Source organism: Podarcis muralis, chromosome Z, assembly GCF_964188315.1.
Source record: "Podarcis muralis chromosome Z, rPodMur119.hap1.1, whole genome shotgun sequence".
Lineage (NCBI taxonomy): Eukaryota > Metazoa > Chordata > Lepidosauria > Squamata > Lacertidae > Podarcis > Podarcis muralis.
In genome coordinates, this window is record NC_135673.1 from 1,916,500 (window position 1) to 2,487,918 (window position 571,419).

General features: G+C 47.1%; 13 protein-coding genes, 1 long non-coding RNA gene, 2 other non-coding genes and 1 pseudogene across 49 annotated transcripts in view; 11 read left to right on the forward strand and 6 right to left on the reverse strand.

Annotated features, from left to right (window-relative positions):
• Positions 1-1,763: 1,763 nt before the first annotated feature.
• STRBP (spermatid perinuclear RNA binding protein) lies at positions 1,764-157,380 on the forward strand. 9 transcript variants are annotated; one of them, XM_028715983.2, is made up of 18 exons: positions 1,764-1,914; positions 62,820-63,007; positions 65,203-65,423; positions 78,607-78,772; positions 80,828-80,972; positions 92,116-92,210; positions 92,676-92,771; positions 94,057-94,168; positions 95,331-95,428; positions 96,895-97,006; positions 103,647-103,739; positions 105,329-105,528; positions 109,176-109,334; positions 110,994-111,128; positions 111,911-112,051; positions 114,536-114,659; positions 115,960-116,010; positions 122,012-122,236. In XM_028715983.2, the coding sequence occupies exons 2-18, from the start codon at positions 63,005-63,007 to the stop codon at positions 122,104-122,106; spliced, it is 2,046 nt and encodes a 681-aa protein (XP_028571816.2). In that variant the 5' UTR covers positions 1,764-1,914; positions 62,820-63,004; the 3' UTR covers positions 122,107-122,236. The 9 variants fall into 9 exon arrangements, with proteins under 9 accessions (XP_028571816.2, XP_028571811.2, XP_028571812.2 ...); XM_077922688.1 differs by lacking the exons at positions 62,820-63,007; positions 122,012-122,236 and adding exons at positions 154,841-154,961; positions 156,907-157,380 and having other exon boundaries at positions 1,784-1,914; XM_028715984.2 differs by lacking the exon at positions 1,764-1,914 and adding an exon at positions 57,106-57,209.
• LOC114589609 (5S ribosomal RNA) lies at positions 74,101-74,219 on the forward strand (annotated as a pseudogene).
• LOC144326229 (uncharacterized) lies at positions 124,308-126,972 on the reverse strand. The gene is made up of 2 exons (XR_013391432.1): positions 125,966-126,972; positions 124,308-125,217 (listed from the first exon to the last, which is right to left on the reverse strand). It is a non-coding gene; the product is annotated as an uncharacterized LOC144326229 (long non-coding RNA).
• On the reverse strand, positions 130,543-222,987 carry RABGAP1 (RAB GTPase activating protein 1). 4 transcript variants are annotated; one of them, XM_028715973.2, is made up of 26 exons: positions 222,833-222,987; positions 208,661-208,861; positions 199,840-200,080; positions 198,547-198,751; positions 196,676-196,850; positions 195,460-195,617; positions 193,509-193,619; positions 192,649-192,715; positions 192,390-192,492; positions 190,319-190,488; positions 187,809-187,983; positions 186,215-186,308; positions 182,528-182,678; positions 151,418-151,531; positions 149,276-149,350; positions 144,638-144,763; positions 142,991-143,134; positions 139,893-139,934; positions 138,780-138,908; positions 136,951-137,043; positions 136,235-136,345; positions 134,981-135,085; positions 134,411-134,494; positions 133,969-134,040; positions 132,778-132,975; positions 130,543-132,497 (listed from the first exon to the last, which is right to left on the reverse strand). In XM_028715973.2, exons 2-26 carry the CDS (start codon positions 208,808-208,810, stop codon positions 132,375-132,377), a joined length of 3,216 nt encoding a protein of 1,071 aa, XP_028571806.2. In that variant the 5' UTR covers positions 208,811-208,861; positions 222,833-222,987; the 3' UTR covers positions 130,543-132,374. The 4 variants fall into 4 exon arrangements, with proteins under 4 accessions (XP_028571806.2, XP_028571807.2, XP_028571809.2 ...); XM_028715974.2 differs by lacking the exon at positions 208,661-208,861 and having other exon boundaries at positions 222,833-222,984; XM_028715976.2 differs by lacking the exons at positions 190,319-190,488; positions 193,509-193,619; positions 195,460-195,617; ... (3 more) ...; positions 208,661-208,861; positions 222,833-222,987.
• On the reverse strand, positions 171,159-175,274 carry GPR21 (G protein-coupled receptor 21). The gene has a single exon (XM_077922691.1). It carries the CDS (start codon positions 173,001-173,003, stop codon positions 171,945-171,947), a length of 1,059 nt encoding a protein of 352 aa, XP_077778817.1. The 5' UTR covers positions 173,004-175,274; the 3' UTR covers positions 171,159-171,944.
• Positions 222,988-223,142: 155 nt separating the features above from the next.
• On the forward strand, positions 223,143-229,234 carry ZBTB26 (zinc finger and BTB domain containing 26). Of its 4 annotated transcripts, none has more exons than XM_028715988.2 (2): positions 223,143-223,289; positions 225,174-229,234. In XM_028715988.2, the coding sequence occupies exon 2, from the start codon at positions 225,184-225,186 to the stop codon at positions 226,525-226,527; it is 1,344 nt and encodes a 447-aa protein (XP_028571821.2). In that variant the 5' UTR covers positions 223,143-223,289; positions 225,174-225,183; the 3' UTR covers positions 226,528-229,234. The 4 variants fall into 4 exon arrangements, with proteins under 4 accessions (XP_028571821.2, XP_028571822.2, XP_077778816.1 ...); XM_028715989.2 differs by having other exon boundaries at positions 223,156-223,294; XM_077922690.1 differs by lacking the exon at positions 223,143-223,289 and adding an exon at positions 224,499-224,646.
• A 3,230-nt stretch (positions 229,235-232,464) lies between these two features.
• On the forward strand, positions 232,465-239,187 carry ZBTB6 (zinc finger and BTB domain containing 6). Its single transcript, XM_028715589.2, has 2 exons — positions 232,465-232,653; positions 237,179-239,187. The coding sequence occupies exon 2, from the start codon at positions 237,189-237,191 to the stop codon at positions 238,473-238,475; it is 1,287 nt and encodes a 428-aa protein (XP_028571422.2). The 5' UTR covers positions 232,465-232,653; positions 237,179-237,188; the 3' UTR covers positions 238,476-239,187.
• A 6,761-nt stretch (positions 239,188-245,948) lies between these two features.
• Positions 245,949-295,095, forward strand: RC3H2 (ring finger and CCCH-type domains 2). 6 transcript variants are annotated; one of them, XM_028715585.2, is made up of 23 exons: positions 245,975-246,094; positions 253,737-253,955; positions 256,409-256,455; positions 260,766-261,063; positions 263,020-263,137; positions 264,038-264,271; positions 264,620-264,795; positions 265,641-265,841; positions 267,090-267,222; positions 268,298-268,416; positions 270,701-270,813; positions 273,725-274,036; positions 274,568-274,800; positions 277,110-277,531; positions 278,750-278,926; positions 280,689-280,844; positions 281,291-281,504; positions 281,629-281,713; positions 282,749-282,830; positions 282,993-283,127; positions 287,349-287,456; positions 288,101-288,249; positions 289,445-295,095. In XM_028715585.2, the coding sequence occupies exons 4-23, from the start codon at positions 260,833-260,835 to the stop codon at positions 289,659-289,661; spliced, it is 3,615 nt and encodes a 1,204-aa protein (XP_028571418.2). In that variant the 5' UTR covers positions 245,975-246,094; positions 253,737-253,955; positions 256,409-256,455; positions 260,766-260,832; the 3' UTR covers positions 289,662-295,095. The 6 variants fall into 6 exon arrangements, with proteins under 6 accessions (XP_028571419.2, XP_028571420.2, XP_028571415.2 ...); XM_028715582.2 differs by lacking the exon at positions 256,409-256,455 and having other exon boundaries at positions 245,961-246,094; positions 253,737-253,783; XM_028715588.2 differs by lacking the exon at positions 256,409-256,455 and having other exon boundaries at positions 245,961-246,094; positions 253,737-253,783; positions 288,101-288,230; positions 289,445-289,615.
• Positions 265,885-266,000, forward strand: LOC114589624 (small nucleolar RNA SNORD90). Its single transcript, XR_003704723.1, has one exon. It is a non-coding gene; the product is annotated as a small nucleolar RNA SNORD90 (small nucleolar RNA).
• Positions 295,096-297,679: 2,584 nt separating the features above from the next.
• Positions 297,680-308,544, forward strand: PDCL (phosducin like). 4 transcript variants are annotated; one of them, XM_077922199.1, is made up of 6 exons: positions 297,730-297,819; positions 300,399-300,534; positions 300,750-300,903; positions 303,379-303,565; positions 306,092-306,273; positions 307,216-308,544. In XM_077922199.1, exons 4-6 carry the CDS (start codon positions 303,388-303,390, stop codon positions 307,768-307,770), a joined length of 915 nt encoding a protein of 304 aa, XP_077778325.1. In that variant the 5' UTR covers positions 297,730-297,819; positions 300,399-300,534; positions 300,750-300,903; positions 303,379-303,387; the 3' UTR covers positions 307,771-308,544. The 4 variants fall into 4 exon arrangements, with proteins under 4 accessions (XP_028571113.1, XP_077778324.1, XP_028571114.1 ...); XM_077922198.1 differs by lacking the exon at positions 300,399-300,534 and having other exon boundaries at positions 297,714-297,819; XM_028715281.2 differs by lacking the exon at positions 300,750-300,903 and having other exon boundaries at positions 297,729-297,819.
• An 8,982-nt stretch (positions 308,545-317,526) lies between these two features.
• On the reverse strand, positions 317,527-366,755 carry PTGS1 (prostaglandin-endoperoxide synthase 1). The gene is made up of 11 exons (XM_028715359.2): positions 366,616-366,755; positions 366,422-366,484; positions 334,664-334,780; positions 332,200-332,340; positions 331,224-331,367; positions 328,549-328,730; positions 325,843-325,926; positions 325,223-325,469; positions 323,388-323,674; positions 320,753-320,900; positions 317,527-319,191 (listed from the first exon to the last, which is right to left on the reverse strand). Exons 1-11 carry the CDS (start codon positions 366,620-366,622, stop codon positions 318,830-318,832), a joined length of 1,782 nt encoding a protein of 593 aa, XP_028571192.2. The 5' UTR covers positions 366,623-366,755; the 3' UTR covers positions 317,527-318,829.
• Positions 366,756-410,891: 44,136 nt separating this feature from the next.
• MRRF (mitochondrial ribosome recycling factor) lies at positions 410,892-429,989 on the reverse strand. 2 transcript variants are annotated; one of them, XM_028714882.2, is made up of 7 exons: positions 429,680-429,989; positions 427,411-427,611; positions 422,944-423,093; positions 420,250-420,368; positions 417,439-417,530; positions 412,497-412,656; positions 410,892-411,456 (listed from the first exon to the last, which is right to left on the reverse strand). In XM_028714882.2, the coding sequence occupies exons 1-7, from the start codon at positions 429,972-429,974 to the stop codon at positions 411,379-411,381; spliced, it is 1,095 nt and encodes a 364-aa protein (XP_028570715.2). In that variant the 5' UTR covers positions 429,975-429,989; the 3' UTR covers positions 410,892-411,378. The 2 variants fall into 2 exon arrangements, with proteins under 2 accessions (XP_028570715.2, XP_028570714.2); XM_028714881.2 differs by having other exon boundaries at positions 427,411-427,607; positions 429,680-429,772.
• On the forward strand, positions 429,784-445,770 carry RBM18 (RNA binding motif protein 18). 2 transcript variants are annotated; one of them, XM_028714878.2, is made up of 6 exons: positions 429,784-429,913; positions 433,211-433,338; positions 440,282-440,408; positions 441,481-441,567; positions 441,905-441,990; positions 444,961-445,770. In XM_028714878.2, the coding sequence occupies exons 1-6, from the start codon at positions 429,908-429,910 to the stop codon at positions 445,118-445,120; spliced, it is 594 nt and encodes a 197-aa protein (XP_028570711.2). In that variant the 5' UTR covers positions 429,784-429,907; the 3' UTR covers positions 445,121-445,770. The 2 variants fall into 2 exon arrangements, with proteins under 2 accessions (XP_028570711.2, XP_028570712.1); XM_028714879.2 differs by lacking the exon at positions 429,784-429,913 and adding an exon at positions 429,975-430,069.
• A 12,104-nt stretch (positions 445,771-457,874) lies between these two features.
• LHX6 (LIM homeobox 6) lies at positions 457,875-499,697 on the forward strand. Of its 3 annotated transcripts, none has more exons than XM_028714459.2 (9): positions 457,875-458,081; positions 459,764-459,949; positions 460,101-460,222; positions 473,898-474,118; positions 490,545-490,645; positions 490,749-490,844; positions 492,871-493,045; positions 495,315-495,418; positions 496,788-499,697. In XM_028714459.2, the coding sequence occupies exons 1-9, from the start codon at positions 458,022-458,024 to the stop codon at positions 496,806-496,808; spliced, it is 1,086 nt and encodes a 361-aa protein (XP_028570292.2). In that variant the 5' UTR covers positions 457,875-458,021; the 3' UTR covers positions 496,809-499,697. The 3 variants fall into 3 exon arrangements, with proteins under 3 accessions (XP_028570292.2, XP_028570294.2, XP_077778810.1); XM_077922684.1 differs by lacking the exon at positions 457,875-458,081 and adding an exon at positions 458,998-459,533; XM_028714461.2 differs by lacking the exon at positions 492,871-493,045.
• MORN5 (MORN repeat containing 5) lies at positions 479,186-520,508 on the reverse strand. 7 transcript variants are annotated; one of them, XM_028714470.2, is made up of 5 exons: positions 520,353-520,508; positions 519,349-519,496; positions 518,459-518,570; positions 517,578-517,709; positions 479,186-481,831 (listed from the first exon to the last, which is right to left on the reverse strand). In XM_028714470.2, the coding sequence occupies exons 1-5, from the start codon at positions 520,397-520,399 to the stop codon at positions 481,827-481,829; spliced, it is 444 nt and encodes a 147-aa protein (XP_028570303.1). In that variant the 5' UTR covers positions 520,400-520,508; the 3' UTR covers positions 479,186-481,826. The 7 variants fall into 7 exon arrangements, with proteins under 7 accessions (XP_028570303.1, XP_028570300.1, XP_028570299.1 ...); XM_028714467.2 differs by lacking the exon at positions 479,186-481,831 and adding an exon at positions 486,638-487,716; XM_028714466.2 differs by lacking the exon at positions 479,186-481,831 and adding an exon at positions 500,407-501,032.
• A 167-nt stretch (positions 520,509-520,675) lies between these two features.
• On the forward strand, positions 520,676-530,163 carry NDUFA8 (NADH:ubiquinone oxidoreductase subunit A8). 2 transcript variants are annotated; one of them, XR_013391431.1, is made up of 5 exons: positions 520,676-520,855; positions 526,520-526,683; positions 527,946-528,111; positions 529,370-529,495; positions 529,894-530,031. XR_013391431.1 is itself a non-coding variant. In XM_028714471.2 (4 exons), the coding sequence occupies exons 1-4, from the start codon at positions 520,808-520,810 to the stop codon at positions 530,029-530,031; spliced, it is 516 nt and encodes a 171-aa protein (XP_028570304.1). In that variant the 5' UTR covers positions 520,680-520,807; the 3' UTR covers positions 530,032-530,163. The 2 variants fall into 2 exon arrangements, 1 of the variants encoding a protein (XP_028570304.1); XM_028714471.2 differs by lacking the exon at positions 529,370-529,495 and having other exon boundaries at positions 520,680-520,855; positions 529,894-530,163.
• A 41,206-nt stretch (positions 530,164-571,369) lies between these two features.
• Positions 571,370-571,419, forward strand: part of TRNAE-UUC (transfer RNA glutamic acid (anticodon UUC)) — a 70-nt gene continuing 20 nt past the window's right edge. Inside the window, exon 1 of the tRNA in view lies at positions 571,370-571,419. This exon is cut by the window's right edge and continues 20 nt beyond it. This is a non-coding gene — a tRNA (tRNA-Glu).

A 571,419-nucleotide genomic window follows, 5' to 3' on the forward strand; every position in this document is an offset into this window, starting at 1 on the left:
AACAATGAGTCCGTAAGTGACTGTGGAGGCCAATTCTGGAGCCACACGTCCTTCCACAGTGGGGACATTGGTCTCCATAGCTGTCAACTTTCCCCTTTACTTGCGAGGAATCCTATTCTGAATAAGGGAATTTCCCTTTAAAAAGGGGAAAAGTTGACAGACAGGAGTTGATCACGGTGTGGATTTGCTAAGCGTGCCTTCCACGTTTCTCCCTTGCGGCCTGAGTTTGACATTTTAGTCCCTAATCACATCCCCAATATAAAAGGAGGACTTTATCAGCATATGAACCAAGTATTCAGGAAATGTATATTAGCACGCAGGTGCTCAAGGAGCTGGAGAACATAGGCATAGCTGTCAACCTTCCATTTTTTTGGTGGGAAATTCCCTTATCCCGTTGCTGCTTCCCACTGCTATCCCGGATTGTTAGATATCCCGTAGACTGTCCCTTATTTTCGAGGCTGCTGGTCCCTTATTTTCAAATCTGAAAGTTGACAGCTATGAACATAGGAAGCAGTCTTATTCAGGGCCATTTCTTCATGGCCCCTGGGCAGTGTATGTCTCAATGAGAGCACCTGAGGGTGTGTCGCTTTCCGTCTGACAATGCAGTGCAGGTATCTTGTATATTCCCACGTTATAGTTAAAACGAATATGAAACCCCCTCCCCACTTTTCTCTCTCAGACCGTGTCCCCCCCTTCCCCCGTTTGCCCAGCTCCAGGCGCGGCAGCCTCTCCTTCCCGCCTCCGCTCTTTCCCACTCCAGCAGCCAGACGCCGCCTCGCCGCCTCCTTGGAAACCCCCTCGGCTCGCCCCCCGAGCCCGCCATCGCTTATACCCACTTACTCGCTCCCCCTTACTTCATTTCTAACCCCCCCCCCCATCCTCATCGCCGCGTGCTGCTCCTTTCCCACTTCATCCTCCCCTGGCTAAAGGCTGACCTTGCCTCGTGGAGCAGCCTCTCCTGCCTCACGCGACGCCTCCCATCTCCACACTTTTCGCGCTTCTTTACCTCAGCCTGCCTTTCCCCTCACGCCGACCTTCGCCGAACTCCATTCCTCCCTTTGGCTTTTTACCTCAGCTTCCCTCCCCGCTTCAGTCGCTTCTCCCTCAGCGGCATCTTTTGGCTCTCTCACTCCTTTCTTTTTTTTAACCTCAACCTTCGTCCCTAATTATACGCAGTTTTATATTTATATTCCATCCTGCTATCTTTCTCCTCCACTTTTTACCTCACCCGCCTCCGGGCCCTCCTTTCTCCCCCAAACCCTCTTCTTTCCTCACCTGCCTAACGCCTTTTTACTTTACCTTACCCAACCGCACCTTAATCACCCCCCCTCTATATTTTTAAAAAGACCATAAGCCCCGCCCCTTTCTGGTTAAGCCCCCGAGGGGAGGAGGAGGCGCTCCGTATTCTAAGCCAAAGCATTACGCATTTTGCTCAGCTCTGCGCACGCGCTAACCCCTCAGGTACAGCAACTGGGACGCCGAAAGGGGAGACTTACGCACTTTGCGCGGAACGGGAGATAGAAGAGCCGGGGTGCGTAATGTGCGTAACGGGGGCTGGAGGGGGGGAGCGACGTCACAGGTAGAAAAAAACATCGGCGGGCATCTTACGCCAATTCCGTTGGCCGTGCCGCTGTTGCGCAGGGACTCGGGGAACGCCGCGCTACGCCACTTGCGTGGCGGGCTGCGCTACCGGCGTAAGGCGGCTCTGCCTCGCGCACTCGTCCTCTCTCAGGTGCAGGGAAAGAGGGAGGGTGGGAAAGAGGGCGGGCTCACCGTTGCCCGGCAGCCCTGGTCCGGGCCCAGCCTATGGGGGCGCTGGGCGCTGTCACGTGGCCCTGGAGCCCCCGAACGCTGCCTGCTGCGGAGCTTGCAAGAGCCGGACCGAGCCGGGCCGGGGGGACTGTGTGGAGGCGGGTAAGGACCCCCCCCCACCCTGGGGATAACGTGGTGGGGGGATGCAGCGCGGAGCATGCAAAGGGTCTGGAGGCGGCGGGAGGGGGGTGCAACGTGCAAGATGGAAAAGGGGCGGTGCAGTGGAAATCGAGGGGAAAATGGGGCTCCATCCTTCGGGGGGCTGGGGAGGGGGGTGTCGAGGGGGTGCAGCTGGGGACGGAGGGCCATATGGCCCCGGCAGCACAGGCGTCTCCGCTGAGAGCTCCGAATCTCCGATCCTGACACATGCACCCTTGCTACCGAGTGCGCCCCCCCCCGCACTGGACGCTGTGCGGGTTCGCTTCCAAGTAAATTTGCATAGGACCCTGCTGTGCGAAGCAGTGGGAGGGGGCTCCCCCTTGATGGTGATGGCAGGGGTCCGTGGGAAGAGAGGCTGCTGCTGTGGCAGGGTCATAATGGTGCGTGGGACAGCAAGGTGTGGTGGGAGAAGGGGAGTTGTGGAGGCTGGAAGAGGAGCAGCTGCAGCCGCAATAAAGGGGCTCGGGGGGTCAAGAACAAGCACTGGGGGGGTGCGGGTTGGATCTCAGGAGGAGGTGGTATCTGCGTGCACGGGGTCCATAGCTGTCAACTTTTCCCATTTCTTCCGAGGAATCCTATTCGGAATAAGGGAATGCCCCTTAAAAAAAGGGAAACGTTGACAGCTATGACGGGGTCTGGTCGGGGTTTAGCGCGGCTGCGAGGTGGGAGCGGGGCTGCGGGTTCCTGGGTGCCCCCTTGGAGCAATCGCAGGAATAAGTCCTGCCGAGGGCGGTGTTTTTGCAGTGGGTTGCCCCGCTGGGTTGCGAAGGACGGGGTGAAGTGTTGTAGAGAAGGGAGTACTGTAATCAGCGCCCGTGGATGTCAGGTAGGGAAGCTTAAGTTTCAGACTTTGAAGGGGCCACTGAGTGTTGGACAGCTGACCATATAAGCTAGTGGACACTGGGGGTGCTCCACAGATTAAGGGGTACCTGGTGCAGTTTGGGTGCAGGAAAGGAGAGAGATTCGACTGGGCGGGTAAGAGCAAGGCTGGCAGTGGTGGCTTTGGGGAATAGGGTGCTGGGGGTGTACCCTGAGATAATGCAGAACTGGGTGGAGACTTTCAGGTACCTAGCGAAGGTCTGCTGATGGGAGGGTGAGTGTGAAGCTCAGGGGCAACAGGGATGTGAGGAAGGTAAGAGCCACTGGGCAGCAATTTTGGGATATACCAACCAGTATTTTGGATGGAATTGGTTGCTCTTGGGTTCTCTGATTCATATTGTGCCATGAGAAAGACAGGAAGCCCACTGTACACAAGTAATAGATTGTTTACTGCTTAACCCCACCTTGTTGGATTTACAGTGAGGGCAGTAAAAGGCTGGATTCTCCACCTGTCTCTTGAATCCGTGTTTACAGCACAAGTGGGGATGCTAATAATCTTTGAATATTGCTTCCTTTTCATATCATGTAATCATTTTAAGCTATTGTGAATTTGGAACTGGGGATGGATTCTGAATGAATTTCACTGGCGTGATGATGTGTGTAAACTTTGTAAGTAACACAGGACTCTTCCTCAGAACCAATGTCCTGTAAGAGTGATAGAAGCATATCAGGTTTTCTGCTTTTTCGTTCTTTTTTCGTTTGGACACAAACTCGAAGATAACTACTATGTGTTTCTCTTATTTATTTTTCTTAACCCGGGTTCCCAGCATCCAGCATGAGGAAGATTCCAGTATGACTTGCAAGTTTACATCCAGCATTATAACTTCTAGTCATTCCTATATTGCTTCTGTTTTGGGGTTTTTTTCCTGTAAAAAACGTTTTGGGTATCGTCTGTTCTGCTTGTGGTGTGGACATTGTCTGCTAAGGAGAATCCCATGGCTTGAAAGAGTATTGTAGGACAGTTCACTGCTAGAATGGTTTTCTTAATGTCTGTTCCAGGCTGTTTGTGGGGACAAGAGATGGGGTTGGTGCTGACTTTGTGAAGTATTGACAGCTGTCAGCTGTGGTGAAAGTGAACTGTCCAATTCCTTGTGCAAAACTGGGGTTAGATGTGCTTTCCTTTAGCGTGGCGATGAATGTGCCACACTGTTATTACCAGCGGTAATAACAAATGAGAGAGGGGGCCCTGATTTTCCTCAGGTGGTGCTTGGTTTTTTGAGGAGTTTTAATGTTAAAGAGAGCAAGAATGAGTGTGTGCACGCTTAATGTTTAAGCAGGCGTATTCCTTTGCTTGACCTTGCTTCCTCTCTTATCCGTAGCCATCGAAATTCAGCCTTCATGCAGCTGGCATGGCGCATCAGATTGTCTCTCAGGCTGACCTGATTTTTCCAAAAATGAAGCAACTGCACTTCCTGGTGGCTTCTGAACACTCCGTGCTCTGCCTGAGCACCAGTTCTCTATGCAGTTCTTAATTGCAAATGTTCATGCTTTGCTTTTGCTCCTCTTCCCCCTTGCCCTTACTCTCTCTCTCTCTCTCTCTCTCTCTCTCTCTGAACTTACTGTCTCCTGATTATTAATGATTAAACCCCAGATTTGATGTTGGGGAGGAATGTGGAAAGGGAGGAGGAGCAACATCTGTAGAAGATGGTATGTTTAAATAGAACAGAAAGCACATGAATTTTTCTACTAACCTCCTGATATGCAGCATTTCTGCCTGCTGTCGCTCCCCTCCCTCCACTGGCTCTCACCTGCCCGCAAAACCAAAACTCCATTTACATTTGCCATCTAACTGGTGACCATGATAACCTTTTTCAGCAGGGGGCCGGTCCACCGTCCCTCAGACCATGTGGGGGGACCGGCCTTGAACAAAAAAAATGAATGCATTCCTATGCCCCGCAAATAACCCAGAGACGCGTTTGAAATAAAAGCACACATTCTACTCATGTAAAAACACGCTGATTCCCGGACCGTCCGTGGGCCAAATTTAGAAGGCGATTGGGCTGGATCTGGCCCCTAGGTTGCCTACCCCTGCTCTAGTGTTTCTGATTCTGTTAATATCTTTTAGTGACTATCCGGGTCAGTGAAATTCGTTAATGCTGTAGTTTTATCATTACATGGCCTGATGTCTAGTAAGCTTATGTCAGTTGTCAGTTGGTATGTAAAAATGTCCTCTGGCTAACACAGAAGTGAAGCTTTGCAAAACATTCTAGGCCACGAATGGCTGGTGCAAAGGTGTGTGCAAGACAGCTAGCGCAAGGATTGCATTTTCAGTTGTGCTGACTGCCAGATCTTATCTGCTCAATCTTGGTTCAATGGAATTTTGGGATGTTTACAGTTCTGTGCTATAACCAAGTTAGGGGCTGTCCATCAGCAAGAAATCATGACTCAATATATTTTGGGTATGCTTGAACAATTGGTATCTATAGGCACTGTTTTTGATCCCACTATGTGACAATCCTCTGGATAGCAAAATACTTAAATGTTGGGGCAAGACCACCACAAATGCAGATGTTCTGTTGCTACTAAATCTCATTCCCAACAAACCTATTTGTTGTTGTTTTTTTAAAAAATGTTCATTATCTTGTTAGATATCAACAATATGGTAACTTCTCTTTTAAATTAACACACATTACTGCTACTCCAGAGAAGACAATTTACGTTTGTTTTCTTCAATAGATGAAAACTATTAAGTTCATTAATAATAATTAAATTTCATTCATTTTGAAAAGGTTCTTTAAAATACTATCCTTTCTGTAAGTCTTTATCTGTGTTATATAAAATATATATAAATAAAAAAAATACCAATCCCCTGGTGCTTGCTTAATTTTCCAAAACCTAATTATTTCATTCTTTAAAACATTTGGAAATTTCTGAAACCTGCCTTGAAATTGCCTCCTCTGACCTGGAAGCACTGCCCCATAATCTCAGAAGTCTAGATGGGTTTGCGGTCATTCACTTAGGAGGAAAATGTACTTTGTGTGTATAGGAATACAGGATTATCACCTTAGACTCCACCTTGATCCATCTAGCTCAGTATTGGTTATACTCCAGAGTTTCAGACAGGAAACACTCCCAGCCTCATACAGAGACTTCAGGGATTGAATCTGAGACATTCTGCATGCAGAGCAGACACACTGAATTTCATCACGTATTCCTCAGGCTTGGGGTGGGCCGAGGAAAATAGGTTCCAGGGGAAAGTCCCGCTCAAAATTAACCCCTAAGTGTACATTATAAGCATACCCAACAAAATGAGCAAGGGACGGACAACCATCTTTACTGGGAAGTAAGTGTCACTGTTTGTAACAGCATTTGCATTCAAGTAAGTGTCCTTAGTATTATATCGTTAGCAAGAGGGGACAGCTGAAGGGCATTCAGTGTGCTTTAGGAGTGGATTTGGATGGAATAGTCATTATTACTTAGATTGCATAGTGTAGCCAGCATGGTGCCCGGCCACAGCTGTTCTGAACTGCAAGTCCCATAATTTTCTAGCTTAATCCATCTTAGTTGGGAGTTATAGTTCAGAACATCTGGAGGGTACCATGCTGGCTATCCCTGCATATGCTTTCTCCAGCATGGAGCACAGAGTGATATACATAGTGTTGTGCATATGTGTGTGGGCTGTTCTCTCATCTTATCGTCACAACAGGACTTGGAGTGAGTTCAGCTAAGAGGCATTGAACTTTGGATTTGAACATTGAACTGTTCTGTCAAGATCTGAGACTGTGTGCGCTGCAGTGGCCTTCCACAGAGTTTTCAGGCATGTTTTCTGATTAGCGTTTGGGAGATTGGCAGGGCTGAGTGGAATGGAACAAACTGAGAAAAAATATCTGGTTTGAAAATTGATTTTTAAAAAATGTTTCCTCCTGCGAAATGAGAGCAATTGCCAAGAGCTTAAAAGGAGGCAATGCAATCAGGATTTTTTGGGTGGAGGGAGTGTTGTGTGTGTGTGTGTGTGTGTGTGTGTGTGTGAATCTTTAGAAATTTGTGGTGCTGTAGAAATGGCTGCTCACACCACCTGGTGACTTTCAAGGTAGGAGTCATGTCTCTTTAAGAGGGATGCAAAGGACAAGATGGAGTTTTTTTGGTTTGGGGACCTGCTGGATACAAAGGGAGAGATGTCGATGAGAATGGGTGATTTGGATAGAGCAGCCTTCACCTTGGAATTGTATTCTTTTTTAAAAAAAGAAAAGATATGCAGAGGCTTTCTAAATGGATCCTATGTTCCTTTTTAAAGGGAAAAATAACAATATTCCAGCAATAACACCACGGGGCCCTTTTCCCATGCAGTGAGATATCCAGTTCCTATGGGTGTCCTCAGAAGGGCTACTGTAAGCACTGGGACCTCCTGGCTTCTTGCCAGCATGAAAGGATAAGAGATGGATACGGGACGGTGTTTGATGGCTGTCTATATAGCACCTGCCTCACTGAAGTTGATCCTTGCGTACAAGGTAGCAGCTCTGGTATCTTTGACTGAAATGGCTTCTGTTGATGTAGATTTTGCAAGTTGCACAGAATTGCTCACTGGCCGGCATCAAAATGTGCCTCATTCTCTTCTGACTAGAGAGTGAAGGTCTGCCTAACAGGTCAAATGTTACTTGCTCTGGGTACCTAATGATTTTTGCGCCCAGTCAAAGGGATCATGTCCCTCCAGAGCCACTGCCATTGGAAGTCCTTGCTTCTTTTCGCCCATCTTCATTGGCATGACCCCTCCACCTTTCTCTACAGCAGTGGTGTTTGTCTTCAGCTAATAACTGCCTGCAAGTAGGAATGTCCATCTAGTCTGCCACTGTAGTTTTAAAAGCATCTGTCATGCATTGCAGGAGGTTGGACTAGATGACCCTTGGGGTCCCTTTGAAATATACAGTTCCATGATAATAGTTGCTAGTTTCTGTCTCTTAACAGCGGATGGTCATATTTCCTCAGAAGCTCAGGAATGGGCCATAATTAGGGCTGGATGATATCTGGTTTTCAACCTCACAATACAGCCATACCTCGGGTTACAGCCGCTTCAAGTTGCGTGTTTTTTTTGGGGGGGTTACAAAACCCAGAAGTACCAGAACGGGTTACTTCTGGGTTTTGGTGGTTGCACATGCGCAGAAGTGCCAGATTGCAACCCGCGCATGCGCAGATGCGGGTTGTGAACGTGCATCCCGCATGGATCACGTTCGCAACCCGAGCGCCCACTGTATATCACCAGCTAAACATTTCAATATATCACGACGTCTGAAATAAGGATGGAATTATGTAGAGGCGAACAGAGCTTAGACCTTCCTTGATCCATTGACTGGAATGTGATGTGACTATATAGCAACACAAGTTGTGACAAACTTAAATGAAGATCGGTTTAATTGCTGTCTAAAAGAACCCCCCCCCCAAATAAACTTTTTCTTGAAAGGTGAGATACAAATGTTGTATAGTCAGGGCTGGAGCTCTGAGAACCACCGTTGCTCGGTCCCTGCTCCTGCCCACCTAGCAGTTTGAAAGCACGTCAAAGTGCAAGTAGATAAATAGGCACCACTCCGGCAGGAAGGTAAACAGCATTTCCGTGCGCTGCTCTGGTTCACCAGAAGCGGCTTAGTCATGCTGGCCACATGACCCAGAAGCTGCACGCCGGCTCCCTCGGCCAATAAAGCAAGATGAGTCGCAACCCCAGAGTTCGCCACAACTGGACCTAATGGTCAGGGGTCCCTTTACCTTTAGCTTATACAGCTGATGGTCCTCTTAAGCAGCCAATCTTCGGGGTGGGCTTATCCACCCTCCCACATCACTGCTCCTGGAGGGGCTTTGCCAAGCATTTTCTTCTTCTTCTTTCTAACAAAACAAATATTTGTAAGCAGGATGCTTGTTCCCTCTGAACTTTATTCTATAGCGGGGGGGGGGGGGGGGTAGATGGCTGTATTGGCTTGAAGAATAATGAGAGCAGGCATCCACATTATAGTGCTTATTTCATGTATTTATATGGCATAACCTATGTATATGGGACTTCATGTGGAAGGGCTGTAGCTTTGCTTTGCATGCAAAAAAGTTCCAAGTTTAATCCCTGATAACTCCTTGTGAGGCTGGGAAATAGCCAGGTGCCCTCCTGAAGTTTTGGACTACAATTCCTATCAGCCTCAGCCATCATAACCAATAGCTAGGGATGATGGGAGTTGTAGACTAACCTGTTCTGGAGGGTCCCAGGTTGAGAAAGGCTAGTATAGACTTTTCTAAGCTAGGTGGACTGATGATCTGATTCTTGGTACAAGGTAGCTTCCTACAGGTTTGATAAGCCCTTACCTCAAGAAGAAGAAGAAGAAGAAGAAGAAGAAGAGAAGAGTTTGGATTTGATATCCCGCTTTATCACTGCCCTAAGGAGTCTCAAAGTGGCTAACGTTCTCCTTTCCCTTCCCCCACAACAAACCCTCTGTGAGGTGAGTGGGGCTGAGAGACTTCAGGGAAGTGTGACCGGCCCAAGGTCACCCAGCAGCTGCATGTGGAGGAGTGGGGAAGCGAACCCGGTTCACCAGATTACGAGACTACCGCTCTTAACCACTACAGCACACTGGCTCTCTCAAGGGGTCTATAGTCTAAAAATAGAAGCAGAGAAATGTGGTCAGGGGTAAACAGGACAATAGGTTATTATTGCAGTTGGATTTTTTAATGTAGAGCAGGCTTCCTCAACCTCGGCCCTCCAGATGTTTTGAGACTACAATTCCCAGCATCCCTGACCACTGGTCCTGCTAGCTAGGGATCGTGGGAGTTGCAGGCCAAAAACATCTGGAGGGCCGAGGTTGAGGAAGCCTGTTGTAGAGTATGGGAACTAAAGGGTTGTTCATAAGGAGAGCCTTTCTGGATAAACCAAAGTCTCATCTGGTCCAGTATCCTGTCTCTCACAGTGACCAACCAGATGTCTATAAGAAGCCTGTTACCAGGGTATGAGATCCAAGATCCAAAGACACATGAGGCAGATCTGATTCTGATCAATGCCTGGATGAGTGACTGGTTTTGGAACCACCACTGCCTTGGGTTCTATGGCAGGTGGAAAGAAGATATAAGTGAATAAAATATTTGTTATGTCCCACTTGTGTTCCCCCAGCAACTGGGGGCAATACTGAGGTTGTTATGACTATCTTGACTTGCAGTTCCAGTGCCAAAGGTTTAAGCACTTCATGCTCAGTGTGCTCGTGATCCTAACAGTCATCGTATTGCACTTTCATTCTCCTTTAGAAGCAGATGTGGGGCCTCTTTCGCTCCTTTGCTGAACATCTAATGGGAATGTCATTCTGCACACTCCCCTGGTGTGAAGGGCTGGCCACTCCCAGGGATGTGAAAGGTTTTCTTGCCAGCCAGGTGTTGAAATATGGAATTGGCCTTGACTGTGCATTTAAAGTTCACCCTCTGCTCTGTATCTCTATTTTCTTTTAAAAAACAACAACCAAGACCCCTGTGTTTTTTTAATGAACCACTGTGCAGTCACTTGGTGGTGGTCTTTTACAGTACCAGCCGACACTTAAGAATTGGGACTCAGGTGTGAGAGAAGCCTGATGATGTACCACTTCACTGTGCATCTAAACACATTATACATTCTACTTTGGCCCGCTTTCATTCTAAAGGAGATTCATTGTTGTTGATTCTGTGCCCCTCTGGTCTGTGCCCAATCCTGACCTCAGTTTGCCCAAAGCCCATTTATCAGCACATCTCTGTTTCTTCTAGCTCTTTTCCTTTCCTCCTCTTTTTTTGCTAGACCTCCTTGTTGATATATACGGTATATTCATATTGTAAGGCCTATGGGGCAGGAACCTCTAGTTGTGCTTGTGCTGCTCTGTAAGGCACCATGTAAACAGTTCCATTATATAACAATAGCTTCTTAGGATCATAGAGTTGGAAGAGACCACAAGGGCCATCGAGTCCAACCCCCTGCCAAGCAGGAAACACCATCAGAGCACTCCTGACATATGGTTGTCAAGCCTCTGCTTAAAGACCTCTTGGCTTATCTGACCCTTGTGACTTCTTCACATGAAAGACCATGACTTGCAGATGGGTTCTTGGTGTAGCAGTATTTGAGCAAGGAGGAGAAATGTTTCTACTCATAGGGTGGGATTAATGAGTCCGGGGTTCAGGTTTGTGTCTTACAAATGAATGTCTTAGCAGGCTGCAAAACTCCCCGCTGCTTTGTTTCCAGGGAGGATGACTCATGGTCTGGGCAGCAAAAACTTTTGAGGTACCCGGACACTCAGTGTTAAGAAATCTTGACACTCGTGTTCCTTTCCTGTGCAAGGTGACGCCTAAATGCTTCTTGCTGTTTCCAAGTTCGTTTCTAGAAGTTGGAAACCATCTCCTACTGTGGGCTCAAAAGTTACCGGTACCTTCCTGTGAACAAAATGTTGCTGGTCAGGGTGACATGGCAGGACTACACAAAAAGTTCAGCTTGGAAGAAAGGTGCTTTTCAACCAGTGTGTCGTGGCCCCCTGGGGTGCCTTGAAGGATGGTCAGGGGTGCTGTGGGCAACACTGGCCTCTGTCCCTCTTTCCTTCCTTGCCTCCCTCTTCTGACGCCTTCTTCCCTCTCTGCCTCCCAAAGGCTTGTGTGGCTGTTTGTTGCAGCAGCCCTGACTATAAACTCTCCAGGTGAATGGTGCCTCTCTTTGGGGTCGGGAGGGGGCAGCTCAGAGACCTAGACAGCAGCAGCAGTTGCCCGGAGGGCTCCCAAGGAGAGGGGAGAGGAGAGGGTGTTTGAAAAAGGGTGAGAGGCTGCCAGCTCTGTAAGCAAGGAGGGGGGGTTCCTGAGCCCCACAGGGGTTGCCCCAGAAAGCATGTAGCTGGTCAAGGAACCCATGGACCCCAAAAGGTTTAAAACCTGCTGTATTGCTACCCATATGCCATAGTTGGTTTCCCTCCTTTGCGCCCCTCCCCGCAGCACCACTGGAACCACTGGGTGTCCCACTGGCTTAGTGTGTGTAGAGCCTTTGCCTGCTGGTGAGGAGGCTAAATAAAGACCTTCCTGGATGCTCAGATAAGGGCATTTAAATGCCTGAAATGCTGACAGGCAAAGAGGTGGGTGTGGGTTTACACTTGCTTAAAATACTACCACTGAGTGGTCTGAGCCACGGTTGCATTTTGGAGAGCTTTGCATCTTTTAATGGAAACAGTGCCTCATTCCCCCGCTCCGTAATAAAAATGATGTGGTTTAAACATTTCCACTTGATTCTTGGCCCTTTGTACCCTTCTCACTATGCCCTTCACTGGTTGCGTAGAAGCCTTCCCTTTCCCTTTCTCGCTAAAATAATAATAATGGATCATTAGACTTTAAAGAAAAAATTAACCAGGTGGGCGTTGCTGTTGCTTTCTTCCCCCTTTTCTACCTTTATTTTTGGTGAGTGTGCCTGTTGCCTTAGGCAAGATTTGAAAACTTAAATTCTTTTTATAGAAATAATGCTTTAAAAAAGCACCCACACATTTTTTCCACACAGCTGTAGAACCAACTGTGCTTTGGAGACTTGGCTTTCTGGAGGTGGTGGAGAGGAAGGAGGGAGAGAGAGAGAGAGAGAAAGAAAGAAAGAAAGAAAGAAAGAAAGAAAGAAAGGGGATGCAGAGAGAATAAGAGCTCTGGCCAACCTTTGCTACCAAACTCCGTTCCTTAGGCCAGAGGAGAAGTCACCTGAGATGTTGCTGAGCCTTAGCAGGGCATCTGGTAAGGTACTTAGCAAGGCTTATAGGCAGCGGCACTTTTCCTGCAGACATCTCTCCCCCCCCCCGCCCCTCCCAACCTGTCTGAATCCTGAGCTGCCTCTGCAAGGGTTCTTGCAAAGAGAAGATTAGAAGGCCAACTGACCTGGCTGTTGGCTCTCCATGCTCTTGCCTTCATAGGCTGGTTAATATTTGGAAAGGAACCAGTATAATGGGTAGCTCAGTGATGTTAATATGTACTTTAAAGATTTGGGTCCACGTTTGCAAAAATGCTGATTTATTTGTATAGATGCAGGTGTTGACTTTAAATGCCACAGAAGGCAAGCCAACAAAATTTCACACCGAGATCACCCCAGGTAAATTATGCTAATTTGCACCCCTCTTCAGATTACAGTGGTGCCTTAGGTTACAAACACCTCGGGTTACAAACACCTCGGGTTACAGACTCTGCTAACCCGGAAGTAGTACCTTGGGTTAAGAACTTTGCCCCAGGATGAGAACAGAAATGGCACGGCGGCAGGAGGCCCCATTAGCTAAAGTGGTATCTCAGGTTAAGAACGGTCCTCTGGAACGAATCAAGTTTGTAACCAGAGGTACCACTGTACTCCCACTTTTCAGTTGATTTGCCGCAATGAATGTCCAAATCAATTCCCCTACAATTGCCCCCATCCATCACCCCCAAATAAACTCTTGTCAGTCGGCTTAAATTATTTCCCCCAAATAAATATACAGTGGTACCTCGGGTTAAGTACTTAATTTGTTCCGGAGATCCGTACTTAACCTGAAACTGTTCTTAACCTGAAGCACCACTTTAGCTAATGGGGCCTCCTGAGCACAATTTCTGTTCTCATCCTGAAGCAAAGTTCTTAACCTGAAGCGCTATTTCTGGGTTAGCGGAGTCTGTAACCTGAAGCGCATGTAACCTGAAGCGTATGTAACCCGAGGTACCACTGTACTACCCAGTAACCAAGACCACCTCCACTGAATTCCTCCTGAATTCATTTCACACACAGAAGCTCTTGAGACTTGGAAGAAGATTCAGGGTCCATGCCCCATAGTTCTGACTCAAGCAGCATTCCTGGGGTCCCTTTACTCCCACACTGCAGAGGCAACCATTTTGCTCTCATAAAGTTATGTATTATTGTCTTCAGATTCTGTTCTCCAGTGATTGTTTTGCACTAACCTGACAAAATTTGAGGGTCTATGTCATATTAAAGTATATTCCACCTATTCTGCTACTGGATGGGAATCTAGCAGGTTAGCATGGCCTTGGTACAAATTTCTCTTCTGCTGTGAAATCCCTAAGACACCTTAAGCTAAAGGACATTCTCCTACTTCTCCCTCTTCATTTCTCCCTTGTAGTGTGCAGAATAACAATACTGGTCTACCTTAGAGGGCTGTTGTAAGAGTTACTGCAATTCAGTAAAGTGCTATAAACATTCTAAATGTCATTTGCTAAATGATACTTGCCTGACACTTTCATATTTTCAGAACATTTCACATGCACTACCTAATCACAATACTTTATTATTATTATTATTATTATTAGTAGTAGTAGTATTACTGTCCCTCCTTATATTGCAAATGGGAGGGCTGAGGCTGGGGGGGGGGGGAGAGAGTGACTTGCCTAAGGCCACCTGTTGAATTAATAGCAGAGATGAAGTTTGAACTGGGGACATTTGTACGTTGGACTCCTTGCCACTGTGCCACACTAGCTCACTGTGTCACTCAGGAATGGGGTTCCCTTTCAGCCCAGTGGGCCAGACCTGTATCTTGCCCTTTGTAGGCCAACTTTGACAGCAAGGTCGGACCTCATCTGACATAATAATGACCCCAGGTGGTTTGTGCCACCCAACTGTCAAAGTAGGGAGTGAGTACTGCCTACGCAGAATTGAACTCTCTGTGCATCAGTTGATGTGCAGGGAGTTCAGTCATGCTTTCTGTAGCCCCATCTCTACCTGTGTCACACCTGATGTCAGGTGGTTACAACCTAAGGAAAACATCCTTGCAGGCTAAATGGGGAGGCTGGAGGTGGCTGGAGGTTACCCACCCCTAAAGTAAGTGTTAAGTGTTGTTGTGTTTATTATTACTGGATTATATAGATGCTTAGGAATATGAAATGGCTTTTATGTCATGGGAACAATATTAGAAACTCAGATACATAACCCAGGTGCCAAATGGCTCCATAAACCAGGGTTACAGTCACCAAAATGGAAGGTCTAGTTGCTATTTTGGGGCCAAATGGTTTGGAAGTCGTATTATTCGATAGGAATTTTTGGTTCCTGAAATTTGTTTTGATAGTGCAGATAAAATACCACGGATAGAGGTCTACAGGATGTGTTGTTAATGTGTGGAAACAGACAAGATCCAAGGATCCCCAGGCATGCACCTCCGGATAGTGGAGACATTGGGCACTATCCTGGCATCCAGGCATCTTCATTTGGTTGCAAGTGGCTGATAGCCAGGTGCAAAATGCACCTAGCAAATTTCTAATGCTGCCAGTTTACTGCAATGTGTGTTCACACATGTATGCTTCCTTTTTATTGAAACTTTAAAACATTTATACACTACCTCACCTGTGGTAGAAGCACATGGCAAACTTGATTTAAAATGAAGCACAGTGAAACTTCCAAAACAAATGGGGTGGTGCCTAAATGAAATCTCCAAGCCTACCTTGCCTCCCCGCCCCCAGCCCAGTCAGCGCTTTCTTCTCCTTTGCTTCTCCCACCTCCTTTGACTGGAATGGACTTTGCTTCTGTATGGCTCATGCTGCCACTTTTTTTGCAGGGGGCAGGGAGATGTCGACTGCTGTTCCTCTTCCTCCTCCTTCCCATGCTGAGAAGAAAGCATAGTGGGCCTCCAATCCCTCCTTGCGTTTAGGAGGGTGGTGACATTGGAAAAGGGCACTCTAGCTAACTGTTTCTGGCCAGGAGGCTGCAAGTTGGATCAGGCCCAGGACCCCAGTGGTCCAGCATCTTTTCTCAGAAGGGCCAACCAGATGTCCAAGGGGAAACCAGTAAATAGGATTCAAGCACAATTAGGATTCTTGTGGTTTCCAGCATCTGGTGTTCAGAAGCATGGCTGCCTCCCAACGATGGAGGCAGAGCATAGCCATCATGGCTAGTAGCCACCAATAGCCCTCTCTGAATTTGTCCAACCCTCTTTTAAAGCAATCTAGGTTGATGGCTGGGACGCGGGTGGCGCTGTGGGTTAAACCACTGAGCCTAGGACTTGCTGATCAGAAGGTCGGCGGTTCGAATCCCCGCGACGGGGTGAGCTCCCGTTACTCAGTCCCTGCTCCTGCCAACCTAGCAGTTCAAAAGCACGTCAAAGTGCAAGTAGATAAATAGGTACCACTCCGGTGGGAAGGTAAACGGCGTTTCCGTGCGCTGCTCTGGTTCGCCAGAAGCGGCTTAGTCATGCTGGCCACATGACCCGGAAGCTGTACGCCGGCTGCCTTGGCCAATAAAGCGAGATGAGCGCCGCAACCCCAGAGTCGGCCACAACTGGACCTAATGTTCAGGGGTCCCTTTACCTTTACCTAAGGTTGATGGCCACCACTGCTTCTTGTGGGAAGGAGTTCCATAGTTTAACTATGTGCTGTGTGAATAAATATTTCCTTTTATCCGTCCTAAATCTTCCAACATTCAGCTTCCTTGGATGTGCATATGTTCCAGTGTTATGAGAGAGGGAGTAAAACATTTCTCTGCCCACTTTCTGCATACCATGCATAGTTTTATAAGCTTCTATAATGTTGCTATGTATTCACGAAAGAGTCCCAAATGCTGCAACCTTTTCTCATCAGAGAGTCGCTCCATCCCATGGATATACTAGTCTTTGCTTTGCCTGTGCTCCTCCTACTCTCAGACAAACCCTGTGTCCTCAGGATCATAGCCAACAGCAAAGAAGTGGTCAACCACCAGCAGAAACGCTTTCCCTGTCCATTCACATCAGCCTGGGGTCAAGTCCTTACACCAAGTCTTGTGAGGAGTGTGGCTCTTGGCAGCGGTATTGGCGTTTTGGCTTCTGTTGATGTTCTTGGTCAAGCCGGAATTCCTATCCTTATTCCAGCAGTGTATTGGGCAGAGCTGGGAGTTGCCAAAACCATCAAGCTGCCGCGTTGCCCAGTTGTATTTAATTGCTTGTGCTCATAAGCTGGAAATTGTGGTACAACCAGTTCGTTAATTTATGGCTATTTGTGGTATGTTCATCTTTAGTGACTTGTCAGGGAAAATAATGGGCCTGCGCTGCCGGCGTGGGATTCCTAGGGAGGCAGATCACTCCAGGACCCTCTCATTCCTTTTGGGAGATTCCCTTCCTCCTGCTTGTAGACTGCTCTCTCTCTCTCTGTGTGGGGAATGATTTAGAGCCGTTCTTGCATGTTGTGGTTTTGGCTTGCTTAGTCATAAAGAGCCTTTGGTTGCTTCCAGTGATTGACATAACAAAATGTAAATTATATGCTGTTTTACTAGGCACTAATTCATCCGTTTTGAGGTTTATATGTCAGGAAGGCTCAGGGCTGCTCATTACAGTGGCTTTTCTCTCCAATGTGTCATTTTGTGCGGAAGAAACATTTATTTTAAATTGTGTAATTTATTTTTTTTTGGATGGGGATGGATGGAAGAAAACACATGACACCCCTAGCTATAAAGTTTGTTTTTCCATTGTGAGGTTTCGCTACTGTTTGTGTGATTTCTAAATATCATTTAAGAGAGCTTAGGGCTGGTTTTCACCAAAAGGGCTTTATGAGGTCATTTATTGAGTACAATGGTGCCTCGTGTTACAGACGCTTCAGGTTACATACGCTTCAGGTTACAGACTCCGCTAACCCAGAAATAGTGCTTCAGGTTAAGAACTTTGCTTCAGGATGAGAACAGAAATCGGGCTCCGGCAAAGCAGCAGCAGCGGGAGGCCTCATTAGCTAAAGTGGTGCTTCAGGTTAAGAACAGTTTCAGGTTAAGAATGGACCTCTGGAACGAATTAAGTACTTAACCTGAGGTACCACTGTACTTGTTAGGAACACAAGAACAGCCTTTTTGGATCAGACCACGTGGTCCAGGGCTGAGACTCTCATGTCCATCCAAATGTTGTCAGGTTTCCAACTTGCAGCAGCCTCAGCCAACATAACCAATGGTCAGGGGTTGTGATCTATCAGTGCCTGTGGGGCCACAGGTTATCTACCCCACTAGCAGCCAACAATGGCCAGCCAGTGTTTCTTCATAATAATAATAATAATAATAATAATAATAATAATAATAATACGCAGCTTGACCATGAAAGTTTGTTTCCGGTGCCTAACATTTAGAAGTATCCTGCCTCTAAAAATGCAACTTAAAGTCTTGGCTACCATGAACAAGAACTACTGATAAGAGGACAGATCTGGCAATTTCTCCTGCCTTTTGTTAAGGACTTAAGAGCCGATGGTTCATCTAGGAGAACACGTTTTTCAATAGTGGCCTCCTAGGTACCTCTGGGACAATGGTTCCCAACCTTTTTGGTATGGCGACTCACACATACAAACTTACTCAGTATGGTGACCCATTGATTTAACATGAATTTTGGATCTTAGGTCTTTGACAACTTGATTTTACCAGTAAGTTAGCTTCTATCATTACTTGAAGCAAAAATTCCCTATTAATGTGGAATTGGTTGAAGTATTTATAGTACTTTACTTACAAAATCATTCACAGTTTTGTTTATGGGAATGTTAAGACACCTTGGTAACATTCAGTTGCAAATGCCAACATAGCAATATAATAAGCCACAAATCAAATCACAAATCAAAAAGTTGTAAGGGTTGTAAACAATAGTTGATTTTGGGCCTACTTAAGCCACTTGCCAGAGGCTTTGCAACCCACAGGTTGGGAAATACTGTTCTAGGAAGCTCTCAGGCAAGGCCTAAAGCAACAGCCCTCCTGAGCAACAAGTCTCGACAGTGAAACAAGCCCTATTGTCAGGTGGAGGAAAAGCTGCCTCAGGCAGCAGTAGGCCTGGGTGATGTATCAATACATCATCCAGGACCAGTTGGAAGGCCAGATCGCGATGGCAATTACCTGATTTTTCACCTGGTGGTACATTGCAAATGAGGCTTGCTTGCCAGCCAGCCGGCACCTTACTTCCTTCTCTGGCCAAGCAGGTGGGCCTCCTTTCTCCCTGTACAGGGTGCTGGTGGTGGCTTCACCCCAGTGCCTTGTAGGACCGGTGCTCCTCCCTCCCTCCTCGCACCGGGCACTGGCAGCGAAGTGATAGCAGCTTCACCCTGGTGCCCTGTGGGGCCGGGGCCGGTGCTCATTCCTCCTACCTCCTCGTACTGGGCACAGGTGATGATGGAAGTGACAGTAGCTTCAACCTGGAGTCTCTTGGCCTGGGGCCGGGGCTCCGTCCTCTTGCCTCTGCACACGAGGTGCTGGTGGAGGCAGCTTCGACCTGGTGCCTCGCCTGGGCAAGGGGCAGTCTTTTATGTGGTCCAGGACACCTTGTTTGTGTGCGCGGTGCCATGTCTGCCCAGCCTTGTGATCTCCTCTCCCTTGGTGTTCCCCAGGTGTGGGGCCAATACTGTAGGGCTGTAGTGATGTATCTTGGCGGCTTCTCTTCACCTTATTTCCTTCCTGCTCCTTATTTGAGACATCGTGATTTATCACTATTGCGATGTTTAAAGGCAAAGGGACCCCTGACCGTTAGGTCCAGTTGTGGCCGACTCAGGGTTTGCGGCGCTCATCTCGCTTTACTGGCCGAGGGAGCCGGCGTACAGCTTCCGGGTCCTGTGGCCAGCATGACTAAGCCGCTTCTGGCGAACCAGAGCAGCGCACGGAAACGCCGTTTCCCTTCCCGCCGGAGCGGTACCTCTTTATCTACTTGCACTTTGACGTGCTTTTGAACTGCTAGGTTGGCAGGAGCAGGGACCGAGCAACGGGAGCTCACCCCGTCACGGGGATTCAAACCGCCAACCTTCTGATCAGCAAGTCCTATTCTCTGTGGTTTAACCCACAGCGCCACCCGATGTTTAGCTGGTGACAAATTACAGTGTTGGAAAACTGATGTTGCCCGGCAGTAGATGCTGGGGGTGCAGAGCAATAGCAAAGTGTTGGAGATACAGCTCTGTATATTGTGCACTTGGGTACTGCGGAGGATACTGTCTTGGTTACCAGTGTTGAGCATAAGAAGAACCTGTTGAATCGGGACAGTGGCCCATGTAGTCCAGCATGCTGTTCTCACAGTGGCCAACTAGATGCCCCCAATGGGCCTGAGCTCAAGGGCCACTCTCTGTCCTTTGGCTTCCAGTCACTGTGGCTCAGAAGCTTTACCTCCTCTGGCTGTGGAGACAGAGCGCAGCCACCGCGGCCGGTAGCCATCGTGTGCTGCATGAAGAAGTACAGTCATACCTCATGTTACGTTTGCTTCAGGTTGAGCGTTTTCAGGTTGCGTCCCGCGGCGACCCGGAAGTACCAGAAAGGGTTACTTCCGGGTTTCGCCGCTCGCGCATGTGCAGACGCTCAAAATGACGTCATGCGCAGAAGCAGCAAATCGCAACCCGCAGACACAGGTTGTGTTCTGCTCATGTTGCGAATGGGCCTCTGGAACGGATCCCATTCGCAACCAGAGGTACCACTGTACTTTCTTTTGTCTGCCCTGAATCCTCCAACATTCAGGTTCCTTCCATGTCCACGAGTTCTAGTGTTACACAAGAGGAAGAAAACCTTCTCTATCCACGTTCCACGCATCATTTCACGCTTCCTTCGTGGCACCTCTTACCCACCTTTCTCTAAACCGACAAGTTCCAAGCGCTGTCACCTCATTCCTCCTTGGGGAGTTATAGCATCCTCTCAAAGTAACATTAAACTGGTAGTCCAGTCAGCTTCTGTTTCTGAAATGAATAGGAGTGGCACCATCTTCTCCTTTGACTTGAGCAGAAAAAAGGCTTAGGCTTAGCCCTGCCTGTCTACCTGGATGAGGAATTCCAAGGCTTTTCTGCCACACATTGGCAATCTTTTGTGCTTAGGTAGGGTTGAAAGGGCAGCTTCAGAACCAGGAACTGTCAAATAATAGGTGTTCCGTGGCTATTTTAAAGTTGACGTTGCTGCCTTGATGTTGTGATTCTTGCTTTCCACTTTTCTCTCCTTCCTTGGGTGTGGTTTAATTTTTATGTCGGCCACTCCAGAGAGTTGGAAAAAGCATAAAGGTAAAGGGACCCCTGGCCATTAGGTCCAGTTGTGATCAACTCTGGGGTTGCGGCGCTCATCTCGCTTTATTGGCCGAGGGAGCCGGCGTACAGCTTCCGGGTCACGTGGCCAGCATGACTAAGCCGCTTCTGGCGAACCAGAGCAGCGCACGGAAACACCGTTTACCTTCCCGCCAGAGCGGTACCTATTTATCTACTTGCACTTTGATGTGCTTTTGAACTGCTAGGTTGGCAGGAGCAGGGACCGAGCAACGGGAGCTCACCCTGTTGCGGGGATTCGAACCGCCGATCTTCTGATCGGCAAGTCCTAGGCTCTGTGGTTTAACTCACAGCGCCACCGAAAAAGCATATTCACCTATTAAATAAATAAATAAGAATCTTACCTCTGCTATTAAATCTGCAAGGTAGCCTTGGAAAAACTCCCTGTCCTGGGGGGGGATAATGCTTCCCTACTTCACAGGGTTGTTGTAAGCATTGTGGAAAAGACATGTAGTGTGCTTTGAGTTCTCAAAAATTGCTATTAACCTCACTGAATGGCCCCATTAAAAACCTGTATATGTGACTACAATAAAATTGCATTGAGATAAGCAGTCCGTAACGAGCCTTGAATTTATAGGTTGTCTGAGGAGGCTGGATCAGCCAAACAACCATCTTACAGCTGCTTTCTCCGCTCTGTTTTATTGGCAGCTGCAAATGAGGGCTATGTCGCGAAGCTTTGCTGCTGGTGATTCCTTTCTGCCAAACGGAACTATCATGGATTGTTAATTATTGGCATTGGCTTCTGCACAGTGGGCGTGGGAGAATCTGGGCACTCACTCACACTGTGCTTAAAGTAGTCTCTTGAGTCCTTGGTGCGCATCGGTGATGGACAGAGGTTATTCTCGGGTCAGTCCTTCTGGCCTCGTCAGAGTAATGGTGTTGCCACAGATTGCAGCTGCCTGTTTGGGAGCCCCTGGAACACCTGTGATGTCATAGCTCTCAGAATCTGTGCAGTTAACTAACTTAGGAAGCTGGGGACAAATGTTTCCTGCCACAGCTGACAAAAAAGGTTGACTGGTAGTGACCACATGGAACCTGCATCAGGTGACGGTCTTAAGATGGGATGTGAGGAGGTAGCAGGCATTCAAACAAGACTGTTGTTAGGTGCTTGCTTATACAGGTGAAACTCAAAAAATTAGAATATCGTGGAAAAGTTCCTTTATTTCACTAATTCAACTTGAAAGGTGAAACTCATATATGAGATCGACTCATGACATGCAAAGTGAGATCTGCTTCTACTTCTCAGAGGTCCAATCTTGCTCAATTTGCAATCCTTGTTTTGCTGATTTCCTTGAATATTCTAATTTTCTGAGATTGTTAATTTGGGGTTTTCATCAGCTTGTACGCCATGATCATTGCAATGATAACAAATCAAGGCTTAACATATCTCGCCTTGCATGTCACGAGTCTATCTCACATATGAGTTTCACCTTTCAAGTTGAATTACGGAACTCAAGGAACTTTTCCACGATATTCTAATTTTTCAAGTTTCACCTGTACAAGTTTCACGTGGCGCTTCAGGCTGCTGTGACCTAGGAGCATGCAATGGTTGATTCCTTATTGTCTGACTGGATGCAGACAGCCTGCCTTCGCCACCAGACAACTTTTCCTCTGCTCCACTTTCTAGCTGATTAGCATCTAATCTGCTGAAGAGAGCTCTGGAGATTGCAAACCATTTTTGTGACATTTTGGTGGGCTTAGCAAGGATGTTATGGATTTGGATGTTTTCTTATAGGCCGACACTTGGGGGGGAGGGCTAAGAAAGTGATTGTGTTTGTAGGTGAGAAAGATTATACTGCATGTCTGTGTGTGCGCACAGAATTGAATGGAGGATGTAAGAATGTTAAATCCAGGTCTCGTGCTTATTTTATATTGATGTTTAGTTCTATGTCTGTCCAGGAGAATGTGTGTTCTGCATTCCTGTTAGTGCCCACCTTGTTAACTGCAGCTATATTAACATTATATGGAAGACTTACAGTGGCGGTGTGTGTGTGGGGGGGGGAACCCTCTCCATGTAGCAAACCTCCAGACCCAGATGGTGCTGCTGCCGCAGTCAACCAGTTGACCAGGGGAATGACCATCTTAAAGCGGCCTCTAAAAGTTGGCTGATTTCCTGTACATCTCATACATCTCTCTTAACTTCGGGAGAGTTCTGTTCTTAGTGGAAAGCATCATGATTGTGTATTTCTGGGAGAATCGCTCTCTATTTAGCAGCAGCTCTTGGAAATTGCTCCATTACCGCAGCAGCCGAAGTGTGCCGCCGCAAATCATGCATGGGGAGTTGGTGTTTGCATTCTGGTGAGATGTTTCCTATTGCTCTTTTGGAAAGCTCTGATGAAATTGTCTTGTCTGGGGTGGCTGTTCCATACATAGCTGTCAACCACCCCCTTTTTTGCTGGAAATTCCCTTATTCCAGCACCGTTTCCCGCTGCTATCCCAGATTGTTAGCTATCCCATAGACCAGGGGTCTGCAACCTTTAAGACAAAAAGAGCCACTTGGACCCGTTTCCGAAGAAAAAAAAAATGGGAGCCGCAAAACTCGTCATTATAAAAATAACTTTTTGGTCACTTTTTTTTTATTATTTCTTTGTTTGACCCCTCAGAATTACTCCTCCTCATAGAAATAAACATTAAATTAACAAGTTACCTTTTTGTGTGTGTGTGTTCTTCACTCCCCTTCAAAACAGTGACCAGCGTACATGCCCCCTTTCAATGCAGTGACCAGCGTACATGCCCCTTACAGTGTAGCGGGTGGGCGGGCGGGAAGGTGATGTCGGGACGGTGCGTGACTTAACGCACGCACTGCCCCCATGCGACGTCACAGCCAGTACAGCGCCTGCCACAGTGGGGAGTGTCAGGGCGCACAATGCGCCTCCTCCCCTCGCTAGTATCCGCCCCAGAGCCGCGGCAAAGGTGTAAAAGAGCCACATGCGGCTCCGGAGCCGCGGGTTGCAGACCCCTGCCGTAGACTGTCCCTGGGACAGGTGAGGCTGCTGATCCCTTATTTTCAAATCTGAAAGTTGACAGCTATGGTTCCATATTAGCTGCTGCTTTTGATACAAAAGTCTTGCTAGAATTAAGTGCTCTCGCTTGGAAGACCCTGTGCCAACCCCACCCTTTTTGTATACTGGTGATGTAAATGGCAAGGACTTTGAAGGAGAGAAGGGCAGGAGGGTTTGCTTGCTAGGCAAGACGGTGGCTTAGCTTTCAGCCGGCCTGCACTTGCACTTTTCCTGCTGTGCTTTGATAGTGCAAGTTACCTGTGCCTAGTACTTGTCAGCCAGCAATGCATCTACACCCCCCCCCCCCCAATGCCATGGCTGCGCACCAGAAACTTGATCACCCAGATTCTCTTCTCGGGAGAGGGATAGCAAAGCAGCTGCACACTGAATTCTCTGGCTCTCTAGTGGCGTATAACCTCTTCAGTCCCTGTACTCTTATCACATCTGCATATGTCATTGATTTTGAGGGCTCGTCACTACAGTCTTTAGGAGTGAATTAGCAACCAAACTGGTTCAGGACTCAGCTCCTCAAAAGTGGTTTGCTAGAGGGTGGGAGGCAGCTGTATCAGGGCATCTAACTCAGCAGAGCAGGATGATAAGAAGTCAGGTTTTTTTTTTTTTAATTTAAAAAAGGATAGGATAGGATAGGATTGATGTGGCTTAGCTTTTGTTTTTTCCTTACATTTAATAAATCAGCTTCTTCTTCCTGCAGCACATGTCACCCTGCGGGGAGGGATGCAGCATCCTGTGCATTGTATGATACGGGCTTAGATGACTGAACTGCATACCTAGTTTGATGTTGTATGATTGTTTATTAAAAACCAATAAAATAGATTTTAAAAGAAAGAACTCATTCAGTTGGGGGCCTACCAAGTTTGCGGGTGGAGAGATGGTGTTTTTTACTGGAAGTTTTTTGTGTGAAATTCTTCTCTGGGTGAAATTTCCATGAAACCAGCAATATTTAAAAATGGATATTTGGGCTTGGGACTTTTGTGGGCTGCTGTGTAGGGGTTGTTTGGTGTGCGAGAGACTTTTTAAAAAATATCTCCCACCAAAAGGGCCTTAGAAGTTCACTGTTTGAGAAGGGAAGGGTATTGTTGTTTTTTTGCAAGGGTGGCTGTATGTCAATATTTTTTTTTAGCATCCTCCCCCATAAAGACATCACAGTGATTGAATGAATTTTTGGGAAGTGAGCTCTCCCCTGCCCCTTGCAGCTTAGCTTTGCAGAAACTTCTGCAGCACTGAGCAAAACCGATTGTGCTTCCTGCACTGAACTACAGTACATGCTGCCTTGCAGCAGCAGCGCCAAGGAGTGAGCCGAGAATGAGCCCTGGCAGTCTTCTTCAGTTGCTCAAATGCTGCAAAACAGGCACAGGCCTTGTAGGATAAATGCATGCGCTTGTGCATGGTGTGGGGAATGGATGAGCCCCTCCAAATGCAGCTTGGCATAAGGCAGGCACATTTTCCTGGCAGAAGAGGAGGTGTGATTGTGAAGGATGGGTTTAAATATGCAGTAACAGTAATTAAACTCTTAATTGAGAATTCTGCCACTTGTATAGTGACCATCAAACTGCCATGTTGCTTTTCTAGAGTGCAAGTGGACAAATCTGTGCCCTGTGGGGTTTGCAATCTATAATTTGATACAGGGGAGATAAAAGAGGAAGGGGAGGGAAATTGAGGCAGGTGAAAAAAGAGGAATATTAAGAATATTATTGTCGTTGTCTTTAATATTTATTGCATTTATATCCCACCTTTTTCTTCCAAGGAGCTCAAGATGGCGTACATGGTTCTCCCCCTCTTGGTTTAATCCCCACAACAACCCTGTGAGGTAGGTTAGGCTGAGAGGCAGTGACTGGCCCAAGGTCATCCAGGGAGCTTTATAGGCAAGTGGACATTTGAACCCTGGTCTCCTGAGCCTCACTCTGACACTCTGATCACTGCACCACTTTGGCTCTCTGTGTTTCTTAAGTTTATATGTATCCAGACATAATTTGGTAGGGCTGATGACATCCTTGGGAAGGTGGGTTTTGGGAGAGGGATTTGAAGGGGGTAAGACGAGTGCTGTGTTTTACTTGGCTTGGCTTAATTTATTGTTTCGTTGATTACATTTTCCCTTCTCTTTGTCTGGTGAACATAGGCAGCATGAACCCTGTCAGGAAGGTAAGGCATGGAGAGAGAATGAAAGGTGACCTCATTGGTGGATTCGGGATTTGAATCTGACTTTCTCTGGTCCTAGCCTAAATATTCTAAAGCAGGGGTGGCCAGTCTGTGGCCTGCCAGATGTTGTCGGATTACAACTCGCATCAGTCCCAGTCAACATGGCCAACGGCCAGGGATGATGGGAGTTGTGGTGAGGCAAATACTGTGAGAGGTTAGAAACTCAGATATATAAACTAGGTGCCGCATGCCACCTTAAACCTAGACAGCAGAATGTCTAGTTGCAATGGAAATAATAATCTCAATAAATAATCAGCCTCACTGTCAGGCCAGGACCACACCGAACAAGCCCACACTTCAGGCCCATTCGCCTCAGCCATGCGCATGAAATGTTGCTGCTTATCAGCTGGCCTGACCCATGCTGTGATGCAAACATCAGCTGATGAAACGGTCAGCCAGCAGTGGGCAACAGCTTCTTAGCTGGGTCAGCAATTTTAATCAGTTGCAGACAAGACTTCAGAAATTGCTTGCAATTGGACCATTCCCTGTTGTGGAATGAGACTGGTGAGTTTCAAACACAGCTCGAGAGCCACCGGTTCCTCATCTCCACTCTAACCATTACACTATGCTGGGTCTCTAAAAGTGTGTGTGTGTGTGTGTGTGTGTGTACACGTATGAATCACAATGTACCGAGACTGGGCATGTCGAAAGCCCAAAGAAATGATGTTTGCATCTTGGGAAAAGAACCCGCAAATGTATCACAGTGAAAGCATAAAATTCAAATATAGTCTATTTCACATAATTTTGGGTATATAGAATTGCATTCAGCTGCATTATAGTCACACTAGAGCTACTGAAATTAATAGACATACATTTAGTCATGCCCATTAATTTCAGTGGATCTCCTTTGAATAGGACTAACGTGGTTAGGGTGGAATTCAGTGTCACACTATAACAGCTGTTCTGTCTGCACAAGCACTTCTGCCTGCTAGGCAGAATGCTCCCCCCCCCCACGTGCCCCTGTTCTGGGGGTTCTCCCAACCCACCCAGGACTAGTGATGTTAAATTCTCGAGAATAATCTTTTGGAGAATATTCTCAAGAATATTCTTGATTAATGAGAATATTAGAGAATTTTCATTTAAAATAGGAGAATATTCATTTTATTTAATACATCAAAAATGATATAATTAGTTAATATACATGTTTATTCATGGGTAAACTTGTTCAGATGGCAACCAAAAACTGTACAGATACTTTTATTCAGTGGGGCAATGCAGTGAATTCACATTCTTTGTTTTTTTGCAACAAACTTGAAATTGAAAATTCAACGTGATTCACATTGCGTAAATGACTCACGTTAATCACTAAACCTGCCACTGACTGTATATTTACCATCAACTTTGAATTCTAATTATGTCGTGTATGTATGAAATGTAGCTTTTAAAGTCACATCACTAGCCTAGGTACTTTAAGTGTATAAAAGCGTTATAGCTACTTTCTGTAAGAAAAATCACACTGTACAGTGGTACCTCAGGTTACATACGCTTCAGGTTACAGACTCCGCTAACCCAGAAATAGTGCTTCAGGTTAAGAACTTTGCTTCAGGATAAGAACCGAAATCGTGCTCTGGCGGCATGGCGGCAGCAGGAGGCCCCATTAGCTAAAGTGGTGCTTCAGGTTATGAACAGTTTCAAGTTAAGAACGGACCTCCGGAATGAATTAAGTACTTAACCTGAGGTACCACTGTATGACCAAGGGTATAGAATTGCTAAGAATAAGGTCACACCAAAATAGAAAAAAGGCTATTATATATAGTTGAAATACATACAAATTCAAATGTTCATCAAATTATATGAATAGCATTTTAAAAACTAAAACAAAACAAAACAAATTTTTTCTGTAGCTCACATTTCACAACTGCCAATGGTAAATGACACAATGCCCAATGATGTAACTGGATCAAAAAAATCATTATTCATTACACTGGCAATATCACAGCTTGACTTACTATTTACTAGATTTTTTAAATGTGGGTTGTAAAACTGGTTCTTACATTAGAATTTACAGTTTGTGGAGAATATTCTTTGGAGAATTTTCTAGTAGAGAATATTCTCTGGAGAATATTCTCACCTACATCACTACCCAGGGCCAATTTGCACAGGGAGAGGGAGAAAGCCCATCGTGTATACTTTCTGCCTGCCAGGTGAATTTCACCCAACCTAAAGTGAACAGGATTTGTAAAATCTAGGTGCCAACAACAAACTATACCTCTACATGGTTAAAACTCTCCTATGAGACCGTGGCCAATCTTAGGCTCTTCCAAATCGTTAATGAAAGATGTTTCCAGACATAATATGAATTTTGAAGTTTTCAATTCAGGCTTCAAATTCTGCTTCAACTGACACTTGCCTCAACTTCCCTATGCTTCATGGAAAGTACCATGGTTTTTCTAGTGCAGGAAAAGGTCGGATTGTTGCTGCCTATTTCATAAGGATCCAAACAGGCTTCACTTAGCCTTGAGTGTTAAATGCGGAAGCAGTTGTCATCCGGACATATCTTTCTGAAATCACTCCATGAGCAAAAGGCACCAGGGCTTCTGAGAGACTTTATGGAAATGAGGCTGCAGATTATTATAAGTCCTGTTCTTCTGTTTCTGAGGCTTCCCATCTGTCGCAAAACAATATTTTGGTTTCAAGTGCTGCTCAGCAGATTGGGGGAGGGATGGAAAATAACAATTAGAAAAAAATTAAAGCCGGAGGGGAATAAAATCACCTCCTTATCACGCACCTTAGTGCTGTGCATGGCAAGAGGAGCAAGGACCAGGTTCATAGCTTTGCTGGGAGTAGGGTGGGTGGTGTTGACACCTGCACTCATTGCTGTCTGTGGAAGCACAAGTGGCTAGGAGTACCTTTTACCGCATGAGGCTGGGGTGCCAGCTATGAACCTAGCTAGAGAAATCGGACCTTGTCTCTGTAATCCATTCACTAGTCATGTCCAGGTTAGGCTACTGTAATGTGCTCTATGTCCGTCGGCCTTTGAAGACCACCCAGAAACTCTAGCTGGTGCAAACTGTTGCTGCTTGGTGGCTTGCAGGGGTAAGGTGGTCAGAGTGTGGGACACCAGTTCTGTACCAGTTGCACTGGTTAAGACTTCATTTTTAAGGCCCAAAGGGCTGGTTTTAACTTCATAAAGCGCAAGACCAGGGGGTGGTTAAGTTGCAGCGCAACTAGCGAATTCTGCTGAGGTTTTTTTTTTGCCCCAAGACGCCAATAAAATTGCCCATTTTTCAAAAAGTTAAAATTGGCTACGGCCCACTCTTTAACACTATTCTGTTCTTGGAGGATTGACCTTAACCCGAAACATGTTAGCTACCCTTGCCCTAAATGTTTGGGGCCGACTTATTTGAAGTGTAATACGATCCTGTCCGGGCATTGAGATCTGCCCCAGAGGTCCTGCTAGTGCGCCAGCCTGTGTTTTAGTTGACATGCATGGAAGTTGGGGGCCTTTTCTTTGGTGGCCCCCAGATTGTGGAATTCCCTTCTCACAGAGATGTGCATGGCCTTGATGTTTAAAAACCCACCTTTTTTGGTGTATATTGCAGAATGCACCATAGGTAGCTTTATTAAGCCCTGTTATTTATTTTCAATGGTCTATTTAATAGCTGTTAATGTTATTGTAACTAATTGCTATGATTGTTTGCCATCTTACAATCTTATATGCTTTCTTGGGTGGGGCATGCCCCCCAAAGCCAGCATATAAACAATTTCAAGTAATTTGTTTAAATAGCATTTGGGATTGCTTGATCCTCCAGCTGCCCATCCAACCAGGATGGGCAGAAGTCAGACTTGAACCTACTAGCAGATCTTTGGATGGTTTGTAGCAGCTCTGCAAGGGCTTCTTGCTCCCAGTTGTTGAACCATAGCAACAAAAGCCCCACTTGTTCCACGTAAAGTAGTCTGCTGAAATGCAGAGCACTAACTAGGAACAGGCTTGTGTATGGAAGGCAGGGCCTCAGGCAGCAGGATGCAGAGGGGCAGCAGACCTGGCCTCTGCCACAGTGGCAGCAACAGCTGTGCATGCTCCTTGGAGGCTGGATCTGCTTCTTCTTTGGCTAGACCCCTCCCCAAATGCTGCCTCAACAGCAACCTGTTGGCAAATACAGTCATACCTCTTTTTATGTTCGGTTCAGGTTACGTCTTTTCAGGTTGCGTCCTATGGCAACCCCGAAGTACTGGAAAGGGTTACTTCCGGGTTGCGCTGCATGCACAGACATGCAAAACGACATCACGCGCATGCGCAGAAGCGGCGAATTGCGATCTGTGCATGCGCAGACGCAGGTTGTGTTCCTTTCAGGTTGTGAACGGGGCTCTGGAACGGATCCCGTTCGCAACCAGAGGTACCACTGTAGGGGACACTGCTGATCTCCTCCCACCTCTAGGGAGGAAATGGCAAGGGCTGCTCTCTGGGGTCTCCTGGGGTCTTTGCCCACCTGGTGTGATTCAGAGAAGGCCCCTTTCTCGCTCTGGTGGCCTTTGTTGGTTAATTCTGATTTGATTTCCCTCCCTGCCCTGTTGCCGAAGTAAACTTTCACTCACTTCTTCTTCCCAAATGGGGGGGGGGGATTTTGTGGTTTCCTCAGGCTTCAAAATGTCCTTGGCTGGCCCTGGTGAAAGGTCCGTGAGCTCAGTTCAGTCCTGGTATTGAAGTCTCCTGCTCGGAATGTGCTCAATTGCACATTTAATTCTAACTCGCTTGTCTGTGGTTGAAAGTTTGTGGAGGTCTGCAAAAAAACAGTGGATTTTGACAAACCTGAAGTCTACTTGCCCCTGATGTACAAGATGAGGAAATCAACCTTCAAACTAAACCAAGGCTGACCAGCTGTTTACTGACGCTGAAGGTCGCTGCCTGAGATACCAAGAAATGTTCCCATCTGGGCTTGTTTTTGGAAAGGTGGTGGCCTAGATGTGAAGGGCGTCTCTGTTCTTATCTTACCCTGACAGCAGAAAACTGTACTACTCTTGCTCTACACCACCCCTGTGTCCCTGGTATAAAGTTTCCATGGAGGAAGGGTTCTAAAGCAAAGATGTGGCCTTCATTTGCAACCCTTTTGTAATGTATATTGAAACGGAGAGAACAGTTATAACACATTAAAATTAAAAGGTTAAGAACAAAAATACGAAAATAGCACATAGCATGGGTCCAGTTGTGCATGGGTTAAATAACAAAGTCCAAGTAAATAATAATTGCGTTATCTGAATATCAAATATAATCCAAGATTTGCCAGGCTTGTGATTAGGCTCGTGTTCAAAATGATGATTCTACTGTATATGTAAAAAGGATCTGGAGGTTCTAGTCCTTGTCAAAATCTCAAATTATGCGTATTTTTCTCCGTTATAGCTGTATTCCAGAGTGTATTTGTAACCCTTGAGTGGAAATAGCCTGGGGGAACCCTATACCTTTGGGAGTCCAGCCCAAAGGCTCCCGGTAAAGTCAGAGGTCATATTCTGGCTAGTGGTGTCAAGTGAAGTAGAGAGGATTTTGGTGGGTGCTTCTGCAGGCACAGAATATTATCCCCACTCTCTGTTTCCTGGGCAACTCATTAGTGGGACCTGCAGTGAACGTAGCCTGGTGGGCGGGTGCCATTTGGGTATGCTGCCTCAGTGACCCCTGGCAGATTTGTTTCCTCTTGGGACGCAGAGCTACTTTTGAAAGTCGTCTCTCCACCTTGGAGCTGTTCAGATCACACAGGGGACCTCACCATAACTGCTGCAAAGCATGCGTTTTTATGCCTCATGCTCCCCTTTTAATATACTATTCCTTAAACATGCACACACCCTTAAACGAACTTTGCTTGGAGTAAAGCTTTATTGATCCTGGGAATAAGTATATTTTAAGAGGAGTGTCAGGACGCAGTGGCGCTGTGGGTTAAACCACAGAGCCTAGGACTTGCCGATCAGAAGGTCGGCGGTTCGAATCCCCGCGACGGGGTGAGCTCCCGTTCCTCGGTCCCTGCTCCTGCCAACCTAGCAGTTTGAAAGCACATCAAAGTGCAAGTAGATAAATAGGTACCGCTCCGGCGGGAAGGTAAACACCATTTCCATGCGCTGCTCTGGTTCGCCAGAAGCGGCTTAGTCATGCTGGCCACGTGACCCGGAAGCTGTACGCCGGCTCCCTCGGCCAGTAAAGCGAGATGAGCGCTGCAACCCCAGAGTCGGCCACGACTGGACCTAATGGTCAGGGGTCCCTTTACCTTTAAGAGGAGTGTCCTGCTAACCTTCTACCACCCTTTCATTTTTGGTCTGATGAGCTTTAATGCAATGCTGCTTATCGCCTGCTGCAGCTGCATTGTGGGGGGATGGTGGTACAAGCCTGGGCAGAGTAACTGCTTTGCATACAGAAGGTCCCAGGTTCATTCGCTGGCATCCCCAGGTAGGACTGGGAAAGACTTTCTTCAGACCCTGAGAGTCATGGCCACTCAGTGTGGTCAGCACAAAGCTAGGACCAGTGGGTTGACTCAGAATAAAGAAGCTTCCTGTGCTTCTAATGTTCTCCAGTGCGCATGCGGGATCCTTTGCTCTCTGATGCCACAACCTGGAACAGCCTTCCTCAACCTGGTGTCCTCCAGGTGCTGCAACTCCCACCAGCATGGCCAGTGGCCAGGGATGATGATGATGATGATAATAATAATAATAATAATAATAATAATAATAATAATAATAATAAAAATAAAATTTATACCCCGCCCAAGTGGCTCAGTTTCCCCAGCCACTCTGGGTGGCTCCCAATCGAGTGTTAAAAACAATACAGCATTAATAATAATAATAATAATAATAATAATAATAATAATAATTTATTATTTGTACCCCGCCCATCTGGCTGGGTTTCCCCAGCCACTCTGGGCGGCTTCCATAGAAACCAAAAACCCCACTAAAATATCATACATTAAAAACTTCCCTGAACAGGGCTGCCTTAAGATGTCTTCTGAATGTCAGGTAGTTGTTTATCGTTTTGACATCTGATGGGAGGGCATTCCACAGGGCAGGCGCCACTACCGAAAAGGCCCTCTGCCTGGTTCCCTGTAGCTTTGCTTCTCGCAATGAGGGAACCGCCAGAAGGCCCTCGGCGCTGGACCTCAGCGTCCGGGCAGAACGATGGGGGTGGCTCCCTGAACAGGGCTGCCTTCAGATGTCTTCTAAAAGTCAGATAGCTGCTTATTTCCTTGACATCTGAAGGGAGGGCATTCCACAGGGTGGGTGCCACCAGTGAGAAGGCCCTCTGCCTGGTTCCCTGTAACCTCACTTCTCGCAATGAGGGAACCGCCAGAAGGCCCTCGGTGCTGGATCTCAGTGTAATGGTAGTCCAGAAAACTTGGAGAACATTAGTTTGGCGAAAGCTTCTCTGGTGGTTCAGGATTAGGGAGAACTCGGGACATATGCCTTGATATAAGTAGTAATGCTGAAAAATACACCTCTAGGCCTCTGTGTAAGGTGCAAAATGAGGGTTTCGATGACTGTGAAGGCAGATCCAAGGCATTATCGCTCCCCTCCCTTTTCTACCAACCCCCAAGTCTTTTCTGAGTCATTCTGTCACCTTACTGGCAGATGGAGAAATGGTTTCCCCAGCCATTCTCTTCTGTCATTCCTGAGGATGTCTTATTCAATTTATTCCTCATCAGTGTTGGAATATTTTTCCTTTGCTTGCTTGGTTGCAGTGGCAGCTTCTATTGCGCTTGGTTGGAATAGTAATTGGTTCCAGCCATTGGCTTTGGCTTGTTGTAAGCTGTTTTTTTTCCCCATTTTGTTTCCGAAAGTGTGAATCCCCAGCCCTCATCCCTTCAAAATAGAACTATGTTGAGCACAGCCAGGCATTCTCCATTGCCTTCCTCAGCCTTTTACTACTTAACAGTATCTGGGATGAGCAGTCATCCTTGTGGTGGCTTAACAAGGTTCCTGGTGCAAATCTTCACATTTGCGTTTGACCCCTTCTCTTAAGGGAGTGCCTACACGCTGGAGCGATGTAATCCTGCCTGTTTTTATGAAATAAACCTGTGTGTGGCGAGCCTCTGGCTTCTACCCACATGGGCGTGTAGGTATGAGAATGCCTCTGTGATGTCACAGCCAGCCATTTCCACACGCAGGTTGGTTGCAAGAAACACTCCCTGCTTAAATCGGACGAGGTGAAATCCCCTTGCGATGGCTTCTTACCTTACGAAAATTACCTTACTGTAAATTGGCACAAGTGTTGGATTGCCATCTCTGGAGCAGCTCGCACCACACTCCCTGAACAAAGGCTGGTCATATATCTGAATCTCATTAGAAGACTAATGGGAGATGCCATTTGGCCTTTGACAGGTCACCGTTGAAAAACATCCTATTTTAATCTTGGTCTTTTTAGGAAACCCGTCTGAAAGCCCATGGTGTTAGTGACTATGGATTAATGTGCTGATTAAGAAGCACTGGAGCACGAACAGTTCAAGTATCTCAAATATTGTCTAGCTCTGGAAACAAAGCTGCTTGGGAAATGTTTCCGTTTTTAGGATTAAAATCAATCACAGAATTGTAGAGTTGGAAGGGACACCAGGGGTCATCTAGTCCAACCCCTGCAGTGCAGGAATCGCAGCTAAATAACTCCTGACAGGTGACCATCCAACCTCTGTTAAAACAAGTCTCCAGTGAAGAACTTCCAAGATCGTCCACTGCCCCGCTGTCGAGCAGCTCTTACTGCCAGAAAGTTCTTCCTAATGTATAGCTGCAATCTCCTTTTTTGTAATTTGAATCCGTTGGTTCAGTTCTTACGCTCTGGAGCAGCAGAAAATAAGCTTACTCCATCTTCCATGTGACAGCCTTCAGGTATTTTAAGATGGAAATCTTGTCACCTCTCTGTCTTGTTCAGGCTAAATATACACAATTCCCTCAACTGTTCCTCATAACACTCGGTTTTCAGGCCCTTTATAATCTTGGTTTCCCTTTTCTGCACAAGCTTTACCTTGTCAACATCCTTCTTAAACTGTCATGCCCAGAACTGAACACAGGACTCCAGGTGGGGTCTGACCAAGGCAGAAAAGTGTGGTACTATAACTTCCCTTTATCTGGACAATGTAGAGCTCAGAGCTGAGGCTCCATTACTTTGGCCACCTCATGAGAAGAGAAGACTCCCTTGAAAAGACCCTGATGTTGGGAAAGATGGAGGGCACAAGGAGAAGGGGACGACAGAGGACGAGATGGCTGGACAGTGTTCTCTAAGCTACCAGCATGAGTTTGACCAAACTGCGGGAGGCAGTGGAAGACAGGAGTGCCTGGCGTGCTCTGGTCTATGGGGTCATGAAGAGTCGGACATAACTAAACGACCCAACAACAACAACAACAGAGCTCAGAACTGCATTAGGGATTTCCCTTCTGCTCCATCATATTGTTGACTAAGACCCCCCTCTAGATCCTCTTCACATGTACTGCTGTCAAGCCAGGTGTACTTCATCCTGTATTTGTGCATCTGATTATTTCTGCCTATGTGCAGAACCTTAAATTTCACCCTATTGGAAGTCATATTGTTAGTTTTCAGGGACAGTCAAAGTTGCATTGCCCTCACAGTTGTTTTTGTGGTGGTGCTATTTCTTCTTAAAGGTAAAGGTAAAGGGACCCCTGACCGTTAGGTCCATTCATGGCTGATTCTGGGGTTGCGGCGCTCATCTCGCTTTACTGGCCAACGTTTGTCCGCAGACAGTTTTTCCAGGTGATGTGGCCAGCATGACTAAGCCGCTTTTGGCGAACCAGAACAGCGCACGGAAACGCCGTTTACCTTCCCGCTGGAGTGGTACCTATTTATCTACTTGCACTTTGAGGTGCTTTTGAACTGCGAGGTTGGCAGGAGCAGGGACCGAGCAACGGGAGCACACCCCGTCGCTGGGATTCGAACCGCCAAGCTGCAAATACTCACAGCACTCGGGGCCCGGTCCCCGTGAATACTCACAGCACGCGGGGCCCGGTCCCCGCGAATACTCACAGCACGCGGGGCCCGGTCCCCGCGAATACTCACAGCACGCGGGGCCCAGTCCCCGCGAATACTCACAGCACTCGGGGCCCGGTCCCCGCGAATACTCACAGCACTCATTACATTATTTCTGCCTATGTGCAGAACCTTAAATTTTACCCTATTGAAAGTCATATTGTTAGTTTTCAGGGACAGTCAAAGGTGCATTACTTTCACAGTTGTTTTTGTTTCTGTGGTGGTGCTGTTTCTTCTTAAAGGTAAAGGACCCCTGACCATTAGGTCCAGTCGTGGAAGACTCTGGGGTTGCAGCGCTCATCTCGCTTTAATGGCTGAGGGAGCCGGCGTACAGCTTCTGGGTCATGTGGCCAGCATGACTAAGCCGCTTCTGGTGAACCAGAGCAGCGCACGGAAACGCCGTTTACCTTCCCGCTGGAGTGGTACCTATTTATCTACTTGCACTTTGACGTGCTTTTGAACTGCTAGGTTGGCAGGATCAGGGACCGAGCAACGGGAGCTCACCCCGTCGTCGCAGGGATTCGAACTGCCGACCTTCTGATCTGCAGGCCCAAGAGGCTCAGTGGTTTAGCATGGTATTATTATTTTTTTAAAAAAATCATGCTTGGATACATGTGACAAGCTGCTGGGATATGTCCCCAAAAGGTTGTTAGTCATCGTTAGCTTTCTGCTACCTTGTTCTTGAATGTTGATACCTTGGAACTTGATGTCACGTGTTTTGGGTTGTCCCTTTGGCACGTGGGGTAGCTAGAAGACATTTCACACTATTGCCCTAGATTAGTTTGCTCCAGTCCAGAGTCTGAGGAACTCCTTGAGGATATTCCACGCTCTGCACAGGGCAGCCTTGTGTTTGCCCACAGTCTATAGACAACCCTGGCCCTGGTGGGCATGCCTGTTTTGATTGTGCTGTTAAGTTTTTTTAGCTGCATCTTTAAATACATCTAGGCATGTACTTTGGAGCATAAGGTGTGAAGAGGCTCCTAGTCTAGAGAGAAACGCTTTGTCCCTTGCCATAAAATTATGATCTAATCCAGCCTTCCCTAACCTTGTGCTTAGACGGGACGCGGGTGGCGCTGTGGGTTAAACTACTGAACCTAGGACTTGCCAATCAGAAGGTCGGCGGTTCGAATCCCTGTGACGGGGTGAGCTCCCGTTGCTCGGTCCCTGCTCCTGCCAACCTAGCAGTTTGAAAGCACGTCCAAGTGCAAGTAGATAAATAGGTACCGCTCCTGCAGGAAGGTAAAAGGCGTTTCTGTGCTCTGCTCTGGTTCGCCAGAAGCGGCTTAGTCATGCTGGCCACATGACCCGGAAGTTGTACGCCGGCTTCCTTGGCCAATAAAGCGAGATGAGCACCGCAACCCCAGAGTCGTCCGCGACTGGACCTAATGGTCAGGGGTACCTTTACCTTTAACCTTGTGCTTGCCAGATGTTTCAGTCTGCAACTTCCATCAGCCCAAGCCAGCATGGCTGATGGAAGCTCTGGTTCAAAATATCTGGAGGGCACCAGGTTGGCAGCAATTAGTCTTACAGTTTGCTTCCTGTGATCTTTATCACTGCTTGTAGAAGGACGGAATCCCCCCCCCCAACTTGTCCCTTTCCCACACTGCACACTTTCTAATTTCCTTGTGCAGATGAATTTTTGCATTTTTTTTCTATTAAAAGATTCATGCAGTATCTCCTTCTTACTAGTCTCTCTCTTGTTGCTAACTTACGGGAGGAAAACGTTTAGCATTGCAAAATTCATCCTCCTTCCCCTCTTCTCCCACCTGCCCCCATTTCTTACTTTTGCTGTCTCCATGCTTTTCTTCCATCCACCTGCCCCCCCCCCCGCCCCGCCCCGCTTGTTTTCTCAGCATTAGTCCCTTAGGAATTATTCCTGGATATGCAAGCGTCCTGCAGCATGTAACTATTTTTAGCTCTGCAGTGCAGCGTTTAGCAGATCCCATTGTATTCTTGTCTTATGACTGTGGTTTATCCCACCCTTTATAAAAAAAAAAATACCTTAATAAATTTCCACAGGGGAACCAGATTGAGCACAATGGTGAAAGGTGCACAAGAGCTCTGCCACCCCTCTCCATCCAGCAGTGAATGTGCCTCTGCATGGAATATCATTGCCTTCTGCCTATTATGTGTTTTGCAAATTAATTTCCAGCTTTTAGCTCAGCAGCGAGTCTTTGCTTTCCTTCACTCTATTTGGTTCACCTGTCCCTGCCTGCTTTCCAGGGGTTCCTTCAAAATAAGGTTTACAGCCTGATAAAGCAAGTCCTAGTTGGAAAGGAAGGTCCCCTGGTGTTAGGAAGATAGCAAGCTGTCCTCTGCAGCAGGGATGGCCACCAGCCTGGAAAGGCTGAAAAGAATGTTAGAAGGATGCTAGAATGAAGTTATATGGTTTTAGCAGAAATGTAATTAAGAATTAAGTAAAAGCTGATTGATAATGGGCCAAAAGAAAAATTTAAGGTTAGACCGTTAAGATAAATTATAGAACAAAAATTGAGAAAGATGGAAAGAATTTGCTGAAACAATTAATTGAACTAGAATACAAAAAAGGGAGGTGTGAGGAGGTCGATGAAACAAGTAAATGAAAGGTAAAGATATGGAATATTGGATGTGTGTTTTAGTGTTATTGTTTCTTTTTGTTGTATTGTTGTATTGTTTTTCTATGTTTTTCTTTTTATGTATTGTAATGTATGTCTAGTTAATTTTTTATTGCTTTTTTTCTTTTTTCTGTAATTTTTAAATTTCTAATAAATATCATTTTAAAAAAAATGAAAAGAGGTTTGGACACTGGCATAGTTATCTGAGATATAATAAAGTTAAAACCCATAAAGGGTTCCTCAATCATATAATTAGGAAATCTCTATTTACTGTATGTGAAAGAAACAAAAAAAAATTACTGGAACCCAAAAGCCCTTGGTGGTTGTCCGCGGTAGAAGCAATAGCAGTAAAAAAGAAAAATATGGGCAATAATTGGCTAACGTATAAGGAATTGTTAGAAGAAGAAAATAACCAATTGAAAATTTAAAAATATGAAGAATTAAAGCGGGCAGGACTGAACCGGCCACAATATTATCAGTTAAATTAAATTTTTTAAGCAGATAAAAAGATAAATGGATTTGACACAAAGATATCGGATTTAGAAAAAGAATTATTATTAAACAATAAAAATATATTCTCTAAAACATACAGACTATTACTAGACTGGAACCGTAAGGACGAGGAGGTGAAGGAGGTGATGGTGAAGTGGGCACATGATTTTGGTTATCCAATTGAGATGGAAAAATGGGAAAAATTAAGGAAAAAAGACTTAAAATTCACCGTGTGCTATCTGATAAAAGAAAATTTTATGAAAATGATATACAGATGGTACCTGACCCCATCCATATTAGCAAAAATATATAAAAAGAATAACAATATGTTTTGGAGATATAATAATAAATAATAATAATAAATTATATTTATATCCCGCCCTCCCCAGCCGAAGCCGGGCTCAGGGCAGCTAACAACAATAAAACAGTGTTTATTTAAAAATAAACAAAATGAAGGAACCTTTTTCCACATGTGGTGGACATGTCCCCACATTAAAAAAAAATGGGGCATGATCTATGAGGAACTAAAAAGAATTCTAAAACACACATTTTTAAACAAACCTGAAGCTTTCCTATTAGGCATTCTAACGATAAGCATTCCAAACAAAAATAGAAGAGTGCTTCTCTGTGTGACAACAGCGGCCAGAGTGCTAATAGTGAAATATTGGAAAAGTGAATTAACACCAACAAAAGATGAGTGGCAATTAAAGTTGTGTGAGTACCTTGAACTAGCCAAAATGACAGCCCTAATAAGAAACCACTCAAGCAATTAGGTAAAAAAGGAATGGTATTGCTTCAAAAACTATCTGATAAAATATGTTTACAAAAATAATACTTTGTTGTGCCTAGATTAATTTCACAGTTATATGGGATAGATTGATGTTAATAAATGAATACAGAATACTCGCTACTTAAGAAAAGTATAGAAACCACAAAGAAATAGAGGGAGGTCAATCAACATAGAAGGGATTCAAACTAGTTTTCCAGAACAGAAAGAGACTGTAAAGAAAGAAAAGAAGGAATACAAATGTATAGAATAATCAAATCACTGCTTGTATCCTTTGAATAATTTGGTGTACTTTATCAATTCCTTTTTTCCTTTCTCTTTTCTCTCCCCCCCCCTTTTATTTCCCTTTTATATTTTTATTCTTTTTTTGTGTTGTATTTTTTCTTTTTAGTTTTGAATATTTGGATGTAATGTTTAATATATGCTTTCTTTGTAAATTTTTAAAATGTAATAAAGATTGGAATAATAAAATTAAAATAAAAGAGGATTGGACAAATTCGTGGAGGAGGCAGCTACCGATGGCTACTGGCCAAGATGGCGCTAGCCTGCCTCCATGCTCAGAGGCACTTATGCTTCTGAATCTCTGGAAGCCACAGAAGGGGAGAGTGATCTTGCGCTTGGGACCTGCTTGCTGGTTTCCCCAAGCATCTGGTTGGCCACTCTCAGAACAGGGCAGGTGAGACACCACACCTGAAAAACTCCTCCTCTACTTGCCACCCACCTCTCATAGCTGGGTTGGAGGACCTGAGGATGGCCTTCTGAACATAGCATTGGCCCTAAATTTAGGGGTGCAAAAGCTTAAGGCCTAGCTTCCTACCTAGTGGTGCAGCAATAAAACTCCTAGCACTTTTGCAAAGTTAAGTACGGTCCGGTATGGTTTCAGATTGAATGGGGGACTGCATGTTGAAATTCCTGGGTTCCCTTCCAATTCTACAATTCTGTGATTCTGACAATACTGCAGCTGGGGCTCTTATGCAACAAGGGAATGTAGGAAATGGCTTTACACTGCGCCAGACCATCTAGCTCAGTGTTACCTGTGTGGGCTGACAGACACAGGGATCTCTTGTGGCCCTACCTGGAGAAGCCAGGGATTAAGCCTAGGGACCTTCTGTATCCACAGCATGTTCTCTTTCAGTGAGCCACAACCCTTTCCCCTCCAAAGGGAGCCCCATCTTGCTATTCAGTGTGTACTGGGTGTAAGAAGTGCATCCTGGATCAGGCCAGTGGCCCATCTGTTCCACCATCCTAGAATCATAGAATCATAGAGTTGGAATAGACCACAAGGGCCATCGAGTCCAACCCCCTGCCAAGCAGGAAACACCACCAGAGCACTCCTGACATATGGTTGTCAAGCCTCTGCTTAAAGACCTCCAAAGAAGGAGACTCCACCACACTCCTTGGCAGCAAATTCCACTGTCGAACAGCTCTTACTGTCAGGAAGTTCTTCCTAATGTTTAGGTGGAATCTTCTTTCTTGTAGTTTGGATCTGGGTCTGACCAGAGCAGAATACAGTGGCACTATTACTTCCCTGTTCTCACAGTGGCCAACCAGATGCCCACTGTGGGAAACCAGCATGCAGGATTTGAGCACAAGAGCCCTCTCCCTAGTGGGGTCTCAAGTTTCATTGGCGCCCTGTGCAATGCCAAAATTTGGTGCGCCTCCACCTCTTGCACTCCATTCTAAATAATAGTTGTGGCATCCCCTGCAGCACCCCTGAGACTCCGCACCCAGTGCGACTGAACCGGTCACTCTCCCCTAAACCCACCTGCGTTCTCCCATCCTGCAACTTCCAGCAACTGGTATTCAGAAGTAGCGCTGCCTCCAGCTGTGGAGACAGAGCGCAGACATCATGGCTAGCACTGCTTGCCCCTCAAGTCAAGACAACCCTTCTGGACTCTGGCCTGGATAGTGCTGGATGCCCAGGTTGCAAGACGGACTTGTGCGAGGGGTGGGTGGTGGTTTCCCCTCTCTTGCACCAGCAGCAATTTCTCTCCCCCCCCCCCTTCCATGGCCACAAATACTGAAGGGGGCAAAGTGGTGCTGCTTGCACTGTGATTAATCAGGCAATTGTGCAGAATTGCAGCTATGCTTTCTTCTCTCTCTCCCCCCCCCCCCCATGCAGGCACACCAAAGGGACATTTGCTCTGACACTAAATGACTGCGTGCTTGTTTCTCAGTGACAGATCTGTGTGGCTGCATCTGAGGCACCTCAGGCTGAGGCAAGAGCAGAAACCCAAGAGAAGCCACTGCTGAAATGTGATGCGTAATCAGCGCCTTTTGACATGCAAGCCGTCTCAGCACATATTTCATGCTTAGGGGTGGGGATGAGGAATGGAGCCTGTAGTTAAAATGGAAGAGTGGTAGTTGTGTCATTCTTCCTGGGCATGCATGGCCATTTTTCACAGCAGTACAGTCCTCTGTATGCATACTCACAAGTAATACCACTATAACCAGCAGAGCATGTTCCCAAGTAAGTGGGTTTGGTGTTTTGTTTTTTGGATTGCATCCTAAGAGATTCTTTGGTCCAGTATGCAACGCAGAACCTGCTGTTTCTCTTCCTCCCTCCTCCCTCCTCCCAGCCCCGCCCCTCCTGTCAGATCATCCTGCACCAAGGACGATCTTTGATTGCAGTCTTACCTGGTCCACTTCCTTTCGTGCCAGAATCTCGGGTCTGGTGAAGTATGCTTAAATTTGCAAAGCAAGGATTGCATGCTCAAGAAAACCTCCTGAAAGCTCTCACACCATAAGTGTGTGCTTTAAGCAATCTGGAGTTAGGACTCCTGCTAGCAAACATAAGAAGTGCCCTGCTGAAATTCTCGGCTGCCACTAGGAAGTGGCCACTGAACTGTTGTCTAATTTCTGTCCACCACAGACTTGATTGTGGTGCAAACCAGGCACTTTGTACTCACTGAAGAAAGCTGTCTTAGTGCACAAAGGTTATTGCAGAGCCGGATAGGAACATGGGAAACTGCCTTACACCCAGTCAGATCATTGGTCCAGAGGGCCCTGTTCCCAGCCCTACCTGAACATGCCACAAGCAAAGCAAAAGGTCTGCTACTGAGCTACAGCCCTTCCCCACTCATGAGACACTGTGGTGCAGTGGTCAGAGTGCTGGGGTGAGACCTGGGGAGGTGGGTGTCCTAGTCCCCGCTCAGCCGTGAAGCTCACTGGGTGATCTTAAGCTAGTCACTGTCTCTCAGCTGCACCTACTTCACAGGGTTGTTGTGAGGATAAAATGGGGAGACGGAGGAACTCTGCATGCCACCTTGAGCTGTTTTCAGGAAAAGCTTGGTATAAATGTAGCTGAATAAATAAATAAATAAATGGCAGTTCTTGCAAGTGAGTCAATCTGCAGACTTTGAAGTGGGACGAAAACTAGAGCCACATCCATTCTGACTCAAGCGAAAAGTTGCATATAATCCTGTGTAGGAGCCAAATCCGTTTGTGGGCTCCTCCCTTGGGCAGATGCAGCTTTTGGGCTCCTCACTGTTGTGATCTGCCACACACTGGCTCACTGACTTGTTTAGCTGCAGCTCGCAGTATCCTCTGGCTTGCGGATTGGGACTGAGGGTCTCTTACAGAAAGTACCCTCAAGACGAATGGTGATCCTCCCTTATTTTGAGCAATGCCTGGTCCATGAATAACCAGTGGTGCCGTTGCGTGATTGTGGACTCTGGACTTAATGGAATCATGTCCAACCTCCCCCTCCCTCCCCAATCTGCCCTAGTTAAATGGTAAAATGTATTATTTCACATGCTTTAAAATGTGATGAGCCAGTCCTGTTGTGTTGGGAGACAATGGCAGGTGCTCATGATGGCCACAGTGTCCTGCCTTGATGGCATCACTGTGAATCATAGCCATCGTAGCGCCTGAGAAAAGTAGAAAGCAGTGCAGGGAAGAAGTTTAATGAAACCTGCAGACAGGCTTGGTTTGGCTTATTTTTTAAAAAAATGCTCTGTGTGTGTGTGCATGTGCATACGAACCTCATTATTTATCTTGTCCACACCATTTTGAAATGTCTAAAGGCAATCCAAAACCTCTGGTTTCTATTAAGGAAGCGTATTTTAAAACATAGTGCAGACATTCAAATCCAATCCAAAAAGTGTTTATTTTATTTTTCATTTCATTTCATTTTTATGCTGGTTCCAAACCCTGCTTATCCTTACTAAAGGAATGCAGTAGTGGCAGCAGCTGTTTGCCCACTTGAATTATTTCCTTGGCTGTCCCTTATTGACTGTATTTTGAACAAGTTGGCACTTCTCTCCCCGTCCCTCTTCTTTTCGTTTTGCAAATCTGCAGTGGTGCCCGGCCCCCTTCCTTGTCTCTCTTAGCTGGTTTAAAGTTTAATGAGCCTTCGCTTAAATGCACTGCTAGCTTGTCAGTTGCTGCCTCAATGATTTCATGCATTTATTTATTTATTTTTTAAAAAGTAGGATGCAAAGGCAAGGGAAGTCAGGGACTCGGAAATACAGTTGGTAACAGGACCTGACACCGGAATCAAAATGGGGCAGAGATTCTTCCGCTGCAGCTGATCCTCTCTGTCTGTCCCTATGACAGTTGGTGGTGGTGCGGCTCAAAAACCATAAGGTGCCGTAATGTGCAAGGGCAGCCCTTTTCCTTGCTAGCACGACTGCTGATTTAACCTACTCCTGCATGCCCTTTCGTTAAATATTTTAGTGTATCTGACTGGAGGCAAACCAATCTGTCTCTGAACCCAACTCCACATCGAAAGTGCATTTAAGTGGGCTCGCTGTGCATGATGTGCGTGCTCACCCTGTATTTATGTGTTTATTTATTTGTTTATTTTCTTTGCCTCTGGTCAATGGGGCTCTGTCATAGTTTCCAGAGCCTGTTTAACTGGGGCAATTGAGGGCCGAAAGAATCGTGTGTGAGTGTCATCGTAGGCAGCGAGCAACACCCATAAACCTCTTCCTGATCAGAGTTGTGGTCCATCTCCAGCCTGAATTGCTCCATGTCTGGGTTCCTGCAGACTAAGCTGTAGGGCACTAAACCAGAAGCTGAGGGTGTGGGGTGGAAAGTGACCAGGGACATTTACACAGAAGTTCTTTCTCAGAGTAACCAGACTTACAGGACGAGGTGAGATGTGAAAGAATTAGGGGGAGGACGGCTGATCACGGGGGTGTTCTGAAAGGCAGTTTCAAGTATACAGGGAACGAACTGCGATAGGCTAGAGCAGGGGTTCAGCAAACTTTTTCAGCAGGGGGCCAGTCCACTGTCCCTCAGACCTTTTGAGGGGCTGGACTATATTTTGAAGGAAAAAAGTGAACGCATTCCTATGCCCCACAAATAACCCAGAGATGCATTTTAAATAAAAGGACACATTCTACTCATTTAAAAACACACTGATTCCCAGAGTGTCCACGGGCCGGATTGAGAAGGCGATTGGGCTGGATCCGGCCCCCGGGCCTTAGTTTGCCTACCCATGGGCTAGAGCATGGCCCACTAGTGGGCATTTCAGGATTCCAGGTGGGCGGTAGGGGGTTCTACGGTGTTATGTAGTGTAGTTTCACCCTGGGCCAACAGGGGGATACTGTATATAGTTTTCACTCAGGTCTGTAGATAGTTTTCACTCAGGTCCGCGGCAGTTATTTTAGGCGGGAACTCTGGGCTGTTGTGGTTACAATGTGACAGCCGGCTGCCTATAAATACAGGCCGGCTGAGCTGTTCACTGTCAGTTCTATTCCAGCTTACCATAATAAAGAGCTACTTGAAGAGATCGCTGTGCCGGCTGCTATGTCAACCCACGACTTAACACTGGCGACGAGGATGGGATGGATGGACATCAGAGCACAGCCAGATGCGGCCAGCCTCTGAACTGAGCTGAATCACTGAGCTGAATCACAGAGCGAAATCACTGAGCGAAATCACTGGGCAGAACCAGTTCAGAGCTGACTGTTCTGGCTAGAGCACTGTGTTCCATCCATCGCCCTTCACGCCGGCATCGGAATCATGGCTTCACTTGTGCCTCTACCGCCGTTTGCGCCAGCCTCTGAATCATGGGACTCCTACCTCGCTCGGTTCGACTGCTACCTCCAAGCCAACGAACTGACAGCAGTATCACAGGATCGGAAGCGGGGCCTATTCCTCAGCCTCTGTGGGCCTGAGGTGTTTGAGACGGCCCGAGCGTTGGTTGCGCCTGAAGCAGTCCAGGCATCACCATGGGACACGATCCAAGAGAAGCTCCGCAACCACTACGCACCAAAGCCGTCCAAGATTGCTGCCCGCCATGCGTTCTACCACAGGAACCAGACAGAGGGGGAGTCAATCAACAACTACACCACCGCCCTGCGACAGGCTGCAATGCACTGTGAGTTCCGAGACTTAGACGATGCCCTGATGGATCGAATCGTCTGCGGGGTCCGGGACATCCATCTGCAACGGCGTCTCCTAGCCAAGCCAGACCTCACGCTACAGAAAGCCATTGAGGAGGCTGTGGCCTCAGAAGCTGCTGAACGCTCCGCTCAGGAGATCCGCAAGTCCAGCAGCCTGCGTCTTGCTAGGGAGCCCGTTCCGGTGCATCATGAAGAGGCCAGCAGTGAGGAGGCATCCTCCAGTGAAGACGATGATGTGCACCAGACAAAGCGGGAGCGCAGGAAGTTCCAACAGAAGTCCAAGGGCCAACCGGAATGTGCTGGCTGCGGAGGCAACCATTCCCGTGCCAAGTGTCGATTCAGAGACGCCATCTGTAGGAGGTGTTCCAGAAGGGGCCACATCGCTAAGGTCTGCCGATCGGCTCCGTCTGACACCCCCCCTTCATCGACTCGCAAGTCCAAGTCTTCACTCCAGTCTGCCAAGGAAAGTTGTTTCGCTCTCACCAACTGCCGCTGCCCGTCTGGAACCACGATTGGCCAAACCGACTCGCCTACGAGACGCAAGCTGAACGTCACGGTGCTCATTGAAGGAGCTCCATGTGACATGGAGATCGACACCGGGTCTGCCCTGTCCATCGTGTCATGGAGCACCATCAAAAGACTGGTACCCAGAGTGTCCAAAAGGCAACTCGACTCTCACCGCGTACACCTGAGAGACTACCAGGGAAACGACGTTCCCGTGGTAGGCGTTGGCCGGTTCCGGATCGCCTTCAAGGATTTTTCGGGCCTGCTCCGGTTGGTGGTAGTCGAAGGTCAGCGGCCAAGCCTCCTAGGGCTAGACTGGTTTGATGCCCTCGGCCTGGAAGTCACCGGCATCAACTGCATCTCTAACGCAGAGACTGAGGGTCTGGTCAAAGACTTTGCCGAGGTTTTTGACGGCACCTTGGGCCAATATACAGGTACGCCCATCTCCTTTAGCCTGGATCCACAAGTCGCCCCCATCAAGCTAAAGCCACGCCGGGTTCCCTTTGCTCTCAAGGCTAAGGTGGACGAACAACTGGACAAACTGATCGCCCAAGGAGTTTTGGAGCCGGTTGACCACGCAAAGTGGGAAACCCCCATCGTCACGCCTGTCAAGCCAGATGGGTCGGTGAGAATCTGCGCTGACTACAAGTGCACGATCAACAAGGCACTTCAGCAGCACGCTTATCCGGTTCCTGTTGTCCAACACCTGCTGCATTCCCTGGGTGAGGGTAAGGTCTTCGCTAAGCTGGACCTTGCCCAAGCCTATCAACAACTGCCAGTCGATGATGCCACTGCTGAAGCCCAGACGATCGTCACCCACCGGGGGGCATTCCGTTGCCGCCGGTTGCAGTTCGGGGTGAGTGTGGCTCCTGGCATCTTCCAAGGCCTTATGGAGCGTCTCCTGCAAGGGCTTCCGGGCGTGGTACCATATTTTGATGACGTCTTGGTGTCTGCAGACTCACACCAGCAGCTGTTCGAGCGCCTCCGTGCCGTGCTGACCAGGTTCCAGGAGGCCGGGCTCAAGGTAAAAAGGGAGAAGTGCCAGATCGCCGTTCCACAGGTAGAGTTCCTGGGCTATCTTATCGATGCCTCCGGTCTTCATCCAACCACATCCAAGATCCGCGCTATCCAGCAGGCCCCCACTCCAAAGAACAAAACGGAGTTGCAGGCGTTCCTGGGGCTGCTGAACTTTTATAACATGTTCCTGCCCCACAAAGCCACAGTGGCTGAGCCTCTTCACCGACTCCTTAGCACTAAGACGCCTTGGGCCTGGGGTCATCGGGAGACGGCGGCCTTCAACGCGGTCAAGGCTCTCCTTTCTTCGGACAGTGTGCTGGTACAGTACAGTGAATCCAGGCCGCTGGTCCTTGCCTGCGACGCCTCACCTTTTGGCATCGGGGCTGTCCTTAGTCACCGTTTTCCAGATGGAAGAGAAGCACCGCTCGCCTACTTTTCCAGGACACTATCTCCGACGGAACGGAATTACAGCCAGCTCGACAAGGAGGCATTGGCACTTGTGGCTGGAGTGAAGAGGTTTCATGAATACCTCTATGGCAGGACTTTTGACCTCATCACTGACCACAAGCCACTCCTGGGCCTCCTCGCCGGTGATCGTCCAACTCCACCGGTCCTCTCACCACGCATGCTGCGATGGACTGTTTTCCTGGCTGCCTACCACTACCGGCTCATCCACCGCCCGGGGAAATCGATGGGCCATGCCGACGCCCTCAGCCGTTGCCCTCTTCCAGCATTTGTGGAAGACCCGGCTCCAGCTTCATCGCTCCTTCTGATTGAGGATCTTCCGGCAGCGCCTGTGTCGGCTGCCACTGTGGCCTCCGCATCTGCCCAGGATCGCACCATCAGCCGGGTGCTCAACTGGGTGTGGAGGGGGTGGCCACAAGGGCCCTTTGCATCGGAGTTCCAGCCCTTCGCAACCAGACAACATGAACTCTCAGCTCATCGCGGCTGTCTGCTGTGGGGAGACCGCGTCGTGATTCCCCAGGGACTCCGTCAGCGCGTCCTGGAGGCTCTGCACGTTGGCCACCCGGGAATTGTCAAAATGAAGGCGTTGGCTCGGTGTTACGTCTGGTGGCCTAATATGGACGATGCCATCACTGCCTGGGTGTCCGCCTGTCAAGCGTGCCAGGAGTCGAGGCCTGCACCACCGGCAGCTAAGGGATACACGTGGGAGACGCCAAAGACACCCTGGTCGAGGGTGCACATCGATCTGGCTGGCCCCTTTCACGGCCGGACCTTTATGGTAGTGGTGGACGCCTATTCCAAATGGCTGGAGGTCGCCCTGATGCCCTCCACCACTACCGAAGCTGTCATCCGGGTGCTGCGAGGCCTGTTTGCAACGCATGGGTGTCCTGATGTCCTTGTCTCTGACAACGGACCGCAGTTCACATCAGGCACGTTTGAGCGGTATCTTTTGGGACTGGGCATCCGCCATGCCCTAACGGCACCCTTTCATCCATCCAGCAACGGGCAAGCGGAAAGAATGGTGCGCTCGACAAAAGAGGCACTGGCGCGCCTGGACCGGGGAGACTGGCATGAGCGGGTCGCCGAATACTTGTTCGCGCAACACATCACCCCTCATGCGGCCACAGGGAGGAGTCCTGCGGAACTGCTTATGGGCCGCCGCCTCAGGTCACCGCTCGACCGGCTACACCCAGACTTTGCCGTGGCTGAACCCCCAGGCTGTGCCAACGCACCACGGTCATTTGTCCCAGGAAACCAGGTCTTTGCCCGGAACTATGTGGGGGACATCCCTTGGGTGCCAGCCACAGTAGTGGGAGTCACTGGACCTCGCTCGTACCAGGTGGCACTCGAAGACGGGCGCTTGTGGCGACGGCACATAGACCAACTTAGGCGCAGGGTTGGGGACTTGGACACTACCGAGGTGCCCCCAACTGCGCTTGCGGCTCCAGAAGAGACACGTACAGATGGCGAGGCTCCACCTACACCTCCCTCGCAAACTGCCAGCGTGGAGCCGAACCAAGCCGTCTCAGAACAGACTCAGACCACTCCACTTGCGGAGGCTCCACTCACAGCAGCGGATCCAGGGGAGTTGGTTCCAACGCCACCTAGGGTCGCACCACAGCCTCAGCGAGAACTGTGTGGCCCTCCGGACTTGGCTACCAGTCCCCGGCGGTCTGGCAGAGTTTCCAAGCGCCCAACTCATTTAAAGGACTATGTTGTTGGACAGGTATCACTGTTGGTCTAAGTATGGGAAATGTAACCGATATGCTTTTGTGCCTAATTGAACCATTACGCGTAGTGCTGTATATAAGGAAACCATTACGATTGTAACTAACGCCTTATCTCGGTGGGGAGGGGTGTTATGTAGTGTAGTTTCACCCTGGGCCAACAGGGGGATACTGTATATAGTTTTCACTCAGGTCTGTAGATAGTTTTCACTCAGGTCCGCGGCAGTTATTTTAGGCGGGAACTCTGGGCTGTTGTGGTTACAATGTGACAGCCGGCTGCCTATAAATACAGGCCGGCTGAGCTGTTCACTGTCAGTTCTATTCCAGCTTACCATAATAAAGAGCTACTTGAAGAGATCGCTGTGCCGGCTGCTATGTCAACCCACGACTTAACATACGGCACAATCTGAATCCTCCTTCCATTGAGAGAGATGAGTGCTCTATTCACATTCGGTGGTTACCAGGAAGTGTGGGCGGGTGCAAGCGCACATGAAAGCACAAACGAGAGTGTAACACACCCTTGTGTTTTGCTTATGTTTCTGAGGCACCAAGTGGGTATACAGCCTAGGGCCCTCGTACCTACGGGACCGCCTCGCCTAGTATGCCCCACGGAGGACCTTACGGTCCGCAAATAATAACCATCTTGGAGGTCCCAGGCCTCACGGAGATTAGACTGGCCTCGACCAGGGCCAGGGCCTTTTCGGCTGTGGCCCCGACTTGGTGGAATGCTCTCCCACAAGAGACCAGGGTCCTGCGGGATCTGACATCTTTCCGCAGGGCCTGCAAGATGGAGCTGTTCCGCCAGGCCTTTGGTCGGGGTTCAGTCTGACTCCACTTCCCCCCATAAGAACTTGCACGAAAGTGGCCCCCCCAGCTTTTCTCTCAGGCTCATATAAGATCAGTATAAACAGTTAGGCCTGGTGGGCATTTAAGGTCCTCATCCCTAATTTGTGGGTTGCCATCTGATTAGATTTCACTTTGATTCTGATTTGATCTTAGAATGTATTTTAATTGATTGCTTGATTTTATGGTAATATGTTATATATTAGATGTTAGCCGCTCTGAGCCCGGTTTTGGCCAGGGAAGGTGGGGTATAAATAATTTTTTTTAATTTATTTATCTATCTATCTATCTATCTATTTATCTATATATCTATTTATTTATTATTAGTAGTATTATTATTACTACATGCATAGGCAGGGCAGCGGCAGTAGAAAAGTATCCAGTGGCCCTGCCTGTGAATGTGTCCGCCTTGTATGGCCTGGTGTACCGTATAAGGCAGGCATAGGCAAACTCGACCCTCCAGATGTTTTGGGACTACATCTCCCATGACCCCTAGCTAACAAGACCAGTGGTCAGGGATGATGGGAATTGTAGTCCCAAAACAGCTGGAGGGCCGAGGTTGCCTATGCCTGATATAAGATAATCAAGAAAGTAACTTGCTCTGCCAAGTGGTGCCATACGCCAAAAAGGGAAATAATCTAAACGCAGGAGAGCGATTGGTGGGGTGATGTTATAAGATGTTTTCAACAAGGGGAGGAGTGGGAACTGATGCACGATAGCAGGGACAGTGTGGTGTAGTGGTTAAGAGCGGTAGTCTTGTAATCTGGTGAACCGGGTTCGCTTCCTTGCTCCTCCACATGCAGCTGCTGGGTGACCTTTGGCCAGTCACACTTCTCTGAAGTCTCTCAGCCCCACTCACCTCACAGAGTGTTTGTTGTGGGGGAGGAAGGGAAAGGAGAATGTTAGCCGCTTTGAGACTCCTTAAGGCAGCGGTTCTCAACCTGTGGGTCCCCAGATGTTGTTGGACTACAACTCCCTTCATCCCTGAGCTCTGGCCTTGCTAGCTAGGGGTGATGGGAGTTGTAGTTCAACAACATCTGGGGACCCACAGGTTGAGAAAGGCTGCCTTAAGGGGAGTGAAAGGCAGAATATAAAATCCAATTCTTCAAGGACAGGCAGAAGCGGAGTAGAGTACTTGTAAAATAGGAGAAAGAGGGAAAAGAAAAGTTATAGGCAGGAGAAGGAGGGAATTGTTGTTGACTAATAATTATAATTGGGCTAACTAGCTCAGCCTTACTTCTGGACATTGCCCTAAGGAAGGTAAAAGAACAGAATTAAAAAAAGGATATGAAAAGAAAAGGAAGGGGGAAAACTGAAAAAAGGAAGAAAAATAGAAAAAATGGTGGAAAATAGTGGAGGAGAGAAAGCAGAGACAGGCAGAATCATGGTGTTTGGAGTGGCTCGTGTTTTGGCAAGTTAAGTTTTGTTATCGTATAAAGTAAAAGAAAGAACGAAGAGAAGGAAAGGAAGGAGATGGAGAGAATAAAGCGAAAGGGAAAAAGAGACCCTGTTATATTGATATAATATAAGGAAGGTAAAGAAGAAGACAGGAAAAGTAGAAAAGGGGGGTTTCTTTTTATGGTGACACATAATAAAAATTGCCACCTAATACAGCGTTGTTTTTGATGTTTGTAATAAAAGGGGAAGGGGGGCACTGTGTGGAGTGCAGATCAAAACATGGTAAGAGTAAAAGTAGTTGTTAAATTGTGCAACAAATTTAGAACCCACGTCTGGAAAAAAGAAATATGCTCTTGGCTATTTACCAGAGTACCTGAAGATGGGTTTCGTTGAAATCTGTTACAAATAAACAGCTTCCAATGTGTTTACTGTGCCACAAGACATTATCTAATGAAGCAATGAAGCCAAGTCGATTTCGAGAACATCTTGCTACATTCACAAGATAAAGATAAGCCCATTGAATATTTTCAAGAAATCTATGAAAGATTTCAAAATCGTTCAACAATAGCTGCATCGTTTCAAAAACAACATGCAAAGAATGAGGATGGATTTACTGCAGTTTATCGTGTATCACAATTAATTGCAAAAAGCCATAATATTGGAGAAACTTTGATAATACCCTCTATTAAGAATTTATTTCAACAGTAATGCATCAGGATATACCTGAAGTTTTAAAAACACTGCCCCTTAGTCATAGCACAGTAAAGAGACGCATTGATGAAATAGTGGCTAATGTTGAAAATTAGATGTTCTCCAAAATTCTTCATTTTCCATACAATTGGACAAGTCCTTCATTGCAGATAATAATGCTCTACTGATGACATATGTCCAGTATCTTGATGAAAACATTGCAAGAAGAAATGCTATTCACTGTCATTCTTATTACAGATACAAAAGAATTATCAATATTTAATGCTGTGAAATCATACTTTGCACAAAATAATATACCCTTGAATATACCTTTGTTGCACCATCAATGGTAGGTCGCTATTGTGGATGTGTTGCTTACTTGAAGGAAGAAGTGCCAAACGTTTTGTGTATTCATTGTGTTGTGCACAGACAACATATTGTAGGAAAACATTTAAATACAAGTTTCCATTCATCATTAAGTATAATAATTAGAGCTGTAAATAAGATCAAATCTAATGCCAAAGATAATAGAATGTTTTGACAGCTGTGCCAGGACAATAATAATAAATTGGATATGGAAAAACGATTTCAAGATACAGTAATACCTCCACGAACGTCCACCTCATCTAGTGTCCATTCCGGCGAGTGTCCACGGCAAACCCGGAAGTACCAGAACAGGTTACTTTTGGGTTTGTCGCTCACGCATGCGCAGAAGTGCTAAATTGCACTTCTTGCATGTGCAGAAGCACAAACTATTCTGCACATTGCGCAGATGCAGCAGTTTGCCCTGCGTCCTTTTCGGCTAGCAGCCGGGACTCCGGAACAGATCCTGGCCACAAAACGAGGTACGACTGTATTTTAAACTTGAAGCTGCATGACTGGATGATAAATCCTTTTATAGCAAATGTTGCTGAGGTTGATATAACTTGCCAAGAAGAACTATTAGAACTTAAAAATGACGACGAGAGTAAATGTAATTTCGGCAGTGGTGGATACCAAAAACTCTGGCAAAATAAAAAAATGCCTGCATTATATCCAAATATGTGGAAAATGATATTCAATTTATTGATACCTTTCCCTACCACGTATCTTGTAGAATCAGGCTTCAGTGCTGTTAATCATATTATGAGCAAACAGAGAAACCATCTGAATATCACCGAAAGAGGAAACCTTCGTTTGTCCCTTACGAAAATCGAACCAGATATCACATACTTAAGTCTCACAGCATCAGCCTCAAGGATCTCATTAATCGCCAGTTAAAAGTAATTTCAATTTATTGTTTCCACATTTAACTTCATAAAGTTAAAAACATTATAAACATGCATAAAGTAGAAATAAAAAGATAAATTTAAGTACTTTAAAAAAAACAAAAACCTCCTTTCTACTTGTGCTAAAATAATTGCGTTACTGCAGCACTGGTGGGCGGTAAGGAAATTTTACCATCAGGAAAGATGCATTAGTGGGTGGTAGGTATAAAAAGGTTGACTACCCCTGGGAAGATGCCAGCTGAGGATTATTCTCTACACAAACCTGAAAAGGCAGTTCAGTCTTCTAACCCCAGAGAGCACCTCTACAGGTCTCCTGTGAATAAATCGCCTCCCCACCACCCCTTCAGCTTAAATACTTGCCTCTCTGTGCTGAGAGGTTCCAATGAGCTGGTCTGCCATTGGCGTCTGTTGTTGGTGGACGAGCAGGAGAAGGAGCTGCGCATCTGGCAGCCACAAGCAAGCACCCAAGCAGCATGTGTTGGGCATGGCACTGCCCCACTGGGAGCTGCCGCCCAGGCAAAATGCTTCACTTTGCATCATGGATGGGCCATGCCTGGATCTGCTACTTCGTTAGATCCTTTATCACAAGGGTGGGAAACCTCAGGCCTGGGGGCCGAATACAGCCCTCCAGGCCTGTCTACCTGGCCTTCAAGACTCTCCCAAGCCCTTCTGCTGTAATTCGCTCTACTGTCCCAGAAACTCCAGCAGGTGCAGAATACTGCAGCCAGACTCCTCACAGGGTCCCTCTTCCATGGGAGCATATTCACCCAGTGCCATTTTTTGCACCTGGTTGACCCTCAAGGATTACCGAAATGTATATGCTTTGAAGCCTTGAAGTATATGTTAAGGATAGACAATATGGTAAGGCGTATAGCAATAATTGAAGTATGGTACCAATATTTTTATTGTAAACACCAAATTAAACATATTAGCAATTTTTGTTAGAAATGTGCTATTAACAATGTGTCACTTATGTGAATTACCATATTTTTTGCTCTATAAGACTCACTTTTTCCCTCCTAAAAAGTAAATGTGTGTGCGTCTTATGGAGCGAATGCAGGCTGTGCAGCTATCCCAGAAGCCAGAACAGCAAGAGGAATCGCTGCTTTCACTGCACAGCGATCCCTCTTGCTGTTCTGGCTTCTGAGATTCAGAATATTTTTTTCTTGTTTTCCTCCTTCAAAAACTAGGTGCATCTTGTGGTCTGGTGCATCTTATAGAGCAAAAAATACGGTAGTTTATGCTTATGAATATAACAAATAAGTGTTGCCGACCCCCCGCAAATGGCAACTAGACATTCTGTTTTGGCGCTCACAACCCAGGTCCCAGGAGCCATTGGGCTCCTAGCTTTTCTATCCCAGTTTCTAATGCTGCTTGTTGCCTGTTTTCAAATTGTGTGCAAGGAAGATTGAATGTACTAAAGTTTAGGGCAGCTCCGAGGGCCACGTTAGCCTTCCAGGGGCAGCATGCCAGTAGTGGGGTGTGATGAGAGGCAAAGTGGGGGAGCAGCCATGGATGTGACTCTTTACCTTTGAAGGTTAGGCTTTACAGTCGTACCCAAACGCCTTGTGAGTCGAGTGTTTTGGCTCGCGAACACCACAAACCCAGAATCGAGTGTTCTGGTTTGCGAACACTCTTTGGTACCTGAATGTCTGACGCAGCTTATGTGACTTCCAGTTGGCTGCAGGAGCTTCAGGGGTCCCTTTATCTTTACTTGTAGTAACTTGTAGAGTCTGCTGTAAATAATAAACACCTCTAAGTAAACAAGTTACTGGTAGCAGCGTCTGGTTCCTGCTTCGCCCATCCTGCCTGCAACTGATTCCTTTCTGGAACTCTGAGTATGCTCTGCTAAGGTCTGGCTAAGGTCCTGCAACAGGTCAAAGTTGCAAAACACCAACAAGCTCTGCAGCCGCTGCTCCTTCTGGGAGTGTTAGCTGGTCCAGGCACTCACAAGGAGCAGTTACTCTTCTGAACATTTTGGTGTTCTGGGTAGATTTGTTGGTCTATGTTTTGGAAGCTTGAGTATGGAAACAGAGGCTGGGATCCAAAGAACTGGTTCTACGTGCTTCTCTACAAGCAGTGCTTCCTAGCAAGACAGGAAGGTGCCTTTTGCACCAAGCCCGATCAGTGGTCCCTCTAGTCTAGTAATTGCCTGCTTCTGACTGACAGGACCTCTCCAGAATCTCCAGCAGAGGTGGGCCTTTCCCTTCACCTGCCATCTGATTATTTTTAATTGGTGATAATGTGATGGAACCCTGGGGCTGTGTGTGTGCAAAGCAGGGGCAGATATAGGTTACCTGTGTCACAGGGCAATGTTGTTTTTAGAGCTGAAGGGAATTTCAGTACAGTAGCATGTACTATGGGAGCTGGAAGGACCCCAGTAGATATACTGGCTGCATTTGGACTTTGTGCTCAGTTGTCACCCGTGGTTAAGCATTCCATTTGTTTGCTAGCAAGGTATCTTTCCTCTGGTCAGCTCTGCAAACCTTCATTCTGATCTCTGTCTCTCCCCTACCCAGAAAAAGAGTTCAATTTACAACATCAGTTCCCAGCACCGAAACTCGGGGCTTCTCAGAGCCGCTCTCTCTCTCCTGTGACCCAGGTGCACAGTTTCCGACTGTGACAGATGCCACCAGAGAGCACCTTGGACAGAGGCCAGGAATTAAAATTATACTGCAGAAGGAACACAATGCGCTTTCTAATTTTTCAGCTGTGTAGTGAGAGAAGCTACCTGCACAATGTCTTCTATTTTAAACATTTTTGTATGGAGGTGTGGATTTCTTGCTCTGGAGAAGCGTTTTGGGAGAGAGGGATGGATTCCTCAGCTGCCTCAGTCTTAACACAAAGGTGTTTCTTGTAATCTGCTTAAAATGAGCAGTCTCTGCCCAGATACCTTTCTGTTTTTTGTTTCCTTTCTCTCTGCTGGGAGGAAAGGCCGGTTGAACAAGCTCTAACAATGATACCTGTCAAACTCGTCCTCCTTGCTAGCGAAGCACGGAGGTTCTGTAAAGCTGCATTGTTGCTGCACCTCCAAATTAGCCACAGGTTAACGAGTGCAGTTTTCTCAGTGTGACAGCGTTCTGATAAACCACGGTGTGTTTGTCAGCACTTGCAAGCTCCTCTGGGTTTTCCAAAGAGGTCGCTTGAGCTTGGTGCATCCAAGATACTTGACAGAGGTAAGACTTGAATTCTGGGGTGGGATGTGGGCACATCCAGTAATTTAGCAGGAAAGCTTCAAGGACGGCACTGTTGATGGCGAGATGGGATTGCAGGAAAATAGTAAAACGTATTGCATTCTGGCTGGATGGGTGTCAAAGTAGGAACGAGGCCAGGAAGGAAACCTCAAGCTTTGAGTTAGGGAGTGGGATTGGACATGGCTGCTTTGAGAATCTGCTTGGCAAGCCAAGAACTCTGGTGGTTTCTGAGCAGGAATGACCTATATCAGTGGGGCTTCTGAAAAGGGGTGTTCTCACCCTAAGCATGATCGAGGTGGGTTTGACCTCAGAGTAGCTAGCTTTCCAGCCTATTCCTTGTATGATTTCATTTCACTAGAATTTGAAACTTAATTCCATTGATCTAGTTTTGCCTGCTGGGCGAGTTTGCATGTATTTCTAAGCTGTAAATTTTGATTTAGTAAGCAGTGAAGTGGGGTTGAACGCCTCCAAAGTGGAAAACTTTCTAGTGCTTTGTTGCGGGGGGGGGGGGTAATCGCTCCCTCATTTTATGAGTTCATTAGTAACAATGGGTGGGTGTTGCTTACAACACACAAGTAAAATACAAACTTTGTTTGCTAAATACAAAGTAAAGTAAACATGCTTAAACTAGGTCATTCCATAGGATATAAGAAAAGTTTCCAGTGTAAACTGAAAATGTTTGCTTTTGCATTTTTGGCATATTTGCATTTTTCTCTGTAAAGCCCATGTCACTGTATGCTGCACTCTGCATGCGCAGTGCATGTTAACATTTTCAGGCTGTGCACCCCACATCAGTCTTCTTACTAGTGGGTAAACATGCCACAAAGGATTTAACTTAGTGTGATTCCAGAAGTCAGAATTGTGGATTGTTTCTCCCCAGTGAATCATAGAATTGTAGAGTTGGAAATGAGCACCCCAAGGGCCATCTAGTCCAGCCCTCTGTAATGGCAGGAAACATAGCTTAAGGACCCCTAACAGGTGGCCATCTGAGCTCTGCTTAAAACCCCCCAGTGAAGGATAGCCCACCCGTTTCCGAGATAGTCGATTCCATTATCAGACAGCTCATTCTCCTTAAGCCTACACCAATGGTTGAAGGCTGACTAGCGGTCATTATTCGTTAAGGAGAAATGAGCCTTGATTCCAGGTCCATCTGCTACACTAACTCCGGGGTGTGAAAGCTCAGGCCAGGGGCCAAATACGTCCCTACAAGCCTCTCTGTCTGGCCCCTGAGACTCTGCATTCCCATTCAGCATCACTCACTCTCCCTAGGCCACACACCAGCCCTACTTAATGCCCCCCTTGAGTGTTTTGGCTTGGCTTGACTGTGTCCTTGAACCTCTGGTTATGCCCCCTGGTTGTCTGGATGGAGGGTAGAGAGGTGGTGCAGCCTAGGGCTTGCCGATCGCATGGTCGGCGGTTCGAATCCCTGCGGCAGGGTGCGCTCCCATTGCTCGGTCCCAGCGCCTGCCAACCTAGCAGTTTGAAAGCACCCCCGGGTGTAAGTAGATAAATAGGGACCGCTTACTGGCGGGGAGGTAAACGGCGTTCGGTGTGCGGCTCTGGCTCGCCAGATGCAGCTTTGTCACGCTGGCCACGTGACCCGGAAGTGTCTGCGGACAGCGCTGGCCCCCGGCCTCTTAAGTGAGATGGGCGCACAACCCTAGAGTCTGTCAAGACTGGCCCGTACGGGCAGGGGTACCTTTACCTTTATAATAATAGAATTGTAGAATTGGAAGGAATCTTGGCCTCTGGGAGTTGTCTCCTGTGACAAGGGTCATCTGCAATGCAGGAATGCAGGTGCTGACCTTTAAAGCCCTAAACAGCCTCGGCCCTGTATACCTGAAGGAGTGTCTCCACCCCCATTGTTCTGCCCGGACACTGAGGTCCAGCGCTGAGGGCCTTCTGGTGGTTCCCTCGCTGTGAGAAGCAAAGCTACAGGGAACTAGGCAGAGGGCCTTCTCGGTAGTGGCACCCGCCCTGTGGAACGCCCACCCACCCACCAGATGTCAAGGAAATAAGCAACTGTCTTATCTTTAAAAGGCATCTGAAGGCAGCCCTGTTTAGGGAAGTTTTTAATATTTAATGCTATATTGTTTTTAACACTCGATTGGGAGCCGGCTGGGGAAACTCAGCCAGATGGGCGGGGTATAAATAATAAATTATTATTATTATTTTGCCCAACATGGGGCTCAAACTCACAACCCTGAGATTCAGTCCCAGGGATGTCAAAACTTAACTTATTTGCCATTGCATTTTATGAAAGTTAACATAAGGAGAGCCAAAATCCCATCTGGTCCAAGATCCTGTTACCACACTGGCCAGTCGGATTCATGTGGGACCTGAGTTCAGCAGCACCTGTCTCCACCTGCGGTACCCAACAAAAGAGCCATGCTGTCTCTGGCACTTGAAGCAGAACGTGGACATCATGGCTAGTAGCCACTGCTAGCTCCGCCCCACCCCCGCGGACTTGTCTGAACCTCTTTAAAAGACATCCACGTTGATTCTCTGGTGGGAGCAGAGTCTGTCGTTTAGCTGTGCAAATAAGCACTTTCTTTTGCGCGTCCTGAGTCTTACGACAATTAAGTTTCATTTGGATGGCTCCACAAGGTTATACACACAGGTCCTGCTACCCTGGTGCTCATTTATATGAAAATTCACTTATCCAAACACGAGGAATTAGTAACCTCACTATACAAACCACATATCCCGATATCCAGGCAGCTGGACCCGCATGTAGTACTGCAAACAGACAAGCAGCCTTAAACAATCCTTACTTTTTGTGTTTTGCTGGTCTGTGGCGCCCGTTTTGTTAGAAACCACAGTGGGAAGGAGGGAAGGAGATCGGATAAATAAGAGAGCACTTATTCCTTCCTTGTTTGCCTTTTGCAAGGTTTCAGAGGGTTTCCCCGGTTTTATTCGATCATTTTGGGGTGGTCAGAAACATATTAGAAATTTTCCCATGGGAATCAATGGGAATTGTTGACTTGTTATGCAATTGCTTGCCTAACACACAGTTTCCTGACATTGTGATTGGATGGGGGGACCTGCATATCGCATTAATGGGGAGGAAAATGTCTCTTTCAACACCATGCACAATATTAAGACACCTCTTACATTATACCCCTTCTTGCTCCCCAGCCCCATAACTAACCCTCCCCACAAAAAAGGTTACTGCCTTTCCTCAGAGGGAAGTTGCTCCAGCTCTGGATCTTTGCTAAACAACAATCCTTTCTGAAGTGAGGAGGCCAGAGCTGTGCACAATGTTCCATGCGCAGCCGCACCATAGATTTGAATAGCGGTGCTGTGATATTGGCGGTTTATTTTTGATCCCTTTCCTAATGATTCCCAGTATGGAATTCTCCCTTTTTGCAGCTGCCTGCACGCTGTGCTGACCTGAATATGAAATAATTATCCATTGGGTTGCTGTCTATCAAACAGTCTCTCTTGCCCTATCCCCCAACCCTTTATTTGAGGTAATAAACTTCTGCTTGGCAACAACAAGGGGATGGTGTGTGTGTGTGGGGGGGTGATTTGAAAGCAGGCAAAGGCACTCTTTGGCGGTTGGACCATGACTGGGCATAATCAAACCATTGTACCCACCAAGAGAGAGACAGAGAGTGCCAAGGCAGGGCATAGAGGATCCCAGCAATTAAATGGGGGGGGGGGAGGCGGTGGCAAATGACATATTTAGACAGAGCGAAACAGAATTGACAAACAAGCAAAGATAATTGCAACTTGCAAACCTCCCGGACAAAATCCAGCAGTTCTGCAGGAAAACATATATTTGCAGGCTTCCCAGCTGTAAATTCAGCAATGGGGCAGAAGGGGCAGAGAGAAAAGAGAAGGCAAATGTGAGGACCAAGTAGGGCAGCTGAGAAAGGTTAGAAATGTGTTCTCTGGAAATGCACGGCTTTTACAGATAAAACAGGCGTCAGGTTATAAGGATGCAAACGAAATTCGAGAATCTGTGCACTGGGCTTCCCTTTCGCCATCGTTCTCAGGGTCATTCCTTCGGCAGGTAGAAGCCCTTCGAAGAGAAAGGCCAGGTATATGGTGCAAATATGTACCTGAACATCGGTCATGGATGCTTTAGTTGATATTTCTGCATTGCAGGTGGTTAGACTAGACTAGATGGCTCTTCCAACTCTACAGTTCTTGATTCAGCATGTGGAGAGAGAGAATCTGGCTCCGGCAGGGATTTATTTCTTTTAAAAAAGTTTCATTTATATCGCCACCTTTTCTCCAAAGAGCTAATAGTGATGTATGTACTCCCCCCCCTCCTTTTTATCCTCACAACCACCTTGTGAGGTAGGGTAAACTGAGAAGTGGTGTCTGGGCCCCTTGGGTTTCATGACTGAATGGTGATTTGAACCTGGGTCTCTGGGTCCTCATAGAGAGCTCTAACCACTAAGCCACACTGGATCTCACGAGGATACTCTGGTGGCATATAATAGGTAAGAATAAAATTAAGCAGGCCACAAAAAGTGCTCCACTAAAACAAATTTCTAAATAAAACGTTGAATTTATTTGAAAATAACATTTAAACTGCACTAAGTGCACTTTATTGATTCTTCCCCTGCTCCTTCCCGATAAAATATTTCAGTTCAGCTGTTTTTTTCCTGTTGGTGGTGGTGGTGGGGAATTCAGATATTTATGCAGCGCATGACATTAATATAAAATACTTTGTTGTTGTTAGTTTTGTTTACTGAGCAGAAGTCAAACAAACATGCCAGATCTGATCTCCCATTGATTTTAGGGCAGCAGAAATTTCCGCAGAACATTTCTCATGCTCAGAATGTGTTTTCCTGAATAACCACCGAAGCTTAGAGGGTAGGCAGTGCTGGAAATTCTCTGGGCTGGCCAGTTCTGGTGAAGGGGGCTCATAGTGGCTTCCATCTTCCGTGGGGGCTTCTGTTTTTCACAAAACAGCATAGCTTCTGCTCCCCCCTAAACCTCCCCCACCCCATATTTCAGATTTGTTTCCAGTGGTATATGAAAGTATGGGACGTTGCATTGCTTGAAAATTGTTCAAATTAAGAGTTCTTAGAGGCCAGACTAAAAAAGATATATGGTATGATTTTGGGATGTAAGGCTATAATGCAGGAACATGCACAGTCTCCATCTCCAGCCTCTAAGTGGATTTGGATGGTTTGAGTTCTGCCGGTTTCCATACGCCCTTCTTAGCGTTTCCAGTTCCCTAGGCCCCAAAATGGAAAAATGGGACAGAAAGTTCAAAAATTGATTCAGATGCTTGCCCGATGTACTTACCAGAGTAGATCACTCATGCAAGATGTTTATTATGCACAGGCCCAGAAAGTCAACTTCAAGTTTTATTTCTTACAGTTAACTTTTGTTTTCTTTTTTTTATACAGTTGGTATTAAACTGTTTCTTACTTTCCTGTATGCTGAAAATCATTTTTTTTAAAAAAAGTTACTTGAAAACACAGTGTGGCTTCTGTTTCCCCCCATCAGCTCCCCCCCCCCCCCCCATATTCTCACATTCCGGATTTGTTCCCAATCTCTCACCACTTTCGACTTCAGCTTTCTGTTTCTGAAACACGCCCCTCCTCCTTCTCTGTGCTTTTTTTGCAGGTGTGCTGCAGAGTCTGACTTCTGGAGCATTGCACCTGCGTGACCTCCTGAGCCGTCAAGCGACTGAGAGGCTTATGAGGAGGTTCTGGCAGGCGAAACAGTGCCTAGCGAAGACACCCCGGAGGAGGGAGAAGGAGAAAGAGGAAGGGGAAGGGTACCAGAGCTGAAGCTTACTGTAGCCAGCCATGGTAGGTCCCCATGGCTGCAGGCGCTGGGGCAATGAGCAGGCAGGAAGGAGGCCGTGGGAAGGCTTCCTCCCTCTCTCCCTCTCCCTTCCTGGCCTGCTAGCAGACTTGCCAAAACAGCTTCCGGGGGAGAAGGAGGAGACGCTGCTGAGTTAAAAGGGAGGTGGTCTGGCACCACTCTCAAGCAGAGCAAAATGGTCTTTGATTTATGGCTGGGGCATCATCAAAACCGAGGGAGCACGGAGGCTGCAGTCTATGAATTATTGAGTGAAGGCATTGGGGGGGGGGGGAGAACGCTCAAGAATAAAGTGACTCTTTTTTTTGCTGGAAGTGGCACCAGCTATCCTGCTTGAGAGAGTGGCGCAGGCGACCTTGAACTCTGCTGGGTTGTATAACCAAATGCTGATGCTCTCAGCTCAGGCCAGCCCTTTCCCTGCCCTTCCGCAAGGTGAAACCCCTGCTGTGGGCTTGGGATGTGGGCTTTCAAACTCACCTGCCCAGTCACAGGGATTCCAGGGATGCTGCTTTTGGTCCCCACTCCTCCTTTCCCCTTTTTGGTTGTAGAGCGCCGAGAGAGAGGAGAAAGGCAGCTGTGCCTTCCTGGACTTGAACTATTGCCATGTTCTGCCCTTTCTTTAAAATCTATTTTGGACCAATGGCTGACGAGCAGGAGGGGGTGTAGGGCTGGTGGCACACTCACAATTAATGAATTCCTGCTGGCCAACTGATGGGAGAGCATCCCAAGCCTATTGATTTCTTCTTCTGGTCCTCCAAATGTTATTGCTAAGAGACAGAGTGGAAGGAAGGAAGGGGAAAGAACATGTTTCAGGTGCCAGTTCAGAAGCAAATGGGAGACAGAGTTTCAAGAGGATTTATTGCCTGCCAGTGCATCTGAGTCAGAAGCAGCCTGGAAATCCATGAGCCATAGGGCAATGGAGTGGAGGTTTTCATTGCTCTGGTGCCCTTCTGCTTCCCCTCTTCTCCTGTGGGTGGCGGAGGCAGGAGAGGGAGGGTAGCTGAGCGCCAGGAGGGGCACTGCTGAGAGGGGTCGCTTCCTCTTCCTCCTCCTCCAAATCTTGTGGGGATGAAGACAGATGAAGACTGAACAATTCTGGACTTGCATTTGCTTAAGGATATAAAGTCCTCCAGGATTGGGTCAGAGGCCTGTCTCAGGCTTTCCTAACCTGGTTCCTCCCAGATATGGTTGGATCAATCACATCCCATTATCTTTAACTATTGCCCATGCCAGCTGGGGCTGGTGGGAGCTGGGACTCTGACCAACAAAATCTGGAGGGCACTAGGTTGGGAAAGACTGGCCTGTGCAGCCCAGCATCCTGTTTCCAAGAGTGGTCAGCCAGATCCACGCAAGAAACATCAAACAGGACAAGGAGACAGTTGCACTCTCATGCTGCTGTTCCCCAGTATATGGCATTCAGACTGTCTCTGGACATTTGGTGATCATAACCAATTGCTGCTGGTAGACCACCAGCACCTCCTCTTCCTCCTCCAGTGCATTATTAAACTATGGAACTCACTCCCATGGGAGGCAGTGATGGCCACCTACTTGGATGGCTTTAAAAGAGAAGTGGACAAATCCATGGAGGAAGTGAGGGCTGTCAATGTTTGCTAGTCATTTACCTCCACAGTTGGAGGCACCTTCAGATCAGTGGTCAGACTTGGGATAAGGTAGCTCCCTACTGCTAGTTCTTAGGGAACATAAGAGGAGGTCCACTCTTTCAAGCCAATGGCCCATCTAGACCAGCATCCTGTTCCCACAGTGACTACTCAGATGCCCCTGTGGGGAACCCACAAGCAGGACCCAGGCACAAGAGCCCTCTCCCTTCCTGCATCTTCTTCCAGTCACTGGTGTTCAGAAGCATTGATGTCCCTGGCTGTAGAGGCCTAGCCTAGCCAACATGGCCAGTAGACATTGGCTTTGGGATTCCGTTTGTTTGTTTCTTTTGGTTTTAAAGCAGACTCCACAGGTTTGAACAGGTGTTGTGCCTCCTTCTGATAGGTTTGTCTGCTGCCATTGGGGCAGAAGTGTGATGCTCTAAAATGCCCAGCAGGTTTGAGTCAGCCATCCCTTTTGCAAATAATACCCTCATCCTCTCGTTTCACAAAAGAAGAGCTGTTGACAAATTCTTTTGCCTCCTCCCACCTTCTTTCTCCCTGTTATTTCCTAACCCTCTCAACAGAGATCCATCCGATCGTTTGCAAACGATGACCGGCACGTGATGATGAAGCACTCAACCATTTACCCGTCTCCAGAAGAACTCGAAGCTGTCCAGAACATGGTTTCCACAGTGGAGTGCGCCCTCAAGCAGGTCTCCGATTGGATGGATGAAATGAGCAGGTCCAGTAGGGCCGAGGGCAGCATGGACAGCAAGGAGGAGCCTTCAGACGTGGGCAGCGGCAAGTGAGTGGCTTAAAATGGGCTCCCTAAAAGGGCTAAGGTTTATTGAAGCCCCATTCTTCAATCTGCTTTATGTTCAGAAAATAACTCAAGTGGCGTAAATAAAAATATGGAAACATGCAGTAAGATACAGTGGTGCCTCGCAAGACGAAAGGAATCCGTTCCGCGATTCTCTTCGTCTAGCGGTTTTTTCATCTTGCGAAGCAACCCCATTAGCGGCTAAGCGGATTAGTGCTATTAGCGGCTTAGCGGCTATTAAAGGATTAGCGGCTAAACTGCTAAAAGGCTATCAGCGGCTTAGAAAAGGCCCGCAAGAAAAACCCCCGCAAGACGTTTTGTCTTGCGAAGCATGCCCATAGGGAAAATCGTCTTGCGAAGCAACTCAGAAACAGAAAACCCTTTCGTCTAGCGGGTTTTCCGTCTTGCGAGGCATTCGTCTTGCGGGGCACCACTGTATAATCATATATATGTATAGTGTATTATATTGCATTATGTCATATCTAATTTATAATAGGTAATATAATATGTTATTACAGTTGGATCCCTCTTTCTGAATGCTCACATTGCGAAAATTCACTTATCTGAACATGAGGAATTGGTACTCAAAGCTCGTTATATACACTGCAGACTCCAGATATCCGAACAGAGAACATTTTTCCCTTTCTTGCTTTCTTTTTGCTGGTTAGCTGAGGACCTGTACTGATCTGTACTTTAGTAAGACTTCAGGGAGTTTTTCTGGGTTTTCCCAGTTGGTTTTTTGTTTTTTGGCTTGGGGTGTGTGTCAAAATTTGGGCATACATGATGGGGAGAGCACTTGTGTGTTTAAAGCTCTTGAGAGTTCCTTAACTATTAGAGCTGTAAAGTGTGTCGCTTGAGTTGAATCCAAAACTGCTGGTACTCCAAATCTAGGAATTATTTCATTTCAAGTAGTTTCTTGACTACTTCCTGAGCTGTACAGTTGTGGCATGGGAATGCCTAAACTCATCCAGTGAGCTGGTCCACAAACACCAATATATGTTTGTATCTGTTACTGGGTGGTAATTCTGCAAAGTCCACTGACAGTCTTTCCATTAGGTACTGGGCCCATGGGCGACCTCCTATTGGTGCGGGGGTACATCATAGCTATAGACTATAGAGTATGCCTCCATGAACAGCCCTCAAGCCACTATAGTCCTCGCCATCAGGTGAGCCTCACCTCCCATTTGGGCTTTGGATTGTAATTCTTTCAGTAAAAGTCTGAGAAGGGGTGTAGTCACCAAGAAACGACCATCTCGAAAAACCCACCAACCAACAATTCATCACCTTCATCCCTAGCCCACTCAATTTCTGTTTGTGAATATGCTGGTGGTTCTCTGGGAATAAGATAAAATAGAGCATATTGTGTGATAGCGGGCAAGCGAGCTGCCATCTTTGAGACTGCATCAGCTTTCTTATTCCCTTCTGTATTGGCACATTTCCCATGAAGAAGAGGAAGAGTTTGGATTTGATATCCCGCCTTTCACTCCCTTTAAGGAGTCTCAAAGCGGCTAACAGTCTCCTTTCCCTTCCTCCCCCACAACCAACACTCTGTGAGGTGAGTGGGGCTGAGAGACTTCAAAGAAGTGAGACTGGCCCAAGGTCACCCAGCAGCTGCATGTGGAGGAGCGGAGACGCGAACCCGGTTCCCCAGATTACGAGACTACCGCTCTTAACCACTACACCACACTGGCTCCATGTGCTAATAGGAGCATTACTGCTATTTTTGCTGGCAAGAGCAGTTCCTCTAATAGAGCAATGATCTGCTCACCACGGGCTCCATGCTGCCCTGAGGCAGTTACAAAACCCCGCTCTTTCTATAAAAGTCAGTGGGCATGTACCACGTTATAAGCATACGTGCAATCTGTGTAAATGTCAGCCGGCTTTCCCTCTGCCAATTGAAGGGCCTTAGTGAGAGCTATTAGTTCTGCCATTTGTGCTGAGTATTGTGAGGAAATTCTTTCCTGGCGTAGAACCTCTTCCAGTGTGACCACTGCAAAGCCTGAATGTCTTTTGCCACCCAACATCCCATCAACAAACATCTCCATTTCAATGTTTTCCAATGGAAAATCCTGTAAATTGGGATGTATCGCTATCTTTTCATGCAAAGCCTGTACACAATCATGGGGTCCCGAGCTTCTGGTAGTTGGAAGAAGGGTGGCTGGGTTCAGTGTATTTACCCACCTAAACGTCACATTTGGGTTGGTGAGCAAGGCAACCTCATAGCGTGACTGCTGCCCTGGGTGCAACAGTTCCCCCCCCCCCCAGTTCCTAAGATCTGAGGGACTCCATGTGGGGCTCAAACCTCCATCTCATCGCCCAAAGTTATCTTGTTAGCCTCTTCTACTAGTAAGCTAGTAGCTGCCACCACTCTCAAACATGCCAGCCAGACTTTTGCCACCAGGTCCAGATTCTTTGAATAATATCCCACCATCCTCCAGGCTGGGCTCCATCATCATATCAGGACCCCAGAGGCCACTGCTTTTGCTTCGTATACATTTAGTCTAAATCAGGCATGTCCAAAGTCTATTTCGGGGGTCTAATCCAGCCCACCAGTCGGTTGAATTTGGCCCCTGTGGCAGTTTATTTCTTGGGGTAAAATCCCCCCCCCCCAAAAAAAAAAAACCTCAACAACTTTGGCCAGCCCTTTGGTTGGCCCCCACAGCCCTTCACTTCATTAAATCTGGCCCTCTTTGAAAAAAGTTTGGACAGCACTGGTCTAAATGGTTTATAGGGGTTTGGAAGTGCCAGCACAGAGGGGACACAAGAGCCTGCTTCAAAGCAATAACATTTTTCATTTCCTTATCTTTCGCTCCGTTTGTTCCTCTTGATTTCTGCGTCATACCTACCAACCTACTTCTACATTCTCATTTCTTTTTTAAAAAAACAAAATAATTATTTTTATTAATTTCCCAAATTATTACAAATCAAACCAAATTACTTTAATTTAATACAATTTCTTAAAATTGGGTTTCCCACTCCCTTTGCATCATATGTCCAATATATTCCCCCATAGCTGCTTCATTTCTTATTTAGTCTCTCTCTCTCTCTCTCTCCCTTTAATCCATCAGGGCTTTGTATGCCTGGCCCAGTAGTGTATTGGCAAAGGTGTTGCATGCTAGCAGAAGGGTGCTCTGCTGCATTTTGCACCAGTTGCAGCTTCCAGACCTCCCACACAGCATGCAATGCAACAATCCAGTCTTGAGGTTACTCCTAAGTATGAAACTTGTCTCTAGGGTAGAAGTTGGGAACCTGTGGCCCTCCAGCCCCAGACAGCATGGCCTGTGGTGAGAGACCTTAGTGATGTAGTTCTGCAGCATCTGGGTTTCCCCACTGTACTCATCCCTGCTCCACGGCTTGATTCAAGGATTTTTGAGAATTGGTTCCTTTCCCATTTCTACACTGTACACCTATCACACCAGAGTAGTCGATCGTGCCAGAAGTGGTCCAGCAACATCAGGAGGGCACTAGGTTGGATGAGGCTGCCTTAGTGAACTGTGAGTTCTGAAGACCAAGTTGGTACTCATAAAGCTTTGAGCCTCCAGTTGTTGTTAGACCCTGACTCCCACCATTACTTACCATTGGCCGTGGTAGCAGGAGCTAGTGGAAGTTGGAGTCCAGCAACATCTGGAGAACCTAAAGCTTTGTAATGATGAGGGGACCAGCAGCTCTGTAGGAAAGAGCTCCCTCTGTACTCCTGAGGTCTTCCAAGCCAGGATTTTGATTGAGCCAAAGGAAGAAGATTTGAAGTTTGCTGTTGGCCTTCTCCCAGGATTGCCTAGAAATGAGCAGCTGGTGGGACAAGAGGACTCATTGCCTGATCTTAATCTAGCTGCCCACTGGGGTCGTAAGGAGAGGTCATTGCCTGAGGACATCTCTTTCCCCGATTTACGACGGAATGGAGCATCCATCTGCCTTTCCTCTTGCAACGAGACTCCTGCAGCTGCCAACTTAGGAGTGTGCTGGGGTTAAATAAGGCAAGGCACTAATGCTGAAAGGGGGCTGAGTTTGGAAGGATCACTCTGTATCGTTTGCAGTTCAGCTGCTGGAGCTCCCTACTAGCAGAAAGAATTAACAAGTGCAGTTAAGCCCCTGTAACTGCTGAGGCATGTGGATTTGCTCCATGCCAGGTTAGCAGCCGTGGGTGAGCTTAAGAACCATGTCTCATTTAGCTGGGAGGGATAGCCTCTGCTACGAGAAGGGAGTTGTGAATCCATTGTGATGACAGATTGTGTGCAAAACATATGTTGCCGTGTGTCTGGGTCTGCTTCTTGTAGCTGTGCCAGTTTCTGATTCTCTAGCCCTGTCCTGGCTGTTTGGAAAACAGCTGGAGCAACTGCTTGTGTTTTCACGTGCCTCTGCTTTTCAGAAAGTAAACAGACTTGGGACTTGAAGGCTGGAGCGGACATTTAGCGTAGAAAGCCGTGCATGTGTGCGTGTGCACAAATGGAAGAGTGAGAGGAGAAGAAGAGATAGACGGGTAATCACTTGATGCAAATTATCTATACTTAAAAGAGAAGATTGATTTGGTAACGGCAGCCTAAGAGGTCTCAGAACACCGTTTCACTGCTCTGCGTCTCTGGCCTGCTCAACTTGTAATTAATGATGCTTATGTTAAACAGTCAAAAGCTGTGTGTTTGTGTATTAATATTTTAAAATGCATTTCCTCCTCGCCAGCCCAAAGTGTTTGCATGGTGTTTGATTAGTGTAAGCGGGTGCCTGGGCAGGATCTACAGAGCTGAGTCTGCAAATCAATGTTTTGTGGTTGCAGTGCTGCACCAGTTCGTTCTCTCTCTCTCTCTCTCTCTCTCTCTCTCTCTCTCTCTCTGTGTGTGTGTGTGTGTGTGTGTGTGTGTGTGAGAGAGAGAGAGAGAGAGAGAGAGAGAGAGAACATATTAATAGAACTACACCATCTGACTATTTCCCTTAATGCTTCCCAAACTTTTGATGCCTGGGGGGAATCTTTTGAGGTCAGATTCAGAGGCACATTTGCACTCAAAATGCTGCATGTCTTTAAGATCCTTTTAAAGCAAAATACTGTACAATAAGAAACATTTTCAGAACAATGGGGAAGCATCCTCCTTTCACTTGTGGGATATCCCAGCGATATACCAGGTACCATATTTTTCGCTCTATAAGACGCACCAGACCACAAGACGCACCTAGTTTTTGGAGGAGGAAAACAAGAAAAAAAATATTCTGAATCTCAGAAGCCAGAACAGCAAGAGGGATCGCTGCGCAGCGAAAGCAGCAATCCCTCTCGCTGTTCTGGCTTCTGGGATAGCTGCGCAGCCTGCATTCGCTCCATAAGACGCACACACATTTCCCCTTACTTTTTAGGAGGGAAAAAGTGAGTCTTATAGAGCAAAAAATACAGTAATAACTGCCATTTCTCTGTCTGGTCCAGGCTGTCGGGGCTTTGGAAGGGAACTGTGCTTTCCAGGCCAGTGTGATTTCCTCACTGCCCATCCCAGGAGAGTGCACTGCCTCTTGGAATTGTGTTGGACTCTTTTTGCTGCCCATGTATTGGCAGACTGGGGGGGGGGGGGAATGGCAGACTGGGGGAGGGGGAGGGGGAGGGGAATTGATGCTATATGCGGCCTCCTGTATCCAACAGGGCATCTTGACTTCTGTAGAGCTTGCTTTTAGTCCCCGTTGTAGCATAAAAATATTTCCTAGAGTAATGGTTTTTAGTTAAAATCACTCCTTCGTGTTTGATTCTGTTTAAGTCCTGCAAGTATACTTCACACAATGCGCGACCATTACTGTATGAAGAAGAACCTTGTTGAATCAGGCAAAAGGCCCAGCTGTTGCTTAGTGGATGCACTGGGAAGGCCAAAAAGCAGGGCTCATCAATATCTCGTACTCTGGGAGGAAGGCTTTCTCTGAAAAGGGAGGGGTCATAGCTCAGGGGTGGAGATCATGGTTTTGCATACAAAAGAACCCAAGTTGAATCCCTGGTGTCTCCAGGTAGGGTTTTTAAGACCCCTCTTGCAGACATTGGAGAGATGCTGCCAGGTAGTGTAGACAGTACTGAGTAAGATGGATCAATGGTCTGAATGGTTCCAGCGTTGCAGGGAATTGGACTAGCTGACTCTTGCGTCCCTTCCAACTCTGCGATTCCATGAATGTTAGAAGGCAGCTTCCTGTGCTCCAGTCCTAATTTCCATGACTAATGTGGCACAAGAAGAATCAGACCAGCATCCTATGCAGTCCAGCAACCTTCTTCTCACTGGACGATAACTGGGATGCCTCTGGGAAGTCCACAAGAGGGGCAGGAGGGCAGCAGCCCCTAATGCAGGCATGCCGTTTTTCTGTCATGGCTAATCACCATGGATAGATCTCTCTTCTTTCATGACTTTGTCTAATTTCCCCTTTCAGTAAAATCCATGGTTATCCCTATGTCTTGTGACCTTGCTGTTAATAAAAGTGTAGTAGATGTCAGGGCCTTTTAGGAGCACCTGCACTGCCGCCTCCTTCAAGGGGCCAGGCAAAGAGACTTTAACCACTTCCTGGACCCACTTGCCTAACCTCCTCCCTCCTCTCCCTGCACCAGCTCAAATAAGCCTCGGTGGCCTGAACCGCTATAAGCAGCTCATCAGCATCCTTGGGCCACATCCAGCCCTACACTAATCCGTAACTTTGCACAACCTCTGCTCATTCCATTTCCCTCTTCTCTCTTCTGTGCTGTCAGAGGGAGGAATTTGAGAAACCTATACTTTAACTGTGGGTTGATGTTAACCACAGTTAGTTACAAACCAGCTATGGTTACCCAAACTGGCTTCGTTGACTGCAGTTCAGAGTTCATACAACACAGCAAAGTGTGGTCAGTTGAATGTGGTAGCAAAAGCTTCTTATCTCCTCTTGGCCGTGCGCAGGGAGGGCACGGGACTTAGAGCCAGAGGCCAGCCGTTGCTCCTTTCTACTTGTTCACATCATACTAATCCATAGTTGATGTGCGAACTAGACCTTCCTTTTCTCTCTTTCGTGCTAACTTCTTGCCTTAGGTCAAACAACAACGTGATATACTTTTCCCCTGCGCAAGTAGAGAGTTGACATTGCATAAGGATAAGACAGATATCTGCATACTGTGCATGAAATCAAGCAGCAAGTTGCTTTGAATGGCCATGCCTTGTTAGCAAAGGCAAGAGAGCAGCAAAGTGTGGTCAGTTGAATGTGGTAGCAAAAGCTTCTTATCTCCTCTTGGCCGTGCGCAGGGAGGGCACGGGACTTAGAGCCAGAGGCCAGCCGTTGCTCCTTTCTACTTGTTCACATCATACTAATCCATAGTTGATGTGCGAACTAGACCTTCCTTTTCTCTCTTTCGTGCTAACTTCTTGCCTTAGGTCAAACAACAACGTGATATACTTTTCCCCTGCGCAAGTAGAGAGTTGACATTGCATAAGGATAAGACAGATATCTGCATACTGTGCATGAAATCAAGCAGCAAGTTGCTTTGAATGGCCATGCCTTGTTAGCAAAGGCAAGAGAGCAGGTGAAAGTCTCATTCCTGGAAGCTGGAGGTTGATCTCTGTGTCAGCGGCGGTGGCAGGGCTGTTGTGATCCATTTCTGAGCCACTGCCCTTCCTTCATTCCTTCCTCCTGCCTGGCTCCAGTTCATCATCAGCATCTCTTCCTCAAAGTGCATTAGCAGCATGCATTTTCTTTCCTATTTTTGATTGGGAATAAATGAGGCACTGATTGCCCTTTTAACAAAATGTTTCTGTAAGCTCTAGGCTTGCGAGTAGTGCTGCTTGAGACACTCGAGCAGCCTAGTGGCTCTTTTCTTCCTGGTTTTCTGAGCCGGATTTTTCATGAGCCCACTCTAAATTTAGGGCACAGTGTGTTTTTGTGCATGTGTGCGTGCGCACACAAACGTCTGTGTCCAGATGTTCCCACAAAGAGCTGATTGCCTGCAGAATAGCATGCTGGAGAACGGCATCAAGGCCAGGGGTTTCACCTGTTGGGCCCACCAAAAAGAAAAAGGGAAAATCGAATCTCATTCCTTTCTGCGCACCTTTATAATGAAAAGCTTGCTCAGTGGGTGAGGGTTCTGTTCTGCTGAGTTTTGCTGAAAAGACACGGAATGTTCATGTCATAGCTTCTGCAGAGCAGAAAATCTGATGTGATTGGAAGAAGCCTTTGAACAGCAAAACCAGGACAAAGCAAGTTCTTGTCTGGTTAAAAAGCCAGCAAGACGACAGATCCTGCCTGCTGGCTGTGTGACTGTCCCCATCAGGAGACAACAGATGCTTTTCTTCCTACTTGGCCCAAATTTTTGAGGGAAGAGGTCAGTTTTGGAGTATCTGAGCAGAGCTGTGTGTAAATGCTGGATCAGCCCAGTGGCCCATCTAGTCCCCATCCTGTTCTCTCTGTGGCCAACCAGCTTAACTAGGTGCTGCATGAAGAAGAAAAGGGTGGGCCAGTCTTCCCACCCCAGGCTTCAGTTGAATGGCCAAGAAATGAGCACCTCTGTCATCTCTCTGGTGCTTACAACATTCCTGTTTAGGGTCGCTTAAAGGAGGGGTCTTCGTCACCAGATGTTGTATGTCTTCTACTTGCAGTGGCTTGAACCTTGCACCCCCACTTCTGCCACTATCACTTGCAGGTCTGGGTATCTCATGAGCACCCTGTATGTTTTTTGTGACTCACCACCAGGCATACAGTCTACGGCCGTACTACCCTGAACATGCCCGATCTCGTCTGATCTTGGAAGCTAAGCAGGGTCAGGTCTGGTTAGTATTTGAATGGGAGACCACCTGGGAATACTGGGTGCTGTAGGCTTAGGGATGCGGGTGGCACTGTGGGTTAAAACACAGAGCCTAGGACTTGCCGATCAGAAGGGCGGCAGTTCAAATCCCCACGACGGGGTGAGCTCCCACCTAGCAGTTTGAAAGCACGTCAAAGTGCAAGTAGATAAATAGGTACTGCTCCGGCGGGAAGGTAAATGGCGTTTCCGTGTGCTGCTCTGGTTTGCCAGAAGCGGCTTCGTCATGCTGGCCACATGACCCGGAAGCTGTACGCCGGCTCCCTCGGCCAATAAAGCGAGATGAGCGCCGCAACCCCAGAGCTAGTCACGACTGGACCTAATGGTCAGGGGTCCCTTGACCTTTACCAGGCATACAAAGCACACATACCATTATTTCATGGTTTAGTTTGAGAGGGTAGGCTCTGTGCTTAAAGAGAATTACTGCAACACATCAGGCTAAGAAGAAAACTGTCATGAGTAGATCTCCCAGAAACATATTTGCATACATTTTAATTGTTTTTTAAATAATTCTGCTTCTCCTGGTTAGGTTGTGGGGGGGGGGGTACCTAATTGCCAACTCATTGTGGAGCTGCTGTTAACATAGAATTATAGAACTGTAGAGCTGGAAGTGACCCAAAGGGTCACCTAGTCCAGCCCCCTGCAAAGTAGGAACCACAACTAAAGAATCCCCCACAGATGGCCACCCAACCTCTGTTTTAAAACCCCAAAGAAGGAGAGCCCACCACCTTCTGAGGCCATCCATTCCACAGTCGGACAGCTCTCACTGTCAGAAAGTTATTCCTAATGTTTAGTGGGTATCCACTTCCTTCTAATTTGAATTCACTAATTTGGATCCTACCCCCTGGAGCAGCAGAAAACAAGCTTGCTCCATCTTCTGTGTGACATCCCTTCAGGTATTTGAAGAGGGCTATCATATCACCTCTCAGTCTTATCTTCTTTAGGCTAAACTTACCCAACTCCCTCAACCGTTCCTCCTAAGGTTTGGTTTCCTTACTACCATTAAAGTTTCTTATAATGTTCATCCAGAATCTTCCATCCTGTAACTTAAGCCTAGTATACAAGTGAAACTCAAAAAATTAGAATATCGTGGAAAAGTTCATTTATTTCAGTAATTCAACTTGAAAGGTGAAACTAATAAATGAGATAGACTTGTGACATGCCAAGCGAGATATGTCAAGCCTTGATTTGTTATACAGGTGAAACTTGAAAAATTAGAATATCATGGAAAAGTTCCTTGATTTCAGTAATTCAACTTAAAAGGTGAAACTCATATATGAGATCGACTCGTGACATGCCAAGCGAGATATGTCAAGCCTTGATTTGTTACAATTGTGATGATCATGGCGTACAGCTGATGAAAACTCCAAATTAACCATCTGAGAAAATTAGAATATTCAATGAAATCAGCGAAACAAGGATTGCAAATGGAGCAAGATTGGACCTCTGAGAAGTAGAAGCACATCTCGCTTTGCATGTCATGAGTCGATCTCATATATTAGTTTCACCTTTTAAGTTGAATTCCTGAAATAAATGAACGTTCCCACGATATTCTAATTTTTTTTAATTTTTTTTTATTAATTTTCATAAGCAAACAGAAAAACAAAACAACCGTACATAAAAAAAGAGAAAAACAAAAACAAAAACAAACAACAGAAAACCTAAATGGACCAAAAAAGAAACACACGAATTGACTTCCCTCCATCTCGGTTTTGGATTATATAAGATTGTAATTCCATTCTGCAGTTTTCATTTTATATATTCTAATTTTTCAAGTTTCCCCTGTATCTACTCTTGCTTCTTGCAGCAGCGGGAGCAGCAGCAGCAAAGAACAAGTCTTTGACCTCTTCTATTAGAAATCCTAGCTTGGCTTCATCTTTTGAGAGCCAGCAGCTTGGCTTGGAGGCTAGAGTGTTGGACTAGGGCTGGGAAGACCTAGGTGCAAAGCCCCATTTAGCCACAAAGCTCTCACTGGGGTGACTGAGCTGCTTGCATCTCTCTCCGTCTAATCTACCTCCGTCCTCTGTGGGTTGTTGTGAATATGAAATTCATCCCACTCTGAGCTCCTTGAAGGAAAGGTAGGATATTAATGTAAGAACAGGTGATTATAAGCCATTTCCTGAAGCTGACAAGCCTGGCATTGTCCACGCTTTTTCTCCAGGTCGTCTTAAGGCCCGGAAAATTGCTGAATTTGGCCCCCGGTGGTTAATTCTACAGGGAGCCCTGACATCAGTAACGCTTGGCTATGATGGCTGTGTGACACTCCAGCCCTTTTAAACTGTCCGCAGCCTAGAGGCTAGCATAGTCTGTTTAACCTTTAGCAAGCAGCTTGCTTTCCAATGTCTTTTTGGGACGGACGAAAGCAGCCCTCTCCCACAGTTGCCTCCAAGGGAGAGGGACTCAATTCCCATGGCTTTGTATGAAAGGAGTGCTGTCTGGACAGCTTAGCCATCATGGAGAGACAGCCTCCAGGAACCTCCAAAGAAAGAATCCAGTTGGGTTTCGTCAAGCGACCGTGTACAGGGTCAATGTATCCGGACAACTGAGAACTGAATACATGGTGCAGTGATGAAAAATGGTCCAGTCTGTCGAAGCCACAGATGATGTCTAAGCTCCTCGTGCTGACAAAGACTGTTCGTAGGCTGTGCCCCAAGTCTACACTGTCCTGGGACTAAGCCCCATGGAGCGCAGTGGGGATGGTTTGCCAATAAAATTCGTAGGGTTATACTGATTGCAATAGAAATCAGCCTAATTAGCCACATTTCTTGCTACATTTGTTAGGGATGTAACAAGGGCCTGTTCGATCAGGCCAACAGCCCATCTAACCCAACATCCAGTTCTCACAGTGGCCAACAGGATGCCCATTGTGGGAGACCAACAAGCAGGATTTGAGCACAAGGTCACACACACACACACACACACACACACTCGCTCACTTTTTGTTTTTGTTTCCAGCAACTGTTACTCAGAAGCCCTGCAGCCTCTAGCTGTGGAGGCAGAGCCCAGCCATTGAGAGCCTCTCCTCTTCCATGAACTTGTCTCTTAAAGCCTTCCCCGTTGGTAGCCATCTCTGCCTCCTGTGGGAGAGAGTTCCATAGTTCAACAGTGTGAAGAAGGACTTCCTTCCCTCTGTCCTGAATCTTCCAACATAATTAGCTGGGGATCTTGTCTTCATCTGGATGTCACTGGACTCCCAGCAACGCCAATGGTCAGGGATGCTGGTGGGAGTTGCAGGCTGCCAGCTCCCACAAGGCCACAGGTTCCTCATCCCTCAGTCAGTTGAATCAATTTAAAAATAACTTTCTTTCAACTTAAATATGGCCCTGATACAGCAACAGTTTCATTTATTTTTAAGAGTATTTTAATACCTACAAAGACTGCAAATAGGGAAGGGGCAGAAGGTCACAGGTCCAGTCTTGGCACCTCTAGGTGGACTCCTCTTCCTGAAACCCTGGGTAGCTGCCATCGCCACTGCCTGGGGGCCGGATCCAGCCCAATCGCCTTCTAAATCCGGCCTACGGATGGTCTGGGAATCAGTGTGTTTTTACATGAGTAGAATGTGTCCTTTTATTAAAAATGCATCTCTAGGTTATTTGTGGGGCCTAGGAATTCATTCATTATTATTTTTCCAAAATACAGTCCGGCCCCCCACAAGGTCTGAGGGACAGTGGGCCGGCCCCCTGCTGAAAAAGTTTGCTGACCCCTGCTTTAGAACCATGAGGGATCTTGTTTATTTAAAGGGGAAGCTCAGAAATAGCAAATGTGTTGTGGCATAAAGTTTTATGGACTCAAGCTTACTTCATCAGATGCGTTAAGTTTACAACCCAGTGGGTAGGATTTTGAACAGTGGTGTCAAAAGGAAGGGAAATGCCAAAAAGTACAGATCCTAATAATTATCTTATGTGATGGCTAACAACAATTAAACTAGTAATTGACAGGACAGGCATTTGGGAACTGGCAAGCTAGTTAAGACGTGTAATATGATAGAAAATCCATTATGCCAATTCAGCCCCCAAATGACAGCACTGAGCTCCTTTGTGTGGCAATTCAATAGTGTCACCTTGGAGGCTCCCATTGAAGTTTCTTTGTTCAAGGGCGGTTTCCCTAAGGTTAGTTGCAGAGGAAGTTTTTTAAGTGCCCCAAAACTCTTTGCTCTTTTTGCTGCAAGAGATGATAAGAGAGTTACACCTCTGGAAAACAAACTCATTACTTACAGATTTTCTCCTTGTTATTACTCATAGCCCTCTGTCTGTTTCAGGAGTTTGAAATAAGGGGGCAGCGAAATTGTTGCCCTGTGCTAAGGGTGTGAAGCAGAACATATTGTTACATGCACACACACGTTGAGTGTGTAAAATATCACTGCAGTTATTGTTCTGGGGAAAATATATCTATTCCTGTCTTCAGGGACCATGGTGGCCGGGTCTTGTGTGGAGTGATGAGGATTGGCTTGGTAGCGAAAGGTCTGCTGATAAAAGACGACATGGACTTGGAGCTGGTTCTTATGTGCAAAGAGAAGCCCACTGAGACCTTACTGTCTCTCGTCAAAGACAACCTCCCCATCCAAATCCAGGTGAGTAAAATTAGGGCAGTCTGTGGCTGTGACGAATGGCTCAGCCAAGCACTGCTCAGCGCTGGTGTTTTTTATTTTAAAAATTGAATGCTGTCCTGGGCAAAGAAGAAACATTAACTGAATTTTCCACCATGGAAAACCTGAAACAGTTTAAAGATGAATCGCTTGTTCTCTGCCCTTAAATCTAGGCTATCCTCCAGAGAAGGTGAGCAGAAATGGCACAAGTGCCTTGCTTTTCTCTGCTTTGTTCCTTCTGACTGTTGCTCAGGGCGATGGCTTGGAAACATCTTTTTTTCTTTTCCGTATGCCCTTGCTGTGCCGTGATATATGGCCACAGTTCAGGAACCAAAATTCTGTAACCCAAAAGAGTGCTGGCTTTTTACAGGTTTGCAGAAAGCCGAACACTCAGCATGCAATTCTCTTGCAACACCCTTCTCCCCTAAAAACCCAGAGGACTCGTTTGTCTTAACAGTGAGGTCTCGTATTTGAGAATGACCAGGCCAGACCAAACCCAGTGTTCTGTTTTCAGCTGTGGGCAAACAGAAGCTCCCCACAAGGTGTGGAAGTGTTAAGCATCCTCTGCAGTTTGTCCCCAGCACGTGGGACTCATAGCCATGGATATGCTCATCTTTGGTTATTATGCTTTTTATTTTGATTTTTATAATTGGTGCTCCAGAATGTGTTCTTAACTGTTGTTGGGATCTTTTGATAAAGGATGCTATATAAACTGAATGAATAAAAAATAAATTCTGTGCATCTGCCTAGCCTGCCCCTCTTTTGTCATAGCTGTCAACTTTTCCCTTTTTTAAAGGGAAATTCCCTTATTCCGAATAGGATTCCTCGCAAGAAAAGGGAGAAGTTGACAGCTATGTCTTTTGTATGAGTGTATTATCTGTCCTGCAGTGGTCTGTTTCAGTGGGATGTCTCTTTGAAAGTCCAGGTGTGCATCAAAATTATTTGGGTGAAGAAGTTCTGAAAACATCAGTTTCAAGGAAGTCAAGAAACCCAGATATCACAGTAACAAATGTAGAAAACACAGATTGGGGTGTGTGTGAATGGGTCCCTCTGCCCTGACCTAACAAAGCCTAAATATACCAGCTTTGTTTCTGTTCTCTCTCAGAATTGGAGCTGCCCTCTCATTTATCTGTAAAGCTACATCTAATAAATAGTACTAATGATTATAATGTTATTAAGGAAATAAACTTTTTCTCACTAGGTTGGCAGGCAGCTAAGTAACAACTTTATTTGTTTGGCTATAAGCCATTGCAAAACAGAAAGAACTTTCAGCATTGGGCGCCACAATTTTAGCTCTTAATTTTCCGGCTGCCAGAACAAATAATTTAAAAATTCACACACAATTTAAAAGTAATAGTATTATTATTATTATTATTATTATTATTATTATTATTATTATTATAAAAAGTAATCACAGATGTCTCATAAAGCAAATTCTCCAACTCCCCTACTAAACTATGTGTGTGTCAAGAGAAGTTGTTATTATTTAGTGTAGTCCACTTTGTAAGGGGCTCAATTAGTGGAGGATGAGAATGGATAGGGGTATCTTCCTTCTGGCTTGCCCTTTATAAAAAAGGAAAATACGTGTTGGTTCAGACTGGCCTTTGAACCCTTGGCAGCTCTAATACCTCTACTTTAACTGTTGCTGGGGTTGGATTCACTTTTGGAATAAACTACATAGACGCCAACAGGGTGTCCCCATCAACCCTGGGTGCTCAGACAGACCCACTACAAACTTCCCTGAGTTATGCATAAATAATGAGAACTTCCAAGTTCTCAGCCTGACTTAGAGGGAGAAGATTATATTGGCCTTGCCATCTCCAGTGGAAGGAAAATGAAAAGATGGGTTGTTTGGTTTTCAAGTGTTCCAATATTGTTTCAAAGCAACAGTTTCTAGGAAGTTAGTCAATACTTTGCCCTCCTGAAAATTCGGATTACAACTCCCCATCAGCTCCATCCAGCATAAACACGTCTTTTTCTTTGCTGAGATTGTGATTTCCCACCGCAGTGACTCAACTGAGCAATTCTGAACTGTTTCAGAAACTCACAGAGGAGAAATATCACGTGGAGCATCATGTGAGTGAGGCAGCCATCATCATCCGTAGCACAAAGGAGCTTCCACTAACTCTCAAGGTGACCCTAACCTCCCCTCTAATCCGGGACGAAGCTGAGAAGAAGGACGGAGGTATTGAGAGGAGTTCCCTTGTTTTCCTGATTGTGCTAATGATTTTCCTCCTTATACTGTGCAGGTGAAAAAGGAGTTCTCTCTCCTTGTTGTGCTACCAGCAAACCTCAGTTTACTTGCCAAAAGGATGGGCAGAAGCATCTGATCTCACTAGGGATTCGACAGCCCCGTTCAGAGAAAGTTGTATACAGGAGTACAGTTGCTAACCTTCAGTTAACTCTGTTAGTTTATGAGATTGTTACTAGGACACTATTTTCAGAAGAGCCCACCCAAGTCAGCTTTCAATATCTCATAAACATGGTTCATTCAGGGCCTTTTCCATGGCTGACCCTAGATGTTAGAAAGCACTCCTCTGATAGGTTCATCTTGCCCCCTCTTCTCACCCCTGTGTGAAAATCTCTCTGTTAAGGCAGGTCTTGGTCTGAAATATTATTAATTTTTATTCCTGGGGTGGAGAACCTTTTGGTTCTCCAGATGATGTTGAACTCCCAGCCATCCTTGACCATTGGCCATGATGGCTGGGGCTGATGGGAGTTGGAGCCCATCTAGAGGGTCACAGCTTACCCACCCGTTTTCTTCCCTCTGAGATACTGCTTTTGCTACTAATCCCCAACTCTTACATAATTTTTATTAGTTTTCCAATATGCCCCAAATAATAGCCAAATTATAACAATAACAATTAATCCCCAAATTGTACAATTATCAAAGTGCCAATCAACTTCCAATTAATACATTTTAGTTCTAGTGACTCCCTGCCTGATGGTTTGGGTGCATTTCACTGCATCAGTTACAATACAATTACAATCCTTAATCAACTGCCACAAAATTAGTGATTTCCATTTGTGATGTTACAATATATAAGTTTATAAAGCTTCACGTGTGGAACTCAAAACTATTATCTTTCTTCTGCCCTGCATGTGAAAACTGTTATATTGATGGAGATTCCTTCTGTCCATATATGGTTTTGCCTCTTTCACGTCCCAGCTGTTGTTTTCTCCCATCATGGCTTCGGGCAGAACTGAATCTCCCAAGTTTCTCAGAGGTCTTATTTCTCCATCCCTTGCTTCGATGTCTCGGAACAGGCGACAGTCTGCTAGAAACCATTCTGTCTCACTAGTAAAACATGTCGTAGATCTCTGCCATTTCCCCCTCAACCTAGGAAAAGGTGGGCAGTTTTCAAATGTGATGAAGGTTTGCCATATTTTTCCGTGTATAATCCTAGGTTTTTTTAAATAAAAGATTAGGTTTAAAATTCAGGCTCATCTTATGCACAGGTAGTTCTGAGGGGTGTTTACTTAATTTGTAGTCCCAAAAAATAGGGTGTGTCTTATACACGGAAAAATACGGTAATACTCCTTTCCAACTCCCAGAATCCCTGCAGGGTTCTTATCACAGCCCCCAAATTCTTTTCCTTCCAGCTGGAGATTTATGGCCCAATTAAACTTTATCTTACATTACATTCTGTCAATAGAACACACAAATCTCAGTCTCTCTTTCCTTGTCTGTTGTTTTTAAATGGAGGTGAGGGGAATTGCTCTGTCTTTCCAACACAGTCATATTTGAGCTTTCCCTCCCCCTCCTTTCTTCATTTCAAATCATACAGTTTCCATTTTTTGCTTGCTAATTTCAATATTACTCCAACCTCCCTTCCTCACTTGTAAATATATTTTTATTTTATATCCTGGAGAGGGCTGCCAAATCATAGATATATAAAAGAAGCTTAGAATAAACAAACCGTGGGCTTCCCTCCCCCCAACCGATACTCACGCCAAACAAAATCTTATTTCAATTCAAACTTTTGATCCATGTAGCTGGTATATTTGGCAATATGTTTATGCACCGGTATTTTAAAGCCAGTTAAAAGGAGAACCTCTGTTTCATAATGGCAGCGTAGGTTTTCGTCAGGCAAAGTGCTTTTGCACTCAGCAGCCCCCGGCCTCCCGCATTCCATGCAAGAGTGAGAGCCAGGTACCAAGATGAACTGTGATTGAAGTCCCTTCCCCCCGTCCCTGGGGAAAACTTGCAAGGATGATTTGCCCTCTGTCATCTTTGTTTTTCATTTGTCGACGATCCCCCGCTGTTGTGGGGGCTGCCTCCATTAAGACAGGCAGGACCGGAATCCTTCTAACCCAAACTCTTAACATGTTGCTCATGGAAAATGATTATCATTGAGTGTTTGGACTACAAGGTTGTGTTCCTGTCCCTGACATTGAGTATGCTGCAAACAGGACTTTAAATTTATTTCAGAAACAGACTGGTCTCCTATCCAGATGGAACAGAATCTTTTCATATACGTAACTCTTAGCTTTGCAAACATCATTTGGTCTAGACCAGTGGTTCCCAACTGGGTCAGACAACCTGGTACCCTCTAGATCAGTGGTTCTCAACCTGTGGGTCCCCAGATGTTGTTGGACTACAACTCCCATCATCCCTGAGCTCTGGCCTTGCTAGCTAGGGGTGATGGGAGTTGTAGTTCAACAACACCTGGGGACCCACAGGTTGAGAAAGGCTGCTCTAGATGTTGTTGGACTCCCTTCAGCCCCAGCCAAGAGTGGCCAGTGGTCAAGGGTGATTGTAGTTCAGTGACACCTGGAGGGTCACCAGGTTGCCTACCCCTTGGCTGGGATTTTTGGCCCCCGCCCTAGCTCTTTGGCTTTGGGTGTATGCAGAGGCACTGTGCTGTGCCTCTGCTGCCTCCTTTCAGGACGAGTGTCAGATCCTCCTTTTATACCTTCTCAGCTTGGACTTTGGCACACCTAGCAAATTCCATTGCTAACTCCCTTTCAATTTTGCTATCGGTTAGCAACAGATACCAAGTCTGTTTGCTTTTTGATTAAATGCTGTGTTAAATAATCTGAGCCTTAACAGTGGATACTCGGGAGAAGGGGCTTCTCACAAATGCGTTGCCCAACATGGTAGTGATGAAGCTTTTGGGTATTTTTCCTTCTCCAGAAGACTCCCCTTCTCTGCTAATTATTGATGTGTGTTTACCTTTAAGCCAATAATACCCATCAGCAGGACAGAGTTGAGGTTACTGCTAAAGTGCCATACTTAAACCGCTGCACATAACGTTCTCTGGGTGTCATCTGTCTCCTCGCCGTGTCTTGTCCCATCTCCTGTTACGCACTTGGACTTTGCTGTTCAGGCACAAGAAAAGACATGGATGGAGGATGTTTCCTCTGCACTCATAGGAAACCAGCAATTGCCCACCGACCCTACCCCGAGTACCCCCTTACCCAAGAGTAGGCCACATTGAACTCCATGGGACTTACTTATGAGTAGGCACGCATAGGGTTGTCCCATTCATCCCCCCTGGAATAGAATTCCTTACTTGTGTCTCCAGTGCTTTTTATTCTCCCCCTCCCCATAATTTAGCCATTGAGCAATGTCAGACTTTTGACTCCTGGTTGCTCTTTCTCCATTTCTAGACATACCACACATTCCTCTGTTTCCCCTCTCCCCTCCCTGCCCTCCACCCCACACTGAACCATCATCACTATGAGAAGTGTTGGTCAGTTTTAATTTGTCTCCTTCAGGATGGAATTGGGGACAGGTGTTTGGAGCCCCCTGGAAGGAGAAGTGTTTCGCGCAGGTGGAATGGCGATAGGGGTGCTTCATGGCCAAATTGGGTGGGTTGGAGATGTAGATGTGTGGAAGTGGGAATTGGGAAGGTAATAGTCTGAATGCCTCACACCAAGCCCTCGCCTTTGCAGGGATTCAGTGGGGAGCAGAAATCCTTGCTTCTTATAAAACTCTCTGTAGGCAGTGAATTCAGAGGGATTTTTCTTGCTTTCACCTTTGTGAGGCAGGCAGCAAGGTGGCCCAGTTTTGCAAACTACCAGAGGCAACGGTTGACTACCAAGCCTGGCCTAAATTTGTGGGCCCCTGCAACTAATAAACTGCATTAATTTAGCAGGGATAAATGCCAGCCCCTGGCTTAGCAATCGTAATTGTAAGCATTTTATTAGAATCCAGACTTTCCCTCCAGGCACGGATTGAAAGAATTGGGAATTAATAGAAGATATGTGAAGCATCACTGAGTTGTTAAGGAGGCATGGAAACAGTGGTAGAGGAACAGATACTCTCTTTTAAATCCCAATATATTTTTGAGGATAACACTTTCTTCTCAAGGACAATGTACTTCACTGATGTACCAAAGCAATCCAATTCTGCTCATTTGAAAAATGAAATTCTGTGTGGTGTAGAGAAGTGGATAGGAACCTTCCTCTCTTCTGAACTACAAGCCAGTGGGAGACAGCCAATGGATCCGCATGCTGGGAGATTTGAAACAGACAAAAGGAAATACTTCTTCCCAAAGCGTATGGTTAGACTCTGAAATTTGCCACAAGAGGTAGCGTCGGCCAACTTTACACGGCCTTAAAAGTGGATTAGCCTCATCTGTCACAAATTTGTCAATCAATAGCTACTAGCCATGATGACCACATTTTACCTGTAGTGTTGAGTAATGTGTACCCAGTAGGTTTCTAAATACCAGTTGTTGAGCAACATGAGGGGAAAGAGATCTGCTGCACGTGGATCCTGCCCATTGGCTTTCCATTGGGGCATCTGGTTGGCTTCTGTGAGACCAGGAGGCTGGACTAGGTGGACCTTTGGTCTGACCCAGAAGGGGGCTTCAGATGTTCTTATCTACTCAATATGCATTGGGAATAAAGAACTTAAGTCTGGGGTGGGTTTGGTTTTTTTAAATCATTTTACGCAGTTACTACCTTGATTTTTCCCAGAGGCAAAAAATCAGCCTCCCACCCACCTTTTCTTAGCTGCTCTTATTTGTGAAAAGAATGGAAGAAAGAGAAGTCAGCAGGGCTGAGAGTGGGCAAGGCTTGTGGTCAGTAGAGGGAACGAGAAGGAGAACTAGAGGGATCGTATGCTAGATAAATCATGACCCTTGATATGTAGCAGGCACATCCAACTTCCAAAAGGTTGTGATCTACTACCGGTATAAAAAAGCAGCAGTGATCTACCCATTGTCGTTGGAGGGACGAGGAGCGTGCACAGGGTGCTGTGTGGAAGGAGGTGGCTAACTGGATGTGGGAGAGGGGAGTTTATGTGGGGGGCAGAGGAAAGGGAGGCAAAAGTTCTTCCTCTCCCCCAGCCAGCCCTTGCTCTCTCCCCCTAAAGCAGCTCCCCCCCCCCCAAGCCAGCCCTTTCTCTCCCCCCCACCCCCATCAAAGGGAGACGTGCAGCTGACGTGGATCCTGGTAGCGCCTGCCCTCCCTTCTCCCCCCCCCCCATTGTTAAAAGGACCCAGTGCTGGAGTCGCTGCTGCAGCTGTGAAGACTGGACCCAGGTGGCAGGCGCAAGGAATGTCACCTGGCCTGGCCTTCCTGGTGGCAGCGGAGGGACCCAGCGCCAGGGCTGCTGCTGCTGCAGCTGTGAAGGCCAGGTGACGTTCCTTGCACTTGCCGCATGGCCCGGTGTTCCTATAGTTTTATCAGTTGCTGACCATTTCTTTTTTAGGTCTAACAATTTGGAGTTTTTATATATTTATACCAGAGGCACAGAACTGGGGGCTCTAAAGTTGTTGCTAGGCTACAGCTCCCATCATCCCTGACCACTGGCCATATTGGCTAGGGGGGTTGTTCCCCATCAACATGTGGAGAGAAAGGGCCACAGGTCTCCCCCCCCCCCCATCCCTAATAGATGCATACGCTGCCACTTTGCTCAGTGGGCCCTTAAAAAACTCTTTTTAAATTCTCTTTTGCCCTTTTTTAAAAAATGTGCTGATTCCACCCCTCCTCTGCAAATCCTTCTTTTGAATTATAGAATTCATCTACCCCCTGCAATGAAGGAATCAATTATTCTGTCGTGTGTATATAAGTTTCTCCTTTCCCAGTAGGTGGCAATATGTTTCATTCTCATTTCTTGGTCCTTCAGATCTCTCTGCCCTGCCCTGTCCCACTGGCCCAACTCTGCAAATGAGCTGCCTTTAGTTATCCTGCAAAGGGACGCGGGTGGTGCTGTGGGTTAAACCATAGAGCCTAGGACTTGCCGATCAGAAGGTCGGCGGTTCGAATCCCCGCAACGGGGTGAGCTCCTGTTGCTCGGTCCCTGCTCCTGCCCACCTAGCAGTTCGAAAGCACTCCTAAGTGCAAGTAGATAAATAGGTACCGCTCCGGCGGGAAGGTAAACGGCGTTTCCGTGCGCTGCTCTGGTTCGCCAGAAGCAGCTTAATCATGCTGGCCACATGACCCGGAAGCTGTACGCCGGCTCCCTCCGTCAGTAAAGAGAGATGAGCACCGCAACCCCAGAGTTGGTCACAACGGGATCTGATGGTCAGGGGTCCCTTTACCTTTACCTTTCCCTTTAGTTATCCTGCACCAACAGACCTGACACCCAGCTCAGTCTCTGGGCTGAATTTGGAGGGTGGGTGAGCAGAAGGGAGAAGACCTCCCCAAGGAAAGCCTGCAGCTTTTTGACCCTGCCTCCTTTAAAAACTAATAAATCTCTTGGGTTAAGGGAGTATACAACTGAAGGGTTGCAGTTTTAATGGGCCAGGTGGAGGTTGGGTGAGCAGGAGCACAGGTGGCACAGAGCTTTTCACTCTGGAGGGCAGTTCCCCATGGCTGCATTTCACCCCAGATGTGTTTATGGCACTGCCCCACAGTCCTTTCTTCCTTGCTTACATTCCTCTCCCCCCTCCACCCGTGTAATGAAGTGGTTAAAGTCACCCAGTCCTGTCCACCCGAATGTCTTTTTTGCAGATGTTTTGCCTCCCTGACGGTCAGAGCATGAGCTGGCACACCTATTCTAGTGAGGGTCGCCAAAACGAGTCCTGACGCTGTGAGCCACCCCCTTGAAGATTCCACTCTCTCTCCATCTCTCTGTTCCTCTGCAACACTTAACTCTCACGCATTGGCTGCCTGCGACGGGGGGGGACTCGGCCTTGCGGAAACAGAGAGGATAAACTGAGCTTCTCAGAGCCTCGCTGCTTTCAAAGGCTTCCTAACACATTCACCATGGCCTCTTCAATTAATGCTAAATGAGCACTGTGGAAGCCCAGCCCCTGTGGGTGTTTTTTGGTTTTTTTGGGTGATAGTTATCTTCTTCCGGGTAACTTATTAAGGCAGGCAGAATCTGTCTTACTTGAGCAAAGTTCCTCATTTGTGCCGCTCTTAAGGTTGTGCTTGCTTTGCCAGCGGCTTTAATGGTTACCTGGTTGCACGATTTCCCTGCAAGGTGGGCCCAGGTGGTCTCTGCATGGTTGGTGGAGCGGCCTTGCAGCCGGTCAGTCTCTCTTGTTGTTTTTCCCCCACCCCCGCAATTTATTAAAAGAGATTCTTACTCACCCACTGGTTGCTGTATTGTCCGAAGCATGATCTTGAAGCAGATGTTTCTATTGTCTCCCCAACTCCCCCCACCAGATGCATGCAAAATGTTTTTGTTCTGCATCAGAAAATACCCTGGTTTTAACCATTCGGAGAAAGGAAACGGCAGAGCCCTTTCCACTCACTAAAAGAAGCCGGCAAGAGTTGGGGTTGGAGGGGAGAAACAAAACAGCAACTTTTTTAAATAAATCTCCAAACTGTCCTTTATTGTGCTTGTAAAAACATCCAGCAGCTAATCCCATTTACGACTTTGCAGCTTTTATTGGGAGTGTTGCAATCCTGTTGATGTGCGTGATGCAAAGAACAATGCAAATATCTGCTGCAAAGTTAATATGGGTTGAACCATAACTGTGAGGCGCTTTGTAGCTCCTTTTTTGTCACAGCCAGAGCTGAAAGCTGCAAATCAAGACGGCTTTGGGTTTTCTTTGAGGTTTATGCTCTTCTACGCTTGTTAATTTCTTCTGCTAGATTACGGGTTGCATAGGGCTGTGACACGCTGAACCGGCAGGCTTTCCAGACCGCAGTAGATAAAATGATAAACCCAGCTACTTTTTATAAACTAAACTTGGATCCTCTTTCAGCAATAAGAGAGGATGCCTAAATAATTTTATTTCAGGAAATGAAATTTATTGAATATCTAATGTTCCGGTAAGCCGTGTCCATACCATCAGTGAGAGAGAATGATTATAAGCTTTTAAGTCACTCTCTTTATGGCTCCAGAGCAGGGATCCTCAGAGATACAGTCCTCTGATGACAGCAGCCCCAAGGAGATAGAGCCAGGCCTTGGTCTGTAGGAACCAGAGCCCACATCTCCTCCCCACAGTCCTGAAGAGGAGGAGCCTTTGCCATCAGACCCAGGTGTTTCTCTTGCAGGTCGCTCAGAGAGATTGCTCTGATGAGATGCCACCACCACCATCACCATTTCTGTTTATAGACCATTTAGCATTTGAAAAATCTCAAAGCAGCTTACAGTAGGTAAAATATATAAGCATATGTGCACTGTAAGCACAACAAAACCATGCCAAATGATACACATAAGAAAATACGTAAAACAATATCCATAAACATAAACATGAAGCTCATTGGGTGACCGTGGGCCATTCACAGCCTCTTAACCTATCTTACAAGGTCACTGTAGTGATTAAAACTGAGGAGGGGGTTTAACCATGTACTCCTTGGAGAAAAATATGGGATATAAATGAAATAAACAAGCTCTTCTGCTTACCTGCTTAAGAAAGCTGGAGCAGCCAGCCAGATGGCGATGTCAGTCGCTAATCTGGCATCCAGAGATCTTCACATGGTCGCAGTTGGACCCGTGCCAGGTGCAAAATGCACCTTGTGCCTGGGAGATTTCTAACACCACATAACATGAACAGTTCTTCCACAGCTTGAAACTCCAGTATCTAGAAGAAGCTCCTGACAGCAGAAAAAGGCACTAGGCCTTTACCTTGCCAGATACAGAGTTCAAGGTGTGGGGCTCTGCCCCATGAACACCTGGCCCTGGCAATCTGCAAGTTGCTCCAGGATGCTGCTGATGTTCTGGCTCAGCTACAGGATCGCTAGTCATGGTCCCGAAACTCACACCATTGTCCCTCTCCGTGGTGCTGACCATACCTTGCCTCACCTGCCTGCCTGCCTTCCTGGAAATCCGAGGCTCCTGACTTCCCCCCATCACCTGTCTCTGACAGTGGGCAGCCCAATGCATCAGGACAGCTTTTGCCCAGATGTTGGAAGACTGTTTTATTGGAGCTCCAAAATACTGCATATGACTATCCAGCACAGCTTGGCCCCTGCAAAAGCATACAAGCATTTCTGCTTAGTGAAGCTGCTTTGTGCTGTGTTAGCCCAGGTAGCCCAATGCAGGCTGTTCTGGCTAGCCATCACTCTGGATGGTTCACACAGAACCGTTTAACTGGCAGTGGTCAGGATTAATCCTGCGGCCTTCTGCATGCCAAGCAGGTGCTCTCAATGAACTATGGCCCCCATATATTGGTCCATTTAGCATGCTCCTGTTTACTTCAGGGTCGCTGCTGGGCTCCCAGCTCCTGCCAACCCAGCTAGCGTGTCAGGGATGGTTTGAGCTGTTGACCTGCAGCAGCAGGTAGGCCACAGCTTCCCCTCCCTCCTTACCACAGCTCTCTTGAAATCTCTGGGAAGAAACATACTCCACCCCCCAAAAAAAATATATCTGGAAATTGAGCTGGGATCTTGTGCATGTGCTCTGAAGTGTGGTATTAACATGACCCTTCCCCATACTAATATTTGAGACCCACACAGTCATCTCATATATTTCCTGTGAATGTAAGAAAATTTATGCTCGATCAGATCAAAGTCCTAATATTAATAATAATAATAATAATAATAATAATAATAATAATAATAATAATAATTTATTATTTATACCCCAACCATCTGGCTGGGTTTCCCCAGCCACTCTGGGCAGCTTCCAACAAAGTATTAAAATACAGTGGTCTGTTAAACATTAAAAGCTTCCCTAAACAAGGCTGCCTTCAGATGTCTTTTAAAGATAGGATAGCTGCTTATTTCCTTCACATCTGAAGGGAGGGCATTCCATAGGGCGGGCGCCACCACCGAGAAGGCCCTCTGCCTGGTTCACTGTAACTTGGCTTCTCGCAGGGAGGGAACCACCAGAAGGCCCTTGGCGCTGGACCTCAGTGTCCGGGCAGAACGATGGGGGTGGAGACGCTCCTTCAGGTCTACTGGGCCGAGGCCAGTGTTCTGCTTCCCATAGTGGCCAAGTGGATGCCTCTGGGGTGTCCCTACACATGGGTGCGGTTGCAATAACCCCCTCATTCTCATGGTCCCAAGTGGTTCTTATTCAGAGGAATACTGCCTCTGAATCCAGAACTTCCATGCAGCCATTGGGACTAGTTGCCACTAGTAACCTTGCCTTCTTCCTCCAGCGAAATTGTCTAATCCCCCTTTAAAGCCATCTGAGCTTCAATGTGGTGTGGCTTTAAAAAGAGAAGTGAATCCTTGTGGATGTGAATTTCTCTGTGCTGAAAAAATAAAGATGCTGTAGATTGTCCAGTTGCAATTGGCTAAAACATGTTTAATTGCTGCAAAAAAGTATGTTGTTTTTTGCAAAAAAAGAGCATAAACGTCAATAGAGGTCTTGCTGTCTTGCCAAGTTGTGACTGCATCTGGGTTGCAGCTCTGGCTGAGACATTTGTCCAGTTGCCAAATGCACAGAGTTTCTTGGCTCCTGGGGTTTTAATGGCAATATCTGATCATTGTTAAACATCCCAGACCTCGCTCCCTGTAAATTGGAAGGGGGACGCTGGGGTGAGAATAATAAAGAATTGATCACTACATTCAGAGAGAGGGGAACTGCCAAAGTCCTTCCCAGGCGCCAGGATGTGCTGAATAAATCTCTTCTGGTTTTATTTTCCATTCGACTCCAAAAGTCTTTAAGAGTAGCAGGGATGATGCAAAGCGTCACACTTTTTATGGTCTGCCCCCGATGTGTTACATTTTTAAATTTAAAAAATTAATAAGATCCCAGATTCACTGTGGCCAATTGGGGGAAAAATGCCTTCTTTTACACGGACACGTATTTACTATTTCAAAAATTGGCTTCGTTTATTTTATGAAATGTCATTTTGCAGTGTTGGGAGAAGAAAATAAAATTTGGGGTGGAATCAAAAGGACTTCTGGGAGCCTTATTAAGTCCCCCACCCCCTTCATGCTGCCAAGTCTTCTGTGTTTTTGTGACAGAAACCCCCTTGGTCAAATGGTGTCTGTCTCTGTTTTTCTTTATATTCCCCTTTTCCCAGTAGACAGTGTTCCGATGAAAGACCCTCCGGACTTACTCGACAGGCAGAAATGCCTTGATGCTTTGGCGTCTCTGCGGCACGCCAAATGGTTCCAGGTTGGGCTTTTCGTTCTTACCTTATTGTAGAAGTTGCTGCTTTCCCCCTTTTCCTTTTTTGTCTTTCTATTTTGAAACACATCAGAAATGCTGCCTCTGTTATTTTTTATTTTAGTGTTTTCAGTACCCTTCTCTACTCAACAGCTGAGATATTGCAGATCTGTGAGCCACTTGCTTCTCACATGTCATGGTCTAGAATGGTTACAAAGCGATGTCATAATGCTGCTTTTTAAAAAAAATTCTTTCTTCCTTTTCTTATCCTGCCTCCTGTTTAAAAAAAGAAACCCCTTGTTTTGGGTAACTCTTTTTACTGTCATATTGTTGTTATGCATGTTTGTATGTAAAAGAGTGTTCCTTATATCCCTGTACATTAAAAACAAAACACAGAGGCTTGCTTTTTAAAAAAACACAACTGCTTATGCTGGGCATTTTTCAAGTGGATTGGAACAATTCTGTTTGTTTTAGGCAAGGGCAAATGGACTAAAGTCCTGTGTGATTGTGCTGCGTATTCTGCGAGATTTGTGCAACAGAGTCCACACTTGGGCGCCGCTGAAAGGATGGGTGAGTACTGGAATGAAATTGAGCCCCACCAGTTGGAAAAGGGTTGTTAAATTGCATGGTGGGGGAAAGAGAGATTGCAAGCTCATCATTTCCTTCATTCCAAAGAGTATTGAGGATTTAAAAATAAAATAAAATCATTCTTTATTAAAAACATAACTTGTAAAAGGTCACAGATAGTTGAAGGGCCAAAGAAAGGTCTGTTTATAGGGGAATGTTTTGGCTGGCATCTAAAGATAAGTAATGAAGACACCAGGCAAGCTTTCCTAGGGAGAACATTTGACAAACAGGGAGCCACTGCTGAAAAGGCCTATTCTTGTGTTGCTGCTCTCCGGACCTCCCATGGAGGGGTAACTTGAAGAAGGACCTCAGATGATGATCATGGGATCTGAGTTGGTTCATATAAGGAGAGACAGTCCTTGAGTTATTGTGGTTCCGAGTTGCATAAGGCTTTATAGGTCAAGACCAGCACTTTGAAATGGGGCTTGGGAACTAATTGGCAGCCAGTTCAGTTGGCCCAGGATTGGCGGTATGAGCTCAAGCCATCTTGCCCTGGTGAGCAACTTGGCTGCTAGATTCTGAGCCAGCCGAAGCTTCCGAACCATCTTCAAAAGCAGCTCTGCACATTGCAGTAATCTAACTGCACGTCAGGAAAAGTGTCCTTCGCTTGGGCCACTCGCCTTAGTAAACAGAACTATAACTGTTTGCACAGTTCGACATGGATCTTCTGATACCCTTGTGGGAAGTGGATTGAATTACTTTTGCCGCAGACACAATCCATTTGGGGATTTCTCCTATGAAAAAGCCCATTGGAATGGATAGTAATTGATGTAGCTCCCGTTCATTTAACCGGGGCTTGGGCATGAAGAACAGTCTGTGTGGCTCAGGAATGAGGAACCTGACACTCTCCAGATGTTGCTAAACTACAGCTCCCATCATCCCTGACTCTTGACCATGCTGGAAGTTGTAGTCTTACACCCATCTGGAGGGCCACAGATTCCCCATCCTTGCTGTGAGTGATCCCTCTTGTCCCCTTTGTCTGCCCAGGCATTGCACGCATCTCCTTCCTTAAACATTCAACCCCACAGTTCATTAATGCACAGTTCATGCCACCATTTCCTGGTATGCAAACATTTTAAAGCATACACCACCTTCCCTTACACACACTTACACTCCCCACCCCTTGATGCAGAATGAAAGTAGAAAACCTAGCACCCAAGTGTCAAACAAATGTTGCCTCTTCCCCATGGGTGGTATTCATACTGACAGGGATCTCAATGTCTTCTAGCCACTGGAGCTCATTTGTGAGAAAGCCATAGGCACGTGCAATAGACCCTTGGGTGCTGGTGAAGCTCTGCGGCGAGTGATGGAGTGTTTGGCATCAGGGATCCTGCTACCTGGTAAGAGCTGCCACAGGCACCCCTGAGGTGCTGTGTGGTACGTGCCTGGGCACACATCTCTTCAACTTGTCCTGTTTGTTACTTGTGCGCCAGCCTCAGTCCTAGTCCTGTGAGTTTTTAAAGTAGTATTTCCCCAAGCAAGTGAATCAATTGAGTGTTCACACCCTTGGAAGGAACAAACATGCACCACTGAAAGTCTCTTAATAACGCAATGGTTTTATTGGGCGATCTGTACCATTTTGCAGTCTTTGTTCTGTTTTGAAATAGGTGGTGCTTGAACACAGAGGGGCTCTTTCGCTTACATTACGATAGGTCTTGAAATGCCTTGGTTTATTTGGACATTATTTTCTCCTTGTGGGGAGAGCTGGCTTTAGATTTGCTTCTTCCCTTCTCTCTACATTGAGAAGAGTGTAGTGGAACTAAGGGAGCTTCCTTATATCTGGTCAGACTCTTTGTCCGCTCTGGCTGGCAGCAGAAAGGAGAGTGTTTCCCCATGGTCTGGTGCCTGGTCTTTTGAACTGGATCTGCTAGGAATTGCACCAAAGTCCTTCTGCGGTGGAAGCAGATTCTCTTACCACTGACCTAGAGTCCTCCCCCTCCCCCAAAGTCTGCTCCTGATCTCTCACTGTGAGAAAAGATACTTGGGTGAAGGCTTCAGGGTAGACTTTCCATCCATCCTTCCCATTGGTATCCCTGTTTCCTGCCCCACTGAGCAGTCACAAGGACTCACATTCTTCAAGCATTCATGGTCAAATCCCACAAAACACAGCAGAGGCTGGCTTAAAAGCATCAGCATATGGCAGAATGAACAGTCGTAGAATAGTAGAGAAATTGGGCCCTTATGATTTTCATTTGGAGAAACCCCACCTCCACGCAGGTGTTTTTGGGCAGCCATTCCCCCTGCCCCTATTCTGCTGAAACTACCTGGTTTCCTTAATAATTTTGTCCTCACAGCAGTTCAGAAAAGAAGGAAGCACAGGGCTACGATGGGTCGCCAGGGTTGCTGAACTACAGCTCCCACCATCCCTGACCACTGGCCCTGCTGGCTGGGGCTGCGGAGAGTTGCAGCCACAACAGCACCTGGAAGGGGCCAAGGATCCCCAATCCCTGGTCCTAAAGTCCTTGGTGCTGATCTGAGCTGTCCGGCTTTCTTGCCCCACAGGTGGGCCTGGTGTGCATGATCCATGTGAGCGGGAGCCAACGGATGCCTTGTCCAATCTGACTGTTCAACAGAGAGAAGCCATTACCCACAGTGCCCAGGTAAAATGTGCCAGGCGCCTGGGTGGGAGAGCATCCTGGACCACCTTTTGTTCATCTCCTGTGGCCACAAGTGGTTGGAAAACTAGAGTCGCCATATTTTGAGCTGTTTCTGCTGCTTTTTCCATCACGTTACCATACATCCGGGTTTTCCCTGACATTTTGCCAATTCAGTAAAATTCACCCCTGATGCCATCTTTACACCTGAAAACCAGGACATGTCAGGAATTTTCCTGACGTATGGCAAGCCTAGGAAAACCCTTAGGTCAGAGCTTTCGTTTGGGTCAAAACAAAATAAGCTCATTGGCTTCCTGACCAACGTTCTATGAATACAAAAAACCCCAAGGTAGCCTGTGACATTAACGTTGGCTATGGAAAACATCTGCATCCTTCACATTGTATATGGTAATTGCATCCTGAATAATACCACCTTGTATGAGGAGATGTAGTACCAATTGGCTACTGTGGCTGCAATACTTGTTTTAGAAAGCCAGCATTTTAAGTTGTATGTATGGGCAAGATGTGTATTCAATTCACCAGCCAGTTTTGTTTTTTAAGGGTACCAGGCTAGTCCTGGAGCCAAGCTGGACTCTTCCTTCCTCTCCCTCCCTCTGGGTTTTGGAAGCAGGGGGTGAGCACAGATGGCTCCCTCTTGCAGAGGAGTTGATAAACCTGGCCTTGTGGGCTGTGGGCCTTGAATCTTTCTCTGAGTGTTTCCGGGTGGTTAATGGATTTTGGAAAAACTGAACTGGGGGGGGGGGTAATCTGTGTTCCTAGGCAGATTATCTGTTGGGCAGGGGGATTAGTTTATGATGACTGTATCTTGAGATGACTGTGTGAGTACTTGAAGGTGAATTTCATTTATTCAGAGCAGGATCTGTTGGGAAGTCAACTGGATTAATTAAAAATGAACTGGTTTAGGGTGGGGTGCAAATTGACTGACGGTGGAGTGGTTTGGGTGTGAAATTAGTGGGCTTTTCCCTCTGTGGAGTTTTAATACTAAACCTGAATGCCTACCTACAAATTGGAACTGGCATTTTTTGATTTCCTACATCCTTCACCATTAGGTCCTAGGGCAGATTCCAGCAATTTAAAATACAACATTAAAATCAGCTTTAAAATAATTGCAGTCACAAAAATAGAGTGGGTTCTAAAATATGCAGCTCTCAAGTGTCATAAAACTGGCTTCCTTGCAGCTGTCAGGGAATGTTGAGGAAGAGCAGGTTGCTTTTCCTACAGAGCTCAAGAGTCTTCTCCCATAAGAAAAAACTGGGTTGGCACCTGTCTTACCTGCAGTGCAGGTGTTGCTTGCTGGTGGGAGTGGGGCTTTCTCTCTCTCCACGTGCTTTTCTCATGCCTCCGTTACCTGGGTGGTGGGAATCAGCCTCAGGGGCAGAACATAGCCTGATATGTGTTTAGGAGAACCTTGTGGAGCAATGGGGCTTGAAAATAACCTTTCTTTCTTGCAGCATGCCTTGAGACAGTCAGCTTTTGGGCAGATCTACAAGGTGCTGGAAATGGATCCTCTCCCTTCCAATAAGTCGTTCCAGAAATATTCCTGGTCAGGATCCGACAAAGAAGGTAGCTGGAGAGGGAATCTCCCTGTCAGTTGAGGAGGCTTAGTATCTGGTTTTGCTATCTTTGTTTTAGGAGGGTGGGAACTAAGAGGGTAGTAACTCTGAGTCTTTGGCTCAAGAATCCCTGAGCAGCATTTCCTCCTTTAACTTTCAGAAACAGCATGAAGTATGTCTTCTCTTCCACCCTGAGAATTTGTGTTTATGGGGCAGCTAACAGATGTAAATGATTAGCAGCCTTTTACCCAGCATTGCTCGGGAACTCTAAGAAATTGGGGGTGGGGGAGAACTACCACCAGGGCAGTTTTGAAATCAGCATAGCTGCCAACTTACAGATTTGAAAATAAGGGACCAGCAGCCTCGAAAATATGGGATCAGCAGCCAAAATAAGGGATCAACAATTACTTTGATAAAATACATATTTTGTTGCATGCAAATGGCTTTAGGTACCTATTAGGTCCATAAATTACCATATAGCATCTATTCAACACAAAAAACTGCTGTTGTTGACAAAGGACAGCTGGACATAGAAAGGGCCCCATTACTTTCAGTAGCTTATTTAAGGGACATCATCAATAAGGGACAGCAGCGGGACATGGCGCTGGGATAAGGGACTGTCCCACCAAATAAGGGACGCTTGCCAGCTATGGAAATCAGTTGCTAAAATCAGTGCAGTTGTGAAAGGTTCAGCCTGCCTCCGCGATTCGAAACAGCATTCAGATCACAGAATCATAGAATTGTAGAGTTGAAAGAGACCCTCAAGAATCATCTAGTCCATGGGAAGGCAAACTAAGGCCCGGGGGCCGGATCCGGCCCAATCGCCTTCTAAATCCAGCCCGCAGACAGTCCGGCAACCAGCCTGTTTTTACATGAGTAGAATGTGTTCTTTTATTTAAAATGCATCTCTGGGTTATTTGTGGGCCATAGAAATTCATTCATTCCCCCCCCCAAAAAAAATATAGTCAGGCCCCCCACAAGGTCTGAGGGACAGTGGACCGGCCCCCTGCTGAAAAAGTTTGCTGGCCCCTGATCTAGTCTAACCACCTGTGATGCTGGAGTCTCAGCTAAAGCATCCATGACAGATGATGTTTGCCAAAACCTCCACCTTAGGAATCATCATTCAAAATTTGGTTCGGATATGTTATGCAGTGCTCAAATGCATAGTGAACAAACAGTTTTCCAGTGGGGTGGGGGGGGGGAGAGAGAGAGAGAGAATATGTGAATATTTCTGATGGATTTGGGGGACCAAATACATAGCTGTTCCATTTTTGTCTATTCCAAATTTGGAAAAGTAATGTGTTTTGTGTTTTCATAGAATCCTATACAGTGGTGCCTCGCAAGACGAAAATAATCCGTTCCGCAATTCTCTTCGTCTAGCGGTTTTTTCGTCTTGCGAAGCAACCCGCTTAGCGGATTAGCGCTATTAGTGGTTTAGCGGCTTAGCGGCTATTAAAGGCTTAGCGGCTTAGCAGCTATTAACGGCTTAGCGGCTTAGAAAAAGGGGGGAAGCGGGGGGGGGATCGCAAGACTAGCAAGACGTTTCGTCTTGCGAAGCAAGCCCATAGGGAAATTCGTCTTGCGAAGCAACTCAAAAATGGAAAACCCTTTCGTCTAGTGGGTTTTCCGTCTTGCGAGGCATTCGTCTTGCGGGGCACCACTGTACTTAGAGGATTCCTTGTAGGCCAGCTAAACTTACATCCCCACCCCCACTTGATGCAGGAAATCTAGGTTCTGCTTGAAGATCTCCAGGGAAGTGGGAGACCACTACCCTTCTGAGAACCAGTGGCTAGAATATTGGACTGGGAGTCCACGAAAGCCACAAAGCTTGCTAATTGGTGTCAGAGCAGTCATTGCTTTCCGCCTTGCCTACCTCAGAGGGCGGGTGTGAAGTTAAAAGTGTGTGGGAGGGGAACCACCCAGAGGTGCTTGTAAGATAAATATCTGTCTTTCTCTATGAATAACACTGTGTGATTCATAACCTGCTTTGAAACTGGGATGAGTTTCCCTCCTAACCTGCTGCTCAGGTTCTTCTCAGCTGCTCAGGCTTTCTCTCTTAATAGACATCCTAGTTGTGCGACTCAGAATTCGAACTCCTTGCAAGGTGCAGATTTGTTGCCTCCCGTTTGCAGTGTGGGAATAGCAGGCAACATTTGGGTGGTTTACCAGACAACCACACACACTGGTCTGTTTGTTCATTTATTAAGGTTCTCAAACCCAGCTGGCATAAATCTAATTGATGCCTTGGCAGAGCTAGCCATGCTCCAGGGGGCTGTTTGGATACAGGTGTCTTGAGGGGGCTCCTTGCTGCAGGAGCTGGGTCGCCTGTCCCTGGGCTTCAGTTGCCAGCTGCATCTCTCCACAGGCCCCATTTTCCCCGAGCAGCTCTGTGCAGCTGCCCCACACCAATGGCTGCATGTGGGACTTCCCAGCAATTAAACTGTTGCCTCTTTTGGTACACCCGCTGCTGTCAAAAGCATAATGGCTTCTTGGCACTTTAGTGATGGCCTAGGCCGCCCCAGCCATTTATTTTTAACGTGAGAACATTGATCCTGTGACACCCTCTATTACGGGCGAGTTTATTGCTATTAAGGCAAATGATGGATGCCGATAGATAGGCCCCTTGTTCTCCGTTCCCTCCCCTTCCAGCCAGCCTGATGGATGCTGAAGCCGGGATGCTTATAGCAGAGTTATTAGCCTGCAGCATCTAAGATAGACTTGCAGGAGAGACTCTGAGACTGGAGGTGGCTTATCAGTCCCTTCAGGGTAAGGAGAGAGTGAGGGAGCAAGACGCTCTGTTCCCAGGTGACTTTTGGCTGTGGAAAGCCAGTGCTTTATTTATACCCACGCAGGATGTGCCAGGGAGCCTCATTAATATTTGGCCTAAGGCAAATGTGCTGTCTCTTTACCATCCCTGCCCCAGCCCTGTTCATTCTGTTGCAGTTTGTTGGTCCTGTATGGCATTGTACTTTGCCAGCTCCTCTTTGACCATGACTGATCTGTCAGCAAGGCTTGTGCATTGAAACAGTCCAGGGAGACACGGGAGGCATCTTTCAGGGATGCATTCTGCACTGTATATCCTGCAGCAAGCACAATACAGGTGAAACTCGAAAAATTAGAATATCGTGGAAAAGTTCCTTAGTTTCAGTAATTCAACTTAAAAGGTGAAACTCATATATGAGATTGACTCATGACATACAAAGCGAGATATGTCAAGCCTTGATTTGTTATCATTGTGATGATCATGGCGTACAGCTGATGAAAACCCCAAATTAACAATCTCAAAAAATTAGAATATTAAATGAAATCAGCAAAACAAGGATTGCAAATTGAGCAAGATTGGACCTCTGAGAAGTAGAAGCACATCTCGCTTTGCGTGTCATGAGTCAATCTCATATATTAGTTTCACCTTTCAAGTTGAATTACTGAAATAAAGGAACTTCCCCACGATACTCTAATTTTTCGAGTTTCACCTGTAGTTGGTCTCTAGGGACCTTCCCAGTGCTAACATTCTTCCAGCTGTTTGTGTTTCTTAATGCCACGTTCCTTTCTTGGGGGGTGAGGAGCCAAAAGTGCCTGACAACAAAATGCAGTGGAGCCCTACTGTTTGACAGTGGAACGGACTCCCTCAAAGGTGGTGGACTCTCCTTCCTTGGAGGTTTTCAAGCAGAGGCTGGATGGCCAGCTGTCCTGGATGCTGTAGCTGAGATTCCTGCATAGCAGGGGGTTGGACTAGATGGCCCCTGGGGTCCCTTCCAGCTCTACAGTTCACTGATTCTGTGAATTAACACACAGTATCAGAATTATATTCAGTATGCAAAAAACAAACAAACCAAAAAACCCCGGGATACATATTAAAACACAGAACAAATCCATGTCAAGACAGTTCCAATGATCTGGCAGTAAATCAGTTAAATTCCCACCGGTAATAAGATCCATCTCTGTTAACAGTAAGAATCCCATGAACACATTTTTTTTTAAGTTACAAAACAAATTAAATGTTTTCTGCCTACCTCTTCCCATCCTAGGACCCTGAGTTAGGTAAGAAATGCCTAAATTTGTAATCCAGCAAAACTAGTAACTGACCATTAGAATACAGCAGGTAGGAAGTTTTGTCTAGGCAACAGCTGATGGCACCAGCGACCGGTGGCATCCCTGGACATGCTTTCCTACTTTTCCTCCAGGAAAGTTATTGCCTCGTTGAATTAATTTGCCCCTGAGTCCCTTGTAATTGAACTGGTTTCTGCAGGTTTACCTAGGAGAAAGTCACCTCCTTTCCAATGCGGGTGCTGGCTTTCCCTGGTGGAAAACTAGGCAGCTTACAAAGCAACTTTATCCTTGCAGCAATCTGCTGCCCTTATTCGTTATTTGTTTAAAATTACTAAGCTGCCTGGCCCTACGTCACACACCATCAATCCACCTCTAGCCCAGTGCGGCCCTCCAGACCTGTCTGCATGGCCCTTGGGACTCTCTCCAGGCCACATCTCACTAGTCCAGAATGATACCCTCCCTGTGTGTGTTTCCTGACTGTGAATGTGCCTGTGAGCTCTGAAAATGCCTTTTTGCATGTCTGGATGGAGGATAGAGAGGTGTGTGAGAGAGCATGTGTAGAAACCAGCCTTCTGTACAAAGGTAAACAAATTTGTGCTCTACCTACTGGTGCCTCTTCCCCTTCCCACCACCAGTGTGTGGCCCTCTGAAGGTTCCCAGAAAGGAATGTGGCCCTTGGGCTGAAAAAAGATTCTGCTTTCTTTGTGATCTAGTGGCAGCTCTCTGAGGCTGTTCTAGGCCTTTGGCCCAGCTCTGCTGTGGCCCTCACCTCCTCCACAGGCCAGATTGTTCTTCCTTTTTGTTGTTGTTGTTTAGTCGTTTAGTCGTGTCCGACTCTTCATGACCCCATGGACCAGAGCACGCCAGGCACTCCTGTCTTCCACTGCCTCCCGCAGTTTGGTCAGACTCATGCTGGTAACCTCGAAAACACTATCCAACCATCTCGTTCTCTGTCGCCCCCTTCTCCTTGTGCCCTCCATCTTTCCCAGCATCAGTGTCTTCTCCAGGGAGTCTTCTCTTCTCATGAGGTGGCCAAAGTACTGGAGCCTCAGCTTCACAATCTGTCCTTCCAGTGAGCACTCAGGGCTGATTTCCTTAAGAATGGATGCGTTTGATCTTCTTGCAGTCCATGGGACTCTCAAGAGTCTTCTCCAGCACCATAATTCAAAAGCATCAATTCTTCAGCGATCAGTCTTCTTGATGGTCCAGCTCTCACTTCCATACATCACTACTGGGAAAACCATGGCTTTAACTATACGGACCTTTGTTGGCAAGGTGACGTCTCTACTTCTCAAGATGCTGTCTAGGCCTGTCATTGCCCTTCTCCCAATAAGAAGGCGTCTTTTAATTTCGTGGCTGCTGTCACCATCTGCAGTGATCATGGAGCCCAAGAAAGTAAAATCTCTCACTGCCTCCATTTCTTCCCCTTCTATTTGCCAGGAGGTGATGGGACCAGTGGCCATGATCTTCGTTTTTTTGATGTTGAGCTTCAGACCATATTTTGCGCTCTCCTCTTTCACCCTCATTAAAAGGTTCTTTAATTCCTCCTCACTTTGTTCTTCCTTTAGAAAGCTTCATATCTAGCTTTCTTCACTTTCCACATCACCTTCTTGTTGGTTTCTTGTTTCCTTGCATTTTTGGAGTGTTAAGGGTTTTCTTTAATGCTCTTTAGCTTGCTGAGTTCTGTGTAAAAGCTGTCTCTGTAGCACAGAGCTGGGGCCAGGTAACTGCCTTGCCTCTGCTCAAAGACTCCTCCAGGCAGAGAGAGTCTCTCTCTCACACACACACACACCACCCTCTAGGTCATGGGTTCCACTGTCCAGCTCCTCTTGCTATTGAGAAGTTTTCCTAATAGTCATCCATCCATGTGACTTAAGCACCTTAGGTTTAATTCTGCCCTCTGAGGCAGGACAAGTCTGTGCCCCAGTCTCTTGTTTCTCCACACATAACTGCATAAGCTGCTACTGCAAGTTTTGTGGGATGCAGCTCCTCAGCTGCAGAAGGGAGTAATCTGCTGGGTGGTCTTGATGGGAAGAGCAGTGGGTGGCTGGGTGAGAGGGAGCTGGATTTGGGCCAGAGACATCAAACGGCAAGCCTTAATCATTTGATACGTTTAATTTGCTCTCTCTGCTGAGGCTCCAGGTGAATGGCAGTGTTTGGATACAGCAAGCAGGGCTGCGCAGAATTCACATTTCTGAGAATCAGAGTTTCCTTCTTTGAAGAAACAAACCAAAAAGATCAAGTTTTTAAACCTTGAAGATATTATTGGAAATGCGTGTGCAATGCCCACTGAAAATTCTGAAGCCGGATGGGAATGGATTGAACAAGATCTCCAAGCTCTCAACAGCTGCTTTGGCAACGCTGATTCAGTGGGAGTTGGGGAATTGGCAAGACTAGAATACAAAATGAGGGCAGTGCAGAATTATTAGGGGAGATTGTGCAAATTTTAGCCAAGTTGCAAAAGAGCTTTACTTGCAATCAGAATTTTAACTTAACAAATGTTTGGGTGGGCATGTTGTGTTTTTGTTTACTACCACTGTTTGAACGCTCACTTTGGTCCATCTCCAAAACCCACCTAATGAGAGCTTTATCTTTTGTAGGTGCAGGCTCTTCCGCTTTGAAGAGGCCTTTTGAAGATGGGTTGGGAGATGAGAAAGACCCAAATAAAAAGATGAAGCGTAACTTGAGGAAAAGTAAGTTGTCATATCTCCAAGTAAGTTGTTTTGCTCCAAGGAGGAGCCAAAGTGCTGTACAGGGAGCTGATTTGAAAGCCTTTGAAGTGCTGTGGGGATTGGGTAGAGGCAGGGACCCCCAAGTTGATTGAGGAGTAGGGTGGTGGTGTGTGTGTGTTGTTCCTTCCACAGTACTGCACTTACAAGTAGGGATGAGGAATATTTGACCTTCCGGGTTACCCTTGGCCATACTGGTTAGGGCTGATGAGAGTTGGGACTCCAATGACATCAGAAGGGCCTGTCCCTGACTTGGAGTCTCCATTGAGGCATCTTGAAAAATGTGCTCAGTTTCTTGGAATGGCAGATCTATGCAGCCATTCTATGCAACCATTGGTGTTTGAGAATATGCAGTGGTTTAGCAGCTTCTAGGCCTGTACCCTTGTGGTAGTGCTACAAGTGATTGTAGACTGTGGCTTGAAAACTATGGCGGATGGGGCTATTGATAGCTCTGGCAGTGTTCCTCAACCTGGTGCTCTCCAGGTGCTATTAGACGACGACTTGCGTTAGCCCCATCCAGGATAGCTAGTAGTCAAGAATGATGGGAGTTGCTGCCCAAAACATTCAAAGAACCCTGGGTTGGGGAAGGCTGTTCTGCTAAGTGTTTATTGAATTATAATGGTTGGCCCCACTTATGGAGGGGTCTTTGTCAATTATTTCATTTCTGAAAAAGATAAGTTTCATACAAGGGATCATCATTAGCAAAGGAATTGAAAATAAAACTGCCTACACAATGCTGTTATGGAAATCTATGGCATGACAGCATTTGGAATACAGTTGTACTTTGGATCTCAAATGCCTTGGCTTCCGAAAAAATTGGCTCCCAAACGATCGAAACCAGGAAGTGAGTGTTCCAGTTTTTGAACAATTTTTGGAAGCCGTATGTCCGGCACGGCTTCTGATTGCCTGCAGGACGCTCCTGCAGTCAATTGGAAGCCACGCCTTGGTTTCCAAATGGTTCCAGGAGTTGAATGACCCCCGGAACGCATTCTGTTCAAGAACCAAGGTAAGACTGTACTGTGTATGGCGTTCTGGTCGCCTCATCTAAAAAGGGACAGTGTAGAGTTGAAAATTTTCAGAAATGGTTCACCAACACTGCTGCTACTGGCCTAATTTTTTATACATTTTAAGGTTTGACATAAGTGCCCTAGCCTGCATTTTCTGTATTCCATTTCTCTCTGACCCCACTACTTCTGGGCGCGAGCCAATTTAGGATAGCATATCGTGCATCTGATGAAATTGACTCTAGTCCATGAGAGCTTGCACTGTAATGTGTGCCTTGAGCATTACTGAATCCTTTAAGCATGGGTGGCCAATGTGGTGCCCCATCCAGCATGGCCAATGGACCAGGGATGATGGTAGCCCAACATGCGGAGGGCATGCACAGGTGATGGTGGCAAAATGCCTTGTGTTCATTCATTCATTGCTACTAATTAATTTTATGAAACAGCACTCCAGTGGGAAATTTGCTGTGGAAAGTTTTTCACCCCACGTCAGTATGTGGCCTGCTCTGTTCCAACCGCCAATTCTCTCTCCTCTTCCTCCCATTCCAGTCCTTGACAGCAAAGCAATAGATCTCATGAATGCTTTGATGCGTCTCAATCAGATACGGCCTGGATTGCAGTACAAGCTCCTTTCTCAGTCTGGCCCTGTCCATGCCCCGGTCTTCACCATGTCAGTTGATGTGGATGGCACGACGTATGAAGCTTCAGGGCCTTCCAAGAAAACTGCCAAGCTTCATGTTGCAGTGAAGGTAAAGATGTGTGGCAGAGCCAAAAAGGTGGTTTATTTGAACATCCAAACTCAGTTCGCAGGCTAACCATGGTTTGTACTCCTCGACAAGCCATGATGTGAAGCCATGGGTTGTTGCCATGTAACTCTGGCTTGCTATAATAATAATAATAATAATAATAATAATAATAATAATAATAATAATTTATAATTTTTATTTACATCCCGCCCTCCCCAGCCAAGACTGGGCTCAGGGCAGCTAACACCAGGTATTAAAACAATTGATTAAAATACAACTTAAAAACAAGATTAAAATACAACATTAAGATGCAGCCTCATTTCAGTAGAAACTCAAATCAAAAACTTTTGGGGGATGAAAACGTCAAGTCTTCACCAAGGCCAACTATCCAGACTGGTTCTACGTGGGCGAGAAAAAAAGGCAGGGAAGTCCCCAAATAGGAGTTCCATCACAGAAGGAGAAAGGAAAAAGGAAAGAGGGGGAGGGGATCAAGTGGATTCCAAGGCCAGGCGGAACAACTCTGTCTTACAGGCCCTGCGGAAAGAAATCAGATCCCGCAGGGCCCTGGTCTCATGAGGCAGAGCGTTCCACCAAGTTGGGGCCAGTGTTGAGAAGGCCCTGGCTCTGGTTGAAGCTTTAATTATGGTTTGGCATTGTGACCAAACTATGTGCCACAACAGCCTTGCTTAACCATGGTTTGTTTGGCCACTGTAGCCCAGATGTTTGGCACGAGGCAAGAGCAGCTGGGAAACAAACAAAGCTTTGAAGGAAACCTGTGACTTGTTTGCTTCTCTGTGAGGCTGCTTGTGATCTGTTGAACAAACTGTGGTTAAGACATGTTCAAATGCAGTAGCCAGCTTTGTCTTCCCAGGTCACAGAGGCAAAGCATGAGCGTAACAATAAGCAGTGGGTTAGTTTCACATGCTTGAACCTTGGGCTTCTGCCTGTCCCTCCTCTAGCGCAAGTGAAAGCATTTGATTTCAATTAACTGCTGTTTAAGTACTTAACCCTGAAAAGCACGTGGTTAAGTTGTAAGGCTAATCTTGACTAGGGTTTATTAAAACAAGCAAGCCTTATGAACTTTGAAGTTGATGTGTTCCGCAAACCATAGCTAAGACTAAACATTAGAGGCAGGTTAGAATGACTCCATAGCCTACCAGCATTGATTTGCTTCTATTTATTTTCTTCTGTTTATTTGCTACTACTATTTTGGAACCCAAGGCATGGTATATATATGGTTGCCAAGTGGTAACCCATTTGGACTCTTACAAGACCCAGACCTGGCTTAGCTTAGTTTAGAGAAAAGGCAGGTAAGACGTGATGTGATAGAAGTTTATAAAATTATGCCTGGTATGGGGTAAGTGAATTGAGAAAACTTTTTCTCCCTCTCTCCTGACACTAGAATTTGTGGGCACCCGAAGAAGCTGATGTTGGAAGCTTCAGGACAGGGGAAATAAAAGACTTTTCATGCAGTTCAGAGTTAAACTGTGGAACTCACTGTCACAAGAGTCAGTGATGGCCCCCAATCTAGCTGGTTTTAAAAGTGTATTAGACAAATTCATGGAGGGGAGGACTTTCGATGACTTTGCTCTGCTCTCCACAATTGGAGGCAGCAATGCCTTTGAATACCAGTTTCTAGAAACTGCAGGAGGGGAGAGGATTGCTCTTGTGCTCCAATCCTGCTTCTGTAATTCCCAGAACATTCTTAAATGTTATACCCCTAATGAACATAGCAGCAAATATGCTTCAGGAGGGACTGTTCTTGTGCTCAGGTCTTGCTTGTGGGTTACTGGTTGGTCCCTGTGAGAGTGGGGTGCTTAACAGAGGGGCCATTGGCTTGCTCCAGCAGCACCCTTCTCCTCTTCTTAAGTTCAGCAAGGTGGCAGCCTTAAGACAATGCCCTGGCGATAGTTGATAGGGGAAGTTCACCTCCAGCCAGCTTGAGAAGGAGGACTTTGAGGAGGAGCAGGGGGGAGGAATCCTTTCCCCCCCAAGCTGGCATATTCTCAGCCATGAGAGGCCCTGCAGTGGTTCCACCTGTCTTTAAAAAAATAAATCAAAAAGTGGTTCCTTTCATGTGTTCCGAATGAGGCCTTCGTTCTTCAGAGTTCATCTGGCAGCGGTTTGATTCCTTCGTTTCAGAGCCCAGATAACTTTTCCTTTATACATTGCTCACTTTGAACATGAAAGTCCCTCCAAAGTATTTGAGAGAAGCTCTTTCTGTTCTTTCCAAGGGCACTCTCCGTTCCAGTCCAGTTGCTGAATATTCCTTCTTTCCCTCCCCCCAGCCCCCTGCTGTGCATTTTAGAGCATCTCTCTCTCTCTCTCTTTAATTGGGATATAGAATGAATGAATTCTCATCAAACTGTCAACATTGGTATTCTTAATGAAAGAGCCCCAGTTCTGAAAATAATGCGAAAAACACTAGTTTCAGGGGGGAAAGGTCATGCTATGACACGTTATATATTTTATTTATTTATTTATTGCATTTATATTTCGCCTTTTTTCCAAGGAGTGCAAGTTGATGTGCATGGCTCGTCCCCCTCTCCAGTTAATCCCCACAGCAACCCTGTGAGGGTAGATTAGGCTGAGAGAGAGAGAGAGTAACTGGCCCAACGTCACACTCTGTGTGCTTCATAGAACCAAGGAATTGTAGAGTTGGGACCCTAAGGGTCATCCAGCCCACCCCCCCTGCAATGCAGGAATCTCAACTAGATCATACAGGACAGATGGCCATCCATCATCTGCTTGAAAACTCTCCTGGAAGTCTGTTCCACCGAGTGGGGATTTGAACCCTGGTTTCCCAAGTCCAAGTGCAACACTCTAGCCACTACACCATACTGCCTCTCCTTGCTGCTTATTGCACGCAATCCATGGAAAGGCAAAACAGGTTTAAGCCCCATGTAAAGCAGTGACATTTAGACTCTGGGTCGTTTTAATCACACCGTTTTCAATTTCCTCTAGATGCGGGGATGCAGCATGCTTGCCACAGATAATTTCATGAATGTAGCAGACTGACCATAAAGAAGGGTTTAGGTTCCGTGGTTCCCAAACTTCTTCAGGCCACCCCACCCCCAACTGGGTTCCATAAACCTGTCCCCAATGTCCCTCACCTGATCTTATAAAAAGTACTATTCAGAATAGCGATTTGCACAGCCCACTAAGGAAGGCAATAACACAACAAAATGCAAAACAAAACAGGAAAAGTTCTGGGTATTTCAATAATTTGTACAGGATTCAGGAGTCAATGTCTTCTAGGAGCAGATATTTAAATTTAGTTTAGTTTTGTTTTTTGTTTGTTTTACAAAACCCGGGAGTATTTGCAGCCCTGCTTCATGGTATCCACAGGGTCAGCAGCGCTGGGAAGCTGCTATTGGGCACAGGAAGTATTCTAGTTCAGCCTTTCCCAGCCTGGTGCCCTCCAGGTGCTTTGGACTACAACTCCCATCAGGCCTACTGAGTTGGCACTGGGTTGGGGTAAGGCTGCTCCTTCCTCCTCTTCAACAAGTCAAGCAACGGAATTCAATTCAGGTCACCTTAAACACATGGTGTGTTCGGGTTTTTCTTAAAAGGGGAGAGAGGGGGGGCAGGTTCAATATCCTACCTAGTCACAAATGTGATTTCTCTTTTCTTTCTTTATGTACCTGCAGGTTTTGCAAGCAATGGGCTACCCCACCGGTTTCGACGTGGACATGGAATGTACGAGCTCTGATGAGAAGTCAGACACTGAAGGCAAAAACGAGACAGTCTCTTCAAACTCAAGCAATAATACTGGAAACTCTACAATCGACACCTCTGCTACCTTGGAGGTGGTTGTTCAGTCGTCATCCAGTGAGGAAGTGGGAGATAGTAAATAGGTGGAGAGGCCGAGCTAGTGAGAACAGGGTGCAAATGCTTCCTGCTTCTGTGTCTCAGGCTCCCTCAACAGGGCACCTTCCAGATATTGCTGGACAACTAAATCCCATCATCCCTAATCATTGGCCATGTTGGCTGGAGCTGATGGGAATTGGGAGTCCATCAACCTAGTCTGGAGGGCTCTTGGTTTGTCACTTGGAAGACGGAGCAGGGTTGTTTTCTGCTGCGCCAGAGGGCAGGACCTGAACCAATGGATCCAAATGACAAGAAAGGAGATTCTGATTAAACATTAGGAAGTACTTTCTGGGGATAAGGGCCTTTCAACAGTGGAATGGACTTCCCAGGAAGGTGGTGGAGTCTCCTTCCTTGGAGGTTTTTAAACAGAGATTGGATGGTCATCTGTCAGGGATGCTTTAGTTGAGATCCCTGCATTGCAGAGGATTTCACTAGATGACCCTGTGGTCTCTTAGAATTCTGTGATTCTGGGATCTTCCTCCTCCCTCTGTGCGGTAATCTTTCTGGCAGTAAAGAGATTTCCCCAATCTCTTTAGCTGCTGCATGTTCTATACAGCTCCCTCCCTAGCTTGAACCTCCTTTAGAAACTTGCATCTGTATCCACTCATTTTTCTCTGTGATGTCTAGAATTTCATCTCAAAATGGGAAAATTGAACATTAGAGAATCTCGTGCTCAACACTGGAGCTTCAGGCTACAGCCACAGCTGAAGACCTTGTTCTCTTTCAGCCTCAGACACTGCCCCTCCTCCCTAAACTAATGTGGGGAAAATCCTATAGCCACACACAGGTCCATCTAACTCAGTACTGTTTTCTCTGACTGGCAGCAGCAGTTGACCCAAGTCTTTCCAGGCCTTCGACCTGAGATACTTTTTTAGAATTGAAATGCCTCAACAAGGGTGCCACACATTGTCGGCCAGGTGACCCCACCAGCAATCTGGCCGCCGCACTCTGCAGTCGCTGGAGCTTCAGAACCAGACCCAAGGGCAGCCCCACGCAGAGCGCAGTGCAGCAGTGCAGCCTTGACGTTACCAAATGCCTGGAATACAGTGGTCAGGCCATCCCTCATAGGGCTTTGTTTAACAGCTGCCACACAGTTTTATAAGCCAGAGGGCCGCTGTATAAATGTTGGCTTACACATACATGTTTATGGCAACATGAGAAACTTGAAACAAGGATGTGTTAGCTCAGTGATTCATGTGGTCCACAGGCACTGCTAGCACAGCTGTCTTCGTTGCTGCATTTCGTGTGTGTGTGTGTGTGTGTGTGTGTGTGTGTGTGTGTTTGTGTCTTTGCCAGTTGGCTAACCATGCCTTACTCAGAGGTCAGGACCTCCTGGAAGATCTCTGGGTTACCAGCAATAGGTCACCAAGGATTTCTGACTCCTTCCCCCACTCCCCCCAAGTTCTTCAGCTGAGGAATACTCAGACTCCTGTTCCTTAATCCTGACTGTTCCCTCCTCCTCCTCCTGCCCCTGAGGTCTGTGGGGTGGGGAACAAGCTTTTGAAGTCTGCCTGTCCCTGCCTTAGAAGTATGTGTGTCCATGTCTTGGGTCAGTTCGGTTTGATTTGCTTGACTTTGACGTATTTTACTTCGCTCAGGTGAGAACTCAGGGTCCCATCCTCACAGCTAGTGGCAAGAATCCGGTGATGGAGCTCAATGAGAAGCGGCGAGGTCTCAAGTATGAGCTCATTTCAGAGACAGGCGGCAGCCATGACAAGCGCTTCGTGATGGAGGTGAGGAGGGGGGAAGCATATGGTGGCCTCCTGGCCTCAGTTTTGCTTTACCGCACCTTTTGATGGGGTACAAAGTCCTGGGCCAGAGAGAGAGAGTGTGTCAGGCAACAGAATTGATTTATTTACTTCATAGGAATTATGTACTGCTTGGTTGTAAAGCACTTTGAGGTGGAGATTGTTTTGTTTTTACCAAGAGAACAAAACAATGAAATTATGAGTAAAACCAGTTAAAAACTGCGATTTCACATGTTTTAAAAAAATCAACAGCAAGCTAAAACAGAGATCAAAGGACATTCTACATGACTGTACAGGCTTGCCTAGACAAAAATGTTTTTAGCAGGTGCAAAAAAGAGAACAGTGAAGACGCCTGCCTGGTGTTTGTTGGCAGGGAGTTCCAAAGGGTGGGAGCTGAACACCTAAAATGTCTTAAATCTGCACCTTGAAATGTGTGGGTACAGCAGATATCATGTGCATCATCTTATATAGGCCCCCGGAAGTATTGCTGTGGAGCGTAGACTTGGTAACAAATGTTGGTAACCTGTGAGGCAGGAGAGGAAATCTTGTGGCCTTTCAGATGTGATGGAATTGCAGCTCCCATCAGCAGCTCCCATATAGTGGGAGCTGGAGTACGGCAACTTCTGGAGGGCACCAGATTCTCCCCACCTTTGCTGTGATGTGCCAGTGTGAAAGAGTAGTGGACTTGAGGGCCCCCAGCAGAGGCTGGGGGGCTCCCAGCGGAGGACGCAGAGCGGCAGGTGTAAAACCAGGCATCTTGTTTCCAGGTAGAAGTAGATGGGCAGAAGTTCCGAGGGGCTGGTCCCAACAAGAAGGTGGCCAAGGCAAGCGCAGCTTTGGCAGCTCTCGAGAAGCTCTTCTCTGGCCCCAACGCAGCTGCCAACAAAAAGAAGAAGATGCTGCCCCAGGTGAGGGTTGTCTGTCAGAGCCGCTTCCTTTTGGCCAGTACAGCAGAAACGAGGTTGCTGACACCCAATAGCTGGTTTTGGAACTTTCTAGCAGGGACAGGGGACCTTTAGCTCTCCTTTTGGAGGGACTGCAGCTCCCACCATCCCTGCCCGTTGGCCATGCTGGCTGATAGGAGTTGGACCACGCACCAGCTGATGGGCTGCAGGTCAGCCACCTGTTTCAAAGCCTTGATTAAAGCAGTCTTTGTCAGCGTGGTGCTCTCTGGTGGTTTGAGACTGCAAGTCCCATCAGCCCCAGCCAGCACAAATCAACACTGACAGGAACTCGCAGTCCAAATCTTCTGGAGGATGCCAGCTTGACTTAAATGGTTTGGGTCCACTGGGCAAAGATGCTCTGAAGCTGCCCAGGTAGCTGCTTCTCCTGGTGGGATGGTCAGATCCAGCAACCAGTTTGTGGCAGCAGAGGTTCTCAGTCTGAGCCTTCTGTTTCAGTGAAACCAGAGAAAATGCTGTCTCCTCCTCCAGTTCTGTCAGCTTGTTTCAGGGCGATTGATGGCTCCTAGGCTTTGCTCTGTCTCCACAGCAGGAGGCAGCAGTTCTTCTGAATAGCAGTTGCTGGAAACCACGGGAGGCGAGGGAACTCTTCTGCTTGGGGTCTTGCTTGCTGGTCTTCCACAGGCATCTAGTTGGCCTCTGTGAGAACAGGGTGCTGGACTAGATGCTGGACTGATCTAGCAGCCTTTTATATCTTGGGAACTGCCAGGTACGAGGGACCTGGCTCTTCCAGGTTCCTTTGAGGCTGCTCCCTTCACCATGAGACCAGAGTCAAGAAAGCTCTGCCCGGGGGGTGGGGGGTGGACACACACACACACACACACACACACACACACACACACCATAAAGTCAAGCAAGCAAGATAATTTATTAGGGTCGGAGACCAGCTTATAAAACACACTTGGGGGTACAATCCCAGAAGGAAAACAAACATTTAAAACGATGTACAACAATAAATTTAAAATTTATAAATGTGATAAGCATATAGACACTTAAAACTTTAAGATAAGCTACCGCAGAGAGATGACCCAGAGTCACCCATGGAAACGAGTTTGGGGATTTTCTTAACTCACTAGTTTGGGTCGGGGGATGGTCTGCACCTATAGATCTGTACACAGAATCTGGCGACCGTCCGGGTCGCCTTATAATCTTTGCCTAACAGGAAAAGGTCAAATTTTTGCTTTTCTGGGAGGTCAGCGAGCCTCACCAGCAGGAGGTCAATGGTCTCACTACGGGCCTCTTCATAAAAGGGACATCTAAAGAGCAAGTGCTCTGGGCTTCCTATCTCCCCCAATGACCAGGCCACAATGAGGTCATTGGAGGGCGTCTGTCCTGCTTTCCAGCTTCAGCTGGGCACTTGCCGTGAGCTGAACTGGCGATTTGAGCCTTGGGTAGGCTGGCAGAGTGCCTGAATCATAGAGAGGGTGTGCAGATAAGTTGCCCCTGGCTGGGCCTGGTCCCCTGTGTGTATGTGGTTTCTAAAACCAGGCCCCAGAACAGAGCATATTTACTTTCCACTGTGGAGGAAGAGCAGAGCAAATGGAGCCAGAAGGTAATTAAGGAATAAGATGGTTATAACGTGAAAAGGGTATTGGATTCAGGCTCTTTATGCAAACACACTGGAGAGGAAGAGACCGCCTGAAGGAGCCAAGAACTGTAGGGATGCTTTGCAGCTCCAGAGCACAACACATTTTGTCCCCAGTGCTACAAAACGAGGGGAAGATCTTTATTTTGACCCTAAGCATTGAGGGTCAGAAAAGGCCAGCCCAGGTGATCAAGGGGACAGGTGCAGCGTTTTGGACTTTTGAGTTTAGAGAAAAGGGAAATGAGAGGTGGCCCGATATTATTATTGAAAAATTATAAAAATAATTGATGGCGTGGAGAAAGTCGGTAGAGAAGTTTTTCTCCCTCATAACATGTGAACTTGGGGACATCCAGTGAAGCTGAATGTTGAAAGATTCAGGACGGAGAAAATAAAGTACTTCTTCATGCATAGTTAAACAGTGGAACTCCCTGCCACAGGAGGCAGGGATGACCACCATCTTGGATGATGTTAAAGGAGATTGGACAGATACACGGAGGAGAGGCCTCTCATTAACCCACTGGCCATGATGGCTCTGCTTCCGAATACCAGTTTCTGGAAGCCACAAGAGGGGAGAGTTGCTCTTGTGCTCAGTTTCTGCTTGCATGATTCCCTTTGGGGCATCTGAGAACGGGATGCTGGACTAAGGACCCACTTCCCTCATCCAGCAGACTTTTATTATGCTCTTGTGTTCAAGGAGCTTGGTGCTCTCTTGAATGAGGAGGCAGCACCAGATTCTGAGCACCACTGAGAACAGTCTCTGGGTGTCCTGAATAGCCCAGGTGTCCAGCTACCTGGGATCCATCTTTCCTTGGTTGTGCCTCATCTGCATTTTTCTCTCCATGCAGACAAAAGGGATCGTAAACACAGCCATGTCTGCAGCGGTCCAAGTGGCTCGAGGAAGAGGGAGAGGGGCCCTCACACGGGGCGCATTTGTTGGGGCAACAGCTGCCACTGGCTACCTAGCACCAGGTATGACCAAGCCAAGCCTGTCCCCCAGTTGTGGCAACGGAGAGCCAAGCCCAGCTGCAGAGGTCCACCCCACATCTCGGGAGCACTGGGTCAAGCTTTGCATGGGGCAGGAATGGGGACCAACTCGTCCCACACCCTCCAGGAGTTGCTGCACTCCAGATCCCAGCAGCCAGAATGCCCCAACAGTCAAGGGTGATGGGAGGTGGAGGCCAGCAAGATTTTAGAATGTCACAGGTACCTCAACCCTGGCTGAGAGGATGATAGGATTCTGAGCAGCGCCAGGGTGGTCTTGTTGTTAAGGTGTCTTGACTAGGACTTGGGAGAGAACAGGGTCCAATTCCTCATTTGGCCAAAAAGCTCGCTGGGTGTGATGTTGGGCTAGTCACGGCCTCTCAGCCTGACCTCCCTCCCCCAAGGCCACCTTCAGCACCCTGGAGAAAAAGGTGGGACGTAAATGCAATAGATATATAATAGATAGATAGATAGATAGATAGATAGATAGATAGATAGATAGATAGATAGATAGAAAGGCTTCCATCCCATTTTGGTTTTTAAGCTCACCAGCACCCAGCAGGTAACACTGGCCTGTGCTTTAAGCATGTTTCTCTGCTCATAATGAATGTGCCACCTACTCCCATATCTCTCCCCCTCCCCAAAATGTGCCGTGGCACTTTGTGGTGGCTAGGCAGAGCTGCAGCCAGCAATGTACTTTGGAATAACAAAATAGGCTATCTGTTTTGGATTAAATTGATGCTTCCATCTTCATTGAATGCAAACCTTTGGAGACTTCCTACATTTTTGAAGATCTCTCCACCCTCCCCCCCAAAAAACCAAGCAAACCTGGGGATTATGAGCAGTGCTTTTTTCCCCAAGGGGCAATCAAGGGTACACAGTACAGTACCTCTTTTTTTGTTGAAAAGGGGTGGCACTTGCTGTAACAATTTCATGGTGAGGACCAGTACCTATTTTTCTAGAGAAAAAGCACTGGTTATGAGTCTGCACATTTGCATTTTTGTCAAGGCGTTTGTTTAAAAACAGAAGGGTTTCCCACCCAGATTCTCTGCCATAAGTTTTTGGAATTGTTTTAGCTGCCTTGGGGCTCAGTTTAAGGTAGGGTGTCAATAGTCTAAACTGCCCCACTCAGCTTCCGGGCAGGGGATGCTTTTCCTTTAGATACTCGAGTTTCCTTGAGTGTGTAAATGCCTGAAGGCTTCTTCTGAGGTCCCTTCAAGTATCTGCTTCTTCTCAACACTCTGCCATGACAAATCAGTTTTGCCCCCTCCGTGTGTTTCTGTTGCAGGCTATGGGGCACCCTACGGATACAGCACAGCTACTGCCGCACCAGCTTACGGTATGTACAGCCTCTTCCTTACGTGACCCCACAGGCCATGTTGTATGTATGTACAGTATTTATTATCTCGTGGGGCGTGAGCCAAAGGCTTCTGGGAGCGGCCTGGGAGGAATCATTGACTCCCCAGCGACGTTGATAAACCGCAGCACCTCATTTTGTCTCTCTGGAAGGCTGTTGGCCCCTGCCGTGGCTCTTGTTCTGGTTGGAGTAGCTTCCTCCTTCCTCCTGCTGCTTCTGCCTGACTGTGGAAGGGTTGCTTGTTCTAACTGCCTGTTCCCCTTTCATACCAGAACTTGAACCTCTCTTTCCCCTGCCTGAGTAGCTCTCCTACCTTCTTACAGCCATCTCGTACTCCATTCAAAGGAACCCGAAGGGCCAATGCTTGATTGACTTGAACCGCCCAACTCTCCCCCAAAATGGCTGGCTTATTGGTGGCTGTACAGCTTTCTTGGGTCCTCTTTGCAATCTGCAGCGAACCAGTTCTTTGTCACTGCTCTATTTTTGGGGACACACAGACACAGTGTTGAAGCCACACAGTCCTGGCTCCCTTTCATGTTAACAGAGTCATAGCTGTTGTGGTGGTTAAGTTCACACACCTGAGGCTGTGCACCCCTTCTCCTCCTCAACTGGGCTTGGCGAGAGGCAGCGGTCCACAGCGGCAGATCTCATATTGAGCAACAATAGCTGCAATGGCTGTTAATTGAGCAAGGTAATGTGTGAACTCTTCCTCCTACAGGATTGTGTGAGCAAGTCCAACTGGCTCTGCTTACTCTCCTGCCCACAAACAAACAAAAAACTAGGCAGTGCCACTTGATGTGCTGAGCAAAAGAACCTCAACACTCCTTCCTCCGAAAGTGTGTAGTTCTCCCCCCCCCCCATGCTGGCCCCCACCCAACAACAACAACCTTGTCTTGTTTAATTGGGGGGAAAACCCCTGGCTCTTTGGATTACTTTGAATGTAGTTTTATGCAGCAATGAGAGCAAAGCCCATTGGAGTCAGCGATACGGTCCGGATCCTGTAGAATCCCAACTGCCCCCCTTCCCTGAATCATTTGCTGTGACACATTCCTCCATTGAAGGAGTCAGAAGCTTTTGTTGTTTTGAGGATACATCCTTCCCAGAGAACAAGGCCTGCTGTTTGCCTGCACCGTTTCCTGCAACTCAGGTTCCTGCAGGTCTGAACACTGCATTTCTTAAGACTGCTTTTGGCAAAGTGGAGAGGGGGGCAGCCAGTTAGGGGTTTTGGAAACTCAAGTCACAGCCAGCTCTTCCGACCATTCCTTGTACATTTAAAAGCAGCCAGAACAAGAGGAGTTTGAGGGAATGTGCAAGCCCTGCTCTCTTCCAATATATGGAGAGCAATACATTAGACGGAGCACTCTTGGTCTCTGTTGCACCAGAGGGCAAAACCAAAAAGGGGTGGAAATGGAAGCCATTCTTTAGTTCAGCATTAGGGGGGAATCCTAACCATCTAATCTAGCTATCAATCAGGGATTCTTTAGCTGTGATTCCTGCTTTGGGCTAGAAGACCGTTGGGGGGCCCCCTCCCAACTCGGCAGTTCTGTAGTTCTATATTCCTAGCGGCAAGAGCCGTTCCAGAGCACAAAAGGGGCAGCCGCAGAGAGAGCCTTTCCCCACATCCACAGCTCAGAGAGGCAAAGGAGAGCTTCTGCAGCTGATTTTAATATCTTGCTCTTTTAGTCCCTTCCCTTGAGACACTGGGCTCTCACCTCAGAGTGGAGAAATGGGAGCTGCCTTAGTGGAGTTTTGGAGAAAAGGCTGAGAGCGCCACAGTGTTCGTGCCTCTTTCTCTCATCATAGCTCTGGAAAGTTGGGCAGGATTTCAGGAGGGGGGGGCGGCTGAGGTAATTGGGCACCTAAAATTGTGTCGTTCTCTGCCCCTTTCCCTCTCCCTCCCACCTTACACGGCCCATCGCTGACTCCCAGCATCTTGCCTGGAGAAATGCTGCCCTCATTCTCTGCATAAAGGATCCTCACCACTCTTTTTGGGAAATGTCTGACTGCTTGGTTGTGGTGCTGAGTCTGGGGACAGAAGCGCTGCTCCTGGCTGTAAGGTTCCCACCCACCCACCTTCCCCCATTTTTTCTTCTCTTTCTCTCTCTCTTTCTCTCTCTGCCTCTGTGAAGCTGTTTGCATGTTGGGAAAGTTTCCCTGATCATCTCGATCTTCTTGGAATAACTGCTGTTGCTGCTTTCTGATTTCTGAAAAGAAACATGTAGGTGAAAAGACCCAGGGCCCTTCAAACAGGAAACACTTGTTGTTTTACTCTCTTTTTTCCCTCCCCCAACAAAACAAAACAAGCATCTGCAACAGACTCTTAGTGAGGCCACAAGAATGTTAAATTAGGCAGAGAGAGACCTGGTTGTATCTTTCCAGCCCCTTTCCCCCGCCTAAGAGGACAAACTCCCACAAATTATTTGTCTGAGCTGCATTTCCCCTGTCTGCTTTGAGGTCTTCTGCAGAGGGAGGGGTGTGAATGCCCCCGAGGGACAGCTTTCGGATGCGCTTCCCTTCCACACATGTAGCAGGGTGTTGATGCTGTATTTGCCACCATAGCAGGCTTGTGAAACAAACTCCAGCCTGCCCTGGTGTATGTGCCAAAGTTCTAGCTGAATCTCTCCTTTAAAAACAACAACAACAACAAAACTAGTTGCAGGCCCCTAATGAACCACTTCCTGTTCCTTGTCTGCTCTGGTCTGCTTTGGGAGGGAGTTGGCTTCAGGGGAGGGTGACCTTGTCCCCCTGAGCATACTGGCTGCTTTGACCTTGGGTAGCCACCAGGAGGCCAAATTAGGAAGCTTCCTCTTGTCTCAGTTAAACAAGCAAACAGACAACTTGCCTTTTTCCAGTGGTTAGACTTACCTGGAGTCCTCTTGGTTTCTTCTCTTTTTAGGTTTGCCCAAGAGAATGCTTCTGTTGCCAGTTATGAAACTTCCCACCTACCCAATGCCCCATTATTCCTTCTTTTAGCAAATGGCAGAGACCAGTCCCCTCTGGCTGGCTGACCACTGCAGTACAGTACAGAATGCTAGAAGTAAAAGTGATACAGGCAGATTGACAGGACATCCTGCCTGCTTTTAACCCTGGTTTTCTTTCAACGCATACTTGAGCAAAAACCATTTGTAAAGAAGCATCTTTTCCTACTTTTTTATTTTAAGAAAATGCAAATTTAGTTCTCTAAAAACTTGAAGCAAGCAAACAATGGTCTGTGAAAATGGTTACCTCATTTTTTTTCCAAAATAACTTATACTAGCCTTCTGTTATAGGGAATAAACTTAGATGCTTAAAATCATTGTTTTTAAGTGAAGTACCCAAATTATGTAAAACTTTAAAAAAAAACTTGTGAAGGATGTATAGAGTATAAGACGCTGATCACAAAGGAATAATAAAACCAGTTCTTGTTGTAATGGAGAGTTTTCGCCTGTTTTCTAACACAGGGCCATGGCCTCCGTGTGCCTGTCACCTTTAGGCCTTTGGATATGTGGTGTAGCTGCTTCTCTAAAAAACATACTCTCTGCACTAAAAATAAAATAGAAGAAGAAGGCCCACCCCCTGAAAAACCTGTTTAGCTTTGTAAATACCAAGTCATGTAATCCAGTAGAATATGGGCTCAATTACTGCTTCAAAGAGAAAGCTTTGAATGAATTCCATGTGAAGGTTTTGTGAGGTCCTTTCTAGGATATGCCACCCCAGGTCTTGGAAGGACTTCCTATCTCTTTAGCACTTACAGCGATAATGCGGGCTATGTCTACGTGCGACAGATTGCTCATACTCTGCAATCTGCTGCTAATTTAGGGGGGTTACCTGGACACTTTTGATCCAGAATATGTTCTCTCCTTGTGTTAGGATTCATTTTGCTACTTTGGGAACCAGAGATGGTGGCTATAGAGAAGTTTCGAATGTCCTCTTCCCCTGCCCCTCAAATTTCAAATGAGTCAGGCATATCAAATAATCCAAATTGAGAAAGTTCTCAGACCATAAGTGAGAGCGTTGGAATGTAATAAAAGTCCAATAGTTAGATCTACTGGGAGTTAAATGCTCCAATAGTTAGATCCTTTAATTCCAAAGTCTGCTCCTCCAATCACCCCCCCCACACACACACCTTTTAAAAAAAGAAACCAACCTCAAATAAATGAGCCCAACTCACGGATGTTCTTGTGGCCTCCTTCGCTCAGTCTGGGATCTTGTAGCTCATTGGTGCGAATTTTTTTGCCCCCTTTTTCAGAGCTAAAACTAAGGCCTATCCTTTCCCCATCCCTCCCACCCACAACCTTGTACAATTCTAAGAATCTGAAGCAGCAACACGGTCCCCCATGAAAACTTGCTACCTTAATTGTCCTGGTCTCGTCCAGTGCTGCTGTGGAAAGTTAGCCGTTTCAGCCATAGGCCAGTATCTGCCCTTTTCCTTTAACATTCGAGCATTGAAAGCAAAAGCGGCGATTTGCTGGGTCATGTGCATTGGCTTTGCCTGTGCACATACCTGCTTCGCTTTGAGATCCAGGAGACTGTTCTCGAGAAAGACTTATGTGTGGGGTATGTGGGGGCTCTTTTGCACTAGGGGACTTAGCTAAGGGAACTGCTATTAAGGCATCACCCCCACAAAAAATGTAAGTGTTCCTCTTGCTCTTTTCTTTTCAAACGTCACCCATTTGTGGCTCACCTTTTTTATGATGGTTTTGTGCTGCCCAGAGGAGGCCTTTATATACTCTGCTCTCCTCCAGGTGTACTTGGACAGGGGCAAGGTGGGTCTTGGTCAATGTGTGGTGGGGGGTGTGTGTGTGTGGAAAGGAGGTTGAGTTGTGGGGTCTCTAAACCTCCATGGAGGAAGAGCTCTATCCTTAAGATGCCTTCTTCAGGGGCAGAGTATATAAACAAGCAGCTTTCTTCGGGGTTAACCACAATTGTGGTTTTGGGAAAAGGTGGCGGTGGAAAGTCAGCACCTAAGTATTTGTCCTTCTTTGGAATGTGATTTTTTCCGTCCTCCACAGCTGTTTCCACTTTGTCCTCTGGCTTTTTGGTTCAGTGGCGGTGGTGCTTTAAAGGCTGTCTTGGGTGGGCAGCATCAAGTCTGCTGTTCGTCTTCCCTTGCATCTTGTGTACAGGGATTGCTATTTTTAATGCTCTGGGGGGGGGGGCAGGTTGGGGATGGGACTGAGGCTTGGGGTGCCTTCAGATCGAGAACAGTATTGATAAAACCATTGACTGTCTTGCTGGCCTATGGATGAAAGGAAGACCATCACTGAGCTTGGAAAAGCATGGCAGATAAGACTTACCAAACAAAGATTTGTTTCCGTGCAAATTGGCAGCTTGATAAATTTCAAGGGTTGGGGGTGTTTTTTGGTGTGTGTTTTTGTTTTGGTTAATGCCATGAAATTCTCCCAACCCCCACACTAAAAACCTTTCAAGCACAAATCTTGCTGACTTCATTGAGGATTCGCTTTCCAGAGAGATCCTCTCCCTGGTCAGTTGTGACAGCTCTCTATGGGTGCTATGCTCTTTTCCAACTTGATGGCAAAATCATTTCCAATAATTGATATGAAGTCATTTTCCCTGCCCTGCCCTCTCCTCTCCATTTATTTTTTTGTCATGTCGGGAGTTACTAACCACGTCTGTAAACCCGCCCTTTTGCTGCGTATTTTACATTTCTCTGCTTTACTTGAAAATCCTAATAAGCTATCGGTTCCTTATTTTTTATATGCCGACAAATATATGAAGGGGTGGGGGGAGCAGGTAACTGTTAACTTTTTTTTTTTTTTGAGGTTGCTAATATAGGATGGTTCCATATATTTTTTTTATTTACCTAAAAAACAACCCGCCTACCCCAAAAAGGTATCAAAAAATGTGCCCATTTTGCAATGAAAATCCCACTTACAGCTTGAAAGAGCAGAGAAATTTAAGCGGCGCTCGCTACTTTTCCCTTTTCTTCAATTAACCTGCGATTTCTCTTCCTCTTGCTTCTCTGCTCTTCTCTCTGCTGTAGGTGGCTTTTTCATTGACAGCCCTTATTGCCAACCTCTCGACATGGCTCCTTTTATCATTCACTTGGGCCCTCAAGATTTCTTCTCTGACTTCTAGAGCAAACAGGTTATGCGGTTCGGAAAAAGGTGCTTTTTTCCCCTCCAACAAACGGTTTTAAAAAGCAAGACTTGGAAGGAGGGAGCGGGGGGGCAGCCTTCAGCAATCAGATTTGGGACTCTCTAGTTTTCTCTTTCAGGGAAAAGAAAAGAAAAAAGCTCATTTGTATTTTTTTTAATTCTCAACTTTCCTGAACTCCCAAAAAGCAATACAACCCACCCTGGCTCTTAAAACCACAGCAATAGATGTACAAAAAGAATGTTGTTTGGCTACTTCTGCATTTCACTAAGGAAGGAACAACCCTGTCGAAAAGAGGATTGGGGTTTTTTTGCATTCTGAGCACTGGCTTAGCTGCTCGGGTCAAATTGTTGGCACTCCAGTTTGGGCTTTTGAGTCTGAGCAATGGGAGGGAACATTTTCTCTCTCTCTCTCTCTCTCTCAACTCCCCCCCCCCCCGCCTGCCCGCCCCCTGGATTGCAGCAATGGGGTGGGAAGTTTCCTGGTTTCTAGATGGGTTTTTTTGGGGGGTGGGGGGAGTTAAGAAAGCTTCACTCCTAATGCACAACTTTGTGAAACTTATAGGCTCTTTCACCTGCAAATAAATGTGCCCCCTCCTGCTGCTGCCCCCCTCTCCATTAGCATTTGCCCTAGAAACCCCATGGCCTGAAGGATGCCATTGGAGGGCGCTGGGTCCATGGGGAACAAGCAAATTCCTTAGGGGGGAATCCAGCCCAATTGCTAGCAAGAGAGTGCAGAACCTTTGGCTTCAGATTATAGCTCAGCGGTGGATCTTCTGTGTGGCTTTGGTTATTCCCTTTCCTATAAAATGGGAGCAATAAGCCTACCTTGCAACCCCGCCCCCCTTGCAAGGACAGGTGTATCACTTATATTATCAATGCAGCCAATCCTCAAGTCCTGTTGGAACTTTTTGGGGGGGTTGGGGGCAAGAGCTGCCCTCTTATTCCAGCAGAGCTTGTGAGGGATGAGCCCTGCAGGCTGTGTCCTGGGGGGTGGTATATCTCCATAGCAAGTGAATCCTTGCTATACCTGCTTCTCAGGAGGTTTAATAGAAATCACGCTTCCAGCCATTCTGGACTTCTGTTTATAAAGTTAGGCTTGAGCTGTGGCTGGAAGAGGAATAGCACTTCTATTTGTTGGCCCAGAGAATGTTTCTGTTTCTTCCTTTTCAACCATGCTGCTGTTTCACTGCACCTTACTGTTAATAGGCTTTCCTCTGTAGTTTTTCCCACTTGTGAAATGGAATGTAAATATCCAGGGAGGATTTTCTGTTTTTCTTTTTTTACATATTTATTTCTTTGGTTAAATACCAATTTAAGTTGTGTTTTTAGTGTCCTGCTCAAGGAATTGACTGTAAGGAAAATATTATTTGTGTTTTGTCTTAAGACACCATTAGCACTGAGGCAGGCAGCATTCAGAGGACTGCTTAGTGGAAGAGTGCCTGCTTTGCATGCAGAAGGTCCCAGTTGAACCCCCATGGCATCTCCACATGGGCCTGGGAACCCTGGAGAGCCACTGTCAATCAGCGTAGGAGCTGGGTGGACCCCAATAGGGTGACCTGGTTCCTAACACACTTCTGAGCAGGTGGTTCAATTACTGTTGTCCTCACTGAAAAATCCTCAGTTTAGAGCTCTCTCTTTCTCTCTTTTGTGTTCCATCTGAATGACCTAAAAGCAGCACAGCTGGACCAGAGGGTAGCCTGGTTTGTGTCTGGGTGGGGAACCCGTGGTTGGGGGCTGATGACAGCTGGAGTCCCCAGTTTCCCCAACACTCTCTTAGTCCAGAGCCCACCCTGCTGGTGGCAGCCCTGGTCCCCGGCACCCAGTAATTTAGCAGCGGGTGACCTCTAGACGGTTCTGTTTGGGGCACCTGCAGTTATAATGGTGAAAAAGCCTTACCTTCACTCCGTGAGTCTGCCTAATTCCCCCCTTTTAAAGCAGCCTGTGCTGAAGCGGCCAAACTTTTTCTGGCACTGAATCCCCACCCATTTTAGACGCTGCAGTCCTTGAGGTGGGGGGCTGGTGCTTCCACAGGCCATAACCCACACCCCCTTTTCTGGGCTTGTGCTGAAACCACCACCCTCATTTGCTGGCTTCTGAAGAACAGAAGAGGATGTCCCATAATAACTGTCATGAATAAGAAATGAATGTTTTCTTATCAATAATTAAATCTGATCACTTAACTGATGCTCTGATGTTTTTATTATTACTATTTAAAAAGAAACATTAGTCAGCAGAGAACATGTTTATAAATAGAGCGGGTTAATTCCTGTGTGGGGGTGAAAGGGTGGCGTGGAGAATGAGTGTTTAACTCATAGGCTAATAAGGTTGGTGCCGGATGGGAACCTTTAATAAACTGTCCAAATGTCGCAGGAGGTTCTGAAGCTGCTCTTGGGTTCAATTTTTAAAATGTTGCATACTGTGTCAACAGAACCTAGAAAAGTGAAGTGGGAAGAAGACCCTGTGCTATAATGAGAATTACCTCTTTATCTCTGCAACTTTGAATTTCTGGAACTGTCTCTTCACATCTAATGCCACTGAGCTCCCCCATAAGATAGAGAGAGGGGAAACCCCCAAACCAGCCTGGCAAGGCTGAAGGCTGCCCACCTCAGCCTTAGAGACACACAGCTGTTGCCCCCTCCCCCCCCCCCATTTGCTTATGGGAAGTGGAGTCAGCTGTGGGGTGTAGGTCTCCCTTCGCGCAGGCTTCCAATGCCACACCCCCAACACAAATACTCCTTTGTCCCAAGTGCCCAATACCAGTTACTTAGAAAAATTTACCTCTACAGCCTTCATACAAGAATCATGCTACAAGCACGTGGGTCATGCAGTGATGTGTCATGTTCTACCCCTCCCCCATCCCAGGAAGTCTACCTTCTGCACCTCAATCCATGTTCTCCAGCTACAACATTCATAATTCAAGGCAGCACCACGGGGAAGGGCCTGCAACAGTTCCTACTTGAGGTAGGAACAGGCTTGGCTGGGGAAGAGACCTTCCAGAGGTGAGATGCAAGCCATGTGCTGAGATGCTCTGTAGATGCTGCACCAGAGTCTATTCTCTGTTGCTCCAGAGGGAATGGGATCCAACTTCAAACTGCAAGGGGAAAACAGACTTTAGACTAAACATTTGGCACTGGAACAGACTGTGCCTCAGAAGGCTGCTCTCCTTAGCTGGAGATTTTCAAGCAAGGGCTGAACAACTGCCTGTCCAAGACATGGTAAGAGTGGGGGCTGGGCTAGATAACCATCTGATACCCCTCCCAACACTGATTCTAATTCATTCCTGCAGCTTGAAGAGATACAGTCTAGCCTGGAACCACACGCTGGAGCAGTCAGTTGTGGGCAAGTTACAAAACAAACACAAAAACAAAACCCAACAGCAGCAGCAAAAATAAATCCATATAGCTATCACAAGGAGCTATAACCAGTGGTGAGTTTGGCAAGTGAACTTGGTGTGTGTGATAGTAAAGCACAACACAAACCTCCTAAAGGCCAGGAGTTCACAAACTGCAGCAATGCTGCTTTGGTGTTTAGGGAAGCTTCTGACCATGCACAGCTTGGCTGCCTTCCTGGTGTTGCTCTGACCTGCCACTCTGAGAGCAAACGAGCCCCCATGCTGTCAACAGCCATGCTGTAGCCTTGGCCAGCCAGCTTCTGCTTGTAAGTCAGCCCAGGCTGGGAAACCATTAAGTTATTCATTTCCTCCAGTGACTTCTGTGTGTGTGCTTTTTTTCTTTTATAAAAAAAGCCTGCTTCTCGTTCTCTCCTTCAAGCAGCTACCTGTTCTGCACACCACCATCTTATTCCAAAGCTGCTTATTAAGCAAGGGCCAATTTTCACACCTTTTTCTCCTTTTTTCTGCGTGGTGAAGTCATACTTTACTTCAACTTCTCCTTCCGCCGGATTCCACAGTGCTAAAAACACGCCCTGCAAGAACCTCCAGATTGTGACTGAAATCAAAACAGGTGTTTTGCAAGCCAAGGGAAACCAAATGAAAAAAAGTTTAAAAGCTCCACAGATGCATCTTTCTATTATGCTCCTAATACTTAATCATAGAATCATAGAGTTGGAATAGACCACAAGGGCCATCGAGTCCAACGCCCTGCCAAGCAGGAAACACCATCAGAGCACTCCTGACATATGGTTGTCAAGCCTCTGCTTAAAGACCTCCAAAGAAGGAGACTCCACCACACTCCTTGGCAGCAAATTCCACTGTCGAACAGCTCTTACTGTCAGGAAGTTCTTCCTAATGTTTAGGTGGAATCTTCTTTCTTGTAGTTTGGATCCATTGCTCCGTGTCCGCTTCTCTGGAGCAGCAGAAAACAACCTTTCTCTCTCCTCTATATGACATCCTTTTATATATTTGAACATGGCTATCATATCACCCCTTAACCTCCTCTTCTCCAAGCTAAACATGCCCAGCTCCCTTAGCCGTTCCTCATAAGGCATCGTTTCCAGGCCTTTGACCATTTTGGTTGCCCTCCTCTGGACACGTTCCAGTTTGTCAGTGTCCTTCTTGAACTGTGGTGCCCAGAACTGGACACAGTACTCCAGGTGAGGTCTGACCAGAGCAGAATACAGTGGCACTATTACTTCCCTTGATCTAGATGCTATACTCCTATTATTGGCTAAATTATTCAAGGATAGAATTAATCACATTTACCTTTTGATTGGATGGTTAAACCACAGAGCCTAGGGCTTGCCGAGCAGAAGGCTGGCGGTTCGAATCCCCGCAACAGGGTGAGCTCCCATTACTTGGTCCCTGCTCCTGCCCACCTAGCAGTTCGAAAGCACATCACAGTGCAAGTAGATAAATAGGTACCACTTGGGCGGGAAGGTAAACAGTGTTTCCGTGTGCTGCTCTGGTTCGCCAGAAGCGGCTTAGTCCTGCTGGCTACATGACCTGGAAGCTGTACGCCGGCTCCCTTAGCCAATAAAGTGAGATGAGCACTGCAACCCCAGTCGGCCACGACTGGACCTAATGGTCAGGGGTCCCTTTACCTTTTTATTTATGCCAACGAACTTCAATATTCCGTTGGGTGTCCTCAATCCCTGCCATCCTGGCTCACTTTCAGAACATTTTTCTTTGGCTGTGCTGACTGGCAACATCAATTCAGAAGGCCAGTCAAGAGCAACTGGTGGGACACAGTAGAGTCCTGTGGCTGAAGAAAGTGATTGTGGCCACATCAGGGCCACCAAGCCTGACCAATGAGCCTGCCAGCTCCCTGCCTCCTCTCCCTGGGCTCTTATACTCCTGTGGCCCAGGGCAACTGCATCACATGCACAGAGCAGGCCAGAAGGTCAAGGCGGTCACTGCAGACTGAGCTACAGTGCACTGCCTAAATCGGGTTGGGGTCCTTGAGGGGCAGAATGCATCTCTCCAAGCCTTCTCGTCTGGCCTTTGGATCTCAGCCCAAGCCACACCTTTCCCCAGCCCAATTCACACCCAGAGTGGTTTTGCCTATTCTTGAACTGCGATGCCTCCCTCTTGTGTGAATGGAGGACAGAGACGGGTGTGTGCACGTGTGCAGAAGCTAACCCACTGTGCAAAGTTAAAATTCAGATTTGTTGCTCCACTTACTTTCACCTTTGGCCCTACCTGCCACTGGCATGCGGCCCTTGCAATAAAAAGGATTCCCAGAGGGAGGAGGCAATTCTGTGGCCAGAGGTTTCAATGCATTAAGGTGGAAGGTACATCAGGTGCCAGAAAGGCAGCTGGCTCTCCGTACAGTCGCCTGTCTGCGCTAAAGGAACTTGAGACAAACTGAATAAAGGACTTGTAAGAGATTGGGGGGGGGCATGACCCTGCTGCACTGAATGAGCCATACTTCCTGAAAATTGATTACATGAAATGTATTGTTTCACACAAAAGAAGTCAGCAAGCACTTTGTAGGGACAACATGCACTATACATCATGAACCCCCCCCCCCCCGAAAAGTGGAACCCAGAGGAAAATGATGGTGGAGAACCTTTGGACTCCCAGCCTTTGCACAATGAAAATGGTTCTGGAGAAGCAGCTGAGACCCCCCCACACACACACCATGTGCCTGCTATGTCTGTGGCCTCTGGAGACAGAGCCTCTAAGCAGGCTGTCCCCTCCCTGCCCACTAGGGCAGGATCCCTGGGGGCTCCCAGCATCACACGCCTTCTGCTTCCTGACAGCAACACTGCCCCTTAAATGCTCTGGTCAGGCAGGCACCCTTTCTTCCTGCACAAAGCAGCCGCCTTGCCTGCCCCAAGGTGGCCTCCAAGCTATTCTTAGCTTTGTTAAATTCAAAAGGGGAGGAAGGAGAGACAGGCTCCTAAGCAATTAGCAACAAAGCAGAATGCTGCAGCACATCTCCCTTGCTAGGCAGCCTGGCAACACCTGTGTGTGCTTTGGAAGCTGCTGCATCTAGTGAGCAAACTTCAGCTTGCGGTTGAAAGGTAAAGGACCCCTGTACGGTGAAGTCCAGTCAAAGGCGACTATGGGGTGTGGTGCTCGCCTCACTTTTCAGGCCGAGGGATCCAGAGTTTGTCCACAGACAGCTTAGAACTGTAGAGGTGGATGGGTCATCTAGCACAACTCCTTGCAGTGCAGGAATCGCAGCTAAAGAATCCTGGCAGATGGCCATCTGACTTCTGCTTAAAAACCTCCAATGAAGGCGAGTCCACCACCTTCTGAGACCCATCAACAAATGTACAGCCCACGAGCCGCACACAGGGCAGAAGGGGCTCGATTCCACGTTGAACCTGAATCTTCAAACATGTGCACAGATTGACCATGGAACCCGATGACAGCCATCCTTTGCAGCCAATTCTCTAACTGCTAGCCAAGGTACCACAAGCAGGCAGAAAAGTGGACCTTGGAAGCAACTCAGAAAACACTCCTTCATCCATGGGCACAATTCAGCACCTGCTAAAGGACGGGGTGCAGCTCAGTGGTACAGCACTTGCCTGGCACGTAGAAGGTCCCAGTCCCTGGCAGCATTTCCAGGCGTGGGTGGCAAAGACTCCTGTCCTGGTACCCTGGAAAGCCATTGCTGGTTTGCTGAGCTGGATGGCCCAATGGTCATACTCAGGGTAAGGCATCTTCCTGCAGTCCTATAGACCAGGGATGCCCAACAGGTTGATCGCAATCCAATGGTGGATCCCCAGGAGGTTTTGGTAGATCATGGTCGATTGCTGGGTTTGAAAAATAGAATCCTGCCCCGCCCCCTCGCCCTGCCTACTATTGTTGATCTGCAGAACGGAAGACGGAGTTTACTCAGTGAGGCTGTTTGTTTTCCCAGTGATCTGTTGTTGAGTGACTGTTCCCCCCCCCCAAAAAAAAATAATGGGGGCTTCCCTTTTCCTCCTCCCTAAAAAAAGCTTAACAACATTGCCCTGTACTCCCCAAAATGGGGGCTTTCCTTTCCCAAAAAAGGTCAACAACTTTGACCTGAACCAGGTCTCTTGGGAGTTGGCCACCGCTGCTATAGACCAACAAGCTGATAGTTAACAGATGACAATTAGCAATTTCCTGTAATATATCCATAATGGCGCTCACTTCCCCACTTGTCAGGGTAAACATTCAGCAGTTGAACTTCCCAAGTGACTCTCTCAGCAGTTGTCCTCTCTGAAATGGGTTCAAATTGCAACCAAGGACTAAAGTGCAGAGTTTCCAGTGCTCGCTCAGCTACAAAGCTCAGCAGCTAAATTCTGATGCAGTCACCAGACCTTCAGCAGAGCCACCGTCTAGGTGAGGATGAACGGAGAGGAGAACAGTACTGTGTCCTGCAGGCCAAACAGCGCTGGAGAACATTTTAACCAATGTTCTTTTAGTCAATAACTAAATGGAAAACACGTGCCTGCCCACCCCAAGGCTTCCAGACACAGCAAGCCATGCATCCAAAAGTGTGTTTCCCAGGGCTAAGGAAAGTGGGAACTTTTAGCACAGGTCTCAAAGGTGCTGCCCATGCCAAGAGCCTGAGGTCATTTTAGGCTTAGGCACACAGACACGCTCTCTCTCTCTCTCTCTCGCACACACACACAGCCCATGGCCCCATCCACCAGGGCTCCCTATGTGAAACAAGGAGGGAGCTTCCGTGCAAGCGAGGTGCTGTGGGTCAGTGCAAGGGGGCTTTTAATGGATGTGTTTACTGTGAGTGATGTTCCTCCCAGATCAGCACACAGCTGCGATGCTGGAGAGGGTGGGTTCCATGAACCAAGAATGGCAAAGCTCAGCAGCAGAGCACCTGCTTTGTGTGCAGAAAGCACTGGGCTCATTCCCTACACGTAAAGCACAGGAAGGTGCTCTTGTCTGTAACGCTGGAGTGCTGCTGCTCTGAGCGTAGAAGGCTACTTCCTAATGCCCCAACCTTTCCTTAACTTTCTTACTGCCCCAGCAGAGACAAACTGAGCAGATGACATTTCCATTAAAAGTGAAAGACAACAAGAAAATAGTAATACAATTTTACTAGTTTATATATCAATTCAAAGATCTATACTCTGCAAACTACTCTTCTACTACAATGTCCACACATCTATTAATGATGGAGTTACAGTTATTTTTTGGTATTATTAAAACAATACGAGATATTCATGTACACAGTTTTAAGGGGAAGAGAAATTATGAACTCCTGGGCACCGCAAGGTCTTTTTGCCTCTGGTAGTCTCAGGCTGCATTAGCTAGCATTAGTCTGGTCAACAACAAAAAAAAATAATAACGTAGAAATACAAATTATCTTTATATACAAACCAGTGCCTCTTATTGTAACCAGCTTATACTCAAAACACGCTGCACACAAGAAAAGTTTATCCGCTGATACAATAGCTATTTCATTTCAGCGTAGCACAAACCAGTATAAATTAAAAAAGAAGAAATTACAAAGGTGCAAAACCTCCATTCTACAGCTTTTCTGGTGAGACGTCTCGGGGTAGTCTAAGCGCTCAGAAATCCAAGCAGACCTAGGACCTACCGGTGTAGTTGCAGGAAGTGTGGAGGAAAAGGGAAGGGATTGTGGCAGTGGGAATGGTGCACACGAACAAGGAAAACCCAGCCAGCCATTGGAGCCACGAAACGCCTTGCCTGGGAGAGGCCCATGCAAAGATGGCGAAACATTACACACAGCAACAGCGCAGCCAGTGCAGTGATCCCTCCTTCCCTCCCCACCCCTTTATTTTGTGTTGCCCTCTTCCCATCCATGTGCAAAACCATAAAGGATAAAGGATAATAGCTCCCGCAGAGGCAGAGCAGCTCTCCAGAAAGTGCAAGGGAGGCTGGTTAAACAGACAGACAGTCTTAATGCTTGTTAAGTTAAAAGGACGAAGCTTCTGGTTCACAAATGGGCTGGATCCAAACTAAGCTAAGTAGCATCTGAAGATTCCACCCAAGTCAATGAGACAAAGTTAGGCGCGAGTTAAAAGCCTCGCAGACTTCATTAGGGCCCAAGTTTAGCTTAACTCAGTCCAGAGGTCCTGCCCACTGAAATGATACAGGTATGTGTTATATATGGCTCTGGAAGATGACCACGTGTGGAACGGACCACGGTAGAAGTTAAATAGCTCGGAGACAAGGAGGACTCCAATAGCGACAGGTACTTTGAAAAGACAATGATGACACTCCCCCTCCTCCAACCCACTTGCATAGAATTGATTAGTGACACAATAACTAAATGGTGGACAAAGGAAGAGACACAGGGAGGTGTGTTCACACACTTGCGGGGGGGGGGGCGTGAACCTGCTCCAAAAGGTAACCATGCAAATGCTTCTTCCCCCACTAACTCAGGTGGGGGGGGGGGTCTGGTCTCTGGCACTGGAGTAACTTCTTGGAAATAGCATTTTTTCCCTTTTGTTCTTTTAAAGAGTTATAACTGTAAAAAAAAATAAGTTCTTGTATCTGTAAACTTAGTAAGTCTGAGGTTTTGGTAAATTCTCGTACCTGGGCCTGCGAAATGCCTCCAGCCAGACTGTAGAATGGAGTGTTTTTGTGTGTGTGTGTGTCCCCCTCCCTGCCCCTCTGAAAAGAGCTTCCAGTCTACAGCTACACCCCCTGGTTAAATAATCAGTAGTATGAAGATCCTGCGCTGAGCCTCGCAACGGTAGCCTCGCAGAGAGCTTGGGCCACTGACCTGCGGAAAGCCCCAACATGCGCTGTGTGTTTCTAGAGTCTATGTACATTCTGGCCCTCTCTCTCCCACATGGCAGCAGCATCGGCAGCTGGCCGAGGCAGCAACGGAAGGCAGAAGGTGTCCCAAGGGGGAACGTGGGCCGCGGGAGGAGGCCGCCCCTTCAGCACGTCTCTTTCCCTTGAACGCCTGTCACTGTCTTTATGGAGCTCAGTGTTCGGTTGAACCAGGTCTTCCGGGAGGCCTGCACCTCATTCAGCGCCTGCCCCAAGTCGTGCTCCAGATCCTGGAAGGCAACAGGAAAGGAGAGTCACAGAGCTCCCAATTTCTGTGCACACAACCACCCCCACTCCCCCCCCAACCCCACCTGAACAAACCTAAGCAGGGGGTACAAAATTCACACCAGCTCTACGTCGTCTTGTTTCCAGAAACCATTTTTTAAGAGAAGAACTCAGGAGTTTCCAGCTTAAGAATGGGGATTTCGTTTTGGACACAGCCACTCACCCTTGTAGGAAGGCACTGGCTTGGTGCACCACCCCATTCCCACTGCCCCCAATGTGACCTACCTGGATTTTGCACTCTGCCTCCACCAGCTGCAGCTTGGTCTGGGCGAGCTCCAGCTCCATCTCCCGCAGCTGGTTCTTCAGCGCCTCCTTCTCCTCGTCTGTGTCCTCCTCGGAGCCCTCCCGGGCAACGCTGACCACCTTCACCCGCCCCTCCTTGTTGAAGAACTCCCGGCAGCGCTCACAGTCATCAACCTTTTGCTGAAGCCAAGGAGATCAGGCTGTGAGCTTCCCCACCCACAGGAGCAGGGTTCCCACTGCAGCCTGTGTGCCAACCTGCCCCTGGCATGCCCATAATTTCCCCCCCCCCCCCAAGCTAGCGGCAGGAGCCTGGGTCCAAAGCAGCAGTTTTGCCCAGAGGCAACCTTTAGTAGCCAACAGATGCTATGGACACCAAACTGATGCAGCTTTAAACTTAACGATCACGGGACTTTCTAACTTTTCTGCTTCTGGAATGACTCAATTGGGAAGGGGTAAATTTCTGCCTGTTGGAGAGGAAAGCCACTCCAGCTGCCAGTGCAGTTTCCCCAGTCCAAGAACTATTCCATCACACACACAAACACACCTTGACTCCCATATGGCTGGTATGGTTGTGGGGGTTAGAGTGTCAGGCTAGACCCTAGTCTAAATCACCGTGCACCCATGAAGCTAACTGAGGTTACCATGGGTTAGTAGTCACTGCCTCTCAGCTGAAACTACCTCAAAGGGATGTTGTGAGGATAAAAGTTCGGTGTGTGGGAGAGAGAAGAACCATGTATGCTGAGCTGGCGGGAGGAAAGGCAGGATGCAATTGTAATATGTAATTCAAGGTCCAAATTGCTCACACATTCAAAGAGGGGTAGGCAGAAGGTCCCCAGGGAGATGAGAGGCTCCAGAGTCACCCTTTTCATATCAGGATGAGCACCATTGAAAAGCAACAGGGGTGACCTCCAACACATTATTACGCTTTTAAGGAGGAATCCCAGAAATGGCCCAATCCTAAAATGGCACAGGGGTTGTTTCAAGAGGATGCCAAAAGAGCCTGTAGCAGCATGGATCAGGCCAAGGACCCCATCTGGCTCAGCAACCAGATGCCCAAATACGAAGTCTGAAGGCAGGACCTGAGCACCACAGCCCTCAGCTCACATGTCCTCCAAGGGATTCAAGCTGCCTTCAGCCTAGTGCTAAACCCAACCAGTGCTTTGCCCTCCTTACCCGAATCTTCTCAATCTCAGCTTTATTTGCTGTCTGCTGCTTCTCCAGTCTCTCGCTCAGTTGGGAACAGATCTACCAAAACAGACAGAGAACTTCAGCTGAGACCATTCAAGTCCTTGGTCCTGGCTTCCCAAATGGCCAGCTAGAGGCCTTGAGGAAGCCATGGTTAGGACTTGTCCAAAAGACAGATATGAAGCGATATGCGCAGCCTTTGCAGAGAGAGATTCCATTTACCCATTGTGGCCTCTCCTCTTCTGCTCATGCGCAAGGATGTCTCAGCCCCCTGGTCTAGATGGAATACAACTCCCATCAGCCTCAGCTGAAGTCCATCACCCCCTGGAGGGCATCAGGGTGGAGCAGCCTTCGTGAGAGTTGCATCCATCTGCAGCAAGACAGAAGGCTTCCCCTTGCAGCCAGCAACCTGGAAGACCCCCGCATTCACCTGCTTGTAGTCTCCAATGATGGAACTGTTCTTCTTGATCTCTGACTCCGCCTTGTCCAGTTCCCGGCGACACATCTCCTTCAGCTGCAAAAGGAAGACCAGGAGGGATCAGGGCTGGGCAAAAAAGCAAACAGCTCTCATTCTGCTTCCAAGCAAAGATGCATAGCAACTTTTCACATCTGAGTTGTATGTACCTTCCCCACCCACCCCCAAGCCTGAAGGTCTTCCACATGGGCCCTCCTTCTGAAATATGCTTGGGGAGGGGATGGCAGCACCAAGGGACGGGCCTTTTTGGTGGTGGTGCCCTGAAAAACTCTAGAACCCTCTCCTGAAAGAGACTTGCACAGTGCCTACTCTAGATGTCTTTTTGGCACAAGACCTTCCTCTCCCCCCGGGTATCTGGAATCCATCTGGGTTTGGCAAGGGCAGAACCACAGAAAAGCCACCCAGAGAGGCTGCCGGACTTTAGTACCGGCGGTTCTGTCCTTGCCGTGCCTGCTCTCCCTCCCACTGGCGGAGAGGAGGGAGAGCAGCCTAACCATCCCCACCTCCTTGCCCCATGGCCCAAACCTGAGCCGACTCCTCCTCCAGCCGCCTCTTTTCATCTTCAGCATCTATCAGCTTTTGCTTGGTCATCAGCAGCTCCTTGTTCAAGGCATCCGCCTTCTCCTCTGCCTGTGGGAAAGCCAAACATGGGAGAGCCAATATGTCACAGAGTCCATCTCCGGTCATGTTTTATTTTTTTTTTATTTATTTTTTTTAAAAAACATTCCTAGCAGAAAGCAGCAATTCTGCAAATAGCAAATAAAAAGTTGTGGAGAAGTGGGTGTATACATGGGCAGGCACTTGAGATTTGAGGCTGGGTCTTCCACATTAAATTTAGAATAAAGCCTTGGTAATATCTGAGACCATTCAGAAAGCAGCAAACCCACCTCATATACAAAAGGGGGAGAGAGGCCGAGGTGGGGGGGACATGTAAGCTGACACCCCACCGATACTGAAACAAGGGTTTGTGCTGAAGGCACTGCCTTTTCAACCGGGAATCCAGACAAAAGGAGAAGCAGAAATCTTGCTTGCTTTACAAGCACAGCGGGTGTCATTTCCAACATCTGCCTCTCCTGCTATTTTCCAAGATGAGGACCTCCCAGGGACAGGGTAGTGACATTGAGAAGGGATCCATCGTTCACATCCACCCCTCCAGTGTTTTCACTTCCCACACAATGTTCTGGGATTATGTGAATACAGAGAGGTTCAGAGGTCTTTTAAAACCAGTAAGTGCCAGAAGAAACAGGCTGGCTAGGAGGAGCTGCACAGAACAAATCTTCCCAGTTTCCTCTTGAGTCAACTGCTCTCTGAGAAGATGGCAGACTTATCCACTGTCACTGTTTTGGGAACGTTCCTTCCTTGCCCTAACGTAAGAACCTGGCTAAACCAAGTCGACTGGTGCCATTTTACATGACCCAATAGGGAGTGGAGGCTATTTGTGATAAGGCACAGGAAAGGCTGGGCAGGATCCAAAGATCTGCTGCCAAACTGGTAGAAAGTAAAAAGAAAAGAAGGAAGCCTGGATAGTTGCAAAAAAGGAAATGCTTTGCCTCATCAGAGCAGGCTTCCCCAACCAGGTGCCCAGAAGTCAGCTGCTACGATTCCCATCAGCCGCAGCAAACCTTCCATGCAGGACCTTCTGCATGGAAAGCAGATGCTCTGTCGCTGGGCTACAGCCCTTCACAAAAGACGGGCTCTGTCCTCAGGGGCACCGAGAGAGAATGGTGGCCAAAGAGACCGAAGGGCAGCGAATGGCCAGGCAAGGCCTCTGGCTCTTACATTGTCCAAGTCCTTCCTCAGGGCGATCTTGCTTGTCACCAGCTCGTGGGCCAGGTCATCATTCTCCTGCTCCAGCCTCATGTTCGCTTCCTGCAGGCGCCGGTTGTCTCGCTGGATAGAGGCAAAAAAGAGTCAAAAGATAGCAAGTTCCTGAATCAATGACTCATTAAGTGTCCCCACCTCAGAAGACACTGGATTAAGTTCCTAGAAGGCTACCAATGCTTCACCCAAGGAATGGGTGTCCCTGCTCCACAAGATGCCTCCTTATTTTCAAGGCAGTAGCCTCTAGGTGCCCCCAAAGCAACTGCCCCCCGAGTGGTCACCCCAGAGGGTATCCTCCACCCTAAACCCTGCAATTAAACATTCATTGTAGCTGCCTGGAACTTGGCATTGCAAATAGGGGGCTAAGGAGCTTCCTTGTGTCTTTTTTATGGAGGCCACCCACAGCTTGCCCACCAACAAAGACATGGGGGTGTGTAAGCAGGCAGGAGACGGACTTTTGCAGACTGAATTACAAGGCTGGAATTAAATGCTGCATATAGCCAGCAGGGGCAGGACTTTTTCAGTGGTAGTGCCCCTGGTTATGGATTTGCCTTCTCAGAAAGGATTGCCTGGGACCATCCCTGCTCTGTGGTCGCTACACAATACAACACTGAGACATGTGTGGTTATCTGGTCCAAGGCTGGCCCCCAACATGACAGAATAACATAAATTACCTCAAATCTTTCTATGGGGTCTTCCTGCTGAGCCTGCTGCTCTCTCATGGCATGGTACTCCCGTTCATATTTCTTCAGCTTCTTTTGGCTAATCTGGGGAGAGAATCAAGAGCATCTCAGTCAAGACACGTGGAGAAGCAGTGCTTTTGCTTCTTTTAACTCAAGGTATCCGCTGGAGCCTTTTTATAAAAACAAAACGGAACTCTGATGATTGATTTGGCTGGGAGTCTCTTGCTTAGGAAGCTTACAGTTAGGCACCCTTCCAATTTACAGAGTTTGTCACTGGACACAGTAGGGAGGATGAATGAATTCTTATCAGTACAAGTGTGGAGGAGTTGTGCATGTCGGGAGAGGGACAGAGGCTGTGACTTCAGAAGGACAGTGCCCCCATCACAGTGCCACCCTTAGAGCGCCTCAAAGCATCTTCAGCAAATGTCACACACACACACACTGATCCAAGCTCCATGGAGAAGGTCTCCTCTTCCCTCGCCATTGCATCACAAACACAGACATTTTCCCCAGAACAATCTTTCATGTTTTCACCTCAAGCGAGAGCTGGAACATATCGTGGTTGGCTTCTCAATAAGGAGGGGGCTTCAGGCTGGGAGTGGGGCTCAGGTAGCATTTATTAACCTGTACATTTTAACTTGTGCTAAGTCCATATCTATTGTGGCACGGACTTTCTGGAGACCCTCTCTTTTATGCAATCTGGCAGTTTTTTAACATTCCCCGACACTTAAGAAAACACACTACCCGTTGCCCTGCTTTTCTAACTGCTGAAATGTTATCACACAAATCTAAAGCCTTGGATTTATTTTTTTTGACTTGGATTAAGCAGTATATTTGCTCCGCAAAACAAAGAGTGTGGTGTAGCAGAGTGTCTAACCAGGGTTCAAACCCCCCTCGGCCATGGCCCTGGGCCAGTCACTGCCTCTCAGCCTAACCTACCTCACAGGAATGTTGTTTTGGGGATTAAATGAGATGGGGAGGAGCCACATATGCCACCTTGAGCTTCATGGAGAAAAGGTGGGAAGTAAATGCAGGAAGGGAAAGGGGAAAGTGAAGCAAACACACTCCAACCTCTTATCCCTGTGAACGGGCAAGCCAGCTAGCAAACCTGGGGCTCCCCACCTGTCCCCCATCCCAATGCAGTAAGGTTTACTGTGAGGCTGGCTGAAAGGCCAATCAGCTCGCCCTACAAAAAGGCAATTATCACTGTGAGAGATGAACGGAAAGGACAACAACAGGCAAGACTGTCAATCAGAAGGGGGTGGGGAGCACGGTTTGCAAAACCATCAGCCTCCAGACCAGCCTGGGGCTCTCCTCTAGATGTTCTGGACTACAGCTGCCATCAGCCCCAGTCTAGAACATCTGGAGGGCCCAGGCTGGTGCCAGAGGCTGTCCAGGAAGGATACCAACAGTTTTGTTAAGGGATGTTGTTGTTGTTGTTTAGTCGTTTAGTCGTGTCCAACTCTTCATGACACCATGGACCAGAGCACGCCAGGCACTCCTATCTTCCACTGCCTCCCGCAGTTTGGTCAGACAAGGGATGTTGGAGCGGCACATAACCTGTCCTCTTGCTCCCTCTACTGGCACTGATGCAGAAGCTCCACCAAGGCTCCCTCTGGCAGTGCAAGTCTTCCTCCCTCCACTTTACAGCAGCTATTTAACTGTCTGGAAAGTCTCCAGTCACAGCCAGAACAGGAGGCATCGCTGCTGGCAGTGCATGAGGGGCATATTCACCCTCCCACCCCCCACCCCCCGAGTATTTCATAGCAAGGCTCCACTTAAATGCAACCCCGCAAGGGCCGGTGGTTCCACTCACATACCTTCATGCTGCAAGCCAACTCCATCAGCCTCTTGGCATTCTCCTCAGAGCGATATCGCTTGGGCAGCTGCACGCGAAAGAACTTCAGAGCACCCTCGAAGTCAGTCAGCAGCAAGTCGTCCCTAGTTGTCTGAGAAAGTGCAGAGAAAAAGGGTTTCTGGAAAATGAAATTGTGTGGCACCCACATCCTGTAACCAAGAAAAGTGGTGGCAAAAGTAGCCTCATTTCTTCCTTAGGGAAGAACTTGGAAATGATATTTAACTCTGCTTTATTGAAAACAAAACACAAAACCCCCACAACACAACACAACACATTCCTGTTTTCCTGTGTGGCTGTCTGCAGCCCAGTGCCAGATCACAACCCCCCCCTGCTGGCTGGGGCCAGTGAAGTTTGCGGTCCCATGCACCCCTGAGGGCAGCACCTTGGTGCAGGCTGCTGTGGGGCAGGAGTCCTTTGTGATGGAAGACAGGATGGAGGGAAGGCTAGTAAGGTTAAGGGACAGGATGTCTGGATTGTCGCAGACAGTTTAAAACTGAAAGTTTTGACAATGGCAGGAAGTTCTGAAGCAAGAGCAGCCTCCCTGCTCTCCTTATCCACCCACGCTAGTGGCAAAATGCAGGCACTGAGTGGGAGGAAAGCCTCATTCTGCTAGGTCCTTCCTAGCAAAGTACGGTTCATCCTTCTCCACTCCACCCCACCCCAGGGAAGACAAAGAGAGACAGACACTCCCGTCCAAGGTGGGCAGGAGGGAAGGATGCTCACAGTCTGTCCCGACTACCAGTGGGGAGTTATTGGATCCCGGCTCCTTCCTTCCTTTCTTCTTTTTAAAAAATAATGTCTATTTACCCCAGCGCTTTTTTCTACGTTGCAAACATGGCCCCATGGGTGGGGAGAGAGCCCCAAGGTGTTCAGAAAGAGCCCCATTGTAAAACTCACTCCACTGGAGCCAGCACCCACTAGCCATTCTCTTGCCAAGTTCTTTCTTTTAGACCCTGCTTTTAAAAAGTGTAAGATAATTCTGCAGGACGGCTTAAGGATTTCTACAGTGCAGACATTCACTGCAGGGCTTTCGGCCCAAATCGTGTGAAGCGGAACAGAGGGGCTGGATACTCACTTTTAACAACCCAAGGGCAACATTGAATATAACACTGATGCCCTGCAGGGGAAAAAACAAGAAAGAAAAGCAAGTAGTGAGAGACAAAACCAACATTCGGAGCAGTCTCTGCCAAGTCTGTTCTGGACGAGAACCATCAGCCCCAGAACCCATTCTGATTTATAGTCTGTTAAACAGACAGGTCTTTCTCTCTGCTCCAAAGCCTTGATATCCTCTTACTAAGCGTCATCTTACTGCAGGGGGTGAGGACGTAAGCTAAATGTACCCAGAAGACTCAACAGCTCATTGCTGCTGTACAGGTTCCTAGAACACAAGCTCCACCAGCAAGCCTGCATATATTTTTCTTGTAATTGTGGGCAGAGAAGAGAGAAAGAAGAGTGCCTAGACGTTTGCAGAACTAGATCATGGGATGCAGCCTCCAGCTGAACTGCTTTGATTTCAGGAACGGGTTCCTATCCTTCATGGTTGAAAACGAAAAGCTGAAAATGGGCAGACAGTTCCTCTGGCAGCTCAGAAGAGACAGGCCAGAGCAGAGCTGATAGCTGCTATTTTCAGCAGGGTGCACCACTCTCCGCCCCATCACACACACACACACACACACACACACACACACACACACACACCGAGGAGCACAGACCCCAGCTGGGAAAGGAACAGAACGATCTCTCAGTAAAAGGGGGCACAGCAGAACTGTGCCATTTTCCGAGGGGGAAAGTCCACTGAGAATTAATGAATGTTGCTAATTAGCAAGCGAGTACACAAATTATTAAAACTGCCTCCCAGGAAGCCATTCCCGCCGCCACCACTGCTGCTGCCGCCTGGCTAAAATGTGCTCTGTTCACTGCTCCCTCACAAATGTGATTCAGACATGTTTCGTCAATGTTGCTGCAAGGTTTGGAGGAACCCTCTCAATCTCTCGAACAAGAACACTGCACTGCATTGAATTCCACTTTTAAGTTCTCCTTCCAGGTCTGAGCCTTCAGCCCCCACGGATGCCCCTTGCAGAATCCAGTGTTTGTTCAGGGAAGGGAATCCAGGGGGAACCCTCCGAACATGGCCAAATAGTCTAGATCAAGGCCCACCCTTGCGATGCCCTCCAGATGCTGCTGCACTGCAACTCCCTTCATTCCCGGCCAAAGGCCTTGCAGGCTGGGCCTGACAGGAGCTGGAGTCAAGCACAATCCCTTCTCCTGGTATGGCGGCAGGCTGGTCCCTAAGAAGGTGCCCCAAATGGAACTGGGTATGGGGCAGCATGAATCGCCAATGACTTTCAAATATTTAAATCAGAAAAGGAGGGGAAACAATTCCTCGCCAGAGTTCCACACCATCAGAATCCCAAAACAACCAGAAGCCCCAAAGCCAAAGTGTTTCTGCCAAATGCAGAATGGTGATTAATACCCAGTTGCCTTAAGACCAGGTCAGACTATGTCCCTCGTTCACACACCGTGACACACCCCAGTTAAGCGTTTTCCATGGAACTGCTTTGTTTCTCTTGCTGACTCTGCTCCTTCCCAATAGCACCAGGAAGAAACAAACCATGATCTCTGGCTTCAGCGCTATGACCAAACCATGGGCTAGGTGTTGTTTCACTGCTAAGAAACCACAATCTGCAGGCAAGGTTTTCTCTTGGCTTACAGACTGTGGTTTGTTGAGGGTGGAATGAGCAACAGTCCCTGGGTTGGGTGTAGTAGCACAAAGCCAGGGATAGCGGTTTGCTCTCTCTGTAGGCCAGCAGGCAGGGGGCAAACAGTCCACAAAGGCATCCTCTCCCGTGTCATATAGACTGGCATCGTCTGCCCAGGCTGGCAGTGGCTCTCAAGCAAAGATCTCTCCCATCGCTGTAACTGGAGATGCAACTGAGCTGCAATCTCTCCCCAGCTTTATGGATATTCCTAGCACATTATGACAACAATGAACTCAAACTTAAGAACAGCACGTACTAGAAAGTGGCATGGAAAGACCTTACCCAAGCAATTGGCCATGGGTCCCACAGGGAAAAGACCTGTGGGTCTCTTCTCCCAAGTAACTAAGACGTCTAACCTAAGCATGCTGATTTCCTCCTCCCTCACAGTGCATCTTCCTTGTGTGTCGTGTCCTTTTATATTGTAAGCCTGATGGCAGGGAGGGCTCTTTTTTTTATATGAATTGTGAGTTTCCTTGGGACCTCTATATGACTAAAGAGCAAGGTGAAAAATAGCCTCAAACTAAAAAGACTTTTCTACCATCAAGCATGTTTGTCAACAGCATAGCAGTCCTCAGCACTCTCCTTGTTGTGTTGCAGCATTTAGAAACGGAGGTGATTTTTATGCATTAGTTCCTTTTAACCTTTTGTATTTATTTATTTTTACCTCTTTTATTTTTACTATATATTTTAATGTAACAATATATTTTGGTTGATGTCGTTTCTTTAAATATTGTATTAGCATGCATATTCTTTTCTGCAGCTGATACAACCATGATGGTAATAGAATCATAGAGATGGAAGGGACCTCTGAGGGTCATCTAGTCCAACCCCCTGCAAGGCAGGAGTGCTGCCCACAGCCATCCCTGGGTGGGCTCGAAACACCAGCCTTCCGGTTAACAGCAAGAATGACTGACCCATTGCGCCACCTGAGAACTATAAGCAACAATAAAAGCAAGCTTTTAGCAAGCTCTTCTTGGCACCACATTCTGCCCATAACTTAACCCGGTCATTTATGCCCAAAACTTTCTTGAAGCTGCTGAATCATTTCCTTCCTCCAGCACCAGCTTCTTGCACACAGCCATTCAGAGATTAAGGGGGACAAAGCTGACCTCCTTTGCCAGTGACTCAATGCCCAGATCACACACAGGCACACAATAGGTGGATTCTAAGAAATGGGAGATTAACATCTAATGCACTGGCTGGAAGACATGATGCCATGTCTACAGAAGGCTGGAAAAACATCTATGGAAATGAACATGATTGTGAAACTGTTTATATATACCATCCTTCTCTCCGCCCTTTTATTTTTGCTTGTTTACAAGGAAGAGGAACTCTCGTGTGTTTAGTTTATAACTAAATATACCCATGTGAAGGGCCAGGATTACTGGAATTTGTCAAAGGCGATCGCCCTTACCTCACACAGCAGCAGGTCAATGATGTGGAAGACCATATAAAGGGGGAATTTCGCTGTGAACAGTGTGAGGAACCATTGGGATGCATACATGTGTGCTTCAAGGCTGATGTCCAGAAAGTGGTTGTAGAGGTCAGGAATGTACTCCTAAAAGAGAAGAAAAAGACAAAAGTTTGCCCCAAATAGCAATAAATAAATAACACAACCATCTTCTCATCTGCAAGATGCTGTTTAAGATGGAAGCACACAACAGACTCATAATGCACCACAGAACATTTAAGTTTCCCATTAACGTAATTTAGAACGTTTAGGTCTCCTGGACATCAATGCCCCTGGGCAGCAACTAGCTTCAAAAAACACCCATTCAGGTGCATTAATGGTGGCAGCAGGGGAGGGGCAAGACCCAGTGTCCCCCCCCCAATGACCCCAATGGCCTGCTGAAATGCCAAGATGCCCAAGGACAGCCAGCTGCTGAAGGCTACTGCAAATGACCTGGCATGGAACTTTTCACTTGTCTGGCATTCTAGAAACACGGGGATTCAGGCATGTGAGCCTGCTCAAACTGTAAAGTGCTAATCAGAGGCCCTGCCACGAATTCCTTCATCACTGGAGATGTGGTGGGTGGACACGTGGTTGGGGGGGGCTACTCCAGTGTGGCCCCAAAACTGTGGAATGGCCTCCCGCGTGTGCTTCCCCACCCCAGCTGCATCTCCAGCAGCTTTCAGAAGTGCAGCAAAAAAATTCTTTTTCTAAGGGGTCAATCAGATGGCTGCTGGCAAAATGTAAACAAGTCTGTTACCTATAGGGTAACTTTAGTAAAAAATAAAATTACAGCCCCCCCTTTTTTTTAGCAAAAACAACTGCCAAGGGGATCTTTTTTACAAAACCTAAACCTAAATGAACTGAGGAACTTTGCAATCTTAAATTTTGACAATCTATGTTTTAATTTATTCTTGGATTCTTATTACTGTTTTTGGTGACTAGTATTGCAATGGTCTTTGCCTAACGGACAATACAAATCTGACTAAGCATTTTCACTTAATGAATTCTTGGGTTGTCGTATCAATTATTTATTATTATTATTATTATTATTATTATTATTATTATTATTATTATTATTAAATTCCACTGCTTCTCCTCTATTGTTATTCATTCATTCATTCATTCATTCATTCAATATTACACTAAATATATAGTGTGTGGCTCTTTTGAACAATTCACAAGATGCTTCAAGTACACTTGGTAGAAGAACAACAATTTAAAAAGAAAAAAGAAAGAAATTGAAGGGGAGAGAATAAAGGCCTGCTATTCCAGGGCTGGGGGAAGCTGTGCTGCACTCCAACTCCCAGCATGGTCAGTAGGCAGGGATGATGGGAGCTGGAGTCCAATAATGAGGATCACAGCAGCCACCCCACTCTCCCTGCCACTGTGCTACACACGCCGTTGCGATAGTCGTGGGAAGAAGAAAATGGCCAAGGGAAGAATGGGGCACAGCTTGTCTCATGATTAAAGGCCATGTGGCCACCCCTCAGCCAGGCCACCACTGTTAGCATCACCTCTGGACTTCACCTTGCAAAGAGCATCACTCTCTCGGGTGAAACCCCGCCCCCTGTCAAATCTCGGTCTCCGGGGACAGACAGCACCCCTTACCTGCATGAGTCGCTCCAACTGATAAAACTTGCAGTGCAAATCTTCAAAATTCTGTTTGAAAAGCTCCCTGAGTCCGTAGTCAAACATGATTTTGACCAGAACACTAAACGCCTGTTCTTCAGGCATCTGTCAAAGACAAAGAACAAAACCAGCTGTCACTTTTTAAAAGGGTGTGGGGTGTGGGGTGGGGAGCTAAGCATGATAATCTAACTTCTTCCTTCAGTCTTTCCTACCAGTATGTTGAGAGAACCACCTTACTTTATTGGCAGCCAAACGTGGGCCAAATTTACACCTTATTTTTAAAGCACTATACCTAGGGGTTGCCATATTTCAAAAAGTGAAAATCCAAACACAAAAGTTGCTTAGTTTTTATTCTTCGAAGTTGCTAAACTTTTTTTGCCAGATCACAAAAAAGAAAGAAAAGAAAGAAAAGGACGTTTTTGAGCTACTTTTAAGGAAAATTTCCAAAATCTACACTTCCGACATGGAAGTCTGGATTTTCCTGGACATTTAAGCTATCCCACCCAGACACTGCTGGGAAATTTCAGATGCATGGCAGTCCTAACTATACCAATTTAATCATCCATTCTGGGAGCTACAGTTTGTTAGGGATGTCGAGAGCTAGTAGAAGACCCCCATTTTTCTCGCAGGGCTAATGCTCCCAGAATAGTTTAACAATCAAGCCCTCTTCCCAGGGAACTCTGAGAATTGTAGCTCTGGAATGCAGGGTCTCCTAACAACTCTCACCACCTTTAGCAAACCACAGCTTCTGTAATTACTTTGAGGAAGCCATGACTGTTTAAAAGTGGTAAAGGTGTGCTTTAAATGTATGGTGTGAATGTGACCCTACTCTACTCCCACAAGGAAAAGGCAGATTATTGCTCATTCTTTCTGCCACCAATGAACCGTAAACCACCACAGGTTGTGTGAGAAAATGACAGCAAGGGAAGGTTTAGCAGCAGTTTAGCAGAAAATGAGGAGTAAACTGATGGTGTCATATCTACTCTTAGGAACGGAAGATCCCTGCACCTGATATTCGGAGCCACCCTGCCTCCAACAGCGAAAGTGGAGCACAGCAATCATGGCTAGAACCCACTGGTTAGCCTTATCTACACCATGCCAGTCTTAAGTGGGTATCCTTACCCAGGGCGTTCTGGAAAAGTCTCTCATCTTCCCTTGCTCAGAAACTCACCCTGTTTTCCCACAGTAATGAAGGTTCATGTTCTGGGCCAGGTCAACCGAGCCTTTTACAAGTTGAAGGGGGAATAGGTTTTTTTAAAAAAAGGTAAAGGATCTCTGGACAGTTAAGTCCAGTCAAAAGCGACTATGGGGTTGCGGCGCTCATCTCGCTTATAGGCCAAGGGAGCCAGTGTTTGTCCACTAACAGCTTTCCAGGTCGTGTGGCCAGCAGGACTAAACCACTTCTGGCATAATGGAACACTGATGGAAGCGAGAGCGCATGGAAACGCCGTTTACCTTCCTGCCACAGCGATACCTATTTTATCTACTTGCAATGGCATGCTCTCAAACTGCTAGGTTGACAGAAACTGGGACAAAGCCCAGTTTCGCGGATCTGAACTGCCGACTTTCCAATCAGCAAGCCCAAAGACTCAGTGGTTTAGATCACAGTGCCAATCGCGTCCCTACTGAGGGGGAAATAAAACTGATGCAAAGAGGGAGTTTGTGGTGCTTTTGAAGAATGCACCAGGAAGGCTCATGCACACCTCATGAACATTTGAGAGGTGCACTCACGGAAGTCCAAGACCTCTATCCAAGGGCCCAGGAAAGCCACCCATTTTGAATGATATTTTCAGCTTCTGTTGCTCTGCAGGCTGCCCTCTCTTAAAGACAAGCAGGTATCACAATTCAAAGGCTTACATCTCCAGGCTGGGATTTAAGCCCTTAAAAACCCATCACAATCTTCCAAAAGCAACCTCAGAAGCAATTCTAAGATCCAATTTAAGCGCAATTTCATCTTCATTTCTTATGAATTGCACAGCTAATGCCTGCACTGCCCGTGGCGAGGCGAAGAACCGCTAAATTCATTATTCCGCGAGGTCTCAAGTTTTCACTGTGAATGTTGGGAGCTGCTGTTCAATTACAACAAAACCACCCTTATGACTGGTGTTCAGAATATCTTCCTACAACTTTCTTGTGTCATTGGGGGGGGGGGGATACTTTCCTCTCAAACTGACAGGAAGTCTGGTTTTCAGAGAAACACCAAGTCTCTTTATATTTAGTATGAGAAGATGGGACAGCCATCATTCAAATAAGCTGAAGGGTTGCTGGGGGGGTGGGGGTGGGATATTTAAAAAAAAGAAAAAGGAGCCTGTTGTGGATCAGAACAACAAATGGGGCTGGAAGCTCTGCAGAGTGTCATTCAGTAACTGACAGCAGAGATAGCTAGTTGGAGGAAGCCGGGAGAGAGCAGAGAAAGAGAACCAACAGCATGAATGTGGTTTAAAAATAACTTTTAGCAGCAGAAAGGGAATTAAGGGTGTCGGAGAGAAGTAGCTGCAAAAAATGCTCAGCGACTGATGGAGTGGGGTGGACAGCCAGGGAAATGAAGCGAGACAGGGCGGGCATCCCTGGTGGTACTCTGAGTCGGCTGTTTCCAAGGAGCAAGAGGAAACGTGCAACCAGTACCCGAAGGGGTCATCCAGACAACTCCTTTTGAATAGATTGTCCAAGATTTCCCCGTGGTGGACTCCACACAGAACGGTTCGCCCCTCAAAGGCCCACATAACCTCTGATGTGTTAAGAGAGGGAAAGAAAAGACATTCAGCCTTGGGAGTGGGTGGTCATCTTAAACTACAAAGCCCGCCCCCCCCCCAGCTTTTATTTGACACCTGCAACAGACTGTAGCCTCCCTTCAAGCCTTTCTACAAAGCTCATTTAGTCAGAGGCCACTGGTGAGGTGTGGAAATCAGTCCACTCAGGCACCAGAAGAAACCTGTGGCCCAGAGCCCAAGCTGGTCCCAGGTAGACTTCGAACTGAGCAGCCTGGTAACCTGACTTGACTCCCCGACTGACAAAAGCAGGGAAAGAACATGCCACCCATCTTCCTGGTAAATGCACAGGATTTATGAAACTTGGACCTGTACCAAAATGCTGCACTGTGGAGTGCTTGTGCTCAGGGTGCCAACCAGCCAGCCATGCCCTTTGCCAGGATACTCCATTCAAACGCCAACAGATTTCCTGACTGCCCATCCTACTGTCAGGGACTGGGCAGAAGAGGAGGAGGAATAGTGGACACTGCCTCCTCAGCCTGAACCTTCCAGAGAAGAGGAAGACAGTAGAGATTTACAACAGTGGGTTGAGGGAGGTCACAGCTCAGAGGCTGCAGAAGGGAGAAGCTGGGAAATATTGGGAGAGGAACAGGAAGAAGAAGCAGCACCAGGGGAGAGGCAGCGGACAGACTCAGTGTATTTAGAAAGCATTCCAGACACACACACCCCGAACCCGGTGGGCATTGAAAGTAGGAGAACAGAAAGCTCAGAGGCAGAAAGCACAGACCAGCCAACGTAGGGATGGCGTATAATGGGAGAGATGGAGGGGGTGGGGTTTCACTGGGAGCAACACCATTACTACAAGAGGCAGCTTTTCTAAGCCTCTCTCTGTGAATACTGAATAAAAGACTTGGTAAGAACTCTCCTTGTTACCTATCCCTGGCAGCCTACCGTGGGGGGATCGGATTCCCTGGAGCCTGACACCTACCACCCGGATTCTGCAGCCAACGAGCATGCTCAGTCCTTATTGGACTATGTTAAAAGCTTCTTTCCCCCCCGCTGTGTGTTTTTCCTTTTTCTACTTCTACAAACCTTGGGCTGCTCCTCCCTACCAGAAAGCATTCTCCCTATCTCAATTTGGGCTGCAAATCTGCCCTAGCTCTGCACCCAAGTTCACTATTAGCATGTATGAAGAATGAAAAATTTCAGTTCTGTAACATCTCTAGAAGAGACAGCAACCATGTATGGAGCAACTGTTTCTGGACGTGAGGAAGTTTTGGGGTCTTCACAATGGATCCACCTGCATTACTGCTCAATAGCACAAAGAACAACAAGAAACCAACAGGCAGCCTGGGTGGAGTTTGGGTATGTTAACAACCTGATCCAACAGAGCTCTTCTATCTGTTCTTACATATAAATTATACGTACAATTAATTACATATACATATAAACTATAGGATAATTGTCCTGGTTTTGATGATATAAAAATCACTAAACCTGCAGTGATTCATTGCTAGTTGTTGGGTAGGTAACTGCTGCAACCTTTGGTTTGTGGGCTTTAATGTATGTTTCAGCAAACAGCATCAAAGGTGATTTAGACATCGAAAAGGGGGAAAGGGAATGAAGGGTGACATTACATTCAAGGAAACCAATACAAGACACAGAACATACATGGATGGGTCACATACCAGGGTCTCCTAAACACTCAGGAACATTTGCCCATCCTCCTGCCAGGTTCAAAGTGCTCACAGATTCTGATGAATTAAACAGGTCTTGGGCAGGGAGGGAGGTGGGGAAGGCAGAGCAAAGGGAGACTGGATTGTGCCTGAGTGCCGCAGAGGACCTCCCACCCCACCCTTTGGAGCGTTCTTGCACAGGGCCCTCTCTCAGGTAGCAAAGAGGAACTCACGTGTAGAAGCAGCACAGCAGCAAGGAATGACTGGCCCTGGCAGTAGCCAATCTCTTCATCGTAGACAGAATAGGCCTGGAAGAAGAATCAGGAAACGGTCAAGACTTCAACAACACAAGATGCCCCACCTGAATGATTGCTTCCTTGCATTTACAGCCTGCATTCCCTCCAAGGAGCTCATAGTTCTCCTCCCCACTTTATCCCCACAACAACCTGTGAGGGAGGTTAGGTTGAGAGGAAGTGATTGGCCCAAGGGAACCTAGGGTGCTTCATGGCCGAGTGGGGGGGATTTGAACCCTGGTCTCCCAGGTCCTAGTCTGACACTATAACCACTACACCACTACCACTGGCTTGGCCACAACCACCCCTGCTCCATTCAAAACAGCTTCCCAGCTTCAGTGTGCCTCTGTATATTATGGCACGGAGGCTGCTTGTTGCACAGCAGGAGTGTTGCTGTGGCAGGGAGCAGGTTATGAAGGTCACCACCTTCTGGCTGAAAACAAGGGCTGCCTCCGTCTCAGCCATCCAGAGAACCAACCTTGTGCCAATCACACAATCTGTCTGCACGTGGAATAGCTTGCTTTGTCCCTCAGCACAGAAAGGGCTGACAAAGGGAACTTGGAGCAAGTCAGTGAAGGCTGCTAAGGAGGCAATTTGGGGCAAGGGGGTGTGCTTATCCTGACCAGGATTTCACAAGAGTCACAAGAAAAGCAAAACGTCTCCAGAGGCTCTGCCCACCAAAGCCTTAGGCTCCCTGGCCTTTTGCAGGCAGGGAGCCCAGGACACCTAGCAAGAGGGGCATAATTTCACCTTGATGGCATTTCAGAGAGAGAGAGTGAAAAGCCAAGTCCTGGGCCAGGGTCTTGGTTCACTGAGCTGCAAGGATGGGGGTGAGGCTGAAGCATAAATGCACACCGTGGGGATCTGACGTGCACATCCAACTCTCCCCAAATAAGCCAGAGCATGTTTGAGACCCAAAGTATTTTATGCAGGGATAATAACACAAAAACAAATCTTTCAAGCTGCGCCGTTACGTCTTTGATTTGAATATCAATTATAGACAGGGAGCGGATAGGAAGCTGCTTGCTCCAGTCCTTGGTCCGCGTCCCACGCAGAGCTCATCCTTTTTAATGGTGTGCTTTGTCAGAGAGCTTAGGAGGTGGCCAGGAAGCCAAGCTGCTTCCCCAGGCCAAACAGTCTCTGGAGGAGGAGCAGGCAGCAATGGCAGCTTTCTAAATGCCAGGTTCAAAGAGCCGGATCCTCCGGTCAAGCAAGGTAAAGGGATCAAACCAGAGTGCGGACATTTTTTATTTTAACCTGCTAATTGCCTCCCGCATTTTAATGAGTGGCTTGAATGTGTTTGTGGTTTGCCTTATAATGCAAATGAGGAGCTGATTAATTTTCCAGAGTGTTAGAGAGGAGCAAAGATCCTTTTGCTGAGACTTCCTTTGCTCTCTGCCACACGAAAAGGAATACAGCAGCCGCTCCAGTTGATGCAAGGAGCCCAGAAGATCTGGGAATGCCCTTTGAGGCAAAAGGCTGATTTGCCCAGGCATCCACGAGCACAAACTTGTGCCCTCTGGATAATTCTGGACTACAATCCCAGTAAGGCTAAATTAGCAGGCACAACAGGCAGTATGTTTCAACAACCTTTTTGCTGGGGGTGTTTAGCATGGAGAAGAGAAGACTGAGAGAGGATAAGGCAGCCATCTTCAAATATCTGAAGGGCTGCCACATGGAAGACAGAATAAGCTTGTTTTCTGCTGCTCCAGAGGGTGGGAGACAATGAATTCTAATGACAAGAAATGAAATCCCAACCAAACTTTCTGATGTTAAGAGGTGTTTGACATGGAATAGGCTACCTCAGAAGGTGACAGATTCTCCCTCGATGGAGGTTTATAACCAGAGATTGGAAGGTCACCTGCTGGTATTTAGCTGTGATACTTGTAATGCAGGAGGCTGGGTTAGAGGACCTCTGGGGTCCCAACCCCATAATTCTATTATCAACACCACATCTCACGCTTGGAGGTGCTTTCACGACGAAGAACCCAGGGCTAACCTGGCCTAGCACATTTATTCCCACAAGGAAGCTCCACCATCCTGGTCCACAAGTGAGCCAAGACAGCATCCTGGTCAGGGTACCTTGCATATTTTGTACAGGGAGTCCTGGCCATCGCCCCCAGTGTCCTTGAAGTAGTCATGGGCAGGGAACGTCCGGTTGATGTCGCGTGTGATGGCACTGTCCTGGGGAGACTCCTGCAAAGCCAAGGAGAGAGAAATTGGGGGGAGACTGTTAAGCCCCAGAATTATGGGTGTGGTTGCAGCTACAATAAGACGCTAGGGACGGGGGCATCAGTGTGAATCAGAGATAGCATTTTCCAATTTTAAAGTGAGAGGGCACATGTAAGAGAAAGGCGCTGTCAATTCACACTCTCATTAAGATTCTTCATTTCTACATGAAAATCCAGTGCAGAGGAGGAATCTACAGGAGGCAAAGGGTGACCTTAAGCATTAGTAGGAGTCAAGGGGGAGAAAATAAAAGCTCAAGGTGCCAGATTCCCCCCTTTCTGGGTACTATTCCAGCTCTAGACACAGGCTACTCAGACACCAGCTACTGAGGTTTCCTGGTCCTGCTTAGTATCAAGATTTATGCAGACTGCTCAATGGAACCAGGAGAAGGGGAGCAAAGAATCACCTTCCCTTGCAGAGTCAGAGTGCCACATTTAAGCTGATAAAAGAAAACAGACTCCCACTTCCTGTGCATAGTTTATGGAAGGTTAACCAAGTTTCTTAGCTCTTTCACCCAGGAAGTTGTAGGAACATAGGAGGGTGCCATACACTGAGTCAGATCATAAATCCATCTGGCTCAGTACTGACTGGCAGCAATAGCCCTGCAGAGTTCCATGCAGGGATCTCCCTCAGTCAGGAATTGTAATGGAGATGCTCTACCACTGAGCTATTCTCTCACCTCCCTCCAACTCCCCAGAGAGCATCCCACCGGTAATTATCATCACTGTTTATTAGATTTGTATACCGCCCTTCATCTGTTGATCTCAAGAGTCGTTCACACACCTTGTACATTTTATACCATCCAACAACCTGTTATGTTTGCACGGTGAGCAGCTTCCATCATCAGCTCTGCACGGATTCACACAGAGGCTCTAGTTTCACTGCAGACTCTCGAAGCCCAAAGCACAACATTATTCTCCAGGTTCTGAGCCTGACAGGTGATGGGTGGTGACTACTTTGCACAAGCCGCCTGTCCTCCTTCTCCAATGGGCTCAGCTGGCACTTGCAGGCAGAGTCGTGGCCATTTCATTGAACTCAAAACTGCACTGGCCGTAGCTACAAGAGCCACAATGCATTGCAGAATTCTGAACAGAAAAACTCCCTACTAACTTTTTGTTCAAATGAAGCTTCTAGTCTTCCAAAGTTGCAGAAACAACATAGGCAACGTTTGGTAAAATATCAGACCAGTAGGGAGGCGAGCAGGATTTCTGCTGATGGGTCGTGCCAGCATAGGAAGCCTATACCTGGCTAAACTGTTTGCCCCTCTAGACTAGTGCTGTTTACTCTGACTGGCAATAGCTCTCCAGGCAGCAAGAGAATTTCCCCATCACTTATTACCTGACCCCTTTAGCTGGAAATGCAGGCAGCTGAATCAGGGATGTTTGCACTTGCACTGCTCTTCAGAACTCCCCCCTCCCCCCCCAAAAAAAACCCCACTATAAGAAGAAAAATGAATTCTGCAAAAAAATCTGTGCAGATCTGCCAATCTGGTCCTGAACTTATTTATTTAAGTGTGCTTACAAGTGTCCTGCTTGATGGGAAATTTGAACATGGTGGAAACCCACCGCCCTCCACAAGCGTTGTGCCTCCCTAGCCTTGCCAAATTAAAAACCAAACAATATTTGTGGACTTTCCGATACCCTGCTCTCAATTAACACCCTAACAATGCAATTACTGTGTATCTGAATCTTTAAGGTGGAGTTTGCTTGAAGCACAGAACCAGGTAAGCAAAGCTTGCAAAAGGACAACCACAGTTATTGTCAACAATCTCCTATCCCCAATGTGTTACTGTAAGCAGAAGCGAATTGTGGTAGCTTTTGAATGGTACTGGCGGGGGGGGGGCACAGAAAACCCCTCTAGAAAAAAGGCGCGATACTATTAAGTGAGACACCAACCTGTTCAGGGGGGATGAGTTTGAGATGACTGGGTTGCTGCGATTCATTGATTTATTGCATTTATCTCCCATTTTTTCCTCCATGGAGCACAAAGTGGCGTACACAATTCTCCCCCTCTCCATTTATCCCCCCCCCCAACCCTGTGAGATAGATTAGGCTGAAAGAGGCAGTGACCAGCCCCAAGGTCACCCAGTGAGCTTCATGGCTGAGTGTGGAGCTTGAACCCTGGTCTCCCAGGTCCTAGTCTGCCACTGCAACCACTACACAACATTGGGCCGTGGGTGTTATACGCAAGAGCGGCATGCTTCTCTCTCCTAAATGTGTAGTGGCACCAAGACTTGGCCGAAGGATTTTGGAACCACTACCCTTTTACTGGAACATTCTGTTTAGGGAGTGAAAGGAAGGGGGGTGGGAAATGTACGGAAATGATAACATTTTGAAATGTGTGTTTTGGTGGTACAAACAGAATGCAGTCACAGCTATTGTGTGAGCCCCTTCTCCAGCTCCTATTTTTATACCTTTCTGTGAAGAATGGATGTCTGGGTCATTTCTCAGGCTTGTGGTGTGGGAGTGGGGGCAAGGCAAAGGGAAGCGCTTGGAAGTGTGCGCGCACACCCTAGGATTGAAAACAGAGGGCGATAAATGGCAGGAAGAGGGCAGGAATGGCATAGGTGGGAGAGCAGAGCATTCTCCGCTGTGAGAATGGAGGGCGGCTGGCACCGGAGCCATCTCAGCAGTTTTCCAGGCACAGCCAGGCTCAGAAAGGTACCATATATTTGGGGGGGGGGGGGCTAGAGGCTAAAAGAAGAGGAAGGGCCTAAGTAAGATGCATGTTATAATGCCAAATTATCTGAAACTGACTGCACGTGCATTCAAATAAAAGAGGAAAATCTTCAAACAAAAATCATTCTCAACACATGTTTTCTCCAACAGTTCCTGTTCTTTGGCTATGGCATGGGTAGGCAAACTAAGGCCCAGGGGCCAGATCCGGTTCTTTGGCTATGGCATGGGTAGGCAAACTAAGGCCCAGGGGCCAGATCCGGCCCGCGGACGGTCCGGCAATCAGCGTGTTTTTACATGAGTAGAATGTGTCCTTTTATTTAAAATGCATCTCTAGGTTATTTCTGGGGCCAGCCTGGTGTTTTTACATGAGCAGAATGTGTCCTTTTATTTAAAATGAATCTCTGGGTTATTTGTGGGGCCTGCCTGGTGTTTTTACATGAGTAGAATGTGTGCTTTTATTTAAAATGCATCTCTAGGTTATTTCTGGGGCCTGCCTGGTGTTTTTACATGAGTAGAATGTGCCATTTTATTTAAAATGCATCTCTGGGTTATTTGTGGGGCATAGGAATTCATTCATATATATTTTTTCAAAATATAGTCCAGCCCCCCACAAGGTCGGAGAGACTGTGGACCAGCTCCCTGCTGAAAAAGTTTGCCGACTCCTGGGCTATGGCAAAGTAAATGATGATGTATTTCTTCCAAGGGGCTCAAAATTGCAGGTAGGCTAGATTGCATCCCACCCCCTGGTCCCCAGATCCCATTGGTGCTGGTGCCCATTCAGCCTGGTGTATTTTTTAGGCCCCACCTTATTTCTGTGGTTTTAGGATCTCTTAAAGGACTTTTTAATATTGTGTTTCAATCATTGTAGCCTTGGGACTTTAAGAGCAGAGAGTGGGATAACAAGAATGCAGAGAAGGGAGGGCAAAAGTAAGTAGCTGGAGCCAAAACCAATGGCTAACTAATTCCAGTTTTAGGCCCACCCTCTCCTCTGATGTCCCACACAGCTGGCTGTACCCCCCCTGGGATGCTTGTAAGAAGGCAAGTAGACAGGCCCCCCAATGCTGGCTGAGGGCACGCTGACAGTACCCCCATCACCTTAATGGAGATATGACCCACCCTCAGAACAGGCCACCTGTATGGAAGGCAAAACTGAGAGAGCCTGACTAGCTTGCAATCACTCTGTGGGCTTCGTGACAGAAACTGGGGGCCTAAACTGTTGAGAGCCTGTGTGGCGCGGTGGCTAGAGCGACAGACTGTGATCTGGGCAACCAGAGTTCAAATCCCCACACATGGCCATGAAGGTGTGACCCTGGGCTAGTCATGCACTCTCAGTCTAACCCACCTCACAGGGTTGTTGTGAGGATTAATAACGTGTGGAGTGGGGTGCCACCCTGCACTCAGAGGAGGGGCAGTGTATAAATCAAATAAATGAATGAATGGTTAATGAAGCCTTAAATATGTCTTATGGGGAGGAGGGAGGGCAAGGAAATTTCGTGGGATTAATTGGGACGCGGGTGGCGCTGTGGGTAAAAGCCTCAGCGTCTAGGGCTTGCCGATCGAAAGGTCGGCGGTTCGAATCCCCACGGCGGGGTGTACTCCCGCTGCTCGGTCCCAGCGCCTGCCAACCTAGCAGTTCGAAAGCACCCCCGGGTGCAAGTAGATAAATAGGGACCGCTTACCAGCGGGAAGGTAAACGGCGTTTCCGTGTGCTGCGCTGGCTCACCAGATGCAGCTTTGTCACGCTGGCCACGTGACCCGGAAGTGTCTGCGGACAGCGCTGGCCCCCGGCCTATAGAGTGAGATGGGCGCACAACCCCAGAGTCTGACAAGACTGGCCCGTACGGGCAGGGGTACCTTTACCTTTACCTTTAATGGGTGGGAAGCAGCACAGAGCAGAACTGGGTTCTTCACTACACAGGAGAATACTTGGGCCCCTTAAACCTTTGAGGAGGGCAGATTTGTAAGGATCCCCATTCCTTCTTGGAACAGCAGCCACCCAGAGATCAGCGCAAGACTGGCTTGACACAGGAGAATGTGCATTCATCCAAAGCCAACTTACAGAAGTCACTGCAACACAGTGTGGTGGTCATGGGTATTGGCTTAGATCATATGCAGCCAACGTGTCACTTTCCAGATGATAACTGAGCCGCATCCTTTGGAGGGCACCACATTGCCTACCCCTGTCTTAAACTGCTTTTTAATTTTGGAAAGAGATAATAATAATAATAATAATAATAATAATAATAATAATAATAATAAATTATTTATACCCCACCCATCTGGCTGGGTTTCCCCAGCCACACTGGGCAGCTTCCAACAAAATATTAAAAATACAATAAAACACCAAACATTAAAAACTTCCCTAAACAGGGCTGCCTTCAGATGCCTTCTAAAAGTCAGATAGTTGTTTATTTCCTTGACATCTGACAAATTTATTTAAAATAAATCCATGGAGAATGCAGGTGGGCTTGCTAATATCTAAGCAGTGATGGCTAAATGGAACCTCCATGTTAAAGTGGTAGCATATCACTGGCTACCATATGCACGAGCAGAGGAATAAACAACAGAGAAGGGCTACATCCATCTATTCTTTGCCATTAGAGAGGATTAGAGAGACCTTGGTCAGATCCACTGAGTAATCCAATTCTGTTTTTTGCCCAACAGCAGAGGAACCTGTGGCCCTTCAGGTTATGTTGTCCCAGTTGGAGCAGCCAGCACGGCCAATGGTCAAGGATGAAGGAGGATGAGGATGATGGGAGATGGAGTCCAGCAACACCTGGAGGGGCCACCACAGGTGCCCCAGCCCTGATACTTAGTCATTCCAACGCTTAATGACTGGGTTGACCATCCACGTGCCAATGGAGGGGGGGGGGCTTTATTATGGCTACTCCGACCTTAAAACTAAATCCCATGGAGAGTCTTAAAGGCAGACTGGGTTTGTGGTGGGGGAAATGCTTCCTGGGAACTCATCCTGCACACAACCCTAGTGAAAATGAGAGTGGCTCAAAAGCACTACCACAAAAGGAGCATGCTCAAGAGAACCTCCTCTCCTCTGCTGGTGTTGGAAGGCTTCAAAAATTTGTGCTGTATACAACATTGAAGTCTCACATCAAACATAACTGATATGTAAAAAGGACTTTATGATCTGAAAATAGAGACAAGGTATGTACTTTTGTAACCCAAGAAAATCTCTAATAAAAACAAATTAATGGCAAACAAAAAAAAATCTGCTGGCTTCCATGTCAAGGACTAAATGGGGAGTGCTTTGGTTGCGGGATCTGTTGGGGTATCACTGTATATTTCTCCTTCTGAATTGCTTGTTATCGCCTTGGGGAGGGAAGGGGAGGGGAGGGGAGGAGAAACTAAATCAATCAAATGTCTATCTCTTCATTCTGTCTTGGAGTGAGCATCTGCACTGAGAACTACACCTGGGAATTATTATTTTTTTAAAAAAGGTTTTCATCCTGCAAAGCTCAATCTCCCTCATCACCAGAAATTGTTTATGGGAAATTCAGGATTCCTGAGTCAACAAACATTTGTTATTACTCATCCTTTTGTCCAGGTTCCACTGATTACCTTGAACCCGGGTCCAATTGAGATCAGGTGAGAATGACTGACCGGCCGCACTACAATAAGCTTCCAGTGTGACATTGTTTCAGGCCAAATATGGCAATAAATCTGATTCTAAAAATAAGAGTGAATCCCCCAAGTGATCCCCAGCTGCACTCATTTCCTTTTAGGGATCAAGTTTCCCACAGGAAAATCATAAATAGGCACTTGGTAAATATATATATATATATATAAATAAATTTAAAAAGCTGTATGCTACAATCACATGCGGATCTAGTGCAGCTTTGACAGAAATGCCCAGACGCTGTTTTCGTGCCTGAGGCAAAAACGTGGTAGGCAAAAACTTCTCTCTGAACATACGAGAAAGAAAATGGGTGGGGGTGAGGGAAAAGAATGAATACACACCCACACACCCAAATAGCTTATCCCGCAATGCAAACAGGCACAAAGTCAGCACCCCACAAAAGGGGGAAAATACGAGGGTGTGTTTATTTTAAATGAGAACCAGCATTTTCAAATCAAGGCTACGTACAGGGAAAGGGACACTGAGGAGAGTCTCTGTATGCAAAAATGAAAGCTGACACAAAAATTGATTGCAACCATTTCCTAGAACGGCATGCTTCTAGGATGAATATACTGTATGCTGAGAACCCTTTTCCCGAAGCCATCACTTGCTCAGACTCCACAAATACATCTAGCCACACTTCTTTGAAGCAGTGGTATGCCTCCAAAACAAACAATGGATCATAACAGGCTGTGCCCTGGATGTCTTGCCATTAATATGGGAATGCTTTCAAAATGCCTTTAAAAGTGCTGCATGGGCAAGATGCCAAGAGGACAGGTAAACAAAATTTTGGCGAAACTGTCACTCAACTCATCAGGTGTGTGCAAATAGAAAACTTGGGTTCAGCACAGGAGGATCAAAGCCAAGTCACCCTCGCTAAGCCTTGTCCAAGGGTGGGCAGAATGTAGGTCCGAATCTATTAGCACTGTAGATCCTGATGACTTGCAAGAGATCAACAAGAATTCATGGCTCTTGCATGTCAAACAATAGCAGCAAAATGACCAGGCATCTGACATGAAGCCAGTCAGGACTGGGCTTTTGTGAGAAAGCACTGTGAGCTCAATTCTGCTCTGATATTGGAAACAAATCTCTGGCTTGCTATTATTTGATTCCAGGTAAATGCATTTTGCACCAGGCTCTGGTTGGTGGATTTCTTAGTAGACGCACAAGTATGATGGACATCACCGGGCTAGCCCACCTCATTTGGGTGGTTGTAAAAAGGAAAAACAAGAGGCACATAAAGTGCTTGGTACAATTCAGTGCTAAACAACAGCATCATATTACCCTCTCCAGGAGGAGTCCAGCAAATATGGCTCTCACTCCATGTGATCATATTAGGCTCACAAGAGGGCAATAGCTTTTAAGTGCTTTACAACACAGAACAGACCGTGATGAAGGTGCCATCTTCTCTCTTCCAGCACAAGATCTCATTACACTCTAGCAAAGGGCTTTCCAAACTGTGTGTCGCGACGTTGGTGTGTCACCTGCAGTGTGCAGGTGTGTCACGCAAACACTCCTCGGGGCTGGAAAATGAACAGGCAGCCCACAGGTTTGCTAGTAAAACTGAACTACTGTGTCACAAAAAGATGTGTGTCTAAAAAGTGTGTCACCAACATGAAGAGTTTGGAAAACTCGGCTCTAGCAAAACAAAAGCTACAGCAAACAACTGCATTTTTAAAAACAAAGAAAAACAACTAGATGCCACCATCAGGCATGCTTCACTATATTTTAATGTTTGAAAATGGTTTCAAGTGTTAACTCTCATCAAAGGGCATTTGCCTCTCCTGTAACAAAGTCTATGCATGTGCATCTGAATCAAAGAATCGGAAGAGCCCCAGAGGGACCCATCTAGTCCAACCTCCTGCAATGCAGAAATCCTGCCCCCAGCAGTCCCTGGGTGAGCTCGAAGCACCAGCCTCCTGGTTAACAGCCAGATCCACTGACCCACTGCACCACAGGCTCCCAGGAACGAATGAATCACATATTCTGTCTGTTCACCCCTGCCTCCCTTTCCCTTCACTTCCTTTGATGTTTCACTTGTTATCTCCTCGTAGATTGTAAGGACTTTGGGACAAAGACCTGAAAAGCCTGTGCTTCTGTGTATATAGATGGCATAACATACGTGTACATGTGTTGTCAGGGACGTGGGTGGCGCTGTGGGTTAAACCACAGAACCTAGGACTTGCCGATCAGAAAGTCGGCGGTTCAAACCCCGCGACGGGGTGAGCTCCCGTTGCTCAATCCCTGCTCCTGCCCACTTAACAGTTTGAAAGCACATCAAGGTGCAAGTAGATAAATAGGTACCGCTCTGGCAGGAAGGTAAATGGCGTTTCCGTGCTCTGTTCTGGTTCGCCAGAAGCGGCTTAGTCATGCTGGCCACATGACCCGGAAGCTGTACGCCGGCTCCTTCGGCCAATAAAGCGAGATGAGCGCCGCAACCCCAGAGCCGGCCACGACTGGACCTAATGGTCAGGGGTCCCTTTACCTATCTCTTTTCTCAGTGAGAAACGTGGGTGTTCTTTTATGGTTTGCATGCCTTCATGGGTACTTGCTAAAAAGCAACTTACATATGTGAAATATAGAAAGACCTAATGGTCAGGGGTGCCTTTACCTTTACATGTGTTGTATGCATGTGTGTACTTACAATATTAATTTGTTGCTTTGGCTACATTGCCTCCATTCTGCCCTAGTCCTGTCAATATTCAAAGTCTTCATATTACTCCTGGCTGTTTATTAATGGCTCTTTTACACTTGGTCTCAAAATATATTGTTTCAGCTACCTTTTTCAGAGGTCATCTCTACAGCAGCATCACCTCTGAGTGAGAAGCCAAGAATCCCCAGACTGTCCAAATATTTCCTATTGGGACTTGCACCCATCTGCATGCAATTTGACTTCAAAGTTTCCCTGCTGCCAAGGCAGCTCATATACACCTAAGTACACAGCTTTACACGGAATCACACCCTTGGTCCACTTACCTCAGTATTGGATACACTGACAGGCAGAGTTTCAAGCAGGTGACATTCCTAGCCCTACCTGGAGATGCTGGGGATGGAATCTGGGGTCTTCTGAATGCAGAGCAAGTTCTCTACCCACCGAGCGAGGGCCCTTCCCTGTCACAAATGTTTGCATTATGTGGCCCCGAAATCTAGCTCACATGCACTAACTTATTCCTAATTCCAAACCTGAAGCGACAGCAGAAGTTTTGCTAGAGCTGGTTGAGAATATTATTTTCTAAATGTTAGAAATCTGTCATCTAAAATAAAGTACACCTGAATGATGCAAAAATGCATCAGCATATGTTGAGAGGCGGATTGAACAAGCATGTCACTATTAGCATATAAAATAATTCAGCCGTTATGCAACTTGACAGCGTATACCCTCTTGAGTCACTGGAGGAAAACATGGCTTGTTTGTGGTTAGAGAGAACACGTACAATGTTCCCGCAAAACAAGTCACTCCCACTTTGAGATGAGCAGTTGCCAGGGAGGTAGCCATGCTAGCCTGTTGCAGCTAAAATAAACAAGAATCTTGTGGCACCTTAAGAACCACCAAGAGTTAGCGCATGGGTAGGCAAACTAAGGCCAAGGGGCCAGATCCAGCCCAATCACCTTCTAAATCCGGCCCACGGATGGTCCAGGAATCAGCGTGTTTTTACATGAGTAGAATGTGTCCTTTTATTTAAAATGCATCTCTGGGTTATTTGTGGGGCCTTCCTGGTGTTTTTACATGAGTAGAATGTGTGCTTTTATTTAAAATGCATCTCTGCATTATTTGTGGGGCATAGGAATTCATTCATATATATTTTTCAAAATATAGTCCGGCCCCCCACAACGTCTGAGGGACAGTGGACCGGCCTCCTGCTGAAAAGGTTTGCTGACCCCTGAGTTAAGGCATAATTTTCTCTGGCCTACTTAGATTCAACAAACTCACTACAGTCATACCTCAGGTTACAGACGCTTCAGGTTGCATGTTTTCGGGTTGCGCACCGTGCTGAACCAGGAAGTACTCGTACGGGTTACTTCCGGGTTTTCGCGCATGTGCAGTAACACTAAATTGCACTTTGTGCATGCGCAGAAGCGCCGAATTGCAACCCGCACGTGCGCAGACGCGCTGCTGCGGGTTGCGAACGCTGCGGGTTGCGAACGTGCCTCCCGCATGGATCACATTCGCAACCCGAGCACCCACTGTACTTCGTTCTGAGCAAAACCTATCCCACACTGCACCTGGTGAGAAGGAGCATGTATTCGTGGAGAGCACAGTTTTCCTTCTTGAAGCTTTTAAAAAGGGTGCAGAAGTGCCGTGCAGGCGGTTAGACACATTCATGGAGGAGGGGGCTACCAATGGCTGCTAGTCATGATGCCTGTGTTCCGCCTCCAGAGTTAGGGGCACAGGTGCTCCTTAGTACCAGTTTCTGAAAACCACAGGAGGGGAGAATATTGCTCTTGCGCTCAGGTGGGTTTCCTAATAGTGGTTGGCCACTGTCAGAACAGGATGTTGGATTTAGATGGGGCCCCTTTGGCCTGAAGCAGCAATCTCTTCTTAGGTTCTTAACTGCCAATCCCACAAAGCAGCCTGCTAGATCAGGCATAGGCAACTCGGCCCTCCAGATTTTTTGGGACTACAACTCCCATCATCCCTAGCTAAAAGTACCAGTGGTCAGGGGATTGATGGGAGTTGTAGTCCCAAAACATCTGGAGGGCTGAGTTTGCCTATGCCAATGCTAGATAGAGGGGATGCGGGTAGCGCTGTGGGTTAAACCACAGAGCCTAGGACTTGCCGATCAGAAGGTCGGCGGTTCGAATCCCCGTGATGGGGTGAGCTCCCATTGCTCGGTCCCTGCTCCTGCCAACCTAGCAGTTCGAAAGCACATCAAAGTGCAAGTAGATAAATAGGGACCGCTCTGGCAGGAAGGTAAACGGCGTTTCTGTGTGTGCTCTGGTTCGCCAGAAGCGGCTTAGTCATGCTGGCCACATGACCCGAAAGCTGTCTGCGGACAAACGCCGGCTCCCTTGGCCTATAGAGCGAGATGAGCGCGCAACCCCAGAGTCGGTCACAACTGGACCTAATGGTCAGGGGTCCCTTTACCTTTACCTTTATGCTAGATAGAGCACACAGCCCTTTTTGTAGGCAAGGTACCTGTTGCTTTCCAGCCAATCAGTACAGGTCGCATTGTAAAACAAGCTTCCTTGCATGTCAGATTCGTTTCCTGACAAAAACAACAACAAAATAACAAAAATTGTTCAGAAATGTTGAAGCCCTCACCTGCTTTTTAGTAACTGGGCACCGAGGGACAGTGAAAGATAAAAGGCATACAATTATTGTCAAACACTAAAAGATTAAGCACAGAAAAACTACTGGCACTATAAATATACTGAAAGAAGTTTGTTTTTACTGCCTTAATGCTCCTGCCAACACACTGAGGCAGCTCTTCCTTTTGGAAATTTTGGCCTTCCTTAGTTCCAGGATTTATTCCGGACCTCCTGATTCTCCTCTCCACTACCCCTCCTCGGCTTTCCATTTTCCCTAAAATAAATAAGCTCAAAATGAAAATGCTGGTTTCTGTCAAGCTGTCATTACTTATGACACGTACAAAACTGAGAACAAAGAGAAATACATTATCTGCTCGCATTTGTCATTCCTTTACATGACTAAACCCTCGTTTTATTTAACTAGGCTGCATTTCTGATTCTCCCCCGACGTTTTGAGGGGACTGACTCTGCTTATAGCACAAGGCATCAACATGGAGGCTCAAAGCTGTGGCGTTCAGCACTCAGATCTGCAGAATCCCCGATGTGATCCAAGAAGAACAAAGAATCCATGCCTCTCCCAGGCTCACCTTATGGAAGAGGTCCCCTGGTATAAGGATGCTCCCTCAGAAACAACCCACTGATCTCCAGCAGATCTCTCAAGCACCAAACCTGAGGATGCCTCCATTCCTGAGCCAACCAGTTTTGCAGCAACACAACCCCACCACTCGCTGCAGAATCTTACAAGCCTCCACAGTTCTCCTTTACAAAGCAGCTCCTGGCCACCAAAAGTGTGATGCCTGCACATGACGCAGAGCAGGGGTGGGGAACACTCCCAGGTGTTGCTAGAATCCCACCTGCCATCGGCTGTAGCTGGCATGTTCAATGGGTGGAGATAGTGGGAGACTGGATCTATAGCAATTTCTGGAAGGCCACAGGTTCCAGGAAGCAGTAACACCTTAGAATGAAAGGGAAAATTGGGCGTGTGGAGAACCTCTGGTGGTGGCCTTTGCAGCTTAAAAAAATACTTCCTTTGTATGTTTATCTGCTGCCAGATTAACAAAGAGATCTCTTTTTAAAAATGGATTTTAAGTTAATCTAGGTCAGGGGTTCTCATACTGCGGTTCACAACCTCCATTCAAGGCAGCCCAAGGAACAGCTGCAGAAGAGTCAATAATTGATTCTGTGCCCCTGACAACACAGATGAAAACAATTTGCTAAATGGACCAAGGAGGCCCTGGTGTAAGACCTGAGATTTTAGTAATATGGCAATGGTGCTTTGTCCTATTTTTGCTCTAGGAATTGACAAGCTAAAACAACTCTTTTGTCAATGGCCTAGCCTAAGGCTTGTGATTTTCATAACATACTAAAACTGGTTTTCACAAAGGTGTTGGTGTGAGGGAGGTTTGCTGAGACCCACTGTGAATTATAAGTGGTCCACAAAAAGAAAATATGGGAGCTGACCTAGATCAGAAAATCTGGAACCACTGGTTAAACTCACTGCTGCAGCCTTAACTTTTAAGCATTTGTTCTATTTGCATCACATATTTCTTTCGAAGAGCTTATGGGAGTATGCTTGTAGAGTAGCAAGAGAAGGGGCCGTTGTTCAATGGCAGAGCACATGGCCTGCATGCAGAAGAGGTCCCAGGTGAAACCCCTGGCATCTTCAGATTGGGAAAAGACTCTAGTCTGAAACCCAGGAGAGCTGTTGCCAGCCAGTGAAGACAAAATGAACCAATGGCCGGATGACTCAGCATGAGGAAATTTCCTATAGACTCAAGTTCTTTCATTACAGCAGGAATCTTGCCTACATATAGTGCCTACATATAGTGCCATGAGCGCTAGTGGTGTGGTATGAACACTCCCCACCCACAGTCCGTTTGACTTGGGTGGAGGGTGGGGAAGCTGCAAGCGCTGCTGGGCTACAGCATCCATCATCCCTGAGAATGGGGCTGGATGGGGCTGATGGGAACCAGAGTCCAGCAACAATAGAAGGTAGCAGGTTCCCCAGCCCTGGTTGGAGTCATATAGAGAGACCCAGCGTCTGCACTGAGCTCTATGGCGAAGTGGGGAATCTGAACTCACGTCTGGCTTACTCCTTCAGTGTCAGCAGACAGAATCAAAATTATTCTAGGGAGTCCTAGTTCACTGCATCTGAACCCTTCACAGCCACTGCATGTTCCTTCACGAAGGCCTGCCAAGGAACAGTTAATAACTGGCATATTAAAAAGCCTCCCACTGCGGAATGTGAGCCCCCAGGCTGCAGAGCAATCTGAGAACACATTTATATGTCTGCAAAAGCCACATGTCCAAAACAAAGCAATTAAATTAGATATGGCACAAAAGGCCAATGCCATATTAAGGTTGTGTCATTCACCAGACCCAGCCCAGAGGAGGCAAAAGCAATCCAAGCCAGAACAGGAAGGCTCCCCTTCTCTCAAGGGGGAGTTGGCCAGATAGGCTGGGAGAGGCCCCACCCTCTGGGGCAGTAAGTATGTCTATTGGGCTCTTCCGGAGAGAGGTGGGGCCTCCCCCCCCAAAAAAGGTCCCCAGACCACTTCCTGCCAATTGGTCGATTCTGCAAAAACACCTCCCTCCAGAAGAGTTCAACAGTCATGAAGGGAGGGGCCTCCCCCAAGCAAACTGACCTCTTCCACTTAAAAAGACATAGCAAGTGAGGGCAAGTGAAGGATTTTCATTTTCCATCTTGTTGTTTAGTCGTTTCGTCGTGTCCGACTCTTTGTGACACCATGGATTTTCCATCTAGGTAAAGGTAAAAAGGTAAAGAACCCCTGGACGGTTAAGTCCAGTCAAAGGCGACTATGGGGTTGCGGTGTTCATCTCGCTTTCAGGCCGAGGGAGCAGGCGTTTGTCCACAGACAACTTTCTGGGTCATGTGGCCAGCAGGACTAAACGGCTTCTGGTGCAAGGGGACCGAAACCAGAGCGCACGGAAATGCTGTTTACCTTTTCCATCTACATTCATTCTGCATGTAATTTATCCTGCATGTACCACAAGACAACCCTACTCAAGTTCTGTCATATTTTGTTGATTAAAGAAACCATTTTGCCAACTAAAAAGGTGCCCCGCCCCCAATTCGAACTAGTCAGAAGAATCTCTTTTAAATGTTTTAAATTATTTTAAAATACTGTCAGCTTGTGAAAACGGCAAGATGGCAAGCGCCATTGTAGAATAATAACCCCACTTCTATGGGGTTCTTCTTTGAAAATGCCTCTGACAATACAGGTGAGCACCATCAAAAACTAAGGGATGCTCTTCAGAACTAGGTTTTTCCTCCTCATGATTTATTCATTAAAATCCATTTATATCTCACCTTTGCCTTTCAAGCTGGAGCACCCAAGGTGAGTAACAACAACAACAAAAAGTTTTAAACCCCACTAAGTTATAAAACTATTTTCAAAAGGCACTTGGAAGTAAAGCAGAGAGGAGAGGAGAGAAGGCGTAAGACCTTTCAGCAAATGGCCAGGCCAAAGGCATCAGGACGGACGCCATCAGAGAGGAAGCCAGGTGGATGCCCATCTCAGGGCAAGGATTTCCACAGCTTAATCACTGCAAGAGAAAAAGCCTTTTCACACAGTCCTGCCAATCACACATCAAAAAAGGACCATCCTAGTTGAACAAAGCAGAAAGGCAGGATAGGATGGGAGGAGGCAGCCCTGAAAGTAGCCATGTCCTCAGTTATTTCAAGGGTGTGCAACTATGCACACAAACTGTAAGATTTCTTCAGTCAAGCAACAGCTTGAGGGCTGTCATATTCTCTCTGGGATCTCTCATGTGTGCTTGTATGCAATGAACCATGCTTATGTTTAATACTACATGCAAACTGGGTCAGAGAGAAAGAACTGCCCTCCTTCCTAGCTGCTAAGGCAGACGAGAGTGTTTGGGCAATAGTTTTGGGGGTAGGGCTAAGTAAGACGAGGGGGCCTGAGTACTGTACACCCTACATGGCTCCTTCTTCCTGCCCCAGAGTTATTCAAAACAGCAAATACTGCAGAATCAGTTACACAAAATAAAAACAAGCAACTCTGCACAAGCAAAAATATCTGGCTTTCCTCGGTGCAGAATCTGGGTCACCTGGAGCAGAGGATTTTAAAGTTATTTTATGGTAGAGTTCAAGCAGCCCTGGAAAAAAAAGGGTTTCAGAACAGGGTAATAAAAAACAGACCTCATGTTCTACAGGGAGGCCCTTGGCACTGACGAAAGCTGATGGAAGGGGAAAGGAACATGCTCACAGTTTTCAAGTAATTCAGAAGAGGTTGGAGGGATTCTGTTGCTTTGAAAACAGAGTAACCTGAACAAAAACTGGTTGGAGCTGATGGGAGTTTAAAACATCAGGAAGACACCAGGTTGGGGGAGGCTGATATAAAACACTACCAAGTGTACTTTGAGGGTTGTTCCCCTCATCCCCGCTCAGTCAAGCAGCATATAAGATTTTAGACTGTACACCCTTCAAAGCAGAAGTTATCACTATAATTGTGTATGGAGCCATATGCATTGATGATGCTATATAAATAAATGTTGATAATAATTATAATTATTATTTCAGGAAATAAATAAACAGAGTAAGAGAAGTGACGCTGGAGATGTGTAATCTATCAAACAGCAAATGCAGAAAAGCAAAGTAGACTTTCCAAGGGATGTGTGTGTGGTCAAACTAAAAGAAGAGTATGTGTAGGAGCAGCAGCAGCAGTGGACAAAACAAGAGTAACACGTTGAAGATCCCACAAAAGCAGGTCAACCTTTGGGGACTCAGCTACATTAGCAAAAAAAAAAGAAGCACGTTATATGTGTTGTATATGCATTATAACACTGTGACACCAGATGGCGCTGTGAAGTTTGGTTTTTGCCAACCCAATTTGTCATACAAAGTTTACAATGAGTTTAACTGAAACGCTTCTCCGATGTGTCTAGATCCAGCCTTGCCCAATGGACCAGTCATGAGGTTGCCCCAAGTACTTCTATGCTACCTAGGGTGACCTCACATCTCAAGACTACTCATTCCAGCCACTTCCTGATCTGCCTTCCTGCCTTTCTTAAATACGCTATTTAAGGCTCCCCGCCCCCTCTTCAGTTTGGCTGAAGTCTACCTCCCATCAAAAAGGCACTTTTTATGAGCTGGCCCCTCTCTTTAATAAACTGCAAAACACTTGTGAACATTCTGTGGCATCACAGGAGCTTAGATCAGTGGCAAAAGAGTTATGATACAACAACAGTTTCTATTTATCATAACCCACAGCATTATAGTACAGTAAAGATGGGTGAGTTCATTTGGGGACAGAAGGTCAGAGACACAGGATCTTATGTCTGGCCACAGCTTAATCCAGCAAGAGGAACTTCTGGCCAGAGCCTTCCCATTTGGCTAGCCAGGTCATTCTGGTGAACGCACAAATACTATCTGCCATCATCCCTGACATAAGGTATTGGGCAGGTAAAGGTAGGGCTTTAAAGGATGGAGCAGGAGCTTAAAGAGGGCTCCCAGTGGTTCCACTGCTGGAGAAGGGCACACCCCCATCACCCATCAGCTGATGGGCAACACCAGTGCCCTTAGCTTGAGGAGGGAAAAGTGGCTTCTCTTTAATGGAGATTGCTCCCCCCCCCCCCCGCTGTTCTTTAAAGCCTCCCCACATTCCTGAAATAAAGAGAGCTACAGAATGGGTGGATGGGTGCACACAGCATGCAAGAGAAAGGCATGTCTCCAAGAAGTGAAAAAGTTGATCCAAAGATCTCTCTCTAGAACAGGGGTAGCAAATGTGGGACTCACCAGGTTTGGGACTACAGCTCCCAACCAGCCCCACACAGCACTGCCAATGGTCAGGGATGATGGGAGTGTCTGGAGGGTGCAGGCTGGCTGCTGCTGTTCTTCTTCTTGTTGTTGTTTAGTCGTTTAGTTGTGTCTGACTCTTCGTGACCCCATGGACCAGAGCACGCCAGGCACCCCTGTCCTCCACCGCCTCCCGCACCTCCCGCAGCTTGCTCTGAGGCACCTGGAAAAGCAGGCCTTCATTGAAAAGCTGCATCAAGAAGCAGACTGCAAAGAGCCCACAAACATGATGAACGCTCACTTCGAGACAGCTGTCCTCGTCTTCTTCAGAAGGTATCATCATGCAGCAGCTTCAGCATTTACATCTAGCTCTAAAAAAAACAGCACACTGGCTAAAATATATGAAACACTGGTCAGGACCCAGCTGCGGCGGAGGCACCTACAAAAACAAGTTCTCTATCAGACATGCAAACAAAAAAGTTACCAGCTCAGGACAATAGGAGCTGGGCTAAGTCCCAGTGGCAGCTCTATCAGAAGTTTTTTTTTTAAAGGGGGGCCTTTCAGATCCTGCTGGACTACAAACCCCTCTCATCCTGAGCACTGGTCACTCTGGGTGGGGCTGATGGGAGTCCAACAGCTTCTGGGGGGCCACAGGTTCCCTGTCTCTGTTTTAAAACTCACCAAAATATGACCAGGGAAGATTAACTTGAAAAAGTGGGGAGCATAGCCAGTAATCCCAGTGAGGGGAAGAGAGCAGGTCACCTGCAGCCAGAGAGTGAGAGTTCAGGTTCTGCACGCCTACTTGTCCCTCCACTAGACAAGGAAAAGAAATTAATAGGAGAGCCTTGTTGAATCAGCCCAAAGCACCACATTGCCATTTCCAACAGTGGGAAGCCCACAAGGCAGGCATGAAAACAGCCCTCCTGCTCTGTTGCTCCCCTCTGATAACTGGTATTCAAAGGTCGACTGGCTTTGAACTGGGAGATTCATAACAATAACAATAGCAATAACAATAATTTATTATTATTATTATTATTGCTATTATTATTATTATTATTATTATTATTATTATTATTATTATTAATACTCTGCCCATCTGGCTGGATTTCCCCAGCCACTCTGGGTGGTTCCCAACAGAGTATTAAAAACACAATAAACAATCAAACATTAAAAACTTCCCAAAACAGGGCTGCCTTCAGATGTCTTATAAAAGTCAGATACAGTGGTACCTCGGGTTACAAACACCTTGGGTTACAAACACCACGGGTTACAGACCTCAGGATGAGAACAGAAATGATGCAGGGGCAGTAGCGGGAGGCCCCATTAGCTAAAGTGGTACCTCAGCTTAAGAACGGTTTCAGGTTAGGAATGGACCTCCAGAACAAATTAAGTTTGTAACCAGAGGTACCACGGTAGTTGTTTATTTCCTTGACATCTGATAGGAGGGTGTTCCACAGGGCAGGTGCCACCACCGAGAAGGCCCTCTGCCTGGTTCCCTGTAACCTCACTTCTCGCAGGGAGGGAACCGCCAGAAGGCCCTCGGCGCTGGACCTTTGTGTCCAGGCAGAATGATGGGGGTGGAGATGCTCCTTCAGGTATACTGGACCGAGGCCGTTTAGGGCTTTAAAAGTCAGCACCAACTTTGAATTGTGATCAGAAATGTACTTTATAGCCATCATGACTTGCAGTCTGCTTTCTGTATATTTCTCCCACAAAAGAAACTTATCATGCCAAGGCAGTGCCAGGGGTGTGATAGGGATAACAGAGAGTGTTGTACCCAGAACACTGTAATAATATTAATAACACTGATCTGTTTAGAGATTGCTCTGCTTTCCTCAAATGGGGGCATACAGGACACCCCAGGCAAGTTCAGGGAGCCCAACTCCTCTTTCCATTTGGTAAGCCAGAAATGCAGTTGGCTCCTGGGGTTTTTGAACAGGTATCAATCCCACCTACCGTAACAGGAGGAAGGGGTCCCCAGTTTCCCAATTGGAAATCCAAAATATTGCACCTTTCTTGGAAATACAAGTTATTTAGGAGTCTAATGCTTCACTCTTGTTTTGCTACTAAAGCTGTATGTAAAGTATTAGAGGAATTCAATATTTAAAAATAAAGTTTTTTAAAAAGAAATTCCCTCAAAATAACAACAAAAATTGAGCACACACTGGTTTCTAATGGGAATGCCTTTGTTCCATTCTCAAGCTGCCGCCTACATATCCAGAGCAATAGGGATGGTCAAAATATTTTCTCCACTTACTTAGAAAAAGAAAATACTTTATTCAACTGCTAAATTTTGTCTGCTTCAAAGTCATCCCAATTACTACACAAACATTTTTTAAAAAATAAAAATGCAAACACTGTACTGTAAATCACATATGAGCATTCTAACAGGGCACTAAGGATGAGAAGTTTTTGGGAAAAGCATCAGGGGAGGTGGGGAGGTCAGAATACTGATTAATCACATGTGGTGTGGCTGTATCACACGACAAAATCAAATGTTCAAGTGTTTACATTATTTGTTTATAGGACTATGGGGGAAATGGGGTTGGGGGGGGGGAAGTCAGGGAGACTATACTTTGGCCCCTTATGTTAAGAATTCTGAAATATACTTTGGCATTTGCACAGAAAAACAAAAGCAAATAATCAGGGAGTATACCATCAGACCATTTACACATTCCCACATTGACACGCAAGATCAAAGCTCTCCGAAAATGCCCAGGCTTTAAAGGAAGAACACAAATGTCTCTTTTGCCAGAGGTCTTGCATGCCCACCACTGGCAGGCACTCCAGGCAGGAGAGAAAGGGGAGGAGGAGGAGGAGCGCTCAGTTTTGGAAACACAGGTGCCAGGTCACCAAACCTGCCTCACACAAGGACATTTGTAAAGTGAAACACTAAAACAGACATGCTTGTGGAAATCTCCAGTTCTTCAGCAGCATTTCGCAGAGAAAAATTGTGTGTTCTTGTCAGTTTTTTTTGCAAACCTGGCAATGTCTTTAATCTATTTTCTGTTGTTGTTTTTTGTCGGAGCAATCTGTATCTTATGCATGACACCCATTTGAAGGTCTTTTGCTCCTTGAGGCGGAGGACTCCTTTGGCGCCCGGTGCCTGGCGCAAGAGACACAAACAGCGCCAGAGAGGCGCTTCAAGCCTTTCTGAAAGACGCTGTTGGACAGGCTGTAGATGACACAGTTGCAGAAGCTGTTGCTGATGGCAAGCCAGGTGGTCAGGAAGGAGGCTGCTCGGCTGTGGTAGACAGAAGAGCTCTCCAGGAGGAAGTAGATTATGTAGGGGAGCCAGAGGATGTAGAAGACGCTGGTGATGCGCAGGAGAACCATGGCGTAGCGCTTGTCTGGGCATGGCTGGGCATCAGCCGCTTCCCCTTCTTGGGAGCTGAACCGCACACGCCTCTCATTGATCTCTTTTGTGTGCTGCTGGCAAATGCGGAAGATGCTGAAGTAGGTGAAGCAGACCACGAAGGCTGCCGGCGCGTACAGCATGATGATGATGAAGAGGGTGAAGATGGCCCAGGTGTCCCAGGAGTCAGCACACCACTGAAAAACATCCCCGTGGTAGCCGGGCTTTCCCCAGTCAAAGAAAGCCGGGAGGAACACGGCGCCCGAGTACAGCCAGATGAACAGGATGCAAACCCGGAGGCGGCAGGGGGTGACCAGGGTGTTGTAGGACAGCGGCTTGGTGATGGCGATGTACCTGTCCACGCTGATGCAGGCCAGGGAGGTCATGGAGACGCTCTTGAGCACGGAGACCACGTAGCCAAAGGCTTTGCAGATCACAGACTCCGGCAAGAAGGTGACCCGGTAGTGCAGCAGGGAGAGTGAAGGCACCAGGCAGCTCACACCCACCAGGAGGTCAGCGTAGGCCATGGTCTGGATGAAGTAGCTTGTCGTGTGGTGGTTCAGTAGTGGTGCACAGTGGAAGACGAAGATGACCACAATGTTGCCCGAGATTATGAGGACGGTGAGGAAGACAATGACGATCAGCTCCAGCAGGCAAATGTCCAAGGCCTCCGGATAGCCGGCATCCAGGAGGCAGAAGGGCCTGCTGCTGCTGTGGTTGCTACCATCGAGAGAGGCATTCATCTTGCGTTGGTGGCAGAAACCCCCTCACTCTGCTGCCACTGATGGTGGATGCTGCCTGGCTGCTTCTGCTGTCATTGCGGCTGCCACACGTGCCACCCTGTCAAAGCCCAAACAGGAGATGGAGAGGGATGCAGAAGCTCCTTGGAGCTGCTGGGCATTGTCCGCAGTGGCTCCCTCCTGGAAACACCAGCTCTTTGGGCTGCAGCCTCCACAGCCACCGCCCCCTCCTCCTCCTCCTCCTCCTCCTCTCTCTCTCTGCTGGCAGCTCAGCAACACACCACGCACAGATGCGTGGAAGGGGGGGCGATAGAGAAAAGGGATGGAGGGAAGCTCGCCCGCTTGTGCAATTGGGGGGGGGGGGGGAGGAGATCCAGCAATAGCCACGCGAGGGCGGGTGCTAGATGAAAAGGAAAGGAGGGAGGGGTGCCTTTACAGCATCCCCCCCTCCCATAGCTTCAGGACGCGTACAAGCCGGCCTCCTCACCCACAACGCTGCAGGACTTCGGCTAGCCTCTCCGCAGCCGGCTGGAGAATGGGCGCCGCCGCCGCGCCGGATCCCGCACCTCTCCGTCGATGCAGGAGTGAGGAAAAAGGAGGAGGAAGAGAGGGTCCGGCCTGCGGGTCCCTCCCCCTCCCCCACGGCTGGGCTAGGCTGAGCTGCCCTCCTGCCTACCTGCAGCCGAGAGGGACAAAGGCGAAGCGAGCGCCGGGAGCAGACGCAGAGGGACGCGGCAGCGGCTGCTTTTGATGCGCCCAGCCAGGCAGAGCAGCTGCCGGCCGTAGAAGAGCCTGCGCGGCGCAGGGGGAGGAACCCAGGTGCGAGGGAGGGGGCGGACAAAGGAAGACGACCCAGGCGGCGGCGGCGGCGGCGGCGGCGGCGACAGGAGGGGTGGGGGCGCAACCAAGAGCCTGTCTTCCGCGCCCGGATAGCCGCAGCAAAGGCGCGCGCGCCCTCGTTTCCTGGCTCGATCGCCGGTGCGCCCCCTCATCTCCAAAGAGGAGCGCCCCGCCCTTTAGCAAAGAGGGGCCGCGGCTGAGTCTGCCAGGAGCCAAGCCCACCCGCTTCGTTCTTCTGAAGGGGCTCTCGGAGGTGCGAAGAGTAACCGTGCGCTCAGAGGTCCAGTTCCCTTACAGGTTTGCAACGCGTCTTTCCTTGGCGGATCACCAAGGCATTAAGTTGTTGTTTTTTCCAAAGCTGTCCTTCTTCACCTAAGATGTGCAGCAAAAATCCTAATATGCCCTTCTGAGTTAGACGCATGGGAGTGGGCTGCGAGGGGGCGGGGCAGACGGCATGCTTCACACATCCCAAAGTGCACGCTCTCTCTCCCAAGACACACTCTCCACGTGGTTTAAACCATCTGAACCCAACCCAGCTGGCACACTCCCATGCCCACTGAGATGTTTAAGCTTGGCAATTATGCTCTGCCATGCTCTTAACAGGTCCTATACAAAATCACCACTAAATGATAGTGATCTGGACATTATGGGGAAGACACAACTGAAAGGTATCTGACTTACAGTAAGTAGGAACTGTGCAAGAGCGTCCCTCAGAGGATAGCATCAAAGCCCTTATAGAAGCAAACACAATGGCTGCAATCCCTTGATCAAATCTTAGCTTAATAAGCCACCATATAAATAAGCTTCAAGCACCTGCTTTTAAGCACTTCACTCCTTCCTTTGTGTGAATGAATAAACCAGCCAGGAAGCCACAGTTAAGCCATAGTTTCCTGTTATGTCCAAATGGGGAAACTATGGCTTGTGGATCCCGAACAGGCCATGACACAAGGACAACTTTAAATGTTTCTCATAGAAGCCGCAACCTTGCTTCAGTGACACATACAACAGCCGAAATTGAGGCTAGCAGGTTCACAAACAAACTCTTTATAGGTAATAAAGGTCCTGGAAAACAAGCCTTATGAGCAGGGCTGTCTTTAGCATATGTGCCGCCGGGGTGCAAAGATCCACCCAGTGCCCCCAAATTTAGACTGCCCACGTCTACACCCAAGATATACTTCTCCGTGGTTGCAGGCAAGGCCATGGCGGCGGCCTGCCCTTTCAAGTCTTGCTGCTGTTGCCCCTCAAGAACCGGGCGCCCGAGCTCCGCAAAAGCACGCAGCTTCACATCCAGGCACTTTTAAAAGCACCCCAGGAGGAGGAAGGAGAAGAAGAAGAGGGATGCAGCAGCCATGCTGATGGTGGGCGAGAGAGCAATGCCGCTCCATGCAGGGCGGAACTCTGGGGAGGAGAAAGCAGCCGGAAGGAGGCCAGCTTCGAATGTCAGCTTGATCAAAATTACTTATTTTTTCATAACAGGTAGATAGTTAAGAGCTTCAGCGGTAGGGCCTCCCCAGAATTCAGTGCCTGGGTGCCCTGCACCCCTGGGTAAAGACAGCCCTGCTTATGAGGAATGGTTGGGGGAGTGGGGTGTGTTTAGGAAAACAGGAGAGTGAGAGGAAATATGATCGCCATCTTCAAATATCTAAAGGGCTGTGACCTAAGATGGAGCAAGCCTGTTTTCTTCTGCTCCAGAGGACAGGACCCAAACCAATGGATTCAAATGACAGGAAGGCATATTGTGACTAAACATTAGGAAGAACTTTTTTGTGGTTCAACAGTGAAACAGACTGTCTTGGAAGGCTGTGGACTTTCCTTCCCTGGAGGTTTTAAAAGGGAGGCTGGATGGCCACTTGTCAGGGATTCTTTAGTTGCGATTACTGCATTCCAGGGGCTTGGACTAGGTGACCCTCAGGGTCCCTTCCAACTCTACAATTCTACTACAGTCATACCTCGGAAGTCAAATGGAATCAGTTTCAGAAATCCGTTTGACTTCCAAAACATTTGGAAAGCAAAGCATTGCTTCCAATTGGCTGCGGGAAACTTCTACAGGCAATCGGAAGCCGTGGAACCTGTGTTGGATGTTTGGGTTCCAAAGAATGTTTGCAAACCGGAACAATCACTTCTGAGTTTGCGGCGTTCAGGAACCAAAACGTTCAATTCGCAAGGCGTTCAACTTCCAATGTACGACTGTATTCTATAACTAGTGGTTTGAACTGTACTGGGAGAGGAATGGAAGCCAGAACTCAAATTATTTAATAGGTGTCAGCACAGCTATTGGGACAATACCCACCTGCCTGTGGGGGGATGAAGTGCCAATCCCAATCTCTGCTGTAGTGAAATGATAGCCAGAATTATTTGACACATGCCTGGATATGTATTCTCCTGAAAAACTTTCTAACTAGTTGAATGGAAAGGCAAAAGGGCCAGAAGATTCATCCAGTTCTATTCGCTCACTTCATCCAGTTCTATTCGCTCCGGAGACATCTGCTGGGGAAATGGTTCCAGAGCAGCAGCAGCTGCTGCCAACACAGATGGATGTGTTAATGTAAGGGCCTTCGGCCATGCGGGGCATAGACCCACCAGTGAGGACAGAGGGGCAAAAGTCATCAAGGGCAAACTTCTGAAACAAAGGTTTTGAGTCCTAGCTAAGAAAGGGAGTTGGTTTTCAGAGATATTCCAACCAACAGGCCTTTCAGACACTCCACCAGCTCCTTTTGCAGTTGCATTTACTCAGCATCTCCCGGATGTCACAGTGAAAATAGCCAGCGTGCCACCAGAAAGAGGCTTCCCACATTTGACGCATTCAGTGTTTTGTGTTTTGTTCTGCAGAGCTCAACCGGAAGCTACAGGATGAGGGATTGCTCCTGTGCTCAAATCCTGCTTGTTGGTTTCCCAGAGACACCTGGGTAGCCACTGTGAAAACGGGAGGATGTTGTATGGGCCACTGGTCTGCTTTTGCAGGCTCCTCTTATGTGCCCAAAGGACTCCTCTCGACTCCAAGCCTGACAGCAGTTCATTAACCTGCCAGGGAAACTAGGCGAGTCCATCAGGGTTGCATTATGGATCTCCTCATTTGTTGCTCCCCTTTTGCTGAGCCAGCACAAGCTGAAGCAGCAGCTTGCTGGGTCAGTGGAGCAGCTACTCATGCGGAAGGAGAAGCCAAACAGCCATTTGTGGCTCAGTGCAGCCTCTAAAAAGAAACAACACACAAAATTCAGCCTGTTTAAAAATAAAAATGTATAGTGACAGAAGGATGGATGCTGGTCTGGCTATCAAAGTAAAGCAAGAGATCAAAATTCCCAGGGAGAAAAATCAGACCCTGGTCCTTTGCCCCCACCCTCTCAAAGGAGGGAGAGACCCAGAGGACCAAGCAAGGCTAGAAAGTGCATATCTTGGCTTCTACAACATCCTTCTGGGTTTCTTGGCATATAGCCTTTAAAAGCAAGGGAAAGAGAAGTTGGAAAAGGTCTATAGCTCAGTGGCAGAGCATCTGGCTTGCAAGCAGATGGTCGCAGGTTCGATTCCAGGTATCACCAGGTAGAGTTGGGAAAGAACTGTGTCTGGAACCCTGGAGAGTCACTGCCAGTCAACATAAACAATATGGAGATAGATTGAAATAAAGAACATAAGAATCACCTGGTGGATCAGGCCAATGGCTCATCTAGTTCAGCATCCTGTTCTCACAGTGGCCAGCCAGATGGCTGGAAGCAAGATCCTGCAAGCAAGATTGGAGCACAAGAGCCCTCTCTCCTCCTGTGGTTTCCAGCAACTGAAGCATTGCTGCCTCCTGTGGAGGCAGAACCTGGTCTGACACACTATAAAGGAAGCTTCTTCCTATGTTTTTAAAGTCACGAAATTTGGGGGGACAGGAACCTGAAGATTTTGAAAGGGGCTATTTAAGTTGCTATTTAACTTCCTGAGAACTGGAAGCTGGCATGCAGAAAGCCAGTGGCATTTCTTTTCCTTCCCAGGCTGCATTCACTGTTTCCCAAGTGAATGCAAATTCTACACCAAGCTCACCCAAAATTCTGAGAGCATTGTTACTCAAAATGCAAATGAGTCTGCAGAAAACCAGTTCTCCTCCTGATGTCTGTCCCCTGCCCCAAAAGACCAGGAGAACAACAGCATGGAGAGAGAGAGAGAAATCTCCTGCAAATCAAGCACAGTCAGGATGTTGGAGAAGAGGGGAGAGGTGCTGTTTTAGGATAGCAAAAAAAGTAGGCATGTGAGAGTATCAACTGCTTTTGGGCAGGAGGGAACAGAACCACAGCAACCAGACTTCTTGCTTGCTTGTCTGCCTAGCAAACTCCTAATCCACCATTTATTTGACAGAATTCTGATTGGAGGCCAGCACCTGCCTGGGAGATGACATTATCTGGAAAACTGATGGTGGCTTTTGGGGAAAAGGGGAAGAGAAGCAGGTGGGTAGCGTAACAGGTGGCCCAATCAAGAAGATCTAGGACAGGCATAGGCAAACTCAGCCCTCCAGATGTTTTGGGACTGCAATTCCCATCATCCTTGACCACTGGGTCCTGCTAGCTAGGGATCATGGGAGTTGTAGGCCAAAAACATCTGGAGGGCCGAGTTTGCCTATGCCTGCTCTAGGAGGCAGCTAAATCAATACTGTGAGCCAATTCAGACAGCAAGTCCCACTGCACCAGTCTCAAAAGGCAGACAGCAACGGAAGGACTTGGCCTGAGGAAACTGGAAGGAGATGCAGGTCTGGCACAGAACATATAAGCTCCAGCAGCAAGCAAGGAGCAGTGCCTTGCAAAGAAAACTAGGTGTTTGAAACTCTGTGTTTGTGGCATTCCACTAGTATGTGTGCTTGTGGGGTGGGGAGAGCATGATTTACAGGTAGGATCAACAGGTACAGGAAGATTATGTGAATCTCCTATGCAGACCCCACACATTAATACCACGATGCAAGCATGTGGGTGAGTAACACTGTCTCTGTCTGGTTCTGAGCAGGCCAGGCAGATTCCCTGGAACCCAAATGCAATTACTGTTTCCCCTTCCAAACAACCATGCTCTTCTTTCAAAGCTGCATCACAACCTTCTTCCAAGCAACCTAGCAGAATAAGCTGCTAATGCCGCCAACTGGAGATCTTTCCTATATTTCCTGCTTCTTCAGTACCCTTTACCATGCTAGTTACCACAAAAAGGGGGGGGGGGCTTGCATGCACCTGTCTCCTTCTTTCATTCCACCTCAAATACCACATTCATTTGACAGGTTTCTGTGCTGCACAGCTGGCAAGAGCCCCAGCGTGAAATGTGGGTGGCTTTAAGGCACACAACTGCCACAAATTTAGACTCAGAATACATCTTGCAAATGTCTGTTGACATTAAAACTCATTGCCACAGTGCTGCGCTGACAAATGCATCACAGTTTTTACACTCCCAGCATGGACACCAAGTAGGCTGGTGGATGAGGGATGGAAGAGTCTGTTCCTCTTCTGCCAGCCCACTCACTCGCCTGCGTGAAATTCCTGGTCATCTAAGGCTACCAGGTTAGTTGTTAAATGCAAGGCTGTAGCAAGACATAAAGAAAATGGATTAGCACCAGTTTTAATACGGAAAGAACAGTGAGATTACAACCATCTTCTTGGCAGCTTTCAAACAGATTTCATTACTTCTGCTGAGCAATCCCAGATCTCTGCCCACCCAGTTCCCAACCTGGTAGATAATAGCATCTATCATTCATTATACTAATTTGATGCCCTCCAGAAAACCAGGCCACCATCTATCTGCCCAAATACTCTTCCCCAAGGATTAAGTCACAGACCTAGGACCCAATTCAACTGTACTTTTATTGGCTTTGGCTAAATGTTTTCATAAGGAACAATGAAGATGAAAAGAGCACTGCCAGAAGTTGACGCAATATAATATATGCAATGCATTATAAATAAATGCAAACAAGCTGCATTTTAAAAACCCACTGAGCTAATTTTGCTGACTGACACTCTCAGTGAGCACATCCAAGCCAGTGGCAGTAAGAAAGAAGCAACAGAGGCTGTTGCTTAAACAACAAAAGAAAGGAGAAAACAATTTTTTTAAATGGTAACGCCGTATTTGTGTTTCTACAAAGGTTTGGCACCATAATGAGTGGTGACCTACAGTTTTCCCATGCACCCAAGCCCTTCACCACAGGATTATGACCTTAGGCAGCCTTCCCCAACCAGATGCTTTGGACTACAACTGCCCTCAGTCTCAACTAGCATCGCCCAGGTAGGAGGAGGCTGCTAGGCATGAACAAGGCACAGGACGCAGCAGACCAAACGGTGCACCTAGTCAACATCCTGCTTCCTATGGTGGGCTGCTGGAAGCTTCAGGGATACTTACAAGCAACAGCCTTCTGCCCACAGCACCTGCTACTCCATGCACACTCTGCCTCTGAAAATGCAGGCTCCACTCAACTCTCAATAAAGCCATTTTCCACAAATGTGTCTGATTACAGACCAACCTTTGCCAACCCTGGTACATGCTGGCTGGGATTGATGAGGGTTGTAGTTCACTTTACCACATATATGCCCACTCAACCACTTAATTGATTTATTATATTATTTATACCCCACCCATCTGACCAGGTTGCCCCAGCCACTCTGGGCAGCTTCCAGCACGTATAAAAACATAATAAAACGTCAAACATTAAAAAACTCCCAATACAGGGCTGCCTTCAGATGTCTTCTAAAAGTGGTAAAGGAACCCTGGACGGTTAAGTCATATCAAAGGCAACCATGGGGTGCAGCGCTCATTTCGCTTCAAACCAAGGGAGCTGGCATTTGTCTGCAGACAGCTTTCTGGGTCACGTAGCCAGCATGACTAAACCGCTTCTGGTGCAACGGGACACCGTGAGGGAAGCCAGAGCACACGGAAACATGTTTACCTTCCTGCTGCACCTACCTATTTATCTACTTGTACTGGCGTGCTTTCAAACTGCTAGGTTGGCAGAAGCCGGACAGAGCAATGGGAGCTCACCCCGTCGTGGGGATTCGAACTGCTGACCTTCTGATCGACAACCACAAGATGCTCAGTGGTTTAGACTGAGATGACCACCCACCTCCCTAAAAACCTATCCCTAAAAAACCTACCTATACCCTAAAAGTGGTATAGTTCTTTATCTCATTGACATCTGATGGAAGGGCATTCCACAGGGAGGGCACCACAGCCAACTGTAACTTCCCTGTAACTTCACTTTTTGCAGTGAGGGATCCTCCAGAAGACCCTAGGAGATGTCTGGACCTGAGTGTCTGGGCTGAATGATGAGGGTGGAGATGCTTCTTCAGGGATACAGGGCCAAGGTCAGTTAGGGCTTTAAAGGTCAGCACTAACACTTTGAATTGTGCTTGGAAACGTACTGGGAGCCAATGTAGGTCTTTCAGGACTGGTGTTATATGCGCCTGGCAGCCACTCCCAGTCACCAGTCTAGCTGCTGCATTCTGGATTAGTTGTAGTTTCCAAGTCACCGTCAAAGGTAGCCCCACGTAGAGCATGTTGCAGTAGTCCAACCAGGAAATAACCAGAGCATGTACCACTATGGCGAGACAGTGCACAGGTAGGTAGGGTCTAAGCCAGCCTGGACATAGAATTGACCTGCACCTCCATAGACAGCTGTGAGTCCAAAATGACTCCTAGGCTGTGCACCTGGTCTTATATGAGCTCAGTTATGCCATTCAGGACCAGGGAGCCCCCCACACCTGCCCTCCCCATCCCCCCAAAATAGTACTTCTGTCTTGTCGGGATTCAGCCTCAATCCGTTAACCATCCTCCACCCACCTCCAGACATTCACACAGGACATTCACCGCCTTCACTGGTTCTGATTTAAAAGAGAGGTAGAGCTAGGTATCGTCCACATACTGATGAACACCCAGCCCAACCCCCCGATGATCTTGCCCAGCAGCTTCATATAGATGTTAAAAAGCATGGGGGAGAGGACAGAGCCCAAGTGAGTGCCCAGGGGTCTGAACACTCCTGCCTCAACACCACTTTCTAGACACAGCCCAGGAGGAAGGAGTGGACCCACTGCATAACAGTGCCCCTGGTCCCAACCCCTCTTCAATCTGTGGAACCGGAACTGTTACATGTGCCACATAATACTCGTTCTGCGCTTATGAGAGTCTTTTGGTAAGGCAGTTTCCACACTTGAAACTCCCTGACTATTAACGTCAGCCAGGTGGCACCACTTACACACTTTTTAGTGCCTGCTGAAAACATTTCTGTTCAGGCAAGCCCATCCAGATACACAGAATGCTGACCAGTCCTTTAACTTGTTATTTCAGTTATTATTTGAAAGATTTAAATAGCTGTTTTTAACTGTTTTTACTGATAACTGTTTTATTCTTTTTGTGGGCCGCTTTAACATTTTTTCTTTACAGTCAAGCAGTCTATAAATGTTATGACGTAAACAAACCCCCCTGCTGCCTTAGAATGCATTCACAGCTCTGCCACAGTTGCACATTAACAGGGGAGCAGCAGCAGTGAGTCAGTGCCCCCTCAAGGAAGCATCCGCCGTTACTGGTGATCTTACTGAGGAGCCTCCAATAATCTTCAGAGATGGCTCCAGGATTCCACAGAAACAGGCTGAAAGCCATCAGTGCCCAAAAGATGAAGGTGTCAGGCAGAGAAATCTATCGGACTAAACCATTCTCTCCCCACTCCCCACGCACAGACAGTTCCATTGGCCTACCTTTGTGATGAGGATCCGGTACTTCTCCACCAGGTGGTCGTTGTTGTGACATCCCGCAAGCAGCTGCCAAACCTCCCCCCGCAGAGCTTCAGGGACTCCGCTTCTCACCAGCGTGGACAAGGTTTTTGGTCGCACACTCAGATTCAAGTGCCTGGAAGAGAGGAAAGAGACCAGGCATCAGACCAGGAAGGGTGTGTAGGATACAGACCCTGGGCTGAATGGTTTTGGGCGACTCCAACATCCACAACATCCACATTGATGATGCCTCAGGTCCATGATGCAACCATGGGCCTGTCTCAGTATCTGAAGAAGTGTGCATGCACACGAAAGCTTATACCAAGAACAAACTTAGTTGGTCTCTAAGGTGCTACTGGACCAATTTTTTATATATATTTCGACTGCGTCAGACCAACACAGCTACCTACCGGAATCTGTCTCACACAGTTATTGGTCCAATGCACAGAAGTAGCCTTTGATCCACATGGGGAGGGGGTGGTCTGGAAATGGTGTGTGTTTGATTATCACCCCATTGTCATAGTCAGATGACTTCCTGGTGAGGTTTGGACTTGCTATGTCTGCCCCCCCTTACAAGAGTGGGAGACCAGTTAGGATGGTCTGCCACCAGAAACAGATGGAATTTGGTGGATTCTTAACTCCTCTGGGGAATTTCCCTGTAGACAGAGGAGGTGTTCCTGTTGAGGTCTTAGTTCCACTGTGGAATGGTGAGACTCATGATCACTTCTGAGTACCCTCTCTAGCTTTGTGGGGTCTGTCCATCCTGGCTTATTAAAACTAGCTGGGCTGGGGTGAGTGGACGGGTCAAAGGTGTGATAAATGCATCCTTGTGTGATAAGAGCGGTGCCCACTGCCCTAAAAGAGGCAGCCGTGTATCTACTCCTCAAAAAGCCAACCCTAGACCCAACGGAGTATAACAACTACAGGGTGATGGAGAGCAACTACAGGCATTTCTGTAATAGAACGATTATCTAAATCCACTACCATCTGAGTTCAGACTTGGTTTCAGAACTGAATCAGTCTTGGTTGCCCTGATGGAGGACCTTTATCATGAAAGGGACATGGGAGTGTGACCCTGTTACTTCTGATAATTAATTAATTAATTAATAAAATAATAATATAGTGCCTATCCGACTGGATTGCCCAACCACTCTGGGTGGCTTGATCTCTGTGGCTTTTGACATCATTGACCACTGTATCCTCCTGGACAGACTTAGTGAGATGGGCACCGAAGGTACTATATTACAGTGGTTCCATTCACATCAAATTCATGTCCAGAGAGTAGCACTGAATCAGTGCTATTTAATATCTATGTGAAGCTCTTGGGAGATGCCATTAGGAGTTTTGGGGCAACCAGTATTCTGATGATATACAGCTCTACTTCTCTGCAACATCTGAACCAGGAGAGGCTGTGAACACTATGGATCAGTGTCCAGATAGTAAAGGTAAAGGTAAAGGTAAAGGGGACCCCTGACCATTAGGTCCAGTCGTGACCAACTCTGGGGTTGCGGCGCTCATCTCGCTTTATTGGCCGAGGGAGCCGGCGTACAGCTTCCAGGTCATGTGGCCAGCATGACTAAGCCGCTTCTGGCAAACCAGAGCAGTGCATGGAAACGCCGTTTACCTTCCTGCCAGAGCAGTACCTATTTATCTACTTGCACTTTGATGTGCTTTCAAACTGCTAGGTTGGCAGGAGCAGGGACCATCGCGGGGATTCGAACCGCCGACCTTCTGATCGGCAAGTCCTAGGCTCTGTGGTTTAACCCACAAAGGTTATTTGAGTGGGTGGTTCCCACATTCTGGAAATTGGCAAGTTACTTGTTCTGAATGGGGTTGCATCCCCTCTGATGGAGCAAGTGCATAGTTTGAAGGTACTCCTGGATACACCTTTATCACTGGGACCTAGGTGTCCTCTGTGACTAGGAGTGCCTTTTACCAGCTTCATCTGGTTCGCCAACTACACCTGTTCCAGGACAGAGATAGTCTGACCACTGCAGTCCATGCACTGGTAACCTCGGGACTAGATTACTGTAATATGCTCTATATGTGGGGCTGCCCTTGGGTCTGGTTCAGAAGCTCCAGCTAGTGAAGAATGCTGCAGCCAGATTGCTGATGGGAGCTTCTCCTCAAGAACATGTGAACACCATGGTTAATGGCTGCACTTGCTGCCCATGTGTTACTGACCCAGGTTCAAGGTACTTGAATTGATTTGCAAAGTCCTGAACAACTAGGGTCCAGCATAGCTCAGGAATCGCCTGAACCCTTCTATCCAAGCTCAATCACTGAGATCAGCTGCAGGAGAATCTTTGGCCATTCCCTGAGTTGGTGAGGCTCATTTCACAACAAGAAGAAACTGAGCCTTTAGTGTCATCAGCCCAGTCATGAGGAACACCCTGCTACTGTTGATTCTGCAGGAGCCTTCTGTGCCAACTTTTAAAGGCCTGCTGAAAACTTTTCTACTCCACCAATTTCACACAGAAGCACATCACTGCTTACTTCAACTCGCCTGTGGAAACAACTCAGAGGCCAAGAAAGAAGGAAGGGTAACAACAGGAAGATTTAAAGGAACTTTTGGAAACTCAAGGCAGTAAAGATATAAGATGATCAGAGCCCCACCGAACTTGAATCATGGGAAGTCCCAATAAAAAATTATAATTTGGCGGAATATTTGGACTATATGATATGTATTTGTATAATCTGGAATATTTAATGTGATTTGATTGGATTGTTAAAATGGGGGGGGGGTTTAAAAAGAAAACTTTTCTATTCCACAAGACCTATGCAGGCAAATAAGATCTGCGGGTTTCTTTTTGCTTTTAAATTCTTTTTAACTTTTCAAGATGTTATTGTTTGGTTTTATGTTTTTTATTGTTATAAACCACTGTAACATATTTTTGTATATAAATGTTTTTTTTAAACAAACAAACAAATCCATGCTCTTTTTAAAAAGGATGACAGATCTATCATTTTAGAAATGTGGAGGAAGCACATTCATGTATTCAGAAAGGGAGGGACCAGGCCCACATTGGAACATATTTGGCAGGTAGGTTCACAGAAAAAAATGGTGTGCATGTAAGTAGAATCACATATCTGAAGAGTTGGAAGGGACCCTGAGAATCATCTATTGCAACCCTCTGAATTTCAGCTAAAGCCTCCATGACACACAGCCATGCAACCTCCCTTTAAAAGCTTCCAATGAAGGAGAATCCACCACCTTCTGGGTCAGTTTGGAAGGCATCAACATCCAAGTGCCCCATGCTCATAAATTGAGGGGAGCAGTTCCAAGGCATGCAAACGGGCACAGAAGATCCATTCAACAGAGGCTGATGAATGAGGACTGGCTGGCAGGGCTCATGGCAGAAGGACTTCCAGGCAAGGATGCTGGCAGGAGGAATCTGCAGCAGCCCAGGTAAGCCTTCCACTCTTAGCTGGCTTGTCTACCACGTGTGGGAAGTGGCAGTGGGTGGAAGTTGACCTCTCTTGCACAGCAGTCTTCAAGGAGCCTATCAGGTAGCAAGAAGCACAAGCCGGCTAGGACAGAATGGATCCAGTGTATGGCAGCCTCCAGTGCTCTTACCTGCCTGCCTCTTTGTCACTGTCTTGCCTGCCTTACTCTCAACCATAAGCTTCTTCAAACAGATTGGTTCACAATAGAGGGCTGAACCTGCTTACCATTTGGACAAGAGGTCTCCCCATGTCTCAAGGATTTTCTCTGCACACTCTTTGGAAACGTCTCCAGAACCACTCAGGAGAGGCTCATCATTATCTGTAAGACACAAAACACGCACAGAGGAAGGGGACATGAGAGCAAGAAGCGCCATTTCTGACCTCCATTTAGAAGGAAATACTAGGATGCGCTGCACCTGTTGGATCAGGCTTAACCTGTGCAAACATGGCACAGACAGCAGGGTGGCTCAGCCCAAGCCAGAAGAGGGGGGGAAACAACACATCCCAGAAAAAGATGCTGGGCATGGGGAGCCCTTTCCGGGCAGAAGGCGGCTCTCTTTCTCTCATGCATAGCTTTCTAGGTCTGCGAGCCAGAAACAGAGTGGGTGCAGCAACATGTTTGGCTCTTCTTTTATACTGTATGCTGCATTCCAGCCATGCAAAAGTCAGAGGTTTCTACACACTCATCAAAACAGGCTCACACAAACCTCTATCCCTGGAAGCAAGGGGCAAAAGCACCTGAGCAGGACGCAGCCTGTGGGGAGCCCTGAGGGCTGGACAGAGACCTGGAGGGTTCAATTCAGCCACCAGGCCTGAGGTTCCCCACTCATGCTCTACAGTCGTGGTCAATTAACCACACATACTAGAGAACAGAAACGGAAAGTCCATAAATATGATCTGACCACCACCCTGATCATACACGTGCACACACACTCTGCCTATGCCCCTCCTAGCCCCACCACCACTTGCCAGCCCAGAACAAAGGCCTGCGCTGAAAGCACCAGTAAGAGTTCTTAGCAGATCACTTGGGATGGTGAACAAGGGCTTCCACCACAGCCAACAGCTAAACGGGGCATAAAATCATAGAATTATAGAGTTTGAAAGGCCCTCAAAGGTCCTCTAGTGCAGTGCAGGGATCACAGCTAGATAGGTATCTGCCAAATACGACTCTTGGCTTCATGAAAGCATGGGGAATGCTAGTATGGTAGAGGAAAAGGAAAAGCAGAGTAAGTCGACCGAATGCAGCCTTGCCCAACCTGGTGCTCTCCATATGTTTTGGACTGAAGTTGCAGTAGCCCCAAGCCCATGGAAGGCACCCAGGTTGTGCAAAGCTGCTGTAGAGGAACAGTAGTAGTATCTACAGTTACCTTCAGCTTTGAAGCCTTCAGTAAAAACACATATAGGGCTGTGCGATATCAGGTGTTCAACATCACAATGTATCACCAGCTAAACATCGCGATATAGTGATACATCACCATGTTGATAGGAAGGAGCATCGGCCCCAGCCCTGCGAGGTGCTGGGATGAAACCGCCGCCACCAGCACCTGGCGCAGGGAGGAAGGAGGCAGCTGGAGAATGAAGGTTAGGTGCCAGCCAGCAAGCCCCCCCCCCCATGATGTACTGCCAGGTGAAGACGCCGTCACGATCTGGCCCTCAAATCAGTCCTGGGTGATATAGCAATACATCGCCCAGGCCCAAACACATAACACGTTTGTAACCTTCCCTGCAGCAAACCTTTAGCTGATTCATGGCAAGAGGCAGTCTTGACAAAGCCATCTCCTTGCTCTGCTTCGGAGGGACACAGCTACTCCCTTCTTACCTTCCTCTTCATCATCCTCTGGAGGGGATGGGATTATGGAGCCCTGAGATCCGGACTGTGGCAGGCGGAGCACTGGGCTCGCGGTGGTTTTTCTCCTCTCCCTTTCTGACTCACTCTCCAGGCATATGACTTCATAGAGTGTGTCTGTGCTGTTCTTCCGGTCCTTCTGCTTTATCTGAAGGATACAGGACAGATTAGGTTTCAGCGCTGTGGAAGAGCTTGACAAGAAATGCCTAGACAGACTCGCAAGCAACTTTCTGTATATATCTGTGAGAAGGCACAGGAGGAAGAAATTAATCCTATTCAACAACCACAGAGGAGGGAGAAATAAAATAATTTTGGTTAGTCTTTCCGGACCCCAGAGAGACATCTGCCAAAGGTCCTTTGCTCTGTGGCCAAAATTGCAAAACTTTATGTTAAAGAGCTTTGCTCTTCCTCTCAGAAGGCCTTGATGCATAGGAGCAAGAGGGCAGGAATGGGGAGAAGAGGGGGGTATGTGGAATTCAGACAACTGCCCCAGATACAGATTCCGCTATGTTCTGGCTCCTTAATGCTTGGGAAGGGGGGATTCCAACTGCCTTCTATAAGGCAGCAAGACAAGACCTATGGACCTTCTGGGGGAGGCTGAGATGCTTTTGGTGGTTCAAGTGTTGGGACTAGGACCTGGGAGATGAGGGTGCAAGTCCTCACTCAGCTACAGAGCTCAGTGGGTGACCTTTAGCCAGCCAGGTCTCTCAGCCTAACCTACCTTATAGGGTTGGATGTGAGGATAAATGAGGAGGCAGAGAACCATATATGCCCCTTTGAACTCCTTAGTGGGATAAAAAGGTAATAGTAAATAAATAAAATTAAAATATTTTCATTTCAACTTCTGATTCACTGTTCAGAGTTCCTGCCTTACAACCAGCTCCAAGATGGTTCCCCCCCCCCAACAGAAACCATTTCCAAAAACTAAGCTCAGGCTTCGTTTTTTCTGGGGAAAGTGAGTTATTCTTTTCACCAGGCTGCCGCCACTGGTAAAACTCCAACACCACTGGTAAATAAACATAAGCATACACCCTTAACCACTTCCAGCATGGCTGCTCAGATGTCTGTAAGAATCAGGTTCTCTTTGGAGGTTTATCAGGCAAAATCTCTCTAGCACCTCTTCAAAAGAAGCACCCCAAAACAAAGCAGTGCCCCTCCGCCCCCACAACACCCAAGATGAGCCTGGTTCTTGTCAAGAGTCAGATTGGGGCTGAGAACAAGCCTCACAATGAGAGTGGGTGGAGCGAGACAAGAGCCAACAGAATTAGCTCAGTAAGATAAACTTCCTTAAATTAACAAGGCTTATGCTTTTAGGCCTGCCAACCTAGCAGTTCGAAAGCACCCCCGGGTGCAAGTAGATAAATAGGGACCGCTTACTAGCGGGAAGGTAAACGGCGTTTCCGTGTGCGGCTCTGGCTCGCCAGAGCAGCGATGTCACGCTGGCCACGTGACCCGGAAGTGTCTCCGGACAGCGCTGGCCTCTTGCGTGAGATGGGCGCACAACCCTAGAGTCTGGCAAGACTGGCCCGTACGGGCAGGGGTACCTTTACCTTTTATGCTTTTAGGGCCGAGAAATATTTATAGCCAAGAGAGGCAATTGTTCAAACTTCTCCACATTTCACCTTCAAGAGAGGAGAACATAACCTCAAAGACTTCCCACACACCCCTGCCCAACGTGCCAAGGCATGAAGTTCCGCTTCTCCAGTGGAACCTCAAATGTGCTCCAATCATCTTCCTTTGATTTACAAGCAACTCCCCATTTGTGTGGGGTTGTATTCTGGGTCACTATGCGCGTCAGCAGTCGTGTGTAAGCCCATTCCGCACTGAAAAGGATGTGTGTGTCAGGGGTTGCGTGTCAATCAGATGCCACCCGTACTATTTATTTGATCCACATCCCGCCTTTCCCCCCAATGAGCTCAAGGTGGCGCACATGGTGCTCTTCCTCCCCATTTCATCCTCAAAGCAATCCTATGAGGTAGGTTAGGTAGGTTATTGTCTGGGATCGCTGTCATCCTTGGGGTTTATGAGGGAGGGAGGGAGGAGGAGGGCAGAGAGAGACTGAGGCTCCAATGGACACTGCACACTGGCTAGCCAAGTATCTCCAGAAAGTCATTTCCCATCACTTGAACTCTGAACTTTTAAGTGACACACCAGGACACCCAAGCAGCCCAGAGAAGGCTGCAGCCCCACTTAGCATTCCAAGGCAGGAAGCAACTCTGCCCATCCCTGGGCTGTGTGAGAAGGGGAAAGATGCATAAACCCAGCCTCTCCCAACCCTCCCAGCGATAGGTGGGAAGTACTGCCTGCACAAGGGCTGGGCTCAAGCCCTCAAACGGCACCAGGTCCAAAAGTTTAGCTTTCTCCTCCATGCGAGACCAGAGTCCCAGACAAACATAACTCAAAGGACCGCAGAGTTAGGGAAGGAACGAAAGGGCCCACCCCACAATATCCACACCACTAAGGATGGGACCCACAAGCGTTACCTGCTTCAGCTTCAGGAAGAAGTTCTCTGTGGAGCTCCGCTTGCTGAAAGGCCAGAAGAGCCTCTCGCTGGCAGGGCACACACGGACTTTGGTCTCCAGGAGGAACCGCACAGGCTCCTGCACCTCAGTGATCACCAAGTCGACAGCCGTGGTCAGGAACAGCACTTTGTCTAAGGAGAGGAAGCAGGGAAGCTGGTGTTTCCCCTTAGGCCATTCAGCACAGCCCTTGCCCTGTGCCTGTGGCCCAAATCGACCATGCCAGTGTGTCCAAGACACAGGTAGCCAAACCCCAGGTACATCCATACCATGGCGACCAAGCGGGGTTATTCCCAGATTAAGGGTGAACAGCACTGTAGCTGAAAGTTGTTGTTGTAGTAAATTATTATTATTATTATTATTATTATTATTATTATTATTATTATGAAATATAAAATACCTCGCATTTCCCCCACCTGTTAAAAATCACTTTTACTGTGATCTGAAAACATTTGCACGTCTCCCCATCCCATTTAATATCAGACAGAGATTGCAAGGAAAGGGAAGTGGATAGAAAGAGACTTTTAAAGGTTTCTGTAAGCATCCTCTCTCTTCCCTTTAAAGTCCCTGAGATTGGGAATTTAAAAGGGAAGAGGGAGACAATTTGCAAAGGCTTCTTCAGGCCTCTCCCCTATCTCACTTCAATCTTGAAAGTGGGGAGTAAAGTTTGCAAAGCATTTGGCAAGCAAAGGCAATGGAGGGGATTTTTCCAGCACTGTTTCTGCTTCTTTTTGCTTGCCTTATTTATCTATTGATTAAAAAAAATATTTTTAAATTGATATTCATTAAAAAATATCAAAGTGCCTTGACTGTGTGTGCCTGTTCCCAGCAGGGAACCAGCATCAGCAGCCAAAACTGAGCAGGATTTAGCCCCTGCTCTTCAGCTGACAAGTGGAGAGCTAGATCCTACTTTAGGCTGCAAGTCCCTGCCTGCACAGCCAAAGCAGAATTGAACCCCACCTTCCTGTCCATCATGAGTCACTTCAGCTGAGGGACAGGTAGGTGTGGTTTGTAGGAAAAGGTCTTGCAGGCCAAACCTCATCTTGGTGGGCCAAGATTGGCTTGCGGTCTGGAGGTTCCTCACCCCCACCTTAACTAGCCTATGACAGAGAACCTGGTACATTTCCTCCCAAAAGAGCACTCCATAAACCAGGCAATGTTGTAGCTCACAGCCAGTATTTTGAATTGAGTCCAGAAACAAAGTGACCTCCCAGCAAGGGGAATTACATTTCCCAGCATTTGCATCACATCTTATGTGGGCTGTCCTATCGTTTTGGTGCTATCCTCCTGCCATGGCTCCCACCTGAACTGTCTTCCAGAGTCTGGCTTGAAGGGTTAGAACACAGAGACATCAATTACGTCTCCATGCCGCGCACACACACACACACACCCTGACTCAACGCCATCTCAGCTTGACAAAACAGGTTGGCAACTTGCTGACTTGGGACCAGGTGCACTCCTTGATTTCACTTTTTTGTGGCCCTCAAACGCTTCTGAAGTTACCCCATTCTTCCATCCCATCCAAGTTCCTTCCTTCCTATTCTTCCTGATTTTATAAAAGCATGACAACAAACAAGTAGGCTTTAACTAAAGTCAGAAAGGAATTAATTTCACTTGCTTCGCAGAACAGTAATTGTATCGGTCCACTAAAGTACTAACAAGAAATCCTCTGTATGCTTCCTTGAGTGTACTCCAATCCAACTCAGTGGAGCTTACACCCACCTAGACCTGCAGGGGACTAGCAATTCTAATGTGAAAACTGGTAAAAGCCATGGTGAAAACTGATAAAAGGCAGTCTTATTTCAAGGTTAGTTTATCCAGAAAACTTAAGTCTCCGGCTCCACCCACTGTCAGTATGTGGCTCTGAACAGATGACCCCAGACGGAATGAGGTCCTCGATAGGAAAAAGATTCCCTACATTCGACTATCTGGGATTGGCCACTGATCATTGCATGCATATCTAGAGAAATATACAGGAAACAACTTACACATCTCAAGCAATCTGACCCAAACAGGAAAGTCACTGATCACAAACCTTTCGGTGTTTCTTCATTCAGTTTATGGAAGTGTGGAGACTTTGTGTTCCAGCTCCCAGTGATGACATAGGACTTCCCATCAGAACTTTTGCCCATAGACTCCTAAAACCATAGAACAGGGTGAGTTAAAACAAAGCCCATAGGCTCTGCTAGATCAGATCACAAAATACACTTGAAATCACTGGAAACACACAAGCAACATGTCATTTAGTGGGGCTATTTGAGGGGGAAATCTCTGGAAACTGAAGGGCACCTTACCAGATCCAACAGGTGCATATTGCCACTCTGCACATCCTTCCCAGGGCTAAGGAGGAGGCCAAAACACCTGTGATTGAAAAAGAAAAAAAGCCAACCTCTAGCAACCATTTCCATGCGGAACTGTAGTTCTGAAAAAGGTAGTCAGATTTTATGGGGTACTTTGGTGGAGAAAAACCACAGTATGTACTAAACTGTTTAACAACTGCCCCATCAGCTCTTTGAGAAGAATTGAAATGAGGAACTGGGCAGCAGGGTTAGAGGAGATTTTCAGCTCAATAGTACTTTATAGATTATACTTATTTTATAGATTTTATCATGCTTTTCAAGAGAGTCTCATCACAAAGCGGTGAACACAATACAAAAGACACCATTCAAAACTTAACACAACTCCAAACCTTAAAAATGCCAGCACACACAAAACCCCCTACAATCCACCAAGCACAGTAAGAATAAATGTTAGCAGCATTTCAATTTGTACCCCACCTATCTGACTGGGTTGCCCCAACCACTCTGGGTGGCTTCCAACGGACAGCAATAAAACATCAAACATTTAAAAACTTCCTTATACAGAGCTGCCTTCAGATGTCTTCTAAAAGTTGTGTAGTTCTTTATCTCCTTGACATCTGATGGGAGGGCATTCCACAGGGAGAGCACCACTACCAAGAAGGCCTTCTGCCTGGTTCCCTGTAACTTCTTGCAGTGAGGGAACCTCAGTGTGTGGGCTGAATGATGGGGGCAGCAGGGAGGGGGCCTGTCTGATCTTACTTGGGGGAGAATTCCATGGGTGTGGGGCCACCACCAAAGATGCCCCTTCCTGCCTGCCCACCAAAGCTCTTCAGAGGAAACAGACACAAAGTTACCTTTCAATTGCCAGTTCTTTGTTGGTTGTCTGTTGTACGTAAATGACGATCTTCTTGTCGATGCCTTGGCGCAGTTTAAAGCACTGCCGGTCCTTGTCTTTGGGGACAGCACTGTGGTCAAAAAGGGAAATGTTCACACGGTCCTCTTATTTGTAGTCACAAATTTGAGAACAGAATCAGTAGGCAAGTGACAGTTTTCACAGCCTGGTGAGTCCAGAAATCTAAGAGAGTTGGTGATTCGACAAGGACAACAGCATGCCCTGAAACAGGAATCACCAACATTTGCAACCACACACACCTCTCTCTTGCTCTCCATCCCACACCTGAAATAAGGCGGCGGGGGGGGGGGGGTCAGTGCTTATAGTTTCTTTCAAGCATATTGAAGGTGGTGGGTAGTCTTAATGGAAAACTGCAGCTAGGGAGGCAAGAATAAATCTCCAGGACACATACCACAACAACAATTAGGCTTGAAAAGGCTTTTTAGAGTCTGATTGTGGCAGGGTACGGAAGGATGGCAGGAAATAAGTGTTCCAACCAATATTGGAGAACAAACAGTAGAGTGTAGAGGAATGAAAACATAAGGAACTGGAAGCCCGAGAACGGGGTGAGAAGATCTAAGATTTAGATGAGGTGATAATTGAAGACTGGGGTTTTTTTAAAAAAAAAACACCTAAGATGTACTAGAATGTAGCTTCCTATCAACAATACGCACAGCACTCTTTTAAAAGAGGCACCAAGGTTTTAAAAAGGCACCAGTCTGTTTGACACATGTAGAGCTGCTATGACAAGAATGAACAGCAGGTGGCCTCGCAGCTCTATGGCTCCAAAGGCAGTGCACATCAGAAGGAAAAAAAGGGTGGTCACTAGATAAAGCATGCTAAGGATACAGGTCTTAAGTTTTCTGGGCTGGGCAATGGGCACTCAAATGCAATAAAGTCAAGAGACCAGTATCTCCAGCGTGTATCCAATGGGGGAAAAACCTTACACACACAAAAAACCCGCTTTGAGGGAAGGAGGCTGGAGAAGATGGGCCACTGGCCTGATACAACAAGGCTCTTCTGTTTTTTTAAAAAAAAAAAATTAAAATAATTTATATTACACTTTAAATTTTTGTAATCACAGTATCCATACATACATCAATAAACTCTTACCGGAGCATCTTATCAGAGCATCGACCTCCTCCCGCCCCTCTTCCTGACTTCCATATATATTTACTTTAATCTTAGCATTTCTATAAGCACTTTTTTACCTTCTCTCTTATTTTTATATTTCCCCTTCCAACAAGGCTCTTCTTAGGGTCTCAAGGGAGACCTGGAGGGGCACAGCTCCCCGTTGTGGTCTTAGGAGGCCCTCCTCTTTAGATACTAATGTATATTACTTCACTTTAAAAATGTGGTTGGCCAGCCCTGGTGCCTTCGTGGGGCCTTCCTGCTCCTTCTGCTGGGAGGGGTCCTGAACTTCTGCCCCAGAGTGTTGCCCTGTCAGGGCCAGGATCCAGCCCCCCTGATCCAGCTGCACGGTGGCTCTTCCCTTCTTAACAAAAAGGGCCACTACTGAACAAAGTCCAAACCAGAAGATAACAGCACATAAAACTCCCATACCTGATTTCGGAGAATGTGCTTCACATTTACTTCATCTTTATTGGGAGGTAGCCAACGGAGTCCATATTTATTTCAATGGGCCTACTCTGGGAATGCCTTAGTCAGCTATCACCCATTTTAGCTTCCCATTTACTGACCCCTCATTAACCACACCCCCTGCATCATTCATAAAAAATAAAATATACCATTTTTAAAAGGTTAACACAATAAAATCAGACTATATCCACATAAAGACCATTTCAAGCAACATAAAACAATTCTTTAAAAAGCATTTTAAAACCCAGCTAAAAATAACTTGGACCATATTTCATGTTTAAAAGGGTTCTGGGGAGGAAGTGGGGAAAGCACACCTGAAATATCCTTTCCCATCATCTTCTTTTATTTCCAGAGAAACGGAGAAAGTAAATATGTCACTGTCTGGCGTCTGCGGAGCAGAGGGAGCAGCAAGCGGGGTTTGTTTGGCAGAGCGGCGGAAGGCGGTGGCAAAACTGTACAGGATCCGACTCACCTGTGGACACGAAGAGCCAGAGAGAAAGAAAGTCAGCAGCCGGGATTCCTAGTGGGGAGCAGAGTTGGGGAAACGGCTCTTTTGTTATTTCTGAGGGTGGAGTGAGTTCGTGGCTGGCTTAGCAGCTATCCAGTGCACTTTTGAAGTTAATGAGGGTTTCAACACAGGGCTGGTGAGACACTCTAATGTAGTTTTCCCCAACCTGGTGCCTTCCAGAGGCTTTGGACTACAACTCCACCAGCTCCACCTAGCAGAGGTTAATGGCCAGGCATGGCAGAAATTGTAGTCCAGAACCTCTGGAGCACACCAGGTTGAAGGCGACTCTTATAACTGCTACATTACACCCACTCTGTTTGTTTTGATAGGATATGCTTTTCCGCTTTCATTAGGATTCTCCAAACTCCCTTCAGTTGCTCAGCCTCACTCTTTGAATTTGGTGCCTGAATGGAACACCTCTGCCATGGCTTCCTTTAACAGTGCAATTCAGTGCAATTACTTTCAGAAGTAAGTCCTACTGTGTTAAGTGTACACAAGGCTTCAGCCCAAGTCTGTGACTATGAGCCAAATCAGAAATTTGTGCCAAAATCTAACAAATTATTCCATCTTGCAAGTGCATATCTTGAAATCCTTCTCAGCAACACTGCTCGTTATCAATGCAGAGAAGAAAGACCTGATCACAGTCAGAGCTTAATGAGCCCAGCACAGAATAACTGAAGCATAGTATGATGCTAAACTGTCAGCACAAATAAATGGCTGGAAGCAGAAGATCTGCATCATCAGGGTTACCAAGTATCACTAAGAAGGTACTGTCAATATACGAAGGAGATTCCTTCTTTGGCAGGAAGAGGAGGACATAAATTTAATTAATAAATGAAATCTAGGCCTTAATACTGAGTCAGACCACTGATCCTTCCAGCTCAGTATTGTCCACACTGACTGGCAGCGACTCTCCGGGGTTTCTAGTACGGGATCTCTCTGGAGATGCCAGGGACAAAACCTGGGATCTTCCACATGCAAGGCAGGAGCATCAACAAAGGCGAAGCAGATGCTGAACTTACAGCTTCTTGGATTTCACACCGAAAGACATGAATTCTGAAGAGCTCTGAGTTGTAATGGCTTTCAGTGAAAGCGAAGCAGTCGCTTTCTGGAGTCCCGTCGTGTCCCCGCACACAGAACAGGATCTTGTAAATGGGATAGTTGGCTATTTCGGTGTTTGTTGGGGGTTCTAGCAGCCTACAGAGAAAAAGGGGGAAATGAAGGTGTGAGCTGCAAATGCTTCACCTTGAAGACAGACAGGCTGCAAGTAGTTTAAGTCCAATCTTCTACTAATTAACTGGTCAATTTAAGTGAGCAAAATCTTTTCTAATAGGCTAAAAAAGGATCTAAATTGAGCAACTTCGCTCATATTCAGAAGTGCACCTTCTGCGTTTCTGCTTTCTTCCTTACTGAATGCTTTCACAGCTCTCCTTAAAGGAAGCAAAGGTGGTTTTCAAAGAAACATGTTTCCCTGATGGAGGACTGTTCATACTTGACACCCATCATGATCTATGGGATGGCTTTGAAAATATGAATTTATTCCCGACTCTCTTGAATCACTCTGTACCATCCCAAGAGTATTATATTTGTAAATGCCAGGTTCACTGATTGGAGGGCAGAGAGGACATCATTAGGCCCTCACTCCCACTAGCAAAGACTTCCACTAAGGCAACATGACTTTCCCTATCTCTCCTCCCACCCCCAATTGGCTTCGGGGGTAGGAGAACCCTCAGAACAGCATGGGGTAAGCTGAATTGCTTGCTCTGCTGGAATAACTGCCATAGTGCAGTTATTCCTTCCACTGGACATTACAGATAATTTTAAAAATAGTTCTGTTCTTTTGCTAATATTAAAATCTTCCGTCCACATAAATCAGAAGTTGCAGGAGCAGACTAGACAATAATTATGCCTCCATTCTCCCTTTTATAGATTTCTTGTTTGAGTTTAACGCCTGTTATCTGAAAAATAATAAAATGGAGTGCTAGCACAGAAAAGCCAGCACTAGCCACCAGAACACCTGGGAGGCTGAAGGTGCAAACTTCCCTTCACTGACGTCCCCACCACCCACCTGCCTTTCTGCTGCTGGCAAATGTCTATGGAGACCAGAGAGTTGGCAGTGAACCATCTAGCCTGGTGAGAAGATCCCTAGCCCAACTGAACTGCATCTAAGTCAGACTGCTGCGGTCACCGTGGAGTGAAGCAAGACCACACACTTACTTACAGTACGGGTTGGCTTTATTTATTTATTTTGCCCAGTAACTTAAGATTTTGCACTGTACTTGTATCTAGATTCATTTCTTTGCAATACAGTAAGCCCGCAACGTTCGCACATTTAACTTGTGTACATTCAGCTTTACAAGCGTCAGAAAATAATTTATAAAAATTAAAAAGAGGCTGGGTACTGGGGGGAAAGATGTTTGCAATCCCACCCACCATTTCACCTTGAAGTGTTTTGACTATACGTGATTTTGGCTTTAGGCATAATGTCAAGAATGTAACCCCTGCGTAAGTTGTGGGCTTGCTGCACTGGCATTTATCCTATGTTTCCTGAAATGTTTTTTTGTCTTATTTGAATGCCTTGACATGTTCCATAGCAAGTTGTGTCCCGTCCCCCCCAACGTTTTGTACTTTGATAAACTGCTTTAGCACTGTGGACAAACAGCACAGAAATAAATGAAACTTTAAAAAAAGAAAATAAACAGCCACAATTTACAACCAGTTTATCAAAGAAGACACTTTTCAGAAGATTGTCTTGGTGTTGCCCCATAGTAACCATGAGGCAACTTAGAAAATATTGCCACAGTATACAAAGCAGGTCATAAAAAACACCACTGCCAACGACAGGTGGACCTACAGAGCCTCCCACAATGCCACACCACAGGTGGGAAAGTACCTCACAGTTCCCTCCGACACATTAGGAACCGAAAGAGTCACGTCCACGGAAATCTCACACTGGCTTCGCAAGATGGACATCATCCTCAGGGCCTCCACCTCGCTCCTGGGAGCATTGACCGAGGCACAGCCCAAGTAAGTGAGCTTGCTGAAGACAACGCTGTCCTCATCAGCAACTGGAGTAAAAGGACTTGACTCCTCGGAATCTACAAAACAGCAGAAAAGCGGAGTCCGTTAATTTGTGTATCAAATTGCTAAATTGGATCAGTATCCTCTACCACTCACATTAAGTTAAAATGAGTCTCTCCTGTGTAACCAATCTGACTCTCAGATATGACTATTTGCACCCTATCTGATTTGCAGAGTTTGGATCTGCACCATTAAGCAGCGGTGCCAATGGGAAGCTTTCAATCAATGATTGAAATTGGCCCCTTCCCCCTTAAAAAGCAACCCACCCTTTAGGGAATGGTTGTGAAAGACCAGCCATGATTGGAAAAACCAGTTCTGAAGAGAACAGCTAGGAAGGACAATGAAGCCCCCTGGCCAGTCTCTGCTCAGGATACACAAAGGCTGTGCATATTCTGCTCCTCTCCAAGAAAGCACCATAGAAGTGCAAAAGGCTGTATCTGGCAGGGTTCAACCTCAAGAAGATCGTCAAGTTCCTAGGCATTACTGTTGTGCAGGTTAAGACTTAATAACACATTTATATTCTGCACTTTCCATCCTTTAAGCCTACCCCCTAGGGCAAAACCAAACCAAAATATCTAACCAAAATATCAGAACCAAGTAACAAACACCAGGGAGGACCAGGAAGTCACCGGTCCCAGTTTCATAAAAGACAGGCTTGAACAAGCCCATTTTGACCTGCCTTGTAAAACACTCCCTATGAAGTGGTCAGGTCTCTTACAGAGCAGGGAATTGTATGTTGTGGATGCCACTGAAAAGTCCCCCATGTCCCCTGCCTTCACCATCTGAACCTCAGAGGGTAGATACAAAAGAGAAGGCCATTGCATGAAGTTAGTTGACCAGCTGCTGTCCCTTGACATTTGTCAGCTGCCTTGAATGTTTCTGCTGGCTTTCTCCATTATTGCCCAAGCTAATTGTTCATTAGCTGCCTTGAGTGTCATTTTGACAGGAAGGCACAATATGAGTGTTTTAAGAAATGACTTTCAGAAACTCACCCCAGATTTGCTCTACATCTGTGCTTCCTTCTCTTTCTTTCAGAGGGTTCTCACAACCCAGTTGCGCCCTCTCATTTCTCATTTCCCACCCACCTGCCCCAAATTTCTCTCACCTCCCTGCGCTGGCTTCACTGGCAAGCTCATATCAGGTTTCTGGGGTCCCGCCACAGACACAGGGTTAATTGTGGAGGATGCGGAAGCCTCGAGGAGGACTGGCTCATCTCCCTCTCCTCCATCATGATGGCTGTCCTCCTCCTCGTGTTCTCGGTCATTTGATGGGTCTTCCATGGGGGGATCCATTAGGACGTCTTCAAGCTCTTTCTGCAGTTGCTGCTCACTCCCATTCCCTATAATCTGTGAAAGCAAGTGGCAAAGGGTGAGCCAAAAGAGGAGAGATGGGGGCTTGACTGAGACCAGACACACATTCACTACAGGAGGCTAAACAGAGGTTAAAAGCAGTTCAAATAACATTGCATTTGCCCAACTCTCTCAAGAGACACTGATATCACTAGAAGGTTTCATTGGGTATCTCCAATGCTCATGAAAACAATACATAAGCATACTAAGATCTCGTTCTTCTGGAGATGCAACAGGTTTGGCCAAGAAAATGCTGCACTGCTCTCTCCAGCACAAAAGCACAGGAGCAGCCCTACAGACTTCTGAATGTGCAAACTGCACAGTAGAGACACAGAATCAAGAGCAACAACAGTAGTGGAATTCTGATGGGCATTAATGACAGCAAGGAGCTGGGAACAGCGTGGCTGAGCATTCCACAGTGGTTAAAGCAGACTGGGAAGAGGCTGCAGCACCTTCACATCTCATAGATGAAGGCAACTTCTCCCAGGCACCCAAGCTGCCAGGGCTGCCCTTGTGGTCAGCACCATACCTATTTCTACCACGGCTTTCTATTCCCCACCTAATCCTTCCACATTTACCAATTTAACTAAAATGCCTGCCTGCTGACAAGTCCCAGCCTGTGAAGTTACACCTAGATCAAGTAGCATCTGACCATCCCTAACGCATTTGTGTCAAAACAATGGAATAATATAGTATTTACTAAGGAGAAAGAATGCAAAGAGGCGCCCACTCAGAAGTCTTCCCACAGCCTGCTGCATAAGGCAGCAGTGCTAGTGTTTAGCCTTTCAGACCTAGAGGCAGGGCCCAAGCCTCTGGTCAAACGTGCTGGGTGACCTTCAACTAGTTAATGCCTCTCAAGTCTGACTTGCTGCACAGAGTAGTTGTGAGGGTAAAATGAGGCACCATGTCACTGATTCCATTGGAGGAAGACTGGGATAAAAATGTTGATTACTATTAAGCACTAAAGCCAAAGCCGTATGGTATGCGGCTCCTTGCTCCTGCTGCTCCCTCACAGACAGGGACTATGTAGCTCCCTTGGCATTACTGACTGCATTTATAACCCCAGCATTTTCTCCATGGAGCTCAAGGTGGCTCACATGGTTCCCCCTCTCCTCATTTATTGCTCACAGTGAAATAGTTTAGGCTGAGAAGCACTGACAGGCCCAAGGTCACCCAGTGAGCTTCATGACTGACTTGGGATTCAAATCTGGTCTCCAAGGTTCTAGTCTGACACCCTAGCCACTATACTACCCTGCCAAAACCACCCTGCCTCTGAGCCCCCCCTTCTCCCTCCCATCCTGTGCCACGGTTCTCCACCACTGCCTGGCCACAAACACCCCTCTCCCCCTGTGTACCTTGGCCACTCTCCAGCCAGCTGGCTTCCACTGAAAACTGAAAGGGGAGAGTCACAGAGCTGACACTTGGCCAGAGGTAGTTTGTGGCCAGACGCATCTTATGGCTGCTTCCTCCAAGATTTTCAAATGAGAAGTTGAAGGAAATGATTCAGAATGCAAGCACTCCCATCTTCCCCAGGAGAAATAACTGGGTACAGCCACCTTTTAAAAGCATCCCCCTCCATCTACTCTCCACCTCACTTACCTGATGGCTGCTTCCTTCCAGCAAAGAACACCAGTCACTTAAGCCTCCAGTAGTGAAGTGGAAGTGCAAACAGTACACAAAACAGGAGTTTTCCTGCCCTGTCAACGTAGGAGTAAACTACTGAAATGGTAGGTGTGGAGATGCCACCTAGTCACATTCACTTCCATCTCCAGGACAGGAGGCAACCTCCAGAGCCACAAAGCTGGCCAATCCTGGCTCACAGATTCAATGCGACCGAGGCCATAGCCACATGGAACATTACTGTCTCCACTTGGAAGGAAGTCTTTCATGTATCGGTACAAGGACAAACCAAGATGGCCTGAAATCTGGTTAAGCCTGTTGAGCTAAATTAGACAGCAGGTAGCTTTGCCCTGTAATTTGCATCAGAAGAGAACGAGCCTTTGGAGAAAAGCTGTAGGCTCAGAGGCAGAGCAGTCGCTTTGTGTACCAAAGAGGGTGCCATTGTGAGTCCCTGGCATCACCAGTTAAAATAATCAGAAAGCAGGTGGAGAGGATAGACCTTTGCCCAAGATCCTGGAAACTGTGGACAGGGGAGATGAGGGGAACAGAATCTTTTTCAACCCAAGGGCTGCACTTCATTTATAGGGAACCTTCTGGGAGCCAGAATCAAACGCAGGCAGAGCAATGCATGTGACTCTTGCCTTTGAAATGTAGGCTACATTCCAACCATGCAGCAGCAGCAGCAGCTAGGGATTTGCACACACCTCTCCACCCAGGCAAGCTAGAGGCTTCCTCACAGTTCAAAGGTCAATTCCAGCCAGGCAAAAGAGCCCAAGGAGGATACAGAGCAAGGCTAGTGAGGGGCATGGTCTGTGGAAACTGTGAAGACGGTCCTGGCAGCCGTCAGGACTGGATTCTGCCCTGGGCCTAAGGTTCCCCACCCCTTGACATTAGGCTATTGCCTAGGTTTCTGTGCACAGAGAAGACTCCAGCAGACAGAATGAAGAGGCATCCACAAATAATCTGCCCTTAAAAAGTCTAAATCCAAAAGGAGGGAGAGGAGATCTTTGAGGATATTTAACTGCGTAAAAGACCAAATGCAAAGGGGGCATTTCAGCTGGAGAGATTGCTGGTTTCCAGAACAAGAGAAACAAATATAGTAGGACTTAATTGATCCATCATATGGTATAATACCGGGACGCGGGTGGCGCTGTGGGTTAAACCACAGAGCCTCTTGGGCTTGCCGATCAGAAGGTCGGCAGTTCGAATCCCCGCAATGACGGGGTGAGCTCCCATTGCTCAGTCCCTGCTCCTGCCAACCTAGCAGTTCGAAAGCACGTCCAAGTACAAGTAGATAAATAGGTCCCGCTCCGGTGGGAAGATAAATGGCGTTTCCATGCACTGCTCTGGTTCGCCAGAAGTGGCTTAATCATGCTGGCCACATGACCCGGAAGCTGTATGCCGGCTCCCTCGGCCAGTAAAGCGAGATGAGCACTGCAACCCCAGAGTCGGTCATGACTGGACCTAATGGTCAGGGGTCCCTTTACCTTTATGGTATAATACAGGTGTAAGAAACCTGGGGCTGCCCAGATATTATTGGGCCTTCAACCCCAGCCAGCATGGCCAATAGTCAAGGATGTTGGGAGTTCTGTCCAGCAACAGCTGGAAGGCTGGAGGTTCCCCATCCCAGCGTAATATATGAAGGCACACAAGTAGACATTGGGCAGCAAGGAGTGCGTCAGCATGCCAGCCAGTGGGTTCATCATCACCCATTAACATTACAGGAACCAGGCTGTTAGTCATTGCTATGTACACTGTAGGTGACTGCAGCCCCGTTCTTGGGTCTTTGGCTGCCAATGATGAAGCGGAATTTGGCCCACCATAGGTAACAAACTTGCTTCCCTCTAACTCAGGACCTTTTGGGTGGACCTAAGCAACATGTGACCCTCACATCCAAGCAAGTCACTGGGCTTTGAGAAGGTGTGAGAGAAGACCTCTGCCAGGGTCTTAAAGTCCTCCTGTCTCCTTTCCAAAGCAAAGTTAGTGCTTTCCCAGCTTTGGGAAGAAGATGGGAGAGCTCTAGGACCCTGCCAGAGCCTAATACACCTTTCCCAAAGCCCAGAGCTTTGCTTATCCAGCTTTAGGAAGGCAGCACAAGGGTTGGTGGGGTGGCTTTGCTTCCTCTGCCCCAGCCAGGCAATATGCAGCCAGTTAGAAACTCAGATATATAAGCTAATTGCCAAACGGCACCTTGAACCTAAGTTACGGTCACCACAGCAGAATGTCTAGGTACTTTTTTTAAACTGTTAAATTTATTGTTATCGTTATTATTATTATTCATTTCATTTATATACCACTTTATATTTTAAAGAAAAAATCTCAAAGAGGTTTACAACATATTAAAACATCAAATAAAACAATCCAGTATAAAACAAATTCAAGCTTCAAGGAAAATATTTTGGATCCTTCCAGGATGGATTCAATTTAAATTAAATTTATTTAAATCACGATTTAAATCACTAGCCAGTAAGACTTGATTTAAATCATTTTTTTACAGAAAGACTCATTCTTGCTAGTACTGTAATCTTAATATTTACAACCAGATGAAGGTTTCATTTTTGGAATAAAAAAATTTCAGAGTAGTTTTTACAGTTATATCAAAAATTACTGATTTGGTTATACTATTAGAAATACATAGACCAATAATTATGAAATTATAGTGAGGTTTAATAAGTTAACTGTTTACATTTGGACATCCTTTCCGCTGTACTTTATTGGAATGAGAAAAATAATCTTTTCCTTAATAACAATTTAAACCATTTATTTAACTAAGACAATACTGTAACATTAAAGCATACATATCCATCTTTGTTAACTGATGTGGTTAAACAAATTTTTTTAATTAAAAAAACTTAGTTTCAGCATTCATGAGAAACTTAAACAAATCCTTATTTCCTGATGAATAGCCTTTGGACTATAATGTAACTTAAATAGAAAACTATCTTTAAAAAGATTTTTCCTCCAAAATCACTTTATTTTAAAAATCTGATTTAAATAAAAAAATCTGATTTATTTTTCTTTTAAAAAATCATTGATTTTTATCCACCCTGGATCCTTCTCTAAGTGACATTTTGTTTTCTCCATAGTTATTTACCTACTTAATCTATATAGCTGCCCCTTAGCAGAAGTACTCTAGGAAGCCACCATGGTGTAGTGGTTATCGAGTGTCGGACCAGGACCTGGGAGATCAAATCCCCACTCAAGTCATGACCTTGGGCCAGTCACAGCCTCTAAACCCACCTCACAGAGTTGTTGTATGAATTAACTGACGAGGGGGTGAACCATGTACTCCTTGCAGAATATGGTGGGATATAAATGCAATAAATAAGCTTTTCTGCTTACCTGCTTAAGAAAGCTGGAGAGGCTAGCCAGATGGAGATATCAGTTGCCAACCTGGCATCCAAAGATCTCCATGTGGTCGCTACTGGACCTGCTCCAGTTGCAAAACTCACATGATGCCTGGCTGTGTGCAGCCTGTGGGTTCAAGGTTGAAGTACTCTTGAAACCCACTTTGGTATGAAAAGCTGGATTTCTGGTAACGCAAGAGCATAAGAGGCCTGCTGGAACAGGACAATGACCCCTTTAGTCCAGCATCCTGTTCTCACAGTAGCCAACCAGATGATTGTGGGAAACCCACAAGCAATCACAAAAGCACTCTTCCCTCCTGTGGTTTCCAGCAACTAGTGCCAGGATCAAAGCATGTTGGCAAGAGGCCCTTATTTTGCCGGGTGCTGTCAAGTCTTTCAACTCACTTCAACCCCTGATTAACACCCCCCCTCCAAATGTGTAGGCAAATGAGGGGTGAAAGCAAGCACAGAAGTGACTCTCCCAGAACAACGCATATTAAAAGATGTGCGCGCTCAATCAGACACCTCCCAGCCCGATCACTGCTCACATAATGTAGGAAGCTGCATCATACAGAGACCAACTACTTGGCCACCTAGGAAAGTATTGTGAGAGGCAGGGTCTCTCAAGGGTCCGAGGCAGATCCTAACCCTTCTAACCAGAGATGCTGTCAGGGACTGGGCAATGGTCCCCCAGCCCCCAACATGTGCAAACACATACTCAAGTAAACTAAAGGAGGAGGCCGTGTGATTCTGAATACTGGCTGCCAGGAATCACATGTGGGGAGAGCTGCTGTCAGTGTTAGAAACTCAGGTACATAAGATATTCACCAGATGGCTCCTGAAACCTAGGTTACAGAGGCCACAACATAATTCAGTCACCCTTTCCATTTATTTTTTCGAAACACATGAACTAATACATAGTTCACATCAGCGACACATTGTTAATAAGACATTTTTAATAGCAATTCTTAACTGGGCACCACAAACGTAAATGGGGCTCAGCCCCTGCAATAGTGGTCAATAATTAATATTCACAGTTTTGACCACTGTTTACCACAGGTCTCATCCTTCCTCTGTGGTAGCCCATCACTTCTCCCATTCCAGCAATGCAACTTCTGCATCCTCCCAGTGAGAAGCCACAAGCGTGGAACCAGCGTAAGCTCATGCCATGGATGTGCCCTGGAATTTCCAGCTGTGCTTGAGCATTGCAAGCTCTTTCCAGGCTCTACAACTTTAAGAAGGTAAAAAATAAAAACCAATCTCACCCTGTAATAATTACTCCCTTGGAAGAGGCATGGCAATAGGAAGTGAGTGTCAAGAGCGGCATTCAAGGCAGTGCTAGCATTTATGATCAGAGCTCAAGCCTTGTTCAACAGCATTCCCAATGGTGATACGGCATTAAATGTGTTTACACATACACCAAAAAAGCCGCTGGTAAATTTTATATTTCCTAAGTTCATTGAGAAGAATGAATGGATGCCAACTGAAAACCCAATACTGTGGTACCTCAGGTTACATACACTTCAGTTAACATACGCTTCAGGTTACAGACTCCGCTAACCCAGAAATAGTGCTTCAGGTTAAGAACTTTGCTTCAGGATGAGAACAGAAATAGTGCTCCGGCAGCATGGCAGCAGCAAGAGGCCCCATTAGCTAAAGTGGTGCTTCAGGTTAAGAACAGTTTCAGGTTAAGTACGGACCTCCGGAATGAATTAAGTACTTAACCCGAGGTACCACTGTATTAGGCATGCTTTGAAGTTTCAAAGCATTTCAGGTCAAATATTTATGGTGTATTGGGACAAAAAAAAACCCACAGGATACTCATTTGCTAAATACAAGTGAAATAAATATGCTAAACTACATCACTGTATGGCATCAGAAAGTCTTCCAAGGCAAGTTGACAATTTTCCAATGTAAATTAACCTAATTTGCACAGATTCCCCACCCCCCTGCATACAATCCAACCCCCGCCCCAGAAAACCCACATCACTATTTTTCAACACTCACACTCTGTATTCCAGGGCATGTTTTCTATCTGCCCAGCATGGAGAGCCTTCTTTCCATGCACAGTTATGCACTTCTTCAGTGAAGTAAGAGAGGCCAAAACTATGAGAGGAAATCTAACAGGCTCCACGTGGCTTGGGCTTCCCCCACACTCATCTGAGGCTGCCCTGCTTCCCTTCAGCATCCAGACAGCAATCACTCAAACACAACAAACTCACTCAAATACCACAGCCAAGACAAGAAGAAAGATAAGGTTCAAAGCCATCCAAGTCATTAAGCACTGTATCTAACCTTGGCCTGTGATAAACACTCTAATGTAACACAGTGTGGAGTTCCAGATTAGATAATTCCGTTTGGTAATTACTGTGACCTCGAATTGTTTTTCAAAAGCCTGCTCAAGAGCAGAGCTGGGCCAGGCCCCTACTTTTTAAACAGGGAACACAATACCTTTGGGAAGAAGCCTATTCTTTAGACTCTGGAGCAGATGTAAACTAATTGGAGAAACAGGAAGCATCCAGGCACTGGGCTGGAGGAAATCATTCAGTGTCTTGCACCAAGCTCAATGTTGCCAGGGTTCCCAACAAACCACATCACATTGAAACAGTCTGCACGAAATCAGATGGGCTGCAAGCTTGGCTTTATCAGCCACACCACGTAATCAACCAAACATTTAATAAACACAGTTCAAATACTGGAACAACAACACAGAAGAATTCTGGACACTCATGATCTGTGGCACTGGGACAACACTCCCCAACCACTCAGCACCCCTTCCCTGGTAGGGTTCAGTGCACAGGGGGTTGGACTCGATGGCCCTTGTGGTCTCTTCCAACTCTATGATTCTATGAATATGGTCAGAAGCAGCAGCCAAGCCATGTAATTTAAACTGGGGAGAAGCAGTGCTCTAGAGAGAGCCACTGCAGGTACCTATACCTAAAAGAGGAACTGATTCATGTGAGCAGGCCATGCTTCATTCCCAGGCTGCACTCCTCACTGGCCTTCCTCAAATGCTTTCATCTGGCTGGAATGTGTGCTTCAGCTGTGATAATCTCTCTTGCTTGCCTAGATGGAGTGATACGGTGTGAGAGGGTACGTGCGCACACACAAGCCTCTGGTTTCTGAATGGATGGAATATAACATACTGACCTCTGGCAGTGCCTGGTTTTCGTTCTGCCCATCACCACTGTGCCCACAAGGGAATGAAGCACTTTGACTGAAAAGTTATCCAGCCTGGCAATAGATCTTAGTTACAAAGTACTTAGCACCCACCTAATGCCCAGGTTTGCTTTCCTCCTCCTCCTCCTCCCCAAATGTTTTTCATTTTGTATCATGTCTTTTATACTGCAAGTCTGAAGGCAAAGACTTGTCTTATCACTGATCTTTGCAAGCCACCCTGGGAGCCCTTTTCAGTTGAAGAGCGGTGTAAAAATGTTTCGGATTAAAAAAACGATTTAATTTGGGATTGCAGAAGCCAGTTCCAGCAAATAACTGCTGACAAATGGAACAGAGTGACCGTGCTGCGCAGATATACCTTCCCTTCTTCCCCCATTCCCCCAATACTGAACTCCCGTCTCTGTCTGATCAGACTTGAACTACAGGCTCTTACCTTCAGCCCTGTCTTTTCATCATCACTACCATTATTGGTGGATGGTGTTTCATCCCCTTGCCTGGAAATCAAGACAAAATCTTCGCTGTTAAGAGTGGATACCGAGTCTGAAGACACACTGATTTTTCCAACAGAGGCCTTGTCATCCATGACTTTAAAAAAAGGAAGCTTGACTCATGGATGGGCTTGTATTACAAGTACCTGAAAAACAAATAAAATAAGTATGTTTATTACTAAGCTGCTCCTAGAAAGTCATGCCTTGAGATGTCCTTAAATTCTGCACAGCTGCACAGTGTTAAGAACCCGCACACCTCAAGATGCTGTTGAGCCAAGTCACCACTTATCACTACAGTTTATTTATACACCACTTTTTCAGCCAAAAAGGCCCCCAAAGCAGCAAACAGCATGTTTTTATCCAAGTTAAAATAATTACATTAAATACTATTTCCTTTTTATTGTTGGCGTATTTTTACGGTAAACTGTTCGGATATTTTCTATTATTTTATGTGGTTTAAAAATACAGCAAAATGCCACAAACCAGGGGTGGAAAGCCGATGGCCCTCCAGATGTTGTTGGCTCACCACTCCCATCATCCCTTCCCACTGGACCATGCTGAGTGGGGCTGGTGAACATCTGAAGGGCCCACAACTTCCCCACTACTGCCCTAAACCTTAAGAAATGGCCGCTGAAGCAGGAACTGGGGCAGAGGTTGGCACACTTCATCATTTCAACGCAAGGCACTGACTCAGATCTTCCAAGGGGGCAGAGAGGGGAGAGGAATGCAGCCCACAAGGCCTTTCCTTATCTTTAGTTACAGTGCTGAAACCAAGACAGAGCTGATGTCACCCACTTCACTGTCCCAACCTCCACATGGGTTTTTAATAAAGCACATTCCCAAGTTGCCCCCGCCATTCTGCTTGCTAAAAGAGAAATGGCCCCATTCATCCTCATGCTAGAGATGGAATGCAGCTCCCTGGAATAACGCACTGCATGCAAAAAGTCCCAGGTTAGATTACTGGCATCTTCATCTATATCAGAGGAACTTCAGACCAATAAGCCCCAAGTAGCCCTCAGGACTTGCTGCAGGCCACCACCCCTCACTGGCCCAGCTCCATGCCCTCTTCTCTTTCCTTGGCTAGAACGCAACCTCTTCCTTGCATGGATGGTGGGTGAGAAGAGGCACTCAGGGCGTGTGTAGAAACTGCTGGCTTTTGTTTGATTGAAAACATAGCCACAAGGCCGGGGGGGGGGGCAGCAACACAAGAATGGGCCTTTTCTGCAGTGGCCCCCCATTTATGGAATGCTCTCCACAAGGAGGTTTGGCTGGAGGATTCATTATACACCTTTAGGCACCAGACAAAAACATTCCTCTTCAATAAGGCCTTTGGCTGATTGGCATTCGATGCCCTTTTAAATGTGTTGTGGGAGGGAGGATTTTTGGTTTGTTTTTGTTCTTATTTTTATTTATTTATCCCTCACTGCAAGAGTTAAAGGGAACCAGGCAGAGGGCCTTCTCGGCAGTGGACCCCCTCCCTGTGGAACACCCTCCCTTCAGGTGTCAAACATATAAACAACAAAACTTTTAGAAGACATTTGAAGGCAGCCTTGTATCAGGAAGTTTTTAATGTTTGATGTTTTATTATGTTTTTATACAGTGGTACCTTGGTTCCCAAACTTAATCCGTTCTGGAATTCTGTTCCAAAACCAAAGTGCTCTAAAACCAAGGCACGCTTTCCCATAGAAAGTAATGCAAAATGGATTAATCCATTCCAGACTTTTAAAAACAACCCCTAAAACAGCAATTTAACATGAATTTTACTATCTAACGAGACCATTGATCCATAAAATGAAAGCAATAATCAAAGTACTGTACTATAAAATAAATAAGACAGGGGCTTTTATCCCTTTCTGCAGTCACACAATCAATCAATCAGTAGCTGAAGTGGGTTCCCGCACAGTGGCCAAAACAAGTCACAAAAATGAAGTCACAAGCCACAGTCACAAGTTAGTCCCATAAAACGAAGAACAAGTCACAGTCACAAAAACGAAAAAGCCACACAAACAAAAATGCAAAAAATAGCGAAAACAAAAGCTCCAAATATCACCTCTATGTTGTGTGGGTGCTCAGGACTCAACAGCCGAGAGACTCAACAGGAAGCCTCTGTCTGGTTAGCAGCGGGGGACTCAGTTTACAAATGGAACACACTCAACAGGAAGCTGAACATGTTCAGCTTCCAAGGTGAAGTTCACAAACCGGAACATCTACTTCCGGGTTTGCAGCGTTCTATTTCCAAGTTGTTCATAAACTAAGGTAAAGGTACCCTTGACCATTAGGTCCAGTTGTGACCGATTCTGGGGTTGTGCGCTCATCTCACTTTATTGGCCGAGGGAGCCGGCGTGCAGCTTCCGGGTCATGTGGCCAGCAGGACTAAGCCACTTCTGGCGAACCAGAGCAGCGCACGGAAACACCGTTTTACCTTCCCGCCGGAGCGGTACCTATTTATCTACTTGCACTTTGACGTGCTTTCGAACTGCTAGATTGGCAGGAGTTCATATACTAAGCTGTTCTAAAACCAAGGTACCACTGTATTTTGCTTGAAGCCATCCAGAGTAGCTCGGAAAACACAGCCAGATGGGTGGGGTATGATGATGATAATGATTTCTGTCTTTTGTGTTTTTTATATTGTAATTTTATGTTGGGAACCGTCCTGAAATCTATGGATGTTGGGCAGTATACAAATTTTAATAATGATAATACAGTGGTGCCTCGCAAGACGAAATTAATCCGTTCCGCGAGTCTCTTAGTCTTGCGGTTTTTTCGTCTTGCGAAGCATGGCTATTAGCGGCTTAGCAGCTATTAGCGGCTTAGCGGCTATTAACGGCTTAGCAGCTTAGCGGCTATTAACGGCTTAAAGAAAAAGGAAACAAACTCGCAAGAACTCGCAAGACGTTTCGTCTTGCGAAGCAAGCCCATAGGGAAATTCGTCTTGCGGAACGACTCAAAAAATGGAAAACCCTTTCGTCTAGCGAGTTTTTCGTCTTGCGAGGCATTCGTCTTGCGGGGCACCACTGTAATAATAATACAAGGTTAGGATTCACATCTATTGATACACCAAATATTTGCCTCTGGCCACTGGCCACCACTGGCGTGGCTTGTTCAGAAGTTTCTCCAATGAGGAAATAAGGTCCTCAAGCTGAAAAATGCTTCCCACCCCCAAGCTGAATGACCCAATAACGTGGCACTGGAATGGCACTCCGCCCAAGGCCCTGGAAAGTAAACAGCACTGAGCTAGGTGGGCCATGTGACCCAGGACCCTGGACCCCTGCCCCACCACTTCTCTAAGCTGGGCTATCACTAGGGCTGAGCGATGCCTGGTGGTCAACACTGTGATACATCAGCAGCTAAGCATTGTGATATACCAATATAGCACAATGTCTGAAATAAGGATGGAACTAGGTAGAAGCGAACAGGGTGATGTCCTGACAACTGCTACTACATAGGGGTGTAAAATTGATACATTTTTACTTACATTTAACATATTTTTACAACTGTTTTGTTATAGTACAGAGCAACAGGGGCGGCAGGAATAATGAGAGGGGTGATGACCAGCTTCACCCTTTATCCCACATCACAATTTTTTTACTCTTTTTTTGCGATATATCTCCAAGTTGAATACAGTGGTACCTCTGGTTGCGAACAGGATCCGTTCCAGAGGCCCGTTCGCAACATGAGCAGAACGCAACCTGCACCTGCGTGTCTGGTGATTCGCTGCTTCTGCCCATGCACGTGATGTCATTTTGCGCATCTGCGCATGCGCAAGTGGTAAAACCCAGAAGTAACCCTTTCCGGTTCTTCTGGGTCACTGCGGGACGCAACCAGAAAACGCTCAGCCTGAAGCAAACGCAACACGAGGTATTATGAAACTGTTATCACAATGTGGACTTCAAACCAATTTTGGACAATGTATTGCTGCATCGCCCAGCCCTAGTTATCATGTGTCTCCCTCCAGCTTTATCAAAGGCAGAAGGGTGCTCAGAAGGGCTGCTTGGGAGATGTGATCTACCTGATTGACTCAGGCTTTCACTGATCAGAATGAGCCAGAAGACATGGCCTCCAGCTGCAGGGGAGCCTTTAAAGGCCAAGCTGCCATTGCATTTTGTTCCTAATCTCGCTGCTGGGAATCCAGTCCAGGTCTTCCATGCCAACAGGAAGCTTCACCATCCTCAGCTAAATGGACTAGCAATACCATGTTGAAGTAAATAGGCTACAGTTTATTGTGCATTATTCTGCTTGACCTGTTGCCTGCTTTTCCGTTATCTGTTATTTCTATTAAGAGATATTTCTAATAAGAGATATTTCTAATAAAATTTCACAATTGGACGAGTGATTGCCGCCCTCAGGGTTTGGGATTCCAAAATGCACCTAGACTGCATTGGGTTCCACACTATTGGAAGTCTAAGACTAGAGTGGAATTTACCCTATTCTCAGAGAGAAGCAGAGGGATGGAGAGTGGGCCTTGTGCTCTGTGTAAATTGCACTGGTCCAGCATCCCAGGATTTAACAATTAATTGGCAGTTCCCAGTTTCCCTCCTTTGCTTTTGGGGTTGGTGGTGACAGCAACCACTGGGTCGGAAGGTCCAGCTGGCAGCACTGCAGGGCCGTTCTGCAGCAGCTAGGGAAGAAATGAGTTGTGAAAAGCTCTCCTGAGCATTCCACCTTCACCACAGGCCAAATGGCCTAACCACACACCCCAGCACCTCCAGGTAGAGTTTGGAATATCCGTTGCTTGAAATTGCTGCTGCTGTTCAATGCAGACAATACACTGTGTATTGATGCATCAATTGGCTGACACATTAGGCAGGCAGCGCTTCAAAAAACCAATACAAAATTGAGCTGGCACAACCGGCTCCTTCCTGCCTCTTTCAGACTTGGCCGTCTTCCACATTTAGGCAAAAATTCAAAAAAGGAGGGAAGGGAGTAATTACAGAAAATTGGGCAAACTAAGCTGGCATGTGGGGAGGGGGAAAGGCTTTCTCAGTTTGAGGGAGGGGGTCTCCATTGCTCCCTTCAAGTAGGAAGGCCCAGATCCAGGACCCTAGGCTCTCTCTTTTCAAAGAACTTCTTCCTGCTGTGGCCTCACCTGGGGTTCATCCACTTCACAAACCTCTGGTTTCATTATCTAGGAACTCAGAAATGGGCAGGATTTTTCACTGCAGCTACTTCCACGGCTCAGCACACTTTGCATCCCATGCATACGTATTAAAAATCATCACAGTATTTCTGCAACACTTAAAAAGCTGAGGTCTGCTGCTCATGTAGTCCAAGGCACTCTGACTCCCAGAGGAATGTGAAAACGAGATTTTAAGCAAGACTACAAGAGTATACGCCAAATAATTAAGATAACTTCAGACCTCCCAGAAAAGTGGAGTTTGGCACAATCACAGATGTAGTCCAAGACAAATTTAGTAAGAAAAAAAACTTGCAAGAGACAATTGCCATGTCTCTTCCTAAGAAGAGATAAACAAGTTATGGTATTTCCAGAGCACTCAGAGAGCTAAGGGTTGGGAGGGAGTCCAGTTTTCAGATGTTTTAACATTTAACTACATTTTCCTTCTTGGACAGAGAAAATCCGCTTGTCCTTTATTCACATACATGAATCAAATGGGAAAGGGAGGGGATGGGCCCCAGAAGTAGCCAGGGACATGCCTCGTCGCTGGCCGAATAAAAGCTTCATTTCCATGTGTGTGAAGACATATATAAGGCACACATTCATATACAAACTTTGCCCCAAGAATAGTTCAATTCAGCAAGCTAAATGTATTCGCCTTTTCATTTTGCTCCTGCCTGCAACAGGGAGGGGCCAGGAGTACAGTGGTACCACGAGTTACAGACGCTTCAGGTTACAGACTCCGCCAACCCAGAAACAGTACTTTGGGTTAAGAACTTTACCTCAAGATGAGGTGGCGCAGCAGCAGCGGGAGGCCCCATTAGCTAAAGTGGTACCTCAGGTTAAGAACAGTTTCAGGTTAAGAACGGACCTCCGGAACGAATTAAGTACGTGACCAGAGGTACTACTGTACAGTCATACCTCAGGTTGAGCGTGTTCGAATTGCGCTCCGCGGCAACCTGGAAGTAACGAAGCACATTACTTCCGGGTTTCGCCGCTCGCGCATGCGCAAATGCTCAAAATGACGTCACGCGCATGCACAGAAGCGGCAAAATGCGACTCACACATGCACAGATGCACCGTCACCTCTTACGTTCGCTTCAGGATGCGAACGGGACTCTGGAACGGATCCCGTTCGCATCCCGAGGTACCACTGTACTCAACACTCCAGCTACCTTACTGATAACAGACTTGCAGCTAATCCAAACCAAGAAAGCTAAACCAAATACAGCAGTTGTTCCTTAGAATAATTTCTGGAGGCTGACACAAGTTCAAAACTAGGGCAAACATCCACCCACACGATCTTGCACCCTCAGATAGCTGCACCCCAAAGAAAGGAGGTCTTCTCAAGAAAAACACCCTTCCTGTGCCCCTTCCAATAAATAACAAAGACAGAGGTCTAGATTTCATAGCACTGCATCAGCAAGAAGAAGCTGGTGATACCAAATTATTTTTATACCCCTTGAAGCTTGGGATTTCTCCCAAGCTCTTTGGAGACCACAAAAGAAGCAAGCAGCCAGAAGCAGCCAGCCAGATAAGACTATGGAACGCTGCCTTCTCCAAAGGTTCATGCTTTTGAGGTTTTTAATTCCTCTCCCCAGGCAGATTTTCTGATTTCAGCAGCTACGTAAAGGAGGAATAAAAACTGGTTCCTTGACAATTTGAGATATACCACATTGGCAGGACCAGCAATCTGTCAGAAGGCACAATATCCAACAATAGCATTCCATCTATTAAAACCCAGGCCAGAGATCTTGACTCAAAGATTTTTCTGAGTCCTCCTTTAAAGGGAGAATACAAAAGGACAGACTGCATTTGGCCCACCAAGGCTCTCTCCCTCAACAAGTTTATTTTCTCAACAGCTGGCAAGACAGGTCATTGTTTCCACAGGTAGTTACACCATCTTTGGGACAGGTCATCTTCTGTGCCAATACCAATACATTTCAGCTTCAAAGGTAGGTCTAACATTTTTTGCATATACCATAGAAATATAATGCCTCTTCAACCCAGCAGTGAAGTCTGACCTAGCACAGTTGCAGCCATCCTTCAATGTGAGTAATCAGCACGATAGTTTCGTTCATTTTTATCCGAGAAAAGTGGCGCACCAAAGAAGCAGTAAAGCATCTTTTTTTATTAAATAAAAAATAAAAATAAAAGTTTGCTTTTCACATTGCCCAATCACCCTTCAGCTGGAGAATAAAGATTTCTTGCTGAACAAGAAAGAGGATCCACCACTCAATCTGAGAAGCCACAAACACACAAAGATTCTGTGCTAAGAATTCAGCCCCCAGAACCTTTGCAAGTCATTTTGAAAGGGGAAATGGCATGCTTCAGCCACCCAGGAGAGAAATTCAGATTTCCCTATCCAGCCTTGTAAGTAAACAACAACAATAAGCGATCATGCAGTTTTTGGCACATGCTGAAAACTTACCTGTTTACTGAGGCCTTTGCTATCAAGTATACCAGCCACTTGTCCGAACTATTCTAGTTAAACGGAGTCTTGAAACGCTGCTGGATTTATTATTTTATCTTTGTATTTTCAATGGATTCTACTGTAAGCCACCTTGAAATATTCTTCATAATAGGCAAGATATTTATTTAATTTACTAGCTGGTTAGAGACTGCCCAAGAAGGGAGAACATCCCTCCTGCATTTCTCTGCTGGATGTGGAGAACGGGGGGGGGGGGGGTCCTCACCTTCTTGCTTGCCATGCTAGATGTAAAAAGGGGCTTAACATCTCATCTTTCCTCTGCTAGTCCACTTACCCACCTGTATAAAGCTCTGTGCTCTCTCAAAGGGAGCATATAAATACAAGGCTCACTCAATGGGAAACTAAGTACAAATACGGGCATTCAGACCAATTAGACTTTAATCTTAAAATCTTGAGGATTAGTAAGTAGCCCAAGTGCTACTATTAGGCTCTCTTCCAACTTTTTTTGTTGGGGGAGGAGTCACTACATGGCCACAACAGTGTCATCGGCAACAGAAGATAGTGGCCAAATATGGTGGCAGTCAAAGATCCCAGAGAATTTGACATTCTCTTCTTAATGTGTATTCTAAGCCTCATGTTGAGAAGCAGAAAAATACATGGATATAACCTACATATATGACAATAAAACAAGCAGTTTTTGTGGGAGAGGGGTGTGTGATCATCATTGTTGCCATTTATTTAGACAGTTCCACATACGTGCATAGCAGGGCTAATGGTAACTTCCAGATTTTGTGGACCACAACTCCTATCAGCATGTCCAATAGTCATGGATTATTAGAAATGTAGTCCACCAACTTCTGGAGGGAACAAACTGGCTACCTCTGCTTGAGTGCAACAAAGATTATAGGTCCCTGTCCTGAAGACCTTGCAATTCTGTTCAACTACTAAGATTCCATTTGGTTTCTGCAGGGAATGAGAACCGCAATGTCCTAAAGGGTTGTAGCACTACATAACTCAATACACAGCAATATATATAACTACCGTATTTTTCGCTCTATAAGACGCACCAGACCACAAGACGCACCTAGTTTTTGGAGGAGGAAAACAAGGGGGGGAAATATTCTGAATCTCAGAAGCCAGAACAGCAAGAGGGATTGCTGCGCAGTGAAAGCAGCGATCCCTCTTGCTGTTCTGGCTTCTGGGATAGCTGCGCAGCTTGCATTCGCTCCATAAGACGCACACACATTTCCCCTTACCTTTTAGGAGGGACAAAGTGAGTCTTATAGAACAAAAAATATGGTATATATGCACACTATATATGGCACCCTTTCCAAACCTGGTGGACTCCAGGTGATTTTGGACTGCAACCCCCACAGGTATCCTACCCAAGGAAGGTGGGAGTTATAGCCCAACAACACCGGGCAGGAAAAGCTTGAAGTTCTTTCTTGTTTAATTTTAAGATGCTAAATTAGGTTAGGTTACTTACAGCACTTCTGTATGGCTTGATTTTTTGTGTTCATTAATATTATAGTTGTCCCTAATTGTTCTTAATGGGGTTTTTTGAGTTATAATTATTGTTCATTTGGTATGTTGTGAGCCACTTTGAGGTCCACTGTGGAAAAACTGCATACAAATAAACTGATGATGAACTACAGGCTCCGCTCCAGAGATGGACCTAAAAAAATTTGACAACTCTTTGGACTCTCTGGTTGGTGTTTCAAACTAAAAGTATTTTCCAGGGCAGGCCACCTCAAAACAGTGATACAAGACTGCTGAAGACTGTCTGGGGCATAAATCAGGAGAAGGCAACGTTACATTACATTTATTTGTTTTTTATAACCTTCACTCAAGGCTATAAAACAGGATACAAGTATTATAAATAAATAGTAATTCTCTGGATACCAATTACTTCTCAGAAACTCTGGGTCACAGTTGAAGCTTTCAATAATCTAAGGCAGGGCTTCCCAAACTTCAGCCCCCAGACTTTTTGGACTACAGTTCCCATCATCCCTGACCGTTGGTCCTGCTAGCTAGTGATGGTGGGAGTTGTGGTCCAAAAACAGCTGGAAACCCAAATTTGGGAAACTGTGGTCTAAGGAATTAGTGATCATCAGGCTATGCTGAAAATTGTCAAAGCCTTCTTTTGTATGAACTTCAAAAAGCAATCAGTTTCAATGCATACCAACAGACATAGAGCTCCTGAGACACATCAGTGTATACACATTTGCTATCATACTTTACAAACAAGACCAAATATCCAACCTCCCTTTTATTCTTCTTTAGTTGCACAGTCTGTTTTTAGTTTTTTGCAATTTCTTGAACCATTGTGAAATGTCAAATATTCTAGAATTTCCCTGTTCTTTTGTTAACCTTTGAAAACCACATTAAACACACCCTTTTTAAAAGATTTTGCAATGGGGGTGAGCAAGCAAGCAGGCAGGCAGGCATATAACAAGGCCAAAGTTGAGCACTTTTTATGTCCCCTTGATCTCACTGGGGACAGACTGGTCATTGTGCTTTACTCCTCCACTGAAAAAAATTGCAAGTCTAAAATGCTTGGGTTTGGCTGGATTGTGGTCCATGAGTTCTGCCTCTCCCTGCCATCACAACCAATTTCTTTCCAGTATTGTGCTGTAGCACTCTTAGTTATGCACACTGTATTGTGGGACCAAGAAGCTGGTGCTCAAGCTACACAAACACTCCCTGTCCTTTATCAAAGGAGTTACAGCCTGCAATCAGGTAATTCTAAGCATAACATGCTCATCCAACTAAGCCAGCATAGCAAATACCTCAGGGGGTGGGGCAGTGGCAGGCAGATGGCTGTGGTGTCAACTGATTTTCATTCCCCCTCCCTCCCCCACGCCTTTGCAGTGTGCGTCTTGTGTATGTGCACTGTTCTAATTCCGGTTCAGTTCCTCTCTTAAAACTTAAAACAAACACCAAATGCCAAATCAGATATATACAGGAATAAAAGACAACAAGTTTACTGTTTTTCACCACTCCCTCTTGTAAAAGTCAGAAAAACCTCGTTCTTTCCCCAACCACACAATATTGTTGCCAAACCAGTACTAATCTTGTGCTGGCTAAGTTTATCCCCTCACACACACGTTGCATGGATAAAGCCTTTGTATTCCTAACACTTGTATTCCTAACACAGCCCAGGCACTTCTGGGGTGCACACACCCTTGCAGCTTCACTTCTCCCTGCTACAGCAATCAGATTGTCAACAGCCCAGCAACACACACACACCCCTCTCCACCCCATCCTAGCTTTGTAAGCGAACACCCTACAGAAACTATAGAAGCAAGCATGAGTGCTTCGTCCCACAGACCTGGCTACCATCGTGGTGTTGTTTCATTTGAAGCAGGTCAGCTCTAAAACACCTTCAGATAAATTTTATGGACTCCCATGTAGCTGAAAGGAGAAGGGCCAAGAAACCGAGAGGAGTGGGGCATGAAACCAGACTACACGGGCCAGTCTTTGTCAACCTGCTGCCCTCCAGATGTTTTGGGCTGTAACTCGCTTCAGTCCCAGCCAGCATGGCCACAATGACTGGGACTGATGGGAATTGCAATCCAAAACATGTGGAGGATGCCAGGTTGGCAAACAATACCATAGATGTTGACATCAAACCACCACAAAGGAAAACCATCTCAAGAACCTCCCTATTCTTCTGTCTTCACCTACAAGAGAAAAACATGGCACCCTACGCTTCAAAACTCCCTGCATACTGAGATAAAGCAGACATCTTCACTGTACTCTTTCTGGCACCTACTAAAAACATTCCTGTTTAGACAAGCCCATCCAGATGCCTAGAAAGTCGAGGTGATTTTAACTTGCTTTAGCATTTTAACTTTTATATGTTTTGAAGTGGGGTTCTTGATTTTACAGTGGTACCTTGTTTCTCGAACTTAATCCATTCCAGGAGTCCGTTCGACTCACAAAACCATTCAAAAACCAAGGCACGGCTTCTGATTGGCTGCAGGAGCGTCCTGCACTCAAGCGGAAGCTGCATCAGACATTCGGCTTCCGAAAAACGTCTGCCAACCAGAACACTTACTTCTGGGTTTGCGGCATTCGGGAGCCAATTTGTTCGGCAACTAAGCCACTCGAGAAGCAAGGTACGAGTGTACTGTTTTATCTTTTGTAAACCACTTTGAAGCTTTTAAAGCAGTGTGTAAATTTTATTACATAAATAAATACAAAATCCAAGATAAATATTTTTTCAACCAGCTTTTCCTAAGGATTTGGCAAAGCTCTGCAATCCTCCTCCATTTGGGACAACACTAGGTCAGCAGCTCAAATCTTCTAACTTCCATGGTTCCCCTCAATCAAGGTACAGAATGAGGAGCTGAGCTGAGAAGATCCATGAGTTAAGAGCTCAAGCTATCAACTCACCATTACATGAGTAGTCAGTACCAGCCTACATCTCAGGGCTTTTATGACACATACAGAGATGTTACTGTACAGTCATACCTCATGTTGCGTCCGCTCCAGGTTACGTCTTTTCAAGTTGTGTCCCACTGCAATCCGGATGTACCAGAATGGTTACTTCCGGATTTTGCTGCTCGTGCATGTGCAGAAGCACTAAATCGCGCTTTGCACATGTGCAGAAGCACTAAATCGCCCTTTGTGCAGACGTGGCACTTCTGGATACGAATGCTTCGAATTGCAGATGTGCCAACAGGACAGATTATGTCCGCAACTCGAGGTTCCACTGTACTGAAAGAGGCCCCCAATTAAAACCTCAGCTGCAGCATCACTGGCTACCTTTATGAACGCTACTTTTCTCTCAGTCTTTCCCACAATACACATACTTACACTGCAGAGCTACTCAAACCAGCATAACTTACAGGGCTGTTCTGTGGACTATTAACCCAAAACATGTGAAGGCTCATACCATGGACACCAAAATATTGCCTGAGACAAAGAAACGCAGCTACAGAAATTTTACTGCACTTGTCTCAGGTACTTTTTAGTGGAATCACAACACAAACAGCCACTATATTGTTATCACTGCTAATAATACTGTGTCATGATTATTATTTTCAATATCATCAATAACAACAAAAACAACTACCCAGTTTATTCAGTAAATTTAACTTTCACTTTTCTTCCGTGGAGCTCAAGGCAGCAAGCGGGGGCCTACTCCCCTCCGCCTGCCTTTATGCTCACAACAATCCTGTGAAGTAGGTCAGGCTGAGAAAGAGAACGACTGGCCCAAGGTTGCCCACTGTGTTTTATGACTGAAAGGGGATTTGAACTTGGGCCTCACCACTTCTCATGCAATACTCTCCATCACACTGGAGTCTTTAGGAATGGTGAGACAGCACAGAGGATATGCAACACCAAAGCAACACCAGGTGTTGGCAAGAGCAACAGCAGCACCCCAACACAATTGCAAATAATTTATTTTTATTTAACATCATTTGTATACCAAATTATGAGGCCCTTCTTTGTGTGCCTGCTCCAAGAGAGCATTATCATGACAACAGCAGTAGCTTTTATGTCAGGAATGCAGAACCTGGTGTCCTCCACAAATTGCTGTACACCAACTCCCATCAGCCCCACCCAGCAATGTGGTCAAGAATGATAGGAGTTACCAGCACAGGATTTAGGTGCGGGTGGTTCCGCTGCATAGGAAGGTGAGCCGAGGGGGTGCAAAATAATAATATGAATGTCTACATTTATACAGGTGTCTACTGAGAAGATCCATAAAAAAGCCACTGTACAAAGAGGAATTATTGTTAAAATAAGTAATATAAGGAAGATTTTGTTACACTCCAGAAGCAGGAATCCACATAGGGGTTGCAGCCAAGCAAGAAAGGATTGCAGAACCTGAAAGCATTTAGTTTGGAGAAAATATGACCAAGGGGTGACATGACAATCGTTTGTAAGTGTTATGCATGGGCCAAATTTATCAACCCAAACCCTGCTATTGTCACCTGTGCCTCCCCTGTGAGAGGTCCGGAGGGTGGTGGCAACACCAGAATGGTCCTTTTCTGTGGTGGCTCCCCGTTTATGGGATGCTCTCTTCAGGGAGGACTGCCTGGCAGCATCATTATACACCTTTAGGTGCGGGGGGGGTGGCAAACCTTCTTCAACCAGGCCTTGAGCTTACTGACATCCTATATCCTTGGAAAGGGGTTTGTTGGAATTGGGGCGGGGGGGTGTGTGTGTTACTGGTCTGTTTTGTTCTTGTCATTCCGCATTTTGTGCTTTAACCTTTCATTTTCATGCTGTGAACCGCCCTGGGATTAACGGATGTGGGACGGTACGTACATGTCATAGCTACCCATAATAATAAATAATGGCGAGCCGGCCCCCAGCCCCACCCACCCCTCGATCCCTGAGACCAGGGAGGGCTAAGCGCCCGGCCAACCGCTGTTTCCACACAAGGAGCGCCGACCCTCCCGGGGTTGCAGCGCCCGAGGGCGAGGGCGGCGGCTGCTTCTCCCTCCCTCCCTGCCGCCGCCCCCCCGGCCGGCCCAGCCCCGGATCCTCTCAGGGGCGGCCAGCGCCCTCCCGCCCCACAGCCCCGCTCCGGTACGGGCTGGGCGGCGCCCGGCTTACCCTCTCGAAGGCCTCCGTCTGCCTCCTCGGGCAGCGGGAAGAGGAGGAGCAGGAGCAGCAGCAGCAGCGCAGCCGCCGCCGCCGCCACCGCCGGGCCTCAGTCGGGCCGCCTCGCAACCTCGATCCCGCCCCCCGCCTCCGCCTCCTTCCCCGCCTTCCGCCCTCACGTGACCGGGGCTCGGCCGGAAGACGGGCGCCCGGCCACTTCCGGCTCCCAGCGCTTCCGGTCCCGCCCCCCCGCGCCCCGTCCTCTTCCTTAGCAACCCGTCTATCCCTCTCCTCTCTGGAAAGAAAGAAGCGGCGCCGGAAGTGGGGCTGCGGGGGGGTGTTGCGGGGATTCAAGCTTCCGGTGGCGGAGGAGGAGGAGGTGGCGGAGGAGCTCCGCTGGCCGCGCGGTCCTTCCCGCGCCCCTCGGGCCAGCCCCGTGGCTGCGCCGCCTGGGGGAGGCGGAGAGGAGGTGGGGTGAGGCTGGGGGTCTGTGGGGGGCCGGCGATCCTCCCCGCTTGCCGTTGACTGGTGGAACTCGCGGCCACTAGACCCGGCGGAGGTTGTCCCACCTCAGGAGCGCTCCGATTGCGGGTGGGAGGGGGGGCGTTACGAGGCGGAGCCCAGCTGACCATCGCCCTCCGCATTCATGACAGCGGTCCGCCGCCGCCGCCGCCGTTTTTCTGCTCCATAAATGCAGCTGGAGGTTGAGAGGCGTGGTTTGGCTAAAAGGAGGGAGTGGGGACGTGGGGGTGGCGGAGTGGGACTTGAGGGTGGTGGTTGTTTTGACAGCGCGCTTAATGATGGACGGGAGAGCTGCTCTTGTGCTGATGCTGATGCTGCAGCAGCGCTGCTTCTGGTCTTCCTATAACAGGCATCTGGTTGGTGGCCGTGAGGACAGAGGCTGGGCTAGATAACCTCCTCACACACACACTGGGCCCGATTCACCTGCGGGGCTATTCTTCACCCCAACTTGGGTGGCTTTAAAAGGGGACTGGGCGGATTCACAGAGGAGATAATGCTGTCAACCACAAAGGCTATGTTCTGCGTCATGGTCTGAGACAGTAAACGCTCCTGAATGCCAGGTGCTGGAACCATAGGAGGGAAGACTGCAGCCCTTGTGCTCGGGTTCTGCTTGCGGGTTTCCCTTTTTCTGCATTTGGGGTTGACTACTGTGAGGACAGGTCACTGGACTGAGTTGGCCACTAGCCTGATCCTGCAGGCTCTTCCTATGCTCGTGTTTTGCCCCTGGGCAGTGATGGCCACTAATTTGGATGGCTTTTAAAGAGAATTAGCTGAATTCATGGAGGAGATAAGCTACTGTCAATGGCTGCTGAGCAGGATAGCTATGTTCCACCTCCTTGATTGGAGGCAATAATGCTTCTGAATACTAGCTGCTGGAAACCATGGGAGGGGAGAGTGTTCTTGTGCTCATGTTCTGGTATCTGGTCGGCCACTGTGAGAACAGGTTGCTGGATTAGATGGACCACTGACCTTATCCAGCAGGCTCTTCTTATGTTTGTGAGTGAGGTACTGTAGTGATCCTCTCTTCTCAGTGTTGAATTTGAAAGAGCCAAAGTACAGTCACGTGAGGAGCTGGTGACCTTCAAGAAGGCGTCTGTGTATTTTTCAGGGGAGGAGTGGGTTCAGCTGGTACCTTCTGTGTGCAAAGCAGGTACTCTATCTCTGAGTTGTGGCCTCAGCACCATCCCACACCAGCTGTGTCATCTAGGGTCATTTAGTCCAGCCCCCTGCAGTGCAATAATCACAGCTAAGGAATACCTGACAAGTGGCTGTCCAGCCTCCCTTTCAAAACCTCCAGTGAAGAGGTTGATGCCTTTGCCTTTTTCGGTGCTTAATGTCATTGGTAGGTTGAGATGAGATGGTGCATCTCTGCTGCTTTGACTGCTCAGAAACACCTCCCCACCCCCCACAGTTATTATGTTTATTTTCCATTTTGTTTCTTTGTAAGGCTGGAGTCCTGTGCACGCTTATCCGAGGGTAAGCTCCACTGAACTTAGTAAGACTTATTCCTGAGTAAATGCATTCGCGGTTGCACTGCAAATAACCTAATTTCTAAGGTTCTTTCCAACAGCAAATGTGATTTCCACAGTCCAGTCACTTCTTTTAGCAATATTGGGTTTGGGACAAGCAGGGAAACTGAGAAAACAGTAATTATTGTGATGATGTGATCATTACAAGAGCTACAGGGGAAGAAAGTGGCAGGCCTCTGATTATGGTCGTAGATCGCCACTGTGTTTCTGATGTCTGAATCTTTTTTGGTTTAAAGCTAGTACAGTCTTGAAACTATTTCTTTCTGTGGCATTCACAGTATTCATCCACTTGCCCCTTTCAGGTTTGTCAACATGACCAAGAGAACTGATAGCCTCCACTTCCAGTTCGACAACTATGGGGACTCCATGCTGCAAAAAATGGACAAGCTGAGGGAAGAGAAGAAGTTTTGTGATGTCACGGTCCACATAGACAACCTTGAGGTTCACGGCCACAAGATAGTCTTTGCTGCTGGCTCCCCTTTCCTAAGGGATCAGTTCCTGCTGAATGACTCCAAGGAAGTGAAAATCTCCATCCTCCAGAGTTCGGAGGTTGGGAGGCAGCTGCTTCTGTCCTGCTACACTGGTGTCCTGGAGTTTCCCGAGATGGAGTTGGTGAACTACCTGACGGCGGCTAGTTTTCTTCAGATGAGCCACATTGTGGAGCGCTGCACACAGGCCCTGTGGAAATTCATCCGGCCAAAACATCAGCTTGAAAACAAGGAGGAGGGGAAGCAGCCGCAGCAGACTGACTCTTCAGAGCCAAACGAGTGCCCAAGGATGGGGAGTAAGGAGGAGGAGGAGGAAGATGACTCCTTGCTTCCAGACTCTCCATGCATCCAACCCTCTGAAGACAGCCTGGACATGGACGATAGCGACATCCAAATTGTGAAGGTGGAGTCCATTGGGGAGGTTGCAGAGGTCAGAAGCAAGAAGGACCAGAGCCAGTTTATTTCCTCAGAGCAGCAGAACAGCCTCCACTCATCAGAGCCTCAGCACTCCCTCATCAATTCCACGGTGGAGAACCGAGCTGGTGACCTGGAGCAAGGCCAACTCCACAACTACACCCTCTCGTACATGGGGGGAGACAGCCTCATCATGGCTTCCAAAGACATGTTTGGCACAAGCAACCGGGGGGTGGACAAAGGCCTTCAGTGGCACCACCAGTGCCCCAAGTGCACACGTGTTTTCCGGCATCTGGAGAACTACGCCAACCACTTGAAGATGCACAAGCTTTTCATGTGCCTGCTGTGCGGCAAGACCTTCACACAGAAGGGCAACTTGCATCGGCACATGCGGGTGCATGCGGGCATCAAGCCCTTCCAGTGCAAGATCTGTGGGAAGACCTTCTCGCAGAAGTGCTCCTTACAGGACCATCTCAACCTGCACAGTGGGGACAAGCCCCACAAATGCAACTACTGTGACATGGTTTTTGCCCACAAGCCCGTCCTTAGGAAGCACCTCAAGCAGCTCCATGGCAAGAACAGCTTTGACAACGCCAATGAGAGGAACGTCCAGGACATTGCCGTGGATTTTGACTCCTTCAGCTGCAGCTCAGGCACAGACTCAAAAGGCTGCCAGCAGGCCGAGGCCAGTCAGGTGCTGGACACCGGGAAACTGGCACAGGCAGTGCTCAGTTTGCGGAGTGAAAGTGCCTGAGCGAGTTGAAATGGGTGATGGAGCACCTCTCTATGAGCATTGGGGCAGGAAGAGCCGTGAAGAGCTGCTTCAGTCTTTGGACTTGGGTATCAGCCTAAGACAGGAGTGCCTGGCGTGCTCTGGTCCATGGGGTCACGAAGATTAGGACACGACTAAACGACTAAGCAACAACAACATCAGCCCAAGAGGCTCTGCTGGATGAGCTGTGGGGGCTGAACTGAAAATTGTAGCAAGTCTTCTGCCCTAGAGTGGTTTGATGTGTTTGGTGACTCCAAGTGTCTTTGTCCCTAGTGTGGAAAGAACAGAGGCCTAAGCCTGCCTCCTTTGATATTTAGGTAAGGCAGCGCTGGATGGCCCCCTTTTTTTGAAGGGTAGTTGAATTGTACCTCCAAGAAGCAGTTACCAGTTTGTGGGCTGAAAGAGTAAATAAAGACATACCCTGTGATAGATATGTTTTTCAACGGGGGGGGGGGATTTTGAGTTCTTATGGGGAGAAAGCACTGGATAATTATAAGCTCTTAATATTTGTTAGTCCATCTGTGATTTTTTAAAACTGTATTGTTTAACATTGGATACTTCTTGCCTTCTGTTCTTCTTGCCCTCTAGCTGACCATTTTCACCCCTAAACTTGTTTGACTGTTGTGAGTGAAGTCGCTTTCCTGGTTTAAAATGGGTGAAGGCTGCTGCTACAGAATATGGCAATCGCCTCTGTGCCTCTGCCCAGGCTGAGTTCCTGTCCCCAACAACCCAACCCACCCTTTGTGGAAAGTATGTGCTTAGACTAGAAAGGCTAAACTTGCATGCCCCAGTTGTCTTTGTTTTCTTCTGGGCCTTTCTCTCATGTTGTTCCTCTCATCGGAAGTGGCATCCGTTTTTCTGTCCAGCAGCCTGCCAGGCTCCCCCCTCTTCTGCTTTGTGTGGCTTCCAGGCTTGCTCCTGGAGCCTCCCTCTGCCACACCTGACTATTCCTGTCCTCACCTGCAGTGTCTCTTTGTTTCCTTTACCTCCTCAGTCCTTGACCTCACCCTCGAGCCCTTCCTTCCATGACACTGACTGCAAGCTCTTGGGCCTGGGCCAGTATCTCACCCTGCATTGTGGATGCTGCTTGGAATCCTGTAGGCACTTGTGAGATAATTCAGATGTCCTGTTACAGGTGGCGAGGTGGGTGGAGTTGGCATAACTGGCCCCCTACCACACCTCCAAGACATCAGAGCTCTTAAAGGCGCAGGAACCCAAGGTGGTTAGCAGATTGTTACCTCCCGAGCTTGGGATTACACCTGTGAGGAGGGAAGAATGCTTGAGCAGTCAAATAATGGTTAAATATTTATTTATTGTGAGTTATAGCATCAGTGTCACCCTGCAGTCATGCCTGTATGGCAGGATAGGAGTCTCTTTCAGGCCGACCCTGGGCTGCCTGTCCCTCTGCACCATTCTCTTTGCAGACTACTCTGGCCTGAGAGCAGGAAGCAGGAAATGGAACAGGGATTCTCTTGAAGGAGTCTCTCTCACTGCTGTTGTGAGGCTGAACTGTAAGGGAGGGTGATACGTGCTGCCATGACTTGGAAGGAATAGCATTCAATTTTGCATAAAGCTGAGGGGGCTGTGCCCCAGGCGCGCAGTTTGGGTTGCACAAACCAGCCCCCTCCCCACATAGATCCCCATTGCAGCCTGCTGGTGGCGGGAGCTGCATACCAGGGAGGGTGAAGATGACCTTCCCCATGCTTCGTGCAGCACACAAGCACTCTCCCATCCACTGCTGGAGGCCCCAACCGGTGGGCCAGTGCTTCTGCACCTCCTGCCCCCACTTTGCGCTCAAGCGCTCTCCCAGCGGGGGCAGGAGGCGCGGAGGGTGAAGAGCACCCTCCACGCCTCGCCTGGACTGCATGCGCTGTTCCTCGCCTGGGGCCTCTGCTGGCATCTGCCCACAGGAGCCACATCCACTCATTCTTGGTCCCATGAGAAGTAAAAAGAGAAGCAGGAGAGTGCCACAAGCTGAGACCCCCTCCCGCCCCCCCCCACCTTTTTTGATTTCAAGCAAGCCAGGAGCTGTAGCCATAGTTCGTTCTTAGTTTATTGATCGCAGTTTGTCAGGCGTATCCACCCTAGAGTTTAGCTCTGGCCGGATGCAGCAGAGCAGGAAGATGGTGGAACCTTTGAGGCGGTTTTTGCTGTGAGTACTCACCCATTCATACACTTAGCCATAGTTTTCTTCAGCTTTACATGCAAACCAGGGTCTTTGTCTCACTTCCTCATCTCTCCTGCTTCCCCTGTTGTGAGACTGAATTTGGGGAAGGGGTGACTCCCATTTCAACTAGCAGTTGGATCCTCCTTAAAGTGTCCAGCACAAGGGCAGCGTGTCTGTAGCCCTCCAAATGTTCCTGGGCTACAGCTCCCCTCATCCGTGATCTTTGGCAATGTTGACTGGGGCTTATGGGAGTTCCACTGTGGGGTGGGAGGCTCATGATGAAATGTGGGTGGAGCCACAACCATCACGAACCCCGCCCCTTTTCTCCATGTCAGCAAGTGCGAGTGGGTTGGGCCCCTTGTGAATTTGCATAGGGTAAAAGCTTTGCAAATACCCCTCCTGGAGAGAACATAGGCTGCTTTTGATCTGTGAATGTGCTCTTGTACGCAGGACCAAAAGACCACTCAACGTTGTGTGTGCCAAGTCATCACAGTGGCTTCGAAATAAAACAACTGCACCACCTCCTAATGTGAAATGTGATCCGTGATCGTTGTCAGCTGCTTTGCAAGGTTGGGAGGGGGGGAGTTTCCAAGCAGAATGTTATTCATTACAAGAGAGCGGGGGGGGGGGGGCGGTGTTACTAAATCAGCAGTGGGGAACCTCTGGCCCATGGGCCAGGTTAGCCCAGCAGGGCTCCTAAGTTGACCCGTGAGGCTGTTCTACCTCAACTCACAAACTACAGCCCCACAGCTGATGACATAGGTGACATGAGACGTGGGGCAGAAAAATACGTTGCTGCAAAGTAACTACCAGGATCCTGGTTGCTCCTTTGCAAGTTAAGCCGCTAAACGAATGACCTTTGAGGTTGCCTGCTTGAATCTCATCTTGGCCACAAACACACCAAGTGACCCTTATTTGTTTAATCAGTACATTTGCAGATTGCTTGTTATTCACCAGTATCAGCGCTTTCCTTACAGTAAGGAAAATCGAAATACATAAATTACACTAATCACAAGCTTAGGTGACTAAGATTACTCCAAATGCAAACATACAGAATATGCATACTATCTGCATCTATATAACTTAGAGATGAAGGGGGTAAACACTGGGCAGCCAGCCTGATGCAAGTTAACATAAAACGCACTCTTACCGCAACCGCTGACAATACCACTCCTGCCATTCACACAAACACTAGAGCCATTTACTGCTATAAAATACGTATCTCCTCCAGCCAGCACTAATGCACAAAGCAGCCAGTCACCCTAAACAGTACTCGGAACCCCATGTACTGCACGCTCTAGATGGAATTTTGGCTAATCCCTCTCAATCCCAGCCTGTTAACACGGGAATGATAATACTGGACTACCATAAGGGGCTGTTCTAAAAATGAATGAGGCAATGTGGGCAAAGCTGTGTGGCCTGAGGCAGATGGGAGTTGTAGTCTAAAATGAGTGGAGGGGACCCGGTCAGCAAATGCCATACTAGTGCAATTCTTGGGGGGTATATTCTATCCATTGTGCAAGCCTCTCAATCTAATATAACTAACCACTAGTGCAGGGGGAGGGGAGGGGACCATCCATACGTCCATTTTATCTTCTTTCTATCTGTCTATCTTTCTTATTCACTGGAAGTTATACCTTACCTTTTGTTTAGACATCGATGTTCAAGGCAGCTTAGACAAAATCTAAAGATGCACAAACACAGCCATCTGTCCAAAATGTAAAATAATGCCGTCTTAGAAATAAAGAAAAAGGTCAGCAGGCTACAGGAGAGAGATCTGAAAGACTCTCCAGAGTTTACAGCTCATCAAAGGCACTGGGATGTCAAGAAGAATTTGCTGGATCCGGCCAAAGGGGTCCCATTTAGTCCAGCATCCTGTCACCATAGTGGCCAAGCCTGCAAGCAGGACATGAGCAGCACAAGAGCCCTCTCCCCTCTTATGGTTTCCAGAAACTGGTACTTGGAATCGTTGGAAAGTAAAAAAAAAACCCACAGTATACATTTTAACTTCAGGTCGTTTTCCATTCTGGCCTGCTGATTAGAAAGATGCTCTCTCAGAACAGAAGCAGTGTCGTCTTGGTATCATTAAGCGCAACCCCAAAGCATCCAGGCAAATGAGGTGGAAATGGCAGAGCAATTGGTCTTTGGCAGCAGAGCAACCTCTTTGGATATGGTGAATATCAGGACTTAGTTGGTCAGCCAAGACCCTTATCATACGAAGAAACTTGCTTGGCATACTACTAGATTGCAAACCTCATGGAAACATTTGAAGGCCAACAGGCTAGATTAGGCAGACCTCCATCCCTCCCAACAAAGCCTGTTCGTGGCAGTTTTTGATTGAGGCCATTGGGTGCTCTCTGGGGCTGACGGGACCTGGGAGCCCAGCAGTGTTGGAAGGGCCAGAGTTTCCCCATCCTCAGCCTGCAAATTAGAGACCACCATAATATGAGGCAAGAGTCTCATTCACTTAGACTAGTTTTCTTTCACAGGGAATGGCCCTGCTTAGGGTCTGTGCCCCCCCCCCAATTTAAATAAAACTAGTTTTACATAGCATTCAGCTTTTATATTGTGGTATTATTAGTTAAATTGTTGAAAGCCACTCTGAGTATGCTGCGCGCATATATATATATATATATATGCAGGTTTTGGTGTCCTCGGGTGTCTTCCCGTGTAAAAGTTGGGGTGTCTAGGCCTAGACACCCCAACTTTTACACGGGAAGACACCCGAGGACACCAAAACCTGCATTCCTATACCCGTGAAAATCTACGAAAGCAAATATATATATATATATATATATATATAAGGTAGTTTATTAATGAAATAGATAAAATAAAGCATGAATCCCACAGTTATACTATTGCACATAAAAAGACCCCTGCTGGGTCAGGCCAAAGAGAGCCCACCAAGGCCAGCATCCTGTTCTTAACAGTGGCTATCCAGATGCTTGTGGAAAGCCTGGAAGGGCCTTCTCCCTGCCCATTGTTCCCACGAAACAACTTGATAATTTGAAGCATTGCTGCCTCTGTCCATAGAGGCAGATAGATTAAATGATACAGAACCGAACACAAACAATAAAATGATAGTGAATGCACTGGCAGCTGTCTGGATACTGGTAAGCATATATTTGGGGTGAGGGGGTGCATTTAAGTTCCATTCACAGGAGTAAAAGGTAAAGGGACCCCTGACCAGGTCCAGTCGCGGACGACTCTGGGGTTGCGGCGCTCATCTCGCTTTATTGGCCAAGGGAGCCGTTCAGCTTCCGGGTCATGTGGCCAGCATGACTAAGCCACTTCTGGTGAACCAGAGCAGCGCACGGAAATGACGTTTACGTTCCCGCCGGAGCGGTACCTATTTATCTACTTGCACTTTGACGTGCTTTCGAACTGTTGGTTGGCAGGAGCAGGGACTGAGCAACCCTGTTGTGGGGATTCGAACCACCGACCTTCTGATCGGCAAGTCCTAGACTCTGTGGTTTAACCCACAGCGCCACCTGCGTCCCATATATTCACAGGGGAATGGGATACAAATATATGAAAAGGGATAGAAATTCATAAGAAAATGTGGGAAGGAACTATATTATTGGAAAGAGACTCTGCGCTGCTTGCCAAAAATTACATATCCAGAGCTGCAGTCAGCAGATGTCCTCTGGGATGGTGTGTGTGTGTGTGTGTGTGTGTGTGTGTGTGTGTGTGTGTGGTGTGCCTTTTGTTACCTCTTCCCTCCCTGCTGGTTGAAAAAGTTGCAGGAGCAGCCAATCAGGAACAAGGTGCATGCATTTTGGGAGGCTATGGGTCTGCTGATGTTTTTCCGGGTTAGAGTGGGAGAAGAGGTGATGCTCGGAAGGACTGCCGGAAGTTTATTCCTTCGCCTGAGCCATCTGCACCCTTGCCTGGGAAGCATTCGGTCTGGACCTCTTCCACACCCCTGGCTGCAGCAACCGGTGAGCAAGGAACAGGGAATTGGGGGTGTTGCGTGTGGAGGAGGGGAGGTGGCAGAGAGTGCAAGGCAGCCTCAGCTGACAGGTCCCAGGGCTTTAAAGGGATGCCTGGAAGGAAGCAGGGAGCTGTCCCACCTGAAGGAGTTACTGGAATAAGCTTGCATCTCCATCCTTGAAGGAAATGTTGGCCTGGCCCCTCTCAGGCAGGAGGCAGAGAGCAGGGCTGTTGTGCAGAAGAGGGGATTTTTAAAGGGCTGCTGATGCTGTTTTGTTTTGTTTTGTTTTCCTCTTCCCCATCCTGGCAAAATTAGCTGCACCTGCTGAAGCACATATAATGATGATGATGATGATGATGATTTATTTATACCGCGCCCATCTGGCTGGGCTTCCCCAGCCACTCTGGGCAGCTTCCAACCAAATATTAAAATACAGCAATACATCAAACATTAAAAGCGTCCCTAAATATTGCTGCACCGTTGCTAAGCCAGTGGTTCCCAAACCCATTTGGTTCTACACCACCCCTAGTTCCGTGAACTCACCCCCACTGCCCCCTACCCAACCCTATGGAAAGCTATTTGCATGACCCACTAAGGAAGATCGTAGCACAGCAAAGTTCAAAATAGTCACAATGAATTGTGCATTTATTGGAATGTCAACTAAAACTATGTAGTTTAATTAATTAGACAAAATGGATGAACTTGTTCCAGTTATACCAGCCCTTCAAAGTCTGATAGCCATTTACACCTCCAGCATGGGCGCGCGCATACACACACACACACACACACAAACAAACAAACGAACAAACACAAACACCCGCTTGGAGCAGTGGGGGAGTAAATGAACTGCGCTTCCTTTTGATGTTGGTTAAATCAAAACATGGTGACTAATCCCAAAGACCGGCACTTGGGATGGATCAGTTGGGGGCGGGGGGGGGGCACAAAGGGAGGAAACCTGGAGTGATGAAAAGCATCGGAGGACTCCATCTTTATTGGCTGATATTCCTGTTTTCTTGAATGTTTTAAATATATAACGCATGGCCAAGTTCAATGTATACTGATATACTGCTAGTATATAATGCCCTTAAGAGTTTGGGACCAGTTTACCTGTGAGATCGCTTTAATAATAATAATAATAATTTTTATTTATACCCCACCCTCCCCAGCCAAGGCCGGGCTCAGGGCGGCTAACAACCAATAATAAAAACAAGTTGAATGAATACAACTTAAAAACAAGATTAAAATACAACATTAAAACATTAAAATGCAGCCTCCTCACAGGAGGAGAAAGGAAAAATGAAAGAGGGGGAGGGAATCCAATTGACTCCAAGCCAAAGGCTAGGCAGAACAACTCTGTCTTACAGGCCCTGCGGAAAGAAATCCGATCCCGCAGGGCCCTGGTCTCATGAGGCAGAGCGTTCCACCAGGCCGGGGCCAGTGTTGAAAAGGCCCTGGCTCTGGTTGAGGCTAATCTGACTTCCTTAGGGCTCGGGACCTCTAGGGTGTTGCTATTTATGGATCTTAAGGTCCTCCGTGGGGCAGACCGGGAGAGACGGTCCCATAGGTACGAGGAATATATATCTTATAGATATATCACGCTATACATCCCCAACTGAATGCTTAAATCTGCAGAACCGGTGCTGTTAAAAGTGCAATACTGTACATTACCCATTCCAGATTTGAAATCTTTTAGTGTGGCAGCACCTACACTCTGGAACTGCTGAGTTTGTCTTTTGACGAGACTAAATGTCTAAAATGTATAAAAGAGCTGTTTAACGGTTTTCCCTTATATCTCATTCCTTTGCCCTTTTTGTAAAGTGCATTGAGGGTTTTAATTTCTTTCCTTTACAATCAAGAGACATGTAGCCAAAACAACTAGAATTTTGCAATTTTGTAAAGTACTGTTTTGTGCATTCTTCTGCAAGAGATAGTTGTGAATATCCCTCTGGAAACAGTTGCAAAGGCAGGAGGCAAAAGGTTTAGCCTTATTTGCAGTGGCAATCCGTGCATCTCACAGATTTTTCATGTTATCTGATGAAGTGGACTGTAGTCTACGAAAGCTTATGAATGCGTTAGTCTTTAGGGTGCCACAGGACCCCTTGTCATTTAATAAAATAAGAAGAGTCCCATTGGGCTCTGTCTAGTTCTGTATCCTGCTTCCTGAGCCCACAGCAGGGCATGAACACAACAGCCCTCTCCTGCTCTTGACCGCCCGCAGTGACTGGTATCCCAGGGCACATTGCCTCTGATCCTAAAGGCAGTGCATAGCCATCATGACTAGTAAACAAAAAAGAAAGGTAAAGGACCCCTGGACAGTTAAGTCCAGTCAAAGGCAACTACGGGGTGCGGCGTTCATTTTGCTTCAGGCCAAGGGAGCTGGCGTTTGTCCACAGACAGCTTTCCGGATCATGTGGCCAGCAGGACTAAACCGCTTCTGGTGCAACAGGACACCGTGGCGGAAGCCAGAGCGCACGGAAACGCCGTTTACCTTCCCATCACAGCAGTACCTATTTCTCTACTTGCACTGGTATGCTTTCAAACTGCTAGCTCACCCCATCGTGCGAATTCAAACCGCCGACCTTCTGATCGGCAAGCCCAAGAGGCTTAATGGTTTAGACCACAGCGCTACTCGTTTCTCACATCATGACTAGTAGCCAATGAGAGCCTTCTTTTTTGGCTTGAAGGCTGCATCCACCATTGGCCAACCCTCGTGAGACCTTATGCCAGCGGTGGGTGTGTACACTCTACACTGTCACACACACACCCCTCTCCTCTTTCCACTACCAACACTGTTTCTACTGTATTTCTCTTTTTGCTGCCACTCCCAAAATTGGCGAGTTTTTGCTGCTAGAAACGTTCGCTTGGAGGCCTTACTAAGCCCCTGGGATGAGAGTCAGCCACCACCCTTTTAAAGCCTTCTAAATACTATTAGAATTAATTAACCACATTCTAAACTATTGTTCCAAAGGGCTTTACACACACATTTAAAACAGTAAAAAACACAAAAGTAGCAAATACATTTAAAACAAGACTAAAACCCTACCAGCCTTTCTCCACCTGTGGGTCCCCAGATGTTGTTGAACTACAACTCCCATCACCGCATAGCTAGCAAGGCCGGAGCTCAGGGATGATGGGAGTTGTAGTCCAACAACATGTGGGGACCCACAGGTGGAGAACCGCTGCAACCGGAGGGCACTTAGGATAAAGAACCATATATCCAGCCACTAAAGCATGTCTAAATAAAAATGTATTTGACTGTTTCTGGAATGGGCACATAGTGGGTTATTGATTGTATCTCAACAGGAATACGCTTCCACAGGACAGGAGAAGCCACACTAAAAACCCTGCTCCAAATTCCTATGGAGTGAGCTTCTGAGGTCTTCGGACCTTACAGGAGAAGCTCTCCTGCAGACTGCAGTGATCTAGTGCGTGGACAGAGGGACAAGGTTGTCTCTAAAGGAACCTGGTCCTGAGGTGCATAGGAACTTATATGTCAGTACCAACACCTTGAACTTTGCCCAAAAGCAAACAAGTGGCTGCCAGCACATCTAAAGGTAAAGGTAAAGGGACCCCTGACCATTAGCTCCAGTCATGGCTGACTCTGGGGTTGTGGCGCTCATCTCGCTTTATTGGCCAAGGGAGCCAGCGTACAGTTTCCGGGTCATGTGGCCAGCATGACTAAGCCGCTTCTGGCGAACCAGAGCAGCGCATGGAAACGCCGCTTACCTTCCCGCCGGAGCGGTACCTATTTATCTACTTGCACTTTGACGTGTTTTCGAACTGCTAGGTTGGCAGGAGCAGGGACCGAGCAACGGGAGCTCACCCCGTCATGGGGATTTGAACCACTGACCTTCTGATCAGCAAGTCCTAGGCTCTGTGGTTTAACCCACAGCGCAACCCGTGTCCTTCACCAGCACATCTAGCCTCAGGGAATTCAATAATTTTAACTCTGCATTGTGTGAAGATGTTGCTTGTTTTGTTTGTCATGAATGTTTCACCCTTCAGCTTCCTGGCAGGATTCCACTATGAGATAGAGTGAGGCAGCTGCCTCAGGTCACAAATATTGTAGGACCCACTAAATAGGCCATTGTCGTCGGAGTGCAGTGGAGGATATTCAAATAAGCGTCTGCACACCCTTTGTTCTACCTGGACACTGAGGTCCAGCGCCGAGGGCCTTCTGGCAGTTCCCTCGCTGTGAGAAGCCAAGTTACAGGGAACCAGGCAGAGGGCCTTCTCGGTGGTGGTGCCCACCCTGTGGAACACCCTCCCACCAGATATCAAAGAGAAAAACAACTACCAGACTTTTTGAAGACATCTGAAGGCAGCCCTGTTTAGGGAAGCTTTTAATGTGTGCTGTATTACGGTATTTTAATATTTTGTTGGAAGCCGCCCAGAGTGGCTTGGGAAGACCAGCCAGATGGGCGGGGTATAAATAATGAAAAATAATAATAATAATAAACAACCTGATGAGCTTTGTATGGAATGCACCTTTCTTTTTTCTTTTGTTTCCACCACCCCACTTCCCCAAACAGAATCACCACTATGGCGGCCGACTCGGATGTGCTGCACTTCCAGTTTGAGCAGCAGGGGGGCGCCATGCTGCAGAAGATGAACCTCCTGAGACAGCAGAACCTATTTTGCGATGTCTCCATCTACATCAACGACACTGAGTTCCAAGGGCACAAAGTCATCTTCGCCGCTTGCTCCACGTTCATGCGGGACCAGTTCCTGCTCACCCAGTCCAAGCAGGTGCGAATCACCATCTTGCAGAGTGCCGAGGTGGGCCGGAAGCTGCTCCTCTCCTGCTACACGGGAGCTCTGGAGGTGAAGAAGAAGGAGCTTCTCAAGTACCTTACGGCTGCAAGTTACCTGCAGATGGTGCACATTGTGGAAAAGTGCACGGAGGCACTGTCCAGGTACCTGGAGATTGACGCGGCCGTGGAGGGCAGCCGGGCCAGCCCTGAGAAGTGCCACTCCTCCGAGACAGAACTGGAATGCAGCGGTGGCTGCCCTGATAAAGACTGTGAAATCATTGAGATTTCTGAAGACAGCCCTGTGAATTCAGAGGATCATATAAAACTGGAAAAGGGGGACCTTCAGCAGCTGCCCATGCAGAGCTTGCTATCAGAAACAAAGAACGTTAAAAGCCCTGAGATATCAACTGTCAAGATAGGGTATAAGGACAACGAAATCTGCATTATCCGAATGGATTCCATCAGCGCTCCTAATGTGGAAGGTGAGCAGTTTCCACAGCCGTGCACCTCCTCCAAATCAAACTTGTACTTCCCCGAGACTCAGCACTCTTTGATCAATTCAACGGTGGAGAGCAGGGTCACAGAAGTGCCCAGGGATCAGTTCCAAGACTTTGGCGGGGAGAATCCGGAAGGAGCCAACAGAACGGCCACAGGTGGGTTCCAGAGCCCAGGGGACTCTGCTTACTCGTGGCGGCACCAATGCCCCAAGTGCCCCAGGGGATTTCTCCACCTGGAGAACTACCTCCGCCACCTGAAGATGCACAAGCTGTTCCTGTGCCTGCAGTGTGGGAAGACATTCACGCAGAAGAAGAACCTGAACCGGCACATCCGTGGACACATGGGCATCCGTCCCTTCCAGTGCATGGTCTGCCTGAAGACGTTTACAGCCAAAAGCACCCTCCAGGACCACCTGAACATCCACAGTGGGGACCGGCCCTACAAGTGCCACTGCTGTGACATGGACTTCAAGCACAAGTCTGCCCTCAAGAAGCACCTGACGTCTGTACACGGGAGGGGCAGCGTGGACAAAGCCACCTTTGACTCCATTACGGAAGTCAGAATAGACTACGACTAGTGGGAGGTGGGGAGGGTTTGTAGAGCAGGTTTGGGAAACCCCCAGCCCACCAGGTGAGGGGTTTTCCACATCACCCTGCGAGGCTGTTTCCCACAGACCACGCCCACTTGCCCATCTGCCGAAATCACTGGTTGACATCAGTGGGTGGGTGGGAGCGCCTGGTACAATTCTGCTAGGTGCTGCTTTGCAAAGTAGACCCCAAATGTTGACAAAAGTGGGACCACCCAACCATCTGTCAGCAGCCATCAAAATGCACAGTTGGCCCGTGAAGTGGGGGGAGGTAAAGATCTGGCCCACTGAGCCAAAGGAGTTCTCCATCTCTATAATCATAATAATAATAATTTATTATTTATACCCTGCCCATCTGGCTGGGCTTCCCCAGCCACTCTGGGCGGTTTCCAAAAAGATATATTAAAATACTGTAATACTGCATCTCTAGTGTGCAGCAAGGTCAGCTCCTTTGCAAGTATAGAGGTCAGCCTCTCTTTTGGATCTCAACCCTACAAGATGGGTGTTTAGATGTAGCACAACATTTCCGCTGGTGATGTTCATGGAGGCTTGTTGGAGAACCAGTTGCCCATCCGAGATGAGAACATCCTATACACAAACAGGAAATGGAACTAAGTTAGTTCTTGGTATGAGCTTTCGTGTGCATGCACACTTCTTCAGATACACTGAAACAGAAGTTGCCAGATCCTTCTATATATTGAGAAGGTGGGGAGGGGTATTACTCAGAAGGGTGGTGGGAATGGGTGATTTGCAGATAGCTGTGATGAGCCTCTGCCAATCACCCATTCCCACCACCCTTCTGAGTAATACCCCTCCCCACCTTCTCAATATATAGAAGGATCTGGCAACTTCTGTTTCAGTGTATCTGAAGAAGTGTGCATGCACACGAAAGCTCATACCAAGAACTAACTTAGTTGGTCTTTAAGGTGCTACTGGAAGGAATTTTTTTTGTTTTGACTATGCCAGACCAACACGGCTACCTATCTGTAACAGGAAATGGAACAAAATTCATCTCCCCCCCCCCATCCCTTTCCGGGAGTGGGGGGTGAGTTGTCAAGGGATGAACAGATGTGTGGGGTGAAGAAAAAAACTTTAGGGGACTTATTTTACTTTTGCACAGCACTTAGTTTTTTCGGTTGCTGGTGGTGATTATGATGTTGTTATTATTATTATTAATTACAATTGCTATTATTATTATTACTAGTAGTAGTACTTTTTGCAAGACGACTTGAGCCCAAATCTTGAAAGAAAAATTAAGTCTTGGACCGCTGGTGTTTTAGTGGAGGCAACTGTGAATTAAATATTTAATGGGTTGTTACTGATTTCTCTCATGGCAGGAAAACTGTGCAGCTGCAACGAATGCTGTTGGATTTTGTGTTTGCATGGAGCAGAGACACCACTTTCACGCTTTATCTTTTGTTGTTTCTTAAAAGAAGATTACAGCTTAATGTTTCTCTTAGAAGCTAGAACTTTTAACTGGGGGAGGCAAGTGGCAGTCAGGAGGACCAATCAGACGCCCAAGAGTGTGATTGTAACCAGATCAGTTTCAGCTGAAGATTTTGCTCTGCTGCTTCTGGCTGAAACATGTGGACTGGTTTGGTGTGTGTTGGTGCTGGCACGTTCCGCTCAGTGAACAGGTTAGGTTATCTCTATATGATATATTCATTTTCTTGTGGATTTCCTAAGTGCTGTTTAATTCTTTGATGAAAATAGGCCTCAGAGGTCTGGTATTTAAGGATGGTGGTGAAAAAGACCAGAAATTTATGGCACTGTTGTTTCTTTAGACCATTTGTTACTCTGGCTTACCTTTGTATGTTGTGTCATAAAAAATAAGGTTATCTACAGCTTAAGTTCTCTCTCTTCCCCCTAGACTTTGTGGGCTATCGCATGTTGGGAGCACCTGGTGTTTGCAGCCAGTGAGGATGTTGTTAAATGGTGATTCTGGGTGTGGAGGGAAACACCCCCCCACCCATTTTAGGGGAAGTACAGTGGGCTACATCAGGGGTAGATTATCTGACTTGCATGCAGAAGGTCCCAGGTTCTAAACCCGATGGCATCTCCAGGGAGAGCTGAGAGACACTTGCTGCCTGAAATCCTTTACAGCTGCTGCCAGTCAGTGTAGACAGTATTCAGCTGCATGAACCTATGGTCTGACTTCCTATAACAGAAATTTTGCCCTCCTCACAGGGTGCTTGAGTGTGCTGCAAAGCATAGTGCTGGTGGGACCCAAGTCACCCACAATCTTAATTTTATGAGAGGCAGCTTGGTGTGAGAGGGCTGGGCACTGAGTCTTTTCAGTACAGTACAGTTGCCAGGAAGCCGTGGATCCGTGTGTTTTTTGGGGGGGCAGGCTGTGCCCATGGACATGACGTGTGATTTGATCGTTAGTTTGGGGTGGCCCAATGCCAGAACCCAGAGGGTCCATGAGGATGTGTGCTTCGAAACCATGTTTTTCGCCCACAGTGTTGCCAGGAAGCCGTGGATCCATGTTTATTGTGTGTGCAGGCTGTGCTTATGTGTGATTCGATAGTGAGCTAGAGGTGGGCCAATGCAAAAACCCCGAGCATCCATGGTTTGAAACCACGTTTTTGCGCTATGGTACATTATCTAACAATGCCCCAAGTTTCCAGCCAATCTGGTTCTATTTTGAGGCAGCTTTTGCTTTTGTATGGCGCATAGCTTTGCTGTGGGGTCCTCGATGCTTTATCCAACAGGAATCTGATGCAACGGCTGCTGTTACTGGTCAAGTTGGATGTTCTTGCAGAGGCACTGGCCTTGATCATGTCGTGTAGCACCTTGCCAATTTTGGCATTAAGTGCCATGTCCTTTCCCCCCTGTTGTTGTAAAAGTTTACCACAACCTTTGTTTCTAGTCAGCTCCATCTATCCTGACAAAATACAGTATACACACAGTTTATACAGTAACAGAGGCTGTGTAGACATTACCAGCTTATAACATATACAAGTTGTTCTTTTTTCTCAATTTGGGTTGAAGCTGGTTTGTGGGGAAAGGCATCAAAACACAGCACTTTGTAAGAAATAGAACGACGCACTGCTTCCCAAACCAGCAGTGGGAGCACACTGGAAATGCAAAATAAAATGTGTGTAAAGGTAAAGGGACCCCTGACCATTGGGTCCAGTCGTGACCGACTCTGGGGTTGCGGCGCTCATCTCGCTTTACTGGCCGAGGGAGCCGGAGTACAGCTTCTGGGTCATGTGGCCAGCAGGACTAAGCCGCTTCTGGCAAACCAGAGCAGCACACAGAAACGCCGCTTACCTTCCCGCCGGAGTGGTACCTATTGATCTACTTGCACTGCGACGTGCTTTCGAACTGCTAGGTGGGCAGGAGCAGGGACTGAGCAATGGAGCAGGGACCAAGCACATGGGGATTCTAACAGCCAAAACTTCTGATCGGCAAGCCCTAGGCTCTGTGATTTAACCCACAGCGCCACCTGCAGCCCATAATGTGTGTTCACAGCCTTAAACTGACCTAGGCTTTCTGTCTTATGTGATCTGCTGGTTTTGGCTTTTTTGTAAATTTGGATGTCAATTTTTTGGTATGCTACAAGCTCTAGCTTAACAGAAAAGTCTGTATTTGAGTGGTGTCCTACTGCCTGTTTAAAGGCTTATCTTCCTCTCTCCAGCCCATTGTAAAAGAGTTGTGTTAAGTGCTAATTTTTACAAGTTGTCACTCATTACCTGCTTTGTCTTCAGGGCATAATTATGGGAATGGCAGCTTTGATATCCTGTTTTCTTGGCTGACTTGCCAGCTGACTTGCATTTCCAATCCCCCTCCAAATGACTTGTAGTGAAAATAAAGTTTTCCCACAGCTGAAGGACATATTTCTGATGCTCTTGAATGATCTGAAAGGGCTGCAAACCATGCTGAACTCTTTTGGAACACATAGTTTTGCACAGAGAAGAGAGGTCTTTTTGCACAAATCAAACCAGTTTCCTTAACTAGTTAGAAGTTCCTTGATGTTGCTTTTTAAAGTTGTGCCTCCTGATCTATAAGCTTCACATTTCAATGAATATTGCCATTTCAATGCACCAATTTATTAAGAAAAAAAGAGTTGGGAGTTTACAGCTGAAACCCTAAATGCACTTGCTAAGAAGCAAATCCCAGTTTGACTTACATATGAAGAATCGCCATGAGTGTTGTGTTAAAATTTTGCTTCTCATAAATGTATGAGCACCATAAATTAATTTTCAACAGCACTTAGTGAACAGTTATGTTCCTTTTAATTATATTTTTTCTTCCTATTCACATGCTGTATCCAAATCCATTCAGGTCCCTAAGAAGACAATTAAAAAAAACACCATAGTACAGTTATACCTTGGGTTGAATGTGCTTCAGGTTGAGTGCTTTCGGGTTGCACTCCGCGGCAACCCGGAAGTAACGGAGCGCGTTACTCCCAGGTTTTGCCGCTCGCGCATGCGCAGACACTCAAAATGATGTCACACGCATGCGCGGAAGCGGCAAAATGCTACCCGTGCACGCACAGACGCACCATCGCATCTTATGTTCCTTTCAGGATACGAACGGGGCTCCAGAACGGATCCTGTTCGCATCCCGAGGTACCACTGTATTTCAGATATAGGCTGGTGCCTCCAGACCACTACAGGCTCATATAAGTTCAGCACAAACAGTTGGGCCTGGTGAGCATTTAAGGTCCCCAACCCTAATCTGCGAATTGCCATCTGATTGGATTTTATTCTGACCCTGATCTGATTTTAGGATGTATTTTAAATCGATTGTCTGTTTTTATATTAATATCATCATCATCATCATTATCAAACCTTTTATTGGCATCACATACAAACATCCAAAACAAATCAATACAGAATTACCACTTCCCCATTGGCACAAAACATTTGCTCAAAGGAAGGAGGCAGAGCAGTCTATCGTCACATCTCTTGGTCTCCAGGGAGATCAGATGTCTGCAGTGTATTTCGATGACAAAAAACCAAATAGAGATATTTAGCCACTAGCTCCTGATCATTCCCCAGTAATAGAAAATGTATGACCTCCGACTCTGGTTTCCATCTGGGGATACAGAGTTGATCTAGAAATTGCTGACAGAGATCAGCATATAGTTTACAATTGAGAACGATATGTGTAAGGGTTTCCACTTGGTGGTCTTCGCATGGGCAAGTTCTTTCTCCTTCCACCCTGCCTGAGAACCTCCCCAAAGGAGGTTTTATTAGTTTTATCAGCATTTTATTAGCTTTTACTAGTATTCTAGTATTTTATCACTCGGTATCTTTTTCTTAATTATTTTAATCACAAAGTTCAAGCTAAAAGTTTTAGGCAACATCCCAGAGAAAGCCTTAATTAGCTCCAGCTCGACTCAATCTACCAACTACTTATCAGCAGGAGAGGAGATCAAACGCTGGAATCCTGGAAGGATTCCGAGTTTCCTGATTTACAGCTGAAAGTAGCAGCAGCTGCATCTCTGTGAAAATGTCTAAGAAAAAGAAGCCATTGGCTTCATCTCCACAAGTGAGCCCATAGCAGAAGTGCAAGCAGAGTTAACTGGATGATTTTGTGAGACCCCAGAATCCAGCACCTACCACATCAAGCAGAGTTCATTCCTAGATAGGTGGGGACGCTTTAATGGGTGGAGACCACTCAGGGGAGAACGCTGAGATGAGCGCCCATGAACCACTCTATGCAGGAATACTCGCCGACCACTGTCTGCTGACTGCAAGAACAGTGGAGGAAATTAACACCAAACTAGAAAAGGTAATGTCACTCCTGGCTGAGTTGGTGCTTCTGGCGGCCAGAAATAGCTCCCTCAATACTAAAGAGACTGACCGTAGTGTTGCACTCCCCCAAGACCACTGTGCACAGGGGTGTAACCGGTCGATCTGACAACCGAGAGACTACTAATAACAAAAGTGAAAGTAGGGACTTGATCCTACAAAACACCCAAGTAGCTCTCGATATACAGTCATACCTCTTGTTACGTTTGCTTCATGATACGTTTTTTCAGGTTGCGTCCCGCAGCGACTCGGAAGTACCGGAAAGGGTTACTTCCGGGTTTCGCCGCTCGCGCATGCGCAGATGCGCAAAATGACGTCGCGCACATGTGCAGAAGCGGCAAATCGCAATCTGTGCGTGCGCAGACAAGGGTTGCGTTCCTTTCATGTTGCAAACCGGCCTCCGGAACGGATCCTATTCGCAACCAAAGGGACCACTGTATATCCTTTCAACAGTATGCTGTCTTACTAGAAATCAATCACTAGTGTGAAGAGAAATCTTAAGCTTTTACTAAATATCCAGTGCGACAATCTGATTGTGATATATTAATGTGTTATACATTTGATGTTAGCTGCTCTAAGCCCGGTGTTAGCCGGGGAGGGCGGGGTATAAATAAAAATTATTATTATTATTATTGTATTCCAACTTCAGGACCTCAGGGGTTACCCTCTTTTATTTCTCCCACTCCTCCCCACCTGCTTTAAATACAGAGGCCGATCCACACCATTAAAAGCTCACAACTCCCTCCCTCCCTAAACCTGGGAACTGTAGTTTTACCCTCACAGAAGCTATGGTTTTCAGCCATCTTAACATACTACTGTCCTCAGGATTATTATATATATATATTTTGGGGGGGGGGGAGTCATGTGCTTTAAATGTATGATGTGGGTGTTCCCCAAATCTTCTCCCTCTTCATTTCTATATTGCCACTCCAGACAGAATCGAGCTACAAATGTATGGGGAGAAACACTGAAGGATGAGCAGGAGGCGCCTGTCAATACTTTTATCTTTTAAAAACAACAGGGTGGCGAGGGAATACAGTACTATATTTTCTTCATAAAGCTTTTCCCCCCGTTTCATTTTTTAGTTTATGTAAAACGGAGAGAGCAATTATAACAGCGGATGAAAAGCAAAGCTGTATGACAGAAATGATAAATATTACTAAATTTATTCGTTTATTTCTATTCTCCGGGGAACTCAAGGTAATAATAATACATGGTTCTCCTCTTCCTCGCTTAATCCCCACAAGACTCCTACGAGGATTGTACTGTATAGCTACAAAATGAGTAGCAAAGGAAATTAAAACCAGCCACGACCGAATATTTCTGCTGCGGTGAAGTGCAGGGGTGGGCTAGATGACCCTCGGGGGTCCCTTTAACGCTCTATCGTTCTGTGATTGTGCGAACGTGCGCGAATTACAGGAAGCGCAGCCGCGGCGCACGTCGCCTCTTCCGCCCGCCGGCCTCACTTTTGCGCAGGGCGCACGCGCGTTGCAAAGCTGCTGGCGAGCTGGAACGAGGAGCGGCCGTCGCTGCGCTGTATCTATCGTCGCTACCGGTCCCATCTGGGCGCTTCATCTCTGTGGTATGCCCTTCTGACGCTTCTTCCTATCCTCTCTCTCTCTCTATCCGTTCCGAGCAAGCGCGCCTCCGTCCACGTGACTTTGGGTTGGAGGTGGGCGGGGCCGCGGCTGCGAGGCGAACCCTCGCGAGAGGTGGGGCGGGCTCGATCTGGGCGGGGCTCCCGGCTGTCACCGCGATGAGGAGGCGCCGTCGCCGCCGCCGCCGCTGGGCTGCTCCGGGGTGCGCCCCTGAGGGGGTGTGAGGAGATCCCGGGCCCTCCTGCAGGTAGGGGGCCCGGGAGGGCGGGGGCCCAGCGGCGGCTGTGAGGCGGAAGGCGGCCCCGCCCCCCTTCTGCCCTCTCACCCCGCGGGCCGAGGGGGTGAAATGGGGGGAGGGGAGGGGGCGTGGCTCGTTCCCAGCGGGGGGGGGGCGGCGAAGAAGGGCGACCCTCCACTCCCCACTCCCCTGCAGTGTTTGTTCCCGCCCCCCCCCCGGCTGCTGTGCGGGGAGGGGGCTTCCATTCAGCGTGGGTCATCACCCTTCCCCCTCCCCCCACTCAGAGCCCAATGGAAAGAAAAGGGAATGGCGATTATTTGAGGGGGGCGCGCGGGGAGTTGTTGTCTTTGATGTCATTTCCCCCTCCCTCCCCCTTCAAAAAAGTATTGGTAGTCGGTGGGGTCGGGAGAAAGAGAGAAGCCCCCCGCTCCCAATGCACACACAGGCTGGGCCCCCCACCAGCAGTCCCTCTCGGGAACAAGGCTGCCCTACGGGTCGTGGTCGCTGGGGGCCGATGGGTTGCTGGTGGTGAGCTGGGCGAGTGCTGCTGTGCGCCTGTGTCCTGCTCGCGGGCTGGGGAGCCCTTCTGGTTAGCTGCCGCGAGAAACAGGCAGCTGCACTAGTTGGGCCTTTGGCAAGGGACCCTTTATGTTTTTCTCCCCAGTATTGATAGCTGGGCTGCACAGGGGTGGGGTGCCCTGGGTGGGTGCCTCACACACACACACTAATTCCCCCCTCCTCTCTTGGGGCAAGAGTTTGTATGAGGAATAAGGGGAACTTTCTCCCTCAAAAGAAGAAGGGTCGTGTATGTGTACACCGTTGAAACACATCACTTTGTTTCATCTCACCCTCCCAGGGCTAGCCTAAGTTATTCTGCTGCCCAAGGCAGATGATGTCTCTTCTCCCTAACCACACTGGATCTTGATGCATAGTACTCAGGACCAATGGAGCACTCGAGGAAGAAATCCCCAAAATTGTTTCTCCCTCTTTCTTACAGTGAAATTGCAACAAACAAAATAATTAGCAATTTTTTGCCCTTTTCTGATACCCAGAAGCAGTTGCCTAGGTTGGCTGCCTTAGTCTGCCTAATGGTAGGACAGGCGCTATGTTCCTATCCCCTAGCCCTGTTCTGTCATCTTCTTTTTTCCCTGGTTATTGGAAAGTTTGAGAAGAACTATGTGAGCACCCCCTGCCCCCAGATGATTAAAATGTTGGGTATGAGCTTTCAGGTTGCACAAAATGTATCTGCAGGATTCTGCAGTCAGAGCTCAGATTTTTAAAAAGTGTGAGGTTGCATGCCCAGCATGTTAATATGTTCGGGTCAAGTATATGCACACAAGCAGACAGTTAAGCCAGGTTGCTAAATGCCCCAAAGGACTGCTTTAGACATGATAACTTCTGTACATGGGAAATATTTATCAAAGAAACAGTACACAACGCATACTACTGCTTCCAGGCTACATGTGTATTGTGTTTATGTCACATGTGATGATCTGTGTGTGCATTGTATGCTGTTTCACACATGGAAGTGTTTTTCATGTCGGAATTCTGGTGTGTTCAGAGCAGCCCTTTCATTCTAGGCAAAAGGCACCACCATTTGCCTCCTCATCTGATTGTCCTCATGAGAGTTTAAATCAGGGATGGAGAATCTGCAGCCCTCCTGGTGTCTTTGGGCTTGAACTTGCATTAGTCCCAGCCAATGTGAGCAGTGGTCAGGGATGATGGGAGTTATAGTGGAACAACGCCTAGGAGCCCTACACATTCCCCACCCCTGATTTCAAGCAACCTGCTCAAACTCTCAAAATTACTATTTCTAACATTGTACTCTGTATGCAGAGGTGGTCGCTTTAAAATTAGATCCTTGCAAAACTTGTCACCCTAATGCCATTATTTTTATTATAGTTTCCTGCCACCACACCTTCCTCCTAGTGAGTGTAGAAATATTTTTTATAAGCCTACATGTGGTGGGGTTAGTTAGCTTGTGAGTTAAAATTTGATTGTGCTCCTGCTCAAAGATGATAGAAGTGCTTTTCATCCTTATATCCTGTGGGAAATTTGAAGACAAAATGCTGGTGGAAATGTATTGAAGCTCAGCTACGTGGTGGTCTGAACAAAGGCCCAGTTTGTCTTTCCACTGCTTTGACTTTACAGCACAGAAAAATGCAGCATGTATGCTAGAATAGCTCAAGAGATGCCAGCTATTTAGCTCAGCTTGCTGCAGCTGCTTAGAGATGGTCTGTGCCTTGAACCATCAAGGGGGCATAGTTGATTGAAATCAAGGGTTCTGAACACAATCATTACCATTTCTAGAGAGATAAAATAGTTATGGCAATGTTTATTATTATTATGTGACTTTGAGGGAAGCAGGCTTCTGAGCGGCACAAAATTCTTCAGCAAGCGAGAGCTTTTAATCGCTACCTTTTGGAAGAGCTCTGCGTAATTTAGAATTCTGTTATTTGCACCAGCAGTGGGGTGCCCAATAACCTTTGACTTTCTGAGCCATATCAGTTCCATCACAGGTGACTTTTCACAAGCTAGTGTTCAAGTAGAACGGCTGTCTTCCCATGTAGAAGGGAGCAGAGTTGGAGAAGTGAAATACTTAACTATACGTATTTATTTAGATTTCAGCTCGAAGGAAGCAGTCCTCAAGGAAGTGGCCATAGCTTACTTGTAGAGGACATACCTTTGCATGCAGAAGGTCCCAGGTTCAGTCCCCAGCATATTCAGTTAAAAGGATTAGATAGCAAGTGAAGGAGAAAGATCCTTCTCTGACTGAAACCCTGGAGAGCTCCAGTCAGTCTGTCAATACTGGGTTGTGTGGACAGATAGTCTGGCAGTTCCCCATGTTAGTTTTATTGATTCTTTTTTATTCCCCCTCCTTTTTTTTGACATGTATTTGTACGTTTCTAAAATAAAGTTGGCACCATTTTAATAAAAAAAATAAAAATCATTTAATAAGAATTTAAAAATCAAGGAGTTGAACAGAATAAATTTCAGACTAAACTACCATTAAAAATCCCCAACTATCCTCCCCCAATTTAACCCCAACACACAAAATCTCACAGCCATACAAAAAGTGTTACTAATGTTTTTATGTTAATGCTAATGTGACTATTTTCATTTAAAATTTGTTTGGTTCAAGCAAAGTTATAAATGGAAGTAGCAGGGTGGTGCCTTGGTGTGCCTTGAGCTGCTCTTTTTGTGGAATAAATTGAATTATCTGTTCTCAGAAGTGGCAATATTTTGGTTTCTAGGACAAAAGGTTACATCCATTCTGTGTCCTGTTCTATACCACTTGCTGGCTGCATTTGTATGTCATGATAAACAAGTCTTTCCCAGCCCTGTGCCAAGCAGATGTTTTTTATCATTTACTTACTTACTTATTTGCATTTTGATTCCTGCAAAGAAGTTCTGAAGAAACCCATAGAAAATACTGTATTTAAAAATTACACTGAAGCATTCACCCACAAAAATAAGTCAGAATACAAAACCACTCTTCCCCATTCAGCAGCAGGGTAAGCACCAGTTTCTACTAGAAAAACCCCAAAAGACCCAACACAGTATCAGTGCTTAAATACATGGGAGAATAAGAACGTCTTCCCCTAGTGCCATAAAAATAACAGTGTTGGTGACAGGCAGATTGCAGGGTTGGGGGCCAGCTACCACTGGAAAGGCCTGTTCTCTCACTGCAAACCTCTTTTGGAGGTGGTGTGCTAAGAAGAACCTGAGATTATTGTCATGGGGTCTAGGTAGGCTCGTAGGTAGAAAGATGGTCCAGGCTCCCACTCGAATGCTTATGTGTGAGTAAGAAAATAAGCTTCATTCAAGGCTTGCAATGGTACACGTCAGGTTAAGTTAACAGAATGTATAGCTAAAGAGTTAAAGAATGACATCAGGGGTCCAAGACCAGGCGGCAGCTTTGAAGACATTACAACTGATCATGCCCCCCCCCTTTAAAGGCGAGACACAGCACACTCATAATACTCTCTAAGAGACTGGTGCACTTCAAGGAACATGTTTCTTCCAGGGGTGTGGGTCTGCTGCCAATGGCAGAAGCAGTGCCAAGTTCTCTGTGACAGGTCAGGGGTCATCTTCTGGTTCTTCCAACCTCCTCTCTTGGCTTGTTAGCACCATTCCCCATTGGGCTAGCTGGTCGTAGTCAATAATTTTGCAGAAGCATCAGATTCTAAACTATCTTCAAAGGCCGCTCAACATATAATGCAGTAATCTAACTAGAGGTTACTAGATCATAGACCACCAAAGCCAGACTATCCTAATCCAGATGGGGTTGCAGCTGGGCCACCAGACAGGGCAGAGAGATGGTGCTCTGCACCATGCAAGCCACTTGTGTCTGCAGTGACATTGATGGATCCAATAGTACCCCCAAGCTAAGTACCTGCTCCTTCAGGAGAAGTGTGATCCCATCCTAACAGGTTACACACACACCCTGTACATACTGAGGAACTGCCCACTAACAGTGTCTCTGGCCTTAACTGGATTGGAGTACTGATGACACACTCCCAAACTCTGAATATCTCCATTCAGCAGCATGATGTAGAATAGCATGGGGGATAAAACTGAACATTGCAGAAACCTTGCATTGGAGATTCCATGGGACCAAACAATACCCCCCCCCCCCGACACCACCTTCTGGAGCTAACCATACAGCTACAACTGGTACCACCACAAGGCAGCACCACCCATTTTTAACTCTAAAAGGATAGCAAGATGGATGGTATCAAAAGCCACTGGGAGGACAATCAACAGGGTGACACTCCCATCTCTCCCAGCGTAGGTCATCATATTGGCAGTTTTTCTGCCAAGAGCAGGAACAAACTCCAATAGAAATGGTCCAGAAAATCAGTCCCATCCAAGATTGTCTTTTGCTGGTTAGTGACCACACACTTGAGAACTTTGCACAATAAAGGGACAGGAGTGACTCTTCTATTTTGTCCATATCTTTCTGGTCCAGGGAATATTGACCAGGAGTGACCTTAACACCACCTATCTCAGGTTGCCTGGGACTGCTCCATATTGCAACGAGACATTAATCCCTCCCCTCCCTCCCTAACAAGCCCCGCCCCCATAGATTTTACCAGCTTTGAGGGGCAAGAGCAAGAAGTCAAGTGATCCACCAACACATTGTCCACAACCTCAAGCCATGTCAGCTAGAATTCGTCCAACAAAACTGGCCCAGACAGTACTCTGGGTACCTCTTGAGACTGACCTGCTACAGTAGTGGAGTCCAAGTCCTGGCAGATACAATTTTATCCTTAAAATGTCTTGCAAACAAGACATAGCAGGACGCTGTGGGTTCCAAAAACTCATTTAGGCCAATTTGTTAAATGCAACAGAATAGCTCCGCTGGACAGCATATAAAGGATGCAATGGAAGAAGCAAAGAAACACTCTTTCCCTCCTTCACTGCTACTAAGCAGACTCAATAATAAATGAATACTAGTTCAGTTGCATTGGTCTGGAGTTTTCCTCCACACATTCAAGCCATCTCCCAACCTGCTTGAGCACCCTCTATTCCCTGGTGTACCACAGAGCTATCTGGGCTTTATCAAGTAGGAGTGATCCTAGGTCACCTCTCCACTTCATGGGACTTAAACAGGAGCATCAGTCCTATCAGCTGGGGAGGTAGGAGCCCCAACTGTTTGGTAATCTGTTTGACTCAGCCTCTGGAAGTAGTAGTAGTAATTGTTGGCATCTTTCTGTCAGAGTGGGCCATCCTAACTGATACCCTTCCTCCACATAGAGAAAAGGACAGTGACAGCCTGAATCTCACCAGGGGGTGACTTGATCATGAAAAGAGAATGTTGATAATATCCTCCACTCTCAGATCACCCTCTTTCTGTCCTGTCCAGAGCATGTCCAGCTGTAAGCATTGGACCAATGACATGTTCGGAAGGCCCCATCTTTGTTGTGATAGGCATGAAGTACTCAGCTGCCCCAGATCCAGCATGAATATTGAAATCCCCCATGACCAACAGCTCAGTGGTTCACGGTATAGAGACTGCCTATGTCAGCTCAAGCAGGAAGACAACTGGGCATTATACCAGCAGCCTCCTAACATGTCCTCTACACATGGAACTTGAATTTGGTCATGTGGTAAGCTTAGAAAGAGAGTATCACAGGACACCCCCCCCAAGTGCTACCCTGAATACCCAGGTTGGCAAAAAATACCCAGCTGGGGAAAACCCAACTCCTTGCTGCTCATCTGCCCAGGTTTCACTTACACAAGTCAGATCAGCCTCCTCATCCACAGTCATTGTGGATGGAGGAGATTTTATTTAAAACAAACCAACAGCACCTGCAGGTTCAAGGACTGGATGACAGAGCACACACTGTACCCTCAATTAGGGGAGGGTCCAGCATGCAGCACAGCCAATAACGTGCTGTGCAGTATTTGCTTCCCTCCACCCCACTATACAGTCATACCTCATGTTACGTTTGCTTCAGGTTGAGCGTTTTCAGGTTGCGTCCCACGACGACCCAGAAGTACCAGAATGGGTTACTTCTGGGTTTCGTCGCTCGTGCATGTGCAGACACGCAAAATGACGTCACACGCATGCGTGGAAGTGGTGAATTGCGACCCACGCACGTGCAGACACTGGTTGCGTTCTGCTCATGTTGCGAACGGGCCTCCGGAATGGATTTCGTTCGCAACCAGAGGTACCACTGTACTTCCTCCAGACCTCTACTGCACCTCCCACAGGCAGCATGGCTAGGGAGGGTGAGAGTTGCACCTTCCACATGCTTCAGGCTACTAGGCTGGGGAAGGCTACATTAAACTACTGTTTATCATTAAGAGAATAAACCTAGGCAAATCACAAGCTCACTCCTTCCCCTTTTCCTGCAGTGCTGTTATAAGGAGGTGATCCAAAGCTTTCACTTTCATTCTTTATTAACCACAGCTTGTTATTCCATGCAAGGCTGGCAGGCTGCATTCACAGGTTGTGGTAAACCATAGTTAATGGCTTGCCGTGAAGGTGTAGATGGCTCCCACTTTGCTCCAGCCAAAGTTTGTATTCATGAACAAGCCACAATCCCTGGTTCAGATGTAGCACCAGGCCATGGATTATAGTTTGTTGCTCCCATTCATGTAGTGAGCACAGCAGGAGTGATCTCCATGTCCACAGTAATCCATAAACTATGATATACTATGGCCTGGACCAATCTATATTTCATGTGAACTATGGTTTAAATGTCAGTCCGTGGGCATGAAGCAGGGTTGCTTAAACAAACCATAGTTAATATTAACCACAGTTTGGGCATTTGGACATAGCACCAATCTGTGATTAAGGAAGAAAAAATGGAAGCAGAAGCTTTTGATCTCCTTGACCAGCATAGCAGCACCACAGGGAAGTGGGGCACACTAGCCCCAAGGAAAACCTCGTTTGTTCCAATCACTATAAGTCATGGTTTAGCATGACACCCGAATGCAGCCATTCACTATATGAAACTCTTCTAATAGGGAGGCCTAGTTGTGGATGGTGCTTCATTTCTAAAGACATCTTGTGTGATCTGGAAGTTTTGTCTGCTGGCCCCAGCAATGCGGGAGTAGGCAGGGACTAATGAGACATGAAGGAATGGCATTCTGCACATGCTCAGGGTGTGTGTCTTCTTTATTTCTTCACATATTCCAGGACTGAGCCCTGGCTTGTGGCAGACATCATGCAATGTGCAGAAATAAGTGAGTCTGTTCTATCTAGAGAAGGTTTATTTAAGCTTCAAGTCATCACGTCTAAACGATGCAGGGTGCTATTATTGTGACTGCTGTTCTTCCCTGGGCTTTGACTATGACTCAGGTCTCTATCTGGCTGCTACAGAAGAAAACTGGTGTGTAAAAGACGGAAGTCCTCTCTGTAAGTAACTCCATGCGAATACCTTGTTGAGTACAAGTAGTGAACTGACTGAGGTGCTCCAGCTCAATATAATTTTTGAATCCTCCCCTTTCTATAGACTAGACAAATTCATGTTTGGTTTGGATGGAAATTAGTGACTCTCGCCTCCCTGAAGACACTGTGTAATTCTCACCAGTTGTAACTAGCCAAAGCATGGAGTTTGGTGCCACTGAAACCATGGCTTTGTTTTTAGTAACATTGTAATGCAGTTTAAACAACAATACCAACAACTATTTGAAAGTATGTCAAGTTGGTTTCAGTCAAGCTTAGTTTCAGAGAAATCTGCTTAAAATTGCACATAAACAAGCATCTCTCTAGCAATGTTCACTTAGAAGCAAGTGCCATTAATTTAAAAATAATTTATCCATAGTTAGGATTGAGCTGTGAGGCGCTTGGTCTAAGGAAGCTGTGTTATTTATTTTATTTAAAAGGCTAACCCTGCCCATCCTGAAGACCTGGGGAGATTGGGGAGGGGGTAGGGGCAATAAATAAACCAATTTTGCTTGAAGCTCATCTGAAAGATTGCAAAACCCATGCAAAACTCTTTCAACTCATGTTGCTCCCAGCATCTTCTGTTATTTTGTCCCGTACATCTAATAAACAAAGGTATACTGGCTCTGACCATGGAGGTTTTGTTTAATTTTTAATGGCTAATAGTTGCTGGTATCCTCCTTCAGGACAAATTCACAGCGGATGTGTTTAACAGTTGCTACTGAGCACAGTTACAAAGGAGAAACCTCCACTGTTCTTTGTGATGCCAGATCATAGAATCGCAGAATTATAGAATTGTAGAGTTGGAAGGGACCCTAGGGGTCATCTAGTCCAACCCCTGGCAATGCAGGAATCTCAGCTCAAACATTCATGACAGATGGCCATCCAAAAGCCTCTGCTTAAAAACCTCCAAGGAAGGAAAGTCCAGCACCTCCTGAGGGAGACTGTTCCACTGTTGGAACAGCTCTTACTGTCATAAAGAATTTCTGTATGTTTAGTCAGAATCTCCTCTCTTGTCACTTGAAGCTATTGGTTCGAGTCCTACCCTCCATGGCTAGAGAAAACAAGCTTGCTGCCTCTTCCATGTGACAGCCCTTAAGGTATTTGAAGATGGCTATCCTATCTCTTCTCAGTCTCCTCTTTTCCAGGCGAAGCATATCCAGCTCCTTCAACTGTTCCTCATAAGGCTTGGTTCCCAGACTCTTGATCATCATGGTTGCCCTCCTATGCACACCTTCCAGCTTGTCAACATCCTTCTTAAATTGTGGTGCCCAGAATTGGACACAGTATTCCAAGTATGGTCTGGCCAAGGCAGAATAGAGTAGTACTATTATTTCCCTTGATCTGGACACTATACTTCTGTTGATGCAGCTGAGAATAGCATTAGCTGTTTCGCTGCTGCATCACACAGTTGACTTATGTTAAGCTTGTGCGTTACTAAGACTCCCAAGTTATTTTCACATGTATTGCTAGTTAGTCAGGTGTCCCCCGTCCTATATTTGTGCATTTGGTTCTTCCTGCCCGAGTGCAGGACCTTACTTCTGTCCCTATTGAAATTCATTTTGTTGGCCTGGGCCCTGTTCTCCAATATGTTGAGGTCATTTTGAATTCTGGTTCTGCCTTCTGTGTCATTAGCTACCCCTTCCAGTTTGGTGCCATCTGCAAAGTAGATGAGCATTCCCTCAGTCCCTTCATCCAAGTCATTTATAAAGATGTCAAACAACAACGGACCCAGGACAGAACCCTGCAGCACCCCACTTGTCACTTTTCCCCAGGATGACGAGGAACCATTAATGAGAACTCTTTGGGTTCAGTCAGTCAACCAGCTATAAATCCACCTAACACTTACCTCGTTCAACCCACATTTTACCAGCTTCCTTGCAAGAATATCATGGGGGACTTTGTAAAAGAAAAAAGCGCCTTACAGAACTGAATTATTTAATTATTTCACAGCGCTGTGCATATACATGGTCACTTGTGAGTTGATCACGCGTGGGGGGAACGCCTGTACATGTTACATCAGCAAAAGCAGCACAGAAATCAGAAGTTGGAAGAATCAGAAATAATAAGCCTTCCAAATGTTAATAGTCTGAGTGCAGATAAGAACACTGTGTATCAAGCATATCCTGTTGCTTAAGGGCATTAGATAGCTGAGGTTCCAAACAGAATTTTTTAACAGATGGTTGTAATTAAAGTGTATGCAAAAAAGCAAGTCTTAATCAGCAGCATTCTAGTAAGCACTTTAATGTGTTGCTACTAATTAGATTGTTGCACAGCCAAAGCCCAAGTGAGATATGAAATCAGAAACTGAAGAATTCAGGTGCAATTCAGATTTGCCCACTATGCAGAAGTGATTTACTGTCTTCCTTGTTCACCTTCATGAGAATCTAATGTGGCTGCATATTTTCATTCCTGTTTTTCAGCTGCATAACAAGGTCCGAGCCCTGACTCTTTGAATCTACCCCAGTTGGTGGGTTGAATGATGACCCAGTAGTTCTTTGCAAGTGCCAGCATCAGGGTTTGACATGGCTGGGGCCCTGCCAAGGCCCGTTCCTCAACAGGGGCTACCACTGCTGGCCCTGGAGCCTTCTGGCGCTGCTGTTGCTGCTGCTCCTCCTGCCTGTGCACCTTCTGCCTCTGAACCAGGGTGCAGTGACAGGCGCAAGCAAGAGAACCAGCAGCCTCTTCCTGGCAGGCAGTGTGTATTGGGCCTGGAAGAGGAAGATACGACCATGGGCAGCAGCAACAGAAGCAAGGCAAGCATTAGCCTGCTGAAGACATCTAGCCCAAAGCTGTCATCTTTGCCAACTCCCCCCTTCTGCCTGGAGCTATCTTTGGCTCCTGGCGAAGGTAGCAAAAATAAGGGTCTTCTGATAAAGCTGCCCATACAGTGGTGCCTCGCAAGACGAAAAGAATCCGTTCCGCGATTCTCTTCATCTTGTGGTTTTTTCGTCTTGTGAAGCAAGCCCATTAGCGGCTTAGCGGGCTTAGTGGATCAGCTGATAAGCGGCTTAGCGGATCAGCTGATAAGCGGCTTAGCGGACCAGCTGCTTAGCGGATCAGCTGATAAGCGGCTTAGCGATCAGCTGTTTAGCGGCTTAGCGGATCAGCTGTTTAGCGGCTTAGCGGATCAGCTGTTAAGCGGCTTAGCGGATCAGCTGATAAGCGGCTTAGCGATCAGCTGTTAAGCGGCTTAGCGGCTTGGGAAAAGGGGGGGGGGAGGGAAAAAACCCTGCAGGAACTCGCAAGACATTTTTGTCTTGCAAAGCAAGCCCATAGGAAATTCGTTTTGCGAAGCACCTCCAAAACAGAAAACCCTTTCCTCTAGCGGGTTTTCCGTCTTGCGAGGCATTCGTCTTGCGGCGCACCACTGTATTTATTTTAAAACTTAGGGTTGTACCCAGGGCAGTCTTACTCAGAGCAGATCCATTTAAATCAATGGGCATGGCAAACTTAGGCTCATTAATTTAAATAGAACTACTCATAGTAGAGCTTGGTTGGATGCAACCTATTCATAGCCCATACTTTCACTGCATAAAGCTGCCCCAGAGCAGGTAGCAAAGAAAACGTGTTAAACCTCAATACATAATAAAACCAACAATACTAAAAATGCCAGCTGTAAATCATTCCTTATAACAGGGGTGGGGAACCTACAGCCTGTAGGCCAATTTTAGCCCTCCAGAGGGTCCAGTTTGGCCCACAAGGACTCCCCCCCCCCAAAAAAAAAAGCCCGCCCGCCCATCAGCTGGCACCAGAGGGATTGCAACCCCATCCAGAACAGGCAATATGTATAATTCCCAGACCCACAGCAACTGCTCATCTATAGTGCCTCTGTCTTGTTGGGATTCAGTCTCTGCTTGCTAGCCCTCACCCTGCCCATCATCACAGCCAGACAACCATTGCATGTTACTGAGAGGCAGGTTGCTGTGAGATTGCTGATGCCCATCACAAACAGCCAGTTTAGTGGTTTTCCTGCTTGTGGTGCCTGAAAGCCAAGGCCTGCCCACTGTGGGTGGGGCTGCTTCCCATTTCAGTTTTGATGTGCAGCTCTCAATTTGGGAGCCAGGATGTGTCACGTGAGAATGTTGAAATAGCTCCACTCCAGGTTTCAGGGCCTTCTTAGTATCCATTCTCTGTGCATTCCCATCCTAACAGAATTAAAATGCTGGAGTTGAACTTGCCCAGGCTGTGTAAATCATGCAAATTCCCTTATTTTACATAATTCATTCTAGTTTTGCTGACCGTAGGGATGGGCACCAATGCCCTACAGCTGTTCATTATGCTTCTATGATTCAGCAACAGGGATTGCCTACACTTTCAAGCATTTCTTAATGAACTTAAAGGCTAGGAACTTATCTTAGGAGTTGGGTAGCAAAAACAGATGCTCAGGAAGCCACTCCTAATATCGCATTCTGTGCTCTTTCTCCCCACTCCCACGCTTCCACGTAATCTCAACGTGCCCACAGCTCTGACTCTGCCAAATAGAAAAAGCTTTGTGAACAAACAAACAAACAAACAAACAAACAAACAAACAGGGATTGCATCTCCCAAACCTGAGGTGTTGCAAAGGACAGGTTGGTTAAATGTGCTTGGCCACAGTTCCCAAAGAGTTGGACTGTGCCTGTGTGTTATAATTGCATTATCTAAGTGTTGTCGTCCTGATCCCAACGGCTGTGGATGTTACTGCCTTGGAAGCTGGGAGTTTGGCAGGATTAGAGACACCCGGGGTATTAGATGCCAAACACCGGTTGGCTAACCTAGCTGTGTCATGTAAAATCACCTGCAAAAGTGCCCCCCCCTTATTCCATCTGAGCTTGGAGGTACGTTATCTTTATTTTAACTGCCTACCTCTTCCCTGGTGGAGAAAGAGAGAGGACTTTCTCAGTGGCTGTAACCAGATGGTGGAACTTGTTTCCAAAGGAGGCTAGGCTGTGCCCCTACCTTCTTTGCTTTTGCCAGTAGGCTGAAAGTGTTTTGTTTAGCCCATTCACTGACTGTTGTGGCTGGGTCTTTTGAGGTTAGCATACCCTTCAACATCTCTCCAATGGAAATAGGGAAATCCTATTCCATCATCATCATCATCATCATCTTTTTATTATTTACAGTGGGGGGGGGGAAGTATATGATGTCCTGCTAAATTTGCCCATTTGCCCTCTGACGAAGAAATGGCCAGTCCATAATTTTAATGGTAGGTTTATTGTAGCTGTGAGAGACAGAATACCATTAAGCCTACCATTAAGATTATGGACTGGCCATTTCTTCGTCAGAGGGCAAACGGGCAAATTTAGCAGGGGATCATATACTTTCCCCCTCACTGTATATCCTGCCCATATGACAGAGTTGCCCCAACTACTCTAGGCGACTTCCAACATATATACAAACATAATAAAACAATAAACATTTTAAAACTTCCCTATACAGAACTGTCTTCAGATGTCTTCTAAAGGTTGTATAGCTACTTATCTCCTTTGCTCAGGGGTTGCATAACTCTGTATCCTACAACACTTCTCTGATGAAAATAGGGACATATTAAGGAAAAGTGGGGCATTCCAGGATCACATCAGCTTCTGTAAATCTGGGACCGTCCCTGGAAAATAGGGACATTTGGAAAGTGTGGCGTAGTGTTTGCGGGGGGGGGGGTGTTATTCCATTTGCAAGCTCAAAAGACAAGGCTTGTGTAGCAAATAGTGAGTTCAGATGGGTATGTGCAGCTAGATAATTGCCTAATTGCCAAGTAGTTTGTTTTGCAACTCAGGCTAAGCCACTGAGGGACAGAAACAATGCTATACAGTCATACCTTGGAAGTTGAACGGAATCTGTTCCGGAACTCCGTTTGACTTCCAAAACGTTTGGAAACCAAAGTACGGCTTCTGATTGGCTGCAGGAAGTTCCTGCAGTCAATCGGAAGCAGTGGAAGCCCCATTGGATGTTCGGCTTCCAAAAATATTTCGCAAACCGGAACAGTCACTTCCGGGGTTTGCGGCGTTTGGCAGCCAAAACATTCGAGACCTAAGCTGTTCAAAAACCAAGGTACGACTATGTTTGCGTTCTTCCTTCTCAACACTGAGGCGTTCATGTGCTTTTGTAGCTGATCTAAGATATATGTATGCCATCTTAACCTGTCTGCTTTTTGCCACTGAGCAAGAATGTTAACCCGCACCCCCATGCCAGTGTAGCATCCTAGGTAGTGGACAGCTGTGTGTTTTGCTTTTCGTTTTTAAATGACCAATCCCAACCTTTTCTGCAGCTTGAAAAAGCAAAGGAATGTACATATGTCTCTATTCAAAAATGCCTTTGTGTATTTGATTTGATACAATATTTGTCTTCCACTTTTCCAGCAACAAATGTTGAACTGAAAGCAGTTCACAATATTAACAATAGCATAAAAAACAAACACTGCAATCATCATAATATCAAACAAAATAGTGTATAAATAAAGCAAACAGCAGCAACAAGGTCATCAATGCAATTAATACAATTCAGTAAAGTCATAGTAACTCATAGTGTTGCCATGATACTTTCTAATCACATGGAACCTTACTCCAGAACAAAAAAAAATGGATTAGCTGTGGCCTCTTAGTTATCAAATGCACTGTTTTTAACACTGGAGTGGATGGGAAGCTCTTCACTGTACATGAACTGTAGACACTTACATGGAACTATATATTTACAGAATCATTTGGGGTGGGTGGGTAAGGTCATTGTGTCACTGGTGGCTGGTGATCAGCTTTGGATATAGCAGGAGAAAAATATTTATTTATTTATTTATTTGCTCCACAGCCGCCAGACCCCTGGACAAGAGACAGCATGGTTTGCTAGCTATCTGACTGAGTGCCTGGCTTTCACGATGCCTGTGCAGGCGGCTCAGTGGACAGAGTTCCTGTCCTGCCCAATCTGCTACAACGAATTCGACGAGAATGTGCACAAGCCCATCAGCCTAGGCTGCTCACACACGGTCTGCAAGACCTGCTTGAATAAGCTTCACCGCAAGGCCTGCCCTTTTGACCAGACAGCCATCAACACTGACATTGATGTGCTTCCTGTAAACTTTGCACTTCTCCAATTAGTTGGAGCCCAGGTAAAGGAAAGGAGCTTGTTTTGGTTAGAATTTATACCTCTCAAAATACTACTAATACTACTACTACTAATAATATCTGGTCTGATCCTTCTGTGAATTTTTGCTTGTGTACAGGAGGTGGAAAAACACACTGGGAGTTCAAATGCCTTAACTGGAAATAGATGGAGAAGGGAATCTCTCTTTTTTTCAGCTGTTCTTTGCCTAAGGCAAGATGATGCTGGGGACAGTGGAGGCAGCCTCCTTGCTGGTACTCCTAACCCCCATTTTCTGGCCATTCCCTTTTGTTGAAGGGCAGCACTGTACATGCTCCATGGCATATACTGGCCCTCCTCAGCCAGCTTGTTGCCACAGGGGAGGAAGGGGAGAATGGGTTTGGGATGGGTGTTCATCCGTATGCAGATGATACTGAGCCCTACCTCTCAGTATACCTGAAGGAGTGTCTCCATTCCCATCATTCAGCCCGGACAATCAGGTCCAGCTCCAAGGCCCTTCTGGCAGTTCCCTCACTGTGAAAAGTGCGGTTACAGGGAACCAGGCAGAGGGCCTTCTTGGTAGTGGCACCTGTCCTGTGGAACGCCTTCTCATCAGATGTCAAGGAAATAAACAGCTATCTGACTTTTAGAAGACATCTGAAGGCAGCCCTGTTTAGGGACATTTTGAATGTTTGATGTTTTATCGTGTTTTTAATATTCTGTTGGAAGCCACCCAGAGTGGCTGGGGAAACCCAGCCAGATGGGCAGGGTATAAATAATAAATTATTATTATATTATTATAATTATGTGGGCAAGCCCTGTGCCACATACTTAAAGTTTGATTATAGTTGGGGATGGGGATTAAAGTTGACAAGCCAAAGGCCAGGCAGAAAAGGGGGGTCTGAAGGAGAAGAGAGAGAGGAGGTACCATATACTTGTTAATTTCATAGCAACCTTGTTTGCATGTACTGCTAAGCCAAACCATGGCTTTCTGCAGAGGTGCAGGCTTCCAGAGAGGGAATGGTGGCTAATTTGCACCGCCAGTAATTTTGTTGCTGCATTAAACTAAGCCATGGTTTGATTTAGCATGTTGTCTGAACCTGGGCTTGTGGTTTAGCTTGCCTGGAAAAATATTAGCATTATATGGAAACCGTGCCAGTATGTTTCCATTTTATAGTTCTGATACTGCATTGGTTTTATTCCTTCTGTTTCATTGGTCTTTTGTTTTTGTTGCCTTCTTTGCTTTCAGGTTCAGGCGAAGGGCTTATCTGCACTTACCTTTTGCCCCACTTTTCCCAAGTACAAGCCTGCGCTTAAAAGCTCCATGTCTGAGTGTGAGGATTTTTTTGCCTTGGAGCTTTCCCCCTGAAAACCCACTCTTTAATGCTCAAGCAGAGCAAACGTCAACTCAAGTTTTCTGCAAATTGCTGTTTGGTCTGATTGAGCTTTAAAGAGCAGCTTTTCACAGGGAAAGCTCCAGAGGGTGGAAATGAGTGGGGGCGCTCTGACATGGAGCTTTAAAGTGCAGACCATGCCCGGAAAGAGCAGAAGAAAGGTACCGGTAAGTGTGGATAAGCCCCAAGGCAGGCTTTCCTCAAATAACAAAAGTGTTTAAATAACATTTTGATCCATCAACATTTTGTTTCCTCACAAGCTGCATGCATTGTCTGCATGTACTTTTGCAAACCAAGAAAACCTTTAATAAAAAGTATTCACACACACACGCCCTAGTGGTATCTTAAAGACACTAAAGCTTATGCTAGGTCTGGGTCTAATCAAATAAGCAAGCATTGCTGCTTATTGTCAAGTCAGATTTTTAGTGGCAGCTCTTTGATCTTGCATAATTCCAGAATTAGGGTGCTTGTTGAGAAATGGTGTATAATTTCCTGCAGCATCACATTAATGGTGTGTATCTCTCTCCATTCTTTGATAACAAATTACACACTGGTCACTGCTTCTTCCTTTCTGCATTTGACCTTTACAGGCACCTGATCACCAGACCATCAAGCTAAGCAACTTAGGAGAGAACAAACACTATGAAGTGGCAAAGAAATGTGTTGAAGATCTGGCACTTTATTTGAAGCCACTAAGTGGAGGCAAGGGTAAGTTCCCCCATGAGGTAGTAAAAGAAGCCAGTCAAGCTGGTGTCCTTTTCAAATTGAAGGTTTTAAATACGAATCACACATGGTGGGAAGCTGCCTTCGGCCACGTCAGACTGCTTGTTCATCTTGGGTTCCAGGACACCAGGAGGGCCCTTTTGGATCACTGTAAAGACCCACAAGCAAGGCCATGAGCGCAATAGCCCTGTTCCACTATTGTTCTACTGCAAATGGTATTCAAAGGCCTTCCACACAGAAGGAGATTAATTTATTAATTTATTAAATTTATTAATTTATTTGTCAACTGCCTTTCCCTGATGCCCAGGTAGAAATAGGCAATTCTGCCAGTTTCAGTTTCTCTCATTTTCTCATTTTCCTAACTTTTAGTTTGATTCAATCCATTTATTTGTGATTGTTTGCAGTAAAGAAAAAAGAAAAAAAGGGCAGCGTCTTCAGGGAGAATCTGTGTGCATTTGCATGCTTGTTTCTCTTAATATATACAAATTGTACACAATTTTGCCTCGTATTTTCTGTTTTCTCCTAATTGCATTTTTGTTCATATATATATCCATTATAAGTGTACTTTTCACTAACATATTCATCATTATATGCACTGCACTGTAAAATTCAGAAACAGACAATATTCAGAGACATCAAAGGATAGTGTTTTGTTTTGATTTGTTTTGTGTTGTATTAGTTCAAGAAGTGCAAATGTAGTAGGTTCTAACAGAAGTGTAAACTGAATGAATTCTGCACCACGCCACACCACACCCCAACCACTACCAAAATCTGTGCATTTCAGATGCCATTGTGCCCCACCTGCTCACTGAGGAAATCCTTGCCTTTCACATTGATTAGAAGGCCTCCCTGCTAACCTTTCTCCTTTTGTTCCTCCTCCTGAAGGCATTGCCAGCCTGAACCAGAGCGCACTGAGCCGGCCTATGCAACGGAAACTGGTGACACTAGTGAACTGTCAGCTGGTGGAAGAGGAAGGCCGGGTCAGGGCCATGCGGGCAGCCCGCTCCCTCGGGGAGAGAACTGTCACTGAGCTGATATTGCAGCACCAGAACCCTCAGCAACTGTCTGCCAATCTCTGGGCCGCTGTCCGGGCACGAGGGTGCCAGTTCCTCGGTCCAGGTAACCCCTAGCTGGAGTAAATAGAGAGAGGGACTTGTCAGACTGAAACACTGAGGCCACAGTCCTGTACAAGTTCCCTTGGAACTAAGACTCATACTTCTGAACGGATACATCTAGGATTGGGCTGTTCATCACTCAGATACTATTTGAGAAAACTTCCTACCAGGTCCCCACCTTGGGGTAGAAGCTGGTGGGCTCTGTTTATTTTTGGAACAAATAATTTAAGTTCCCAGCCTTCACTGTTGCGAAGGTTCAGGCAAAGAATAGTTTGGGCCTACATCCTTTAACCTGCTATGGTTTGCCCTTGCATTTCTAGACCCTAAATAACGTCAACCTATGGCTTTCTAGCTATGCAGGAAGAAGCCTTGAAGCTGGTGCTGCTGGCCTTGGAAGACGGCTCAGCCCTCTCCAGGAAAGTCTTGGTGCTTTTTGTTGTCCAGAGGCTGGAGCCAAGATTCCCCCAGGCATCCAAAACCAGCATTGGCCACGTGGTACAGCTTCTATATCGAGCCTCATGCTTCAAGGTGCAGTGCTTTCGAGTTTCCCATTTCTAATCTGTTTTAACTGTTTTTAATTCTGAAATTTACATTGTTGTAGCCCACCCTGGACCCTGCTGGTAAAGTAAATTTCATAGTAAAAAAAATCATTCTAGGTTTTCTGCAGCTAGGCAACTCATAGTTAGCAAAGTTGCTTTCAATGAAATATTGGTTACGATACCTCAGAAAATGTTAGGGTAGTTTAGTAATAAGAATTAACTCATGAGAAATCTTTGTAGTACTATCTCTCTGACCACTTCTTTTAAAGCTTCAAAGGAAGACCAGTGCGAAACTAATATATTTTTCAAAAAGTTTGGTTCTATCCATTTTATTATTATTATTATTATTATTATTATTATTATTATTATTATTATTATTATTATTTACATTTGTTATTTGCTTTATCTTTTCCAAAGTCAGCCAAAGCAACTTACCACCATCTGGGTTTGAGTAGAGGCAGTGGTTCCCTACCCTAATGACAAGTCTGTGTCAATTTTATAAAAGTTTAAATCTATGCAATGAGAGCATAGTATTGTTCATGACAGCAGTAACTGGTTATAACACAATAATCATGGGGTGCATTCCTTTCCATCAAATGCACTTTTGGATATGCAGGGGGGGGGTATCAGCATGCATTCTGCTGAAAGGTAGTGTGGTTCAGATGGACTATGTCTGCACATGGATGCAGCCCCACAGTCCTTTAAATTGATATTGAGTGCACCAGGCGTGGAGTGCCTGGCATGCTCTGGTCCATGGGGTCATGAAGAGTTAGACATGACTAAATGACAAAACAACAACAACAGGCATGTTTGTTCATCAACTGATTTGTGTAGGTCACCAAAAGAGATGAAGATTCTTCCCTGATGCAACTGAAAGAGGAATTTCGCAGCTATGAGGCATTGCGTAGGGAACACGATGCTCAGATTGTCCACATTGCCATGGAAGCCGGCCTTCGGATATCACCAGAGCAGTGGTCTTCCCTACTCTATGGAGACCTGGCCCACAAATCCCACATGCAGTCCATTATTGACAAGGTGTGTAGCGGCTACAGAATAGTTGCTTTTTATTTGTTTTTTTCTGGAATACAGCACTACGTCTGGTGATGAAGCTGCATAGGGCAGATTCTGAGCTGAGAGATACAGCCTCTCAGCACTGATCCTCAGTTCATGCAACCTGAAGACGTGCTGTTAATTATGGAATATTTCTCTCCTGCCTACACCTTGGGCTCAGGTCAATCAAACAGCAACCATTTTATAGAACAAAAACTAAAATACATAACGAATAAGATTTGGGAATGGGGAGCAGGGAAGAGATTTGATGTTTCTTGATCCACAAAAATATGTGTGGAGAAAGTGGGTAGAAAGAAGCTCTTTTTCCTCTCCTATAATACTAAAACTTGGAGCCATCCAATGAAACAGAACAGAAGAGTCAGGCTAGAGAAGACGAAGTACCGTATTTTTCGCTCTGTAAGACTCACGAGACCACAAGACGCACCTAGTTTTTGGAGGAGGAAAACAAGAAAACAAATATTCTGAATCTCAGAAGCCAGAACAGCAAGAGGGATAGCTGCGCAGTGAAAGCAGCAATCCCTCTTGCTGTTCTGGCTTCTGGGATAGCTGCGCAGCCTGCATTCACTCCATAAGACGCACACACATTTCCCCTTACTTTTTAGGAGGGAAAAAGTGAGTCTTATAGAGCAAAAAATACAGTATTTCTTCACACAGTGCATAATTAAATTACGGGATTTGCTCCCACAAGATGTAGTGATGGCCGTCAGCTTCGAAGTCATTAAAAGAAGGTAAGACAAATTCATAGAAGATAAGTCTTATCAGTGGCTACAAGAAACAATGGTTATGTTCTCTCTCTACTGTTGGAAACAGTAGGCCTCTAAATACCAGTTGCTAGGAGCTGCAAGTGGGGAACCTGCTTTTGTGCCCAGGTCCTGCTTGTGGGCTTCCCAGGAGAGTCATCTGGTTGGCTGCTGAGAGATCAGGATGCTGGACTAGATGGTCTGATCCAGCAGGGCTCTTTATAGGTTCGCAGTAGAATTTCCTTCATATAACACAAAGCAGTACAGGATTCCTTTTTGTGTACCAACCTCCCCGCTGCACCAAGGATTCTTATGTTTTATTGTATTTTTAATATTTTATTGGAAGCCGCCCAGAGTGGCTGGGGAAACACAGCCAGATGGGCGGGTTATGAATATATTATTATTATTATTATTATTATTATTATTATTATTATTATTATTATTATTGCACTTGTTTGTTTCTTTTCTTTAGCTTCAGTCCCCAGAATCCTTTGCAAAAAGTGTGCAGGAGTTGACCATTGTTCTGCAACGTACAGGTGACCCTGCAAATTTAAACAGGCTTCGGCCCCATTTGGAGCTATTGGCCAACATAGATCCTAATCCAGGTATGTGAATGGTTTGCATGTGTACTTGAGCATGCACACTCACATTTTGTTTTACATTCCTTCCTTACAAAAGGAGAGGGATAGTTTTATTTCCCTTTTCACTGTATACTGGGGGATTTCTTTCTTAGTTGTTTTACTCACAGCAAGATTTGTGCATGCCATGGGAAACCTAGATATGTTTTCGTCACATGGGACAATCTTTATCTTGTTCTGTGCGGTTTCCTCCACAGGAGTGCGTTCTGTGTAGTAACCTGGTGCCTGCTAGATGTCGTTAGACTACAAATCCCATCAACCCTGACCCCTTGCCTGCTGTCTGGGGCTGATGAGAGTTGTGGTCCAAAACATATAGAGGACATCTGGTAAAGGAAGCCTGGTTGGTTGAAGTTATATACCGCCCTTCATCTGATTATCACAGGATGGTTTATGGTATAAGAACACAGAAATACATAACATGATAACAAATAAGACAATAACACTCCACCATTCAAACATACACCATTTAAAAGGCCATCAATTATTTAATTAGCGAAAGGTCTGGGAGAAGAGGAATGTTTTTGCTTGGTGCCTAAATATATGTAGAGAAGATGCTAGGTGGTCCTCTCTGGGGAGAGCATTCCACAGGTGAGGAGCCATCACAGAAAAGACCCGTACTCACGTTTTCACCTCCAGACCTCTCATGGAGGGGGCACACAAAGAAGGGCTCCAGATCATGAGATAAGGGTCTGGGTTGGTTCATATGGGGAGAGGCAGTTTATGCAGTTGCCAACTGTGAGATAGTAGAAGCAGTAGAGAGGTAGAGGCCCAATCACAAATCTGGGAAAACAAAATTTTAGGACTCCAGTTTGGCTCTACCAGAAAAATACTGTGAGAAAATGATGCCATGTCAGTAGAGCATCAGTGTAGCCTGGTGGGAATTTTGGCACCAGCAGAGTTCCTGTTTTGTTTAGCCCTGCACTTCAAAGATTGTTTCTGCTTAGCTCAAGAGAAAAGTTGTAACTGACCAAAAAATGTGGTGCATTCCTGTTTGCTGCGGATAGCTCACCTTCCCCTTCCTTCTCTTTTGCTGCTGCCACAGATGCAACATCTCCAACATGGGAACAACTGGAAAACGCCATGGTGGCTGTGAAGACTGTTGTCCATGGCCTGGTGGACTTCATTCAGAATTACAGTAGGAAAGGCCATGAAACTCCACAGGTGACTGACTGATATTATTTAGCTGGTTGCTTTTAGCTTGCTCTTCGGCCAACAAAGGGGTTTAACTGAGGGGCAGAGAACCTGCTCCACATGCAGAAGTTCCCAGGTTCAGTCCCCGGTCTCTCCATAGAGGGCTGGCTGGGGGAAAGACATCTGTTTGAAATCCCAGAGAAGGTGTAGGCAGCTTCCTGAACTGGGAATAATAATTTTATTATTTGTATTCTGGCCCTCTGACTGGGTTGCCCCAGCTACTCTGGGCAGTTAAGATTTGACCTGTAGAGTTGGGATGTGAATAAAATTTTAAGATATATGGTGGTCCAGAGTTTTCTGACCCCCACTGAGGGGGAAGACCTCTGGCTGCACATTTTGAGGGTAAAATCATTCAGCTTCAGAGAGACATTGGTTCCACAGCTGCTGCAGTCCTTTATGTAGGGCTTCCCTTGTGCTTAGTCTGGAAAATGCATTTAGTGCAGAATGCTGCTGCATAATTCCTGACGGGACCAAGAGTCTCTCAAGATCTTCACCTGTGCTCAGAGATTTGCACCTTCTGCCAGTTCAGTACCAAGCTGAGTTCAAGGTGTTGTTGTTGGTATTTAAAGCCCAGAACAACATGGGACTAGTTTCTTAAGCAATTGCCTTATCCCATATATGTCAAATTGGTCATTTTGATCTATAGAACCTGCGCTTCTAAAAGTGCCACAGAATGTCTGCTCTTTGTTTTTAAGAAGTCATTCCTTGGTTGTGGTGGCACCTGTGCACCTGCACTTTTAGACTCCTGCTGATTTTAGACTCTCCCCCCCCCCCCCCCCCGTTTTGGCAGGCCTGTCTGAACACATGATTTGGGTGTATCTGTTCCTACATTTGTTTTAGGTGGTTCATTGTGTTTATTATTTTTAGATGTTTTTGAATGGAATCTGTTTTTAGTGTGCTTTTAATTACTTATTATTACTGTGTTTGCCACCTTGGGCTCCTCCCTTGGGGAGAGAAGGGAGATTGCACCTCTTCTCTCCCCCTGCCGCAGGCAGCTGGGTCCAAGGGACTAAAGAAAAGTATATTTTAAAATGATTCAATAAGGTACATATGTATCTAAGTATTAGAATTTATCTAATCTAGGAATGCCCACCTGCTGCCATGACTCTTCTGAATTCCCGGTGGCTGGCGGTAAAGAGGTGGTGCTTGTGCCTTTCTTACGGGTGGCCAGAGGAATCTGGCTAACTGCTCTTAGGAACCAAAGTATTAAGCATGGACTATGTGTCATTCCATTTTTACAATCAGCATAAATCTGCAACACTATAGGATCCTCTTTGGCCCACAGGAATTAGAACAACAACAACAACAACAACAAAAGAGAAAGATGTAAAAGTGTTTACCCGTCCAACTAACTTTTTGGTATAAGAATAACTGTAGAATTAAAAATATATATATGAAGAAAAATTAAAACAAGAAAGAAAAGAAAGGAACCAATGATCCGTGGGCCAGATAGGGCTTTGGGGCTGTCCATAGGGATAGTTGCTGGGGTGGTTTTTTAACTCCTTGGAAGTAGCTTGCTGTTTGTTTCTTGGATTCATGGGGGTTGGCACTTGTGGGCTTTTCTAGGATAGGAGCCAGAGGCAGGCAGTGACTCTCTTGGTTGGTTCTCCTTTCTGATTCTCCCTGGCATATTCTTAACACCTCCTGGTTGGAGGCAGGAAGGCTTCCAAATACCAGTGGCTTGAAGCCACAGGGCGGGAGAGGGAGTGCGCCTGTTCTGCTTGCGAGTTTTCCCCAAGCTTCTGGTTGGCCACTGTGAGAACAGGATGCTGGACTTAGATGAGCCACCGGCTCATGGCTCTTCTTATGTTCTCTCAGCGTGGTTGCATGTTGAACTAACAGAACTATGAAAGTTCTCATGCTTAACTGACTAGCAGATTCCAACTAAAAACCAGGAAGAGCTTTCTGACCGTAGGAGCTGTTCAACAGTGGAACGGTCTCCCTTGGAAGGGCTCTCCTTCATTGGAGGCTTTTAAGCAGCGGTTGGGTGGTCACATCTCAGGGATTATTAAGCTGTGATTCCCGCATTGCATATGGTTAGACTAGATGACCCTCAAGGTCCCTTCCAAACCTACAATTCTTCAATTTTATGGTGAGTACAGAACCCAGCACAGCTGTCAGTAAGACGAAAGTCTTGCAAATGCGGTTCTCTCATTCTAGTGGGGTCAGCAACAACTCTGGTGGGGATTTATTCCAGGCTTGGTTTATGTAATGCAATGTTTTCCCTCCCTCTCTCCCTCTGTCGTTTTGAAAGCTGCAACCAAATAGCAAATACAAAACAAGCATGTGCCGTGACCTGCGACAGCAAGGCGGGTGTCCGCGAGGGACCAACTGCACTTTCGCTCACTCTCAGGAAGAGCTGGAGAAGTAAGTACTGGGAAGTGCGGGAGGAGCAGGAACTCTCCCTAAGCTGGTGGATGCGCTGCAGGAGAGGCTTGGTGCACAGCTTTCCCTGAATGCAGGGATGGGCAGCCTGCTGCCCTCCAGGTGTCATTGGACTCCACTTCCCATTGGCCCCAGACCAAGGAAGGTGGAAGTGGGTGGGTGGGGAAGTATTGCAGTTCAATAATACCCTGTGGATTCAGCCTGGATGGCCAATAAGATCCAGACTCCAACTGCCGGGTAAACAGGACATTTACGTAGACGTTGTAAGGCCAGTGTGATACAGCCTCAGCCAGCAGGTAGTTGAGAGGTAACACCCAAATATGGGGGGGGGGGCACCAACACACAAGCATTTATAGGTTTACAAGCAAAGGGGTGGCTGTGTCCATATATGGCAGCACTTCCTTATACTGGCTTCTACTGGCTTAATCTCAAGGCACAGCAACTTTCTTATTTTCCGCTCCTTTCTTGATCTTTGTTGTAGCAGTAGCTTCTACATACATGTACTGTCCTTCTCTCACAGTTTCCTTGCAGACAAAACCTTAACTTCACTTAGCCCTTTTCACATGCATTTCAATTTTCTTTAGTTTTTAAATCCCTTTTATAATTTTATTTTCCTACGCACAGCTTTCCCTTAATACAGGGATGGGCAGCCTGCGGTCATTCAGGTGTTGTTGGACTCCACTCCCATTGACTCCAGACCAGGGAAGATGGGAGTGGGTTGTCATCCCACAGCAGTTGTAGTTCCCCCATCCCTGCCTCTCTCTCTGGCCTCTTGTTCCATCCTGAGAGGCCTCCTTTTGTTCTGAAGCCATGCCAACATCTCATTGTGAGTAATTCCTGATCCTTTTTGCCTTTAAGATGGCAGGTACGCTTGGAGGAGGAAACATTTGGCCGTCTAGAAGTTGCTCAACTACAACTCCCATCATCTCTGGCTACTGACCATCACTTGGGGGGGCTGATGGGAGTTGTGGTTCAGCAACATCTGGTGGGCCAAAGGTTTTCTACACTTGCGCTAGCAGGTCTATTTAGCTGGATACCACCCTCATATTTCATGTAAATATGTTGATGTACCTTGCTTTGACAGTGCCTCCCCCTGCAAAAAAAAAGTATTTGGCTTAGCTAAATCATGAACTTCTTTAAATGATAGCAAGCTTTCCAAAACGTTCCGTCTCATCTACATTTAGGTCATAAGTTTAAGATACTAACATTACTTCCTTTGCTATCTAATCAACTGGGTTTCCATCGAATTCCTTATCTGCACAGTATGTTATTTTCCTGCATTGAAGAATGCACCGTAAGTGAATTTGGACAAAAAGTTTTGGCACTGACAAAGATTGCTTAGCTAAAAACAAACTGAAAAGTGGCAGAGATTTTTTTTTAAAAATCACGAGGCTGAATAAATTCTATTCAGCATACTTTAACATACCATGAGAGACAGTCAAGCAATAATGATAAAGATTATCAAACAAGCTTATTACACAGCAAGAGTCTTACAAGATTTGGGAATACAAAAGATGCCACAGCATGAATTATTAAGACTGAAAAGGCTTTAAATATGCAATTTTACAATTTTCTATCATTTTAAAAATTGAATTAACTACTAATGGATTATTATTTTTTGAAATGTAAATAAATAAACCAGTTTAAAAAAACCCACCACCATTTGACCAGAGGAGTTGTAACGCTGAAGCCTTTCTCAAATTACTTTTGGCAGAAACAGTCACCTGCCTCTAATTTGAAGAGGAGCTCCCCTTGCTCGGATTTGGAGGGGGGATGGAGCTAGAGACAGAGAACTGTGGGGCAGAGGAGGGAAGTGGGTGGGAGTCTCGACAGTGACCCTTCCTTCAAGACAACTCAAAAGGATCTAGCTTTGGGGATGGCTCCCTGATGTCCAGTCTCCCTTTGGTTTGACTTTTCCTGGAACATCTTCAGATGCTGTGGCAAGCCCTATCCAATTTATCACCATCACCATCTATTTATTAATTTATATTCATCCATAGATCTCAAAGTGGTTCACAACATAAAAATACAAGAAAATAATCCCCCCCTCCCACAACACATTTAAAAGAGCATTGGATGTCTGTCAGCCAAAAGCCTGGTTGAAGACCATTTTCACCTGCTGCCTAAAGATGTACAATGAGGGCGCCAGCCTTTCTACCACACAGTTCCAATTTAAGAACTAATAAATGGGCTTTTCTGAGCAATCTGAGGCCCATACAAATGTGGAAGCTGTTCTGCATATGCATGCCTTCCAGAATTGGCAAAGCTGACACACAGACTTCGGGAAAAGGACAATAGGGATTTTGAAAAAGAGTGGGAACCTTTTAATTATATTTGCAGAAACAAAGAAAGAATATTGACCTGATGGTAGGATTTAACTAAACATTAACAACTTTATGGATAGGGAGCAGATAATGTAATGAAAGGAAAAATATGATATTTGTAGAAAACAGCAGAATATATGAATGAGGTTAATAAATCAAAAATGGAAGTTTAGGGAAGTCCAAAAGGGGGGAGGGAGAGATGTGGTGTAAGCTGTATGTTATAAGGATATTTGTAATGAGAGAAAAGAAAATTAGAATTTTTTAAAAAAAGACATATGCATTCTTTCCAAGTATCCCGATTTTCCAGGTAGAACCCCAGAATTTCAGAAGCCGTCCCTGTTTCTGATTTGATCGCAGAATGTGTGTTTTCCTTTTCCTCCCCTCCTTATCTCGGAAAACAATTAAAAGTGGTGTGTGTAGATACAAAAACGGAGTCTTGTTTATACTCAAAATAACATACCAGTGCCAAATGAAGGAAACGGCAAAGCTGGCATAATAAAGCCCTTCCTGTAATTTTGAAGGGAAGTGTCACCTAAATTCACATGCCCACTGCTTTATTGCAACCACAGGTATCGGCTGAGGAACAAGAAGATCAGTGCCACAGTGAGAACCTTCCCCCTGCTAGGCAAAGCCAGTGTCACGAGCGCAGTCTCCACCACGACAGGAAGCATCATTTCCATCATGGGAAGTGCGGAGAGCTCTGGGAAGATGGCACAGAGCACTAACGGCATTGGGAGCCTGGAGAGTGGCAGCCCCCAGCTGATCCCACGTTGCGCCGACCCCTCGTCCATGATGGTGTTGGAGAACGTGAAGAAAGCGGGGAAAGCTGGAGCCAATGGACAGAACACCCCGGGCTCCTTGGCAGACCCTCTCTCTGAAAAGTATGTGCCATGCTTGAAAGAAGGAACATAGCTCAGCGGCAGAGCATCTTTCTTGCAAGCAGGGGGTCCCGGGTTCAGTCCCCAGTGGCATCGCCAGGTAGCGCAGGGAGAGGCTCCCTGCCTGAAACCCTGGAGAGACGGTGCTGCCGGTGTAGACAGTACTGATCAAGATGGACCTGTGGTCTGGCTCAGTATAATGCAGTTTCCTATGTTCCCTCTGTTCCCATTACTCCCCCATGAACACGTTGTTTTTCCATGCAGGAGGCAATTCATCTTCTCAAGAAGGCCCCTGCTGTGATGTGTGCAGCCAGCCTGGTCAGTAGCCAGGAATGGTGGGCATTGGGGGTCCAGCAACATCTGGAAGGCCCCAGGCTCCCCATCCCTGCCATGACTGAAAGCAAAGAGGGAATGCTCTTTAAAACCAACATTAGAGGTTTCGTCTACATGCCTAAATTTAAAAAGTTACCCCAAGATTTCTATAATTCAAGAGACAGCCTAAATTTAATCTCTCTCTTTCTGAATTTCTTCCAGTAAAATTGGTTCCCTTTCGAAGACTCCTGTCAGTCAGGTGGCAGCTACCTCAGCAGGTCCTCCTCCTCCTCCGCCGCCTCCTCCTGTGGGCACAGAGATGAACTCCATCACGCCCCAAGCTGGCCCATTTGCTGCTCGAATGCCTGTCTACCCGCCTCACTCCGACAGCCTCCAGTATTTTCAAGATCCCAGAACCCACCTCTCCTATGAACCCCAGCAGTACCCGCAAGCAGGTGAGGCACTGACAGGGCACTCAAGCAGACCTGGCCTTTTCTGTGGCCACCCCTGGATCATGGACCTACCTTCAGAGGGAACTGGCCATCGGACCTGCTGTCCTTTAGGCCCCAAGTAGGGACAGTCCTCTTCCCTCATGCTTTCAGTGGTGGCCCACACTGGTGGAGTAAAACTTTTATCACTGTGTGTATAAAATTATGTGTGGTGTGTCTAGAGAGATGTTTTTCTCCCCCTCTCATAATACTAGAACCTAGTGGAGTCATCCAGTGAAGCAGTGGAAGATTCAGGACAGAAATGACTTTTCCACACAGTGTGTAGCTCAAGCTTCCTCAGTCTGATGCCCCAGCACATGACTGTAATGTCTCTTCCAGCCTCGCCATGCCGGCTGGGGCTGATGGGAGTTGTAGTCCAAAGCACCTGGTGGGCACCTGGGGAAAGTTGGCCTAGATGGATTGGTTTCAAACCATCAACTGAAAATGTGCTTCCTAATAAATATTGAGTGGCAGATTTTAACGTTTATTCTTTAATACAACCGTATATTACAAAGAGATGCAAGCACCTTAAAAAAGGCATTCCTTCTGCTTGCATGGGAGAAAGAAGATGCAACACATGTGACATGTAACCGAGGGCCTTCTCGGTGGTGGCCCCCATCCCGTGGAATGCCCTCCCAGCAGATGTCAAGGAACTAAGAAGCTATCCTATTTTTAAAAGACATCTGAAGGCAGCCCTGTTTAGGGAAGTTTTTCATATTTAATGCTTATTGTTTTTAACACTCGATTGGGAGTTGCCCAGTGTGGCTGGGGAAACTCAGCCAGATCGGCGGGGTATAAATAAATTATTGTTGTTGTTATTATTATTATTAATATTATTATTATTATTACATGTGTAATATGCTATATGCCTGGAGTGCCTGGCGTGCTCTTGTCCATGGGGTCACGAAGAGTCGGACACGACTAAATGACTAAACAACAACAACAACAACAACAACAAATATGCTATCTGCAAACAAAAATATCTCCTCTTCTTACCCCATCCTCTTTTGGAAATATTTTATATACCCATATGCAGATTTAGGCTGCAATTCTTAGGACACTTACCTGGGACTAAACCCCACTAAACATAGTGGAATTTACTTCTGAGTAAACATGCACAGAATTGGGCTGTAAATTGATTAATCAGGTATTTATTAAACAATTACCAGAGAGGTACCCGTGTTGGTATATCACAGCAAAATCGACAAAGGGTCTCAGGCTTTGTCACCAGGCTTTGTAGATGGGAAAAATGAAATGTTATTCTGCTTGCACATTGAGGAGGTGGGGGTTTTTCATCAATGAGGTCAGAGGTAAATAAAATTCAGAAAAGTAGACAATGATAATTATTAACAGTGGTCATTTACAAAAAAGTTGCATTGGTAATACAAGCAGCATCTGTACTGTTCAGAACTTACCCTCACCCACTCCGCCTCTAAACTACTTTTATACACACTTTTAGCATAGAAAACATTATGCCATTTTGTTAATGTGTAGGTGCCACAAAGCTGTTGATTTATTTTTAACATTTATAGCTTACCTTTGTTCATGACCACAGGCCTCCCAAGACAGGTGACTGTAAGTGTCAGTTAACAGTAGCAACCATTATTGTTCTGTAGTTAATGGTAGTGGAGACTAATGAAGGTTTTGTGGGTGAGTGGGAACCATGATGAGAAATGACCCCCTCTCCCCCAACTTTAGCAGCTGTATGTTGTAAAATTAATATAGCTCATTGACTTTTGATTTCTCTTAATTATTTCTACCAATAGCTTTACTCCACTGACAGCAGCTGCCTTATGTCAGTCTACATTGTGGCATATAAAGAAGAGAATATTTCTGGTCCATTTAAATGTGTACAGAGGGGAGAAATTATTATTGGGCTTATATTCTGAGGAGAGGAGTAAGTTAGTTCTGTTCAGCTAAGTTCTGGCAGCTAAGAAGACCTGGTCAATGCATGCAGCAAAAACAAGGTGATAGAATTATCTGTACCATTGCAGGCTTCAGGTGGGTGGATGGAAGATAATTTTAAAAGAAAACGTCTCCCTGCAAGTAGAACACTAGCGAAGTTGTAGCCTAGTCTGCTCCCTGCTGTGCCAGTTTTCTCCTTGTGGGGGTATCATTATTATTATTAATTTTTGCATGGGGAAGCATTCAAAATGGACCTGAACATGGTACAGTCCACCCTACTTCCTAATTCTGCTACATGTGCAGACTGGCCCTAGAACAATCTGAAGTTCTAGATGATAGGCCAAGCTCAGCAAGTGTCTCTTGTTCCATAGGATACTACCCAGCACCACCGACAGTCCCAGCTGGTGTGGCCCCTTGCCTCCCTCGCTTTGTGAGGCCCAGCAATGTTCCTGAATCCGCCCTCCCATCTGCTTCTGTGCCATACGGCGACCATTACAGCGCATTCCCCCCTCGGGACAGATTGAGCTCTCCTTACCAGCCGCCACCGCCACCGCAGCCCTATGGGCCAGTCCCGTCTGGGATGTATGCCCCGCTCTACGACAGCCGGCGGATCTGGCGGCCGCAGATGTACCCAAGGGATGACATAATCCGGAGCAACTCCTTGCCTCCCATGGACGTCGTCCACCCCACTGTCTACCAGTCCTTCCTGCGGGAGAGATACAACTCTTTGGACAGCTACCATTCCATGGCCTGTCAGTTGCCGGCTGACCAGAGGACGGTGCCTTCCTTGAGGGTAGGTTCCCCACTAGACACTGGAGCTCTGTTCCTTACTGCTCTGAGGCCTCTCACTTACCCCAAACCAGCTCCTCAAGGGCCTCTGGTGCCATTTTGCCTGCAGGCAGAGACACATTTTATTTGCCTGGGACTTGCTGCATGAATTACTCTCCTGTGTGGCTTCCTTTTTGGAAGCTCCCTAGGCCGAATGAGATGATGTCTTAGGACTTTGGGGCATTTCTGCGACCTGATTTTTTTCTGTTTAAATGGTTTATGGCTCTGAGCTGAAGAGCACTCCCATACTGCATAAAACAAGGCAGAGGTGAAACAAAGCAAACATAGGGAGCAAGAGCAAGTGCACCTAACACTTGGGGCAGGGGCCAGTTAGAACGCCTTGTGACCCTCCTCCCCACATTCCTTACCCCAATAGCACACTTGAATCCTTGCACACTTCTGGGTTGTAGGCTGGCAGGATACAAGGCTAGCTTCCACTTTTGGGAAGTTGCTATTGCCTGTCTTTTGTTTAATCTGAGCAAGTTCCTGGCCAGCTGGTGAATTCCTTTGGGGGAAGTATCAGAGAGAAGGGTGTGTGGGAGTGTAGGGGAAAGGTTGCAGCTGAGTGGTAGAGCATCTGCTTTGCATGCAGAAGGTCCCAGGTTCACTGCCCAGTGGCATCTCTAGGTCTGAAACCTGCTACCAGTCAGTGTAGACAGTACTGAGCTAGGTGGACCCGTGGTCTGGGTCAGTATAAGACAGCTTATGCTGTGTATTTCTGATTTTAACTGCCGTCACATGGTTCAGATCAGGAGGAATTTGGGCATGGTGGGAGGAGATCCAGCTTAACGCCTTCCTTGCATTGCCAGCTGAACCTTTATTTATTTGAAAGGTTTATGTGCCACCCACTCATGTAAAGTATAAAGGCAGCCCACAACAGTATATTTACAGCAGACCATGAAATAGCATCAAACAATACAAAATTCTGCATTGCCGCTGATGTGGCAGAGCGCCCGCCCTGCGTGCAAAGGGTCCCAGGTTTGGCTCCCCAGGTTCAGGCAGGGAATGTCCCCTGCCCTGGAGAGCCGCCACAAGTCAGCAGAGACAGTGCTGAGCTGAGTGGACTAATGGTGTGACTCCATATAAGGCAACTTCCTGTGTTCTTGTAACACAAGCCTTTGAGCGGCTAACTCTTGTGTTCCATGTGATGTTAATTGATCCTGATCTGGCACCTTTCTCCTAGGATCCTTGTGGCCACTTGAAACCCACTTACGACGACCCACTGCGGAGGAAGCCGGAGCAGTGGGCCCCATGCCACATACCAAAAACGCCTCTCGTGTCCTCCTCCACTCTGCCTGCAGCCGCACAGTCTCCTCCTCCTCCTCCTTCCCCTCTCTTCAACGTGGACTTCAGCCGAGAAGTAAGGCACCAGAGAGCTACAGGGATGTGGGTGGGGGAAGAGCACAACTGCTCCACCAGACGCTTTGGCACTCCTTTCTCCTGGGGTTCAGCATGTGCTCCCTCATGTCCTGCCTGAAAGTGGATGCTTCCCATGATGGCTTGGGATTTAACTCCATAGGGCATTGTGGGGAACTTGTGGCCCTCCAAATATGGCTTGGCTCCAGGCTCTCCCCTCCCCAGCAGCCAGGAGTGTGATGGTAGTTTGATTCCAGCAACATCTGGACGGCCACATCTGTAGTCTAATGACCAATGATGGTCCTGAGGCTTGGGATCTCCTCCAATTTTGTTTTGATAATTTGTAGTCCTGCATGGTTGCTTTGAAGAGCTGGGATGTGATTTAATCCTCCTAGACACTTTTCCTTTTCCAAATCTCTTCCCCCCCCACCATACACACCCACTTGCTATTAACTTCATGGAGGGGAACAAGGCAGCTACAACCTCTTTCTCTTCTGCTCACCCTCCTCCCCACCACAAACTAATAGCAGTTTGCACCAGGGCCAGTATTTAGATTGGGGAAAGATATTGAGATTAAACAACTTGCATAGGACCATTTATCTGTTTGGGGGAGATTTTTCATAATCACAGAATTGCAGGGACCCGAAGGGTCATTAGTTCAGCCTCCTGCACTGCAGAGGGCCGTGCAATCACTGATTTCAAATCTCCAATGAGGGAGAATGCATCACCTTCTGAGGGAGTCTGTTCCACTGTCAAATAGCTCTTAACCTCCAGAAAGTTCTTCCTAAGGTTTGGTTAGAATCTTTTTTCTTGCACTTTGAATCTATTGGCTTTGTTTTATTAAGTTGCAGTCCTATGTCGCTGGTTAGGATGGCTGCCTGATAAAAAGATAAACCTCCCACATCAGGCCTACCTGCCACCCTCCTAGTGGAAACAAAACTTCAGCAGGCACCCTGCTCTTACTTATCCTTGGTTCCCACCTCCCTTTTCCTTTTCCTTCTCTTCCCTTTCTGCCATGTGTTTCCCTGCAACCTCCTCATCGCAGGGAAATTGTTTTCCTTTTTTCTTCTGTTACTCTGCACAGCACAGTGTCCCCAAATGTGCAGATGTTTCTGCTGCTGACATGGGAAATACACAAAAGGCCTTTGGGATGATTGGTCAAGATCTTGTGGAAGATCAGTCTCCAAATCTAACAAATGCATGTTCTTGCCAGTTAGCATGAGAGGGGGCTAAATCCTCAGAGCTGTATTGCTGACCATAGAAATAAAACTGGTAGAAAGGGCTCTGTGTGGTGTCATTTCCCCTCCTCTGCTGGAAAGGAAGGAACATATGGTATTTCCTGTTCCACTCTCTCTTCCTTTTGACCAGTGTTCGGAGACCAGCAGGCCCCACTTGCTCCAACTCCAGACACAAGCCTGAAGCTGGTTATACTGTAAATAACGAGTATTTTGGCTGCATAGTTTTTTACTGCTGCCATTGCTGTGAACCAATGCATGATTATAAAGCAAGTAAATATTTTGTTTAACCTACTTGGCAAGCTGTTGTCTGATGCTTTGTTAAGTGGATTAGGAAGGGGTAAGTCCGCCCCCCCCCAAAGGTTTTACAGCCTATTTCCTATGCTTTTAATTGTGCTGTTAAGGGGTTTTGAAACTTGATTCAAACTGCACACAAGGGTACCTGGGGGGATGATTTGCAATTAATATATCCTCTCCCACTGATTAACACCCACCCCACAGACCTTACCTGGTGTCTTCCTTTCCCTGCAGTTCTGCGAGAGTGCCAGCAGCCAGCATAGCTCCAAGTACGAGGACGACCGCCTCTCCCACTACTCTCCCTGGTCCTGTGGCACCATCAGCTCCTGCATAAGTGCCATTGAGTCGGAGCCCAAGGACGTCATTGCCAATTCTGGTGCTGTGCTCCTGGTAAGGCAGCTTCCCCTCTGGAGCCCATTCTCCTTGGTAGCCAGGCTCAGAGCCAGTGCTGCTCCCTCTGCCATGGATGGGTTTTCTTAGAACCAGTTTCCAAAACATGATTCCCTTAACCTCATCTTACGTCCACATGCACACACGCACGAGTGCCCTTCCCCAGTCTACCGCATAAGGGTAAATATATTGTCCTGAGCACCTTGTAAGGATTGCGAGAAGTGATTTGGATGCCCTGCCAGATGACGTTCCGAAGGGAACTGCTTCTAAAAGGGTTCCTATGAGTGCAAAATGTTACACTGGGCCTAAGAATGAGCCTCCCTGCTGCACCAGGCCATGTGCAGGCCAGATCCTGCATTGCAGGAAACTGAACTGGCTGACTCTTTGGGCCTCTAATGTTCTGTGATTCTATCTCTGGGCTTTCCTTTTCTTGTGGGGCTTTCCAGGATCTGGACAGTGGGGACATGAAGAGGCGGGTGCACCTCTTCGACACCCAGAGAAGGGCAAAGGAGGAAGACCCAATCATTCCGTTCAGCGATGGGCCCATCATCTCCAAATGGGGCGCCATCTCCAGGTCGTCGCGCACGGGTTATCACACGACAGACCCAATTCAAGCTACTGCTTCCCAAGGAAGTGCTACAAAGCCAGTCAGCATGTCAGGTATGGGCTGGGTTGGTCGGGAGTCTTGGAAACGATATAGAAGAGGATGCCAGGGTGGCAGGTGTGGGTGGAGGACAGGATTCTCTCTGGCCTGAGCTGAGTTTGCACCTTTTGCCTGTTGCAGATTACACCCCTTACGTCAGCACCATTGATTCAAGATGGAGCTCCTACAATTCCGATTCTACTTCATCAGCGCCTTTCAGAGAACGGTAGGTGAGGGAGCGCTTGTCGAAGGGGGCACCTGGGGAGCCCATCCTGGACATCACCTCGCCTAAGCTCAGCGTGCCCAGATCCCTTGCCAGATCCCATGGAAGCAGTAGGAGTTTTCAGGCCACGGCAGTCAGCGCTAAGTTCACAGCTCCTCAGTGGTGGGACTGGGGCTTGGGAGATCTGGGCTGAAATCCCCATTCAACCATTCACTGCACCAACCACTTTCCTTAAACCTAACCTACCCCACTGGGTTGTTGCAAGGATGGAGGATGCAGGTATACCTGGTGGCCAGCCAGGATGCCTTGTGTTCTCCCTCCACTGTGGGAAGCAGTCTGCCTCTGAATGCCAGTTGCTGGAGAACACAAGGACTCAGCTCCTGCTTTCAGGCTTCCTACTGGGGCATCTGGTTGGCCACTGTGAGAACAGGATGCTGGGCTGGTGCCCCCCGCCCTGTCCTAATCCATCAGAGCTCTTGCTACATTCTTAAAAGGAATATGTGGGGAGAGAGAGAACCAGGGATTGCACCTGGATCTCATTCCAGGAAAGCCAGGATGCAAATGTAATAATAAATAAAAGGACGATAGAATGGAGTGAGCGCCACCTTGCCAGAGCCAGTGCGTGGGGACTGGGCTTGGGATGAGGGTGCTTTCTGACAACATTTGCCCTGCATGAAATACGACGTGTTGAAACCCCATTGTAGTCATTTCCCTGGCATTCTGCAGCGACCCCTGTGCAGACTAATTCATACCAGGCTGTTCAATTTGAGGGTGGGGGGTAGAGGTTCAGTTGTCTCTTTGCTGGGCATCATTTTCCTGCAGAGAGGAGGGAATCCTGGGACAGGCCGGTCAGCTGGGAATTTCCTTTTATCCCTGGACCTTTCTGTGCACCTTCAGAAGGTCGGTGGATGAAAGGAAACCCCTGGCTGGCAGGCCCATCTGAAGAGCCCCCTCTGCTTCCTTCTTCATCAGAGGTCCAGTGTCACGCTTCCAAGCAATGTGCAGGGAGCAACTTCTAAACCTTCCTTCTCTTTCAAGGGACCAGTTCATCCTTACAGATGTGTCTGCCCCAAGAAAGCATTCTAGCACTGGAGATCTACTGAGCATCGAACTGCAGCAGGTATGGCTGATCTGGCAACTTTGCCTCCTGCTCTGGAATTTTTTTGGGGGGTGGAGAATTTACAGGGGGCTGGCCAGTCTGTTGAGCATGGTCCAAGAGGAGGGAGGAATGGAATGAGTGTTGCTTCCAACCTGCCATTTCCTCTGTTATTCTTCCATGTAGGCCAAAAGTAACTCGTTGCTGCTTCAGAGAGAGGCCAACGCACTTGCCACACAGCAGAAATGGAGCTCCTTGGCAGAAGGAAGCCCCCTCTCTTTGACCCTCCTAAGCAATGAAATCAATCTGAGAAACGGCGAGGTAAAAAAGTAGCTGAGCTGGGTGGAGAAGATACTGAAGGGAGGGACCCCTTTTAGAATACAGTGGTACCTTGGGTTACAAACACTTCGGGTTACAAACTCCACTAACCCCAGAAGTTGTACCTCGGGTTGCGAACTTTGCCCCAGGATGAGAACAGAAATCGTGTGGTGGCCGCATGGCAGCAGCAGGAGGCCCCATTAGCTAAAGTGGTACCTCAGGTTAAGAACGGACCTCCGGAACGAATTAAGTTTGTAACCCGAGGTACCACTGTAAATGCATTACAGAGTCTGGAGGGAGACATCAGCGGTCATCTAGACCAGCCTACTGCTGCTAGGCAGGAAGACCACTGCTACCATCTCCCTGATACATGACTCCAACTTCTGCTTTAAAAAGCTCTTCTAATGAAGGCAGTCTGTTTCCCTGCTGAGGAGCTCAGTACCATCAGGAAGTTGTTGTTGTTGGTATATGTATATGTATATGTATATGTATATGTATATGTATATGTATATGTATATGTATATGTATATGTATATGTATATGTATATGTACAGTGGACGCTCGGGTTGCGAACGTGATCCATGCAGGATGCACATTCGCAACCCGCAGCGTTTGCAACCCGCAGCGGCACATGGGTTGCGATTTGGCGCTTCTGCACATGTGCAAAGTATGATTTAGTGCTTCTGCACATACGCGACCACCAAAACCAAGAAGCATCTGTAACCCAACCTGAAGCATCTGTAACCCAAGGTGTGATTGTACATGTGTATGTATATGAGCAGTGCTTTTTTTCTAAAAAAAATGTTTAGGGGTACTCTCATTTTCCTGCTCATATTGAAATACTGCCCCTCAATGAGGCCAAACATAAGATTCACAAAATGTTTAGGGGTATGCGTATCCCTGCATCCCCCGAGAAAAAACAACACTGTATATGATAATTTCCTAGAGGCCAAGATCCAAGTTTAAGGCAAGTTCTCTTTGGTGAGAGAACCCCAGCAAGAGATTTAAAGTCACAAAGTATGCAGCAAAGTAAAGCATGGGAATATAGGCTGTTAGACCTTTAAAACATGCCCCTCCCAATGAGTTCCAAAATGTCCCCTTAAAAGGTTTCTTTCAAAAGTTTTTCTCTTCCCCCTGTGTGGGAAAAGGCAACACGTTTTGTCAATTAAAAACAGTTTGCTTACAAACTCTCCAAAGGTCAGATTCATGTACTTCAGAAAGTTGCACAGGCAGCAAAACTTGTCTTAGTCACAAAGTGGTAAAAGCACCTGAAGGAGCATCTCCACCCCCATCGTTCTGCCTGGATACTGTGGTCCAGCTCCGAGGGCCTTCTGGCTGTTCCCTCCCTGTGAGAAGTGAAGTTACAGGGAACCAGGCAGAGGGCCTTCTCAGTAGTGGCGCTCGCCCTGTGGAACACCCTCCCATCAGATGTCAAGGAAATAAACAACTATTTGACTTTTAGAATACATCTGAATGCAACCCTGTTTAGGGAAGTTTTAAATGTTTGGTGTTTTTAATATTCTCTTGGGAGCCGCCCAGAGTGGCTGGGGAAACCCAGCCAGATGAGTGGAGTACAGTATAAATATATGATGATGATGATGATGATGATTCCTAAATTTTAAAAATTTTGGTGTAGAAACACAAGAGTGGCTTGTGAGAGCCATGTGGTTGAGCTGGAACAACCAGCTGAAACCTCTTCAAACGCTGAGCTGCTCAGGTAGACTGGAAGGGAACAATAGGCTTGGTTATCTATTGACTCCTCAAGGTAAGGGGAAGTGACCTAGCTAAGCCTGGCAGGAGAGTTTACTCTATGTCATTAACCCCATCATGCATTAATTAGACTTAAGCATGTTAGTTATATGAGGCTAGTTATCCCACAGTTCTGTCAAATGTTTGGTTTTAATCCTTTTTCTTGTAATCTGAACCCATTGGAGCAATAGAAAACAAACTTGCTTTGCCATCTGTCAGGGGTGAGCCTGTGTAGAAACTAGCCTCCTTTCTGAGGGTCATACATTAATTTCTCCACCTGCTTATGCTTCTTGCCCCCAACTACCCCTGGCGTTTCACCCCTGGAGGCTTGGCCCAGAATGGGGAGGCAGCCCTCAGGCTGAAAGAAGCCCCCCGCCCCTGATCTTGGGGGCAGCCCTTCAGTTGTTTCTTTATTTCCTAAGCTTTCTAGTCGCTTGCCACCCAATGGTCTCCAAGCAACTTGCAAAGAAATGAATATGCATAAGTGTATTATACAATAGAAAAGGGGTTAGGGAATCACGTAACCCATAAATATTCCATATAGCATACTTGGAAAACAAAAACTGAACACCAGCCCTCCTGCATAGCAGTCATAAAAAAACATTAGCAAAACGAAGATGAGCAGCAGAGCAATGCTGAGAGCCAGTGTGGCATAGTGGTTAGAGTGTTGGACTAGGATCTGGGAGACCAGGGTTCAAATCCCCACTCAGCCGTGAAACTCACTTGGCTTCAGTGAGCTAGTCACTGCCTCTCAGCCCAATATTACCTCAAATGAGGAGGGGAGACCCACCTTGAGCTCCTTGGAGGAAAGGTGGGATATAAACACAATAAGTAAATAATATAAACACTCCCACCTACAAAACTAGCTGACTCGCCATCTTTGTCACGTTCTCCTTTGGACACATCCCAGTTAGTCACTCTCTGTCTTCCCATGTAATGCCCAGAAGTGTTCCAGCTCCACAAATGTCTTTGGCCTGAGATTGAGCCTGGCTACTCTAAACTTAAAAGGAAGGGGCAACTTCAGTAAGAAGGAAATGGCATTGTGTGAAATGTGCCCACTCTTTTCCTTGGCCAGCCTGCAAAGGTCCTAGAAGGGCACCTTGTGTTCTCAAGGGGCAGGTCTCCTCCAAGAGCAAGTGGGGAAAGCAGTGCCTGAGTTAGGGTTTGATTCAGCAGCATATATATTTGTCACTTCAGATGCAAAACAGGGCAGGACCTGCCACTTATGGGCAAATCCAGGTCATGCAGTTATAGTTGGCTGCAAGGTCTTGTGCAACAGGCAGGCTTCCCCAAAATGTCAATGCTTTTTTCAGTAAGGAAAGTGAATGTGAAGATGCACTGGGAAAGTGTAGGGTGAGACCTGCCCTGATGCAACAGCATCTCTAACCTCCCTGCAAACAAATAGGAGAGAATGCTCATACAATAGCCAACATTGTCTAATCTCCTTCCAAACAAATCAGGATGAATGACTATTGGTAATCCAGAAGCACTTTCTGCCTGCAGCTGAGGGACACACTATGAGCTTCCAGTTTCTTGTATGCCTGATTCCCCATTTTCTGTGGAAACAGGAACAGCAGCTACTTCTCCTTTATTTACCATTGGGGCGGTATCTCTCTACACCATGCCCTTCTCCTGGAGCACTGCCCTCCTTCCCTTTCTTTTTTCTGAGTAATGTTTTTCTGGTTGCATAACAAATGACATTTATCAGCTTCAGCCAACCTGTTGAGTGGCTACACGTTGCATATGTCAGTCATGTGTAAGACGGGAAATGGAGGTGGGACACTGCCATGTAACTGAATCACTGAACTCATCGTCAAGGCTTCAGCTATCTGCGACATATCTTCTCCATAAGTATGCATGAATGTACTTCTATTTACATAGCTGACACAGGGGGACCCAGACCTTGTCAAAATGGGTTGGTTTGTTTTTAGTTTAGCCCCTAACCATTAGGCATTTTGGAAGAGCCAGGTCCCTAACTTTTATTTTATTATATTATTTTGTAAAATTTGCATGCCACCTGATTGTAAACACACACACACACATATCAAAGCAGCCTAAGGAAAAGGAAAAAAATAAAGTTATCAGTAAGAAGAATTAACAATAATTTTAAGATTTTTGAAAAGCTGAAATAATAAACTAAAAACAGATTAAAACTCACACCAGTTTTCTAAACATCTGGACAGGCTTACCTAAACACAACTGTTTTTAACAGTAAAAAAAAACAAACCAACAGAGATAGAGTACAGTGAAAACACCTAGAGGGAGTTTCAGGGTGTGCATGCTGCCACACTAAAATATCAAGTTCTTTTGAATGTGGAGCAAGTGGCCTGTGGCACCTACAACAGTGCTGGTTCTGCTGATTGAAGCGGTTGAGTGGCCGTAAGGTGATCTCATAGAAATATCTTTCTTTCCCTTTCTTTAAATCAATTGTGCTTTGTCTGTCCCCCCCCCCCCCACTCCTATCCTGCTTCTTAGTCTGACTATCCGGAGGACGGTGCAGACACAAAGCCAGACCGAGACATTGAACTGGAACTGTCAGCCCTCGATGCCGATGAGCTTGGTGGGCAGGGAGAGCAAATTGAGGTACACGAACACTGCCGTTTCCTTGATTCACTGAACATGCCTATGTGTCTGTGTCTTTGCATCCTGTACTATCCCAGAAATCCAGAGCTGGTGGCCCTCCTATTAAGTTTCCATGTAAAGCATGAAATAATCACAGACCAAAACTCTGGTTGAATCCCAGCCTTGCCAGACTCCCAGTTCAGACACAGCAGTGTTACTGAGATGTTCATAAAATTCTGAGTATTGATTCCCCGTTCCGTAGAATTGTGTCTTGCATGAACTTTTGAGTCAAACTGCTGGTCCAGTCTGTTTACCCTGAGTGGCAGCAGCTTTCCATCAGTTCAGATCTGGGTCTTCTCAGCCCCACTTCCCTAAGTCACTTTTAAATGTAGAGGTGGAGGATTGGACCCAGGACCTTCTATGTGCAGAGCACATACCCCTAACACTGGCCCTGGACCCTCCCTCCCCTATATTTTGGACTGGCCACAAAGAATCCCTGGTGGCTATGGCAGGGAGCTTTAGGGTCTGCCCTCTAGCCTCTCAGCTCCTTCTCAGCAAGGCTATTTCCACTTCACCTTTCTCCATCATTTGTGCAGGAGTTCTGATTGGTTGGCAGCACCCCCCCCCCCACTCCCACACGGCTAACGCTGTCCTCCTACTTCCAGGAGATTCTGAGCCTGCAGCTTGGCATTGGCGACCAGGACGATCATCTGTTCAACGGGTCAGCTCTGGAGAACGGCCACCCTCTGGAGCAGTCTCCAAAAGAGTCCAGGCAGCAGGCGAGGCCCACCTTAGGTGAAGACCTTGCTATTCTGTGAGTGTCAGACGGAAACAGAAGCTTTCTGTGCCCTAATACAGAGCCTCTGTTGTCTCTCCTGGTGTCCCCTGTGTCACATTTATTCAATAAGTGCACCATTGCAATGTTTAAGGCAGCTTTACCTGATCAGGACAATAGTGACTGCTGGGAAACTCACAAAAGTGGAGGAAAGAATCTGCTTTCTCACATTATATAAAGGATGTGTTGATCGTTTCTGTGCAGGAAGGACTCACCCTTGAGCTAGCCTGCTAGAAAATCTGCGCCCTGCTCTCCTTGCTGAATTAGGCATCCAGCTCCAATAATCCAGGCATGCTTTTCTTCTGAGAACATGACTTAATTTCCATGCTGGTGTAGAGCTAAGGCGAAGGGGTGGCTATATAAGCCTGTGTGATTTGTAAGCCCATGGGCTCCACTGTTGTGGGTTCCCCAGCAGCCACTGCTGTTCTGACCAAGTGAAGCTGTCTCAAGCACCGCGGTGGTGTTTTTAGTGGAGAAATCCACCATGCTTCCTTGCCGAATGCTGGCCTTCTCTTGCCTGGTCTCTTCTTTCTTACTCCTTAGACTTACCCAGTCCGAGCCCTTCATATTTTGGGGGCTGTGGCTCACACCAGCCCCATGCAATCTTGCAATTGATAGAAGTTACAGTTCGAAATGTATGGAGGGCACCAACACAGGGAAGGCTCTTTCTCTCTTCTTCCCCTTCTCTCCTCCAAGTCTCTCCCACTCATTTGCAGCGGCCCTTCAGCCACTGTGATGAGTGAAGAAAGGAAATGGCTCTGAGCACTGATGGCACAACAGCGTTTCTGGCCACTGCTGTGCTGCTAGCTTCTCTCAAGAGGCTCCAGAGTTACACCAGTGGCTCCACAGAGAAGGGAGAGAAATTTACTGATTCTGGGTTATTAGCAGTGTGAGAGCTCAGGGTTAATGAACACAGCTTCTCCCCCCCCCCCCCACTCTGTCAGAACCCATCCGTTCATTATCTGTCATGATAAGTAATAAAAATGAAGAAAAATCACAACTCAACTATGGTATCAGAACTATCAGGGATAATTCACTGTCCCTTATTTTTTACATCCTTGGATTGCTGTGAGAATGTTGAAATTCCTGTGTTCTATTTTAAATAATGATCAGGGTTTATTTCCCCCTTCTCCCCTCTCCTCCCTCCCTCCCCCCACCCAAAATAAATCACCAGGGAGAAGCAGAAAGCAGCCCTGCCAATGACCTGCTTCAGCCAGCCAACGGCATCCTCTGTGAGCGGGGTGACGTCCCTGCCCATCACAGCTTCCTCCTCCGGAGTGGGCAGCCTCGTTCTCAAGACAGCCCACAGCCTCACAGCAGCTCACATCATGGCAGAAGGGAAAAGTGACTTTTTAAGGCCAGTGGCAAATGGCAAGATGGTTAACAGCTGAGAGGTGTTACGTTTTCAAGCTCGTGATCATGCTAAGGCAGCATTTACACTATATTATATAATGTATATATTTTTTAAGAAAATACTATTGGGGTGATTTGTTTCCTGTGGACTCTTTGATACATCAGGCCCCTCTCAACTTTGCATTCTGGAAAAAGAAAAGAGAAAACAAACCACTTTGCTAGGCTCAGGTGTTCACGTTCCACAAGTGGTTTGTAAAAAGCTTAAGAGCAGCTTTTTAATTTGTTTGTGGAAATTCCAGGGCGCCTTCTGAGCCGTTCTTGTTGAGAGACAGCCTCTCTAGATAAATTTGCAAGTTAGTTCATTGAAGCCAGCAGATCCTCGGGGTGAAGTGACTCATGGGAATAGAACTCACTTGTTTTGCCTTGTTTTGTTTCATGAGAGAGGAACTTGTATCTGGTTGCAGTTGCTTGTTTCTTCAGCTGTGGAACTTTGCATGAAATAAGCATGTGAGAGGAGAGAGAAAGAGAAAGAGAGAGGTGGGCTGGGGATCCTCTTAACATAAGACTTAATTCAGGGTTGATACATTTTTTTCTTTTTTCTTTCCTTTTTATCTTTGCACGACTGCATTATATGCAGTAGTGTAGCACTTTGCATATTCCTGTCTGGCCCTCCCCCTTCATTTCCCCTACCCTACCCCTCTTCTGATTTAGAGCTTGGTATTTCCACATATCGAGCAACTTGCCTGTGTACAAATAATAGAGTGCAAAATCGAAGTGCCTGCATCCTAGTGCTTACATCTTCTGTCTCTTTACCTGCTCTTGAGTTGTAAGCAGAATTGTTACATCGACAACAACGGACTTGTCCACACTGACCGTACTTTTCCGTCTATGAGAAGCCCCCTCGTCTAATACATGGAAAAGTACGGCACCTTCCTCTGCTCTTTCCAGGCACAATCTGGGGATCCCTCCCCCTTTTTTTTCCTCTGGAGTTTTCTCTGCAAAAACCCCGCTCTTTAAAGATCAGCAAGTGCAAAGAGCAATCTGCAGAAAACCCAAATGGGTGTTTGCTCTAATTCATATTTGAAGAGCAGGTTTTCACAGGGAAAGCTTAGGGCAGAACCCCCACAAAAAGCCACTGAGACGCAGTTCGTTAAAGTGTAGACCTCTGCCTAGAAAGAGCAGGGTAAAACCTAAGTGTGGATAAGGCCAAGAACGCACTGCACTTGTTCCCTGGGCTCCGAGTTGTGCAGCTCCTTCGGCCAGATCAGTCCCCAGAGCCTCAGCAATCAGCCGTTCCCTGCAAAAGAAACATTTTCTGTCACATTTGCACTGACTTGACAACACAGTATTGCTATTGATGTACTTTTCAAATAAGAAGTGATTAGCAGTTCTTTTTGACATTCATTGTGTTGTTTTGATTATAGCATTACTGGGAAGTTTAGTGTTTAGGTTTTATTGCTGACACTTGACAAGGCCTTGAACACTTAATGGTATAGCTTTAGCTCGGCTTGTACAGAACAACGAATAAATGTGTCTTTTCAAAATGTGACTTTAAGGAAACGTAAGTAGGGAGCCATCACCTGAAATAAGAACACACACCTCTTGGGCCCTGAGCCCTATTTTCTTTTACTTTCTTGCTTTAGAAACTCCGGGCACCTAGAAGAAGGTGGTAGAGCAAAAGAATGCTTGCTGGCAAGATAAGACCTTCCTCATTTGTCTTCTATGGCTTTCTAGTTCTGATTTTTGCATTACTTCTCTTCTTCTTCTTTTTTTGCAGTGTTTGATAATTAACTTCTGTGAAGTTGTTTACTTGGAGAATTGTACTGGGATATTTTAGCCAAGTGACATTTTCACAGGTATACTGTACTCAAGGGCTCGTCCCACTAGCAAATGGCTTGTAAAAGAGACGATCATGTTACTACTGGCAAAACAGAGCCGGTGACTATTTGGGATGCCACCCCGTGTGCAGGATCAGGCCGCTTCTTTTCACTTCCTTTTTTAAGAAACTTCATCGTGCACACTTCTGGATTAGGGGTGGGGCAAAAACAGGCATTTCTCTGAGGGTTACTGTACTGACTTGCATCCTTTTTTATTTTATATCTGCTGACTTGAAAGTTCATGAAAAAAATTATGTTGTAAATATTATTATCTTGAAAAAAAAAATCCAAGCATTAGTTTATATATATTTATATAATATATATAATTCCAGTGATGTTGTGAAAGACCCCGGCCACTTATTTAATACTAAGGCACAAAGAGCTATTTATAATAGGACAGCCAAATCCCTTCTCTTAATTTCATGGGACAATTCCTCAGGCTCCTCCTCCTGTTGCCACCTCACTCCTGCAACAAGGGAAACAGGGCAGCTGGGGATTTGAGACTAAAGTACCCATTTTCTTTAAACTTGTGACTGTTAAGATTAACTGATTTTGGTGTGGAATGCCATTTGGGTTGTTATTGTGTTCTCTGACCCAGCTGGGAAATCTTGTATATATAAATATTACATTTGAAATGCTTCCAAAAGTTGTTTTTTTGCGCTATATGTAACTTCAGATATATAGAGATATATGCAAAACAGCCTCTCTCTCTCTTTTACATGGATATTTAAACAATAAGATCTTCTGTGTTGCAGGTGACGTGTTTTTTAAGGAGGAAGAAAATGAATTGCTATTTTATTGCAAAAATAGACGAATATTAGAAGTCTGAGAGATCCTCATTTTTGCCCTCAGGGAAATAGCCCCTCTGTGAACCGGAGCTCCCCCAGGCGCCAGTACAATCCAAGGGTGAATATATATAGTAAGACCTTGGTTGTGCTGCTGGGGAAGGGGGCGTGGCATAAATTGTTTACAGTTCTTCGTTCACTTGTCCAGTGGCATCGCATAATTTTAAAAGCCACCATATTTCTGCTGTCCTTTTACCACCTGGACTGGGAACGAGCTGCCTTTGTGCTTCCTTGGCAGAGGTAGTGAGAACTCCTGCACTACAGTAGTTTAGTCGAAAGGGCCACACACTTGACAGGAAGCCTCTGCTCCAAGGTTGTACTTTAAATCTTCAACACAGAGAATTGCAGGCTCAATGAAACAGCTGGGACTTTCTCGCCATGGAAATGGCATCGTTCTGGCAGGGCGTTGTCCACCTCCGAAGCAGTTTGTACAAACTAGCCTGTCTGGGTGTGGAGCAGCCAACCTATGGTACATCCTTTGGATGCCCTTGGGCTCCCAGCCACCACCAACCATCCCCAGGCAACATGGCCAAGAATAGTCATAGGTGATGAGAGTTGTGTTGCAGCAGCACCTGGTGGTGGGGGGGGGCCCAAAGAAGCTCTGCACCCCTTGTCTTTGGGACAGCCAGAGGGATGGGTGCTGAGATGAATCAGCACCCATAGCCTGCTTTGCAGCTGTGTCTTTAGAATATTAGGCCAACCAGAGGAGAGAGCAGAGGAGGGTGGCTCCTGCCCTCTGCCAGCAGGTGGCATTTTTGTAGGCAGGTGCAGGGGGGATTGGGGGCACGCATACTGGGGGGGGGGGGTAATTGTGGTAGCAAGAAAAACTTCAGCTGTGCTTCCTCATGATGTGCATTTCCTCTCCCCCTTTGTTTTGACTCAGTGCTTTGGGTAGCCAAGCTTCAGATGTGAAACAAATGCTGAGTGTGATGGTAGATGAGACTTTGAGCTGCATAGAGAAGCCGCTGGCCTGTGCTAAGGGAGAGTGGCAGGTCTGTGATAGGCCTGGTTTGACCACTGGTCCCTGCCGGATGCGCTGTTCAAAATTAATACCTGGTGACAGTTGGAGTGTAGAACACAGTGCTTGCCTAAAGTGTTTGTGGCACATGCCAGAACAGAAGTCCTGGTAGTATCCTTTCTTCCATTCTTTCTTGATAATTTGAAAGCCAGGTCTGTTGTGAAATAAACTTCATTTACAAACAAAAACTCCATGCGGCTTGGCTGTGGGTTTTCTTGTGGTGAGCAGTTTTCATGTCTAATTTTGTGAGCGGCTGGCATTTCTCAGTATTTGATTAAGCCTGGCCTGCTTTGCAAAGGGTTCAATCTAAGTGCTTGCATCCGCACCCCAATATTATTTGGGGAGGAGGCAATAGCCAGCCATTCACTACCTGTGGGAGATGTTTATTTTTAAGCCCTTTGTATTTAGGAGTTCTGTATTTAGAGACTGAATTTGCAAATAACATGGCATGACACAGTGTTTTGCTGGAGCGTGTTCTTCCCCTGCCTGAACTCTCAGCCACTTCCTTGGCTCTGAGGAAAGGCAGCAGCATGGTGCTTTGCTGGCAAAGCGATATTACCACGCGTAAGGGTGGAGTGGGGTGGCTGGAGTGGAGTGAGCCAAAACTGTGAGCATCCCACCAGCCCCAAAACTGAGAGAGCAAATACCTGTCCACCACACACACAGGCTTTTGTGAAGCTTTTTAATGGACACTTTATATACTTGACAGAGTTTGAATTAAAAACAATTCTGGCTGTGTTTCTGAGTGCCAGAAAACAGGGCACTTTTGCACAGGTCCCACCTGCTTACCCAGAGAGAGTCCTCGGTTATTTAGTCCAAGGCACGGGGATGCATGCATTTTCCTTATCTGTGCAGACAAATAGATTATACTGTAGTTGTGATACAACATGCGTGGCTTTTCTTTGTACTGCACACACACCCTGTACAGCCACTCCAAAGTATTGTGGTTTAGCTTGCAGTATCTGCTGTCTGCATTTATACTATATACTACATATTCTTTTCCCTGGAAGTTAAAAGGAAAAGAAAAACACCACTTTTTCTTTTATTGTTGCGTTGATTAACATTTTATAAACCTGCTTGGCCCAGAAAGTTTGGGAAAAGAGGGCTGTTTGTCAATTCTACAACCGGTTGTGAAGCTGAAGTGTGAATATTTCTACGTCTGTATTAGACATTTTCTTTGCAAATCTATTGTTCGATTGAAATGTAAATGAAATAAAAGATGGTGTACACCCATCATGTATAATAAAGCAGACACCATCGCTACGGTGGATTTAATGCCTCATTTTTAATGATGCATACTCAGCTTCTATTTAAAAAAAAATATTTAACTTAAAAAAATCTGTAAAATAAAAAAGGGATCTATTTGGGGCGGGGGATGAATTCTATTCCATTTAGTTCCGTTTTCAATTTCCAAATTCTGTTGTTTTTCCCTTTTGTGTTATAGGAATAGGATTTACATGGGAAAGCTTAGACCGTACGGTCTGTATTTTTGGGGAGGGAAGTTTGAGTGATGGGTGTGGGCTTTGTGATTTAGCCTGAATAGCAGAGTGAAGTCTGTGTGCGTGTCTTTTCTGTTGCACTGAAGTGAAAAGATAATTAGCTTTTGGGCTGGACACGGACTTTAGCGAATCGTGGTTTTTTTCAGTGTTTGAGAGAGAATTAATAGAAAAAAAGTTTGCAGTACTTGACATGTATTTGCATGCCGTAAAATAAAACATTTTGTCCACCTTAACTTGTATTGCCTTCTTCTCTAAACACAGGGGTGGAGGTGGGGGGGTTGTCTCAATTTTTGCACATTGAGGTTGGAGGTGGAAACTGTTAGCACAGTTAGATCACATGCTTTGGTGTTGTATTGGGCAACAGAGGGTGGGAAAGTCCTTTCTGAAGCAGAGTGGACTGGCCCTGGGACAGGTAATCTCTGCTGGAACATGATAGCTTTTCCTATGGATAAGTCACAATTGTGGGTTTGGGGGCAGGGTCAGTCTGGGTGATGCCTTGAGGCCCTTCCAATTCTTGGGGTCAGCGACAGAATCTAATAAAGGAGTTTGCTGAACTGGCCTGAAATGTTTGTTTATAAACTTTGAATGAGCTTTGTTGCAAGCGCTACAGCAGCTAAGAGATGGTGCCTCGCAGGCTAATGGATGGGCCTTTCATCCACCCCACTTTCTTAGGGGAGGAAAATAGCCAGAATTGTGTTTGAGCTGGAAACAGATGGAGGCTGTAGACCCAGGGATACACTTGCTGGAAGCAGGCTGGAAGCTGGAGACTCAGAGACACGCTTGCTCTGGGCTGGACCCAAAGCTGTGGCTGATGGAGAAGCAAGACCCATTGGGGTGTTGATGCTGTGAACCCCTCCATCTCATGCTCAGGTTGTATAGATGTGTAAATAAACCATGTATCCTAAATACACCACAGTCCCTGATGACCTTCATTCCAAGGAAACCGAACCTGGGTAAGCTCCTGGAACCTCTGGGGTTTCTCATTACTTGGAGAATGGAACAATATGTATGAAATCTCATCACAACAGTGAACTTCTAATCTGCCCCCATAAAAGGAACGACATGAAAAATGTTGCTCTGGCTTATTCACATTATATGTTTAAAGTACTACGAATCCACTTTAAAACAGCCACAGTTCCACCCCCCCCCCCATAAAAAAGAATCCATAAAGGGTGCTGAGAGTTGTGAGGAGACCCGCTCCCAGTGCTGCGGTTCCCAAAGTGCTTTAACAACCAATCCCTCTTTATGGGGAATGCAAGAAAAAGAAAGGAGGAAGGGAGCTAAATCCTGCTTGTTTAGAACATAGTAAGAGCCTGCTGGGTCAGGCTAAAGGGGACCCATCCAGTCCAGCATCCTGTTCTCACAGTGGCCAACCAGATGCCCCAATGGAAAACCCTGAAGCAAGACCCAAACACAAGAACAGTGCTCTCCCCTCCTGTGGTTTCCTGCAACTGGCTTTCAGAAGCACTGCTGCCTCCATCCGCACAGGCAAATAACAACAACAACAACAACAACAACAACAACAACAACAACAAAAATAATATTAATAATAATAATTTATTATTTATACCCCACCCATCTGGCTGAGTTTCCCCAGCCACTCGAATGTTAAAAACAATACAGCATTAAATATTAAAAACTTCCCTAAACAGGGCTGCCTTCAGATGTCTTTTAAAGATAACTGCTTATTTCCTTCACATCTGGTGGGAGGGCATTCCACAGGGCGGGTGCCACTACCGAGAAGGCCCTCTGTCTGATTCCCTGTAACTTGGCTTCTCGCAGTGAGGGAGCCACCAGAAGGCCCTCAAAGCTAGACCTCAGTGTCCGGGCTGAACGATGGAGGTGGAGACGCTCCTTCAGGTATACTGGACCGAGGCCGTTTAGGGCTTTAAAGGTCAGCACCAACACTTTGAATTGTGCTTGGAAACGTACTGGGAGCCAATGCAGATCTCTCAGGACCGGTGTTATATGGTCCTGGCAGCCACTCCCAGTCACCAGTCTAGCTGTCACATTCTGGATTAGTTGCAGTTTCCTGGTCACCTTCAAAGGTAGCCCCACATAGAGCGCATTGCAGTAATCCAAGCGGGAGATAACCAGAGCATGCACCACTCTGGTGAGGTAGTCCGCAGGCAGGTAGGGTCTCAGCCTGTGTACCAGATGGAGCTGGTAGACAGCTGTCCTGGACACGTCGTGGCCTAGTAGCCATTGACAGCTTTGTTATCCTCCACTGAATTTATCCGAGTCCCTCTTTTAAGCCCATCCAGGTTGGTGACCATTGTTGCCTCCTGCAGGAGGAAGTAACTGCGTACTGCACAAAGAAGGGCTTTCTTGTAAGAGATGTTTGGTTGCAGATAAATAGGGAAAGAGGATGTGGCAGTGTAGAGCTGGGCTCTTTTCTGCAGTGGCTCCCCGCTTGCTTTCCCAAGGGAGGCTCTCCTGGCACCTTCATTGCATATCTTTAGGCAAAAACAGCCCTCTTCTCCCAGGCCTTTAAAAAAAATAATGGGGGGGGGGTTAACTGTTTTTTGTTGCTATGCATTTTTGTGTTTTCATGCGGTAAACTGCCCTGTGATCCTCCTATGAAGGGTTTTTGAACAACAATAGCATGGCTGTCAACGTTTCCCTTTCTTAAAGGGAAATTCCCTTATTCCAAATCCTCGCAAGAAAAGGGAGGATTCCTCGCAAGAAAAGGGAAACGTTGACAGCTATGCAACAGGGAGCAGGGCTGATCTCCCCCATCCCTCCCCCTCCATGGTGCGGTCCACGGGCGGCATCGGCCGAAAGGGATCCGGCAGCAAGTGCAGTTGCAGGCTGCTATTCCACCTTACCTCTTAGTGCCGGGGAAGCTCGTCCCGGCAACCTTTGCGCCCCGCGCCTCCCGCTCCCTCCCCCTCCCCTCGCCTCCTCCTGTCACTAGGAGACCGAGAGAGACACTGAGGGAGAGCGAGCAGATCCCGGTGAGGAGGGGGAAGGGGCCCCGATTCCGGGGTTGCGGGGACCGATCCCTAGTGCGACGATCGAGGGGAGCCCTGGGGGGGGGGGAGGAAGGAAGGAGCCTCTGCCCCACAGAGGTCGCCGTTCGCTCGTGGGGGGGAGGAAAGGGTTAAGCACCCCGTGTGTGACAGAGGGTGGGGCTGTTTTGTTATTGGGGGGCGCCCCATAGCAAGGGGGGTGGGGAGGGCATAGCAAGGGTTGAGAGAAGAGCCCCGTGGGGCGGAGTGTGTGGGGATCGTATGTGGGAAGGCGGGGGCGGGGGCGGTGTCTGGCTCACAAGGGGGGATTTGGGGCGGGGGGGGGGTCCTCCGTCGTGTGGGGCAGCGGTGGGTCTCCTGTGGCGCGTGGGCAGCGGGATCGTGCCGGGGGCTGGCTCGCTTTGCAGAGGGGCGATGCCCCAGGGCATCTCTGCGCCTCAGCTTCCTCTGCATTTAGGAGTCGCACCTGCCCCCCCCCCCAGTTTTCATCCCGGGGGGCTCAAGGGGGCGCGCACGGTCGCCCACTTCCCCATCTCACTCCACCACCAGCCCCGCGAGGCAGGTAGAGGCTGAGAGCGCGTGGCCGCGTGGGGGGGGGGGCTCGATCTCTGGTCTCCCAGGTCTTAGCCCCCCCCCACACTCTGAACCCCTGCAGCACCTCTGGCGCGGGGGGAGGCGGGGGGGGCTGCAGCGGAGATGGATGCATGGAAGGGGGAAGGGCGGGGTGGGGAGAAGATTCCGCTCCTGCTCCATCTCAGCTTAATCCTTTCTCGTGCGGGGGGAGAGCGGCCAGGTGCCCTGGAGGGCAGGGAGGGGTCTGGGCTCGCCCGCGCGGGCTCAAAGGGGGGCTTTGGGTTGGGCGCGCTCGCTTGGTTGCAGGGGGGAAGTCGGCTGGGGCCTCCGGGAGTCGAGGAAGGCTAAATCCAGGCTTCCTTATTTAGGCTCAGCTGCTCGTTTTCTCTTGGGTGGACCCTGTTATGATTTGCATAGATCGCAGGCATTAATTGGCTGGGTCAAGTTCAGAAACATAGAAAAAACATATTGATTGGCATGCTTTCGGTGGATTCTTGTGGTCTGACTTAACCCCCCCGCAAACAAATCTCGCTGCTGCAAGCGGAAGACAGCCAACCACGCCCTGGGCTCCCCGCCCCCCCTTACTAGAAAGGAAATACATACAATAAGCGAATAGGAAGAGTGACTACCCAAGTGACGCTGACGCAAATTCTGACACAGACTGTGCACCAAATAAAATAAGTTTTAACAACCACCCCTTCTCCCCACCCCTCTTTTCTTCCCCGACCCTTTAACTACAGTATATACAACACTAATGGCTCACAACAAATGTAACTGATATGTAGAAAAGACAACCTGAAAAAAGAGACAATGCATGTGCTTTTGGTAATAGCTTTATTATTTATACCCCACCCATCTGGTTGGGTTTCCCCAGCCACTCTGGGCAGCTTCCAACAAAATATAAAAACATAACAAAACATCAAACATTAAAGCCTCCCAGATACAGGGCTGCCAGTGTGGTGTAGTGGTTAAGAGCGGTGGGCTCGTAATCTGGTGAACCGGGTTCTTGTCTCCACTCCTCCACATGCGGTTGCTCGGTGACCTTGGCCTTGTCACACTTCTTTGAAGTCTCTCAGCTCCACTCACCCCACAGAGTGTTTGTTGTGGGGGAGGAAGAGAAAGGAGATTGTGAGCCGCATTGAGACTCCTTAGGATAGTGATAAAGCGAGATATCAAATCCAAACTCCTCCTCCTCCTCCTCCTCCTCCTCCTCCTCCTCTTCTTCTTCTGCCTTCCGATGCTGGTATAGCAAAATCAGTTGCTGTTTTTTAAGGTTAGCATCATTGAGAATGGGGGTAGGGCTAGTGTGCCTATCTCCCCCCAAGTACACACTGCATCCTTTATTTTTGCAATACTGAATGGGAGTGTTGGCGTTGTACTCTACCTCATTTCTCTTCATCCTTAAACCTAGATTATGTAGGACATGAAATGGGAGCACAGAGCCTGGCTCAGAGGTCGAAATCTCCCAAAGCAGCAGCAGCAGCAGATGTTCGGCTTAACAGGAAATGCATTTTAATAGTGTGCCTTTGATCTCATTCTTTTAAAAAAAAACCTAAAAAACAACAACTACCATAGCCTTGATCTCAGTAATTCACAGTAAAAGTTGTGCATCCCTCACAACAAAACTACAGGAACCCTACAGCCTACCGGAGTCTTTGCCGACCTGGTGTCCTCCAGATGTTTTGGCTGGTTCTGGCAGCAGCTGTTGTTGAAAACATCTGGGGGGACCAGGCTGGCAGAGACTGACCTACTTTGTCCCTCTCAGAACCTTTGGACCATGGCTGATCTAGTCTAGCGCCTGCTCTCACAGTGTCTGACCAGTTGCTCATGGATTTGAAAAGCCAGAAGCATTTGAACACCAGACCCCTCTCCCCTCCTGTGTTTTCCAGCAATTGGTACTTAGGAGTATTGCTGCTTCTGACTGCAGAGGCAGAGCATAGCCATCGTGGCTAGGAGCCACCAACAGCCCTCTCCTCCATGAATTTGTCTAGTCCTCTCTTAGATCCATCCAAGTTGGTTACCATTGCTGCCTCCTGGGGAAGGAGTTCGCTGATTTTTAACTGCGCTGCGTGAAGAAGTTATTTCTTTTATCTGTCCTGAATCTTCCAACATTCAGCTTCATTAAAGGTAAAGGTACCCCTGCCCGTACGGGCCAGTCTTGCCAGACTCTAGGGTTGTGCGCCCATCTCACTTAAGAGGCTGGGGGCCAGCGCTGTCCACAGACACTTCCGGGTCACGTGCCCAGCGTGACAAAGCTGCATCTGGCGAGCCAGCGCAGCACACGGAACGCCGTTTACCTTCCCGCTAGTAAGCGGTACCTATTTATCTACTTGCATTTTTAGGGTGCTTTTGAACTGCTAGGTGGGCAGGAGCTGGGACCGCAGACAGGAGCTCACCCCGCCGCGGGGTTCGAACCGCCGACCAAGCGATCGGCAAGCCCTAGGCGCTGAGGATTTACCCACAGCGCCACCCGCATCCCTTCAGCTTCATTAAAAGGTAAAGGTACCCCTGCCCGTACGGGCCAGTCTTGACAGACTCTAGGGTTGTGCGCTCATCTCACTCTAGAGGCCGGGAGCCAGCGCTGTCCGGAGACACTTCCGGGTCACGTGGCCAGTGTGACAAAGCTGCTCTGGTGAGCCAGCGCAGCACACAGAACGCCGTTCACCTTCCCGCTGGTAAGCGGTCCCTATTTATCTACTTGCACCCGGGGGTGCTTTCGAATTGCTAGGTTGGCAGGCGCTGGGACCGAGCAACGGGAGCGCACCCCGCCGCGGGGATTCGAACCGCCGACCATGTGATCGGCAAGTCCTAGGCACTGAGGTTTTACCCACAGCGCCACCTGCGTCCCCACCAGCTTCATTAGATGTCCACAAATTCTAGCTTTAGGAGAGAGGGAGAAATACTTTCCTCTATCCAAAAACAGCATCCATCAAGTTACATATTAAAGGAAACAAAGCCATGAAGCAAGGATGCTGAGGCCTTATTTGCAAACCTGCAAATGTCCACCCTGCCCTCTTGAAGAGCGTGGAGAGTGACTTGCCCACCTCCCTCTTTCCAACAGCTGCTGCTCTGGGTTTTCCAGCAGAGTCAGCCCCATTGGTTCTGATGTGTTTGCTAGTCTGGTTGGTTTGCTAATCTGCACAATCCTCTAGATGGGATGGGGAACCCTTTTTAGCCTGAGTTCTCATGTGGCTAACCTTCCATATAACCCCCCCCCATCTCTTACATTAACAGGGAGGGGGTGGGTGGGTGGGTAGCTATCTGTCATGTATGATCTTGTTGGGATTCCTGCATTGCCTGGGGTGTGCTGGATGACCCTTGAGATCCCTCCCAGCTCTGCAGTTCTGTGGTTCTACCTGGGCTTTGTTATTTTTAAACCCAACTGTGCTCATTCTATGTGCTTATTTCATGTTATTTAGTTTGTCATCTTTCAGTTTTTGACTATTGTAATCATTTCTCTGTTTTATATGTATATTATTAAATGAAATTTTAGTAAATGAATTGAAATGAACCCACTGAGTGTCATTTTACAGTCAATACGTATTTATTTATTCCATAAAATTTATATACTGCTTGACTGTAAAAAAAGAAAAGGACTCTCAAAATGGTTTTTAAAAAGGTAAAACAATAAAACTGGGGGGAAATCACAACCATTAAAAAAAAACAGGGAGGGGGACCTCGATGCAGACAGAGAAGTCCCTGTGGGCCACAACTGACCCATAGGCTAGACACCCCATTCGAGGGAGGCATAAGTTCTCACACAACTAGTAGCCCTTTGGCTCACGATTGGAGCTGGGCTCTTCTTTGCCTGGTTTTTGTGGCAATTGTGAATTCACTACAGAGGGAATTGAGCAGCCAGCAGTCCCCAGCAGCTGGACCAGGCTGATGTTTCCCCTTTGCTGACCACATCCTTCCTGGCCTGGAGAGAGGAGGCCAGTGCACTGTCACCCCGTGCTTGAGACAAGAGAGTTCCCCCTGCAGTGACATGGGCATGGTTCTGTCCTGGGGCTCATTCTCACATCACTTGGTGCCTCATGGCAAATCCTCTCGTGCCAGATGTTGTTCATCCCCGTTCCGAGGTAGGCTCCCTCTGCATCTGGAGGCTCACTCTGTCTCTCATGGCTAACAACCCTTAAGAAACCCATCCTTTGTGGACCGCCTGAGCTGGTTTTTAAAGAACCCTGGGCCATCACTCCATCTTTGGGTAACCTATTCCCTGCACACCACATTTCCTAAACCAGATCTAGAGATGCTCCCCCTCCCCCCCGCTATTATTCTACGTTTTGGGCTCCTGAGCTGCTGCTCGCATCTCTCGTTTCATGGGAGAATCTCGTTTCCTTGTTTTGTTTTTAATCACTGAGCAACTGCATCCCAGATGGCGAGCAGAGTGCTGTATGCAAATCCATGGCGGAGGGAGCAGATCAGGATAAAGGGAAGGATTAAAAAGGGGTGGTGCTAAACCTGAATCCTCCGTGTCAGTGCTCATAGGTATCAGTGTCTGTGCTATGCAGGTGGCTTGTTCATTTGCAGGCTGAGCCAACGGTAGGCGTGGGCATTACGGTAAGTCCTTCTGGGGCCTGAAGAGGTGGGAGAGAGGGGGAGTGTAAAGGCTGTATTTGGAGCAGAAGTGCAGTCATTGAGCAAGGTCACTGAGAGTTTAATGTATCCTTTCCCTTAAGACTGCCATGCACCCCGTCCACCTCTTCAAAGCCAGATGAAGAGGGGCAGGTCTCACACCCCTGAGCAAGATTTCATCCACACTCATCCCTGTAACCTTTATAGGGGCACAGCCTGCTTTTTCTCCCTGCTTCTAGAGGCTGAGGTTGAGCTTGCACCTCTCCTTTAAGCTCACTCTAACCCACCCAAGTTGGATCGTGGGGGAACACGGACATCCGTTTTCCAGTGGTCTTTCCACGCAAAGCCAGGGCTGCAGCTGAGCTGCCGTTAACCCTCTGTGCATTCTCTTGGCAGCTCCCCACAATGACTACCCTGGACGACAAGCTGCTGGGTGAAAAACTCCAGTACTATTACAGCAGCAGCGAGGAGGAGGACAGTGAGAAAGAAGAGGAGGGAGAGGATCAGCAGCATGGCTCCCCCCAGGATGCCACGGAACCCAGGAACGTGGTGCTGAGCAGTGATGGCAGTGCAGTAAACACAGGTGTGCCTCCCTTTCCTCCAGGTCCCTGAATTCACCTACAACTAACAGGGCAGAGCCGATCAGTTGCACTTAAAACGTACAAATGATCCTTTAAGGCTAGTCTGCTGGGGAACGTTTTACTTAGTTTTATTTTATTTCGTAAAATTTATATGCCAAAAAAACAACAACAATGGCAACACCTGAAAATGTTTTACAAAAAAATAAAATCAGGAAGAAGGATTAGCAGCAATGTTTTAAGACTTTTAGAAAGCTAAAGTGACAGTAGACTAAAACAGATTAAAACTCACATCAGCTTTCTATTCGTGTTGACACATTAAATGATTTATAAAACTACAGGTGAGGATCTCAAACTATATCCTTGTTCTTCCTGTGTGTGACATTATTATTATGACTGGAATGTAATTGAAATCAACAAGATTTTGGAATGCAGAAATAAAGAAAATCATCAACTCATCAATTCTAGCACGTGGGAGGGCCACCTTATCTAAATTGTATAATTTGGTATTTGAATAATTGATGTTATTGATTCTATAATAAATTCATATTGTTTTAATGAGGCTATTATTGGATAACAATTGAAGATTAATAAAAACTATTATTAAAAAGCTCACATCAGCTTTCGAAACATCTGTGTAGACTTGTCCAAGCAAAAATGTTTTTCAGCATTTTTGTTGACAAATAGGCAGGGAGTTCTAAAGTGTAGGTGCTGCCACACCAGAATATTGAGTTCTTACAAATGCGGAACAAGTATTATGTGCCAGTTCTGCTGATTGAAGCAGCTGAATGGGCATTTGTGGGGCAAGGCGATCTCATTGGTAATGTTGGAGATGTTTCCTTCTTTGAAAATAGGGTAGGAATCCCCAAGTTAAATGCAGGAAGGTGTAACTCTTCCAGGTCTTTAGAAACAATTGTCCAGCTGTCAAAGCTGCATAAGAGATCCACCTCTTGGCTCCTTCCTGGAAGAAGCTTCCCTGTGGTAGTTGTCCCGCGCTGGAAAGTAAGAGCCTGCCTTACCCCAAATCCAGCCATTGGTCTCTTCTGCCCAGGATTTTATATTCTGACTGGCAAAGGCTCACCAGGGACTTTTGCAGAGACATGTCTTTTTCCAGAAGCTGCTCTCCAGCTGATTTGTGGTATTATCTTTTGTATATGGTTTTTATTGTATTGTATTATTTTATGAAAAGCATTACAGTGGTACCTCTGGATGTGAATGGGATCCGTTCTGGAGCCCCGTTCGCATCAAGAAGCGAACGCAACCCGCGTCCGCGCGTGCCACAATTCGCTGCTTCTGCACGTGCGCGTGACATCATTTTGACCGTCTGCGCATGTGCGAGCGGCGAAACCAGAAGTAAGGCGCTCCGTTACTTCCGGGTCGCCGCAACACGCAACCCGAAAATACTTATCTTGAAGCTACTTCAACCTGAGGTATGACTGTATACTCATATGCATATAAATTTACAAACTTTTATTTGCTATTTTTCTATAAACAAATAAAATACCCCTTATGGGGTTTGTGCTTTAATGGGACATTTGGAGTTCCCTGCTAACTCTTGACTGGGACGTAAGCAGAGCCCTGCCCATAAAAGGGGAGCTCTTCCAGTCCAGCTTCCTGTTCCTACGGTGGCCATTCAGGTGCCCCAATGGGAAACCACCAAGGAAGCCCTGAGCATGAGAGCACTCATCCCTCCTGTGGATTCTGCTAACTGGTGTTAGCAGTTAATACATTCTTTTAGATGGGGGGGATGCTTTTGTGTCAGTGTCACTTGGATAGGTTCTCTTTCTATTCATGCCAACCTTTTCAATGCCTGCTGACAACTTTTCTATTATCGCCTGCCCTATGCAGGCAATGAAGAATACATCTTTCCACAATGGTTATAACTGACGTCTGTTGTTAACCATTTTAATGGTTAATATCATATGCTATAAACCGCTGTAATATATGTTTGTTTACTACCTCTGTGGAGACAGAGATTAGCCCTTCTGGCTAGTAGCCTTGCCACCCAAGCTGTTGGCCATTGCCTGCCCCCTGTGGGAGAGAGATCTGTAGTTTTAACTGCTCAGCCATGCACTGCCTGAAGAAGTGGTTTCTTTTCTCTCTTCTGAATCTCTCCAGAGTTCATCCACAACTGAGATATTCGGAGGTTTCTCCAGAGTCCTCTGTTCTCAGGCAGGAGTGTTTGTTTGTGTCTCTCTCTCTCTCTCTCTCTCTCTCTCTCTCTCTCTCTCTCTCTCTCTGTGTGTGTGTGTGTGTGTAATCCATACAGGATTTTACTTGAGCCCAAGGCCAACCTGCTCCTTGTATCTGAGGTAATCCAGACTCCCCCATTTGGCTCCCCAAAGGGCAGCCCTCAAGCAGGGCCTGAGTCCAAGAGGGCTCTCACCCACCCTACCCTGTGCCTTTCAGCAACTGCTGTTCAGAAGCACCACTGCCTCCGACTGTGGAGGCAGAGGCACAGGCATCGTCTGTTACTGATGTGGCAAGTTGCTGCTGCCTCTGCCCGCTTCATCCCGTCCCTCTCTCCCCAGGTCCCAAAGGGGTGATCAACGACTGGAGGAGATTCAAGCAGCTGGAGACAGAGCAGCGGGAGGAACAGTGCCGGGAGATGGAGCGCCTCATCCAGAAGCTCTCAGTGACATGCAGGTCCCACCTGGATGACGAGGAGGACAAGCGGAAGCAGAAGGAGCTCCAGGAAAAGCTGAATGGCAAGGTAACAGGCACAGGAAGAGGGGCCTCTCCGGCAACCTTTTCCATGTGGATTCCAACCCTCCCCACAGGCATCCCTGGAGCAGCTGCTGTTTTGCAGCTGGTGGGGGACCACCTGCCCTGAGTGGCACTCAGCACCTGGTGGTGGAGCTGCCGAGTGTTCAGGGCACAGCTAGCATAGGGAAACCTGCAGCCCTCTGGGTATTTTTGGAATCTAGATCCCATCAACCAGCGCGGCCCACAACCCAGGGTGATGGGGACTTGGAGTCCCCAACTGCACCTGGGGTCTTGTGCTTGTGCCGCCTCTGGAGTAAATCAGTTAAAAAGCAGGCAGGCAGGGGATTTCAGGCAGGGAGGAATGCAGGTGGGTTAACTTTCGGGGGAACTTAGTAGCAAGGGGTGGCCTGCCCATTGGCCTTGGTGAGGCAGTTGCCTCAGGAGAGGGGCAGCAGATCCTGGGGCCCCACAAGTGCACAGCTCACCTCCTCCTGCTCTTGCTGCTTTTGGTGGATGCCTGGGAAGAGCAGGACTGCTGCCACCTGTGCCTCTCTGTCATCCTTCTTTTCTCCCCCATTTCCTCTGGCTATCTGGAACTGCCCTGAGTCGTCTCAGGCAAAGGCAGCTGTAGGAGGCCACCATTGACTGTTTTGCCTAAAGTGGCAAAATGTATTGTGCCAGCCCTGCCTCGCTTGTTGGGAACTTCCTTTCCAGCTTCTGAGCTGTCCTCCAGCAAGTGCCAATTTAAGCAGCTTTTGTTTAGTGCTCCAGTTACTGTGTAATCAGCATCTTTTTCTTGATGTTATGCAGCTCAGCCCATGCATGCCAGGAGGAGGGGGAGGAGGAGGAGGGGGCAACGGGAGGACAGGAGGGTGGAAATTTCTGTTCTGCCTTGAGTGGCACAGGGCCTTGGGCCACCCCTGACTGAGGAGGCAGCCTGTTTTCCCAGCTCACCCTGCAGGAGTACAGTGCGCTACGTGAGGGCCCAGATGACGAGGAGTTTCTGCAGCAGTACCGCAAGCAGCGCATGGAGGAGATGCGGCGGCAGCTGCGCAGCGGGCAGTACTTCAAGCAGGTCTTCGAGATCCACAGTGCGGAGGCCTTCCTGGACACCATTGACAAGGGGCCCAGAAATACCCTGGTGATGGTCCACATTTACGAGGATGATGTCCCAGGGGCCGACTCCCTCCATGGATGCATGGTCTGCCTGGCCACCGAGTACCCCGCGGTCAAGTTCTGCCGAGTGCGGAGCTCCCTGATCGGCGCCAGCTCCCGCTTCACCACCAGTGCCCTGCCGGCCCTCCTGGTCTACAAGGGTGGGGAACTGGTGGGCAACTTTGTCCGTATCACTGACCAACTGGGTGAGGACTTCTTCGCCGGGGACCTGGAGGGCTTCCTGCAGGAGTGCGGCCTGCTCCCTGAGAAGGACCTGGTGCTCCTCACCTCCGTCCTCAATGCCTCCTCATCCTGCCTCAGCGATGACAGTGACCTGGAGATTGACTGAGGGCAGGCTAGGGTGAGCAGAGAGGCACCTGTGAACGGGAAAGTGGAAAAGCCCACCCTTTACTAGCCCCTAGAAGGCAGTTACCCAGTTGCCACACACACACACACACACACACACACACACACCGTTCCCAAATGGAGGAGCCACCTCAAGCCTCCAGCTGAAACCTGTCCAGCAGCCTGTGGCCCCTCTGCCCTGCCCTGCCCACCACAGAGCCCTTGCCGCTGCCCCTGATGGGTCTCGAAGCCTCAGTTCCTAGTTGCTGCTTTGCTTTTATGGATCTTGCACCTGCATTTTGCACAAGCAGGCATTTTGGCCAGGAGCTGGATGCCAGCATCCCACCCTCCCAAAGGAGTAGGCCTGCATGGGGCTCACACGAACCCCGAGGTGTCAAGTGGGGTGGGGGAGTTGTGCTGATGGGAGTTGTAGTCCAAAGCACCTTGAGGGGACCCAGGCTGGCAAACACTGTTGCAGACCATAGCTCAGTCCCAGTAGTTGGCTTGGTAAGTCTGGCTATTCTCTCCGGGGTCCTGGGCATTCCTAGCATTCATTTAACAACCCTTGATGTGTTGCTCTGTACAACATTGCCCTCAACAGCAGGTTGCCCTATGCTTGTTTGTGGATGTTCATCCCCTGTGTTAATCTACAAGACATGACCTTCTGCCCTGTTCCTCCAGCAGAAATGGACTCTATTTTGCTAAGCTCTCTTTGAAAATGTGTGACGTATTCCTAACTGTTTTTAAACTATTGCAATAAAGACATGAATATTATTAAGCTTCCTGTCCAGTTGTTTCTTTGAGCAGCTGTTGGTGCTATGCAGCCCTTCTCCCAGGGTTGTTGTTCATCGGGAGGGAGAAAAGCAGAGCCACAGCTACAGGTGCTCACCCACGGAGGCCGGTCTGTTAGGAGGGATGGGACATTCCCCACCAACATCAGCCCCAACATGCCTACCCCCTCTTGCAGCCAGTCCAGAGTGATGGCGGCAGCAGCAGCAGCAGCAATCATTTCCAGTGTCTTCCTCCTTAGCCTCAGTGTTGCCCATGTAGAACTTGCTGCCTTTTAATCCACCTTCTCCTTTGTCAAACAGATGGTTTTCTCTCATTTTTAATGACCCATAAATGTGACTACAGATGTGAAACCCTGCAGTTAAGGTGGCCAGCACGGTGCTCTCTGGACTCAAATGCAAGAAGAACCCTGCTGGCCCATCTGGTCCAACATCCTTTCCTCTCAGTGGCCAACCCAACGCCTGTTGTGGGAAACCTGCAAGCAGGACACAAACACAAGACCCCTCTCCCCTCCTGTTTAACCATGTGCCATGTGAAGAAGGACCTTTTAAAAATCTGTCTTAAATCCTCCAACATTCAGCTTCATTGGATGGCCACAAGTTCTGGTACAGAGAGAGAGAAACTATTCTTTCCACTTCCTTTATGCCATTTTATAAACTTCTATCATGTCACCTCTTACTCGCATTTTCTCTAACCTAAAATGTTGTTGGATGGGTTTATGGGAGTTCTAAGTTCAACAATACCTAGAGAGCAGTGGTTTTCAACCAGTGTCTCGTGGAACCCTGGGGTGCCTTGAAGGATGATCGGGGTGCCTTGGGCAACCCTGGCCTCTGTCCCTCTTCCCTTCCCTCCCTCCCTCCTCTATCTCTGCCTCCCCAAGGCTTGCACAGCTGTTTGTAGCCCTGGCTACAAGCTCCCCAGGCAAATGGTGTACCTTTGGCTGGCCAGGGGGTGCTTCCCCAGCCCCTGTGGGGCAGTGTGAGGAGGCATCACTCTTTGGGGCGGGGGGGGGGCAGCTCAGAGACCAGGGATAGCAGCAGCAGCTGCCCAGAGGACTCCCAGGGAGAGGGGAAAGGAGAGGAGGCTGAGGGAACACTCCACAAGGGAGGGTGTTCGAAAAAGGGTGAGGGGCTGCCAGCTCTGCAGGCAAGGGGGGACGTAACTGGGCCCCTGAGCCCCACAAAGAATGGAGTTGGTCAAGGGAGCCGTGGGCTCAAAAAGGTTGAAAACCTCTGCCTAGAGAGCATTCAGGTGTCTGTCCCACCCTAGTGCATTGCTGTGCATGGCCTAACGCATGTGACTCACGTAACAACATCTAGCAGGAAATTGACATAATGACTACTAGAACTAAATGGCTTGGGACCCCAGTACCTCAAGGACCACTTCTCCCCATATAAACCAACCTGGACCCTGCGACCATCCTCTGAGGGCATTCTATGTGTGCCCCCTCCCATGAGAGGTCTGGAGGCTGGCAACCCAAGAACAGGCCTTTTCTGCAGTGGCAAAAACATTCCTATCATCCCATGCCTTCAATCTACAGTGGTACCTCCGGTTGCGAACGGGATCCGTTCCGGAGGTCTGGTCGGATCCCAAGGTTTCCGCAACCTGAGGACCGCTTCTGCGCATGTGTGCACGGCAAAACCTGGTAATATACTTCTGGGTTTGCTGTTTTCACATCCTGAAGTTTATATAACCAGAGGGTTACGTAACTGGAGGTACTACTGTATTGCCTTTTAAGATGGAGGGTATTGTTTTTGTTTGTTATTATGGTATGTATTTTGTGTTTTAATATTGTAAACTGCCCTGTGATCTTTGAATGAAGGGTGGTTTACAAATCTAATAAATAATAATAATACCAATAGGACTTCGCTCTGGGCCAGCCCAAAAAACCCAGATGCTGGAGGTATGAAATGCAATTGATTTCATAGCCTAATGAATTAAATTAGTTTACCTTTCTCAGTAACAAACATCTGAGTTCACTAGAATTTACTAACATGAAGAAAATAATGTTGTGATCCTTTGTGGGAGCCCTTTTGGCATAAGCAACATCTGAAGACCAAATGGTTTGCCTTTCCACAAAGAGTCTTGCAGCACCTTAAAAACTGACATGCTGATTATGGTGTCACTTGTTATGGACAACAGCCCACTTCATCAGGTACACAGAGAACTAAGCTGAGGTGCAGGTGAATAGGCAAGTGTTTGGGACCGGAGAATTGGGGAAATGGCTGAAGTGAACGAAATGCAGAAAAGTGCAGACTAATTGATGGTGCTAATCCATAAAACAGGTGTGTGTGTTTTTAAAAAAAAAGGTTTTTATTGAAAGATTTTCATGGATAACAAAGGTGCATATGCCTCTGTTTTCTGTTCATATGATTCTATCTACAGGTCACTTAGATTTTGTATGAGATGTTGCTTTTGACAACGTAGGACACACTGGCGCTGATAAACTACATAATCCCTTTAAGGCACAAAAAATCCTTTGTCTCTGTTCAGAACACAAGCAAAAGCACTGAAACTCATAATACAAGAAGAAGAAGAAGAAGAAGAAGAAGAAGAAGAAGAAGAGGAGGAGGAGGAGGAGGAGGAGGAGGAGTTTGGATTTGATATCCCGCTTTATCACTACCCAAGGGAGTCTCAAAGCGGCTAACCATCTCCTTTCCCTTCCTCCCCCACAACAAACACTCTGTGAGGTGAGTGGGGCTGAGAGACTTCAGAGAAGTGTGACTGGCCCAAGGTCACCCAGCAGCTGCATGTGGAGGAGCAGGGAAGCGAACCTGGTTCCCCAGATTACAAGTCCACCGCTCTTAACCACTACACCACACTGGCTCTCCAGAGCCTTCTGGATCAAGCCAACAACCCGTCTAGTCCAGCCTCCTGTTCTCATAGTGGCCAACCAGATGCTTCTGTGTGAACCCCACAAGCAGGTTCTGTGAACAAGAATACTCTCCCCTCCTGCAGTTTCCAGCAACAGCACACAACCTGCACCAGTTGGGTATCACCTCAAGCTGCCTATGGCCTATCCCAATCCACTTATCATGAAGTCCAGATCATATTGTGATGGAGGGGTGATAGCTGAGCTGGAGCAGGGGGCTATTTTCTTCCCCTCCTGTCCCTTTCCCCCTCCTTTTGTATCATGTCTCTCTCTTTTTATTGCAAGCTGCCCTGGGAGCCCTCTTGGCTGAGGAGCAGGGTATGAATGTTGTTGGCTTCCATCTGTCTCGAGAGACAACGGAGTGCGCCTCCGGGGTGAAGACAAACCACTGTGTTAGCAGCACTGAGGTGACCTCCCCAGATGGCAACACACTGATGTGGTCCAAAGGAAAGCAGAGCAGGATGTTTGGCACCTGCTGGGCTGCATGAGTTGCTGGAAGGAGGCCTACAAGGCACCACCCAACCATCCTAGGGATTTGTGCAGTTTACTCCTTAGCTTTGCCTTGCCTTGCCTTGCCTTGCCTTGCCTTGCCTTGCCTTGCCAGCAGAGGTTTAGGACTAGAGCTTTCCTTCTCCTAGAAGGGCTACCTTCCTAGGTTGAGGAGCCCCACCTGCCCCTCACTTCCCTCTACAGCATATGCAGAAACAACCTTCTTGATTGTTGGACCCATTCTTGGTCTCACCCGCTCCATGCGCTGGAGCCTGTCTTCACATACAGGAGAAATCCCTAACTCACTGAGAGTTTGAGACCCATCAGCTCTCCTCACCTGGCTTAGCCTGCCGGTCAAAGCCATTCCCAGGCTGTGGCTGCTGTCACATGCTGACAGCTTCTAGGAACCACAGGTGAGAAATGAGTGCAGGGTGGGGACCAAAGGCGGACAAACTACCTAAGAAGGAGCATGACATGTACAACACCTGAGGCACTACTGCTCCCCAAAACCTCATACGCCCCAAGGTACAAAAGTGCTAAGCAAATAAATCCTTTTGGATTGCAAGAAGCAACTGTGTTGAAGGACCACCCTAAGCTTCTTCCTGCTCCCACTGACAGCTACCCATTGGTGGGATGTGGGTTTTCCCATTTGGCAATGTCCACTTTGAGCTGCTTTGGCCCAGAAGCTCTTGCAGCCATTGGAGGGTTGCAGAGCATTCATAGGTATGACTTATTCCGTGATGCAAGGAATGCCACTGTGCTCATGCTCGGGTGGATACATTATTCATTTCTGCCTATCAGTGAGCATACAAACAAACACTAAAAAACCCCGAAGTGTTTTTAAGACCATGCAAGCTTGATCTCAAACGCACAAATGCCCTTTATGTTTCTTTTTTTAAATTTTCCGACCTGTGTCTGGACCATGTGAGCTTAATACTTGTTTACTAGAAATGTTGGCGCACCATCTGTCTCCTTCCCGAAAGCCTTTTTTGCATGAGGCTCAGGTTACAGTTCTGCGCAAACTGGTCATCAAAACAACAACAAGAAAATCCAGCCTCCCTTTTGCAACCCATCTATTCCTCTCTTTTTCTTTTCCACCCCTAGGCTGAACAAACATGTGTATCTCACTGACATGAAAGTTAGCTTGGTGGATGGCTGCCTGTCCACTGTTTGGGACTTTTTAGTTCAGAAAAAAGATAAGTAAGAGGTGACAAGGTAAAAGTTTGTAAAATTATGCACAACATGAAGAAAGTGGATGAAGAAAAGTTTTTCTCCTTCTCTCCTTGTGGACACTCAATGAAGCAGAATGTTGGAAGATTCAGGACAAATAAAACAAAGTACAGTGGACGCTTGGGTTGCGAACATGATCCATGTGGGAAGAACATTCGCAACCCGCAGTGCCGCGTCTGTGCATGTGCGGGTTGCGATTTGGCGCTTCTGCACATGGGCAAAGTGTGATTTAGTGCTTCTGCGCATGCGCAAGTGCCAAAACCCGGAAGTAACCTGTTCTGATACTTCCAGGTTTGGTGCAGAGCGCAACCTGAAATTGCACAACCCGAAGTGTCTGTAACCCAAGGTATAACTGTACATGTACATCTTCACAAAGCGCATAGTAAAACTATGGCACTCACTCCCACAGGAGGAGGCAGGGATGGCCACCAAAATTCATGGAAGAGAAGGTTATCAATGGCTGCTAGCCACAATGGCTCTGCTTTGCTTCCTTGGTCAAAGGCAATAAATGCTTCTGAATGCCAGCGGCTGGGAGGTGTCCGCAGGAGGGAAGAGTGTTGCTCTTGTGCTCAGGGCCCGATTGCAGGTTTCCCCCTCAGGGGCATCTGGTGGTCCACTGTGAGAACAGGATGCTGGGCTAGGTGGAATCTGATACATTGCTTCTTTCAGAGACTTGCATAGTCTTCAAAGACTTTCAGAGACTTATAAGACTTATGTTTATTTGGTTTTATGTCTTCAAGAGAATCCATTAAGAGTGCATATTTTGTGACTTTCAGAGATTCATAAGTTTTCTGTTTATGTGATTTCATATATTTCATATTATATAAAGAGTGTCTATTGATATCGTATCATTGTATTTGGTCATCATGTTGCCTTGGATATTACTATCTTCCATCTGACAGCCCTTCAGGTATTTGAAGATGGCTATTGTCTCTCCTAGGGACGCGGGTGGCGCTGTGGGTAAAAGCCTCAGCGCCTAGGGCTTGCCGATCGAAAGGTCGGCGGTTCGAATCCCCGCGGCGGGGTGCGCTCCCGTCGTTCGGTCCAAGCGCCTGCCAACCTAGCAGTTTGAAAGCACCCCCGGGTGCAAGTAGATAAATAGGGACCGCTTACTAGCGGGAAGGTAAACGGCGTTCCATGTGTGGCTCTGGCTCGCCAGAGCAGCGATGTCACGCTGGCCACGTGACCCGGAAGTGTCTCCGGACAGCGCTGGCCCCCGGCCTCTTGAGTGAGATGGGCGCACAACCCTAGAGTCTGTCAAGACTGGCCCGTACGGGCAGGGGTACCTTTACCTTTTTATTGTCTCTCCTATCAGTCTTCTCTTCTCCAGGCTAAACATCCTCAACTCCCTCAACCTTTCCTCACAAGGCTTGGTTTCCAGACCCTTAATCACCCTGGTCGTCGTCCTCCACACACCTTCCAGCTTGTGAACATCCTTCTTAAACTGTGGCACCCAGAACTGGACACAGGACGCCAGGTGTGGTCTGGCCAAGGCAGAAGAGAGTGGTGCTATTACTTTCCATGATTTGGACCCTAGACTTCTGTTGATGCAGCACAGAATAGCATCAGCGTTTTTTGCTGCTGCATCACAGTCTGGACTCATGTTAAGCTTGTGGTCCACCAAGACCCCTAGATCCTTATATTGCTGCTATAGCAGAATGATATATTAACCTGCTACAGCAGGAGGTTAGGTGAACCCTTTACCAATCAGGTGCCATCTAGATGTCTTCTACAACTCCCATCAGGCCCAGCCATTGAGGCCAATCACAGGGACTGATGTCGCGGTTGTAGTCCACAACACCTGGAGGGCACCAGGTTGGGGAAGGTTCCAATGCTAACTCAGAAAATGTTATTCTGATAAAGCTACGCCCAGTCGATACTTTAATCTGGGGTGGCAGCACCAGCAGCTTGAAGACCTTCGTGCAGAGCTAAAATATCTCTTCCACTCCCCCCCCCCCTTCCTTTTCTGAGCTGGCCATTTCATTTTGACTCATACTTTGACTTGCAAAACCTGCTGTAAGACAATATCAGCTACCTGTACCAGCTGCCCTGTTTTACTAATTCATAAACAATGATAACAATATAAGTTTTCCATTCTCTACTGGTTGACACCTCTGCTTTGTTTTTCATGGCCAATTAAAAATAAACACAGGGAGATTAGGTTTTACTTGGGGGCTCCACCTCCCTGCATTATACCCCCAAGGGTGGCCTCATCATCTCTTCTGGGAAAGCTTTAAAATTTATTAGATATTCCCCCTGTGCCCCCCCCCCACGTGCGATGGTTGCAAAAGAAAAAACAGGCAACCAGGCTGCCACCATCTCAGAGTTTGCTAGTGAGCCGGGCCTATTAAGCACCCTGTTCACATGTCTAAAAGGGACGCGGGTGGCGCTGTGGGTTAAACCACAGTGCCTAGGACTTGCCAATCAGAAGGTTGGTGGTTCAAATCTCCACGACAGGGTGAGCTCCCGTTGCTCGGTCCCTGCTCCTGCCCACCTAGCAGTTCGAAAGCACGTCAAAGTGCAAGTAAATAGGTACCGCTCCGTCGGGAAGGTAAACAGCGTTTCCGTGCGCTGCTCTGGTTCGCCAGAAGTGGCTTAGTCATGCTGGCCACATGACCCGGAGGCTGTACGCCGGCTCCCTCGGCCAATAAAGCGAGAAGAGCTCCGCAATCCCAGAGTCGTCCGTGACTGGACCTAATGGTCAGGGATCCCTTTATCCTTTACCTCACATGTCTAAAGAGTTGACCATGCATGGATGTGTTGCCATGGGACCAACTGGCTCTTTCAGCAGAGGGTAAGACTTCCTCAGCAGACTTGGGAGCAAAAGGGAGAGAAATCTGACCCACGGGCCACAGTCTGCCACAATCTCCTGCTGAAGCCTTGTTGAAACACACTGGAGTAGCACAAGAGTATGGTAGTTTGCGACTCCACAGGCACTGACCAACTGGTGCCTTCCATAGGAGAGCGTTTTCACAGTTGAACTTTTAGTGTAAGCTGGTGATGGCATTTGGATTTCTCCAAATCATAGCCCAAAATGTTTTCAGTGGGTCGTACCTGCACTTTGAAACTCTCACAATCAGCTCACTGCTCACCCCTCCTGCCCTGTGGGACAGAGAACTGGAGTGGAAATGTGCCAAAAAAACCATAAGCCAACCATGAGCATGGGGCAATGTTGAGCCGGCCGGCCACGACTCCCAAGCCTCCCCTGAGCTGTCAAAATGAAGGGGGAAGGGGGAAGGCGGCACAGCTCCGCCCCTCCCCCCAACGGCTTGGGGTAGGCTTGGGAGTTGCGGGCAGCATGCCGAATGTCACCCCCTCAGTGATGACACACATGGTGGGCCGCCTCCACCGCCTCCCTTCCTCTGCCCCTGGTGCTATGCATAGCCCAATGTGGCCCTTGAGGCCTTCTCTGAGGCCCTTGGCAACATTTGAACCCCCCCCCCACCCATTGCACTGCCTTCCCAATGTAAGTTGGGGGGAAGCTTAACTAAAGCCTTGTTAGGGCTCTAGGGCTCTGCCAGAGCCTGGTACCTCCTTCCCAAAGCCTGGTACCTCACTGAGCATGCTTTGGGAAGGCAGTGCGCGGGCTGTGGGGCAGGGGCTCAAATTCTGGCATCACTCCCCCCCCCCCGGCATGACAAAGCAGTGTGTCTGTGCACTCTTCTTCTCCATGGGGTATGAAAAGTTGGGCTTCCCTGAGCAAGATAGTGTTCTGGGATTGTGATGACCCCTCTTGCTGGTTTGGGTGAGTGACGCATGTTTGTGTGCATGTAGAAGCTTCTGCTGTTTGTGTGGCCAGAATGTAGCTTATTGCCAAAGCACCCACTTTGGGCCTCTGTAACCCTCCGCCACTGGCAAGTAACCCCTGAAAGATTTCCTGGGGAGGAATGTGGCCCTTGGTCTGAAAGAGTCTCCCCACTCCTGGACTAGAGATCTTAGCACTTTCAGGAGAATGATTGGCTGGATCTTGTCCTCAAGGGCCCACCAACCACATCTGTGCCCCCAGCATCGACCACGTTTGCCAGTTGATGGTATGATAAATAGTCTCCCACCCTAAAGAAAGGAAGCAGGGTATTTATCATGGTATGATAAATAGTCTCCCACCCTAAAGACAGGGAACCAGGCAGAGGGCCTTTTCGGTAGTGGCACCCGCCCTGTGGAACGCCCTCCCATCAGATGTCAAAGCGATAAACAACTACCTGACATTCAGAAGACATCTGAAGGCAGCCCTGTTCAGGGAAGTTTTTAATATGTGACATTTTAGTGTATTTTTTTATCTTTGTTGGAAGCCGCCCAGAGTGGCTGGGGAAACCCAGCCAGATGGGCGGGGTACAAATAATAAATTATTATTATTATTATTATTATAAGCACATTTGTGACTTTTGGAAATAAAATCACTATTTATTCTGACCATTCCCTGCACTCCTAACACCCTCTCCGCCCCATAGCAGAAACACACTCTCACACACTCACCTGAGTGGAGGTCAAAAGGAAAACACTTTATATCTCCCACAAAAATTTCCCAAACCTATTATTCTAAGGCACGTATACACCACAGGTTTAAAAGAGATTGAACTGGTTCTGCAATTGTATTGACAAGCTGGAAGGTGTGCAGAGGAGGGCGAAAGATGTGATCAAGTGTGTCTGGAAGCCAAGCCTTATGAGGAACGGTTGAAGGAGCTGGGTATGTTTAGCCTAGAGAAGAGGAGAGTGAGAAAAGATACGATAGCCATCTTCAAATACCTTAAGGGCTGTCACACAGAAGAGGGAGCAAATTTGTTTTCTCCTGCTATGGAGGGTAGGACTCGAACCAATGGCTTCAAGTTACAAGAAAGGAGATTACAACTAAACATCAGGAAGAACTTTCTGAGAGGAAGAGCTGTTTGACAGTGGAATGGTCTCCCACGAGAGGTTGTGGACTTTCCTTCCTTAGAGATTTTGAAGCAGAGGGTGGATGGCCATCTGTCTTGCATGCTTTACTGATGTTCCTGCATTGCAAGGGACGACATGACCTTTGGAGTCCCTTACGACTTCATGGTTCTGCAATTCTATATTTTCCTCTAGAGATTTTAGGGAATCATGTTTGGGAACTGGCTCCAGGGGGTGAAAGATACAATTGGAACCCATGGCATATGATGAAGCAGACATAAATCTGCATATAATGTGTTGTGCTGGTTTTTATGCCTAGACAACTGGGACATTAACAGGACAGGTGGCTGAGGAGCTCCCCAACAGTGCCCAGCCCTCATAGAAAGCAAAGTAAAGCAAATAAAAATCAAAGTTGAAAGCAGGAGGAGCAGGTGATTTGGGCTATGTGTCATAAGGCGAAAGGTCTTGGCACCCAACAATGTCCCTGTAATACGTGTTTTACTGCTGCGTGTGATGGGCCAAAATGACCTTGGAAGGAGAAGATGGGAAGGAAAGAGGAAGCCGACTGGGCAGAGGACAGGCAGACCACAAAAGGCTTTTCATTTCTCCCAGTAAACTGTACTTTTAATTCTCCTCTCTGAACCTAACCCTCCACAATACATTTCCAGGTATGTGATGAGCAGGGATGCTGTTCCGTTCTCTCCATTCCTCCCCACCAGCCAGCCATAGTCTACCACCACTCCTTGCCGCCTGCCACTGGCTGGACCACAGCCAAGCCAAGGAGCAGCCCCTGCCCTCTGCCCCCGCTGCGGTCCTAGAGCTCATCCAATGGCCCCTTCTCCTTTGCAAGCACAACGGCGTCCTCTCCACCGCCGGGAACCCGGAAGGCCACATAGGGACACCTCTTCACGTTGAGGCACACCAGTTTCTGGAGTGAGGCCGTGTTCACCAGCTGGAAGCCAGCATCACCACCAAAGGTGCTAGGCTTCCAGTACTCTGGGGAGCAAATGGGGTTCCCAAAAAGACCCTTCAAGGAGAATGGGGCCCCGATCTCCACCATGCTCTCGCCGAAAATTGAGTTGTGCTGGCTCTTCTCCACCAGCAGACCTGGGTAGAACTCAAGGGCGTCAATGTCTTTGTACAGGGCCTCCAGTTTGGCAGCAGTTTCTTCTTCACCTGAGAGAGGAAGAGAGAGGAACAACTGAATATGGAAGATTTAGGGCAGACAAAGGTCCTCCTTTACACAGCGCACAGTTAATCTATGGGACCCCTTCCTGCAAGAGGCAGTAGCAACCACCACCATGGGTGGCTTTGAAAGAGGATTGCCTTGGCCTCCTCCATGAACTTGTCCAATGAATGGCTCCCAGCCTTGATTGCTCGGCCCTTCCTTCACAGTTGGGAGGCAGAAATGCTTCCAAATCTCAATTGCTGGAAACTATGGAAGGGAAGCTGAGGCTCCAATACTTTGGCCACCTCATGAGAAGAGAAGACTCCCTGGAAAAGACCCTGATGTTGGGAAAGATGGAGGGCACAAGGAGAAGGGGACGACAGAGGACGAGATGGTGGGACAGTGTTTTCGAAGCGACCAGCATGAGTTTGACCAAACTGTGGGAGGCAGTGGAAGAGAGGAGTGCCTGGCGTGCTCTGGTCCAGGGGGTCACGAAGAGGCAGACACGACTAAACGACTAAACAACAAAACGGGAAGGAAGAGTTGCTCTTGTGCTTGGTTCTGCTTACGGGTTTCCCATTGGAGAATCTGGTTGACCACTGTGAGAATGAGATGCTGGGCTAAATGGGCCATGGGCCTGATCCAGCGGGGCTCCTCTTCTGCTCAAAAGTGGGCTGTGATTCTGTATTTCATTTACAGTCATACCTCTTGTTACGTTTGCTTCATGATACGTTTTTTCAGGTTGCGTCCTGCCGCGACCCGGAAGTACCGGAAAGGGTTACTTCCGGGTTTTGCCACTTGTGCAGACGCGCAAAATAACATCATGCGCGTGCACAGAAGCAGCGAATCGCAACCCGCGCATGCGCAGACGAGGGTTGCGTTCCTTTCAGGTTGCGAACGTGGCTCCAGAACGGATCCCGTTCGCAACCAGAGGTACCACGGTATTTCAAATATTATATCTCATTTTCCTTCAAGGAGCTCAAGAAGACACAAAGGCTCTCTTCCTCCCCATGTTATTTTCACAACAGACAATTTCCCTCTTCCACCTTATCCCCCCACCCCATCCCTGCCCCTCAGCTGCAGGGGTCGACTACATCTGAATATGGACTTTCCGCTTAACTACCCTGGCTCCTCCCCCTCACTGGAGTGAGCCTCTAAGGCTAAGTCGTCATCCCTGCAGTGATGCATCTTGTGGCAGTGAGTTCTGTATGCTGCGGGGTGGGGATGTCTGGGACCTCAGGGTGAAAGGTGAGTGATACATTCAAATATAATAATTAATAAACAGTTCTGAATCTTCTATGTGTCCATTTCAGTGGACAACACTGAATTCAAGCACTCTAGGAAAAACAGGCTCTACTCCATGCATACCCTTTCAGAAACCAACATCTCCCTTCACCCTCTACCACTCCCCCTCCCCAAATTAAAACACCAACACACACACACTTTTTAGCCTTTTCCGAACAGGGAAACACAATGGCCTTTGCAGGGTGGAGGTGGCATCTAAAGTGTCCCGCATGGTGACCCCTCTGGGAGCCCCCTCCCCTCATTCCGGCAGGTTGCCTGCCCTACCTGTCAGCTCCTGGAAGGAGGTGTAGGGCTTCATGCCAAACCTCTTCCGGTATTCGTTGAAGGACTGGAGGCGCAGCAGCCTTGACTCCTCAATGACTCCAATGGCCACTTTAAGAAGCTGCTTGTGGATGTTCGGTACCCCACCAATCTGAAAAGCCAATGGAGAGGCTTGGTTAGCAGGAGGGGAGGGGCCAAGCCACCTAGATTTCCCACCCACCCTTGAGAAGTTCCCGTTTGCATGTAATCATAAGTAATTTGTTGGGATGGTTGGGGGTCAGATCTAGCCTGCAGACCATCCGTTGGGAGGGCAGGGGTCAAAATCCAAATCCCACTTTTGACACCAAAGTTGCTTCCACAGCTGCAGGACTGAGGCTCTGATTTTCCACAGTCAGCAGGAAGGGTACGGTAATTAAAATGGTGGTTTGGGGCAGCACTTAATATAGCACTGTGGTCCCATTAAGTCTCTGGCTTGAGAGCAGTACATGTGAAAAGGATCTAGGAGTCTTGGTTGACCACAAACTTGACATGAGCCAACAGTGTGATGCAGCAGCTAAAAAAGCCAATGCAATTCTGGGCTGCATCAATAGGAGTATAGCATCTAGATCAAGGGAAGTAATAGTGCCACTGTATTCTGCTCTGGTCAGACCTCACCTGGAGTACTGTGTCCAGTTCTGGGCACCACAGTTCAAGAAGGACACTGACAAACTGGAACATGTCCAGAGGAGGGCAACCAAAATGGTCAAAGGCCTGGAAACGATGCCTTATGAGGAATGGCTAAGGGAGCTGGGCATGTTTAGCCTGCAGAAGAGGAGGTTAAGGGGTGATATGATAGCCATGTTCAAATATATAAAAGGATGTCACATAGAGGAGGGAGAAAGGTTGTTTTCTGCTGCTCCAGAGAAGTGGACACGGAGCAATGGATCCAAACTACAAGAAAGAAGATTCCACCTAAACATTAGGAAGAACTTCCTGACAGTAAGAGCTGTTTGACAGTGGAATTTGCTGCCAAGGAGTGTGGTGGAGTCTCCTTCTTTGGAGGTCTTTAAGCAGAGGCTTGACAACCATATGTCAGGAGTGCTCTGATGGTGTTTCCTGCTTGGCAGGGGGTTGGACTCGATGGCCCTTGTGGTCTCTTCCAACTCTATGATTCTATGATTCTCTCCCTGGGACCATGTAATGTCTACTCACATGTAAGTCTCCTTCAGTTAAGGGTCCCCTGCAATGTTAAGAAGTTCTTTCATTGCAGGCTTTGCCATGTCCTTCCTTTCTAGTCCACAAGGCTGAGGGATTTGTGGTGAATTGCCCCTTGATTAGTCAGTTCCTGTTCCCCATTAGTGGCTTTAATTACCCTTCATTGTTTACTTCTCCCCTCTTCTTTCTTTATGGAGCTAGAATTTTCCTTCTCTTAAGGTGCAGCTGATCACAAATCCCTCAGCTGCACTGAACAGGAAGCAATAAAATAGCCTGTGAGCAGGAAAACTTTGAAGGAGCAGTAACCCTTAAAATCCTCAGCCATGCTGGCCAGGCATTTATATGAAAACAGCCTTTTATGGGAGGGAGGGGAAGAAAGAGGCCACAAATCAGCACTGCAAAAAAAACAAAGACAGACAACAGCAAATGCACTGTTCAAACTCTTATCCAGACTCTCTGCAACAGTGGTTCCCAAGTGGGTGCTATCACCCCCTGGGGGAGGATTACCTAGTGGGGTGCTAAGAGGCAAGGGTGCGCTGGAGGTGGGTGCCTCTGAGCGTGCCGAGTGTACAGTTACCATTGGCCAGTTTACACCTTCCTAAAGCAAAACACCTTCCTCACTTTATATTTAAAGTTTTACTGCTCCTCTCATTGTCAAATCTGTGTCCTTTGTTCATGTTTGTTTAGCTAATTATTGGCAACAGCTATTTATTTTCTGATAAGTTAGTGACCATGAATCTGTGGTAGGTGAAGTGTGTGTGTACAGTGCTTTTTTCCTTTTAAAAAAATGTTTAGGGTTCCTCTTTTTCCTACTCATATTGAAATACTGCCCCTCAATGAGGCCAAACTTAGATTCACAAAGCGTACCCCTGCATCCCCCAGAAAAAAGCACTGTGTGTGTGTGTATGAATGGTTCCTGCAAAGCGATTTTAAACCAGGTATTGGGAAACTGATTTCACTTCATCAAGCCCATCTGTCACATTAAGAATTTACTGAACAGTGAAATAGTTACTAAAGGTGGTATCTAAGTCTCTTGCTAAGCTGATATCACTGGATCAAGTTCATCAGTTCTGTTGACTTAATTACACTAAATAGTTTTAATTCGATTTTCAACAAATGTGTGCTTAATTGTCACCGTTTTGAATTTTATTGTGTTGGTATCTTCCACCGTGGGTCATGTAAACCGCTATTCTGAATAATCCTTTTTATAGGGGAGGGGGACACTGGGGCAAGTTTGCAAAACCAGCGGGCAGTGGCCCAGAAAAGCTGGGGAACCACTGATCTATTAGAACTAAAAGCTGACAGTTCCAGCTGGCATGGTACAGCTACTTGAGGTATGTCAGTTCCCTAGGTTCGCTCGCTTTCCCATCCTGGTGGACCAAAAACCATCCTGCTCCTCAAGATTGGCTTGGCCCTTTGGGATGGGTGTGGCCAATGCACCCACCTGCCCAGCTTGCTGCCTGGAGAAGGCATCTACAAGGGCCTCCACTCCATAGTCCATCAGCATAGTGGTGTTGTAGACAAACTGGTTGTAGCTGTACTCTTGATCCTGGATCTTGAAGGTATCTGGCATCAGTGGATGCCAGTGGTAGAGCTGGTTGAATTCCACTGCAATGCGGTTCCGGTACTGGAACTGGGCTCCAAAGAGGAGTTCTGGGTCGAACTTCAGCTGTAGGAAGTAGCCACTCAGATGCTGGACATAGTCCTCAATGACGATCTTGATGGTCTCACCTGGGAAGAGCAGAGGGAGGGAGTCAAGGGGTGAGGATGCAGGCAACTGAGTTTGGGATCTAGAAATAAGAGGAGGCCATTGGATCAGGCCAAAGGGGCCCCATCTAGCCCAGCATCCTGTCCTTCCAGTGGCCACCAGATGCCCAATGGGAATCCAGCAAACAGGATTCAAGCACAGGAGCCTTCTCCCTTCCTGTGGTTTCCAGCTTCTGTTTTCAGGAGCACTGCTGCTCCTAACTGCAGAAGCAGAGGACAACCATCATAGCTAGAAGCGATTGACAGCCGTCTCCTCCATGAATTTGTCTATCCCTTTTTAAAACCGATCTAGGTCGGTGGCTGGACGCAGGTGGCGCTGTGGGTTAAAGCCTCAGCACCTAGGACTTGCCGATCGAAAGGTCGGCGGTTTGAATCCCTGCGGCGGGGTGCGCTCCTGTCGTTCGGTCCCAGCGCCTGCCAACCTAGCAGTTCGAAAGCACCTTCGGGTGCAAGTAGATAAATAGGGACCGCTTACTAGCGGGAAGGTAAACGGTGTTCCGTGTGCTGCGCTGGCCTGCCAGAGCAGCTTCGTCACGCTGGCCACGTGACCCGGAAGTGTCTGCGGACAGCACTGGCTCCCGGCCTATAGAGTGAGATGAGCGCACAACCCTAGAGTCTGGCAAGACTGGCCCATACGGGCAGGGGTACCTTTACCTTTACTAGGTCGGTGGCTATCGCTGCCTCCTGTGGTTCCATAGTTTAACTATATGGTGCATGAAGAAGGACTGAATCTTCCAAAACTCAGTTTCACTGGATGTCCCTGAGTTCTAGTGCTATGCATTCTGACAGGCCGAAAGGCAGGGTATGAATAAATATATTATTATTATTATTATGGGGGGTGGGGGGGAGAGACTTTTCTCTCTCCACTTTCTCCATGCTAGGCCTAACATTGTATACTTCTATTATGTCACTCACCTTCTCTTAAACTAAAAAGCCGCAAACATCTCACCTTGCCAATCCCACCTAAGCCCTGAAGATAATAAGGGCTTGGTGGTCCATTCCATAACAAAGTTTTTAACATACAAACATCGATCTGCAAGATGGTATTATCATGCTGGACTTTGGAGCTGTACCAGCTTCTTAATCTGTCCAAACAGGTCAAGAATCCAGGAAATCTGATGCTTATGTACTTTTTAAAATACTGGTGGTAAAACAGTCAGCTTCACAAATTTCGTCACTCTTGTTCCTTTGGTGGTGGACGCCACTGGAGGTTTTTCAACAGAGGTTGGGTGGCCCTCTGTCAGGGATTCTTTAGCTGAGATTCCTGAATTGCAGGGGGTTGGACGATATGATATGGGTGTGGGTGTGGGTGTGGAATATCTTTCCAATGCTACCATTTTACAAGTCTATAATTTTCAAATGCAAATTGTTTCCTCATTAATTGATGGAGAATGGATGAGTGTGTGTGTGTGTGTGTGGAGGAAATAACACTGGAAGAATGTTGGCATGGCACTTGGTTGGAACACCCCAATGCCCTGTGGCCCTCCCCCACAGCCCTCCCCCCTCACACACCAATAAGAATGAGCCTTGCGGTCTGGAACAGCTGCTCATCATCCCAGGTGGGGTGAATCTGCTTGAGAAGGTCACAGACGCGGTTGTGCTCGCGGAGCCAAATGGTGGCGTACATCATGAGTCCCGGGAGCAGCCCAAACACCTCCTGGCCCACAGCCAGCTGCTTTTCTGCGGGGATGTGCTTTGGGTAGATCATGTGCACGGGGGCGTCCAGTACCGTCGGGGGATAAATTTCCCCTTTCACCACCTAGGGAGGTGAGAGAGGAAGGGTGCGCGTCAGGGGTGCATCTCAAACACCTCGCAGGCCCAAGCTATCTGAAATATCATGTCCTCCCATACGAACCTGCCCTTCTCTTGGTCCCATCACCCTCATCTGCATGCTTCATAACCTGCCCAGGAAATATTTATTCTGAAGGGGATTAGAGACATTCTAAAACCAGACAAATAAAACACAGATTTGCCTCCTGTGGCATCGGACAGAGTACCCCACCTGGAATGATGAGCAGGCCAGACTGTTTGCCCATCTAGCCCAGTATTGACTATTTTGATCGGCAGCAGCTGTCTAGGGTCATCATGTTTTGCTCTCCCAAGGCAGGAGGACCATTTAACCACTTTCATACCTGGTATTTCAACTTCCCGTCTCGGAAGAGCCTCAGTTCATGTTGGCGTTCCAAGTTGTCTCCATATAAATGTCCAAGATCCACCTGCAGAAAAGGTCCAGGTGGTTACAGCTCATGAAACTGTAGCAGTTGCTTTGTATTTAGAAATTTTGAAAGCATGTAAGTACATCAGAAGAGCCCTGAAGCCGGATCAGGCTAGTGGTTTCCAACAACTGGTATTCGAAGCATCACTGCCTCCAGCTGCAGATATAGAAGAACCTGTTTCTAACTGCTCACATTTATAAACTTCTTAAACGTATATTTTATATTCTGCATAAACTGCTTAGAGATGTTATTGCTTACCTGGTACCCAAATTCAGGTAACATAAAATAAAGAATTTAAAGCATTGGTGTGCAATAAAACAATATAAAAATTAACCTGTGTAATTAATTTCTTCCCTGCCCATCCTGCCCCTCCCCCTGGCAAAAAAAAAAAAAGTACTGTATTAGGGTTTAAACCTACTTGGGAATAAGTCACACACCCTGATGGGGAGTGGATTAATTGCCCTTCCCTTCTATTTTTCTGCTCTTGATTCCACCCACCTGACTCAGGGAACAGCTTTTGCTTTTCCAAAAGGACTGCCAGACTTTCAATATTATTTATCTAATTATTCATATTCTTGGAAGTGAGTGATGTGGGTTTGGGAGGTGAGTCTGTATGATGCCATGTCTCCCTTCCAATTCTTAGGATCCTGTACCTGGGGAGTGTTAGATTCAAAGAGAGGATCCTACTGCTGAACTAGCCAGAGAAGTTTCTTTGTAAGACTATGGCCTTGGCTGGCCACTGCAGTGTCCTCATCCGCATCCCAAAAGGATGGGCTCCATTGCAAGAGCTACAATGAAGGGATGAGGCCCTCTAGGCTGATGGGCGGGTCTTTCCTCTCCCTCCTCACCTGGCTGCTAGGTAGGAGAACAAGAGCCAGGGTGGTGTGTGTGAGCTGAGCTGAGCTGAAAAAAGCAGGCTGGAAGCTGGAGACCCAGAGACACGCTTGCTCTGTGCTGGATCCCAAAACCCATTGGAATGTTAATGCTGTGAGTCTCTCCCATCTTACACTCAGGTTGTATAGATGTGTGAATAAAACTACATACAGTCATACCTTGGGTTGAAGTAGCTTTGGGTTGAGCGTTTTCGGGTTGTGCTCCGCGGCGAACCGGAAGTAACGGAACACGTTACTTCCGTGCTCGTGCGTGTGCAGACACTCAAAATGATGTCATGTGCATGCGCAGAAGCAGTAATTGGTGACCCGTGCATGCGCAGACACGGGTTGCGTTCGCTTCAGGGTGCGAACGGGGCTCCGAAACGGATCCCGTTCGCATCCAGAGGTACCACTGTATCCTAAAGACACCGCAATCTCCGATGACCTTCGTCTCAAGGAAACTGAACCTGGGTAAGCACCTGGAACCCCTGGAGTCTCTCACTACTTGGGAGATTAGGGTGGCATTTAACCAACCTTTCAGGATGTGCACGCTTGCAAGGTGGTATACATGCTTCCATTTGACATATGGTTTGGTTTGTCACCCAATGCCAAGAGAAACTCATGCTTCACATGCTGTTTTACCCTCCTTTCTGTATCCACTGGAATTCTCTTTGTCCTCGTGGGTGATGCATCATTGGGTGGAGCCCAAGTGTTGCGCACAAAAGCCCTTGACTAAAGCAACCCTCACTGAACTCTGCATAGCTCTTTTAAATGTGAAGCCACCATTGACCTTCTAAGGGCCTTGAACCCAGGCAGCTGCAGAAGTGGGCACTCCACTTGGCCCTAGAAAAAGTTCTGTCTTTTCTCCATTCTACCATGTTTTCTTCCACCCCTTCATCAAGGCTGCAATGTGCGGGACTTCATTTGTGCCTGATCCAGAAGCTGCAGTTAGTGCAGAAGGCTGCAGCATGGTTGCTAATACCTGTGCTCAGAGACCTGCACTGGTTGAGAGTGTATTAACTTATGGTCTGTGTGTGAGGTTTGGGAGCTGCACGGCCAGGGGGAAAACAACGCTGTCCAGGGTTGTAAAGACTGCGGAGAGAATAATTGGGTGCACTCTTCCCACCTTGGATCAAATCTACGCTTCCAGGTGCCTAAGAAAGCTGCAGGGATAGTGTGCACCCTGGAAATGATCTCTTCCAGCTTCTGCCTTCTGGAAGAAGGTCCAGGGTTATAAAGACTAGGACTAGCTGCCTGAGAAACAGTTTCTATCCATATGCGATTTTGGTTTTAAAAGCATTGTAAGGTAGTCTCTATGGGAGTATATTGTATTCAGTTATAGGGTATCAGAGTTTTTAGGGAGCTAAACAGGCTGGGATAGCAGGCTTGTTGGGTTTTGAATGTTTTATGTAGATTTTTCAATTTCGTTGTTCTACATGGGACAATGACAATAAAGATTATCGTATCAAGCCTACCCAGTTGAGATAATTCCAAACTGTTTTAGTGTTTTAACTTTTGTATGTTTTAAAGTATTGTTGTAATTTTGTCTTGATTTTGTTTGTTTGTTTTATCTTTTTGCAAGCCACTTTGAGGTTCTTTCTTTTTTAAAAAAGAAATCAAGCGGTGCATATCAATGTTGTACTGGGGGGGGCACCTTTGAGGGTCACTCCATGCCCTTATTTCTGCAGCAGTAGACCCAGGATGAGGCTCTGAAGGCCCCCAGGATTTAGCATGCTAGGGCTCTGCTCACCCCATGGCCTAGAGCCCTGGTGAAGCCATGGCCCATCTTCCCAGATGTCTTGAAGAACTGGTGAGTGAAGTGTTGGGCAAAGAACGCAAACATCAAGTTTGTCCCCTGGGGGTCCGGGTGGAATTTCTTGCGCAGGAAAAACTCTTCAGCTACCAGCTGTGCATCAGGAAGCTGCGGTGGCCCTGCAAGGGAGGAACGAAAAACCAATTCCAAGATTGCCCCTCTGGCGTGTGGCTAAGAGTTCATCTCTCCTGTCCATTTATTTAATAGAATCATAGAACAGCTGAGTTGGAAGGGGCCCCAATGGCCACTTAATCCAACTCCCTGCAGCGCTGGAGTCACAGCTATAGCTGCAAGAGCCCTGTAGCCAAGGCATGGGGCTCAGGCATGCCCTTATAGGAAACACCACTAATAATAATAACTTTTGAAAATCAAAATGGAAGTGGTTAAAGGTGATAGTAAACAGCTGCAGAATTGAGTGGTGGCTTTCATATGTGAATGAACCACTACAAAGACTCCCATCCAAGCAACTCAAAGACAAGGCTTTTCAATGGAGTTAGTTCACATCAAGGCTCAGTTTAGTAGCTCTGGCTGGAAGGTGTGTGAACACACACCAGGAGAGCAAATAGGAACACACACCAGTCAACCAGAGGGGGAGTTTTGATGTGCATGGACTCCAATTCATTTAAGAAACAGGCCATAAAACCAGACCCACAAGTCTGTACTTAGGAGATCCACCAACTTTAGCTGAGCCAGGTTGTCAAATTGTTGGAGTACAGAGCGAAAGGCACCTTTGCTTTGTTTTCTGAAGCCACACTTTTCTTCTGACAACGGGAGCAGTCAATTTGGTTGATAAACATTCTCACAAGCTTTCTTCAATATCCACAAAAGGTGCCCAGAATGATATGAAGGCCATGTTCACACAGTACGTTTAAAGCGCTATGACACCACTTTAAACAGTTGCGGCTTCCCACAAAGGCTTATGGTAACTGTTAATTTGTTAAGGGTGGTGAAGGTCGTTAGGAGATTCCCTGTTTTCCTCACAGATGTACTACTATTCCCAGAACTCTGGATGAAGAGGGATTGATTATTAAGCCACTCTGGGAGTTGTAGCTCTGCAAGAGAGATAACAACTTCTCTCAATCCATTTTCTTGCATAATTTTGTGAGAGAGCCAGGATGGTATCGGGGTTAGTGTACTGGACTACGAACTAGGAGACCAGGATTCAAATCCCCACTCAGCTATGAAGTTCACTGGGTGTGACCTTGCGCTAGTCACAGTCTCTCAGCCTGACCTACCTCACAGGAGATTAAATTAGGAGAGGGAGAACCATGTAAGCCAGCGTGAGTGCCATGGAGAAAAAGCTGGGACACAAATGCAAGAAATACCTTTTCTATTCTATCATGTCACCTTTTGTCTAAACCAGGGGTCAGCAAACTTTTTCAGCAGGGGGCCAGCCCACTGTCCCTCAGACCTTCTGGGGGGCCGGATTATATTTTGAAAAAATAAATAATGAACGAATTCCTATGCCTCACAAATAACCCAGAGATGCATTTTAAATAAAAGCACACATTCTACTCATGTAAAAACATGCTGATCCCCGGACGGTCCACAGGCCGGATTTAGGAGGCGATTGGGCAGGATCCAGCCCCCAGGCCTTGGTTTGCCTACTCATGGTCTAAACTAAAAAGCCCCAAACGCTGCAACCTTTCCTTGCAGGAGAGTCATAGTGCCCCCTTGATTATCTGGGCTGCCCTTTTCTGAATCTTGCCCAACCCTGAAACATCCTTTTCTGAGGTGAGGCGACTGAGTCTGATAGTAGAACAGACACTCTCAGGACTTTCGAGTGAGGGAGGAAACCTCCTCCACAGCAGGCAGTGGCCTCTCCTGCGACGGAAATATTCAGGCAGCAAGGATGCTGCAGTTGTAATATCCTGAGTTGCAGACGGAAGCATAGAATGGTAGAGTTGGAAGGGTCCCAAAGGGTCATCTAGTCCAACCCCCTGCAATGCGGGAATCACAATTAATGTGCCCCTGACAGATGACCAGCCAAGCTCTGTTCAAAAACCAAAGAGAGTCCACAACCTCCCGAGAGAGTCTGTTCCACTGCTGAACAGATCTTACTGTGAGAAAGTCCTTCCCGACGTTGAGTCGGAATCTCCTTTCTTGTAACCTGAAGCCGTTGGTTCCAGAGAGGCAGAAAAAAGCTTGCTCCCTCTTCCATGTGACAGCCCTTCAGGTATTTGAAGATGGCTATCATATTTCCTTTCAGTCTCCTCTTCTCCAAGCTAAACATATCCAATTCCTTCAACCATTCCTCATAAGGCTTGGTTTGTAGGTCTTGCTCGCACTGTGCATTGGGTCAGACTAGACAATTTGAAAGAGCTCTTCTGTGCCTGTTATTGAACCTATCACTGAGGAGGCAAATAAATAAACAAACCCTCGCCCTGAGCTGAGTCCCCTCCCTAATAACACAGCCCTCCTTGCCAGCCCACACCTAGATGCTATCAACAGAAACTCCCACACTACACCACTTTCATCTCTCGGAAAAGTTAAGCCATGTGACACAGCTGCGAAGGCAGGAATGGACTTCATACGGAGCAGATTTCGCTGCTGCTATCTTAAGAGAAAAGTTAAGCTGGGGTGCGGTGGAGGCCCTGCTGAGCTGCACCCACCTTTGGTTCCCATTGGCGTGGGGCAGTCGGTGGGCACCGGTGGGAGCACCCTAGTGAAATAGCTGACATTGGCGTAGGACTCCCAGCTGATGTAGCCGTGGGCGGAATTGTACGTGGGTGGACTGGGGATGAGATTGGCTCGGACTGCAGAGAAAGAGAGAGAGGGAGGGAGGGAGAGAGAGAGAGAAGAGTGCAAAATAAACCTCCATGGAACACTGGCCAGATGACACCTTCCTCCACAGTGATGCTCTTGGGCAGGGGTCCGCAAGGTTTACCTTGCCTGCGCCGGTTCACTCCAGAGGAGATCCCTCCATGGCCCACGATTTCCAGCACCTGTGTCTGCGCAGACGTGATTTTCAGCACCGCGGAAGTGAGTCCCCATGCTGTGCTAGTTTAGTGCACTGCGTGGGGACTCGCCGAGCGGGCAGCTCAGTTCGGGGGTGGCTCGTGAGCTGGTTAAACGACCCCCATGGGCCGCTTGTGGCCAATGGGCCTTAGGTTGCCGACCCCTCCTTTTAGGGATCTCCCATTTGTTGCCAGTGTGGCTTGTTCTGCAGAGCATGAAATCTCCAGATCCCCGCAGTAAACTGGCATGTTGGATCCATTCACAATAGTCCTCTCCCCTCCAGCGGTTTCTGGCAAATGATACTTGGAATGATTGCTGCCTCCGAATGTGCAGAGCAAAGCTATTGTGGCTAGGAGCCATCACTGCCTCCTGTAGGAGCCAATCGGCCCAATGGATTGTGCCCTCCGTGCTAATTAGTGGGAAACCTGGGTGAACTGCTGGAAGCATCAATAGGATAGGGATCCTTCTTGCCAAGATCTCAGGATTCCTGGGATAATTCCCCAGCCCCCTTGTGCAATCATGCTCAAAAGCTCACTTTTGGGGGGGTAAGAGTTTTGTTTGTTTGGTGGTCATAGAGTCTGCCCCCCAATCACCCTAAGTCCCGCTCTCAATCTACTGCTCTTCACTTACTCGTCAGCACCAAACGCATCAAAGTGTCCCGGATGAAGGTGTTGTTGACAATTGTCCAGAACCACTGGAAGTGGGTCAGGATAAAATGATAGAAGGCTGGGCTCGGCTTCAGGGCATCGCGCAACCGCGTCCAGAACTCCGCTGGGAAAGAAAACACAAATATTGTATAATCATAGAGTTAGAAGATGAAGAAGAAGAGGAGGAGGAGGAGGAGGAGGAGTTTGGATTTGAAATCCCACTTTATCACTACCCTAAGGAGTCTCAAAGCGGCTAACCATCTCCTTTGACAACAAACACTCTGTGAGATGAGTGGGGCTGAGAGACTTCAGAGAAGTGTGACTGGCCCAAGGTCACCCAGCAGCTACATGTGGAGGAGCGGGGAAGCAAACCCGGTTCACCAGATTACGAGTCCACCGCTCTTAACCACTACACCACACTGACTCTCTGCTACACCACACTGGAAGGGACCTAAAGAGTCATCCACTCCAATCCTCTGCAATTCAGGAATTACAGCTAAAAAATCCCTGCTCATCCAGAATCCTGCTGTTCCCACAGCCTCCATCCAGATGTGCCCAGAAAGCAGGCAGGCACAGCAGCAAGCAGGCAACCCCCCCCCCCCGTTGCTTAGCCCCAGCACCTGGAATTTGGAGGTAGACTGCCACTAGACTTGGAGGCTTCCTTCTTAGCTATCAGGGGCAAAGTATCTGCTTTTCATGCATGGTTCAGTCCCCAATGACTTCTCCAGGTAGGGCAGGGAATTTCCTCCTATGAAAGCCTGGACAGCCTGTCAGTGTCGACAATGCTAAGCTGGATGGACCGGAGGTCTGACTCAGTATAATGCTGCTCCCTTTATTCCTATCAGAATGTCACCAGAGGAGCCCGGCTGGATAATGCCAAAGCTCAGCCCACCCAGTCCAGCATCTAGTTTTCCATGACAGCCAAACAGATTATCTCTGGGGAGCCCAACAAATGGAGGCACTGAAGCAACGTGCCTCACTGATAACTGGTATTTGCAGGTAGATGCCTCTGAACATGGAGGTTTCCCCCCTTTCTATCCATAATCCCTGGCTTTCTTCTGGCCCACGTAGGACCAGTCTGGATAGCTGGCCTTGGTGAAGATTTGACGTTTTCATCCCCAAAAAGTTGTTGATTTGAGTTTCTACTGAAATGAGGCTGCATTTTAATGTTGTACTTAATCTTGTTTTTAAGTTGTATTTTAATCAGTTGTTTTTATACCTGGTGTTAGCTGCCCTGAGCCTGGTCTTGGCTGGGGAGGGTGGGGTATAAATAAAATTTATTATGATTATGATTAATGACTAATAGCTATCAACAGATAACCATAGCTGTCAAGTGTCCCTTATTTGAAGGGACAGTCCCTTATTCCAGCGCCATGTCCCGCTGCTGTCCCTTATTGATGGATGTCCTTTAAATGTCCCTTAAATGATGTCCCTTAAATTTCAGAGGAAGCCGCTCCTCTCCCTCCCTCCCTGCCGGCCAGGGAGGAGGGAGGCTCCAACTGTGTTGCTTGGCTGTGTTGCTCACCCAATAAGAAGTCTAAGAACGACTGGGAGCTTGCATGCCTTGTGTGTGGCTAGTTAATGCAAGCTGAGGGGTTTTTTGAATGCTGGATGCCATTTTGTTGCACGTGCTGCTGCAAACTTTGCAGTGCAAAGCCAGGCCGGGGAGCCATCTTAATTTGAGGCTGCATAGGCCTTGTGGTGCATGTGATTCAGATCCTAGTCAGTTGAACCTCTGGTTACAAAGTTGGTTGGACAGTGTTCTCGAAGCTGCCAGCCTGAGTTTGACCAGACTGCAGGAGGACAGGAAGACTGGAGTGCCTGAACAGGTGAGGCTGCTGGTCCCTTATTTTCAAGGCTGCTGGTCCCTTATTTTCAAGTCTGTAAGTTGACAGCTATGCAGATAACCACAAAATGGCCTTACTCTACATGTGCCCACTCAACTGCTTCGATCAACATAAGTGGCACTGGCTACAGATAATAGCCAGTGTGTGTGTGTGTGTGTGTGTGTGTGTGAGAGAGAGAGAGAGAGAGAGAGAGAGAGAGCGCTGAACTAAAAAAGAAGACTGGGAGCTGGAGACACAGAGACCTGCTTGCTTTGTGCTGGATCTAAGCAAGATATGCTGGGGTAATGATGCTGTAAGCCCCTCCTTCCTATGCTCAGGCTGTCTATGGGTGTGAATAAATCACAGACCCTGAAGACCCCCCAGTCTCCAGTGACCTTAGTTCCAAGGAAACCAAAGCCTGGGTGAGCACCTGGAACCCCTGGAGACTCTCACCACTCAGAGACTGAGGTGGCGTGTGATGGTAGAACAGCGGCAACAAGAAGGTTCTCCATGATAAGCGGCTTCCCCCACCGTTTCTGGACCCTTCAGCATCTGGAATCTGCTTATTTATCCACCCTTACACCACTGCCCATGTTGCAGAAAGGCCACGGGGATACTCACGCAGAGAGCAGTTTGTGCCAAAGTAGCCGGTCCGGGTGCAATCGCATTCGTAGCCCTCTGTGCCAACCCGGACACAGACGCCCTTGTGCTGGCATGGGAAATAGCAGCATGGATTCACTGTGTGGGGCAGGGAGAGAAAACAAATTATTGTCACTTTTTATTTATTAAAAATGCTCTTCATAAAAAGATCATAACAGCTTGCAAACAACTGCACCCAAAAACCATACAGCAAAAACTGCATAAAACAATCAAAATCAGGAATCAAGGAATCAACTATTGTGGGAAGATGTGTTCTTTGCCAAGCATAGGCTTGGCAAAATTGAAGAGTTTTCAGCAGGCATTTAAATGTTGAAACGAAAGGTGCCTGCCGACTCTCTAGTAGTAGAGTGTTCCATAAGACTTGGCTGGTAAGACTATAGGCCCAGTTGCTTGTTGCTGTCAAATGAGTCTTGTCATCTTTTCCCTGCAGATGATCTGAGTGATCAAGCTGAGATATAAGCAGGACATGTACACTCTGAAAACTTGTACAGTGGTACTTCAGGTTACATATGCTTCAGGTTACGGACTCCGTTAACCCAGAAATATTACCTCGGGTTAAGAACTTTGCTTCAGGATGAGAACAGAAATCGCGTGGCAGCAGCGGGAGGCCCCATTAGCTAAAGTGGTGCTTCAGGATAAGAACAGTTTCAGGTTAAGAACGGACCTCCGGAACGAATTAAGTACTTAACCCGAGGTACCACTGTACACTCTTGTACTATCTGAAGAAGTGTGCATGCACATGAAAGCTCATACAAATAACAAACTTAGCTGGTCTCTAAGGTGCTACGGGAAGGAATTTTTTAATTTTGTTTTGACTCCAAAATCAGTGAATCTAGATGATGCAGCCCTAAAAGGTGTAGCGCTGCACTTAACAGAAAATGTTCTCTGTCAGTATAAGTACCGCTCTAAGGGCACTTTTTTCCAGTTGGAACTGACCAGAACTCAGTTCTGCCACCTCTCAGGTGGGTGGCATTGCCATTATAAGAGAACAAGGGAGGTGTTCATGGTGAGTTCCAGCACCTCTTTTTCTAGAAAAATAGAAGTGGCTGTAATGATAAGTATGGCAGACACATTCTTCTCTCTTCTCATAGTGACAGGTCCAATGTTTGATGTATTAGAGGATTTTAATAATTTTTTTGGGAAGCCGCCTAGAGTGGCTGGGGAAGCCCAGCCAGATAGGCGGGGTACAAATAATAAATTATTATTATTGCTGTTGATTTGATACTCTGCAGTATACAAGCATCTAGCATGCAATATGAAACCTCTGGCATGTAAAATTACCGTATTTTTTGCTCTCTAAGACTCACTTTTTCCCTCCTAGAAAGTAAGGGGAAATGTGTGTGTGTCTTATGGAGCGAATGTAGGCTGCGCAGCTATCCCAGAAGCCAGAACAGCAAGAGGGATCGCTGCTTTCACTACGCAGCGATCCCTCTTGCTGTTCTGGCTTCTGAGATTCAGAATATTTTTTTTAATTGTTTTCCTCCTCCAAAAACTAGGTGCATCTTGTGGTCTGGTGTGTCTTATAGAGCAAAAAATACGGTAGATGGCCAACGGTTTATCACTCCATCTGCTCTGCAGTGACAGGCCAGCCCCACCAGGCCAATGCTCCCTCAGTTGCCATCTGGGGGCAGCTATTCCATCAGACTGCCTGAGTGGGGTGGGGGTGGGGTGGGGAGATGGGAAGCAGGGCAAGCACCTCCTGCCCCTGAATTGTTTCTGCTGGCTATTATAGAAAACTGTTATACTCAGAAGCAAATTCCAATGGGTTCAATAGGCTAACTCCCAATTAAGTGTGTATAGGGATTGTATTCTAAGGCAAGTGATTCCATTCTCAAATGAAAAGAGCAGCAAAGGGGAAATACGATTTATGAACAGAGATCTACATATAACTGTCCAAAACACCACAATTACTCTACATCAGACCTGGCTCTCTATTACTTTAAGTTGCGCCTACCGATCAAGACACTATGAAGAGGCATCAAGCTTCATAAAAAGGGACCAGTGTTTTCAAATGAACTGACCTCTTCTTTAAGCCAGATGTCAATTTACAAAGAAATTCAGGATTCCTTGAGACCACTGGCTTTTTTAGGGATCTCCTGCAATATGTCATTGAAACAATAACCATGGGCTGTCCACCCAACGTTCTGCTTTCTGTGACGATTCCCCAATGCTAAGAACGTAAGAAGAGACTCGAGGCTGGATCAGGCCAGTGGCTCATCTAGTCCAGCACCCTGCTCTCACAGTGGTCAACCAGATTCCCCGATGGGAAGTCTACAAGCAGGACCTGAGCCCAAGGGCCCTCTCTCCTCCTCCTCCTGTGGCTTCCAGCAATCATTCAGAAGCATTATTGCCTCTGACCATAGAGGCAAAGCCCAGCCACCAGGGCTAGTAGTGTTACCAGAAAATAGGGGTGGGGTGCCTTTTGATGGCCTAACTCCCCAAGTTCGTTACTGGTCAGAGATTAATGAGCTGGAGCAGAAATCCAGTGAAAGCAAAGCTGATCTTTTATGATCTGTTGCAATAGAGTCCCCCCCCCCCGCTTTTTTGTCAGGAGGTGAAGGACCCAGAAACAAGAAAAACCACTCTTTTTAAAGGTTTGCCTTTCAGCGTGGAAAAGAACACCCCCTTTTGCAAACAAAATCAGAAATACATCACACCTAACATGGGGTTACAATGGCTCAGGTAGGTCAAGGAGTGGTATTCCTAAAGATTTAGCAAGTTTCATGTGGTTCCAGACACAGTTTTACACAAAGCATTTGCATTTGATGAAGACAATCAGGTTGCTCAGCAGACATTCTCTATGCAGAACATCTGAGCAAACAATGGCAGATTCAGGAACTTCCCCTGATGGTTATCTGCCTACCTTATCTCTGGCTAGGGGAATCATGGGGGATTTTCCACAATGCAAAGAGGCAAGAATACACTGTTCCATGGGGAAACTCAGGTGAAAGTATATGGCATAAATATACACTTATTTTCATGTATATCCTGGGACATTCAGTTTGGGAATCAAAAATGGTTTCAGGTCGGTCTTCCTGTGCTGATCTATGTACGTTCTTGGTTGATACATTTATGAACATTTAATATATACCTAAGACCTTAAAGGGTTAGGGACGCGGGTGGCGCTGTGGGTTAAACCACAGAGCCTAGGACTTGCCGATTAGAAGGTCGGTGGTTCAAATCCCCGTGGGAGGGTGAGCTCCCATTGCTCGGTTCCTGCTCCTGCCAACCTAGCCGTTCGAAAGCACGTCAAAGTGCAAGTAGATAAATAGGTACTGCTCCGGCGGGAAGGTAAACGGCATTTCCGTGCGCTGCTCTGGTTCGCCAGAAGTGGCTTAGTCATGCTGGCCACATGACCCGGAAGCTGTACGCCAGCTCCCTCGGCCAATAAAGCGAGGTCACGACTGGACCTAATGCTCAGGGGTCCCTTTACCTTTACCTTTAAGACCTTAAAATTCTTATCACAGTGGCACACAACAGAATGGGGTGGGATATGCAATGGGCATTTTTCTGGTAACAGAAGCCATTGTTAGCCTTCTGCTTCTCCATGAATTTGTTCAATCCTCTTTTAAGGTATGGGGCCATCACTGTCCCCTGTGGAAGCAAGTGCCATAGTTTTAACTTCCTTTTATTTAACAGGACTTCCTTTTATTCCTCCTGAATCTTCCTGGTGTTTGTCTACAACTGTGAAGCTCAGAGGGTGTGGAGGTTTGTCCAGAGTTCTCTGGCCAGCTTGGGAAAAGATATGTGCTGGATTTTAGTTGAGCTCAGGGTCATATCTGATGTCACCCAGCTTCTGCTGTTTGGCCAAGTGAGACATGGTTGTCCTTGGCTGGACTGGGCTTGAAGAAGGTTGCCTTGCCTTGTAGCAAAGTTAGGCAACTGAAGAAGCAAGGGGTTTCCCATCACAAATCAACCCTGCTGGCAAGGGATCCAGGCCCCATGCTTTTTTTATAGCCCCATTAAACAGAATGCTGAGATAAGGAAGCAATCTGAGCTAAACAAACAAAGGGGTAGACGTGGCCCAGAGCACAGGAGCAGAAAGCGTGGATGATGAAACAGTACCTTCCAGGCAGACTCCACCCCACCGCTGGAGCCAAACTCCTGCTCCGCATCCTCTGGAAATGGATCAGAGGCTAGCAGCATACACTGGGAGGAACCAGCAGCTCCCCCAAGCCTCTGGGTTATCCCAGAACCTATGCATCTAGAAGTTTGAAGGGGAGCAGCTTTCAGTGTGGCCAGGCTCCTTGCTCTTCTTGCCTCCGTTACTGCCTCTACTGCCATGGTAATCTCCTTAGGGCAGGAACCTGCCTTTTCCACTGACCTTGCTGCTAACATAAGAACATTAAAAGGGCCTGCTGGATCAGGCTTATCTAGTCCAGTATCCTAGTATCGCACTGGCTAACCAGGTGCCCCAGTGGAAGACGAGCAAGCAGGAGTCAAGCACAAGAGCGCTCTCCTGCTCACGATTTCCAGCAACTGGGCTTCAGGAGCATTGCTGTCTCAAACTGTGGAGGCAGAGCGTAGCCCTTGTGGCTAGGAGCCATTGATAGCTCTCTTCTCCTCCATGGATTTGTCCAATCCTCTCTTAGAACCATCCAAGATGGTGGCCATCGCTGCCTCCTGGGGGAAGGAAGGAGTTCCCTAGTTTTTAACTCTGTGCTGCGTGAGGAAGGACTTTTAAAAACCCATCCTGAATCTTCCTACAGTAAGCTTCATTGGACGCTCGTGAGTTCCAAGTATTATGCGAGAGGGAGAAAAAGGTTTCTCTGTCCACTCTCCATGCCATGCATAATTTTATGAACTATCATGCCACCTCTTACAACTACAGTGGTACCTTGGGTTAAGAACTTAATTCGTTCTGGAGGTCTGTTCTTAATCTGAAACTGTTCTTAACCTGAAGCACCACTTTAGCTAATGGGGCCTCCCGCTGCTGCTGCTGCACGATTTCTGTTCTCATCCTGAAGCAAAGTTCTTAACCCGATGTACTATTTCTGGGTTAGCAGAATCTGTAACCTGAAGCGTATGTAACCCGAGGTACCACTGTAATCCAGAATGCGGCAGCTAGACTGGTGACTGGGGGTGGCCGCTGAGACCACATAACACCAGTCTTGAAAGACCTACATTGGCTCCCAGTACGTTTCCAAGCACAATTCAAAGTGTTGGTGCTGACCTTTAAAGCCCTAAACAGCCTCAGCCCAGTATACCTGAAGGAGCGTCTCCACCCCCATCCTTCTGCCCGTACGCTGAGGTCCAGCGCCGAGGGCCTTCTGGCAGTTCCCTCATTGCGAGAAGCCAAGTTACAGGGAACCAGGCAGAGAGCCTTCTCGGTAGTGGCAACCGCCCTGTGGAACTCCCTCCCACCAGATGTCAAAGAGAAAAACAATTACCTGACATTTAGAAGACATCTTAAGGCAGCCCTGTTTAGGGAAGTTTGTAATGTGTGACATTTCAATGCATTTTTAATCTTTGTTGGAAGCCGCCCCGAGTGGCTGGGGAAACCCAGCAAGATGGGCAGGGTACAAATGATTTGTTGTTGTTGTTGTTGTTGTTGTTGTTGTTGTTGTTGTTGTTGTTGTTGTTGTTACACGCCTTTTCTCTAAACCCAAATGTCCCAAACTCTGCAACCTTTCTTCATAGGGAAATTGCTGCCCATGGAAGTGTGGGTTGGGAAAGCTGAGGCTGATGGGAATTGTAGCTGCAAGGCACCAGGTTTGGCATGGGGTAAAGGTAAAGGACCCCTGACCATTAGGTCCAGTCACGAACGACTCTGGGGTTGCGGCGCTCATCTCGCCTTACCGGCCAAGGGAGCTGGCGTACGGCTTCCGGGTCATGTGGCCAGCAGGACTAAGCCGCTTCTGGCGAACCAGAGCAGCGCACGGAAACGCCGTTTACCTTCCCGCCAGAGCGGTACCTATTTATCTACTTGCACTTGACGTGCTTTCGAACTGCTAGGTCAGCAGGAGCAGGGACCGAGCAACGGGAGCTCACCCCGTCGCGGGGATTCGAACCGCCGACCTTCTGATTGGCAAGTCCTAGGCTCTGTGGTTTAACCCACAGCGCCACCCGCTTTCTTTGGCATGGGGTAAGATGAATCAAATAATTAACCCACTCCCCCACACACCACAACATAATAGAAAACTCTCCCTGCTGCTTCTCTGCCTCAGCAGCTGCTCCAAGCCCACCTCCTTAACTCTGCCACTAGACCACTCCAATGTGTGACAGAACAATTGAATAATTCCCCTTGGAGAGACGCTGGAAAACTACCTGCTCCTGGGAAGAGGCTGCTTACTGTGTCTCTGAGCAAGTTGCTGCGCTGGGCTGGTGCCGGCCCCCAATCTGCAACTCATGCATAGGTACAGATGAGTAAAGCTATTGCAGTCATCAGAGATTAGGGGAATTTGGGGATCCGATGATAGCAGATTTCCACACCTTCGGAGGCTTTAAGCAAATGAGGCCGCCACTAGCACAATGTAGGGCTTGTCCTTCTCCGGGCCACCTAACCATGCAAAGGAAATTTAGAAGCACATGGGATCTCTTTACAAAAGAAAGGGGCCTGGTGTTGGATTTTCATTGCAAATTGCCCATTGCAAGAGGGTGTGGCAGGAGGGGGGGGGGAGAGAAAACGAGGCAATTGATGAAGGAACCATTTCTACACAGACCCTTTGCCTTTTTTTTCTTTCAAGTGCTCAGGATAATTTTAAAAGCATGCAGTCAAGTTGAGCCAAGAAGCCCAAATTATCTGCATTAGAAGATTAGGATAGATGACCCTGACAGCTAGCTGATAACCTCTCAGTTACAGCCAAGAATCTCTGACTGTTTTCAATCTGGTCAGAGAACTAGATACAAACTAGGGCAGGTATCTTCAGTCACTTCAGACCCGGGACCCAAACATGCAGAAGTCCTGGGTCCAATTCCTGGCATCTAGAGGTAGGGTTGAGAGAGGCTTCCTGCCTAAAATCCTTGAGAGTGTGGACCTTTAAAGCCCTTTGTCGCTTAGGGCCCTCGTACTTGCGGGACTGCCTCTCCTGGTCTGCCCCGCAGAGGACCTTAAGGTCCATGAATAACCATAGTTTAGAGGTCCCAGGCCCTAAGGAAGTCAGACTATCCTCCACCAGGGCCAGGGCCTTCTCAGTGATGGCTCAAACCTGGTGGAATGCTCTGTCCCAGGAGACCAGGGCCCTGCAGGATTTAACCTCCTTCCGCAGGCTTGTAAGGCAGAACTATTCCGCCTGGCTTTCAATTTGAACCTGGCCTGATCTTTTGTTCCCCTTACTTCCCTCCCCCTCCCCTTTTTGTGAAGATTGCCCGCTCTGGGATCCCACAGCTGGTTCTCCCCTGGTCTCCTCGCTGGCCCAAGTGGGACTAATTTAGTCAGCTAGCCCTGGTGATCATCTAATGTTTATTGGATGGATTTCCCCCCCTAAACTGATTTTTGATTTTATTGTTATTTATGCTTTATACCGTATTTTATGCTGTTGGTTTTTTTGTAGCATCAATTGTTTTAAATTTGTTGTTAGCTGCCCTGAGCCCGGTTTCCTTTCCCGGGAAGGGCGTGGTATAAATAAAAATTTATTTCTTTGTTTATTTATTTATTTATTTATTTATTTATTTAGATGGCCAATGGCCTGACTTCCTACATTTGGGGACCCATTTCTTAATCTTTTACCACATATTTGCATGGTGGTAGCGCTCCCATTGTGACTTGCCTTGGGTCATCAGACTGCGACCCACTACTGAGTCCTGACCGAATGGTTGAAGACCACTTGTCCCAGAGTGTGCCAGTCAGCAATCACTGTCCGAAGTTAAGAGTTAACACTTTATTAGCAATGCATGATCTTCCCAGACTTGCTGAGTGTCAGGCCTAATGAGCACACCAGCTCATTCCTGGTGGGTCTTCCTCCATGAAATCACAGAGGCTGAAAGTCACCAGCTCTCCACAGCTTCCCACGTCTCCTCCTCTCCAGGGCTTTCCCCCAAGTTGTGTGCAGCCAACCTCTCCTCTGGCCTTTTTATGCATCTTCAGGTTCTGGGAGACAAGGGTGCTTTATCTCACCAGCCTCTGCTTCTAGACTTCAATCTGCCACAGACTCCTCCCGCTCACTAAGCCCTGTTACCTCTTCAGCTTCTGACACCTCCTCCTCCCAGTCTTCTCCCTGTGACCACTCATCACCACCCCACCACCAATCCCCAGGCTCTGAACTTTATTTACTTGGTTCCTCCCACCCCTCCTCTGTGTTGAACCAAACCAGTGAACTAGAAGTTGTCGTCTACTCAAGTTGTAGCCTGCTCAGAACAGACCGTCAATTTCAGTGGGTCTACTCTGAGCAGGACTAACATTGGCTACTGCCCTAGATACTTGGTACAAAAAGGGGCTCCAGGAAGAGTTTTGTGTCATTAAGAAGTGGGCTTCCAGCAGTCTGAATTCACCAGCATGAATCCCATGGGGAGTCTCTGGTAAAAAAACCACCTGCTCCTGGAAGAGCCTGCCTGTTGCATCTCTGAACAAGTTTATGCTCTGAGGCTGAGCCAATGCAGAAGCACATCTCAATACCCCACTGGCATAGTTGACAAAAAAATGCAAATCAACCCACGAGATCAAATGATATAGTCCAGCACCCAGATCCTAAGAGTGGCCAACTGTTATTGTTGTGGTTTAGTCGTGTCAGACTCTTCATGACCCCATAGACCAGAGCACACCAGGCACTCCTGTCTTCTACTGCCTCCCACAGTTTGGTCAAACTCATGTTGTTAGCTTCGAGAACACTGTCCAACCATCCCGTCCTCTGTCGTCCACTTCTCCTTGTGCCGTCCATCTTTCCCAACATCAGGGTCTTTTCCAGGGAGTCTTCTCTTCTCATGAGGTGGCCAAAGTATTGGAGCCTCAGCTTCAGGATCTGTCCTTCCAGTGAGCACTCAGGGCTGATTTCCTTCAGAATGGAGAGGTTTGATCTTCTTGCAGTCTATGGGACTCTCAAGAGTCTCCTCCAGCACCAGAATTCAAAAACATCAATTCTTCGTCGATCAGCCTTCTTGATGGTCCAGCTCTCACTGCCATACATCACTACTGGGAAAACCATAGCTTTAACTATATGGACCTTTGTTGGCAAGGTGATGTCTCTGCTTTTTAAGATGCTGTCTAGGTTTGTCATTCCTTTTCTCCCAAGAAGCAGGCATCTTTTAATTCCGTGACTGCTGTCACCATCTGCAGTGATCATGGAGCCCAAGAAAGTAAAATCTCTCACTGCCTCCATTTCTTCCCCTTCTATTTGCCAGGAGGTGATGGGACCAGTGGCCATGATCTTCGTTTATTTGATGTTGAGCTTCAGACCATATTTTGCGCTCTCCTCTTTCACCCTCATTAAAAGGTTCTTTAATTCCTCCTTGCTTTCTGCATAAAGCCCCCAGGCAGGCCACAAAGGCAACAGCCCCTCTACTACTGTTTGGTATCCCCACTTATACATCCCCTAAACATGGGGTGTTTGGGTTTTTTTAATTACCATGTCCTCGTAACCATAAACTTTGTCTGTCCCTAGTCCTTCTTGGTGTCTCGTCACGGCCCCACCCTGGCCAATCCACATCAAGAGCCAGGACCTCTGAGCCAACGGAATGACATTAGCACCCACAGCTGCACAGCAGCTGTTGTGGCTTGTCTTTTTCTTGACATGCCAAACAGGGATGCAGCTGTAGTTTGTAAGCTTAAATTAATAGGACGCTGGAGAATGCTGTGTTTATACGAGATGGGGAAGAACTAAACAAACCCAGTAAATGGAGCTGGAGAAGATCCTTGCATCTTCAGAGATAATGAGTGGCCAATGTAATAAAACAACAGCTGATACCCCTGAGCTCTTGCTAAGCGCTGAAGTAACCCCCCCCCCCGGGGGGGGCACAGGCCTGGGCCGTGTGTATGGAGGTCCTGGGCTGCCCAGACATCTACAAGACCCCCCTCTGGGCCTTGCTGACATAGTCCAAAGGAAAGCAGAGCAATAGGTTTGGCACCAGATTAGCTGCAAGAGCTGCGGGACAGAGGTGTACCAGGCGCCTGCCAACTATCTCAGGGACTCCACTTTGGATTTGTCTTGGGTTTACTTCTCCTATGAGAGACGTACTCGATCTGTAATTGAATCATAGAATTGTAGAGTTTGAAGGGGCTTGAGGGGCCATCTAGTCCTAACCCCCTCCTCTCTTTGGTCTGTGAGCCCTCCATCATGGGGGATAGTTGGAGCCTTAGCCTTGCCTAAGGCAAGAAGATCCAGCTGCTGTGCTGAGCTGCTGAGCTGCTGTTCATAAATGAAGTTATCAAGGCTCCTGCTGCTTCCTGGACCCAAGGCAAGGTTTCCTCATGCAGTGAGCATTTCCTCTTGGGGCTGATTACGCAGAGGCAAGGGGAAACTGAGGGTAGTCAAACACACACTCTGGACTTTAAGAAAGCTGGTTTCAAAAACTTCTGGGCAAGATCCCATTTTATTAGATCCCATTAGTATTAGAAATGGGAGTCCATGATAGACGGGAGTTTCTTAAAGGTGAGGTGTCTAAGGCACAATCACAACAGTTCCAACAAGAAAGAAAAGTGGGAGGTACCTAAAGAAACTAGTGTGGCTGCGTAAGGATCTTACAGATGAGATCTTTAAAAGCGACATTTATAAAGAGTGGTCCCCCACCCCCACCCCGAGAAAGCAGAAGGGCAAGAGAAAGTGTGGATAAGATCTTAGGTAAGAATAAGCATCTAGGGTGTGAGTCCTGGAAGATCTGTTGCCTGATTGGGAAGGCTGGTGGACTCCCTGACTGACTCCAGCTGCAAAAGCTGAGGCTGCTGAACAGACTCTTGGGCTGCAGTATTGTTTAGGGGGTTTTGTTGGGGGGGGGTATTGATTGTTATTTATATTACTTTTATGCGTCTTTCTTTTACATCTTGTGATTTACCGTATGTGGAAATTGTTCTATTCGGTTGTGTACTTTTTGATGTTTTATTTATTGTTTGACTACTTTTCCTATGTTTGTAATTACATTTTTCCCCATGTTGTGAGCTGCCTGGAGCATGGTTTGGAGTAGGAGTCAGCAACCTTTTTCAGCCGTGGGCCAGTCCACCATCCCTCAGATCATGTTTTGGGCTGGACTATATTGGGGGGGGGGGGGATGAACGAATTCTTATGCCCCACAAATAACCCAAACATGCATTTTAAATAAAAGCACACATTCTACTCATGTAAAAACATGCTGATTCCCAGACCGTCCGCAGGCCGGATTGAGAAGGCGATTGGGCCGCATCCGGCCCCCGGGCCTTAGGTTGCCTACCCCTGGTTTGGACTATGGAAAGGAGACAAGAAAAACAATGATGTATCTATGTATGTATTTATGGTGCTGGAGGAGACTCTTGAGAGTCCCATGGACTGCAAGAAGATCAAACCTCTCCATTCTTAAGGAAATCAGCCCTGAGTGCTCACTGGAAGGACAGATCCTGAAGCTGAGGCTCCAAGACTTTGGCCACCTCATGAGAAGAGAAAACTCCCTGGAAAAGACCCTGATGTTGGGAAAGATGGAGGGCACAAGGAGAAGGGGATGACAGAGGACGAGATGGTTGGACAGTGTTCTCGAAGCTACCAGCATGAGTTTGACCAAACTGCGGGAGGCAGTGGAAGACAGGAGTGCCTGGCATGCTCTAGTCCAGGGGGTCACGAAGAGTCGGACATGAATAAACGACTAAACAACAATGTATGTATTTGGGTTGCCATATTTCAAAAAGTGAAAATCTGGACACAAATGTTGAGGGGTTTTTTGGGGGGGGGCAAAGTTGTTGAGCTTTATTGTTTTGTTGTTGTTGACTGCATCAACAGAAATAGTGTCCAGTTCTGCAGGATATTGACAAACTGCAAGGTGTGTAGAGGAGGACAACCAAGATGGTCAAGGGTCTGGAAACTAAGCTTATGAGGACCAGTTGAAGGAGCAAGGTATGTTTAGCCTTGAAAAGAGGAGACTGAGAAGAGATATGACAGCCATCTTCACATATCTTAAGGGCTGTCCCATGGAAGAGGGAGCAAACTTGTTTTCTTCTGCTCTGGAGGGTAGGACTCAATGGATTCAAGTTATAAGAAAGGAGATTCTGACTAAACATTCAGAATAATTTTCTGATGCTAAGAGCTGTTTGACATCAGACCAGCTTAAAAGGTGCTGGACTCTCCTTCCCTGGAAGTTATGAATCAAAGGCCAGGTGGCCACCTGTCAGGGATTATTTAGCTGTGATTCCAGAATTGCAGGGGTTGAACTAGATGGCCCTCAAGGGAACTTCCAACTCTATAATTCCATGGGTCTTTGAGCACCCATTCCAAATGCATGGGCTACTAAGGGTTGCCAGAAGTGGGCCTGAACCTTCCATAAGCAGACTAAAAACTTGGTAGAAACCTTAAAACCTTTTAAACAGTATGGTGAGCTTAGGAAAAACCCCAGTATTTCAGTGCCATGAGTTTTGGCATCTCAGATTTAACAAAACAGAAGGAATAATAATGTTATACATTATTAAAAGCAGAAAGCTCAGAACTGTGAGTTTGGTGCTTCACATGATACAATGCCTTAGCTACATCCCAGTTAGACTACTGTAGCACACTCTATGTGGGGCTGCCTTTGCAAAGTGTTTGGAAGTTTCAGCTGGTCCAAGATGCTGCTGTCAGACTGCTGACTGAGGCCTGGTTACAGAGAGAATGTTATTCCCCTGTTAAAAAAACAACATCACTGGTGACCAATCCATTTCCGGGCATCCGAGTGCTGGTTATGACCTATTAAGGCCCTACATGGCTTGGTCCCAGGCTACCTGGATAATTGTATCTCTCTCTCTGAACCTGCCCAGGTGCTAAGATCCTCTTGTGAACACCTCTCCACAGCTGGTGGTGACATGAGAGAGGGCCTTTTCTGCGGCTGCCCCCAGATTGTAAGACCCCTCCCAAGAGAGATTAGGATGACTCCCTTCTTCTTATTAACCTTTTGTTGGGTAGGCTAAGACTTTCCTATTCAGGACAGGGCTTTGGAAACGAAGGTGATGGCGGCCATTGGTCTGCTGTCAGGGCAAACTGTACTTTAATGCCGGTTTTAACAGTTGTGCAGAAGAGAGTGTCTTCACCTGCTGAAACCTGCAGTTCTTCTCCACAGCTATTAAACATACAGGAACCCTGGCTCTATCACTGCTGACTGGCCACCCTCAGGACAGATAGGGAGGAATGAGATTCACATGCTGCTTAACAGTTGTTAGTAACAGTCTCAAAAATGCTGCTCTAGACCAACTGGCGGCCAAGGACTCTTCCCGAACATGCACTCCTTGCTCTGTGAGATCCCAAGCCCTTACTGGCTCCTGTCCCAGTTTCCTGACTGGGTGGAGAACAGCCTCTCCTGGAGAGGTCAAGCAGAGAGCATTGCAAAGAAAGGGAGAAAGTATGTACTGTAATTCCGAGGGGTTTTGTATTTTTTTTTTTGGAAGCACACAAATACTTCTTCCTTTTTACAAGCAAATATCTCTTTTCTCAGGGACGCGGGTGGCGCTGTGGGTTAAACCACAGAGCCTAGGACTTGCCGATCAGAAGGTCGGTGGTTCGAATCCCCGCAACGGAGTGAGCTCCCATTGCTCGGTCCCTGCTCCTGCCAACCTAGCAGTTCTAAAGCACATCAAAGTGCAAGTAGATAAATAGGTACCACTCCGGCGGGAAGGTAAACGGCATTTCCGTGTGTTGCTCTGGTTTGCCAGAAGCGGCTTAGTCCTGCTGGCCACATGAGCCAGAAGCTGTACGCCGGCTCCCTCAGCCAATAAAGCGAGATGAGCACCGCAACCCCAGAGTCGGCCACAACTGGACCTAATGGTCAGGGGTCCCTTTACCTATCTCTTTTCTCAGTGAGAAACGTGGGTGTTCTTTTATGGTTTGCATGTCTTCATGGGTACTTGCTAAAAAGCAACTTACATATGTGAAATATAGAAAGATAAAGATGATCATAATTAATAAATGTTCATAATTCTGTTCATAATTCTCCTGAGCTGGAACGGTCCTTCCTACATTCCTCTAACAATCAAGTCTGTTGAGCATTACATAGAATCACAGAATTGCAGAGATGGAAGAAATCTCAAGGGTCATCTAGTCCAACCCCCTGCAATGCAGAAGTCACAGCTAAGGAGTCTGTGACTGGCGGCCAATCCAACCTCTGCTTTGAGACCTACAATGAAAAAGGGTCCATCAGCTTACGAGGGAGTCCATTCCCCTGCAGACAGCTCTTACCATTGGAAAATGCTTCTGAATCTACTACGGTCAGAATCTCCTTTGAATCCATTGGTTTGGATCCTACCCTCTGGAGCAGCAGAAAAGAAGCTAGTTCCATCTTCCATGTGGCAGCCCTTCAGATATATATGAAGATGGCTGTCCTGTCACCTCTCAGTCTCCTCTTCTCCAGGCTAAACATCCCCAACTCCCTTCACTGTTCCTCATAAGGCTTGCTTTCCAGATCCATTATCATATTGGTTGCCCTCCAGAAGGACTTTTGCTGGGATCCTTTCCCGCAAAGCTTTGTGAATGCACACACACCCTCCTGGCATCAGTCTCTAAAGGGAATGTCCTCTGGAAGTCCTGGCTTCGTTCAGCTGTGGTGATGAATACACTTGGCAACCCCGGGGAATGTGAGGTGGGGATGGAGGGGCATGAGCATACCTGCCCTTCCCACCTGAGGCTGTGCATGGACAAGCGTCATGGGACAAGAGTCACTCCCCTGGCAAGTGCAGACCTGGTGGCGCCCATCCTCTTCCCACTATGCTGCCTCCTGCTTTTGGAATAGGCACCCACCACTGGATGCCAGAAGTTACCTCCAGAACAGCTCAGCTGCAGGATCAGACCAGAGATCCATGCGGCCTAGAGTAGCCAGCTGGTCGTATCCAGGAAGCACAGTCCTTTCCTCCTGCTGTTCCCTAGCAGATGACGCAGACTCTGAAGGCCATGCAGCCACCATGACTGGTAGACATAAACAGACCCCTCCTCCTCCTCTGATCATAGAATTGTAGAGTTGGGAGGGACCCCAAGAGTCATCTAGTCCAACCCTCTGCAATGCAGGAATCACAGCTTAAGGACCCTGGACAGGCGGCCATCAAACCTCTGTTTGGAAACCTCCAGTGAAGGAGAGGTTGATGGCAGTGGATTCCATCAATCAAGCTGGGGCAAGATGAACATGTTTATTGGACTATGCAGAATTAGATAAATTAACAGGAAGGTTTCGAAACCTGCGGGACCAGAGATTCTTAGAAGACTGGAGTAAATATATGAACTATTTGAAAAGCAATTGTAATGAACAGATTACGCTAGTAGGACTGCAAGAAGTCCTGTAAGGAGGACTATTTGACATATTGCAAGGACTATGAAGAGAATTATTAGTTAATGGTAATAAGGAGCAATAGAGAAATTAAGAAATGCAGAATAAGTGATAAAGAACGGAAAATCATCAGAGGTTGTTGATGGAAGTCTAAATATTGTATAAGATAAGAAGTGTGTGTGTGTATATATATATATATATATATATATATATGAATATGTTTATCATTATTACATTTATATCCTGCCTGTATGGTAGGTCCCCCAGCGAGTTTCATGACTTGAGTAGGAATTTGAACCCTGGTCTCACACACTCTTATCACACCACAATGGCACAATGCTTGTAGCAGTCCTGTCACACACACACACCAACCCCCCACATAAAAATTAAAAGCACTGCAGCTACAGCAGAGGTTGCCACACCCTCATGCAGACCCCCGGAGGCTGATGACTTTAAAAATACAAGAGACGGGGCTCAACCCTTTCTGATCAATGATGCAATACTAGCTGGAACTTGTACTGACACTACTCCCTTGGGGTTCTTCAAGCAGTTGTCTAATGCATATGACACCCTTTTGACAAAATGAAGGACACATATTGAGTCTTCCCTGTGTCACTCACCTCTAAACAGGAAAACACTTATCTGCCCCCCCCCCAATAATAAAAAAGACCCCAAAATAATGCCCCCTAAAAACAGGCCTCCTGGCAAATAGAAGGGGAAGAAATGGAGGCAGTGAGAGATTTTAGTTTCTGGGGCTCCATGATCACTGCAGATGGCGACAGCAGCCACTAAATTAAAAGACGCCTGCTTCTTGAGAGAAAAGCAATGACAAACCTAGACAGCATCTTAAAAAGCAGAGACATCACCTTGCCAACAAAGGTCTGTATAGTTAAAGCTATGGTTTTCCCAGTAGTGATGTATGGAAGTGAGAGCTGGACCATAAAGAAGGCTGATCGCCGAAGAATGGATGCTTTTGAATTATGGTGCTGGAGGAGACTCTTGAGAGTCCCATGGACTGCAAGAAGATCAAACCGATCCATTCTCAAGGAAATCAGCCCTGAGGGCTCACTGGAAGGACAGATCCTGAAGCTGAGACTCCAATACTTTGGCCACCTCATGAGAAGAGAAGACTCCCTGGGAAACACCCTGATGTTGGGAAAGATGAGGGCACAATGAGAAGGGGACGACAGAGGATGAGATGGTTGGACAGTGTTCTCAAAGCTAACAGCATGAGTCTGACCAAACTGCGGGAGGCAGTGGAAGACAGGAGTGCCTGGCGTGCTCTGGTTCATGGGGTCACGAAGAGTCGGACACGACTAAACGACTAAACAACAACAACAAAAACAGACCATCGCAACCAAAGCACCAAATTGTAGAGTTGGAAGAGGTCCAAGGCATCATCTAGTCCAACTCCCTTCATTTTTTTAAAAAATGGAAAATTGGGAGGGTGAAGGGAAACTGGCAGTCGCTAAGGGAGTATCTGAAGGTTACAGACTAGAGTTCTAAGTTATAACGCTTATTGTGTAATATATTTGCTAGTCTTCAGGGGTAACACAAAACTCTCTTGATCTCTTTTAAAATGTTGCCGTGACAATCCGTGCAGCATCTCAAAACCAAAGGAAGTGACTATCTCATTTCAGAATGATTGCTTTAAACCCAAGTGCTGATGTATGCAGCTTTAGACAACGGACAGCAAACTTTGATTGATGTTTCTTCAGTTGTGTGCAAGTCCTGCTTCTGGTGAAGCTCAAGATAACCTGGGCTCTCAAATAGCAGCAAGACACCCTCTCCAGAGTGCAGTACTGTGGCCACAATGGAGTCAGAAAAGAGCTTCCAAGGTGGTACTAGAGTAAGAGGCTGCTGGTAAATTTGCAAGTGCTTGTCTGCTCTTATCCTCTCCAGGTCCTCCACATTCCTCCTCAGTGTCCTTCCCACACCTCTCCCACAAAGTTACTCTGGAAGCCCATCCTCATGGGTAATACTCCTTTCATTCTGGTGGGCTCCAATCAGCACAAAAGGTGAGGAGACATCTCTTCAATGACTAAAGGCTCTGTTTCCATGCTGGTTGGGTGGGTCTGGGATGCTGGAGGTAGAGACCAGGTTGGAATCTGGCTGCTCAATGCTAGATGCTTCCCCATTTCTGGGTTCTCAATGATCTGTTGTCAGCAGCTGCAAAAGACACAGACATTTCTGCCTCAAGAGCTGCAGCTGCACTGTTGGAAATAATATATGACTACACTTGAATGAGGGACGCGGGTGGCGCTGTGGGTTAAACCACAGAGCCTAGGACTTGCCGATCAGAAGGTTGGCGGTTCGAATCCCCGTGATGGGGTGAGCTCCTGTTGCTCGGTCCCTGCTCCTGCCAACCTAGCAGCTCGAAAGCACCTCAAAGTGCAAGTAGATAAATAGGTAGCGCTCTGGCGGGAAGGTAAACGGTGTTTCCGTGCGCTGCTCTGGTTTGCCACATGCTGGGCACATGACCCGGAAGCTGTACGCCGGCTCCCTTGGCCAATAAAGCGAGATGAGCGCTGCAACCCCAGAGTCGGTCACGACTGGACCTAATGGTCAGTGGTCCCTTTACCTTTACCTTACACTTGAATGATGTTTTGCTTTGTGGGGGTCAGTCTGGATGATGCCATGTCTCCCTTCCAGTTCTTGGGGTCCCGTACCCAGGGAGGGCTAGAATCAAAGAGAGGGTCCTACTGCTGAACTAGCCAGCGAAGTTTCTTTGTAAGACGATGGCCTTTGCTGGCCACTGCAGTGTCCTCATCCACATCCCAAAAGGACGTGCTCCATTGCAAGAGCTACAATGAAGGCTCCAGGCTGATGGCCAGGTCTTTCCTCTCCCTCCTCACCTGGCTGCTAGGTAAGACAACAAGAGCCAGAGTGGTGTGTGTGAGCTGAGCTGAAAAAAGCAGGCTGGAAGCTGGAGACCCAGAGACACGCTTGCTCTGTGCTGGATCCCAAAACCCATTGGAATGTTAATGCTGTGAGTCTCTCCCATCTTACACTCAGGTTGTATAGATGTGTAAATTAAACTACATATCCTAAAGACACCACAATCTCTGATGACTTTCACTCCAAGGACACCAAACCTGGGTAAGCACCTGGAACCACAGGAATTTCTCTCCACTTGGAGACTGGGGTGCCACATAGCAATATGTTAATGAGTCCAGAAATTGGGGGGGGGGGGGAGAATGAGGGGTGAGCTCTTTTGGGAGGTACTTGCCCCCCTGCCCCCTCCAGCACCTCCCTTGGTTGAGAGTGTCATTGTGGACACAGCCCTGGGTTGCAAGAGAAACTTTCAGAGGTAGGAGACCCATAGTTTTAAAAGGGGATTCAATTATTACATTTCATAGAATCATAGAGTTGGAAGAGACCACAAGGGCCATCGAGTCCAACCCCCTGCCAAGCAGGAAACACCATCAGAGCACTCCTGACATATGGTTGTCAAGCCTCTGCTTAAAGACCTCCAAAGACGGAGACTCCACCACACTCCTTGGCAGCAAATTCCAATTTGATGCATAAATTTGATGCATAAATTCAAACTGTGCTCTTACAAATGTTTGAGGAACTCTGAAGCAAATCCTACCCAACCCCATCCCTCGTGTCCGCTATCCTGGGCTGCAGCCTCTGAGCTAGAATTCCTGGTTCTTGTCCAGAGGATAAAATGTTTCATTTGCACACATAAATAAACCATCTGGGCCTAGGAAGGCTTAAATCAAGCTCTTTGGAGAAGGGAGAATGTCAAAGCCTCTCTCCCCATGCCTTACGTGCAAATTAAGTTAAAGCAAACATCTCAGGCCATTTTAAAAGGCCTATCTATTTCCTCACATATTTACAGAATGTTTTACTTTCTGGAATGCCCAGCTATTTGAATCTGCTGGAAGGAAAGGACGCAACTCGCTTGTCCCTTTGAAAAACAGCGTGGAGGTGGCTCTTCCTGGCAACTCCCTAAAGATTGTTCATTTGTGGGAGTTCATTTGTGGTTAACCTCCGGGAAGTGCAAGAGGGATGCATGAGGCCAAGGGGCTGACATATTAATACAACCGTCAGTTCGGAAGAAGTGGGAGCAACTCTTTATCTTGGGCCAGTAAAGGCAGGGCTGAGCTGTGCCTGTTTCCCGCTTCGGAAGCTAGCTGCTATTTTTCTTTCTGGGAATGAGACAGAAAAAAACCCCAGAGAGGGGTGTTTGCAAGCTTCTCTGCGGCTCCGCAATGAGAAGTTTCATCACAAGGGACCAGCTTGCCTTGAAGACTAGGAACAAAGGAGGCGAGGACTCTTGCACCTTTAAAAGAAGTGCAGAAGAGGGAATTTCAGCTGCCACGCAACTATTAAAGGTGCAGGAGCAACGCAGGTCCTCTTTTGAATTGGGCCACCTGAACACTGTCTTGCCCTCCTGCTTGTACCTTTGCCATGGAGAGGTACCTGCAGGAGAATGTTGGGTGTATTCTCAGTGTATTCTCGGAGTCGAGAGTGGATTTCATGCTCTTTATTCAGCTCATAGTTTTGAGGAGGAATGGAAGTTCCCCCAGAATGTCTGCTTTATATACATTATTTACACAGTGGGAACCATGTGATTGGCTAATTCCGGGATTCTCCTGTAGGCCAATCAGGTTGCGGATTCACTTCCACCTGGAGCTGGATTGGGTGGCTACTGTGGACCAATCAGACTCCTGCATTCTGGATCCTTTTGTTCTAGGACCAATCAGACTGCTGCATTCTGAATCCTATTGTTCTAGGACCAATCAGACTGCTGCATTCTGGATCCTTTTGTTCTAGGACCAATCAGACTGCTGCATTCTGAATCCTATTGTTCTAGGACCAATCAGGCTGCTGCATTTTGGATTCTATTCAACTCGGTACATAACACCCAGGTTCCTGCCTCTGTTCAGAATGCAGTCTGGTGCTGAGTGCCCAAGCTGAGCTGAGTCTGCACCATACTAGCACATTCCATTCAACAATCATACCATCTGCATAGGCAGACTGTGGGTTGAGCAGTACACCTGTAGTTATTCACAAGTAAATGTACCTGAGCATGGAAGAGCTGACCTGTACAAATCAACAAGTGTACCCTCTTTCATGCAAACACTTGTACATGTGCAGAGACCCTGTGTTCAATGTAATGTGTGAACAAGGCTTTTTGATGTGGCTGAGGGTCATGTCCACCCGCTTTCCTTCTTTTAAAAATAAAGCCTTGTGGATGCTGGTGGTGTTGTGAAGCCTGGAGCAGCATGGGAACGATGCCACAACTGGCTTCACATATTCTCTGTCCTTGGGTGGGGTAGCGGATCCCCTTCCCCACCTGAGCAGGGAGGGCAGAAGAGCTCTTTGAACTCAATGTATCAAGGGGGCTAGATGGCCAGATGCAAAAAGGTTCAAGAAAGGGCAACCAAAACGATCAAGGATATGGAAGGACTCCCCTGTGAGGAAAGGGTGCAACATTTGGGACTTCTTAAAGCTATGGTTTCCCCAGTAGTGATGTATGGAAGTGAGAGCTGGACCATCAAGAAGGCTGATCGCTGAAGAATTGATGCTTTTGAATTATGGTGCTGGAGGAGACTCTTAAGAGTCCCATGGACTGCAAGAAGATCAAACCTCTCCATCCTTAAGGAAATCAGCCCTGAGTGCTCACTGGAAGGACAGATCCTGAAGCTGAGGCTCCAAGACTTTGGCCGCCTCATGAGAAGAGAAGATTCCCTGGAAAAGACCCTGATGTTGGGAAAGATGGAGGGCACAAGGAGAAGGGGACGACAGAGGACGAGATGGTTGGACAGTGTTCTCAAAGCTAACAGCATGAGTCTGACCAAACTGCGGGAGGCAGTGGAAGACAGGAGTGCCTGGCGTGCTCTGGTCCAGGGGGTCACAAAGAGTCGGACACAACTAAACGACTAAACAACAACAACAAGCTTAGAGAAGAGGCAAGAAAGAAGCAACCTGAGAGAAGGTTATAAAATTATGCTTGGAATCTGTGGGCAGAAAAAAGCTTTCCTCCCTCTGTCACAACACCAGGATTTGTGGACAATCCCGCAAAGCTAAATGTTGAAAGATTCAGGGCAATGGCAAAGAAAGTACTTCTTCATGCAGCATGGAGGTAACTATGGAACTTGCAATGATGGCCACCCATTTAAACATAAAGGGACCCCTGACTGTTAGGTCCAGTTGCAGACGACTCTGGGGTTGCACGCTCATCTCGCTCTATAGGCCAAGGGAGCCGGCGTTTGTCCGCAGACAGCTTCCAGGTCATGTGGCCAGAATGACTAAGTGGCTTCTGGCGAACCAGAGCAGCGACGGAAACGCCGTTTACCTTCCCGCCGGAGTGGTACCTATTGATCTACTTGCATGTTGACGTGCTTTCGAACTGCTAGGTTGGCAGGAGCAAGGACCGAGCAACGGGAGCTCACCCCGTTGCGGGTATTCGAACCACCAACCTTCTGATCGGCACGTCCGAGGCTCTGTGGTTTAACCCACAGCGCCACCTGCGTCCCATTTGGCCACCCATTTGGAGGACTATAAAAGAGGACTGATTCGTGGAGGACAAGGCGTTCAGCATCTGCTAGGCATGATGGCTCTCTTCTGCTTCCACAACTGGAGGCAGTAATTCTGGGAGCCGCAGGAGGGGAGACTTGTGGTCAAGTTCTGCTTGCTGGCTTCCGACAGGCATCTGGTTGGCCACAGTGGGAACAGGATGCTGGGCTACATGGTCAATGGGCCTGATCCAGCAGGGCTGTTCTGGTGGTCTTGTGTTTTTAAAATCAGCCACGGATCTTGCACCTTACAAGAGGTATCGCTTGCATGAAAACATGCAGCTACTGAAATTCCCTCGCCTGCACAACTATGAAAGGCACAGAAGCCCTGTGTGGGCTGGCCTCTGGCCACAAGGGTGGCATGCAATTTCAAATCACACCCCACCACACACATTACTTTACAAAAACCCCAGGGAACAATGCTGTGTTATGACCCAGGAAACGCAGCTTCACTTTGGGTCATGAGGCTTCCATTTAAGTTTATATTATGTTTACTAAAGACGTTGGTAGCCTAGCTTTTATCATGAAATCTCAGGGTGGGGAACAATAAAACTTACTTTTTATTGTAAATCAAGTAAATCAATAAAAATACTTAACTGAGGTTCTGCCTCCCTTAACATAAATCTTGGCTACGGCCATGGTGCAGTCAGTTAATAACTGAGCTAATACTCCAGTTTCAATCCTTCTAAGCCAGTGGAACACCTCCCCCCAAAAGCATACACACACAAACAAAAGCAGATATTTTAATAATAATAATAATAATAATAATAATAATAATAATAATAATAATAATAATAATAATAAATTTTATTTATACCCCGCCGTCCCCAGCCAAGACCGGGCTCAGGGCAGCTGACCCTGAAATATAAATACAGTAAAAACATTAAACAAAAAACCAGTTGATTAAAATATAAAATGCAGTTTAAAATGCAGCCTCGTTTTAGTGGTAGCCTATAGATCAAAGCCATAAGGGGAGAAAACGTCAAATATTCACCAGAGCCAGCTATCCATTCTGGTCCTACATGGACCAGCAAAAAGAGCTGAGGGAAAATTTATATACAAATCCCATATGAGGGGTTCCATAAAAAAAAAATGAGAGGGGGGTTAGACTGAGTCCAGCCCAAAGGCCAGGCGGAACAGCTCCGTTTTGCAGGCCCTGCGGAAAGAGGTCAAATCCCGCAGGGCCCTGATCTCCTGCAGTAGGGTGTTCCACCAGGCCGGGGCCAGAGCTGAAAAGGCCCTGGCTCTGGTTGAGGCTCATCTGACTTCCTTAGGGCCCGGGACCACTAGGGTGTTGCTATTTATGGACCTTAAAATCCTCTGCGGGGCATACCGGGAGAGGCGGTCCCGTAGGTACGAGGGTCCTAGGCTGTGAAGGGCTTTAAAGGTCAAAACCAGCACCTTAAACCTGACCCTGTGCTCCACCGGGAGCCAGTGCAGCTGGTAAAGCACTGGATGAAGGAGCCTCGCCGTGGCATTCTGCACCCGCCGGAGTTTCTGAGTCAATCTCAAGGGCAGCCCCACGTAGAGTGAATTACAGGAATCAAGCCTGGAGGTGACCATCGCATGGATCACTGTGGCCAGGTCGGGGCGGGAAAGCTAAGGGACCAACTGCTTAATACAGCGGAGATGGAAAACGGCCGCCTTTGCTGTAGCTGCAACCTGCATCTCCATGGAGAGGGAGGCATCGAAGGTTACATTAAAGTTAATGAAGCACCAGGGCTAGGATGGGGAGGTGAAATTATTAGCTAACACAAGCCACAGCGTCCGCAACCCACAGGGCCACGTCTGTGCATGTATGGGTTGCAATTTGGCGCTTCTGTGCATGCGCAAAGCGTGATTTAGTGCTTCTGTGCATGCACAAGCGCCAAAACCCGGAAGCAACCCATTCCAGTACTTCCGGGTTTGGCACGGTGCGCAACCCGAAATTGCGCATCCCGAAGCGTCTGTAACCCGAGGTATGACTGTATCACAGAACAACTAATTAAGCAGAATCAATCCACCACTAATTCTACTGCTTCCAGAACATGGCCTCATCCACGCTGTAAATGTAAATCAGTATCATACCCCTTTAAACAGCCGTGGCTCACCTCTAAGTATCCTGGGAAGTGTAAACAAAAAAATTCCTTCCAGTAGCATGCACACGAAAGCTCATACCAAGAACTAACTTAGTTGGTCTTTAAGGTGCTACTGGAAGGAATTTTTTTGTTTTGACTATGGCAGACCAACACGGCTACCTATCTGTAACTGGGAAGTGTAGTTTGCTTAGCTTGTTAGGAGACACACACACCCCTCATTCCCTCTAAGGGCTACAATTTCCCAGCCTTGGACAACCCCTCTAGAAGGATACCATCAGTGGCATAGCGTGGGTTGCCAGCACCTGGGGCCATGCTGAGGGGCCGGACTTTTCTGTCCAGATTTTCACTTTCTGAAATATGGCAACCCTATCGTGGGAGGGAGGGAAAGAGAGTACACATGCCTTTTTCTTTTTAAAAAAACCCAAAAATCTGGGAAGTATTCATCCAACCACCTGTCTTCCTAGCTGCAGCACCTATATAGTTTTCATTTTTAACATTGTTGTTGTTTAGTCCGACTCTTCATGACCCCATGAACCAGAGCATGCCAGGCACTCCTGTCTTCCCCTGCCTCCCGCAGTTTGGTCAAACTCATGCTGGTAGCTTCTATAACACTGTCCCACCATCTCGTCCTCTGTCGTCCCCTTCTCCTTGTGCCCTCCATCTTTCCCAACATCAGGGTCTTTTCCAGGGAGGCCTTTGGGCTGGACTCTTCTCATGAGGTGACCAAAGTCTTGGAGCCTCAGCTTCAGGATCTGTCCTTCCAGTGAGCACTCAGGGTTGACTTCTTTCAGAATGGATAGGCTTGATCTTCTTGCAGTCCATGGGACTCTCAAGTGTCTCCTCCAGCACCAGAATTCAAAAGCATCCATTCTTCGGCAATCAGCCTTCTTGATGGTCCCGCTCTCACTTCTATACATCACTACTGGGAAAACCACGGCTTTAACTATACGGACCTTTGTTGGCAAGGTGATGTCTCTGCTTTTTAAGATGCTGTCTAGGTTTGTCATTGCTTTTCGCTGCAAATTGCTCAGCTGAGCGTTCATTTTCTCAGTTGAGGGATATTTAAAAACCCAAAAGAACTATGCAACAAGTCAGGTTGAATGCCTTATCTCTACTAAATATGGAAGCAGATGTGTCATGTAAGATTAGTTCTGAGGATCTGATCAAAGACTTTACAATTAGAAAAGTAGGATTCCCCCCCCCCAATATAAATAAAGTGGAAGTATACAAAAATTCATCTTACTTTTCTATCTTGCTGTAGGTTTTGTTTCATTTCAAAAAATAAAATTTTATTTTATGGTTTTTTTATTGTTTATATTTTGATTTAGATATATACAGGGGCACCAAAATCTTTTAAGTACTTAGGGTCTCTAAAGGTCTTAATCCAGCCTTGCATTGATAGCCTTGTCCTCCATAGTTGTTGGACTTCTCACCATGGCCCTGCTGGCTAGAGCTGATGGGCATTGCAGTCTAAGAACATATGGAAGGCTACAAGTTCCCCATCACCAATGCAAAGGTTGACCACCCGTTCCACCACTGGAGGCTCTACATTAAAGGGTGTCTACTTAGTCTTCAGATGCCCCATCAGTGCCAGGCTGCTTCTACTATAGGGAGCTGGAGGTTCCTGAAAGCCCTGTTCATGCCTTCTTGCTGCCATCTCTTCAAAACGAGGTCAAGTGCTCCATCCATGCCTGTGAAGTGTGTGTTAGGACCAAGATACCAGGCCCTACTCCAGCCACTGTCTAACCCTCAGAGGAATTGGGCTGAAATCTCATTTCACTACATTGTCAAATTCCCATCTTCATAAGCAGACAATGTGATCTTAGCTGGGGTGTTGCCGGCCAAGATAACTCATTTAAACTCAGCCACATGTTACCAGGATCATCCAGATGTTTACCAATCAATAGCTCTACCTTCATGGGCTTCCAGATAATGTACAATGGTACCTCTGGTTGCAAACGGGATGCGTTCCAGAGGCCTGTTCGCAACGTGAAAAGAGTGCATGCGCGGGTTGCGATTTGCCGTTTCTGTGCATGCACATGACATCATTTTGTGCTTCTGCACATGCGCAAGCAGCGAAACCCAGAAGTAACCCTTTCCGGTACTTCCAGGTCGCTGCAGGACATAACCTGAAAGAACATAACATGAAGTGGACGTAACATGAGGTATGACTGTACAGTAATCTCAGATAGAGGTTCACAGTTCATTTCTCATTCTTAGAAGGCGTTCCTGGAGCTTCTGAAAATATGAGTGTGCCTGTGGATAGCCCACCAACAGATGGAATAGATAATTCAGACGCTGGAATAATACTTCTTCTGCTCTCTTAGCTATCGCCAGGATGTCTTGCAACTTGTGGAATACACATATTACAATGCGCCAACACACCTTCTGCATGATGTTCCTGTTGTTCTTGCTACTGTTTGATGAATGAAGCTCCAATCTTCAGGAATTTATCTTGCTGCCTTATGGCAGCTAATCAGAGAGTGGGCTGGGGGGTCGCTACTTGACTCTATGGCAACAATGCCTCAGGGCCCCACAGAACAATGGGTTCACCCACACTTCTGACTGCCCCATCATTTCTAGGCACAGGACCAAGAGGCTTTTCTTTTGTCACACTGCTTCCCCAGGAAAACCCACACTTTATGCTCAATGTTAATCACATTTTCAACAAAGTTCTGTATAGTTAAAGCTATGGTTTTCCCAGTAGTGATGTATGGAAGTGAGAGCTGGACCATCAAGAAGGCTGATCGCCGAAGAATTGATGCTTTTGAATTCTGGTGCTGGAGGAGACTCTTGAGAGTCCCATGGACTGCAAGAAGATCAAACCTCTCCATTCTTAAGGAAATCAGCCCTGAGTGCTCACTGGAAGGACAGATCCTGAAGCTCCAAGACTTTGGCCACCTCATGAGAAGAGAAGACTCCCTGGAAAAGACCCTGGTGTTGGGAAAGATGGAGGGCACAAGGAGAAGGGGACAACAGAGGACGAGGTGGTGGGACAGTGTTATAGAAGCTACCAGCATGAGTTTGACCAAACTGTGGGAGGCAGTGGAAGACAGGAGGGCCTGGCGTGCTCTGGTCCAGGGGGTCACAAAGAGTCAGGCAAGACTAAACGACTCAACAACAATCACGTTTTCTGCAGATTGGCATTTGTCCCGATTCAGCAATAAGCAGTGAGTTTGGGAAAGTGGCGAGGGAAAGCAAAAACCTCTCGGACCCATGGCTTGAAATCACAGAACAAATGAAGAAACCACAAGACAACGGGAAGTGTGGATGGGTTCTCCATTTCATTCTGCACATTCTGTAAGGCCTTCCAGGCATTTGTAGTGTGGGGTTATCAGGATGCAGATGCCATGAAGTCCCATTTCCCCTTTTCTACTGACCCAGGTTGAAAAACTAGAGTACAAGGATACATGAAGGAACTCTGAAGTTCTGGGGAACTTTTTTTAAAAAATAAAGAAGTTGCTAGGTTTGCAATTTCCCCCTTTTGCAACATGCCAGATTGTAATAAATGCTTAAAATATTCATTGTGAGAGCTGTTTAGTTAGCCTTGACCCCCCCACCCCTGACCCCCCCGTTCTTCTTCCCACCTCTATAACTCTCCTTTGTCTGTACAGTGGTACCTCAGGTTACATACGCTTCAGGTTACAGACTCCACTAACCCAGAAATAGTACCTCGGGTTAAGAACTTTGCTTCAGGATGAGAACAGAAATCATGCAGTGGCGGCGCGGCAGCAGCTGGAGGCCCCATTAGCTAAAGTGGTGCTTCAGGTTAAGAATGGTTTCAGGTTAAGAACGGACCTCCGGAACGAATTAAGTACTTAACCCGAGGTACCACTGTATTCTGTAGGTTTTAGAATTTAGCAACAGGGAAGCAACTTGAAAGTAGGAGAAAGGAAGGTGTTTGGTATGCAGAATGAGAAGGGGATGCAACGAAACCCTTTCTCTGCCTCTATCACCAACTAAGCCTTGGGTACTTGGGGGTTGGCTGGCAATCAGGGGTTAGGGGAAAGAATTCTTCACATGCTCAGAGGCAAATTCCTCTCAAGCAACTGAAGTTGTGGGTGCTCAATGGGTGTCAATGGTGATGGAGCAGAGGTTAGGAGGATCAGCATTGGTCTAAATTCAGCTCCAATGGGGAGAGGTTTGCAGTAGCAGGAGGAGGAGGGACCTGGATTGGAAGAGCTGAAAGGCCAGTTTGGTAGGACTCCTCCAGGCAATGCTGTGTAGTGGTAAGAGTGTTAGACTAGGACCTGGGAGAGACCAGGGTTCGAATTCCCACTCAGCCCTGAAGCTCCCTGGGTGACCTTGGGGTCCAGTCACTGCCTCTCAGCCTGACCTGCCTCCCAGGATAGTTGGGAGGATAAAATGGGGAGGGGGCGTGAACTGTGTACCCCACCTTGAGCTCCTTGGGAAAAGGTGGGATATAAATTCAATAAACAGATAAATATTTGCTTTTATATTACTCGCTCTCTTACCAGAGTGACCCAAAGTGATGTAACAAACACCATGTGAACAGATAAAAACCAGCGTCAATGAACGCAGCCAAGAACAAGCTTAGAAACCACACCTGTACAGGTAACAGCCGGGCCTTACAGATCCTTCCTCACTAAAAGGTGCCACAAGTACTAGAAAAGATTCTAATGGAGGTCCAAAAGCCAGAGTTAAAAATGCAAGTTAAAAGTTAAAAATGCGCCTAAAAGTAGATAAAGGTAGTTCCATAGGATCCACCCTGGCAAGATTTTCCACAAACAGGGAGCCAACACTGAAAAGGTCCATAATTACTGAACAAACATAATTACTGGGCTCTGTTGTGAGAGGCCAGCTCCATCAGGCACGTCTTGTGTCAGCATTGGGTCAATATAGGGGAAAGTGTTTAGAAATCTGTGTACAGGTAGGTAGCCGTGTTGGTCTGCCGTAGTCAAAACAAAACAAAATAAATAAAATAATAAAATAATTCCTTCCAGTAGCACCTTAGAGACCAACTAAGTGTGTTATTGGTATGTGCTTCCATGTGCATGCACACTTCTTCCCACTATATATAAGGGTCTGGTGACTTCTGTTTCTGTGTATCTGAAGAAGTGTGCATGCACACGAAAGCTCATACCAAAAACAAACTTAGTTGGTCTCTAAAGTGCTACTGGAAGGAAATTTTTAATTATTTTATTTTATTTTATTTAGAAATCTATGTTTTGATTTTTCCTCTTCCCTCCACGTCCCTTTTCCGCTTGTGTCATGTTATTCCAGGTGAAGGCAGGGACTGTCCTGTTTTAACGGTTGTTATCAAATGTTGCTATGGAAGCCCCTCTTAGCTGAAGAGCCCAGTGCAAATGCAATCCATCCATCCATCCATCAACAATAGCTTGTGTCTAGCATATGCAGAGTTAGCTCATATTCAGTCTTTTCTGAGCATTGATCCCACACTCATCACATATATTGGGAAGAGCTTTCTGACGGTAAGAGCTGCATGACAGTGCAGTGGACTCCCTTGGAAAGTGGAGGATTCCCCTTCACTGGAGGTTTATTAAGCAGAATTCTGTAGCTGTGGTTCCTGCATTGCGAGGGGTTCAACTAGATGACCCTTGGGGTCCCTTCCAACTCTACCATTCTATTATACATCTTGATTTGCTCAAGTGGTCCTTACACATATTCCTGCTCATCTTTTGCTCACCCTACACTTTCCAATGCCTCTCTCCATCGCTTCCCAAACTGCAAAAAGCCTGTTTCTTTTTTTAAAAGGTGAATCGGTTGCAGAGCACTTTTGCCACGCTTTGGAAACTGAAAGCACAGACTTGAATCCCTCCTTTAAAGCAGTAGCAGCCTGGAGAACACCCTGAGACTGAATAAGATGGGGGTTTTCAGCTCTACGTCTGGCTGTTTTCATTTCCCACTGAGGTTACCCAGGGGTCAGTTTCTCAACCCACCAGGGGTTGCAAAGAAAGGAGGTATTTGAGGGGTGGGGGGTGAGGAGTGAAAGTCAGAGGACCTTAGATATTCAGGCCAAGCCCACCCACGTGCCCCTTGTGGCCGAAGGGCCTGGAGGCCTCACACCAGCCTCAGCCAGAGCCCTTAAAATATTTCCAATTGCAGGATATAATTCCACAGCTGGAAGCCTCAAGTCACTCACCTCAGGCGCATGCTTGGCACTCAAGCTCAGACCTTTTAATTACCGACCGGGGGGGGGGGGGGGACACACCCAGTACAGATGCTTCCACCACCAGCGGAGAGCCTGCTTTGGGGCGCTTTGCCTGGTTACCTCCAGAGCTGGCCCTGAGCACCCAAAGAAACAAGCACAGTCCTCTGCCCCCTAAAGGTTTCACGTACCGTTTCCCAAAGGAAGTTCACTGCAGCACATTCATCTGACATCTTAAAAGTATTTCGCTCTCAGAAATAGCTCAGAAACATCATAGCCATCTGTAACGAGCTGCCAGAATGATAATTTGTCTGAACTGGGAAAACCATACGGCACCCTCAACTGATTTGCAGTTATCTGAAGTTCAGGTGATGATCGATAGCATTAATTTAACAAGTCTTATGAGAGAGAGGGAAGGCAGGTAGACAGATGGTAAGGCTGTAGAAAAATGGGGTTGGTTTCTCCTCCGTTAGGAATGCAAGGCTTCGGGTTTCAATCTATGGATTGCTTGTAAATGCCATACAGTTATTTGTAAATTATTATAACTTTTTTTTTTAATTAGAAAGGCTTAGTATCTTACAGAAGGAAATAACAGAAAGAAATAGGAGCAATATTTAAGGGCTGAAAATAATTATATATAAATTATATACCCTGTACTATATACTGAGTTGCAAATTTAAAAAATCCTTAATATATCAATGTCAAATCCGATTTAATATTTTTAATGTTTCTATCTTTTCTTTTCTTTTCTTTTCTTTTACCTTGTGGGTAAAGCTTTAATACACACACACACACACACACACACACACACACACTTGATTATCATATGAAAGAGCAACAATGGAAAATGTGAATTATAAAAGCTTTGTAAATTACTTAAGCACATGCCGGAACTTCCACAACACGCCCACATGTCTGTGCTCTGGAACCTGGTGCCTTCCAGATGTTTTGGACTACAATTCCCAGTTGTCTCAGCCAGCAGCCTGGATCTGATGGGAATTGTAGTCCCAGGGCACCAGGTGAAGGAGGGCTCACCTAAATGGATGCGCTACCTCCTCTGAGCCCGGTCTCGAGTCCACACAACTAAGCCAGGCACCTTTCAGAAGCAAGCCCAGCCTCTGGCTGTGTCTCTGCCAGATATTCATGCTACAAGATGCCCTGGAGACTCTTGCTTCCTAATTCAGGATGTGTTCCGCAGCGCAACTCTTCTGTAGCAAAGACCTGGTTCCAATCAAATTCCCATCCCGAAAAACGCAAGGGGGAAGAAATGCTGGATCAGACCAACCCTTCTCCCACCCGCAGCCCAGTATCCTGTTTCTGACAGTGGTCAGCCAGACACCTCTGAGAAGCCTATGGAAACGAAGTCCATTCCCTCCTGCTCACCCTAGGAATCTGGCTAGCAGAGGGAGGCAGGGTGTCATCCTTGCCTTTTGCAGACCAACAACTGCAGCTCTCTCACAGCCACCCAGGAATGACCAGTGCCACTGACCTCAGAAACCTCAGGGCGCACATTCGTGCCTAGTCTCTCTCTCTCTCTCTCTCTCTCTCTCTCTCTCTCTCTCTCACCCACACTGCCCAGGTCTCACTGGCACAAGCTGCTTGCTGCGAAAGCTTGCAGGTGTTCTTGGTGGTGGTGGTGGAAGAGTTTCCCTACCTGTGCTGGAACTTCCAGGGCTGGCCCCCAGCAGCATCACCAAGGGAAGGGCGCAGCACAGCCCTGCAAAGTCAGAAAAAGAAGGAAGCTGGTTAGTGGTGGGAGTGAGGATGAAGAATCCTTTGGGGGTTGGAGAGGGAAAGAGGGGGCAGCAGCAGCAGCAGGGAGCGGCCAGGCGCTTGGCCAGGACTTACAGTACATTGCAAGAGGAGAGAGCCTCCAGGCACGGTAAATCCAGCAGGCAGATAGCTGTGCCTTTTCCTGCCTGCCGTGGCCTCCAAAGGCAGCCCGGCAAAGTCCCCGCCCCGTGGGACGCTCCTCCTCCTGGTTCTTGCCTCTGCCTGCATTTGCGCAGGCTGTGCCGGTGGGCTCTTGAGTTCTTCTTTGGAGAAGGAAAGAAGTCCTGACGTAGCACGTAGTTAAACTGTGGAACTCCCTCGCAAAGGAGGCAGTGATGGCCACCACCTTCGAAAGGGGACTGGACAAATTCATGGATGATGAAGGCAATCAATGGCCCCTGCTTCCACGCTCAGAGGCAATAATGCTTCTGAACACCAGTTTCTGAGAGCTATAGGATGGGAGAGCACTCTTGTGCCTGGATCCTACCTACAGGTTCCCCACAGGCATCTTTGTTAATTGGATGCTGGACTACAGGGGTCATTGGCCTCATCCTGCAGGCTCTTCTGGTGTTCCTAGGATGGGGGTCTTCTTGCAAGTCTTTGAGTGTGACACATGAGCTGCCCAGAAGCTGGAAGGGACAAGCTGATGAGTTTTCTTGTATTCTGCGGTGGCATAGGTGACAACTCCCGAGCACACAAAAAATTCCCCATGAAGGGGTCAGGCATCCACAAATTTCGGTGTCAGGGCCATGCACGCTGCCTGTCACCCACAGCCCTGGGCACCCACGGCCGCGGAGCCAAGCTGGCACTCCTGGTGGTGACCTAGTGTTTTCACTCTCTCTCTCTCACACACACACACAGCAAGCAAGCAAACTTTCACAACATTGCTGTCCCCTCTACGAAAGTGAGTAGCGGGTGAGCAGTTACTTCTGCTTCCTTCCCTTGCTTCTGCTTAGGATTATATAAACTCTCTCATTTCAAAGCAGTTACAGCGGTGCAACCGTTAGACCAGTGGTTCTCAAACTTTTTTCTCTGGGCCACACTTTCAGAATAAAAACTTACTTATGCCACACCATTTTTTAAAATTATTATTGATAAGAAATACAATGGAAAACAAAAAGAAACTACTCCCAGCCACGATTGATTTATAACACAGAAAACGACCATTTTATAACACGATTATGGGACATCCAGAAAGTATAAAACAAGGCAGCTGCATAAAGACACAAATCACTCCCAAAATATAATATTGTTTGTCCTTTATTGGGAAGGCCTGACCCTCGGACACCCGGGGTGTAAAAGGCAAACAAGAGCTCTCCACACTTCCCCTAAAAACCATGAGTCTGAGTCGTGTTTCCCTTGCCCCATTACTTTCTCATGCTCTTTAGCGTCAAATTGGAACAAATGAGAATCTGTGGGAAACCCAATTGCCATTTGCTCCAATGGAGCCCTAAAGAGTGGTCCCCTCCCCTGAAGGGAAAGCAGTGGGACAAAAGCGCACAGAGCCCTAAGAGCATGAAGAAAGTGGGTACTGAAAAGTTTTCCTTCCTCTCTCGAAACACTATAATTCATGGGCATCCAAGGAAGCGGAATGTCAGTGATCTTCTTATATCCTTATGCACCTGAACATCGGCATCTTAGCCACGGAGGCCACAGTCTTAGGGTAGGGTGGGTAACCTTTTTAGACACCCACAGGGCTCTTTCCTGCTTGCCAGAGCACCAACGCCACACAAGCCTGAGACACAGAGGAAACTGAAAGTTTCCGCAGCACAGCCAGGGCTATTTTTTGAAAGAGGTTCTAAATTAAGCCTGGTTGTGTGTGTGTGTGTCTGTGTGTGTGTGGGCAGCTGCTGTGCAGGGCTACAAATGCAACTCTTAAAAGAGTTTCAGGCAGGGACCTTTCCCAGTCCTACCTAGAGATGCAGAGGACTGAACCCAGGGGTTCTGAGGTGTGTTATCTAGGAGGATCGCACGCAGCTTCCTGGGCCCCACAGACAGCTTGGGGCAAAAGCAGGCGGCACTCACCCTCCCCCATCTGTCATCAAATCAGCAGCTGTATTGCAACAGGTCTTCACAAGGCCTCCCTTGACTGACTCAGTCTTGCGACTCGCCTGGGCAAGGTCCAAAAGTTTCCAAGCCCCCTCCTGTTTTCGCTTATGGTGAGGCTTATTCCAGGGGTGGGAGCCCCGTGGGGGCCTTGAAGATACTACTGGCCTCCCACCAGCCGGAGCCACTGCCTGAATCTGATGGGAATTAGGTGTCCAACATATGTTGGTCATCCCCCAAGAGAGAACATAGGAAGATCCCTGCCCACATTATCTGCACAACAACCCTGTGAGGCAGGTTAGTCTGAGAGTGAGTCTTGAACACCAGTCTTGAACACCGGTCTTGAAAGACCTACACTGGCTCCCAGTACGTTTCCGAGCACAATTCAAAGTGTTGGTGCTGACCTTTAAAACCCTAAACGGCCTCGGTCCAGTATACCTGAAGGAGCGTCTCCAGCCCCATCGTTCTGCCCGGACACTGAGGTCCAGCGCCGAGGGCCTTCTGGCGGTTCCCTCCCTGCGAGAAGCCAAGTTACAGGGAACCAGGCAGAGGGCCTTCTTGGTGGTGGCGCCCGCCCTGTGGAACGCCCTCCCACCAGATGTCAAAGAGAAAAATAACTACCAAACTTTTAGAAGACATCTAAAGGCAGCCCTGCTTAGGGAAGCTTTTAATGTTTAATAGACTACTGTATTTTAGTGTTTTGTTGGAAGCCGCCCAGAGTGGGTGGTGAAACCCAGCCAGATGGGCGGGGTATAAATAATAAATTATTATTATTATTATATTATATAGTGAGGGGCTGGCCAAAGGCCAGTGAGCCTCATGGCTGAATAGGGATTCGAACCCTAGTCTCCTAGATCTGCATCCTGCACTCTAACTGCTACACCACATGGCTAGTAGCCATTGATCGTCTTATCCTTCTCCATGAATTAGCCCAGTCTTCTTTTGAAGCCACCTATCTCTGTTGACATCACTGCCTCATCTGAGAGGGGGTTCCATACTCTGACTATGGCTGCATGAGAAGGGTTTATTTTTATCTTCCAACCATCAGCTTAATTGGTTGTCCCCAAGTTCTAGTGTTTTGAAAAACCTTTCTCTGTTTCTGCTAACCTGGTAGCTACTCAGCTGCAGATCTCCTTTGCCAAAGGCTGGTCCCCTCTCTCATCCAACCCTAACAAACACAAAGCCTTCTGCCATTCCACTTCCTTCCTCCTTCACATTTACCCAGAGGAAAACAATGGAACAATGGAACCATTTTTTAAAGCCCTTCAAAGTCACTTCTAAGGTTAGGCAAAATACTTCAAATTCCTGGGAGCCACCATCAATTTTTAGGAGCCAGGCATAATATGTGCACAGAATGGAATGTTTTCAGTTCCTCAAGGGTCCCACCATAAATTTACTCCTTCCCACTGTTTGTTCTGCAGTGAAGTTTTTCAGAATTGCATGCCAAAACCACTGAATCCAGTAGCTGGCATTCAGTGACAACAGGCCCTTTTTTCCTTCTTATTTTTCCTAATCTTGTCTTGCTTTTGCTCATTACTGGGATTATCAACAAGGTTGTGCTCCCACCCCTGACCAGTAGATTCCACCTCTGCGCCCTGCCCTAGCCAAGCCTGGTTTATGAAAGGTTGGTTTGCTGCACCAAAATGAGAGAGTCCCCTGAAAGAAAAAGCAGGACAACATGCCAGGACTGGACAGAGCTTAAACTAGAAGAGCCTGGGGCAACTGCCCAAATAAGTATCCCCCCCCCCCCTGATTTCTGTGACTCTCTCTTTCCCACCATCCTTTTGCAAGAGATTAGCAGCCCAACCTAACAAATGTGTGTTCTTGCTAGTTAGCATGAGGGGGCTAATACCAAAGAGCTGTATTGCTGATAAAGGTAAAGGTAAAGGGACCCCTGACCATTAGGTCCAGTCGTGGCCAACTCTGGGGTTGCGGCACTCATCTCGCTTTATTGGCCGAGGGAGCCGGCGTACAGCTTCCGGGTCATGTGGCCAGCATGACTAAGCCGCTTCTGGCAAAGCAGAGCAGCACACGGAAACGCCGTTTCCCTTCCCGCCGGAGCGGTACCTATTTATCTACTTGCATGTTGATGTGCTTTCGAACTGCTAGGTTGGCAGGAGCAGGGACCGAGCAACGGGAGCTCACCCCGTCGCGGGGATTCAAACCGCCAACCTTCTGATCGGCAAGTCCAAGAGGCTCTATGGTTTAACCCACAGCACCACCAGCGTCCGTATTGCTGATAGGCAGATATAATTAGCAGAGAGGGCTCTGTGTGATGTCATTTCCCCTCCTCTCCTGGAGAGGAAGACACATTGAGTTCTTCCCTTTCTTCTCTCTTCCTCCAACCAGACGTGCCCCCCGCTTACTCTAATTTTAGGCACATGCTTGAAGCAGGTTACATTGTAAATTTAAGTATTTTGCCTGCATGGTTTTTACTGCCAATGTTGCTACAAACCAATGCATGATTAGAAACTTTGTAAATTTTACTTTTAAACTTGTTTGCATTGTTACGGAAGGGGGGGGGGCATGTCTTCTTCACTACAAATATTTGCTCAATTTCTCTAGGACTCCATCACCCCTCCCCTGTCCTCCATAATCTCTCAAGTAAGGTGTCAAGACCCTAATCCTGTCAAAATCACTCTGCCAAACCTTTCCTCCGGGCAATGCCAGGTGACAGACTACGCATACATGGACCATTGTCTTCTCAGGATGTGCTTATCTGCGCATATCTCCAGCTCTGCATATTCCCCCCTCCCTCCTCCATATCTCCAGCTCTCTGCATATTCCCCCCTCCCTCCTCCATATGTTAATCCAGTGTAACCCAACCTCTCCTTAATGTATTCATGATGTAATCTGTGTAACCCAACCTTTCCTTAATGTATTCATGATGTAACTGGGATGTATTTTGCACTGTATTCTGGGACATGGAGGGAGTTTCAAAAGTTCATGTCACCCCTTTCTCGCTGTTCAATCTCGTCTTGAACCTGTTGCGCAATAAACTTGGATCTTCTGCAGTTTGCTCCTGTCCGGCTGAGCTCATTTTCTTCCGCAGGGACCCGCGGACACTTAGTCCGACGAGCTGGGTGGCAGAATAGCCCCGCACCCAGATTTTAGCCGTAACAGCATGATTCTTTCTTAAGTGGGCTAGGAAGGGTGAAGCCAGCTTGCTTTGTAGCTTGACTTGCTTTGCAGCCTAATTCCTATGCTTTTAATTTTTGCTGTCAAGGGTTCAGCCCACATACCTGGCACCTGGAGGGATAAATACAGTGGACACTCGGGTTGCGTACGTGATCCGTGTGGGAGGCATGTTTGCAACCCGCAGCTTTCGCAACCCGCAGCACCGTGTCTGCGCATACACAAGTCGTGATTTGGCGCTTCTGCGCATGCGCAAACTGCGATTTAGTGTCACTGCGCATGCGCGAGCGCCGAAACCCGGAAGTAACCTGTTCCGGGACTTCTGGGTTTGGCGCAGTGCACAACCTGAAACTGCTCAACCTGCAGCATCTGTAACCTGAGGTATAACTGTACAGTCATACCTTGGGTTGAATGTGCTTCAGGTTGAGCACTTTTGGGTTGCACTCCGTGGCAACCAGGAAGTAACGGAGCACGTTACCTCCAGGTTTCACCGCTTGTGCATGCGCAGATGCTCAAGATGATGTCACATGCATGCGCGGAAGCAGCAAAATGCGACCCGCGCACATGCAGATGCATCTTACATTCTATTCAGGATGCGAACGGGGCTCCAGAACAGATCCCATTCACATCCCGAGGTACCACTGTATTCTCTTTCTACCACCACTTTCCTGGCTGTCTACGCCACCCTCGTTCTCTTTTTCTGCAAGCCCTTGGTCTCTCTCTTTTGCCATCCTTTTCTGCCACCTTTTTCTCTCTATCACCTTCCCCTCCCTCCCCCCTCTCTCTGTGCCACCCTTCCTCCATCTTTCCTTCTGCCACCCCCTTCTCTCTCTGCTACCTCTTTCATTTCTCTCTCTCTCTGTTTTGGTCATCTCTCCCCCTCTTTCTGCCCACACCCCGGGGGGGCAAAGCATCTGCTCTGTATGCAGAAAGTTTTAGGTTCAATCCCAAACATCTCCTGTTAGAAGGCATCAGGTAACCCACACCCTTCTTTGCTAGATACGCTGGTGAGTAGAGCTGTCATTCCCAACCTAGTGCCCTCCAGCTGTTTTTAGACGGCAAGCCCCATTACTCCTAGGGCGCAAAAGAATATAAGGAGCTTGATGGATCCAACCAGTGGCCCACTGTGGGAAATCTGCAAGCTGGACACAAACACAAGAGCCCTCTCTCCTCCTGTGGTTTCTGGTGAAATAAAAAATTCAGGTCTCATATATATAATAAATGTTCATAAATGTGCCAAGCAAATGCGTACATAAATATATAAACCACATGTCTGAAGCAGCACAGGAAAACAGCCCGGAAATCATTTTGACTCCCAAACTGACCAAATGATTTCTCTGCAAGGTCAAGGAAAATGGAAAAGTCTCCCCATTGTCTTTTCATTCACAAATCCTGTCTTAAGGGTATGTCTGTGTATGAATAGGGTGAGCCTGTGACCTGGCTCAGGAACTAAGTATTTATCATTACAAAAGACTGGCCAGGCTCCCCAGGGTGTCCAATCAAGTAAGCATTAAGAGGTAACCTGCCAGACAGGAGGTAAACAACAGATATCTGGTAAACAACGCACTCAGATTTCTGCTGTAGACCACCCCTTCTGTGATGTAGGTATGATGCGTCTTGAGCTACACCCCTTCTGTGATGTATATATGATGTTTCTGGGGGTGGTCTTGGACTCCAGGGCGGGCAATTAAAAATGTCTATATAAGGGCGGGCACACCTGGGTTCTGGGTCTTCCTCCTTTCCTGCATGTGAGGGGAGCACCCTGTTGCAACAGTTCAATAAAGATAACGCTTACTAGCTGCTCTGCTTCTCAATATTCTCTGCTTAGCCTCTGTTATTTTCTCCGACCGATGGAGAACCTACAAAGGACTCTATAAGGGCTCTTGTGTCCCCCATAAGGGAATAAGGGCAGATTTTCGTTTATTATACTGGTATTCTGAAGCATACAGCCTGCAGCCAAGGAGGTGAAGCATAGCCATTATGGCTAGGAGCCACTGAGAAGCCTCTCTTACACTAGTTGGACAAATCGTCCGAAGCATATGGCTTCCTCTTAAGCTTCTGCTCACTCAGAAATGAGACAACGTTGTTTGGTGAACTGAACTGTTTATTCATTCCTGCTTCTTGCTTCTTAGGAATCCAAGCTATTTTGCCCCCTGCCTTCTTACATATCAGGCCAGCAAAGCAAATACAGTTGTTTTGGCAGGAACTTATGTCTCAGATGTGCACATCTGCATTTGCTATTATTTGCTGTTGAATTTGAACAACACTGCTTTTCAAATCACATAACGCTGTGCGTTCCAGAGGGGAGGTACCTTCTTCACCCAGTGCCCACTGCCCAGTTCATTTCCCCATGCAGAGCTCGAATTCACTGAAGCCATTAGTAGTGCCTGCAGTCATCTGAACATGTGCAATGGCTGTCTGAAACGGACGCGCCTGAGCCTGGCTGCAACTTCCCATACCCTCCAACATTTCTCCAGTGAAAATAGGGACATCCTAAGGAAAAGTGGGACATTCCTGGATCAAATCAGAAACCGGGATGGCTTCTTTAAATTTGGGACTTCCCTGGAAAATAGGGAAACTTGGAGGGTCTGGCTTCCATTTTCCAAATGGATGGAAACTGGATTGTTGTGGGTTTATCTTTTAAACGTGCTCCAACATCAGGCGCAGGCCTGAAGCTGTTTTTACTGTAAACAAGAGTATTTTACTGCATTTATTTTAATGCTGTTGCTGCTTGTTAACGGAGAAATCTGAGGGCTCCCTTGGACAGAAAAAACAAGGACCCCAGCCAGGAATACCAGAGCAAAACAGCAGCCAGTAGGCTTGGTCTTTACTGAAGACTGTCGCAGCAGGACTCCTACCTGCCACAAGGTGGAACAAGATGGAAGCCCCGAACAAAAGAAGACCCCAACTTTTATTAGCTACTAATCCTCCATGCTGGGACGCGGGTGGCGCTGTGGGTAAAAGCCTCAGCGCCTAGGGCTTGCCGATCGAAAGGTCGGCGGTTCTAATCCCCGCGGCGGGGTGCGCTCCCGTTGCTCGGTCCCAGCACCTGCCAACCTAGCAGTTCGAAAGCACCCCCGGGTGCAAGTAGATAAATAGGGACCGCTTACTGGTGGGAAGGTAAACGGCGTTCCGTGTGCTGCTCTGGCTCGCCAGATGCAGCTTTGTCACGCTGGCCACGTGACCCGGAAGTGTCTCCGGACAGCGCTGGCCCTCGGCCTCTTGAGTGAGATGGGCGCACAACCCTAGAGTCTGTCAAGACTGGCCCCTACGGGCAGGGGTACCTTTACCTAATCCTCCATGCTACACCCCTAAGACTACATCATAACTACATCATGACTACATCATTGACACATTACAAAGAGGAGGGGTTCAGGGAGGAGTTGTGGTGGTAACCTGAATGTCTTGTCACCTGTCCGGTTCCTCCTTTCCCCCTCCCCATGATTACATTCCTGAGGACAAAGAGGAGTTCACTGTTTCCTGCCCCCAGAGGGAAGGGCTGGTCACTGTCCTTTGTTTCAGTCCTTACTTAATCCACTTCCATATTCAGGTCCTTTGCGAGTGTCATGATCTTCTGTCTAGGACCATCAAGGTTGGCATGCCAAGTGGGTAGGGCTCGAGGAGGATGTGGGGGATTATGGCTGCCTTATGTCAAGTCTCTCCCCTTTGATAGTCCTTCCTTCATGGTGTAAAATAAAGTGGAACGTTACAGATCCGATGTATGGCTGATTTTCTATGAATTTATAACAGAAGTGTTGCGTATGTCATGTGTGAGAGTATGTGTGCCGTGTTTGAACAAACTGAATGTTTGGGGGGTGTTGTGTTCCTGCAACATGCTAAAGACAAAGGCTTGACTATGTATAAACTATATGTCTTAAACTTACTTTTCAGTCTGCAGCTTGTTTCTTTGATAAATGGGGTTACAAAGGGGGGGAGATCAGCCTAAGAGCTGAATCCTTTGCTTTCAATAAAACCGCTTAAAATGGGATTTTAAACTTTGCTCAGCCCCACGCTTTTAAAAACAAGCTGAAAAGCTGATCCTTTTGACTGTTGATCCACACATGTAGGTCTGGGGAGTGGGCGGGTGGGTGGGAATATAGTTAATTATATTCCCTCATCTACCAAATCCATCCTTATTGACAGCGTCTTTGCTTTTCGTGATGTGAGGTGTTTTTAATTTTTTGTTTAAAATGCTGTATATACATTTCGTTTTTCCTTTAAAAATTTATCTTACTGTGTTAAAGTGCTTAGGAATTTTGCATATAAAGCAGTATATAAATATCATTAATGATGATTATGAGCTAAGAAGCTACAGGATACTTATGGATTGTGCACTCAGCTTCAAACCCCACCAGAGGTGGAAATCTGCAGCAATGTGTACACAGCCTGCATCTTTTAAATGTGCAAGCTTTTGAGTTGCACAGACTGCTTCTCCCAACTGTGTGTTTGGGAGTGGGGAAACACGCCCCCCCCATTCAATGCAAAGGAGGGGAGTTGGTTTGCCAGACTTTAATGCCCATATTTTAGGGTCTGCATTTTTTTCCCAATTCATGGAGCAACTTGCCCGAGGAAGAGATCAGCATAACTCCAAAGCTTGGTGCTCCTCAGGTGGTGCACATTTTTGTCAAGTGTTTTTGCACCACATTTTGCCAGTCTCAGCCCACATTACTCATGATGACTGCTATGCCCCAGGCAAGGAAGTGAGTGATACCATCTGCGCAAGGCAGGCATGTAGCTCTAGGGGTGGGTGAAACTGGCAGGCTCCTTGCACTTCCACACCCATTTTTCTCCAAGCAAGCTCCCGTATACAAAAAGTCCCAACATTTTCTGGCCTTATACCCAGTTGCAAGGAGTTCCACAGCTTACCAAACTGAAAATGAGTTGGAAGGATTTTCTCTCCTTTCCCCAACTCTCAAGAAGCCAAGACTGGCTGTATATATTTTAGTTTCTGAGGTGGAGAAATCCCAATGACTATTGCCGCATCTCACTGATTAATATGGGGCCCAATCCACCATATTGTGTGGAAGGTTCACTGTTGTTGTTGTTTAGTCATTTAGTCGTGTCCGCCTCTTCATGACCCCATGGACCGGAGCATGCCAGGCCCTCCTGTCTTCCACTGCCTCCCGCAGTTTGGTCAAACTCATGCTGGTAGCTTCGAGAACACTGTCCAACCATCTCATCCTCTGTCATCCCCTTATCTTTGTGCCCTCCATCTTTCCCAATATCAGGGTCTTTTCCAGGGAGTCTTCTCTTCTCATGAGGTGGCCAAAGTCTTGGAGCCTCAGCTTCACGATCTGTCCTTCCAGTGAGCTCTCAGGGCTGATTTCCTTCAGAATGGATAGGTTTGATCTTCTTGCAGTCCATGGGACTCTCAAGAGTCTCCTCCAGCACCATAATTCAAAAGCATCCATTCTTTGGCAATCAGCCTTCTTTATGGTCCAGCTCTCACTTCCATACATCACTACTGGGAAAACCATGGCTTTAACTATACAGACCTTTGTTCGCAAGTTGATGTCTCTGCTTTTTAAGATGCTGTCTAGAAGGTTCACTGAGAACCATGCAAAAGCCTGGTGCTTGGTGACACCACAGTGGGCACTAGCCAGCTGCTGCCCTCCACAGTGGTGCGGCACCTCCTTTCATGTTCAATTCAATGGGGCTTGCTTGTGATTAGTGTGACCAGTGGGTCTCTCTCCTCCCTGCCTTCCACATTTAAATGACCCTTCCTGACGGTAGACTGTTCCTGCCAAAAGATCTCCCCTCCCCAGCCTTAGCAGTGGTAAAACGATGTGAAGCAAGAGTTGGTGCTGACATCACCCAGGTGGAGAAATCTAATGCAAAGTAGCTCCATAGCCACCCACAAACTTCTGCTTCTACCTAACCCAGAAGGACCCTCCCTGGTTCTCACTTCCACAGCTCCCTTTTATGTGCTTTGCATTCTTTGATTCGTTAAGCTGTGTAAAGGAAGAAGAGCAACTTATCTCCTTTGCTACAAAGCAGACACCCTCAGAATGCCAGCTTGCAACAGGAAAACCAAACCCCTGGGGTGACTAATGATGAGAGCCTGCTGATAGGATAGGCGAGTCTCAGGGAGGATGCCAGCTTGGTCCTCTAACTCTTTGCAAACAAAGTAAACTGTGTTGCCTTCCTAGCAGATAACATTTCATCCTCTGTCTCTTAAAGAGAATTTCCTTTCCTTTCCTTCTGAAATGAATATCAGCGTTATCTGAGCATGTGCAAAGTTTCCCTCTGCAGTCTATTTCCAGATTTGCCAGGCTTGTGGTATGTTGCTCCCCCTCAGTTCCTTGAGAAGAAGGTGGCAGAAGGAAGGGGGGGGGGGAGAGAGCAAACCCTGAAATGCTTTTCTTGCAAACTTTCCCCTGGAATTCATGCTGCTTATCCAACCGGGACATGGTGAGGCTGCCCTCAGCCCCGGAACCTGCCTTTCAGAAAGTGAAGGTGACTACTCTGAGCATGTGCAAAGTTAAGTCTCCCTCTGCAGTTCCAGGTGGCTATGGTACTGATTCCCCCCTTTTCAGGCCCCAGACACACAAAATTCTAAAGATATCCCCCTGGGCTTTACAAAGAAAGAACAAAAAACCCCTCCAAGTCCTGCCCTTGATCTCATAGAATTGTAGAGTTGGAAGAAAGTGACCCAAAGAGTAATCTAGCCCCCTCCAATGGAGGAATCAGGAGAATCCCTTAGGGTAGTGATAAAGCGGGATATCAAATCCAAACTCTTCTTAATTCTCAAAGAGGTTTATATAAAGAGCAAAACAATAAAGTTATCAGGAAAAACAGTTAAAAACAGCTATTGAAAACATTCAAAAAATAATTAAAATCAACAATAAACTAAAAACCAGATTAAGACAGATGTAAACATTCCGCATACAGTGGTACCTCAGGTTAAGAACTTAATTCGTTCTGGAGGTCTGTTCTTAACCTGAAACTGTTCTCAACCTGAGGTACCACTTTAGCTAATGGGGCCTGTCGCTGCCGCTGTGCCGCCACCATGCAATTTCTGTTCTCATTCTGAAGAAAAGTTCTTAACCCAAGGTACTATTTCTGGGTTAGTGGAGTCTGTACCTGAAGCGCCTGTAATCCGAGGTACCACTGTATCTGGATAGTCTTGTTTAAACAAAGATGTTTTTAGTAGGCTCTCTAAAGAGTACAGTGAAGGCACCTGCCTCATGTCAATAGGCAGGGAGTTCCAAAGGGCGGGTGCCATCACACTAAGATGCTGATTTATTTCGGATGCAGAATGGGTGCCATACGGCACCTGTAACAGTGCCAGCTCTGCAGATTGTGTTGACTTAGTAGAGTGGGCGTATATGGAGTAAGAGGATCTCTGGTCCCAAGCTGTTAAGGGCTTATATTGTAATATCCTGAATTTGTCATGCTAGCAAATGGGCAACCAGTGCAGGTCTCTGAGCAGAGGGCTTACATGCTGAGAAGGGCCCCCTCCTGTCAGCCGCAGCTTCTGAATCGAGTGCAAGGGGAGCCCCCCATAGCCTGGCTTTCTGCAGACGCTAATTCATCTGCATTTGCTTTCTCTGCCATTCCAAGCCCTTTGCGTGCTCTCGCTGGCCTTGCCTCACCCCAGATGTTTCCGATCTTGGTGTTAGTCTTGTTCGGCGGCTGTCCCTTGGCTCTGGGCACTTCTGCCTTCCTGGCTTGATTTCAGGCGTGGATTAAAAGGCCATGGCTGGGAGCCCAAACTAGAATGTTGTGGCTGGCTGCATCTGGAGCAGAATGAAAACGGCGGCAACAAAACACTTGCATGCTGCCTTCCATCACAGCTGGACACTGTGGGGCTACAGCGCCTGTCACCTCTGACCAAGCTGACGGGAATTGAGGGTCAAAGCATATCTACAGGGCCACAGATTCCCTTCCCCCTTCCCTGGGCTTTCTAGGCAAAGGTCTGATAAGTTTTGTTGTGTGACCTCACTTCTTTCTCCACTGTTTGCCATGGAACGATAACAAACATAAATCAGGTTTTCCACAGATGGACATTTGTTCTGATTCAGTGGTAAACAGTAGGTAAGCAGTGGCGGGGGAAACGAAAAACCCCTCAGACCCGTGCCTTGAAAGCACAGAATAAAATGTGGACACAACAGAAGTGTGGTTGAGCCCATAGTTCTGGGTTTGCCCTTGGGGGCTCCTCTGAAACTGTGAACCTTCCCCTGCCCTCAACCATGCTGTGCCCACAGAATGCCCACTAACATTCACTAACACTGGGAGCCACTTGTGGTGCAGTAGGTACAGGGCTGGGCAAGTACCTGGGCAAGACCAGGGTTCAAAGCCCCACGATGCCACTCGCTGGGTGTGGCCTTGGGGGCCAGTCACTGCCTTCCCTCAGCCTAGGCTACCTCACAGGGTTAGTTTTATGGATTGTAGGTGGAATTGAAGAACAATGTTCGCCACCTTGAGCTCCTTGGAGAAAAAGGTGGCATGTGCATGCAATAAATAAATAAATAAATAAATAAATAAGTAAGTAATGTATGAGGTAAACCAATCAAACCAGATCTTTGCTAAGGTAATGGCCAGTTAAGCACTTCCAATAATAATAATAATAATAATAATAATAATAATAATAATAATAATAATTTATTTATACCCCGCCCATCTGGCTGGGTTTCCCCAGCCACTCTGGGCGGCTTCCAATAGAACACTAAAATACAATAACCTATTAAACATTAAAAGCTTCCCTAAACAGGGCTGCCTTCAGATGTCTTCTAAATGTCAGGTAGTTGTTTATCGCTTTGACATCTGGTGGGAGGGCGTTCCACAGGGCGGGTGCCACTTCCGAGAAGGCCCTCTGCCTGGTTCCCTGTAACTTGGCTTCTCACAGTGAGGGAACTGCCAGAAGGCCCTTGGCGCTGGACCACAGTTTCGGGGCTGAATGATGGGGGTGGAGACGCTCCTTCAGGTATACTTTTACTAGTCCAAAGAGGTTGCTATGGAAACAAAGGGCAGATTCTATGTCATCCTAGGATGCAGTACAATAGGCCAAGTTGGCAGTGTATGTACATGTGTGTGGTTTTGGCTGATGTTGTAAACAAAATCAATCTGCCCTTCTTCCCTTATGGGGTATCCAAGAGCCCATATAGAGTCCTTACGTGGGTTCCCTATTGGTAGGAGAGAATAGCAGAGGCCAAGCAGAGAAGATTGAGAAGCAAAGCAGCTAGTAAGCCTGGTCTTTATTGATCTGTTGCAACAGGGTTCTCCCCCCACACGCAGGAGAGAGGAGGAGGAACCCAGAACAATGGTGCGCAAGACCTTATATAGACTTTTTAAATTGCCCACCCTGGAGTCCAAGACCACCCCTCCATACATCATACATACATCACACAAGGGGTGGAGCTCAAGACCACTTCCCAGACACATCATACATACATCACAGAAAAGGCAGTCTACAGCAGAAATCTGAGTGTTTTGTTTACCTCCTGTCTGCCAGGTTACCTGTTTAATGGTCACTTGATTGGATTGCCTGGGGAGCCTAGCCAGTCTTTTGTAATGATAAATACTTAGTTCCTGAGCCAGGTCACAGGCTCACACCTTATTCATATTTTAAATATGCCCTTAAGACAGGATTTGTGAAGGAAAAGTCAATGGGGAGGCTTTTCCATTTTCCTTTGACCTTGCAGAGAAAACATTTGGTCAGTTTGGGAATTAAAAATGGTTTCAGGTCGGCCTTCCTGTGCTGATCTATGTATGTGCTTGGTTGGTACACTTATGAACATTTATTATATATCTTAGACTTTGAAATTCTTATCACACTGGCCCTGGAAGCTTTGTGTTGGATCCAAAGCTGAGTTTGGGAGCTTCCCTGGAAACCTAATGAGGAAACAAGAACTACGGGAGTGTCAGTGCTGTGAGCCCCTCCACCCTATGCTCAGGTTGTATGTAAATAAAACCATATATCCTGAAGACACCACAGTTTCCGCTGACCTTCAGTCCAAGGATTGGGTGCACACAACAGTATTTTACCCTGTTTTGCAAAGAGAGCTATGCAGGCCTCGCCTCTGGGAACCTTTTGCTGCTGTTGCTCTTAAGAACTGCTCTGTGTCCTCCATCTTCCTGCCATATACAGAACAGTGCAACAAGAAATAACCCACCCAGCTGTAACCGTTGTCAAATCAAAATACACATGAACTTCCGGCGAGGCAGCATGGCGGCAGCAGCAGAAGAAAAGAGCTCCTGAAGCCAGCCAGAGTAAAAGGCTCTGGTGACCGATTCCCGGACCCCCCAGAACTGCTGCTGCCAGCACTGCCAACGGAGAGGAATTGGGGGTGCCCGGGCATCTATCAAAGGAGCCAAAACACCCCCCCACGACCTTGATTGAGCCGGAAAGGCACCCGACCCCCCCCCCCCAACAGCCGAGAGGAGCTCCAAAACCCGGAGGACAGTGGAACTAACGCAAAGAGGGAGAAAGAAAGGGAGAGAGAGGAAGAAGAAGAAAGAAAGAAAAAGGAGCCCCAAATTTACCGTTGCTGCCCCCATCTCTGCCGACGGGAAAGCAGAGGAGAGGTAGGTGAGCACGGTGAAGGCAAAATAGGCTTCGGGGAGGAAGGAAAAAAAAAACAAAAACGCACGTGGCTGAGCCCTACCGGGAGCTCCAGCGGCAAGGAGAACACAGAGAAGCTGCATAACAAAGGAGACCACAGAAAAGAAAAAACAACCTCCCCCCCCTTTTTTTTTTAACACCCCCTTTTTTTAACCCTTTCCTCCCCCTCCCTCCCTCCCTTTAAAGAAAATATATATATACATCTTTCTTATCCCTCCCCCCCATATACCTACTTTTACCACTTTTCTTTTTAAAAGAGGGGCCACTGCTGCTGCAGCCACCCTTTATTTGAATCTTTACTTTTATTTCTATCTTTTCTACTCACTATTTAAAGACACACTTTTCCACACACACATCCTCAATTTAAACCTCATTTTATTTCCACCTCAAACCCCCCTCTTAAGATTTAAAATGGCAGTACCCAGAAAACAGCCCTGAACCATCACAGGCCATTTCCTGGGACTGCCACTCCGCCCCAGACTTTCCACTCTCTTTTACCTACCCTCTTTTACCTATACTTTACTCATTTAAAAAAAAATAAAAATAAAAAGCTTTATTTAAAGACACCCCCCCTTTTTTTTTTACCTTTAATTCTCATTTTTATCTTTTACCCGTACATTTTTGGTTGCTTTTCTGCAGACGGAGAGTGGTGGCGGTGGTTGGGGGGACATATTATTATTATTATTTTTTAAAAGACAGAGCAGAGCCATACAATTATTCTTCTTTTCTTTCTCTTTTTAAAGCTCTTGTTCGCCTGCTCCTGAGGGGGGAATCTTTCGCCCCCAGCTACGACCACCACTCTCTTTTAAAACAAAAATTTCCTCCATATACCCATTTGGAGAACAAAAAATAACTGCATGGTTTTGTTTGATTTGTTTTTCTTAAGAATAATATTTCCCCCTGGTTATTGTTGTTATTTTTTGCTTGTGGGAAAGTAATTAAAAATGGAGGAAAATTAAACATATACCCTCTAATCTCTTGCATCTCTACCTGCTAACCCCCTTCCCTTTATATGAACTGTCTGTCCGTTAGTATACCCATCTCTACTTACCTGCCCCCCCCCGCCTCGGCGGCACCGCTGAGGCATCTACAGAAGCCCTAGAGAAGTTCTTAAAACACAGGCTAGAAGTGACACAAATGACCACCTAATCGAAACGCTCTGTAAAAGCCACCAGCCAACAAAGCCTGATCAGCTCAGCAACCCAACAATACCCAGGAATCACCACTGCCACAACTCCTAACCACCACACGCCCAACCCCAAGAGGACGCCAAGCCAACCTCAAACCAAAACCATCAGGGAGACCGAGATGACACCAACCAGGGAGATGGCAAACAATGCTAAGATGGTAGCTCCCCTTCAAGATGATGACCACCCAATAACGAAACGAGATCTGAGGGAAATGGAAGCACGATTAGAAGAAGCACTGAAGGCCACAATGGCTCCCATGCAGGTACTAATCAACAATCTAACCTCCAAAGTGGAAGCTCTAGAGAACAAGAACCAAATGCAAGAAAGAATAATAGAACAATACCGGGAGGAGAACGCACGTGTGAACAAGAAACTGGACGAACTGGTAAACCAAATGGAAGCAGAACACAACGAGATGAAAATTAAGCAAGCCGACCTTGAAGACCGCAATAGACGTTGTAACATCCGCTTCCGCAACTTTCCTGAAAAAACAGAGGAGAAAAGCCCAGCAGACCTAATTATACGCTGGCTGAAAAACACAATCCCAAGCCTGAAACTTGAGGCAGAGGACTTGGAGAGGGCTCACAGAGCCCTAAAACCTATGCCAAAACCCAGCGCCCCCCCGAGAGACATCATTGTATGTTTCACACGCTACCGAAAGAAGGAAGAAATATGGCACCAACTCAGAAACTCAAGCAACCTTCGATATGGAGAAACCCCCATTCTGGCCTTACAGGACCTATCTCAGGATACCCTAAACCGGAGGAAAAGCCTGCGCCCATGCACCCAGCGTCTCCAACAAGCAGGGATCAAATACCGATGGGGCTTCCCCTTCCGCCTCATTGTAACAACGAACACAACACAACACATGGCTACCAACATACCTGAGGCCCTGCAACTACTAAAGAACCTTGAACTCGACCTCCCGCCGGAATGGAAACCGACAAACCCACCAAGCGACAGCCCCAACCACGAGGAAACAACAGCAAACAACTGGACAATGGTACAGAAGAAAAAGATACAACAGAAGCGGCGCAACAACGCAAACCAATACAGGCAAGCATCATGCTCAGAACCGTCCCGCCGGCCATACGACACAAGAAACCAGACCAAGATCAACCAGACCAACTCATCGCAGATGGACAACCCTACAACAACAACAACCCCGGCTGAAAGAAGCAACCAGGAAAAAACCACAAACTGAAGGACTGGTGATTCCCCCCCCCCTTTTTTCCCCTCCCCCCCCAAAACATAGATTTAGTTAACACCATCAACACCCCCCCCCAGCCCCGCACCCCCACAGAAATCCCCACCCCAACACCAGTCCAGACGACCTCAACCACATTCCCCATCACCCACACCTTCAACATCCTCATACTCCATACTAAGGAAAAACAACTCCAACCTTAATAACACAACCCACAATCAGGCTAAAATCTGATACCCAACCAGCACTATGGTGGCACCAGAGCGTACCAGCACCCACATCCCCACCCCAACACACCAACAATGTTGCTCATAATACTGGCAACACTGCTTACAAACCTTATACCTGACAGCGACGTTACAGAGTCACTTCACACTGTCTCGCTGATCACCCCCTATCGCAGACAACAGGGGGGACGGCCTGTCCTTGAACACGGCCTTCCACACCAGCTGAGACCTAGGACCAACTGGCTAAATGCCAGATGGCCCAAAATACCCCAAACAAACACCTATATGACTACATATAGGAAACTCCCTACAACTTACCCCCTACTCTTTAACCCAAATCTCACTCTAATCCTACTAGCCCCCCACCCACCACACCCTAGGTCAGCGCAACCCCACTGGTTCTTTAAACAACACGAAGAGAGAGACACAAGACAACCCGAACGGGTTGGCAGGGAATCGCCCCACATAATAGATAAACAAAATGGCTAACCTAAAAGCAATTACATTAAACGTGAGGGGGCTGGGAAACCCCATCAAAAGAAAACGCATCACCTCATACATAAACACCATGAAACCACACATCACCTTCCTACAAGAAATACACAATCCACCCAAAGGCAGCAAACTCCTGAGCGACCCCCGCTTTAGTCAACAGTGGGTCGCACGAGGCTCAGGGAAAGCCCGTGGTGTAGCCATAATACTCAGTAGGGACCTGAACTTCACTGCCACAACAGTCCTCAAGGACAAAAAAGGCAGATTCATTTTCGCTAAAGGGACACTAGATGGCAAAATCAAACTGACAATCGGCTCCATATATGCCCCAAACACGAAACAACTAGAATTCTTCCAGAAAACACTAAACAAATTCCTCTCCTTCTCTGAAGGGGAAGCAATCCTAGGAGGGGACCTCAATCTAAATATGAAAGGTATATCCCTGAAAGATATCCACCCCACAACCCCATGGGCAACCTTCCTCCGAAGGAAACCCCCAACAACCAGGAACTCTTACAAGTTACTAAAAATGCTAAAAAACAGGGGTCTCTATGACATTTGGGGTGAGCAAAACCCGGGAGACATCAGCCATACATTCCAATCGGGACGCCATGATACAGTGTCCAGACTGGACAGCATTCTACTCACACAGGGTCTGATTCCCTCAGTAGAATCAACAAACATAGGTAACATTAAAATCACAGATCACGCCCCAGTAGAAGTCACTGTTAAAATAGGAGAAGGAACACAAACCACCCCATCCTGGTCCTTCAGTCCCATCCTAACTACAAACAAACAAATTAGAGAGAGTCTCACAAAAACCCTCCAAAACTACTTCAAAGAAAACGATGTAAACAATACAACAACCCCCCTCCTATGGGACGCAATGAAAGCGGTCACCAGAGGAGCTTGCATAAAAGAGAAAACATTCCTTAAAAAACAAACCTCCTCAAAAATTAGCAAAATAGAACAAGACATCACAGCCCTCTCATCACGCTACAAACAAACAGGATCTAAAAAACTCCTCAAACTTATAGAACAGAAAAGGAGAGAACTAGACTCCTTAGAAATCAACAAAACAATGATCAACATTCTATACTCTAAACAACGTTTCTATGAATATGGAGGGAAAAACTCCAGATTACTAGCAAATAGATGTAGGAAAAAAGCACTCAAAACAAGAATACACTGCATCACCAAAAAAGACGGCAACATAACATTCTCCCCCAAAGAAATAATTTCAGAATTTGCAGAATTTTACTCCAACCTATACACCTCCCATAACCCACCAGAGAGGGAAATCAAAAAATTTCTAGCAGGACTGACCATGCCTACCCTAACTGATGAGGAACAGGAATTCATGGATAGCCCTATCACCCCAGAGGAAATAGATGCGGTCCTCAAAAACTTGAAACCACACAAAGCCCCAGGCCCAGACGGCTTCACAGCAGAATTCTATAAGAAATTCAAAGAACCCTTGATGCCCTACATGACCCGCCTATTCAACGACATCATAAAAGGAGGCCCCATCCCCAAAACCTGGACCCACTCCAAAATAGTCTCCATCCCAAAACCACTAAAAGACAGCCTCAAAGTAGAATCATACCGCCCAATCTCATTAATAAACCAAGACTACAAGATATTCACATCAATCTTGGCCAACCGCCTAAAAATCTTCCTACACAAGTTAATAGCCCCAGACCAGACTGGCTTTGTCCCTGGCCGCAATATAACAGACCCCATCAGGAAACTACTGAACCTGATCGAACACAGCAAGGCAACCAAACTCCCATTGACAATTATGTCCCTAGACATACTCAAAGCCTTTGATTGCTTGGAGTGGAAATACATATTAGCAGTACTAACTAACATGAAATTTGGCCCCAACTTCCTACAAATCCTCAAACAAATATACTCCCAAGCCTCAGCAAAATGCAGAACTAACAATATGGATTCTAACACTATAGCTATCCAAAGAGGCACGAAACAAGGATGCCCACTGTCTCCCTTCTTATTTATCCTGGCTCTGGAACCCCTAGCAATCCGCATCCGAGCAGCCGCAGACATCAAGGGAGTGGAAATAAAAGGCAGGACCTATAAATTAGGGCTCTTTGCAGATGACCTAATGGTCACAACACCAGACCCCATAAGCACAGCAACCTCCCTAATCAGAGAACTCAACGCATTTGCAATGGTGTCGGGCCTACAGGTAAATTTCACAAAGTCAGAAGCTATGTGCTTCAACACCCCTCCTCACACCCAAAAAGAACTCACGAAGGTCACCAAAATAAAACTTTGCCACACCAAGTTCAGATACCTAGGGGTACAAATAACCAGAAACCTCAATAAATTATACCTCCACAACTACAAGCCCCTGTGGCGACAAATTAACAAAGACCTAAAGAGATGGAATAACATGAATTTCACTCTCTCAGACAAAATAGCCATGATCAAAATGATCACACTCCCAAAACTAACCTACCTATTCCAAACCCTCCCAATCTGGATCCCCTCAACCCAACTTCACAGTTGGCAGAGAAAACTACACTCTTTCATCTTCTCACATAAAAAACCAAGAATAAGCCCCAAATACCTGCACCTCCCCACCTCAGAAGGAGGATGGGGAATCCCCAACATAGAAGCATATTACAACGCCAACCAAATACGCCATATAATCCCATATATACTAGAAGATGAGACAAAACAATGGGTACACCTAGAGAGGGACACAATTGAAAACACCTGCACCACAACATACCCACTCCTCCCAAACAAACTAAAGAAAATTCCCACAACACTTAACAGGTACACACAGACCATGCTCAAAGCATGGAAAACACAAATAGGCAAACTATCCCCAACCCCATCCCCACTAATCCCCCTGGCACACCACCCATTATTCCACCATGCAGCACAAAACCTCAAGATAAAAACCTGGCGAACCAAAGGCTTGTATCGCCTAATAGACTTTTATAAAAATAACAAACCCTTGTCAACACAAGAAATACAAGACAAACTAGAAGACACCCAAATGCCCTGGTTAACACAACACCAACTACATGCCCTCTTAAACAACCCAACAGTAAAATCAGCAGCAACTAGGCCCCTGACAACCTTCGAAAACCTCCTCCTAACAACAAAGGGAAACGGTAAAGGGATGGTATCCGCAATATACAAAATACTACTCCAAAATCTCGCAAATCCCCTAGACGCAATCAAAAATCAATGGGAGAATGACATAGGCTATGAGATAAACCCCACTCAATGGACCAGAATGTGGTCTAAACCCCCCTTTAAATCCATATCAACGAAAAGAAAAGAACTCACACTGAAACTCACCTACAGGTGGTACCTAACACCAAGGAAACTAGCGCTAATACACCCAGGAACCTCACCAAAATGCTGGAGAGGGTGCACCTCCACAGGCACATACTTCCACATGTGGTGGGAGTGTCCCAAAATCCAACTATTCTGGACAACAGCCATACAAGAAATTTGTAAAATAACTAAGCAAGTAATAGACACCACCCCAGAATTGGCCCTACTAAACATCTTCCAAGACAACAATGCCCATTTACACCACAAAGAACTCATAACCCACCTGCTCTCAGCAGCCAGAAACACCATAACCAGACACTGGAGAGACCTGTCAGGAGTAAGCATGGACCAATGGTATCAAATAGTATGGGAAACAGCCCTACTAGAAAAATTAACTAATAAACTGAAACTGACACGGGGACAAACAGAAGAAGATGCCTTCACCCCGGTATGGCTCCCCTTTATCACACACACAGCCCAACAGGACAATGACAATAATCCACCAACAGCATACAAATCAATATGGCTAACCTGATCCAAAACACCCACCCACCTCACTCACACACGAAAACAAAGATCACCACAGCCAATCACAAGCAAACAATCACACCCTAGGCCAACCCCAACCTCTCTCACCACCAAAGGAACACAAGTGAACAACACAAGCACGCTGACACCAAACTCTACATACATTAAACATAATAGAAACACCGCCACCCAATCCCACCCTTATCCATCTTCCCTCTCTCCACCCCCTTTCTCTTTTCTCTCCTTTTTTTATTTTTATTTTTATTTTCTTCTCCCCCTAATGCCTCAACAAATGAAACGGATTTGTAAAAATGTTACATGGGGAAAAATATATATGAGGCACTACACTTCTGTAAAACAAGAAAATCCTTAATAAAATATTTAAAAAAAAAAAAAAAAAAAAAAAAAAAAAAAAATCAAAATACACATTTCACGTCTTGTGCTGTCTGACAAGACTGCTCTGCCATCTGACTTGCTGCCTGCAATGTTTACAGATGTGTAAAGGAGTCTGGCCTGTTTAGCGTCAAAGCCCCGGGCTCAGGAGAGCCCCTGTACTTGCAACCTCGTCTGCGCCTTCCATCCAAAATGTTATTTAGGTCTGGTGCTTCTTATTTATCCTTTGAAAACAACATTCCTAGGTTGAAACATTTCTCACCTTAAAAACCCCACACACAACCAAAAATCCCCACCAGCTTCAGTTTTCTCTTCTGTTCCCGTTTTTACTTTGTTAGTGTTTTCTCTTCAGGTTTTCTGTCACCTTTGATCCCTCTCCAGGGCTGCTCTGCTTTTCAGTTTGCCTGGTGTAGCTTTCTCCAGAAGCCACAGAAGCAAGGGGAGAGAGCAGGGCTAAGCACCCTTTGGAGTGTCGCGCAACGGTAAATTAACCACACAGAGTCTTCTTCATAAACAGAATAAAACTTTATGGAAGAAAATAGACTTGTTCAGAAACAGCATAGTCAAAGAGCATACACAGAGTGCTCATAGCAGCTAGCTGACTCTTCACAGAGGCACAGTCTTAGCTAGTGATTTGCTAGAGTCCTGGAGCCACTCTGTCTGCCTTAGCTTTACATAGCAGCAGCAACAGCACTACAGTGGTACCTCGTTTTGAGCGCACCCTGTTTAGGGTCCATTTCGTAGAACGTCTGCGGCAAACCCAGAATACCGGAACGGGTTTGCTGCTCGCACACGCACAGAAGCAATAAATCATGCTTCAGACATAAGCACTACATCGCGCTTTGCGCATGCGCAGAGCAGCGCTTTGTCGAGCTTTCGTTGAGCATCTGGGGCTCCAGAACGGATCCCAGACGCAAAAGGAGGTATGACTATATTCCACAGACTACTCCATACACAATCCATACAGCTCTCTGACTGAGGCCCATAGAGAGACTGGCTACTTTTATAGGGAGAATGAGTCATCACCCAAGATGAGTCACGGGTCACAGTGACTTAGCAGTTTGCTGTTAACAGTTAGCAGTTAGCAGGCTTGAATGATTGTGTAGGCTTCCTCCACCAGGGCCAGGGCCTTCTCAGTGATGGCTCCAACCTGGAGGAATGCTCTGTCCCAGGAGACCAGGGCCCTGCAGGATTTAACTTCCTTCCGCAGGGCCTGTAAGACAGAGCTGTTCCGCCCGGCCTTTAATCTGAATTCAGCCTGATCTTTTATTCCCCTTCCTTCCCTCCCCCTCCCCTTTTTATGAAGATTACCCACTCTGGGATCCCACAGCTAATTCTCCCCTGGTCTCCTCACTGGCCCAAGTAGGACTAATTTAGCCAGCTAGCCCTGGTGATCATCTAATGTTTACTGGATGGATTTCCCCCCTAAATTGATTTTTGAATTTAGAATTTATTGTTATTCACGTTTTATATTGTATTTTATGTTGTTTTTTGTTGCATCAATTAAGTGTTTTAAATTTGTTGTTAGCTGCCCTGAGCCCAGTTTTCTGAACCCGGAAGGGTGGGGTATAAATTTAAAAAATATTATTATTATTTATTATTTTACTGCTTCTGCTGTCAAGAACCTTTGTCTCATGACATGGAGTCGCCCCTTTCCTCCCGTCTAAAATCTGACTGTGGCTGCAGACCTCAGCACAGTTTCTTAGGAACCAGCCCAAATAAAACTCAGTGGGGTTTACTTCAGAGTAAATAAAATAAAATGCATAGGATCCAATGTATGTAATGCATCGAGGGCTGATGTAGCTCAGTGACTTAGCCATGACCCCATAAACTGGGCTGATTCAAACCTCACTTTCCCAGCACTCCATTGCTGGTCTGCAATGTTGAGATATAATCCTTACCCTCACGTACCTAACAGAGTTGCTGTCATGCTTACAGAAATAAATATAGCTGAAGTGGACAGGATCCTCTAAAAGGCTTTTTAGAAATTCCTTTACTTGTGGTTGTGATGGATGCTGTTTGCAAAATGTGCCAGATGGTTTATACCTCAAGGCCTTTGGTATATAAACCATTTGATGTTTCTTCCACGTTTATACAAATGAGGTTGGGAAAGCTATTTTGAATATTTGCCAAGAATTTGCAAGGAACCCTCTCTAATATTCTACAGCAGGTGGTCAACATTTTCTGTCTACATGTGAAAGATGGGGTGAATGGGGTGAGATACTCTGAGCAAGACTCCTGGGGGGGGGGGAGGAGAGGTCTAATGCGTTAGGGGGCTAGTGGGTGTGGAAGCTCCAAGCCACGATTTAACAAATTATTTTAAGGGCACCAGGCGAGCCCTGCTGGATCAGACTAAAGGCCCATTTAGTCCAGCATCCTGGTCTCACAGTTGTTGTTTGGTCGTTTAGGCGTGTCCGACTCTTCATGACCCCATGGACCAGAGCACGCCAGGCCCTCCTGTCTTCCACTGCCTCCTGCAGTTTGGTCAAACTCATGCTGGTAATCTCGAAAACACTGTCCCACCATCTCGTCCTCTGTCGCCCCTTCTCCTTGTGCCCTCCATCTTTCCCAACATCAGGGTCTTTTCCAGGGAGTCTTCTCTTCTCATGAGGTGGTCAAAGTCTTGGAGCCTCAGCTTCAGGATCTGTCCTTCAGAATGGAGAGATTAGATCTTCTTGCAGTCCATGGGACTCTCAAGAGTCTCCTCCAGCACCAGAATTCAAAAGCATCCATTCTTCTGCGATCAGCCTTCTTTATGGTCCAGCTCTCACTTCCATACATCACTACTGGGAATGGTCTCACAGTAGTATAGCGCTTAGAGTGCCAGGTGGGGGACCAGGGTTCAAATCCCCCACTCGGCCTCTCATCATAGTCTACCTTACAAGCTTTTTGTGGGGATTAAATGAGGAGGAGAATTAATGCATGCCACATTGAGCTCCTTGGAGAAAAAGGTGGATCATAAATACAGCAAACAAACAAACAAACAAACAAACAAACAAACAAACAAACAAACAAACAAACAGATGCCTCTGGGAGATGCCAGGCAGCAGAAGTGGACTTTGGTCTTTCAAATTTCAGCAGCACCCTGTGCGATGCTAAAATTTTACACACACAGCCATCCTGCCCCCTGTGTCTAATCCCCTTTTAAAGCAGCCAAAAAGTACTGCATAAAAACAAAATCATTCCAGCTGCCCACAAACAGGCACAGCGAGATAGCAAAACTTCAGCAGCAAAAAGACTATGTATTGTGGCAGTGAGTTCCATTGTAGGCAGTGGCGTAGCGTGGGTTGTCAGCACCCGGGGCAAGGCAAGTAATTTGCGCCCCCTAACCCATGGATTTGCGTCCCCTAACCCATGGATTTGTGCCCCCTAACCTGTGGATTTGCCCTAACCCCAGATGTTGCGCCCGGTGCGGCCGGCCCCCCCTGCACCCCCCACGCTACGCCACTGATTGTAGGTCATGCTGGTGACGTAAAAATTGGGGTTTTGCTTTTGCTGCCCAACTCCCCATGGGACTTTGAGTCCCCTAAGTCCATGATCGGCCAGAGAACAATGGATGGAGGCAGGATGCGGTGAAAGCAAGGCAAATCTTCATTTTTCTGTTGCAACAGAGTTCTCTCCACTCTTTCCAAGGAGGGAGAGACTCTGAACAAAAGTTTCCAGGAACTTTTAAAGACTTTTGACATTGCCTAACCCCCTTAGCCAAAGACCCCTTAGCCACCCCAAAATCATCATACATACCGGTACATCATAGGAGGCTGTCTACAGCAGAAATCTTGTCTGCCAGGATACCTGATAATGGTTGCTGATTGCATTACCTGGGCAGCCTGGCCATTCTTTTGTGATGGTTAATACTTCGGTTCCTGAATCCTTCACAGGCTTACACTATTCATACACAAATACAGTACACCCTTAAGACAGGATTTGTAAGCGAAAAGACAATGGGAAGGCTTTCGCCATTTGCATCCTTTACTGCAGAGGAATATTTGAGGTCACTGGGAGAGTCAAAATGGCTTCAGGATTGCTCTCCTGTACTATTTCAGACACATGTTTTATATATTTAGATATGCGCACATTTATGAATATTTATTCTATATTTGAGAGATGATAATAATAATAGTAATAATAATTTTTATTTATACCCCACTCTCCCTGGCCAAGACCGGGCTCAGGGCGGCTAACATCAGGTATAAAAACAATTGATTAAAATACAACTTAAAAACAGGATTAAAATACAACTTAAAATGCAGCCTCATTTCAGTGGAAGCCCAGATCAAAAACTGTTTTTGGGGGAGAAAACATCAAATCTTCACCAAGGCCGACTATCCAGACTGGTCCTACGTGGGCCAGAAAAAAGCCAGGGAAGTCCCCAAATAGAAGTTCCATCACAGAAGGAGAAAGAAAAAAGGAAAGAGGGGGAGGGGATCAAATTGATCCCAAGCCAAAGGCCAGGCAGAACAACTCTGTCTTACAGGCTCTGCGGAAAGAAATCAGATCCCGCAGGGCCCTGGTCTCATGAGACAGAGCGTTCCACCAGGCCGGGGCCAGTGTTGAAAAGGCCCTGGCTCTGGTTGAGGCTAATCTGACTTCCTTAGGGCCTGGGACCTCTAGGGTGTTGCTGTTTATGGACCTTAAGGTCCTCCGTGGGGCAGACCGGGAGAGGCGGTCCCGTAGGTACGAGGGTCCTAGGCCACATCCTTATAACACTGGCTTGGGCTGTGTGTGTGTGGGGGGGGGGAAATGCACAAATACGAGCACAGAAAGCAGAAGATAAAGTGGGCCCATTATGTATGACAACAGCACAGTGTGAACAGCTCAGGGAGACAGAGCAGGATTAGGACATGCTGCAAATCCACATTCGGCCACTGAAGGGCAGTAGAGCATCATATTTGAGGACAAATTGCTTGTAAGAACCTTGCAGCAATAGAGTCTTTGACCATCTCTATGGGAAAGACCAGCTGTAGCTCCAGTTTGCAAAACGAAACATTTAAATGATGGCTGTATGTCTCCCTCACCCCTACTTTAGCCTGTTATATATTTTTTCCTTAAGCCTTAAGCTCTGGCAAGCAGGCTGACAGCAGGTTTAAGCTGGGGGCCATTCCCTACCTGGGGAGGCTAAGGGGCCTTCTGCATTCAGTGGAGGTGCTTGACCACTGAGCCACAGCCCCTCCTCCTGATGAAACGTTCTGTTGACCAGGAGACCTGGAAATAGCATCATGGCATGGGGGAGACCAACCTGCCCCCCTGCTGGTCAGAGGAGCAGCAGCTGCTGCAGCAAGCTTGCTTTCTCCCTGACGCAAGAACTTTGCAACTCAGAACCAGTGCCTGGGTTTGCTTTCCCCCTCTTTCTCCCCAATCTCTTTTCCTTTTGGGTCGTGTCATTTAGATTAAGAGTCTGGGGGCAGGGACTGTCTTCTTACTGATCATGCATTTTCCTGGTTGAAGGGAAGAGTAAAATCACATACCTAATATATTGGTTCGCAACTTAGCAGGGGGGGACGTGGGTGGCGCTGTGGGTAAAAGCCTCAGCGCCTAGGGCTTGCCGATCAAAAGGTCGGCGGTTCGAATCCCCGCGGCGGGGTGCACTCCCGTTGCTCGGTCCCAGCGCCTGCCAACCTAGCAGTTCGAAAGCACCTCTGGGTGCAAGTAGATAAATAGGGACCGCTTTCTGGCGGGAAGGTAAAGGGCGTTCTGTGTGCTGCGCTGGCTTGCCAGATGCAGCTTTGTCACGCTGGCCACGTGACCCGGAAGTGTCTCTGGACAGCGCTGGCCCCCGGCCTCTTGAGTGAGATGGGCACACAACCCTAGAGTCTGTCAAGACTGGCCCGTACGGGCAGGGGTACCTTTACCTTTACCTTTAACTTAGCAGGGGAGCCAACTCACCCTCAGGATTGTGGGTGGACGCAGGCAGGTGTGTGTGATGTCACATGTCTTTGTTGCCTATCTTGGTGGCTGTGGAGGGTGGAGTGGAACTGCTTGTCTGCCTGCCAGCTTTTCTCATTGACTTTGTGGGTGCCCAGCCCCCACAATTATATTATTGTGGGTGCCCACATATATTGGGACGCGGGTGGCACTGTGGTCTAAACCACAGAGCCTAGGACTTGCCGATCAGAAGGTTGGCGGTTCGAATCCCCGCGATGGGGTGAGCTCCCGTTGCTTGGTCCCTGCTCCTGCCCACTTAGCAGTTCGAAAGCACGCCAAAGTGCAAGTAGATAAATAGGTACCACTCTGGCAGGAAGGTAAACGGCATTTCCGTGCGCTGCTCTGGTTCGCCAGAAGCGGCTTAGTCATGCTGGCCACATGATCCAGAAAGCTGTCTACGGACAAATGCCGGCTCCCTCGGCCAATAAAGCGAGATGAGCACCGTAACTCCAGAGTCGTCCGCAACTGGACCTAACAGTCAGGGGTCCCTTTACCTTTAAAAATAAAAAATAAAATAAAAAATAAGATAGCTGCTTATTTCCTTGACATCTGATGAGAAGGCGTTCCACAGGGCGGGACCTACACCTTCACACCTGTCTCTCTCATCCTCCTACCCCTTGCTTGGTCCCTGCTCCTGCCAACCTAGCAGTTCGAAAGCACGTCAAAGTGCAAGTAGATAAATAGGTACCACTCCAGTGGGAAGGTAAACGCCGTTTCCACGCGCTGCTCTGGTTCGCCAGAAGCGGCTTAGTCATGCTGGCCACATGACCTGGAAGCTGCACGCCGGCTCCCTTGGCCAATAAAGCGACATGAGTGCCGCAACCCCAGAGTCGGCCACAACTGGACCTAATGATCAGGGGTCCCTTTACCTTTACCTTGTCTAATCCTCTTTTAAAGCATCTGAAAGCCAAGGGGAGAGAGCAGCTGCCATGTTAGGATACGACATACTCTGGGAACCTAAAACGTTTATGCTTGGTTATCCAAAATACAGTGGTACCTCGGGTTACATCCGCTTCAGGTTATAGACTCCGCTAACCCAGAAATAGTACCTCGGGTTAAGAACTTTGCTTCAGGATGAGAACAGAAATCGGTCTCTGGCGGCGCGGCAGCAGCAGGAGGCCCCATTAGCTAAAGTGGTGCTTCAGGTTAAGAACAGTTTCAGGTTAAGAGCGGACCTCCGGAACGAATTAAGTTCTTAACCTGAGGTACCACTGTATGTTATTTTAGAAAATGATCAAGAAATAGTTTTCAACCTTATAACTGCTTCTGAGATAATAACAGGATATAATGGAGGGCTGGAGACATACGTCCTAGTACTCAGTCCTTTCCCTCCCCCCCCCATAATGTTTAGGAGTACTCTCATTTTAACTCAAGAAAACCACCATTTTATAGTTCAAATCGGGAAAAACAAATACAGTACAAAAGTACAAAGATTCACAAAATGTTTAGGGGTATGCGTACCCCTGCGTACCCCCCCAGAAAAAAGCACTGCTCCTGCTACATCTATAATAATAATAATAATAATAATAATAATAATAATAATAATAATAATACTTTATTATTTGTACCCCGCCCATCTGGCTGGGTTTCCCCAGCCACTCTGGGCGGCTTCCAACAAAGATGAAAAATACACTAAAATGTAACATATTAAAAACATATTAAAAACAGGGCTGCCTTCAGATGTCTTCTGAATGTCAGGTAGTTGTTTATCGCTTTGACATCTGGTGGGAGGGTGTTCCACAGGGCGGGTGCCACCACTGAGAAGGCCCTCTGCCTGGTTCCCTGTAACTTGGCCTCTCGCAGTGAGGGAACTGCCAGAAGGCCCTCGGAACTGGACCTCAGTGTCCGGGCAGTGTCTGAGTGCATTGAGAAAAATTGGTACAATTATTCCCAAATAATACATATAAACCAGCCCAATGAATTTATGGAGAAATTGGTATTTTTTTGGTGTGAGGGGTAAAGTTTTGCAACAAGTTCAACTATTGTCACAAGCCCAGAGATCTGGAACTATAAACCTGGACGCTTTGTAGCGCTCACTCCGGAATATAGTTATAATGGAGAAAAGTACGTATAACTTCAGATTTCAACAAGGACTTAATCTCACTGTTTGCATGATTTGGCATTTCTTTATTACATGTACAGCGGAACCATTGTTTTAAACACTGTCCCCATCCCAGTCCTGGAGAAGCTGGAACTAGACTGACAATCAGATCCTGCTGATATCTGTTACTTGGAGTTTGTTATTTTAACTCATGTGCATCGGTACCCATTCTACGTGCCTATTTTGTAGTTTGGTTCTTCCGCCTTTACTTTTCTTCTGGTGTTATAATCGTTCTCTCTGTAAAGGTAAAGGTAAAGGACCCCTGACAGTTAAGTCCAGTCGCGAACAACTCTGGGGTTGCGGCGCTCATCTCACTTTACTGGCCTGGGAGCCGGCATTTGTCTGCAGACCGTTTCTCCAGGTCATGTGGCCAGCATGACTAAGCCACTTCTGGCGAACCAGAGCAGTGCACGGAAACGCTGTTTACCTTCCTGCCAGAGCAGTACCTATTTATCTACTTGCACTTTGACGTGCTTTTGAATTGCTAGGTGGGCAGGAACAGGGACTGAGCAATGGGAGCTCGCCCCGTTGCAGGGATTCAAACCATCAACCTTCTGATCGGCAAGCCCAAGGCTCAGTGGTTTACATCACAGCACCACCCGCGTCCCATATGCACTATAAAGTGAAGTAAATAAATAACGCTAACCCCGAAAAAACTGACGTTCAACAATAATGCCCAACTTTATTATGCTGCTTACAACCTTCCTGTAACAGCATTTCTTATGTTCTTTATCTTTGGTGAATTTTGTTTATTAATTAAAAATAGTAACAATGTGTTGTTTTGTAAGGGGAGGGGCACTGAAAACTTCTAGGTGACCACTATTGATGGCCATCAGGTCTGGGGGCTCTCCCCTCCCTCCCTCTTTCCCCGATGGTGCTGCTTTTTGCTCCACAGCAGAAATCCTGGTAGTAATGGTAGTAGTAGTAGTAGTAGTAGTAGTAGTAGTAGTAGTAGTAATAATAATAATAATAATAATAATAATAATAATAATAATAATAATTTATTTATACCCTGCCCATCTGGCTAGGTTTCCCCAGCTACTCTGGGCGGCTTCCAACAAAATATTAAAAATACAATAAACCCTCTCTCTTTCTGCCGGCTCCTGCCAGCCTTGCTGCCCTGTGGCCTCTTGCGCCCGCTGCCATCCTCTGGAGAAGGGCAGTTGTTTCCTGAGCCACTGACAGACTGCTTGGAAGGAGAGATGAAAAGCCAAGTCTGGTGCTGGACAGGAAGTCTGGGACAGCGAAACCCAAGACGTCCTCCCGGAAAAAGCAGCTGCTCAGCAATCAAATCCATCATGCGCTCTCGGGGTAGCTGGCCACAGCAGATCCCCAGCAAGGCATGGAGAAAAGGGATCCATTTCAGAGGCATAAATGCTTCCAGGTTGCTAGGAAGATGTTGCTTGAGCTGTGGTCCTGCTATTATTATTATTATTATTATTATTATTATTATTATTATTATTATTATTGCTGCTGCTGCTGCTGCTGCTGCTGCTAGGAAGATGTTGCCTGAGCTGTGGTCCGGCTATTATTATTATTATTATTATTATTATTATTATTGCTGCTGCTGCTGCTGCTGCTAGGAAGATGTTGCCTGAGCTGTGGTCCGGCTATTATTATTATTATTGTTATTGTTATTGCTGCTGCTGCTAGGAAAATGTTGCCTGAGGTATGGTCCGGCTATTATTATTATTATTATTATTATTATTATTATTATTACTACTACTACTACTACTACTACTACTATTACTACTACTACTACTACTACTACTACTACTGCAGCAGTAGAAAGGTTCAGAAAAGGTTCAGAAAAGAGCAACAGAGATGAGGTCGGAGTGGTTCCCCAGTCACCACATTCAGGACTTTTCAGTTAAGAGAAAAGGCAAGTAAGAAGTGACATGCTGAGGGTTTAGTTAACCTGTGGAACTCCCTCCCACTGGAGAAGGCAGTGACGGCTGCCAACTTAGGTGGCTTTGAAAGAGGACTGGACAGATTCATGGAGCAGGAGGCTCTTGTGCTTGATCGTGCTTGCTGGTCTCCAGCAGTGAGAACTGGACGCTGCACTAAATGGGCCATTGGCATGATCCAGCACCTTCCTGCTTCCAAAAATGATTCCCATAGAGCTGCATGAAGTTTCCTGTGTCAGGCCTGAGTTGCAGTGATGGTCCCTTGCAGGGCTGGCCCTCTCCTCCCTTCCTAGGCTTAGCGGATCTCACCTGAAAGGTAAGAAAGGGACAACAAAACTGGCAGATAGGGCAGAAAGTTGCTCCACATGGCCTGGAACTGGTTTTGAACTCATTCTGTTCACACCCTCACCAGAGGCAGTGTGGGTGCAATCTTTAGCACGTAGGACTAGGACCTGGGAACTGCAGTTTAGTAAGGGTGCTGGGAATTATTGCTCTGCGAGGGGCCTCTTAATAACTCTCAATGCCTTTAAAAAACAAAACGAAGTTTCCAGGATTCTTTGGGGGAAGAAGTAGCAATTAAAAGTGGTATAAGAGTGCTTTTAAATGTCTGGTGTGGATGAGACCTCTGTTTATGTAGCTGTTGGTTGTGGCTATTTACTGCTGGGGCAGTGGGGGCAGGCAGCCTTCATATACGTGAGGGAACCCCCATCATTTTGTAGGGCAGAGATGGGGAGCATCTGCCTCCCCCCATCCACCTCCATGTTGTGGGACTCCCTGCTCTCAGGGAAAGGGTGATAGTAGAGCAGGAGAGCACCTGCTTTGCATGCAGAAGGTCCCAGGTTGAACCCCCTAGTGGCATCTCCAGGTGGGGCCGGGAATGTCACCTCCCTACGGTTAATGTAAGTTTCAATATTGGGAGTGGTCCCTACTCGCAAATCAATAGTCAATAGTAACAAAAACTAATCCAGTCAAAAGTATGTCTTCTGACAAGGATTACAAACTCAAATAGAGATTACAAACTCAAACAGAGATTGCAAACTCAAACTCATAAAGATATGTGTAACACAATAATTCGTTAAAGAATTAGAGATAAGAGTTTATGAGTAGAGATAAGTTTATGCTAGTCCATAGTCAGATTCGACGTGAAGGTCTCTTAGTTTCAATCACTGAGCAGAAGTCAGAAGTCAGTTATGGATCAGAAACCAGGGCAGGGCCCTGTTTTGATGTATTCACCTTCATCATCTGGAAGTATCAAATATTACATGAAAATACATTTAAATTCTAAATTATCATAAATTATAAAACAGTCATAAATTATAAAACAGTATTATATAACATTTTTCTTGGTACATTTAATAACAAGAACTCCAACTTATTAAACCTCCCTAAGGTTCCCGTATTTCAAAAAGTAAAAACCAGGATACCCTGAAAGTTGTTGAGCTTAAGATCCAGATTTTACATCAACATTTTACACATTTGGCTAGGCTTGCCTAGACAAAAATATTTTTAGCAGGTGTAGAAAAGAGTATAATGAAGGTGCCTGCTTGGGATCTATAGGCAGGGAGTTCCAAAGTTCGAGCGCCGTCACACTAAATATTGATTTCTTACAAATGCAGAAAGGGCATCATGCGGCAGCTGTCAGCTCTGCAGATTGAGTTCATCTGGTTGAGCGGGCGCATATGTAGGGTTGCCATACATCCGGAAATCGCAAGCATGTCCAGGAAAATCCGGACGTATGGCAACCCGTGTCAGAAGTGTAGCTTTTGTGTCCAGATTTTCACTTTTTGAAATATGGCAAGCCTAATATGGGGCAACGGACGCGGGTGGTGCTGTGGGTAAAACCTCAGCGCCTAGGACTTGCCGATCGTATGGTCAGCGGTTCGAATCCCCACGGCGGGGTGAGCTCCCGTCGTTCGGTCCCAGCCCCTGCCCACCTAGCAGTTCGAAAGCACTCCTAAGTGCAAGTAGATAAATAGGTACCGCTTTATAGCGGGAAGGTAAACAGCGTTTCCGTGTGCTGTGCTGGTGCTGGCTCGCCAGAGCAGCTTCGTCATGCTGGCCACGTGACCCGGAAGTGTCTCTGGACAGCGCTGGCCCCCAGCCTCTTAAGCGAGATGGGCGTGCAACCCCACAGTCAGCCACGACTGGCCCGTATGGGCAGGGGTACCTTTACCTTTACCTTAATATGGGGCAAGGAGATCTCACAGGTAAACTGGTCCCAAGTTGCTAAGGGTTTTCTATAGTAACCTTAAGGTGGTGGCCCCTTCCTGCCATCCTGGGTGGTCTGCTTTCAGTAGAAGAGGAAGATGAATTGGGGTGGGGGAACATCCCTTTGATTCAGAAAACAAATATGTGCTGGGGATGAAGCTGAGCTAGAAGCATTAACTGGAGACCCAGGCCTTACAAACAGAGCTTCTCTGAGCAGTGCTGTGTGCTGGCTGCAGCTTCCGCAGAACATGGGAGATGCCGTGATATGAATTACAGCTCATTGACAACGCTTCCGAGATGTGTAGGGAGAGCCTTTGTTTCTGAGCATATCAGGAAAGTGTGTTTCTCTACATGCTCAGAGGCTGGCTGTTTATATAATCTTGCCTTTGTTTTGGAAGCGTGGAGAGGGAAGATTTGCATGGCTGGGTGGCTAGGAAACCCCAGCCTCCGAAATCAGCCCAAAGGATCAGCAAAATAACCTGGGCTGGCTGGTGTTTTCCCTCTCTCTCTCTCTCTCTCTCTCTCTCTCTCTCTCTCTCATCAGGACACAGGTCAGCAAGAGGCAGAGGGAGGCCACACGTGGCCCAGAGTTTGACTTGCCCAGCAGTCTGTCATGGTCCACGCCACAGGCCAGGAAATTGCAGCGGATGTGAACCTAAACAGAAGGCAATACTCCCCACCCCCATCACCCCCAGGTTATCAGCCCACCAGATTCTGATGCCCACCAGAATTGTCCCAAGTGACATCTTTAATACTGGGCAGTGCAGCTTTGCATAGGATCCCTTTCACCTGAACCTATATTTGTCTTTAATTGGGGGGGGGGGGCACAGTTACTGTCTGCCTATCTCCCTGCCCCCCAAGCCCTGTTTCCCCCCCTTTTTGTTGTGTTTTTTTATTTTTTAAGTGAGCGAGTGGGGGAAGAAAGAGCAGGTTTAGGAAAGCAGCTGCAAGGCAGCAATTTAGCGTATGGAATCATTTACCTGATTAGAGAGTTTATTTTATAAAAATTGCTTCAGAATGGACCTACGTCCGGGGGAGGAGGAGAAATGGAGTAAGCAGACCCTGGGCATGGTGGGGGCTTAATGGGGGGGGGGGCAACGGCTTAGCCCTCCAGGAAAACCTTACCTGCTCATTGCCACAGTTGCAGGGTAGGTTGCTCCCGTTAATTAAAAGACGATTAAGACCAGCAAGGGGAAAATATCAAAAGGAACCAGTGGGTTTGTTTTTCCCCTGCCTCCCCTCTGAGGCAACGTAGGCGTGAGGGAGTATGTATGTTTGATTTTTAGAAAATTAAGCGGCTGAAGGTGAGGCTTTCTCGCAGCCGAAGTGGCTTATCCCCTCCATTCCCCACCGATTCCTTTGCTGATAAAGGTTTTAATTTATAATGACAGCTTCTTTAAATTAGCATGGATGATTAGGAGAGAGATGGTTAGGAAAGAGGCAGGGAGGGCAGGGCCTTCCTTGGGTTCCCGTCAGAAGGTATAATCAACATCCTTCTAACACAGGAGGGAAAAAGAGGTTTGCCACCTTTCCCAATCGGCCCCTCTGCATTTGTGGGGCTGCCAGCTTGTCTGGGGCATGACCTGCCCAGGTATTTGAATTTCAGATCAGTTTGTTATTAAAAGTATTTCTGCCCCAGCTTTCTATTCGTAAGATATCCAAGGCAACTGACCCAAAAAAAAACAAACAAACAAAAAAAAAAACTGGAATTAAAAAGTGAGTGCATGCAGTTAAGAACAACTACCAGGAAAGATAAGCAGCCCCAAATCTCCCCCAACTGTTTTGAATATTGCTATTATTATTTTAAAAAGCTGTACGCGTCAGGGGAATAAATAGCCTGGGCACTGTTCTCTGCTCCTGGAATCGCCAAAGAAAAATAGGCTCCTCCCACTAGCCTGCTTTGCACTGCCCTAATGCACAAGCCCCACCCCTAAACCATGGAGTTAAGAGCATAACTGTGAGGGTTATTAGAGAGCCACATGCTCTGTGAATTCGTCACAATCCTATTTTACAGCCATCCATGTTGGTGGCTATAACGGCCTCCGGCAGGAGCGAGTTCCGCAGTTTCACTAGGTGCTGTGTGAATAAGTATGCTGGAAACCTCTTCTTCATTTTAATGGAATCTGGGGGTGATGTTTCACAGGTGGGTGTCCCCCCTGCCCATGCTGTGGGCACCCATGCCGCCTCATGCCCTGCAGGTCCTGCACTTGGATGTGTTGCAGAGATCTGCTGAGGGAGACCAAGATGGTGACGGAGTCAGGGCCGTCTTACCCATAGAAGCTAGGGGTGCGGGGCACCCAGGTGCCAGGCTCTCTGGGGTGCCAGGCCAAGAGTCCAGGCCCCAAGAGTTTAATCCGGGGATGAGACCGCCCAGTCGGAGCGCCGCGGTGGGCTCTTCTGTTGCGCGCAGCTCTGTGCCACAAGTATATGGGGCGACCGAGGCAGCTGGCCAGCTCTGCCCTCCTGCATGCCTGGGACTGGGCAACCTGGGGGGGGGGGCACCAGGCAGATCTTTGCACCCTGGTGCCGCATGTGCTTAAGATAGCCCTGGATGGAGTGGTAGCCAAACAGGGGGGTGGGGGCGGAGCTCTTTGTAAATTGCAGAGAGATAATTAATAGTTGCAGGCAGTCCACAAATTCAGCTGGGAGTCTCCCCCTTGCTAGGAGGCCTCTGTTCTCAAGCCCTCATTGGGACTTAGGAAGCTGCCTTCTACCGAATCAGACCACAGGTCCATCTTGATCAGTGCTGTCTACACTGACGGGCAGAAATGGCTCTCCAGGGTCTTAGGCAGGGAACCTCTCCCAGCCCCACCTGAAGATTGCAAGGCAGGTCTCTGCTACTGAGATGCTCTACACTGCCCCCCTCCAATCTCCAGCATCATTTTACTGCAAATTTCCCTGCAAAGTTTTTAAAAAAACAAAACTTCATTTTATAATGTATATAAAACAGGGAGATCAGTTATGACAACGGATGAAAATTAAAAGCTGGGGGGGAAACCTATGACAGCCAGTGTGGTGTAGTGGTTAAGAGCGGTGGACTCGTAATCTGGTGAACCGGGTTCGCTTCCCCGCTCCTCCACATGCAGCTGCTGGGTGACCTTGGGCTAGTCACACTTCTCTGAAGTCTCTCAGCCCCACTCACCTCACAGGGTGTTTGTTCTGGGGGAGGAAGGGAAAGGAGATTGTGAACTGCTTTGAGACTCCTTCGGGTAGTGATAAAGCGGGATATCAAATCCAAACTCCTCCTCCTCCTCTTCTTCTATGAAACAGGCACATAGAATGAGTACAGTCACACACAGGTGAAAACATCAAAGTCCAAGAAGACTTATCAGTGGGATCTGATTGCCAAGTCTAATTCCAGATTTGCAGGATTGTGACGAGGGCTGTCTTGAAAACGATGGTTGCGCTGTGTCTGTGAAAAGGGCCTGGAGGTTCTAGTCCTTGCTGAAATCTCAAATCATTTTCACCTTTATTCCAGAATGAGTGGTACCAAAAGGGGAAGGCAAGGAAGTGCAACTCTGGGACATTCTCTCTCCTTTCCCAGAGTGGAAGTGGTGACGTCATCTGCTGGGGCGCCAGGGTAATGGATGACCCCCCTCCTTGCCCTGACAAGCAAATTAGATGAAAATGAGGCCTCCCCGTTTGACTAATGAGTACATAAGATCAAGCAGAGGCTAGGTACTCCTTTCTTTTGATGGGGTTCCAATTTCATGCTAGCAGCTTGACTGGAACCTTTTATTGGCTAGATGGTCTGTTTGTAGCTAAAAGCTAAAAGTTGGGTTCCAGGCAGCTGAAGGTCCATAGCTCATGGCTTTGGGATTACCAGGGTGGGGGCATGAATAAGCAAGGGGGCAGCAGGTGGAAAGAGCTGCCAAACTTTGAAAAGCGGGTATCCCTGTGTATCAAGTTCATCAGTTTTGTTGAATTAATTGAACTAAATAGTTTCAACTAGACTTTGAATAAATGTGGCAATTAATGGTTAGTGTTTTGAATTTTGTTGTGTTACTATCTTCCTTAGTGGCTCCTGCAGAAAGCTACTCTGAATAATGCTTTTCATAGACTTCTGGGGCACAGGGGATAAGCCTATGGAACAAACAAACAAAAGTTTGGGAACCACTGAATTAGTGGGTGTTTAAAGAAGTCCAGAAGGGACGCGGGTGGCGCTGTGGGTTAAACCACAGAGTCTAGGACTTGCCGATCAGAAGGTCGGCAGTTTGAATCCCTACAATAGGGTGAGCTCCCGTTGCTCAGTCCCTGCTCCTGCCAACCTGGCAGTTCCAAAGCACGTCAAGTGCAAGCAGATAAATAGGTACCACTCCAGCGGGAAGGTAAAGGGTGTTTCCGTGCGCTGCTCTGGTTCGCCAGAAGCGGCTTTGTCATGCTGGCCACGTGACCCGGAAGCTGTATGCCAGCTCCCTTGGCCAATAAAGCGAGATGAGCGCCGCAACCCCAGAGTCGGTCACGACTGGACCTAATGGTCAGGGGTCCCTTTACCTTTTTAAAGAAGTCCAGCCTGGAGGTTGACCGTGGACCAGCCACAGCCTCTCAGCCTAACCTACCACAGAACTGTAATTTTATTTTTTACCTCTGAGGGTCAAGAAGAGGTCAAGCAATTCCACATGTAGAAAATACTGGTCATTGAAAGAACCATGTACTCCATTTTAGCCTCCTTGGATGTGGGAGAGAAACTGCAATAATATGATTGATTGATTGATTGATTGATTGATTGATTAATAAATAAATAAATACACACACACACACACACACACACACACACACTCTGCCCTGGCTGGTCTTGCACTAACCACTTATCTCCCAGATTCAACAAACAGAAACAAGATGGGGAAGAAAGCAAGCCCCTACTGGGCCCCCAGCCCTTGAGGCCTGAGGACTTGGGGCTGCACACTGACAAATTATTAAAATAGCCTTTTTTGCGCCCACTTTGCCCTTTACAAAATGGCCAAGGGGGAAGCCTGAGGCTCGGTGGTAGAGCACCTGCCTTGCATGGAGGCCTCGGAAGGTCCAAACGCACCCCAACTTAGCATCTCCAGGTTGTGAGAACCAGTGCTCCCCCCCCCCCGAAAAATAAGTCCTGGTACTTACCATGAAGGCACGCGGGTGGCGCCATGGGTTAAACCACAGAGCCTAGGACTTGCCTACCAGAGGGTCGGCGGTTCGAATCCCCGCGATGGGGTGAGCTCCCGTTGCTCGGTCTTTGTTCCTGCCAACCTAGCAGTTTGAAAGCACGTCAAAGTGCAAGTAGATAAATAGGTACCACTCCGGCGGGAAGGTAAACGGCGTTTCTGTGCGCTGCTCTGGTTCTCCAGAAGCGGCTTAGTCCTTCTGGCCACATGACCCGGAAGCTGTATGCCGGCTCCCTTGGCCAACAAAGCGAGATGAGCGCCGCAACCCCAGAGTCGGTTACAACTGGACCTAATGGTCAGGGGTCCCTTTACATTTACTTACCATGAAGTTGTTACCGTAAGTGTCTCACGTTTGAACAACAACAACAACAACAACAGGTACTGCTAGTACTGTATTCCCTTGAGCAGCTACTGAAAAAAAGCCCTAGGGAGAACCCTGCCTGAAATGCTAGAGAACCGTCCGACTTTGTATAAGGCAGCTTCCTGTGTATGAAATTTTAAAAATGCATAAATGAACAACAGAAATAGCAATAAAGGAAGGAAGGTGGGACGCATTACTATGCAGAATAGGACTGCCCTATGTCCAGATTTCCTGGATGTTACCCGAATTTCAAAGGCAGCACTGAGAACTATTGAGGAGAAATAAAGGTGAGGTCTAAAGGCCATAAACAAATAAGCAAGAGGTGTGTCAGTGCACAAACAGCCCTAGCTAACTCAGAAGAGCGAGCCAAGCTGTATATTCCCAGGCAAAATGTGTTCTTTTGGAGGGGGAGAAGCTGGAAGCCTTTGGCTCGTCACTCAATGCCCAAAGATTTTCCAGAGGTTTTTATTTTGCTTCTGAGTGTCCCTTATCCTTACTCCCCGCTCCATATATATATATATATATATATATATATATATATATATATATATATATCGCACGGCAGCGCAGGCTCATTTGCATGTGTATTGCGCCTACCGCCACGGGTGCCGGGGTCAATTGAAACTCGAGAAAAAGAGGAGAAATTTTATGCAAAACTGTTGATTGCATTTGTATGTAATGAAATCATCCAATATTCATCCGACGATGGGCTCTAATCTGAAAGGAGAACTGGAGGACATAAGAGTCACTGGGAAGCTGTAATGAGCTTCTGTAGTGATTAAAAAAAACCCACTTGAGCCTCCCGACAATCCAGGCCGAAAGCGCGTCTAATCAACACTGAATATAGAAGGCAGGCGATTATGGGGGCGCATCTCCCTCATCTCCCCCCCCCCCCGCCCCCCTGCCCGCACTGCCGGCAGGCAAGGCGCACTGTTGAAAGATGTATGCGCCTCCTAAACTCTGACACACCACCAGCCTTGTTTGACACAAATCCAGAAAGCCTACAATCAGAGAGAGGATTCAGCTCTCCTTTACACAAAAGCAATCGCAATTGCACCGTCTCTCTCTGCCGCCGGTGGCTCACAAGGAGAGCAATCACCTCTCCTTTGAAGTACAGCGTTGGGTTTTGACACTGGAGGGACTCGACTCTGGCTCAGACCCTCACGCTGCTCCGTTCTCTCCCCGCCACCCCTGCACGACTTCTCTCCTGCTTTCCACAAACACACACTCTCTCTCTACTACGACCAGGGGGTGCTTTGCAAAGGCATCACTTGAACCCAAGGCCGGCAGCCGGGCCCAAGCACTCATGGATGCAGGGAAGAGTCACAGCTCAGGGGCAAAGCATCTGCCTTGCATGCAGACATGGAGCAAAGTTCAGTCCCCCAAGGGCAGCAACTGCGGGGAGGGCTGCAAAGACCCCCCCCCGCCTAAAAGACTCTCCTACCTTATTAAAAAGAGCATCAAACAGCAGTTTGCACAACCCACCAAGGAAGATAGCGCAATGAAATTCAAAACAGTAGCAATTAGACATTCATTCAATATCCAACCAAAATTGGTTCAATAAGTTCAACAAAATGGATGATAGTCTGATGTTCATTTGCACCTCCAGTGGCCCCACTGCCTGTCGCCTCCTTGCCTCTTAACTGAGGCCCCATGGGTCTCATTCTGCATAAAGCAGCGTCCTGTGTTCCTAGGGACACCGGTGGGTTTCTCCACCATGGGAATTTTAAACACTGATGATTGGCCCGGCTTAGCAGAGGCCACCAGGAAGTGCTGAAGGGAGGCTTGGAGGCCTTGGGTTTCGGGTGCAGGCTCCCTTGCAAGATTAGGATTTTAGCTTCGTAGGAGCACCTTGATCCTGTGGCTTTGGGAGGCTCAGGTCAAGGCAGCAACTATGAGCCTTTTATCAGTTCTGGCTGATGCTCCAGGTGCATCTACTCCAGACTAAGTGGGACCTCACCTGCGCCATAGAAACCTCCAGGCAGGATGGCCCCCTCCCCACTTTATACAAGCCTCAAAAAGTGCTTAGAAATATCAGGTAGTAGCTAACTAAGCTCTACTGCGAGCACTCCAGTTGGAGAACAGCCTTTACCAAAGGTGTCATGGGCTTTGAAGACACTCAAACTCAGGACGCAAGGGAGAAGCGTGCCAAGAGGAAGGCACGCAGGGCAAATCCACACCGTGATCAGCTCCTGCCTGGAAACCAGTGTCCCCACTGTGGAAGGACGTGTGGGTCCAGAATTGGCCTCCACAGTCACTTACAGACTCATTGTTAAAACCGTGTTTATGGAAGACAATCTTACTCGGCTACGAGTGATCGCCAAAGAAGAAGGATCCATTAAAATTAATGGGCCTATCCATCCATAACGACTGTCAATTTCAGTGGGTCTACTTTGAGTAGGGGAAGCGGGTGGCGCTGTGGGTAAAAGCCTCAGCGCCTAGGGCTTGCCGATCGAAAGGTCGGCGGTTCGAATCCCCGCGGCGGGGTGCACTCCCGCTGCTCGGTCCCAGCGCCTGCCAACCTAGCAGTTCGAAAGCACCTTCGGGTGCAAGTAGATAAATAGGGACCGCTTACTGGCGGGAAGGAAACGGCGTTGCCATGTGCTGCGCTGGCTCACCAGATGCAGCTTTGTCACGCTGGCCACGTGACCCGGAAGTGTCTCCGGACAGCGCTGGCCCCCGGCCTCTTGAGTGAGATGGGCGCACAACCCCAGAGTCTGTCAAGACTGGCCCATACGGGCAGGGGTACCTTTACCTTTACTTTGAGTAGACACATTTGCAATCCGTTCAAATGTCTGCTGCTGCCTGCCGGAAGTGCCTCCTCTTTTGATAAACGGATCAAGGGGGAAATGAATGCCCCATGGTGCTTACTTGGCTCAGCAAATTTCTTTCAGCTTAGGCCTTTCAAGCTCGCCTTGTGTTTATCAAATGATCCCTTTCTTCCATCCTGAAACCCTGAGGAGTGACTGCCAGTCAGTGTAAACAGTACTGAACTAGATGAAGTAGCATTCCAACTCAGGATATAATAGCTTCCTACAACCCTAATGCTCCCTTTGCAACAAAAAGGCACACTCTTTAAAGATCTGTGGTTTGCGGGGCTGGATGTGACCGTCCTCCTCTCCCCTCCTACCCTACCCCCACATGTTTCCCTACAACCCACATTAAGCAAATTTGTGGGATTTTAATAATTCCGTGTTTTTATTTCAACGCTGCTGCTCTTGGGGAGGAGCCTTGCACCCTGCAATGAGCAATCTCATTCAGGCACCTCCACCTGCCTTCAGAGACACCCGCAAGCGTTGCCAACATAGGCCTAACTTTAAAGCCACGAGGGCTAGGCATTCAAGAAACTGAAACTAGCAGCCTACCCAAGTCAAGTTGCTCACGCAGCCGCGTGCTCTACTATAAGGGGGTGGGGTGTGGAAACTGCACCAGGTTTCCCATCTAGGAAACTGAGGCAGTATGGGAACTGCCACCAGGAACCACGGGACCCAGCCCAGCAGTTCAGGCTGCCCTGCCCCGAACTGCTACGGAAGTCTGCATGTAACCTTTCCTGCATTCTAACCCCAGCAAGGACAAACGGCAGGGGAAGAGTCATAGGATCACATGGAGACACTTCATAGCCCCTGGGGTGCTTTATTTAATGTACAAGATTCCCCGTGAGTTTGTGACGACGCCTGGCCTCTGCAGCCTCCTCCCGCTCTGACAAAGTTTGCAAGCAAGTGAATGGCCAAGGCGGTCAACGACAATCCAAAATGTGATTGCTCCCAGGGAAAAAAAATCCTCTTTGATCAGGCACGCTCTCTCTTGCCAAGAACCACCACTCTAGGTGTTTATGTCAGCCAGGTTTTAGTGGGGCTGCAACCTTGTCCGTATTAATTTCATCAGCCCCAGCTGCCCTCGAAGTTGCCAACACAATTTTTCTGGCCAATGCCAAAGTCTTAGGGAGGGCGGCAGGGATGATCGTGTACCCGATCCAAAGAGCCTCGCATGTGATGGGAGCCAAAATGCTGCAGCCACACAGGAGGCTGTGAGAGTCCAGTGATGGGTAGAAAACTCCTCCTGGTGACAGATGGCTTGAAATCTCCCGTAAGCAGGCTAACCAAGCAGCTCTTTTGCCTTTGCTGCCAACAGCTTCTCCATTTCGGCTACTGTGTCCTCTGCCATTTGCTGGATCTGCAGGGGGAGAAAAGTGTGTGAATGCAGGCAACTTTTTTTAAAAGAAAAATAATAACATTACAGACATCCAAGAAAGCTGAATGTTGGTAAGTTCAAGACAGATGAAAGTAAGGGCTCAGCTGCAAATAAAACATTTTGACTGTGTTGTAAAGTGCAACACACAAATGGGAAACTAGATGGCGACAGTGAGCTATGACAAATTCAATATAGTTTTCAAAACTTTTTTTAAAAAAAAAGCATTTTCACAGCGTTTTTATACGTGTGTAGATTTCACCTAAGTGGTTTTTTTTTTAATGTCGCACACAGTTAAAACTATGGAACTCACTCCCACAGGAGCAGTGATGGGCCACCAACTTGGGATGGCTTGAAAAGAGGGCTAGACGAATTCATAGAGGAGAGGTTCTCACAGTAAGGAACAAGCAAGCAGGGTTCAAGTGCAAAAGCAGAACTCTCCCCTCCTGAGTTCTCCCTGACAGGCTGGCTTTTGATGTGGGAGCAGGTCCAGATGTGTTCCAGGGTTAAATATAATAGTAAATAAATAAGTACAGTGGTACCTTGGGATGCGAACGGGATCTGTTCCGGAGCCCCATTCGCATCCTGAATAGAACGTAAGATGCGACGGCGCATCTGCACATGCGCGGGTCGCGTTTTGCTGCTTCCGTGCATGCGCGTGACATCATTTTGACCGTCTGCACATGCACGAACGGCGAAACCCAGAAGTAACGTGCTCCATTACTTCCGGGTCGCCACGGAGTGCAACCCGAAAATACTTATCCTGAAGCATATTTATCCCAAGGTATGACTGTACAGTGGTAACTTGGGTTAAGAACTTAATTCATTTTGGAGGTCCGTTCTTAACCTGAAACACCACTTTAGCTAATGGGGCCTCCTGCTGCCACCGCACGATATCTGTTCTCATCCTGAGGTAAAGTTCTTAACCCAAGGTACTATTTCTGGGTTAGCGGAGTTCATAACCTGAAGTGTCTGTAACCCGAGGTACCACTGTATTAGAAAATGGCCCATCAACTGACTAGTACCTGTTTCTCTATCAACCGGATGGTATCCTCTGATGTGGAGCTTTTGGCCTTCCTTGTCTGGCTGATAGCCTCGGAGCGAACTCTCCGCAGCGACTCCTTCGCTCTGTTTGTCAGCTGCTTTCCCACAGTGACCAGGTTCTCTCTGTGCTCGCGGGTGACCCTAGTCAAACAGTAAGCAAAGGGTGTCTTTGACCTCAGCTGCTCATGCACTCACAACCTCACCACTGGATTTCTGCGATGTATTCCATGTGCAGCTACCCTCGGGGCTTTTCCCACAGACTGCATCTGGTACACAACATGGCGGCTCAGTGGATTGTGGGGGCAAGTCTCATTTCATTTATTTGTTTATTAAATTATCATAGCGCCCTTCATCTTGAGGATCACAGGGTGGTTTGCAATACAAAAACACGTTGGCATGGTAACAAACAGAAACTATAACACCTCCCCACCCACAGTTTTAAAGGCCATAGATTGTTTAACTAACCAAAAGCCTGGGGGAAGAGGAATGTTTCTGCATGGCCCCAACATATGTAACATCCCACAAGCAGGGAGCCACCACAGGAAAGGCCTGTTCTTGTGTTGCCACCCTCCAGAAATTCTCATGCAGGAGGCACACAAAGGACCTCAGATGATAATCACAGGGTCCCAGGTTGGTCCATATGGGGTAAGGCGGTGCTTGAGGCATCGCAGTCCTTGCTTGCAGGATTTGCACTGGCTGACAATTTGCTACTAGGCCAAGTTCACGGTGTTGGTACTAAACATATACGTTCCTATACAGCTCAGGACTGCGTTATCTGAGAGACTGCTTACCCCTTATGCACCTAGGACATCACTGCAGTCTCCTTCAAGTTCCAAAGACCTCAGCAGACAACTCTGCAGTAACTCAGAGCAAGGCTTTTAGTGTGGCTGCCCCTGGCCTGTGGAATCGCGTACCTGTCGCGATGCTACAGGCACCTGCTATGTGCACTTTCAAATCCTCAGCTGAATCGATGGGTCTTTACCATGAGTGTCCTCTTACATCTAGGGTTTTTGTCTTGTTTTGAATGTATTTGTTGGTTCTGTGTTTTAAATCCTTTCAACTATCTTACGTGTAATCTGCTGTGGGATGGTGGTTTAGAAGGCAATTAATAAATTGCAACGATAAGATTAAGTGTAATATAAAAAGGAAATGTCAGGAAAACCACTCTCAATAAATGTGTGGGCTAATTGCAACAAGGCTACTGGAGCAGGGGATTAGAAAGGTTTCTGAATGTGAACGCAGATGCAAATCTGGTTGGCCCTGAAAACGGGGTGGGGGAGAAAGCCTTGAGTGATAGGGAAAATTGGTGCTTAGGAGATAAAGTTTTATGGGAGAGGTGGAGACAAGAACAGGTGAGGATGAGCAAGGTATATCACATGGCAGGTTTCGCGAAGCTGAGGCCCTCCAGATGTTCCCGGCAATCTCTATGCTTCCCTGCGCTTGCTGGGGCTGATGGAAGCTGTAGCCCCAAACACATGGAGGGCACTGGCTGCCTTATTTTATTCATTTAAAGCATAAAATGTATACACCACAAGTTTGTTTTAACAACAACAAAAAACAAACCCAGAGCAGCTTACAAGGAAAATAAAACAATAAAATTCGCAGTAAAAATTCTTTAAAACTTTCAAAACAATGAACTAAAAACTTAAAACACATGACAGCATTCTACATGTCTGGGCAGGCAGGCACTGAAAGGAGCAGAGGCACCTGCCTGGTTTCAATAGGCAGGGAGTTCCACAGTATGTGTGCCACAAGAAAGATATTCAATTTCTTTCAACGACTTTGGGTGGCTGCTCAGCAAGTTCTAGAAAAAAAAGTCCTGGTTACACCCTGCAATTGGGGACAGGAAAGGGGGCAACAGAGGGAGAAGCGTGGCCTTGCGACAAAGGAGGAGATGCGAGAGTAACATTGGAACCTGCCTTCCTTCCTTTCCGCGCCTCCTGGGTCTCTTCCCTCCTCCTGTGTAATTCAAACCAGGGGATGATCTGGGAGTGTGTTAACAATCAGGCTGCTGTGCACCCAGTCGAAATCCTCAGCAATTAGGAGGATAATAGCAGCCTCCTTCAGGATTGCATGGGGGGGGGGGGGAGTTGAGGGGAGGGGAGAACCGGGCAGGGAGAAGAGAAAGGAAGAAGAGAGGAGGAGGAGCTGCAGAAACCAGAGCAGGATCTTATCGGCCAAAGCAAAAATGCTGCTGCTCAGCCACTCTCTGCCATGAGCGCCGCACTAATTTCAGGATGATCTCTCCTGATGTTGCCTGCACCCAGGTGTGGGGAGAGAAGCTGATGGGGGCTCCAGCTGTCCTCAACCCCAACCTCAGGCCATGCTGGCCGGTGCTGAGAATAGCTGGGAGCCCAGGTCCCTCAGCCCTTAGGTGAAACTGCTACGGTGAGCTTCCCTGAAGGCCTTCGCTGCGGAGCCCGAACCCAAAAGCTGGATCTCCTACCACGTGCAGGGAAATGGAAGACCCAAGGCGAGTGGGGAGGTTGCTTTTATTAAGGGTTCTTTGGGGACTTTGGGCTGCATCCCTGCTAAGTTCTACTCAAGTGTCGCCCTTGTAGTAGGAATTATACTATATGCTTTGATAGACAGCCTAAGAGATGTAAAAGAGGGCGTGAAAGGATATTGTTAAGATAGGTGACTCTGCTTACTCAGACCGCATGAAGAATGTGTCAGTTACTCCTGTGCAGGAAAAAACTCAGCCCTGAGCTGACCTGTTCTTCTCACCAAATCCGGCATCCAGCTCTGATGACGCAGGCATGCTTTTGCCCTGAGAAAGGGACATAATTTCTACGTATGTATAAAGCTAAGGCCAGGGGATTCCCCTATGTAAGCCTGTGTAATTTGTAGGGCTGGGGGCTCCACTTTTGTGAGTTCCCCCGGGGCCAAGTAAAGTTGCCTTGAACATCACAATGTAGACCAGTATGAAGAAAGCAGCACGTAAGCGGCACACAAAACACTACCAAACCATTCTACGTTCTAAATCTTATATTAATAATCCAAAAATTGAGAGAACAAGGTACAAGATCTACTGTAGAAGCCACAAACAGAAAACTCATTCAAATTGTGTCCAAAAGCAAGATTCAGTCTTTAAAGTTCCTTTAGCCAGGCTCCTGTAGATATCAACAAAGGTAAGTTTGATCAAACAAAGTGTCGGTGATGTTACGTCACAATGGCATGGTTATTGAAGAAATTAATAAGATTAATGTACTCAAGTTAGCCACGGCCATCAAGTACAATGGTTCTACGCAGAGTAGGACTAACACTGTATGATATGCTTAATCTAATACCCAACATTATCCTGTCTGGTCACCTTCTCCAAGGCCATCAAAGACTACCCTCTTGCTACTATCCATGGGAAATTTGGAGACTGAAATTTGGACCAGAGCCAAGACCCCTCTTGCCCAGCATTCATTTTCCAAAGTGGCCAGCTCCAGCATGGCCCTCCTTTGCTATTTGCCCATTGATTCTTATTTCTGAGGTAGACTGTTCTGCAAACATAGGTTCCACTAAGTCACTTCTTCACACAGCACGTAGTTGAAACTATGAAACTCCCTCCTGTGGCCACCAACCTAGATGACTTTAAATGAGGATTACACAAATTAATGGAGGATAAGACTTAGATGGCTCTGCCTCCATGGCTGAAGAACTTTGAGAACAGGAGGCTGAGCTAGGTGGACCTGCTTTGGTCTGATCCAGCAGGGCTATTCTAAGGTCCTTAGTTACTATGCCCATGAATCAAATCTAATCCTTTAAAAAGACTGCTTTTAGGACTCTGTAAGATTTCATCTGAAAATAGCACCCATTGCACTGTTCATTGTGCTATGCTATTGAACAGAACCTAAGTTAAATTACATTGATGATACTGAAATTATTAAGTGTGTTTCAGAGGGCAGTTTTCTTTTCAGTCTGGAAGTTACTGCCAATCACCATTCTTTGATGCTGTTCTAGTTATGTTGTATGCAGCCCAGGGCTCCAATGTGGAAGGAGTAGTGATACAGAAACCAAATAAATACATAAACAACCAGCCTTTATGGGCAAGTTTTTGGTGAAACTTATGGGACGCGGGTGGCGCTGTAGGTTAAACAACAGAGCCTTGTGCTTGCCGATCAGAAGGTCGGCAGTTTGAATCTCCACAACGGGGTGAGCTCCCGTTGCTCAGTCCCTGCTCCTGCCCACCTAGCAGTTCGAAAGCACGTCAAAGTGCAAGTAGATAAATAGGTACCGCTCCGGCGGGAAGGTAAATGGCGTTTCCATGTGCAGCTCTGGTTCACCAGAAGCGGCTTAGTCATGCTGGCCACATGATCCGGAAACTGTACGCCGGCTCCCTCAGCCAATAAAGCGAGATGAGCACCACAACCCCACAGTCGGCCACGACTGGACCTAATGGTCAGGGGTCCCTTTACCTTTACTTTTAGTGAAACAAGGTGATGGAGTGGGTGGGGAGGAAGAGCATCTCTCCATCATACATTTTCAAACCTATTCACTGCCTGCATTGGTCAGTTCAGAAGCGAAGCCAGCTCGGTGGGCACCAGCTGTACAAGGAACTGGGAAAGGACCGCACTGTGTCCTGGACAACAAAGCAAGAGGCGGACTCCCTTGAGGAAGGGGATTCACAGAGACCACCTTGCCCAAAGGCATGCTGAAATCTGGAGCTGGCACCAATCTCCTTGTCTGGGTGCCGCTGCTGAGAAAGGCCTCTCTCCAATCGCTTGGGCTGCAAGTGGTAGTGTGAGGAACCCAGAGAACCTCAACACAGAGGGAGGTTTACATGATAGAAAACACTCCTTCAGCTAATCCCCTCAACTCCATAAAAGAAATCCAGGGTGCAAAGCTAGGGTTGCCCAGGAAAGCCAGCCAGCGCTATCGCATTCCCCCACTGGGGTCGCCAAATCAAGAGAGACGGCTGTTGTGGTTGCTTACATAGGAACAGGCACGCGAATGATCAGGCCATCTGCTTCCGGGTTCAGGTTCATTCCGCTCTCTCGGATCGCCTTGATAGCTGCAGCTGCGCTCTGCAAAAAACAAAAATGAAAAAACCACCCTGAGATAAAAAAGGCGGAGGGAATTAGCAAATAATTATTACCAAATGCCGGAGCTCTCCATCAATGGAAGCAATCCATCTTGACAGAACATGGAAACATTTAGTTCGCTTACCAGCAAAACCAGGAAGTTACAACAGCGCAAGCCCCTTTGATCAAAACTGGATTGCAAACTGCAGCCCCTCCCTCATCCCCAGTATTGAGGTATCAGTGAAGTGGCTGTGGGGGAAGGGCAAGGAGGGGGGGGGGGTCAGCAGCTAAGGAAGGGAGGAAGAAAACCAAAAGTGGAAAACTAAAACCATTTTGATGGTTTGAGGCAATACAGATTTATTTTTTTAGGTGAATTCCCAAGGGGATGCTGGTGGAAGGAGACTCTGGACTTTGCAAGACATAGGCCAAAAGCAGATGAAAGATTCCAGGGTCTGACTCTGCGTGCCAAAGATCTCATGCAGCAGGAGCTTAGAGGCAAGAGTTAAATCATTTTAACTCGTTCCACATTGCAACCATAGGCAAGTGTGAAAATAACGGGGATTAGCGCAAGGCCTGTTTTTCACAGCTGTGGATTTTCAGGCAGGATCTGAAAGCTGCCAGCCCCATCTGTAGCCAGAGCTGGGAGGCAGGCAGGGATGAGACAAGGCACACAGCCCCTTTGACAGGCAATGTGGAGGGGGCGGCTTTGGCGTTTCAGGGGACTATTTTTAAAATACGTGCACACACACTGTGCTGCGCCCAGGCAGTCTACATACTGAACTTCAAAATCTGTATTCTACACCCTGCATAATTTGTGCAAAAGGAAGAAACCTGTCTAAATTATTATCCTCCCCCCCCCGCACCACAACTTTTATTTGTTTTCATTTATTTTTACAAGCAACAGTCAATATCGAACAGAAATCCACCACCAGGGCTGGGTGATATCTGGTTTTCAACACTGTATTATATCACCAGCTAAACATCATAATATACTGATAGCTCCATTCTTATTTCAGACATCATGATCTATGTAGAGGCAGTGGCTGGCTTCATGGTTTTTCCTGTATGGTGATTTTTGCACAGCAAACACACACACACGATTTGCAATATATTGCCAGGTCAAAAATTATGAAACCGATTTAACAATATGGACTTCAAACAGGTTTTGGATGCTATATTGATATATTTCCCAACCCCACCCACTACCAGAAGCACCTATAGTCTATTTAATTACCTTGAACTTCTGAGCCATTTCAGTTTTTAAACAAAGGTATAATCCCACAAGTTGCCAAAGGACTGTGACTGTTCTATTGATGTTGCGAATGTAATAAAATGATGCCAGGTTGATTGAAAAGCAGTGGGGTTTTTTGTCTTTTCTACTCCCTCAGACACAGGTTGTCAGTTTGTTCATTCTCTTTTAAAAAAGCAACCCACCTCTTCTGCCTGCATAATTTATTCTGGTATCGTTAGTCAAGGGAAAAGCAAACATCATGAAGAGCACTGAAGTCAAACCTAGTCGCTGGAAATCCTGTTCACCCCATATAACTCCACAGTTTTGCAGTAACCACCTAGACATCTGAAGCTGCCTTAAGGTAAACTAAAAGGGACCCCTGACTGTTAGGTCCAGTCGTGGCCAACTCTGGGGTTGCGGCGCTCATCTCGCTTTATTGGCCGAGGGAGCTGGCGTACAGCTTCCGGGTCATGTGGCCAGCAGGACTAAGCCGCTTCTGGCAAACCAGAGCAGCACACGGAAACGCCGTTTACCTTCCCGCCGGAGCGGTACCTATTTATCTACTTGCACTTTGACGTGCTTTCAAACTGCTAGGTGGGCAGGAGCAGGGACAGAGCAACGGGAGCTCACCCCGCTGCGGGGATTCGAACTGCTGACCTTCTGATTGTCAAGCCCTAGGCTCTGTGGTTTAACCCACAGCGCTACCCGCGTCCCTGAAGCTGCCTTATGTGGGGTCAAATTGTAGCTCCATCTAGCCCTCTCCTCCAGTCTTTTCCAGCGAGTCTTTGGACTACAACTTGCATCAGCCCCTGCCAGCATTACTCACTCTTGGAGGAAAAACAGACAAAAAGACAAAAGAAGGGGTGATGGGAAGAAATAGGGTCCCTGCTGAATCCACAGCATGCTTTAGGGTCATGGAGGATGGGGGCCTTGACTCCTGCACTGCAGGGGCTGGACTAGATCGACTTTTGGGTCCCTTCCAACTCTACAAGCCTATGGTTCTCTGACCCTTGGGAACAGGAAAGCTTGCAAAATTACAGAGATACTCCAATGCTGACAAGGCAGTTCACGTGTTTTTCATTGTTGTCAAAGCATGGCACCAAAAGAAGGCTCTGCCCACAAGGAGCTTACAACTCTAAATGTCAACAGTGTGGGAAAGGCAAGATGAATAATATCAGCTGCGATGGCCGTTAAGTCTTCATTTCAGCTAAGGGTGAGAACATAGGAAGCTGCCTTATGCTGAATCAGGCCATGGGTCCATCTAACTCAGTACTGTCTACACTGACTGGCAGCAATGGCTCTTCTGGACTTCAGGCAAGGAACTCTCCCAGTCCTACCTGGGTATGCTGGGATTGTTCCTGGCCCCTTCAGCTCCTGGGGTCACCTGGTGAATTCACAGCTACCTTAGTTTAGTCTCCTTTCTGGCTCATGCAGTTCTTAATCACTCCAAGCGCCAACCATGCAGAAGTCCATCAAGGGTTGTCCACGTACCTCTGGAAAGCTGCTCATGTTGACAAGGATGAGTTGCGGGGATTTCAGGGAGATCTGCCCAAGCTGGCTTAAGGGAAACTTCCCATCCTTGGTCGCAACAGTGACGTGGTCCAGAGCCCCTGGAACAAGAGGGACATTGACGCCAAAGCCATGTCAGCATCTGGGTGCTGGTGGAAGCAAAGACAGCGTGGAAACAGCCCAAACGTCATGCAGTTCCATGCTTGGGGTGGTCAACCTTTTCCATTGCAAGGGCTATGCGATGTGAATGGGTGGGTGGAGAGACAGGCAAAAGGGAGCAGGGAAATTATTTGACTCCTCCCTTTGAACAGCAGGCTGCATTCCCACAATGTGAAAGTCAGGGGGTTTGTACTCTTACACGTACATATACATATACATATACATATACATATACATATACATATACATACACGTCCACCCAGGGAAGCAGGAGGCATCATCACAGTTCTGTCTCCAAAGCTGGAGGTCTCCTGGACTAAGCTATCTAAAGGCCAACACACACAATGTTTCTATGGCCTTTTCAGTGTTTTGCTGCATGGCTTTATGCTTTTGCTGCTGTAAATGGCTTTGATGATTTTTAAACGATAGAGCAGTATGCAAATATATTTATAAATAAGCCAACAGTAGCAGAACAGCAGAACAGTGTGATGAAGGCAACCAAAGCCCAACACTTGTCCAAAAAAGGTCCCCACCCCTGAACTGAGGAGGGGGTTGTTCCGATGGAGACAGTGTTTTCTGACTAGCTACTTTCTACACTCCAATGTCCGACTACCAGCTCCTTCTCATTTTATTCCATTTTTATATGCGAGGTAGGCTGCTGTTCTTCCCTACCTTGCTAAAAGAGACCAGCGGCTAAGTAACTAATTTACACGAATGCCAACGTTTTAACCAATTAACCACTCTAAAATGTTAAGTGGATCTAAGGGACGTGTACAACTAAAGTCTTTTCAGAGCAGCCCCACTGAAACAAATGGACGAAAGTAAAGCCATGCAGCTTGACGTCACTGGATCCACACTGTGTACGACTAATGCTAGATAGAACCCCGCCTGCTGAATGACCGGTTATTCACTTTTTATAAAGACAAATGGTCAGGCAGCCAACAGCTCTTTTCACTAGCAACAGCCCAACTTCTTTTTAGGCAGGGCCCCACACCAGAATGACAACTCAATATTGCAATTTCAGACACTTCCCTTCTGGCCCTTTGTTAATCTGCTTTTTTGATTCTTGCTCCAGAATGCTTCCAGCCAGACAAACTTAAGTAAGGAAGGACGGACAGGGTGTGTATATTTATAAATATGAAGTATATTTATTTACTTCATTTATATACCCCCCTTTTCCCCCAAAGGACCTCAAAGTGGCTTACATGGTGCTCCCCTCCTCATTTAATTCCCACAACAACACTGTGAGGTAAGCTATGCCAAGAAGCAGTGACTGGCACAAAGTCACTCACAGCCAAGTGAGAGGATTTGAACCCTTGTCTCTCCCAGGTTCTAGTCTGAAACTCTAACCACTGCACCACCACTGGTTCTCTGGAAATGTTTAAATGGAAATGCTTGAACAGAAAAACCAAAACATTAAACTGAGCAGGAAGAGCTACTGTTCAAGAAGATTCACGTTGACACAGCCAAAGCAGGATGTGTGACTGCGCAGGTGTGCCAATTTTTGTGGCAGCTTGTCCAACATTTTACAGTACAATGCTAATGTCTACTCAGAATCAATTCTCCTTGTATTTAGTGCAGGGGTCGGCAACCTAAGGCCCATGGGCCACAAGCAGCCCATGGGGGTTGTTTAACTAGCCCATGGACCCCTGCCGCCCGCTCGGTCGGCTCCCTTGCGCTGCGCTAAACCGGCGCAGAGCAGAGTGGGGACCGCCTTCCGTGATGCTGGCCAGCTTCCTGCAGCCAATGGGAAGCTGCGCACGCCTCTTCAGCGCCTGAAATAGCTTTTGCACATGTGTGCATGCACACACAGTGTCTGTGGGGCAGCCCACTGCAGCGTCTGCAGGACTGTGAACCAGCCCAAGCCACAAAAACTTTGCTGACCCGATTTAGTGGGACTTGCACTCATGTGAATGTGCACTGGACTGCACACTTTGCCCAAGTCTTGTGCTTGCACTCAACTGCTGTCACTAATTTTTTTGTATGATTCAGCCAAGCTCTTCTTATGAAATGGCAACTCCATCAAATCAGTGAGGCGAGGACTGCTCTCGCGGCCTGCAAACATTGGTGCTTACCAATATAAGTTCGTAGGAAGGGGAATGCCCTTCCTTCACTACAAAAGAACCCCGTTTTAAGCCAAAGGTGCCAGCCCGTCAAGATAAGTCTGGTCCTCCCCACATCTTGAGGGCAATTTCCAAGAGGCTAATTTAGTGGCAATTGCCCCTTTCCTGCCACGCTGGTAGCTGACAATTCTCCTCGTCATCACATCTGCAAATGGTTCGCTTAGATGCTTCTGACATCTCCCACTCTGCAATGACTGCCAGCAGGAAGCTATTAGCAGGAAGGGATGCCTCCTGGTCAAGCTCAGGGCAAGCAAAGCACTTTTGTTAAGAATCGCAAGGCAGCCATCAATTATTGTGTCTGGAGAAGAGCTCTGGAGATGTTGGGATGGCAATGTGGGGAAGCTGGGGGCTGCTGCTTCAGAGCAGGTGCTGCAAACCTGCTGGAGTGACTTACCTGGCGAGGTGCGGATGCTTAAGTTTTTGTTGAAATCCTCCTGCAGGGTTTTGACCACAGAACGCATTTTCTCATTCACCTCATCCAAGCCAATGATCTCCTCAACAAGAGAGGTGTTGATGTTCACACGTGTCCCGCCTTTCCCTTTAGCTGGAGAAGCACAAGCAAGGCTGTTTATTTATTCAGAGAAGTGGTTCTCAAACTTTTTTCCTCTGGGCCACACTTTCAGAATGAAAATCTGCTTGCAACACACTGAATTTTATATTGGTAAGAAATGCAATGGAAAACAAGAAGAAACAATTCCTAGCAGTGCTTGAGTTATAACATAGAACACAACTATTTTATAATATGATCGTGGGACCTCCAAGAAGTATAAAACAATGCAGCTACATAAGAACATAAACCATTCCCAAAATATAAATAAGCCTCTTGCATATGTATCTTAAGTGTGTATACAAACTCACAGTGAGGTGTAACTTGGCTTTTGCCGGCTAATCTCATTTATATTAGACAAAGACCAAACAAAATATTGTCTTCTCATCAATACAAAGAAGCCTTTCTTTTTTCTAACCTTTCATACAGTGGTACCTCGGGTTACATACGCTTCAGGTTACAGACTCCGCTAACCCAGAAATAATACCTCGGGTTAATAACTTTGCTTCGCTTCAGGATGAGAACAGAAATCGTGCTCCGGCGGCGCGGCAGCAGCAGGAGGTCCCATTAGCTAAAGTGGTACCTCAGGTTAAGAACAGTTTCAGGTTAAGAATGGACCTCCAGAATGAATTAAGTACTTAACCCGAGGTACCACTTTATTTGTCAGCGTTGAAAATCCCTGTTCACAACAATATGTCGTGGAGATCTGTAGAATAGCCAAGGCTCTTTAAGAGAGGCATGGATACTGTTTTTGGTTGTATTTCCCCCCATCCCATTTCTGTACTATACTATACAGTGGTACCTCAGGTTAAGTACTTAATTCGTTCTGGAGGTCTGTTCTTAACCTGAAGCACCACTTTAGCTAATGGGGCCTCCTGCTGCCGCCGCACGATTTCTGTTCTTATCCTGAAGCAAAGTTCTTAACCCGAGGTACTATTTCTGGGTTAGCGGAGTCTGTAACCTGAAGCGTATGTAACCCGAGGTACCACTGTACTGTACTGTACTATACTATACTATACTATACTATACTATACTATACTATACTATACTATACTATACTATACTGTGGTACCGCAGGTTAAGTACTTAATTCGTTCCGGAGGTCTGTACTTAACCTGAAACTGTTCTTAACCTGAAGCACCACTTTAGCTAATGGGGCCTCCCACTGCCATTGCACGATTTCTGTTCTGATCCTAAAGCAAAGTTCTTAACCTGAGGTACTATTTCTGGGTTAGCAGAGTCTGTAACATAAAGTGTATGTAACCTGAAGCATATGTAAGCTGAGGTACCACTGTACTATGCTATACTATACTATACTATACTATACCATACCATACCGGAATGTTTAAATGTTTCTTTGATTGTCCTTGAATCTTGCCATCACACTTGCCATCCTCTCCTGCCTTTGAGAACCACTGATTTAGAGTATTTGCAACCAGTTCTTCAGCTAAAGAGGAAGCCCCAAAGTGGCATAAATACCATCAGTTAAAACAAGGCAGTCCCGGCCCCTGCATTCTTACATTCTAAAAAAGATGAAAGGGGCAGGGAAGTGGGTGGGAGGCAGGAATATCAGGCGCCATTTCTTATAAAGAGCAGCTGACAAGAGTTCAGGGGCAGGTGCCCTGTGGAGCTGGGCCTCCAGCAAAGCTGATGAAACGAACCGTCTGCTTCCCATCTCTCCCGCTGAGACAGCCTGACAGAACAGCCAGAGGACACTTGAGGCGGAGGAGGCAGCCCTGGTTAGCCCCTAGATACCCCTGCCCGTACAGGCCAGTCTTGACAGACTCTAGGGTTGTGCGCCCATCTCACTCAAGAGGCCGGGGGCCAGCGCTGTCCGGAGACACTTCCGGGTCACGTGGCCAGCATGACAAGCTGCATCTGGTGAGCCAGAGCCGCACACGGAAACGCCGTTTACCTTCCCGCTAGTAAGTGGTCCCTATTTATCTACTTGAACCTGGAGGTGCTTTCGAACTGCTAGGTTGGCAGGCGCTGGGACCGAGCAACGGGAGCGCACCCCGCCGCGGGGATTCGAACCGCCGACCTTTCGATCGGCAAGCCCTAGGCACTGAGGCTTTTACCCACAGCGCCACCCGCGCCCTACCTGGTTAGCCCCTACTATGATGCAAAAACAGTTTCCTAACGGAAGAGCCAGCAGGAGCATAGCTGTGTTTTTATTCAGCTCCTGTTCGTTTCATTGGCGCTTGTGCAAGCAAACATTCCTGATGCGTAGCAAACCCTGGGTTGCACAGAATTCTTCAGTCAGCATGCGAAAAGAGTGCACTTAAAGGAAGGGTGGAGTATCTGTGTCTCTCTGGGCACTGCTGGAACACCAGTTCCCATCATGTGTGCCAACTGGCTGTGCTGGCTGGGGTACTGGGAGTGGCACCTGGAGAGCCACACACTCTCCACCTCTGGTTCACAAAATACAAGGACTGCCTTGTGAGCTCAGACCAAGCGACCACCTAGCTCAGCTTCCTAACACCGACCAAGCCCTTGCTTGCAAAGTTAGAAAGATGACATACCAAACCTTAAATAGTCATGGTACCATTTCGATCAGCTGTTAAGATTCTTTGTTAACCTCTCTTCATTCTCTAGGGGCATGGCTTCCTCCAATTTATAAAGCTCTAATAACACTAGGCAGTGAGAGATTTTACTTTCTTGGGTTCCATGATCACTGCAGATGGTGACAGCAGCCACGAAATTAAGAGACGCCTGTTTCTTGGGAGAAAGGCGATGGCAAACCTAGACAACATCTTAAAAAGTAGAGACATCACCTTGCCAACAAAGGTCCGTATAGTTAAAGCTATGGTTTTCCCAGTAGTGATGTATGGAAGTGAGAGCTGGACCATAAAGAAGGCTGATTGCCGAAGAATGGATGCTTTTGAATTATGGTGCTGGAGGAGACTCTTGAGAGTCCCATGGACTGCAAGAAGATCAAACCTATGCATTCTTAAGGAAATCAGCCCTGAGTGCTCACTGGAAGGACAGATCCTGAAGCTGAGGCTCCAAGACTTTGGCCACCTCATGAGAAGAGAAGACTCCCTGGAAAAGACCCTGATGTTGGGAAAGATGGAGCGCACAAGGAGAAGGGGATGACAGAGGATGAGATGGTTGGACAGTGTTCTCGAAGCTACTAACTGAATTTGACCAAACTGCGGGAGGCAGTGGAAGACAGGAGTGCCTGGCGTGCTCTGGTCCAGGGGGTCACCAAGAGTTGGACACGACTAAACGAGTAAACAACAACAACAATAACACTAGAATATGGCAATCTATTATACCCAAAAATGCCATGGGAAATGGACCTAGAAGTGCAAATTCCAGTGAAAACTGGATGGCTGTTGAAATCAGTTCCTGCAAAAATCAGGGAATCCTCATTAAAACTCCTGCATAAGTGACGCGACAATGATGTGGCTATCCTGAAAATCTAAGGAAGTCAGTCAAGGATGCGCTTTCAAAGGTACATATTTCCATATGTGGTGGTATAGTGATATCATCAAACCTTTCTGGAGCGCTGTCTTCAAAGAAATAAGCTTGATATATAGCAAAACAGCTGAAATGTCTCCTGCATTAGCACGACTTGGGCTTACAATCCCACCCTAATGATGACCTCTTAGCCTTTCTATTGACAGCTGTCTATATGGAGGTAGCCAGATGTTGGAAAACTGGCATTGGGCTTAACATCGATTCTTGGTATACAAGTGTCTGGTCAACAGCACTGGCTGATAAATGACAAAGTCAAGTGGCAAAGGGCAAAAAGAATCCCTATTCCTTTTATAACATATGGAAGATATTTATTGAATACACAAATTGTTCAGACTGTGGCAGGAATCCACCTAACACTTTGGGAAAATGTGGTGTGATCTCTTGGAGTCATCAAATGAAACTTTATTACACAGCATGACAAAAGTCTGTAACTTTATCAGGATATTATTTGTTGTTTACTGTTGTAACAACTGTTTTCTCAAAATGTCTGTTCTTTACCATAAAAGATGAATAAAAACATTATTTACCTGCCTTAGCTATACATTTTTTACAAATTGCACGTGTTTTTCCATGAACATGTCAATATTACAACGTATCTGTTTTTTAATTACGTTTTAAGTCCCTTGGAAACTTCTCTGCAAAAAAGCGACAGGCCTAATAAAAAATAACAATAACTGATCAATCAATAACACGGCTGCTTCAATCTTGCCACCACTCCCATTGAGTAGGGAGGAGTGGGACCTCCCACCCACTCTCAAGGCACCAGGATGGGGTGATCAGTAGAAAACGCATAACTGGGGAAAGTTGGGGTCCACAGACTCCCTTTCTCACCTTTGGCTTTCTTGGTGGCGAGGTGCCTGGCCTGCACCATCTGTGGGTGGGCCCAGTTATCCAGGCAGCCATGCAGCAAAAGGCCCCGCAGAGGGGCCTGCAGGGATGGCTTTGCAGTCCCCAAAGTGGAGTAACGCAGTAGGGGAGGCAACTGCCAGAGGCATCTCAGAGGCCCAGCCATGTCGTCCTGTTGAAAGCTGCCTGGAAAGAACCATTAATTCTTAAAAAGGCAAGTAAATAATAGGTGAGGCGGGTTTTCGTTCGGTTACATGGTTGTTTAATGAGTGTGCTGGGCTGGTAGCTTTTCTGTGCTAGATATTTCTGAGTTGTTTGGTGTTTAAAATTGTGTTTTTTCTGCTGGCATTGTACAGATGCCCCAAGATGAACAACTAGGGACCAATCTGTGGGCGAGGTGGGAGCAAGGAACAAGACATAAATAACCTTAACCCCATCTTCCACTGCGACCTATCACCTTCCTACAGCTATATCTCTCCTTCTACCCTTCCAGTAGCGTACCATGGGGGGCCACAGGGTGGTTGCTCCAGGCACAAAATTGCAAGGAGCAGAAAATTTCAACACCTGGTGCTGCCGCAATACAGCTGCATGCTTCCGTCACTGGGCTCCTTTGAAAATGGCTTCTCCAGTGGAATGCGCATGCGTACTCTGCCTGTTTCCCTTCCACCAACTCCCAACTCTGCATGGCTACAGGCGCTGGCAATCCACGCTACGCCACTGCCTCCTTCCCCAAACTCCTCCCATATTATGCAGACAACACAAGTCCACCAACAAAATCTACCACAACCACTTATCCCAGATGGCATCTGACAGAATTGGGAACAGCATTACTCAAGTCCACAGAAGCCACTTGGCCACTGTCACACTAGAGCACACCTATTCCCTGCCATGTCTCACACCCACCAGGGGCCAGCCTTCTGACACTTACAGACTCTCACTCTGAAGGTATCTGAAGACATTTTCATATGAAACAGTTCACACATGCACTTTAGGCACTACACACTATCCTATCTCCTGCAGAATTGGGGCTGAGGTGAATAGAATGGCTCAGCTGCGCCAGGGCTGGACAGGGATAGCCTGCTCACTGGGGCAAGATAGTTTCAGCATAATACACTTGGCCCAACTGCACTGGGTGCCAATTAGTCTCCAGGTCCAATTCAAAGTGCTGGTTTTAGTCTATAAAGCCTTAAATAGCTCAGGACTGCAATACCTCAAGGACCACCTCTCTCCATATGAACCTATCCAGACCCTGCAATCATAACCTGAGGCCCTTCTCCGTGTGCTCCCTCCATGAGAGGTCCAGAGGGTGGAAACACAAGAACAGGCCTTCTCTGCAGTCGCTCCCCATTTGTGGAATGCTCTCCTCAGGGAGACTCGCCTGGCACCTTCATTATACATCTTTAGGCGCCAGGCGAAGGTGTTTCTCTGCAACCAGGCCTTGGACTGATTAACATTCCATATCCTTTTAAATGTGTCTGTGTGTGTGAGAGGGGATTACTGGTTTGTTCTTGTACTTGTTTTTATTACGTACTTTCTGGTTTTATTTTGTATTTTAAGGTATCTTTATACTGTGAGATCTGTGAGATATTGTGAGATGGGCAGTATGCTAATTTAATAAATAATAACATAATAATAATAAGAAGAAGAAGAAGGAGGAGGAGGGGGAGGAGGAGGAATAGTGCCCTTGCGGCTCCAAAAGGGATGAGGTCCTTTGGAGTCACCCCTTCTGTGGTGATCGTGGCAGTGATGGGCTTTTATGACCCTGACATAGCCAGTAGCATAGCTGTCAACCATCCCTTTTTTTGCTGGAAATTCCCTTATTCCAGCGCCGTTTCCCGCTGCTATCCCGGATTGTTAGATATCCCGTAGACTGTCCCTGGGACAGGTGAGGCTGCTGGTCCCTTATACTTGAGGCTGCTGATCCCTTATTTTCAAATCTGAAAGTTGACAGCTATGGCCAGGAGCTATAAGTCAGTCAAGGGTCCCAATCCCAAGGTCCCACCTCCATAGGAGAACCCCAACCCCAACCCCTGCCCTAAACCCCGCCTCCCCAAACAAGACCCGCCCACCAGCCCCGCCCCCAGAGCCTATAAGCCCCGCCCCAACACACCGAAAACAGAAGCCCCGCCCCCTTCCTTAGTCAGCATGCGAGGCCAGCCAAGCCCTGCCCCTTCCCGCAGGCCCCGCCCGCCGCCGGAGCCCGCCCCCGCTTTCGGCGCGTTCCCTTCGGAACGCCGCCCTTTCCCAAGCCTACGCTTCGATCCTCCGCTGCCGCTCCGCCAGCCCGCGAGTCTCCTCCTCGGAGGTGTGGATGGAAGTGAGCACCAGCGCCGGCGCGGGTCGATGACGTCGGGCCCTCCCCCGCCCACTCTCGCGCGCGCCGATGACGTAGACGGAACGTCGTGACGTTTCTCGGCGCGGACCGGTGACGCCGAAGCCGGAGCGCGCGGGGAGCGGAGAGGAAGAGAGTCGCGCTGAGGGGATGCCGGTGAGTGTGACGCCGAGGGGGCCGCGCCCGTCGTGTCAGGGCGTGTCAGCACTCTGCACATGCCCAGAGGGTGACCCTGTCGCTTTTTTTAACTGGCCCTTCCGCTTCAGGCGGCGCGCGGGGCCTCCCTCGTCACCCGCACAACAACCCAGCGAGGTAGGCTAGGCGGACAGCGAGGGAGCTGGGCGGCGGGCGCCTCGCAGAGACACAGGCAGAGACAAACAAAGGAGAAGATAAAGTATATAAAAAAGGAGACACCCGGGAGCCCCCCCCCCGCCCTTGCAGCCCCTCTCAGCTGAAAGACAAGGCTGGGAAGCGGCCTTCTGTTCACCTGGCCAGGCCGCTTCTCAACGCTGCTGGCACTGACTGGCAGCAGCCCTTCGAGTGAGGGAGAGAATGCTTGACTCTTCGCTTTGAGACCAGCCTCCCCGTTTAAAGAGTTCGGCCTATATCTCCCTCTCTTGCTTTTCATTTCCTCAGATGGTCAAACTCCAGCTGTAATCAAGATTAAAAACTTCCTTGGAGGATTTTAAGCAGAAGTTGGATGGCCATCAGTCACATATGATCTAGTTGAGATTCCTGCATTGCAGGGGGTTGGACCAGATGATCCTTAGGGGTCCCTTCCAACTCTACAGGCCACGCAACCGCTGTGATCCATAGTAATCACCTTTGCCCTCCCCCAGTTAGGGCCAGCTCTCCCGTCAGGAAAGGTGAGGTGACTGCCTTGGGTGGCAGGGTCCACAGGAGCAGCAGATCTGACCTCCAGGACACACATCACATGTAGATCTTCATTCCCAATGATGATCTTCACTCCCTACCCCCTGTCCCTGATGTAGAGTTCCAATCCCTCTGACAAGGAGACTGCGGGTGCCAAAATGGCTTGGACCAGCCCTGCCGCTTTTCACATTTCTTTACCCTGGTGTTTCCTGAGGTTGTCTGTTTTTAAATGTAAGCTCCCTTGAAGTTTTTTCTGGGGCTGGCTCCATGTCTGAGGGGGCCTTAGGTGCAAGTGTCCTTTGGCATAATAATAATAATAATAATAATAATAATAATAATTTCTTATTTATGCCCCGCCAATCTGGCTTCCCAGCCACCCTGGGCGGGTTCCAACAAAGTATTAAAATACAGTGGTCTGTTAAACATTAAAAGCTTCCCTGAACAGGGCTGTCTTCAGATGTCTTCTAAAAGTCTGGTAGTTCTTCTCTTTGACATCTGGTGGGAGGGCGTTCCACAGGGCGGGTGCCACTACCGAGAAGGCCCTCTGCCTGGTTCCCTCTAACTTTGCTTCTCGCAATGAGGGAACCGCCAGAAGGCCCTCGGCGCTGGACCTCAGTGTCCGGGCAGAACGATGGGAGTGGAGACGCTCTTTCAGATATACTGGACTGAGGCCATTTATTCCTTGGTTGCCACCCTTTTAATTTCTCACAGTGCTTCAGAGTGACAGCAGGCTACTCGCATTGTGGAAATTTAAAAATGTCACTACATCTAGCTACCTGGTGCTGCTAAGACTGCTTTGTGAAGTGAGTAGGGCAGGAATATGAGGCCCAAGGCTGGCATCCATGTTGGGTCGTGCTAGATCCTGGCAAGCTATGTATGTATTTATTTATTTCATGAAATTTGCATACCACTTGATTGTTTAAAAAACCATCAAAGCGGTTTACAAAAAGAGAAAACAAGAAAATCGTGAAAAATTTACAACCACAATTCAAAACATACCAAAGTTAAAATACTTAAATAGATTAAAATTACCTAGAGCTAGAAGCCCTGACAACAAGGATGGCAGGTGCTGTTGCCAGTTCTGGTTTTGCCTGCTGCTATATAAATTTAAGGCCTTTCATTCTCCACCTTTTCAGTCTCTGACAATTTCCAGGGTGGCTTACAAAACAATTCTTAAAGGAGAACTGTGCATAGTTAACAAATACAGTGGTACCTCGGGTTACATACGCTTCAGGTTACAGACTCCACTAACCCAGAAATAGTACCTCGGGTTAAGAACTTTGCTTCAGGATGAGAACAGAAATCGTGCTCTGGCAGCGCGGTGGCAGTAGGAGGCCCCATTAGCTAAAGTGGTGCTTCAGGTTAAGAACAGTTTCAGGTTAAGAATGGACCTCCGGAACGAATTAAGCACTTAACCCGAGGTACCACTGTAATAATAATGAATAACAGAAGAGCACAGATAAAATCAATGTGGTCTCCCCAATCTAACAATGCAAGTAACAGATATACTTAAGTAAAGGATTCACCTGATGCTAAACAGACATTTCTTTCTTTATTTGAGTTTTTGATTATTTAAAAAATAATATGTTATGGAGCATTAGACCGCAGCAGCAGGCAAGCTGCTCCGGGGGGGGGGGGCGTTTCACAGATGGCTCCTCACAACTAAGAAGACCCTTCTCTGGTTGGTTGGTTGGTTGGTTGGTGCCTGTTGCACCTCTATAGAGAGAGGCACCCACTGATGGGACTCAAGGACAACCTGGGCATTTGGGTAGATTTGTGGGCGTAGGCAATAATTTTTATTTTATTTTAAATAAATTTTATTACTGAAACCTAAGAAAGAAAACAACACTAGCAAGTCATAACACAAAGGAAAGGAAAACAAATAGATAATCCTTTTCAGTGAAATCTTCTACGTGTCTACTTAGAAAAATGTCCTGGTAAACTGAATGGCTCTTACTCCCAGGTTAAGTGTGGATAGGAGTGTTTAGCCTTTGTTACCTGGATGAAAACTACAGGTGCCTTTAAAGTAGGAATGAGCAACCTGTGGCTCTCCAGATGTTTCTTTTTTGACTGCTGATCCCGTCAGCTCTGGTAGCAATGATGGCAATTGCAGTTCAATGACATCAGGAGGGCTTTACGCAGGCTTTAAAGATCAGCATACCAGCACTGTGTACAATAACAGTCTGCTGTATCATCATAACTGTCACCAACATCATTATCCCCAAATTGCTGGTACTAGGAAGTGGTGGTGCTATGGTTTAGAGCAGGGTTTCCCAAACTTGGGTCCAGCTGTTTTTGGGCTACAACCCCTATCACCCCTAGCTAGCAGTACAAGTGGTCAGGGATGATGAGAATTGTAGTTCAAAAACATATGGAGACCCAAGTTTGCAGTGATGTTTCCCGGGGCTAGACCTTTGCATAGGGAGCAGATTCAGAAGTGAAACTCTAAATATCAGCAAGAGATCATAATTGAGAAGGTTTTTCTCATAATTCTGATAATCTTGCTGGGCGTACAACCTCTTCCTTTTTCAATTTCACCCCACCAAACACACTCTCCTCGTTGTCTCTCCACCTCCCCAGGTGCGGATGGCGACCGCAGTGCCTCCCACGCAGAGCCTGCGCTTGGAGAATGCATCTATCCTGTCCGAAGGGGCCCTGCAGGATGGACATCGCTTGTGGATTGGAAACCTCGACCCCAAAATTACAGAGTGAGTGAGGGGCAAGGAAGGGAGGGGCTTGGGATTTAGCTCTTGAGTGGCAGGAAAGGAAGGGGGTTCTCAAAAAAGAAAAAAAGAAAAGAAAAAGAAAACACACCATCATTTCTGTTTTGCTGCTATTTGAACTCGGCTTCTGCTAGCATTTAATTTTCTGTTTAATTCCTGTTCACTGTGCCAATTTTACCTACATATTTGTTATCCCAATGGCTGAGTCTAGGGGATTATCATCCTCATCATTACAGTTAATTTATTTGTTGTTTACAGTGGTGCCTCGCAAGACGAAAAACCCGCTAGACGAAAGGGTTTTCCATTTTTGAGTTGCTTCGCAAGACGAATTTCCCTATGGGCTTGCTTCATAGAGTCTTGCGATTTTTTTCTGCTTTCCCCTCCCCTTTTTCTAAGCCGCTAATAGCCTTTTAGCCGCTAAGCCTTTAATAGCCGCTAAACCGCTAATAGCGCTAAGCCGCTAATAGGGTTTCTTCGCAAGACGAAAAAACCGCTAGACGAAGAGACTCGCGGAACAGATTATTTTCGTCTTGCGAGGCACCACTGTAGTTGTTTAGTCGTGTCTGACTCTTTGTGAACCCACGGATGCCATGCCAGGCACTCCTGTCTTCCACTGCCTCCCGCAGTTTGGTCAAATTCATGTTAGTAGCTTCGAGAACACTGTCCAACCATCTCATCCTCTGTCGTCCCCTTCTCCTTGCGCCCTCCATCTTTCCCAACATCAGGGTCTTTTCCAGGGAGTCTTCTCTTCTCAGGAGGTGGCCAAAGTATTGGAGCCTCATCTTCAGGATCTGTTCTTCCAGTGAGCACTCAGGGCTGATTTCCTTAAGAATGGAGAGGTTTGATCTTCTTGCAGTCCATGGGACTCTCAAGAGTCTCCTCCAGCATCATAATTAATTTATTAGTTGTCTTCTAAACTGCCATCTCAAGGCAAGTTACACAAAATAATTAAAAGCAGTTTAAAAACACAAAACCAACAAGACTAAAATACTAACGTTGGTGGTAAACACCCATTCATCCAGCTGGGAAAACCAGTCAAAACAAAAATGTCTCCAGCTGTTTCCAGAAAGTGTGCACCTGTTGTATCTTGAACAGGAGTGCTATTCTACAGCACAAAGGAGCTACTAAAAAAGCCCTGCTCCAAGTTACTGTGGAGCGGGTATCTGAGATCTTTGGAATTTGCAGGACTCTTCCATGGACTGCAGTGAACTATTGGGTGCATAAGCGATAAGTCAGTCTGTTGAGTAACTTGGTCCTGAGCTGTATAGGGACTTGCATGCTAGTACCAAAACCTTCAACTTGGCCCAGCAGTAAATTGGCAGCCAGTGCAAATCCTGAGTGCAAGGTGTTATATGCTGGCAGTCATTTGCTCCCACAATCAACCTAGCCGCCATGCTCTGCACCAGCTGCAGCGTCCAGACCAACCCCCAAGTGTAGCCTCACATAGAGCACATCTCAGTAATCCAGCCATAAGGTTAGCAGTGCATGGACAACTGAGATCCAGCTAACTTGATCCAGGAATGGCTGTAACTTGCTTACCAAGTGTAGTTGGGTCAAGCTTTGTGACTGTGGCGAGGCCTGGTGGCTGACAGTGCCTTGAGAGAGACTCCGTTGGCCCAAGCCCCTTCGGGCTTCCTCCGAGCTGCTTCTCTAATAATCGCAGCTGTGTGCACACCCCAGTCCCATTTCTGGTGGCGGCGAACGCTTTAAGTGTGTGCATTTGACATTCCCTTGGCCTCCAAATGATTAGCGCGTTTAAATTGCGTGCTAACACATTTGAGCAAGTTGAAGTGGGGCAATTAAACGCCGAGGGAGGAGAGCTTGATTGCTCAGAGGGATATTAGATGTGCCGGGCCAGGGGTTCTGGTGGCCGTCTTTCCTCTCCCCACCCCACCCCCGCAACACACTTTACAAAACAATCTCCAATTTATGCATTCCAAGTAGCTGTTCTTGTTTTATCGCCCGGATATTGTGGGCCTCTCAGCTGTGGAAGCAATTTTTGCCCGGCTTCTTGTGTTTCGGGAAGTGCCTTGAGGTTTTTGTTCCAAGTGCTGTTCCTTTCAGCCCGGCAGCACTCATAATCGTACCTCTAAGTGGAGTCCATCATTAACGTAATGCCCTCTTCAGGCGACTCATTCAGCGCTGCACTGGCTGGCCTCTTCTCAGTTTTTGCATTAATTACCATTTTTTGCCCAGTGTTTATATTGCTGTGGCTTCTTGGGGGTGAGTAATTGTGAGCACTGCTCAATTGACAGGCTGCCTGGGCCTTTTGGGGAAGGGTCTGTTTGGAAAGTTGGGGGTGGGAATTAAAGGCCCAGGAGGTGTGCAAGGAGAAAAGTACATGTTAGGCCTGGTTGACCTGCCCCTTAGGGATTTCAGGTTCTGTACTTGGCCAAACAGAGGCATTCCAGGTTTTGTTGGGGTTTTTTGTTGGGGTTTTTTGTGTGTTTTTTTGCATATACCTTACAAGGCAGGGAACATCCAAGACAGTTTTCTTTCCCTGAAAATTCTGACCCCAGCATCTAGGAACTGAAGTTCATTTGCCTGACCTTGTAAAATCTGACGTTTTGAAGCATCTGTAGATGTGGGGCTCCGGAGTCAGCGGTGTTGAGTGAATTGTTAAGGGAGCTTGGACTTAGAAAAGGTGGGGTGCTTAGCTTCAAACCTTGCCTTTGTCAGGTGCTTGTTGACCCCTGTGGACATCCAGAAAATGCCCTCCCACTAGAACATAAGAAGAACCTGGCTCCTGGGTCAGAATGTAGGTCCATCTAATACCTGCTCTCTGCGGCCAAACAAGATGCCCCTGGGAAATCCACCACAGGGTCTGCTATTGTCATCCGGCCATTAGTATTTAGATGTAGACTGCCTCTGAACAAAGAGGATCCATTTAGCCTTTATGATTACCAGCCACTGATAAACTTCTCTATGAATTCATAATTTTCTTTTCCAAAGTTGCCTATGTATGTGTTTCCTATCTCCAGACATGCCAGTGCTCCTTTAGCAGCAAAACCTGCTCACATGTTGAAAGTAAGCGCCTAAGAGGAAACACTAAGAGCAGCTTTTCTCAACCTTGGGTCCCCAGATGTTGTTGGACTGCAACTCCTGTCATCCCTGACCACTGGCCCTGCTAGCTAGGGATGATGGGAACTGTTGGCAGGAGCTGGGACCAAACAACGGGAGCTCACCCCATTGCGGGGATTTGAACCACCGACCTTCCGATTGGCAAGCCCTAGGCTCAGTGGTTTAGACCACAGCACCACCCGCGTCCCTATTTCTATTTTACAAGTGGGGAGTAGCAGAGGGTGAGGGGAGAGAGGAGGAGGAACTTCGGACAGCTAGACTCCATTGCATTTTTGGCTGAAACGACACCAAAACTACTGTCTGGAGTGGGATGTTAGTTGCTGTTCCTAGCCTGCTTCTGTCCAGTATTCTAAATATTTGTTTCAGTTCCTAAGTTCTAATTAAGGCCTTCCACCCCCCTCTTCCAACACACACACATGTTATAGTCCAATGACCAGAGCTTGGTGAAAAAGGAAGGCTGGGAGCATGGGGAGACAAGGACACAGGCACTTGGAAGTGGGGGCAATATTTCTGTCTATGACCACACATGCTCAGGACTAGGGATTTGTTTTCAATACTAGAGCTCAGCTCAAAGCCCTTCCGTACACAAATCCACTCCAGGTTTTTCCCCTAAGCTTTTTTTCTCTTTCAGAAAAGTGGCGGAGGCATTTTTGTTTATGCTCTTGTTAAACAACTGTGAGTCAACAGTCCTTTGCTTATCTACTGCAAAGAACCCAAAGCACTCCCCTTCATTCCCAGCCTACCTTGCTTAAACTGCACTGACATCCATTTGGGAGGGTTATGGTTGTTACCAAAGTTGCATTGATGCCATAGTTTGCCCCTTGCAAAATGCCCTTCTTACATAGGAGTGCATGTTACTGTCTTTTAGATAGAGCATTGCGTTTTAGCCTCTGCCTCAATTTTTTTTTGGGGGGGTGCCTTCGAAAAGGCACAGCTACGCCACAGCTCTGCCTGCTGCATTGAGATCCATCCTGATAAGCTTTGCTCAGCAAACAGCATCTTCTAACAACAGCTTGCTGGTTCCCAGTGGGGCAGGATTCCCAGCCTTAATGGCTTTAGCATGTGGCTAGGACCATTCCCTGTATCCTTGGGACAGCATTGTTCAGAGGAAGCCTTGACTCAGTGTTTGAATAGCTCTTAGGGTGCCAGGAGGAAGACTGACGGAAAAGGAAGCGGGGTTTGGACGGGCTGTCCCACACTTGCCTTGGATGACAGGAAGTAGGAATGGGGACCTGGCTGCAGCCCGCAGCAGAGCTGTGACCTTCCCCTTCCCCTGCCTCGTCCCAGGTAGCCCATCAAGATGCTCCAGGAATTTCCAACAGCCTCGCTTCTTGTTCCTTCTTCACAATGCAGCTCTCCAGTTGCTCACAAACTCTTTCTGGGCCTCTTTAATAATTCCTTGCATTCAAAAATACTGGAAGTAAAGAACTGGAAGATGAGGGAGAAATGCAGAATTCCAGGCTGGTGATGAATCCAGGAAACTGTCTTCTTGTGACTCAAGGGAACTGAGTGCTAGTTAGTGCCCCTGTGATCAGCTTCCAGTTTGTGTGTGTGTGTGGTTTCAGAATAATGAGCTAGAGTGCAACATTTGGGTAAACTACACAGAATATAGCCACACACAGAAACATAACAGGTGGTTTTTATATTTTCTCTAAAAGGAGCAAAGAAAACTACACTGCTGTAGCAGGCAGTTCCTGCTGGACAGCAAACGCCACAGAGCGCAAAGGCCCATGTGCAGAAGGAGAGCTCAAAATGCAGCTCAGCTCAGACATAAGCAGAGCCAGCATCCAGTTTCTCCATAAGTCAGTAATTGTGTGTGTGTGTGTGTGTGTAACTTTTCACTTAAACATCACATGCTAAAAATTGTTGTAACGCCAACACCTATGCAATACCAATAACAACAGAAAAACCGAAGGCAACAGGTTAAAGAACAACAGGCTGGTATTAATTATTAGGGTTCAGGCCCAGAACATCCTTTGGCTTATTTGATGGCCCGTCTGTGAATATGCCACATTTGTAGGCTCCCTGGCTGCTTTCAAGAGTACCAGTGGTTTATGTACTTAACAGCCTAATCCTATGCAAGTCTACTCAGAATTAAGCTTCTGAGTTCAGTGGGGCTAGCTCCTAGGTAGGTTTGTGTAGGATGCTCGTTGGGGCTGATGGGAGTAGGAGTCCAGCAACCTTTGGAAGGACCCTATCATTGACCTACAACTCCTCATATTCTTTCCGTTTCTGGCTCATCTTGCCTTGGCTAGGCCAGGGTTCCAGGGCTTCCACTTCAGTGCTCAGGATTCAGTTTCCTGACCATCTCCTCCTCCTCCTCATGTGGACAGCCCTGTCTCTGCCAACTTGAGAAATCCCTGTGTGAAATGAACATCAGGGTGGAGAGGGACATCGCTATCTTTGCCCATGTATGAACACTGCGGTGCTATTCTAAATTGTTTTCAGTTCAGCATTTCTCACCAACCCAGCAAAATCCGGCATATCATTTAAGCTCGATGTCCCTGAGGCTTCATCGCTTTCCAGCTGTGCTCAGTGGAGACACTGCAGGGAAAGATGCGCGGTGAATCCTGATGAAATCAAGGTTGACGCACAGCCGCACAAACATGCATTTAAATGAGACACCCCAACAGGACTTGCTAAAGGAGAGAGCTAGGTGTGTGCTTCTCTCGGCCAAGTGGCAAAAGGTGTTTGTGTTTTCAGGTGAGGACAGTGTTCTGAACAGTGCTTTTTATGGGGACAAGATTATGGAACCAATAGGGTAGCGGCCCCAAAACGTTTGGGAGCAACAGCTCTCCAAAGTTTTAAACAAAGAAGAAAAAGTCACCAGTACTTTTCTGGCTTTGTTAAAAGGGCTTTTTGGATAGATTTTGCTTTCTGCCTCCATCATATCCTCTCCAGCCACACCACCTCAAGGAAAGTGTGAGGACTACCTGTCCACACCGTAAGACCCGGCGGCTGTTTTTCTTCCACCACTTCATTAGGGTCTTCTTGGGCCAGGGCAAACTGAGTTGGCCCTTGTTTCCTTCCTGTTCCAGGAACACATCTGTAGCAACCTGGCCTGGGAGATCGCTTCAGTTCCTGGAATGTCCTTCCTTGTACTGGGCTTCAGAGAACTGGCTGGCACCCGTGTGGCTACAAGGTCACTGTATTGAATTTGGCAGCTGAAGGCCACAGCAGCCTTGGACCGTGCAAACTGCCCCACCCTCAGAACGGTCCTCAGCTCTCACTCATCTGTATACAAAGCTCTTAATAACTTGGGAACAGATTACCTGCAACATCGCCTTACCCTGTATATGCCCACTCGACTGCTTCTGTCTATAAGAACTGGCACTTACAGTTGGCACATAAGACTAGTGAGAAATCAATATTTTGGTGTGGAGGCACCTACGCTCTGGAACTCCCTGCCTGTTGATAACAGGCAGGTGCCTTCACTCTTTCGGTATCTGCTAAAACATTGCTGTTTAGATATTTAGATATTTATAATGCCAATGCATTTTTCATTTATTGCTAGTTTTGATTTTTTTTTTAATGCTTTGATTGTTTTTACTAATACTAATCTTACTGTTTCATTCTTTTTCTGAACCGCTTTGAGGTTCTGCAGTCAAGCAGGACATAGAACTAACTAATTAAGTCCCCTTGGTCACACACACACACACACACACACACACACACACACACACACACATACTGGGCACAACTTCATTTTTTCCTATTCCCAAGCAACAAGCTGGGAGCTGCTTGAATTGAGTTGGCCTAGTGGTTTGTCCTCCTTCCCTTCCACTCAAACTCTCTTAACCAACAGAGGTCATCATCTTGGCTTTTCTCTCCCCCCTCCTCCTTTCAGGTACCACCTTCTCAAGCTCCTCCAGAAGTTTGGCAAGGTGAAGCAATTTGACTTCCTTTTCCACAAGTCTGGTGTGTTGGAAGGGCAGCCCAGAGGCTACTGCTTTGTGAACTTTGAAACCAAGCAGGTAGGTTGGTTTGTCCTGAGTCAGGCCATTGCCTTATCTAGTTCAGCAGTGTCTACTCCAGGCTTCCCCAGCCTGGCTTGCTCCAGGTGTTGCTGGACTACAACATTATCATCCATGGCTGGGGCTGGTGAAAGTTGGGGTCCCAACCACATCTGCAGAGAACCTGGTTGAGGAAAGGTGGCTCTCCAGGGACGCAGGCAGGTGGATTGAATCTAGGGCTCTGCCACTGTTCTGCGTCCCCATCCCCAAAGCTGAGGATCACTTAGTTTAGAGCATTCCGCAGCTTTAAGGATTCTGGTGGGGATGTAGGCTTGGCTGTGCCAGGTGACTGTAGTAGGCCATCCTTCCCCAACCTGGTGCCCTCCAGATGTTTTGCTGAACTCCCAACAAACCTTTTTTTTTGGGGGGGGGGGGTGTTTCCATAGACATTCTTTTATTGTTCCTGCCTCCCCAATGGAGTTTCATCGTATAGCAATTTTTCCTGCCCTCGGAGCTATATCTTTTTTTGCTGGCCTTTCTGTCAGCAGGGTTGCCTTGGGAAAATTGGAGGCGAGAGAGATTTGCTGTGTGTCTTGGAATGGTGCATTGGTCGTTTTAAAAACACTCCTTGACTGCCTTCTGTTCTGGTTCTGCAAACTGCACTCAAGTGTTGAGTGGAGCTTTCTGAGCATTGCAGGGGGTTGGACTAGATGGCCATTGGCTCGAGTGTGTTGCTGATAATGCCTAGGCTGCAGGTTTGGTCCCTGTATGGGGCAGCTGCATATTCCTGCATTGCAGGGTGTTGAACTAGAGTTTCCTACTCTACAGTTCCATGATTCCAGCTTTACAATTTGATGGTTCTGCAATGAGCAGCTGGGAAGATTAAAAGTCTGGTGCATCCTGCAGGCCACTCTGCACCTGGGCACCTATTGTCCCCTTAAATTCTATGCTGCAGCCCCTTTTGAAACGAACCCCCCCCCCCTCAAAAGCCTGGCACTACCCATTAGCTGCTCAGAGTAGTAACTGCCCAGAAATATTCAGCTGAAGCCCCTGGGAAAGGGGTTCATTCCTTGACGGTGTTTTTTCCCTGCAGGAAGCTGAGCAGGCGATCCAGTCCCTCAATGGCAAGCTAGCCCTCTCCAAAAAGTTGGTGGTGCGGTGGGCTCACGCCCAGGTCAAGGTAAGCAGAACCTGACCGTCTTCCCAATTCAGAGGAGAGCAGGCAGCCCCTCCCATTTCCCTGTACAGTCATAACTCGGGTTACAGACGCTTCGGGTTGTGTTTTTTCGGGTTGCGGACCACTGAAACCCGGAAGTACCAGAAGAGGTTACTTCCGGATTTCAGTGGTCGCGCATGTGCAGAAGTGCTAAATCGCACTTTGTGCATGCGCAGAAGCACTGAATCGCAACCTGAGCGTCCACAGTGTTCCTTTTGCTTGTTTGTGGGTTGGGCCTGTTTCCCTTCTTGTCAAATAATTTCTGCTGTTTCTCTTTCCACCAACACCCCTAATTTCCCAGAGATATGATCAGAACAAGAATGAAAAGATACTTCCCATCAGCCTGGAACCCTCATCCAGCTCAGAGCCAACCCAGTCTAATCTGAGGTGAGAATTGTGCTTTTACCATGTCTGCAACATGCTGTATGCATTGGGGGGGGGGGTGCAGCTTCAGCTGGAGACACCTTAAGAAGCGGCCTACAGGATCAGACCCATATCCAGCTGCCTCTTTCCCACAGCAGCTATCCAGGTCCCTCTGGGAAACCCACAAGCCAGGAACTTCTTGTTGAATACCAGTGACTGCTATTCAGAGGTAGACTGCCTTGAAAACGGAGGTTCCATACTGTATGTGGACAAACTCCTGTATGTGGAGTCTCCTTCTTTGGAGGTCTTTAAGCAGAGGCTTGACAACCATATGTCAGGAGTGCTCTGATGGTGTTTCCTGCTTGGCAGGGGGTTGGACTCCATGGCCCTTGTTGTCTCTTCCAACTCTATGATTCTATGATTCTAAACCCTTATCCTCCATCAGTTTATATACAAACCCCTTTTAAAGCTATCAACACTTTAAACATTATGTGAAGAAGTCCTTATTTTGGTCCTGAACTTGCCAGCGCATCCTGCTGTTTCAAGTCCCTCTTCTGTTCCATAGGGCAACATTGTGAACTTCTGAATGAATGACTCTTTATTTGCATCAGCAATAAAACAACAATATTATATACAAAGACTAGAAATAAAAAGTCAGTTATATGAAATACATTTTAGGCTTGTGAACTTCTGCTTCCACAGCAGCAGCAAACTACACTCCCCCTGCCCGACTGCATGGCCATTCACTGTTGAAATTAACTGGGTTTTCTAAACCAGTCGGTGATCTGATAGCAGATTGTGTGTGGGGAGGGTACTCAGTGTCTTTGTTTGGAATCAGAAATCCCATTCCAGTGAACCTGAGGTAGCTCTTTGGATCCAGGACTATGGATCCAGTGCTTCAGGATCCTGGATCTCTCTCCTCATCCTCACTGCAACCCTGCGGAGTAGGTTAGGCTGGGAGGCAATGAGCTTTGTAGCCAAGGAGAGATTCGAACCTTACCCCAGCCCCATAGTCCTAGATGAGGCTGGCATCCAGGTGGCTGCTTTATGTTGGGCCCTGGGCTTCCAAGTTCTGGGTGTGAGTTTTGGCTCATTTCTACAATATTTTTTGGCTGCCTTTCAGCAGAAAACTCAGGAAAGTCTTCCACAAAGTGCATTGCAATAGTTTAACATTACAGTGGTACCTCGGGTTACATACGCTTCAGCTTACAGACGCTTTAGGTTACAGACTCCACTAACCCAGAAATAGTACCTCGGTTTAAGAACTTTGCTTCAGGATGAGAACAGAAATCGTGCAGTGGCGGCGCAGCGGCAGCTGGAGGCCCCATTAGCTAAAGTGGTGCTTCAGGTTAAGAACAGACCTCCAGAACGAATTAAGTACTTAACCTGAGGTACCACTGTACAGTGGTGCCTCGCAAGATGAAATTAATCCGTTCCGCGAGTCTCTTCGTCTTGCGGTTTTTTCGTCTTGCGAAGCATGGCTATTAGCGGCTTGGCGGCTATTAACGGCTTAGCGGCTATTAACGGCTTAGCGGCTTTAAGAAAAAGGAAACAAACTCGCAAGAACTCGCAAGACGTTTCGTCTTGCGAAGCAAGCCCATAGGGAAATTCATCTTGCGGAACGACTCAAAAAACGGAAAAGCCTTTCGTCTAGCGAGTTTTTCGCCTTGCGAGGCGTTCGTCTTGCGGGGCACCACTGTAGTATGTGGGAGAGACGGGGGGGGGGGGCGGATCTGTGACCCTTCAGGCATTTTGGACTCAACTCCCATCAGCCTCAGCCAGCGTGGTGAAGAGTGATGGGAGTTGCAGTCTAGCAAAACCACATTTACAGAAAGGGCTGCAGGGTGCCTCGCCTCCTGAATGAGGGTTTGTAATGCCCCAAACACCACCTCAGATTATTTCTTCTTCTTTTAAAATTTCAGGCGCGCTAACTTTAAGCAGGGGCGGGGGGCAGGAATGCCATGGCGGTCAGCAGCATCAAATCAGCAGTGCAATTCCATTCATAAGACAAATTCAGAATACATGGCAGATCCCCAGACCACATGGCTGGGTCACCCCTGGGGAAGAGGCTTGGTGAGTGGATAGGGTGCACCTGGAGTTCCAGAACTGGGCCTGGAAGCCACAAATTAGCAGGGATGCTTCCCAAGGGATACAATGTATTCTCGCCACCCTGTACCTGTCAGCAGGTGGGCAGCAGTGTTCTGCACTAGCTGCAATATAGCATTTTGCCTTTTTAAATACCCCACCCTTCTCTGGCACCAGAACACCAATTGGTTTGTGAGAGGTCGCTTGGATTCAGAAGCTGCTTCTCAGGTGGTTTTGCAAAGACTATTGTTGAAGAAAAACAATCTGAAGGTTCTAGAGGTGCGTAGTACTTGTGCGTTAGTTATGAAAGCCCGCTAGGGCTTAGGATCAGGCTGTCTGAAGGACTGTCCTCCCCATAAAGCCTGTCCATGCTCTGAGATTTTCAAGAGAGGCCCTTCTCCCCACCACCCTCAGAGGCATGCTGGGGCGGGGGGGACACAGAAGAAGGCCTTCTCAGTGGTGGCAGCCCCCTGACAGCTTGGATCTCCTTGCCTAAAGCTAGACTGGCTCCTCCTTGGCTTTCGGCCAGCAGGTCTTCACAGTTTTATTCTGGCAGGCCTTTGGGATCTGACACTTTTTAAAGGAAAGAGCTTTAACAGTGCTGTTTTCTTTTTGTTCTCTGTATATTAATAGGGTTTTTTATATTGTTTTAATTCTAGTAGCGCTTGATTCCTTTTTAACTATTACCTTTTATACATTTTATCTGTGTTGTTTTTAATTTGGGTAAGCTGCCTTGAGTCCCAATTTGGGGGGAAAGGCAGGATACGAACTAATCAATAATGATGATGATGACAGTTACATGCTTCTCCAGCTCTAAGCCCCCGTCCACATTAGATTCCGATTTTAAATCAAGGCCCAGGACAGCCAGGCTGACGTTTCAACCAGATTTACTCTTCCCTTCCTCCACAGCGTCAGCACGAAGATCAAAGCCATCGAGGCCAAGCTGAAGATGATGGCGGAGAACCCGGATGCAGAGTTCCCACCGGCAGCGCCATATTCCTACTTCAAGCCGCCAGACAAAAAACGGATTGCCCCATACTCCAAAGCGGCCTGGAAGTCAAAGAGATGATTTGCTGTCAGAGGCAACGTCCCTTTCTGGCACTAAGAAAGGTCCACCAGGATGAAAGGCGGACTGTATTGGATGGGACTTCATTGCCTCCCCATAGAGTGTGGCATCCTGGGCTTTTCAGAACCTTCTCCTGCATCTTCCATTTGCACGTGGGAGCAAATCCTCTCCTGGTGTTGGTGTTGGTGGTGATGGTGGTGACAATGGTGGGGGACTGCAACACCATCTCCAGACCTATAAAGAACCCAAGGTTGTTCTCAGTAGTAAAACCTGAAGCATCTACTCCTGTGGCTACTTCTGCAACAAGACTCCAGATATATGTGTGAGTTCTCACTCTCTCTCACAGACACACCAAACACACTCCTGCTGTATTTCTCCAGCCTGAAGATACAGAATCCTGATGCAGCTAGTAGGCTAGAAAAGGGTGTCTTTGACAAGCATCTAAACATGGGATGAATTCTGTGACCTCCGCAGCTGAGCCAGCCGGGTGTCTCCTGTGCCTGGCACCTTGGGGACACAGCCCTGAATCCTGGCACGAATGGGGTGGGATTTCTGTGCTGGGTTTTCTGCCGACGTCAGCTCATCTGGGTGTATGTATCAAAACTTTCTAATGATTGTACAGGAATAAACTTTATGCAGACTTTCGAAGTGCACCTTTTGAAGCAAAATAGTCTAATGTGAAATGCTTGTGGATGCAGCAAAACTGGGCGTTTTCTGCCTTTTCAAACTTAAAAGGTCCCAATTCTGCACCCAAATCATACACACTGGTCTCATTTCTATATTTTACTCCTTTGTATCATTATGCATTGGGGTGGGGGAACAGCAAGAAGGTGTACAAGGTACTGAAGTTGTGTGTCCCGTCCCCCCCCCCCGCAACAAACACAAACAAATTCAGCCACCCCACTGACCCCTTCAGGGTCACCTGGGATTACCCTTACAGCTTGAAGCTTCTTCCATCTGGAAAAGCTAAAGTCACCTAATGTGTTTTAGATGACAGCTAAGATAGCCAAGAAGCAGGATTTTGCACAAGTTTCTATCCTCTTGCAGAATCCTAACACACATCCAACTCTGGCAGTGGCAAGGGCAAATCTCCAGCACTTAAACATTTGCTACTGCTGCCTTGTCAGGCTGCACTGTTTACGTTGAGCGCTGAGATGAATAAATTAAAATCCTTTAAATCATGCATATAATGTAGGTGGTTATAAGCATTGAGATGGCATGCACTATCTTGAATGATGTATTCTCTCACACGCAGAATAAATGCTGCTTCTAAGACGTTGCTACATCATATTATTATTATTATTATTATTATTATTAATTTCATTTCTATACCGCTTTATATTTTTAAGAAAAATCTCAAAGTGGTTTACAGAATATTAAAACATCAATCAAACATCAATAAACCAATCTGAAGAAAGTCAAATATAGAGTATACAGTCAAAGCAACATAATTAACAGAAAACTAAAACATTTTCTTAAAGATGAAACATAAAGGAGGTTAACTACAGAATACATATCTAACATAAAATTAACAAAAAAAACTTAAAACATTTCAAAAGAAAACATTGCTAATTGAAGTCAAATATAAAATGCACATTTAAAACAGCATAATTAACAAGAGAATAAAATATCATAAGCATGACACGGCTGTTTGGCAGGCACAAAAAGAAGGGGCAAAAGAATCCAATAATTGGGATTTGTTGTCAGGCATAGTGATGTCCCTCTGGTCTCCCAGGAGCCTCTTTAGTGCAGCTGGTGAGTGTGGGCCCCGCCCCCTAAGCCAGGTGGAAAGGGCCTTGCAGGGAGCGGCCTTCATGCCCCACAGCCAAGCATAATGCGCACACATTACTAAAAGCAAAGAAAGTGCCGTATTTTTTGCTCCGCAAGACACACCTGACCATAAGACGCACCTAGTTTTTAGAGGAGGAAAACAAGAAAAAAAATAATACTCTGAACGAAACAGTGGATGTATGATTTTTGTGGTTCATGCTGTGGCCACAGACATGTGATTTGATGGTGAGTTTGGGGTATCCCAGTGCAAAAATCCTGAGGATCCATGTGGATCCGTGCTTTGTAACTATGTTTTTGCACCATTGCGGCCTCACGCAACAGTGGGTGGGTGATTTTTTTGGTCCAGGCTGTAGCCATGGACATGCTATGTGATCTAATGGTGACTTTGGACCTGGCGTGCTCTGGTCCATGGGGTCACGAAGAGTCGGACACAACTAAACGACTAAACAACAACAACAATGCAAAAATCCTGAGGATCCATGGGCTTTTACCTCCCCCCTCCCAGGCAGCCTCCTTTATCTCTAGCGTCCCTTATCTCCCGATCGCTTGCCGATCAGCTGCTTCCTTTCAACACTCCCTTCCCTCTTGTTTGCCTTAGTGTCTTTTCCTTAGCTGGAGTAGTTTTTTGCTCCTCCTTTTCTTCTAATTTCTCCTCTCATTGCTTTAGTCTTCCTGTCTCCTCTCCTTGCAAATTAGCTGTCATTACCTCCCCCCTCCCCTCCCAGGCAGCCTCCTTTATTGCTAGCGTCCCTTATCTCCCTCCCCGATCGTTTGCCGATTAGCCGGCTTTGTTTTAACACCCACTTCCCTCTTTCAGAAAAAACCCACATGATCTGCTTTTCTCCACTGGGCAATTTGGCTCCAGGGACCACGCATTTGCTCCATACGGTGCACAGACATTTCCCCTTACCTTTGGGGAAGAAAAAAGTGTGTCTTATGGAGTGAAAATTCCGGTACTCTTTGTGGTTCTTTGGCCAACAATCCAGGTAGAACATAGCCTTCATGACTTGGAACCACAGATAGCTCTATGAATTTGTTTAATCTTTTAAACCTATCCAAGTTGATAGCCATTCCACATCTTGTGGGAGTGAATTCCATAGTTTTAACTCCATGCTGTGTGAAAAAGGATTTCCTTTTGTCTGTCCTGACTCATCCAACATACATTCAGCTTCATTGCATGTCTACAAGTTCTAGTGTCATGATTTGGGGGGCGGGGGGCGGGATCCTTCTTGAGCCACTGTCTTCCTACCGTGCACAGTGTTTTATACTTCTAACAAGTCTCCTCTTAGTCACCTTCTCTAAAAAGCTTCCAAAATTGTAACCTCAAAGAGAATTGCTTCAACTGCTGGATCATTTTGGTTGCCCTCTTCTGAGCAGGCATTTGAGACTCTGCCTTAAGTGCATCAACCAATTTAGGACAATTTAGAAAGGCATCTTGCAAATCTGAGCTCTCAAGCCAATCTAAGGCAGTGGTGGAGAGGCTTTGGTCCAGTTAAGGCTGTTGGACTCCAACTGCCATCAGCTCCAGCCAGCATGGCCAATGACCAGGGGTGGTGGAGTTGTAGTTCAGAATAGGAGCATTGTTGGCTGCCTTCCTATCAACGGAGATCTGTTGTCTATCCAACTTGGCCTTGTCTACACTGGCCGGCAGCAGCTAGCTCTCCAGGATTTCAGGCAAGAGGCTTTCCCAGCCCTAAATGGGAATTCTAGAGTTGAATGTCATGCAAAATGGATGTCCCACCACTGAGCTAGGGGTCCTTCCATCACTTGGAGAGCCGCAGGTACCAACCCTGGCTCTAAGGCGTGAAGCATCTTTGTCACGTGAGCAACAGAAACATACAGAGAGGCAGGGAGATCCATCCACTTTCATTTCCCTCCAAAGCTGAATACGCCAGCATCCAAGGGGTGGGTGTGGGGAGGGTGTGAGCTTTTTATTGTTGTTGTTGTTATCTTTATTTCCCAACCTCCCATAAAAGATGCTGGAGGGAGGGAGGGAGGGAGACACAGAGAAAGAGAGAGAGAGAATCTTGCTAACCTGGTGCCCTCCGGATGTTTGGGACTACAACTCCTCAACTCTGCTGATAGGAGCTGTAGATCAAAACAACTGGAGGGCACCAGGTTAGCAAAGGCATATATTATTTATATGCTGCCCATCAGACTGGGTTGCCCCAGCCACTCTGGGCAGCTTCCAGTAAATTAAAATATCAGTCACAGTGAAACATCAAACATTAAAAGTTTCTCTATACAGGGCTGCTTTCAGATGTCTCCTAAAAGTGACATAGTTTTTCATTTCCTTGACATCTGATGGGAGGGTGTTCCACAGGGTGGATGTGACTACAGAGAAGGTCCTCTGCCTGGCTCCCTGTAACCTCAGCTCTTGTCTGGGCTGAATGATGGGGGTGGAGAGGATCCTTCAGGTATACAGAGCCAAAGCCATTTAGGGCTTTCAAGGTCAGCACCAACACTTTGAATTGTGCTCGGAAACATACTGGGAGCCAATGTAGGTCTGGTGTTATGTGGTCTCGGTGGCCACTCTGTCACCAGTCTAGCTGCCACATTCTGGATTAGTGGTAGTTTCCGAGTCACCTTCAAAGGTAGCCCCATGTAAAGCACATTGCAGTAGTCCAAGTGGGAGATAGCCAGAGCGTGTACCACACTAGTGAGACAGTCTGAGGGCAGGTAGGGTCTCAGCTGGTGTACCAGATGGCGCTGGTAAACAGCTGCCTTGGACACACAAATGACCTGCTCCTCCAAAATGACCCCCAGGCTGCACACCTTGTCCTTCAGGGGCACAGTTACCCCATTCAGGATCAGGGAGTCCCCCACAGCTGCCCATTCCATGTCCCACAGAAACAGTACTTCTGTCTTGTTGTGGTTCAGCCTCAATCCATTGACCACCCCCCCCAACCACCTCCAGACACCCACAGGACATTCATCTCCTTCACTGGTCTCCAATTTAAATGAGAGGTAGAGCTGGGTATCAAATGCATACTGGTGAACCTGAAACCCAACTGGAAGGGGTCCAAATAGCCCACATCATACTGGCATGCCTGGAGTTGTTCCGCAACCACCATCTCAATCACCTTGCCCAAGAATGAAAGATTTGAGACTAGACAATAATTGGCCATATGGTTGGACAGTGTTCTCGAAGCTACAAACATAAGTCTGACCAAACTGCGGGAGGCAGTGGAAGACAGGAGTGCCTGGCGTGCTCTGGTCCAGGGGGTCACGAAGAGTCGGACACGACTAAACGACTAAACAACAACAATAATTGGCCATAGTGACTAGGTCCAAATATATATTTTTTAAGAAGCGTTTTGGTAACCGCCTCTTTATGTCTGCTAATAAGACCAGGCAGACAATCAGCAGGAGGTCCCAGGCTCAGTCCCCAGTGGCATCTTAAGTTGGACTGGAAAATACTCCCAGTCTGAAGCCCTGGAGAGCCACTGTGCCCAGCTGGTGTAGGCAGTACTGAGGGAGATGGACTAGTGGTCTGGCTCAAGATTAAGGCAGCTCCCTCTGTCCATAAGTGATCATGAATTATAGCCCCATTGGGTCACATTGCAGTGGCGGGTGGTGGTGGAGGTGGCGGCGGCAGCAAAGTAATTAGAATCATAGAAACGGAGAATTGGAAGGGACCATGAGGGTCATCTAGTCCAACCCCTTTGTCTGGGTACTGTTTACACCACACAAACACCACTGTTTGTGCTGTCCAGTGTAATTAGGGGTGGGAACTCCCTACCCAAATGCCTAGTTTTAGCATGTGGCCATTCCATAGAGGGAACTGCAGCCAATATCTGCTCTGGTTTGTATCGCTGAACCTGATATACTTGTTAGCAAAACATGACCTTGCTGCATTCAACACATGTTTCTGATGCATGCACAGTGGGGGGAGGGGATGACACCCAGTGATGGGTGGGGAACAACTCTAGCCCTCCAACACCCATTAGTCCTAACCAACATGTCAAATGGTCAGAGAGAAAGAGAGCTTTGGTGCAACAGCATCTTGAGAGCCCCAGGGTTCCCATCCAAGGGGAAAAAAGTTCCACAATGGGGCTTTCTGATTAGGTAGAGGAGAGTCAGGTAATGGGGAGAAGGGGGTACAAAATTCCTACCCCATGACCTTGTAGCCATTGGTAGAATGCCCTTGAACACCTCCAGAAACCCAAATTGCACCTGAGAAACTGGGAACTGTCCTTCTGCTTGCAAGAGAATGTTGTGGTTTTTCAAACTTGTTTTGTGACCTGCTTTGAGGTCCCAAAGACCAAAAGGCGGCAAATAAATGCTCAGTAGATAAAGGTGGAGTGAGATCAAGGGCCTCCAATTTAAAAAGTACAGTGATACCTCGGGTTACAGACACTTCAGGTTACAGATGCTTCAGGTTACAGACTCCGCTAACCCAGAAATAGTACCTTGGGTTTAGAACTTTGCTTCAGGATGAGAACAGAAATCGCACGGCAGCAGGAGGCCCCATTAGCTAAAGTGATGTCTCAGGTTAAGAACAGTTTCAGGTTAAGAACAAACCTCCAGAACGAATTAAGTTCTTAAACTGAGGTACCACTGTATCAGCAAGCAGGAGTGGAGAGGCAGACCTCCGTCTGAGGTCTTGCAGCACCATGACAAGTCAGAAGAGGCAAGGGCAGACCGGTGGCCAGACTCTGTCTGCACAAAGAAGCAGCCATGGAGGAAGGTGGGCAGCTGGTGGGTCTCAGTTTCTCTTTTGTTGTTGCCAGCCTAATGTGTTTTTGAGGGTTTTGGTGCAGCGTCAGCGTCAGCCTCTGGAGCAGCCCCCAAAATGACTTCCTCTCTCTTGCACTGGCCAATTTGGATGTCAAGCTCAATCAGGGTGATTATCCATCGCTGGCGCTCCATCTTCTCATGTTACTTCCCTGGGCCTGACTCCACAGAGAAGCCCCAGCGAGGTCCTTGCGCCACAGAGGTGATCAAATTTCTAAGCAGGCCCTCTTTGGATGCGGCTGCCAAGAGGCCAAGGTGACGGGCGGATGGGATAATTTGCTTTCATGCTGCCAGGCAGGCTCAGATGGGCTGGTGCCCAAAGCAGAGACGGGTGCCAAGTCTAGGCAAGAGAGCAGTCAACAGCCAGCTCTCCCTCCCTCCCTCCCTCCCTCCCTCCCTCTCTCTGCACAGTTGATGGGGTGGCTCAACTTCACTGCCTGCCCAAGTCACTTTGAGGGCCATGTGCAAATCCTGCCATGCATCTTCATTCATTAGCCAAGGACACAGTACTTCAGGTTCTCTGCTGGCATCAGACATTTTGGGTTTGTCCCAGAATTCAGCATCCTGAGAATTTGAGTTTGTTGCGAAAAGAACAAGACTCTAGTCATGACGGTAGAAATTTGGTGAAATGATAAAGCAATAAGATTATCATTTAATAATTTATAACCATAATTTAAAACATACAAAAAAGTTAAAACCACAGTACATGTGGTGGGGGTGTAAATATGTACAACTTTTTTGGGCAAAGGGTGTTTAAGGAGATAATAGAAATCATAGGGTTAAAGCTGACCAAAAGTCCAGAGGTAGCATTGGTATCAGTTTATGATGGCGTGGAAGGTACGCAGGCTATGAAGGACCTGTTCACATTTCTTGATAGCTGCATGAATTATTATAGCCAGGAAGTGGAAGGGGCAAGCAGACTATAAAATGGAAGAGTGGTAGGAATGGTAAGAAGGTGTGGGATACAGTGGACGCTCGGGTTGCGAACATGATCCATGCGGGAGGCACGTCCGCAACCCACAGCGTCCGCAACCCACAGTGCCGTGTCTGCGCATGCACGGGTTGCAATTCGGTGCTTCTGTGCATGTGCAAATCGCCAAACCCTAGAAATAACCCGTTCCAGTACATCCGGGTTTCGACGTGTCCGTAACCCGAAAACGCGCAACCTGAAGCATCTGTAACCCGAGGTATGACCGTATAGCTATTAATGATAAACTAACATGTGCCATTAAGGTAAGACGGGGAATATGCAGGAGAAATGATTTCGAGGAGATATGGAGGGTGTTTGTAGAATTTGTACTGTTAAAACAGAAAAGGGTCAAACCATCGCAAGAGGTGTTGAAATTTTGGGAGGTTGGATAGTCACAATGGAATGGTCTTGATGGTGGGGTGCATATGTTTATTCTTATTTATTTATGATTATTAAAAATAACCCACTAGATTAAAATAAATTAAAACTCATACAAGCTTTTTAAACATCTGGGTAGTCTTTAAATAAGAATGTCTTTAGCAGACACACACACACACACACACACAATACAGCAAAGGCATCATCTGCCTGATATCAATGGGCAGGGAGTTCCAAAGTGTAAGTCCAGGAGGATACCGTGGTCAATGGTATAAAATGCCGATGAGAGATCAAGAAGCAGGACTAAGATTGAACTCTCTGCAGAGGACATCCATCCACCCAACCAGATAGCCCCCCCCCCGCTAGATTTAATAAGCCAGGAGGGACAAGAGCAAGGGGGCATGTGGTCAGATGCATTGCCACCAATACCTTGTCCAAATCAGCTGACTGCCTAAGGTGAAACTGATTCTACAAAATATCCTCAATAGCATAGCTGTCAACTTTCAGATTTGAAAATAAGGGACCAGCAGCCTCGAAAATAAGGGACCAGCAGCCTCACCTGTCCCAGGGACAGTCTACGGGATATCTAACAATCCGGGATAGCAGCAGAAAGCAGTGGGAAACGGCGCTGGAATAAGGGAATTTCCTGCAAAAAAAAGCTATGCTTAATAGTGGCACTGAGTACTTCAACTGCAACAGTGTAGAGCAGGGGTAGGCAACCTAAGGCCCATGGGCCACAAGCAGCCCACAGAGGTCGTTTAACCCACGAGCTGCCCCCCAAACGAGCCACCCACTTGGCGAGTCCCTGTGTGCTGCGCTAAACCAGTGCAGCATGGCTCGGAGACTTGCTTCTGTGGTGCCGGAAATCACGTCTGCACAGACAGAGACACCGGAAATCGTGTTTATGCAGATGCTGGAAATTGCAGCTGCGCATGCTCATGTGCACATGCAATCCAGCCCACAGAGGGATCTTCGCTGAAGTGAACTGGCCCAGGCGAGGTAAACCTTGCTGACCCCTGGTGTCTCTGCAGTGGAGTGACTCAAAGCCCATAGCAAGTTGGTCACGGCAGGTATTCAAGTGCTCCAAAAGTCCCTCCCCCATGTTGGAAGTCAGTAACCTCTGAACCAACCAAAACATCTCCACTGCTTGGCTGCTAGAGGGTGCACAATTATATGTTCTGACCAGTGTTTGGTTGGCTTCAGAGTGAGACCTGTGCCACCTGTGCTCCAACCCTTGTCCAGCTTGTTTCATAGTGTGGAGCTCCTCAGAGGACCAAGGGGCTGCTTGTGTCGCAATCTGGTGCATGGGCGGCAAGAGTCCAGGACTGGTACACTAGGACCAAGGTGTGGGCAGTGACGCTGGTAGCCTTCTAGCTGGTGGGCCCAAACTCAGGAGCAAGTCCATCAGAGGTCAGGGACCAGAGGAGGCCAGGATGCAGTATAACTGCATCAAACCGGAACAGGAACTAGCTACAGCATGGCATGAAATCACGTCGGTGTGGAACAACTCAGGGTGAAGTGCAGACCTTAGTCCTTCTGAGTTTGCCTCCAGGTGCAGCACATCACCTCATTTGTGGTTTTGTTCCCCCCCCCAAAAAAATTATTGTTCTTCCAAAAAATTTTTAAACAAACAAATATACAAACAAACATAAATCTCAACCGTACTTAAACCAAACTTAGTAAGGTTGTTAAGTGACTTCCTCATATGCCCCTGGTTGAATTTCAGTGAATATCATTTTAACGATTTTCAAATCCAGTATTCTTATAAAATTAACTTATTCACTTAACATCTTTTTTTTTTACTTTCTAGTTCAGCATTAAACATATTAATTCATCACATTACATATTTAAATCCTAAGCCTATCTGATATTTGCAAGCTTCTCCAATTAATTTAACTTAACATATTTAACTAAATAATCTCTTTAAATTTCATCCATTCTTCCTGGTAGTCTTCCTCCTTCTGGTCGCAGACTCTTCCAGTCAGGCTAGCTCTGAAAAATCCATCATCTTCATCTGCCATTCCTCCACTGTTGGTACTTCTCCCCCCCCCCCCCAATTCTTAGCTAATAAAATTTGAGCAGCAGTTATGGCATACAAAAATAGTTTAACATCTTTCTTGGGCAATTCCAAACCTATTATTCCAAGAAGAAAGGCCTCTGGTTTCTTGATAAATGTATATTTCAAAAAAATTTCAATTCATTATAAATCTTCTCCCAGAAGTCTTACACCTTGGGACAGGTTCACCACATATGATAAAAGGTACCTTCTTTTTCTTTACATTTCCAGCATCAATTATCATTGTTAAGGTAAATCTTTGCTAGTTTTACTGGAGACAAATACCATCTATACATAATTTCCATTATATTTTCCTTTAACAGAGTACATTAAGTGAACTTGCTCCCTTTCTTCCACAGCCTTTCCAGCACATCACCTCATTTGACCCCTGCCAGCCTGTACTTCTTTCCTCCAAAGCAAGCATGGCCAGGGCCTGGTCCCTGCAAATACTCACAGCACTCGGGGCCCGGTCCCTGCGAACACTCACAGCACTCGGGGCCTAGCTCCTGCACAAACACTGATGGTGCTCATTATCGTTTGGGTTCCCAACTTCCACTTGGAAGGAATGGTGTCAGCGGCCCATGTCATCTTGCCATCCCATAGCAAGATGGGGTCTTTGACAGGACCACCAGCTTTCTCCAATGAAAAATCCCCCAGAGCGTTCAGGAACACATCAGGTCGCATCATTCCCTGAGGGCTCACCCCCTTTACAGGGAGGAAGTGACATTCTCAATCCAAACTTAACGAGAGAGTGGTCTGGCCATGACAAGCCCAACCATATTTGGTCCATCTCTCATATCACTTGGGGCAACGATCCCGTTGAGAGTGCTCTCTCTTACACACCTATTGTGCATGTGCGTTAAGTATCTACATGAGGACATGTAATATGCATTGGTGGTTAAAAGCATCATGTAGCACATACACAAACAACCCCAAACACATTTGATTCCTGCCTAGTAAACATTAGCATGTTATTTGCATGATGGAGCATGATAGTTAACCTAAGATGACATAAGAACATCAGAAGAGTCTGTTGGACAGGCCAATGGACCCTCTAAGCCAGCATCCTGTTCTCACAGTGGCCAACCAGATGGGAAACTGGGAAACTGGGAAACTGTCTATGGGAAACCCGCAAGCAGAATTTGATTATGAGAAGCACTCTCCCCTCCTGTGGTTTCCAGAAACTGGCATTCGGAAGCATTCACTGCCCCTGACCACAGGAGCGGAGCAGAGCCAGCGTGGCTGGGAGCCATTCATAGCCTTCTGCTCTGTTTTTATTTTATTTCCCTCTTTTCAAGCCATGGTCTCAGTTGGTGGCCATCACTGCGTCTTGTGGGAAGGAGTTCCTTAGGTTAACTCTGTGCTGCACGAAGAGGGACTTAATTTTATCTGTCCTGAATCATCTAACTTTCAGCTTCGTTGCGTGAGAGGGAGAGCTAGACCGAGGTCACTTCACACACCCCCCCCCCATAAAATACTTGAGGGGGTCAGGCCTCCTCTTCAAATGGTGCGCGCACGCTGGATCTTTTGATCAGTTATGTGGGGCAGGGCTTATAGAATCATAGAGTTGGTAGGGACCACCAAAGGTCATCTAGTCCAACCAACACAGGACTCTCAACTGATGCTTCGATGACCGATGGCCATCCAACCTCTGCTTGAAAACCTCCAAGGAAGGAGAGTCCACCACCTCCCAAGGGAGACAGTTCCACTGTCCAACACCTCTTACCATGGAAAAGGTTTTCCTGGTGTTTAATTTTAATCTCCTTTCTTGTAACTTGAAGCCATTGATTTGGGTCTTACCTTCCAGAGGAGGAGAAAACAAGCACGCCCCCTCTTCCATGTGACAGCCCTTGAGATATTTGAAGATGGCTATCAATTCTCCTCTCAGTCTCCTCTTTTCCAGGCAAAACATACACAGTTCCTTCAACTGTTCCTCATAAGGCTCGGCTTCTAGACTCTTGATCATGGTTGGGAAACTAGGGCCCAGGGGCTGGATCCGGCCCAATCGCCTTCTAAATCCAGCCCATGGACGGTCCGGGAATCAGCGTGTTTTTACATGAGTAGAATTTGTTCTTTTATTTAAAATGCATCTCTGGGTTATTTGTGGGGCATAGGAATTCATTCGTATATTCCCCCCCAAATATAGTCCGCCGCCCCCACAAGCTCTGAGGGACAGTGGACCGGCCCCCTGCTGAAAAAGTTTGCTGACCCCTGCTCTTGATCGTTCTAGTTGCCCTCTGCACAACTTCCAGCTTGTCAACATCCTTCCTAAATTGCGGTGCCCAGAATTGGACACAGTATTCCAGATGTGGTCTGGCAGAGGCAGAATAGAGTGGCGCTATTACTTCTGTTGGTGCATCCCAGAATAGCATTAGCTTACTTGCCACTGCCCGCCCCCCAAATATTTTATTCAAGTTGGCACTTAAAATAATGAATCAAAGAGTAAATAAAAGCATAGCTCCAAATCCTTTGCCACCCACTAGCCCCTAACCCTCTCCGCATTCCCAATCCAGAACTTCTGTTCCACGCACTCTGAGTAGCTCATCCTAGTACTTTCACTTATATTTGTGTTTGAGCCTAATTATTAGAAGGGGACTGAGGGGGCTCAGCCTCTCTCTCACTGCCCTCCTTCATGCGAGCTCCCTTCAGGGTGAGAGAAGGCAGAATGCTGCACATTCTCAGAGGCACTCTTTTTCATTCAACGGCGTGCAAGATCCGAGCCCTGCGGGAATATCCACCATCCCGGTCCTTCTCTCTCTCCTTCTCTGCTGCTCTCGCCGCCCCGTCTAGCTTCAGGAAAGAAAGGAAGGAGGAACAGGAGGGGGAGCGCCCTAGTTTTTTTGTTTTGTTTTTTTTAAAGAAGGAACATTTAAAGTTGTTTCCAGCAGCCGCCTCGGGTGAGTCACGTCTGGGCGGCCGCTGCGGAGGGGAGCTCCCCTCCTCGTGTGCCCCCCAACTACCCGCCCCCGTCCATGTTCTGGAAGAATGAGACCTCCACCCCCCAGTCCGAGGGCCAGCAGTCGCGGACCGAGGTGAGGCATGGCATTGTGGCGAGGGGCAGAAAAAGCGGAGAAGACCCCTTCTGTGCATGTGGAGGGAGGGGAACAGAGGGCCTCCTGTGCCCCGTGCAAACTCTAGAGAGGAGAGTTGGGGGGGGGGGCAAATGAATGTCCTGAAGTGGGGGAGAAAAAACGTGCCACCCTGGTTTGGGGGTGGGGTCGTAGTTTTGAGAACCTGGTCCCCAGTCCTTCAAGCAAGAAGGAGCCAGCCCCCCCACACACACACCTGAGCTGGATGACACCTAGGCTCGCTTGGGATGGGGAGGACTGAGAGATTGTCCCCCCCCCCCCAAAAAAGGAGCATACAATGATAAAAGAAGCTTAACTGCAACCTCCCCGCCCCGCCTTCCACGTCTTTGACAGAGGAGGGAAAACTCCACAGCTTTTGTAGACTGTAGAGGACAGATGTGACCTCAAACCGCCCCCCCCCAGAATGAATGTGCCACCCTAATCCCTTCTCTGCCTTTTGCGGGGGTGGGGAGAGAGATTGTAAGATCCCCTCGCTGATGACTCTATCTTCCCATCTCCTGCATCTTGTTCCTAGGGGGGGGGGGCATGTTTCGAGATATTCCTTCTGCTTTTAGTGCCTTGGGTAGGATGGTCTCCTCGAGAGCAAAAGGGGCCTCCTTCGGAGTAAATAAAATAGTATAAAATGCTCTCTGGAAGCTTCCTTGGCGGCGGCGGCGGCGTATTGTGGACGAGAGTGTTGGTTGGAAAATGTTGGTGGTAAATTTCGGGTAGCGGGAGAGGAAGGAGAGTCTTCTCACGGGGTTTTTTTGTGGCGGGGAGGTCGAGGTCGCCTCCTCCCTCTTTCTGCTGAGCGCGGGTGGGGGTCTCAGTTCTTTGGTGCTCGTGGGGAGAGGGAGGAGAAAGTGCGACTGCGTTGGGGGGGGGGGCGAGAGAGAAGAGCAGGAAAGGGGCAGGCAGGCGCTGCTATTGCGCAGCCCACCCGACGGCGAGGCTGATTGAAAAACGCTGCCTTTCTGGCTGGGCATGGGCGCTAATTGCAGGCGCTTCGGGGCGGCGTAGGGAGAAGGACGCCGCGGACGCGGCTGCAGCAGCAGCTTTGGCGAGGCAAAGCGAGCCTGGAGCGCAGCGATTACCTCGAGAGCCGCTTTTCAAAGCCACCCCCTTCTTTCCCTTCCTCTCCCCCCCCCCTTGCAAATTGCTCCATTAACAAGCCCTACCGCCTCTACCTTTCTTCTTTTCCTTCTCTCTCCCTCTCTCTCTCTCTCCCTCTCTCCCTCTCCCTCTTTTTTGATCGACGCCGTTTCTATGGCCACTACAAAGTTGAGGTTTATTGTCTGGAGCGGGCTTATATAGAGAGGGGGGGGCATGGAGCCCCGCAGCTAGAGCCTTTCCGCCAGTTTCAGAAGCAGCAGCATCAGCAGCGACGAACGTCTCCACCGCGCGCCTTGACGAATGGTAAGCCTGCTTCCGACGGGGAGGACGAAGCGCAGATGACTGAGAAATGGGGGAAGGAAGGGAAGAGAAGGAAGGAAGGAAGGAAGGAAGGAAGGAAGGAAGGAAGGAAGGAGAAGGGAGAAGGCTGGTCCTCCGCCTCTCAGGGGAGCCCTGGGCTGCTGGGTGCTGTCGGGCTCCCGCGGAGCTGTGCCGCCGTCTAACGCCTCTTGGTTTTCTCTCGCTCTCCGCAGGCCCAGCCGGACGGGGAAGCGCTCCCGAGCGCCCTGGATAAAGAAGAGGCGCGCTCGGGCGCCAGCACGCCCTCCACACCCTCCGTCTGCTCCCCACCATCCTCTGCCTCCTCCTCCTTGCCGTCGGGGGCCAAGAACGTCTGCTTCAGTTGCGGCATGGAGATTGTGGACCGGTACCTGCTCCAGGTAAAGGGCAGCCGCGTAGGGGGGAATGGTTGGTGGGCAGGTGTGTTTTGGGGCAGAGGCAGTGAACGGACAGGGGTTTTCACCGCCAGACCCCTCAGCCCTCATCTCAGGTCCCTTTGCCTCTCCCCACCCCCCACCCCACTCCTCGCAGGTGAACGACCTCACTTGGCACATGCGTTGCCTGGAATGCTCAGTGTGCCGGACCTCGCTTCGCCGGCAGCACACCTGCTACGTCAAGAACAAAGAAATCTATTGCAAAAGGGACTATTTCAGGTAGGTTCCAGGAGGCCGCGGGGATGGACGGAACTGTGGGACTGAGGGAGGGCGAATCCGGAGCGATTCCGCTTGCTTTGGAATTTCCTGGTTGCTGGGTCAGCATGTTCTGGAAAGGTCTCCTGAACGCCCGGGCGGGTTTGCTCTGGATCACTTTTAAAGTAATGGTTTCATATGCAGCGCAGCGAAGTTTACTTGGGAGGAACTCGAGGTGGGCCTGGAGCTTTCAGAGAGAAATTATCTCAGCTTTGGATACTGGAAGAGAATGGGAGTCTTGGGTTTCTTCTGGTGTTTTGCCCCGTAGCGTTCACACTCGATTTGCGGGATGCGGCTAATGATGCATTCACTGGTACCTAAAGGAGGACTCGAACTGAACGTGTGAACAAATTATTAACTCAGGTGCAAATTGTTCAGTCTTCGGGTCTTTGCTCACCAAATCTTGGCAAAAAAGGTGTGGGGAGGCTGACCCCTATATATATATATTTAGGCGCGCGCACCCAGTTAGGCAGGATTCCGAATTTGCTTGATTTTAATTTATACTGGTTCTTAATCCTGATTAATCCGAATTAAAATTTTTAAAAGTAAACTTTAAAACAGGCGTCCCAATCTCAAACCAGTTTCTTCCTTTAAGAAGGAATTGGTAGGATTTGGTAATGAAAACGAAGTCCCGCTCGGATTCCTGGCTAGGCGGAACTCCGGAGCGGAGGCGGGCGCTGGTTTTGGTTTGGAGCTGCCCGCCTCCAACATCCTTTTTCTGAGGGGGGCAACTCTGCAGGTCGGAAGCGGGTGCGCTTTGACAGCGGAGGCAGAAACGTCCACTTTTTGGCCTTATCCGGATTCAGCGCTCGGATTGTCTCCAGGTGTCTCGTTGTCTGCCCGGGCCAGAGATTTGGAGTTTAGAGTGAGCGAAGCGGGCAGCTGCACTTTCCTGTAGAAAAAAAGGGATCCGAATCCGTCTCTTTCTTGAAGGGTTTTTTTTTGGGGGGGGGGGGGCTTTCTAAAAATAGATAAAAGCGGAGAGACACCCCTCCAAGAGGCTGAATAAGGATAGGTTATTCTGGGCAAGTGGGGGGGGGGGAATTCGAATTATACCTAGGGCACCTGAGAGCTACCCAGGGCTGCTCTGTGAACAGGCTGACCCCCGAGAGGCGAGCACTGGGGGTGGGGTGCGCCCAGATTCGTTGACGGGGTTTCTCTCCCTTTCGCAGAAATTTACTGAGGAGGCTGTGAAGAATCAAGGGGCGGGGGTGGGGGGTGGGCGCCGGGTCTCTGGGTCAGGGCCACCCCTTGCTCGGCGGACGAAGCCCCCTGTCTAAGGACTGCGGAAGAGACTTCCAGCGAAGTTGATCCGGTGCCTCTCAGTCCAGTGCTAGACTGGACGGGCCTCTGGGGCGAGGGGCGGAGCAGGAAATCTCCTGCAGCGGTGAAGCCAGCCAAGGCCAAAGGACAACAACGCCTCGTTTCCTCCCCCCCCACCCACTGCCTCGACCGTTTTCTGTAGCTGAGAGAAGGACCCGCTCAAATAGTTTTAGTGAGGTTTTGTTTTGTTTGTATGTGTGGTGTTTTTTGTTTTATAAAAAAAAACCCTACGTGCGCTTTTACCTAGTTTGGATTTGACGGGTCGCGCGCCGCGTTTGGAAGGGCCTTTGCCCGCCCGCTTTCTCAAACTGACCTACCCTTCCGCACAGTGGGTTTGCTTTATAATACTACGGTTTTTGAGAGGATAAATTATATCAGGAGGGCTGGGCGATGTTCGGCAGGGAAACGGGCGCCCTTCTGGAGTAAAGACAGAACGGCCGGCGCCTTTGCTTTGGCGCCCGGGACCCGCCGGGCTAAAGAGAGGAAGGGAGGCGTCGGCTGAGTGGCCCAGAATGCTCTGAATCCCGAACCCTTCGATGGCAGTTGCTGAAATAATAATAGCAATAATAATAATAGCAGTAATAATAATAATAATAATAATAATAATAATAATAATAATAATAATAATAATAATAAAATATTATAGCACCTATTCGGGCTATAAAGCGGGATATATTTCAAATAAGCATAAGAAGAAGAACAGAAGTAGTGCCCGCTGGATCAGGCCAATGGCCCATCTGATATCTTTCAAAGTGTCCTTAAAATGCCTTTCAAATAAAACGGAATAAAGTCTTCTAGCCTACCCATTTTTGCGCGCCGCTTCAAGGTAGCCAGGGAGCGTTGCGAACTATGGTAGTTTGCTTTGCTTTGCATTTTCCAAATAATGGTCGGCGAATTTTGTGACTTACTCCAGGAGCTGGAAGAGGACCCACCCAAGCAAATCCGAACTCCGGGGTTTAAAGGCGCTGGATCAAAAAAGGAACCTGGGATTGCGGGCGGAAGGTGGGGACTGGGGGTGGGCGCTTGCCCTAGCCCCAGAGGGGAAGGCTCTTCCCATGGAATCGGGCCCTCCGAAAAGAAAGTCCTTCTTTGTCTATTCCTTGGCTTGGGACCCCGTTCTCTCCTCAGCGCCCTCCCGGCCTGCCGTCAAGGAGGTCCGAGGTGGGCAAACCCTTTCTGGGGGCAGATGCTTCGGAAAAGGGGGAGAGGTCGCCCTCTCGCCAGGCGCTGCCCCCCTAATGCACCTTGGGGCGGCCGCGCAGCGCCAGGTTTCCTCGAGGGACCAAGGCGCCCTGGACGGCGCGCGTTGGGGGTCACCTTTTCCGGAAGGGGAAGAACGAAGCAGGCAAGCGCGTTGCTTGAAATCACAGAGCTGCGGAGCTGTCTGATTTTTAAACCTTTCCTTACCATGCCACCTAACCGAAAATAGTAATAGTAGTAATAGTTGTTTTGTTTTATTGTTGTTCCCACAGTAGTTATATCCACTGAAATGAATGGACGTGGCTAACGGGATTCAGTTGTTTGAGCTTATATGCAGTTGTTTTTCCTGTGACCGTTATTTTGTACAGTATTCAACGAATTTCTACTCAAAATGCAACCGCTGAGTCCATTCATATCAGTGGATCTACTCTGAGGGTAATTAGGACCGATGGCAACTTATCTGTTACTATTAATAATACAACACTTACATCTAGCCAAATTCTCGGGTTTTCGAAGTTCTCTTTCCAGCTGCGTTTCCTAAAATAAAGCCTAGTCGAGTTCCCTGGGACTTACTTCCGCACGAGTGGGTGGGTGGATTGGGGTCTTCATCACAACGTCCTTCTCAGTCTTTGGCATTTGCCACCCCACCCCCCACCCCTCCGCCGTCGAGTGTCTGAAATCTACGCCCCTGGACAACCGCCCGCGTTATAGCATTGCCCCGGATTAAAAAAGGAAAAAGAACCCCGCAAACCAAAGATACCCGAAAACGGGGTAGGGAGAACCAGAAGGAAAAACAAGAAAGAGGAAGCTAGGAATCGTTACGGTTTTGTGTTTGCAAACAAGCAAGATTTCGAGCCGAAATGGATTCGAAGCGAGTCCCGTTTGCTAGTTACGCAGCGCAAGTGCTTTCGGTTTTTAAAAACTCATACTAGCTAGGGTGAGAAATAATGGGGAGCGTGTGATGGTTTAGGGTTTAGGAGATCTCACCAAGCCGAGGCGGCGGCGGCGGCGGGAAGAGGGTGCTAAAATGTTTGGAGTGCGTTAAGGAGCCTGAATAAATGCGTCCCATTGCAAGGCATCTCCCGCCGCCCCCGCTTGCCCGCCCTTGGGGAGGCTGACCTCGCCTGGCTGGGACAGTGTCTGCCCACCCGCAGTGCCGGGTAGCCTACCATGAATTCCGTCTCCCTCCCAGCAAAGGAACTTGCAAGCTGGAGGCTTGGTTCTGAGAGCTGCGGGGCGAGCAGCCTCTTCGGGGCGGAGGTCGGCTCTTCGTTCCAATCTGGCTCTTTCCTTATCTCTAGATACTTGCGCCGCGGTCCCGGCCAGGGATTTTATGAGAGACAGAGAGGATCTTAAGGCTGCGATCTTGCAAGGTTCACTCCCTCTACCTGGGAGTAAATCTCACTGGGGCACGGGGGAGTCGCCTATAAGTAAAAACCTGCGCGGGATTTGCGCTATAAGGCTGTAAATTCTCGGGGTGTAGAGAGGGGGGAAATGCTCCATGGAGCGCAGCGGCTCTTGCTCCCGAGCAACCGCACCGAGAATCGCGCTGCGGAAAACGGAACATTCTTAAATTCAAGCGGTATGCGGAAAGAGATTTGCTCTTGAAGAGAACAAATACATAAATTGTAATAGAGAGATTAGATAAAAGTTGAAAACCCCGCTTTTGTTCTTTAAAACACTGCGCACCAGAGGGCGGCGAGCAGGTTTGAAAAATTCAGGTGATGCTCCGCCAACTCCGCTCCGGTCTTGGGCTTCGCCTTCATCATCTGACATTTTCCGGGACACCAAAATCCACGCCACATCTTGACTAAATGTGCCCCCTCCTCCCCACCCCATCTAAATCAAAATCGAGGTCTTGACAAGTTTTGGGGGGAGGTATTAATTGGACGCTAAACACCCCCCCCCCGAAAAACGACATCCTTCTGAAGCAAACTCTGATTGACGCTCTTGCCGGGTGTCTCTGAATGGAGATTGCAGAGGGAGGGTCGCGATCAGACTCGCAGGAGAAGGGGCTGTTTTTTAGAACTTTGATTGAAACTTCAAAGACAGAACAAAAGTCAGTTAAACCAACAGCACCAATTTTCCAGTTATTTAATCCATAATTTATTTTTACTTTTAGCAGCCAAAGGAACTGTTATTTCCTCCTGCTGCCTTTCCTCACTTTCCCGGCAATAAACCGAGAGATCCACATCTACTGGTGGTATCCAGAATAATATGTTCATAATTATAACTTGAAATTCTTGCTGTGTTATCAAAGAAGATAAAAATTGAAACACTGAATTAAAATGACCATTCACTTATTTACACACATACTTACTAAGACCTAATGGCTATATATATATATATATATATATATATATATATATACACTTATAATCAATCTGAGCAAGTATTAATACTTGTATCTGAGCAAGTATTAAGTATCTGAGCAAGTATTAATACTTGTTATTTCCCCCGTTTTAATATGCACATTTCTGAGTTAAGATGCTGCATGGAATGTGCTGTACACTTTGTTTTTACATTTATATATAACAATATATTCTTATCTTGATATATTATATTGAACACCCACACATACACTCTGCATAAACTACATTTTTTAAAAAGGTGAAAAACAGCCTTCTGGCAACTTGAAGATGAGCCTACTTCGGGGTAGATGTTTTCTGTTCCTTGACTATTGGCATCAGAGCAAATCCAAGAGATGGTTACTTTCCAGCAATACACCTCCCCCATCTAACCTAATCTAGTATTTTCTCTATGCTTCCCAGACATTTAAAATGTTGCATTCCACTGTCAACTGGCGAAGTTATTTCAAAGCATATTTAATCTGTCACTTTCCTGCTCAGCCAGGCTCCCAAACGGAGCCAACGTTCAACGCAAATTCCCCTTCTGGGTGTTGGGGCATGGCTTGCATCTCCTCCTTTCCCTGCTAGATGGTTTTAAAATGCAGAAGTGAGGCAAATAATTCATGTCTGATGGCAAGAGGATGCAATAATGCAAAAGGTATCACCACCAGTGTTACCAGATGCCACATTTGAAGTAGAAAGAGCACTGGGCATCGCCTAGGTGGATGACTGGGATGGTGAGGAAAGCAAGTCACAGCAAACTGCCTTAACCACGTAACACCAGTCCTGAGAGATCTGCATTGGCTCCCAGTATGTTTCCAAGCACAATTCAAAGTGTTAGTGCTGACCTTTAAAGCCCTAAACAGCCTTGGCCCAGTATACCTGAAAGAGCGTCTCCACCTCCATCGTCCAGCCCAGACACCGAGGTCCAGATCTGAGGGCCTACTGGCAGTTCCCTCATTGCAAGAAGTGAGGTTACAGGGAACCAGACAGAGGGCCTTCTCGCCCTGTGGAACGCCCTCCCATCAGATGTCAAGAAAATAAGCAGCTATCTTATTTTTAAAAGACATCTGAAGGCAGCCCTGTTTAGGGAAGTTTTAAATATTTAATGCTGTATTGTTTTTAACACTTGATTGGAAGCCGCCCAGAGTGGCTGGGGAAACTCAGCCAGATGGGCAGGGTATAAATAATAAATCATTATTGTTATTATTTCACTCTTGGTCTATCTTGCTCAGCTTTGTCTGCACTGACTGGCAGCTGCTCTCCAGGGTTTCAGGCAGGGTTCTCCCTCATTCCTATGTGGAGATGCCATTGGGGATTGGGACCTTCTGCGTGCAAGGCAGGAGCTCTGCCACTGAGCGAAGGCCCTTCCTTGAAAGAGCTGCAAGGGAGGGAGAGGGGGGAGCTGAAGAACAGTCAGTCAAGCAGAGGATGAGGAAGCCTTGAGAAATGGAAGGAGATGTTGTGGTGGGACCATCTGCCTTGGGAGCAGGGTGGGCTCTGTGTCATTGGAGGTATCTGAACAGGAGCTGGATGGCCAGCTGCCAGAGATGTTGTCCACTGCAGTTCCTGCTCTGAGCAGTGGGTTAGGCTAAGCGACCTCTGAGTTTATTTCAATTCTGTTTCCAGTATGAGTAGTCTAACACTCGAAAGCATGCAACCCCACAAATGTTTTTACCTTGACTTTCCTCAAGGCTTTGTGGTGTCCCAGAGGGTTCAGAGCGGCTGCCACCTATTGCAGGTGGGTAGTCTGCAAGCTGAGCCCCACTGACAGTAACAGAACTTACTTCTGTGTAGAGACATATAGAATGGTGCTATTGTTCTCTAGGGTGCTTTGCATGTGCAGAGGGCCAAGACATTATTATAAGTGGTTTTTGTTTGCTTGACGATCCCTTATCTTAGGGGGTCTGACATAATGTAGGAGGCTGCATCCGTTTGCGGAGGGCAAAATGGAGCTGCAATTGAGATTTCAAGATGTTAGGCTGCTGGTTACATTTAAAAGACAAATAGATAATGATGCTGTTCTGTTTGTTTTAGGTGTTTAACATTTCTAATTTTATGTGATTTCGTTTATGAGATTTTGTGGTTGTTCTTTTACCGTACTTTGGGGGTTTGAAATCTTATGAGAATAAGCTGCTTGGGAAGGATCTTTGTTTTTGAAAAACAGAACCCAAGTTGAACCGCCCTGAGACCTCCTGGGATAGGGCAGAACAGTGGTGCCTCGGGTTACGAACTTAATTCGTTCCGGAGGTCCGTTCTTAACCCGAAACTGTTCTTAACCCGAAGCACCACTTTATCTAATGGGGCTTCCCGCTGCTCCCGCGCCACCGGAGCACGATTTCTGTTCTCATCCTGAAGCAAAGTTCTTAAACTGAAGCACTATTTCTGGGTTAGCGGAGGCTGTAACCTGAAGCGTATGTAACCTGAAGTGTATGTAACCTAAGGTACCACTGTATATAAATCCAATTAACAATAACAACAGCAATTGATGATGGAGATGATACAAGCAGGCAGAGAGCACACTTGCACCTACCAGGGCCACAATTAAGGTGCAAGTTTACATGAGAATAAGCCCCACTGAACTCCTGAGGACTTGCTCCTGAGTAGACATTTAAAAGTTTGTGCTGGTAAGCTACTTGTTAGCTTGAAAATAAGGGGCTTCCCCAGCCACTCTGGGCGGCTTCCAAAAAATATTAAAATAGTGTAATACATCAAGCATTAAAAGCTTCCCTAAACAGGGCTGCCTTCAGATGTCTTCTAAAAGTCTGGTAGTTGTTCTTCTCTTTGACATCTGGTGGGAGGGCGTTCCACAGGGAGGGTGCCACTACCGAAAAGGCCCTCTGCCTGGTTCCCTGTAACTTGGTTTCTTGCAGCGAGGGAACTGCCAGAAGGCTCTCGGTGCTGGACCTCAGCGTCCAGGTAGAACGATGGGGGTGGAGATGCTCCTTCTGGTATACTGCACCGAGGCCGTTTAGCAAGTTCAAGTCCCATCAGTGTTGTGGAACTTCCACCTGTAAAGTGCATAGTTAATCTATGGAACTCACTCCCACCAGAGGATTAGACAAATTCATGGAGGAGAAGGCTACTTGTAGCTACTAGGCATGATGACTCTGCTCTGCCTCCATGGTCAGAGGCAGTGATGCTTCTGAATACCAGTTTCTGGCAACCACGGGAGGGCAAGAGTGCTGTTCTTGTGCTCGAATCCTGTTGGTTTCCCCCAGGCATCTGATGCGACCTTGTGAGAACGGGAAGCTGGACTAAATGGGCTATAGGGCTGACTGAGGAGGCTCTTAAAAGGTTGCCACTGTTGCTTTTTACTTTGTCCTTTAAAACAAAAAACACGATGTCCTTCCTTCTATCAGGCAGATCCTTGGGTTGTTTTGGCCTGAAAGGTAAACTCTCTACTAGCTTCAGACACAAACTGAGCTTGGCAAAGAGGTGAAAGGAGTGTGTTCTCTCTCTCTCTGAGAAAGCCTGTAATCAGAGGAGAAAATGTTAATTTTAGGACTATTCTGGGCACAGACGACTTGTGCTAACGAGACATAGGAAGCAAGGGAGGAGAATATTGAATTGGAAGATACATGTACCTATACAGTGTTAGGTACAGTACATACTTTTTAAAATGCGGATGTGGGAAATGTGAGTCTCTGTGTGCGTGTGGAACAAAGCACCATGTTTTAGAAACAGCCACAAATAGATGCGACGGCAGGAGTGTTTGAACCAGATTAGATGCACCCATGTATGCAGAGTGGAATACAGACTCATATTGAAGGCGTGTATTATGAGGGCGGAGGCATCAGTTGCCGTCTGATTAAAAATATGCCTTAATTATATGGATTTGACTATTCATGCACCACAGCCCTGTGAAGTAGGATGGCATAAAAATCCCTGCACCTCAGCTTGAGAAATCCTTTCCGTGGTGTGGGCTGCTGGCAGTTTCTCAGTAGGGAATGAAATGCGTTTCGGACCGTGCTTAAGGGGGGGGCGGCTATGTGGCCTTCCAGATGTTGCTGGACTCCAAATGCCATCACTCCCAGCCATCAGCCACATGTTGACTGAGGTCGTTGGGAGTCCAACAACATACGACGGGCCACAGATTCCCCATCCCTTTTGTAAGGCTTGACACTCACAACAGGCAATGAGGCTCTCAGCACTTGACTTAAATATGAGTGGTTTAAATTAAGCACATTCCACTGGGATTTGAAGCCTGAATGCAGACTGCAATTTAAACCTGAAAGTAGGAAGGCCTCCCCACTGGGGTTCAGTAGGGAGCACAGTACGCACTGCAGGGTTGCTGTTCGGATGGCTTTTATTTGGCTGCACAAGGACTGCAGCCTTTGTGTCTTCACACAAGTGCTGTGCAGTCAGGTCATTTTGGACTTGAGCTTAATAGTAATAATAGATTTTATTTATACCCCACCCTCCCCAGCCAAGACAGGGCTCAGGGCGGCTAACACCAGATATAAAACAATTGATTGAAATACAACTTAAAAAACAAGATTAAAACACAACATTAAAATGCAGCCTCATTTCAGTGGAAACTCAAATCAAAAACTTTTTTGGGGGTGAAAACGTCAAGTCTTCACCAAGGCCAACTATCCAGACTGGTCCTACGTGGGCCAGAAAAAAGCCAGGGAAGTCCCCAAATAGGAGTTCCATCACAGAAGGAAAAGGAAAGAGGGGGAGGGGATCAAGTTGATTCCAAGCCCAAGGCCAGGCGGAACAACTCTGTCTTACAGGCCCTGCGGAAAGAAATCAGATCCTGCAGGGCCCTGGTCTCATGAGACAGAGCGTTCCACCAGGCCGGGGCCAGTGCTGAAAAGGCCCTGGCTCTGGTTGAGGCTAATCTGACTTCCTTAGGGCCCGGGACCTTGAGGGTGTTGCTATTTATGGACCTTAAGGTCCTCCACGGGGCAGATCGGGAGAGTCTTAGACACAGTCCTCTTCTTCCACATGTCGCAAGCCAGGCTGGCCTGCTGCTCATTCTGCTGAGTGGGGCTCGTGTTTTATGTGTGATTCTAAATGTTACTTTGTTGCCTTGATAACTTTGCTTTTAATTACCTTTCTTCTGTAGCATCCACCAATTTAGTCCTTACGGTATTTACTTACACCTCAAATTTAACTTAAACATTTTTCAAAAGAGGGTTTCTTATTATTTGTTTTATTATTACATCCTGCTTTTCCTACACAAAGTTGTTCATTTCTTTGTCTGAATGGGCAGGTGATCTTATAAAAATACAGTTTTAACTTAACTACTGAAAGCATGTTCTGAAAGCTCTTGTTCATTGAAAGAATATCATTTTTAAAGGTATGACGTATTACTGGAACAGGGGACAGAAAAACTAGAGTTGAATCATAGCATCCTAGAGCTGGAAGGGACCCTGAGGATCATCTGGTCCAACCCCCTGCAATGCAGGAATATGCAGCTGTCCCTTACGGGAATCGAACCTGCAACCTTGGCATTATCAGCACCATGCTCTAAGCAACTGAAAACAATGTATGTAAACCTGCCCTCCCGGATTAAAATGTGGCTCCCCAAATTAATCTACCAAGTCGGAAAATGCTTTGAGTCACTACTTAAAGTGGTTGTGTAGAACAATGATAAGTGTTGCAGGTCTATTCAAAAATCCTTTTTCTTCTCTCTGCTGCTGCTGGTGAGGACTCAAGCTTTCCCCGAGCCTGTTGCAGCAATGAAAAAATTAATTAATACCGTTCCTTTGTTTGTACAACCATGCAAACAGAGCATCTCACAGCCAGCTTGCTGCATTCCCCATATGCAAGAAATTAGCACAGTCTTGGTTGTTCCTCCGTCGCTTTCCCTGCTCCCCCCTCTTTCCAAATTGGCTTTGGGACTGTTCAGACACAACTCCTCACTTGCGTTTTTCAGATGCGGTTCTGCTCTGGTTGTCCCAGGCTGCATCAGAGCAATGGGGTTAGTGCCAACTTGGGTGATGTTCTCTGGGAACCACTTTATCTCCTTTGTGGCCAACGGTGGTGGTGAGGTTGGCTCAGGTTTTGCACGGGGTCCATCTCTGTGTTGGATATGAAGACGAGTGAGCTGATAGTGCCAAAAGTTGGCTAAAATCATTGGACCTGGCTCTTGGGAGCTTGATAGTCAAATGTCCTTTTGCTTTATCCTTAATATGCTGAGTACTGCTTTAGCTCTACAAAGCTGCAGAAGGAGAAGCAGTTAACCTCCAAAGTCTGCCCTGCCCTCAGCACCACTGCAACATTTCAGAGCTGGGAATGGCACAATTCTGTTGGTGCAAAGTGGGTGCAAAGAGCCTGCAATAATTCCAGCGAATGAGCCAAGGGCCATGCTGAGGAGACAGGCCTCACCTCTGCCCCATTCTTCCTCCCTCCTTACAGGGCAGGTATCTATTACAGTGGTTCTCAAACCACTGTTGCCTGTGGACCACTTGAAAATGGTTGGAGGTCTCAATAGACTACTTAAGCCAGTGATGGCCAAACTCGGCCCTCCAGCTGTTTCGGGACTACAACTCCCATCATCTGTAGCCAACAGGACCAGTGGTCAGGGATGATGGGAATTGTAGTCCCAAAACAGCTGGAGGGCCAAGTTTGGCTATCGCTGACTTAAGCCTTTTTCCTCTCTTCTGCAAATCAAAGAACATGGAGTCCTCCAAGTAGCAATATTGGGATCTGTGCGTTTTAACTTGTTCATAAACCATCTAGTGTTAGGTGTGAACAGTGAGGTGGTCAAGTTCACTGATGACACTAAATTGTTCAGGGTCAATAAAACAGAGCTCTGAATTGCAATGAAATGCAATTCATTGTAAAAATGTGTAAAGATATATATGTTGGCACAAAACCACCTTAATTTCACATATATGCTCATGGGGTATGAATTGGTGGTGATGGACCAGGAACAAGATCTTGGGCTTGCTGTGGATAGCTCAACAAAGATGTCCCTCCAGTGTGTGGCAGCCATGAAAAACACAAATTATATGCTAGGGACCATTAGGAAAGGATTTGATACCATAATGCTATTATACAAATATATTTTGTGAGCACATTTGGAATATTGTGTTCAGTTCTGGTCACCTCACCTCAAAAAGGATATTGTACGGTTGGAAAAGGTTCAGAAAAGGGCAACCAAAATGATTGGGTGTGTGTGTGGAGGGATTCCCCCATGGGGATAGGTTGCAGCATTTGGGAATTTTTAGTTTAGAGAAAATGCAAGTAAGAGGTGACATGACAGAAGTTTTATGCATGGAAGGGAGAAAGTAGACAGAGAAAAGTTTTTATCTCTCTCTTACAACACGAGAACTTGAGAGCATCCAATGAAATGGAATGTTGGAAGGTTCAGGGAGATAAAGGAAAGTCCTCCTTCATGCAGGAGTTAAACCATGAAACTCCCTCCCCCAGGAGGCAGGGAGGGCTTGGACAGCTTTAAAAGAGGATTGGACAAATTCATGGAGGAGGAAAAGGCAATCGATAAGCCAGAATGGCCATGCTCTGCTTCCATAGCAGTGCTTATGAATACCAGTTTCTGGGAAGCACAAGGGGGCTCATGTGCTCAGGTCCTGCTCCCTGGTTTCTTACCACATCTGGTTGGCCACTGTGAGATCAGGATGCTGGGCTGGCACTTCTTATGTACTCATGCTCATCTGCAAGGAAGAAGGAAGGCAGCTCCCAGGATGACTCAAAGAAGGAGCAAGACACAGATGGGTCATGGTGCAATGCCCCCTTACCTTGCAAAGGGAGGTAGATTTCTCTGCCAGGAGAATGTTTTCAGTCCTTAGTATGGAACTGAAGGGGAGCAATTGTCTGCACTAGGTTAGGAGTTAGGTTCCCTCAAGTGGAATATTGAACTCTTGCCATGTTTCGGCTGGGAGGAGGGACAGGTGTATTTCCGCTGCACAGTGGAGAATGATCACCAGTGCACGTCACGAGAAGCGATGCACAACCCGTGGCAAACCTGTATCCCATTGTTGTTGGACTTCATTTCACAATGTCAGCCCCGACCAGCATGGCCAAGGATCAGGGATAATGGGAGCTGTGGCTTGTCAACATCTGGGCAGCCACATGTCCCCCTTCCCTGGTCTACGGTATAAATGAGAGCTGCTTTAAGCATCAACACTACCCACCTTTCGCCCTAAGGAACCTTGGGAATTGTAGCATTTCAAAAAGCTATGATTCCCAATGCTCTTTCCCAGTGGCAGTGAAACAGTTTCAGGTGATGTAGCATGACTGTGCTTTCTGAGGACCAGCTATACCCTCTGGTTCCTCCAGGTGGGAGAGTCACCTGGAGGAACAGGTGTGCTATATCTCTTTGTGGGACCAAGGTTTCGTTGCTACATTTATTTATTTACTTATTTATTTGTTGCATTTGTAGCCCGCCTTTTTCTCAAAGGAGCTCAAGGTAGTGTACATCGTGTTCTCCCGCTTCTCACTTAATGGCCACAGCAACCCTGTGGGGTAGGCTAGGCTGAGAGCCAGTGGCTGGCCCAAGATCACACCCAGTGAGCTAGGGTGGTGAAGTAGAGAGTCGAACCCTGGTCTCCCAGGTCCTAGCCTGGCACTCTTACCACTACACCACACTGGCTTTTGATTCACTGTCCCAGGGGATTCACTTTCCTGAGGCTACTGTTTCAGCATTTCAGCCTGAAAGGTAATGTGACCTACTGGGCTGAGATTAGGGTTGGTGGTGTTGTACGAGAAGTTGCGCCAGCTTTTGCCGCAAGAGTGAGCAGGAGGCACCCGAAGCACTGCCAGCTTCTTCACTCTCTGTTTCTCTCTCCTTGCAGTCAGTTTGGTACAAAATGCGCCCGTTGCCGGAGGCAGATCTATGCCAGCGACTGGGTCAGGAGAGCCCGCGGCAACGCTTACCACCTGGCCTGCTTTGCCTGCTTCTCCTGCAAACGTCAGCTGTCAACTGGAGAGGAGTTTGGCCTGGTGGAGGAGAAAGTCCTGTGCCGGATTCACTATGACACCATGATCGAGAACCTCAAGCGCGCAGCAGAGAATGGTAGGTGGACACGCCCCCCCCCCCGGATCCTGCTTACCCCCTCTGTGAGACGGTAGGAGGTGTGATTCCCTTCCCCTCAACCCTGGACTTATCCTGGTTGATGTCTCTCGACAGAAAAGCGCAGAGATCCAATGCCCTCCAAGCAGCTCACAAAGGATAACTAAGCAGAGCGGAAATGTGTCGACTTCCGAAAATTGGCCTCCATGTGTTTCTAGGTGTTGAATATTCTCCAGATACGTGCTAGATATTTGCCGGAAGTTTACCAAATACTTGATCTCTATATTTGCAAGCTATTTTGTTGTTGTTGTTGTTCCGTTATTTCTTGCTCGGCGATATCTGATGTGCAGCATGCAATGGCATTCAGAATCTGACAAGGGTTGCCATTTTCCATTTGGCGCTTACTATTCATTATTTATTTATTGCATTTATACCCCCACCCCCTTTTCTTCCAAGGGTCTCAAGATGGTGCACATGTCCCCCCCCCATTCTTCATGTAATCCCCACCACAGCCCTGCAGGTAGTTTAGGCTAAAAGAGGCAGCGACTGACTCCAAGGTCACACCCCGTGTCCTTCATAGCCAAGTGGGGATTTGAACCCAGGTCCGACTCTGGCACTCTAACCACTGCACCACACTGGCTCTCCAAAACCCAAGTCACGAAGAGATGCCAGCCAGCCACTTTCATAGAGGAAGGCTTGCAGCTTAGTGGGTAACGCACCTGTCCTTCGTGCAGAAGGTCTTGAGACCAGTTCCTGGAATTCCCAGGGGGAGCTGGGAACTCTCAGGCCTCTCTCACTGTCATGGGGAATCCTGCGGACTGCCATTTTGTGAAGGGTGCTGGCCCCACAGACCTACAGTTCCCAGCATGCTCAACAAACTACTGTTCCCAAGGTTCTTTGGGGAAGGTTTTCTCCCCATGGCTGTAAAAGGAGTATGAGAGTGCTTTAAATGTGTGGTTGGGATGTGGCCAAAGACTTCTGCCTGAAGCCCTGATGAGCTAAGGTGGACCATACTGGGCTAGTGGGACCAGGGATCTGACTTAGTATAGGTTTTTTTTATGTTCCTAGTGGGAAGTTTTCCTTGGATGGGTCATAGAATCATAGAACTGTAGAATTGGAAGGGACCCCAAGGGTCATCTAGTCCAACCCCTGGCAATGCAGGAAATCTTCTCACCCAATGTGGGGCTTCAACTCATGACCCTGAGGTTAACAGTCTCATGCTCTACTGCATGGGTAGGCAAACTAAGGTCCGGGGGCCGGATCTGGCCCAATCGCCTTCTAAATCCGGCCCACGGACGGTCCGGGAATCAGCGTGTTTTTACATGAGTAGAGTGTGTCCTTTTATTTAAAATGCATCTCTGGGTTATTTGTGGGGTAAAGGGATTCGTTTATATATTTTTTTTCAAACTATAGTCCGGCCCCCCACAAGGTCTGAGGGACAGTGGACCAGCCCACAGCTGAAAAAGGTTGCTGACCCCTCTACTGGTTGAGCGATTCCAATGCAAGGCCCGGCTCAAAACATTTTGCCATCTGAGGCAAAGGACAAGATGGGAGGAATGGCTTCCTTCCAACAAACTCAGCTCTTGGGGAAACCAGCAACATCACGAATGCTCCTGTAAAAGGAGGGAGGGGGAGGGAGGGGGAGGGAGGGGGAAGAGAGCAAGCACCTTCCTCCATGGAATCTGCCACTGCCAAGATGATACTAAGCAAAAGGGGCCAACAGCCCAATTCCTCCTGACCTACAGAGGCAGGCAGAATGATACGGAAATGGTTAAGTCCGACAGTTTTAGAAGATTGGTGAATATCCATTCCCAAGTTAGAACTAGGAACACACAATTGAGCACCTGCCTGGCAAAAGTTGGCACCACCTTCTGCCACTGCCAGAGGAACTGCGTGTGTCTGTGACAGAAGAAGAAGAGTTTGGATTTGATATCCCGCCTTTCACTCCCTTTAAGGAGTCTCCAAGCGGCTAACATTCTCCTTCCCCTTCCTCCCCCACAACAAACACTCTGTGAGGTGAGTGGGGCTGAGAGACTTCAAAGAAGTGTGACTGGCCCAAGGTCACCCAGCAGCTGCATGTGGAGGAGCGGGGAAGCGAACCCGGTTCACCAGATTACGAGACTACCGCTCTTAACCATTACACCACACTGGCTCTCAATTGAAATCATTCAACTCCCATTGCAAATCAGGTGAAATTCAGCCGAAAAGTCCACTTCACCTGGCTTCTCCAGCCTCACTATAAGTTGCATTTTCAGCTGAATTTGGGGGAACCACTTGAAGCATCCGCTGTAGGGAGCTATCTGCATGGCTTTGGTGGGATTCGCTCCTTGCAAACAGTGGTAAGTCTGGAGATTTTGATCAGAAACCTGATTTGGAGTTGAAGAATTTCAGCTGCAACTGTAGCTGGGATTTTTAATCTGCTTCCAGAGCCAGTGTTCTTTTGAGATGGAAGGAGAGGTCTTCTTCCTCCCTGGAGCTCACACTTTCATGCCGTCTGCGTGCCTGAAGCCTACCCAGTGCCGGATTTACGTATAAGCTAAACAAGCTATAGCTTAGGGCACCACTCTCTTGGGGCCCCCCTAAAAATTTAAAGAAAAACAACAACTGGGTGTACATTTCCAAAATATGAGATAAAAAAACAAATAAAATAAAACCTACATACAGTTAGAGCTTAATATACTTAACTGTATTTCAGTTCAACAATTACCGTGTTTTTCGCTCCATAAGACACACTTTTTTCTTCCTAAAAAGTAAGGGGAAATGTCTGTGCATCTTATGGAGCGAATGCGTGGTCCCTGGAGCTGAATTGCCATGGGGTGAAAAGCAGATCATGCTTTCTTTTCTTCTTTTTTTTTTTGAAAGAGGGAAGGGGGTGTTGAAACAAAGCTGCTGATCGGCAAGCAATTGGGGAGGGAGATAAGGGACAGTAGCAATAAAGGAGGCTGCCTGGGAGGGGGGAGGTAAAGACAATGAACTTGCAAGGAGAGGAGACAGGAAGGTTAAAGCAATGAGGAGAGAAATTAGAAGAAAAGGAGGAGCAAGAAAACCGCTCCAGCTAAGGAAAAGACACTAAGGCAAACAAGAGGGAAGGGAGTGTTGAAAGGAAGCAGCAAGCGGTCGGGAGATAAGGGACGCTAAAGATAAAGGAGGCTGCCTGGGAGGGGGGAGGTAAAAGACCATGGATCCTCAGGATTTTTGCATTGGGTCACCCCAAATTCACCATCGGATCACATAGCATGTCCATGGCTACAGCCTGCACCAAAAAACACATGCATCCACTGTTCTCAGGATTTTTGCATTGGGCTACCCCAAACTCATTGTCAAATTATATGTCTGTGGCAACAGCATGAACCACAAAAATCATACATCCACTGTTTCCTTCAGAATATTTTTTTTCTTGTTTTCCTCCTCTAAAAACTAGGTGTGTCTTATGGAGCGAAAAATATGGAACTTTGATAAAATACATACTTTGTTATGTGCAAATGGCTTTAGATACCTAATAGGTCCATAAATTAGCATATATTCAACACCAAAAACAGTGACAATTTGTTGTTGACGAAGGACAGCTGGACATCTAAAGGGCGCCATTATCTTCAGTAGCTCAGGGCCTCATCAAACCTAAATCCGGCCCTGAGCCTACCAGTGAGTCCCACCTGCGCTGTGATGAGTCAAATCAGTCTCTGGCAAACCGCAGGCAACCTCCCCTGACCCGCAGCAAGGCTTTCCAAGGGAAGTCCTTCCCATGAGCCCCGAGGAAGCATTTCTGAGACGCTCTGGTGAACGCTGCAGAGGAGCCATCCTTCTCAACAGCTCTGTTGCAAACTCACAAAGTGTCAGAATTCGGATACATGCCTGGAGCCTCAGCTACTCCTGCCGTAGGACGGTTGCTGCTAATTCATGCCACACTTTTAAAAGCACAGCATAAACATAGCATGATCTTTATATGCTTGTCATAAAGAACATCAGAAGATGTGGCATCAGACCAACAGCCCATCTGGTCCGCCATCAAGTTTCCAACAGTGGCCAAACAGATGTGCATTCAGGAAGCCCAGAAGTGGGGCACAGAGGCTGCAACCCTCCCTACTGTTTCCCTCCCAACAGCTGGCTTTCAGTGCTGTACCTGGAGCACATTTACCTGCAATGGCTAGCATGGCCTCCATGAACTTCTCTGGCCCACGTATAAAGCCATCTAAGGCAATGACCACAATCTAATATTGTGGCAGTAAATTACACAGGTTAATTATCCACTGTGTGGATTTATTTAGGTTGTTCTGATTTTTTTTGCCAACCCATTTCAGTAGACACCTCTGAGCTTAGGGTGGTAGCTGGTGTCTCCAGATAGGGCTTGACAGTTCCCTGTCTGAATAGCCACTGCCAACCTGTAGATGCAGCGGTTCTCAAGCTGTGGGTCCCCAGAGGTTGTTGGACTACAACTCTCATCATCCCTGAGCTCAGGCCTTGCTAGCTAGGGGTGATGGGAGTTGTAGTTCAAAAACATCTGGGGACCCACAGCTTGAGAAAGGCTGCTGTAGTGTGTAGACAATACAGTCATACCTCAGGTTATGAACGCTGCAGGTTGCGGATCACGCCAAACCCAGCAGTACCGTAATGGGTTACTTCTGGGTTTCGGCGCTCAAACATGTGCAGAAACACAAAATGACGTCACGCACATGCTCAGAAGTGCTGAGTTGCATCATGCATGTGCGCAGATGCAGCGCTGCGGGTTGCAAACGCTGCGGGTTGCGAACGTGCCTCCCACGTGGATCACGTTCGCAACCCAAGGTATGACTGTACTGAACTAGATTGTTTGCCGCAGTATAAGAGAGCTTCTATGAAAGGTCAAGGGGAATGAATATCTTTCTTTCTACACTATTAATAATTTTATTCACCTCTCTCATGCACTTCCTTTCAATTCCCTGCTAAATTGAAATACCCCGTCCTGGTAGCCCTTCCTCATAGGAGAGTTGCTCCAGCCCCTTGATCATTTTAGTTGCCCTCTGACAGCTTTACAAAACCGTTTTGAGACAGGCAGCAGAAACATGGCATTCCGAAATAAGCCACAGCACAATATTTCAGCATTTGAAATTTTATTTTCAACCTCCTTTCTGACTGGCTCCTCTGAGGGGAGTCACCTTTTCACAGTTGCTTGCCACACACCAAGTCAACATTTTCACCAAGCTACCGTAGAATCATAGAACTGCAGATTGTGAAGGGACCCTGGGGGTCATCTAGTCCAACCCCCTGCAACGCAGGAATCACAGTTCAAGAATCCCTGGCAGATGTCCATCCAACCTCTGCTCAAAAACCTCCAATGAAGGAGACCCCACCACTGAGGTTCCCAGTCACCTCAGCGGCTCAGACTCTGTTGGTGCATGATATGCGAAGTTAGGGTTTGTGCATCAGCTGCTGTTTGAACTTACATTGAACTCTTTTCCTTTTCTTTGCCCACCCACTCTGTGTGGAGATGTGCTTTTGGAGCTCCATGCAGATCTTTGGGGAACTCCACTGCTTGCCATCCTCAACTGCAACTGAGAACTACCCATTTATCCCTCCTCTCTCCTCCTCCTCTGTTCTTTAATTAGTCACCCAACCAGAAGAGGACCTGTACTCTTATCCACTGTAGAACTGTAGACATCTAATGAAGTTGGGCAGTCTGAAGATTCAGGAAGGATAAAATAGTGTCCTCCTCCATGCAGCACAAACTATGGAACCTGCTGCCCCAGTTATGGCTTTGAAAGAGGACTGGACAAGTTAATGGATGAGGAGAGGGCTATTGATGGCTGGCAGTCACCACGGCTTGGCTCTGCCTCTACAGTGGTTCTGCATACCAGATGCTAGAAACCACAGGAGGGGGAAAGTGTGGCTCTTGTGCTCAGGTCCTGATTGCTGGTTTTGCACTGTGGCATCTGCTTGGCCACTGTGAGAACAGGGTGCTGGACTAGATGGGGCCCCTTTGGCCTGATCCAGCAAGTTCTTCTTATATTCTTTTTGCCCAACATGGGGCTGGAACCCACAACCCTGAGACTGAGTTTCATGCTCTATCAATTGAGCTGCCAAAGAGTTTCTGGCTCCCAATTGTTTAATGTGTAGCAGCAACTAAGTGCTCTCTATCCTCTTTAAGGAGCAAATTGTCATAACCAGGACTGGATTCTTTTGTGAATGGATTGTGCACTCAGTTTAGTTCCAGTGTTGTTGTTTAGTCGTTTAGTCGTGTCCGGCTCTTCGTGACCCCATGGACCAGAGCACGCCAGGCACTCCTGTCTTACACTGCCTCCCGCAGTTTGGTCAAACTCATGTTTGTAGCTTCGAGAACACTGTCCAACCATCTCGTCCTCTGTCATCCCCTTCTCCTTGCGCCCTCAATCTTTCCCAACATCAGGGTTTTTTCCAGGGAGTCTTCTCTTCTCATGAGGTAGCCAAAGTAGTGGAGCCTCAGCTTCAGGATCTGTCCTTCCAGTGAGCACTCAGGGCTGATTTCCGTAAGAATGGATAGGTTTGATCTTCTTGCAGTCCATGGGACTCTCAAGAGTCTCCTCCAGCACCAGAATTCAAAAGCATCAATTCTTCGGCGATCAACCTTCTTCATGGTCCAGCTCTCACTTCCATACATCACTACTGGGAAAACCATGGCTTTAACTATACGGACCTTTGTTGGCAAAGTGATGTCTCTGCTTAGTTCCAGTACTGAAAACAAATCGCTAGGCTTAAAGTATGTTCCGAGCATCCTGCTCTTTCATTCTAACTAATATGTCTTTCCCACTAGATCTTGAGTTTCTAGTAAAGACAAATGCAAAGTAAGTCTGACAAGCCTAAATCCTGCTTGCTGTTCTTCTACAGTGGAGATAAATGTAAATTCACTCATCTGTCAACTCCTTATTCTCTTTCAGTAAGCCTTTCACATCTTTGTAAACAATCTTCCCAGATGCTCTCCTGCCTCTGATTGTTACTGTTTTTAGCAATATACTCTTTAGATATGGATTCTGTGCTTGGACACTAGATCTGTAGGTATTTGAAGTACACGCAGCTGATATCTGTGTATGTACAGAGCCTTGTGCTCAATGCAATGGATTTTCTAGCTTTCCCACTTCTCAGAAGTTGCCTTACTATCTCAGCGTTCATTTGTATCACCAAAGTATGTGCTTCTCCCTATTTGGACAGGACTTACACTTCCTGAAGCAAGCTCATTTGCCTTTTATAGCTTTCTTGACACTGCTTTTTAACCACACTTGCATTCTTTTGGATTGGTTCCATCTTTCTTAATCCATGGTGCACATTTCATGCAAGCTTCTATCACGGTGGTTTTAAATAACCACTGTGACCTCCTTGCCTCTTCCTTTTAACAAATCTTAACACTTATGATCTAGTTAGAGAGAGCAACGTTTTTCAACAAAGCATCTCACACAAGTCTTGGGCATGCCTTGTGATTGACAACAATATCTGTGGATGATTGTCTCACAACAAAGAGAAAACATGAGATGGTGTGCTTGTGGATTGTGCAGAACTGCCTGTGAATCTGTGGCTGCACAGAACCTGTTTATGCAGTCATTTCCTGTGTGTGTGTGTGTGTGTGTGTGTGAGAGAGAGAGAGAGAGAGAGAGAGAACTTCATTAAGTAATCAAAATATTTTACAACAAAACACAGAGGCAGGTGGTGACTTGCTATTATGGATCCACAGTACATGGTTGCATATGACAGTGGAACATGAAGAGGTTCAATCTAAAGTAAGACAAGAAAATAAGATTATTGTTCTTGCAGAATGGAGAGGGCTAGTAATAATACATATCGGTATGTAATCAGTACCAAATAAAGCCAAATTTGGTGGGAACCTGCCAGTCATGACTTTGTTTCTTAATGTACATCAAAAACATCCACCACATGGCAGCAGAGTCAATTGGCTTGGCAGGTGAAATACGCATTGAATGAGTTAACTTTTCTGAAATTGAAATATGTAGGGTCTTCTGAAACCAAATATGAAGGGGAAAGTGTGACATATTTCTCCATCGCTGAGTAACAACAATCAATATATCCACAACCAACAAGCATATAATAAGAGTTTTACAAAGTAGTTCTGCATCATCAACCTTGAATACTGATAATACGAACATAGAGCCTGTGTTGTTATTATAGGAGGTTCTGTGCTGTATACAAGATTCCGTGCTTATATGTGGGACCAGTTGTTTTGGGAATATGCACATGGGCTTCTCAGGACCCACACGATTCCCTTCTTCAAGACAGTGGATTTTCAGGCATTTGAACAAAGGAGGAAAGAGAACAGCACTCAATCGAGGGTCCCATGTGGTCCTCTTCAGCCCGGGTGCTTTCCTCCTCCTCCTCCTCCTCCAAATTAATGTGTGTGTGATTCCCAAGAGATAAAACTTTGCCCAAGTGCTAAGAAGTTGTCTGATTTTTCTTTTCTGAGAAAATGTGAGACTGGGGGTGGGGGGGGGGAGAGAGGCGTATGTAACAGGCCATCTTGGGCTGCAGATGGAAACGATTTCAGAGAAGGGGAGAGATCTCAAAATGAAAATAATCCGTGTTTCTGTTTACAAGGTTTAAGCGAGGAGATGAAAACAAAATCAAACCAAGATGCAGGAGTGAGCTGGGAAGGGGGTGGGCGTCTGAGGCGCTCATTTGTGGCGTGTCCTGGGCTAGTGTGGTCCAGCGGCTTGTTAGCGGCTTAGACTTGGACCCGGGTTCAGGCGCTTTCTGGGCTAGGGAAGCTTGCTGGGTGGCCCTGCTCAAGCAAACAGGGATCTCCCTTCAGCCTCTTGTTTGCAGAAGGGGGATCTGAGTGACTTACCTTACAGGTCAAGAAACAAAGAGTAAGGCTGTGCTACACTCCCAGTTACTGGGCATTCAACTGGGTTTTTAATCTGCCTTCACACGACATTATAATAAATGCATCTGTAGCTTGTACTTTGTTATGAGATACTGCTACAGTGGACGCTCAGGTTGCGAACGTGATCTGTGCGGGAGGCACGTCCGCAACCCGCAGCGCCCGCAACCTGCAATGGTGCGTCTGCGCATGTACAGGTTGCGATTCGGCACGTCTGCACATGCACAAAGCACAATCTAGCACTTCTGTGCATGCGTGACTGCCGAAATCTGGAAGTAACCCGTTCCGGTACTTATGGGTTTTGGCAGTCCACAACCTGAAAAAACTCAACCTGAAGCGTCTATAACCCAAGGTATGACAGTATTTGATGCGGTTGGGTCTCAAATATGTGAAGGGCTGCCATATGGAAGACGGAGCAAGCTTGTTTTGTGCTGCTCTGGAGGGTATGACCCGAACCAATGGATTGAAACAGCCGGAAAGGAGATTCTGATTAACAGTAGGAAGATTAGAGCTGTTCAAGAGTGGAACAGACTCCCTCCGAAGGTGGGGACTCTCCTTCATTGGAGGTTCTAAGCAGAGGTTGGATGGCCGTCTGCCATGGATTCTGTAGGCGTGATTCCTGCATGCAGATGATTGAGCTAGATCAGGGGTCAGCAAACTTACCGCACCTCGGGCAGGTGTCTCCAGCGTTGATTGCGTGGCGGGCTGGAGGGCAGGGGAGCGCATGCCCATACGTGTGCGCACAGACTATTTCTGGCACAATTCCGGGTCGGAAGAGCACTGGAAATAGCTTGTGCGCATGTGCACGGGCCTCCTCTGACCCAGATGTGCACCGGAAATAACGTATGCGCAAATAATGCTTGTGCATGCGCACAAGCTATTTCCAGTGCTCCTCCAACCCGGAAGTGCGTGGCAGGCTGGAGGGCAGGGGAGCGCATGCCCATACGCATGCGCACAGGCTATTTCTGGCGCAATTCCGGGTCGGAAGAGCACTGGAAATAGCTTGTGCGCATGTGCACGGGCCTCCTCCGACCCGGATGTGCACTGGAAATAACGTATGCGCAAATAATGCTTGTGCATGCGCACAAGCTATTTCCAGTGCTCCTCCAACCCGGAAGTGGGCAGTCGTGCAGCGCAGCATTAGTAAGAGCGGGCGGCAGCAGTAGGCAGTGGGGGTCACAGTGGGCCAGATAAACGAGTCCCTCGGGCCTTATCTGGCCCGCTGGCCTTAGTTTGGGGACCCCTGAGCTAGATCATGGGTAGACAAACTAAATCCAGCCTGCGGACAGTCCAGGAACCAGTGTGTTTTCACATGAGCAGAATGTGTCCTTTTATTTCAAATGCATCTCTGGGTTATTTGTGGGGCATAGGAATTCGTTCATTTTCTCTCTCCAAAATATAGTCTGGCCCCCCACAAGGTCTGAGGGACAATGGACCGGTCCATGGCTGAAAAAGCTTGCTGACCCCTGAGCTAGCTGGCCCTCGGGGAACCCTTCTAACTATATAGTTCTATGATTATGTAAATGCGCTTCACACCCATTGGAGTCCTAAAGCTGCTTCTAATCGATCTCTAGCCAAGGCATGAACACCCCTGCATAGGGTAAAGGCATCACCACCCGTCAACACCCCCCCCCCCCGAATATACATGAACAGTAATGAAACTGACACTAAAGAACCCATGCTGGTGTGAACAGCTGAGGGGAGAAAAAGCACTGGGCATAGCTGTCAACGTTTCCCTTTTTTAAAGGGAAATCCCCTTATTCCGAATAGGATTCCTCGCAAGAAAAGGGAAAAGTTGACAGCTATGGCACTGGGGGAAACACAAATTCTCTGCGCTCTAAGGCAGCAATTTGAACACACCCTAATAATGAGAGTGTGGTGCCATTCCCCTGAGTTTTGGGGATCAAATAGGTTTGGCACATAGGTCAGTATCAGGCCATGGCTGTACAAATGCAGGCAGGTCTCCCATCTCCTCTAGCTGGGGCTGTCCCATAGCAAGCAACAAAGCTGCAGGCATCTTGCCCTTAGAGGTTGCCAGGTTCAGACATGATGAGAGTCTCATACAGGGCCAAGGTGAGGCATTCCACGTGAATTTTGTGGTGGTTTAAGAGCAGCACAATTTTGTGGTGGTTTAAGAGCAGAATTTTGTGGTGGTTTAAGAGAAGAAATATCAACAACCTCAGATATGCAGATGACACAACCTTGATGGCAGAAAGTGAGGAGGAATTAAAGAACCTTTTAATGAGGGTGAAAGAGGAGAGCGCAAATTATGGTCTGAAGCTCAACATCAAAAAAACGAAGATCATGGCCACTGGTCCCATCACCTCCTGGCAAACAGAAGGGGAAGAAATGGAGGCAGTGAGAGATTTTACTTTCTTGGGCTCCATGATCACTGCAGATGGTGACAGCAGCCACGAAATTAAAAGACGCCTGCTTCTTGGGAGAAGGGCAATGACAGGCCTAGACAGCATCTTGAGAAGTAGAGACGTCACCTTGCCAACAAAGGTCCGTATAGTTAAAGCCATGGTTTTCCCAGTAGTGATGTATGGAAGTGAGAGCTGGACCATAAAGAAGGCTGATCGCCAAAGAATTGATGCTTTTGAATTATGGTGCTGGAGAAGACTCTTGAGAGTCCCATGGACTGCAAGAAGATCAAACGCATCCATTCTAAAGGAAATCAGCCCTGAGTGCTCACTGGAAGGACAGATCATGAAGCTGAGGCTCCAGTACTTTAGCCACCTCATGAGAAGAGAAGACTCCCTGGAGAAGACACTGATGCTGGGAAAGATGGAGGGCACAAGGAGAAGGGGACGACAGAGGACGAGATGGTTGGATAGTGTTTTCGAGGTTACCAGCATGAGTTTGACCAAACTGCGGGAGGTAGTGGAGGACAGAGGTGCCTGGCGTGCTCTGGTTCATGGGGTCACGAAGAGTCGGACACGACTAAACAACAACAACAAAAGAGCAGCACAATGGCAAGAATTCAGTTCATTTCACTGCCATGGAGTGGGGTGTGCAGGCGCCTGTTCTGTTTGGGTTTTTCCTCTTTTTGTCTTCTGCCGTGTTTTGCCCGAAATGTCTGGTGGTGTAGAAATGACCAAGGTTTTGCTGGCCCCCATTTCTAGTGAACTCTGTCTTCTTAGACACTAATGATCTTTGGGAAACCTCCCCCCCCCACTTGAAATATATATAGTTGTTTTGTTTTGGGGATTGGGGAGGGAGGGGGAGTCGGTTGGTTGTTCTTACTCCTGCTCAAGCACTAATGGGTAATTTCATCTGGGAGCTGTAAAGGAACTCCCTCTTTGCTTCAAAAGGGGATTCAAGAAATCACGGAGGACAGATCTGCCAGGGGCTGTTATTAGGTATGGTGGCTAAATTGAGCCTCCATGTCCTGACGCAGTCTGCCTCTGAATACTAGTGGCTGGGAAGCAACCGGGGGGTGGGGTGGGGGGTTAATGCATTTGTGTCTGGCTTGTTTCTCTCCACTAATTTGTCTAATCCTCTTTTCAAGCAATCCAAATTGTGTGGCCATAAGTCAGTTCCATAGTTTAACTGTGTGCTAAGTGAAAAAGCACTTTCTGCCCTAAAATGCCCAGCATTCCATAATAATAATAATAATAATAATAATAATATATTATTCATACCCCGCCCATCTGACTGGGTCTCCCCAGCCACTCTGGGCGGCTTCCGACCAAATATCAAAAACAATACAGCGTCAGACATTAAAAACTTCCCTAAACGGGGCCGCCTTCAGGTGTCTTTTAAAAGTAAAATAGTTGTTTATTGCCTTGACATCTGCTGGGAGGGCATTCCACAGGGCGGGCGCCACTACCGAGAAGGCCCTCTGCCTGGTTCCCTGTAATCTCACTTCTCACAGTGAGGGAACTGCCAGAAGACCCTCGGAGCTGGACCTCAATGTCCGGGCTGAATGATGGGGGTGGAGACACTCCTTCGGGTATACTGGACCGAGGCCGTTTAGGGCTTTCAAGGTCAGCACCAACACTTAGAATTCTACGGGACAAGCCATCCAGCTTGTTTCTAGTAATCTGAGAGAGGGACAAAATGCACCTCTCAGTCCATTTTCCCCACCCTGTGCATGACTTTGTACACAAGCCTCAAATGTTGCTTCCTTTCGTCATCGTGACGAGTTCCTCTTCCGGTCCCTTGATAATTTTTGTTGCCCCCCTTTTTTTGTCCAGCTCTACAATGGTCTTTTTTGAGTTCTGGCAACCAGAACTCATAAACTGGGTTTATAGAAGACAATCTTACTCGGCTACGAGTGATCGCCAAAGAAGAAGATGATTCCAAGTTTTGTTGCGCCACCGATGTGTATAAAGCCCTGCCTGCGTCACACTCCCCTCCCTGCTCCTCTGCTGGCTGAATTTGTGTGGGGCTTTAGCCTGGCTCAACCAAAGTCCCAACTGATGCAGTCACTGCTTCAGCATTCTGTCTCTAGACATCTGAAGCAAAGCCGTCCCAGTTTCAAGGTGTCGTTTGTGGCTCCCGCTGCCTGCATCACGGCCCAGGATAGGCCCTGCCCTGCCCTGCCAGCCCTTCCTGTGGCTCAGGATGCTGATTCCCAGAAGAGGGAGATGTCAGCTTTGAGGGCAGATGGTGGGCAGAGGCCAGGTGGCAGCTGTGGGTGGGGTGTGCCTTCCTGCTTGCTCCAGGGAGGGGACACGAAAAGCGCAAGCGGCAATTCCATTTGGCATGTACGTTTCCTCTGGGAATCACAAAGCGATTTCGCCTGTGTTGCAAGGCTTTTCTGGAGAAGGGAAAATAAACACATGTTGCTGAAGCTGAGCCCCATTAATCATCCTGCAACAACGAGTCAAACTGTTAAAAAAGAAGAAAATTCCTTCAACTGGGGCCAAGATAATCACATCCCAAATCTTGCCTCCAAACTGAATATCTCGGAGGGTGAGGAGCCTGATCAAAGCTGCTGAAGGGTTCCCACAGTTGCTAGAGTCTCCGTCTGCGTTAAGACTCGAGTCCCTGTCATCACTCAGAAGATATGGCTAAACACAGGAATTAAACCTTGTGACCCTGGAGTCGGTGGCTGCAAGAGCCACAGAATAAATGTGCTCACCCGTGCAAGGTGGTTTGAGCACAGAACGCCAATCCTGCCCTGACTGCACTAGCTGCCAGTCAGTTTCTGGGCCCAATCCGAAGTGCTGGGTTTGACCTACAAAGCCTTAAACAGCTCAGGTCCACAAAACCTCAAGAACCGCTTCTCCACATATGAACTGACCCAGACCCTAAGATCATCATCTGAGGCCCTCCTTTGTGTGCCTCCTCCATGAGAGGTCTGGAGAGTGGCAACATGAGAACAGGGCCTTTTCTGCAGTGGCTCCCCGTTTGTGGAATGCTCTCCCCAGGAAGGTTTGCCTGGCTCGTTTGTTACATATCTTTAGTTGCCAGGCAAAAACATTCCTCTTCTCCCAGACCTTTGGCTAATTAAACAATCTATAGCCTTTTAAACAGTGTGTGTGTAGGAGGGGGGTATTGTTTTTGCTTGTTACTATGTTGTGTATTTTTGTGTTTTTATATTGTAAACCACCCTGTGATCATTGGATAAAGGGTGGTATGAAAATGTTGTTGTTGTAACTCCCAATGCAACTTATGCCTGTGGCTTCTGAAGCAGTGGCTTTCTCTCTCGTTGTGTGGGTATCTTTGGCACAGAATATTCTTGAGCATCCTATGTGTGGATGGGGCAGTTGTGGAATGCTGATCAACAGTGCAGCTTCTGTGAGGAAAGTGAAAGGTCAATCTGACTGGTGAAGGTGGGGGAACCACACAGAGCCTGCAAGGGATTGTGAGCTGTTGGACGTAAAAGAGGAGCTTAGGATCCTGGAGAAAGCATAAAGTTGAGGAGAGCTTGTGCTTGATAGCAGCTGATGTGGGAGTGCTGTGTTCTCGGCAAGCCGCCATCTTGTCTTGAACATTGGGAAATGGGCCAACAATGAGCTGGACCTGGCTTTCATTAACAAACTGACGCTGGGTGGAAAAGGATCACCCATGCAGACCGGAGCAGCAAGGATATCCTTTCTCCACTTCTGTTTCTCTCATTAAAGCCGCTGTAGCTGCTGATGGGGAAATATGAGGAGGAAATGCTCAAATAAATGACTGGTGGGGTGCTGGTGGTGGAGGGGAAGGAACCGGATGGTCTAATGTCCTAGGTCTTTGGATCTGGTGGTAGGATCTGGTGATGACTGGCAAATTTGGGTGATAATATGTGGTAGGTAGATATTCTGCGTATTCTCACCCAAATTTGCCAGTCATCACCTGCTCCAGATCCATCTATATATACCCATTTAGGGCTGTGGTTAAGAGTGTTGCACTAAGACCTGAGAAATCCCCACTCAGCCATGGAGCTCACTGGGTGACCTTGGGGACCAGTCACTGTGTCTCAGCCCAACCTACCTCACAGGGTTGTTGTGGGGATTAAATGAGAAGGTAGGGACCATGTACACCATCTTAAACTCCTTGGAGGAAAAGGAAAAAGGTAGAATATAAATGCAATAAAATATAAGAAGAAGGGGGGGGGGAACCAAATAATAAAACCACAACGGATCACCAGTACTTGTGCCCAGAACAGTTAGCTGTGTAGGAGTTGGTAAAGATGCACAAGTTTCCCAATCAAGGGCCTAGTCCTCCTGAACAAGCTCAGGCTGAGAGAAGTGCTCAAAGCACACACATATAGCTTTGTCCAGGTACCTTGAAGCTTTTCAGACCCAGGAGCCACTTTTAACCCAAACATGCATTTTGGGATCCATTTCTTAACATTTCACCATATCATTGCACAGTGGTATTGCTCCTGTTGTCACCTGCTTTGTATCAGGCCTCAGCCCACTAGTGCAATAGTGTGTGTGTGTGTGTGTGTGTGTGTGTGTGTGTGTGAAGAGGCAAGGGGGTGGCAGGGAGCACTGGAGGTGTAAATGAATATCAGACTTTGAAAAGCTGACGTCACCGGATCAAGTTCATCCATTTTGCTGAATGATTTTGAACAACAACAACAACAACAACAACAACAACAACAACAACAACAACAACAACAACAACTTATTATTTATACCCCGCCCAAGTGGCTGAGTTTCCCCAGCCACTCTGGGCGGCTTCCAATCAAGTGTTAAAAACAATACAGCATTAAATATTAAAAACTTCCCTAAACAGGGCTGCCTTCAGATGTCTTCTAAAAGTCAGATAGCTGCTTATTTCCTTGACATCTGCTGGGAGGGCATTCCACAGGGCGGGTGCCACCACCAAGAAGGCCCTCTGCCTGGTTCCCTGTAACCTCACTTCTCGCAGTGAGGGAACCGCCAGAAGGCCCTCGGTGAATAAATGTGCAATTAATCATTACTGTTTTGACTTTTATTGTGTTATTCTCCTCCTTACTTGGATTGTAAAAACCGCTGTTCTGAAAAATGTTTTTGGTAGGGTGCAGAAGGGGGGCACTGAGGATAAGCTTGTGGAACCAGGGGGGGCAGCAGCCTGAAAAAGTTTGGGAACTCCTGTACTCGTAGGTCCTTACCCACCAGCTGAAGATCAGCGTTCAGCCAATACGCCCCAGACTCACCCTTTGTTCTCTTGCAGGTAATGGCATCACACTGGAAGGGGCGGTCCCATCTGAGCAAGACAGCCAGCCAAAGCCAGCAAAGAGAGCCCGGACCTCCTTCACCGCAGAGCAGCTACAGGTAGAGAGCCGGGTGGGCTCTCTCAAGAGTGGTAGTGGGATGCAGGACGAGGAGAATGCTGGCGACATGCCTGGGTTACTCTTGAGTATTGTCCTCCTCTTAGGTCATGCAAGCACAATTCGCTCAGGACAACAACCCAGACGCACAGACCCTTCAAAAGCTGGCAGACATGACAGGGCTGAGCAGGAGAGTGATACAGGTGAGGCTCTGAGCGCAGCACTGGTGGCCAAAAGGACTTGCCCTGTGGGCCACCAAAACCACCCGTCTGCATCAGACCAAAAGATCCATCTAGCCGAGCTCCTTGGTCTCTTACGCCAACCCGCAGGATGCCTACGGAAGCTTTGCAACCAGGTGCTATGGGCATCTCAGACCCTGTTTTTGTTTGGTTCCCTGAATTGTGGGTGGGGCGGGGTGGGGGTGGGGGGTTTGTCAACATTCCGCGGAGGTGACAGTCTCAGAGTATTACCCAGCAGGTAAAATAGCAGGGTGGGGTGGAGGAAATGGCGCATATGAAGAGTATACAAAGGACTGTGGAAGGAAAAGGTACAGGGAAGCTAGCAGTTTCATAGGATCATGGAGTTGGAAGGAACCCAAAGGCTCATCTAGTCCAATCCCTTGCACTGCAGGTTTGAGGAAGAGCTAGTGCAAATGTTAAGGAAAAGCATGGAGTGCTATAATAATAATAATAATAATAATAATAATAATAATAATAATTTGTACCCCACCCAACTGGCTGGGTTTCCCCAGCCACTCTGGGCGGCTTCCAACAAAGATTAAAAATACATTAAAATGTCACACATTAAAAACTTCCCTGAACAGGGGTGCCTTCAGATGTCTTCTAAATGTCAGGTAGTTGTTTAACTCTTTGACATCTGGTGGGAGGGCCCTCTGCCTGGTTCCATGTAGCTTTGCTTCTCACAGTGAGGGAACTGCCAGAAGGCCCTCGGAGCTGGACCTCAGTGTCCAGGCAGAACAATGGGGTTGGAGATGCTCCTTCAAGGATACTGGGCCAAGGCCGTTTATAATCACAAACTCTCAGGACAGGGAAATATTTTAATGCTTCCCTGTGGCAAGAACTGTTTGTGCAGAGGTGTGTGCATGTATTTTAAACAGCAAGGGTGCATTCAAAAACATGACCCTCTCCAGCAGTATGAATTATGCCATTCCAGGTAAGCTGTACTTGCAAGCTTTCCCAAAATTCTGAATTAGCTTGAAGGGGGAGGGAGGGGAGACTGTAAAATGTAAAATGTAAAAGGGCGGTGGAGGAAGAATGAGATGCTAAAATGTCTGATTTATTACTCATAAAATAATGTTTAATTGACCTGAAGTGGGTCTGCAGTAAGACACTCTGGCAATGGCTGTGGTGACAGAGGATGATAAGCCCAGCTCATCCATTCTGAAGCTGATATATCAGAGAAAGAGATGAACTGACCGCCTGGGTTACTTTCTCCAGTAGCCTTGCTGACATGTGACACTCTAGGGAGTTGGGCTAGATGATACTTTGACTTTGGACCCCTTCCAACTCTACACATCTATGATTCCATCTTGCAGACATCCTTTTTGCTATCAACCTGACTGCTCCCCAAGACCCCTCTTTTGCCCATCAATGGTATATATTTTTGCGCTTCTGTTTTCCTCTGATGTATTCTCCACCAGGGTGAAACAGAAGCACCAGGAGTGGTATTCAACTAAGTCTGACTCAGAGCAGACCTACTGAACTTAATGGGCCATGTTCATTGAATTCAATAGATCTATTCTTGAGTACTAGGGACACGGGTGGTGCTGTGGTCTAAACCACACAGCCTTGGGCTTGCCGATCAGAAGGTCAGCAGTTTGAATCCCCACGACGGGGTGAGCTCTCGTTGCTCGGTCCCTGCTCCTGCCAACCTAGCAGTTCGAAAGCACGTCAAAGTGCAAGTAGATAAATAGGTACCGCTCCGGCGGGAAGGTAAACGGCGTTTCCGTGCGCTGCTCTGGTTCGCCAGAAGCGGCTTAGTCATGCTGGCCACATGACCCGGAAGCTGTACGCCGGCTCCCTCGGCCTATAGAGCGGGATGAGCGTCGCAACCCCCGAGTCATCCACGACTGGACCTAACGGTCAGGGGTCCCTTTACCTTTATCTTTACTCTTGAGTAAAACCTAGCAAGTTTTTTTTTTTTTTTTTTTTTTTTTTTACAAAATCAACACAGCTGTGCCTCCCTCTCAAAACGCCTCTTGCATTCCAGGTTTGGTTTCAGAACTGCAGAGCGCGCCATAAAAAGCACACGCCCCAACACACGGTGCCCCCATCTGGAGGCTCCCAGTCCCGCATCCCTTCGGTGTTGCCTGACGACATCCACTATTCCCCCTTCAGCAATCCTGAACGTGCAAGGATGGTGACCTTGCACAGCTACATAGAAAGTAAGTGTTGACAGCCGCGCTTAAAAACAGCGTAGCGGCTGAGAAAGCTGATGTAGCATGCATTAGGTTCAAGTCTCATCACTGCAGGAATAGCCAGACAAACCTCTCTCTCTCTTTTTTTCTCTCTCTTAGCCTCAATCCTCCAGTTTGCATGATGGGGGTATCAGTACTGACCTATGCTGCAAGGTGGTGCAGGTGACACACCTTAAATATCAGGGTTGCAATCCTAAACACATGTGCTAGGAGTGGGTAACCTCCAGCCCCTGCTAGCCTTGGCCTTATTTCACAGGGCGCTCAGATTCATCTCATATGGGTGGCAAGTACGGAAAAAGGGAGGGAGGGAGGGGGAGAAAGAGAGAGAAAAAGAGAGAGAGAGAGAGAGAGAGAGAGAAAGAGAGAGAGAAGAGCTGCCCCCTTCTGCCTCTGACCCCAGGCACCAGTGACCCTAGGTCAGGCATAGGCAAATTTCGGTCCTCCAGGTGTTTGGGACTACAATTCCCATCATCCCTACCTAACAGGACCAGTGGTCAGGGATGATGGGAATTGTAGTCCCAAACATCTGGAGGGCCGGAGTTTGCCCTAGGTCCTCACCAGTGCCGGCCTATGGTCCACAACCCCCAACAGACTGATTTATTTTAGCCCATATATCTATACTACAGTCATACCTCATGTTACGTTTGCTTCAGGTTGCGCATTTTCAGGTTGCGGCGACCCGGAAGTAATGGAATGGGTTACTTCCAGGTTTTGCCCCGCGCACATGCGCAGACACGCAAAATGATGTCACGCGCATGCACAGAAGCAGCGAATTGCGACCTGCAGGCGTGGGTTGCGTTCTTTTCAGGTTGCGAACGGGCCTCCGGAATGGATCCCGTTTGCAACCAGAGGTACCACTGTACTTAATACATAAAATATCTCTAAGATGCTGGAAGATTCAGGATGGATAAAAGAAAGGACTCCTTTGCACAGAGCATGGTCCAACTGCGGAACTTTCCTCCCACAGGAGGCAGTGATGGCCACTAACTTAGAGGGCTTTAAAAGAGAATCAGGCAGATTCGTGGCGGAGGAGAGGGCTGTCCATGGTTACTAGCCGCCATGGCTTGGCTCGGCCTCCACAGGAGGGGAGAAAGTGCTCGTGTGCTCGGGCCCTGCTTGCAGACTTCCCACAGGCATCTGGGTGGCCACTGTGAGAACAGGAGGCCGGACTAGAAGGGCCCCCTTTGGCCTGATCCATCGGGGCTCTTCTCAGGTTCATTCATGGTGGTATCCGTACTGTAGCTCCTTCTTGCCCTTCGAGAACTCTGGGCCTCTTGGCTCTCACTCATGGCTCTCACATCTCTTGGCAAAGAGGGTCTCCTCAACCTGCCAAGCTCACTCCAAAGAGAGTGTGGATCTTGAGAGAGAAAAAGATCACCCACCCCTAGACTAGGTAAGGAGCCCCACTGGATAAATTGGGATGAAGTTGTGAAGAAGGGTATAGAGGATTGTTGTGATCCAAGGTGTTGAGTGACCAAGAATCTCTCCATGAAACAAACCAACTGACCCTGCCAAAAGGATGGAATTTAAATGTGGAGGGAGGTGCTTTTGATGAGGATGAATCCCCCCACCCCCGTTTGCTTCTTGGGTTTCCATAAGGCTTGCGTTGCTCCTCACAGGGATCTGAAATCCTGCTCCTATCTCACACAACTAAGCCAAGGTGCAACTCAAGGTGCCCTCTGTTGCCTGCCTTTCATGACCTCTCACATGTGGCAGCTGCAGAGGGACCATCATTGTGTATTTTGGGCACAACACATGTGCACAATGGCATGGGGAGATAGCAACAGCTGGGACTGGAGTACCAGTTACCAGAACGTGCAGCAGAATGAGGTACTGAGGTGGGTGGTGGGTGGGAAAGATCCCTTGGAGAGACTCATGTTTGGCTACTGGAACCCTATTTGGTGCACAAATACAGGGTGAGTCCTCTAAAAGTGGCCCCGTGGATACAGAGCACACATGTTCCACGGGGCCTCTTTTAAAAGACTCACCCTGTACTTTGAGATAAATATTTTGGGAGAATTGGGATACTAACCATCCAAGAACAGAATACTTCACAGCGTCATGCTTTCTCCTTAAAACCAATATTTTTGTAGCTGGTGTTTCTCATGCCCTGTGGCTTCCTCTCCTTGCCCTCCACTTGTGAAGCCAAGGGGCATGGAATTCTCAAAAGCACATCAGCAATGCTTTTTGTTTGATCACAAAAGAATAAGGCTCGAAGCTGCCTTCTCATTCACAGGTCAGGTACAGTGTGGACAGATGCATTGCCGCCTCCCTTATGCTGCCCCTCCTGTGCATCTCAAAGCTGACATGGAAGGACCCCTGTCGAGTAGGGGGGAGAAGGTAAAGGTGGTCTCACTTCTGCAATAACCAGTGCTGCTTCCACACCTCCCATCCCACTGCCCCACCTCCACAATTCCGCAACGCTATTCCCACAAAACCTGAATCTGATGCAAAAGAGCCACCCAGTCTAGCTAGAGCAGTGATGGCCAAACTTGGCCCTCCAGCTGGTTTGGGACTACAATTCCCATCATCCCTGACCACTGGTACGATTTCTTTGTGCATGGGGACGAATCCATAGCTTTGTGCTGGGGATAATGCTTTGTACGCAGGAGGCCACTGGTTCAATCTCTAAGATATTGGGCAGCAGGACTGGGAAAGGACCTCATTAGCTGAAGCCTTGGGAGAGTGGTTGTCAATTGGAATAAGAGGTCCTGGGCTTGGTGGAGCAGTGGTTTGTTCTGAGCTGCTCACTTCCTTGCCCAAGAGACAACACCAAATATTCCAAGACTTATGGAATATTTGCAACTCTTGCTTTGTTTTCAGATACGCAAGCAGAGCGCAAGTGGAGGCCAACAGCTGGTGCCTCCTGCAATGTGGCAGATCAGCTTCCTTGCATAAAATCCCCAAGGGCAGAGACCCTGAACCCCACCCCCACCCCTGCAGCCTTCAACAAGCTCTAAGCTTTGCTTCTTGTTGCCTCTACACACAGACACACGTGTGGCTCACGGCATATTTCTTTCCACATTTCATAGAATTGTAAGTTGGAAGGGACCCCCGGGGGTCATCTATTCCAACCCCTTCTATATTTGGCAGCCTACCAGACTGCAGCTTTCTTCAACACTGGTGATGAGACAGCACTGCCACACTAAGTGCAGCAAGGTACTGGGAAGGGGAGAGGAGAGGAGAGGGGGAAAGGGCAGGCATGAAGCACACGGCTCTGCCCTCCAACCCATCATTGTCCGAGGCCACTGCTGCCTCCTGCCTTGTGGCTGGGCTTCCCCCTGCAAGCTGGTGTGGTGTCACCTTTCCCACGCACAGTCAATCTCACATATACTGTATTCCTAACCATCTCCCTGCTATCCTCCTGGGCTACTATTCCACAACTTGCCTAAAAGAGGAGTGGTTGGACAGCACAGTATATTCACTTGGAGGCCCTCAACCAGTTTGGCACTGCCTTTCTTTAAGAGGAAGAGATGTCGCGGGGGAAGGCATTGCTGACAAGAAGCCTAGAGGGTCCAGGGTGATGTTGGGGAGGTCCCTATAAGTCCTGAGTGGCTCAGGGGCACAAAGTGACCCTCTGTTGGTGAAAGAGGGGTGTAGTCTGGGGTGTGGAGAGCCTTTCCCTTTTGTGTTGTTGCACAGGCCCCACCATAGCTCTGGGTTCTCCAATTGTGTGTTGCTGAGTCCCTCTGTATGGCTTTCCTGACAGGTCATCCTCTTCCAGTACTGACTGCTCCTGCTCTTCGTGACGTCCCAGGGATACTTGGTGGTGGTGGTGGCACTGAATCATACACACCAGCCAATCCACAGCAACTGCAGACCCTCATGCTGCGGTAACCCACCCGTGGTGGCACTCCTGATCCCCTTCCACGAATCCGGCACCTGAACCTCCACGGCTCTGCAGCACATTCCCGATGACCGCTGAGCCCGTGACTTCCCTTGTGGAACCGTTTGGCTTTCAAAGACTCCAAGGCAGCGCATCTCCCTGGCAGAAGCAACCAAGGACTTCAGTTCAGTAGAGTTTCAACAGCATGCACTGTGGACTTGTTTCTTTCAATGCTTTTGAACTTGTATCTTTCAATGCTTGTCATCAAATGCTTTACAACCACCTGATCTTTGACCTTCCCTGTAGAGAACATGCCCACCTACTCCTTTGACAGGCAGGGGGTCTGCAGCTTTGAATACCAACATGGGCTATCTGTGCCAGGAGAGTTCTATCCAAGCGCCACACACACTTCCAACCCAGTCACCACCCAACATCAGGGTGTGTGTGCGTTTGTGGAATCAGTTCCCACAATTGAGGATTCAATTCCCAATTCCTAGGAGCCACAATGAAGTTGTCAGGGTCTAGGTCCCAGCACAGAACTGAGAAAATATTTGACTATTCCTTGGTGTCAGCACCAAACTTTTTAACAGCTGTGCAATGAACAGGTGCCTGGGGTTCTTAGTGTTGCAAAAACTATTGATTTGTTTACCACTTGGGGGGCCTTGGCTAAAGTGTATTATACTACAGAAATAAATGGATAATTATGGTGATGATGAAACCTGGAATTTCAGCTTGATATCTCCTCCCCTATACAAAGCACAGTACTGTCTTACTCTGACTGGCAGCAGCTCTCCAAGGTCTCAAGCTCTGCTTCACCATAAATAGATGGCTGCTGGATGATACATTGGTGCCAATGCAAACTAGCCCTCTGTCAAAAAAAGTCATTGCCCTCCTGTAGATCCATTTTCCTCTTTTATCATCCATCCAAAATGTATGCCGTGCCAGAGCCACTCCTTGGGAACAAGTCCATGAGCAATTACTTACCACCCCTCCCAGTTAGAATTGATTGTTCCCTTAGCCTCCTTCCCTGAGGACTGCTTCTCCTGGGCAGCTGGCTCAAAAGGCAAAGGCACAGGTTTCCCTGTCACTGCAGTGTAGCCAAGCTGGGTTGGTCCACCCTTTCAGTGGTTTTGATCTCTGTGGCTGAGGCTTTTACCAATACTCGTAGCAGTGGGAATTTGGAGCAGGGGCCAGCTCAGACTAGCCTCTTAAAGGTAAAAATGAGGATGCCCAGGAGTGGGGTAGGGACGTGTCCTCCTTTTCCGGAATGGTTCCTGAGTTTCTGGTTGAGGACTGCAGTACTATTTGGGCACGGCTGAAGCAGCTGCCTCCATGGCGGCCTTGCACCCAGAAGCCACAGATGTGCTGTTGCGGATGCAGGAATGCACAAGATCTTCGTCCCCTCTGCTGGGAGGGCGTATTGCCACTTGGGACTCCTCATGCGCCTTTGAAACCAAACATGAACACATTGCTCAATGTGGTAGCACTTGGTAACTGAGGGAAAAGAGACTGACTGTGCAACTCAGTCCTAAACAGCCTTCCTCAGAAGCTCAACAGAGCTCTGCACTCTCCAGTAAGTGTGCAGAGAGTTGCAATCTTAAGAATGGATGCAGACCAGGCACACACAGCAGGCCTTCCTAGGATTTCCCATAACTATTCTTAAAATGTAAAAGCAGCTGCAAAGATGCAAACTGGATCAGGGCCAGTCTGGTGCTGGGCGAGCTCCCCCCCCCCATTAAAAAGACACAACAGCCTGCATTTTCTCAATTTAAATTGCCCCTCCCCCAAAGCTGCTTTTGCTTATAGTAGAAAACATGCAGGCACGCTATGTACGAGCGGCTAAGAGGTGAGGACTAGCCCAGTGCAGAAGAATGGACAGTTGCAGTCAACTGTTATATCTAAAGTGAGTATTGTAATCTTTCTCTCTCCTCCCACCCCCCCCCGCCAATCCTATTCCTCATCTCTGCAGGAAGCCTTAGGCTGTGTTCCTTGCAAATCTCAGGAAGCAGCCAGGACCAGCTTTTAAACTTGAGAAATCTTTTTGGCTCTGCCGTGTAAAAACTGGAAACAATTCATAATTAGTTAAACGATGCCTATGGAAAATAAACGACTGTCCTGAGAATGCAACACATCCCCTAATTATTTTAGTCCACTGACTCTCGTTAGCCAATGTGTTTACACTGACTGATGGTGTTGAAAAAAGTCTTATGCCGGGTCCAAACAAACAAATCTGAGCAAAGACGCTCTTTGCATTCAGTTTGCTGACTCTGTAGTTGTCGAAACAGTTTTACAGGGCAAGAAAGCCAATGTTCACCCTCATCCAACAGTTATGATACGCATGCAGTGGCTTTGATGCTTGCAGATGAAGCTCCATGTAAGCAGCAGCTGCTCCATTTGTTTCACTGTCACATTAAACTGAACAGGCAAGCCTTCTGCTCCCATGGAACTCAACATGATCACTGGAAGCCCTCTGGCGTCTTGGACTATGGGCAGCTACACTTTTGTAAGGTATTTACAAAACTGTTCCTGACTGTGCCTCTCTTCTGTCAAATCTTTTGGGCTAAAATTAATCGGAAGTCTTTTGAAATACTTGAATTTGAAGCATCGGTGCTAAAATGTCATGTACTTTCTTGCCTACCCCAGAGTCAGTGAGTTAAGTCCCCACTAGATTGGCCAACGATCCTATTTTAACGCAAGGCTGCACCAACGGACAGTGGCCTAGATGGGGCTGGATGCACTTCATACAAAGACAAAACTTGGTATTGGGCATGGAACTCAGCTTTGCTTTTTTTTTATTAAAAAAATGATATATAAAGTTTCTAGCCCTTAAGGCTAGAAATGTGGATATCTGGCAGAACGTTAGAAGGCAGGGCACATATTATGAATGCTTCCCAGGAAGTAAGGAAGGCAAGACTTTCATGCATAGTCCTCCCCGCCCCCCTCCTTGGCAAAACCAGAATGAATCAGGCAAATTATGCTTGATTTGCATAACTGATGCAGGTTGAACCTGACATGGCTTCTTCAGAAGCCAGAGCTATGTCCCCTCCCTCCCTCCCTCCCTCCCTTCTTCTTCTTTCTCTCTCTCTTGCTTTGATTAGCTTCACACTCCAGAACAAGGAGTGCCTAGGACTGTGGTGTAAACTGGGCAACAGGGGCTTCGGACACCAGTGATACCAGAAAAAAGGGAGGTCTCGCAAGGTGATGCCAGCTGCAGAAACTCAGCCAAGTTTTTCTTGAAAAAGAAGCAGATTGTTTTGTTTGTAGCATGTTGCAATTGTGCATGTCTTGGCTAAAAATACCCTTCTAAAGAGCAGGCAGTCAAGATCAATATTTATTTAAGAAGAGAGGGAAAATTGGGGGGGGGGGGATGTAAAGCACTTTTTAAATTGTAAAACCAATGTCTGTTTTGTTACCTACTTTTACTGTTGTGCTTTGTAAATGTCTTATTTGTGTAATAAATAAAGTTAACGCAAGTCGAAGTGCTGGCACTTACATCAAAGGAAACGGTGCAATTCCATTTTTCTTTTATTTCAGAAATGCTTCTGCAGCCCTAGAATTCCAAAGGCAGCCCGCCCCATCACCTTTGTTGAGAACACCGATGTTCGTGGCAAATGGGTTTCATTCTCCCCCTTTGCCAAACCAGTTATTAAAAACCGTCGCTTCTGAGCTCGCCGTTACAACAGCCAATTAATATCCAAGTGCGGGGGAAAGATCCACTGTAGCTTGTGGGTGGGTGTGCAACCGGTATATAATATGGTGTTGAGAGACGGCAAGGCAGCCTTTTGAGTTAATTCTTTTGTGCTCACAGTATAGACTATAAAAAGCCTACCAGGTTGCACACCTTGTGGGAATATTATAGTAAATATAGGGTGATTATTTGCACAATTTCCTCTTAATGCCGCTGATGAAGTGAGGGGTTTACATCTTATTTGGTTAGCAAAGGTAACAAAAAACTACCCTAATGGAGAAATTATAGGTGCAGAGTCCTTGAGCAGGGAAGCAGAAGGCTTCAATGGGAAGTCTGTTTCTCTGTTTTCCTTAATGAGGTTTACTCCTTTGGCTTGAAACCAATGATCTCGTCCCAACCTTTCCGACAGGTCCTAACAATCCAGTCATGTTCATCATCATCTGAGGGGGTGGGATGGGGGCGGGTGAGAAACAAAAGAAGCATCAATAATGAGTCAATTCAGACTGCCCTCCTTGCCTTATTGGATGTCCCTTTTTGCCAAATGGACAAAGGTGCATTTAAAAGGTGTTCCAATCAAAGATGTTCATTGTATTCCTGTGATATGGGGGGAACAGTTCATGTTAGATGCTGGTAAGCATAAAAATAAGCACAGATCAGAGCCACAACAGTCCCTGAAACTTCTGAAGGTACAGGAAGGAAAAACACAGAAGAAAACAATTTCAGGTTATCACCAAACCTTTGTGACTCTTGTTACAATAAAAACAAAACCAGTATTTTGGGTGGCATGTAAAAATAGCTCACATTTACAAGGTTTGTCAATTTGATATAATCTTTTTAAACTGCTCAATTCATTAATTTAAATAACTTTGCAGAGTGCCAAAATTTTGACACAGGTGGCTTTGTTTGGCATCCTCAAGCAAGTGCAAGATAATTTGATTAAATTAGCTTTCACCAACCTGGTGCCCCCAGATGTTTTGGACTACAAGTCCCATCAGCCCCAGCATTATACAGGCATGTTGGCTGGGGCTGATGAGAGTTGTAGTCCAAAACACCTGGAAGACACCAGGTTGGCAAAGACTGGATTAAATCATTGAGATCTACCACACATTGTCAGAAGGAATATTTTAATTATTTTCATTCAAGAATTTTAAACTGGGTTTCAAAAAAGAAACTAGTGTCTTCAACACATCAATTGGGATTGTTACACATAGATTAATTGGGCTCATCCACGCTTTTGCTTGGCCCGTATTTTGATAGTACTGTGTACTGATTAATTCCTCTGAGTCCGAGAGCTTTTCTTGTCATTTTGTAGCTGTGCCTTATGAAAATCAGATCTTACCTGCTGATTCAGATCTTCTTAGATGCACGGAAAACCTGAAAAGAGATTTTGCTTAACCAAGCTTCAATTCAGCGGAGTAAGATCGGATTTTAGCAAGGAACAGTTGCAGAATAACAAGAAAAGCTCTTGGACCAGGGTGGGTGGGCAGGAATTAAATGGTACACAAATACTGAGTCAGGCAGAAGTGTGGATGACCCCATTGACCAAAGTGTTAGTTGACTGATCTGTTTAACCCATTAAAGGTTAAAGCCCCACTGTTAGCATAAAATTATACCACCATCCCAGATCTATTGGCACTTAGGTCTTGTTGAAATCAGGGTTTTATTCTCCCCCCCCCTCCTGCAAGAATCCTAGAGACAATATGTGTGACCTCATTCCTTGTTTCATCCGTTATAAGCAGACCTTATTCTCATATTTGTGTGCAGCTGCAGCCAAATGCAATGCTAACGCTTCAGCTCAAAATGTGTTTTTCCTGTTCCATCAATTTCAACAGGATTTGTTTTCAAATAAGCATGCTTAGCACTGCAGCCTAAGCCAAACATTGACATCCTAACCACCTTTGGGGCAAAAAGTTATTAAACGCAAGTTTGGTTGAAATTAATGGAAATAATGGTGCTCTCTTGCAGCCCCTATTCATTTTAGCAGGCTCAATCAGCATAACTGCCCAGCAGAATGCACCCTTTAAAAGTTGGCATTGGAGATTACATTTCCCTATCCAAACCCTTGCTCCCTACCCCCTTGTTTAAGTAAACCCCATACCACAGCAAGCCGAATCATCTTAAATTACGGCACTATTTGCCACGTCAGCATCCTGCCCTTCCTGCCAGGAGGCTCAGGGCTATGCATATGGAGGCCTCTCCATTTCTTTTCTCTCCTACAGCCCAGTGAGGAGGGCCAGGCTGGGAGTGAATGACTGGCCCAAGGTCACCCAGTGAGCTTTGCAGCCGAGCCAGGGATCTGAAGCCAGGCTTCTGTGGGTGCTGCTACAATCAATCCACTGAACCACACTCCTTCAAAACCTCAGTGGCAAAGCACCTACTTTGCCTGCAAAAGCCCCAAGCTCAATCCCTGGCATCCCCAGGTAGGACTGGGAAAGACCTCCATCCGAAATCCTGGCAAGCCATTACCAGTCATAGAACCACAGAACTGTAGAGTTGGACGGAACCACAAGGGCTATCTAGTCCAATTCCTGCAATGCAGGCAACTTTTAGCCCAAATGTGGGGCTCGAATCCACGATCCTGAGATCAAGAGTCTCATGCTATACCAGTCATTGTAGACGATACAGAGCTAAGATGAATGAATGGTTGGACTTAGTATAATACAGCTTCCTCCAAAATGGCTCAATTATTAAGTTGCGTGAAACACAGCATTGCTTTCTTTTCAAGTAAGGTACCTGCTCTGGCCTCCATGCTTGAAGGCATTACCGTATTTTTTGCTCTATAAGACTCAGCTTTTCCCCTCCTAAAAAGTAAGGGGAAATGTGTGTGCGTCTTATGGAGCGAATGCAGGCTGTGCAGCTATCCCAGAAGCCAGAACAGCAAGAGGGATCGCTGCTTTCGCTGCGCAGCGATCCCTCTTGCTGTTCTGGCTTCTGAGATTCAGAATTTCCCCCCTTGTTTTCCTCCTCCAAAAACTAGGTGCGTCTTGTGGTCTGGCGCGTCTTATAGAGAGAAAAATACGGTATTTGCAGGCATAAAGCCTGATGCTACCAGTTAGAAGATATTGAGTGGGAAAAGTCTGCACTCAAGACCTAGCTAGCAGGACTTGTGGTCAGGGATGATAGGAGCTGCAGTCCAACAACAGCTGGGGAACCAAGGTTGAGAAACACTGGATTACTCGATCACCCAAGGGCTGCAAATCACAACTAAGGTTAAGCTTGTCTTTCAACTGCTTTCCAGACAGCTGAGTGCTCACTGGAAGGATAGATCCTAAAGCTGAGGCTCCAATACTTTGGCCACCTCATGAGAAGAGAAGACTCCCTGGAAAAGACCCTGATGTTGGGAGAGATGGAGGGCACAAGGAGAAGGGGACGGCAGAGGATGAGATGGTTGGATAGTGTTCCAGATAGTGTACCAGCATGAGTTTGACCAAACTGCGGGAGGCAGTGGAAGACAGAAGTGCCTGGCGTGCTCTGGTCCATGGGGTCACGAAGAGTCGGACACGACTAAACAACAACAACAGTGTGCACTGGTGTTTATCTGTAAGATGTGGGGTATCACAAACCAGAGACATGCTTCAGATTTGGTAGATCCTGGAAGGCAAAGATGTGTCACATTGAAACCTGGGGAGCTGTTTCAGTCACCACGAATGGGAATGGTTCTTGACTGGCCAAAATGATGGAACACAAGGCATTTCCCAAGCTCCTCTGTTGTTGTGGTAGGATGAGTTTGGCCTCTCTCAATCCAAGTGTTGTGATGAGGATCTATAAAAAATGTCCACGTTCAGTAGCAGTTAGGATACCAGCTGAGGAAGTCAATGAGGTAGGGCTTGTGCCTTTGTGCTCCTGCAGGCACCTGACTAGCCACTGTGCAAAACAGAATGCTGGACCAAATGGGCCTTTGGGGGGGGGGTGTCTCTTCTTAGAATCACAGAATTGTAGAGTTGGAAGAGACCCTGAGGATCATCTAGTCCAACCCCCTTGCAAGGCAGGAATCTCAACTAAACCATCCAGGACAGATGGCCAGCCAACCTCTGCTTAAAAACCTCCAAGGAAGGAGAGTCCAACACCTTCCAGGGGAGTCTGTTCCACTGTCGAACAGCTCTTACTGTCAGAAAGTTATTATCACATACACCTTTAAGTTCCAATGCCCATGTATTTGGAAGAGAATCCATGACCAAATCTGTGCTGAATGGCTTGGGACCATGACACCACAGGTCTGCAGGGCCCTGGCAGCATGTGAAGAGGCTCAAACCTGTTGGAAACTAAAGAGTTAAAAGAGATGGGCTGAGCATACTACTTCTGCCACCCTAAAAGGAGGAGGCTGCCTGATAATCACTGTAGTTGCTGGGTATTTGAATCAGTGCAGCTGCAGCCTCTTCAGCAGTCACCCCTGAAACAAGACAAACTGGGTTTATTGTACTAAGCGAATGTTCAGGCTCCTCCTTGATTGTTCGTAATTGGCGGCCAGGGACTTAACAGCCTCTCGACCACCCTTTTTACACTTTACCTGACTGTGCAGCTAACAATTTAAATCACAGATGCCGATCTGGCTTGGCAGCAGCTGCTTGTTAACCACGCAGATCCCCTCGTGCCATCCCCGGCGGCTTCCATAACCCCACAACACCAGGGTGAGCATGGAGAGTTGTGTTTCATCCATATTTAAAGCAGAATTAAAGCCTGGAGTTTGATTAGTGCTCCCCAGACAGCAAGTTGTAATTACTTTTTTTTTTCTTTTTGCAAAGGCAATTGTTGGGTTATATTAATGCGAACACCAAAGCACATCTTCACCTTCATATGTGATTTCCTCTGGGTTTTTTTGGTTTTTGTAAATGTGGTGGTAGGGAGTCGGTGTGGGGAGAGAACGAATACAAATACTCTTTAATCAACTGGAAATTATCACCCCGGAGCAATTAGGCAGCTCTCCACATTGTGGGTGAGAATCAAATCCACGCTTGCTTGTTTCATCTTTTAAAAGTTCTTTCTTTCTCCATTGTCCCCTTTTTGGTGGCCCCAGTTCATGGTGAAGTAGAAATCACTTAGACGGGGATGGGTGGGGGGCAGGGAAGGACTTCAGCGCGTGAAGCAACAAAAGAAAGTTGCTCTCTGTAGAAAGGAGAAATGGGCCACCCAGGAACACTAAGCAATAAAAAGATAAAGCAATGATGGATGTTCCAAGGCATTCTACACTAGCCCAGGAAGTATGACAGGTGTCAGCAGGCCAGGTGAAGGTCTGCCCAGAATCCCTGGAAGGTGCATCCAAGCACCAGCTTCTCTCTGGGTCAGTTTTGTTTCCCAAAATCAAGCCGTGGTCAAAGCACAATTTTGCAAGTAGGGCAGAAATGTCCCCTGCCTAAAACCCTGGAGAGCTGCCGCCACTCAGCATTGACAGTACTGAGCCAGATGGATCAATGGCCTGACTTGAAATAAGGTAGGTTCATATGTCCTTATATTCTCTCTCCTACACCACCAACCATGGTGCCACTCCCCAACTTCCTTGCCAACCCAACACTCAATTTTTACCTTGGTCGCTTGCTGCCTGCAGTACTTTTCCACCCTTGGGCCTGAACACCTGGCCTCCAGAAGAGCTCAGGCTAACCTTGGGGATAAAAAGAAGGCCCCATGCTAGGGCGATCTTTGCAGCAGAGCACTTGCTCTGAATCAGTTCTCACACGCATAAGAACAGCCCTCCTAGGCAGGACCAAAGGTTCATCTAGTCCAGCATCTTGCTTTCCACAGTCACCAACCAGATCCTCCATGAAGTTCACAAGCTAGGAATGAAAATGTATGATTGCATGATCATATGATATGCTATGGTATGATTGTATATGATTGCTTGTATGATATGATTATGTGACTGTGTGATATGAATGTATCATTTGATATGATTGTATGATATTCTGTTATATGGCAGTACAGTATGATATCCTGCCAATCTAGTAGTTTGAAAGCACGTTAAAGTGCAAGTAGATAAATAGGTGCCGCTCCGGCAGGAAGGTAAATGGCGTTTCTGTGCGCTGCTCTGGTTCACCAGAAGCGGCTTAGTCCTGCTGGCCACATGACCCGGAAGCTGTAAGCCGGCTCCCTCGGCCTATAGAGCGAGATGAGCGCACAACCCCAGAATCATCCGCGACTGGACCTAACGGTCAGGGGTACCTTTACCTTACAGTATGATATATGACTGTATTATAGGATAAGATCTGTGATATGATATTATTATATATGCTATGGTTGTAGGGTATATGATTGAATAATATATATTATATGAATGTATGATATGATCCTATGATTGACTGACTGACTCTAAATAGTGCTCACTAATGCTCATCCAACTGGCAGGTGACATCGTACTGGGAGGGATAGCTAATGCCACAGAAGACAGAATTAGGATTCAAGATGACCTTAACAGACTGGAGAACTGGGCACAAGCTAACAAAATGATTTTCAACGGGGACAACTGCCATGTTCTGCACTAGAACCAGCTGTACAAATATAAGATGGCAAATGCTGGCTTGCCATTAGTACATGTGACAAGGATCAGAACGTGATGCAGCAGCAAAAAAAATAAAAAAAAAATGAAGAAGAAAGCTAACGCTATTCTAGACTACATCAACAGAAGTACTGTATATTGGACAGAGTCAGACCACGCCTGCAGTCCTGTGTCCAGTTCTGGGCACCACAATGTAAGGAGGATATTGACAAACTGGAACACGTGAAGAGGCAGGTGACCAAGTTGATCAAGGAAATCAGGCCTTATGAGGAATTGTGGAGGAGTTGGGTATGTTTGGCCTGGATAAGAGCAGTCTGAGGGGAGGTAGCTATCTTCAACTACCTTAAGAGCTGTCACGTAAGATGGAGCAAGTTCGTTTTCTCTTACTCCGGAGCATGGCACCCAACCAAATGGATTCAAGTTACAAGAAAGGAGATTCTGACTAAACAGCAGGAAGACCTTTTGACAGTTTAAGAGCTGTTCAACAGTGGAGCAGACTCCCTCAGGAAGGGGTGGACTCTCTTTTCCTTGGAGGTTTTTAAGCAGAGGTTGGATGCTATCTGTCATGGGTGCTTTAGTTGAGATTCTGCAGCATTGCAGGGGGTTGGACTAGATAACCCTCAGGTTCCCTTCCAGTTCTATGATTCTATGAGCTGATCTGGAGTGGTACACTGCCTCTGAATCTGGAGGTTTTATCTAGCCATCATTTCCAAATTCTGTGGTCAGACCTCCATGAGTCTGTCAAATTCCCTTTCAAAACCATTTAAGCTTGGGGTCATTACCACACCTTGTGGCTGTAAAGTTTGTAAGTTAATGATGCACTGTATGAAGAAGTTCTTTTGTCGTGGCTGTCTCTCCTGAACTGAATGGCAATCAATTCAACTGAGTGACTTCCTAAGGGTGAACTGTTATGGGGGAAGGATGGAAAAGATTTCTCTGCTCCACGTATTAATTTACAAACCTCAATCATGTCTCCTCCCCCTTAACACTACTCGGGTTTTTTCTTAATTAAGAAGTCTGCAGAACTCTACCTCTTCCCTAAGATGCCCAAATAGGTCCTTGCACTATTAAGAAACGGTGGGGCCCCATCTGCAGCTTGCTTTTATAAGAGAAATGGGTTAAATGAGATCTGTATGAACCTGTAAAAATCCAGGAACTTCCATGTTCCAGAAAGCATTTTAAAGCAAAATGCAAAATAGTGCATTTTTAAATAGTAGTGATTTTGGGAAATGTCCTGTGAAACTTCTTCACACTGGAGAAGCATGAAGACACTTCTGCAGCCCAGGGCCATGCCTACTCATGGAACACCCCCCCCCCCCATACTCCACTGCAACTTGGCTGACAAGCGGAAACTTTAAAATACTCAATTAACCTTCACCCCATAATGCTTTACTCTCTCATTTCCATTTAACTCATACAATTCCAAATTGCCCATTAAAAGGAAATTCCCAGCGTGGACGACATTTTTTACACTTGTTAATGTTACACGACAAAGTTGCCCACAAGCTGTAAAGCAGCATGCATCACAATCTTCTCAGCATCTGCACTGGGAGAGCTAAAACCCAAACACTCCCTGTTATTGTTGGCAAGCTGAGGATTGGAACTTAAACCTTTGCAGGTTTCATAGCAGCAATTGTTTCAAGGTCCGGAAACCGGGAGAATTCAGATCTTGCCATCTTGCCCAGGACAGACTCTTGGTCAACTGTGATTGGCAGCCGCTCCCCACGGCGTTAGGCTGAGGTTGTTCCCAGCCCTGTTACCCAGTATCTTCGTCAACATTATCACCATCATTTACAAACCACTTAATATGCAAACTCCCTAAGCAGTTTACATGAAACGCAGAAAGATAATTAAAAGAAGAATGTATATACAACATTTAAAACCAAAGATACAAAGGAATACATCATTAAACCAGAGAAGCTATCGATAAAGCATTGAGTTAAATACTGATAAATAATAGAACAGAAGAATGTGATGAATTTTATAGGACCGGGAATGCTTATTTAAACAGATGTGTCTTCAGGAGGTGTGTAAAGCTTGCCACTGTTTCTGCTCCATGAACAGCACATTGGTGTTCTAGAGAATGGGTTGAATTCTGAGCACTGGCCATCTTGACTGGGGTGGATGAGAGTCCAACAACAGGTTGGGAGTCCACAGGTCCCCACTCTTGTGATTTAAAACATAAAACCAGCACCAGAATTTCGGGGGCCCTCAGCATCCTCTGTGGAACCCCTTAACCTAGAAGGTGCCTGCTTCGAAGAGATCTCTATGGATTTTTTTGAGAAATGGTGGGTGGCTATCACCTCCATGATACACACTGGAGGTGTGGTGGGGAGATGCTTAAATTTATCCCCTCCACATCTCCCCAGGGAGGCCTGCTTTGAAAATGGCTCAAATATATATATTGCTAGGAAGATGAGCCCATAGGGCAGGGATGGGGAGCCTCTGGCCTTCCAGATGTTGCTGAATTACAATTTCCATCAGCTCCAGAATGCATATTCAGTGGCCACATGTGTTGAGAGTCAGTTCAGCAACATTGCCATAGGAGATGAGTAGAAAAGATGGCCAGGAGAGAAAGTTAGAGGTGCTGTTATTTATTTAGAATACAGTGGTACCTCAGGTTAAGTACTTAATTTGTTCCGGAGGTCCGTTCTTAACCTGAAACTGTTCTTAACCTGAAGCACCACTTTAGCTAATGGGGCCTCCTGCTGCCGCCGCGCCGCTGGAGCCCGATTTCTGTTCTCATCCTGAAGCAAAGTTCTTAACCTGAAGCACTATTTCTGGGTTAGCAGAGTCTGTAACCTGAAGCATATGTAACCTGAAGCATATGTAACCTGAGGTACCACTGTACTTGTATCTGATTTTCTATCTCCAGGAATCTCTCAAACTGCCTCACAAAAGGTTCTAACAATAAAAATCACTGTTAAGTCTGATATCAGGAACTGATATGCTGGTGCCAGGATTATTCAGGTGGCATTGCCTGCCCTCATCACTCAGCTTGTCCTTCAGTCTGTGCCTACTAGCAGCACTAAGGTCCTCTGGGGCAATGGAGTGTTGCTCAGCCCACAATGGAGACCAGCCTTCCCTTGCTGGCTGTTGACAAGAGACAGCTCCCAAAGATGTATTTTAAGGCAAGAGAGCACTATCCTCCACAGCTGCATTCCAGAGCTCTGGGGTGCTGTTTCTGGTAAGGTGCCTCAGCCCTATGGGTAAATGGCCCTTGGAATGGAGTTGCCACCCTGCTTGAGCGGGGAGGAGAGAGAAGAGAGAACAGCCTGGAGAGGGTTGCCTCTGTCAACTGCTGGAGGTTCCAGCTGAAGTACCTCCTCCTCTCTGCAGCTGACACCACAGAAACCCATCTTGCTCCTTGGAGTCAAATGACTGCCGAAGACAGCAACACAAAAAGACAAGAGCAGATCAAATACTGGGTTTCTGTTCCCCCAGTTCAGGAAGGTGGGATCTTAGAGAGAACTGTTGCTTCAGCGGTGAGCTCTGACAATGGGCCAAGACAAAGTAAAGAGAGTTCTTCCTACTAACGAAACTTTCTTTAAATCCTAGGAGTAGACAGATTTTTTGCATTCATATATTTATATGGTACAACTCCATGGTCATTTTTTAAAACTCAGCAGATGATTCATCAGCATGCTTAGATGGGCTGTGATCTTAAATATTGCTTTGTTTCTTATATAAAATGCTCTGCATTTAGAAAAATTACAAAAAAAGGTTCCATTTCTGGTTAAAGGGTTTCGAGTTACCCCTGCTGAGCCTTGGAGAAGTGCTGGCAGTTGGAGCAGGGAGTTCTGTGTGGAAGGTCTGAAGCTCTTGTCATTGCTATAAGGTCAGCCATTAATCTCTCATGTTGTGACTGGGCAGTATGGCCCACGGTGTTCAACAGCAGCTTTCACCAAACTGGTGCCCCTCAGCTGCTTTGGACTTTCAACTTGTAGTCCAAGATGCCCAACCTGGCTGGGCCTGCTAGGAGCTGTAGTCCAAAACCTGTAGTCCCAGGTTCAATCTCCAGCTCCTCCAATGAAAGCCAGTGTAGCACAGTGGTTAGAGTGCTGGACTAGGGCCTGGAAGACCAGGGTTCGAATCCCCACTTGGCCAGGCACACTCTCTCAGCCTAAGCTACCTCACAGGGTTATTGTGGGGATAAAATAGGGAGGGTATTTAGAAGAGTGTGGTGTTTATGCCACCTTGAAGTCTTTGGAGAAAGGGTGGGATATAAATCTAATAATAAATAAATACAGGATCAGCAGTAAGACATGGGAGAGACCTTTATCTGCCTGAGGCTCTAGAGCAGTGTTTCCCAACCGGTGTTCCGCGGCACACTAGTGTGCCACGAGACGTTGCCTGGTGTGCCGCGAGATGTTGCCTGGAGGGAGGCGGGCGAGTCAGGCGGCGAGAGGCGGGGCGGCGGCGGCGAGGAGAGGCCGCCCAGCGCGGGGCTCTCGCCGTCTGCCTGCCTGGCTGCCTGCGTGGCGCTGACGTCACGGGGCTGTAACATGCCCCACATAGGCACACGCGGGGCGGTGAGCGAGCTCCCTCCCACATCCCATCGCCGCTCGCTTCGGCCGGCCTACTGGGCTGTCGCAGGCGGAAGGCCTGCGCATGCGCGAGGTTTTCGCGCCTTCGGGATTCCCTTCACGCCTTCCTCCTCCCGGGTCCTTGAGAGCGTGGGAAGCGGCAACACGAGACCGGCGTTGAGCCTGGTAGGTATTGCGCTTGCCAAGGCAGTCATTTGGGAAATGAAAACTTGCAAAGCAAGCAACCAGTTCAATCTGAAGTACGTGTATGCTTAATATCCTGTATCTGAAACCTGTTCTGCCCCCTCCCCCACACTTGGTGCCATTTTCATCTACACATGCAGCAGAGTAAGTTGACCCAGAATAGTACCAATTCAGATGGCAGATGGGAGAATGACAGTGCTAATGCTTTCCCATGTAGAACAGTCCCTGCAAATAAAAACCTAGCATATTTGGAAGAGGGATGCTAGCCTAACCATTACCTTCTATGCTGTTACTATTTTTTTTTTATTTTTTTTTACATAAGTAAAAAGTGACCTTTCCCCATCTGGCATGGTGGTGTGCCTCGAGATTTTTTTCATGAAACAAGTGTGCCTTTGCCCAAAAAAGGTTGGGAAACACTGCTCTAGAGAGCCACTGCCAGTCACAGCAATGGGCAATAAAGCAGCTGCCCACATCCCAAAACCACCAAGCGGTGCTTCCAAGCATTAGGTTTATGCATTGAACTGTATGGAAATATTTCTGACATTCCCAGCCCAAGCAGAAAAATGATCAATAAATGGGCAGCAAACTATAGCATGTTAAAAACAAGAACAACCCACGTCCCATATACCTCTCCTCTGCTCACGTAGCTATGTGATGGAAAACCAGCAAAACAATTGGCACAATTTGGTTTTGTTCCATGCTCAGGAGCAGAGACTAAAAGTGCTCACAATTAATTTCTGCAAAAGCTGAACATTCTTGCAAACAGGTCTGGCGCCCGTTCCTTTGAAGAATACACTGATTACCAACAATTTCTCAGGGCCTGCCACAAACATTATGTCTTTTGTCATGTGAAAAAAAAAGCAAAATCAACCATCTGGCAAATGCCCCAGAGCTAAAATCTTTCACACGGCTTGTAATTCACAATGATTATATATACAAAAGCAAGTAAGAGTTATAGTATAGCATATTTTTTTAAAAAAAAAATCAAATAAAAATAAGCAGTGAAGAACTTGAGGTGATTGATCAAAAACCCAGTGTATTTCATTTGCAAAGTGTCTAAATAACCATATTTATTTTTTTGTTTTTTAATGCATTCCTTTTTTTCATTCCTGGAGAGCTGTCAAAGGAGTTCACATTTGTAGGAGTCGGACCTCCTCTGAATTTGGAACAGCAATGAAGAAAAAAGGCAACTGGCATATAAATGACTAAATTGTCCTGTGTTTCAAGGGCCACTTCGCACGCTCTGCTTTCTAAAGGCACAGGTGTGCTCTCAGGAGCCGCTGGAGGGAGGGGAGGCACGTGCCACTGCAGGCAAGGCAGGAACAGGGGCTCAGCCTTCGTGGGACTGAAATGAAGGGCCTGTGGTGTACAGTTTGCGGTTACGTGCAAACTGGACCAACATGGGAGGGTGAGAGAAAGTAGTATGATAGAAGGACACTCACACATGACCTTGGTTGGAGCCATTGCAACAGCAGATGCTCTTTTTACAAGAAGGGTCATATTTAAGCTGAGGCTTTGCCTGGAAAAGATCCCAGGTTCAGCCCCCAGCTACTCTTCAGGTAGGGCTGGGAATGTGACCTCCTGGACACCTTGGAAATCAACTTCTAGTCAGTTAGCAATAGATGGACCGGTGGTCTGTCCGTGTATGAGGCAGCTTCCCATACTCCTTTCAGCCTTTCAGGTATGTAGGCTCCAAGATTCTCATACACTCCTCACTCCAAAAAGCCTGTTTACCTCAGCCTCTGATTCTTCCACCTATCACCTTCACAGGCTCCCGTTTCTCAAGCACAAGGCTTCCTCTGCCACTATCCCAGCATGTTCTGCATTGCCACTTAGCTGCATCCTGTTACCAACAAGCAAACAACCTCTCAATTTTCTGACTCTGCCCTCCTTCCTGACACCAATACCCAGATCCTTCTGTCCTGAATTCCTCTGCAACTTTGTTTTTCATTCAGACCTAACAAACCTCCTCCGGCTCTCATAGGAGCTGAGCTGCATTGCTTGGTGAGCAGTCAAAATATTGAACGTTCTTCCCCAGCTGTTAGAACATTTGCGAACATTCTGTGACCTCAAAGTATCTATCACACTCTGGCTTCTGCCATTCACAAAGGGACCTAAGGCCACTGGGAGGCTGCACGTGCTGCCGCCCAGGAAAAACATCAAGGAATGGAGCAAAGCCTGGCCTTGCCAATCAGCCAAAGAAGCAGCTATAGGGAAACTGCTTCCTGCTCCTCTCCATTTGCCTTTCCTTGTTTTTCTGGTTTGTAAGCCTTATGGCAGGGCCTGTCTTTCCCTTCTCCCTGCCTTTGTTTTATTGATGTGTCCTGCTTTGGGAGACAATAATGGATTGAAAAGCAGAATGAAAATATAGCAAATAATGAAACCCATCTATCTACCTATATATGATGGTACTGAGCAGCAGTGAAGACCCATTCAGGACTTGTTTTCCCCTCTTTAGAATCTCACTTCTCACCTTTGCAGGGTCTCCTATCCCAACGTTTGTGATCTCAAATTGGCAGAGGAAAGAGGAAGAAAGCATGAGGCTAAGAAAAAGCTGATCTCGAGCCCAGCTCTTTAGGAAAACGGCATAATTTAAGCAAGCCCACCAGGGTTTTGCCAAAGGTTTCTGAATGTTTCCTGCCATCTGCTTTTGATGCTTCCAAGACCTGGCCAGCAGCCTGACGGGGTTTTCCTGCCTTTCCTGTAAAGAAGCAGTCCTGGATCTGTTCCCTCTCGCTCCCGACCACTTCCTTGGCTTCTTTCGCACACAGCCTGGCTATTTACCCGCCTATTTTGTCACCTCTGTGGCCTTGAGCCTTGAACGACTTCTCTTGGGGCTACTGGAGTTCCTCTGATGTCAGGCAAGCCCTGGCTCTTTCAATTGTGTTGGTGCCCTTAAAGGAAGGGATGGACTCCTGAGCTGCATCCCATCTTCACACCCATGTCCTCAAAGCAAAAAGAGCCTGGGGGCCCTCCTGGACACTCGGCAGACAATTGCTTTGCAAAACGGGACATATACAATGGGCCATTTAATCGGGGCTGATACTGTTGTAAGTTTATAGTAATAAAGTGTAACAAAGGAGAGTTCAAAGCGGAGATTAAAAAAAAAAAAAAGGAATTCCTAGGCGTTCCCGCCTGGGTTGATCTGTCTAGGTTCCTGTGTTTTTGGAAAGCGTGTGCTTATCATATGCATCAGCAGAGCCACCGCATTCCAGTATTTTGGGCTAGTGCCACCAGGAGCCATTTAGATCTGCTCGTGCTTAGCGGCTGGAAGTAGAGATTACGCCACAAACCCCACACTTATTCCCTGCTCCCTGCCTCACCCACTACAAAGGCCACTAAGATAAGGTTACCAGATTTTTTTCAATGAATCCGGGGACACTTTTCAACCTCAATAGGAATGATAGGATTTTGTATGGGGACTGATTTGTAAATCCGGGGACTGTCCCCAGGAAACGGGGAGGTCTGGTAACCTTACACTAACAGCCGTGTGGTGTAGTGAGTAGAGACCCAGGCTCAAACCTTTGCTCAGCCATGAAGCTAATTGAGGGAAACCCTTTAAGACAAGCCTAGCGGGTGGGAGGCTGTTGAGAAAATTATGGGGACCCCTTATACGGTTTCCTAAGCAACTGGTCTCCTGCCAACCTAGCAGTTCGAAAGCATGTCAAAGTGCATGTAGATAAATAGGTACCGCTCCAGCAGGAAGGTAAACGGCATTTCCGTGCGCTGCTCTGGTTCGCCAGAAGCGGCTTAGTCATGCTGGCTACATGACCCGGAAAAACTGTCTGCGGAAGCGGACAAACGCCAGCTCCCTCAGCCTCTAAAGCGAGATGAGTGCTGCAACCCCAGAGTCGTTTGCGACTGGACTTAATTATCGGGGTTCCTTTACCTTTACCTTCAAGCAACTGGTGGGGGGCAAGATGCAAAAGTTAAAAAATAAAATCCTGTCATGAGTGTTTCCTGGTTTGTGGCAAACTACAGCTTGGCAAAATGTCACAATGGTTAAACTATGGGGGTGTAAGGGTGTGGGTGTTTTAAAACTGTAGACCTTGGTTTTGTTCCCTAATTCAAAAGGAATTGAAAGATAGCAGGAAATCCTAAATATATTAACACTGTATACAACTTCTTTTTTTTTACCCTGTACCATTATGCCTTATTTGGAAAATTTAACAGTATTCTTATCCTCAGCCTTATCAGAAAAACAATCCTTTACTCACTCTCCAAATTATTAATTCAAACTCAACCATAACATTGAACAGGAGAGTGAAAAACTATAACATACATTATTTATTATTTATTAATTTATTGCTCTTATTAGTTGTTTTCTTTATAAGTGGTAACCCAAAGAGATTTACAAAATTATGTATTAGGGATGCATCCTCTAGATTGGCAATACTGGATGAAGCTTATCTGTTTCTTCATAAATAAATATTGTATTTGTGCTTGCTTACTCCTTAAATAACAAACCAATTTTGCCATAAGAGCATATTCCCAGACTTTTTCATGCCAATCAATTACTGGGGGCATAGATGATTGTCTTCACTTCTTTGCATAAATTACTGTATATGCTGTTAACATATACAAAACAAATTCCTTCTGTTGTGGCCTTCCTGACTCTTACATAATTTAATAAAAGCAGAACAGGATGATGGGGAATTTCATATCCTAAAATTTCAATAATTTTTTACTTCTAATTCTCTCCCCTTCCCTAACCAACTAGACTACAGGAAGACATAGCCGCCATGTCTTTGTAGTTCCAGCCTGACCTCTTATCTTGAAGTTCAAGAAAGAAGTGTGAGGAGCAGCAGGAAGCTGTGAAGTAGAGTGCAACCTAAGACACATTGGTCTAACAAGAAGAGATGTAGAGCCGGCTGTCTTAAAACCCATGTGCTCAAACGTCCAACAAACCATATGCTCCTTTACCTGCTCTTTACTATGTATCAAACTTAACTGATTTTTTTTTTTTTTGCTTTTATATGCCTTTTATATTTCATTATTAGTTTCTCAAATTCAGTTTGTTCTTGTACGTGCCTTCCACCAGGGCCAGCTCACCCACGAGGCAAGGTAGGGCAACTGCCTTGGGTGTCAGGACCCATAGGTGCAGCAGATCCTGCCTTCAAGGAACACATCACCTGCTACCACACATTCCTTGCAGGCGGGATCTGCCACCTCCTTAGCAGCACACCCGTCTTCAATGCTGCCTCTGCAGCAGCCTAGTGAATAGGAGGCGCTGTTGGTCTCCTCACACCCCAAGGGAAGAAATGGTGGGAGCTGCCCCCTGGGGTCTCCTGGACTTTGCACCTGCCAAGTGTGATTCTGACCAGGCCCCTTTCTGCCCTGCAACAGCCTGTGATTCCCGTCTCAACCACCAGATAAGGTTGATCGCCTTGTTCCTGATGCAGATCCTCACTCACCCCTTCTTCCCTGGTGGGGGGTTTGCATCAGGTGCCAAAATGCTTTGGGCCAGCCTTGCCTTCCACTGAGTCTGATATTCCTGCACACATGATCTGTTCATAAAATGGCAGAATTCTATTTTGCAATTTCCTCTGAATTTCTAAGAAAGAAACAATTGAACCCCAAATTATATATTGCATGCTCCCAAGGTCACCCCCCCCATTTCCATAGCTAACATCTTTGTTGCAAGTCCTGAATCCTTGTAACTGAAATTGCATCTGATGGCGAAGGTTTAGGATTCAATAACTAGACCATTAGATGTACATAGCAAGCACACAAATATTGTATTGCTGATCTGATTGACAAAGCCATACCTGCATTCCTCAGAAACCGGTGGTGGTAATCAACAACCACTCTGGTTTTGGGGTTATAGAAGCCGTCACCACAGTCATAGCAGCCTGCTGGGATGACCCGAGGAGGATCCAGGTTTGTAAGCTGGGAAATGCCTTAAAATTGAAAACAGGCTGATATAAGCATATGAAGAAGTCACTTAAAATATCCAGGTCTTTAAGGAGAATAGCCAATAAATAATCACTTATATTGGGGGATATGATATAATCTTGATCCAAAGCTTCAAGGGACTCCCATGTACATGCCTTGTGAGCAAAGGCTATGCATTCATTTTAATACTGAAGAAAAGCCCTCTGCATCCCACCTAGGCATCAGATCTGTGGGATCAGGGCACAATAGCCAATGAAAACACAGCAGTAGTGACAGCAGCCAACGTGGGCAGTGGAACCAGGTATGGGAGCAAATAGCAACGAAGAGGAAGGAAGCAGAAGCTATTTATTTGGTTAGCTGCTGCCAACCCCAGCAGGTTGGGGCGGTGGGTCTGAAGTGGCCCAAGGGCCACCTATTGAGGCTTTTTTTTCTTAGAATGTAAAAAGGTAAAGGGACCCCTGACCATTAGGTCCAGTCGTGCCCGACTCTGGGGTTGCGACGCTCATCTCACTTTATTGGCCAAGGGAGCCAGCATACAGCTTACGGGTCATGTGGGCAGCATGACTAAGCCACTTCTGGCGAACCAGAGCAGCGCACAGAAACGCCGTTTACCTTCCCACTGGAGCAGTACCTATTTATCTACTTGCACTTTGACGTGCTTTCGAACTGCTAGGTTGGCAGGAGTCTTAGAAAGTAGTCCCTCTCAATTAATGCAGTTGGTCTGTTACACTGAAAAGCTTAAACAAGGCAGTACCTGCTGGCTTCAGGCCTCTGCAGATTTCTGTATAAAACCTTCTGTCATAGCCATCACAATAATGCCATTTGTTGTCTTCATACTCCAGTCCATCTGCAAAAGTATATTTCCCCTGCAATGGAAAGTTTGGGGTTTAGGACAGCTCAGTTGGATAAAGAACAGAGCATGTTGCTTCCCCACAGTGATCAACCAAATGCCACTGGGAAGCCCCCAACAGCAGATGGTCTATGAACACACCAGAGAACATGGAGACTCTGTTTTGCTCTCAAGGGTAAAGGGGTGCTGATAGAGGTACCTAGGAACGTTAGAGTATACCTCTTGGATCAGATAAGATTGATTAGAAACTGTTTTAAATTGCTTTTAATATTTCTTTTAGTGTCTACCCCTGGGCCTTAGGGTGAGGGGAAGGCAATAAAATATAATAGAAATGGGAGCTTGAAATAGCATAATAAAACAGCAAATTAAAACAAACCTGCAAATGGATGCTGGCCTAGCCTCTGAAGAGAGGAGCAGCTGCAGTATGGCCTCTGAAATGGATCCTAGTTGAAAGGCAGGGTTGCCTTCCCCAGTCTGAGGAACCAATGAAGTTGTTTTGACCTGCAGCACCCATCAACCCCAGATGTGGTGGCCAGGAGTCCAACTTGAACAAAATATTGGGGGGGGGGGGTTAGGTAAGCCCTGTCCCACATAACTGATCACATGATGTGGCACATGCATACCATTTGAATGGAAATGCCCATCGATTGGGGGGGAGGCTCCAGTATTTTGGGGGGGGGGGAAGGTGAAGGGACCTCGGCCCGTAGGAGTTGGCTCCTTTGGTGGTGACTGAGGCTGAGGGGCACCACAAGAGGGAAGAGTGCTTCAGATGTGTACATGTATGTGCTGTATACCTCTATGGATATTCCATTTTCCCAAGTCCCTTCATATTTGCTTCCTCCAGGGAAGTGCAAAACACCTTTGCCGTGAAACATCCCATCTTTCATTTCGCCTACATACTTCGTTTCTGTTGGGAGGGTGTAAGAGCCCTTGCCCTCCAACCTGCAGAAAAGTCCACAGGGAGAATACAATTTAACACAACCAACAAAGGGGTCAGACTGTTTAGGAGTCCCAATATGCACACCTAAGGGGTGGTGGTGGTGGTAATAAGATTGTTCATTCTGCACCACTTTTCTATCAAAACATCCAGAGTGTTTTTCAGCTTTTTAAAAAAAAAATGGGGGGGGGGAGAGAATCATAAAACAGTAAATAAAAAATAAAAGGAGCAGCAGCAGCAAGTCTGAGCAGCTGAAACCAACTGTCACAGGAGAATAAATAATATTGGGTGATATCTAACTCACTCCTACTCAGAGTAGACCCACTGATGTCGTTAAAAGCATTGCCATTTTTATAGTGAAATCTAGTATTAGTCATACTCAGAAAACTATCCATGGAAATGCATGGATATCAATGGGTCTACTCCGAGAATGACCAATACTGGATATCGTTCACACATGGCATTTTAAAAAAACAGGATGAAACCGTTTACATGTATGTAATATTTTGATTAGCACACAGGAGGGGGGCTCATTCCCGTAAGGTATTTTGCTTAAGAGACACGGGAAACCCGTTCAGACATAGTTTTTTTTTAACATGGTTATGGAGGTAGGGGGTGGGGTCCGCTCACACGTTGTTGTTTTTAACACGGAGACAAGGAAAAACCCGTCCACTTGTTGTTGTTTTTAAAACAAACAGGTGGGGGAACCGTTCAGATGTAGTTGCTGGGTTTTTTTAACACACAGGAAAAACCGTTCGCTAATAGTACGTTAGCACGACACGCGAAAAAACCCTTCACACGTAGTGTTTCCCCCCAACACGGGAGTCATTACTCGCCCGCCCGCTCTGCCTCCCTCCCGACCTGCCGTTGACGCGCTCCCCTCGGTAGTAGCTGCCGGTGTACTCCATGCCCGGCCACCCGCGCCCAGGTAGGCCCGGCCCGGCTGTTGGAGCGCAGGCCCCGGCAATCTGCGGTTGCCACAGCAACGAGCCGCCAGCCGGACGGGCGGGGGGGAGGAGCGAGAAGACGCCCCCTGGGTCCCTCCTCTGAGGCGGAAAGGCTAAATGCGCATGCCCAAATCCTCCTCGTGTTCGCATACATACATAGACGGAGTGAGTGGCGGTGACGGGGAAGGAGGTGGCGGGAGTTAGGCGCATGCGCGTATCTCAGATATAACGTGCTCTTGGGCGGCGAGGAGGCGCATGCGCAGTTTCTGCCTTAGCGTCCGGCCTGGTTCGTGAGGACCGGTGGCGAAGGAGAGTCCAAGGGGAGAGACCTGGTCGGGATACGCCGGGACAGCTCGCTCGCTCGCAGCTATGCCCACGCTGGAGGTGCCCGCGCTGGAGGAGCTAGAAGTGGATGAGGTGAGCGTGAGAAATGGCGGGGGGAGGGGGAAAGAGGTGGCATTTGATCCCACCCCTCACAATTGTATGAGGGGAAACCCCCACCTCAGTTTCCCCTCCCCCCCCTCATCTGTTCGTTACGTTCCTGTCCCGCCTTCTGAGCTCCCTGAGGAGTCATAGGCGGTTTTCTCCACCCCCCCATTATTAAATTACGCTGCTGGTGGGACATGTCAAATCCAAGGTACTTGACAATTTGGCTGGCAGATTTGGACCTTGGCCCTAGACACCCGGTAGCCAGCTGCCGCCAGGTGATTCAGGAGGTCTTTGGTCTCTTGCAGACACGTGTCATCATCTTTGCATGCAATTAGAGGGTCATCTACATACCGAAGAAGAACGCGGTCGGGGGAGGTGGGGAAGCTGGCAAGGTCAGCGGCTGAAGCCACCCCGAAAAGTGCGGGCGGGTTTTTAAACCCTTGTGGGAGTCGTGTCCACGTGTACTGTGTTTTAGTCCCGGTCTCTGGCTCCATCCACCGAAAGGCGAATAAATTTTGGCTTTCCTCAGCTAGCAAAAGAAGGGCGTCTTTCAAGCCCAATGCAGTGAATTGCGTTGCGTTGCAATAAGGCTACACCAACAACAGCGACCCTGTGAGGTAGCCCCCTCCTTCCAATTTGCAGGCAGGGTCGACTCTCCCCTCTCTCCCCTCCCCTCGCTGTTAAAGGGCTTCCTCTCCCTCCCCCCCCCATTTAAGACCCAAAATGTCAGAGAAAAGTCATTTCACAAACGTACACATACACAAACGTCGAAGTGACTCGTGCCCCCCCCCCCTTTGGGCCAGGTTTTGGCTATTCCACCCACTCTAAATAAAATAGATGAAAGCTAAGTAAATATCTCTTCTAAATAAAAGCCCTCAAGGAGGACGGCAACAGGAATTCAAACCCTTTGCACCAGGTGTTGCCATTTATTTATTTATTTATTTATTTATTTATTTATTTATTTATTTATGGCATTTGTGCCTTGCTTTTCCCCCTGAAGGTTGGTGTACGTGGTTCTCCCCTGCTCCTCCTTTGATCCCCACAGGTAACATAAACGGTAAAGGACCCCTAGGACGGTTAAGTCCAGCCAAAGGTGACTGTGGGGCGCAGCGCTCATCTCACTTTTCAGGCCGAGGGAGCCGGCGTTCGTCCGCAGACAGCTTTCTGGCCACAGCAACCACCCTGTGGGGTAGGCCAGGCTGAGTGGCAGCTTCTGACCCTCAAGGTCACCCGGTGAGCCTCATGGCAGAGCAGGGATTCGAACCCTGGTCTCTCCCAGGTCCTAGTCCGACACTAACCGCTGTCCCATGCTGGCTCTCCCAAGGACTAGCTCCAAGCCTCATGGCTGAGTGTGTGTGGTTCAAATCCACACTGAGCCGTGAAGCTCACTGGGTGACCTTTGGGGCCAGCAGCCAGCTCCCGACCCGACCTACCTTACAGGGCTGTTGTGAGGATATAATGGGGTGGTGGGACCACCTTGAGCTCCTCAGAGGAAAAGGTACAGCGAGCCCACAATTTCCATTTAACTTGAGCACATTCAGCTTTATGTGCTTCATTGAATCATAGAATCTTATGAGTTGGAAGGAACCCAAAAGTCATCTAGTCCACCCCTGCAATGCTTGTCAAAAAAAGTAAAAAAACAAAAACAAAATAAAAGGGGGGTGGGAAAGGGGTGGGAATCCAGGAAAAAAGACTTTGGCAAGCCCACCCACCATTCAACCCAGTGTGCTTTGACTATACACAATTTTGGCTTTAGGCGCAAAAATCCCTGGATTCAACTCCTGTGTCGACTGCAAGTTTACTGTATATAAATGCAATAATAATTTTCAGAGGGACAACAAAGGGTCTCATAGATTTCTATGGCAGAATATGGATTCTTATCCGTGAAGGGTTATATTGTATGAAAACTCCTACCTTGTTGCCAACTGGCTTTTGTTTTTTAATTCAAATTACATATTCTGGATTGACAGTCTTCTCTCCTCCCACTACTTTGGCCGCTGATGTCATTGATAGTCAATAAGATGCACAATCTTGTGCAAAACATTTGTGTACAGAGGGGTGTGATTTATTAAGTGTATTGTATTGCTTATCATAAGCCCCTGGGGGGATTATACACTCCACTGATTTAAAAACCTTGATATTACACATATATGTGTATCTTTTCCCTCCTACCACATTCATACTGACCCTTGTTCTCACAAAATGTTTAAAAGTGAACGTTCAGATTCTCTTTTTTTTTGTTTTAATAAAGTTTTTTATTGATACAACAAGAAAAAAGAAAAAAAAACACAAATACCAAATTACACACAAGAATAACCATAGACACATAATTTTCTTAGCAAATATTAAAACATCTATTGGTCTTAACACTAAAGACCCAATCTCCCATCTATTTCATATTTCAAATTCATATTACTTATTGCCAATACACACTTTTATCATAATTAAACTTATTCTTAATAAATCTAATTTCATATATCTACCTTGCAACTATTACTGAAGTTCCTCAAATGCTGCAACAGAATTTAAACTACTATATTTATTTTTCAGATATTATTTGAAAACCTCCCATTTTGAAACAAATTCCTGTTTTGATTTATTCTTTATTTTTTCTGATAAACCATCTAATTGGCATATTCTGTCAGCTTTTGGATCCAATCTTGTATAGAGGGGATTTCATTACTCTTCCATTTTGCTATGATCAAAACTCTTTCTGCCGCCGTCGCATATATAAAGATACCCTTCCTCTTTTGTGGAATATACAAATCTGTTATTGCCAGGAGGTAGGCCTCTGGTTTTTTACTGAAAGACATCTTTAGCATTTTTTGCAGTTCTGCATGGATACTCTCCCAGAATACCTGTATTTTCCTACATACCCACCACATATGGTAGAATGCTCCTGAGTCTCCGCATCTCCAACAATTACTTGACACATGTTTATACATTTTTGAAAGTTTCCATGGTGTTAGATACCATCGATGTTGCATTTTTTGAAAGTTCTCTCTAATCGTGTAACAATTTGTGAATTTCCAATTGATCTTCCATAAATTTTCCCATTGGGCCATGGTTATTGAATGGCCAAAATCCTGGGACCACCTCACCATTGCCACTGTTACCACCTCCTCCTTGACTTTCCAGTCGAGGAGGAGTCGATAAGTTTTGGAAAGAGTTTTTCTTTTAGAATTTACAAGATCAGATTCAAATCGGGAAATTTCTGTTGAGAACCCCTTTTGTTTGTCAGATTTAAATCTTTCAAATAACTGATGGTATTGGAACCAGTTGAGATGTGTTCTCTTATTTCCTCAAAGTTTTTTAATTTTATTTGGTTATCTTCATTTTTTAGAAGTGTTTTATATGTTGGCCAGCTTTCCTGAGTACAGTGGTGCCTCGCAAGACGGAAAACCCGCTAGACGAAAGGGTTTTCCGTTTTGGAGACGCTTCGCAAAACGAATTTCCCTATGGGCTTCCTTCGCAAGACGAAAGCCCATAGGGAAATCTCCGGGACAGCGGGGAAGCGCAGCGCGTCTTCCCCACTGTCCTCGGACCTCCTCCAAAGCCTGGCGGGGGGGCGGAGAGACCTCCTCCTGCCGCCAGGCTTCGGAAGGCTGCTCCGAAGCCTGGCGGGGGGGCAGAGAGGTTTTTTAAAAACTTCGCTGCCGCCCGCCAGCATTTTAAAATCGCCCCGGACAGCGGAGAAGTCCCCCGCTGTCCTGAGGTTTTTAAAAATGCTGGCGTCTTCCCCGCTGTCCCCGGGCCTCTTTTGAAGCAAGGGGCGGCGGGGAGAAGATCGCTTCTCCCCGTTGCCAGCCCCTTCCCCTCTGTCCCCGGACCCCTTTTGAACCAAGGGGCGGCAACGGGGAGAAGCGATCTTCTCCCCGTTGCCGCCCCTTGCTTCAAAAGAGGGGACAGAGGGGAAGGCGCGCGCGTCTTCCGCTTTCTCCCCGGACCCCTTTTGAAGCAAGGGGCGGCAACGGGGAGAAGCGATCTTCTCCCCGTTGCCGCCCCTTGCTTCAAAAGAGGGGACAGAGGGGAAGGCGCGCGCGTCTTCCCCTTTCTCCCCGGACCCCTTTTGAAGCAAGGGGCGGCAACGGGGAGAAGCAATCTTCTCCCCTCTGCCCCTTGCTTCAAAAGAGGGAACAGAGGGGAAGGCGCGCGTCTTCCCCTTTCTCCCCAGACCCCTTTTGAACCAAGGGGCGGCAACGGGGAGAAGCGATCTTCTCCCCTCCGCCCCTTGCTTCAAAAGAGGGGACAGAGGGGAATGCGCGCGCGTCTTCCTCTTTCTCCCCGGACCCCTTTTGAAGCAAGGGGCGGCAACGGGGAGAAGCGATCTTCTCCCCGTTGCCGCCCCTTGCTTCAAAAGAGGGGACAGAGAGGAAGGGACAGAGGGGAAGAAACAATCTTCTCCCCGCTGCCCCTTGCTTTAAAATAAGTCCGGGGACAGAGGGGAAGCCGCGCGGCGCTTCCCCTCTGTCCCCGGACGGTCTCCATAGGAACGCATTGATTGATTTTCAATGCATTCCTATGGGAAACCGTGCTTCGCAAGACGAAAAACTCGCAAGAAGAAAAAACTTGCGGAACGAATTAATTTCGTCTTGCGAGGCACCACTGTCTTTTTCCGTTTTACTGCTATGGCTTCTATTGGAGAAGTCCACCGAGGGACTTTAGGCTCCATCAGGTCTTTATATTTTTCGCATACAGCAAAGAGTGACTTTGTTATTATATGGTTGGTAAATTTGTTATGAATTTTTGCTTTTCCAAATATCAGGTAGGCGTGCCATCCCCAACGGTTGTCAAAACCTTCCAGGTCCAGGAGGTCCGGATCCTGCAACGTGCACCAATCTTTTAGCCAGGTGAAACAGGCTGCCTCGCAGTAAAGTTTTAGGTCGGGTAGAGAAAAGCCTCCTCTCTCTTTTATATCTATTAAGATCAGGTGTTTAATCCTAGGTTTCTTCCCTTCCCACAGGAATTTGGAAATTTCTCTTTGCCATATCTTGAGACAACCTGCTTCGCCCAGTATTGGAATCATTTGAAATAGAAAGATTAAAAGATTCTCATTGTCTTAATAATTAGTGTCATCCTACATAAAACATTACCTGTTATTACTTCTATATATCATTTAAAAAATCTGTTTTTTAATTAATTGTATTTATACATTTCATTAATTTTATGCGTGTTCATAATTATCTTGTGGTAGCTCCTACACTCTGGAACTCCCTGTGCCTTGACTAAGCTAGAACTTTCACTGATGTAAAGCTGATATGTAATTTAATATCTAATCTTAGTTTGCAACATACATATTTAATATATTTAACTGGTTGTTTTTATTTATGTCTTGCTTTTAAAAAACCTGTTTTGTGTTCAACTTTTATGGACAACTTCAATCCATATTTCATATTCTTTGCAAACCATGTTGAGGTTTTATTTACAGTTAAGTGGTATACAAATTCTGTTAAATAAATGAAATATATTGTGTTGTAATGTTTGTGTATAGTACACAAGTTTCATTGTGTGCTGCCCCTTGGCATTCTTGTGAGTGCAGGACCTTACTCCAATTTTACATATATGAGAAGCAGAATGCATGCCTGCAGTTTGTCTATTCTTCATTCAATTGGCTCTCCGAGCCTGTTGCTAACTCTCTTGCTTGCTCCTCAGGTAAATGTAACCTCAGCTGTACTGAAAGCAGCAGCTCATCATTATGGCTCACAGTGTGACAAGCCCAACAAGGAGTTCATGCTTTGCCGCTGGGAAGAGAAGGACCCACGGAAATGTTTAAAGGAAGGCAAGGAAGTGAACAAGTGTGCAATGGACTTCTTCAGGTATGCCATTTGAAGAGTCTTGGTGAGTCGGACCAAAGGCCCATCTATTATTACTGATCTTTGGGGGCTTATTTTTGCCTGAAGGGCAGGGCTAAAGAAAATCCTTCAAATAAATAAAACTACTCCCATGCCCTTCTAGTAATTTTGCCTTCTTCCTTTGGCCAGAAATACATTTTTAGTATTTGAGATCCTGCCTCCCAAAGGCTTTGCAGGTTCATATTACAAAAGAAAACTGAATCTCTTCCCCTACAGCAAATTTTGCTCATGTCTTATTAGACATTGGTTAAATTATCTTGTGAATGTTGTTGCTGTTAGGTACCTACAGATTTTTTTAATGGAAAGGCAGGGTATAAATGTAACCGGTAAATGAGTGAGTAAGTAATTTTGCTTATGTCAAAATAAGCAAGTGACATGATGCTGTTTTAACTATTCTTTTTTCATAACCTACTTGCTTCCCCAGCTCCAAGATTAACTCTGTAGGAAAATCATATCTCTGAAGTGACCCTGAAAGACACACAGGTTCATCCAAGGCAAGGGATCTGAATCCAGATTTCTTTTACAATCTGCTAGGGCAATTATCGTGCCTGTGACAACTGCTGTGTTCTTTAAAACACACACACACGTTTCTTCTCAGATATCTTCTCTTTTAACTTCCCTCTAATTCTATAGTGAGTTCAAATGGTTACCCATAATTGTCTTTAATTGATGAGTCATTCATGCCCTGTAGCTCCTTTCCCCTCCGTGATGGGAAGAACAACTTCCTAATTTTGAAAAGTTCCTGTCAGTGATAGGTCACATCTGACTTGGATTTTAAATTGCCAAAATGTCATGTATCAGATGCTGTAAGAACTTGAAATACAGTTTTATGAATCCACTATTCTTCCTTCAGTTTTGTAGAAAAACTGAAAGGCAATAACACTGACACTGTTTACTTTTTTTTTATTGGATGCTATCCTGTTGTTGTTCTCAGTTTTGGATTGACAAACATATTTGTGTTATTTGCCATAGGGATTTTGCATGGTATGGGGATGGTAGCACGAATGTAGAAAATATTTGCAATCTGAGTTGGCATTACAGGCCAGAGTTCTTCTGTTTTCACTATGACTTAGTTTTGTGGTACTCCAGCTGTAACCAGAGAGAACACATAGCTTGCTGTGGTCTTCAAACCCATGTGTGAGCAAAATAAAAAGGTGCCTTTTAAGAATCAATCTGCCTACATTTTCACTTCAGGAAACATTAATGCAGCATCTTTGTGTTTCTAGGCAGCTTAAGCTGCATTGTGCAGAGCCATTTACCCAGTACTGGACTTGCATTGACTATAATAACCTGCTAGAACTTCGCAAGTGCCGCAAGCAGCAGCAGGTCTTTGATGATTGCGTCCTGGATAAGTTGGGCTGGGTGAGACCTGATCTGGGACAGCTGTCAAAGGTAACTGAATGTGTTTGCTGGCTCTTTCTTACGTGCACTGGGTGTTAACCTAGTCACTTCTTGCAAGGGGTTTTTCATTTTGCCTCTCTTCTGAATGGTAATGTTGCCACCTGATCCTGAATTTTGGCCCAGGAGGGATTTGCAAACTTGGCCAGTCTTTCCTCAGGGCTAGCTCCCCAAGCATTGAGGCCAGTATCTAGAAATTCCAGCCTTTTCAGCAGTTTTGCCTTGTAGAGAATTGTGATGAGCATCCACACAGGGGGGGTTCTCTTTGGTCATCTTCAGTTTGTTCTTGGCTCAGCCAAGATGGAAAATTTGGCTCTCAAGGTAGCTGGTTTCTGGGCTTCAAATTGTGTCTCTGACCCCAGTTCACAAGCTGTGTTCAATGCCATTGTTTAAAATAAGCTGTGGTTTAGTGCAGAGAAGTGCTTTCCTTGTCTCCTGTTTCTGACTGTGCCATGCAGGGATGAAGTAAAATGGAGTCTAGCTTGCCCTGATGTGCAAACCCAGGTTCATACAGGCTCATAGTTTGTCTCCAAACCAAAAGCAGAAACCAAAGTCTGTTTTTGGCTTCCCGCTTGTAGTTTGTTTGTTACACTGCAAGTCTGCAGGAACCTGAATTTGCACATAACAACAAACCAGACTCTCTTGTTTAGGGCTGGTTTGCTGTCCTGTGTAGCACAGTCAGGAGAGGGGAAGGAGCTTGCCCACATTAAACCATGGTTTATTTTAAACCATAATTTTGATGTCTTGGAAGCACCCATGTGTGTTCCCTGCAGGTCAAAGTGAGCTTTACAATAACCACTTCCTAATTCCTATTTGGGGAGATCACTGAAGGACATGGAGGGGTGTGTGTGACATGGAGTGGAAGGACTTCAGTTTAGCAGTAGGATATATGCTTTGCATACAAAGGGCTCTCAGCTTCAATCCTGGCCCATAGTTCAGGCTTCTTCCTTTATCTACTTCTGTTACTTGGGGCACAGGTGGCCTCAGTGGTGTACAGTGCCTTCCACCAGCTTAGGCTGGTGGCCTAACCATGACGCTGTCTGGGCTGCAGTAATCTGGCTGAAGCAGTCTACTTTGGTAAACTCAGGATTGGGTCGTTGTGGTGCAATTTCAGTGAAGCTGCCTTTGAAAGCTGTTCAAGATGAGCTGATTTTGGAACACCAATTCTGACACAGCTGCACAGGCAGCCTAGGCCCAAATCAAAGTGCTGGTTTTAACCTCACACACAGCTCAGGACCCCAATATTTTTCAGGTCACCTCTCTCCCAGACCTTTTGGTTTTTATTTGAGTCCCTCCTTTGGGTGCCCCTTCAGAGAAACTTTGGAGGATGACAGCATGGCAGAGGGTCTTTTCTGTTTTGGCTCCCATCTGTGCCAGGGTAAGACTTACCTCTTCTCCCAGACATTTGACAACAAGGCTGATAGCTTGTTTTTCTAGTTTGTTGACTTTTTTTCTGCTGGGTTACTGCAGTGATTTTACTGAAACATTACTTATTGGGGGCGTTATAGGCTCTTAAGCTTTTAAAAGTCACTTAGAGACTTTTGTACTAAGTGACTATAGAGTTAAATAAATAACAGTCCAGCATCTGGGCACCAGCTTTGCCATTTCTGGTACATAATAAGGCACCTCTCTATACTCGGATTCCTTGATATAGGTTTGTTTGCACTAAGCACCATTTGGATGGACTGGCTTCCTTTTGCAAAGCTTCCTGTTTGTCACACTTTCCAGGCTGTTTGCTGCTCACCACACATTTCAATGTGATTCTTTTTCTTCCAGGTCACCAAAGTGAAGACTGACCGGCCACTGCCTGAGAATCCCTATCATTCTAGGCAAAGACCACAACCAAACCCACCAACTGAAGGCGAGTTGCAGACGTCCAAATATGGAAGCAAGTTGTCCTTCTTTGACTTTTAAACTGGCTATCTTGCCTCCTTCAAAACCACACCTGAATTCTTAATGACTCTTTCCTGGTGTATTTGAAACGCCCTCTGTATTTGGTAGTCATTAAGGATAATAAACTTCAAATGGTGTGGTTTGCCTAATGCATTTTCTTGTATGTGTAGGTTTTGTTTCTGAAAAGTAAAAGTGCAAGAAAGTTCTAAGTCTGGAATAACATCCCTTAAAAATTTCCAAGAAAATCCCCCACTGGCTCAGGATGCAATTGGTTATACCTAAGGAAGATGTTTTGAGCAGCCAGCCAGCTCCAGCCTCCACATCTGGAGGGCACCCAGTTGGGGAAGGCTGGTTTCCAGTGTTTGACATAGCATCACTTCTTTATGTTAGGCATATCAATTACAGAACTATTGTTAGAATATATTTAATTGCCTTGATCATAGGTCAACAAAGTATACACAGATCAGCACCACATCAAGAAAACATAAATAAAAAACAGGTAATTACAGACATGTTTACAAATCAGACTATACAACATGCAAATGTTTTTGAAACAGCCGGATACCCTTAAAAGAATCTGCCAGGTGGGTGTCCGTATAATTTTGTTTGTTTAGATCCTTCTGGTTCTGCTGCCAGCGGGACTGCTTTTTCAATAAGAGTCCTGTCTTTGGGAAAGATTTATAAGTGTTTGAGCTGTTAAATCCCAAAAGCAAATGGTCATGTACAGTTTATACTTCTTTGGACTCTCGGGTTGACTCTTTTTTTTTAAGTCTTCTTTTAAAATTACTTTTTACTGAATTTTCCTTTCCTGGTTTTCAAACTGAGCTCACTTGTCAAAACCTTGGCATCTTGAGTACCTTCCAGATGTATTGGACTACAGCTCAAATCAGGCTTGGCCGACATAGTCTGAACCATCTGGAGGGGAGGGCAAAAGCTTTCATTAGGTATTTCTGGTCCCTCTTGCCCTGTTTCTCTCCCCCCCCCCCTTGTGCTAGGACACTTGCTGCTTTCAAGGTCTCCTTGTAAGGTCTCAGCAGCGTTGAGTCTTCAGCACAAGAATGCTTCTCCAGGTAGGTTGAAACCCATTTCCTTGGAAGATTGCCTTCTCATGTGTGTGTACCTGGTGGCTAAACTGCATCCAGCTGAATTGAATGGAGCTGGGTTAAGGTACGGTCCTCGTCAAAGAAGGTGCTGCACATTTTGTGGGTGACCTTTTCATCTTCCGTAACATCAGGTGCTGATTCTTCTGCCTCCGCCACCCTGAAGTGCTGAATTTAGGGTGGTGTGATTGGTTTCCCTGCACAGGGTGCGGAGCTGAAGGGGTGCAAAACAACAACAACAACAACAACAACAACAACATTTATATGGATGCCTACTGAGAGGATCCACAAAAAAAACTGCACCAAAAGGAATTACAGTGGTACATCTGGTTGCGAACGGGATCCATTCCGGAGCTCCGGTCGGATCCTGAGGAATTTGCAACCAGAGGTGTTGCTTCTGCGCATGCATGCGCTGCGATTTAGGACTTCTGTGCATGTGCACGGCACATAGAGCACTTCTGCGCATGCGCGCGGGGGCGAAACCCAGAAAACTACTTCTGCGTTTACCACATACGTATCCCGAAGGATATGTAACGAGGTGAACGTAAGCAGAGGTACCACTGTATTGTTCTCTGAACATAGCAATGGTGCCCACTTGAGAGATGCTGGAACTGAGTTCCAGCGAGTTCTGGCTGAAAAAAGCCCTGCTGCTTCTCATCCATATCCTGGTTTATTTCAGTTAACCATTGTAAACTGCCTTGGGTATTTTAATGGACACTTGGAAGCTGCCTTATACCTAGTGAGACCACTGGTCCATCTATTTCAGTATTGTCTACACTGACTAGCAGCATCTCCAGGATTTCGGGAAATCTCTCCCTGCCCTGTCTGGAGTTGCCAGGGATTGAACCTGGAACCAGGTTCTGCATGCAAAGCAAATGCCCCAACACTGAGCTATGGTGAGGTGTGTAAATATATATTTGTGTGTGTGTGTGTGTGTGTGTTTATATATAAATATATACAGGTTTTGCATTCGGGTTCTGTTCCTGGTCCCTACACGCATTGGCAGAGTGTGCATAAGCATGTCCCATCATGTTCTGCCCTCTTCTGGGTCCAAAAGGAGCCATGTGTTTGTGATTGTGCATCAGTCGGGTGTGCCTTAATTGGTTGCTGCCTATACAGGTGTGACCTGTGATAGAACGTTGCAGCCTGAAGTGTTGCTCTTCCATGCTACTCCATTCACTCCCCACACCTTCGCCATACCCCACTATAACATTCTGTGGCCACAGCACCCTCAGTCCTCACTGAAATGCTTTGGGAGTGTACCCCCCTCCCCAGGCTTGCTTTTCTAAAAACATTTGCCTCTGCATCAAGAAGTGTCAACTCCTAGCTCAGTGGTCAAACACTGACTTTGCATCCAGGCGGCCCCAGGTTGAATCCCCAGTGGCATCTGCCTGAAACCCTGGAGAGCTGCGGCTGCACTAATCGGATGGCTCCATTGGTTAGCACATGGTGCTGATGATGCCAAGATTGCAGGTTCAGTCCCTGTATGGGACAGCTGCATTTTCCCACATTGCAGAGAGTTGGGCTGGATGATCCTCACGGTGCCTTTTGACTGATTCTAAGATACTGCTACTCATTGTAGGCAACACTGGGCTATACAGAGCTCAGCTTTTTATGTTCCCTTAGGTGGGACAAAAAACGAAGAAGCCAGGACTGAAGGTGTTACGTTTTCCCTTCAAGCTTGATGGCATCACATCAGCCTTCTAGAAACTTCAGTCATGGGCATAACTGCTGCTATGCACCTGGCATTATTCATCTGTGTGGCTGCTGGGCTCCCTCTCACTCTGTGCCACTGCCCAACTCTGATATCACCCATGCCCACTTTCTGTGCCACTTCATCTGCTCAAGGTACGTGGGCCAGTGGCACAGGGGAAGACACTGGACAAAAACTGATCACCCCCTTCCCCCAAATATTTCTTATTCCCACAATAATTTTCTTTCGGAGGAAGAGAGGAGAACTAGCCCTGCTGTACATCGGGGAGGGCTGTGTGGAGAGAGTCTCTTCCTTTAAATTCCTAGGAGTTTATCTCAGTGAAGACCTTACTTGGAAAATCAATACAACCCAGGTGTTTAAGAAAGCCCAACAGAGACTCCATCTCCTCAGAGTATTGCGGAAGAGCGATGTCAATCAACATCTGATGATCTCCTTCTACCGGTCCACAATAGAAAGTGTCCTTTAATACTGTATCATGGTGTGGTACGCCAGTTTGACATCACCTGATAGGAAGTGCCTACAGAGGGTGGTGAATACAGCACAAGATATTATGGGCTGTCCCGTGAATCCGCTGGATGAAACACGGAAGAAGGTTGCCTCAGGAGAGGGAGGAAAATTCTCAGGGATGATTCACACCCTGGCCGGCGCTTTCTTGATCTCCTGCTCTCAGGCAGAAGATATAGAAGCATGATTAGTCGCACCAACAGTGCTATCCGTGGGCTGTTAAGCTGCTGAATGAAAAGATAACAGCAGGGCAACTGACTTTCAGGTTTGGTGGGTGTGCGTCAGCAAACGAGGGGAATTAAGGCTAAGAAAGCTGAGTGGGGGGAGCTCGCAATAATCTCATTTTATACAAGTTGGACAAGTGACAATAAAGTATTTCAGTTTCAATAATTCAGTTTGGTACAGTTGCTTTTAATGGATCTTATCAGTAGGTGCCCAAATAAATTTAGGCACTATTATTATTATTATTATTATTATTATTATTATTATTATTATTATTATTATTATTATTATTAAAACTGCTACTGCTACTATTTTGTGCCCCCTTGGCTCAGCTTCCTATGTGGGGGACCACCTTCACCACCCTAAATCTGGTACTGTTGGAGCAGTAGCAAAGGGTCAGAGCCAAAAATTCCCTATTAGGGAATCCCAATGCAGTTGCTGCCCCATGTTTTGGGGAACCTTTGGTCCTTTACTTACGCAGCCTAAAACTATGCATATAGTAGTAAGTGCGCCTTGTTAATATTCCTGGTTGAATCCCAGTTTGAGAAGGTCCTCCTTGCCCCTTCCTGACCTTCTGGAGGTGCTGCTTGCTGCCCTCTCGGCCTCTGAGAGTTCCTTGTATGTCACACAAGCACAGGTGCTAGAAACTTCACACTCTTGCCACCTTCTGTGTGAAGGAGAAGAACTGGATTTCTGAATCAGTTCCCCAGATTGGGGTTGGATAACTCTGGCTCAGAAAGAGGTTTCAATGAATGGTTAGCTCTTTGCCACCAGAAGCTAATAAACACCCTTCCTTGGTGTATCCTCCCCTTCTAACCAGGGTTCCAGCCAGCAAACCATGCAAACCTCTGTTCCTGGCCTCCACCTCAGTTTTCTCAATAGACTGTGGCTCCTGAGCATGCTTAATCCTCTTCGAATTGTTCACCACTTCCCAGCCGTTTTTTTTATTATTATTTTAAGCACTGCTGTAGTTTTCCCCACGGATGCTGATACTGCCCTCTTGTTTTTCACTGCCCTCGTTTTGGCCTCAGAGCTGTCATCACTCACCGCCTGAGCTTGCTGTTAGAAGGAGGGGTGATTTGCTTTGCTGGAACAAACCACAAGCCTGTCTAGACTGGGATTCTGAGTCCAACAGATCCCCTTGTGTGGATCTCACTGGGAATCATTCTATCTCTCAAACACACAGCTTCTCCTGAAATGCACACTCTGTGTGTGTGTGCGTCTCTCTGAACAGGAGTTTGCTTATCCCCACATGGGGGGGGGGGGAGGCAGTGACGTGGTATGTTTGTGGGGGCCCCACAGGGCAGTTGCCCCCTGGTGCAAAATTGTTAGGGAGTGCATAATTTCAACCTTTGGTGCTGCCTCAATACAGCTGTGCACTTCTGTCACGGCGCTCCATTGAAAAATAACTCCAGGAGAACCAGGAAGTCTCCAGATAACTGAACAATTCTTCTTTTCTCTGTGGCTGCAATCACCTGAGTGATGTGGATGCCATTAGGCAGTTGAAAGCGTATGCATACTCTGTCTCCCCATCCCCCATGTGGCCCCGGGTGCTGGCAACCTACACTACACCACTGGCAGGGGGCAATTCCTCAGCCTGTTGGCAAGAATCAAGACTGCCTGCAAAACCTCTTCTCTTGCCCAACAAAGCCTCATGGCTGGGAAAAGCTCATTGCCTCTCTGCTGGCTGATTTCCCTCTTTCAAAGCTTGAGAGGCTGTCCTAGAAGCTGCCTCTAGGGGTCTGCTGTCTGCTCAGAGCAGCGTCTGTTCAGCATTACCCTTAATGCTTTTGTCAATCATTGGTGCCCCCCCCCTCCCTGCTGCCCGCAGAACCCTAATGGTTTCTTAGAAAACCTTTGAGCAATCAAACATCAAGACTGTGTTAAGAACATAAAGCCATCTTGCACGAATTTACCAGGACATTTCCTTGGCAGAGAGAGAGGAGACCCAGGCGAATTCGACATGGGAATGTTTAAAAAAATTATTATTTTTTTACCTTCAGCGTGGAAGAACTCCACTTGTGCTTGGGGTGTAGGCCTTAACCTTTGCCAAAACTCATCATGCTGGACCTGAAGCTAACTGTTTATGGCAGAGAGTTTCGTGCTGGGGCTGTGCTACCTCGTTACACTGAATGCCTATCCTCTCTTGCACACACATGATCTCGCACTGAGGCCTCTTGCATATCTGGCTATGAACTTCACTTGGCAGTAGAGGAAATGGCACCTGAGATAAAAAGTACAGCAAAGCAGCTGTGCTAAAAATGGTGGTGGTTGTTGTTGTCCCCCTGCTCCCCCTCCCTGCACTCTCTCTTTTTGAGTGCAACTCTGGTTGCCTCACCGCAAAAAGGATATCATTGAGTTGGAAAAGGTTCAGAAAAGGGCAGCCAAACTGATTGACGTGGTGGAGCGAACTTTCCTATGACAAAAGGTTCCAGAGTATGGGACTTAGTTTGGAGAAGAGGAGACACTATAGAAGTTTATAAAATCATGCATTGTGTAGAGAAAGGGACAAAGAAAAGTTTTTTTCCCTCTCTCTCATAATACTAGAACTCATGGACATGAAACTGAAAATTGGAAGATCCAGGACAGAAAAAAAAAGTACCGTATTTTTTACTCCATAAGATGCACTTTTTTCCTCCTAAAAGGTAAGGGGAAATATCTGTGCGTCTTATGGAGTGAATGCATGGTCCCTGGAGCCAAATTCACCATCCGATCACATAGCATGTCACATAGCATACAGCCTGCACCAAAAAAATCACACATCCACTGTTTTGTAGGGCCGCAATGGCGCAAAAATGTGGTTACAAAGCACGGATCCACATGGATCCTCAGGATTTTTGCATTTGGTCACCCCAAATTCACCGTCAAATCACATATCATGTCTGTGGCCACAGCATGAACCACAAAAAAAATACATCCACTGTTTCGTTCAGAATATTTATTTTCTTGTTCCTCCTCTAAGAACTAGGTGTGTCTTATGGTTAGGTGCGTCTTATGGAGTGAAAAATACGGTAGTTCCTCACACAGCACAAACTTTGGAGCTCATTCCTGCAGGAGGGCAGAGATGGCCACCAAACTGGATGGATTTCAGAGAGGATTAAAAAAGGATTTGAGAAATCATGCAGGAGGGGGCATATGAAGGCTACCAGCCAAGATGGCTATGCTCTGCCTTCACAGCTGGAAGGCAGCAGTGCTTCTGAATACCAGTGTCCGGAAGCCACAGGAGAGGAGGCTGCTCTTGTGCTAAGGTCCTACTTGTGGGTTTTCCATCTGGCTGGCCCCTGTCAGAGCAGGATGCTGACCGTTCAGCAATATCTCTTCCAAGTAGCACCACTTGCTCCTCTCTCTCCATCTCTCACCTTTTTAGAAAAGCAGTTTCTATTCTTTAGAGTTTTTCAACCGTTTTGAGTCCATGGCTCCCTTGACCAACTCCATTCTTTCTGTGGCTCCTCAGTGGGCTCAGGACCCCAGTTATGTCCCCCCCTTGCTTGCAGAGCTGGCAGCCTCTCACTCTTTTGGGAGCCCTCTGGGCATCCAATGCCACCCCCTGCCCCAAGGAGAGGTGCCTCCTCACAGTGCCTCACAGGGGTCTGGGAAGAGGGTGCCTCCTGCCTTAGTGGCCTGATGGAGACTGGCCAATGGTGAAAGTGAGGACAGCACCTTGGGAGGCAGCAGTGGCAGAAGCAGGCACTGCCGGGTTTGCATGGCAGAAAGGCTCTCCTTCAGCACTGGGCAGGCCATGCACGCAGCAAGCACAAGAAAGACCAGTGCAGCGCCTGCCTGCTGCTGCAACAAACATCTGCAAAACAACAGCAAACCTCTGGTTACGTGAAATGTATTCAATAAGCACACAAGACGTAACCGGCTGCACGTTTGAAAAAATAATATATACTATTCATTGTATTGAATAGTAGATTTCAACAAAAGTAGCTCATAAAGTTCAACGGAAAAAGTAGAAGACCTAGTGGATCAGTTCATTCTCTAATCAGTTTATGCATAAGGTCCATATATGTGAAAGTGTCTATTCCACCTGTCTGTTCATAGAGTCCAACAGTCCACACGAAAGGTTGTTGCAGTTCCACAGAACCCTTTCACAGAGTCTAAGACAAGGATTTCCGGAATATTAGCCTTGTTTCGCCATCTTGGGCTTCATCAATAGTACAAACTCATATATGATATCACAGGACAGTGGATCTTAGAGCATAGTAGTAGCTGCTGGACCTTATGCATATGGACCAGTTATGTCTTGTGTGCAACAAACAGCTGTGCAAGCCTTTGAGGAGGCAGAGACGCGAGAAGGCATCAGAGGAGGGAGGGAAGGAAAGAGGGACAGAGGCACCCCAACCATCATTCAAGGCACCCCAGAGTGCCACAGCACACTGGCTGAAAACTGCTGCTTTACACCAATAAACAACACATACAGCAGGTCATCATAAAAAAAAACCCCAGTCAGGAGTGAGCCAGCAGTAAATCACACCATGGAAATTGGAGTTAACCCTTTATTAGCAAAAACACAATCTGCACAGGAGTGTCAGGATTAGTGAGCCTGGCAACTCCTCCAGTGGCGTAGCGTGGGTTGTCAGCACCCGGGGCAAGGCAAGTAATTTGCGCCCCCTAACCCATGGATTTGCGCCCCCTAACCCGTGGATTTGCGCCCCCTAATCCGTGGATTTGCCCTAACCCCAGATGTTGCGCCCGGTGCGGCCGGCCCCCCCGCACCCCCCACGCTACGCCACTGAACTCCTCTCTGGCAGGTGTTGCCCCCTTGCATCAGTTGCCGAGACTGAAATTCCTCAGCTTCCCACAGTCAGCTTAAGTCCCCTCTTCTCCAGGGTTTCCCCCCAAGCAATTGGAGGCTGTGCCTGCATGCAGCCAACCTCTCTTCTGCCCTTTCATGTCTCTTCAGGTTCGGGGTGGTGGGGGTGGTGTGGTTGTTACAGCAGGAGGGGGAAACACCAGAGACTTTTCAACAGCTGGATCCCTCTTGGCCTCCCTCATCCTCTGCTTCTGCTTCTGCCTGATTCTGGACTTCTCTCTGCCACAGATTCTCCCTTCTCACTAAACCCTGTTACCTCTTCAGCTTCTAACGCTTCCTCCTCCCACTCTTCTCCCTGTGACCACTCGTCATTGCCCCCCCCCCGCACTCCCCAGGCTCCTGAGCCTTCTTCCCTTGGGGGTTCCCCAGCTGGTTCCTCCAACCAAGAACACAAATGCCGCCCACCTGGGTTTGTTTGCTTTTAATGGGAATAAAATTGGCAGTTCGGAAATTCAAGTCAGGCAACAGTTGCCTTGTGTTTGTTAGGTGGTGTCAAAAGTGACGGATCATGTGGAAAAGTAAATTAAGCAGTTCTGGCTCACCTAGGACCCTCTCAGGCCCTGATCAAGCACACCTTTTTCTGTTCCCCATGAGATCCACTGCTACTCTAATATGAAGGAAATAATCTATAACACATAGAGCCCACCCTGATACGGGTGGGCAATGCCAAAAGTATCTAAACTGCATCCTTAATGGGGCAAAGTTATATGGAACACTTGCTAGTGGCTTATAGTCACATGCACATGGACAGTTTTTAAATATTCCTTTAGAAGAGTCACTGCCAGTTCCTTGCATTTCTGTAAAGTTGTATTTTGAGTTGCTGAACCTTTGGCTAACATGCTGTAATGGGTTAGACCAGGCTTCCTCTGGAGCAGGGGGACCTCTGGGTGCTTTGGACCACCTGATTGAGGAAGGCTGGGTCCAGTGCTCCCTGTACACCAGTCGCACAACCTGGTGAGTCAGCCATTAGCACTGTTTCCTTCTCCTCCTAAACATTTTCCCCTCCTCTGGTCTATTTCCCAGCCGTGCATCAAGGTCTGTTTTTCCTCTCCTTGAGAGTAAGTTTGCATCTCTTATGCCACGTAGGAATTTCGAGCCACTAGCAAGGACAGCTTCGATAAACACAGAGTGAGTGTACCTAATGTTCTCCTGCAGGCCACAGATGTCTACTGGTGATATTATATTTATAAGCGTGTAAAGGACATGGGTGGCGCTGTGGTGTAAGCCACTGAACCTTGGGCTTGCTGATCGGAAGGTCGGTGCTTCGAATCCCCATGACGGGGTGAGCTCCAGGTGTTCAGTCCCTGCTCCTGCCAACCTAGCAGTTCGAAAGCACGACAAAGTGCAAGTAGATAAATAGGTACCGCTCCGGCGGGGAGGTAAACGGCATTTCCATGTGCTGCTCTGGTGTCAGTGTTCCATTGCGCCAGAAGCGGCTTAGTCATGCTGGCCACATGACCCAGAAAAACTGTCTGTGGACAAACGTCGGCTCCCTCAGCCAGTAAAGCGAGATGATCGCCGCAACCCCAGAGTCGTCCGCAACTGGACTTAACTGTCAGGGGTCCTTTACCTTTACCTTTAAAGGACCCACAAGGTTTCAGTGGCTGAACCTTGTTGAATGCTAAGAGGCTCCCCCTTGTGGACACTTTGGGAAGAGCTGCCTTGTGCAGAGTCAAAGTCATTGGTCCATTTCACTTTTTATTGCCTACACTGGCTGGCAGCAGCTTTCTGTGTTTTCAGATGTGAACTCTCCCAGCTCTATCTCAAGCTGCCTTTGAGGAAAGCCACATCACAGCGCAAGGCCCCAAACTACTTTATCCATTACTCCACCTAGCCCAGAGCTGCCTTCCTTGAATCATAGAATTGTAGAGTTGGGAGGTACAGTGGTACCTCGGGTTACAGACGCTTCGGGTTACAGACGCTTCAGGTTACAGACTCTGCTAACCCAGAAATAATACCTCAGGTTAAGAACTTTACAGACTCTGCTAACCCAGAAATAATACCTCAGGTTAAGAACTTTACCTCAGGATGAGGCAGTGTGGTGGCAGCGGGAGGCCCCATTAGCTAAAGTGGTACCTCAGGTTATATAATAATAATAATTTATTATTTGTACCCCGCCCATCTGGCTGGGTTTCCCCAGCCACTCTGGGCGGCTTCCATAGAAACCAAAAACACTAAAATATCATACATTAAAAACTTCCCTGAACAGGGCTGCCTTAAGATGTCTTCTGAATGTCAGGTAGTTGTTTATCTCTTTGATATCTGGTGGGAGGGCGTTCCACAGGGCGGGTGCCACCACCGAGAAGGCCCTCTGCCTGGTTCCCTGTAACTTGGCTTCTCACAGGGAGGGAACCGCCAGAAGGCCCTCGGCGCTGGACCTCAGTGTCCGGGCAGAACGATGGGGGTGGAGACAGTTTCAGGTTAAGAACAGTTTCAGGTTAAGAACAGACCTCCAGAACGAATTAAGTTCTTAACCTGAGGTACTGTAGCACCCTGCTTGTGGTTAACGCTTAGCTGGAATGAAATATTCAACGCAGCAATAGAGAAATTAAAATAATAATTTATTTGTCAGACAAATAAATGAGAGGCACAGTGGTATATGGTTACCAAGCTCTGGCCTGGCCTCCTGCCATTATGGCCAGCACTTATATTCCCTTAATCCAGCCCCCTTTGCTCCTCCTTTGGCTGCATCTGTCCAATCAGCCTGGTTGAAATTCCTATTGGCTGCCTGCTATATCCAATCACAAAAGATACACCCACATCCTCCTGTCCTTATATGGAGCACAAAGAGCTATATATTGTTACATCTATAAATGACAAATAAGTAGTAATATATCTTACATGTGTCTCAACAAGGAATATTAATTACCAGCTCACCTCTTGCCCTATTGCCCTATTGCCTTCTAAAACAAATGGTTAATCTTAAATTTTTATCTTAAACATATGTCAAGGATCTTGAGTTTCACATCAACATTGAAAGATCTCCTTCATTTTGAAGGTTTCTAAACAAATGTCTGACAACCATATATCAGGAGCGCCCAGATGGCGTCTTCCTGTCTAGCAGGGGGCTGGGCTCAATGGCCCCTGTGGTCTATTCCAACTCTAGGACTCTATGAAATAAGAATCTAACATCTAAATTTGTTACTTTCTAAATCCTTTGCATAGTTACATTTAAACCAATATATTTAAGCTAATATATTTCATACATTATCATAGGTAACCTTTTAAAAGAATAAAGCTTCTCAAAATAGAAAGGAAGGAACTCAGTAAAAAACAGGTTTTAAAAGGAACCCTTTCAGTTTACCCCCCCTTCAGCCATCTGCTCTCCTCTTTAGCTGTTCCCAATATTTATTGCTCTCTTAACTCTCTCAGTTTAAGAAAGAAACTGCCTTTAAAAAAGACTTCCCAGAAATGCTCTTTTTCTGCCAGCTAGATGCTTCTCCATTGCTCTTGGCCTTAGAAAATACAGCTCAAGGTTTAAGAGAGGCTCATGGTATCATTTTTACTCATTCCTAATTATGTTTATCTCTGCTTTTTTATCTTCTGTAACATGTAGGTCAATGTCCTGCTCTCAGTCTGTAATTCCAGCTTTTACGACTTTGAAAGTTATTTTCCTGCTATAAATCAAGGGGGCCCCTTGTCTTAGGAGAATGGCCAAGGTTTTCTCTAAGCAGCTGGTCTCCTGCCTGGCATGAAACATTTGTGAATTCAAGCCCTTTTTAGACTTTATGAACCTGATCAAGATATAAGCCAATATAAGTCTTGATTAAATGCAGTCTATATTCAGATGCCACATTCCCCCCTTTCAAGCTCAAGGACCTTCATACCAAGTGTCCTTGATAGCTTGACCTTCATCATATTCCTGAGGTAAAGCTCTGTATAGGGCCATGATATGAGGTAGAGTTTCATTTGAAACCATCTTGCTAATTGTACTTCTAAAACATGAAATGATACATGGCATCATACATAAAACCATTACCACTACTGTCAAGAAAAACAAGCAAGACAATAGTATCCCTTTGAGTCCTGTGACATTAGGTAACCAATTGGTGAGCCATCCCATATCCCATCCTTCCCATGTTTGTACTGGGACATGTGCTATATTCTCCATCTTTGTAGCCAACACACGGATTGCCTCACCATTATCAGAAATGTTAAAGCAACAGGCATTCCCTGTCAAGTTCAAGACTCCACATAGGCCTCCCTGCCTGGCAAGTACATAATCCATTCCCATTTTCAGCTGCAAAATGGCGGCTCTACTTTCATCCAACTGTTGTGCAATAAGTCTCAAACTCTGGGCCGTTGCATTGGTTACCAATTCCACTACTGCTTGCAATCGAATTATTCTGTTTAGATTATATATAGGATCCCGTGCCCCTTGTATGAGCTCACCAGGATTCCAGGAGGCAGGATCATAATAAGCTATAATGCGCTCTGGCGGCCAATCATCAGTACCGCTCCAACTTTGGGTACTTCCTCCTGCTATACGAGAAATATCAGCATTCCTTCGTGTTCGCTTGGCCGAACTAGTGGGCATAATCCACATTGGTGGTAATACCCATCCCAGGAAACAAGTCCCACTCCATTTGGAAGGGAGTTTCTTGTATGCCCATTCTCCACATATCCACCACAACCATCGGGTCTGAGGTTTTTGGTACGTGGAGTACAGAAGGCGAAATATCAAAAGAGGTAGAGAGTTCACAGTGCAGTATGTTAGATTGCCTTTTTCTGTCACAGTTATGTTCCATACCACTTTCCATGCATGAATAAAAGGAGGTGCACAGGGCAAGGTATTCCGAGTTCGATAGGTAGTACCGTGTGCCCAGGTATGACTATTCTTAAAATAATCCCAAGTATAGTGACAATGAGAAGAGCCTATCATGGTAGAATCAGCTGCATCTGATGATTTATGTACACAGAATTCCCCTTGTACAGGTATAACTCGTAATGGTTTAGTTGAGTTCCATCCGGGGAAATTCTGTATTTCTGTTTGGTGTGGCATTTCGCTTACCATACCAATGGCATCTAATGGTATCGGTAATAAGGGCATACCTCCCTCTGAATCATCTGGCCCAAGAGAGCAAACAAGGCAATTGGTCCTATTTGCAACATTGGCTACCATTTCAGCTAAACCTACCCACATATTGTGGTCATGGCTGAATCCATATTTAGCAAATTTGGTCAGATTCAAGGACCCTTCCCCTTCCCAAGGGATCAGGATTAATAATAAAATCATGTTGATGTCTAGCATATGCATTCCTTCCACAAAAGATTACCTTATTGTGATAGCATAAAACTATTAGTCCCAATATAATTCCCCCAGTGACAGAAATGGGGAACCACCAAGACCAAAACATATATCCCGAGGATCCCCAGTGAGTAATATCTCTGATAATTGTTCCACAAGGGGGGGCCAGTCAATCAATTGTATAAGAGAATCTTCCCGTTCACAATCGCTGGTTCAGATGCTCCTCAAGCTTCAGGCGTGCGCAGGTCAGCCAGCTTCCAGGTTGTGGCTGCAGCAGGCCGGTCGTCTAATGTTGCCCGTGACCTAGCCCGTTCCCGGTAGGGCTAGATACAGGGGTTTTTGGAGAGAGTCAGTTTTAAAGGATTAGAGGGGTCACCTTTGCACGTCCAACTGCCTTCAGACTTCTTCAAACGAGAGTGATGAATCCAGGGGGTCACCTCAGCTACCTTCACCGCTGTTGGAGTAGAGAGCAAGACGGTGTAAGGTCCACGCCACTTAGGTGCGAGTGGATCACGTTTCCACTCTTTCACCCATACGCTATCGCCAGCCTGGAACTGATGAATCGGCTCGGCAATGCTGCACGGCGTGCGCTCGAGGACCCACCTGTTAAGAGAAACAAAAACACGGGAGAGAGATTGCACTTGTCCCTGTGTCACATAGTCTCCTATTTGTTTAAGGTCAGCTGGAATATCCTGAACAAAGGAGGGCGGTCTCCCATACAGGAGCTCAAAAGGTGACAACTTAAGTCTTTTTGTGGGTGCACACCGAACACGAAACAGTGTTATGGGTAACACATCTACCCATCCCAATCCCGTTTCCTGGGTTAATTTTGCCAATTGGGTTTTCAGAGTCCGATTCATTCTTTCAGTTTTCCCTGAACTCTGAGGCCTATATGCTGCATGCAGTCTCCATTTCACTTGTAGGACTCGACATACTTCTTGTACTACTTGATCAATGAACGCTGGCCCATTATCACTTCCAATGCATCTAGGTAATCCAAACCTCGGGATCAATTCAGTGAGGAGTCTCTTAGTTACCTCTCGTGCCTTTTCAGTTCGGGTGGGAAAGGCTTCAACCCATCCGGTAAGAGTGTCTACAAACACAAGGAGATACTTGAATCCCTTAGAAGGGACCAGCTCTGTGAAGTCCACAATTAGACTTTCCATGGGGACATATCCCACATGTTGGATTCCAGGAGGTTGTACCGGTCCCTGCCTGGGATTGTTTTTAGCACAAAGAACACATTTCTGTGAAATGCAAGTTGCTAATTGTGATAGGTTAATAATATACAACTTCCGACTGAGACTCTCTCTGGTTGCAGTACTGCCAAGGTGAGTAGATTCATGATAATTTCTTACAATTGTGCCTGCTAGATGATGAGGTACATAAATCCTATTGTCCGGCAGGATCATCCAACCGTCCTTCACAACTGCTCCTTCCTGTTCAGCCCACTTCCTCTCTTCTGGGGTATAGTGAGGTTTAACTTCTTCTGGAACTACCTCTGGTATGAGGGCTGCTATAAATCCTCCCACAGGCTTTTGGGCTGCCTCTCGGGCTGCTTTGTCAGCAGCATGATTTCCTCTGGTTATTGGATCCCTTCCTCGTCCATGACCTTTGCAATGCATTACAGCAATCTGTTCTGGAGCCCATACTGCTTCTAACAGGATTTCTACTTCAGGTCCATATTTCAAGGCCTTCCCGTGGGCTCCTATTAGACCTCTTTCTTTCCATAGAGCTCCATGTGCATGCAGGGTTAAGAAGGCATATTTAGAATCAGTATAGATGTTTGCCTTACATCCGGCTGCCAATTGCAGAGCTCTAGTTAAACCTATAAGTTCAGCTTTTTGTGCTGAGGTGCCGGCAGGCAAAGCTTCAGCTTCCACAACTTCCTCATTGGTGACCACAGCATATCCTGCTCGTCTGGCACCTTCATGCAGGTAACTGCTACCATCAGTATAATATACAACATCTGGATTTTTCAATGGTTCATCTTTCAGATCGGGTCTACTGGAATAAACTTCATCCATTACTTGGAGACAATCATGTGATTCCTCATCATCTACCTTTGGTAGGGGCAGCAAAGTCGCTGGATTGAGCATATTCACTACTCGTAGATGAATCCTGGGATTTTCACACAATAGGCCTTGGTATCTAGCCATCCTTGGGTTCGTTAGCCAATAACTACCCTTATATTCCATGAGTGTCAGAACAGCATGAGGTACATTCACATACATCGTCTGGCCGAAGGTAAATTTATCAGCTTCTTTGACAAGGCTTGCAGTGGCCGCTACTGCCCTTAGGCATGGAGGCCATCCTTTTGCTACTGAGTCCAATTGTTTTGACAAATAAGCTACTGGACGGTTCCAACTTCCTAATCTCTGGGTCAGGACTGCCGCTGCAATCCCATTCTGTTCATGTACATACAGCTGAAAGGGTTTTTCCGAATTAGGCAGTCCAAGGGCTGGGGCCTCCATAAGTCGTTGTTTGATAACTAAAAAGGCTTGTTGCTGCTCAGGTCCCCATACGAATGGGTCCTTTTCTGCACCTCGAGTGCTTTCATGTAAGGGCTTGGCCAGACTGCTGAAATCAGGTATCCATAGTCTACAAAACCCTGCTGTTCCCAGGAATCCTCTAAGTTGTTTCCTTGTGGTAGGTTCCTTGATAAGGCAAATAGCTTCTTTCCTCTCTGGTCTCAATGCTCGTTGTTGGTGTGAGATGTCAAAGCCCAAATATTTGACCTTTTCTAAACATAACTGTGCCTTTTTCTGGGAAACTCGGTAGCCAGCTTGCCAGAGCAAGTGGAGCAGTTCCTCTGTCCCTTCTTTACAGGTATCAAAATCCTTTGCTGCTAGTATAAGGTCATCTACATATTGCAGAACCACCTTTTCTCCAGGTATTGAGGGGTAACTTGTTAGATCCTTCGCCAAGGCAGTGCCAAATAAAGTTGGGGAATTTTTGAATCCCTGGGGCAATCTTGTCCAGGTTAGCTGGCCTTTTGTTCCTGTCAAAGGGTCTTCCCACTGGAAGGCAAATATAGGTTGGCTCTGTGGTGCCAGCCGGCAACAGAAGAATGCATCTTTCAAGTCCAATACAGTAAAAAATGTTGCTTCTGGTGGGATCAAACTCAGCAGGGTATATGGGTTTGGTACATTTGGGTGCAAGGTCTCGATAGCCTGGTTTACGAGCCTCAAGTCCTGCACTGGCCTGTATTCATCTGTCCCAGGTTTCCGAACAGGCAAAAGGGGTGTGTTCCATTCTGATTGGCAGGGCTTAAGCAGACCATATTTTAATAGGCGGTCCAAATGTTTCTGGATGCCCTCTGCTGCTCGCCGGGGTAAAGGATATTGCTTTACAGATACAGGGGTAGCCATAGGTTTTAAGGTTACTACAATTGGAGCTATATTCTTGGCCATTCCTGGTGGGCTATTTTCGGCCCATACTCCTGGTGGCACCTGTAGGGTTCGGAGGAGCTTGTTTAATTCTGTATCCAATGTGGGTTGGACTTGCAAGGCTGACATTAGGCGCCATGATTGTTCCTTAGGTACTGAGAGGGTAATTATTCCTGCTGCCTTTGATGGCAGTTTCATTTCTGGACCTCGAGGAGTGAAGGTGATTTGGGCCTGCAGTTTGGACAGCATATCTCTACCTAAGAGAGGTATTGGACACTCAGGTATATACAAAAACTGATGGGTTAAACGATGTCCCCCAATCTGGCATTCCAAAGGTTGGAGGAAAGACCTCTTAGCTGACTGACCAGTGGCACTTTTAATGACTACACTTTTGGATGCCTTTTTCTGCAATAGTTCTGGGAGTACTGAGTATTCAGCCCCAGTATCAATCATAAAGTCTATTAAATGGCTCCCTAATTGAATCGTGACCGTGGGCTCCTGGAAGCCTAACTTTATGGAGTCCGGTCGTTCCTAGTCTTGGGTAAAATCCTCCTCTGCCAGTCCAATGAAATTGTCTCTACTCTGTCCTTGTCCAGGTCTCTGATATCTTCCATTTCGGATCATTCCCCGTCCCCGTCCCTGGTTTCTTGGGCCGGAGCCTGGGCCTGGGCCTGGGCCTGGGCGTACTTCTTCCAACCTCAGGGGTTCAGGACACTCCCGCTTCCAATGACCCTCCTTCTTGCAATTCGCACATTGATTCCTTCCCAGTGGTGGATTCCTTCCCCGCCCTCTTCCTCCATTTAAGGGGCGGTAGTCTTGCTTCACTGCTGTGGCTAGCATTACCATCTTTTCCTTCTGCCACTTCTTCTTCTCTTGCTTCTCAGCCTCATCCCTATTCCGATAAACTCGGCGTGCAATGGCCATAATTTGGCTCATCAGCATCCCTTCCCATCCTTCTGATTTCTGAATTTTCTTACGAATGTCAGAAGCGCACTGGGCCACAAATGTAGCAGTAATCATTCTACTGTTTTCAGGGGCTTCAGGGTCAAAAGGAGTCCATATACGATAGGCTTCCTGCAGCCTCTCTAGAAAGTCTCCCGGACTCTCATTTGGTTTCTGTTCTACTTCTGAGACTTTAGACATATTAGTGGGCTTCTGGCATGCCCTGCGGATACCTTGCACAAGCGTCTGGCGGTAAGTGGTAAGTCTGGCCAGATGAATTGCATTGTTTGGATCCCAATTAGGATCTTCCAAGGGAAAGTTATCTTGGAGATGACGGTCAATATTAAAAATATTTCCCACTCTGGCCTGCTCACGCAGATATATCTGTGCCTTTTCAATTATGTCTCTTCTTTCCTCAGTGGTGAACAGAGTATTCAGAAGCTGGCGACAATCTGTCCAAGTAGGACTATGAGTATTTATTATTGAAGTCACCAAGTCCATCATAGCCTGAGGTTTTTCTGCAAAAGATGGGGTGTGTGTTTTCCAATTCATCAGATCCGTAGTTGTGAATGGAATGTACTGAAGGGTCGAAGTTCGAGGTGGCCTTGGTCCGGGTTGCCCGTTAACCAGCACAGGCTCCTCAAGTGCATCAAATACTCTTCTGAGAGGGGCTACTACGTGATCTTTCTCTTCGCTTTGCTCTAGGGGCCTCAAATCATAGGGGATGGTATTTGTCCCAAGGCGTTCTTTTAGCAGCTTAATACGCCTGGCTGTATTGCTTGCTGACCGATTAAGATCTCCCTGTAACTTCTGTAATAATTCTCTAGGACTTGGATGTACAGGGGTTTGGGGTAGGCAATCAGTTGTTCCACTAAAAGAGACTGTAGATGGAGTTCTACTGGGACTCACAGATGGAATAACCACTTCTGCTTGGGCTTCATTATAGGACTCCAATGCCTCCTGAAGATATTTATCATAATCTATCAAGGAGTCAAGTTCTGTGTCTCTACCCCCATTATTCGTTCCACTTTCTTGTCTTGGGGTTACAACTGGTGGAGGGTTTGGATTAGGCTCCCTTCGATGTGGAGCATAGGGTGGAGGTGGAAGCACCTCTTCCTCTGGTCCCTCAAAAATGGGTTTGAGTTTATTTGGCAAGATTCCTTTCCTAGCTTCGGCTTTTACAGCCAATAATTTGCATCGTTGGACTTTGCATTCCCTTATCCATGGAGGATTTTTATTTAATGTGCTCAGCCAGGAATCTATATATGAAAATTGTTCTGGGCACCCTCCAGTTTCTTTGGTGATGTTAGACCAAAGTTTGCTTACTAAATTTATATCAAAGGTTCCCTGAGATGGCCATCCAGTATTTTGTTTTGGCCATTCTAGTTCACATAACGTTCTCAAGCGCTCTGGCGTCATTTTGACTCCATATGCCCCTGAGAAGGCTTTCTTAAAATTATTTAACATACATTCAAGAGGTGTATTTCCCCCCTTTGAACCCCCAACTCCCATTGTATGGCCCTGTGAAGTATCCACTCAGTCACTCACACACACGCTTCGTGGGGTTTCTTGCCCAGATGGAGTCGCCTCACTGGGAACCGAAGTACTACCCACTCCACACTCAGGTCAGCTACAGATTGCTCTGTACTTTCTCACACATACAATGCGCAAGATACTTCACCACACTCTACCTCCCAATTTCCCTTTTCCCCCACCAGACCACCATCTGATATACCCAACCACCTAGCGTACTCAGTTCCCACTTACTGAGACGCAGAAGTTTGATCAAGACTTCTCTTCCTCCCAATTAATTGGAGGGCCAAAAATCCCTTTGTGCACTTACCCCTTGGTTGGTTCCGTTTCCCCCCGGTCCGTCGCCGCCAGTGAGCAGGGTATCAGACAGACGAGACTGCTGCGTTCCCCTGGAAAAAATTTTTCCATGCGCGCTGGGTAGGCAGTTTAGAGATCCTCTCTCTTGTACCCTGCTCAGTAGAGCGAAGGGGCTGCGTTCCAGCAGACCACTTATCCGAGTCACAGGAGCACCATAAAATGTAGCACCCTGCTTGTGGTTAACGCTTAGCTGGAATGAAATATTCAACGCAGCAATAGAGAAATTAAAATAATAATTTATTTGTCAGACAAATAAATGAGAGGCACAGTGGTATATGGTTACCAAGCTCTGGCCTGGCCTCCTGCCATTATGGCCAGCACTTATATTCCCTTAATCCAGCCCCCTTTGCTCCTCCTTTGGCTGCATCTGTCCAATCAGCCTGGTTGAAATTCCTATTGGCTGCCTGCTATATCCAATCACAAAAGATACACCCACATCCTCCTGTCCTTATATGGAGCACAAAGAGCTATATATTGTTACATCTATAAATGACAAATAAGTAGTAATATATCTTACATGTGTCTCAACAAGGAATATTAATTACCAGCTCACCTCTTGCCCTATTGCCCTATTGCCTTCTAAAACAAATGGTTAATCTTAAATTTTTATCTTAAACATATGTCAAGGATCTTGAGTTTCACATCAACATTGAAAGATCTCCTTCATTTTGAAGGTTTCTAAACAAATGTCTGACAACCATATATCAGGAGCGCCCAGATGGCGTCTTCCTGTCTAGCAGGGGGCTGGGCTCAATGGCCCCTGTGGTCTATTCCAACTCTAGGACTCTATGAAATAAGAATCTAACATCTAAATTTGTTACTTTCTAAATCCTTTGCATGGTTACATTTAAACCAATATATTTAAGCTAATATATTTCATACATTATCATAGGTAACCTTTTAAAAGAATAAAGCTTCTCAAAATAGAAAGGAAGGAACTCAGTAAAAAACAGGTTTTAAAAGGAACCCTTTCAGTTTACCCCCCCTTCAGCCATCTGCTCTCCTCTTTAGCTGTTCCCAATATTTATTGCTCTCTTAACTCTCTCAGTTTAAGAAAGAAACTGCCTTTAAAAAAGACTTCCCAGAAATGCTCTTTTTCTGCCAGCTAGATGCTTCTCCATTGCTCTTGGCCTTAGAAAATACAGCTCAAGGTTTAAGAGAGGCTCATGGTATCATTTTTACTCATTCCTAATTATGTTTATCTCTGCTTTTTTATCTTCTGTAACATGTAGGTCAATGTCCTGCTCTCAGTCTGTAATTCCAGCTTTTACGACTTTGAAAGTTATTTTCCTGCTATAAATCAAGGGGGCCCCTTGTCTTAGGAGAATGGCCAAGGTTTTCTCTAAGCAGCTGGTCTCCTGCCTGGCATGAAACATTTGTGAATTCAAGCCCTTTTTAGACTTTATGAACCTGATCAAGATATAAGCCAATATAAGTCTTGATTAAATGCAGTCTATATTCAGATGCCACAGTACCACTGTACTCTCAAAGCAGTCCAGCCCCCTGCGATCACAGATGAAGGAGCCCACCACCTCTCGAGGTGGTCCATTCCACTGCCAAATGGCTCTCCCCCTCAGAAAGTTAATCCTAGTGTTTAGTCAGAATCAAATTTATTGTCAACTGAAGCCCTTGTTTTGAGTCCTACTCGCTGGAGCGGAAGAAAACAAGCCCTTGAGATCTTAGAAGACGGCTATCATATCACAGCTCAGTCTTCTCCAGGGTGAAATATCTAACATTATTGTCTTCCTCGACAGGTACAGGCTGGCCCTCCAGATTTTCAGAAGGCCTTTCCTTTCACCTGCTGCCATAGAAAAGGGGGACCCTGTGGGAGGCTTATGGGACTCCAGCCAATAGCCAGAGGATCATGGGAATTGGAGTCCAGTAGGTATTTTAGGTCTGAGTTTTGCTCTCCCACCCCCACTGCGCTTTTGCTAGCTCCGGGCCAATGAAAGTTCTTTCCAATGGAAATGATTATTATTAATCACCCCCTCCTCATTTTACCACCACAACAACCCTGAGGGGTTGGCAAGGTTGAGAGAGGCATCGACTGGCCAGAGGTCACCCAGTGGCCAAGTGGGCTTTTGTTGGGGGGGGGGCGAGCCTCAGTTTGCTATGTCTTTTTATGAATTTTTATTGATTAAGGTTGGGGCAACTGCCCCTCCCTGCCCCCCTTTTACTACGCCCATGTCTCCAGCCATGGCTCTCGGACGCTGGCTCAGAACCTCGGGTGCACGGCTCCCTCAAGTTTCTCGAGAGAGCTGGATGCTGCACAGTGCTTTCTCCTCAACGGACTTATAATATATAACTAAACCAGAACACACAAGGCGGCCCAATTGCTGCAGTGTGTGTGCCACCTAAGAGAGAAGCGCCACGTCTTTTTATGTCCTTGTGGGCTCGGAGATGCTCTTGGTTCTTTAGAGTTCATGCACCACTTCGGTGCTATTAGTTGTTGTTGTTCAGTCGTTTAGTCGTGTCCGACTCTTCGTGACCCCATGGACCAGAGCATGCCAGGCACTTCTGTTCTCCACTGCCTCCCGCAATTTGATCAAATTCATGCTGGTAGCTTCAAGAACACTGTCCAACCATCTCATCCTCTGTCGTCCCCTTCTCCTTGTGCCCTCCATCTTTCCCAGCATCAGGGTCTTTTCCAGGGAGTCTTCTCTTCTCATGAGGTGGCCAAAGTCTTGGAGCCTCAGCTTCAGGATCTGTCCTTCCAGTGAGCACTCAGGTCTGATTTCCTTAAGAATGGATGCGTTTGATCTTCTTGCACTCCATGGGACTCTCAAGAGTCTCCTCCAGCACCATAATGCAAAAGCATCAATTCTTCGGCGATCAGCCTTCTTTATGGTGTGCTATTAGTAGGCATGCTTTATAACAAGAGTGGCGATTGGGGTGGGGAGGCTCCTCGGTTTGGGGAAACGCGGGAGGGAGGGATAACAGGCAACAGGAAACTGAGATTGTTTCCAGTCATCATCATCTTCTCTCTCTCTCTCTCCCCCCCGCCCCCTTCTCAGAATCGCTGGCCTTCTGCAAAACTATCCAGCCACCCACGTCTCCCGCCAATCCCCGGGAACGGATCTGAAATAACAATTACGTTAAGCGCTATAGTCGCCTTTCATCTGCTCGCTCCTCGCAGCGTGTGGAAAGTTGAAGGTTGCCCCGGCGGGGTCACCATCCTGTGGAGGACCGGATGCGGTAGATTTGCAAGCGGTGTTTAAATGTATATTAAACGCAATGAATAAATACCTGCAAATTCTACAGGTTGGAGCGAAACGGGTACAGCAGCCACAGCAGAACGGGTTGAGAACGCCTATCATTCTATCAAAAACCACTTTTATCCTTTGGCCACATGCGCGCGCGCGCACACACACACACGGGAAATTGTGTGCGCTCCGCAAAATACATAACTCTAAAGCTCGGCGCTGGCCTTGCATCCGAAAGGTCCGCCAAAGTCAGCCTCTGGCATCTCCTGTTGAAAAGCAGCAGGTACCAGGTGTGCTGGGGAGAGCTGTTCTCTGCCCAAGACCTTTGCCACCCTGAGCAGGCAATACAACGCTGGATAGAACTGTAAAAGGTGGCTTTAAAAAGAAAAACAGTAAATATTTTTTACTCATAAATACTAGAGCAGGTTGAAGGCAGCATAAGTATGAACACTATCATTAAACTTACTAAAAGGTAAAGGTAAAGGTACCCCTGCCCGTACGGGCCAGTCTTGCCAGACTCTGGGGTTGTGCGCCCATCTCACTCAAGAGGCCGGGGGTCAGCGTTGTCCACAGACACTTCCGGGTCACGTGGCCAGCGTGACAAGCTGCATCTGGCGAGCCAGCGCAGCACACGGAACGCCGTTTACCTTCCCGCTGGTAAGCGGTCCCTATTTATCTACTTGCACCCGAAGGTGCTTTCGAACTGCTAGGTTGGCAGGCGCTGGGACCGAGCAGCGGGAGCGCACCCCGCCGCGGGGATTCGAACCGCCGACCTTTCGATCGGCAAGTCCTAGGCGCTGAGGCTTTAACCCACAGAGCCACCCGCGTCCCTTAAACTTACTATTCCCCCCCAAAATTATCCAAAATAAAGTGGCTTGTTAAGATGCCCTAATTATTGTGCATTCATGATTGTTTGTGTTCAGGATGGTCTCAGGGCGTTTTCAATCTCATTTGCCCCTGCAAAGCTTTTAGGGGGTTGGTCAGTATCCATAACTTTCTGCAGAAATACTCCAACTTTTCCTACCCCGAATCTTCTTTCTTTTTCTTTCTTTTGTCCCACTTAAGCTGCTCTATCTGCTCATGACGGCTGCTCCAGGAAGCAGTCATATTCTAACACTGGGGAAGTAACACAAAACAACTAATGACACAGAATTGTGTGTGGACAACGCAATGTGAATCCACTGCTATCGCATTACTGCTGTGCCGCAAAATATAACCATCAGTTGCAGCGTGTGTGTGTTTTCCCCCTCAGTCTTTGAGCCCTTTGTGTAAAGGTCCCACGTCCAGCCTCTGGCACCTCCAATGTAAGAGATCTCAGTTTGGTGCGCTGACAAAAGGCTTTTCCTTGCATGACCCCATAGACAGCTTCTGCCTTTCAGAGTTGACAATAGTGGGTGTGATGGACCATTGATAGCTGACCAGAAAGAAAATGAGCTCTCACTAATTATTATTACTATTTATTTATTTATTTATTTATTTAAACCCGGCCCATCTGGCTGGGTTTCCTCAGCCACTCTGGGCCACTTAAAGCATACAGTGGTACCTCGGGTTACAGATGCTTCAGGTTACAGAGGCTTCAGGTTACAGACTCCGCTAACCCAGAAATAGTACCTCAGGTTAAGAACTTTGCCTCAGGATGAGAACAGAAATCGCGCGGCAGTGGTGCGGCAACAACAGGAGGCCCCATTTGAGTGGTACCTCAGGTTAAGAACGGACCTCCAGAATGAATTAAGTTCTTAACCTGAGGTACCACTGCATATCGAAACATAATAAAATATCAAAGATTAAAAACTTCCCGATACAGGGCTGCCTTCAGATGTCCTCTAAAAGTTATGGAGTTCTTTATCTCCTTGATATCGGAAGGGAGGGTGTTCCACAAGGAGGGCACCACTACCAAGAAGGCCCTCTGCCTGGTTCCCTGTAGCATTTTTCATCCACAAGGAGGATGAAACTATAGAGTGTCGAACTCGGACCTGGGATTGGGAGGTTTCAAGGCCCCACTTGGCCACAACACTCACTGGGTGTGACCTTGGAGGCCAGTTGCTAACTCTCAGCCTAACCTGCTCCACGGGGCTGTTGTCAGGATTAAAATGGTGTAGGAAGAGGAGAACTATGTATGCTGCTTTGAGCTCTTTGGAGGAAAGCTTGGGACATAAATGCAACAGGTAATTAAATTAAGAACGTCCAGAACGGCAAGCTTTTTCCATGCCTGTTTTTGCCCTCTGTGTTCTGTGGGTCCTGCTCACTGGCCCACAGCAAAACCTCACTGCTACTGGTCTTTCTCTCCTCCTATGCCTATCCAGCCGTAAGGGGAGAGGAAGGCAAGAAGGGCTGTGCTCCCGCTCAGGGCCATGTGTCGCTCGCATCCCTTCCCTCTGCCAAGGTCAGCTTCCTGAGGTTTGGTTCCTTGCTGGCCTCTGCTGACCCTTCCCTTCCTGTGTTTGGCTGGGAGGGCGGGGAGGCCACGAGCCCCAGAGCTGCACCCAGGCTAAGGCACAGTGCCTTGGCAGCGGTGTGCAGGACTGGGGTCAAGACCTGCTGTCAGTGGCTTCCTGATGGCCAAACGCCTGGCTGGGCCACACCCGGCAGGGTCTTCCTTTCAGATGGACTTGGAGGCGAGAGGGAGAAGAATCAGAGCCCTGCTGGATCAGAGCAAAGCCCCCGTGTTCTTCTCACAGGTGCCTGCCCAAAGCCCACCCACTGGCCACAAAGGCAAAGGCCCTCCACTGGTACCTTGTTCCATTTGTTTGCTTGTGGGATTTACTCTAACCACTACACCACACTGTGCTCCTGAGGGGAGACTCTCTTGGAACATGGAAGATGTCCTTCTACTGAGTGTCTAATAAGAGACAAATGACTCTGGGAAACCCCCAAGTAGACTTGATGTCAGCAGCACTTCCCCGTATATGGCTCCCTGAGGTAGACTGTGTGTGGACATGGAGGTTCCATTCCTCTAATGGCTAATGAAAATGTAAGAAGAACAAAGGCCCACCTAGTCCTGCAACCTCTTTCCAACCAGATGTCTCTGGGAAACATGTTGGAAGTTTTGCCAAATTATGCATGACAGGGATAAAAGGGACAGAGAAATGAGCCCCCCCCCCCAAATAATGTTAGAACTATGATGTTGAAAGATTCAGGACAGAAAAGACTTATCATGCAGTGCAGAGTTAAACTATTGTCCCACAGGCTGACCACCAATTTGGATGGCTTTTAAAAAGAGTTAGCTAAATTAATGGAGGAGAGGGGCTACCTATGGCCACTAGTGGCTGGCCACTGTGAGACAGGATGCTGGACTAGATGGGCCATTGGCCTGGCCCAATGGGTGATCCTTACGTTCTTATGTTATTGGTGTTTACAGTGTGTGTGTGTGTGCGTGTGTGTTCTTTTTGGGAAGGATGGTTTGGCCCATTTCCCGAGATTCTGGGTGCCGGTGCCTCTCTCCTTGGCAGCCTCGTTTGAGGAGCCCAGAAGCATCATTGAGAATGCAAATCTTGACCCTTCTGGGGGGCTGCTTCTCCTTTTTTTAAAACTGCCGAGCACTAGCAGTAATTCATGTAGTAACCATGGCAACTGCCACGTACATTTACATATTCTTCCACTTAATCACAGGGCCATCCAAGACAACTCTTTGCCAGTTCTTTTGACATAATTTGCTGTTTTCATTTGCTAAACCGGGAACTGTAATCCACAGGGATTTTATCATTATTATTTTTAAAGAAATCTGCATTTTTTACTCATTGGGGGGAAAAAATCACTGGTCTTTCTTTCTTTCTTTCTTTCTTTCTTTCTTTCTTTCTTTCTTTCTTTCTGCCAAACTTTTCTGATCAGAGTATATCTGGCTTTTCCTTGCCCGTTGCTCAAAAACCCATGCCAAAAACTCCTTGCAGACAAAATCTATTGTGTGTTTCTGTAACCAGAGTGGTTTTGGATTTGCAAGTCCAGATTCCAGGCAGGCTGCGCTCCGTCTATGGCACTCTGCACGCGCTCACTCTTTGTTCCCGTAGCACCATTTAAGAAGGATATTTGGCAAACTGGAAGGTGTGCAGAGAAGGGCAACTATGATGATCAAGGGTCTGGAAACCAGGCTTTATGAGGAATGATTGAAGAAGCTGGATATGTTTAGCCTGAGAGGAGATATGATATCCATCTTCAAATATCTCAAGGGCTGTCACATGGGCGATGGAGGGCTGGACTCAAACCAATGGCTTAGAGTTACAAGAAAGGAGATTCTAACTAAACCTTATGAAGAACTTTCTGACCGCAAGAGCTGTTCAGCAGTGAAATGAAACTTCTTGGAAGGTTGTGGAGTCTTCTTTGCTGGGGGGTTTTAAACAGAGGGTGGAAAGCCTTCTGCCAGAGATTATTTAGCTGGATTGCATGGGGTTGGACTAGATGGCCCTTGAGGATCCGTTCTGACTTTTTTTTTTAAATGCTTAGGATCTTTATTACCAGTGTTGCCAACTTGGTCTTGTCATTAGCACGAGGCTTGGTGATATTCTTCACTTTCTAAAAACAACAACACCTGGTGACGTTCTTCACTTAAAAGGCAGGTAAAAAACAGGGGTGCTGTATGCCAAATGGATGTGGTAGGAAGCTGCCAGGAGTACCATCACTGTCATATGCAAATGCTAGACCAGGGGTCTGCAACCTTTAAGACAAAAAGAGCCACTTGGACCCGTTTCCGAAGGAAAAAAAACTGGGAGCCGCAAAACCATTGCGACATTTAAAACAAATATATCTCCGGAGCCGCGATCTGACAGCGGGCGGGAAGGTGACGTCGGGACGGTGCGTGACTAACGCACGCACCGCACCATGCAACGACACAGCCAGTACAGCGCCCGCCACAGTGGGGAGTGTCGGGGCGCACAATGCGCCTCCTCCCCTCGCTAGTATCCGCCCTGGAGCTGCGGCAAAGGTGTAAAAGAGCCACATGCGGCTCCAGAGCTGCAGGTTGCTGACCCCTGTGCTAGACAGTGCCCAAAAAATCAGTGCATTTCTGCAAGAAGAAAGTCCAGTAATCACCGGAAACAGACCACATCTTTGGATCTTATTGCTTGCAAAACAGTCCCAAAATCATCATTAAAAGGAATTATGTTGGGTTTCTCTCTGTTCAGTCTTTGTTGAGAACCGCTCCGTTCTGACTTTATGATTCTGTAAATGGGAGAGGGGGACATCCGCCTATGATCCAGAGTAGGACCAATGTTCCATCTAGGTAGTTGGCATTGTCATGGAATTGTATGGTTGGGGAAGGGACCCCAAAGGCCATCTATCTCAACCCCCCGCCCCCGCCATGCAGGAATAATGCCTATAAGTCTTTGCCAATCTGCCTAATCACTTCTAAGATGTAGCTCCTCTTAAGCTTTTACAGGATTTATTTTATTTTATTTTCCATACAAATCTGTAGTGATTAAAATACAGTGGTACCTCAGGTTAATTACTTAATTCGTTCCGGAGGCCCGTTCTTAACCTGAAACTGTTCTTAACCTGAAGCACCACTTTAGCTAATGGGGCCTCCTGCTGCTGCCGCGCCGCCGGAGCACGATTTCTGTTCTCATCCTGAAGCAAAGTTCGTAACCTGAAGCACTATTTCTGGGTTAGCAGAGTCTGTAACCTGAAGCGTATGTAACCCGAGGTACCACTGTATTAAAAAAATTCAGATAAAGTAACCCCCCCCCCACTACAATTGAAGTACAGTGGTACCTCGGGTTACATACGCTTCAGGTTACAGACTCTGCTAACCCAGAAATAGTGCTTCAGGTTAAGAACTTTGCTTCAGGATGAGAACAGAAATCGTGCTCCGGTGGCGCGGCAGCAGCAAGAGGTCCCATTAGCTAAAGTGGTGCTTCAGATTAAGAACAGTTTCAGGTTAAGAACGGACCTCCAGAAGGAATTAAGTACTTAACCTGATTTACCACTGTATGTTCTCAGGATCCGCCCTATTCTTACTGACTTATGACAGTTACACCCCATCTTTCCTCCAAGGAGCTCAGGGTAGAGTGCATACTTCCTCCCCATTTTATCACAACAATAACAACAACAGCAGCAGCAGCAATGGTGAAATGGGGAAGAGGAGAAGTATGTGCAACACCTTTAGCTCCTTGGGAGGGAACAGGTGGGGTATAAATGTCGACAAACCAACCAACCCTGTAAGTCAGGCTGAGAGTAGGCAGTGACTAGCCAGACTGAACATCACGGCTGATTTGGGGGGATTTGAACCCGCGTCTCCCAGGTCTTCACCCAACACTCTAACTACTGTGCCACACTGGCTCTCGTTGAATATTCTCAAGAAAATCACATTCTTAGGAATGTAATATGTTTGGCTGGTTTTATTTCTAAATTTTAAATGGTTGTAGTAACCTGACCTTTTATCTCTTGATTCCCTACTTTAGCATTCCAATCCCCTATAATGAGAAGAACATCCTTCTTTGGTGTCACTTCTATAAGGTGTTGTAAGTCTTCATAGAATTGGTCAATTTCAGATTCTTCAGCACCAGTGGTTGGTGCATAAACTTGGATTACTGTGATGTTAAAAGGTCTGCCTTGGATTCGTATCGAGATCATTCTATCATTTTTGAGATTGCATCCCAGTACAGCTTTCGCCACTCTTTTGTTGACTATGAGGGCCACTCCATTTCTTTTACGGGTTTCTCGCCCACAGTAGTAGATGTGATGGTCATCCGAACTGAATTCGCCCATTCCCGTCCATTTTAGTTCACTGATGCCTGGAAAAGACCCTGGTGCTGGGAAAGATGGAGGGCACAAGGAGAAGGGGACGACAGAGGACGAGATGGTTGGACAGTGTTCTCGAAGCTACCAGCATGAGTTTGACCAAACTGCGGAAGGCAGTGGAAGACCAGAGTTCCTGGTGTGCTCTGGTCTATGGGGTCACGAAGAGTCGGACACGACTAAACGACTAAACAACAACAACAACAAAGTAACCTGACCTGAGACCTGTAGGCAAATGGCAGGTAATAAATGTGATAGTTATAATTAATAATATGCTGTGGGGTGGAAATACTTGTTTTATAGGGTTTTTATATTTTTATTTTCCATTTTACAGATATTTTAATGGGGCGGGGGGGGGGGAGTTTCACACATCAGGCTTACATAGCAAATCCTCCTTTCAACCTCCCTCCTCCCTTCTGTGGTTGTTTATGTTTTAACTTTTATCACTGCATATCCAATTCACTGCATATCCAATTCAAATCCTATTTACTAATTCTCCTTTTCCCTTAAGTTATCCTTACTGCACATTTTTACATCAATCCTGCTAATGTTTTAAGTTGTTTGCAATAATTCCTCAAATAGTCCACAAATATTCCCAATTCTGAATTAAAAAGTGTTTCTTCTTAGTTTCTTTTTCTTCTGGTAAGTTTTGCCATTTCTGCAGACTCCATCAGTTTTAGTTGCCAATCCTCCTTAATTGGAGCTGTTTCTTCTTTCCATCTCTGGGCATAAATCATCGAGGCAGCTGTTGTAGCATAAATAAACTTTCTTTTTCCTGCTCCTTGGGTCCTTTTGAACCAAATATTCCTAAAAGAAAAGCTTCTGGATTTTTAACAAACGTTATCTTCAACATTTTCCCCAACTCATTATAAATCATTTCCCAGAAAGCCTTTGCTATCTTACATGACCACCACTTATGGAAAAAAAATACCCTCTTTTTCTTTGCATTTCCAGCAGATATCTGATTCTGACTTATACATTTTTGCCAATTTACTAGGGGTCAGATATAATCCATACATCATTTTCATATAATTTTCTTTTAACAATATAATATAGTCAATTTCAAATCTACATTCCACAATCTTTCCCATGCTGTCATTTCCATGTTTTGCCTTATATCCATTGCCCAGTGCTTCATCAATGATTTTACCAGTTCATCTTTCGTTTGTTGTTTTAACAATATCTTGTACATTTTATACATTCATTATTATTATCATCTAGTAGGACTCATTCTAATTGAGAAATTTGGTTTGCAAAAGGACTTGCTTTATAGGTTTAACCACCTCTTCATCTGTCTTATATTATTCCCACATTTGTAAGAACTTGATCATTTAGTGCAGAAGTGTCCACACTTTGGAACTCCCTGCCTATTGATATCAAGCAGGTACTGTACTAATTTTCAGCTGTACTAATTTTGGGGCTTGCTAAAATCATTTGTGCTTAGGCAAGTCTACCAGGATGCTAAAATACTTGAGGCAATATTAATTTGTTTTAGCATTTTTTGGTCTGTTTTAAAATAGGGTTGTAGGGTGTGTGTTTTTTGCTTGATCTTACTGTTTTATCCTTTGTAAACCACTTTGATGGTTTTTTAAAACAAACAAACGAAAACAAGTGGTGTGTAAATGATATGGAATAAATAAATAAAATTCCATCAGGTTTTTGTTTTGTTTTGTTTTGTTTAGAGAGATATCTCTAAATTTGTCTGGCAGGGCAAAAAGCCCAGAATTAAGTTTAAAATATTAACTGATGCTAAAGAAAGAGGGGGGTTTGCCCTGCCGGACTTAAGGCTGTACTATGAATCAGCAGCTTTCTGCTGGTTGAAGGACTGGCTACTTCTTGAAAACACTGATGTATTAGACCTGGAAGGATTTAACAATGTTTTTGGATGACATGCATATTTGTGGTACGACAGGGTTAAAAGTCATAAGGCTTTCAAGAACCATATTGTCAGGAAAGCATTGTTTAATGTCTGGATAAAATATAAAGACTTATTAGAAAACAAGACCCCAAGGTGGCTGTCACCAATGGAAGCCAAGGCCCAGAAAAGACTCAATATGGAGGCCAAATGGCCGAAATATTGGGAAATATTAGAAAAGGATGGAGATACTTGGAGGTTGCAGAGTTTGGAGAAATTAAAAGACAAAGTGCGAGATTGGCTACATTACGCTCAGATTAAAGAGGTTTTTAATTTGGATAAAAAGATAGGATTCCAGGTGGAAAAATCGAAGTTAGAAACAGAACTGTTCGAACCTAAGACCAAGGTACTTTCCAAAATGTATAACTTGCTGTTAAAATGGAACACACAGGATGAAACGGTTAAATCAGCTATGATAAAATGGGCACAGGACATTGGGTACAATATTATGTTTGCTGACTGGGAAAGGTTATGGATCACCGGTGTGAAGTTCAAGGCATGTAATGCCCTAAAAGAAAATATTATGAAAATGATATATAGGTGGTACATGACCCCAGTCAAGCTTGCAAAAATATATCACTTGCCTGACAATAAATGTTGGAAATGTAAAGAAACTGAAGGAACGTTCTTTCACCTCTGGTGGACCTGCCCTAGGGTTAAGGCTTTCTGGGAAACGATATATATAACGAGCTGAAAAAGGTATTTAAATATACCTTTCCTAAGAAACCAGAGGCCCTCCTTTTGGGCATTGTTGGCCAGAGGGTGTTAAAGAAGGACCGAACATTTTTTATGTATGCAACAACTGCAGCAAGGATACTTATCGCTAAACACTGGAAAACCCAAGATTTGCCCACGCTGGAAGAATGGCAGATGCAACTGATAGACTACATGGAACTAGCAGAAATGATTGGCAGAATCCGAGACCTGGGAGAAGAAGCAGTGGAAGAGGATTGGAAGAAATTTAAGGACTATTTACAAAAACACTGTAAATTGTATGAGTGCTAGGAAGGATGCAAGATTGAAAATAACACGGCACCAGCAAACTAGCTGAAAGGAACATGAGAATAGGTGAGATTAGAGAAGAAGATAAATTTTGGAGTAATGTTACGTCTAAATTAAGTATTTAAGTTTTTGATAAAAGTATTCAAAATTGGAGACAGAATATTGGAAGAATATAAAATAAGAACTGAAACAAGGTGATAATTTGCTGTTTAAAATTTTACAAACTAGGAACGCAGGAACGAGAGATGTGAGGAAGTGCAAAAAGTGAAGAAAATATGGTTATATTTTTTGTATTATGTGTTAACTTTTTCTTTTTTATGTTTTTCTTTGTTTACTGTATCTTGGTGATGGGTCTATATGTGCTGGGTGATTATAATGTTTAAAACTTTCAATAAATATTTTATTTTTTAAAAAAAGGTTTTTGTTTTGTTGATTATTGGGCTAACAACATCAATGATGGCTGGTACTTTTAGACAGTATAAAATACGACCCATTACTGTCATGGCTAGGATGAATCCGAAAGAGGAATAATATAATATATTATTGGATTAACCAAATCCATTTGATAAGCAGAGGGAGGTGACAGACCATGTTCTTTTTTGCGGCATGTGTGATAAAATCGAACAAAACTTCTGCTAATCTGTCCATTGACACAATCATAGAATCATAGTCTTGTGGGTCATTTAGACCAACCCCCTACAAAGCAGGAATCTTTTTACATCTTCTCCTGGAAACACATAGTTTATTGACCAACTTTTCTAATAAAGCATATTTCCCAAACTTTGGAATACTAAAATAGAAATACTGGATCCATTTCTATGACCTCTCAGGAAACAAGCCATTGTAATCGACACTGGATTTTTAATCTTTTGTAAGCCACTTCAGGACTACAGTGGGAAGAGGCAAATGCACTGAATTGTAAAAATAATCACCAACGTCAGATGGGGTCAAGGCAGTACACACCTCTCATTCTGTGGGGCAACATCTGGGGAGCCTGGGCTGACCAGCCAGCTACCTCTAATCGAACTCTGAACCCAAAAGCTTTATTCTAGTTTACCAAACCAAGTGCTTTAAAATCGGTCAGTTCGGACTTCCGGCACAGCCACCATGGCGAACAGCCAATCCCATGGTAGTGGATGCCAGCTGTGCAATTAATTAAGGATAATTTGCGAGTAAATATCCTTGTAAGCCACACACTCCCAGGGTTAGGGGGGGAGCTTTCCCTCGCGGTTCGTCCGATAACTGCTTCTCACTCCGATGGAATGCGGGGACAAGGACGCAGAGGGCATAGCACCACACATTTTGGAAACTCCCCAAGGCCGTCGCCATGAGCGGAGGTGTCTCTGTTTCTTTTAAGATGTATCTGAATTTGGACTTAAGAAACAGACGTGTTCTGGAAGAAGTAAAAAGATAACCTGCGAATTGAATCAGCCACTGAGTGCCAAGGTTTTGATCTGGAGAGGACTCTCGTTATCATAATTAGAATGCTACATAAGTGAAAGGGAGCCTTTGTTCTCTTTTTACATTATTTTTGCTGCGCTATGATTTTGCTGCGCTATGAAAAAGAATCAAATTAATGAAATGAAATTACTAATGGATTACAACTTTATATGGAATGCAGGAGGGATTCAACAAGAACTTATGGTTTTCTTTACGGAGTGCTTAAAAGAATAGACTGTGTGAAATACTGTGATGATTCCTAACATTGCCAACTAAAGAGATCTCTAGCTCTGATTTATTATGGTTTTGGTGAGACGCAAGCAAGGAGATAAACACTGGAAGTAAGCCAGAAGTCGCGGCCGGACGCTGGAGTGCTTTCGGTTTAGGAGAAGCAAAATGGAACCATGGCATACATACAAATGAGTTTTTGAAGAAGGGGCAATGTGGAAGAAAATTGACTGATTGCAACATGAAGGAAAAGAAGAAGGTAAACAAACATTTCACACAGCTACAGGATATAAATTCCCTCTGCAAGTTAATGGATATGGATTTGTTAAACACGATCAAAAGTCATCACATCAGTGCTGCTAGAACAAAGGATTAAGATCAGAATTGTGGAACTTGGACTAATGAAGAGAATTGGCGCAGGATCAAGGAATAGCATCAACTCCTGATAGCCAGAACACGGGAAGTCATCCAAAAATGTTTAATTCGGAACTGTTTAATTGGCTCTTTTGATTATATTGTGATTTGACATGAATTGGCATTGTATTAATGTGGCCTCCATTTGATTGTTATTAATGAAAAAAATATTTTTTAAAAAAATCATAAAAAAATAAAAAATCGTTCAGTTCAGCTCCTACGATCCTTGCAACAACTTGATGGAACCTCCATGTTTGTAGGCACTCTACCAGTTGCTAGGAAGACAACAGGAGAGGGCTCATGCTGTCATCCCCAGCTTCTGGTTTCCCTGGTTGGCAAATGTGGGAAAAGAGGATACTGGGTTAGGTGGGCTTTTGGTGTGCCCCAGCAGTCCTCCACTGATATTCTTGCTAGCCAGGAATGGAACTTCCATGCCAGGAGGCAGTCTACCTCAGAATGCAAGGAGTTAGGGACACAAAACTGGAGGAAGGCTGGCTGTTACCTTCGTGGCCTTTCGTATGAGCTTCTTAGCCATCATTGGAAATAGGATGTGGAACTTAATGGCTGTTTAATATCGGGGCTGTTCTTATTGGAGGATTGTGGGAGAAGTGCTGGCCACATTGGAGAACCCCCCCCCCCCCAGGAAAACACTGTGCCTATCCCCCCAGAGTAAACATCACAGCAGATCAGCTCTGGGGTGAAACAGTGCTGCAGCCTCCCTTGCATGAAGGCAGCTATGTAGAATAGGAGGAGCTTGGCCCACTGGCCCTCTGGCCAATGTAGTTGCTGACCCCTGCTTGGTGAGGCCTCACCTGAATGTCTTCTTTAGGTGAAGCTGGGAACTGAGCAGGTCTCTGGAAACAACAACAACAACAACAACAACAACAACAACAATTTATTTATACCTCACCCATCTGGCTGGGTTTCCCCAGCCACTCTGGGCGGCTTCCAACCAAATATTAAAAACAATACATTAAACAATACATCAGACATTAAAAACTTCCCTAAACAGGGCCACCTTCAGTTGTCTTTTAAAAGTAAAATAGTTGTTTATTGCCTTGACATCTGATGGGAGGGTGTTCCACAGGGCAGGCGCCACTACCGAGAAGGCCCTCTGCCTGGTTCCCTGTAACCTCACTTCTTGCAGCGAGGGAACTGCCAGAAGGCCCTCGGAGCTGGACATCAGCATCCGGGCTGAATGATGGGGGTGGGAATCATTGAGGACTGCTTTCAAAGGGCACTTTGACACCACTGCATTCAAAATATGTTAAAAATAGATGTAAAGGTGGCCAAGCACTCTTGGCACAATCATTTTGTGAAAGTGTGATTATCCCAACAGAAATCTCTTGCTCTAGGGTTGAACTGCCCTCCTTCCCTGCAGCACCATTGGGTTTCCTATTTCGGGAGAGACGCAGAGGGATTTTTTTGCTTAATCCCATTAATGTATTGCATGTCATAGAATCCTAGAGCTGGAAGAGAATCCAAGGGTCTTTTAGTCCAGTCCCTGCGGTGCAGGAACGGTCAGGTTGATCTGATGTGAAACTGGTTTAACTGGTTGCCTAGGAAGGAAATGGTTCCTCAGATATGAAGGAGCACTGAGTCCATTTAGGACAGTGGTGTCCAAACTTTTTTCAAAGAGGGCCAGATTTGATGAAGTGAAGGGTTGTTTTTTTTATTGAGGTTGTTGAGGTCTTTTTAAGGATTTTACCCCAGGAAATAAACTGCCACAGGGGCCGGATTAAACCGACCGGAAAAGCCAGATTAGGCCCCCGAAACGGACTTTGGACATGCCTGATTTAGTAGATCCTTACTCAGTTGCTTTCAGGTTTGTGGGGGCCTGCTTTGATAACCCCCCCCCACTCCGGGTATGCTGTGCCAGGTAAGATCCCCACACACAACAATTATTTGATTTTATTTATTTAATTCATAAAATTTATACACTGTTCAAAGAATACCTAGTAGCGTTTTGCAGAAGAAGAAGAAAAGTATAAAACTATGAATAAAAACAGCCACGTAAAAGGTTCAAAAATAAAATAAAGCCACTAAAAACCAGATTAAAATACATATCAACATTTTACATATCTGGATAGGCTTGCCTCAACAAAAATGTTTTCTGTAAGGGGCCAAAAAGAGTACAGTACAGCGAAGCCGCCTTTCTTGGTGTCTAATAGACAGGGACTTCCTGCTGTTCCAACTGTGGTGCTGGCAGGTGAAATCAGACTTGCCTAGCTGCACCATTTTCATCACTCCCCCATGCAATGTTGAATGAACGCACAGCTGTATATCGCAAGGGAGGTGGCGAATCCAGCCCTGTGAATGCAGGGCAGAGGGCGCTGGGCAAAGAAAGGGTTCTAAGTCAAGTCTTGTGCCAGTGGGCCATGCGAGAGCCCAGGACAACCTGGCATCTGCCCAAGACTGCTCCGTGCTGGTGCCTGGCCTGAGTGGAGTTGTGGAATATGGGCCAATCCGTCCCACCGCCTCCTGATCTGAGGAATAACTCCTAGCCCCCCCGCAGCTCATTCCTGGCTCCCTCCTAAGCTAGGAAAGGACAAGTTCCTGGGAAGGGGGGGAAAGCCTTTGCAAGCCTGCCTTCCACATGCCTTTCGGAAATGCATACTGTTGTGATGAAGTCAGCTTGAGAGACCCAGAGAGGGGTCTTGGGCTGGTGAGGGCGGGGGCTGGCTCTGGCAAGGATTAGTGGAGCATAAACAGTCTCCAAGAAGGCTGGGTGTGCGGATTCTCCACACAGCGTTTGGTGCAAGCAGTAAATATTGGGAGTCTGGAGAATTTAATGAAATGAAATGAAATGGCTACTTAGCTGCATTGGGTACCAAGAAAGCTGATCTTGGGAAAGGCAGGTACCATCATCAGGTGGTGTAAGTCTGCCCATCGTTTTGTCAAAAGAGACAAACCCCCAAATATGTCTGAAAGGAGGGAAGCCTTTCGTGAAGTCCCAGATCAGCTTCACTCAACCTGGCACCCTCCAGAGGTTTTGGACGGCAAATCTCATCCTCAGTCTCCCTTGGCTGCTCTGGCTTGTGCCCCAGATGCATGGGGAGCTGGTGAAGATGACACAGGGCTTGTTCCAGATTTTGGGGAGGTGGTCTGAAGGGCCCCTAGACAGCCTTCTCCATCGCTGCCTCCTTGCCATTGCTGCTGCCACTCAATTTATCCCTGGGCCCAGTGCTCAAATTATATCAGGCTTAGGTCCAAGCTCTCTGAATGGTGATGTTGTTTTTATTGTAATTATCTGTATGTTGTTAATAGATTTTTTCATACAATCATAGAATGGTAGAGTTGGAAGGGGACCATGAGGGTCATCTAGTCCAACCCCCTGCAATGCAGGAATCTTTCACCCAATGTGGAGCTCGAACCCACAGCCCTGAGATTAAGAGCTCTACAGACTGAGCTATCCAGCATGTAGTCCATGTTTTTATCTGTTTTTAGCAGTTTTTATTTTTATAGGTAAGCCACCTTGAGTCCCTGTCAGGGAGGAAGGCTGTGCATAAATAAATGAAGAAACAGGGTGTTCCTGAGCATGCATGGAAAATCCTCCCCTTCCTACTACATCTCGGAGGACGAGACATGCAGAGGCTAAGGCTCTTTATCTCCAAAGCAGGGCTAGTGTGCCACGAAGGAGGTCACAGCAAAAAACAACAACAGATAGGCCTTTTCTGTTTTCCCTGACTTCACTTTGCCATGCAGTTTTGATTCCTGGTTTAAACTGTGGTGTTTATGCAGCTGTTTGTCAGTCAGTCAGTCAGTCAGTCAGCATGCAGCTGTTTGTCAAGTCGCAGTCCCAACCTGAAGCCACTAGAGGTCATGAGGAGCACCATTCCTGATTCTTGGGAACAAGCAGAGGTTGAAGCCAGGTTGTGAACAGTCCCTGTCATTGGGCAAAGGGGGCAGTTGGCCAACCAGCAAGATTGTCCAGAGGGGTAGGGGTGTGGGCCAGTGTTCTAATGAAGGAATATTGGAAATTAATCTTACATTTATTTGGGTGGCGTCTAATCTATTCTCAGAAGCCAGAGGAGAAAGATCTTCGTAAGACAATTCCTGCAGTTGGATCAAGCCCTTTTAAAACCACCCAAGCTCATGGCCATTACATCACATGGAAACCTAATCCCATAGTTTAGTTAACAACAACAACAACAATTTTTTTATTTATACTCCGCCCGTCTGACTGGGTTGCCCCAGGTACTTTGGGTGGCTTCCAACATATATAAAAACACAATAACATACCCTCCAACATTTCTCCAATGAAAATAGGTATGTCCTATTCAATGATGATACTTTTATTATTTATTGCCCCCCTCCCCAATCTGACTGGGTTGCCCCAGTCGCTCTGGGCGGCTTCCAACATATATAAAAACAAAATAAAACTATACAGGACTGCCTTCAGATGTCTTCTAAAGGTTATATCGTTACATATCTCCTTGGCTTGGGGGGATCACATAACTCCATACCCTCTAACTTTTCTTCAGTGAAAATAGGGACATCCTAAGAAAAAGGGGAACATTCCAGGATCAAATCAGAAACCATGACGACTTCTGTAAATCCAGGACTGTCCCTGGAAAACAGAGACACTTGGAGGCTCTGCAATAAAACATCAAGCATTAATAATAACAATCTGAGCCAATATAAAAAGTCACAATAACTTTAAAATAAACAAAGCAACATTTAACAATCCATCAGAATCTAACAGTAAACAGTAAAATTAAACATCAGCAAATAATAATTAAACAGTTTAATGTTGTGTTGTGTAAAGAAGGACTTTCTTTTGTGTGTCCTGACCCTGCAAACATTCAGTTTCATTGGATGGCCCCGAGTTCCGGTATTTTTAAAGAAGAAGAAAACACCCCCATCTCTCTCCATTTTCTGCACATCACATATAATTTTATACATTTCTGTCATGTCTCCTCTTACTCACTTTGCTTGCCTTTTCTTTAAACTGAAAGGCCCCAAAGGTGTATTGTTGTTGTTGTTTAGTCGTTTAGTCGTGTCCGCCTCTTCGTGACCCCCTGGACCAGAGCAGCCAGGCACTCCTGTCTCCCACTGCCTCCCGCAGTTTGGTCTGACTCATGTTCGTAGCTTCGAGAACACCGTCCCACCATCTCGTCCTCTGTCATCCCCTTCTCCTTGTGCCCTCCATCTTTCCCAACATCAGGGTCTTTTCCAGGGAGTCTTCTCTTCTCAGGAGGTGGCCAAAGTCTTGGAGCCTCAGCTTCAGGATCTGTCCTCCCAGTGAGCACTCAGGGCTGATTTTCTTCAGAATGGATAGCAAGCTCTCACTTCCAAACATCACTACTAGGAAAACCATAGCTTTAACTATATGGACCTTTGTTGGCAAGGTGATGTCTCTGCTTTTTATGATGCTGTCTTAAAGGTATATTAGTTTGGAAAAAAAGGTGAGCGGCTCTTCTAGTGTAGAATGACAGTGGTGGTTTTTGTTACAGGAGGGTATTGGGGGGGGGGGGGTCAGTCTGGATGATGCCTTCACGTCCCTTCCAAACCTGTGATCCTGTATCTGTGAGGGTAGAATGTATATGAGGAGACCTGCTGAACCAGCCAAACCAGTTCATTTGTTAAGGTAATGGCTTTGCCTGCCCAGTTAAGTACCTCCATGTGCATGTCCAAAGAGGTTGCTGTGTTGCCATAGGGACAAATGGGTGGACCTTTCCCTACCTCACCCAACTTGGTGCCACCTCTGTCCAGGACCCTAAAGCTGTGACTTGGGGCTTCCCAGGAACCCAAATGGGGAAACAAGATCTGTCAGGGCATTAATGCTGTGAGTCCCTCCAGCCTAGGCTCAGGTTGTACAGATGTGCAAATAAAACCAAGTATCCTGAAAACACCACAGCTCCACTGACCTTCATTCTGAGGAACCCACACCCTGGAGCCCCTCCCACTGGGAGACTGGGGTGCCTGCAACATTATTATCAACTTGCATACTCAAAGAAAACTCTGACCTAAAAACACAACAAGCTGAAAGTCGGCTGCACAAAAACACAACGAAATGCCCGTATGTTCGGGTAGGACGGTTGCAATAAGAATATAATAATAATTTTTTATTTTTACCCCGCCCATCTGGCTGGGTTTCCCCAGCCACTCTGGGCGGCTTCCAACAGAGTATTAAAATACAATAACCTATTAAACATTAAAAGCTTCCCTAAACAGGGCTGCCTTCAGATGTCTTCTAAAAGTCTGGTAGTTGTTTTTCTCTTTGACATCTGGTGGGAGGGTGTTCCACAGGGCGGGTGCCACCACCGAGAAGGCCCTCTGCCTGGTTCCCTGTAACTTGTCTTCTCGCAGGGAGGGAACCGCCAGAAGGCCCTCGGAGCTGGACCTCAGGCTGAACGATGGGGGTGGAGACGCTCCTTCAGGGATACTGGACCGAGGCCGTTTAGGGCTTTCAAGATCAGCACCAACACTTTGAATTGTGCTCGGAAACATACTGGGAGCCAGTGTAGGTCTTTCAAGACACTCGTCTTACCTAATGGCAGCAACCTCCTTTTTGTTTTCAGTTTCAACTCTGCATGGATAAGGTGAAGCAGTCTCTGACGCCTCCAGCACTATGGTGGAAGGGGCCCTTGCATCACCTGGAAGGGCCATAGCTCAGGGGCAGAGAATCTGCCTTTCAAGCAGAAGGTTCTGGG

What these genes read in the sequence shown, in the direction of transcription:
- LHX6 (XM_028714459.2), top strand. Translation starts at nt 458,022, where the DNA reads ATGTTCTGGAAGAATGAGACCTCCACCCCCCAGTCCGAGGGCCAGCAG. An exon ending in GCCAGCAGTCGCGGACCGAG is followed by an intron (nt 458,082 to 459,763) that starts GTGAGGCATGGC and finishes CGCTCTCCGCAG; the next exon opens with GCCCAGCCGGACGGGGAAGC. An exon ending in TGGACCGGTACCTGCTCCAG is followed by an intron (nt 459,950 to 460,100) that starts GTAAAGGGCAGC and finishes CACTCCTCGCAG; the next exon opens with GTGAACGACCTCACTTGGCA.
- PTGS1 (XM_028715359.2), bottom strand. An exon ending in CCCTGGAAGTTCCAGCACAG is followed by an intron (nt 334,781 to 366,421) that starts GTAGGGAAACTC and finishes TGCCCCACACAG; the next exon opens with TGAATCCATGCTGCTATTTC. An exon ending in CGCAAGGCTCATTCTTATTG is followed by an intron (nt 323,675 to 325,222) that starts GTGTGTGAGGGG and finishes TGCTCTTCCCAG; the next exon opens with GTGAGACCATCAAGATCGTC.
- MRRF (XM_028714882.2), bottom strand. Translation starts at nt 429,974, where the DNA reads ATGTGCAGAGTGCTGACACGCCCTGACACGACGGGCGCGGCCCCCTCG. An exon ending in CGGCAGCGGAGGATCGAAGC is followed by an intron (nt 427,612 to 429,679) that starts GTAGGCTTGGGA and finishes GGTTCTTTCCAG; the next exon opens with GCAGCTTTCAACAGGACGAC. An exon ending in CGCCACCAAGAAAGCCAAAG is followed by an intron (nt 423,094 to 427,410) that starts GTGAGAAAGGGA and finishes GTGCTTCTCCAG; the next exon opens with CTAAAGGGAAAGGCGGGACA.
- RC3H2 (XM_028715582.2), top strand. An exon ending in CAACATAGATCCTAATCCAG is followed by an intron (nt 267,223 to 268,297) that starts GTATGTGAATGG and finishes CTGCTGCCACAG; the next exon opens with ATGCAACATCTCCAACATGG. An exon ending in GGCAGGGAGAGCAAATTGAG is followed by an intron (nt 287,457 to 288,100) that starts GTACACGAACAC and finishes TCCTACTTCCAG; the next exon opens with GAGATTCTGAGCCTGCAGCT.
- GPR21 (XM_077922691.1), bottom strand. Translation starts at nt 173,003, where the DNA reads ATGAATGCCTCTCTCGATGGTAGCAACCACAGCAGCAGCAGGCCCTTC.
- RABGAP1 (XM_028715973.2), bottom strand. Translation starts at nt 208,810, where the DNA reads ATGGATGACAAGGCCTCTGTTGGAAAAATCAGTGTGTCTTCAGACTCG. An exon ending in TTGCCCTTGGGTTGTTAAAA is followed by an intron (nt 138,909 to 139,892) that starts GTGAGTATCCAG and finishes GCACTTTCTCAG; the next exon opens with ACAACTAGGGACGACTTGCT. An exon ending in TGGAGGAGGAGTCGGCTCAG is followed by an intron (nt 134,495 to 134,980) that starts GTTTGGGCCATG and finishes TTCCTTTTGCAG; the next exon opens with CTGAAGGAGATGTGTCGCCG.
- MORN5 (XM_028714463.2), bottom strand. Translation starts at nt 520,399, where the DNA reads ATGGAGTACACCGGCAGCTACTACCGAGGGGAGCGCGTCAACGGCAG. An exon ending in GGGGAGCGCGTCAACGGCAG is followed by an intron (nt 519,497 to 520,352) that starts GTCGGGAGGGAG and finishes ACTTTTCTGCAG; the next exon opens with GTTGGAGGGCAAGGGCTCTT. An exon ending in AAAATGGAATATCCATAGAG is followed by an intron (nt 518,571 to 519,348) that starts GTATACAGCACA and finishes TTTCCATTGCAG; the next exon opens with GGGAAATATACTTTTGCAGA.
- PDCL (XM_028715280.2), top strand. Translation starts at nt 303,388, where the DNA reads ATGACTACCCTGGACGACAAGCTGCTGGGTGAAAAACTCCAGTACTAT. An exon ending in TGGCAGTGCAGTAAACACAG is followed by an intron (nt 303,566 to 306,091) that starts GTGTGCCTCCCT and finishes CTCTCTCCCCAG; the next exon opens with GTCCCAAAGGGGTGATCAAC. An exon ending in AGGAAAAGCTGAATGGCAAG is followed by an intron (nt 306,274 to 307,215) that starts GTAACAGGCACA and finishes CTGTTTTCCCAG; the next exon opens with CTCACCCTGCAGGAGTACAG.
- NDUFA8 (XM_028714471.2), top strand. Translation starts at nt 520,808, where the DNA reads ATGCCCACGCTGGAGGTGCCCGCGCTGGAGGAGCTAGAAGTGGATGAG. An exon ending in TGTGCAATGGACTTCTTCAG is followed by an intron (nt 526,684 to 527,945) that starts GTATGCCATTTG and finishes TTGTGTTTCTAG; the next exon opens with GCAGCTTAAGCTGCATTGTG. An exon ending in ATCTGGGACAGCTGTCAAAG is followed by an intron (nt 528,112 to 529,893) that starts GTAACTGAATGT and finishes TTTTTCTTCCAG; the next exon opens with GTCACCAAAGTGAAGACTGA.
- RBM18 (XM_028714878.2), top strand. An exon ending in TGAACTTTGAAACCAAGCAG is followed by an intron (nt 440,409 to 441,480) that starts GTAGGTTGGTTT and finishes TTTTCCCTGCAG; the next exon opens with GAAGCTGAGCAGGCGATCCA. An exon ending in GGGCTCACGCCCAGGTCAAG is followed by an intron (nt 441,568 to 441,904) that starts GTAAGCAGAACC and finishes CTAATTTCCCAG; the next exon opens with AGATATGATCAGAACAAGAA.
- ZBTB6 (XM_028715589.2), top strand. Translation starts at nt 237,189, where the DNA reads ATGGCGGCCGACTCGGATGTGCTGCACTTCCAGTTTGAGCAGCAGGGG.
- ZBTB26 (XM_028715987.2), top strand. Translation starts at nt 224,700, where the DNA reads ATGGTGCATCTCTGCTGCTTTGACTGCTCAGAAACACCTCCCCACCCC. An exon ending in CTGTGCACGCTTATCCGAGG is followed by an intron (nt 224,819 to 225,173) that starts GTAAGCTCCACT and finishes TGCCCCTTTCAG; the next exon opens with GTTTGTCAACATGACCAAGA.
- STRBP (XM_028715977.2), top strand. Translation starts at nt 1,807, where the DNA reads ATGGGGGCGCTGGGCGCTGTCACGTGGCCCTGGAGCCCCCGAACGCTG. An exon ending in AGCTTCATGTTGCAGTGAAG is followed by an intron (nt 105,529 to 109,175) that starts GTAAAGATGTGT and finishes ATGTACCTGCAG; the next exon opens with GTTTTGCAAGCAATGGGCTA. An exon ending in AGAAGAAGATGCTGCCCCAG is followed by an intron (nt 112,052 to 114,535) that starts GTGAGGGTTGTC and finishes CTCTCCATGCAG; the next exon opens with ACAAAAGGGATCGTAAACAC.